This window comes from Ictidomys tridecemlineatus, chromosome 1, assembly GCF_052094955.1.
Source record: "Ictidomys tridecemlineatus isolate mIctTri1 chromosome 1, mIctTri1.hap1, whole genome shotgun sequence".
Classification (NCBI taxonomy): domain Eukaryota; kingdom Metazoa; phylum Chordata; class Mammalia; order Rodentia; family Sciuridae; genus Ictidomys; species Ictidomys tridecemlineatus.
The window spans coordinates 57,248,855-57,825,570 of record NC_135477.1 but is presented as its reverse complement, the minus strand read 5'-3'; the positions used below and the strand labels follow the sequence as shown (position 1 = coordinate 57,825,570).

Below are 576,716 nucleotides of genomic sequence, written 5' to 3'. Positions count from 1 at the left end.
ATCTGTTGATGAGCTGATGATTTAACTTTAACCTTCTAAAACCCTGTTCTATGTATCTACAAAGTGAAATACAATGGAAATTTTCTTAACCAAACTTCACTTAACCAACTCAAGGCTTACCCAGTTCTCTCCAGTCCCTCTACAGCACACCCTGGTTGATGACTAGAACGTGCTAGATGCTTCCAACTTGACAACTCTGCAGTATGCACTTCCAGTTAAGCTGTCTGCTCTCCAAGTGTCAATTCATTTCCAGCTCTATTTATGCTGGTTCTGTGTGTTCCTTTACTTATGCTATTCAATCAGGTGTTACATAAGCCAATGTAAGTTCAATATGAGTATAAGAAGAAAATTATTTCTATAAAAACTTAGAGGAATGTTTGAATTACCTTTGAATCTGGTGTGGGTAGGAGAAGTATAAAATGAAGTTTTTCATAAAATTATAGAGTCTAGAAGAATTCGTTTTTGATTCGTCAGCTTTGAAAATGTTTTTAAATCCCTTAAAGAATCTACTTTAAGGATAAAGAAACTTGAAAAAGCAGATTAAGAATTTTAAGTGTGGTTTGTGAAAGGAACATGATAGGAAACTCTGGTGGCAAAGACAAACAGGCAAAGGAAAAGGCCTGCAAAAAGATGCTCTGAGTGTGTGGTTATGCACATCAAGCTTAGAATAATCAAAGTCTACAGGCATAGTGTTATTATTCCTCACTCTTGATTTTTGCAGCTTTATTGAAGGATAATTGATTTTAAAATCACATATATTCAAGGTATACAATTGAACTGATCACTGTAATCAAGCAAATTAATCTCACAGTTACCTTTTTTGTTACTCTTGTTTTTCAATTTAACCCATAAACTATCAGCCTTAAGGATGTAGAGTAGTGATACTTCTACTTAATTGATGCTCCCATATCCAATTCTAGATCAAATTGTGATTCAGGAGAATTTTTCCATTTCTCCTCTTACGATCCTATTTACCTGCCCTGTTTCTCTCCCAACCCCTCCCTATGGATCCAGGTAATCAGTATCTTCTTGGTCTGACCTAATAGTGCTGAAACTTGGTACACCATCAGAATTATCTGGGGAGCTTTTATAAATACAGATATCCTCAGGAACCAACCTCATAAGAATAGACAGCAGGAAGGAAACTGCCAAACTTTGTAGGTGGTTCTCATCATCAGCTCAAGTGCACTACTGCCTGATCACATTGAAGAATCAATGAGAAAGAGTCATTTTAAAAGTCATCCAGTGGAACAAAAGGACAAAATAGTAGAGGTATGTAATTCACACTTCATCATAAAATGTTAGTTATCTTTATAAAAATGCACTGGGATGAGAGGAAAGCATCCAGAAGAGAGGACAAAGTCTATTAGTCTCATATTTCACCATGATATTCAACAAAAGTTAGAGTGGATATTCTTTAACATGCAAATTGCAAATCCTCAAAAGAAAATACTTTTAAAATTTTTAATTGCAGTGGAACTGTACCTTCCGGTGAAATTTTATTGGAGAAAATATAAACAAAGAGCAGTTCTCCTGGGAGTCAGGGAGTGTCCTGTACATTAGGTGTCCCTGCCCCCACCTTCCCTTATGGATGCTCAGCTGAACAGCTTCCTGGAAGCCCTTAGAGAATCACAGACAACATTTTAAATAACCACCAGCACAACCAAGCCCCACATAGAAAGGGAGTTCTCTAAAGAGGCCAGAGTAGGTCTCATCATCATTGTCACCAATCATTCTACTAACCCAATGGCAGCTCTGGGAGTAGTACCATCAGAAAGTGACACAGATCTCATGGCTTAATGTGAAGATTGGCTTCTGCTACTTGCTATGGTCTGCCTATCCCATATCCACTTCTTGCCTTTGGTTTACTGGGGACTTTTGCTACCCAGTGGATTCTGTCCACAGCTTTTCCTCTGTATCTTTCTAGTGTCTCCTATTTCACATTCAGGTGCCCAAAGAACCTGATTGGGTCACCCAGTCACCAAGCAGAGAGTGTGCCTGTGGAGGCAGCTCTCCAGAGTTGCAAGTCCAGACTTATTTGAGCTTATATTAATAAAATTACCAAAGTCAAGTGAAATGATGAAGAAGGTGGGGGAGAGCTTTAAAGAATAATTTTGAGTTTTGAAATGGACAGGATTTCTCCCATTTTAAGTCATCAGTACCATGTGAATAGCTTGGTTAAATGTGCATTCATTTAAAAAGGAATCCCTCTCCATTTATTTTGATTCTTTCTTACATTAGGAAAATCCACCTATTTTTGAAATGAAGGAAAAAAAGTTGCAATGGCACATTATGAAATATGAAGAATCCTGGGACTCACTGACCACTTCAGTGATTATGAAAACTATGAACTATTTTAAAAAGCAGATTTTTCACTGTTCTTCATTAAGGTCTGATTACCTCGCCCATTAGCATTTGGCTCTTTTATTATGATTGTGGAATACGTTAGATGTTACCACTAATGGATAAAGAAAGTTGACATGGTTATCTTGATTAACTCATCAATAATCATTTGGAATAATTTTTCTTCATTCAGTGAATGGATTATCCACATGCCCTATAATAATTGTGTACATTGAGGTGCAGAAGATTAGCATAAAATTATCTACCCTGGAGAGCTAGTTTCCACTTCTAACACCACTAAAAGTTAGTTCAAACTAATATTTGACGGCATTATCAAGTGAGTGAGAAAAAGAAAATGACTCCTTGGTCATTTTCTCCATAATGCCATTTATACACATCTTTTCATATTTAGGATCCCACACTTACAAATAAAAAAGCAAGTAGAAATGTAAAAGCCTTTCTAAATCTTCCTTCTTGCTACTTTATTTTTGATCAGGGAAAAATATCAAGCACTCTTTTGAGAGAGACAGAGTGGGAATGTGTGTGAATGTGGTATTGGGGATTGAACCCAGGACAACTTGACTGAGTTGTACTCCAGTCCTTCTAATTTTATTTTAAGACATTGTCTAGCTAAGTTTCTGAGGCTGGCCTCAACTTACAATGCTCCTGCCCCAGCCTCCCCAATCACTGGGATTACAGCGATGAGCCACTGCACCTGGTTCAAGCAGCTATTATAAAATAATATAATAGTAACTCCCTATAAGTAGAAAATTGAACAATTATATCATTCCACAGTTTTTGCTCTGATAAAGAAGGAAGAAAACAATGGCTTTCAAATCCCATTCTTAGAACAGAGTTGACATTTTAAGTGAGTTTTTCATAGTTTGAGATTTGACTCTCAGTTACTGCCACAACAACTTAGAAACACAAAACCTTGGTTCTAGAAGGCTTCTTAGGGATTGATTGATCTAATTCACATTAGAAAACTGAAAGACCATTTAATGTACCCAAAGGCATATATTTAAACAACAATACAGGACTTCTCACCTGAACCTCTGACTTAAGTCCAGTAATTGCTCTCTGCAAGACATCAATACCACAAATATCCTGAGTCTGGTATGAATCCAGACACCAAAAAGAGCATGAGACAGGTGGCTAAGAGAATTAGAAACTTCTAGATTGTTTTTTTCACCAAATTGTAGTCAGTGACAATCTCTCCTTAACCAGGTTCAGGAATGTATTGATCTAGTAGGTTTCTGTTCTCTTTCAGAAACAATGAGCCCAGCTGTTGTCTTATCTCCTCTGGGATGTGGCACTATGGATCCATTTGTTCTCAAGCACAGGTGAGAATATCCATACTGACTAACATAATCCTACAAGGTCTGATTTCTGATTATTCTCTCAGTCAGAGTTTACTTCAGTTGAATGAAGTGAATGATAACTTCCTCAAAATCACTAGTCCAGTTCCTCCACAGACAGACTAAACAATTCAGTTCTGTGGTGAGACAAAAATTCAGTTTTGTGAGATGTCAGACCAGACATCTCACAAAGAGATGCCCTAGCTTACAACAGGGAGAGGATGTGAGTTGGTCAGTGACCAACAGGTACCTTGGCATTACCCAGCAAGATAATCCAGAAGATTTTATATATAACCAGAAATCGATAATATTGGGACTGTGCAAAAAAATATATAATCTGAGCTACATATAGAATTTTAAATTTGCTAGTTATCCCATCAAAAAAGGAAAAAGATAGGTGAAATAAACTTTAATATATTTTATTTAACCCAATGTCTAAAATATTATAATTTCAACATGCAAATCAACATAAAAAAATACTGAGATGCCTTACAATCTTTTATTTGAACTAAGTCTGCAAAATCCAGTGTGGATTTTAATATACAAAATATCTCAATTTATATACTCAGAAAATTGTAATCTGATTTAGATTTCATAAAATTCACAGTTAAAAGATAAACCTAAGGGCTGGGGTTGTGACTCAGAAGTAGAGTGCTTGCCTCGCACATGTGAGGCACTGGGTTTGATCCTCAGCACTACATAAAAATAAATAAATAAACTAAATAAACATATTGTATCCATCTACAACTAAAAAAAATTTTTAAAGATAAACCTATGTTGTTCCAGCCACACTTAAAAGCTTCCAGTTATTGAATCCGCAATCCAAAAATCATTTACCTTTAATATTTCCATCCACTTCAACAAACCCAGTTCTTTTTGAAAGACTATTTTTTGACTTTGGTGTAAAAGTATATCAGTTTCAAAATTATATCTATTCAAATAAGTAAACTCACTCTCTTCTGGGTTCACTCAATTATTAGCATCAAAACTTAAAAGCACTTAATAAGTTGAAATATAATACTAAATTTTGATATCAACAGTGTTCAAATTTCGTCATATTTTCTGGCAACCACTTTTCATGAAAATTTGAGTGACTATTAAAAATGCATAAAATCATTATTATTACTGTATTATAAAAGTTTCCATTTCAATATAAATTGTTCTATTTTTCCAGCTAGATCACAAATAAATTTTTCCCTTTCCTGAAGCTTCAAATTTAGCTCATTTGTATGCTGTATGATATCGGTGACAAAATGTAAATCCCACTTCCATTTTTATCATCGATAATCTAATGTTTGGCAAGCATTCTTTTTTGTTTCAAGAAAATCAGAGTTAATAGTACAGTAAATCTACAAAGATCTCCCACAACTCAACCAATGATCATTGGCAAAGGACACAAGATCATTAAATTTGTTGTTTTTTATTTCTTTCAACAGTTCCATAAACTACTGATGATTCATAGCATTTGCACATACATATCAAAAGATTTTAACAACTCTATCATAACACTTTCATAGAGTCTGCATCAGCAAACTGAACACAAAACCTTTTCAATATATAGCACATAAGAAAAACAGACACTTACTTTTAAATTCCAATAACTTCAGATTTCAACCTGACCCAGTTGGAGCATCATCCATCAAGATTAAAAAATATTTTTTAAAATATAACTTAAACTCTTTTTTGACAGATATAAAAGACTCAAAAACATACATATACCATAATCTTAAGCCACAAATATACAACATTTCTCTGTAAATGTGGAAGTCCTTTGAGAAAAATATACCCAAATATTGAAATATAAATATTAAAATATACCCAAAATATCCTTTACGTTGCATGGCATCTACAGCTAAACAAAAGTTCTTGCAAGTTTTCAAATGTCACTTGATCTTTTCTCTTTTTGAAAGTTCATCTTTGGACAATTGTATGGTGAATTAATTCCTTTAAATTCTTTCATTTTAATTAATAAAATATTTCATTCATAATTTCTACAGTAATTTCTTTTTTCAGCTCTTCATCTAAATGTTGGGTATGTCTATATGTGCTCATGCAAAAAACCAAGCAACTTTATAACCAAACTTATAGCTAAAGTCCTCTCTTTTTAATTTTTTGGTCGTGCTGGGTGTTGAACCCAGGACCTTGTGCATGAGAGGCAGGCACTCTACCAACTGAGCTACATCCCCAGCCTCCTCAAGTCTTCTTAATAATCATATTAAAATATCTTATTGGATATTTAATTCTAACTTCAGGTGACTCCTCCAACCCATTTTTTTTTTACTCTTAAGAGGAAAGTTCTTATCAAATTCAATATGTAACTTGCTGAAAATATCTCCTAATAGTGTCTGTTTTATTATCTTAAGAAAGAAGCTTTTATACAAAATAGCGAATTCAGTGAAAAATATGTAATTCATACCTCTTCTACTCTTTTTTTCTTTACTGTTATACTACTTCCCTACCTCCATCCCATTCTCTATCCATAGTTTTCCTTTGTTTTAAATTTCTAGTTCATTTTTAAAAAAAATTTTAGTAATAATTTTTAGTAGCTTTATTTACTTGTTTTTATGTGGTGCTGAGGATCAAACCCAGTACCTCACATGTGCTAGGCAAGCGCTCTGCCACTGAGCCACAACCTCAGCTCTCATTTGAACCTATTTTTAAATAGCAAAGAAGTTCAATTAAAATACTAAGTATTTCAATGTGTATGGCTATCACCATAGATCAAGTTGTCTCCATAGGATATTCAAATAAACATATTATTGTGTTTCAGGGGACAATGCAGACACAGAGCTCTCTGGACTGAACCTAGTTGGAGAACAATCAACTCATGTTTGTTGTTGTTTCTCTTTTTAAAATAAATGTACATGTTGCTTTAAGTTTTAGAGAGTTTCAAGTTTTTCCCACGCCCCTTGCTTGCTTGCCTGGAAGCTGCCACTTGTGGAGGATCAGAAGATAACTGAAATAATAGATGCAGCATTCAGGCTGTCACCCCAGACATGGAAAGGAACAAGAAAACACACCCTCGCCTGCGCTTTCTACTTTTAGAATATTCAGAATTGGTTCTGTCGCCTCTAAAGTCTATGAAATAAGCGGTAGAAGGGTTGGGTTTCCAAATCTCAGTGTTCATTTATTAAATTAGTAAAACTATTTTTCTTAAACATTTAATTGTTTATTCTTCTATTGACAGGATACAATAGAAGAATAAACAATTTTATCCTTTCTGCAGCTTTAGTTCACCTCTTCCAGCTTGAACCTAGCTGCTCTCTTAGTTCTTTTGGCCTATGCCTTTCTTGCCAACGAGGGCTAAACGTTTCTTGATGACTCTGAATAGCAATAAAAAATAATGAGCATAATATTTAGCATGATCGTAAAAAAACTTGAAATTTTAATATATACAGTGTTATATTGCTTTTATAATAATGAAAAAATAGACACAACCTTTCAATTCGAGAGTCAATTGAATGTAGGCATATCTGTCTACACAACAGAATGTTCTTCAAACTTGAAATGATAATATCTATTGGTGTGGAAAGGTAGCTAGAATATAATAAGTAGAAAACCAATTCACAAAAATATGAACTGTATGAGCCCCATTAGGTTTTAAAATGTGTACATACATTATTTTGTATATTACACAGATACCTTTAAATATAGAAGTCTGACAATAGTAAACATGTTTCCTCTAATCTTTCACACTTTACCCTTTGGGGCTGGGCTGTAACTCAGCAGCAAGCATTTGCCTCGAATTCACAAGCCCTGGGTTCAAGCTCCAGTTCCAAAAGAAGAAAAGGCCAAAAAAAAAAAAAATCAAATATTACCCTTTAACATGAGCATTTTTATTTTCTTCATTTTGTTATTCTGTACTTTACATAATAAAAAAAAATGTTTCATGTTTCTATATTTTAAAATATAATAAGGCTTATTTTTAGTGTTTAAAAAACAAACTCCATAGCTGTTTCCATAGTTCATTCCTAACTATTTCTAATTTGCTCAAGTACGTCATCTAACTATTCTTATTCCTGGGTCCATCTGAAGAGCCCTTTATCCTCTTTGGCATTTTGAAGCCAACAAGCAAAACAAAACACAAAGTCAGAAAGTATTTAAATAAATTTGTTCACAGTGTCATAACAACTCTGCTCTGTGTCAGCCAGGAGATTTTGAGAATTACAGGTATAACAAGTCATTTCCCAATACTTTGCACCTCTGCTGAGCCCAGCCTGGGGAGTCAAAGCAAAGAAGGCTGTTTTAAAATGACTGAGTCCCCCAAATTCCATGTAAGTGCCTGACCTCCCGGAAAACCAATGTGGTCTCCACATTGGAGAAACCCACTGTCGCTGGGCATCTGTGCTCTGACCTCCTTGGACTGCCTCCTCCCTCTCTCTCTAGCTCTCTGCTGCATTGGCAGAAACTGAAATCTTCCTTTCCTATCAGCACTTCATCTCATGACTGGAACAAGTTTCCTAGCCAAAGGGCCCTACTCCCATTTTAGTCAAGACTGAGAAACCAGTTAATGAGGGCGTGTGTGGATGATAAAGGATGCCATCACACCACTGGACAACAGGATGTCAGTCTCAGGGAGGTCACGACCCAATCCAGAAGGACAAAGGGCATGCATGTAACCTGTCTTTGGAAAATTTTACCTAGGAACAAGCTCAAAGCTGTGAGGAATAGGCGGAATTCTCCAAATGCTGAGGGAGAGAAGGTATAAGTGGGGCAAGAGCCATACCAGAAAGTGAAGGAGCGGCACATTGGAGAGTTACAGAGGGAGCGTTCAAATCCTGCATTGCAGACGCTGCTCCCCACCAAATAAAGCAAAATAACAAGGCTTTAACTGGGGGCATTGAAGCTGGCTTATGCAGTGATGATTTTGACAGGGAAGTCAAGGGAAGTCCCACCTGCAGTCCCTACCTTCTGGATGCTGGCTTCCCAGATAAACAGTTCCTTTCTGTTGAAGCTCTGAAGGCCACTCATAAATTGAAAATGCTAATAGGGAGGGTTAACGTATGTGGCTGTCAGCATTTAGTTACCATCGTTTTTTTTATTGTGGGATTACTAATTAGTTGGCCAGTCGCCTCCGTGGTTCTGAAGATGTGGGACTCAGATAGGAACATCTTGAGGAAGAACAAGGAACACTGTTCCACAGGATGCTCAGGATGGAACAGCAAGGGGCAAAACGATGGCCCAGGACCCCAGAGCAGGGGGAGAAGGCAAAAGACCCACAATGCCTGTTGAGAGCCCTGGAGAACAGGCCATGGATTGGTGGCCAGGCTGGAGAAAAGGAAAAGCATGCCCCGGCCTGCTCTGGAGGCATTTGGAGTTCACGGGGCCACTTGTTCTCCACTCCAATTAAAGGCTTTCTGCTCCCTGCCTGGCTGGCTGTGGTTTTCCCAGACAGAGGTGGCTTTGTTACTGGGGGAGCACGGGGCCCGGAAGCAGCTGTGAGTGTGTGGACTTCCTGGTTGCAGCCTTTCTCCTCTGAAAGCCTCCCTGGGACCTCTTGGTCCCGAGCCTTTTATCTCCCGTGTTTCATCTGATTCTCACTGAGTATATTCTGTAATTGGCTTTGTCAACTGCCGCTTCCAAGGAATCACTCCCTCTTGATCTTTTGCTCTTCAATCCCTTTTTTTGTTCTGTTCAAAACATAATTTTGAATTAATGTTTTAGCTTACAAATTGATCAAAGTTCAAAAGTCAAATAGTCAAATAGTCTAAAGTGTGCCTTTCCCATCCCACCCAGATGCCTCCGCATTCATCTCTGAGTGATTTTTTTTTTCTCCCTAATTTACTCCAGACCTTTACATAACATAATAGTTAACCATTTCCTCTTGATCCATCGATTTTAGACATTATCTATCGACTTCTTTTTCCAATTTTTAAATTAATACATGATCATTGAATATATTTCTGGGTGATATTTCATTACACTCATACAATATGTTAAGGAACAAATCAGGGTGATTAACATATCCATAACCTTACATATATATCAATTATTTGTGTGAAGAACATTCAAAATCCTTTTTCTAGCTATTCTGAAGCATACAATAAATTGCAGCCACCCCTCTCTGCTATAGAATGCTAGAAATTGTTCCTCTTATCTTTCGTACCCAATAATCAACCTTTTTCTTTTCTCTCTTCCTCCTCCCCTTGCAAGTTTCTGGTAACCAGTATTCTATTCTCTAGAGCCGGGATTAATTCACTTAGCTTCTGCATTTGAGTGAGAATATATGGTGTTTGTGTCTCTGTGCCTGGCTCAGCTCACCTACTGTAATGTCTCCTGTTCATCCATGGTGCTGCTGACTTCTTGTGGCAGAGGAGAATACTGATGTTCTCGAACATCCTTTACCTCCCTCATTCTACCAATTAGTTACATCATAACTTTCAGGTGAGTCCATTTCAAATACTTTAGTAATTATGATCAAGTAAATGCTGCACTAGTTTTGTAATAGTATACCATAATTACTTATGATATATATATGGCCAAACTAAAATCATCCAAGTTGCATTGACTCTTTTTTTTTTTTTTACTTGTAGATGGACACAAAACCTTAATTTAATTTATTTATTTTTCTGTAGTGCTGAGGATCAAACCCAGTGCCTCACACATGCCAGGTGCTGTACTGCTGAGCCACAACCCCAGACCCACATTGAATCTTGGTAGCTATTTCCCTTTCATTCAGAACCCCCCACCCCACCCCACCCCCCAAAAAAAACTACAAGTCAGTCCTAGTTATGACAAAAATACCTCCAGTCACAACCAACACTGAGCCTTTTGCATAACTGTAGGGCTTCATAAATATTCCCAATTTGATCTTGTGCAGTGTATGGCTTTGGTTGACACCTTTGCATACTTTATTGTAAACCAAGGTTTGCTCACTGAAATTCAGCACCATGAGCCAACAATGTACACACATCACACAAAGTACAACTAACCTTTAAGCTGACTCTCAAACATATTCTGACATGAGATCATTGTAACCCTCTCACCTGGCAATATGACTTCTAGAAGCTCTATCCTTCTGGAAGATAATCTTAAGTTTAGAAATAAGGAAGGAGTGTCTTAGAACTTTCAAAGGAAAATAGCTTGTCACAAAGCCAGATCCCTCACTCACAGCCTGACAGATCTTATTTTACAAGCAATTCTAAAAAATATGGTTGTTTCAAAGTCTTAAGCTAAAAGTAGCAGCAAACTATAAAGAAACATTAATAGTCACAGTCAGTAGCAGTTAGAGAAAGAAAGTTGAGCTCGACCTTAAGGCAAGAAGCACTCAAAGTCAGAATTATATTATTATCAGATATCAATTATGGTTTTTGTATCACTCAGAAAGACATCGTAGGCATGTCTTCTCTTTCCATTACTAAACAAATGTGAAATCCTGGCACTTGATGAAGTCAACTTGGTTTATCTGGAAAATATGTATAATACTTCACTCTTGATGATACCAGATAAATGATATAGATTAAATTCCACTCGGTGGCATCTCAGACTTAATGGCCAACCTCTCTGGCCTAGGAAAGCCCTTCTTTCTTTCAGAATGTATTTTTCAGAAACTTGACCAAAAAGGATTATAAAAATAAATAAATAAATTTGACTCTGAACAAAGGGATTTGTTTTACTCTGTGTCAACAAAACCTGCACTACAACCAATCTACAAATGTTGTACAGTTGTTTTTATGAAATGTCCTGACATTTCACATAATATATAGAAATGGCTGAAAGTTTAACAGTTAAAGAAATAATTAGAACAGACTTCCAGATAGGGAAAAGCTGATAGTCTCATTTTATCAAAAAAAAAAAAAAAAAAAAAAACAAAAAACAAAAAACGAGAACCTAGTAGTAGAGAAGGAAGTGGCTGCACCGGAACAGAACCAGAGAGTGACAGCCTCACGGCCACATCTGGCCACCAGGCTTGGGGTGTAAGTATCCCATGTAAGACATCGTGTCCAGAGTGACGTGACAAGGAAAGCTTTGTTTCCCCTGAAGAACATGTATTTTATTTTCTTCTTGCCCACATTAAAAACTAAGTGCATGCAATTACTCAGTTTGTATCTTTTCTCCCTCCCTCATTTGCAGGGCACATAACCTGCTTTTCTGAAGATTATGCCCTCAGTGCAAGGCCTGGCATATAACATATTGAATAAGCTACCTTACTATTGTTGAATGATACTGCTTTTTCACTGTGGTTACCAGAATCTCTGAGTTAAATTTATAATTTACCCACACTGTTTTTGGGGGGCTGTGGATGCTCATACTGTGACTCTATTTTTTTCTCCCTCTTTACTTCCTATTTTAATTTCTCCTAAAACATATTTTTATTTATTCTATTTTATTTTGTTGTTTTTTTTTTTTTTAAGAAATGATGGACATTGTGTGTTGCTCAGGGTGGCCCCAAACTTCTCTATTCAAGTAAGTCTCCTGCTTTAGCCTCCCGTGTAGATGGGACTACAGGCAGCACCATGCCCAGCTCTCTCCACCCATATATGTATTCTTTTATTGTTTTACTGCATATATTTCCAATTTAAGCCTTTTTTTTTTTTTTAAGAAATTAGTGTTTATTTCCCGCCAACCCACTCAGCCTAATTTCCATTTTGCTCACATATCTGGGGTGGAGCAACTTGAGACCAGGAAGTGGATGTTCCACCCATTCAGTGGCTGAGCCCCAGGAGCTGTAGCCAGCCCAGAAGTCAGAAACTTGACTTTGGTGTCCTGCCGGGTGCTCCAGTCTTTGGTAGAAACTGTTCAACAGACACAATTGCACCAGCTGGCTTTCAAACCAATCTGTGACCTTGGGTTGAAGAACAGTGAACTCAGGAATTGGGGCGATTCATTCACCCAGAAATTCTTCCTCCATCACAGCTTTTGCATCAGCACCCTGTTCTTCCTTTTTAATTTCCTCTGGTCTCTGCAGAAGTGGAGATCAGCTATGACCTCCTACAGGTTATCACAAGAGTCGGTGCCATGCCTATGCAGAACCTCCCAGGCCAGCGTCTGCCACATTAGGACCATGGACTGAGGTCTCTTCTTGTCACACAGGATGGCTCTGTGCACACAGCACAGAGGAGAACCTGTCACACAGAGCCAGGGCGAGATAAGACCCCTGTGTGAAAGGGTGGTGCGGAGCCCGGGGATCAGTTACCACCAGGAGACCCGGCTCCTGGAAGGCCGCCTGGTTTGGTTAGGGAAGGTGCCAGGAGTGAGGTGGCCAGCAATAGGGGGGCTTCCAGTGCAAAAGCAAACTCCAGCACAGCCCGCAGCTAGGACTCCAGAGGTGGGACACTGACCACAGCAGGGTTTTCAGTGGCCGCAATGGTGCAAGCAGCCAGCAGTCTTCAAAAGGTGCACTTCAGACTCATCATGTGGATTCCTTCACTTTTCCTTTTGTAGATACGCTGTTCCATCGGGAATTGAAGGTTGGTACCACCTAAGAGGGTCCTGCTTCAAGGAATTTAAGTACATCCTTCTCCTTCATTTGCAGAATTCATGTCTCCCTCCAGCTATTATGTCAGTTTCCTTTATGTTATTATGGGAATCGAGAACAGATGTGGTGACGGATGCCCATGATCCCAGCAGCTCAGGAGGCAGAGGCAGGAGGATCACAAGTTCAAAGCCAGCCTCTGAAATTTAGCAAGGCCCTAAGCAACTCAGCAAGATCCTGTTTCAAAATTTTAAAAAAAGGAAGGGGCTGGGGATATGGTTCAATGGCTTCTTTTCCATGGGTTTAATCCCTAGTACAAAAAATAATAATAATAATGAAGAAAAAGAAGAAGAATGTTATATGGACCTCTATCTGATAGTACAGAAAGCTACTGTAAGCCATTTTAAAGCAGTTGTTGAACAAAGTGAAATATAAATAATTAAATTATAATTTAAAATAGCTTGTCTATTACCACCACTAGGAACCTTCTGACAAGTCCAATATTCACTTCACCTAATTTCTCTTGGATTAAAATACCAAGAAGAGAGTGAGGTTTTCCTTGGAATATGGACTCATTTACTATAATGATCATCAATATGCTGAATATCAGTCACTATTCCAAAACCTCACTCATAGCAACTCATGTTCTTTCATAACTGCCCTCAGAGGCTGAGGATGTTTTTTAAAGAAAAAAAAACACTTTTTCTTTCTTGGGGATAAAAGGTTACTAACATTGGGTCATTCCCTAATTTATCCACTGAGGAATTTGTAATTTTGAATAGATTTATCTGCCCATAACATAATATTTAAGAAATAGTGGCTTAAACAAGTAAAAGCTTATCTTTGCCATGCAACAAAAACGACACTGGAAGGCATTCCAGGGCTGGCACAGAAACTCACAGTGCGATTAGACTCCTACCCTTCCAATTAGTTGTACTTTATGTCTTCATGTTTGTTGCTTTATGGCCCAAGATGGCAGCACCATCTTTGTCATCACATCTGCCATCCTTTTCTCATTTAACAAGAAAACAATAGCATTTTCTAGGTGCCTAAGCAGGGGCTTTTACTTACATCTCTTTGAGTTCATATGGCCACTTCTTTCATTTATAAGAAAATATGGGAACTGTAGAATTTTTTCTTTTAGGACACATATTACCATCCCAAATATAACTGTGGTCCTATGTGTAGGCTATTACCGTGTCTATTAGCAATATTCTTACATGCGAGAAAAAAATACCAATACATCATGGAACTTAGGAGAAAATCAAATTTTATAGATATGATAGAAATGGGCCTCTCTTTACTCCAATGTTACCTTTGCATAAAGATTTTTAGGACTTCATTGTACTTCAAATCTAGATCCATTTTCCCACATAAAATCATATTTGTTAAAACAATTCTTTTGTGTACTCAGATATCACCAGATACCGTCACTAGCAGGATTTGACAATGATCTTGCAAATCCTCATTATCCAAAAGTATTTAAAATCCATGAGTGTACTAAACACACACACACACACACACACACACACACACACACACACACACACGAAGAAGAAGAAGAAAAAGAGAGAGAAAGAAAATAAACCAAAGTAGGGCCAAGCAGTCAGGAATCAGGTAAATAAAGAATACTTGGTGATAATCAGGATTAATTTTGAGGAAATGATACTATTGGGATTTGAGGAAGAATCAATAACTGACATAATGAAATATTTGCTGCATTTTTTTCACCTTATGCAAAGGGAATTGTTTTCCCAACAAGATGTGAATATCTGTTACATACATATTAAATGTAATTCTTGTAATTACAATAGAGAGGAAACCTCCAAACACCCTATGTTTTAAATTAAGTTTCTCTCCTCTATCCAAACTCCTTTAGCTAGTAGGGGATCTCTAATTCCTATAACTTCTAAAAGCCTGGACTCTTAAGAATGAGTTGGAGGAATCCTTTTTGCTGCTCTGGCTTTGCAATACGACTGCCCGATAGTATTCTCTACAGAAAACAACTTAATAAAAATATGTGAAAGTGAACACCTTTAAATTGGCCAGAACTGGACAGCTAAGAATAAGGCAATGGGTCTCATAGAGGGGGGCTGCATTCTACGTCCCATTTTAGCTTCTTCAAGTTCAACTGGTTTTTATAGAAGCACTGTTTGAGGGAGAACTCTAGGTCTCTGGTTTCTGTGAGATAAATCATTTCTGTGTGTTTACACCCCCAACCAGGAATGCCTACCCTACTTTCTCTGCTTTATTGGACCCTTCCTTCTCGAGTCCATACCCATGAAGACCTCTCCCATGGTTCCTGTTCATCCTCCTCTTCCCCAATAATCTGAATTCATTCTAGTATCCATGTATGTAGTGGTGTTATTAAAATATAGACTGTTTTGAGAGTGAAAGGATATACTATTAAATATTTTGCTAGGTCAACAGGAGTCAATCAGGAATTTCCAGGATGCATGATCCAGGGGCCTCTGGCATTCCCATCACTTCCGGAAGGTCAAAATGATGAAACACGTTCCAGACTCTTTCCTAGATTCTTCTGTATTTTAACACACATCTGAACACCACCTATACTCTACAAGAAAACTGCCTTTTCATGTTTTCTCTCTCATTTCAGAGTTCATTTTTTTTCTTTCATTAAAAACAATTCCTTTAAGGACCGCGAGTTCAAAGCCAGCCTCAGCAATTTAGCAAGACCTTAAGCAACTCAGCGAGACTCTGCGTCTAAACAAAATATCAAAAAACTGGGCTGGGGATGTGACTCAGTGGTTAAACTCCGCTGGGTTCATTCCCTGTTACAAAAAAAGAAAAAAAAAAAGAAAGAAAAGAAAGAAAGAAAGAAAAGGAAAGGAAACAATACCTTTAAAGATTTCACATGACATGGGGATGGGAGTAGATGCTGACAGGCTCATGGACCAGCCAGGGGATAGATGCCCTCTTATCAGCATCAGCAGCCATATAGTCAAAATGCTGCTCAGCAAAGTGCCAAGTTGCTGTGTCATGAATCTTCCTTGTCATTTTTCACTAGTTAAAACATGACTGTCATAGTTTCAGTGAAGTTCTTGTTCAAGTGTTTGAACTGAATGAAGATGCATCTTGAGAAATAAATGGTACTCTAACCACTAAAGGTGAGAATGAACCACCTTTCCAGAAAAGAAGTTAGCAATACAGATGAAAGCATAAAAAATGTCTGATTTTTGACACTGCAATTTCTAAGGATTTTAACCTAAGAAAATAATAAATGTGCAAAAAAAAATGTAAGGGCTTTCATCACAGTATAACTTACAATAGTAACAATTGGAGATAACCAAAGTAACAAACCTCATTGTTTGAAGCAAAAAAAAATTGAAATAAAAGTTGCAATTTGCCAACATTTGCACACATCTTCTATCTAGCAATCTTTTTTTCCAGGAATCTGCCCAAGAAAATATGTGAAATGGCACATATAGAAAGTTATTTATTTTAAGATTATTTAAAATATCTAACTCTAGGAAACTGGAGAAGGAAGTCTTGGAACCTTCATTGGGATAGAATACTGGGCAGCTATTAATTTCTTGAAGAAGAAAATTTACTAACACAGGAAAAGTAACGCAATAAATTGTGTAGATACAAATACAGTCCCCAACACAGCACTTACTGGATGTAATCGTTTTTGTAAATACAACCTATGTCAACATGAAGTACAGCGTTGTCCTTTTCTGTACTTTTCAAGTTGTCTGCAACAAACAAGAACTACTTTTTATGATCAGAAAACATGACTTTAAAGTATGGAACACTGGCAATAAAATGTTAGGACCTTCTGAAGCGAGTCGTTCTCTCAGTGTGGGTCAGGTGCCTTAGGCACTGTGGAGACGATCCCTAGGGTTTTACCAGGAGCACTTCTCAAGCCTCTGAACCTTTGGGGAAGCAGGGTCACCAAGGCAGGAGCCTTGTGTCACCTCTGTAGCCACCCAGACCAAAGCCAACTCTCCACGTCTTTGGGTTTTCTGACCACCCTGAGGTCCGACACCCCAATCAACCCCTGCTTTCCCTATAAGCCAGCAAAATTTCCCTCCAGAAAAGAGCCCAACCTCAAAGACCATGGCAGGTGGTACTAGGGGAAAAGGTCCCTCACATTTTTCTGTTTGGCTTCTGCACCCCATTGAATGGGCCACTGTCTCAACCACAAACAAAATCAGTAAAACATAATGTTTTGCTTTCTGGTATATTTTACAAATTATTGTTTAGATGCACTAAGTGGTAATGAAAGATCTGAAAAGAGTTAATGTGAATGGCAAAGTCCAAAAGTGAATTCCTCATTCTATTTAATTCAATTGGGAAAGTGTTGCAGAACTCCGTACCACTGCAAGGAATCCCAATAAATTATGCCAAGTTTAGAAAATCATGTGAGCTGACGTCCAGTAAGCATCTGCCTGTGCCAAGCTCAGACCTCATCTTCCTGATCTCTTCACCCTCCCAGTTGCCCTGGGAGTTAGTTCACATGACCCCCACTTAGCAGGTGACCATAGGTGCAGAGCAGAAAGACAGCTGCCTAAGCCTAGCTTCTAGGTAGTGGAGCCAGACTTAGAACTCAGATCAGCCTCATGCCAAAGCCACATTGGCATTATTTATCAATCTCCACTGGAGTTTACAAGTTACACATCCAATATCTTGAAAAGAATTTTAAACCAGGCGTGGTGGCACATACTTATAATCCCAGCGTCTCAGGAGGCTGAGGCAGGAGGATGGCAAGTTCAAAGCCAGCCTCAGCAAAAGCGAGGCACTAGTCAACGCAGTGAGATCTTGTCTCTCAATAAATACAAAATAGGGCTGGGGATGTGGCTTAGTGGTCGAGTGCCCCTGAGTTCAATCCCTGATACAATTTAAAAAAGAAGAAGAAGGAGGAGGAGGAGGAGGAGAAGAAGGAGGAGGAGGAGGAGGAGGAGGAGGAGAAGAAGAAGAAGAAAGAATTTTTAAAAGAAAATGTCTTAAAAGAACAATTCAAAAATTCCAAAGGAAGGCTAATGAGAGCATCTGATCTGGGGATCCTGGAAGAAAACTATCACACAAGGCAACAGTGACCCAGAATGCAGGCCATGGAGTTTTGACAGGATTTATGCAGGATGGAAGCAAAGGCCTTCATGTTGCTCTCAACAGCAAGAAAAAGACACAGAACTAAGTGGGATCAGGGATTATGATGAGAAGTGGTGAGCATCTGTGGGTGTCTAAAGCAACAGGTGGAGACACAGCCAATCCACTGGGAGACTCTGGATTAATCAATGGGCAGTGGGGTTTTTTTGTTGTTGTTTTGTTTTGTTTTGTTTTTAAGATTTTCAGTATATTTCTTTTTTTCAGTGGGTTTTTTTTTAATTTTTTTTTAAGTTGTAGGTGGACACAATACCTTTATTTTATTTATGTGGTGCTGGGGATCGAACCCAGGGCCTCACACACAAAAAACAATCACTCTACCGCTGAGCCGCTGAGCCCCAGCCCCAGCCCCAAATGGGCAGTTTTTGGGCAGAACTACACAACCAAAACTGTGCTTCAGAGTGTGTTTTCTCACAGTATTTGGTCCCGTTAGTGTTTTTTTCCCTGTTTCATTCATAAGGGAATTTTGATCTTTGAAGAGCAAGTAATAGCCATCTTGAAAGGTCAAGAGGTTTTTGTTTGCTTTGTTTTTATTTTTGTCCTTTTCAACTTTTTAGTGCATGGATTTTCTTAGCCACAACATAAATCTGACCACTTAAGAGCTCAAAGTCTGAGCCTTCCATATTAGTCTAGACCAATGCTTTTTTTCCCATTCACCGAATTACGGCGACACAGAAAATGTGGATGGGTTGCTAAGGTATTTCAATCAGCTCAGTCTGGTTAATGAAGAATATAGCTGAATGGGTGAGTCAGTACCTTCCCGCCATTTAGGGGCTGTGTCATGGTGACCTCCGCCCACTGGAATCAACCTCAGTGACCCAGTGTTTTAGGATAGGAAGCTGAGCTGACCACACCAAACAGAAGACATTTAATTTGGAAGCAGAAAGGGAAAAACGTACCTGAACACAAAGCGCTAGAGAGAAGAATGTGGCCTGCTTTCTCTTTTGTCATAACTCTTCAATGCAGTCTGACAATCAATTCAATTTAATATAACCCCTTGGGAAGCACACTTTCTTCCTGAGCAAGAAACTGCAGAATGTCAGAAATACATAAAAGGCGGCTTACATCTGGAAGAGGAAAGACAGGTGTGCTTCTAGAAGGAATACCCTCCAGTTAGACCCTGAGGATGCAGCAGCCACGCTGCCCCTCTCGTGGTGCTGCTAGACTCCCGTCCTGAGGACAGCAGCCAAGGAATGTGCTGGAAACACCACACTCAACTTTCCAAAGTAGGTGCATGACAGAGGTGGAAATCAAAACCAAGGGGCAGTAGAAGGCTTAATGACCAGCTTTGAGGAGGACACTGGAGTCTCCTCATCTCCCACTCCCACTGTCCCACCCCACTCCCACCCCACTCTCAGCTCTCAGCACCTCACATCTGAATTCCCACACAGTCACAGTCACTCATGCCAGTTCACCCTGCAATGGGTTTTGGATCACCCACTCTCCCACTCCGTGCGTGACACCTCTGTACTTCTCAAGCAGAACCACTGGAGCACCCAGCTAGAGGGGGCCAGTCTCAGGGTGAGAGGCATGGAATTGGAAATGTGGGCCCTCGACTCACTCAAGCCTTTCATCCAGAACTAATGAGATTCATTTATTTTATTCACTGAGCTTCACGTTACCATTTATTTTTAAAAAAGGAAATTTCATGTAGGGATGACATGTCAAAATACACTTTACTGTCATGTATATCTAAAAAGAAGGACAAAAAAAAAAAAGATCAGGGGCTGGGATTGTGGCTCAGTGGTAGAGCGCTCGCCTAACACATTCGAGGCCCTGGGTTCGATCCTCAGCACCACATAAAAATAGATAAATAAAATAAAGGCATTGTGTCCAACTACAACTAAAAAATAAATATTAAAAAAAAAAAGAAAAAGGCCAGATGCCATGGCACACACCTGAAATCCCAGTGGATCTGGAGCCTGAGGCAGGAGAATCACAAGATCAAAGCCAGCCCCAGCAACTTGGCAAGGCCCTGAGCAACTTAGTGAGACCCTCTCTCAAAATAAAATATTAAAAAGGGCTCAAGATGTGTCTCAGTGGTTAAGCACCCCTGGGTTCAATCCTTGGTACCAAAAAGAGAGAGAGAGAGAGAGAGAGAGAGAGAGAGAGAAAGAATCTATCTCTGCAAGAAGTTTTGAATACCTCTGTTGTCCCTCACTGTGAGCCTAGGTTCACATTTACCATCTGGCTCACCAGCTAGACCAGCCTTTTCTCCAAACCACTCCATGGCCACTGTTTTCTCAGTGTATTTGTTCTGTTCCTGGGGGTCCAACCAACTGTCCCTTCCCTGAAGGTGTCAGGACATTCCTGTGGTCTGGCTCATGCCTTGCCTGGTAGCCTATTTCTGATGCACTTCCCTCTCTGTGCATCCTGCACCCAGGTAGACTAGAGGTTCAGTGGAGGTGGGGCCCCTCCTAGGAGACCTCAGCACTCACACCAGGTCCTAGCTCACAGGTGCGAGGTCCTCCCTACCTCTCTGTGCTCCCTACCTCCTCTGCCCCCACCTTCCTCTCTAGCAGCTGACCATCGTTTCTGGCAGCTCTGGTCGGCTCTGATCTCCCTCCTCTGGTCTACTGTGCCTCTAGTCAGTCCCAGGTGATGTAATATTATATCTTATTGCTGTCCTGAATTATTCTCTGGTTGTTTCAGGTGTTTCTTTTGCTCGCCCTACTAAGCTGCAGGCTCACCGAGACAACAGGTTTTAACACTTCTAGATAAAGGCAAGACAGCAGGCCTGATTTCTTTTTAGCAAACTATATTCAAAGGTCATTAGATAAGTCTCTTCCAACAGAGAACTATCACTATTTTGCCAACCCCACCTTCATAGGCAACTGCTGCAGATAGCTGTTATTAATGTCATGATATGTATCAAACAGTATGTTTCAAAAGAAGCCGCAGCACTCTTGACCCCTCTTCCGTCTTCCTCAGGCTTTTGTACTTACAAATAACAGAACATCATTGTCTCTGGAAAACACATAGCAGAGTGCACAAAATCCAGGGGCAGCCAATGAAGCGATAGTGTGGCCTTTAGTCCCAGAAGTATGAGTCAGAGACCAAACCTCTCCAGCATCCCCCCCGAGATTGGAGACTGGAAGTCAGTTTTCTAGCCAGGGCAGCTGCATTCCCTGGGACCACTCTGTGTCCATCTTTGCCAGTTTCCTCAGAGCTTCTCATCTCCCACATAACACTGGAATATTGTGTAGACGCTCGCATCTTCCTGCAGCCTCCCCATTTTGAAACCTCTTAGTCACCACTAGGAACTCTCTATCCCAACTCTTTCCATTCAAACCTTAAGAGAGGAGACTTGGGGTATAGTTCAGTGCACAAAGGCCTGGGTTCAATGGCTGGCACTGATGGCTCAGATTGTTTTAAGGGAAACAATCTGAACAGCTCAGTCAGTGGCTGAGTTCCCCTTACGTCAGGTGTCCAAGAGGAGAAGAAGGAGCTCTGAAGTATAAACAGAACCAAGTGAAGGATCTGGAGAAAGAATCGTATTAAGGGGGTATAACTGAGAAGTCAAGGACTGGTCCCTCTAGTAACATTTATTATTACTTTCAACACATTTAAAATACACCATTGGCTCCAGCTGATTTAACTTCTTCTGTTTTCCCTGTATGCTGTTCTCTCAAATAGTGCCCCTTAATTTGCAAACCACCAAGTTATATTGTGTCTCTTCAGTCAAAAGTGACCCCAACCAGAGTGTGTTGGTGCACGTCTGCTACCTGAGACGCTGAGGCAGGAAGACTGCAAGGTTGAAGCCAACTTGGGCAAATTTACAAGACTGTTTCAAAATTAAAAATAAATAGGGCTGGGGATGTAGCTCCATAGTGAAGGGCCCCTGGGCTCAATCCCCAGCATCCCACTCCTCTAAAAATGTGACTTCAACAGGGTTTGTCTCTAAGAAACTTCTTGCATCTATTCTTTGAAAAATTTCTCTAAATTTAAACAGACTCAAATTTTTTGTCCAAATTGGAATATTCTCTTCTTAAACTAACGAGTCTATGTTCTATTTGTATTTTGAGTCCATTAAAAATGCAATTTTCCTCTGGTTCTCTCAAAAGAATTTCATACTTCTATGTTCCATGAGCCTTCCCCAGTGAATATCTGTATATCATGGGATTTTTTTTTTTTTTTACTATTGGACAACATAGCATTTGTTGTACCACAAAGAATATGTTGAAATATAAGATTAGTGTCTGGAAATCAGCACCATTATTTTTTCAGATGAAAACTTCCAGGAAACAGATTTTTTCATATAATTCTGTGAGGTTGGAATGTTGCCAATCTTATTTTCATTAAGACAGATAAGTTAGAAAAACTCATTGCCATGTCATAGCATTGTCAGCCCATGAGTCTCCACTCTATAATTTTTAAACATATAATTGTTCCTGTAAAGATAAAAAATCAATAAGAATTCCCACCAGACCCCAAACAAAAACATAGTCAAGTTGTAAACTGCAGAAGCAAGAAACTTAATTAATTCTCCAGCAAAGAATTATGGAGACACAACTAGCATTTTATGGACTAAAAGTGTATAACACCAAAACCAAACTAAACATTTTTGAGACTATTTTTACCTTCACTGATAATAAATTATTGAATTTTCTGCCAAAGGAAAGACTTATAGAACCCATGAGACTCAGATTTAACAGAAAACAAATCAGTATTATCGGACATTAATGATTTTTGAGTCTTTGAGATGGATTTTATAGTCAACGACAATGATTCCGTCTTACTCACATTGAATCATGTAGAAAGGAGGAATTTTGAAATTGGCATTTCCCACACAATTTATTGCCTGCAACTAAAGGCAAACACTGGTTTCCCCTGGTATCTCTCAACTTCACCTTCACTACTTCTTCGTGAGAGCTGCCGTCTCTTAACAAGACTTTGTGTGTGAAATCAGAACTCTGCTGTAGGGAATATGCTCTTCAGATCCTTTATACTACCACTTTGTTCCTGGTCCTGTAGGAAGACTTTGATACATACAGTACTGCCTTTGTTTATATTCTCCCTAATAGCTTACCTGATGCAATATGCACATGAATGTATTGTTATTTTTAGCAAATAGGCAGATCCTTTTCTCTGATTCTGAATATAGAGATTATGCATTGTCCAGGAATTAACTGCTCCCTCTTGTCTGCTCCCATGGCCAAGGGTCCATCTGTTTAATGTAAGTAATATAAATTGCTTAATATACTGGACAGTCAGTCAAACCTCGAGTCTCTCTCCCTGAACCGCACTCCTTGGGGAAAGACAGTATTCCCATCATTTTTATATTTCCCAAGATGCTGGTATAGCACCTTGTGTGGTGCCAAAGGATGGCTTGTGGGCTTCGCCATGCACCATCCTCAGCCATACCAAATACACACATAATCCAAGGAAAAACTGTACTTGGCAAATTCAGCCTTAAGAGAGTGTCCCCAACTCATTCCTCTTCACCTTTCAAACTGATTGTATAGCAAGAGCCTCCTTCCTAAATAGAATTACAGAGCTGCCTGTCAATTAGGAGAAAGAGTCAGAGAGTGAGGAGGAGAGAGAGCCAAGAAAAAGGAGATGAAGGAAAGCCGTAAAAAAAAAAAAAGATGGTGCATGTTTTTTTAAGCCCCATATTCCAGGAAATGTGTTAAATACTTTACATGCTTCATCTAATATAATTTTACCAATAGCCCTAAAAGGGCAGTACTATTGGGTGTTTTTCAGTTAAGAAAACAGAAAATGTTAAGTAATTTCCTTGGATTACCAATCAAAAGCCAAATACACATAAATTATTAGAAGATTGAATAAGTGATGCTTACACTAACCATCTTCCACCTGGCACTTCAATGGAGGGGGGTGATCAAAAACTAGAGTAAGATTAAAGGAACCCCACATTTCACTTGTAGCATTTCAGGCACACACACTTCTACACTAGTCTATCAGATTGGGCTAAGAGCTTTACATACTTAGCCTAAGCAACAGAAAATTATTGAAAGTGTGGCAGCCACCCAGGCAAGGGCAGGTACAGCATACCTCAGTATAAGCTTCTCATAGCTAAAGGGGAGAATTGTGGTTTGGATATGAAATGGCCCCAAAGGCTTGTGTGTTGAGGTTTGGTCCCCAATACCGAGGTGGAGCTTTGGGGAAGTGATTAGATCATGAGGACTCTAATCTCATCAATGGTTTGATCCATTGATGAATTTATACTTGAATGGGTTTATAATTTAATTGTAGGAGGTGGGGCCTGGGGGAGAGTCCTGGAAAGATCTAGCTTGTCCCCAGCCCCTTCCTCCTGCTCTATCTCTGATTCCTGGCTGCCATGAGGTGGGCAGCTCTTCTCTACCATGCCCTCTTCTGCCATGATGTTCTGCCTCACCACAGGCCCACAGCAAAGGAACCAACTGGGCATGAACTGAAACTGTGGCCCAAGAGAATCCTTCCTCCTTTAAGTTGATTTTCTCAGGACGACATAGCCAGGTATTGGAGACACCATCCAAGAACAAAGTTCTAATGAAACTAGAAAGCTTAATTTTTTTTCCTTTAATTTTTATTGTTGGTTGTTCAAAACATTACATAGTTCTTGACATATCATATTTCACACTTTGATTCAAGTGGGTTATGAACTCCCATTTTTACCCTGTATACAGATTGCAGCATCACATTAGTTACACATCCACTGTTTTACATATTGCTATACTAGTGTCTGTTGTATTCTGCTGCCTTTCCTATCCTCTACTATCCCCCATCCCCTCCCCTCCCATCTTCTCTCTCTACCCCATCTACTGTAATTCATTTCTCCCCCTTGTTTTTTTTTTCAAAACCTTTCCCCTCACTTCCTCTTGTATGTAATTTTGTATAACCATGAGGGTCTCCTTCCATTTCCATGCAATTTCCCTTCTCAGAAAGCTTAAATTTTGCTATACCAGGATTTCGGGCAAACCATCCATTCCAGACAAACTTACACCAAATATGGGTGTGTGTGTGTGTGTGTGTGTGTGTGTGTGTGTGTGTGTGTGGTGTATACTTATATTAAGGGAATATGTACAAATTTTAGATTACCCTGGTTCATGAACCTAATTCAGCCTTAATAAACCCACATGCTCATCAGGGAGAGAAAACAGTTAGCACTCAGGCGTCCCTGAACAATCCTGGGACCCCCAGCCTCCTCAACTGAGAAAGCCAGTTTCTGGAACACTAAATAAATATCAAAACATTTTAGTTTTGCATTTTTTGAAAAAGTGAAACTCCTGTGTTTGAATTTCCTAGTACGTTTGTTGGAAGAGTTCATGTAGGTCACAAACACTAAAACTACTGGATCAAAAAGTCTAGGACTAGAAGCCAAAACTTGGCTTTTTTTTTTTTTAAGTATTTTCAGTTGTAAATGGATACAATACTGTTATTTTATTTATTGTTATATGGTGTTAAGGATCGAACCCAGTGCCTCAGATGTGTTAGGCAAGCACTCTACCACTGAGCTACACTGCCAGCCCTCAGCATTGTTAACATGCCCCCCAGTACTGCCCATTCAGTGACATCTCAGGAATGACATTGGTGGGATACACCCAGCTTGCAAGGAGACTCTCATTTATGTAAAAATAACCTTCCATTTGAAACCCATTATTGTAGCAAACTTTCATTCCAGTACCTGGCTTCATAAAAGAAGCCAGGGACCTGAAGTTTCAAGCTTTCTTAAAATCGTGCTCATTAAACAGCATGTTAATCATGGATCAGGGATTGCACATTATACAGCCCATTAAGCTTTTGTATGTTCCTGGAAGACTGCAGATTGTATAAAAATACAAATGATCCAATGGTTAAAATAATTGGCTATAATGAACAGCAAAATTAATTATGAATGACCACATTGCTTACCCAGTTGACCTAAGTCATTAGCAGATATAATGTGTCGGGTAAAAATAAGATGTATTCGTTTTCTACAAAGTGCTCCACAAATATCCACAGCAGTCCCAAGATCTCAATGCAGCACAGAGGATGTACTTAAGACAACGTACGTGAGGGCACTGATGGTTGTCTAGAGAAAGATTCACTACAAAGCCATCATAAGAACATAATCCATTAGGAGGTCTTGAGCTTATTACAAAGCAGGAAGAAAACAATTCACCTTTTTGAATTAAATGAACTCTTCTGAACCAGCAAAATATTTTATGATTTAAGTAAACATTGCTGAACTAAATTAGCATTTCCCCCAGAATGTTCCATGGAAGACTAAGAGATGCTGGGGGAAGAGAGTGTGAAGACAGGGGTTCTGATTAAATGCCTTTAGAAAATGCCATTGAGCCCCTTTTGGAGAATAATGACACAGATCAGTACATTAAAAGTTCTATGAGGCCTGGGGATAGAGCTCCATTGGTAGAGTGTTTGCCTCACATGCACAAGGCCCTGGGTTCAAGCCCCAGCACCACCAAAAAAAAAAAAAGTTAAAAAAAAAAGTTCTATGAGTCCAGAAGTAAAGATTCCACCTCAGTTCTGTGTCAGTCAAGGTGCACAGCAGAGACTGCAGGATAGACACTGCCCAACCTAAAGAGAAAGAGAGCCATTGAGAGGATAAGACATTACTCCCAGAATACGGGAAGCATGGAAACGGAATGACTTCAGTGGGGGAAAAAAATCACCCCCCAAAATCCAGCTAGGACACGTTCATGACCACTGAGGGCCATCTACAAGCCCAGGTAGGAGAGCTGTTTTCCAACTAACGGAGGCAAAGAAACATCACATACCCTATGAAGTTCCTTATGGGAGTAATGAAGACCCTCACTTGAAGAACTCAAAGAATAAACAAAGGGGAATGCAGGGGAAGGATCGGGTATGGGAATAGGAAAGACAGTAGAATAAATCAGACATGACTTTCCTATGTTCATAGGTGAATACACAACAATGTAATTCTACATCATGTTCAAACACAAAAATGAGAAGTTACACTCCATGTATGTATGTCAAAATACACTCTACTGTCATGTATATTTAAAAATAAAAAATAAATAAATAAAACTTAGAATAAAAAAAAAACTCAAATTGACAACTCCCTTCCCCTGGATTTACACACTGTAACAATTTTCCAGTTCAATTTTGTTTAACCCAGCATTTCCCAAAATTATTTTATCTATGCTTCTTCACACAATGCATTATTAACAGAATAGACTATCAGAGATGGGGTGAATAATGATAAATAGGATATGTGATTAACATGAACAGGGGTGCATGATTAATATGTATCATACACAGATGGTATATCTCATCACAAACATGATTGATTTTGAAGGTACATCAAGCTGTCATTTGTGTTTGCAATAGTATTCTGAACAGGTAGGTCATCCCTGGGAGGTAGATGCTTTGATACAAATCAGTCTAAATGTCCTGATCCGCCATTTTTTAAAAAAATCTACATGAACTTTGGTTTAAAATGAATCCCAAAAGCAGCCTCAATGGTAAGAAACAAACAAGTGGCAATCTCACACTCCTGAGCATGTTGAAGAGGGTTCACATCTCATGGTCTCAGTAACCATGGGGAAGAGGATGCTTGTGCTGTTATTCTTTCCTTTAATAAAGTCACAGTAATTGTTGGGCATGGTGGCACACGCCTGAGGTTGAGGCAGGAGGATTGCAAGTTCAAAGCCAGATTCAGCAACTTAGTGAGATGCTGTCTCAAAATTTTAAATAAAATAAAATTTTTAAAAAAGGGTGGAAATGTGGTTCAGTAGTTAAGTGCCCCTGGGTTTCATCTCTGGTATTTAAAAACATATAAAATAAATAACAGCAATCTATGTAGTAATTTATATTTCAATAGTAATTTATATTTCAAAGCATACTTCTTCCTGCCTTGCCTATTTCATTATAGAAACGCTAATCTGATAGTTTTCATATGACCCTAGATTCTCCCAAATCCAGCGGATAGACCTCCCTAGTCCTTGCTCAGCAGCAGGCTGCCTTTCTGAGTCACTGCCTAGAAGTGTCTCTGTCTACGAAATGTCACCAGCTAAACAACTGCCTGCCAGGTCCTACGTGATGCTCACTGAGGGGACCACACTCCTCTCTGCCTCTGCGGCACTGAGGCTTCTGTTGTTTGTGTCCCCGGTTTTCCCACACTTTGGAGTCTAGAGTATTCAGAGTCAAATTAATCCCAAGAGAGTAAATGAGCTCAAGGCCAGGGAAACAGGGCTGGTGGGGATGCAGCTGGACTGCATGTGACAGAGAAAGGAGCAGAGCTGAGTCTCACCAGCCTGGATGTCAAAGGGATCCATCTGCTTACAGAGGCCTCCCAGGAGGAGAAAGAGGCTCAGTGGAATGATTCTGCCTGGACCACATCTATAACAGGCATGTTAGAGATTAGCCCCTGCCTGCCTCTCTTCCTCTGCCTCTGCCCAGCCCAGCCCTGCCTGGCTCAACAGCCCCAAACCTTGCAGGGTTGGCTGTGCCCAATACAAAGAGTGTCTGGTCTGGCAACACACTAGCTGCTCCTTCCTTACCAGGGATTGGGCCCTGATGGCCCACACCATGCATTAGACTGGAGCTCCAACATGGAACCTAACTGATCCGCGGGCTCCTCATTAGAGTTCTCTGGAGCAGATTCATGTTATCTGTACCATATTGACTCAGTTAACCTATCAGTTAAGATTAGATTTCATTGCCCTAAGAGAAAACCCAGAATAAAAGGGCAAATACCAAAAGGTTTGTTTCTTTGTGTAAAAGAGGTCCAAAAGCAAGTAGTCCAATACTGGTAAGTTAGCTTTGCAAAGTCGTTGAGGAATTTACATCTTTCCTCTTTCTTTTAAGAATTCTCATGCTCCAAAATAGCTGCTAAAGACCTACCTACCACATCCATATTTCAGACAGCAGGGCAAAAAGAAGGAATGAAGATATAAGGATTTTAAAGAATCTTCCCAGAAGTCCTTTACAATATCCATTTTATTTCAATGGCCCAAATTTAAATACATTACATATAGAGCATCAAGGAGGACTGCAAAATATGATTTTATTCTTAGATGCATTGCCACTCTCCATGATATAAGGATCGAGTTAGCATTTCAGTTCGGATTAAAATTCACATTTATGGACCTGTCCCAGGATGGCTTGGCAGATCCATAATTATCAGGGTCTCAGGCTCCTTCTGCAATAAGGTTCTTCCATTCTCCCATGGGCCTTCCAATTCAGTTGTTCTTGTTCCACTCCTCACTAGCCAGAAGAAAGAAAGATAGTTTAAAATACTTTTTTAAAATCCTGAAAGTGCCATCCCATTAACTATCTAATATTTGAGAATTCTAATTCTGAAAGGAGAAATGCAGATTGAAAACAAATATCAATTTCTGTCACCATTTGTGAGGAAGAGAGACAGAATGGATGTTAGATGAGCCATTAATAATAGCTCCCATAACCTCCTTCATCCACTGGGGACACCCACCAAATGTTGAGAAGTTCTGTCACCAGCCCTGACCTCTGAATTAGATACTATGGGACTAGACTTTGACAGCTTTCTTAGATTTGAAACTTAGTGTTCACCGAAAGCTAGCCAATTATTCCATCCTAAGTAACCTTCTCTAACCTTGTCTATAAGCTCCCACTGTGTCTGGTATTCCAGGTTTAGCCAGTTTTAACAAGAAACAAAGGATTGCTGTTTACTTGGGTGAAAAAAAAATCCACTCCTATTTCTAATCAGAAAGTAGGTTAGGTCCATAAAAACTCTTTAAATTAACCTTTTGACAGAACCAGAGGGATTTGCATTTGTCAACAGAAGCACATGGATGGTAAAAATTATCATTGAATAAAGTGAAGTTTGGGTTTCAACCCAGTCACTGAGCACTTTGTATTTGTCCTCTACATGACAAATTAGGAAATAACAGCAAAAATTTCATGTTTGGCTACCAACTTGAAATAAATTAGTAGCCAGTAAACATTTTAAAATAAGCATCCTATAAGTAATTGTCCTTTTTCCAAGTTCAGGGAAACTTTATAGAAGTTTAGAGGTTCTAGACATGTTCGATGGTTCCGCATAAGGTCAGGAGTTCTCAGCACATTAGCTCTGGGGAAAGATGTCCTACAAGTATCAGGGCACCTGACTTCACATTGTCCTGAAGAAATGTGCTGGTGAGAATAATGACAAGAAAATCTGTGTTTGTATTCTGTCTTTGGAACTTTTTAAACTTGTAACTTAGACAACTTACTCTACCTCAAGGAGCCTTTGATTCTTCTAACAGAAATGACATCACTGGGTATCTGAAGATTAAATGACCAAGGAAAGATGCTAATGCCACATTTGGCCCATAGAAGACAGTCCATAAATGTCCTCTAAATCTGAACTTATACAGAGAAAAATGTCAGTGCTATACAAATTTAAATACAACATCAGTCTGTTTTATTTACTTAAAGAAACCTCATTTTTAATTTCCCACTTTAAAAAACTAAACTAAATATTTTCAAAGCTATGTAGCCAGTATATATAGCACTTGGTACATTCAGCTAGTCAGTTATTTTTCATTAAAATATATAAAGCTTATATTGAAAATTATATCCATAAAATCCATTTAGTTTTACAACTTAATTATATGTAGTAAAATTTTACTACCACATTTAACAGGTATTAACCTAATTCTTTTTAAACAAAAACAATATTTGACTGGAAGTGAACCCTAAGTTGAGAAAACAAAAAGGAACTTCGTTAAAATATTTCCTTAGTATTTATTTTTCAAGAAAGGTCAACTCAGCTAGTACATGAGTTTGCTTAATGTCTTATTTGTGTTATCTCAATATTTTTAGTAAAACAAATTTGTTACTATGGTGTTCGGTTTTAGCAATTACCATGAAATACACTATTATCAGGAAGGCAAAACCAACTGTGAGTTTTGCAATAACAAATTTTAGTTGATTGAGCTTGTACATTGGCTAAAATAATTTTTTAAACTCAGGCAATAGCTGGGGAAGATGGTATATTTTAGATAGATTAATCTCTTACTATAGTCTAGAGGGTTTTTCACTTTCTTATGTAATAAAACCAAAATAGAAAATGAATCGACCCAAGTACTGAAATATATTACTTTTAATCTTAATATGCTTCAAAGTAAAATCTTACTAGATTCCCTACCTTATTCAATGTGTTCCTGTATAAAATAAAATATCCTTAAAGTTCTCAATAAAAATTCATAATATTCCATTAGACCCTTAAAATATGTTTCATATAGAATATTTACAACTCGTAGCTTCAGAAGGTGCCAGCATGCATATGCATGAGCAATAATGCAGACTTCCTTGGTGATTATCTGGAATTCAATTTGACTTTACGGCTATTTATTGACTAGTGTGTAACTAGAGATAACAAGTTTACAATGAATGAGACCCACACTTCACAAGACACCACATCAGCATTGCCACGGTCTTTTGTGGAGCCCACTCCAAGATATGCAGATATGTGGCAGGTTCTAGAGATGCAAAGACATAAAATATGGCCTCTGTCTCAAGAAGTTTGCTATTATTATTCTTAACACTGTTAAGAATAATAATATTGTTATATTTGTATATAATGTTATATTTGTATGGTGCTTTTAAATTTATAAAATGCACTTATATTCCTTATTTAATTTAACATCTCAATAGCTGTATAACAGGTAAATCCATTTCCCATTTACAGATGAAGTAAACCTGAGTAATTAGACAACCTGCCTGGGTCCTATGGCTAGACTAATGACAGACGAAAGATGAAACTACATTTTTATCAAAGGATTTTTTTCCACTCTAATAAGCTTATTCAAAATACTTATTTAGGAAGTCTAGACATATTTATAAGATTTATAAACACCAAGACAGTGAGGTAGGTGCTAAGGTCAAATGACCAACTTAAGAGGCATTAAGGAAGCTAATGGAGGAAAGAACTCTAGATCTGGACTGTTTCTTTGATTGAACTGGTTGTGATGAAGAAAAGAAAGGGAAGACCAGAAGTCTATTAAAGGATAAACTTGATCCAAAATGTGCTACTCAAACTACTACCCTCTCCAGTGCACGATAAACTTGGGGCAATGATATATATATATATATATATTTTTTTTTTTTATCTAAACATCAGCCCACAATTCCCAGCAGAGGCCCCTGAGTCTTGTAGGTCAAGCAGTACCCTAATCACTTCCCATAACAGGCCTTCAAAAAAATGTATATATTTGGCAAATGGAGAGGTGAATAAATGAATGAATCAGAATAAATAAATGAAGAAACATCCTATTTATTTGTTTATTTATTTATCTATTTTGTGGTACTTGGGATTACTTGCACATACTAGGCAAATACACTACCCCTAAGCTACATCCCCAGCCCTTTTATTTTTATTATTTTTATTTTGAAACAGAGTTTTTGCTAAACTGCTCAGGCTTGCTTCAAACTTGCAATACTTCTGCCTCAGCCTTCTGGGTAGCTGGAATTACAGGTGTACACCACCACACCCAGCAATGGACAACAGAATTCTGTGGAATTCAAGAATTTGGAAATCCTATGGCATGCCTGAATGAGTCTGTTATTAATTCTTTCATTCATGTAGTTCTCCAATAGGGATTATTTTGCCCTTAGGGAATATCTGTAGACAGTTTTTGGTCGCCACGACCAGGGAGTCTTACTAATACCTAGAAGAGGCCGATGATGCCGATAAGTATCCTGCAACACAGGTGGGTGCATTGTTAATGGTTCTTTGTTAGCCCCCATAACAAGGAATTACCAAGTCCAAAATTTCAATAGAGCTGAGGTTGAGAAACTTTGCTTTATAGTAAGTTCTAGTAAATATTTTGGTTTAGCGATGAGGATAGATACTTCAACTAAGTAAACAAATAGTTTCATTATTATAGATAACAGTAAATAGTAATTATCAACTTTGGCAAGTACTACGAAGATGAAAACAGAGTGACACTAGGAAATGCTGGATACTTGATTGCTTCTGAACAGAAAAGGATAACCGGTCTTGTCCAGAGGACAGCATTTTGGAAAACTAATTAGAAACCCAAACACACCAGATGCTCAAGACAAATGGATTGCCTTGTTGGGGGGAAAACAGTTCAACATGGCATGAGGCCCACACCAGAAGCTGATGTTGGCGCATGCTCTTGAACCAACACAATGAGCATAAAGAAATAATAAGTAGCAAGATGATATTTGAGGCTTCATAGACTCATATTTTCTTTAAATTGCAAAGCAAATTTTCCTAAAATACAGAGTTATTTGTGCTTAAAATGAGGTCCAGGACCTGACCAGTATTTCTTTAGTGGGAAAGTTAGCCTCTCTACTCCTTGTGTTTCTAAGAAGCTGCCAATCACTGGAACTCGTATCTCCTCCAGTGGACTGACCACATGACAAACTGGGCCAATCAAGCTTTCTCTTCTGAGCCCTGTAAAGGAGTCAGTGAAGCAGATTCATTTGATGCAGCTATGAGTTTCTGTTGCCACAATCCCCTGTTGCACTTTCTCTCCATAGACCTCATTATTCATCTATTCTTGTCTTCTGTGAGGAACCCCAGCATTCTCCTGACAACTCATTTTTTCTTTCTTGAGTTGGCCAGAGTTACCGTCTTTGCAAAGAACTCCACCTGATATACTTTGGTGCTTTGCTTTAGGAATGAGAGTGGCTCATAGAGAGAAGTCAAAAGAACCAACAATTCCTCCCTAACTCTACCCCACCAATTGCTTTCAATCTTAGCCTGGCTTTGAAGCGTTCACTGACCATTTCAATGTAGGGTCACTTCTCAATAGACACTGTTGCCTCAAATGACTATTATTCATTGAACATGCTGCTATGGTTTTAATGTAGCTTATTCTCACCAGCCCATGTTGAAGCTTACCTTCACGATATGACAGCATTAAGTTGGCAGGGTTTTAAGAGAGTTGTTTGGGTCTTTGAGATGGATCAGTGCTATCTCACTTGGGCTCTAGATTTCACATGAGTGGGTTTTCATAAGTGAGTCTGGCACTTCCCCTGAATCTCCCTTTCACATGCATGGCTTGCTACTTCTACACAGAATCCTACCATGTGATGTCACCTACCATTTTATGATGTAGCATGAGACCCTCACCAGAAGCTGATGTCAGAGCATGATCTTGAACTTCCAGGACCGGAAGCTGAATAAACCTCTTTTCTTTATAAAATACCCATCTTCTTGTATTTTTATAGCAACACAAAAAGACTAAACCACATGCATTGTCTGTTACCACTAGTATCTCTCTCTAGACCCTACAGAGTATGAAGGCAGACCCACACTTGGTATTTCATTTCTTTCACGTTGACAAGTGAATACTCAATTAGGAATTGTTAAATTCAAAACAATGTTCCAGCCTGTGAAATGGGCCCCGGTGATTTTTACCACTTAGTATTCATGCCCTGTATATCCCTCTCCCATACGGAATAGGCCGATCCTATTTATGTAATAAAACATTATAGAAATCAAGGTTCATGACTTTTATGACTAGATCCGTAAAAGATACTATGTCTCCTACCTTACTGTCTATGTGGGAAAAGCCAGTCATGGTGTTATGAAGACACTATAGTAGCCTTAAGAAGAGTACCCCTGGGTGAGGAATCAACTCTCTTCCAAGAACCAGTACTAACTTGACAGATTCCACTATCTTGGAATTGGATGCTCCAACCCCAGTAGAACCTTCAGAGCACAGGCAGTCTGGCCAATGTTTTGACTCTAACTTCATTAGGAACTCGGAGACACAGCCATCCAGCTAAGCCAATTCCAAATTCCTGAACCACAGAAACTGTGTGAGATAATAGATGTTTGTTATTGACTGCAGTCATTAAGTTTTAGGGTAGTTTGTTATACACAATAGAAAACTAATACAGTCATTGATTCGATCCTGGACAAACACAAACCCCATTTTTATTTGAACTATAGAAATGAAAAAAAGGGGTGAAATTTATTTATTTCCCTGAAGAAACAGTTTCCAAAAAAAAATAAACTACTCTAATATGTATGATGACTCAATTTCTTTTAGAGGCTGAAGGAAAAAAAACTTACATATTATAAGAAATATAACTCTTTTAATTCTCAGGTTTGTTGAAGTATAATTGATGATTTAAAACTGTGTGTTCAGCCTGATAACCTGATATTGTGAAATATTCACCACAATCAAGCTAATTTATCACATCCATCTCTTCACAGAATTAACATCTCCTGTGTGTGTGCACGCATGTGTACATGGGTGTGTGGTGGAAAAACCTAAGATCTGCCCTCTCAGCAAATTTCAAGTACACAATGCAGTACCATTAAAAGACATCTCCAGAACCTATCATCTCTTAAAACTGAAACTTAGTCTCCCCCTTGGACACTTTCCCTACTCCTAGTCCCAGAAGAAATTCAGGAAGAATTATTAGAGAAATGGAAAGACAGCCAAGAGAGAAGGAAAAGAGGACAATGTTTGAGTCCACAGGAGTCCAAAGTCTTTAGAACCAGAAGTAGTCTCTGCTTTTCCTGAATATTCAGTTTGTTTCTTTCTTACCTTGGCTGCTAGGAGGCTCAGAGACTTGTGACATACATATAGCAACTGCACAGAACTTTAAAGACAGTATGTTCATTAAACTCATCCTTATTTTCTCTGACATTATTTCTCTCTATCTTATTTTCTATTTATTTTTGTTGCATTTCTTTATGTCCCTTTAAATCCTGAGATGAAGAGAAAATAATTAAACAAGCACAATGGATTGTATCTAGAATCAGATTCCAAGCTCCAAGCATGGCACAGTGCCACCACTCCCAACTGCCTTGTGCACAGCCTGCCTCTCTCATTTGCCTTACCTGCCTCTACCCTGTAGGCACTTGAGTTTGAGACTCTTAAACTAAGATCCTTATCTCTTCTGATCCATACTCCTTCAAAGCTAAATCTCATGAGCTAAGCTACCCAATAGAATATCAACGAGTCAGGGAGGCAGTTGTTTCTTCTATTAAGTCTCACTTTAAAAAATTGAAACAATGAACATCTGTGATGTGCACTGCACTGGAGAAGCGGTGGGTTGGGCTTAAACAGCAACATGATGGCATTTACCCTGGATCTTTATAGTGCATCCCCAGGAGGTCCAAAACTTGCACACAAGTTCAATAGGATTGAAAGCAAAACGACCGAGTGGCCCATCATTAGACCACAAGGTTCAAGGCTAATTCCATGAGCCTCTGCTTTAATGGGGTTATATTCTGTTTGGCTTTATTCTATTAATATTTGTAGAGTACTCATTACCATAGCAACTAAGTGCTTTCCACAGAGAGCTGATCAAATGATTAGGAAGAGGTGAACAGGAGAGAGGAGGACATGGCAGGAGTGGAAAGAATGCTCCTCATCTCCCCTGCCTCTTTCCTTCCCCTACCTGACAGCACCATCACATCAAGCGTTCCTGACAGGATTTCCCTCCCAGAGCACTGCTACCACCTCTGTGGGGTTCACCCTGGCCACAGAAGGGTGAGCTAGAAGTCCAGTCTGCAGCTCTGGCTTTGCCCATCTGCGCCCCTTTTCCCCCTGAGAGCAGCGGTTCTGCTCCAGGCTGTGAATCGCACTGCCTTGGGTTTGAACTCTAGCTCTTCCCCTTACTAGCAAAGTTTCCTTCGGCAGTCCCTTAACCTTTCTGCACTTTGTTTTTTTCTCCTGTGACATGAAGAGACTAAGAGTGCTTGCCTCATGGGATTACTGTAAGAATCAACAGAATTGATAAACAGTGACTTAAAGAGCTCTTTGTAGGGGCTGGAATTGTGGCTTAGCGGTAGAGCACTCGCCTAGTACATGCGAGGGGCTGAATTCGATCCTTAGCACCACATAAAAGTTTATAAATAAAATAAAGATTTAAAAAAAGCTCCTGATAAATGCCCAGTAAATACCAGCAACTACTTCAATACGTTTTCGTTTTATATTTCCAGTCACTAGAATACTGATGCTTTCCTGGACTTCTTGGTTCAATGCATGGGGGAAAACAATGTTCCTCTAGAGAGGAACAGAGCAGGGAGGGAGGAAGGTGACTCTTCGTCTGACCAGTTCTACCAGCCAGATCAACAACTGAAACTCCATCTCTGGAAACTCGTTTTTTGGGTGAGGGGTGATAATGCAATTTTTTTTTACAAGTATTTTCTCCCACTAGATTCAACTTTCATGAATGCAAGGAGCATACCTCATTCATTTGTCCCCAAGTGTAGTGCCAAATTCACTCTCACATCTCATTCATTCTCAGGAGTAAATAAAAAACTTACTTGCCCTCTCTGAGAATTTGTACATGTAAATTTTCAAAGGGTCTAGCAAGCCTGTTATTTCAGGCTCGGTGAAGGTGGTAGGGGTTAACGAAGTAATGGAAGCATGCTCTTTGCCTTCTTGAAAACTAAGCCTAGTGGAAGAAAATACTAGAAAAAAATGAGATGCTTGATCCCAAGAAATAAGTTTCTAATGATGGAAGTCTAGTCATGCATTCAGGAGGAATGTGGTGGGTCTGCGTGAGTTCCTCAAATCATGCCGTGGAGATGATCACCAGCTCTAGCCAAGGGAAGCCAGCCTTGGCATAGACTCAAGGAATTCCCGACCTGGAGAGTTTCCTCCCGGGTGTGGGGTGGCAGTGCTGATCTAGGCTACTGACTCATCTTTACACAATCACTAAGAGACTATCTCAAAGTCGGAAGCATCTACACCCAAACCTAGGAGTTAAGATTTCAGATAAGCACCCTTGAAACTTGGAAGAGGTCATTTTAGGATAAATAAAGGCACACATTCTTCTCCATTGTAGATAGTTAATGAATTGCCTCATCTGGAACTTGTTGCTGCAAGAGGCTGTATAAACCAAAAATAAAATTAGGTTCAAGAAGGTTGAGAAGAGTAGATGAATGATAGAGCTATAAACAGGCTCTTGAGATAAAACTAAGGTTTTCAATTCACTAGAAATCTGCCCAGGATCTGCTGCCGGGAACTGACCATGACTTTGGACGCACTCCTAACTTTCTGAAGGCCTCCTTCTCTTCCATCAAATGTTCCTGAAGCAGGGGCTAGGTTGGAGAGAGGATTTGCCAATTACTGAAAATATCCTTTATCCTTATGATCTTTATTAGCAAGATTTATATGCTGGATCTTAAAATAATGAAGATTCCCTTTCTTTCTCACCCAGGGCAATGCATCCACTCCAGAAGAATAATCAGAAAGCCTAACCTGATCTCTAGAAAAAGGGAATGCCACCCTTGCTCAGGTATTCAGTAGTTTATGTGTCCAGACTTGAAATTTTCCAATTAATTAAATTCTAAAGGCTATTTTTACTCTTGTTTCAGCAGCTTGGGATCCATATCGTTGGGACAATTTTACTTACAAGTTGAGCAGTGGTCCTCTGGGTGTTAAGAGGGACTTGGGAGGCCCTGTTCTCCTTAGCTCTCTTTTTCCTCAATCCACGAATAAATGACTCAAAATACCACTGGGTGAACTTAGGTCTATAATTCTCAAACTTTAGTTTCCATAAGACTGTCCTGGATGGCTTGTTAAAATAGATTTCTGGTCCCCCACCTCCCAGAGTTTCGGCTTCAGTTAGGTCTGTACAGAAGGCCTGAGAATTTGCATTTTTAACAAGCTTCTAGGTGATGTTGACACTGTTGGTCCAAGGACCACACTTTGAGAACCACACTCCATGTCCAGACACCCATTCAAAAGCAAGTCTTCACCTGGGATGGATTACACTCAAGCTGCCTTCAGATACCCCTTATATCTATCCAAGGGTGGAGAAAACATCCCAGAGTGAGGTTAGATTGGGAGGGGTAGGCTGGAAGCAGCCTGAAGGTCAGGAAGGGAGATGGAGGCTTGTGTTCAATACTGCTGTTTTGTCCAAGAAGGCTCTGGTTGCCCCCCAACAGCTATCCCTACCCCTCACTCATCCACCTGGTTCTCTTTCCCCTAACCTATCTTTTGCAAGAGTCCTTCCTCCACCACATGCCTACCAGCCACGTCCCTGGCTGGCAATTCTGCTGTCACTCTTACCCATCACTTGTCAGGAAACAGCTGTTCCTGATCCTTGGGCAAATGGCCTGTCAAGGAGTGAGTAGTCCAGCCTATGAATTGCAAATCACTCCAGTAAGGATAGAGCTCACTGCCCAAGTGGCAGCTGTCCTGGGGGAGGGGCTTTTCCTACACACACACACACACACACACACACACACACTAGCCATGCACACCAGCGGGATGCACCAAGTGGCCACTGTTTTCTTCCACCCACATGAGGAGCCTTTAAAGATCACATTTGGGCTCCAAATACCACACTCAGCCTCAGACCAAGAGAGTAAAGGCACAAGAGAAAACCTACATCAACAGCAAAGTGTGGCAAAGAGGAGGGGGTCTGGGAAGAAGGACATCATTTGCATTTCAATCTAAATACTAGTTACTTTGACAAGTTTAGTCTTATTCATCCACACACATTAGTTGAGAGAAACTTCACATTAAGGGAAGATTAAAAAAAAAATAACGAATAAGTAGACAAACCAGGTTTGGGGTTCCCAGGAACTCTGATTTCATTCACAGGAATAAGACTGAGGTCAGGAATGAATTCTATCTGGGCCCATTCACCCTTGTCCCCTTGATAAAGTAAGAAGTTAAAAAAAAAAAAACAGTCATATTCAGATTCTGTCTCACTTTCCACAGAGACTTACATGCCTTATTCTGGAAACCCTATCTGCTTACTTGGAAATCACATGCATGATAATCATGTCAAGCTGGTTGGGCTGGAAGTGGGCTGAATGGCATCCCTGGCTCCTCCCCACCCTCCTCGGTTCTCACTTCTCTCCACCACCTAGAGACACTCATTTCCTCCTGTGGTTGCACTAAGGTACCCTCACTCTCTTTTTTTTTTTTTTTTAAGAATTTCACGATGGCACCCTAGTTTCTACAGACATGAGCCCCTCAGGAAAAATCTGCCGGCTACCCCTCCATCTGCATGCTTTTTACTCGTGGAACTGAAACCTTCTCTTGCAGAGACTTTTTTTTTCCTAAACAAATAACATAAAAGAATAATACGGCACCAAGTTAAATACCAATGTTACCCATCGTTGTGGCTATTGAAGGTAAAAATAAAGAATATATTAACTTGGTAAAAAGCAATTGCTGATAAAACAACTAAAATCTCATCTTCCACGGAGATATTTTTAGGCAGTTAAGTTGGCATGAATGTGTGTGTTAATGGCCTAAAAAGAAATTAATTTTAAGGCAATAGTATAAGCAAATTGTGACTTTAAATGTGATGGAACAGAAAATGGTGTCTCTAGAAACACTTTTAAAAGATCTGTTTGGATGCTCTTTGTACAATTAAGTTTATTTCCCAGGTTTATAAAATTCAATTGCATCCCTGCAAAAGGAAAAGAATTCACCATCCTCCCCTCCTATGACAAAGCCCCAGCAGCAAGTCATTATCACTCTTGACTAATCCGAGGGAAACCACCTGCAGGAATAGGCTCCTTTCTGTGGGCTCCCAGCAGAACCTTCCAAATGATGATTAATCACTGAATAAACGGCAGAATTGACAACAGCATAATGACAAAGAGAAAGCAGAGACGAGCCTGAACCGTGGGTGCCTGTGGTCCAGCCCCAGTGGGTGGAAGGGCCAAAGAAGATGGATGGCCCTGTGAGCGCCTGACAGTTGAGTATCTTGTCTTTTACAAGGGCGGGGAGTTGGGGGGGTCACTTCTGCCAACTTCAACAAATAAGGCAGCAGGCATCAAGTGGACGTGCTTCCTAGGGCTGTCAGAAGCAAGGAGAAATGTCTTAAAAATTAAACTAATGAGTTTAAATTGGCATCTTAAGCTCAGATGATAACAGATACCACAAATGACAGCCTAATCCATTATTGTAGAAGGCATTCGGAAGGTTTTCACTGATTATGGCTTCAGATTACCCTAACTGTGTCCCTACTAATTTGAAAAATGATGAATCACTAAGTTCAAACAGGGCTCAGAAGAGTCAATTATACTAAGCAGTGATATCAAAAGCTCATATTTTCTACACAAAGGAATAAAACATGTTATGCCTAATAACAAACCGAAATGAGGCCTAATACCCATTCTCAGTTGACCAAGTCATTAGCAATAAGAATGTTTCTCTAATTTTTCAATATTTCTTTTCAGGATATAGACTCCCTGCCCCCAAGGAATCCTACTAGCCAAAGTTTATTAACATGAAAAAGATTTATAGCAAATGAAATATTGGTTTGCAGTCAGCTGAATGCCCTTCTGATAACATTGGTTTTCAGACCTTTCATGTGTAGATGGAAAGAGCCAGTTACTGGGGACATCATCAATAACCATCGTCCTTTTCCTCATCAGATTCACCTTTGGCCTCTCACCTTTATCATTTTTTCTCTTGTAAAATGTAGAGCACTTGAAATTCGCAAAGGGGCTTCCTACGCGTTTTTCTGTTGTCCTAACTTAAGCAGACACCGCCATCAGTGCCCCTTCTGTGAGCACTCCAGACCTTTATCTGTCCATCCTGCCTTGTCACGTGGGCCCTTTTCATGGTGATTTTTATCAATGGAAAGTATTTCCCTGAATGACCAGGACACCACGTATCAAGAGGTCCCAACCCATGTTTATGGCAGCACAATTTACAGGAGCCAAATGTGGGAAAAGCCTAGATGCCCATCAATAAATGAATGGATAAAGAAAATGTGGTATATATCCACAATGAAATTTTACTCAGCCATAAAGAAGAATGAAATTATGGCATTGGCAGGAAAACAGATAGAACTAAAAATCATCATGTTAAGTGAAATAAGTAAAACTCAGAAGGTCAAGGGTCAGATATTTTTTCTCACTTGGGGGAAGCTAGAGAGGAAAAAGGAAAAGAGAGTGGGGGTGGGACTCCTAAAAACCAAAGGGAAATCAGTAGAGGAAAGGGGCCAAAGGGTGGGAGGTGCGGAGGGAGGGGGAAAGCACTAGAGAGTGATATTGGCCAAATTATATTGTTATATAGTATACATGTACAAATACACAGCAACATATCCCATCATTATTTATGAACTATAATACACCAATAAAAAATGTAAAAAAAAAAATGAGTTTCCAGTATCGATAGGGACCTGCTTTTCTGTATTATGTCTGGTTCTCAATGTACCTAGAACAATATTTTGTGCACTGTAGGTTCATCAATTAACTGTTCAATGACTTTACTTTCTGTTTCTTTTTCTAGACTCAACCAACGTAAGGTCTTATACTTTCAAATCCTTCCCAAGAGGAATTCTCAGGTGTGTGTAAGTAGCATGGAGAGCTAGGGAAGCAGCCACCTGGAAACAGTAGAGGAATCAGGAGCTGATGATTGTAAATCCACCTTGAAACAGTCGAGGCTGAACCTCTTTCTAGCACTTATGGTAGAGCTGTCTCAGAAATTAACCATTTCCCACTAAAACTCAATCTCTACCATCCTCCAATTACTAGAAAGTTTTATCTCATATTCAGAACACGCCTTAAAATCAATGGTTTAGCCTCATGGTGAGCCCATGGCCTGCTGAACCAACACCACCCCTCAAACACACTCTGACCGTGGTCAGTCCTGTCTTTGCCCTTCCCTTCCACAGCTTGCTTTCCTGCTCCACTTCTGTTCATCCTTTCACACCCTCCTTGCACCCAACTAACCCTCTCTGCAGCTCTCTCCTAAAATCTTAAAATCCTGCACCAAATAATACAGGAGGCTGTGACCAGCCACAGCCAATGTCAAAGAGCATAGACTTTGGGATCATCAAGCCGTTCCAAGTTCACCACTTGATCATTACATAGCCTTAGCTAAATTAATTAAACTCTCAAAGTTTTCTATATCTTTGGGATGGGGATGAGGAAATATACCATGGGCATTACTGAAAAAGTTAAGAGAAATATGTGTGAGAAATGCCTGGCCTAGATACTGTGCAAATAATGGTTATCAAAATCACTGGTCTTGTTAGAAATTTTTTCTGATTGCAAATGCAATATCTGAAACAGGAAGCACCAGATTTCTTTGACAGACATTTCTTGCCCAACCATTAGAACCACGGGGAGTACATACTGGGCAATGTTTATGAAATAAATAGAAGTCATAGGGTTCTGCTTCCTTCCCTAACCCAGTCCCCAAATTTTATCTTCTCCTTTTTCAGGATTCCAATATTCTAAGGACCCCACTTTGGGCAGTTACCCAGAGGCCAGCAGCTGCTCATCCCATGGACCACAAGCGTTGGCTGATGCCTTGCTAATGTATGTACATTCAATTGTGTACAGCTCTGTAAAGAGAGTGAGGAGTGAGGATCCTTGTGACTACTCTGTGTTGGTTTCCAGGTCAGAACAGCAAATAGACAGCAAGATATTTTTTCCCAATAAGGCAAGAGAATGGTGGATCGTTCCTTTCTTCCTATAAACCATTTGATTCGTTTCTTTTTTAATCTCAGTGCATAACATTTTGACCCTAATAGTGAAAATCGATGTCTTAAGGATTTGCATGTGCATTTGTTGAAAATCACCTTAATCCCACCAGAGCAGCCCATTCTATTTTCATTGGTTCAGATGTTCCCAGTCCCTTTGCAGACATACTGTTTTACACTGTCCAATCCCAGCACCACGCAGTTTTATGTTCTGCCTTTTTTCTTTCTTCTTATTATAGCACAAGCATTTCCATGCTTCATCATTTTAAAGGCTAGCCACTGCTTTCTCATAAGAAAACAACCTGGAAATGCCCAAATGTTGGCCTTAACAATGGAGTCATCCTCCCTTGACCCCTCCAGCTTATTTGGGTGTCTTCACTGGGCCCATGTCTCCTTCACTCTCTATCAATTGCCTGGAACAGATGAGATGAGTGAAATTCAAAACCACCCACATGTGAATCCAGAACACCCCAGGCAGTATGCTTCAGCCATGGGATAGGTTGAAATCGCCTGGGAAGTGTGTTCAAAGCAGATTCCCTGGGGCCCCTTCTCCAGAGTATCTGGTCTCATGAATTCGGGATGGTGCTCAGGAATCCACATTTTTACCAAACGCCAGATGTGGTTCTGGCATAGGTAACTGGAGGAACTCGTGGGTGAAGTAAAGACTCTTGGCTTCCAGCAGGTCTGGATCTGAATTCTGATTCTACCACTTTTTACCTTGAACAATCAGACACAGAGATAAAATAGATGCATGCCTGATTCAAAGCTTTTTAATTCAGTAAAATGATATCTTTGGCCTTTTATATTTTAATTACTTTATCTTTCTTCTTTTTTTTAATCCTTAATTTCCCATGTCTACCTAGCAGACAAGTCAAATATTAGACATTATTCAATGAGCCGCAGAAGCTGAATGTTTGAACACTTTTTCTATTGTGGAATTACTGTTTCTCTTCTCTCCTCCTTCCACATACTTCCACAGGCCCAAAAGGAAACCAGAGAAGGCTCTAGTTCAGGACAGGTGTGAATTCACCCAGGAAATAAACCTAAGCTTTTCCTCAAAGACTTTTCTGATGTGGAGATGGGAGGCTTACAATCAACAAAAGAGGAGCTGGAAATGTAGCCCAGTAGCAGAGCATTTGCCCAGCATGTGCAAGGCCCTGGGTTCAGTTCCCGAGATGGGACCAGCAAAGGGCACAGACATCTCCCTGAAGGCAGCTGAAGGCTACAGGTTCTTGGGGCCAAATAGAAAGTAATTTATATTAAGGGTGGTATTGAAGGGAGAACACCAAAGAAATGGTCAAATCATTAGACAAATAATAATTAAGTGGAAGAAAAAAAATGAATGGAGGAAAATGAAAGAAGAATGAGGTGATTTTAATTGGGTGGATTCTGTGCAGAAGATTTTTACATCCAAACCTCTTAGTTTATTGGTTTAATTTTGGGGGTGGGTGCATTTTGGATTTTGTCTTCATCTTTGCTAACAACCAAATTTTACTCACAAAAATCTTCTTACAACCTTATTAGTCACTTTAAAAAAAACAAGATAAAATATATTATAAATTAAGTTATTGAATAAAATAGCAAAATTAGAAAAACATACTTATTTTTGAAGACTTTTCTTGGGGGGGAATTCTTTGTCCCCTATCTTTTTGGATTTTATCACTTTAAGATTTTTATATCTAGGAACACACAAAATATGATCATTTTATAAGCAAACCAAATTGCACAAAACAAACCTTTTGTTCCTAAACCAAGTGAGTTGAAATGTAAAAAATGGTGCCTTTAACAAGTGTAATGTGAATCACTATTTTCTATAATTCTTTTGATCTCTTCCCCATCTTCAAGAAACAGATTTCTGATCTCACTATGATTTAAATTTTTTAAATGAGTTTCATGTCTTGAGAGAAGGAGAAGGTTTGGCACATAAACTTTTGCACCACTTGTTAGATATTTGGATTTGGTCCTGCATGCAATATGTGCTCAATAAAATTTGTTCCATTATATTTGAGTGTCCACTGAGAGAGAAAAAGTCCCCAAGTCCCCCACTGTTGTGTCTGAAGTCTAAAACTCTCCTGGCAAAGCAAAGTTCTGACTCCAGGCTGCTTGTGTGAAATTCAGGAGCAGACTGAGCCTTCTCCCGGAGGGCCCACGCCTCCAGAATGTTCTTCCCCTCCTGATCGGACACAGACTGACATCTGCGATGCTGTCTGCTCAGTCAGGCATTTTCCTGAGGCCTGTGGGTGGACTGGGATCAGAGATTAAAGTGGTGGTGAGTCTTTATTTGTTACAACCGCGAAGCTGTCTACTCAAGCCATCCCTTTATAGGGACGGGAGATGCTCTTATAACAGCCGAGAATGTCATTAGCATTTCATTTCCCCTCCTGACCACCTGTCTACGGTGGTTGTGCTCATTTTGACCCATTCAGAGTACAGGAATGGTTTCCTGGCCAAGGGGATGAAATGGGAGTCAGTTACCTGGCAGGCCAGGCCAGGTGCCCTGAGACGGCATGGTCCAGTGACCTAAGCAATGGACTGGAAATTCCAGACCAATTATTTTCTTTCCAGCAGCAATCTTGCTGTGTGATGCAAGGTGAAGCACCTACCTTCTCTGGACCGTGGCCTGACTTGCCTGGTAGAAGTGGCTGCTACAAGATAACAGGCAAGTCACAACCTCTGGAGCCTCAGCTTCCTCATCTATGAACCAGAAATGACTTTAATAAGTGCCTTCATTGCCTCACAGGTTCATTGTAAAACTGAGTTGCATATAAAAATTCCAGTAATTTGTAGAGTGTTGAACAAATAGGTTCTTCCTAGTGTCATTATTAGTCATTAGGGTAACACTGAGACTCAAATCCCAGTTTTCTGACTCCTATTCCAGGATCCATGAACTGTCAAGCCAGATAAATCCCTTTTTTGTTTGCCTGAACAGCCAGTGAATCTTGAACCTGATGAACTCTGGTTCCATGACGCAAATATCCCTGCAAGGGTTCAAGCACGTTGTGGTACTGGCTAAGTCCAGAAAAATCCCTAAACCAGCTCCTCTGAGGGGCATTCTGTCAGCTCTTAGAAAGCAAGAAAACATGGTGCAACATTTTTACTTAGAGCAAATGTCAAAGATTTAAGTTCTTTTAGGTTCTCCAATGTATAGAAAGTTTCTGTTTGAGGATTAGACACAGAACAGCAAGACTGCTTCCCTCCACTCTGAATCACACTTGGCCCTCTCTCATTATATCCCTAGTTAATTCTTCGGTAATTGGGGAGCTATGGTCTTTGCAAGTGTCACAGTTTTACCACAGTGTATTTACTTCTGGGTGGATTAGCATGAATGTGTCGATTGTATTGGATTGCCAATTTTGTGGGAGTGATTTGAAAGCTTGCAGAATAAACTGTTATTTAACTTGGGGAAATGGGAAGGGAAAAATGGCAGCATTTTATGTTTTGCTCCCTTTGGTTCATATTTGCATGAAATCCTCATAACCAAAGGCAGCTGGAATCCAGAGTATAATGATAACATTGGTAGTGAGAGATTCAGACCTGGCTGGAAGGTGAAGCTTGTGTAGGAGGCAATTTTTCCATGTAGATGTAAAGCAGAAGAAATATTTATTAGTAGAAATTACATATGGAGATTAGGGAAAAAAAAGGAGGCTTATTTTTTAGGAACCTGTTCACACTGTAAGCCAAAAGTACTCAGCTAACTTGGTTTCTATGTAAAAGATGGTCCCTACTATATCCACTTGCAAATATTTATCATTCTATAGACTTGCTTGTCATTCATTTTCCAAAACAACCTCTTGCTTGGGGCACTGATATAATCAGATTGTTCAGACAAATCGACTAACTCCAAACTGACAAAATAAGCCCTTTTTTTTTTTTTTTTTTTTCCTGAAATCACCAGAATCTGGGGTGGGGAAATTAATGAGGCCAATAGTAAGACAGTGTTGCACTTCCATGGGCAACCACTGCTAACCAGCAATTAGCATCAGTGAGCTGATATTGTTGGTGTACAAGCCTAGGGAGTTGCTCTGATCACCACCTTGACTCTCATATTCCTTTTCCACCAGTTCCTCTCTTTTGTAGATGTGTGGGGGTGGGTGCAGGGGGCGTTGAACTAGGACCTTGTGCATGCAAGGCAAGCACTCTACCAACTGAGCTACATCCCCAGCCTCTCTGTCTTCATATTGTTCATGATCTCTAGGATCCTACAAGGCAACTGCTGACCAGAGACACACAAACACCAAAATGGCAGCCACCCTTAACCAGACTACACAGCAGATAAATTTTGGCCACAATCTATTCATGAATCCTGGATTCCAATCAAGGTCTTGATGAACTCAGAATCCAAATAACACGAGTGTCCTATTGCTATTGCTGCCTTTCTCCCCCACTTTTTTTTTTTTTAAGAATTGTGGGGTTGGGGTATAACTGAGCGGTAGAGCACTTGCCTAGCATGTGTGAGGCTCATGGTTCAATCCCCAACACTGATGGAGGAAGAGGAGGAGGAGAAGGAGGGGGAACAAAGAATAATGTAGTGTGCTAGAATAGAGTAAAAGGAGCACAAGGCTAAGAACTATAAACTTGGTTTACAGTCCCAAGACTGCTTCTAAAAAGCTCAGAGAGTTTGAGCAAGTTATTTATCTCTCTGATTTTGTATTCTAGTCTGAAAATGAGTGGATTGGGCCAGATCTATGAACTTCTTCTGCTTTTAATCCCTATGATTCTTTGTTCACAACTCTCATTTATTATTAACTCTTTTATTATACTATATCTTCACTATGTAGCTATAACAAATTAAAATCAAAATTAAAGTCACTGTTTTTATACTCTGTGAAAATGGAGTTTGCAAATAGATTGTTTTATCTTTATTGACAAGCATATATCAAAAGAAGCCTATTCCAATGAATTCAAATGATTGAAATAAATTAAACATTGAAATACTTTAAAACAAACTTATACCATTTTTTTCCCAAAAGGTAAAGTTTGTTTGTTTGTTTGTTTTCTCTTGTTGCCAGAGCATATTGGCCCTTTTCTTTCACTCTCCCCACCTACTGCTATAAGCCTAAATGCAAATTAATGTTGGGTTGATGATGATGATGTCTCTGGCCACTAGAAAGGAGCCAAGAAAATAATTTGAAACTACCCTCTCATTTTAAAGGTGAGAAAGTTAAGCCTGAAAGAGTCAGAGTGCTTTTTCAAACCTTATAAAGTCACTAGATAGCAAAGGCAGGGCTGGAACAAAATTCTCTCACCTCCTATTTGAAAACTATTTACATTCTTATGGTTCCTAGAGTTGTTGTTGTTGTTGTTGTTGTTGTTGTTGTTAAACAAGCAAGCTTGAAACTTTCCTTTTTTCCTGATTGAACTTTAGTTAATAAGAAAATTTTATTTAATCAAGGATCTTTGTTAATGGAGTATCACCTCCACATACTGCAACCCCACAGCCTGTCACTAATAGACTATCTGAAGAGATGTCATGAAGGGTATGAATGAGTCATGAGCAATAAATTGTGCTCAGCAGAAAAAGTATCAGAACACATGTCACTACTACCACTCACTGTGATATTGGACAAGCAAGAAAAATTTAGTTTTCCCATAAGTTTCCCTTATAGTTTCCTTCCATATTGCACCAAATGAAGGGACATTGCTACATATATATTTAAAAATTTAGGAAGTCAGGAAATAATGTCAGCTACTTACTAAATATTTGTTGACTGATTGAGCTTGCTCCAATCAAAGACACTGGTTTTCCTGGTGTTCTTGTTTACGAGGAGATGGGGCAACAGCATCCACCCACGCCTATCTCACGGAAAGGCCAAGAGAATGAAAGAGACAATGAAGATCAGTACCTTGGAAGAAAGGTACTATGTGCATCTTATTAATATGAACCATTAAGCCAAAGCACCTGACCTTTAAAAGGCTACTTCTTTGTCAATGAGAATTACCAAGCTTATATTTTAGTCTCAAAATGGCCTCATTCCCCAGATTACTCCATCTAAGTTTTAAAACTCTTCAGCACAATTTTACTCCTAGTTTACTTTCCTGAGGTCATACCTGGCCCTGGTCAAGGTCATTTTAAGAGCATTGGTCTAGTTGTCTTGTTGTTTGTTTGTTTGTTTGTTTGTTTTTTCCTTGCCTCAACTCATCCAAAGGATATGGTGCATTCTCAAAGACAAGGTCACAAAGAAGCTTTGTTGTTTTGAATAAAACCTTCTGGATGGTTCTGATTTGTTCACCTAACTCCTGGATGAGAATTTTTGGTTCTGGCTCAGCAGAAGAAACTGTGATTCAGACACTGGATATGGTGTGCCCAGGGTTACAACATTAGTTGGAGGAGGAGGAGGAGGAAGAGGAGCAGGAGAAGGAGGAAGAGAAATCTTTTTGGATTTTCCCTTTCTGTGATCCTTTATTTTTTCCCCACCAAGCTCCCGTATTGTCCATCCTGAGACTGTTTCATTATTTCAGGATATATCTTGCTATATCTCTACAGAATCAAAGTGGTTTGTACTTAATAAATACATGAATGAATGAATTAATCCCAGCTAGCTTTTTCTCTTGCCATTTTTTACTCAATTTTTACCACTGATTTGGATGAGAGGCTACGCCAGTGGTTCTCAAACTTGAGTATGCATCAGAAACATTTGGAATATTTGTTAACAGATTGCAAGGCCCCACCCTTGGAGTTTCTTTAGTATGTCTGGGGTGCGGCCCAATGTTTTGCATTTCTAACAAGTTCTCAGTTGATACTGAAGCTTCTGGTCCAGGAACTGCATTTGAGAACCATTGGCCAGTCTTATCCAAGGATTGCAATGAATTCACCATCTTTAAAAAGGTTCATTTCTTTTTCAGCCAGTTAAGGGCTCTGCACACTCACCACATTTATCATTTCTCAGGCTTTTTTCTTTTTTTTTTTTTTAAGAGAAAAGATTTATTTGGCTTTAGAAGTTTGGTTTTAGAAGTTTCAGCTCATGATGAGCTGGCTCCCGTTGCTCTGGGCCTGAGGTGAAGCAGAACATCATGGCAGAAGCATAGGGTAAGGCAAAGTTATTCACTTCATGGCAGCTGGGAAGGAAGTGGGGAGGGGAGGATAGAGAGAGAGGGAGAGAAGGAGAGCTCTCAGGCATATTCTGAATCTGTTGTCTGATTTGCTTATCAATTTTCTTAAGCAACACTCACTATCCATGGTGATCTGCAACACTTACATATAAATACTTTGTCTATTAAGGATTCAGTCTAGACTAGAATTTGTTTTCTTATTCATACTATAATTTCCATCCTCTACATGCAGATAATGCTTCTTAGCATCACCTCATGTCTAAGTCTCTTCCTAAAATAATTGGCACTAGTGCTGTATTTTGTTTGTCATTACTATTCAATAATATTTGTTATAGAAAGTCATAAAATTGGGAATTGGAGTAGGCCACAAATATAAGTAGACCCACCAACCTATTTCGTAGAAAAAGAAATTGAAGCTCCCTTTTATTACTTTCTGATTTGTTGAGGTATAATTAATGTACAAAAATTTCACACAATGAATGTATACATAGTAGAAAATGTGAACATATGCAAATACCCAATAAAACTACCTCCACAAATAAAATACTGAAAAAAAAAGAAAAGAAAAAAAGAAATTGAAGCTCATAAAGTTGTGACTTTTCTAAGGCAGGTTTGAGCATAACCAAGATTAGAACCTAGCTCCTCTTTTTTCTATTGCTTTTTTGGGAACCCTTCCATATTACCTCTTAGACATGGTGTGTGACTATAATTGTGTGTGAGACAATTGACATGTCTAATTCATCATTTTTTTTTTTTGCAAATATATCTCAATCTATAGAAGTCTTCCTAGAATTAGAAAAAAATTCCTTCGATAATTAATTATCTATAGAGAGCTTTAAAAAATGCTTTTGCAAGATTTACTTTCTATTGCCATAAAGATCTCCATGTTCTCTGGCACAGTACTAAGTACTTTATATAAATCTACTCATTTTGTTCTTGAATGAACCGTGAAGGGTATGGTCCCCAATTTTCAAATCTAAACGTTGAGACATGGGAGGTTATTTGCCTATACCACTGGATTAGAATTTATAACTAATGTTTCTTTTCTAAATCCCCATATACAATGAGCTTCATTAGAGCAAAGATTGTATGAACTTGTGGGGGGGGGCGGGGGGGTGTATGTGTGTGTGATGCTGGGTATTGAACCCAGGGCCTTACACATGCAAGGCAAGTGCTCAATCACTGACCTACACCCCTATCCCTGTGTGCATCTTTATTGCTATCTCCAACCCTGTGTAATAAATATATGTTAAAGTGAATAAAATAAATTAAAATATCTTTCATTTTCTCGGTCTTAACCAACTGCTTCTGCTCGCCTTATTCTTCTATGGCATTTCCTTTAATAAGAAAGACTTAAAATTGTCCTGGCATCATGAACGTGTTTCCTTATGAAGTAAAATCTATAGTTTATTGTTACTGGCTTGAAATTTGCATACTACAAAAATTTTCCAACTATTTTAGCATAATTGGGTCCCTGTAGAAGCTTCTGCTTGCAAAATGCTTTTCAGTTATTCACAATGAATTGTCCCAATGGTAAATGTGACTCATCACCTCATCATTCCCATTTAACAGAGGGGAAACACACAACCAAGTCATGTTCAAGGTCAAAGTCAAATGAATGAAGGAGTCAGGCATGAAACTAGTGACCCTGGCCCTGAATCTAGCTAGTTATGCCTGCGGCTCCTGGTCTCTTCCAAGATTTCTACATAGTTCCAAACACGCCTCACTTTGCCAGATGTTTGCCACATCTTTCAAGTGGAAGCAAGTCCTTTCAATTAGGCTCATCAGGGGAAACCCACTTCACTCTCTGAAGGAGGAATGGGAGGAACCAGTTCGCCTAAAATAAGAACTGACGTGATTCTTTGTCTGAATTCTAAAGCTGTTCTGACAACATTTTCTAGTTGGCTAAGGTCCCACCAGTAATGAACTGGAATATAAAAACAAAGGCTGTTCTCATGTTGTTTCCCAAGCAAAGAGGGCTGTCTAAGCCCTGGGTAAGTACTGCAATGTCAGGATGTTTATCTGGGTCTTAAGCTTGACTTTACCTCTCCTAAATACTCCATTGATTCCTCCCAGTATACACACCAAAATGCTATGTATCCTTGTTTCTGCAAGAGCCCCCCAAAATTGTCCAATTGTCCCCTGATATCTCTGGATTTTGTTTGCACTTGGTGGAAAAAATGAGATACTAAAAGCAAAATAGATTTTTTAAAAATGCACTCAATTTAAGGGCTCTGATTGTCTTGAGTCTCAATTTCATAATCCAATTTCAAGTCTACACTAGCATTTTAATGGTGCCACATCAGTGTAGCTCCTTTGAAATTTTCATAATGTCATTAATTAAAGAATTGAGGAACATAACAGGTGAGAGTAAAAAGTCATGCAAGAACAAAAGAATAGTTCAGGAATTGGATATTTAATTAGATTTTCCATCAAGATATTCCTTATTGACTGAAAAAAAAATCACTTCAGACTGGCTACTGTAGATCTGATCTAAAAGTTGCTGCTACAGGCTTTCCAGGTTTTCTAGAATATGAGACAGCAAATCTCCAACCCCAAAGTATGTTTCTAGAAATATTTCCAGGTCTAACTGGGAACCACAAACAATTAGAGCAAGATGACTTGTAGACAGTAGCTGCTCTGGCAAATTCACCACAAGGGCATTCCTTGGCATAGCTGGAGAGTTGGCTTCCAGGCAAGAGAGGCCAGAGGAAGACTCTCCACTCCCACATCAGAGTCTTGTCTGTCTCCTCCCTGCCCTTTCTCCACCATCACCTGCTTACAAAACAGAAGGAACCTCAGAATTCTAGCCTTGATCACTTCAAACCAGCTAAAGAATTATAATCAATTGAACATACAATGGAGTACAGAGAGGATTTGGGTTAATGTTTTATACTGTGTTTTTTTCTAGATTGGTTGGATTTTTTCCCCCTCACTACTGAGTCAATAACAGAGTTTAAGTTAGGATAGAGCTTGAAAACTCAGATGCTTTCAGGAGGAAAGCATATAACATCAATGCATGTAGCCTGCTGGGTGTGAAAACCACACATCCCACTCAGTCTAGTTTTATTTTTCCACTGTTAATGAAATCATGGATGTACGCCATCGCTTGTTTTCACCTTAACTCTACTAGATGAAAATACCAAGTGCAAAGGTAAATGGGAAAATGACACTAGGCCTCAATGTTGGCAGGAGGGAGCAGCGGGGACTGTGGAAAATAGGAGCACAATAAATCCTTCCAAAGGTGCTTGCCACTGCAAGCTCCAGCCAAGTGTTGCCATGCTGGTATTGAGGACCCAGCCAAACTGTGATGTTTTAAGAAAAGTCTGAAACTCATCCTGGTTTTTGTTGTTCTGTGTTCCTTTAGAAAAACGCTGTTCCCATTAACATTGTATAGACTAAGAAACAAACTAACAAAAAATAAATAATACAAAAAAATACCACGTACAACCCCCAGGTTTTGAGATTATGGTTAGCTTTGTTCTTCCCTTTTACTCTCCACTTCTTTCCACCTCACCCCACTCAGCCTTCAGTCTTCATCAGTAGCCTTCCATTCCTAGCCCATGTTTTTGGCTGAATCTAAATTCAAAGCACACAACTTTGAGTACATCAAAGATGGAATTTGTTTGCATCCATGCTTCCAGTTTGAGGTTAATTCTTGATGAAACGTACATTTTGTGACTCAATTGTGGCCGTTGACCTCCCTTATTTATAAACATCTCTCTCCCTCTCTTTCTCTCCCTCTGGAAGAAAAGATTAGTTGGGGCTCAAGATTTCAGAGATTCAGTCTATGGTCGGCCAACTCCATTGCTCTGGGCCTAAGTGCGTCAGAACATCATGGCAGCAGGATGTGATGGAGGGAGGCTGCTCAGGTCACGGCAGTCAGGAAGCAAAGAGAGATAAAGAAAAAGAGTGGTGGAGGGAGAGAGAGAGTTGAGTGGCCTATTTTTATTTTAAAAATATATCCTGGAGGGCTGGGGCTATGGTTCAATGGCAGAGCAATTGCCTAGCATGTGTGAGGCACTGGGTTCGATCCTTAGCACCACATACAAATAAACAAATAAAATAAAGGCTTTCTGTCCATCTACAACTACAAAAAAATAAAATAAATCTCTCCTGGAGAGGAGCCACATGTGAACATGGAGAATCATTCAACATTCGACATGGAAATCTCCCTGCACTTCCTTCAATGCATTTATTTTACATCTGAAGGATTCAAGGACCAAATAGATTTAATGTTTGGGGATGTTCAGAATCCTAGTTACTGGATCAGGAAACTGGGTCTAAGAGCCAAATTCCAGTTTCCATATTCAATGTTATTCTCGTTATTAGCTATTCTAACAATACTACTTGTATGATTGGAGAATTTATTCACCAAGCTAAAATGAGCAATAATTATGCCAGTCATACTCATGCATTTTGGAATCTACTCTTGGATGGCACATTATGATACCTTCCTAGCTCCAGAGACAACAACCACCATATTGCTATTTTCATTTGTGTTCACTTAGCAATGAGTCAGGGCTTCCTATTCAATCAACCACACTGCTCCTTGCTCTTTGATTGGCAGAGTCTACTGTGCTACATGGAAAAGAGTATACAAATTAGCATAAATACATCATGACTTGCCATCAAATATATATATTCTTTAACTGAAATTATTTAATCAAAAGATGAAAGTATCTCACTACCAGAAATACACATTTAAATCATTTTTATAGACAGACTGTAAGTGGAAGGTTTGGGGGTCCCTAATAGTCACTATTTCTATCTCTCAAGATTATGAGCTAGGTTTGGTCCCACTTGTCTCAGCCTTTGGAAAGGAGTTCTGCCCCCAAATCCTACATCATTATGTCATGTGTTGTAGAAAAAGCAGTGATCCAAGTCAGGAAAGAGCCCCCATGGCAATGAATATGTCCATTCCAGGGTTTGATACTCTCATCTGTGAAGTGATTGGATTGCATACATGTCTCCGAGAGTATTCTTAAACTTTCAACATCTACTTCTTCCATAATGAGTAGAAAATGATTTTGATTTGAGATGTTCTGATCAACACACACACAAAAAAAATTGATATATCATATAGAGTTAATTGCTTGAGCTATCAAGACTATATCCTGTCCTCTTCTCAAAAGCAAAAATACAAATAACCAACAAATAGACTGAAGAAAGGTTCAACATTGTTGGCAATTAGGGAAATGCAACTCAAAACTACACTAAAATTTCATCTCACTCCATTTACAATAACAGTCATCAAGAATACAGAGAGGGCTGGGGATATAGTATGGAGTTTCCTTGAAAGATTAGGCATGGAATCATCATATGACCCAGCTATGCCATTTCTCAGTATTTATCCTAAAAAATTAAAGTCAACACACTATAGCAATACATGCATACTCATGTTTATAGCAGCACAGCTCATAATAGTCAAACTATGGATCCAGCTTAGATGTCCATTAATGAATGAATTTTAAAAAACATGATATATATACACAATGGATTTTTACTTAACTATAAAGAAAAATGAAATTATGTCATCTGCAGGAAAATGGATGGAACTTGAGAACATTGTGAAGCAAGATAAGTCAAACTCAGAAAGTCAAGGGTCATATATTTCCTCTCATATGTAGAAGTCAGAGAGAAAAAAAAAGGAAACAGTGGTGGGAAAGGATCTCATGAAAATACAAAGAAGAGCAGTACAGGAAAGGGTCATGGGGAGGTAGGAGGAGAGGGAAAGGCAAGATACTGGACTACTGTTAATTTCTTACTTCATCCCAATCACACTCACTAACTCTTGCCTTTGGACAAGTCACTTATCCTCTCTGATTCTCTATCACCTCATTTGTAAACCCCAGTATAAGGTTATTGTGAGGCACTTATCAACTACTTGATTTTGACCAAATTATATTGTTATATCATGTGAATGCACCAATCTGTAACAAAGAATCTCACTATTATGTGTAATTATAATGCACCAATAATAATGTGGGGAAAAAAGAATATATCCTACCCTGATATAAAATAATTGTTTTGTTGCTATTGGGGCTGCTATTGTATACTTAGGTAATTTTTGATATTTGTCTTTATGTTTCCAGATATTTGTTTGCAAAGATTTTAGAGTGCCTGCCTTTATATTTTGACAATTTGTTAAAAATACATACATGAATCTAAGAGTGTTTTTAACCTTAATCTTTTAAGTGACAGAAGCAAGAGGGAAGGAAACATTTGCAATTTTTATTGGCGTTTGTCTCACCAGGGAAACCTTTTAGATTTTTTAAAGTCTTTGACTTTTTTTTTCCCCAAAAAAAACAACCATCATAGGAAAGGGGGAAATCATAGCAGAGACACTGAAAAGTCCATACACTGCATTTCCACCCATCCACTCCTCATTTCCGCATCTTGTGATGCTTCTTTAACAATGAGTTGAAGATTGATGCTTTGGGGGATAATGAAGCATGGAACTATCTTTAAGACATACAGTTCCTTTTCAGCTCCTTCTCTGCATGGGCCAGGATATTGGAGAAAATCAGCAGATACCTGAGTGTTAATGTTCAACTAGTACAGTAATGGGTATAAAGCACAGAAGCCAAGACAGATTCACTTGACAGGTCCACCATTCCAGCCTATTGAAGTAGGCATGTACTAGCCTTGTATGTTGCCTTGTCTAATTAGCTGCTGAGCCATTCTCTGGCTCCTTTCTCCTGATGGAGACTTAACGGGAACACTCCTGTCACCAGGCATGATGAAGTGGTGCTTGATTGTGCTACAAGATGTCCTGTGGATGCAGTCCAGACTGTTTCGACTAATCATCAACTTTGCAGATTCCAATACCAGGGCCTGTCTGCCAGGGCAGGAGCTTTGCAAAAGTCAGCATGAATGATCTGTAGCTGGCTGCAGAAAGAATATAAGGAAGTGCTTTGTTTATACACTCTTTTTAAAAGGACTGACTACCATAGGCAGCATCATGAGCCTGCCTGAGAAAAGGGGACCAATTTTAAGTCAAGATTCCTTAGAGCACCATGCTAAGAAGGGAGAAGCGTCAGCTTTTGCCATCTGAAGATGACCAGACCTGTGACCATATGAAGTATTGGTTACATTTCTAGCCATTTTATAACTGTGTGACTATTCCATTACGGTTAACTTCTCACTTCATCCCAGAGGCATCGCTCACTAACTGTGCCGTGGACAAGTCCCTTATTCTCTCTGAGTCTCCGTTTCCTCATGCGTAAACCATTGTGTAGGGTTGTTGTGAGTGACTTATAAAGCACTTAGGACATAATAAGTGCTCATTAGTGGTAGTTCCAGATGCTTTTATCATGAGGTTTGAATCTGTCCTTCTTCAAGTAAATGTGATAAAGGAACACCTGTTGATAAGCATCCTTCATACAGTACAGATTCAAAAGTTAACCACAAGTTTTGAATGTTGGTTGAAGGTATATTTGGAATCATATTACTTGTAATAGCAAGTAAGCCTCCCCATCGATCCTTGCAAGGTGGATACAATTAGAGCTGGCTGAAGCCTGGCAAGGGGATGCACACCTGTAATCCCAACCACTACGGAGGCTGAGGCAGGAAATCACAAATTCAAGGCTGGCCTTGGAAAATTAATGAGGCTCAGTCTTTAAAAAAAAAAAAAAAAGGAGAAAGAGTGAGAGAGAGAGAGAGAGAGAGAGAGAGAGAGAGAGAGAGAGAGCGCCAACTGTCTGTTTCTCTCCCTGTCAGTTAGCACTATCATACTTCAGTGGTGACAAAGGCCATTCCAAGTAGTACTTTCAAAAACAGAGGCATATGCCCACTACTGGTAAAAATAGACCTGAAGTGTTCATACTTAAATTTTTGGCTGTCTGTCACTAACATACAATTATAATTAACCCCAGAAGAATTATCATCTGTCAAAATTCAGCTTTTAGCTCAGAAAACACAAATAGAGTATGTTAAGATTTAGATGGTGATGGGATCAAATAAGGCCCAGGCCACCTCAGCTCCCATTCAGGTGGGGAACCTGAAGTCCAGAGAGGGGACCTACTCATTTGTGTCAGAGGTGAATTTCTAATCTGCAGTTCCCCTAAACAGGGGTTCACATCATCTCTAACAGGGAATCAGTTTCATCTTTGGATATAGTCAGAAGTAATCAACCTAAGCCAACATTGAACTGAGGCTCAAATTGAGTTTCTTTCTAGTTATCTGTGCCTAAAGGGGTTTTTCTTGCCTTTTTTTTTTTTTCCTCTTTATCTGTGCTGGGATTAAACCCAGGACCTCACATATGCTAGTCAAGAGCTCTACCACTGGACCACATCCCCAATCCTAAGCATAATATGAAAAACACATCTTATTTCATAGAACTTTTTTTTTTTGAAATATCAAATGCTTTACTCAGTCAAAGAACAAGATAGAACATTTCAGAAGATGTGGCATCTGAGGTCATTTTAATCTCCCCTCCCCAGTCTAAATGAAAAGGTTAGTTTTACTGGAGTGAGGGAGTGAGAGGGGCCATCACTGCATAGAACTTTTTAATAGTTTAAAATACACAGGCCCAGTTTTTTTACAACAGAATCATATATATATATATATATATATATATATATATATATATATATATATATACACATTGGTGAAAAATATCCAAAATGTATTTTAAGTGAAGAAAATAAGGCACAGAACTATAGGCTATTTACAAAAGAATAATGGCTTGTTAATCCATGAGGGGAGGGGGGTACATGCTTGTGCTCATGCATGCACACACACACTTATTTGTACACAATTCATGGTGGAGAAGAAGCCTGGGGAGATACATGCACCAAACTGTAATCAATTTTCCTGAGAAGGAAATGGGAATGAGAAAGCTGGAATAGGTAAAAGAACACTTTGATTTTTCATTATACTTATTTCTGTGTTGTTTGATTTTTTTTAATAATAAGAATTACTTTACAGTGATGTTACTTAGTAATCATAAATTTGTTTCAGATATTTCAATATACTAGCCATGCCCTATCATCTCCAAAAATATCCCCAAAGCTTAAAGCTTTTGCAAAACATATTATAACAAAAGGAATTATTAGGCATGTGAAGGCACCTAATTTGCTTCTGATCTCAAACTAAGGCACAGCAAAGGTGGCTCTCTGCTATAGTTCAATAACAATATATAAATATTAACTTGACGATTAGGTCAGTAACATAAGTACCATCTTAGAACACCAATTTTTCTAAAGGATGTTAAGAACAGTATATAAAAATAGAAATATATCAGTATATTAGGAATTTCTTGAAATTTGCATATAAATATCTATAAAATAAAACATTTTCCTATCTCTTCAGATAAGTCCTATTAAAATTAATCAAGGGATAATGCTTTTTTTCATTTTAAAACTTCCATCAGAAGTGAATTTTAATTCATTTTACTCTCCAAATCCCATGATTAATACAATTACCAGCAGCAAAATAAAAATCAGCTATGTTAACACATCCTAGTAAAGTTCTTGTAATTTTACTTTTACTTTTCTCTAGAGAATGGTGAATTTTTATCAAATAGTCCTTACATTCAAATGCCAACTGAAATTTTGACATTCTTTAATTTCGATTCAGTTTTTCTTGAGAAGCAGCAATAACAAATCTAAACTGTTGTGTTGCTTTTGTAAGGAAATCATCAGAGAACACAACTGAAACTCTGCTTGCACTAATAATGACTAGGTCGCCGTCATTTTTAAAAACAATGTCACAAAAGCTATTTCGAGGCTGTCATGCTTAAGAATAATTAGTTTCCATCAAAGCAACAGATTATCTGTTCATGTTGTCCACTGGGTCATTACAATGAACAACCAATACAGATAAATGATATCTAATCTTTTCTGTTCTTCTATTGGGCTGATTGATGGTTATAACATCTCCAATATTATAAGGCAGAAAAATTATGCTGACATTCAGAAGCAAAAGCACAGAAAGATAAAACTAAGTACAAAGCATGCTCAACACTGTTGGGAAAGAAAAAAAAAATTAGCTAAAGACAAATAGAACTGAAAACAGAATGGCAATTAGGCCAAAGGAGAATTATGGGTGGTAACGACTATACCTTGTGGGTGGCAGGCAGTTCAATTAATTATATAACAAGAAGGGGGAACCCAGGCATTTCCGTAAGACATATTATTAAAGGAATATTGACTTAAGCATCTTTTAAATTTTATGCCCCAAAAGAAGACAAAAGGGTTTCCCTCGTATTGATCTGCTCCTGAATCAGGTTGACTTTAAGGGATCACCTAATGAGAAATAGCTGAGCAGCAAATGAGACTAAGAAGAAACAGCAATTACTTACAACTCACATTTACCAGGTTCGATAGATTATAGCTTTTCCATGTCACTTTGTGTTCATATTGCATTTGTCAGGCAGAATTGGGAAAGGACTCAGCTTGCCCTAAATATGAAATAGTAATTAGGGACCATACTTTTGGTTCCATCCATTAGCATTATCACTTATAGAAAACCATGAAATGAGGCTGATTTGGACTAAGAGTCAGGAAACAGCCACCTGTAGGTTACTTTTTCAGAGACTTGGAAAATATGTACTGTCATAGCTGTCTTTGCCTCAGAGGGAATCAATTCCAGATGAAATTTTCCTCTTTAAGCAAAACCAGAGAAACTTCATCTTAATGAGTGACAACAAGAATTTTTTTAAAATTGCTATATATTCTACCTACTTTTAGTGTTTGAATTTTTTTGCAGCAGGAATTTTTTTTAGATATTTTCTAAGATTGGTAGCTTTCCAGAAATACCTGCTGTATTCTTACCCTTAAAAGAACAAAAACCAGATAAACACAAAATACCTTTTTATTAAAGGGGGCATGGTTCCCTGTAAACATATTCCCTCTAAATGCAACAAAACACCCTGAATTAGATCCTGGAACAGAGAGGACATTTGTGGGGGAAACTGAGGAAGTCCCGATACAGACTGTAGTTTAGTGAGTAATATTGGATCGCTCCACACTGAGATCTTAGCTTTGATAAATGCACAGTTACGTAAGAGGTGAACATTGGAGGAAGCTGGGAGAAAGGTGTGCAGGAACATTCTGTGCCATCTTTGGAACTCTTCTATAAATCTAAAATCATGTCAAAGTAAAAAGCTAACCAAAAAAAAAAAAATGCTTCCAAGCACTTAAGAATTAGTGGTAAACTGGAGAATGAGCAGATGCTAGTTAGACTTGCACAATGGCTGCATTGTGGTCCACGGGTGAGACTTCAGTAGCAAGATAGAAGAGTTATAAAAAAAGAAAATTCTAGAGTTTGTGATTATTCTTCCATAACACACACACACACACAGTGCAAAAAACAAAGAAAAAAAATGTCAGTTATGCTAATTTCTTTAAACAAGTAGTTCTCAACTGGGGGCGGTTTTATCCCACCCACCCGGCGGCAAAGTCTGGAGACACAGCTGAGAGGGACCACGGATATCCAGTGAGCAAAGGCCAGGGATGATGTGAGGCATCCGCACTGCACAGCAAATTCTGCTTAAAGCAATTAAAATTCAAAAGCAAAAACAAATAAGAAAAGAAATCAGACTAATGAAAGACTGTACCGACCCCTCCCTTTAAAGGAATGTGGTGGGGTGGGAAGGTTCTAATGAGGGATGATTAGCCAGAGCACCACACAGGCAACTGCCTCCTAGCAGCACTTCTCCAGGCAGGAATTACTCTGGCAGCAACTCTCTTCCAGGCATCCCTACTCTTTCTCTTTCAGTTTATCCAGATCAGCTCCACTTATTTAACAATTCAGCTCAGCACTGACCTTGGGAGCCCTACCTTATAACTTCCCTGCCTTAAAGTTCATTGATAATTTCTCCTGTGGTTTTTCATTTCCCACATTCATAAATGTTTTGTTTTTGTTTTGTTTTGTTTTGTTTTGGTACTGGGGATTGAACCCAGGGGCACTTGACCTCTGAGCCACATGCCCTCCCTTTCTGTATTTTATTTAGAGACAGAGTCTCAGTGAGTTTCTGAAGCTGGCTTTGAACTCGTGATCCTCCTGCCTCAGCCTCCAGAGCTGCTGGGATTACAGGAACTTCATGGAACTTCTTAAGGATTATATCTGATAATGCTTATCATTTATTTTACCCTTTACGTGGACCAAATATTCTAAAATGTTACATTACTAACCACTTCATTTGACTGAATCTGTGACATCATCAATTCAAGGTGCACCATTATTTCATATACCACTGAAAACCAAAAGATGCTGCCAAGTAAGCTGCCAGAGAGTGGGTCATTATCGATTATGAGATGCATACCACTGACACAGACATAAAATGCTGTCTCAGGAGCAAAAGTGAATAATTGTACCACTTCTTTAGCCTTTGCCTACTATGATTTCTACCTCTATTGTATTGAAACATACCTCGTTAGGCAGTTGGAAATCCCCTGAAACACCTAAAAACTTTTGTATTTCTTTGTTTATCCCAAGCACTGAGATCAACACTATGACCCCAGAATCAATACTGGGAAAATAGTAACAGTAATAGAATTTACATGCTATCATTGTGCCATGTTGCACAATCTTATGCAAATTTCAGCCTCAAAGAATACCACAAGGTAGTACTATTATGATTCCATCTAGCAGACAAGGAAAGTAAGCTAATGAAACGTGTCTAGGATCACCAAGCTAGTGCATGAAAGAACTTCAGGTCTATGCCACTCTGCCTCATAAACAGGGGCAAAGAAAGCTACAAAGATCCAGTTAAAGCTGGAAGGGACGGACCATTTGATACTTTTCAGACACATTCCATATGCCCTTTACTTTTTTAAGAAGTATTATGTCCCTTTAAAAAGGGACATAAGTAGAAGCAATCAAAAATTAAACCAAAACTGTTTACAAATTTAAGCCACTAGGGGGCAAGTATTAATAACCCTCAACCACAAACCAAGTCATTTTTTTTCCCCTGCAAGATCTCAGTGCAATTTTAGAGTTCATATCAATAAATAATTTATATTAAAGGTTGTCCTAACTTAAATGTTGAGGATATGCTTTGGATGAAAGTCCTGCAAAGACTTTAATTTAATAATCATTGACAAGCTATCACATCAATATTAAGAGGCATTTCAACAAATGAATAACACAGTAAATTTCATCTCCTTAATCTCCTCCCCAAGTTCTAACGTCACTTTTTTTTTTCCTCTAGGCTTATTCATTTTACATGAATATGCATATGGGTCAGTTCACATTCTGCTTTTGATCACAGCCTGTCCTTAGCATCTTTCCAACTTTGTATGCTATTCTTTGCAATTGCCATATTAAATACTAGCATAATATTTCCTCAGACATTTGATTATTAAGCATCTCTGTAATGCTAAGTATTTACTTTCTAGTTTGTTTGCTAACAAGTTGAACTGAGTTTTCCCCCTACCATAGTGAACAAGCAGCAAAAGGCAGAAGAACTTTTTGCTTCTGTAAAATTATTTAACTCAGGATACATCCTTCCAGATGAGATTGTTGAGCCAAAGGACATGTCTTTATAACATAAATTCAAAACAGCTCAATAGTATAAAGAAAAGATCCTCACATTGAGCTGTTTCACCGTCCTGAGACGGGTGGGAATGAGTCAAAACAAAATAACAATAGCTGACATTCACATAGCACCTTATGTTTTTTGAAGTACTTTTGAAAACTGCAATAAAATGCCAGTTCAAGGTGTGAACACTTGACTTTCTCGGAGACACAGATACTGGTGGAGCTCATCAATAACTCGAGTGTGTTCAAGAGGAATATTATAGGATGGGCCAATGTATGTTACCCTAAGAGATGTAATAAAGTCTGTCAGGAAAAAAATACGGTGCCTTTAGATTCTTTAAGTGAAATATTGATCTGATTGATCACAGACATGCTAAACGGATAATTACATCTGTCATGTAAACCCCACTTAGTTCATAAAGTATCGAACAGGAACAGTAATTGTTTTCCTGTTAATGAGCCTGTAGACTATGTTCTCAGAGTGACTCATTTATTATTAAGTTTATTTCTAATTGGAGAGTGGCTCGCCAGCACTCAGCTAAATTGGATAGCTTACCACCAACACCACCAGCATTACCACCAACCTCCAATGTTGGGCTTCCTTCCAAAATATGCAATGGAGCCTTTACCCAAAAACCAAAACCACACAATTCTTTGAGTCATAAGAAAGCCAAACTCTATTCAAACTTATAAATTACTATTTCTCTTGACTTGATTTTCATAACATCAAAATCATCCTTGTAAGGTTTTTTTTTTGTTTTAAATAAAGTTGCAAAATTAACCAAGAAAACTTGTGAATATTATATAAGATTTTCCTTTATCTGTTTCTAGACAAGCTCTGCGAGGTGGTACATTATAATGGTGGAAGTGCCACCAGGGTAACCAGATCCAAATTGTGGTTTTGGAATGATCTCCCAAAAGGTAAGATGAGCCTGTTACATTCCTTCACACACTGCATTAAGTGAACATTGGGCCTTCTACCCATTCCTTTGTCCCTTTCAAGTTCTGCTCTATCTGCTTAAAATAGCCAGATCTGCCAAAAACTTAGAAGAAACCAAGATATCCTTCAGTAGGTGACTGGATAATAAACTGTGGTACATCAGTCAATGGAATATTATTCAGCACTTAAAAGAATAAGCATAGGGCATAGTGGTGCATGCTGTTAACCCACCAACTTAGGAGGCTGAGGCAGGAGGATCCTAAGTTCAAGGCCAGCCTTGGCAAATTTGTAAGACCCTGTCTTAAAATTTAAAAACCAAAGAGTCTAGGGATGTAGCTCATTGGTAGAGCAATTCTGTGTTCAACACCCAATACAAGAGTGAAAGAAGGAAGGAAAGAAGGGAAGGAGGGAGGGAGGGAGGGAGGGAAGGAGCAGGGAAAGAAAGGAAGGGGAGGGGAAAGGAGAGGAAATGAAATGAAAAGATCTATCAAGCTATGAAAAGACATGAGAGACACCTAAATGCATTATTACTAAATGAAATGAGCCAACCTGAAAAGACCGCAGAGTGTTTGATTCCAGCTATGTGATTTTATGGAAAAGGAAAACTATGGGGACAGTAGAAAGATCATGGTTGTCAGAGATTAGCGGGAAGGAAGGGATGAATCAGTGAGGCCCAGAGGATTTTTAGGACAGTTAAAGCACTCTGTATGGTGCTATAATAATGGATGCATGTAATTAAATGTGTATCAGCAAGAGTAAACCCTAAGCTAAACTATAGACACTGGGTGATAAGAAGGTGTCTATGTAGACTCACTGGTTCTAACACATGTTATCTTTCTGGTATAAGATGTTCTCTATTAATTGGGGCGGCTTTGCTGGGAAGATATAAGGGAAACCTCTATAACATGCCCAATTTTGCTGTGACCCTAAAACTTCCCTGAAAGTAAACCCTGTTTCTCCTGTCCCTACCTTCTGCACCTGGCTAACTCTACCTGTCTTCAGGATGCAGCTTGGAGTCACCTTGTAATAGTATTGTACTTGGGCCCTTTCTCATGACTCCCCATCCTGACTTCAAGCCCCTTCAGGGCAGGGAACTTGCTAAGGTTTGGATCTAGCATTCCTCAAAGGCTCGTGTGTTGAAGACTTGGGCCCGAATGCAGTAATATTCAGAGATGAGGCTTTGGGAAATGATTAGATCCTGAAGGCTGTAACTCACCAATGGATTAGTTCCTTGAAGGAGTCATAATTTGATGATTATTGGGAAGTGGTAGAAACTGTAGGAGGTAGGGCCTCGCTGGAGGAAGTAAATCACTGGGGGTGCTTCTTGTTTCGAAAACCTTCCTCCCAACCCCTTCTTGCACACCCCACCCCCTCTCGATCCTAGCTGCCACAAGGTATACCTTTGCTCTTCCACACCCTTCCATCATAATGGTTCTGCCCTGCCACAGACCCACAGCCATGGAGCCAACAGACCATGGAATGGAGCCAGAAAGGCTCTGAAACCAGAAGTCAGAAATATATCTCTCCTCCTTTAAGTTTTTCCTCAGGTATTTTGTCCCAGTGATAAAAAGCGAACACAGATTTTGTGTCAATTTGTCTTTGGATCCCCAGCTCCAAGCACAAACACACAGCAGAGGCTCAGTAAATGTTGGTTAAAGGAATACATAAGAAGGCAGTCTTTTCCAGTCAACTCTGATTTGGTGAAGAAAATATCTAGTTGGCTTTTCTAATTAGCCAACCTACAGAGGTGCCTTAGAAAAGAGCAGTAAAACTGCCTAAAGAACCACCCAGCATTCTGCCATATTCCACAAGTCTGCGGGATGGTCTCACGGATGATCTAAATATTAAAATGCAAGCATTCTATAATCCAAAACAGAGTTTTTTTTAAAAGCCACTCTAGGCATACAGCTTTCATTTAAAACTCCAAAATGATTAAGAGGAAAAGGAGAGGGGGGAATCAAAGCTCTTGTTTAAACCAGGTGAAAAGTGCATTCAAGAGCTCCTTCCTCCTTGTTTTCTGCCCACACAGCACAGAAGTGTTTAAAAGTGCTGGATTGTGGAGAAAGTCTCACTGTGGTTCCAGTCATAGAGAAAAAAGAAACTCCCCTGTCACCAATTTACATAGTCACAAAACCAAATCCGACTTTACAGACATAAAGGGCATATACATGGAGGAGAATAAGAAACCTGGAGCCCCGTTGGCAAAGCGGCAGCCGCCTAATGCCAGCTTTGAAATGAGTAATTTGTAGCTAGGAGGTGGTGCTCTCGTGGAAGGCACTGCGATAGCTTACCTCCCACCCCTCCAGATAATAGTTTTGAAAATGCCTCCAATTTGGGGCAGTCTAGCAAACACAGAAGCAAACAATCATTTCCTGAGAAAGGGCTTTGTGGGTGATTCTTGATGCTCAAAGGTGAGAGGGGAAGGGGGCTAGCTGTATGCTACAGGCATCAGGGGATTCGATTCTCTGCACCCTTTCATTCATTATTAATTGTCCTTTTTTTACTTAAAATTTCTGATCATGCCAATTCCTGAAAGGACATCATTTGCTGAGAGGAGTTTGAGGTGAAATGAGTGGCTATCTTTTCACCCTTTAACAATGGAATCTTTCCTACAGATTGCAGTAAGTCTTCAAATTATAAAGTGTACAGCAGAGAGCCTGGCACATAGAAGGTCCAAGTAGCAGATGCACAAGGAAGATCAAAGACAGGAGGATATGGCTGTTGGAACGCAGGCCTCTCATTTGAAAGGCCCTCAAATTTAGACTTCTGAAGTCACCTTACATACATTTACAGATATAAACCAAGAGAAGGAAAAAAGTTCTTATACCAAGTCTCAAATTCTGCTCCACAACAGGATCATGCCATTTGTATTGTTCTTTTTGTTATAAATCCCGAAGCAGTCTTTTGACCAGAATAATATGCTAAATGCAATGTATTTTTAAATTTGATTGCATATAAATTTTGCAATATAAAAATATAAAGTAAAGTATTGTGTATAACTCTGCTTTGAGCCTTTCCCATTTTCAAAATTTACTAGGTGATCAATAAACATGGAAGTGACCTGGATCTCTTATGATCTCTGAGATCCAGGTTAGAGTAGTGCTGAATTGGGGTTCTTCCTGGGAAAGACCAGCAAATGCACAATCAGCAATCTATCCATATCAACTCTGTCCCGCAGAAATATAATACATGCCACAAATATGAACTACATGTGGGATTTTTAAGTTTCTGGTAGTTGCATTTTAAAATGTAAAGTGGTTATGGAGGAAATTAACTTTGATTCTACATTTTTCTAACAATATATTTAAGATATTATCATTTCAAAATGCAATCAACATAAAAATTATCCATGTAACTGAGCACACTGGAACATGCCTGTTATTCCAGCCACTCAGGAGGGACTGCAAAATAATGGGGTTTTTTTCTCTTTTTTTGTACTAAGTCTACAATCATGTGTGTACTACATACCTAAAGCATACCTCAGTTTGTGCTCACCACATTTCAAATGCTCCATAGCTACATGTGACTAAATAACAGATCAAGAAGCCATAATCTACCAAAATCTTCCCTCTAAATTTATTTCAAAAGAGCGATATTGGAGCACTTGCCATATTAATCATTAACAATGGCATTTAAAAGAAGTCAATAAAAAAAATATATAAGAAATGGCAATGGACACCTAGTGGATCTGAACTGGATGTTTTTAGGAAGAAAACCAACTAAGAATCCATAATTTAACAAAATGCAAGAATAAGAAGACTTTTAGCATTTCTGATGATATCTCCAGATCCTGCCTTCCTGCCTCAAAGAGCTCTAATAACATTTTGTCAAAAAGAAACCAACATGGAAAAAGTACAGATTCTGAACAACTGTGATTCTGAAATACATGGAATAAGTCAAATTCCATGTGCAAACTACAGTGTGATTCCTCAGAGAGAAACTTGGACTTGGGCCCACTCCAGTTTCATGAGAGCAATCCATTTCTGTCTGTCTCAAGATATTAGGCTTCTGCATAAAATTTTGTTTGGAAAATATGCTCTTAGTGGAGGGGAAAAGAAACCAAAAAGCATTGGACAAGATTATCTTTTGGCTAAGTGAAAGAAGTCAGATGTATTCTCATCTATATGACATTCTGGAAAAGGCAAACTTAGAGGGACAGAAATCAAATAAATGGTTTTCAGGGGCTGGCTGGGACTAGACCTAGAGGAAGGAGTTGATTACAAAGGGACATAAGGGAACTTTTGGAGTGATAGGAATGTTCCATATCTTGACTGCAGTGCTCTATACCTAAAAAGAGAGTTTACTATATGTAAAGTGCACTGCAATATACCTAACCTCATAAAATGACCAAGTCCCCTTGTTTCCAATTGCTAGAAATCCTGGGAATGTGGGCATTCAAGTAGAAAGTAGAAAACATAATTTGGATAGTCAAACTATCATTCCAGAAGCTTTTTAAACCCTGCAGTGGGCATTTGCAGTTTTTTTCCCACAAATCCAGGTCTATGTTTTAGCAACTAGACCCCATTTACCTTTGAGAAATCAATGCTGCATCCCATACTATTTTGGTGAGACTCTCAGTCCAATCCTCTCTACCCAAGAAATGGGTACATGACCCTAGTTTTGCCACTTAAACACTCTCCTTTCCAAGACTTTGAATCTTCACCAGAAAATATGAATATGTCCTTAGGAAAAGAAAGTGAGTTGTTTTCTCTCACCTAGAACTGCAAAGCAATGCTGGCTCCTTTCTCTTTCAGATTCTGTTTCCTAGCCAACCTTCCAATTTCTGAATCCATATAATGACTCACCCGATACCTCCTCTAATCCTTCTGTCATTCCTTCTTGTACCATAGAGGTTGGAAGTTGAAACTACATTTCCAAAGTTCCTTTGCAGTTAGAGTTCACACATGACTTAGGTTCCACCAAGCAGACATACCAGCAAGAGACTTGGAAGACAGCTGTGGGCTATCTGAGGTGGTAGCTTCACATAGGAGATAAGGCCATCTGGGGCAGCTTGAGTAGAAGTTCTGCTGTTTGCAACCAATGAATCCCATCATTATGTCTAGTCATCTAGTCATTCAGTAAATTTTTTTGTGGAATCTGCTATGTACCAAATAGTATAGTGAGCTTGGGGATATAAAAAATGTAGAAAAACTATTGTCTGCAAAAATTTAAAGTCTGTTGCAACCACTTTGGAAAATGATTTTTATTTACTAAGCTACCAATGCAGGCCTATGCTATGACTCAATAATTCTACTTTTGAGAAATGAAAGTATATATCTCCCCCAAAGAAGTATACAAAAATGTTTTGGCACTTTATTCATAATAACCCCAAAGTGTAAAGTGCCAAAATACCCACTAAGAGTAGAACAGAGAAATAAATTGTGTTTTCTTTGGTAAAAATCATACAAAGGAATACTATACAACAATAACAAGACTAAAATTATTATGCTCAACTACATCAATGAGTCTTAAAGATATCATATTGAGAGAAAGAAGTCAGATACAAAAGAACTTATTCAATATAACTATTTATATGAAGTTCAAACATGAGCCAGACAAGCCTATGGCAACAAAAATCGGAAATATAGTTGCCTCTGGAATTGGGGTGTTGACTAAGGAGGATCCCAAGGAGCTTTCCAGGATGACAGAAATGCAGATACCTTGATCTGGGTGGAAATGTAAAAAGTATTCAGGCCGTACACTAAATGTTAGCACATTTTAGTTATGTTATACATCAATGAAAAGGGAAGAGATGAATTTTAATAAGCTCAAAGCTCAGGTAGACAGCGAAGAGGCATTAAAATCTCTAATGTAGATGGCAAGGGACGAGAGAGGGTGAACAGGTCCTGGGCAGCTACAGGGAGACTATGAGTTTCCCCCAGAGCAGAGATGATAGCAGCCGCAGAGGAAAGCCACTTGGAACTGGACTGTGAAGGGCCTCAAATACCATATCAACAAAAATATCTTTACCATTATCATCTATCTTTCTTTTGGAACAGAAAACTGGTTTTTTTAGAGGAAGAAAAGCTAACTTTATTCTGCTTTTAGTTATTTCCCAGGCTCTTACAGAACATAATGACCTTCTATGAATTATTTAAAGTAACTTACATTCAAACTGCTAGTCAAAAAATAAAATTTTTTTCTCAGCTTGATTTTTTAAAATTTATTCTAATTTGTTATATCTGACAGCAGAATGCTTTTCAATTCATAGTACATATATAGAGCACAATTTTTCATATCTGATTGTACACAACATAGTCACACCATTCTTGTCTTCATATATGTACTTAAAGTAATGATGAGCATCTCATTCTACTGTCTTTCCTACCCATACCCTCCCTTCTCGGCTCCCCTTCATCCTATCTAAAGTTCATCTATTCCTCCCATGCTCTCCCATCCCCATTATGAATCAGCATCCTTATATCAGAGAAAACTTTTGGCATTTGGTATTTTGGGATTGGCTAACTTCGCTCAGCATTATATTCTCCAACTCCATCCATTTACCTGCAAGTGCCATGATTTTATTCTCTTTTAATGCAAAATAAAAATTTTAATTGAAAAAATACAAAGAAAACTATAGAACCTTTGGGATCTCCTAGGAATATACTTCATTTCTATCATTCATTTCTATATGGTGATTAAAACCAGTTTTGCTTTTGATTTTCCAATTTAAGGTTTTCTTCCAGAAATCCTAAAGATTGAGAACCAAAAGGAAATAAAGATTTTATTTACTATTACTGGAACTCTCCCATCCATCCCACTCAATTCTGAAATGGGTACTATGTAATCCCTAAGATCAGCTGAATGTCACCTGGATGTGGACTTTGACTTTAAAAGGGAAGATCAGCTGAATGTCACCTGGATGTGGACTTTGACTTTAAAAGGGAGTACTGTGTCGTAGTAAAAACACAATTGACAGGCCACTTGATGTATAAGAAGGAACTGTTAGACTTTTTTTAATGCTTATCCTATATTTTGAAGAAATGACTCCTAATTCAGGGGGAGGGTCCTTTTAATGCAAAAAGAGTATGTACTGCTTTTAAAGACCAGGAACAGTTTAAATCTGTCTTAAAACAAGACAATATCTATAGCAGAAATACCAACAGCACTTAGATTGCAGATGTTTATCTGAAGTTACCCCACATCTTGGGAGTAATGGACAGGATGCTTAACAACCTGATTTTGCAGTAATAAAAGGATTGTTGCAAAACACAATACAGAAGGTATATCTACAACATACACAAACAAATATGTATTTGGTATTTACCGAATGGGTGAGGCTAGAAGGAGAAAGAAAATACAATTTTACAATAAGACTTTTTAAAATATTGTTAACATTTCAGGAGCTTGTATTTGCACTGTGACTACAAGTTTTCTGAATTGTAGTTTTATTTTGGCATTTCTTTCTACCATGCAATTGTGAAACATGGAATCAAATGCAGCATCAAGAAATCCAACTATAGTATCTAGCAAATTCCAGTCAATGGTTTACAGAGACAACAATGAGACACCCAGCAATCATGTTGGAGCTGATTTGGTCATTCAACACTTCACGCAATGAATATGGGTTATGTAATTATATGTGCCAGGCATGACTTTAGGACATGAAAAAAAAACAATGAATAGGAGAAAATGTTTGAGTTTAAAGAAAAAAGGTAAAAATAAAGATATAGAAAAGTTTGAAGTAGGAAGGGAGGTACAAGGAATGAGTTGGAGAGGTAGACTGGAAACAGATCGCAAAGGGCTTCATAGAACTTGCTGAAGCTCATTGACTGAATTCTGTAGGCAATAGGGAGCCCATGAGGACTAATCAGGGAGGGAGTTACATCATATTGGCATATCCCTAAGAGTCACTCTTGCAGTGGGACAGGCGATGGGCGGTTAGGGGTGAAAAATTAGTTGGGAAGCCAATTAGGAGGTAGTAGTGATTGTCCTAGCAAAAATCATAAGAACAGCAATAGGAGCAAAGCAGTGGGCCCAGTGTTGAGAACTGTTGAAAAGTCACAAAAGTAAGACATTGTAGCATACTGAATATTTTAGAGAGAGAAAAATCTCTAAAATATCTTGTAAATTCTCAGCTTGACCAGAGCGTGATCTCAACAATCAAAATAAAAACATGGGGAAGGCGCCATTTTGGAGAAAAGAATGTAAGCTCACCTTCGTAAACAAATAATGAGCATGAACTAACAGGGGAGCACCCAAGGTCAGGTACATCACAGAAATACAGAATAGGAGGCAGGTTAGCTTCTTTATTTTGGCTCTCCTTCCTCCAAAGAAAGCAAGAGCCCCTAGAAAAATAAGTCTTAGTATCTTCTAGAAGAACTTCTTGATAAACTAATGCTCCCCTCTTCTTAGGACTTTGTTATCAAACTATATAATTTGTGTAAAAGGGTGGAGATATTCACTGTTTCTCAGAGCTGTCAGCTTAAAGCCGAGTTTTCATAATTCCATAGAAAATTGTTCATATTTTTTTTCAAAAGGAAAGGCAATGAGAAATGAGATAATATATTAAAGGAAATCAAATAAATTTACAATAAAAGATCATTAGGAAACGAAATCTTGTCAGCCTAGATAAATGGGCCTGATTATTACATTTAAGTCAAACTAAATTACTGTCCATGTATCTATTAAAGCATTTATAAGTGTCGAAAATCGAGATGTTAGGATCCCAACTGTAGGTGTAAAATCAAAATGATTTTTGATAAGTTTAAACAATCTTTTATTGTGAAGGAAAGGGGATTTTAAAAATCAAAAAGTAATACAAATATCACAGGAAGCCTTATGGAATTCCTTTTCTTAAACACTGCCAATAATTTGGGAGGTTAAAATAAAGTTAGAGACATTATTTGTATAATTAAACCTGACAATCAGATGACCATAGCTCCAAATAGCCAATTATGAAAATTTTTAAAGTTGGCAAAATCTTATGTTCCTTTCTTAAATAACTAAGAGGAAGCTGTTGAGATAAACTCAATTTGTATAGATAAAAGCAATCTGTTCTCTCTCCCCGTCTCTCACTCACTCTCTCCAGCAGAAAACAAGTCATTATTCCTGTGACTAAAATGAAAGTTTCCTTAACTAGATTTGTCTAACCAGTCCCCTTAATTGAGCAATTAAGCAGATATTGTTTGCTCTCTCAATTTGAAAGAAAAAGGGACAAAAGATTAAAAAAAAAAAAAAACTCTGTGTGTGTGTGTGTGTGTGTGTGTGTGTGTGTGTGTGTGTGTTTCTTGGATTGCATTGAATCTGTTATTGAGATTTTTTAAGGCAATTCTCAGACACCAAAGAAAGCTTTAGTTTCAGAAGCCGGACCATCTGCTCACCTGTACCTGCTTTTCAAACCTGGGAAAGGCGGGAAGAGTATCTTGTGAGTCTATTTATTGTGACTAGACTGGATGATTTCCAGAGGAGTCATTGTTAAATCTTGAAAAGTGTTTGTGTGTATTTAAATGTTGTATTTAATGCTGAAAGACTCACTCTAAGGGACAGAGGATATAAAAAGAAAGAAAAAGGCACATAATCAAGTCATCCTTGGAATTGAAGAGGTTTTTTTGTTTTTGTTTTTGTTTTCTTTAAAGAACTTCACTTTAAAGTAACTTCAAGCCCAAATATTCTGGGAGGTAAACGGGCTCTTGTACCTAAGGAGGCAGAGAGGCAGGATGAGCCCAGGGAGAATGGGGTCTGTGGTCATCCAGGGATCTAAAGTGTAATACACACTCAGGCTGTGTGATGTATGGTAGATAACAGATATAGATCTTATAGATGGAGAGAGAGAGAGAGTGAGAGAGAGAGAGAGAGAGAGAGAGAGAGAGAGAGAGAGAGAGAGAGAGAGGGAGAGAGAGAGAGAGAGAGAATATCTTTGCCTGTTGCTCCTAGGCCCATAACAAACAAAACAACACAAGAGGAAATCATGCAAACAAGAGACTTGGTAACCAGGCTTAGTGGCACACAGCTATAATCCCAGCTGTGGGAGGCTGAGGCAGGAGAATCACAGTTCAAAGCCAATCTCAGCAACTTAGCAAGACCCTATCTCAAAAAAAAATAATAATAATAAAATAACAAGAGCTGAGGATATAGCTCAGTGGTAAAGCACCCCTGGGTTAAATCCCAGGACAGAAAAAAAAATTTTTAAAGGTGGGAAAAGAGAGAGAGACACTTGATAAACACAGACGGCTAAGGCTGCTACCAGCATCACATGGCTTCCTATCTTACAGTAAACTATCATAAATATAAGTAGAAGTATGCTCTAAAGTAATGATAAAAAGCACATTATAGCAAATATAATAAATCATTAACAAGTAACACTTGACATTATCAACTGTGGGTCATACATAACTATATGTGCTCTACATATAATTTTCAACAGGCAGCACAGTAAGTTTGTTTACACCAGCATTACCAAACACATGAGTGACAAATTGTGCTACAGTGGTCTGATTGCTGTGATATCACTAGGCAAGAGGAGTTTTGGGCTACATTATGCTCCTAGGGGAGCATTTCCTATATGTGACCCACTGTTGACCACATGTCATTATGCAGTATGTGACTATATATACATAAGAATATTTATAAGAAATGGGTCACACACATATGGAGGCTGGTGAGTCCAAAATCTACACTGTGGGCTAGCAGGCAGAAACCCAGGAGGGCTGATTATATAGATAAAGTTCAAAAGCAATCTGCTGGAGAACTTTCTCTTGCTCCAGAGACTGGTCTTTCTGTTGCATTTAGGCCTTCAACTAGCTGATCAGATGACTCACCTACGTTTTGGAGGGTAATCTGCTTTACCAAGTTCACTGATTTAAATATTTATCTCATGAAAACGCCTTCCATGTTAACATATAATATTAACCATCTCACTAGCCAACTTGAACACCAACTGCCCCTAGTTCAGGCAGACAGGGGACCTGTGAAGAAGGATCCCTCCATCCATTCTACCTTCTCACAGAAAAGATATGTATCACTTAGGATTATTTTGGCTGAAAATATCAACAAATTCCAACTTAACTTGGTTTAGACAATTTGCTGGAAACATCATTTTCAGCAAGAAGTCTAATTTTATTGCAGGCCTCAGGTTAAACGGATCTAGGTGCTCAGCAATGTCATCAAGAACCCAGTCACAGGGTTTCTTTGTCTGCAATTCACCCTCAGTGTGCTCTTTTCTCTCAACTCTAGATCAGGGAAACCAAGTACCAGTGTTTACCAAAACAAGCGCCTGGGTTAGATGGGCAGCACCCAAAATGAAAATGGAGGAAAGACCTGAAGAATATTCCTAAATATCCCCCAGGACACGGAGTTTGACTAGATATAAATATAAAATAGGAAGTTGAGACAAAAGTGTGGGGGAAAGTTCTGAATTTATGAGGAGATGTTCTTAAATGAAAGAAGCAAAATTCAATCACCGAATAATTGCTCTTTTTAAATATACTATTATATTCATTAAACAGTAATCGTCTTTTTTAGAACCTCTTTTAAAAGACAAAGGGCCTATTATTCCCCCGTGAAACAGAATTTTGATAATGAATACAGAGAAACCCAGTATTTCTCTTAAGGAATTTGTATTTGACAAATATTTCAACCTCCAAAATGGAATGGTTTCCAACGTTGTGTCCCAAATGGGATAGAGTTGACTCATTATTGTAAAGGTGCTCATTTTCTTCAGACTTTTTTTTTTTAAGCTAAATTTACCAGATGGGTGGCAGGAGTAAAAGAAATTGGATCTACATATTGTTGATTCCTGTGGGGTTAAAAAGTTATTGAATCTGTGGTGCTGGAGAAACCAAACTCATAATATAGGAGTTGAGGGTCCAAGGTGGAATGATTTAAATTGAAACCACACAGGCACTGGCAGTGATAAGATCTTGGGTGTTCTTTGTTCAAAATTCCACAAAAGTTGACCCTCAAAAAATTAGTCAGGTGCAAGTATGGAAGGTGATATAATTAAATGTGATAATAGGGAAGTGAGAGAGGAAAAAAAAAAGTAGTAAAGAAGGTGAAGTCAACTGTAGCTGAAGGCCATCGGCAATCTGGGAAGCTGTGTAGAACACTTTCCTGCCATTCCACTCAAGCTAATGGAGAGGGGACATTTTTACACCAACTCCGGCCATCTTGGTTGAGGGCAGCTCTGCAGTTGAGCAGTTAATCCCCTGGCATTTCCTGCCTGCTGTGTGAATGGGCAGAGTGAATTCTGTTGGCCAGAGAAAGTTCTGAGCAAAGAGAACAAAAAGTAGAAAGTCTGGTGGGACGGTGCAAGTAAGAGAGGAAGGATGTGTAGGGCACCAACAAAGCTTCCATACATGAGAAGAGACAGTCAAAAGAAGGTTGAAGACAGATCTTTGGAAGAAGAGAGACTAAACCTCAAATGCTTTTCTTGGATGTGCATAGGGACAGTGCACTGGGATGTTAGTGGGCTCAGCTGTTGTGTTGGTGGGAACACCTGTCCGCATCATTACTGGCTGCTGTGATTCCCTATACTAACTGCTCCCAGCAAGCATTCAGCAATGTCAACTGCACAAGGCTTTACTTGTCTCTCAGATATTTGTGCCTTTCCAAACAGTGCAAGGTGCTAAATTACTCTGTGAGTTACCTCAATGAATTTGCATTTCTAATTTGAAAAGTTATTCAAAATGTTTTAGCTTTTTTAAGAAGCTCATCTTGTCCACATTTAAAATATTTAGTTCCAGCCCAGCACAGTGGCACAGGCCTGTAATCTAAATTACCCAGGAGGCTGAGCCAGGAGGATCACAAATTTGAGGCTAGTCTCAGTAACTTAACGAGACCCTATCTCAAAATAAAAAATGACAAGTCCTGGGGAGGTAGTTCAGTGGTAAAGAGCCTCTGTTCAATCCCTAGTACCAAGAAGTTTTTTAAAAATTTAAATAAAATAAAAATAAAAAGGACTGGGGATGTAGATCAGTGGTAGAGTAACCCTGAGTTCAATTCCAAGTACTACTGCAAAATAAAAAATAAAATTATAATAAAACATTCAATTTATTTTTCTTTATGAAAAAATTGATCTTAAAATGATGCCACAACTTAACAAGCAACATAATATTATTCAAATTATTCTATTGTATAAAACATGAAAAAGTCAATTATTGTCATTGATGGAAACAGAAGATAGTGTATAGACTTTCACCCAATTTTCTGGAATAAATTCCATCCTGACATGAGTCAGGAAACTCTCTAACATGTTGTTTCATTTTGTTCAGTATTTCCAGCTATAGAAGGAGCATCTGTAGGGTGGGAAATGATGCTTCTAATCTTTAACAATCCATGACTAAAAATAAGAAAAATATTAATAAAGTTTTTCTTCTTTTAGAATATAATATTTAATAATTCTAAAATAATAGCAGTTTCAAATAAAGTTATTTAGAAAAAGTTGGAGAGAGTTTGAAGATTATTAAGCACATAGTTATAGCTTCTTGTGTCTGTGAAGCTCAAGGAGAACTTTGGGATTTCAAAATAAAGATTTATTGGACTAGCCAAGCATGGTGGTGCATTCCTATGATATCAGCTACTTGGGAATCTGAAGCAAGAGAATCAAAAGTTCAAGACAGCCTAGGCAACTTAGTGAAACTCTGTCTCAAAATTTTAAAAACAGTACTGAGGATATAGCTCAGTGGTAAAGCACTTGCCTAGCATGTGCAAGGTCCTTGGTTCAATCCCCAGTACCATGAAAAGGAAAATCATTGGGCTATTGTGCTGTAGATTTTTGTAGGCATAACTGAAAATAGAAGTGTTAAGAACGAATTGAGATTTTTAGTCTTAAACATAATCATTTTCCCTTTTTGGTTTTAAACATGATCATTTCACACTTGCCCCATCTTACTTTTTATTCTTTGTCTATGTACATATTTAACTTTAGAAAATTCTAGAAAGCATGAGACTCCATAAGCATAAATATTATGAGCCACTAGAACAAAGATATTATTACATGTCACGGATGCTTTGGAAAACTCTACTGTATATTTGTGAGAGGATAAGAATGAAAAAAATGAATAATATCTGCACTATGAAAATAGTTTTGTTTTTATGGAATTATGAAAAATATTTTAGGAATCCATGTGTTCCTAAACCATACTTCTAAAACTCTGATTTAAATTTTCTACTATTTGTTTCCATTTTTGACTATAAAAGTATATCAAATTTTAGTCTTAAACATGTTCATTCATACTTGCCCCATGTTACTTTTTATTTTGAATAATGGTAGCTGTTTGCATAGCCCTTAGCTGACTACAAATCAAGTATGAGTCAACACATTTTGGGTACTTAGTTATAAGAGAAGTTTAACTTAAATTATTTTAAACAAATACTGCTAAATATTAAGAATAGTACCTTGAATTTGTGCACTTGAGTTTTCAAAGTGTTTCCACACACAGAATTTATTTCGATCCTGAATAAATAGGACAAGTATTTATTATATGCATATATCAGAGTGCTTAGTTTATAAGCAATAGAAATGAACTCTAGAAAACTTAAGTCATGCTGGGGATGTGGCTCAGTGGTAAAGCACCTGCCTAATATGCAAGAGACCCTGGGTTCAATCCTCAGTACTGCCAAAAAAAAAAAATACACACACAATAAAATCACACACAATAAAATACACACACAATAAAATCACACACAAAATCACACACAATAAAAGAGTTGAATGAACAAACTACAGAAAGGCCAAAGCCAGGGATTCTTCAAACACGTGGAGATTGGGAGTAGGTAGAAAGCCAAGTAGATCACTGCAGTCTAGAATTGAAAAGTCCAACTTCTGGGTCAAGATTCAGATTTCTTTTTTTTTTTTTTTTTTTTTTTTTTTTTTTTAAAGAGAGAGTGAGAGAGGAGGGAGAGAGGAGAGAGAGAGAGAATTTTTAATATTTATTTTTTAGTTCTCAGCGGACACAACATCTTTGTTGGTATGTGGTGCTGGGGATCGAACCCGGGCCGCACGCTTGCCAGGCGAGCGCGCTACCGCTTGAGCCACATCCCCAGCCCAAGATTCAGATTTCTAAGAAAAAGAATCTTTTCAGTCTACCTAGACATTAAGTGCCTAGTCATTCAGTCTAGGATCCTGTATCTACCTGCCTTTTAGCTAGGTTATGGAATGAAGCAGTCCCACCAATCTTGCAAGCAATGAAAGAAAATTGAAGATTCATTGGAGATTTCATTGGAATAAAGGGAAATCACTTCAGGCAAGCAAAAACAAAGAGAGAGAGAGAGAAGGAAAAAAAAAACTCTGCTTCACAGATACTTAGATATCAAGAACACCAGAACTTTTAAAGATAAGGTTACTTGTATAGATGTCAGGATGGAAGAGGGCAGAGTCAGGAATAGCTCTGATTTCCAGTCCTAGGCTCTTTCTTTCACATCTCAGCATTTTCTGGTACATTACTTGGGCACTTGCGTAGTTCGTAGTAGCCATACAGGTACCATGTTGGTTTGGCTTTGCATACCACCGGTGTCCAACACATTACAGAATCACATTAGCATGCAACAGAAATAAATGCCTTTATTTTATCATGGGTACTTCTTATGATTCCAGTGATTACATACTAATAGTCATTCCCAGCCTACACCTTCAATAGGTAGAGAATACTTCCAAAGACCTGATTGTCTCCTGATCTTTGCAGTTAGGGCCTGAAAATGTGAGTCAGTGTTGGCCTGTTGGCTCTGGTAGTAAATATGCTGGAGAAGTCTATAAACAGTGTCTTCTCCAATAAGACAAGAGAGGAAAATTTCTGTCCCTCTCCTCCTATGGTGCAATATGATGCCTGGATCTGCAGCAGCCACCTTGTGAACATGAGAATGACACTAAAGATGAGCAAAGACACTGACCATAGAACAGTGGAGAGACAGAAAGAACCCAGATCTTTAGCATTAACATGGAACCACTGAATTGACCCTGGACATGCCCTGCCTCTGGACTTCTTGATATGCAAGGTAACAAATGTACATTTTGTTTAAATCGGTTTTAGGATAGATACTGAAAGCATCCTAATTGATACAATGACTTTCCAGAGACCTAGGCCTCCAAAAAAATTGAGTAACTTTCTTAGACTACTGTATACTCTATGCAATGCTTCACTAAATACACACATACTCTTATAACTCAAATATATCTCACCAAAACACTTATTTCTCAAGCAAGTTGCTAATACTGAGGAAAAATAAGAGGACACTGAAATTATTTCTTCATGGAAAAAGTTATATGGTTATGTCTTTTAGGGATAACAGGTGTTCTATTACAAAAGTTACTAAAAGGTTGGGTGTGGTGACTCACTCCTAAAATCCCAGCTGCTCAGGAGGCTGAGGCAGGAGGATCACCAGTTCAAAGGCAGCCTCAGCAATTCAGAAAGGCTCTAAGCAACTGACGGAGACCCTGTCTCTAAATAAAATATTCTAAAAAGGGGCTAGGGAATGTGGTCCAATGGTTAAGCACCTCTGAGTTCAATTCCTGGTACCAAATAAAATAAAATTCCTGGATCAGTCTCAGCAACTTAGCAAGACCCTGTCTCCAAATAAAAAATAGAAAGAAAAAAAAAACTGGGGATGTAGCTCAGTTGTAAAGCACCCCTGGATTCAATTGCTAACACCAAAACAAGAAAAGAAAAATTGCTGTTTGTGAATGAACTGCCTCTACCATCATTCTCAGATGCTCCCAGCCACTCCATTGTGCAACTGTAATCCAGACAAGCCTTCCCTATGTTTTTTTTTACCCCCAATCCTGTCCTTCTCTGCTTGATTTTTCCTTAAAAATTAAAAAAGAAAAAATTGTCTGCATGAAGCTGAGGAGTTACCAAGATCTCATGCACCCTTCCCATTATTTTTAACCGTTTTTCAAATTTTCCCTATGAAGGAAAAAAAAAAAAGACGTTAAGTGCCTAGTCATTCAGTCCCATGCTATGGGAAGATCAGTGCTTCCCAAGACCCTGGCTGTGACTTCCTGCTCCTGCTGACTATTGGTCTCTAGTGACTCTTACCTCCTGGGTTTAATTTCGTCTCAAACATTGCACAAGGCCCCTTCTTTTTATTTTTTTTCTCCCTTAATGTTCCAAAGCTACCACTAACACAAGGTTACTGTTTATGACCCACTTTTAATAAGGGGTTGGAGTTAAACACTTCAATAGTTAATGTTAGGCATGCCTGTTTTTAAATTCCCTTGTCCATCCCTGTCATTAATCATCCTTTTTCCTTGGGCCCTGACCTCCCAGTAGGCTTCTGGGCTCTCTCTTCACCAAACTAGGCACAACTCCCCACCGAGTTCCCTTTCCAGGCCCCTTAGGCCCTGATCTCCTGGGAAACTCAAGAATCCCCCTCACCTATTAAACACAACCAATCGGCCCTCTCTTTGTTTCACCCTCTCCTTGCAGAACTGCTGAAATCACTTTTTCAAATTGGAGATATCCATCAGGTAATTTTCCTAAGTAAAACTCTTATCTTTTCTGAACTGAACTGACAGTCCCTTTGTAAGTTGCCAGAAACAATCAATGCAGATGATTTTTGGTTTTCAATAGCAATGTCTTTCTTCCTACCATGCCAAGATGCAAAGACCCTATAGTCCGTGCAACAGCATGTGGAATGAGTCGATTTTTGTGTCGGTTTTAGATAAGGCCTAATGGTCAACAAGTACCAAGGCTCATGACATTCTTAATGAAGTCCATGCAGGTAGGACTCCCAAAGGAGTAGCTAAAGGTACTTGCAGAGTCTTAACTCAAAACCCTACTTAAGGATTTGGAAGGATATAGTAAAGGAACATACGAGATTTATTTGGAAGCTGGACATAATGGTACATGCTTGTAATCCCAGGTACTCTGGAAGTTGAGGCAGGAGGATGGCAAGTTCAAGGTCAGCCTGAGAAATTGAGTGAGACCCCATGTCAAAATAAGCAATAAATGGGGCTAGGGTATAGCTCAATGGTAAAGCACTCATGGCTTCAATCCCCAGTACTAAGAGAAAGAGAGAGAGAGAGGAAGACAGAGAGAGAGGAAGAGAAGAAGAAAGGAAAGAAATTACATTATAGTTAAAAAAATTATGAATCATATATGAAGAATTATATTCTATGCCCTACATAATTTTTTAAAAATCAGAAAATAATGTGAAAAACTCACTTCTGATACATTTGGAAAATTCAAAATAAAATGGACAAATCTCTAGAGAATTACAACTCTCCAGAAGTTATATGAGAAATACAAATATGAATAGAACTTTAACAATATAAAAAAAAATTATACTGGGGTGTAGTTCAGTTGTGTAGTACTTACCTAGCATGTGTACAGCTGTGGGTTCCATCTCCAATACCATTAAAAAAAGGAACAAAAAAAGTAAAGAAAAGGAAAAATAAGTAAACATAATAATATTGTCATTTAAAATCTTTTAAAATGAAACTTCAGGTCTATATGAATTTATCAGCTAATATTATCAAATGTTTAATAAAAAATACCAATCTTATATAAAAAATCATAAGATAATAATATGAAATTTCAAAACATCAAGAACAAGGAGAAGATCTTAAAAGCCAAAGGATCAGGAATCAGAATAGTATCAACAGAAACACTGAAAACCAGAAGATAATAGAGCAATGTTTATAAAACTCTGAAAAAAAGATAATTTCCAACCTAGAAGCTCTCCTGAATTAAAACAACAAACAAAATCTTAGGGCCTACTAAAGATATTGTCAAAATTACATTCTTAATTCAGCCACTAAACGGCTTTTTGAAGAAAATAAAACAACAATTTCATAATATTCAATAGTACATTTTTTATAGACACAAAAAATGCTAATCCTTTAAAACTTAAAAAATTGGACTGCACCAAAATTTAAAAATGAATTTTTACAAATAGCTTTTAAAACTAACTGGAAAGCCATAATTTGAAAGAGAATATTTGCACACACATCTCTGGCAATGGAATTTGCCTCCAAAATATATTAATAACTTTTACAGCTCAATAATAACCTAATAAAAAGTGAGCAGAAAGCTTGGGTAAACACATGAAATCATGCTTGTCATCAGTACTTATCAAGGAAATGCAAACTAAAAAAAAACAAAGCACCACTACATATTTACTGAAATAGCTAAAATAAAAGAAATTGATAACAACAAATGTTGGAAAAGATTTGGAGCAACTGGAAGTATTGCATATTGCTGGTTGGAATGTAACATAGTATAGCTGACTTGGGAAAATAATGTGGTTCTTTCTTTAACCTTTTTATAAAGGTTAAATGTACATTTATTTTATGACCTAGCATGAATTTTCATTTCCAGGTATCCAAAAGAAATAAGCATACATGCCTACAAGAATGTTCACAAGAACTGAAAATGATAATACTCAAAATAAAGAGTTTAATGGATGGGCTAACCAATAGCATGGGGGGCGGGCAGAGAAAATAATCAGCAAACTTAAGGAAAGGACAATAGAAAACACGCTCTGTAAAAAGCAGAGGGAAAGAGACTGGAAAAAAAAATTAAAAGAGCCTTAGGGAGCCATGAGACTGTAAAAAAAGATCCACCATTCATGTCATCTAAGTCCTAGAGGGAAGGGAGGATAAGGGTAGATTTAAAAAATTACTCCAAGAAAATAATGGCTGAACTTTTCTCAAATTTGACAAAAGGCATAAACCTTCATATTTAATAAGCCTGAGCAAACCTCAAGCAGAATAAACACAAATAAATTTACTTCAATATACATAATAATTAAACTTCTGACACTAACAAAATCTTGAAAACAACCAGAAGAAAACAATACTTTATCCACAAAGCAAAAACAAATTAAATAACAATGGATTTATCAGGATCCGTGTGGAATAAAAAGAAGTGGCATAATATTTTTTTTTAGCTGATAAAATTTAAAAACTGTCAACTCAGAGTCCTGTATCCAGGAAAATACCCTTCAGGCATGAAGGGAATATCAACATATTTTCAGATGAAGGAAAACCAAGATGACTTGATATCAGGCAACCTACTCTTTTAAAAAATAACTAAAAGAAGTTCTTTAATCAGAAAGGAAATGATGAAAGAAGGAACCTTGGAAGACCAGGAAGCCAGAAAGAACATAAAAAGCAAAAATATGACTAAATAAAAGAAGCTTCCTGGTTGTGGTGGTGAACACTTATGATCCCAGATCCGAAGGCTGAAACAAGAGGATCACAAGTTCAAGGTCAGCATGGGCAACTTAGCAAGGCCCTGTCTTAAAATAAATATTAAAAGGACTGGGAAGTAGCTCAGTGGTGAAGCACTCTTGGGTTCAATCCCTAGTACCCCCTCAAAAAAAAAAAAAAAAAGCTTTCTCCTCTTAAGTTTCCTAAACTATGCTCAATGCCTGAAGTACAAATTATAACATCTTCTAAAATGATTTTTTTCCCATAGCTTTATTGAGGTATATTTTAAGTACAATAAAATTAAAGTAGAATAAAATTGAAGTATGCAATTTGATCAGTTTTAATATGTATGTAACTAATAAAATTAATATAAAAACATTTCCATTACTTTTTTAAAAATTGAAATCATGCAGACTATGTTTTCTGCATGATTTACATTAGAAATCAATTACCTTAAGACGTATAGAACCCTACCCCCACATGTCAACTCTTTCAAAATTAAATAGTACAGTTATAAATATCTTAGAAGTCAAGGAAGAAAGCATAAGAAAAGTAAATAAAAAGTGCTTTGAACTAAGTGATAATAAAAGCTTAAAATATCAAGATCTCTGGGATGATGCTGTACTCAGATGAACATTTATAACTTAAAGTACTTCTATCAGAAAGAAGCTAGAATAACAATTCAATTTACTTTCAAATTTTATAGTAGGAAGGAAAAAATAAGCATAAGAGCAGAAATATATGAAATAGAGAAGAAATAATATAGTTAAAATTTGATAAAAATCAAACAAGTCTAATCAAGTAAAAAGCAAGAACACAAAAATTAATACCAATGGAAAGGAAGCTATCAAATTAACCCTACAGTTGTTAAAAATATATTAAGATAATATTATAACTATATGCCAACATATATGATAGCTTACATAACATGATCTATATTACAGAAGGATCGTATGCTGCTGAGAAGAAAGTGTATTTAGTCATTGATGGATTAAATATTCTATATATATCTGGTAAGTCTAAATTATCAATTTTATTTTTTACATCTATAGCTTATTTATTTAGGGTTTTTGTTTTTTTGTTTTTTTGGAGGATCTATTCAGTGGTGACAGAGGCATGTTAAAGTTACCCAGTAACATTGTGTTGTGATCTATTTGATTCTTGAAATTGACAAGGATTTCTTTGATGTACATAGATCAAATGATTTCTTATGATGTACATACATAGATGCTCCGCTGCTTGGTGCATAAATGTTTATGATTGTTATGTCTTGTTGATCTATAATTCCCTTAAGCAGTATGAAATGGCCTTCTTTGTCCTTCTGATTAACTTTGGCTAAAGTCCACTTTATATGAGGATAGAAATCCCTCCTTGTTTATTCATATCAGTGATACATTTTTTTCCCATCCTTTCACCTTCAGCCTGTGGATGTCTTTGCCTATGAGGTGAGTCTCTTGGAGACAGCATATTATTAGGTCTTGGTTTTTAACCCAATCTGCTAGTCTGTGTGTTTTGATTGATGAGTTTAGGCCATTAATGTTCAAGGTTATTATTGAAATATGATTTGTGTTCCTGGTCATTTGGGTTTATTTCTAGTTTTTAATTTGAATTAGTTTCTCCTTTGATTGACTGTTCCTTTAGTGTATTTCCTCCCTTTGCTGGCTTTCTATTTTTTTTTTCTCATTTCATCTTTATGGAATATTTTGTTGAGAATGTTCTGTAGTGTAAGCTTTCTAGTTACAATTTTTTTAACTTTTGTTTATCATGGAAGGCTTTTATTTCATTCTCAAATCTGAAGCTTAATTTTGCTGGATGTAGGATTCTTGGTTGGCATCCACTTAGTTTCAGAGTTTGGTATATGTTATTCCAGAACCTCCTAGCTTTGAGGGTCTGGGTTAAGAAACCAGCTGAGATCTGAATTGGTTTCCCCCTGTATGTAACCTGATACGTTTCTCTGGTAGCATTTAAAATTCTATCCTTATTCTGTATGTTAGGCATTTTCATTATAATGTGCCTTGGTGTGGGTATGTTGTAATTTTGTGTACTTGGGGGTCCTGTAAGCCTTTTGCATTTGATTTTCCATTTCATTATATACTTTTGGGAAATTTTCCGATATTGTTTCATTGAAAAGATTGTACATTTCTCTGGTTTATATCTGCATATCTTCATCTATTTTACTAAATATTAAATTTGGTCTTTGCATGTTATTCCATAGTTCTTGGAAGTTCTGTTCAGGTTTCTTTACATCTTCTGTCCATGGTCAACTTTATTTTCAAGATTTTATATTTTGGGCTGGGGATGTGGCACAAGCGGTATTGCGCTCGCCTGTCATGCGTGCGGCCGGGGTTCGATCCTCAGCACCACATACAAACAAAGATGTTGTGTCTGCCGAAAAGTAAAAAATAAATATTAAAAATTCTCTCTCTCTCTAAAAAAAAAAAAAGATTATATATTTTGTCTTCATTGTCTGAGGTTCTGTCTTGCAAGTTGTATAGTCTGTTGGTGATACTTTCTATTGAATTTTTAATTTGGTTTATTGTTTCCTTCACTTCAAGGATTTCTGCTTGGTTTTTTGTTGTTTATTTTCAGAATCTCTGCCTCTTTATTAAAGTGATCTTTCACTTCCTGTATTTTCTCTCTGATTTCATTTCTTATTACCATCCTTTAGTTTGCAAATCAGTTTAATTATATACATGCTAAACTCCTTCTCTGACATTTCTCTGACATTTCTTCCATTGTAGTGTCAATGGATTCTGTGCCTTTGTTTTTTGGGGTGATTTGTTTCCTTGCTTTTTCACGTCATTTGTGTGTCTACTTATCTAACATTATGGATTTGAGGCAATAGAGTTTCTATCCTGTGGACTTACAGTGTCCCTGAAGGTTTCTAGTACCTCACTGTTGAGGGGGACAAATAATAACAACAACCAATGCAAATAGTTTATAGCATTAAACAAAATAGTTTCTAATATGACATCTACAATGTCAATTATCACAATAAACAGAAATGAAATGATCAGTTATGCCTATAATAAAAACAGCAAGTTTGCAAAAGGGTTTACAATTTCAAATGGTAAACAGGGAGAGAACAGATGTGTTAAAGGATGCAATGATTTTGAAGGAGAAGGAGAGAAGACAAAAGTAAAAGATTAAAGGGAGAGTGAAAGAAAAAAATAGAGATTGGCTGTTAGCAGAAGAAAGGAGAATCAAGGGAAACAGGTAGGAGAAAAATATATATTTTATACATATATATATAATATATAAATTAAAAATTTATATATATAAAGTAAAAATTTTAAAAATAAAAATAAAAGAATAAAAAGCAAAATTAAACTTATTAGTCAAATATCCTAGTTCACAGAAAACTAATCATAGTTAAATATCCTAGTTTACAAAAAAAAACTAATTTACGAAAAATAACTAGATTCAAAAATGCTAGAAATGAGAAAAAAGCCAAATATTACTATGTATAAATGTTCATGTACCTTTAAAGTCATAAATTAAACAGAGAAAAAGAATTTTTTAAAAATCTGGATGAAGTTCAAGAATTCTTTCCATTGGAGTTCAAAAGATTCTCAGCTTCTCTTCCCAGCAGTTTTAGGTTGGGTCACCTGGAGTATGATGCTCCCCTCTCTGGATTGCTGGAGTGAGAGAGGTGATCCCATAGGTGGAATTCCTGGAGGCAGGGTTTAGGCTGAGATGGGTTCCAGGCTCTTTACTGAATGCCAGTTAGTCTGGAGATTTTAAATCAGTGCACCTCCAGTACCCAGTATTTGCTGGTCCATGCAGGAAGACTGTACCCCAGGGATCCCCTCTGAGTTCCACTTGTGTGGTGGGGGACCTAATTCTTAGACCACTACACCACTACGTCACCTTGGACCCCATGTTTCCTGGTCTCTGCTTCAGTCTCCTGCCCTGACTCTTCCACGTTCCTGGCCAGATGTGTCTCTCCCTGCCAGTCCTGCAAGCAGTCAGATTGGAGGAAAAGCCAGGTGGGTTTCCATGACCAGTTGTCCCCTGTGTAAATCTATCTCCACATTTGATTTTTCTCCTGGTCACTTAAGCACACTATGTCGTGCAGTGTGTGTTTACTGAAGCTGTATTTTGAGCCAAACTCAGGTTTGCCAGGAATCGGCCCCCTTAGCTGCTGGTCCCCAGGCAGCAGCTGCAAGATAGTTTCCTCCTTTGTCTTCTGCACACTGCCTGGGGAGATGGCAGCTTCTTTCCCTGCACATGGATGTTGTGCAGCATCTTTCAGGTTTGCCAGGCAATGTCCTTGATTTCTAAATAAAATATTGTCTCTAAATAAAATACAATAGAGACTATCTCTAAATAAAATACAAAAAAGAAAAAGAAAAGAAAGTGCTGGGGATATGACACAGTGGTTAAGTGCCCTGGATTTAATCCCTAGTTTTATATATATCTTTTAGCCACGCACGGTAGTGCTGGAGGCTGAAGCAAGAGGATGGCAAGTGCAAGCCCGACCTCAGCAACTTACTAATGTCTCAAGAATAAAAACAAAAAGGGCTGGGGTTGTAACTCAGTGGTAGAGTGTCCCTGGGTTCAATCCCACTACTGGGCAGGGGTGGTAGAGTACTTGATTTCTTTCCCTTCCTTTCTTTTTTTGTTTGTTTGTTTATTTAAGACAGGGTATCATTAAATTACTCAGGTTAGCCTGGAACTTGCAATCCTCCTACCTCAGCCTACATAGTACCTAGAGTTACAGAAAAGCACCACCTGATTTGTACCCCATAGGTTAATTTTACCTAGTCTAAATCTTCTTAAGAGCAGGATCATGCATTATGTACATTTTTAATATAGATGTATTTTTGTAACTCCTTTTTTATTTTTATTTTCTTGTATTTTAATTTTATTGGTCCTTATAGTTGTACATAATGGTGAGGTTTGTTGTTCTATATTCAAGCATGTACACAATATGACAATATAATTTGGTCCATAGCATTCCCAAGCACTTCCCCCTGCCCTTTCCCTCCTTTCACCTCCCTTTTTCCTCTCTGCTTCCACATATGGGAGAAAACATAAGAATCCTGACCTTCTGAGTTTGGCTTATTTTGTTTGACATAATGTTCTCAAGGTCCACTCATTTTCCTGCAAATGACATAATTTTACTTTACATTTCTTTTTATTTTTTATTTTTATTTTTTTAAAAAAATCTTATTTAGAAGAAAATGAAATCATTTTCAAACTTATTTTGACAAGCGGCTACAGGATATTCAGTACCTGACAGTGAACATCAGGCCTCACAACATAATTTCATTTTTCTTTACGGATGAGTAAAACTTCATTGTGTGCGTATTACCACATTTTCTTTATCTATTCATCTTCTGATGGACGCCTAGTCTGGTTCCATAGTTTGGCTATTACTATTATGAACTGTGCTGCTATAAACATAAGTAGGACTGTATCACTATAGTATGCTGACTATAATTCTTCAGGATAAATGCCAAGGAGGATTATAGCTGGGTCTTATGACGGTACCCCTTCCTCATCTTTTGAGGTGCCTCCATACTTATTTCCATAGAGGTTGTTCAAGTTTACAGTCCCACCAACAGTGTTAAGTGTTCCTTTTTCTCCACATCTTCTTCAGCACTTATTGTTTGTTTGTTTGTTTTTAATGCCAGTATCTGGTTTTGTTACTATAGCCTCTGTAGTATAATTGGAATTCAGGTATTATGATGCCTCCACATTGCTTTTTGACTTAGAATTGTCTTGGCTATTCTAGGTCTTTTAGTCTTCCAAATGAATTTTAGGACTGTTCTTCTCTGAAGAAAGTAATTGGTATTTTGATGGAGATTGCATTGAATTTGTATATTGCTTTTAGTAGTATAGACATTTTAACAATATTAATTCATGCCTATTCATCTTCTTGTGTCTTCTTCAATTTTTTCCTCCAATGTTCTATAGTTTTTAATCACAGAGATCTTTGACCTCCTTGTTTAGATTTATTCCTAGGTGTGTAGGGGAGGAGGTATTTTGTTTTGGTTTTGGTTTTTGGTTTTGAGGCTTTTGTGATTGGAATTGTTTTCCTGATTTCTTTCTCAGCAGATTCATTGTTGGTATATAGGAAGGTTATTGATTTTTGTATGTTGATTTTATAACCTGATACTCTGCCAAATTTACTAGCTCTAGCCATCTTTCAATGGAGTATTTTGGATCTTCTAAGTATAGGATGATATAATCTGCAAATAGTGACAATTTGACTTCTTCCTTTCCTATTTTTATCCCTTTTATTTTCTTCTCTTGCCTAATTGCTCTGGCTAGAATTTATAACACTATATTAAAAAGAAGTGCTGAGAGTGGACAACCTTATCTCATTCCAAATTTTGAAAGAAATGCTTTCAGTTTTTCCCCATTTACTATGAGGTTGGCTTTGGGTTTTTTATATATAACCTTTATGATACTGAAGTAGGTGTTAAGTCCTTTTTTCTGAATTTTTAAAATAACTGCATAATGCAATAATTATAAATCTATGCTGATGGACATACAATGTACACAGAAGAAATTAGTTACAAGAATAGCATAAAGGTACACTGGGTGGGGTGGTGGTGCTCCCCTGTAATTTCAGAGACTTGGGATGCTGAGGCAGGAAGATTGCAAGTTCAAGGTCAGTACCAGCAATTTAGTGAGATACTCAGCAACTTAGCAGGACAGAGTCTCAAAATAAAAAATAAAAAGAACTGGGGATATAGTTCAGTGGTAAAGTATCCCTGGATTCAGTCCCCAATACAAAAAAAAAAAAAAATACTAGCATAAAAAGGCAAAGAAATGGAGATATACAGGAAAACAGGTTTTTGGGGAGTAAACTTTTGAAGCTAAATTGGTATTATTACAAACTAGATTGCTATAAATTAGGATGTTAATTATAATCTCCAAGGCAACCAGTAAGAAACAACCAGATAGAAAAAGAAACAACAGGGAAATTAAAATAGTACACTAGAAAATAGCTATTTAACATGAAAGAAATAGTGACGAAAAATTCAGAAGGAATAAAAGATGCAGGACATATAAAAAACAAATAGCAAAATGCTAGCATGGACTCCTGTATTATCAGTAATTACATTAAATGAGAACAAATTAAAGACTCGTATAAACATAGCAAAACTTATGAGAAGCTGCAAAATCAATGCTTAGAAGGAAAATTATGGCTGTAAATCCTTACATTCACATTTTAAAAGAAGAAAGGTCGCAGATCAACAACTTTTACGCATTTTTTTTTTCATTCCTAAGGATCAAACCCAGGGTTACTTTACCGCTGAGTTACATCTCCAGGCCTTTCTATTTTGATCCAGTGTCTCACTAAATTGCCCATGTTAGCCTGGAATTTGGAATCCTCCCTTCAGCCTCTCCAGTCGCTGGAGGTGTGCACCACCACGCCTCACTTAACCTTTAATCTTATGAAACCAGGAAAAGAGAAAACTCAATCCAAAACAACAAGAAATACTTGAGAAAAAGATACAGGAAATATAAAAAAAATAGAGAACAAATAGCAAAGAAAATTAACAAAGCCCAAATTTGGTTCCTTGAAAATATCAACAAAATTGACAAATCTTTAACTAGATTGACCAAATAAAAAAGAAAAAATTCTCAGATGACTAAATGCCAAGAATTAAAGAGAAAACTTAACTGCTACCAGGCAAACATTAAAAGGGTCATAAAGGAATACCATGAACAAGTGCATGCCAATTAATGAGATAACCTCGCTGAAATGCACCAATTCTTAGAAACTCACACACCACCAAAATTGGCTCTAGAAGAAATAGAAAATCTAAATAGAATTATATTAGCAGAATAAGCCAGCAATTATAAAGCTTCCAACAAAGAAAAGCTCAATGCCAGAGTGTTTCACTAGTGAATTCAACCAAGCTTTTTTTTTTTTTTTTTTTGGAGCGGGGGATGGGGAATCTGGGTTCCACTATGCTGTCCAAACTGGTCTTGGACTCTGATTCAAAATATCCTTTTGCCTCAGCCTCCTGAGTAGCTGGGACTACAAGCATGTGCCACCATGCCCAGCTTTTTCTTTTAATCTTCATCCTAGGGATCAAACCCACAGCCTTAGGCATACTAGACAAACACTCTACCACTGAGCTACATCCTCAGCTCCTACCAAACTTTTAAAGAATTAACAGCAATTCTTCTCAAACACTTAACAAAAAATAAATAAATAAAAGAGAAGAAACAATATTATGCTGATGCTAAAGCCAGACAAAGAAAACAGAAGTAAAAATTGGTGCAACCACTCTGCAAAGCAGTATGGAGACTCCTCAGACAACTTGGAATGAACCCACTATTTGACCCAGTTATCCCACTCCTCAGTATATATTGAAAAGACTTAAAATCAGCATACCACAGTGACACAGCCACATCAATGTTTATAGCAGCTCAATTCACAACAGCTAAACTATTGTGCAAAGCTAGATGCCCTTCAACAGATGAATGGATAAAGAAAAATGTGGTATATATACAGATGGAATATTCCTCAGTCACAGAAAAGAATGACTTTATGACTTTTGCTAGTAAATGGATGAATCTGGAGATTAGCATGCTAAGTGAAATAAGTCAGTCCCGAAAAAACAAAAACTAAATGTCCTCTCTGAGATGTAGATGCTAACACACAATAAGGGTGGAGGGGAATAGAAGTTCACTGGGTTAGACAAAGGGGAGTGAAAGGAGGGGAGATAAAATAAGAATAGGAAAGACGGTGCAATGACTCAGACATAACTTTCCTATGTTTATATATGAATACATGACCAGTGAAACTCCACATCATGTACAACCACAAGCATGGGATCCTAATTAGAATAAGCTATACTCCATATCAGAATCTAATCTACTATCTTGAATATCTAAAAAGAATGAATTTTAAAAAGACAGCAGAAGTAAAGAAAATTACAGATTAATATTCCCTATGAATATAGATGCAATAATCCCTAACAAAATAATGCAACAGTATATTGAAATATACGCTGTAGTCACATGAGATTTATGCCAGAAATGCAAGGATGGTGTCACACATGAAAATCAATCAATGGAATATATCTCACCAATAAAGAAAAGGAAAAACAAAACCTGATGTTCTCAATAGACCCAGCAGAAACCTTCACCAAAATCTAGCATGCTTTTATCCAAGTGTGGTGGTGCATACCTGCAATCCCTACTACTCAGCAGGCTGAGCCAAGAGGACCAAAAGTTTAAAGCCAGCCTCAGCAACTTAGTGAGACTCTGTCTCAAAATAAAAAGTAAAAAGAGCTGGGGATGTAGCTCAGCAGTAGAGCACCACTGGATTAAATCCCAGTACTGAAAGAAAAAAAAAATCTAGCACTATGTCATGTTAAAATACACTCCACTATTTCAAGATAGAACTTCTTCAACTGATAAAGGGCTTCTCTGAAAATCTCACAGCTAACTTTGTATTTAATGGCAAAAAACTGAAATCTTCCCCCTAAGATCAGAATTAAGACAGATATTCACTCTTACTGTTTATTTTCAACATTGTATTGGAAGTTTTAGCCAGGGAAATTAGGCAACAAAAATAAATAAATGGCATCCATATGGAAAGGTAAGAACTAAAAGTATGTCTCTTTGCAGATGAACGTAATTTCATTGTAGAAAAATCTCAAAGAACCCACAAAACACTATTAAAGCCAATATAAAAGCTCAGCAAAATTGAAGGTATAAGATACAAAATTTTGCTGTATTTTTATATACTAGCATTGAATGATCTGAGATTCATAGAACAATTTTACTTATAATAGAATCAAAAAGGAATGAAACAGGAATAAATTTGATTCACACATTAGAAAAAAAGAGCAAAATTTGTATATTGAAAACTGTAAATTGTTATTAAGAGAAATTTAAAAGGCCTAAATAAATAGAGGGACATCCCATGTTCATGGATCTGTATGATTTAATATTATTGAGATGTTGTTATCATTTGAATCGTAAGTGTCCTCCAAAAGCTCGTGTGTTGAATGAAGGCTTGGTCCCCAGTGCAGCAGTATGCAGAGGCAGGGCCTGTGGGAGGTAAATAGATCATGAGGGCTCTGACTTCATGAGTGAATTAATCTATGTATGGATCCATAGCTTAATGGGTTTGGGAGGAGGAGCTTTGTATAAACGCAGCTCTTTCTTTTCTTCCCAGTCACCTTGAGCTGAGAAGCTTTCCTCTGCCATGTGCTTCTCCCATAATACACTGCCCCACCATAGGCCCAAAGCAACAGAGCTGAGCAACCTCGACTGAAATCTTGGAAACCAAAATAAACCTTCCCTCCTGTAAGTTTATGTATCTTGTATTTTTTTTTTCACAGCAATGGAAAACTGACTAACATAGATGCAAAGTCTCCTTTAACTTAGCTACAGAATCAAGGCATTCCCTAGAAAAAATTTCAACTGCCTTTTCACAAAAACAGACAAGCTTCTCTTAAAACTTATATGGAAATGCAAGAGACCCCAAATAGCCAAAATAATCTGAGGGGAAAAAATGATAACGTTTCAGGGCCCACACTTGCCAATTTTAAAGCTTACTACAGACGTACAGTTATTAGAACAGTGTGGTATTGGCACAATGATAAACATTCAAATCAATGGAATATAATTTAAAGCCCAGAAATAAACTTATAATCTATACCCAATGGATGCTCAATCAGGGTATAAAGACCATTCAATGGAGAAAGGATACTCTTTTCAACAAATAGTTGAATGGTTAGGACAAATGAACACAACCGAAGGATGGATTTGGACTCTTGACTTATGCCATTTAAAGTGGATTGTAGACCTAAATATAAGAGCCAAAACTATAAAACTCTTCTAAGAAATTACAGGTGTAAATCTTTGCATTAGGAACAGTTTCTTAAATGTGGCACACACACACACAAAAAAAAAATAATATTGAACTTGATCAAAATTTAAAACTTTGTGTGTCAAGGACATAATCCAGAAAGTTAAAAGAGAATCTACAGGAGTGCTGGTAAATTATAAAAGATACACACACACACACACACACACACACACACACACATACACACACAATTCTAAGATCTCAATTTTAAAAAGGTAAACAACTGAATTAAAATTGGTCAAAGAATTTGTCTTAGGCCATTGTCTGTTCATACAACTAAATACCACAATCTCAGTAATGCCATAATCTCAGAGAGTATAGGTTTATTCAGCTCTCGTTCCTGAGAACGGCTGTATCTGGTGAAGGACATTGCTACTGAAGACTCTCTGCTGAGTCCCAAGATAAGACAGGGCATCACATTCAAGAGACAGAGCCAAAACTGACTTTCAGACCAGATCTCCCTTCAAGATAATCCATTAACACACGAATCCATGAATCCATTAGTCTATAACCTAATTAATCTTAAGGTCTAACCTGGTGCCACCTCTAAATGTCCCACAATGATGTTAAATTTCAACCTGAGTTTTGATGGGGATATTCAAACTACAGCCAACTTAAATAGGCATTCTTCCAAAGAAGAGATATACATGGCCAAGAAGCACATGAAAAGATGTTCAACATCATCAGTCATTAGAGAAATGCAAATCAAAACCACAGTGAGATACTACTTCACACCACCAGGATGTCTATCATTTCAAACACGTGTGTGTGTGTGTGTGTGTGCACATGTGCATGTGTATACACACACACACAATAAAAAATGTTGGCTAGCAATTAAAATGTTAGAACTCTTATACAGTACAGTGGGAATGTAATGTGGTTCTGCTACTATTTGATGGTTTCTCAAAAAGTTAAACAGAGAATTGCCAAAAGACAAAGAAATTCCATCTCTAACTATATACCTGGGAGGACTAAAATATATGTTCACTGGAAACTTTAAAATCTTCAGACCACTATTAATAACGGCATGGTTTTTTAAATAAATGAAATATAACTTCTCATTCTTCTGGTTGCACATGATATAGAATCATACTGGTCATGTAATCATATATGCACATAAGGTAATAATGTCTGATTCATTTTTCCTACTACCTTACCCACTCCCCTCCCTTCATCCCCTTTACCTAATCTAAAGTAACTCTATTCTTACCTAACTCCAACCCTTTATTGTGAATTAGCATCTGCATATCACAGAGAACTTTCAGCCTTTGATTTTGGGGGGATTGGCTTATTTCACTTAGCATGATATTCTCTGGCTCCATCCATTTACAGGCAAATGCCAATATTTCATTATTCTTTAAGGCTAAGTAATATTCCATTGTGTATATGTACCGCGTTTTCTTTATCCATTCATCTGCTGAAGGACACCCAGGTTGGTTCCACAGTTTAGCTATTGAGCTGCTATAAACATTGATGTGGCTGCATTATATCCAAAAAGTGAAAATAATCCAAATGTCTATCAGTCAATGAGTGTATAAACAAAATACAGTATATCCATACAATGGAATAAATAATATTCCATAGACTATTATTCAATTATTCATTTTTTAAAAAAATTTTTTAGTTGTCAACAAATCTTTATTTTATTTATTTATATGTGGTGCTGAGAATCGAACCCAGGGCCCCACACATGCCACGCAAGCGCTCTACCACTGAGCCACAACCCCAATCCTATTTATTTATTTTTGATGACTGTATTTGGGGGAATTTTAGACCCAAACCATAACAGGGAGTGACTGTTAAAGGATACAGAATTTCTTTAGGGGATGGTGGAAATCATCTGGAATTAGGGCAGTGGTTGTGCTTGTCTAGCATGAGCAAGGCCATGGGTTCAACCTCCAGAACCACAAATTTTTTTAAAAAAAATTAAAATTTTTAAAAGATGTGCCTCAATAAAAATATTGCTATATATATATATATATATATATATATATATATATATATATATATATATGGATTTGAACTAGATAAACGCTTCTTTTCTCACAATGAAAAACCTTGAGCTCTGAGGAGCTACTAGACCTGCTCCACACTGTCGGGGACCCACCACTCTGGCCTCCCTAGATGTGGATCATTCTTCTGGTCCAAGGTGCCATCCTTGTTCTAGGTACCAGAATGCAGGAAGTTTCAAAAGAGGGACAAAGGACACAAATTTTTCTTAAGTAAAATTCCCAGAATTGTCTCATAGCATGTGCACTCACTTCCCATTAGCTAGAATGTAGCCACAGGGCCATGCTCAGAAGAAGGGAAGCTGGAAATCCAGGCTTATTTATAATTTCAGCACCCATGTGGCCAGCTAGAAATGCTACTAATTCTACTACTGTGGAAGAGGGGATAAATGGAAAATTAAAGGTTGTCTTCACTGCCCCAGGGAACCTGCTACAAAAGGGACCCAGGAGCCCTGAAGACAGGTCCTAGCATGACAGTTATGGAGGAGGCCTAGATAGCCATTCCACATTAGAGCAATGACAAAGTCTAGAGGAGACTTTTTGAGGGGTCAGGATACTTAGGATTAAACAGAGAGGTGCTCTATGCTGAGCTACATCCCCAGTCCTTTTTATTTTTTATTTTGAGACAGGGTCTTGCTGAATTTCTGAGGCTGGCCTCAAACTTGAGGTCCTCCTGCCTCAGCCTCCCAAGTACCCAGGATTACAAACATGTGCCACCCATTCCTGACTCAAGAGAGATGTTTTTGGTGGAGAAAAAAAAAAAGTAGAACTAAAAGATTAGGTGGTATGTTTGATCCCATGAGAGGCATGTGGTTCTACAGGAGAGTTTGGGGGAGAATTGGTGATAGGTACTTAGACAACAAAATGTATTTTTAAAGTTAATCTTTGTAAGACAGTGAGCACACGCCTATAACCCCAGCGACCTGGGAGGCTGACGCAGAGGCATCTCAAATTTGCCAGGCATGGTGACACATATCTGTAATTCCAGTGGCTTGAGAGGCTGAGGCAGGAGGATCGCAAGTTCAAAGCCAGCTGCCTCATCAATTCACCAAGGCTCTAAGCAACTTAGTGAGATTGTGTCTCTAAATAAAAAATAAAGGAAGGAAAAGAAGGGCTTGGAGACATGGTTCAGTGGTGGAAAAAAATAAAATAAAAAGAACCAACCCTTGGATTCAATCCCCAGTATCAAAAAAAAAAAAAAAAGACAATCAGTAATCTTAAGAATACTAAAATAAAGCTGTCTTTAAAAGAAAATGTTAAGGCTGTGGCTGTAGCTCAGTGGCAGAGCACTTGCCTGGCACATGTGAGGCACTGAGTTTGATCCTCAGCACCATATAAAAATAAATAAATAAAATAAAAGTATGGGGCTGGGGATGTGGCTCAAACAGTATCGCACTCGCCTGGCATGCATACGGCCCGGGGTCAATCCTCAGCACCACATACCAACAAAGATGTTGTGTCCGCCGAGAACTAAAAAAATAAATATTAAAAAAATTCTCTCTCTCTCTCTCTCTCTCTCTCTCTCTCTCTCTCTCTCTCTCTCTCAAAAAATAAAAATAAAAAATAAAAGTATTATTCCATCTACAGCTAAAAAAAAATATTTTAAAAAGAAAAGGTGAGGCTGGGGTTGTGGCTCAGTGGTAGAGCACTCACCTAGCATGCCTAAGCACTGGGTTGGATTCTCAGCACCACATAAATAAAATAAAGATATTGTGTCCACCTAAAACTAAAAAATAAATACATATATAAAAAAGAAAAGAAATGTTATTTTAATATGCTCCATGTATTAATTGCACAATTACACACCAGACTGGTGAAATGGTGCACGCCTATAATCCCAGTGACTTGGGAGGCTGAGGCAGGAGGATCACAAGCTTCAGGCCAACCTGAGCAATTTAGTCAGGCTCTGTCTTAAAATAAAAAATGAAAAGCTCTAAAGTGGTAGCTGAGTGATAGAGTTCTTGCCTGCATAATGCAAGGCTCTAGGTTCAAGGTTTGATCCCCAGCATCACATAAACACACACACACACACACACACACACACACACACACACACACACCAGATTCCTGTATATATTAGGAGACATGTTGGGGGGAGTGATAAGTGCTAATTCCTCATTTTACAAGATTCAAAGTCAGTAGGCAATTTCTATAGCTGAAGATTGAGAAATAACAGTATAAAATTAATATTAAGAAACATGGAAGAAAGTAGCAAGAAAACCAGCTAAGAAATTGAAAATTATTATCTTGGCTAAAAAGGGATAGGATCATGGATAGAGAGTGGTGCAAACAGGTGTCTTCTACATAAGCCTTTGATTCTTAAAGCAATGAACATAAACACTCTTTGATACTTTTTTTTGGTACCAGGTATTGAACTCAGGATCACTTAACCACTGAGCTACATCCCTATCCCTTTTTTTATGTTTTACCTTGAGGATCTCACTAAGGATCTCACTAAGTTGCTTAGGGCCTTGCTTAATTACTGAAGCTGGTCTCAAATTTGCAATCCTCCTGCCTCAGCCTTCTGAGATACTGGGATTACAGGTATGTGCAATTGCACCCAGGATAAATTTTATTAAAGAATTAATGAAAGTTTTCATTCAAAAATCTGCCTCCCCAGTCAAAACTTTATAAATATCAATATAAGCAATAAGAGTAATAGTACTTATGCCAAAAGGATTATATGCCAGACCTGTATTTTCTTTTGTAAATTTTTCTGTCTCCACCAATTAAATTCTTTTCAAGGTCTCACAAGGTCTCAAGTAATAATATTAGGTACAGAAGAAATATCATTTAATGTTTGTACTTCTTTGAATGTCTTATAGTTGCCAGTCTTTTTTTTTTCTTAAATGTCTTTCCTAACTATTGTCTCAACATCAAATTTTCCACTGAATCAAACTCTATGAATAATTCATGGTGGTGAAATAAATGGGATTAGTGACTCTAGCTTTCAGAGTCTACAAATCTCATCATTAGGAAAAATGTAGTTTTCCAATGCCAATCCCCTGGGAAAAAACGACCTAGCTGGCAGCTAGCTGGTATTCAGACTCTGTGATCCAATAGTTTCAGTGCATGTAGGTCATGTAATCCAGGGGAATGTCACATCTCCCATCATGGTGGCTGGCTTCCTTGGGCTCATTCCAGTGCTTGCCATCATATCGTCTCCTAACCTATCTCTTTATTTTCAGCAGCCACATCCCTGGTCTCAGATGCTTTGTAGAAACAGCCTCATTATCTGTAGTGTTGTAACAGCAGTTAGAAACCGAATGACATTCAATTAAAATGATATTAGCAGCTCAGGAGTGATTTTGTTTAATTTACTCCTACTCAGATGTAAAAACATTAGCGACTTTTTTAATTGGACCTCATAATGTCTAACTCCTACTCAGATGCAATGAAATTAAAGACTTTGGTGCCTAAATACCGCTTAATTTACTCCTACCCATCTATAATGACATTAAAGATGCTTTAGGGTAGATATTGTTTCCAATCAATTTTATTCAAAAGAAATCTGAGCTCACAGGTACTATTATTAAGCACATAATAAAATCACACAAGAAATATATCTTTACAATTGGGGATAGGGTGGTTTCTAGTAATATTAAAAAGTAATCATTTTCATTTTAATGCAAGGATATTAAAAAGTAATATCTTAAATACAGGATTTGGTAAAGTTTCCAATTGTTTAAGCAAATATGTGATTCCCCGTCTGTTAAAGAAATGTGCATTGTTACATCTATATGTATAATTTATTGAAAGTACATTTTATTCAATTATAGCATGTGATTGACTTACACTTCATGAGAAATTTTACCTTAAATATGGCTTACAGAAAAGCAATTTTCTTATGATTCTAATGTTAAGAATTTTTAAGACCTTTTTCTTGTACGAGTTTAAAGAATGATTATTTTTTTGAACCTTTATTTTCCTACAAAGTCTGTTTTTAAACACAACAAAATTTTGAGTCTATATATGCTTGGGATAGAGCAGTTATTTAGCAAATAGTTGTTCAAAGGTGGAATAAAAATTATTATCAATAATAGTAGCTAATATTCACAACACCTCTAATGTGTGCCAAATAAGATTCTAGGCACTTGAAATGTATTGAGTGATTTATTTCTTCAAATTAGGTAATATTAAACAATATTGCTAGTTTATTGGATGTGAAACAATGAAACAAAAAATGATGAAAAAATAAAGTGTTGTAATGTCTAGATGGATGGATAAATGAATGGATGGTGCTATTACAATTCTTTGGGTTGCCTTTAGTTTGGGAAGCCTTTGAAGCACTTATAAACTCACACTCTAAAATGTGCAATTCTCCCCCACAGAATTAAGAAAATTTGATGGTAAAATTAGCAAGTGTGCAATGGGCACAGAAATGCTTGTAAATATTATCTACGTATACAGGGATAGTTTAGACCAAAAATACAGTTTTCTTTACTTGGGTATTTAGGATATGAACAGAGTCTCTCTGCAGCTAAAAAGACCTGGTCAAAGCTTGTGATGTGCTCACAGATTCTCATTGCAATGGAGGAGCAGACACCTAGCCTCTCCAGTACTGCTTTGGCCAAAATGCATGGTTTCTCTCAAGCAGATAGGCAGAGGCTAGGTTAAGATGTTTTAATGACAGATGTCAAGGTAATTGCATAGCAGCCTGAGTTTGAAACCTCGCTCTGCCACTTGGTGGTTTGATCTTTAGCAAGATTTCTTATTCTCATGTCTTAGTTTCCTTATCTCAATGAGAACAATAAACCCCAGTGTCTTTCCAAATATACTGCTCAATTATTTATAATCCCTATGTTTTTGAATGTGATTCAATTTATTTATAAGTGTTTGATCCAGACTCTTAGGAATCATCCTAGATCTCTTTCCCTCTTTCTCTTTCTTTCCACATCCAATGACTCATCACCCAATCTATTTTAGCTCCTATTACTTGGAGCTCTTAACTGCAATAAGACACTATAGAATATGTAAGTGACAAAGGCAGTTGTCCACCACCTTCACTCTCCCAACATTTACAGAGTTCCTGCCTTTTGTCAGAAGATGCTAGGATGCTAGGGCTATGGGTATGATGAATTTGGTTTCAAGGAGCTTCCTATACGATGGGAGAGATAAACAATAAAATACTGGATTACAATGTAACATGAAAGGTACCTTACAGTACTACAACAAGAGGACCATACCTCATTGCAGGTCGTGTGAATTAGGTGTGCCTCTGGCTGCATGTAACAGAGCACCCAACTACAATGATTGCACTGAATATGGCTTTACTTTCCTCAAATAACAAAATGTGCAGAGGTAAGTGACCCAATTCTGCTACATTAACTCATGGAATTTGTCTCTAAGACCACTCTAATTTCCTGTTTGGCTGGGATATGGCCTTTGTCCTCATGATCAAAAAAAAAATGTAGAAATACAAATTTTACTTTCCCAAAGCTGCTTTTATTTAAAGTACTTAAAGATGGGGATAATGTCAGTACTTTATTGAACAGTTTTATAAATGTATTTTCCTGTGTCACACAAATAACTACATTTCAGGATTAGCCTCCACAAATAATTTAATAGGTCTGTTACTCTGTGAGTATTTAAAAAAAAAAATCTTGATCTTGGACTTCTAGCCTCCAGGTCAGTGGACAGTCTGCTGTGTGATCCATCCAGCCTGTGGTATTTTGTGATAGCAGCCCAAGCTGACTCACATCCCTCCTCTCTGGCTCTCTTGGCTGTGGGTGAGAGCTAGGTTTCCAAAGTTCACAAAGGCCCAGTTGACAGCTGCTGTACCTGCTGTGGGAGTGGACACCCTCAGAGGTCAGGGTTTTACAGTCACATGAGTCCTATAGCAAGATCTGATTCTGTTACCTGAATTCTCTAGTCACATGCTCCCAGAGGGACATCTGGTATTTTTCAGCCAATGACAGTTCCCCTTTTTTGTACTGAGGATCAAACCCGGGGCCTTGAGCTAAGCAAGTGCTCTAGCACTGAGCTGCATCTCCAGCCCTGGGATTCCTTTTGAGCTAAAACCCTTCTTCACTAGGAATCAGGCACAAGTCCACACAAGCTGGGTCAGAAGACAGCCATCCCTGCCTTGCCTTTGCTCAGGTAACTTAGTGCTTTTTTTCAAAGTCGTGTCCTGAAACTGTCCAAGCACTTAGCATATGGAGGGCCCCTAATACAATGACGGTTAATGGAATCAGTGAGCATACAAGCCTTAATTTTGAGAAGGCTCTTCTTTCTTACCTAGGAGATTCTTTGGTGCCTAGCAGGGAGTTGTTTGTAAGGTAAGACGATGTGTATTATCAGGCCCATTTCACAGAGAAACTGAGGTGCGGAAAGATTCAGTCAGCTTACTGTGGATTCCCACTGCCTTCCTAAGTTGACCAAATGTCTTACTAGCTTTTCCTGTATATGTGTAAAGCATCTCATGCCATTTGATTTGCCTTGAACAGATTTTGAGCTCAGTATTTATTCAGGGAAATGTGGTGGGGGTGGAGGGAGTGGCATCAGTGACAGTCTAAAAAGATTAAAAAATAAGTTTATGGTTAAAAAAAAAAAAGTTCAATTTTTGAAAATCCATGACTATACTCCCCCCTCCCAAAAATGCCCAAGGGCACTCAAGCTATTTACTTATCCTTAGAATAGGAAGAGAGGGAGAGCCTTGTACAATTTCCCACACTGCCTGACCCGGCAAGCTTTTCCAAGGAGAAAGAGACTCTCTATGAGCCTCTGGGCTGCTTTCTATGCATGTCCTCTGAATGCTCAATTGTCGGGCAGGATTCCAGGGTATATAAATATATAATTATACTGCATTACAGAAGCCAAATAGGTTGGGTTTTTGGTGAGAATCTATTTTCTTATGATCCTCAATTTCAAGTCACATGGTTAAAACTGGATTTCTAATGCTTTGTGGAAATACAGATTTTACTTTCTGAAAGCTGCTTTCATTTAAAGTGCTTAAAGATGGGGATAATGTAAGCACTTTATTGCACAGTTTTATAAATGTATTTTCCTGTGTCACACAAATAACTACATTTCAGGATTAGCCTCCACAAATAATTTAATGGGTCTATTACTCTGTGAGTATTAAAAAAAAAAAATTCATGGCACTTCCATAGATACCAGCCTTTTAAGAATTCCTTAATAAACTGGAAACAGCTTCACAGAGGTGGAGGTCTCCCTGTGCTTCTTTTCAATATTATGTCCATTCCCAGGTTTTCATGATTCATTTGTCAGTGATGGTCCTATAGGACTTGGTTTCAGGAGAGTGCTTTGACCAGAGAATTTTAAAATCTTGATATATTATCCTCAGGCACCCTCACTGGCATGGAAAAGACATGAACAGAGGAGTGAAAGTCACCCAGGCCACAGCTGATATCAAGCCGGAAGTAAGGTTTCCTGACTCCTTGACCCATGTCATGGTGACCAGATTCACTTACTATTCCAGTAAGCAAAGTCATTGTATTCATCTATATGATAAATGTATATCACAGGTCTTCAGCCACTATGAAAGACCATGAAAGTCCTATTTTCATAGTTGCCCTATTGAAGCTGTCGCAGTTCGATGGCCTTTGGCCTCCTGCTGTGGGTCTGCAGGGTCCTCCCACGCCTGGCCTGGCTTCCTTTCTTTTCATCTCCATCCTTCTTGAAACTCCCATCTTTGAAGGCCACGCTGGCACTTTACTACGGGAACCTCTGTCTTCTAAACGCAAGAGACACCAGGAGAGAGCAGCCCCGAAGCAGAAGGCTGTGTCTCCAGGGAGTCCACCCCAAGCTGGGCAGTCGGCAGATCAGATGTTACAAGGCTTTGGCATCAGGAGATAAAGCAACCAAGAAACAGTTTTGTTTTGTTTAACTTTTTCATCACTCATCTTAGAAATGGGGATGGCACAAAGCAGGGGACAAAAAAAAAAAAAGAGAAAAGGAACAGTAACCATCTAGACAGGGTTAAATTTTTTTCTCATAACTGAGATTTTGGGGGGTCAAAGTTTATACTTAGAGGCCTTTTCCCCAACCAGATGTTTTCTCTCCTTTCTCCAAGTTCTGCTGGTGTCCTGCTTATGCTTTTATTGCCATGTTTACATTGTTTTTATGACACAGTCATTTCAGTGCCTTTTGTAGGTCTCTTACTAGACTGGAAGCTTCCTGAGAAAAGGAACCAGAGTTGGGGCTGGGGATGTGGCTCAAGCGGTAGCGCACTCGCCTGGCATGCGTGCGGCCCGGGTTCGATCCTCAGCACCACATACCAACAAAGATGTGTGTCAGCCGAGAATTAAAAAATAAAAAAATATTAAAAATTCTCTCTCTCTCTCTCTCTCTCTCTCTCTCTCTCTCTCTCTTTAAAAAAAAAAAAAAAAAAAGGAACCAGAACTTGAGACCTCTGTGCTCCCATGTCACCAAGCTTGAGACCACATCCATAATGTGCAGTGAAGACTTGTCCAACTGAGATTTGCTAGTTCACTTACAAAATATTTTGGCTATATATGTCCCCCTAGAAGCCACAAGTGATTCACTTAGAGTCTGTAGTAAATGCTGAAGGAAAAAAAAAAGTAGATAGATACATTGATGATTTGAGCTTTTGAAACTAATTGGAGATGAATAGACTGATTGTTTCAAGATAAAAGGTTTTTTTATTAATTGCTTTCTAACTCAGGGAAACTATTAATTTTCTAAAGTAAATTGTTATTTTAAATACTCCTTATGACTACTTCTGGGAAAACTGTAATTTAAAATTAGGAAAAAGGAGCCCAGCATTGTGGTGCATTCCTGAAATCCCTCCCTCAGGAGTCCAACACAGGAGGATCCCAAGTTTAAGGCCATCCTAGACAACACAGGGACATCCTGTCTCAGAATAAAATTAAAAGGGCTGGCAATGCAGCTAAGTGGTAGAAAGCTTGCCCTGTATGCACGAGGCCCTGGGTTTAATCCTTAGAAACACACATACACACACACACACACACACACACACACACACACAGAAAGTAGAAAAAAAAAAAGGAAAGGTTGCATATATGAAGTCCTGGTTTTGAGTTCCAGTTCCACAAAAAGAAAAAGGAGAAGAGGAAGAGGAGGAGAAGGAGGAGGAAGAGGAGAAGGAGGAAGAAGAAATTTTATATAATCAGCTCTCTATATTCACAGACTCCCATATCCACAGATTCAACCAACAATAGATCAAAATGTTCAGTAAAAAGAAAATTTTGCTTGTTATCATTCTCTAAACAATTCAGTATGACCACTGTTTATGTGGCACTTACATTGTATATGATATTTAAGTAATCTTGAGATGATTTAAAGTATAGAGAGGCAAGGCATAGTGGCACACACCTGTAATTCCAGTGACTCGGGATGCTGAGGCAGGAGGATCATATGTTTGAGGATAGTCTCAACAACTTAGCAAGGCCCTAAGCAAGTTAGCAAGACCCTGTCTCAAAATTAAAAAAAAAAAAAAAAGTAGAAAGGGCTGGTGATGTGACTCAGTGACACAGTAGTTAAACGCCTCTGTGTTCAATCTCTGGTACCAAATAAATAAATAAAGGAAAGGAAGACCAGTAGAGGAGGGAGAAAAGGGGGAGGGAGGAGGGGAGGAAAAGGAGAGAAGAATAGGAGTTGAAATCAAATTCCTTGCATGAATGATTTTGTCGAAATGAACCTAACTACTAAGTATAATTATAATTCTCTAATTAAAAGAAAGAAAGACCTGGGAGTGGTGGTGCATGCCTATAATCCCAGCAACTCTGGAAACTAAGGCATTAAGGCAGGAGAATCACAAATTCAAGGCCAATCTGGGCAACTTAGTGAGGCCTTGTCTCAAATTTTTTTTAAAAAAAGGGCTGGGGACATATCTCCGTGGTAGAGTGCCCCTGTGTTTTCTGCTGAAAATAGGAATCTAAAAAGAAGAGAAGACTTACTTACTTTCTTTCTTTCTTTCTTTCTTTCTTTCTTTCTTTATTTATTTATTTATTTATTTTTGGTGCTAGGGATTGAACTCAGGGGCACTCAACTACTGAGCCACATCCCCAGCCCTGTTTTGTATTTTATTTAGAGACAGGGTCTCACTGAGTTGCTTAGTGCCTCACTTTTGCTGAGATTGGCTTTAAACTTTCGATCCTCCTCCCTCAGTCTCCTGAGCCACTGGGATTACAGGTGTGCGCCATGCATCCGGCAGAAGAGAAGACTTTTATTGAGAGCCTCATTTGCCCAATGATTTCAAGGCCAAAAAGGATGCAACAATTTTTTTTTAATCAAAATAAATTACTATAGAAGCTTATTTTACTTTAAGTAACAGATTTTGAATCTCTATGTCCTTCTTGACGGAAATTAGCTTCAACAGCAAGCAGTCTACAATCATGCTAGGTATGGTGGGAACACTGATCTTGAGAAGGACTTGATGGACTCTAGAAGCCATGCACTCTCCTGAGACTTTACCAAAATGTAGATCCTGGTTCAGAAGCCAGATGTGGGGCCTGAGATTCTACATGTCTCAAAGATGCCCAGGGGAAATTAATGCTGGTCCAGGAATCCCATTTTGAGCAGTGAAGCTTTAAGACACTGACCTTCAATGACGGTGCATCCTGATGGGTGGTCTTTAAGAACTAGCCACAGGGCAAGCAGCTCCCAGTGAGGGTCACTTCCTAGTTCAGTACTTTGGGATTAAAAGCCTATGATTCTTCCAAAGGCTACGTCATTTATAAAGCTGTCATTCAGACAGACACAATGCCAGGGGGAGCCAGAATCCAGAAATAAACAGTTCATAAGTTTAAAAACAAAACAAAAACTGTGAATTAGAACACAGGCAATAGGGAAACCAGAAGACGACTGAGGAGAATAAGCTGAGGCAAGTAGGTAAAATAGGGTAATTCTGAAGCTAATGCTGTGCACTTTTAGATCTGCACGGGGGCATTAATTATATATGCAGCCTGGTTATTTCTCTTTGTTATAGGAAAGCTTTCAAAACAGCTCGGATGACCACCAACGTAACTCCACATCATGTACAGTCACAAGAACGGGATCCTAATTAGAATAAGTTATGCTCCATGTATGTATAATATGTCCAAATACACTCTACTGTCATGTATATCTAAAAAGAACAATTTTTTAATAAAAAGGGCTCAGATGGGTCAGACAAAAATAATTGAGAAATAATCTGAGCAATACAAAGCCTCTATAGAGATTCAACAAAATTGTCGGGGCCAAGTGTTTTTCTGAATTCAAACTTCTTTGAATTTTGCACTGTGTGCTCTATAACATCCCCAAGAGGGTCTAGGGGAAAACACCCTATAATCCAAGCTATTAATATTCTACAGCAAAGCCTAGGACTATTCAGTCCTACTAAGTGGGAAAATAAGAAATCTAAAAGCCTCATGTCCAATCAGGGCAAGTTTTGTTGCCAAATGAGTTCAGGTCAAGTCAGGTTTTGTCACCAACTGAGTTACCAAAAAAAAAATGTGACTTTCAAAAAAAAAAAATGTGACTTTCAATGCTACTTCAGGATTATAGTTTAAGGGAACACAGACATCTTTTACACTCCTGAGTTTCCTAGTAGGGACCTTCAATCTTCTTCAGACAGGCAGTGTTAATTCTGAAGTGAAATTCAGGTTTGTTTTTTTATTGTTGTTGTTTTGGTTTTTGGTTCTCATACTGGGGATTGAACCCAGGGATGCTTTACAACTGAGCTACATCCCCAACCCTTCTTTTTTTTCTTTTTTTTTTTTTTTAGACATGGTCTCACTAAGTTGCTGAGGATGTTGCTAAGTTGCTGAGACTGGCCTTCAACTTGCTACCCTCCTGCCTCAGCTTCCTGAGTTGCTGGGATTACAGGTGTGTGCCACTATGCCCAGCTGGAATTTAGGCATTAACCAATCATTCATTTGATCTAAAATTTTAGCATCCAGCTAAATACAAATAATGAAGTGGAAAAAGATGAAATGGTTCAATTCAATCATATAAATTGTACCTAGCCGTAAGTCATGTCTTTTCTTTGAAATAACTTAGATTTAAAAGTATTTTTGCAGTCATTATTCATTCTGTGTATATTAACTTCAATTTTTTAAGTTTAATTTAATTTAACTTTTTTTGTTGAGAAAACAGAGGTTCAAAGTTCTCGTCGAAGGTCATAAAGTTGAAAAGAGGAAGAACTGGGAATCAGAACCACAACTTTGTCTCTAAGAAGTTTTTGATTTCCTCCTTTATGTCTTCTTTAACCCACTGATCATTCAGTAACATATTGTTCATTTTCCATGAGATGTATGATTTTTCCTTCCTTCTTTTATCGTTGATTTCCAGTTTCATTCCATTATGATCAGATAAAATGCATGGTATTATCTCCACCCCTTTATATTTACTGAGGGTTGCCCTATGGCATAATATATGGTCTATTTTTGAGAAGGATCCGTGTGCTACTGAGAAAAACGTGTATCCACTTGATGATGGTTGATATATTCTATATATGTCAGTTAAGTCTAGGTTATTGATTGTGTTAGAACCACAACTTTGTTCAAATTATATTATCTTTCTATAAAACATTGATTAGAAAATAACTGACAACAATTGTTTTCACCCAGTTGGTGAAATGCAAAGATCAAAGCAGACCATGGTGATTCATGTGAAAACCATAAGATGAATCAGAGAGAAAAATGTATGTTTTTTTAAATATTTTTATTAGTTGTTGATGTATCTTTATTTTATTTATTTGTTTGTTTGTTTATATGTGGTGCTGAGAATCAAACCCAGTGCCTCACACATGCTAGGCAAGTGCTCTTCCACTGAGCCACAACCCCAGCCCTATATGTGTTTTTTAATTAGAATGATCTCATTTTGTCTGATGTTAATAGAACAACTCTGAAGTACATGTGCAGCCTGATAAAAATACTATAATCCTGAGGTTTTGTCACTGCCTTTATAATTCCTAATAGTCACAGTAAATCCTAAACTCTGAATCCCCACACTGAAGTTGCTTAGGTAATACTCATTTTAAACAACTGAGATAGGAAGTTTAAAGTGTAATAGAAGTAGCAAGAGGTCAATTTCACAAACATTTATTGCATACACTGTCTAGCTAACAGTAGGTGCTCAGAACATGTTAAGTGACTGAATATATCCCCTATAATTATGAGATTTCCTCCTTTCATTTGGACTAAATCCGTGACTCCTCTCCCTCTGTTGCTTGAGTAGCAACATTTCCTAAAACAAACGTCTGAATCCAAGCGTAGGAGTAAGGTTAATTTGCTTTAAAGAATGAATCAGGGAGTTGTTTTAAAAAATAATGCCACAGCTTCAAGAGAAATATAGAGTGTGTGCACAAGCAAAATGGAAGCTAAAACATATTGTCTATTTATCTTCGCTAGGAAATTTCTCATCGCTCACGCTTTACTTTGAGAGAAAACCCCCTTGATCATACCAGTTGTGCGCCCCGACTTTGCCCAGCGTGGCAAACTGTAGCAATGTTCTTCTGGGATGCATACCTCACTCCTGGCAACCATACTCCTTTTTATGTTATACTTAACAAAAGGTGTTCATGAATCAGCTCGAAATCTCAGTTCATATTTAGATGACGCATTTTCTTCAACTGAACAACAGTCCACAGTTACAAATGCCAAACAGGAAGGGCACATCTGTGAAAAACAAGGCTCTTAAGCTGGAAGAATGAATAATGACGATGTGTGGGTTGTGCTTTCTATACAGCAAACTCTGGGAAGACCTTTCTGTGAACAGCTATCTGATAACAATTGAAGAGGCTTTGTGTTCCCACTCACCTCCCACATGCTTTTGTATAGGTAGCTCCGCAGGGGAAAGGGAGATTGGTAGTAAAGATTCCTGGGTCATTAGAAACTCAGGTATCGATTCAGAAGCTCAAAATCTTGGAATAGAGATTTTTTTTTTCATCACTTGTAGTTTTTAGCATAGGGTAAATCCTAGAGATGCGTGTTTTCTTCAGGGATAAGAAAGTGCTTTTCCAATCTGAGTTTGAAATCCCCACTAGAAGCTTCTAGATAATGAACCAGATACTTAAATAAAATACTGGTTCAATTTCAGTTCAATTAAATTTTTAATGATTATGAAACAATTCCATTTTCATGCTAGAAATCTTATATGTGCATTTTCTCCTTTTTATTTGACATTTCAATCATTTTAGAAATGGGCAAGTTTGTTTCTAGTTTTAATCGTCTGTGTGTGTGTGTGTGTGTGTGTGTGTGTGTGTGTGTGTGTGCGTGCCTGTGCTTACTGTTCAGTAAAATAATAAAATTTGAGTGGTTAATAAGTCAACAAATTAGCATACTTTGTTATAATTTTTGATTCATGGTAACATTTATCACTAACTTTCTTTAGTTTATAGATCCTTCTCTGTTACTGTCATAAAATTGCCATAATAATAAAACCCTCCTTCCCATATAGAATTCCATTAACAGTTTGGCTACTGCGATTACTGCTACTGTTTCATCCATCATAAGAAGAGTTTGCTACTGAGGAAGAAGCTAACAGTATTAACCCTGGAACCTCCCACCTCCTCCCCCCATCCCCAAACTCAATTAAACCAGCATCACACCAAGACACACACAAAAAAGCTGCCGCCTATTTACATAACACAATGATCAAGTAATAAATCAACATTAATCATGAATGTTGCAACAAGTCACTGAAAATGATGTTTGACCTCACCATGGGCTGGACTCATCCATCCATGAACAGCGTTTATTTCCAACTGGGAGCAACTTCCCACTCCCAAGGACAGGGTCAAGCATTTCAGATACATATGACAGGTAGGTTTGATCTTTCCTTCCAGATATCACTTTCCTTTTTTCCTAATCCCATTAACTCCTAATCCTGAAACAATCTCATCATAGAAATTATTCAATTTCCAACATCCCCAAGAGTCTACTTGTCCATTTTCTTCAAAGCTGTTCTTATGGCATCTTATTTCATTCCCCCGCCACACACAATTTAGCTACAAAATGTACCACAGTCCCAGACTCCCTGGTTTCATCTCTGATTACTCTGTTCAAGAACCTAAGGGAAAGCTGGGCCCGGTGACTCACACCTGTAACCCCAGCAAACTGGAGGCTGAGGCAGAAGGATGGCAAGTTTGAGGACAGCCTGGGCTTTAGTGAGACCCTGTCTTCAAATAAAAAGTGTTGAGGATATAACTGAGTGGTAGAGCACCTCCAGGGTCTAACCCCCGTCCCGCCAAAAAACAAAAGCAAACTAATAAACATTTAAGGGAAGATTTAAAGTTGGTTTGGGGAGCATTACTTTCTGGGGAGTGCTTTATGACTTACCATTCTCCAGGGCAATGTCCTTTGTCACTCCTGCTTGCCTTCCCCATCTCCGTCTTCTCCCAAGGTCCTCAGTTACAAAACCCTCTCCTGTCCAAGTGGATGGACAGCCCCGGCTTCATCGCTGGGTTTGAAATGAAGCCACAGTTCATCTGTATCACAACACACTTTCTTGGACATGGTCGTTAGATGGAGACGAGAATGAATCTCTCTTATTCCAGAGCAGGCTATATTGGGCCTCTGCACCTTTGCACACTCTGTTTGCTCTCTGAAGGATGCCCCACTCTCCTCCTCACCCACAGTACTATCCCTGTGTGTCCATCCGGGAAACGCTCACTGATGCCTCAAGCCTCCCCTGAGGGCTCCTCCTGAACATCCCGGGTGGACTTCAACATTCTTCTCTGTGTTCCTCTTCCCTTTGTCCAGACTCTGCATTGGAACACATCCTTGCTTTTGCTTGTGGAAGCCTGTCATCACTAGACTGTGAGCTATTAGGAAACAGGGGATAATGTCACTCCATTTGTGTACAGAACCTAAAGAATACCTGTCATGAGAAGTGGTCAATAAAACTAGGCAACGAATGAATGAGCGCATCACGTGCAATGCAACAGAATCCAAAAGAGAGAGCAACGAGGAAGATAAGCATATTTAAATGATCAGTGTTCTTCTATCAAGTCAAAATTAAGCTGCCTTGCATTTGACTTAACAGTATGCTACTCAATTATTCCTCCAAAAGTACACCCCTCCTTGACTTGTTTTGATAAACAGGGCATATAGATGTTTAAATACCAGTTGGCCCCTTGTTAGCCAGCTAATTAAAATGAAATTATTTTTGAAAAGTTATGACTAGCCAGGCATGGTGGCTCACAGCTGTAATGCCCACAGCTCTGGAGGCTGAGGCAGGAAGATCGCAGGTTAAGCCAGCCTCGGCAATTTAATGAGGCTTGTAAGCAACCCAGTGGGACACTATCTCAAAATAAAAAATTAAAAAGCTGGAAATGTGGCCCCATGGTTAAACACCCCTGGGTTCAATCCTTGGTACAAAAAAAAAAAGAAAAACAGTTATGACTAATTCATTGTTTTAATTTTTTAAAAAAAGATATTTGTACACAAAAATCATCCTATGTCAATAAGGCGTAGTGGTACGCACCTGTAATCCCAGCTACTCAGGAGGCTGAGGCAGGAGGATCCCAAGTTCAAGGCCAGTCTGGGCAATTTAGGGAGGCCCTGGCTCAAAAATAAAATAGAATGAACTAGGGCTGTGGCTTAGTGGTAGAGTCCCCCTGGGTTCAATCCCCAGTACCAAAAACAACAGCAGCCACAAAATCAGCCCGTGTCAGACATAAATTACACATTGTCACACCAATTGCCTGCTATGTTCAATGACATGGAAGTTGAAAATGATATAATTATGATGTGATATTGAAATTAGTATCTTACACAGCCATATGTTAACTCTATGCCATTTCTCCCATGACAAATTGATCGAATACCCTAGATAATGTTTTAACACACATCAAAAATTAGAATAAACTATGAATCATTCTGTCAACTTATGATTCAATAGAATAATGTATATCTTTCATAGTTATTAATATTTAGTGTCTTTCAGTAAATTAAAAAATCAAGCTTAACAAAAGTTAAAAATATCTAATGATACATAGATGATGATAGAAGTAATATGTATTAATGAATCTTTGTATGACTGACTTTCTTTGGGTTAATCATTCACAGAGTGATGTCAAACATATATCAAGACTTTGGCTCCTTTTTCATCCGACCTTCCGGCATTTCATTACTATAGTTACCTGATTAATGGATGCAATAATATATATGGCACGATATGATATGTTCACATTAAATTTTAATCAAATATTGCTAAATTCAGAAAACATTAAGTAAATCATGACTGATGAGGCAATATCGCTGCACTGTCATATTGATGACTCGGAAACTTCACTGCTGAGAGTTACAGATTAAGCACAAGAAGTGAATTTTATGAGGAAATATAAGTATCTCAACTTCCACAGTTGCATTTTTTAATTGCTTTGCAGCCACCAGAGGAGACTCAAGATCCATCAAGTCTATTGGTGTCACAGATCTTGCAATTCCCTTCCTTGATTTCAAAAATTGTATTTGCTGGGAAAGAAGAGTCCATTCGTTATCTGTGGAGGTTTGTTGTTTCTTATCATGGATTTTTATTGTTTGTTTTGTGGTGTGGTTTTAATGCAGGGGCACTTTACCACTCAGCTACATCCCAGCCTCTCTTTTTTTTTTTTTCTTTTTTAAGACAGACTCTCACTAAGTTGCTTACCGCCTTGCTAAATTGTTGAGGATGGCCTTGAACTTGCAATCCTCCTGCCTTAGCCTCCCAAGTCACTGGGATTCCAGGTGTTTGCACCACTGTGTCTGGCTCTAATCATGGTTTTTAACTAAAAGTTATTGTCATTATTCTATTTAGATGAGGCACTTAAAATAGTCAGATTCATAGGAACAGAAAGTAAATGGGAGTTGACAGGGGCTGGCACAGAGGGGGAAATGGGAAATTGCTGTTTAATGAATACAGAGATTCAGTTTTATCAGACTTTGGTATGATAAAAAAGTTCTGGAAATCAGTTGCACAACAACATGAACATACTTAACACTGATGAACTCTACACTTAAAAACGGTTACAATAGTACATTTTATGGGAAGTGTTTTTTATCATAATTTTTTAGAGTTGTATTTTAAATAGGACTTTGAATCTAATGCTGGCTCCTTCATTCTTGTCAAGGAGGGAAGGAAATGAGACCTATCATTTGATGAGGGACAGCTATGCCTCAACAGATACTCTACTTCTGTAGAAGCAGGTCTACTGGCAGGCAGCCTCATCCTAGGGCTTGGTGTGAAGTCCTCGTTGTGTGTCACCCGGAAGCAATCTTGACATGTCTGTCACACAGCACAGCACATTTTTTGTCTAGATAAATTTGATGGGTGCGGTTTGAGATACTTTACACCTTGAAGCACTGGTGTGATCTCTCTAACCTCACAGCAAAGCCACAAAGGGGTCAACCTTATGCTGGCTGGATGGATGGATGGAAGTAGTATGTATTACCATAGAACTGGTGAGTGGTAAACTGGACCATCAGGTTCCAAAAAAAAAAAAATGTATTCTTCTTACTGATGGTGGAAACATCCAGTGCTCCTCAGAGTCCTGGACTCCCAGAGGAAAACACTTCTCAGTCCCTCTTGCTGCCAAGCAGGGCTGTAGGACCCCACAGGTCCCTCTGGGTGTCAGGCAGTGAGCAGCCAGGTGTTCTCTCTTGCTGGGGAACCCTGGCAACCATGTGCTGGGGTGGTGAAACCATGAGATTGGATCTCTGAGTCACCCTTGGAAAGAAGAGGCCTAGAACCCACTCAACCTACCTCAGGCTTTGGGTGAACGAGAAATAAACCACTGGATGTCAAGCCACTGGGATTTTGAGCATTATTACCTAAGGACTGCCTATCCTGGCCTGCCTGATATGCTACTGTTGATTGAAAGATAGTTGATTAAAGTTAGTGCTGTGAGATAAAGTCCTGGTCTGGAAGATAAGAATTTTTTTTCTTGAGCTTTATCCACTCCAATCCTAGCATCCTATTTACCCAACTTGTCCCCTACCTCCTTTTGTCTTTGGAGGCAGGGGATTACCAGGGATCGAACTCAGGGCCCTCGAACATTAAGCCACATCCCCAGCCCATTTTTATATTTTTATTTAGAGACAGGGTCTCACTGAGTTGCTTAGCACCTAACTGTTGCTGAGGCTGCCTTTGAAACTTGCGAGCCTCCTGCCTCAGCCTCCTGATTCGCTAGGAGGATAGGAGTACTTCACCGGCATCCTCTACTTCCTTTGAGTCCTCCTTTTCCTTCTTTTTCACAAGACAAATGGAATCTCATGTTAGAATTATCTAGAATCAATTCATTTTCACCTTCCTCACATTGACACAGGATGGTGTTCTTGACCAGATGCATCCCATCCTCCATGAATATCTTACTGCATTTTTCCTAAAACATGGTACTAAAAGAAATTCAGATACTTCATGAGTGATTTCTTTTTAGTCGTTACATATTTATTAAAAAGTGTATTAGAAAAACACATCTTGTAATTTCATGGATATTGTTTCTTAGAACAAGGCTAATATTTATGTTTTAAAAGTAGATATATATGTTTAGAAATTAATAAATACACTACAGGGAGCCTATGCACTGGTGTGGAAAAAATCAGGAAACTAAGGAAAAGCTGCCAGATCAGGTCTTAAGCCACGGTGAGCCACTCTACCAGAGTGAGTGCTACTCATGCTAGGTGGCCAGTTCTTCCTCTCATCCTGCAGCCTTTGGACAATGTGATTCAAGGAATATTCCCTGGCCTGTGTTTCCCCACATCACAGGGCTGGGTAGGCATGTTACCCCTGCCTGAGCACTAAAGAAAGTAACAGAGGTCACCAGACAGAGCTATGAATTTATCTCTATCTCTTTCTTTTCTAACTAGAGTCCAAGATCTCATCATTATGGAGCTGACCAGTTTGTTTGGTTGATCCCATAAAGGACCCTGCAGCTCTCAGCTGGCAGAGGGAGGAGGTAGAGGGCCAGAACCCTGGGCTAGGGCTGAGTCTCTCTTGCTCAAACATTGCTGTAATGTTTAGCCTGGGCTCCTGCCAAGTTTTTGGGAGGGGGCAAGTCGCCCAACTGGGTGCAGTCTGAGCACCTGGGTTCTCTAGTGAAAGGTGGTAAAATGCAGAGATGGGTAGATCAGTACAGCTTCCCACATGTTTAGGTGTTCAGCACAAACTGAAAAACATGAATAATTTGCCCTGGTCAGAACTCCAAAGACTGCTTTGACCTTGGTATCACTGCCTCTGTGCTGTAGATAAAGCCACCATATTGCTTTCCTCAGAATTCTGCCCATCCTCTCTGCCTTTAGTTTGACCCAGGGGAATTCACAGTACATTCTGGTTCTTATCTTTCTGTAGAAGGAGTTGCAGTTTCCTCACCACCACAGGCATGTAGCCTCCTCCCTCAGCTGGTGGTTTGTCACGTAACACTGGCTAAATCTTGGCTCCATCTCACTTCCTCTGGTCTACCATTAGCAATTTCACAAATGTCTCAATCTGTGGACCTAGATCAGCAACCAGAACCAAGATAGAAAAGGAGGAAACGAATCCTGGGAACAAGACATTGATTTCTTCTCACCTGACACCAGCCTGCTCCAGATCATGGAAGACAGGCCCAATCACTTGAACTCCAGGATGGAATAAAGGAAAGGAAATGAAAGTACCACTTGGGTTGCAGGGCCCATGGGATAGGCTCCATGGTTCACAGAGAGCACCTATGGACCATCAAAGTCCGTCTGGAAGAAAAAAAAGAAGGAAAACAGTGGGAACTAGAGAAGTTCTTCCAAAGGGATTTTCTAAGAATGGAAAAAGGTACACCACTGATTTGTTGGTCCACTCGGGAGCCCAGGGATATTGTGAAGGGAGTTATATAAGTAAGGCAATTTTGAGTGTGTAGGTAAGTTGGATATCAAGGGGAAGAATAATATAGCCCAGTGCTTACTTCAGCAGCACATATGCTGAAATTGGAACAATACAGAGAAGATTAGCATGACCTCTAGGCAAGGATGACAGGCAAATTTGTGAAGTGTTCCATGTTTAAAAAAAAAAAAAAAAGAAAAGAAAAGAATATGTGGCCCAAAGAAAGAAGGGAAAGCATAAAGTATGATTAAAAAGTTGAGAGTGTGCTGGGAGTGGCGGTGCATGCCTATAATCCCAGAAGCTTAGAAGGCTGTCAGGATAATTGTGAGTTAGAGGTCAGCCTCAACACCTTAGTGAGATTCTGTCTCCAAATTAAAACATGAAAAATAAAAAGGGATGGGGATATGGATCGGTGGTAAAGCACCTCTGGCTTCAATCCCAGTACCAAAAAAAAAAAAAAGTGGAGAGTGGAACCAGTTGAGACAACTGAGGGAAAGCCCCCTGGAATTGGTATGACTTCTCCTGACCCAGTGTTTGGGCCTGCCAGGGCAGTGTCAATTTCCAGTCAGGCCCCCAGGGACTCTCACCAGCACCTTTAGAGGTTAGTGGGAGCTGCCGTGGGCATGTGGGTTAGAGCCAGCAGGCCATGGGCTGGCCTGCCAGGAACACATTGAGAGTTACAGCTGTCCCTTTTGCATGTCACCTCCCAGGACAAGCGATCTCATTCCCACCTGAACTTGGGGTTACAGGCAGACTGGTGGATTGTTGTAGGACTAGAGTAGCCTCCTAAAGATAAGAGGCTCTAAAGGGGTAGGGCTTTCCCATGCCAAGATGCCCTCAGAAAACGTGTTTATTTTGATACTGATTTCTTAATTAGGTGATTCTTTTTTGGGGTGGAGAGGGGTGGTACTGGGGATTAAACTCAGGGACACTTGCCACATCCCCAGCTCTATTTTGTATTTTATTTAGAGACAGGGTCTCACTGAGTTGCTTAGTGCCTCACTTTTGCTGAGGCTGGCTTTGAACTCAAGATCCTCCTATCTCGACCTCCAGAGCCGCTGGGATTACAGGTGTGTGCCTGGCTATCCATTCTTTTTTTTTTTTTTAAGTTATTTTTGAGTTGTAGTTGGACACAGTATCTTTATTTTACTTATTTATTTTTATGTGGTGCTGAGAATCGAACCCAGGGCCCCGCGCATGCTAGGCAAGCACTCCACCGCTGAGCCACAACCACAGCTCCTGGCTATCCATTCTTAATTGGGAGAAAACAGTGGTACCATTCCACAGAACTATAGATCTGCCAATTGCTACAGTGTGTGTATAGCAGGCACCTGGCCTATTTTCTGCTCTGACCGTGTATGCAGTTCTATGATTATGTTTCAGAGAACAGACTTTGAGTTATGGTATGTCTGAATGAACTAATAAATATATTAGGTGTGGATATATTTTCTTTCTTAATCACTTTTTGTCTGTTTATAAATCATCAATTGCATCTCTGCAACCTGAACTTTGAAATGAGTTGAAACCAGAGCCAAAATTTTTTTCACTTATTTATTTGGCAATATATCACCTGAGTAGTACAAACGGACATCTGTCTGCAAGTTCTATATGAAGTGGTGGGAAAGAAAGAATCGATGGGCACACCAGCACATGGGGGAATCCCTTTTGTTTCAAAAATGCTTCTTCAAAGGAATCAGCATCCTTGACTGCCTTTGAGGACATCGATGTGTGGGAGGCTCTGTGGGTCTCTCTACAATGACAAAACTGAGGAGCCTGTCTTGGATTGGTGCTTCCTTCAAAATGCACAGTCTGAGCAAAAAAATGCAGATACAAAGCACGCACAGAGAAGAAGTCAGCGCTGAGCAGAGTGTGGGCTGAAGAATCCTGCCTCCTAAGGAGGTGACAGTCAAATGACGCTGGCTCATCATGTATGTCAAAGGCTGTGTTCGGCAGGTAAATAGCAATTAAGCATTTCCCACCCACTCACAAATTCCATGCTGGAAAAGCTGGTACTGCGGGAGCCCCTTCCAGGGCTGGATCCATGCATATCCCAGCCTTTTTAAGAAAGAAACAAACCAGTTTCTTAATACACATATCAGGCACGATTTTAGAATGTTTTTAATAATAACAACAGAAAAACTGTGACTTTTCCATCTTAACCCCTGGTATTTAATCACCCCTGCTGTATTTTGTTTTCTGCAATATGAAATAAAAAGTCAATAGTCTAACAGCAACTACTGGATCAAAGTACAGTGACTAAATATTTACTATAAGAAAAACCTAATTGAGCAAAATCTCACTTGAGTAGGACATACATTCCCCTAAACTTTGCATTACTATCTAATACAGACCTAAGGTATATTCATTTGAAGAAAATATGAAGCTATATAAAGTCCCACAAGTAAATAGATTGTGTGAGGCAATATCAAATAAATGAAGACAATGAATATCAAACCTCATATAATGTATATCAAACAAAACAAGACAATATATAGTTAAAGCTAGGGCATAGCCAGGCACATTGGCACATGCCCATAATCCCAGGTACTCAGGAGGCTAAGGCAGGAGGATGGTAAGTTTGAGGCCAGTCTCAGCAACTTAGCGAGTCCCTTTCTCAAAACAAAAAATAAAAAGGGCTAGAAATGTAGTTCAGAGGTACAGCACCCTTGGGTTCAATTCCAAGTACCACAAGAAAAAAAAGTGTGTGATAAACTTTCAAGTGTTATAGAATTACGGAAGAAAGAAGGAATCGGAGCAATTATGAAAGGCTTTGTCAGTGAATGAGTGAACAATAAAGAAAAGCAGTTACAATTTCCAAATAGATATTGCTTTCTGATTTATTTTTAAAATATAATGCAAATAATTCTTCTACTGAGTAAAAAATGTGCCCAGATTTGATAAGTAGTTCACCAACGCATGCCAAATACTACCAAATATTATCTTGCAATATTATATGTCAAATAGTTGATGTCTGCATCAGTCAATGATATCTATATTACCCAAATGTTATGATCTATTGGAAAAACTCAGATATGCCAAGGCAGACTTCTACTTTAGCTAATGTTATTGCTTGTTGCAGTAAAGCAAAATAATAAACAACCTTCTCTTTTTCTCTCCCACTTCCCAGAGAGGAATAGCTGCATTTTTTACGTACGACAATTATGCAGCAGAGATCTGGGTTATCTGTAATGGAGGGAGCAAAGGAGGAAAGAAGCAACAGTACAGACTAGTGATATAATGCAATAAAACACACTGTGGTTTTGGGGTTTTGGTCTATGACCAGCCAGAGAGTGAGTGAAGAAGAAATCATTGGCAGGTGCTGCATTTTGGATGAAGCTTTTTGCAGGCTGAATAAATCAACACAATGCCAGACTTATGTGTAGGAAGACAGGCAGCCACCTACGTGCCATAATGTGAAGTGTACAACAAGGCCCTGCTGGCCATGAGATAGCTCTTCTGTGAACCTACAGGCGACCAGTGTTCTCAGCCAGTGTGTTAACCGAACACTTACTCCATGTCCAAAGGTGGCTGCACCCCAAAGCAAATATGATATTGTCCCTGCCTTCAAAAGCAAGTCTTGAAGGCAAAAACAAAGTTGGTAAGGTAATAAGTGAAGATAATATATGCCTTAAATCTGTGTGATAAACTACTGTATGTTACAGAATTGAGAGAAGAAGGAAGGAGAAATAAGAACCATCTGGAAGATTTTGTCAATGAATGAGTGCACAGAGAAGCAATATCTTCAACAATAGCATGGATTAGAAGAGAGAAAGGGAGATCAAAAGGCACAGCAGCACAAGGACACAGGTTAAGGAGGACTGTGTTTTAGAAAATGAGACAAATCTGATTAAAAGAGTGCATTTGAGGCAGTGCGGGGGCACTGAATAGACAGAGCATAGTCAGGTAATGGGAGGTCCTCTTTTTCACAGAGGACCACTTTTACAGTGTTTCCTTTCATAAAGACCAAAACAGGAACCCCTATGCCATTTACCCCTTAGATTATCGCCCCTTTTTTTTCTTTCTTAAGATTTATCATTGTACCAGAAGAATGGGATCCTAATCAGAATAAGTCATATGTCATGTATGTATAATATGTCCACATACACTCAACAGTCATGTTTATTTAAAAAGAACAAAGAAAAATTTTAAAAATAAGATTTATCATTGTACTTCATATTATTTTCATTTATTTCTGGACTTGTTTATTTACCACCTATTATATATCTCCTGCCTGGCATGTAGTATTGTGTTTAGTGCAATAAGAACTACCTAGTAAATGTATAGATGAATGAATAAATTGATGAAAACATTTCTACAAGACACACACTTGATGGAGCAGGTGAGGCAGGATGCTCTTTGACTCTCTTGCATTATATCAAATTCACTGAGTACATTATATTTCTCTTGAAAATAGAAGGAGCCCAGTCCTGAAGAATTCAAAAGACAATATTTTTCTTCTGAGGAGGAGTGGAATCTTCAGGTCAAAAGTAAGTCTTGTGTCAGTTGTGTTGCTCACCTATAATCCCAGTGACTCAAGAGGATGGGCTGGAGGATTGCAAGTTCAAGGCCAGCCTCAGCAATTTAGCAATATCTCAGCAACTTCGCCAAATCCTGTCTCAAAATAAAAAATAAAAAGTCTGGGCGTGGTGGCACATGCCTGTAATCCCAGTGGTTCAGGAGGCTGAGGCAGAAGGATCGCGAGTTCCAAGCCAGCCTCAGCAAAAGCAAGGTGCTAAGAAACTCAGTGAGACCCTGTCTCTAATGAAAATACAAAATAGGGCTGGGGATGTGGCTCAGTGGTTGAGTGCCTCTGAGTTCAATCCCTGGTATCAAAAATAAATAAATAAATGAAAATAAAAAATAAAAAGTTCAGCCTGTAAAGGTAAAATTTCTAAGCTGATTCTAAGCTGCAAGAGTCTGAGTTAAAGTGTAAAAGACTGGGCATTGTAGGGTTTCTAAATTGAAAGGCTTGGGTTAAAAAAATAATAAAAGGCCAGGTATTGTTAAAATTCCTCTGCTACTCCCGGAACCTGTAATCTCTGTAGCTGTTAGGACAATACCTGAACTGCCCAGTAAATATTTCCATTGATTCCCTGGTTGTTTATTAGCTAAGGGCTCTAGGTAGCATGGCACGTAAGCATCCAGGCCACAAAACCAATCAGTTTAAATGTGTACCCCGCTTAGTAGTGACCAATCACCCCTGCCCAGACTGTTCCCACCAATGAATGTATTAATCATGGCTCAGAGTTGTTGTTCAATTTTCCCGCGCCTCAAGATGATTTGTTCTGATGTATGCAAAGCCCCCCACCCTCTCCAAAAAGTGTACTTAAGCTCCGCTTGACCTCTGCTCTGGGCTCTGGGCTGCTCTCCTTTCTTGAGTGGGCACAGAGCCCCAGCATGCTGGTTCAATAAACTTCCCCCTGCTTATTGCATGAGGCTGGTCTCTTGTGGTCTCTTTCTCCGGCGCTCCGCCGGACCCTTACAAGCCTATCTCCACTATGGAGAGATGGCCTTTATTTGTCAACTCTGACAAATAAACTCTTTTGTGTGTTAAAAAAAAAGTTCAGGGCTGGGGATGTGGCTCAAGCGGTAGCGCGCTGGCCTGGCATGCCTGCGACCCGGGGTTGATCCTCAGCACCACATACCAACAAAGATGTTGTGTCCGCCGAAAACTAAAAAATAAATATTAAAAAATTCTCTCTCTCTCTCTCTTTCTCTCTCTCTCTTTAAAAAAAAAAAAAAGTTCAGTGGTAAAGTGTCCATATGTTCCATCCCAACTAAACCCCTCCCCCCCCAAAAAAAAGGAATTTAAGAATGAAAAAGTGCTACCCAAGAGAATGCTGTACATCAGTAAAGGTGCAGAATAGAGTCTAGGGACCTGGAAAGTAAAAGGAAGAAAAAGCATCAGGAAAACAGGGAAGTGCAAAAAGGAAGTGAGTGTGTACACAGAATGAAAGTAAACATCACATCCAAAGATGAAAGATGGGAATGTTTCCAGATCTACCTCTTATTGAGTCTAGAACCGGATCCAATCCAAACAGCAGTAGCCCCTTCCTGGTGTCTGGCTGCCATGTAAAGAGTAGCTAAGGAATTGGAAGTTATGTAACAGAGAGGTCAAAAGGCTTGAGTAGTTACAGATAGAAATCTGGGTCAAAGGAGACTTCTCTGTGAAGGGAACATGGCTCCACAACGGTCTGCACCTTAGATAAAACTGTAAAATTAATTATCTCTTGGCTCACAGCATGACAGAATCATAGGGGCTGAGAGGGCATGGGGAATGCTCTCAATCAGCGATCAGTCTTCAGAGAGGCTTTTCCCAATGAATTCTGAACTACAAGCAACTGATTTTCATTTTAAAGTGCAGGGAGGTAGATTGGTATGTGGCCACACCTGTAACTCCCAGTGGCTTTGGGAGGCTGAGGCAGGAGGAGCACCAGTTCAAAGCCAGCCTCAGCAAAAGAGCATCACTAAGCAAATCAGTGAGATGCTGTCTCTAATTAAAATACAAAATAGGGCTGGGGAGGTGGCTCAGAGTGTCCCTGAGTTCAATCCTTGGTATACAAAGAAAGGAAGGAAGGGAGGAAGATCTGGGAGCTAAAATTCTATCCTAATTCATTTTTAACAATGGAATAAATCTTTCTTTTCAGGAAATTCTTCCATAACTCAATAACAAGAAGTATAGCTTGGACTGAGGTGCATGCCTGTCTAGGTGGAGTTCTAAAACTGATTTGCAGAAACCAGAACCAATGGATCCATTCTTGTGACAAGCTTCAAGGGCTAGTCCTTCCGCACCACTAGTTCCTAATTTTCTTCTGACCTCAGTCTCCTCTCCCTTCTGTCCTGAGTCATACAGAACAAGCTAAAATCTTACCCTGTTCTAAATACCGCCCGGTACCTGGCTACTTGTCATTATATCACACTCAAAGTGCAGTCCTTGTGCTCGCTTCGGCAGCACATATACTAAAATTGGAACGATACAGAGAAGATTAGCATGGCCCCTGCACAAGGATGACACGCAAATTCGTGAAGCGTTCCATATTTAAAAAAAAAAAAAAAGTGCAGTCCTACTCATCTCGCTTCCTTTTTTTTTTTAATCGTGAGAACTAAAGATAGGTAAAGTGCTTACTGTTGAAAGAAAATTTTCCTCAGAATTTTTGACTTTTTTTTTTTGCAGTTTTGTTAAATGAGTGAAAGATTTCTTCACCCATTCTCTATAGGATATATGACGATCTCTTCAAAAATAACTATCTTCTCTCTAAGGAGCCAGATATTAAAAGGCAAAAAAGAAAGTCCTTTAAAAATGAGTGACAGTAGCCAGGTGCAATGGTGCAACCCTGTAATTCCAGCAGCTTGGGAGGCTAGGCAGGATAATTCCAAGTTTGAAGCCAGCCTGGACAACCTAGTGAGAACTTTGTTGTTGTTGTTGTTGTTTTGTTTTTAAAAAAGAAAGAAAAAGAAAAAAGAATTGGGAATATAGCTCAGTGGTAGAGCATCCCTGGGTTTAATCCCCAGTACAGGAAAAATAAAGAACTAAAGAAAATGAATAACTGTGTTGATATCTTGGACAGCCAGGTTCTCCTTGTGGAAGAAAGGGGGAAAGTACTGCATTTAGAAATATTGGTGTAAACTATGATTTCTAAAATATGTATATTATGTATATGTGCATATCTGTGTGCACACATGCATTATAAATGTGTACATGTATGTATTTCCTAACTCTATACACCAAAAAGGGGTAAGAGGTAAAGAACATCCCCACCCCATTAGCACCCAGATCTTCAATTCTCAGAGAAATGTCTGATGTCTGAGACAAGACAGGAGAAGTGCAGAACCTGGAATATCTGATTATGCCTGAAAATAAGAAAGTTATCAAAACAATAAGTAGAACATGTTACAGGAACACAGGGCCAGCTTGAATCAGTAGCTCTTGCCAAATCTGGGACAAATTGAGTATCAAATGTCCTACACCAGTCATGAAGTATGAATCACTTAAAAAATAGAAAATTTTAAGCAAAAATAGATAAATGATGATGATGATGATGATGATGATGATCAGAGATTTTGCTTACAGTTGAATACAGAGAGCTGAGTAATAGATATGGAGGTAGTGCTAGAGTGACTAAATCATTATTTCAGAACTACTATGGTTAAAATTGAACCAAAAAAAATCATCAATGAATATTAAATCTTGAGAGAAATTTGATAAAATGTTCAATATTTGCATAATCCTCATAGTTGTGAGAGAGAGAAAGAAGTCATCATACAGTCAGAGGTAATCCCCTGACCTGACTGTCAAAATGAATATTTCTAAAGAAAGATAAATGGACTTCATGGTCCTCCAGTTGTGGTGCCCTGAAATAGGAACACATCACCTATGCAATGATCTAGTCAAGAATCCAACCAGAAGCTATGGCACATACCTGTAATCTCAGTGACTCAAGAGGATCACAAGTTCCAAGCCAGCCTCAGCAATTTGATGAGGTCCTAAGCAACTTAGTGAGACCTGTTTCAAATTTTTTTAAAAAAATTATTTAAAGGGCTGGGGATGTGGTTCAGTGGGTAAGCACCCTTGGGTTCAATCTCTGGTATTAAAAAAAAAAAAAAAAAGGCCAGAACCTCAATCTATCACCAGGAAACATCAGACAAGCACAAAACGAAATATGTTGTATCTGCAAAAGGAATAACAAACTATAGTCCTTTAAAAATGTTAGTATCATAAACCAGGCACAGTAACACACACCTGTAATCCCAGCCATTTGGAAAACTGAGGCAGGAAGATCAAGAGCACCTGGGCAATTTAGTGATAACCTCAGCAATCTAATTTAGTGATAACCTCAGCAAGATCACCTGGGCAATTTAGTGATAACCTCAGCAATTCAGCAAGACCCTGTCTCAAAATAAAACCAAAAAAATGCTCAAGATGTAGCTCAGTTCAATCCCCATTACTGAAAAATAATCAGTATCATAAAAAAATTAAGTTTATAAGATTTGGTTCAGATTAAAAAATGTCCAAGAGTCCTGACAACTAAATCAATTAAATACAATACCTAATTGTAGACTGTATCCACTGGAGAGTAAAAAATACTAAAAAGGACCTTACTAGATTACCTATAATATTGGAATATGAATGCTAAGTGAGATAAAAAGCATTTCATCAATGTACATTTAAGAAGTAAATAGTTGTATTGTAGTCATTCTTAGGAAATACATATTAAAGAGTTTAGAAGTAAAAGGCCATTGTGTTTGTAACTTTCCTTTTCAGGAAGAATGAGGTATAGGGGGGGCGGGCATGTGGACCAAAGAATACAATGGCAAAGTACATAGAGTGAACTGTTAATAAGCAAATTTAGATAAAAGGCATAGAGCCTTTTACTTTTCCACCTTTCTGGAGGTTTTGAACCTATTTCTAAATGAAAATTTCAAAAAGAAAGGCTTTGACATTTTCTAGCTCTGAGAACAAAAGAATAGCCAGGGCCCAATGGTCTAAAATTCTAGTGACTGAGGAAGCTAAGGCAGCCTGAGGCAGGGGGATTACAAATTCCAGGCCAGGCTCAATAACTTAGTGAGGCCTTGTCTCAAAATAAAAAAATAAAAGGTAATGCACCAACTTAAAAAATGTGGGAGCCAGGCACACACCTATAATCCCAGTGGCTTGGGAGGCTGAGGCAGAAAGTTGAGAGTTCAAAGCCAGCCTCAGCAAAAGCAAGGTGCTAAGAAATGCAGTGAGACCCTGTCTCTAAATAAAATAAAATTAAAAAATAGGGATGGGGATGTGTTTCAGTGGTCGAATGTTCCTGAGTTCAATCCTCAGTATGGCACCCTAAAAAAAAAAAAAAAAAAAAAAAAAAAAAAAATATATATATATATATATATATATATATATATATAAAATAAAAGGGCAGGGATGCAGCTCAGTGGTAAAGGGCCCCGGGTTCAATATCAATATCAAAAATAATAATTTTAATAATAATAATAAATTTATGGGCTGGGGCTGTAGCTCAGTGGTAGAGCACCTGCCTTGTACGTGGGAAGCACTAGGTTCCATCCTCAGCACCACATAAAAATAAAGATATTGTGTCCAACTACAACTAAAAAAAAAATTTTTTAATCTCATGTCTTAAAATAATAATAATAATAATAATAAATGTATATATGAATATATATATACACACACACATATATGTATAATTACAATTGCTTTGCTTAGTTATTTGAAAGTAAATCTTAAAATATTGAAAGTGAGCTAAGCCCAACAGTTCACACCTGTAATTACAGCAACTTGGGAAGCTGAGACAGGAGACTTGCAAGTTCCAGGCCAGTCTCAGCAAATTAGCAAGACTCTATTTCAAAATAAAAAATAAAAAAGCAGGGGTTGTGATGTAGCTCAGCGGTAGAACACTCTGGGTTCAAGCCCCAGTAACACACACACACACACACACAAAAAAAAAAAAATATATTGACAGTGAAATCAGTGTGTGTGTGTGTGTGTGTGTGTGTGTGTGTGTGTGTGTGTGTTGCTGGGGACTGAACCCAGGGACTTGTGCATGTGAACCACCTGAGCTCTATCTTCAGCCCTGAAATTACTTTTTTGACGATGCACACTTCTTTTGGGTCATCAGGAGCTTATATCAGGGTCAGGAGCCTTATAGGTAGACTCAATAGATCTTCTGGCTAGAAACAAAAATTCTCTAGCCTAATATACATTGACTCCACCCAGGTTCATCAGTGTGAATTCTCAAAGCCCCCCTTTCCAGAACACAATCCGCCCACTGCATCTTTTTAGAATTCTTCCCAATCCCAAATCTGTAATAATGAGATAGAGATTATAGCTCAGACTATTAGACTGACAGTTTCCTTGGACTCCGTCTTTTGTACCGACTGTCATTTCCATAATAACATTAGATTCACGTTTTTTTCTCCCCAAATCCATCCCTAAAATTGTGCTTTCTCCTGAGGAATTTCTCTTTTTTTTTTTTTTTAACAATTGAACTCCAACCATGTACATTAGGTTTCCTGAGTAGTCACTGTAAAATTACTTGATCAGGACTTTACGTAAGATGAAGGTGAAAAGTTTTTTAAATGTTTACAAGTATATATTGTCCCACTTCATTCTAGATCACCACAATGCTCAAAAAAGAGCTATTGCGGAACTCATTCTTAACCAACTCCAGTCCTCTGCCGCCAGCTGGCCGCAGGACTGGAAATCTCCGCGAACGCTGGCCGCTGTAGACACCTAGAGGACGTATTGGGGAATTGCAAGGGAACCGCACAGCACACGCTCAATGGTCCCCACTGCGTCTCCCGCGTAAGGAGCGCTTGTGTGGGATGCCTGGTGGGAAGAGAGAGGTTTCGTTGGGAATAGGGCTTTTGGTGCCAAAAACTGGGGAATTAGATCCTCAGCACATGCCAGAGTAATTTTTCATGATGCTAAATGAGGTCCATAAGAGAATGTTCTGTGATGGTCCTCTTAGACAAAGTGTAACCGGCCAAAAAAGAACATTGAAAAACTGTATTGTGGTTCATAGTGGACAAAGAAGCCAGAAAAAAAAACAACAAACAAACAAACAAACAAACAAAACTTTACTGGTTTTCTCTGATGTCTTTACTGGCTTTCTGATTGCTTAGTACTATTTGCATCTATGAATTAAGTGAAATTTTAAAAGTTATCGTATGGACAGTGAAAAAAATCCCTTTTGTCTTACCAAAAGCCTCAGCCATGTCTAGCCTTTGGTAGAAAGGAGAGATGGCCTATCTTGTCCCTTTTCCCCCGACTGACTGTCTGTTTTTCTTTCCAATTAACAGCAAGTTGTGGAGACAGTGATCTGCTGCTGCTTTAGGAACCTCAACTTTTGCAGTCTGGGTAGGCAGCAACGAGCAATTACCGCAAATGTGCCAATCTGTTGAAACACATATACAACCATAACAAGAAGAGCTATTTTTAATTCAAAATTACACGGCCCAGAAAGAAGCTTAAATATTTCAAGCAATATTTATTACAAGAATGCAAGCTGTGTCTAGCAATACTTTGTGTTGGAATTTAACCAGGAACCTCCCATGAAAGTATCACACTACCTTATGAGAAAATTTTCTTTTCCTTTGTTATAAGGGTCTCAGATTATATTTTGACAAAGGATATTACTTGAGGAACATTTGCTTTATTGACCCAATTATTGATTTAAGGTTACTTGAACTTTATAAGAATCATTGAAAATTGTTGCCTATTTTTTCCCCTCTCTTTTTTTGTTGGGGTGGGGATAAGGGGACAGGAAGGAGTTGCTTACCAGTGTCTGGAAGTACTTACCAATAACAAACTCAAATCTGAGGTTGCATTTTTATGTCCAGACAGGGTGTGGTTGGACATTGACTTGGAACTACGGAAAATGTGCATTTGGCAATTTTTAATTTCTTTTTCAGGGATAAAAACAATGAATAGACTTAAGTTTCACCATCAAAATGAATATTTACTGGGCTGGGGTTGTGGCTCAGTGGTAGAGCACTTGCCTCGCATGAGTGAGGTACTGGGTTTGATCCCTGGCACCAAATAAAAATAAAACAAATAAAATAAAGGTATTGTGTTCATCTACAACTAAAAAAATATTTTAAAAAATGAATATTTACTAATACACATGGGGATGGCATTAATGCTCAATCAAGTATCCACATAGAATGGCAATATTAAATGATGTGAATAATCATAATTTCCATACATAATATGTTTCAGAACAAGGCTTGAATGGTACAATTCATTTTAATCCATATAAAATAAGCATAATCAAGTGTTTGGGGATGGTTAATTAAGTGCAGATAATGTTAAAAAATTAAATTTAAGTGGAACCAAGTGACCATTGCTGTGATGTTTAATATGAAAACATAGCAAACATCACAGGAATCTGGAAGATGAATAAAGGTGGGAAAAATAGGGCTGGTAATGTAGCTTAATGGCAGAGCACTTGCCTAATGTGCACAAGGCCCTGGGTTCAATTCTCAGGACTGCAAAAAAAGAAGCAGCATCAGCAAAGCCTAATTCAAAAGAAATGAACTGATATATATCTTATATATATATATCTTATATCTTTAAAAAATCCTGCATTTTAAAGTACTGAGCACCACAGATGCTATTTTTTTTTCTCTTAAGTGCTCTGAAGGATTATCTTTATTTTAACATTTTTGTTTATTTTTAATTTGTAAATCTGAATGGATCCATATGAGTTCCAATGTTTGGAAGAAGGAAAAAAGAAGATAGGTCATGAAAAGTTTTCCTCCTACTCCTTTCCCTTAGCAAGCAATTTTCTGACCAATGTTATCAGCTTTTATATACAATTTTTAAATATTTAAACAAATACACACCTTCTTTTTCTTGCTTTTTGCATTGCATGAGCCTTCTAAACATTATATTCTGTACCTTCCTTTTAACACTTCTATTTTCAAAACTATGAAGTACATAGAGCTCTCTCATTCTTTTAATATCACCATACTCCACTATATGGATGTACATAATTTATTTAATAGGCCTGTTATTAGTGAATCTCAAAAGTCATTTCCAAATCTTGTTTCTAACCTTTGCTCTTATTTAAAAAAAAAAATGACACAGGGAATCATCTTGTACATACCTAGATCTATAAAATAAATTCCTTAAAATAGAATTTGGGTTTAAGAAAATGTGTATTTCTAATTTTGGTAAATACTCCCAAATTTCCCATAAAGAGGTTATAGTATTTACACTGCACCAGCCCTAAACAGGAGTATCTATTTCTTCACCCTCTCCGACATAGACTTCTTAAAAATGTCCCTGAGCCTGAGTGTGGTAGTTTGCTAGGCTTTCTCTCTGCTGGGTCTGGTCTGGGTAAATCTCACTACATTTCAGCATTGACTCTACCAGACCTTGTGTTCACCTCCTCCTCTCTGCCTTGGTTCTTGTCATTTCCTCTGCTGGAATTTTTTCCATCAATACCATTCCTCCAACACATGTACTTTTCAAAGTCAGAGTTCCACCTTTACCTTCATGACACTTTTCTCAGTTATCTGGCCCATGCTGATCTCTTTTCTTCTAAGAGCTTCCCAACAGGTGTGCCATTAAAAGGTTGTGGGTGAATTCGGGGAGAGAAACCCCTCAGACCTTAGGCCAGGCAGCAGGTCTGGGCAAGAGCCCTTGCACTGATCCTTCGGACCAGGTCTGCTTTGCTAGTTCACACCAGAGTCCCTTCAATATGATCTTTTTCTCTACCTGCCATGACATGAAAAAGGAAGGGAGCCTTACCAAGAGCACCAAGCTAGCACACAGTTGACCACAGAAACACTGTCAAGTTGACTGACATGATTTGCTTTAGGTGTTTCATTGTCTTCCACAGTCATTTCTGTTTTTAGCACAATTAGCCCTTAGTAAACACCATCATTGCTTCCACTATTGACATAAATAAAATTGTTTTGGGGAAAAAATCTGTTTCCAAAAAACCACGTCCTGGTGTATTAAAACCGATCAACAAAGGCAAAAGGGGCCAAGAGACCAAAGTAAGAAGCAGAAGCATCCAAGATTGTGGAGTGAAATTTACTAGGGACTTAACAGAAGTGTGTCTTGAATAGAAGCGAGATAGAAGGGTCATCTGGGCATGGTGGCACACATCTGTAATCCCAGCTACTTGGGAAGCTGAGGAAAGGAGATTTCAGGTTAGAGGGTCACCCTAGACAACTTAAGAAGACCCTGTCTCAAAATACAAAGGACCAGTTCAGAGGTACATCTCTCCTGGGTTCAATCCAGGAGGATCCACACACTCCATGGCAGGCGGAAAGGGTTTATAAACTAAACTAGGTACAGGTGGCCCATGGCCAACCAAAATGTACCTGGTCTTTCTCAAAAACCACTGATGTCTAATGTCAGTGAAGACACTGTCCAGGTGTTGGTGGCTGGCACAACATGTGCGGACTGACTGTTTTTACAGCTTTGTTCTCTAGGGCCTGAGTCACATGCCAGGGTCACTGGGAAGGCAAAATAGAGGTTATGACTAAGATGGTTGCAGCCACACCAAGCTGGATCCCTACAAATCCTATGCTTTGCTCCAACCGTATCATTTTCTCAACATTCCTGAAGCTTTGTAACCACAACTGCTCCTTAGGCAATGTTCTTGTTTAATCACAAAGATTTTTCAGAACTTGCACAGATCATTGAGGGAAGGTGCAAGGCTCTCATAGCTTTCACAGAGATGGAAAGACCCCACTGAGAGCTGCTTAGGCCAACTAGAGACCAGGCGTTTTCACAGCTTCCAGTGTGTCTCACCTTTGGTTGGGCTGATGTCAGCGGGGTTAGCTGTTCATGCAAGGTCACCGTGTTTCAGAGCCCCCGATTTCACAGCTCAGCTTTTGTGATGCTAATCATATGGGGAAGCTCCACTTGTTACAAATATCTCAACTGTGAGGCAGTAAAAAAAAAGGGTCGTCTCAGAATTGTGTATTTGTACAATATTTGTATCATGCTTATCTGTAATACCAGCTACTCAGGAGGCCGAGACAGGAGGATCACCAGTTCAAGGCCAGGCTGGGCAATTCAGTGAGATCTCAAGACTCAAAATAAAAAGGGCTGGGGACAAAGTTCAGTGGTAGAGTGCCTCTGGGTTCAATCCTCACTACTAGTAAAGAAGGGGGAGGGGAAAAGGAGGAACAGGGGAAGAGGAGAGGAGAGAGGAGTAGGGAAGGAAGAGGAGGAGAAGGAAGAGGAAGGAAGAGAAGAAAGAAAAGCCAAGATCTTAATAATTAACCTTTACATAGGGTTCACTCTAGGTCAGATACCACCATTTACATATATTAATTCATTTTAAGTCTCACATTTGTAATAAGGGAGTATTATTCTTATTATCCCTATTTTCATGTAGGGAAATTAAGGCATAGAAAGATTAAATTAGTTGCCCAAGGTCACATAGTGGATAAATAGCAGAGCTGGTATTTGGACCTAGTGGTCTGTCTGCCTCTGAAATCCATGTGGGTAACACTATTCTATACTGGCTGTCTTCACAAGTGCTGGTGGCTCGGTTGTTATTTTGGCATTGAACATGTCTAAAGACATCATCACAAAGGCCCCAAGGCATAAGCAGGAAAAACTCTCAGAAGATCTAAGGCAGAGACTCCATTAACTCATGTACATATTCTGTGCCAATAAAAATTGCCCCTTAGAGGTAAACCACAGTCCCAAGCCTTGATGAGCAGACAGTATTTACATATCAATTAAGAATAAGAACTTCCCCTGGTGGAAGTCCACACTAGGGCATGAGGTTTGGCAAGCAAAGCAAGGGCTGGATTTTAACTCCCACTGGATCCTCGGCAGAGTCCTTGACATTCACAACTATATATAGTGATTCCAAATTAAAGGCAAGTGAAATAGCACAACTATCATGTAGCCTGATACTGTTTCTTATATGCTTACAGATTATATCAAAGGCCCAGATAACTTAATATGAGGTCATGTGCATGTAATCTGTACCTTGATTACTCTATCAGTTTATAAAGTCAAAAAGATATCAAGCTAATTTTGATGTCCAAATGACCATGACTCAGGTCACATCCTTCAGTCTCTACCTGCTCATGCAGAACTATCTGCCCCCAACAGCGGTTTCTAGAAAGCCCCAAAGAGGAGCCTCACATGTGCTTACAACCCAGCTGATAGTTCTAGGCACCACATGGTGCTCCATCAGCTCACCCTCCTGCTCTCACTTGCAACATCATTGGCCTCTCATGAAACCACAAGGAAGCCCTAACAAGCCTTTCTGGAAGCCCTCAAAGTCAACAGTCCTCAGAGTACCAGAGAAATACTAGGATAAATACAGTAGAAATGGGGATGTTATCACCAATTTTGTGCCTCATCTTTTCTGAGTCCCCAAACAGCTCTGCCTCCAACCAGAATCTCCCAGTATCTCTGGTAAAATCCTTCAAGCCCGCGTTCAGAATCTCCCTGAGCTCTTCTGTCAGTTTACAAACCTCACCTTTTTTTCATGCAGAAGGTCTCCAATTCAATCTGAGGGACTGAAGAGGAAACAGATATTCCTCTCTTTTTGGCCCATTTATTCATCCATCCTCACATCTCTCCAGTTGATTAACAGCCAAATTCTGTGCCGGACACTATTCAAGGCATTGAGGGTAAGATGTTAAGTAAAATAGACAGGGTCCCTCACAGAGTTTGCTTTGTAGTGCAGAGAAGCAGAGAATGACCAAACCAGTTAATTAATTAACAAGAAGCTTATTCATGATAGCTGCTCTGGTGAAAATAAAACGAGGTGATATGATAAGGAAACACAAAGCAGTTACTTTCAACAAATCCAGTAGTCTTCAGCACTATCAGATCCAATAGCCACTATTCATGGCAAAAATTTTTAAGTTAACATATTTTAATTGATAAAAATAATCACATATTTATCTTGTAAAACATGATGCTTTAAAATTGTATTCATTGATCTAATTAACATAAGCTTTACTCACATACTTATTTATTTGTGGTGGGAACACTTAAAATCTACTCCTAGCAATTTCCAAGAAAACCATGCAGCCAGGCATGTTAGCAAATACTTGGGAGGCTGAGGCAGCAGAATCACAAGTTCAGTTCAAGGCTAGCCTCAGCAATTTAGTTAGACCCTAAGCAACTTAGAGAGCCCTTGTCTCAAAATAAAAAGGGCTGAGAATGTGACTCAGTGGGTAAGCACTCCAAATTTAATCCCTGTTATCCCCCCACAAAAAGAATACAATGCATTGTTTTTAACTATAATCACCAGATTGTGTAAATATCTTGATCTTATTTCTTCTGTCTAAATAAAATTTTGTATCCTTTGACCAACATCTTTGCAATCCTTCCCCACCCCCCACCAGCTCCTGGTAACCACCATGCTACTCTTTACTAGTTTTCAACACTATCAGAGCCAACAGCCTGTAAGCACAACGAATATTTTGTAACAGCATTTAGGATACTAAAATTAAGTTCTTAACAGCGTATATACCTACACAGTTTAAATATGTGCTTGTATATACACATAAATATATGCATCTGCACACATACCATATATACATATATATATATATATATATATATATATATATATATATATATATATTCCTAGCTATAACAAAAGGGAGAAATAGGAGAACATATTCATAATGAAAGATGCATTTCAATATGTACATGATTTAATATAATGAGAAGATATAATAAGCCATTTAGATGTTTGTTTCTAAACATTGAGTCACCATAAACACAACAGCCTCAGTTGTCCACTCGTTATAGGTGTGTAACAAACAACACAAATACCAGCAGCAGCTTTGCTCCTGATGATATGGTTTACATAAATAGGGAACAACTCTGAGTGATGCTTTAAACAAAACAATTTACACAATAAGTTATCTCCAGAAATTTTAGTGGCTATTAAACTAGGCAAAAAATACTTAGCCATTAGATTTCCATGGCTCCATGCAATGGGTTCTTGGTATAGGTATCCAGCTATCCAGTGGGATTTTCAAAGCTGTACAGTATGTAGAACAATCTTTCACTGGGATTCCCCAAGAATCCTCTATTCTCTATTGCCTGACATCCAGCCACTCCTGGTCTCTTCTCCCACTCTGTTGCTAAATGCCAATAGTAACCCCAATCACTGTGATGAGCAAAAGTGTTCCTGCATATTTTCTAAACACCTCCTGGAATTGGTGGCACCCCATGGAGGACCACTCAAATAACTAATTAGGAAGGACTCTCTAGGGAGTTGCACTTTAAGAACCAAATGACCAAAAGGAGACAGAGCCATGGGGGGGAGCTTTACAAGCAAAAGAAACATCTGGTCTGGTCACTACAGGGACATAACAGGTGCAAAGTTTCAAGGAGCAGAAAGACTGGCAGGACTAGAATGTATTTAATGAGGAGTATAGTCAAAGATGGCTTTGGAAGAGCAAGCAGAGGCCAAACCACCTAGTACCTTATAAGCCAAAGTAAAGATCTGCATGATATTATTAGCATCACAGGGCCTTGTTAAGGAGGGTTGTTAAGCAAAGTAAGGTTTTGTTTTGCAATATGGGGAGATTGAACCCAGGATCTTGTGCATGCTAGTAAGTGCTCTGCCAATGAGCTCCATCCCCAGCCATTTCCATTTTTTAATTATTTTGAGATAGTGTCTCACTAAGTTGCCCCCAAAGTGACTTCAAACTTGAGATTTTCCTGCCTTAGCATCTCAAGTAGATGGGATTGCAGGCTAGCACCTCTGCACCCAGTTTAAAGAAAGGTCATTAATTAACCTCAGTAGTCTATGGCTATGGAGAATTGATGGTGAACAGCAGGGAGGGCAGTGGGGTAACCGCAGGCATATAACAAAAATATAATGATGGCTCAGCCTAGAATATTAGCAGCAGAGATGGAAAGAAATGGGTGGCTTCAAAAATATATTTGAAAGAAGAGTCATCCAGCACTGCCCAGTGGCGCATGCCTGTAATCCGAGCAGCTCCCGAGTCTGAGGCAGTAGGATCTCAAGTTCAAAACCAGCCTCAGCAACATAGCAAGGCCCTAAACAACTTAGCTAGACCCTGTCTCAAAATAAAACATTAAAAAAAAATAAGATCCAGTATTGGAATTGAAGAGTGTGGGAGAAGAAATAATCAAGGATGACCACTGGTGGCGGCTTTATGAGCAATGGGTGGTTACTGATACCATTTCCTACAGTGATGAATGAAGAAATAGCTTTTGCTTGTTATTTCCTTTGGTGAATGTCAAAAGTTCTGTTTCAAACATGTTCCATTTGAGATGCCAGGTACTCAAATATGCAAACAAACCAGGGAAAAGAAAGGCCTGGGTTACAAGTCTGAGTATCCCTGGTATAGATATTTTTCTTTTTTCTTTTTTTTTTAGCAGTACTGGGGATTAAACCCAGGCCACACTCCCACTGAGCTATATCCCCAATCCTTTTAATTTTGAGGCAGAGTCTTTCTATATTGCTTAGGGCCTTGCTAAATTGCTCAGCCTATTATGTTGCTGGGTTATAGGCATGTGCCACCATGCCTGGGCACATAGATTTTTTTAAAAATATTTTTTTAGTTGTAGATGGACACAATATCTTTCTTTCTTTCTTTCTTTCTTTCTTTCTTTCTTTCTTCCTTTCTTCCTTCCTTCCTTCCTTCCTTCCTTCCTTCCTTCCTTCCTTCCTTCCTTCCTTCCTTTCTTTCTTTCTTTCTTTCTTTCTTTCTTTTTATGTGGTGTTGAGGATTAAACCCAGTGCCTCATGCATTTGAGGCAAATGCTCTACCACTGAGTTACAAACCCAGCCCTACATAGATGGTTTTTAAATCAGTCTGAGAGTGCCAAAGGAGGAAGTGTAACTGGAGCAGAACATCAGCACCAGAGGATGTGGGGGCACCATGCACACCTCTTAGAAAAAAAGGAGGAAAGAGGGACAAAAGCCCGGGTAGTCACCATCATGGGAACTAATGGGGGCAGATCCACATGTATGGAGCCTGGTGATTTTACCATTGGAGAGAAGTCCACTTTTAACTTAAAATGTGCAAAGTTATGGAAACAAAATTAGGTGCAGGGCAAAAACTTATTTAGAATGAGAAAAAAAAAAGTTGCCTTAATTTTTTCTACTGACTGTACGACTATAGCTTTGTCTTCTAGTATTATAGTGTAAATAGAAAGAGAAGTCAATCTTTCATCTATCATTGTTGATGAGATGTGGGTGATTTTTTTGTTTTGCTTTGCTTTTGTGGTGCTGGGTATGGTAGCCAGGGTTTCTTACATGCTAGGCAAGTAAGTGCTCTCTACCTCTGAGAAAATTCCCTAGGCCTGAGTTTTTTAATATTAATAATAATTTTAAAAGTTTTATCTTTATAAGTCATGCTTTGTAATATCATGCACATTTTTAGGACAGATGTTTAATTTGGAAAACCTTTATCAATTTGCTTTGTAAGTTGGAAGATGTTTGGGCAGTGTAAAAAAGATTTTTCTGCAATGCTACCTTAAATGCTTTTTGAATTAACATTTCTCATTAACCAGTTGTCATCAAGGTCCTCTTTGTAGTATCATTCGATTATATGTTAGTTTCATGAAAATATTTTTCCAATGTATCTGTGTAATTTGCTTCTCCTCATTAGTGAGATTTCCAAAATTACAAGTTTATTAATAACCTCTATTCACAATATATCTCTTCTTCTTAAGATCACAAGTTCAAGGTCGGCCTCAGCAACTTAGTGAGACCTTGTCTCAAAATAAAAATTAAAAGGACTGGGATGTAGCTCAGTGGATAAGTACCCCTGGGGTTCGATCCTTGGTACAAAAAAAAAGTCTATCATCTATCACTTATTTACTGAAACATAAATTAGTATAGCTACTGTGTAAAACAGTACTGAAGTTCTTCAAAAACCCAGTAATAGAACTATTCCATGATCCAGTTATACCAATCCTGGGTATATACCCAAAAGAATCAAAGTCAGCATACTATAGAGATACCTGCATACCCATGTTTATTACAGCCCTATTCACAATAGCCAAGTTATAGAATCAGCCTACATGTCCAACAGTGAATGAATGGGTAAAGAAAATTGGAATATATATGCAATGAATATTATTCAATGGTAAAGAAGAATGAGATCATGTCATTTGCAAGAAAAATGGATGGAGAAAATCATGCATGCTAAGCAAAATAAGTCAGACTCCAAAAGACAAGTATTATATGTTTTCTCTCATGTGGAATCTGGAAGCAAAAAAAAAAAAAAAAAATAGAAAAGGACTATTAGGAAAGAGGAAAGGAGGGGGAGAAAGAGGGAATTAGGGAGAAGAGACACAAAGTATGTTATATACCTATATGACTTTTTGTCGGGTGGTACTTTACCACTGAGCTTAGGGTCTCACTAAGTTTCTCAGGCTAGCCTGAAACTGGCAATCCTCCTGGTTCAGCCTCCTAAATCACTGGGATTACAGGCATGTGCCACCATCATTATTCAGGGTTGAGTGAAATTATTGTTCATCATAATAGAGAACAATTATATTATTGTGCAACCAAATTCCTTTTATGCTGTACACATTTACTTATTGAAGGAAAACTAAAAATTATATGTCTATTTTCTTGAGATCTTTTCACTCTTTTTGGTGCCATTTCATCTAGAACCATCAGACATTGAGTAACAAGAAGTGACAAATATCTTAAAATGCCATCCAATTTACTGGGACCCATAAAACATGAGATTTCACACATGAGGATACTCATGTTTGTGGTATTGTTTAGATTTCTTTCTTTTTTCTTTTTTTTTTAAAGAGAGAGTGAGAGAGGGAGAGAGAGGAGAGAGAGAGAATTTCAATAGTTATTTTTCAGTTATCGGTGGACACAACATCTTTGTTGGTATGTGGTGCTGAGGATCGAACCCGGGCCCCGCACACACACCAGGCGAGTGCACTACCGCTTGAGCCACATCCCCAGCCCCACTGTTTAGATTTCTGCCCTACAAACACAAATACTCAATTTCTATTGTGTGGGTTTTTTTGGGGTTTTGTTTTTTGGGTTTTTTTTTTTTTTTTTTTTGGTACCAGGGATTGAACTCAGGAGCACAGGACCACTGAGCCACATCCTCAACCATATTTTGCATTTTATTTAGAGACAGGCTCTTACTGAATTGCTTAGTGCCTCACTTTTGCTGAGGCTGGTTTGGAACTCACAATCCTCCTGCCTCAGCCTCTGAGCCACTGAGATTACAGGAATGCACAAATGCACCTGGCTTCTTATTTTTTAAGACAGTGCATTTTTTAATGTATATGCTGCATGATCAAGTAGGTTTTGTTTTGTTTTGTTTTGTTTTGTTGTACCATGTATTGAACTCAGGGATACTCAACCACTGAACCACATCCCCAGCCCTATTTTTGTATTTTATTTAGAGACAGATCTCATTTAGTTTCTTAGTGCTTCATCATTGGTGAAGCTGGCTTTGAACTCATGATACTCTTGCCTCAGCAAGAGTATTGGGTATTTTTTTTTTTCAGTAAAGGAGATCGAACTCAGGTCTTATGCGTGCTAGGTAAGTTCTCTACTCAGCCCTTTTAATTTTATTTTGAGACAGGGTCTCCCTAAGTTGCTCAGATTGTCCTCAAACTTGTGATCCTCCTGCCTCAGTTTCCCCGGTAGTGAGGATTATAATCATGTACCACCAGGTCCAACTTGGAGGAAACTTCTCATCTGAAAAGCTATTAATGAAAATTTAATTCCTCTGTTTAGGAGTTTTAAAATTGATTATCTTCCAGTTCTACCTATCCCTATATCCTATGTGCCTCAGGTCCTGACCTTCACTTCGCAATTCTAGGTGAAGTTGTGCAGCAGGCAAAAGCTTTCCTGGAACCCCTTCTGTACTGGTGCAGCCACAGTGGTCTAACTAAACCCAAACTAAATTTCTTTGTAACTCATCTTCCCTGATTTGGGGAGAAATGGAATAAGTGAGAGGCCAGAGTTAAAAGAGAGAGTGGTCTGGCTGATTATAGGGAAAATAATTTGCAAATTGTATAATAGTACATAATTCTGTGAAGGCATGGTTAGAATTCCTTGCAGATCCTTTGGAAGAAGCAGGTGCCAGGGAGGGGCCCTATGGCCTAAGCATCATTTGCTTCATAGCATTTCTTCCCCACAAGGCAATAAAAAGTGCTTTAAGAGGGAGGTAGTGTTTACTATATTTAAAAATGACAAGAGGTATAGATGCACAATCCTTGGGTTTGGCAGGTGGCCATCTTTAGTGACTTTGAGGATAGTCATCCCACTGGAAGCTGAAGAAGCCATATGAGAAAGGATTATATAGAGGACTGGGGATGTAGCTAAGTGGTAGAGCACTTGACTAGGCCCTAGGTTCAATCTCCAGCACCAAAAAAAAAAAAAAAAAAAAAAGGATTAAGTAGAGAATGGGAGGTTAGGAAGTTATTGTCTCAACAATAATTAACTGCAAAACTTCACAAATTCTGGGTATGATCTTTCTGCACTGATACAGAAAGATTTCCAGGATGTAGTATTTAATGAAAGGTTGGAAAGTAGTGTGGAGTGTATGCTACTCCTGCTTTGCTATGTATATCTTTCAATGTGCACTCATGATGCCTCTGATGAAGGGAATTTGCCCTTGGAATTTTAAAGCATGTGAGTGTATTACCTTTTTAAAACTTTTTTTAAAAGAGATATTGCTGTAATGGGAGAGAGTGAGTAGCTGGAAGCTAGAGGAGCGTAAAAGTAAAGAAAAGGGTGTTTAAGGATATGCTCTACAAGGGTAGATTTGCAGTCTGACCAGATGAGAGAAAGAGAAAAATAAAAAAGAAGAGCCAGTTGTAGGAGACAAGTCCCAAAAGTGAGAGAGGAAACAACCCTGTTCTCGTGAGGAAGAGCTGACCACGGATAAGACAAAGCTGAATTTGCCAGACACCGTGGTGCACAACTGTAATCTCAGTAACTCAGGAGGCTGAGGCAGGAGGATCACAAGTTCCTGGTGAGCCTTGGCAATTTACTGAGATCCTGTCTCAAAGTAAAAAGTGAAAAATAACTGGGCACAGTGGCACATGCCTGTAATCCTAGCCACTTGGAAGGCTGAGGCAGAAAGATTACAAGTGTGAGATCAGCCTCAGCAATTAGCAAGGCCCTAAACAACTTATTGAAACCCTGTTGTAAAATAAAAAAAAAATTAAAAGGGCTGGGAATATAGCTCATGGCAAAGTAACCCTGGATTCAATCCCCAGTACAAAAAAAAATTATAAAAAATAAATGGCTAGAGTGTAACTCAGTGGTAAAGCACTCCTGAGTTCAATTCCCATTACAGAAAGAAAAAGAGAGAGAGAGAAAGAGAGAAAGAGAATATTCATGAGGTTTTAGAGTCTGGTTTAAGATAGGTCTTTCAATATGGGTCTGGATTAGGATTAAATGAGAATCATGAAATAATTTAGGAACAGAGGACACAATGAAAGAAGCGAAGAATGAATGTAGAGCCACAGACACACTGGCAGGTTTGACCAAAGAAAAGACGATTCACAAATGATTACATTGGAAACAAGATCACCAGCTAAGAATGAGGAGTCTACATTGTATGCCAGCGACCTGAAGAGAAACTATGACTCTGGAGAGTAGAGAAGAGGACATACAGGGGAAGAATGGTTGGAATATAGGTGGCCAACTCAGTGTCCTCCTACTGTTACTGTCTAGGGGTCTTGGGTTTGATGTCTCCATTCAGCAAAGAATTGAAGAATAGACACAGAGATAGCAAGCAAACTTTATTACAAAAGCGACAGTACCAGATTTCTCCAAAGAGAAGGGGCCCCAGAGCTGATACTCCGGTGGAGAAGTTTTGGCTTGTTCTTTTTATGGCCCTTGGAATTTCCTCCTTTCCATATTTCCTCCCTTGTCCGCCTTCTCCTCACTGTTGTTCATTGATGCCCCCACCCCAGTCCACACGTAGAGTTTGGTTTTTCTATTGGATCCTCCACTTAGAAGGAAGAATGTGGAAGTGTCTGTCCAATTGGGTTCCCCGCTGTGTCAACTAGGAAGTTGAGAAGAAGACCTTCTCCATGTTCCTTTGGTCTGGCCTGTCCTTGACTTCCTCACTTGTCATCTTGGCCCAGTGGCCTATGCCCTTCTACTTCTCTTTCACTCCTCTCTCAGCCAAATTAACTACTCTCTCAGATGAAATTCACACTCCCCCATAGAAAACACTTAAAAACTCAACTGTCATCCTCAGAGCAATTTTTCAGTCACTGAAGAGTAGAGTTTCTCAAAAGGGCTCTATGTCAACAAGGGAACTTTGATTCCCATTTTAGGACTAATAAGCCATTGGAAGGGTGGTTCAGATCAGGGGCCACAAGGGTAAATTTGGGTTTCTGGCTTCCAACATGGAAAACCCCTCAAAACTTGGAAATTATAATGTTTTCTTGCCTCCACCCTTCTCCTCAGGATTTTGGACCCACTAAGACCAAGTTTTAAATATAAATCAACATGTAATAAGACTCCTCTGCCCCAGAGTCTCTCCAAGGATGTGGGAATGCCTTTTGCCATAGTCCAGGTTCCTTCTTTCCCTATGACTTGTGTAGCCTGAGCACATGGCAAGCAGTCAATAAATAATAGCTTCATAGAATCCAGATGATTATTTACCTTCCAATATTTCAGTCCAAACAGAAGAGTGCTAGGTACTCAAAATATACTTCAGACATAGGAGAGTCCTAGGGCCATTTGTAAAGAACTTTAGTTTAAAAAAAAATATTAACAAAAAAACAACAAACAAACAAAGAATTTGAATTTTCTCAGGAGAGTTTAGAGGAAATTCTGTTTTGGAAATATTATTCTGATGCTAGTTCTTGCTCAAGATGAGGCTGAGGAACAGGGAACAGGGATTCAAAGTTTTATAAAGTGTTTAACACAGCATGATCATCAGTAGGGAGCAAAGTGAGACTATCAACGGTTTTAAAGGACTCTTTAAAGAAAGAAGCCTGGGCTGGGGATGTGGCTCAAGCGGTAGCGCGCTCGCCTGGCATGCGTGTGGCCCGGGTTCGATTCTCAGCACCACATTCAAACATGTTGTATCCTCCTATAACTAAAAAAAATATTAAAATTCTCTCTCTCTCTCTCTCTCTCTCTCTCTCTCTCTCTCTCTCTCCCCCCCCCCCTTTAAAAAAAAAAAAAGAAAGAAAGAAAGAAGCCTGGGCATCTTCCATGTTTCTCAGGTCTTGGCATACTAAATGATGAAGATATACCAAAACCCTAGCCAAGCCAGTGCCAGTGGCACATACCTGTAAAACCAGTGACTCAGGAGGCTGAGGCAGGAGGATCGTATGAGTTCAAAGCCAGCCTCAGTAACTTAGTGAGGCCCTAAGCAACTTGGAAATACCCTGTCTCAACATTTAAAAATAAAAAGGGGCTGGCGATGTGGCTCAGTGGTTGAGTATCACTTGGTTCAATCCCTGGTACCAAATAAATAATAAAATAAAAACTAGCTAAATTTTGTGGCATACATCTAACAAGTTGCATTATGCCATTCAAAAGATAATTGTGAGACAACTTGAGGAAGATGACAGAATGGGAGGCGCCTGAAATCTGTCTCTCCACCTAGACAACAATTGCACTGCCAGAATCTGCTTCCTGTTACTCTTTTGGAACTCTGGTGTCCCTTGCAAGCTTGCAACTTCCAGAGGAAGGCAGCTCTCAGCACAGTTCTCCCAGCTCTCCAGCCCCAGTTCCAAGGCAGGCAACTCTGCATGTGTTACTGGAGCAATCTGCACACAGTTTGCAGAAGCAAGGTGGGCAAAAATAATCCAGTCCTCCAAAAATAATCCAGTTCTTGGGCACCTGTGCTCTGATTGCTTCTGGTTCAAGTGACTTCCAAAGGAAATTAAAGCACCAGTACTCAAACCACTCCCCTGAACTCTTTTCTCCTTTGGGAAACCAAATATTAAAGATTGGGACTAGCAACCACATATATAGGGTCACTATAAAAAAAAAAAAAAGTCACTATACATCCCAGGAAAAAGTCCAGCCTCAGAAAACACCCAAGAGGACTTTAAATTTACACATTTTGTTGATCCTTAGTAGAGAGACAGTTAACAAACAAAAACCACAACAAAGCCTAGAAAATCTGATTTCAATAGTTATTCCATTATTCGATTCAACCTAGTTTTCAGTGGAGCATGGTAGCACATGCTTGTAATCCCAGAAATTTGGGAGGCTGAGGCAAGAGGATTGCATGGTTGAAGTCAGCCTCAGCACTTTAATGAAGCCCTAAGCAACTTAGTAAGACCCTGCCTAAATAAATAAATAAATAAGGGCTAGGAACATGGCTCAGCTGTTAAGCAACCCTGGGTTCAATCCTAGTACCAAAGAATCTAAATTGCAAGGACTACAAAGAAATAGGAAAGTCTGGCCTAGGGAAAAAAATAAGTCAACAGAAACTGTCCCTGAAAAAGACCTGAGGGTAGACCTCAAGATGAGACTGAGGAACAAGGAACAGAGATTTATAAAATCAAAGTTTTATAAAGTGGTAGAGGACCCCTGGGTTCAATCCCTAATCCCCAAACAAACAAATATTACCTGTCTTGTAAATGCTCGAGGCTGAAGCAGGAGGATCACAAGCTCAAAGCCAGCCTCAGCAAAAGTAAAGTGCTAAGCAATTCAGTGGGACCCTGTTTTTGCCAAAAGCTCAGTCCTTATCCCTGATGCCATTCTAATAAAGGGAACATGGTTTTGAGAAAAAGAAAAAAAGAAGGTTTATTTCTTTGCCAGCAAAGGAGAAACACAGGGAACTCCTGTCCCAAAGGCTGTGATTCTTCCCATCCACAGGAACAGAGGGCTTTTATAGAGGTGATTCAGAAAAAATGAGATTAGGGAGGAGAGATCAGCAAGGAGAAGTTTAGGGGAAAAAAGATCAGAGAGAAGAGGTTTAGGGAAAAGAAGATGGGGGGAAAGAAAAAACTTGTACGTTTCAAAGCCACAGGGATAAGTCAAAGCATCAAGTGAACCCCTGTTACACTGTCTCTAAATAAAATACAAAATAGGGCTGGGAATGTGGCTCAGTGGTCGAGTGCCCATGAATTCAATCCCCAGTACAAAAAAAAAAAAAAAAAAAAAAAGTTCAAAGAATTAAAGGGAAATGTTGAAATTAAGAAAATTATGTTATACAAAATAGAAATATCAATGAAGAGATGGAAAATAATTGTAACAACACCCTATTTGTTTGGGGATTAGGGATTCAACCCAGGTCCTCTACCACTGAGCCACATCTCTAGCTTTTTATTTATTTGTTTGTTTGTTTGTTTTGAGATAAGGTCTCACTATGTTACCCAGGCTGGTCTCAAACTTGGAATCCTCCTGCCTCAGCTTCCTGAGTCAATGGGATTACAGGCATGCACCGTGGCACCCATCACATTTTTTTTTTAATTTATGACCAGGCCAGTAAATGAAATTGTCACTTGTGTTCTTCTGTGACTGCCAAATTTTTACTCAAACTTAGTTGAAGATTTTCTCGTGGTATGTATGGCTATTGCTGTACAGTGCCCACTGCCTGCCTATTCTAGTATTTATCAATTTTTCTTTCATTCTGCCATGAGTCCAACCACAATTAAAGCAAAGTTGGTTTTATTGAAGCTGAGCACACAGAGTTAATTGTAGCCAAAGCCAAATTCTCATCTATGTCATATTTACAATGAAAAAAACGAGGGAATAAACTGAGTGTGGTGGTGCACATCTATAATTCCAGCTTCTTAGGAGACTGAGGCAGGATGATCAAATCTTCAAGCCATTCTAGCAATTTAACACAATGCTGTCTTAGCATAAATGTCTTTTTTAAAAGGCTGGGTGTGGTGGCACACACCTGTAATCCCAGCAGCTCGGGAGGCTAAGGCAGGAGAGTCACAAGTTCAAAGCCAGCTTCAGCAACTTAATGATGCCCTGCTCAACTTAGTGAGACCCTGTCTCAAAATAAAATAAAAAAGGGCTGGGGATGTAGTTCAGTAGTAGAGTGCCTGCCTAGCATGATTCAGGCCCTGGGTTCAATATTCAGCACAAACACCAAAAAAATGACAATTTGTTGAGAGGGTAAAGGAATAATTTCAGTTAACAACTATGAAAAGATGACTATCAAGCTTTGATGCTCTTCACAGACTAGAGGGAATGGAGAGGAGAAAGCTCAGAACCCAGTCTTGGGAAATAGCCAAGTAACACACCACAGAGCCCTTTCCCAGCAGAAGAGGGCCTCTCTTTAGAGCCTCCCTCAGTGTTTCTGGGAGTTCTGAGAATGGCCATTTCTCTTTAATGCTTTTTGCTGGGCACTATTGCCACTTCTACCTCACTTGAGCAGTCCTGCCACGTCTCCTGGCCAATGTGCTGCTTATTGGGTTGTATCACTGGTGTGATACAAAAGCTGCAGCCTTGGATGGGGAGATGAGAGTGTCTGCCAGCTTCTGTGATGTGCTGAATTCTGCCCACCCTCTCCATGAGCATGTTGAAGTCCTAACCCCCGGCACCTCAAAATGTGGACGTAAGACCATTAAATAAGGTAATGAAGGCAAAATGAGAGAATACAGTTGGGATCTAATCCCATAGAATTAAGAGATTTGGAACACTGATATGTCAGAGAAAGGCCATTTAAAGTCAGGGAGAGGAAGGCCAACTACAAGCCATGTAGAGAGGTCACAGAAGAAAAAAAAAAAAACCTGCCAACACCTTAAACAAAGACTTCTAGCACTCAGAATTGAGAGAAAATAAATTTCTGTTGTTTTAGTAACTCCATCTATGTTACTGTAACAAGGATTTAGACTCTTCCCTTTTGCCTGTAAATATCCAATGGGTGGCTAAAAGCAGGATTAAAAACTTGACATCTCTGGTGACAGTGATTTGGGAAGCTAAGGTATGAAGATCACAAGTCCAAGGCTAGTCTGGGCCATCTAGCAAGACTCTGTCTCAAAATAAAATAAAAATGGCTGGAGGTTCAATCCCCAGTACCACAAAAACAAACAAAAAATTTGGCATCTCTGCCTCCATTTAGCATTCCTCTTCTTGGCTCTGAGTCACCTTGGATTCCAGGAATGAGGTCTTTTGGGGTGAGTCGAAAGCTACCTCTACCTGCTTCCCCAGGGAACAGCAGCCTTCTTATCACCAAAAAACCCCCTGCCTGACCAGCCCTGAGACAATGCTGACCAGACCACACCTCATCAAGGTCACCTTATTTGACAGCTGTAAAAAGCCTTCAGTTCTGCAAACCCCCCACTCTTGCTCTCATTTCCTTGTCTATACAACCTCAAAGTCATTATCAGTCCCTCAAAGACAGGCCTGAGAACATGGATCCCCTATTATTTCTCAGTGTAGCTGCGCTGATTAAAGTTCCTCTCATGCTTTTCACCACTATCTTTTCTATTTGTTTTTTGGGGTGAGTGGCTGGGTCTGATTTGTGGACTCTCAGAGACAACGTTGGCCTGAGACTCCAGCTCCAATACTGTTATAGCAACCCTAGCAAGCAAATATAGTCCATGTTGAAGTTGGCCTATATTAGAAAGAATTCAGGCTGGTGGACTTTCCTAGTAATGGATACCAAGCCACATGTCATTGCTTGCCATGGACCACCAAGGCTTGCTACTCCTGTAGCAGTGTGTCAGATCTGGATTCTTCAGACGTTGCTTGGCCCCTTACTCAAAGACATGGCTGTGGGGTCTGGTTTGTATATATCAGATGCTAAACAGTAGACCCAAGCTGCAGTTTTATTTACTACACAAGAAAAGGAGCCCATGATAGGAAAAATAATCAGAAATAGAAGAGGTGATGGGGAGTAGCTCAGTAGTAGACAGTCACCTTTTATGCATGAGGCCCCGAGTTCAATCTCCAGCACCACAAAAGAGAGAGAGAACAAGAGAAAGGAAAAGATATCCCTCATATATTGAATGTTTAATATGAATTGAGAATTATTCAAGGACATGAACTAATATATGCTATTTTATTAATTTATTTGTGCATTTAAAATATTTGGCTGGGCACAGTGCTGCATGCCTATAATCCAAGAAGTGGTTTGGGAAGCTGAGGGAAGTTCAAAGCCAGCCTCAGCAAAAGCGAAGTGCTAAGCAACTCAGTGAGACCCTGTCTCTAAAAAAGATACAAAATAGGGCTCAGGGTGGCTCAGTGGTTGAGTGCCCCTGAGTTCAATCCCTGGTACTTCCCCTGCAAAAAAAAAAAATATATATATACATATATATATTTTTTTTTTTTTGAGGGCTGCAAGAATACAGTTGGGATCTAATCCCATAGAATTAAGGGATTTGGAACACTGATATGTCAGAGAAAGGCCATTTAAAGTCAGGGAATATATATATATATATATATATATATATATATATATATATATATATATATATTTTCTTTTTTTTTTTTTTTGAGGGCTGCATACAGGCTGGGTGGCCTGTAATCCCAGCTACTTGGAAGGCTGAAGCAGGAGAATCCCAAGTCTGAAGCCAGCCTGGCAACTTGGGCAGACCCTGTCTCAAAATAAAAAATTTTTACAATGGGGTGGGGCTGAGCTGTAGCTCAAAAGTAGATGGCTTCTGAGCTCATGCTCAGTATTACAAAAATAATAATAGTAATTGAGAAATATTCAGAACCTAGAACAAATAGAACTTGCTAATAGACTGGGAAATAAGGAATAAACTAAGGATGATGCTTAGGTTTCTGAGTTGAGCAAATGGGTGGTAAGTTGGGGCCATGTCCTGACACAGAACCAAACAAAACAGATGGTTGGGGGGAGGAGAGAATGGTAAACTCAGTTTCCATTATACTGAGTTTTAGATGTGTGAGTCATACAAGTAAAGATGTTCACAACGTTGTCTGGTAGCTATTTTGATTCCTTTTTTAGAGATAAACAGCAACAACTGAAGTTTCAAGCAGCTAAGTAAAGTGTAAACTACACCCAGGTTCATCTGAATCCAAGGGCTAGGTTTCTGCTATTTCTCCCTCTCCTTCTTTTTCTGAGTCCTGTGTATATCAGAAATCAAAATTTCCTGGACTTTGTCTCAAGTATGTATCTTTTGCAGTGCTGATAATCAAACCCAGGGCCTCATGCATGCTAGGTAATAAGCACTCTACCACTGAGCTACACCCCACCCCTTTCTGGGTTTTAAAAAGCTAATATGGTGTCTACACATGATAGACCAGGGGCTGAAGAAATATCTCAAATCAAACATATTCATAAGACTCCAATGAATCTTATGAATATTCACACTAAACAGGATAAAGAAGGACTATGAATAGTCCCATGACGGTTTAGGATCGGTTTTGTCTCTGAGTGAATAATATAAACAATTTTGGTCTTCAGGATGCATTGGATTTTGGAATTTGGGGAAAGGCATGCCTTCCAGGATAAGGCAGTATTATGGGACCTGTCAAAGAACAAAATTACAACAACTCAAAGATCTTAGTCAACTTTATTTATTTATTTATCCTGTACTGGGGATTGAATACATGAACTTTACCACTGAGTTACACCCCTAACTCTTCTTCTTTCTTTATTTATTTTCTTTAATTTTGAGAGCAGGTCTTGATACTTTGCACGGGCTGGACTTGAATTTAGGATCCTCCGGCCTTAGCCTCCCAAATCACTGGCATTACAGGTATGAGCCACCACTCCTGGATGTTAATTGGCTTTATTTTCTATTCCAGAAACTGGCAACACTTCATTCCATAAAATAGAATAAATGGTTCGAGCCACTTATTCTTGGTGCAGTGAGACACAACTGTAATTCCAGGGGCTCAGGAGGCTGAGGCAGGAGGATCACAAATTCAAAGCCAAACTCAGCAATTCAGTGAGGCCCTAAATAACTTAGGGAGACCTTGTCTCAAAATAAAATACAAAAAGAGCTGGGTCCACAGTCTAGCTATTGTGAATTGTGCTGCTATAAACATTGATGTGGCTGTGTCTCTGTAGTATGCTGTTTTTAGGTCCTTTGGGTATAGTCCGAGAAGAGGAATAGCTGTGTCAAATGGTGGTTCCATTCCCAGCTTTCCAAGGAATCTCCATACTGCTTTCCAAATTGGCTGCACCAATTTGCAGTCCCACCAGCAGTGTATGAGTATGCCTTTTTCCCCCACATCCTCGCCAGAATTTGTTGTTGTTTTTTTTCATCATGGCTGCCATTCTTACTGGAGTAAGTCAATCAATGAATGGATAAAAAAAAAAAAAAGTGACATATATACACAATGGAATATTACTCAGGACTAAAAAGTAATAAGATCATAGCATTTGCAGGGAAATGAATGGCATTAGAGCATATTATGCTAAATGAAATTAGCCAATCCCAAAAAACAAATGCCAAATGTCTTCTCTGATATAAGGGGAAGAGAGGAAGAGCATGGAAAGAAGATTACCTCTACATAGGGAAGAGGGGTGGGAGGGAGAAAGGGAATTGCATGGATGGTGGAAGGAGACCCTCATTGTTTGTTATACAAAATACATGTATGAAGATATGAGAAGAAAAAAAAAGAATAGCATTACCCAGATTAGGTAGAGAGAAGTGATGGGAGGGAAGAGGAGGGGTTAGGGAAATAGGAAGGATAGTAAAATGAAACAGACATTATTATTACTGTGTGTATATATGTGACTGAATGACCAATATGATTCTGCAAACTGTACACTCAGAAAAATGAGAAATTATGTCCCATCTGATTCAAATGTATGAAATGTCAAGATCATTGTATTGTCATGTGTAACCAAGGAAAACAAAAAATAAATAAATAAATAAATAATAAAATAAAAAGAGCTGGGAATGTGGCTCAGTGGTTAAGCACCCTATTCCAAAAAAAAAAAAAAAAAGTTAAATAAGTGTTCTGGCAGCTAGGTTCAGTGGTACAGGCCTTAGTTTGACCTATTGGGGAGGCTGAAGCAGGAGAATCATTTGAGCCCAAGAGTTTGAGACCAGCCTAGGCAACAGAAAGAGACCCATCTCCAATTAAAAAACAAACAAATAAACATTCTGATGAGCCAAAGAGAGAATGTTGATTTCATAAAGAAAGGCTAAAGAAAACAGAAGCAAGAACAAAGAATGGATTGGTTTCTTCAAAGGTACTTTCCTTGTAGGGCAGGAACATAGAGCTACAGAAAAATAAATGATTGATTAACATCAGGTTACTTTGAAGTTATCTAGGGTGTGGAGGGGTGTATTAAAGCAGAAGTAACTTCATTATCATTCCAGATGAAACTGGCCTGTTTGGGAAATGTGAGTGTTTTGACTGTTCTTTCTCCAGATTTCTAGGTAACTCAGATAAAAACTGCCAAGAGCCATAGCCAGTAGGAATGACGCATGGCATTTTTGGTTGAAAGATGACGCCAGCAAGCCATTGAGATGATAATGATTATGTTAAGATGTGCATTCAATTGGATATTAGACCCCTGCTGCCGCCTCAGCCTGCTACTTTGGAGCTCTCGAGGGGACTCCTGGAGAGTTCCCATTGGTTGGGGAAGTGCAGTAGGAGGGATTTCCGGAGGAGGGATTTCCGGTTGGTGTGGTGTGTCCCCGGAGAAGGCTGCATGCATGGCGTTCCTGGGAGTTTTGGAAATAATGTTTGTTCCTGCTTGAGTGGCTCGTGATTTTGTGCCCAGCCAGACTGTGGCAAGAAACAATTTTGGTTTGGCGACATGGATCTTTAACATGAGTAATCCAGTACTTTTTCTTTTTTTTGGTGCTGGGGATTAAACTCAGGGGTGCTTGATCACTGAGTTACATCCTCAGCCCCTTTATTTTTGAGACAAGGTCTTGCTAAAATTGCTGAAGTTGTCCTCAAACTTGAAATTCTCCTGCCTCAGCCTCCCAAGTCCCTGGGATTACAAGTGTGCATCATCACACCCAGGCAGTCTAGTTTTATTTTTAGTCTAGTCTACTGGGACCCAATGCAGGAGCCTAGTACAAAAAAAAAAAAAAAAATGGCCTCCTCTCATCTTTATGTAACAAAAAAAAAGATTAAAAGAAAAACAAAAGTGCTATTGCAGGGCATGCTGGCACATATCTGGTAATTCCATCTGCTCAGGAAGTGAGGCAGGTGAATCACAAGTTCAAGGCCAGTTTGGGCAACCTATTAGGACCCTGTCTCAATATTTTAAAAAAGGGTAGTGGCTTCTGGGAATATAGATCAGGGGTAGAGTGCTCCAGTTTTAATACCCAATACTGCCAGAAAATAATTGATATAGAATAAAATGTTTAAAAAGTGGTGGCAAGGAGCTGGGGTTGTGGTTCAGAGGTAGTGCGCTTACCTAGCACATGTGAGGCTCTGGGTTTGATCCTCAGCATCACATATAAATAAAACAAAATAAAGGTATTGTGTCCACCTGCAACTAAAAAATTTTTTTAAAAAAGTGGTGGCAAATATTAATGAACGATCCAATGACAAGAAATTGGCCGTGGTGGCTCATGCCTGTAATCCCAGCAGCTTGGGAGTCTGAGGCAGGAGGATCGTGAGTTCAAAGCCAGCCTCAGCAATGGAAGTGCTTAGCAATTCAGTGAGACCCTGTCTCTAAATAAAATACAAAATAGGGTTCAATCTCGTATCAAAAAAAAAAAAAGAGGCATGTACATGTCTTCAGAAAAACATGTAGAAGAATGTTCATATTAGCTTTGTTTTGAAGCAGTGGAGGGTTTGTGAATATTCATTATATTGCAAATTAAATTAATTACAAATCTATAAAAGATGCCAGACATGGACTACTAATGACAGTCATGAACCAAGGTTTATGATTTATTCAAATTCATGCAGTGTAATTCATAAGTCATTGATGAGAATGGTAAGAATTATTTTTTAAATTCTCCTATCAAAAACTTTATTTATACAATTGCAAAATGACTTTTTGTAAAAATTCAGCCAATAATTATGATTTACTCAAGTAGGATATTTGTTCTGTGATCATTGAAGAACACAAGAGAATTCTTTTTTTTTTTTTTTTGGTACTAGGGATTGAACCCAGGGAAACTTCACCACTAAGCACATGTCCCCAGCCTTTTTTTTTTTTTTTTTTTTTTTAATTTTGAAACGAAGTCTCACTAAATTGTTTAGGGCTGGGCTGGGGATATAAAACAGTTGGTAGAGTGCTTTCCTTACATGCACAAGGCCCTGTGTTCAATCACTAGTACTCCAAAATAATAATAAAATAATAATAATAATAATAATAATTGTTTAGGGCTTCAATAAGTTGCTGAGGCTGGCCTTAAACTTGTGATCTGATCCTGTGAGTTGCTGAGATTACAGGTGTGCACCATCATATCCAGCTGAACTCAAGAGAATTCTACAAATTATTTCAGTATTGTGATAAAAAAAAAAAAAAAAAAAAAAAAAAAGATGTCCAGTTGAACTGGGCACACTGGTAATCCCAGCTACTTGGGAGGCTGAGGGAGGAAGATGACAAGTTTGAGACCAGCCTGAACAAATTAGCAAGACTGTCTCAAAAAGAAAGAGGGGGAGGAGGACTGGGGCCTTAGCTCCGTAGTGCAGGACTTCTCTGGTATGTGATAGGCCCTTGGTTTTATGCCCAGCATGGAAAAATAATTTCCAATTGGTTCATTTCTCTGATTACTTTACTTCCTTTCCCAAGCTGAACAAGAAAAGAAGTATAAGCATTGTAAAAGCTTAGAGTCCTGCAGATTTTGGAGCTGGGGAGAGAAAATACAGCACAGAATAACCTAAATGTCTAGCCAAAGCTTAAGTCTGGCCAGGCTCTAAGTATGCTGTGAAAACTTTTTGGCCCCTGGGAGCAGTGGTGCATGCCTGTAATCCCAGGAGGATGAGAGTTCAAGGCCAGCCTCAATAAAAGCAAGGCACTAAGCAACTCAGTGAAATCCTGTCTCTAAATAAAATACAAAACAGAGCTAGGAATTTGACTCAGTGGCCTCTGAATTCAATCCCTTGTATCCCTCCCCCCATTTTTTTTTTTTTTTTTTTTGGCCACAGTCCTGATGTCCTAGCAACAGTGGTTGCATCATCCGTCCCACAGTTGCTTCTGGACCAAATGTTAAGAGCATGTGATGGAAGCATGTCAGGGTAAAGATGTAAGATATTGTTTCAGAATTACAGGTCAAGATCTTCTAAGGACCAGGCATGGTGGCATATGCCTGTAATCTTAGCAACTTGAGGGGGAGAGGGGGAAGCTGCACTCAGATAATAGAATCACAAATTCAAGGCCAAATCCAACAACTTAGTAAAACTCAGTCTCAAAATAAAAAATAAAAAGGGCTGGGGATATGCCTCAGTACTAAAGCACCCAAGGATTTTCAGTTCCCTGAAGGGTGGAGAAAATATTTTAAAAGACCTCCTCAAAAGTAAAGAGTATAGTGAAGGGCTGGGGATATAGCTCAGTTGGTAGAGTGCTTGTCTCACATGCACAAGGCCCTGGGTTCAATCTCCGAGTACTACTAAAAAAAAAGTAAAAGTGAGATAAAAAATTCAAATAGTGAAAAGAATCTTTTGTGTGTGTGTGCTGCTTTGCTATGATCCTTTCCTTTCCTTCCCTTCCCTGAATCCTGAGTCTGGCTTCCCAGGACTGTCAAACACAAGTCTCCTGTGCTAGTGTTGTTTAGGAAGGGACATTGGAAGGGGAGTGGAACACAGAAGGGACTCAAGAGCTAAAAATAATAATAGTCATTATATATTATTATTATTATTATTATTATTATTATTATTATTATTATTATTATTACTATTATTATTTTGGTATGGGGATTGAACCCAGGGGTGCTTTACCACTGACCTACATCTCCAGTCCTTTTTTTTTAGTTTGAGAAAGGGTATCACTGCATTTCTTTCTCTCTTTTTTTTTGCCAGAAAAAAAATTATTTTTTAATTTACATGTATGGGCTGGGGATGTGGCTCAAGGGTAGCGCGCTCGCCTGGCATGCGTGCGGCCCAGGTTCGATCCTCAGCACCACATACAAACAAAGATGTTGTGTCTGCCGAGAACTAAAAAATAAATATTAAAAATTTCTCTCTCTCTCTCTCTCTCTCTCTCTCTCTCACACACACACACACACACACACACACACTCTCTCTCTCTCTCTCTCTCTCTAAAAAAAAATAATAATAATAATTTACATGTAAATCTTTCCCTATCCTCCCCACTCCATCATTCCCCATTCCCTACTCCACACCGTGCTTAGATCAGGCCATGCCCGGATCAGGCCATGCCCAGCAGTGAGGGAGGCAGGCAGAAGCTCAGACTCAGGCCGAGACAATCTCAAGCACTTTTATGCATACAGTCAACAAGTGATCCTGGTTTCCAGGATCAGAAAGAACCTGGCCACATTAGATTGTAGCTCTAAACAAGAGGCTGCAACCAGGAGCAGGCACTTGCTGATGGAAACAGTAAGCTGGTAGTGTCAGCTCTATGTGACAGAACAGGGCAAGGTGGACAAAGGAAGTGCACAATCTCTGTCACTCTACTATTCATCTGCTTTTCTGCCTTTGCTCTCAGGGATTGTCCTAGAAGAGAGGCCATCCCTCCAAACACTACTGGCCAATCTTCTAGTTGGAGGCATGTCTGGCCACTGCTTAGATTCACTGTTCTCATTGCCACAGGAAGGTATCCAACATGGCCTGGGAGGAAGGGTTTATAGTCCTCACCCTCACTCTCTGCTTAGCCTTCGTCTTGGGCTTAACAGGTAGTGGGTGAATCATGGCTGTGTTAGTAGGCTGTATGAATTTTGTCCGGCCTCCAAGGCCATCAAAACCTGTTCTTACCACATCTGTGCTGCGACAGGACTTTGCTATGGCCCTCTTTGGCTGTTTCTGTCCCAGAACAGCATTCCGGATAAAGACAGGGAAGGCACCAGCCAGGTCCTCATCTGGTTCTCTTGAACAGTGCTGGCCAGCCAAAGAGAGCTGGAACTTCTGCTTGGGACCTCTGGGCATCTTCTTGAGAATGTCCTGAACAGGAGAGTGTGCCTTCTCAAGGCATAGCCTTTTGGAGTGGCCATGCTGGGAGTTGGAGGGCTGGGTTTGGGGAGTATCCACATTGAAGGAAGCATGGAGGTCAACATCATCACCGAATGATGGCCTGCGGAACTTCAGGTCCAGCATCTCCACAGGAGCTGGGCTCTCTAAAACCAGGCGGTTGACAGTCTCACTGGCCATTGGTGGCAGGTTCAAGGTTTCCTGCAACATCATTAGCTTCTTTTTCAGGCTCGTGATTTCCTTTTCAGTATTCTGTAAGTCCTTTTGGGCCACTCTCAGCTCCAACTTAGCCTGATCCAATTCAGAGTAGACTGTCTGCAACTTGCTTTTGGAGGAGACCAAGTCCTTCCTCAGCTTGTTAGCCAACTCCTCTGTGGCCTTCCGGGCCTCTTTTAGATTCTCATACTCTTTCTTGAGAGACACACAATACACAGCCAGTTGCTTCACCGCTGATTGTCCCACACCCATGTCTCGAATCACTTCCTCCACCTCAGGCCGCTGACTCTGGAGTAGGATCTCAATCTGCTCCATGGTCTTCATCTTGCTCCTGAGTCGGCGGGCTTCCTCCTGTGCTTGTTTAGTCTCATCTCGTTGCTGCTCCAAGAACTTCATCTGCTTTTTGAGTGTAGAGCATAGTATCTCAGCCTTGCCTAAGGCCTTTTGCAGAGATTCCACAGTGGTGTTGCGCTCTTCCAGAGTGTCGATAATAATCTGGCTGTCCGTTTCTCTCTTTCTTTCTGGGAAAGCTGGGCTCTGATGTTATCCAGTTCATTCTTTAAGAATTCTGCATCCAAGACACTCTCCTCCTCCTGGGCAAGGTCAAAGAAGAGCTTATTGATAATGGTTCTTTTGCCAACCTGGATTCGGCATTGTGGGCAAGTCCGACTTGGTGCTGTCTCAAACCACTGAATTAGGCACTGAAGGTGGAAGGTATGTCCACAGTGGATGGGCTCCACGTCGCGGGAGTGGTTAAAGAAGTCCGAGCAGATAGTGCACAGGGCACGGAGAGGCATGATGGCTGGACTCAAGCGGCCCAGGTAGCCAAGGAAACTGCAACAGGCCCAACTTCGTGGTGGCGCCCCAGGGTCTCGGCTTGCTTCAAATTTGGCTCCACGGCAGGACTTCCGGGAATAAACTGGAAATGACGACACCAAATCGGGAAAGGAGCTTGAATGTTTTGCTCTGATTGGATTAACTCTCGGTGGGGCAGGACCGTTGATGAGGCTTAGCGGCCCTCTGCCATAGAGAATCCTGGGACTGAGCACGATGAAGCCTCCACCAACTCCTGAGACAAAGGGCACTGCTTTTGATTGGGGGGGAATGTAATGACGCTGCGAGATAACCCTTCTTCCAAGCAAAACTGGGTGTTGTGGTACCAAGTTGGTGTGAAATGACCAGGCCTGGGCTGTCTCTTCTTTTCACCCAGGGAGAGTCAAGACTGCAGCCATGAGGGAATGGAACCGGACCCCCCCTCCCCCTTCTGGGCAGTGCTGGACCTCTTATAGTTCCACTTATAGAACTCGCACTGGCAGCTTATAGTTCCCAGACCAAAAGAATGCCCCACCCTCTCAGCCTAAGATTATGGGTGATCTTGGAAAGATGGATATGTATGGCCCAACCAATCACTTTTTTAAATATTTTAAATATTTATTTTTTATGGGGCTGGGGATGTGGCTCAAGCGGTAGCGCGCTTGCCTGGCATGCCTGCGGCCCAGGTTCGATCCTCAGCACCACATACAAACAGAGATGTTGTGTCCACGGAAAACTAAAAAAATAAATATTTAAAAAAAAAATTTTTAATATTTATTTTTTAGAAGTAGTTGGACACAATACTGCTAAGAGCCATAGCCAAGTAGTAATGATGCATGGCATTTTTGGTTGAAAGGTGATGCCAGCAAGCCATTGAGATGATATGATTATGTTAAGATCTGCATTCAAATGGATATTAGACCCTTGCTGTCCACCTCGGCCTGCTATAGGACTCCTGGAGAGTTCCCATTGGTTGGGGAAGTGCGGTAGGAGGGAATTCCAGAGGAGGGATTTTCTGTTGGTGTGTGTCCGGGAGAACGCTGCGGTGTGTGGGTCAGCCGGGAGCATACAGGGCATTGGTGGGAGTTTCAAAAATAAAATTTGTTCCTGTTTGAGTGGCTGGTGATTTTTGTGCCCAGCCAGACTGCGGCAATTGGTGGCCCAAACGGGGAAACACCTGAAGCTCAGAGGTAAGTAAAATTGCTCGCCCCTGAGGGAAGGTGAGAGATTGGGTGACCATTTCAAGAAACAATGTGTTCTTGCTTTGATTTATTTTATTTTTGTTTCAAGCTGCCTATCCCTAGAACTTTCTCAGGCAAACTGAGAAAAATGGTTGGCTCAAGGTTTGAAGTTGTTCGGCCCTGAGAAAGAGAAAATTGATACAACGATTTTTTGTTCCGTTTTTGTTTCATTCTGTTTCGGTTTTGTTTTATGTTATCTTATTGGGTTGCATTACCTTTATAGTAGATTAGAAATTAGTAAAAAAACAAACCGAAAGACTGTTAAGCAAATTGTTAGAGGTCCAGACTATGGTAGAAAACATGTTAGGTCAAGCAAAAGAGAAGGTCTCTCGAACTAGTCAGAGGAAAATTTAAAGGAAGAAAGCTTAGAGGGAAACAACCATGGCGGGGAGCTACAACAGGAGGCTGCTACTAACTCCGTTCTATCACCAAAGGGCATAATTCAACCAACAGCTCCATCTATAGAGACAGCTGAATGGCCCTCAACTCCCGTAGTTGATAGACGGAATCCTGAGGCAGGACCTCAAAGATTAGCATGCCCTATACTTGAGCAGGCAAGAGGGCAACGAATTCACCGTGCTTTAGATTTCAAAACAGTGAAGCAATTAAAGGAGTCTGTAACAACCTATGGTCCGCAAGCACCCTTCACTGTAAGCATGGTCGAATCTGTTACCAACTTGGACATGATGCCAGCAGATTGGGCTAACATGTGTCGATCGGTGCTAAATGGAGGACAATATTTGTTATGGAAGGTTGCCAATGAGGAATTTTTCATGGAGACAGCTAGGCGAAATGCAGCAGCCGGTTACCCTCAAAGAAATCTAGATATGTTGTTAGGAAAGGGACCTTATGAGGTTCAACAGCGTATACTCACAAATTGGCGTATACTCACAAATTGCTGTAGATGCAGTTAGGACATGGAAAACTTTACAGGGGCATGGAGATTTACAAGGACAATTATCTAAGGTAATACAAGGAACTAATGAACCTTACACTGAATTTGTAGATAGGCTTATTCAAACATCTGCCAGAATTTTGGGGGATGCAGAACAAGCAATGCCATTAATAAAACAACTGGCTTATGACCAAGCAAATCGTTACTGCAGAGAGGTCATTAGACCATGGAGACATGAAGATTTAAACACATATATTAAATTATGTAGAGACATTAATGAACAAGGGCAAGTCTTGGAAGCTGCAGTACAACAGGCTTTAGATGCCAGGCCAAAAACATGCTACAATTGTGAACAAACAGGACATTTTAAAAGGAGTTGCCCCATAGGAGGAGGGTTTAACAAAGCTATGTATCAAAGGAATAGAATACCGGGTATTTGCCCACAATGCCATAGAGGGAGACATTGGGCTAATGAATGCCATTCTCAAACCACCATAGAGGGTGTTCCGTTATCAAAAAACGGACAAGGACCAAGTGTTTACCCACGATATTGTGGAGAAAGGCATCAGGCTCCATTGCCAAAAAATAGACTGGGGGGCCCAATGCTCCAGGGCCCAAAACTACAAATATACTGGGCAATGGAGGAACCCAGCAACACCATCAGGGTAGTGCCCAGGACACATTATCCATTAAATCCCTCATCAGACAAACTAGAGGGAGTGCAGGGTTGGACATCTGCGCCTCTGCCAGAGCAGTACTAACTCCAGAGATGGGAGTTCAAATCATTCCCACAGGAGTAAAAGGACCTCTTCCCCCAAGGAACAGTAGGCTTATTATTGGGACGCAGTTCTTCTACACTAAAAGGACTTATGATAAGTCCTGGGGTAATTGATCCCGATTATGAAGGTGAAATAAAAATTATAGCTAGTTCTCCAAGAGGTTTATCAGTAATTTCACTAGGAGATAGAATAGCACAGTTATTAATAATACCCAGCCTGCATGATAAATTTTCCAGTCACACTGTAGAAAGAGGTTCCAGGGGATTAGGCTCCACAGGTGTGGATTGGGCTATGCTGTCTTTAAATTTAGATTCTTGCCCAATGTTAAAACTAAATATTCAAGGACATGAATTGAATGGGCTACTGGACACAGGAGCTTACCTTAGCATCATATCTCATCAAGAATGGCCAAAACATTGACCATTACAACAAGTCACTCAAACGCTTCGAGGCCTAGGAGTGGCAACTAATCCCCATAGAAGTATAATGGTATTAGATTGGAAGGATCCTGAAGGATGTGAAGGAACTATACAGCCATATGTATTGGATCATCTTCCTATAAATTTATGGGGACAAGATGTCCTAGATCAATTAGGTTTGACATTAACAAATAACATCAATCCTAACGTGCCTAGGACTATTAGGGCTAGACAAGGCATTAGGAAAGAAAAAAGATTAAGAGAACAAGAACAAGGTATAACAGCACCAATTCAAATAGATCAAGGAATAAATAGACATGGATTGGGTTTTCAGAAAGGGCCACTGAGACAATCAAAATTACTTGGAAATCAGAAAGACCAGTATGGGTTCTTCAGTGTCCCCTGACTAAAGAAAAGATACAAGTAGCCCATGACCTGGTCAAACAACAATTAGTGGAGGGACATATACAACCTTCCGCATCTCCCCATAATACTCCCATTTTTGTCATTAAAAAGAAATATGGTAAATGGAGATTATTGCAAGATTTAAGAGCCATTAATAATGAGATGGTTATTATGGGACCTGCTCAATCAGGGATTCCCCAATTGTCTGCTTTGCCAAAAACCTGGCATGTTTTAGCTATAGATATTAAAGATTGTTTTTTTTTTTTTAATTCCAATTCATCCTGAGGATAGTCCACATTTTGCATTTACTATCCCTGTGTGTCCAGGAGAACGCCGCGTGTGTGGGTCGATATATTTCCTAGGAGCATACAGGGCATTGGCGGGAGTTTCAAAAATAAAATTTGTTCCTGTTTGAGTGGCTCGTGATTTTTGTGCCCAGCCAGACTGCGGCACAATACCTTTATTTTGTTTATTTATTGTTATGTGGTGCTGAAGATTGAACACAGTGCCTGGCTCCCACATGCTAGACAAGAGCTCTAGCTCTACCAATGAGCCACAATCCCAGCCCCAGGGTACCCCTGCACTTCTGAGACTGGTCTCAAATTTGCATTTCACCTGCTTTAGTCTCCTGTGTCATTGGGGCTACAGGTATGCACATTGCACCCAGCTTAAGGGACTTAAATATATTAACAGTATATTTAAGAATCTTGGCAATTGTGAGAAAGTACTTTTTTAAAGGAGACTGGAGACAAATATTTTTAGAGAACTAAAACATCTATGCCTTATGGCCACAACTATTTCTCTCCATCATTTCATGTTTAAGCATCCTATCATCGACGTTTAAGGCTACCATATTCTATCATCTTCTAATATCTTAGAATTCCCTTGATGCCTTCCCAAAATGTTACCACTGTCTTTGAAATGAAGTGCAGGTTGACTAACATTTTGCATCCCAGTGTTACCATTGTTTACCAGTGACTAGTCCTTGCTTCCCCAAACGCTGAAATCTAACACTAGAGAAGCACACCAAGGCAAGTGTAGAGTGGAAAGTGGAAGGCTTTATTAAAGGACAGCAGAAAAGACTTCTCCCCGGAGGAAGAAGGGGACCAGAAAGTAGAATCCATGGAAAGAGGAGGTCTTCCCTTTTTTATATCTAAGGTCTTCCTTTAGTCCTCTCACATTCCTACCCTTTGTTTCCCTCTATCCTGCAGTCAGGTGGACTGATAGAGGGGTGGGAGTAATCTTGGCAGGAAGGGCCTGGGGTGGTTTGATTAGCACCTCCCCATTTGCTGGGAGCTACTTCATTAACAGTTCTTTAGAGCTGGTTCCTGCCTTGGGGACATTAACATTTCAATTTCCCCAGGTGGTGTTCTGGTTTCCTGGACTCCATTCTCGGTAAAGGTCTCTGTTTTCTTTATCATACTTGATATTAGACCTGATTTATCTAACTACACTACCTACCTATCTTTAAATCTGGCTTCACCAGGATCAGAGCAAGAAGTAGAGCTGAAGGTTTGGGATCTATAATTGGGGGTGGTAAATGTAATGACTAAAGAGGATTTGATTAGGATACTTTAGTGCTCTGAAGTGCTTGGAAAGAAAATGTGGACAAATCTAGGATTTCCCTTTTGTCCAACCCAGAGTAGATCAACAGTAAAATTTTTTTTTATGGGGGTTGGAAATTTGGCTCAGTGGCAGAGTGCTTGCCTGGCACACACAAAGCCCTGGGAGAAAAAAATATATATATATAGACACACACACACACACACACACACACACACACACACATTTTGTGGATGGAAATAAGGCAGTTCTGCTGGTGCACCACCACCTCTGTGGTCCAAGGGCATTCAAAATTCTGGAGAGCTCCCTTTTTTTTTTTTTTTTTTGGTACCAGGGATTGAACCCAAGAGCCCTTAACTACTGAGCCACATCCCCAGTTCTTTTTAAAACTTTTTAGAGACAGGATTTTGCTGAGTTGGTTATGGCTCCATTAAATTGCTGAGGCAGCTTTGAAGTCAGGATCCTCCAGCCTGAGCCTCCAGAGCCAGTGAGATTACAGGCATGCACCACCATGCCAGGGAGGACTCTCTCCTGCTTCCTTGTTTGTAAAGCACTAACCTAGTACAAGGTGATTGAATCATTATTGCCTCTTTACTGTAAGGGTCCGGCAAAGCGTCAGAGAAAGACACCACCAAGAGACCACTCATGCAATTGGCAGAAGGGGATTTATTGAACCAGCATGCTGGGGCTCCATGCCCACTCAAGAAAGGAGAGCAGCCCAGAGCCCAGGGCAGGGGTTGAGCAGTGCTTAAGTACACTTTTTGGGGAGGGCGGGGGCTTTGCATACATCACAGTCTCTTTTAACAAATCACCATACACCGGGGAAAAATCAAACAACAATTCTTAGACTTGATTAGTACATTCATTGGTGGGAACAGGCTGGGCAGGGGTGATTGGTCACTTCTAAGCGGGGTACACATTCAAACTGATTGGTTTTGGGCCTTGAATGCCTACGTGCTGGGCTACACAGAGTCCTAAGTTATTAAACAACCAAATGACCAGTAGGGCATTGTCTTAACTGCCTCAGGAATTTAACCCGGGCTTTGCAGTTTAGAAGCAGGTTTACAATGCCTGGTCCTTTACATTTTAACTCAGGCTTTGCAGCTTAGAAACTTTACCCTTTCATTTACCTTTATTTGACTTTCCCCAGGTGTGAGCTTACAATAAAAGACCTGCCTTGAAATTCTACTTTCCTTGGATTCCCCTCTGTTGAACTTTGTTGAATGGAATGCCTGCCTAGCTTGGATTTATTCTTCCCAGCTCGTGCCAAGCAACTGGAGGACTTGACTCAGAGTCCAAGGACTGGAGCCTGCTGACCTCACGGCTACCCTTTCCCCTCTCTTACTGGGCCTGTTCCAGCCCAGTCTGGTTTGTAAATAGTTCTTGGCAAATACCCTGGAGGAAAATCGTGCCACTAACAATAGCAACTCTCTTTTTAGCTTGAATCGCTTAGTACTCAGGACTGTGAACTTGTAAAACCCAAAAATAACCTACATAATTGCAAAGGATTACCCTAACAGCCTAGTTCTACTATTACCAACATCAGATGTCATTCCAGTAGATATTTAGCTACTTGTAGTGGAAAAAGAACTGGGCTCATAGCCAGACAGACCTAGATTGAAGACCTAGCTAGGCTATGTACTAATTTTATGACTTGGGGCCAATCACTAATTTAAGCCTGTTGGAACTGAATGAATGAATGTACAATTAAGTATTTGGAAAACTACAAAGTGTGATCCTGTGACAAGGACTTAGACTCTTCACTTTTGCCTGCAGATGTCCAACAGGTGGCTAAACCCAGTATTAAAGACTTAGCATCTCTGCCTCCATCTTGCCTCCATCTTCTTTGCCTTGAATTCCAGGAACAAAATCTGATCCTAAAAAATCTTATAATGAGTTGAAGCCACTGTCATCACTCCCACCCACCTCCAACAGCAACTTTCTTATTTCCAATAAGTCTTCCCCCACCAATCATGAGGTAATGATGGACAGAGGAGCCTGAGCAAGGTCTCCTGCTTTGACAGTGATAGACCCAACCTGATCTTTTATTAAAATTGGAAACCATCTTGCCACAAAGCCATGAAAGGATAATTTCGGCTTTACTATAAATTATTGAAAATTCTGAACCTGCTTGGAATGCCTGCCCGTGCCTTGAACTCACCCATGCCTGGCTCTCTGACCAGATAGCAGCCCTCTCTGAAACTTTAGTGACACCTCACAAATCTTGGCCTTCCCTGGACAGACAATGACCCTCTCTGAGGCTCTAATAGTCCTCATAAATTCTGATGTTGGGGCCAGCAAAAAAAAAATGTAAACTACCATTAGTGTGATGCTTGTCAGAGTTCTGTTATCTGTAACCCCCTTTGTGTAACTTTCTGGCTATAAAGCTGGGCAGCAAGAAAGCTGCAGTGCTGTCTTGTTCCTGCCGTTTTGGGAGGGAGAGGCAGCCCGGCCAGTCGAAATAATAAGCTTGCTTTAATTTGATTTTAATTGGAGTCAGTGGTCTTTTCTTGAGTCCTGGTGTAACAACAACTGTGAAAAGCCTCCAGTTAGGCAAATCCCCAACCCTTTTCCTCATTCCCCTGTCTATAAAAGTTCAAAGTCATTGTCAGCTCCTCAAAGACAAGGCTAAGGATTTGGGTCTTGTTCTCTTTGTGGCGTTGTTGCTGGACGAAATTAGATTGGATCTGTGTTCCATGGAGTTGAAGAATGAACATTTTCAACTCAGATTCAAGCAAGCAAGATAATTTATTAAGAAAGAGAAAGTACAGAACTCTGGTGACAGTGCATGGGAGGGGCAAGATTGCCATTTAAGTCTTAGCACATTTTCTTTAATGGGTTTTTTTAGAGAAGGTGTTGATCCCTATTCTGATTGGTTTCTAGCTGTTACTGGGTCTTAAGGCTAGTTGATGGTTGTTTCTTTCTTTTTCTTTCTTTCTTTTTTTTTTTTGTTTGATTAATTTGTGTTTTATTGAGAACATAATTATAAACTGATTAGGAAAACTTAAAATGTCACTTACTTGGTCCTTCAAGATTGGTTGTTTCTTATGTGGCCATTTCAGGGTCTTATTTTGAACCCCCTGTTTGCTTTTGTATGTTCTGCTCTCACAATTAGGTGGTGATATGGTGGTTTAGCTAGTTCCTGTTTTGTACTGAATCTTGTTCTGAAATGACTTTTCCCACGACCTTTTCCTGACCCTATTTTGACCACCTATTAGACCCCTGTCTCATTGTTGAGGCAGGAGAAAGGGTTAAAATGGATAAGCAGGAAACATGATCTCCTTTGAGGCCAGGTCTCTGTGTAGCAGGACTGAGAAACTACAGACACAAGCCAAGTGTCATCAAGACCAGGCCAACTCCTGTGTAAGTAGAGAAAAAGAAGAGAACTAACTGATAATGAGACATGTACTACCTGGTACCCAGACCCCAATCAAAGGAGACATGGTAATCTGATTGGACCAAAGAGCGCATGAAGAGTTCCTGAGCACTGAGTGCCTTACCCAGAATTGGGTCAGGGGCTAACTCCTTAACCCTATAGATCTATATAAACTCCTAGACAATAGCTGCTCTCCTTATCCCTCTCCTTGGACTTCTCCCTTTAGGAACACTGAGAGTTAGTTTCTTTCTTTCTCTCTCTCTCTCTCTCTCTCTCTCTCTCTCTCTCTCATAAATTCTGTTACTTTGCTCTCACCCTTGTGTCTGGATTTTGGGAGACAAAGAGCTCAATCCCATGCTCCATGCTACAGTATAGCTGCACTAATTATAGTTCCTTTCATACTTTTCACTATTTTCTGTTTGTTTTGGGGGGCAAGAGACCAGATTTTTTTTTTTTTAAGAGAGAGTGAGAGAGGAGAGAGAGAGGGAGAGAGAGAGAATTTTTTTTTAATATTTATTTTTCAGTTCTCGGCGGACACAACATCTTTGTTGGTATGTGGTGCTGAGGATCGAACCCGGGCCGCACGCATGCCAGGCGAGCGCGCTACCACTTGAGCCACATCCCCAGCCCCAAGAGACCAGATTTGTTGGATTTCCAGAGTCAGGCCTCTGGCCTAGGACTCTGATAACAATACAAAAGCTAAATGAATATATATATATACATACAGAAAAGAGTGGGGGGAACATAAGGCTAAGGGGATAAATCTATAGTCTTGGCCTACTGTGGTGATACCCCACATGCTTTCTTTTATTTTTTTTTTATTTTTTTTTTTTATTTTTTGGTACTAGTGATTGAACCCAGGTATGTGAAACAGCTGAGCTACCTCCCCAGTCCTTTTTATTTTCTCTCTTGAAACAGGTTCCCAATAATTTGCTGAGGTTGGCTTTGAACTTGTGATCCTCCTGCCTGAGCTTCCCAAATTGCATGTACCACTGCACCTGGCAAGGTTTATTTACTTATCGCAGTGCTGGAGGTTGAACCCAGGGCCTCACACATGCCAGGCAGGTGCTCTAACATTGATCCATGTACCCAGCTCCCACTTTTTTTTATCTTGAGACAGGGTCTCACTAAGTTGCAGAGGGCCTCACCAAGTTGCCAAGGCTGGCCTCAAATTTGCGTTCCTGCTGTCTCGGCCTCCAGAGTTGCTGGGATTATCAGCATGCTCCACCATGCTGGGTTTCACACCACTGACTTTTAAGAAAATGTCTAAGCTGGACATGGTCCAAGTGGCTCAGGAGGCTGAGGCAGGAGAATTACAAGTTTAAGGCCAGCCTCAGCAACTTAGCAAGGCCCTAAGCAACTCAGAGAGACCCTGTCTCAAAATAAAATATTAAAACGGCTGGGGAGTGGCTCAGTGACTGAGCACCCCTGAGTTCAATTCCTGGTACCAAAAATGGTGGGGATGAGCCAGGTGTGGTGGTGCATGCCTGTAATCCCAGTGGCTTAGGAGGCTAAGGCAGGAGGATTGTGAGTTTAAAGCCAGCCTTCGAAAAATCGAGGTGCTAAGCAACTCAGTGAGAACTTGACTCTAAATAAAATACAAAATAGGGCTAAGGATGAGACTCTATGATTGAGTGCACTGAGTTCTATCCAAAAAAAAAAAAGGTGGGAGATGGGATATAACCCCAGTGGTAAATGGCCCCGGGGTTCCATTCCCAGTACCAAAAAACAACAACAACAATAACAACAACAACAAAAACGAGTTAGCCAATCCTAATGAATCTTACTTGCAGAATCTGAAGTTGCTGTAGAACAACTTCTTGATCCTGATCTCAATTGTGACCTGTCCTAAAATTTCTCATAGTAAGAACGTGCCTGAAGCTTTTGTGAGTGGAGGACTGAGTTAGCTGCCTCCTCAACTGTTGATCTTTTTTTTTTTTTTTTTTTTTTTAATTTCTACTGATCTCATGGCTGGCTAAATACTGGCAGGAAGATGATTTTCACATTGACTGTCCTTCTTTGTCTTACTATTACCTTATTCTATGCTGTGGTAGAGGATCCTTCCAAGAAGAGTTCTGTATTCTGTGCTTTTCCCTTCCTGCCTAGTTTTCTATCTGTCTTCAGTATTGGCCTGCGAAACTCTCTGGCTTCCATCCCATTCACTTATGTAGCCTTTGCTCTGCAAGGTTGAAAGATCACCCTACTGATCCTTTGGAAGTTTTCTCAACTGGCTCATTGTTAATTTCTGCTTCTGTAGTCACCACACTCATTCTGCCTTTTGGGAAAACTTGGAAGCCCCTACCAACCCTCCAAGGATATTTGCAGGATGCCATAAAACACCTATCACCACTACTTTTTATTTTATTTAATTTTTATTTAGTTGTAGATGGATACAATGACTTTATATTTTATTTACTTATTTTTATGTGGTGCTGAGGATTGAACCTAGTGCCTCACACGTGGAGGCAAGTACTCTACCACTGAGCCACAACCCCAGCCCCTACCACCACTACTTTGACATACACTGTTAAAGTGAATAAGCCGGTGGTTCTTCCATGACCAAGCTGGCTCCTCTTCCTCCAGGGCCTTTGCCGACTCTTCCTGACATTGCCTTGTTGAACTGTCCTGGGCCTGCAGACTTGGTTGCTCCAGTGCTCTTAGCTACCCCTGCTACTGCCCCTTTGGCAGGCCCTGTATATTCTGTGACTATATTAGAGAGTGTGCTTGGGGTGGATTCAGTGGGCCATGTACAAACAGTATGTGTGACAGGTACTTTGGACTTTCTCTCCTACAGCATATTAGAGGAGGTGGCTCAGCCAGCTCAGGGAATGCTGAGTTGTCAACTCAGCTGAATGCTGACCATTTCCTGATGTTCTCCAGAGAGTTCCTATTCTGAGAGAGAAAGAGAGAGAAAAAAGAAAAAATAAAGAGAGAGAGAAAGTGAGAACAGAAGGGGCTGTGCCTTTCTCTTTCTATAAATGAGCAAACCAGGGGCTTATCAATAGACAACATTGTTAAGGTCATCAAGCTTCCATTTGATGGCAGGAATTCCTTGTCTAGAGGTCCTGTCAGATGATCTGATTAATTTTATTTAAACCATTACAGAGTTAGGGAGAGCTCTATTGCAATGGCCCAGTGAACATCTTCCCATATCTTTATTTTCTACTCTTGCACTAGTATTTCTATAGAGAAGATACCTAGAATGGGGATTGCTGAGTCAAGGGTATGCACATTGTACATTTCCACAAAAAGAATCAGTTATACATGGGTGCTCACACAGAGTGATTTATACAAAATAGCATTCATGGAAAGAAAGATTATAGTTCAAACAAAGGAATGACTTTCTAATAGCTAACAGTATCCCATTTCAGACCAGTCTGCTTTGATTTGGGTAGTTCAAGAAGAGACTGGAGTATCACTATGCTAAAGAGAAGATTATGTTATTTGGTATGAAATTAGAGTGATAATATCTAAGGAATTTCTGAAATTGAGCCTTGGCTTACACTCTGGAAAGCATCAGGAGCCTCTCCATGTGGTAAATCCCTCATGTTGGCCCATAGGCACACACTCTTTCACAAGAACTGCATTTTCCAGAGCAGCTTCAGAGAACATCAAAGTCTTAGCAGGACAAGCTGTTAGATGGGTTTCCAAAGCACTCTGGCCCCATGCTATTGAGTTGCAGAAGAGACTTACTGTGTGGCTTTTCTTGTATCATTCAATAATAGGTATGTCCACTGTGTTCCCAGGAGGTGTGGTCTAGGGATTGCTGTAACCTTCCACTGGTGGTTTCAGGAGATAAATAGATTTTCTCTAATAGGCAGAGATACAAACCTGCAAGTATATATAATAGTCAAGTGGCAAATTTCAGGGATAGATGTTGTTTCCCAAACTTCAAGAGAAGCAGCATGAATAGTTCTAAAATCTTTGTAGGCATACAACCTCTTCCCTTAGTGTTTTGGCTCTTTATATTCTGTGGCTCATGAGCCAATGGCATGACATCAAGTGTCAGAGGACAGGACTGGAAGATGTTATGCTTATGGTCTTCATTTGGATATGAATGTGTACATTTATCATTTCTTCTTTTCTGCTATCTGGATGAAGTTGCTCTGAAACATCAGTGCATATGGTGTGTACTTGAATATGTCATAATTTCCTTCCTTGTGAAATTCCTCTTCGAGTCATTAAACATGCCCACTGCCCACTGTGGACTGAGTAGTGTTGTGATGTGGATTCAGTACTCATGGTTATTATTTTGGTACTGGGAATTGAACCCAGAGGCACTTAACCACTGAGCCACAAACCCAGCCCTTTTTATACTTTGAGACAGGGTCTCACTGAGTTGCTTAGGGCCTTGCTATTTCTGAGGCTTGGCTTTGAATTCCTGATCCTTCTGCTTCAGCCTCCCGAGCTGCTGGGATTATAGGAGAGCACCACTGTACTCAACCTCATGACAATTATTTATCAACAAATTTCTGCCTATGAATTTTATTACCTAGGAGTTAACAATAGTTTTCTACACCCTATAACAAATTACCACAAACTCAGCAATATAAAACACACTTGTGCTATCTCACAATTGCCACAGGTCAAGAGTTTGGGCAGATTTGGATGGGTACTCTGCTCTGGGTTTCACAGGACTGGGACTAGGATTTCATCTGTGGGCTTTGGGGCCCACTTTAGAGTGAAAATGGCTTTTGAAGGAATTCATTTCTTTCTGGTGCTGAGGATTTAACCCAGAGGCACTCTACCACTGAGTTCCATCCCCAGCTCTTTTTATTTTATTTTGAGACAGACTTGCCAAATTGTTGAGGCTGGCCTCAAACTTATGATCCTCCTGCATCAGCCTCCCAAGTCACTGGATTACAAGCATACACCACTGCACTAACAAAGAAATTCACTTTTTTGAAACTGTACTATTTTTGGTGGATTTGTAACTGAATGCAATGGTTCTCTTCTAGGTATGACATGACCAAAAGATAAAAGAAGAAAATCAGCAGAGTTATCTGCAAAGCAATGCTCCAAAAAAGGAAGCAAGGAAATTTTATTTGGGAGCCTATACATATTCATATAGAGAGGCAGTTAAATTATTTTAAAATTAAAAACAACTTTATTTGCCAAAAGACAAAAAGAAAATTATATTACTTTTTTTTCTCAAATAATTAAATGGAATACTGGTTATCCTTCAGGTTCACATTATAACCAAACCCAAGCAGAGGCTGCCTCACCCCCAGTTACCCATTTTACACAAGGGAGTAATGCCAGACAGAACTCAGCAGGATGGCTTTCTCGCCTCTCACTTCTCCACTCAATGCACTGTAGGAAGGGAAAATTCCACCCCAGTCCAACACTCTGAGTCACCTACTGCAGGCATCCTGCAACAGTTACATTGGACCTGGACTCACAGACACTGCTGGGTGAAGAAGTGGAAGCACAGCAGCTTAAACCTTGAAGCTGCCAACATTGAACTTTCCTCAGCTGGGCCTGATCAGGGTGAAGATGCTGGATTTCCTACTTTCAGAAGAGGCCAGAGGGAGGCAGAACAGAGAGAGCGGGGAGTCATGCCCAGGAAACATGCTCATCCATAGAGGGCATAATTCTCTTTCTGTACATATCCTATCCCCACTTCAACAGTTGCCAAAAGCTCAGTCCTTGTCCCTGATGCTGATCCAATAACAAGGACACAGTTTTGAGAAAAAAGAAAAAAGGAGATTTATTACTTTGCTAGCAATGGAGAAACACAGGGAACTCCTGTCTCAAAGACTGTGATTCTGCCCATTTTCAGAAATAGGAGGCTTTTATAGAGATAATTCAGAGAAAATGAGATTATGAAAGAGACATCGGGAAAGAGAAGATCAGGGAGAATAAGATCAGGGAGGAAAAGGTTAGGGAAAAGAAGATCAAGGAGGAAAAGATCAGAGAGAAGATCAGGAGGAGAATAAGGAAAAGCTTAGAGAAGATCAGGGAAAAGATTAGGAAAAAGAAAAAAACAACTTGTAAGTTTCAAAGCCACAAGGAATATAGTCAAAGCATCAAGGGAACCTCTGTTACACAGCTGCAAGGAATGGGCCAAGCCATTCTGTAGAGATAGAAGAGCCTCCCTGAGGGGGATCAGGGGTCTTCCTGGAAAGGACAGAGCATATATATTGGCCATGCCCACCCAAGTCAGCCAACACCAGGAACCCTTCCCCTCAGGACCAACCTGGCAATGACAGGACACTAGGGCTAGAGTTCCTAGCCTATCTTTTGGCCAATAACAATGTTATTCAGAGCAAAAATATTTTGGATCATAAAAATCTAGGTTTAGTGTTTTGCTGTTGAACACTATCAGCAATGTTACAACAAAATAAAAAAGGAAGCAGAGGGAGAAGATGAAGACCCAAATGTGATTTGTTTTACTGAGAAACTCAGGCAAAGCCCTTGCAATTCCAATATAAAGAAAAGTGAAGCAAAGGCACTCACATCTACCAGGCTTTCAACCCATTTCCAGCTCTGGCCAACTCTGAAGCAGTTGCTCAGGTAGCTTTCAGGCACTATTCCCTGGTTCTGTCAAGAAAAGATTTCTTCCACCTTTGTGGGAAAAGCTGCCGGTTGGAATAGCTAGAAGGGTTTCCTGACCAGCAGATGGCTCACTCCTCACCAAGAGGAGATGCTCAGTGTTTCTAACATTGCAATTTCAAGTTCCCTCAGGCTGCAGGGCAAATCCTTCAAGAACAAAGGCAAAACATCAGCATGAGATGAACAAAAACAAAAATAAAACCCCCTCTATCACTTCAGTTGAGCCAACCTGCATTCCGTGCAATAACAGCAAAAATCGCTCTGGTTTTATCACCCTTCTCTGCTCAATGTCTAGGTTGCCAGGTTCTGCTGGACTCTCCCTTAGTTTTGGCTCTTCCCTTCTGTGCCTGAAGCAAAAGAGCCAATGCCAAAAATTTCTCTTTCTTCCCCACCTCCTGTTTGGTAAACCGAATAATCAATAAAACAACCATTTGGAATTTCTCATTACAGCTGAGATTTAACTAGTTCCCCAAAGAAAAATATTTCTTCCTTGTACAACAATCCCCAGTTGCAGTGGAAGATCATACTCCACACATGGGTTAACTATTGCCATTAAATGCAGACCACAGGAAACCAAGAAAGTTTAGCTGGGTGTGGTGGTCACACCTGTAACCTCAGCAATTAGGGAGGCTGAGGTAGGAAGGAGGATTAGGAGCCTCAGCAATTTAGAGAGGAAGGAGGATTAGCCAGCCTCAGCAATTTAGAGAGGTCCTAAGCAATTCAGCCAGACCCTGTCTCTAAATAAAACACAAAAAGAGCTGGGGATGTGGCTCAGTGGTTGAGTGCCTCTGGGTTTCATCTCTGCTACCAACAAGTAAATAATAAATATATAAACAGTTGAGCAAAAATCTAAACATTCAACTGGGTCAGTGCTAGTATATGTGTTGGGTCCTATTTTTCTTTTGCTCATACTTATGGACCTGGAATGTTCATACCTGGTTTCACAGGAAGAGGCTCAGGGCCAGGTTGGATCTACCATGTTGTTGAAAGCTCAGTCCTTGTCCCTGATGTTGACACAACAATGAGGACACGGTTTTGAGAAAAAGGAAAAAGGTTTATTGCTTAATTAGCAAAGGAAAAACACAGGGACTCCTATCCCAAAAACTGATTCTGCCATTAGCAGGAACTGGAGGCTTTTAAAGAGGTGACTCAAAGGCTACATTCCAACTCTGTAGGAGTTGTAATTCACTTGTTAATTTGGGAAATAGTAATTTCGGAGATCTGCTGCCATCCCCAAAATCTGAATTATTTCATTCTTAAAGTGGGTGTGTGCTCAGGGACACATAACTCAGCCTAGGATGGGGAAAAAAGGTAATCCTGTTTCCTTTGGGATTAGGGAGGAGGAGATTAAGGAGGGGCTGGAAGAGAGGAAGAGAAAGAAAAAGGTCTGTTTTAAAAATAAGTTACAGTGGCAGAGCAGTCAGGGTTATATTCAAAGTACAATATGGACCACTGTTACAATACAGCACGTTTTGAAAGGTTAAAGTGGCAGAGAAGAACACTTACAAATAGCTTCCAGGCAAGATCAGTTCAATACTAATAATGCTCCAAGTTGATTCCAGGAACCTAAAAGAAAAAGAGGGGCTCTGTCATTAGAGGAGGTCCCAGAGAGGGGACGTTGACTCAAGACAAGTGGGGTCCTTGGCATACAAGAATGAAAAAAATTTCAGTGCACGCCAGTCAGAGACACAAATTTATTTATGAAAGCAGATAGATATTCAAGGGAGAATGCAAGACATCTTCAGAAGGAGAAACAGCAACCCATTGATCTGGGGTGTTAATATTTATAGAGGGGCAATAGCTAAGGGCTGAACCACAGAAAACAGAGCCATTACACAATTTCACACCAGTTTTTCTAGCACTAGCTTATTGTCCTTGTATCCTGTTACTTTTTGCAGGCAAACACCTGGGCCAAGGGCATGGGTGGGTTGCCCAAGTGTTTCTTGTTTTGCATTTCAAATGTTCATGGGTGTTTCCTGCATTCCAGAAGTTCTTGGGTGCTCTCTTTCTCACCCTCCCACCCCCCCCACCCCCCCACCCCTGCCCCAACCTCCAGTACTGGGGATTGAACCCAGGGGTACTTTACCACCAAGCTGCATCCCCAGTCCTTTTTATTTATTTATTTATTTATTTATTTTTTTGGAGACAGGGTCTCACTAAGTTGTTGAGGGTCTCCTTAAATTATTGAGGCTGACCTCAAATTTGCCATTCTTATCTTACCAAAAATTTGTTCCTTGTCCCTAATGCCAATATAATAATGAGACATGGTTTTTGAGAAGAAAGAAAAAGAAATTTTATTGCTTTGTTAGCAAAGAAAAAACACAGGGGACTTCTGTTTTCAGAGTCTGTCTCCCATCAGTGGGAACAGAGGGTTTTGGGAGGTGATTCAAAGGGTACATTCTAGGTGTGCCCTAATAGGGGTCATAATTCACTTGTTAATTTGGGAGATTTCTTAGATCTTCTGGATTCAACTCCCAAAACCTGAATTATTTCATTCCTGAGATAGATGTGTGCTCAAGGATTGATAACTGGGTTTAGGATGGGGAAGAAGGGTAATCTGGTTTCCTCCAAGATTAGGGAGGAAAAAAAATGTCCATTTTAAAATAAGCATGAAGTGGACCATTACACTCCTTCCTGTCTCAACAGTCACAAGTATGTACCACCTGTCCATTTAGGGGCTTCTCCTTTGAGACTCAGTAGTAGCACTGCAAAAAATAAAACAAGGAGAAGAAAAAACACTTTCACTTATTTTCCAATGCACTTTGGAATAAAATCTAAATGCTTCATTATGCATTAAAATTGTACTTAAAAGCCAGCTGCAGTGGCACACACCTGTAATCCCAGCAGCTTGAGAGGTTGAGGCAGGGGAATTACATATTTGAAGCCAGCTTTAGCAATTTAGCAAGGCTGTATGCAACCTAGTGAGGCCTTGTCTCAAAATAAAAAAGGGCTGGGGATGTAACTCAGTGGTTAAATACCCTTGGGTTCAACCCCTGATTTAAAAAAAAAGAAAAAAAAAAGAGAGAGAGAGAGATGGTATTTAAAGCCATACTTGTTCTTGCATTAACCTACTTTAAAGCACTAAACTACTTCCCAGCCCTTTTTGTTTTGAGACAGGGTCTTGCTAAAATTGCCCAGACTGGCCTTGAACTTGTGTTTCTTTCGCCTCAGCCTCTGAAGTAGCTGAGATTATAAGCATTTATCATCATGCCTGGCTGCATTTGCCCACTACTTTTGACATCTTCTTTTGCCTGTCTCCACCATAATAAAGATGCTGCAGCCTTTGTTTTGTTTTCTTTCTTTTTTTTTTTTTTCAGCTTAGAGTTGCAGTACATTTCCTTTCCTGGAAAGGCTCTTTGCTTAGCTGGCTCTTTAAAGGTTCCATCTGAAAAATCGCACATTCCTGTGAAACTTTCCTTCACCTCTCAACTGCATCTTGGTTATTCTCCATCACAGCTCTGATCCATCTTCGCAGCATAAATCACATTTGTCAGTGGATTTCATGACATAATTTTGTGTCATGGCTTGGAATGTAATTGTTAAATGCATCATTATGCTTGGCTATTTGTAACACATGCTATTTTATTAGTTTGTGTTCAACTTCAAGGCAGAGCCCTGCTGAATAATTCACGTTAACTCCCATCGTGGTTCAGTTCAGTGTATGGTTTAACTTTGCTCAAATTTGCTTTTTTTTTCTTTAGTTGTACATGGACACAATACCTTTATTTTATTTATTTACTTATTTTTATGTGGTGCTGAGGATTGAACCCAGTGCTTCAGACGTGCTACGCAAGCGCTCTACCACTGAGCTACCACCCCAGCCCTCAGATCTGTTTTTTGAAAAACATCAACAGGTACCAGGATAAAGGTGGGTACACAGGAGCAAGAGAGGATGTAGCTTAGCAGAGTGAATTTAGAGAAAAGTCAGGCTAGAAGGAAATGAGAAGATAGCCATCTTAAGGTACTAAAAGTTTGCACCTCCTCACAAAACACCTGACTACCCTTTCAGAAGGTGTTTCGTGGGGAAAAAAACAAAACAAAACTCCTGCAATAAGACATCAGCCGACACCCCGCCTTCCGTGAGCTCCACCTACTCCTCATCCTCGCTCCCACCTTGAACCGGCCGCCGGCGAGTGACGTCATGACGTCGTGCGTGGCCACGGCAGCGGCGCAGGGGGCGGGCCCGAGGCGCTGGAGAAGGAAGTGGTAGGGTGGTTGCTCCCTTTGCGCCCACCACAGTCTCTCTGGGCGCGCTGAGGGGCGGCTGTCTCCAAGGCTGCCTCGCGCTCTTCTTTTACTCCCCTCCATGTGCCCTGGCGCCGCTGCTCCCCTTCCTCAGGCCGCCGCTCGCGCTGGGGTCTATGGAAGTAATGGAAGCACCTCTCAACCTGGTAAGTGGCTCATAGGATTGCGTCCACCGTGGGAGCCTTTGCCTCAGGCGTCGGGTACAGTCCCCGGAGTGCGGGCAGACCCTTGAGGCCGGGGGGGGGGCAGTCTTGGCAGGGACAGTCGCAGAGGCTGAGGGGTGCAGGCAGGCCCTCAGTTCACAGAGGCTCCGGGCAAGCCGCCTCAGAGTTTGCCCACCTCCGAGAAGCTCCCGCTGACTCTGGGCGCCCCCTGTCGCAGGGCCCCGGGCGAGGGGCTGCCGCCTACCGGAGATGCCCCCTCCTCTGCTGTGGCGGGGGAGATGCCTCCAAGCGCCACGTAGCAGCCTCCCTAAAGCCTGGGAGGCACTGGAGTTGGCTAGGGCAGAAATGGTGTGTAATGCTGATTGTAAGTTTCAAAACAGGGGGCCTGAGTCTAAGCTCGCCGACTTTGGAGAGGTGGAGTAAAACCCCTTAACTCTAGTTTTCCTTTCACCTATTTATTGTATTCGTTCGGGTTCATAAATAATCTCTCTTCTCCCCGAATAAATTAGGGATAGCTGGGGAAAAAACACGACCGTTCCTGTTTTTAGCTCAGTTTCATCACTTTAGGCGTCATAAAAGTATAAAAGCTGTTTGTTGTTCTCAGAAAAAGTACTGGTAGTCTAATGTCTTTTAGGCAATAAGAAACAGTTCTTTCCAGACTGGCCACTGCATCTGAGTTTTCTAATCTAGGGTACATATTGGACATAAAACTTAGAATACCTAAGGTTGCAGTCAGGAAGAGCTTTAGTCGTGGGCTTGCAATTCATTTGTGCTGGTGGAATTGGGAAAAAGAACTATGGAGGATTAATTTCTCACATTGGAACTCTCAATCCTACTGATGGAAGAGCCTTGAACTGGTTCAAACTATATAGAGAAGCAATGGAGCCTGGTGGTTTAGGAAAATAGTTTCTGAAGCCAGACTGCTTGGATAAATTCTGACTTTGTTACTTAATTGCTGCCTAACCTGGGGCAAATTACTTGATCTTGCTGTTTCAGGTTTTTTGTTAGGGTTAAAGGAGGAAATAGGTGCAAAGCACTTAGTGCTGCATCTGATTCATAGTAGAGTATGAGTTAGCCATTATTATGAGACCATAAGCCCATAACTTAAAGTCTCACTTATACAGTTTTGAATTTGTTGAGCTTTAAAGCCTAAGAAGCTAACCCACAGCTATGGTTCAAAGTCACTGATATCATCTAAAGTTATTATTCCAACTTGGCCGTGGCAGGTTAGCTGTTCTGAGGAAACTCTTCCAGTTTTATTACTTTGGCCTCTCTCCCGCCCCCTACTCCCTTTGTTGTTTACCCTTAAAAACTTTGGACTACCTTAGGGAGTTTTTTAAAGCCAGAAAACTGTCTTGTATCTTTCTTGTTTTAAGGTGACATATTTTGCAATGAAACTTGGGTGACTCAATACTGAAACTTAATAGGGGTATTATTAGAAATAACCAGCCATTTACAAAGTGCTTCAAAGTTCAAGTGTAAAATGACCATTGGTTCAGTTCCAGTTAGCTTACTTTATTTGGCTGCAGTGTGCCACATAGTCTCAGTCAGCTGCTCTACAGGTGTGTCATGGCTTAGGAGAAGACTGAAACTGGTGATTGTGGTAGATAGAGCACAGGGTCGGAAAAATTAGTGGGGGCACGTAACCACTGAGCCATATCCCCAGCCCTTTTTTGTAATTTTATTTAGAGACAGAGTCATTCTATCTCTAAATAGAATACAAAATAAGGCTCAGTGTCCCTGAGTTCATCCCCAGTACCTCTCCAAAATAAAAAGGATGTGGCTCAGTGGTTAAGTGCCCCTGGGTTCAGTCTCTGGTACCAAACAAAACAAAAAATTGTGTTACTAAGTACAATTGAAAGGCCTCTGTCAAAATTTTGCTAAAGACATTCTAGTATTGTCCAAGTTCATTGTATAAGGACTTATTACAGGATTATCATTACATGGATTTATAATCATGTGTCCTCAGGGATCCTTGAGGTTTAGTAGGGACTTTTTCCCAGTTTTACAGATGAACCTACATTGAGAGAAATTAAGTAATTACTTAGGTATTGACCTAATATATTGTATTATTAGGTACTGACTAAAATATGGATCAAACTCATTTTGATATGACCTTTTTTTAGCAATGTTTCTCTATTAATGTTCTTATTTTCATTTCACCTTGGCCCTTATCTATATTGAACTGTAGATCCTAAGTCAGCATTTATTGCCTCTGCTGTAGTATTGATTCTTTTTTATTTTTAAAGAGAGAGTGAGAGAGGAGGGAGAGAGAGAGAGAGAGAATTTTTTTTTAATATTTATTTTTTAGTTCTTGGCAGACACATCTTTGTTGGTATGTGGTGCTGAGGATCAAACCCGGGCCGCATGCATGCCAGGCGAGCACGCTACCGCTTGAGCCACATCCCAGCCTAGTATTGATTCTTTTCTGTTAGTTTTACAGTAAGGGCTCTAAGGCTTATTTCTCACAATGAAATTTTTTAAGATATGGAAAAATTTGAAATAGTCATTCCATGTTTAACTAGAACAAGCTGGGAATGGTGGTGCATACCTGTAATCCAGAAGCTTGGTCCGCTGAGGCAGGAGGATCACACGTTTGTCACCAGCCTTTGCAATTTAGTTATACTCTGTCTCAATGTTAAAAAGAAAAATATCTGGGAGTAGTTCAGTGATAGACTACCCCTGGTTCTATCAATACCCCAGTATTGCCAAAACAAGGAAAAAAAGGTAATTGGTACAGATAATGCATCTTTACCCCCAAAGTTGTTAAAAAGAAAAATAAAAGAAATTTTACTTCCATTGAAGAAAAAATTTGAATATGTTTGTTTCATCTGGTTATTATTATTTTTTCCCCAGAGGGTTTCCCTCTCTGTTTTATCAATATGGAAAGATTGTAACATAAAATTTCTTAGTGTCTATTTAGGCATTTCATTTCATACATTAAATTTGGTAGTGTGAGCTGGTAACAGATGTTAAAACTTAATGTGAGATAAATGGTGCAAAGCACATTACTGTAATCCAAGCAATTTGAGAGGTTGAGGTTTCTTAAGCTAGGCTTGATAATTTAGGAAGACCTTATCTTAAAATTTTATAAAATTGGGGGAAAGGACTGGTAGAGAGTTTTTAGTTTTCCAGTACTGGAAAAAATTTATATGAGATCATTTCTAGTTCTTGGGTTTGTTTACTGCCAGTTTGGGAGATGATGTCAGGTTTTAATTTACATATGACCATTGGTCATGATTTACTCACCTGTGCTACAAAGGCAGGTCAAAATGTTTTCTATGTGTTTGTCTCTAAGCGTTGGGGGAATGTTTCTTGAGTAACTGAGCTTCCCTCCAGAGTAGTCAGTTCTCTTTATTTGATGTAAATGAATCCACTTGCTTTTGAGGTTCTAATCCAAGAAAAATAATTATGATGGTCCAAGGAGGAATAGCCTTGTATTTACCTGGAGTCTTTGTGACTGTCATATTATATGCAGTGAAATTTTTAAGGTAAAGGGGGCTGTTTGAATCCTTTCCTTGTTGCCCTGAAAATTCTAGGGAAAATTAATCTCCTGTCACAAGTGAGGCTGGGCTTAATGGAAGCACTCTAGGAAAAGACAGTGGAGCACTAAAATATATCCAGCAATTACTAAGTGATGAGACTGGCATTATGTATATTATTTATCTTGTCTTCCTAATAGCTATATGAGGTATTTCACATTTTACAGATGAAAACATTGAAATTCAGAGTGGATAGTGATTGTAATATTGAAACCACCACTCCTGACTTGAGTATCTTAAATGTAATTTTTTATTATGCTGAGTAGTCCATTCAGTGCTTATTGGTTGTAGATAATGCTTGCTAGTTGTCTATAGGTGACTCTATTGATTAAGAAAGGAAGGGGAAGTGAATGACTCCCAATAGACGACCCTACTATAAAGTCAGGAGTATGGTATATTTTCCTCTGTGGACTTTTTGGCATTTTGTTTCTTTTCATTTGTGTATACAACTTTCCCCTAAATGAACTTATAAATTGAAGGTTATAGAAGATAATACTGTTTTTCTTTGGGTAAGAGTGCAGTGTGTAATGTGTATTTTGAAAGTAGCCTATAGTCAGGTGCACATTCTTGTAAATCCTAGTAACTTGGATGTAGAAAAATTAGAGGTAGGAAAATTCTAGGTTCTAGACCAGCCTCAGCAATTTAGTGAGACCCTATCTCAAAATTAAAAAAGATAGCAAAAAGAGTTGGTGTTGTAGCTCAGTGGTTAAGTGCTCCCGGGTCCAATCCCCAGTTCCAAAAACAAAGCCTGTAGAGGTAGAAAATATTTGTTAGTGAGATCAGCCACTTAGTAACAGGTTATATTTGCTACGTTTTTGTTGGTTGCAAATGATGAAAACCCATTTGAAATCAGCTTAAGCCAAAAGGGATGATTTATTGGACTCTAAACAAAGGATCAGGAAAAGCAGGGGTATAGTATACATCCGTCTAAGAACATAGGGAGCCTCAGATTCAGACAGGATTCTCTGACTCTTTAAGCTGACTGCTTCACTTCTTTTTACAGACCTGTTTCCACCTGTGTTGCCAAGTTTCTTAATGTCACATTAGTTACAACCTCTTGAGACATATTTAACATAGTATCTGATTCTAAGATTGAAATCTGGGGGCTGGGGATGTAGCTCAGTTGTAGAGTGCTTGCCTCTCATGCACAAGACCCTGGGTTCAATCTCTAGCACCACATAAAACAAACAACAACAAAAAACTGGATGGGATTCTTTAGGTGTCTAGAGGACAAGGCAACATGAGTATTGTAACACAGGAGTCATGGGTTATAAAAAATTTTATAATTTTTACTTTGAAATAATAAAAATTTATAGATGTACTACTTTCCCTCCCCCCCCTTTTTTTTTTTTTGAGATGGGGTCTTTCTACATTGCTGAGATTGGGATTACAGTCCTGCCTCAGCGGGGATTACAGGTTTGCATCATCACACCTGGCTAGACTTAACTACTTTTAATGGCTTGATTCTATTAAGAACAGTATTTAAGGAGATCCGTTTTAAAATGGGAAATCTTTAATGATTCTTTTAAAAATAAGAAAATTACTACCAAAATAGGTTTCCTGCAGTATCTTTAGTTTTTAAAAAAATGTACTTTGATGTAGTCTGCCCAACTGTGTTGTCACTTTTTTGGGGAGGGGTACAGGGGATTGAACCCAGTGATGTTTTCCATGGAGCCACATCCTCTGGTCTATTAAAAATATTTTATTTAGAGACAGGATTTCCCTGAGTTGCTTTTGGCCTCACTAAATTGCTGAGGCTGGCTTTTTACTCGGACTCCTCCTGCCTCATTCTCCTGCACTCTTGGGATTACACGTGTGCACCACATCACCCAGGTGTTTTTATTTATTTATTTATTTCATTTTGATTACTGGGGATTAACTCCAGTGACTCAACCACCAAGCCACATCCCTAGCCCTGTTTTGTAATTTATTTAGAGACAGGGTCTCTTTGGTTTACTGAGTGCCTCATCATTGCTGAGGCTGGCTCTGAATTTGTGATCCTCCTGCTTCAGCCTCCCCAACTTCTGGGATTATAGGAGTGTACAACCATGTCTGGCTTATTTTTTAACTAACCCCCCCCCCCAAGTTTATAGGATTCTCTTAAATTGCTTAGGCCTCTCTAAATTTTGGAGGCTGATCCTGCCTGCCAAGTTGCTGCGATTATAGGTGTGTTCCACTTTCATTGTTTATCATGGTACTTATTATAACAAACCATTTAGGGGATGCTGATTAGTTTAATTTTCACAATAACTCATAGATAAGAAAATTGAGGCAGATAGTTAAAGCCAAGTTCATGTGTCTATAAAAGTGTTCAAGCTGAGAGTTGGAACCTGGGCTCTGCCCTGTCTGCACTTGGTAGATGTTTAATAAAAATTTAATAGCAACTATACTTAAAAAAAAAAAAGAATTTGCTGAGGTGTGAAATAACCTAAATAGGTGAGTGTTTATTAGAATGTTATATCTGAGAGTATAGTGAGAGGTAAATCCTGAATGGGCAGAGTTGGAGATTAGATTTTTGCATGGGGAAGTTTTAGGGAAGATGGGAGAGCTATGAAGTCCTGACTTCACCTATTGGGAACTGTTTGTTCTTGCTCAGAAGTTCAAGTAACCATTTATTTTGTCATCAGAGCTTAAAGTTTAATTAGGGAGCTGCACAAATATCCATAGCACAAGGTAGAAAGTGATTGGAGTCCACAAAGGCACAAAGATCATAGAGACAGTACTAGAGTGCAGTAATCTCAAATAGCATCTTGTTTTTGCCTCTCAAAATGTATCTGTGAGCCAGCAGCTATAAAGCTAGCTATGCCTTTGTAAGATCTCAAGCCTTATTCCAAACCTAATGACCCAGAATTTGCATCTTCACCTAGTGCTCACGATTTGAAATCCCTTTAAAACTTCAGGACCATGGATCTGGTCCAAATCAATCATTTTACAGGTCAGCAAATGGGCCCTGAAGGTTGGAATAAATTAACTGATTCAGTGGGAGAGCAAGAATTTGATACCAGAGCCCCTGATTCTTGGTAGGGATAGGTCTACACTGTGCCACTCCTTGTTATGAGGGTCTGTGGGATTTCAAGGAAAAGCCTTACAATACTATCAGAATATATTCATTAGGGAAATAATGTTAATCATAACTGCTTGTGTCTACTAGTTTTCTTCATTATGTATATTCTCTTTTCCCCAGAGCCTTCCATTTTTAGGTAGCTGAAAACATTTATGTGTTCTGATATATTTTTTGCTTAGTCTGACTCCGTGGTTAAAATTCATACAATAGCCAGACATGATGGCACATGCCTGTAATCTCAGCAACTCAGGAGGCATAGGCAGGAGGATCACAAGTTTGAGGCCAGCCTTAGCAACTTAGTGAGGCCCTAAACAAATTAGCAAGGCCCTGTCTCAGAATTTTAAAAGGACTGGGGAATGTGGGTCAGTAAAGTGCTTCTGGGTTTAATCCCTAGTACCATGAAAATATATAAATAAAAGGCCAGTATTGCTTATTTAATCTGTTTACCTTTACATTTGGGGATACTTAAGTCATTTGCTTATAGAATTTTGTAGTTTGTTCTTTTGGTGAGTTGTATCTGATTTAAAAAAAAATCACTTTAATACTAGGTTTTGGTATCATAGTGCCTCAAGTGTAGACATTTTTTCTTTACCTTTTTAAATGGTACCAGGGATTGAACCCAGGGATGCTTTAGCACTGAACTACATCCCCAGTTCCTTTTATTTTTTTATTTTGAGATAGCATCTCATTAAGTTGCTGAGGCTGACCTTGAGCTTGTTATTCTCCTGCCTCAGCCTCCTGAGGAGCTAGGATTATAGGCGAATACCACCATGCCCAGCACAGATTTCTCATTTTTGAGACAAATAGCAGCTTTATGTTGACAGGGAAGAATGAATTGATAATAATAAAAGTTAAATTTTACTATATGATAAGTGGTTTTCTGATAATAGCTTTTTTTAAATTAATTTTTTAAAATTCATATATGACAACGGAATGCATTATAGTTTTTGTTACACTTATAGAGCAGTGTTTCATATCTCTGGTTGTATACAAAGTATATTCACACCAATTTGTGTCTTCATACATGTACTTTGGATAATAATGACCATCACATTCCACCATCATTTATAACCCCATGCCCCCTCCCTTCCCCTCTCCAACCCCTCTGCTCTATCTAGAGTTCGTCTATTCCTCCCTGCTCCCTCTTCCTACTCTAAGACTAGTGAAATTGTCTATGAAATAACTCTTATTTTGAAAGAAGTTTTAAAAATTTTAAAAATACATTTTGAGTAACAGACTGTAATTGTGACTCTTTCTAGTTAACCTCTGGAGTGGAAGAATGTGGGTCATTGAAGTACCAGGTATTAACTGGAAGAGGGTTTATTTAGATGCAGTAGTTTTAGGTTCTGTCTACTCTTTTCATAGATCCTGGTATAGATACAGCTTTAATGATGATTTGAGATGTGACAACAAATAATATCATTTATCTTGTTAAAAGGTTGGTTTGTTTTGGGGGAGATTGCTTGTGATGGAACCCAGCACCTTACAGTAAGTAGGTGTTCTACCTCTACCTCTGTTGTTGTTTTCTAAAATCATTTTTTGTACTTAATAGTAATTTATAGATGTTTGTCTTCTAGGCTCATCAGCAGAGCAGACGAGCAGACCGTTTATTAGCTGCAGGGAAATACGAAGAGGCTATTTCTTGTCACAAGAAGGCTGCGGGTAAGTTGTCTTTTTAAGAAATACTGATTGTAAAAATGACAAGCAATTTATTTTTCCCAGTATCTCTGACCACTTTATTTAGAATGAAAATCACAACAGTAGTGTTTTTTGTCCTGCATATGCATGTTAGAAACTGCTGATCACCAAGAAAATTAGCTTAAGAGTATTTTTCAAATATGATGGATTTCCCAGCTTCTCGTAAACCACTCTTCTGTCTGAAACATGAAGATGGCATAAATGGCACCCTGGTATATAGTTCTTTAGGAACACAGCTGTGTTCCTAAAGACTTAGGAGCCAATTGCAAGAAGTCTGCCAATTCATAGTAGATATTGTTGAAAGGAGTCTAGGTTTCAAACACTTGACATTTGTGCTGCAGGATGAGCATATGGCAGGTACCACATAAATCTGTATATTTTTATGATGAGTTTTATGGGGGTTTTGTACAACATTAACTCTTGTGAATTCAGTATTGTTAAATCTTTCCTAAACCATATTTTGTTATCCATTGGATTATTAAATTTTAGTCACTACAAAAGCAACATATTGTTTAACTGTTTAAGTCATGTTACATATGAGTTCCATAAGCACACATCCGTAATCCCAGCAATTTGATAGACTTGGGGAGGAGGGTTGCAAGTTCCGGGCCAGCCTCAGCAACATAGCAAGGCCCTAAGCAACTTCAACCCTGTCTCAAAATAAAAACTGAGAAAGCACTGGGGATGTAGCTCAGTGGTTGAGATGCTTCTGGGTTCACTTCCCAGTACCTAAACAACAACAACAAAACCAAAAAATCCAGCTAACTGAATAAATAAAGGGAAAAAAAACTTGCATTCATCCTAACCTGATTTTTGAATAATTGAAACTGCTGTAGGGCTTCAAATATCACCCTGACCTAGTCTAATTCTGTGACATTCTTAGGTTAAAAAAGATGATAGCCTGTTCAATCATATTAGCTTTAATCATGGAGATAGAACTTAATGTGATTAGTAAATCCAACTGGGCTGATTTGGAGTTTCGACTTGGTTTTATGGCCCAATGGTAGCACACTCCTCTGGCATGTGTGAGGCACTGGGTTCGATCCTCAGCACCACATAAAAATAAATAAATAAAATAAAGGTATTGTGTCCACCTACAATTAAAAAATATCAAAGAAAATAGCCATGTGTTATGTTTTAGAGTTGCAAAATTGATGTGTTGGAATGAGCTCATTGTTTTGTTTTTTTTTTTTTTTAGAAAGAGAATTTTGATATTTATTTTTTAGTATTTGGCATACACAACATCTTTGTATGTGGTGCTGAGGATCGAACCCGGGCTGTACGCGTGCCAGGCAAGCGCGCTACCGCTTGAGCCACATCCCCAGCCCCAGAGCTCATTATTTTCTTTCTTTCTTTCTTTTTTTTTTTAAAGAGTGAGAGAGGAGAGAGAGAGAATTTTTAATATTTATTTTTTAGTTCTCGGTGGACACAACATCTTTGTGTTTTTTTTTTTTTAAGAGAGAGAGAGAGTGAATTTTTAATATTTATTTTTTAGTTCTTGGCGGACACAACATCTTTGTTGGTATGTGATGCTGAGGATCGAACCCGGGCTGCACGCATGCCAGGCGAGCGCGCTACCGCTTGAGCCACATCCCCAGCCCCTCATTATTTTCTAAATTGACTTATTCACAACAGATTTTTTTTGTTTGTTTTGGTACCTGGGATTGAAGTTGCCTATGAACTACTGAGCCACATCCTCATCCCTTTTTATATTTTGAGACAGGGTCTCCTTGAGTTGCTTAGGGCTTCACTAAGTTGCTGGGGCTGGCTCTGAACTTGTGAGTCTCCTGCCTCAGCCTCCCCAGTCTCTGGGATTATAGGGGTTCAATTTGCCTTTGTTTCATATTTGGAGGAAGCAGTTTAATTAGAATTGTTAGTTTTTTTTTCCCTGAGATACCTATTCTTTTCCCAAATTTCTCTTGGTGAGCATTTGTTCCAGTTTTTAATTTGTGGAGGAAATCTATCACTATGCAATCAGATTGAAAGGTTTTTTTTTTTCCCCCTTCTAAAATAACCTTTAAAAATGCCAAGTAGAAAACAGGCATGTGGCACATGCTTATAATTCCAGTGACTTGGGAGGCTGAGTTGAGGATTGCAAATTCAAAGCCAGCCTCAGCAATGAGGGAGGCCCTAATAAATTAACAAGGCCCTGTCTCAAAATTAAAAATAAAAGGCTGGGATGTGGCTCAATGGTTAAGTGCCCCAGGTTTCAATATCTTATACCCCATGTGGCCCTCGCCTCCAGTGCCCAGTTGAGATTTATTTTTATTTTTTTATTACTTATTTACTTGGGACTTAACCCAGGGGCACTTCATCACTTGGCTATATCCTTAGCCATTGTTTGATTTGAGACAGGATCTCAGAGTTGCTTAGGGCCTTATACTGAATTGCTGAGGCTAACTTTGAACTCCTAATTCTCCTGCCTCAGCCTCCCTAACTGGTGGGATTATAGGTATGCACCGCTGCATTATACTGTTTTAAGACTCTACAAAGGGAGGCATTTCCTTAGTTTTGCAAAAGCTATTTTATTTGGTAAGAAAGTAGATAAAACAGCTGGTGCTGTGGCACGCAGCTGTAATTCCAGCAGCTCAGGAGGCTGAGACTGGAGGATTGCCAGTTCAAAGCCAGCCTCAGCAAAAGTGAGGCCCTAAGCAACTCAGCAAGGCCTTGTCTCTAAATAAAATAAAAATAAGAGCTGGGGATGTGGTTCAGTAGTTGTAAGTGCCCTTTGGTTTGATACCTGGTACCAAAAAAGGAAGTGGATAAAGCGAAGTGTAGTTCAGACAAGGAGATAAAATGTATGCAGGTAGATGGGAATAACTAAGAAAATTCATCCACAGTGAATCCGAACAGTAGCAGAGCAGATAGAACATCTCAACAGATTTAAATGTTAACAAAGAAAAATACACAAGCTATGCAAAATTAATATAGGAACAAAGGACGAGAACAAAGTGAAGAAAAAAATGTAAATTTGGCAAGTATGGCTGGATCAAAACTATAATCACCTGTTTTTCCTTGGACAAGGAATGTCTAATTAATTTGCATCTCAGGAATGGTAGAATGTAGCAGACATTTCTAAGCGTGAAATCGGAAAATCATTAAAATATACAAATAAAGATCAGGCAGAAAGCAGTGCCTTGTATCTGCAGAAGGGGGAAAAGGGACTTAATGTAGGGATGAGGCATACCAAAAAGTTTATAGTGAACAAAATATAGGAAATAGATCCATTATTAATGTTATTTATACCCCACCTTGTTCCAAAAAATACTTAAAATGTCTCACAGAGAAACAACGAAATACAGAATGTAAGTGAAAATAAGTAAATTAAGAAATCCATAGAAGCACAAAATGGAAAACGGACTGGGATTATAAACCTCAAAATGTACCATGAGTTTGAATATTTATAGAACTTACGATTAGTTCTTTATGTTGTTTTTGACATTGAAAAAAATCCTGAGAAAATCAATTTAGAAAGAGGAAAGGTTAATTTTTGCTTAAAAATTTCAGAAGTTTCAGTCCATGGTCATTCAGACCCATCGTTTTTGGCCTTCAGTGAGGCAGAACTTAATGGTAGGGTGTGTAGTGAAGCAAATTGCTCATCTCATGGCCTTGAAAAGCAGAGGGAGAAGAAGGAGCTGGGTCCAGTATCCCCCTCAAGGGCATGCCCTCCATGGCCTAACTTCCTTCCGTGACACACCCCCTTCCACAGAGTTTTTTACCTCCCTCCCCATAGTGCCATCAGTTGGGGATCAAACCGTCAAAACAGGAGCCTTCAAGGGGACATTCAATTCTAAACCATAATATTCTGCTGCTGGCCCCCAGAAGCTTATGTCCATCTCGTGATACAAAATGCATTTATTCTATCATAAAGAGTCCCCAAAGTCTTAACAGTTCCATTATTACTCAGTTGTCCAAATCCAAAGTCTACTAGAGAGACTCAAGACAAACTTGGTTGTGAGCCACTGGAATATTTAACAAGTTACATACTTGTAACTTGCAATGGCATAGGATAGACATTCCCATTCCAAATGGGAGGAATAGGACCACAGAAAGAAGGAAGGGATTGGACCAAATCAAGACAGAAACCCAGCAGGGCAAATACTAAGTTCTGTAGCTTCATGTGCTGCATATGGGACACAGTGATATGATGTGAACTCCAAAGGGTTTAGGCGGTCCTGTTCCTGGCTTTGCTAACTGTAGTGCATGTGGCCACTCACTGCTGGCTCTGCTCTCTGCCTGTGACTTCCCTTGGCAGGCATTCTACATTCCTGTCATCTCTGACTTCTGGGGTCTCCATTGCAGCTTTAGCTTCACTCTCACAGATTCACACATTGCCTTCTCAGGGGCTACTTGGCGGGGGCTGTGACTGCCACATGCTGATTGAAGTCTTGATGGGAGCGTCACTGATCCCATGTCATAACTCCTGTATTCTTCATGCTTGCAAAAGTACCATTGTATGGATGACAAGGTCTGCTACCAACTGGAGCAGTAGCTGGCCTGCTTCGACCACAGCTATGGCAGACTTTGAAAGATGAACGCAAGGAAAACAATTCCCTGGCTCTGTGGGAGTAGGGCTCCCCCACTGCCTTGAAATTTCTTCCACCAGGTTAATTAGTTCATCTCTTTCAAATTCAGCCTCACATTATCTTGCCATACATAAAATGTAGACTAGTTCTTTTCCAGAATGTAACATGAATGGCCTCTAGTACAGTTCTTAGTAGGGTCCTTATTTCTGTTTGAAACCTCATGAGCTTGGCCTTTAGTTTACACATTCTTATCAGCATTCTGGTCTTCTGAGTTCCCACCAGAATTGCACATTAAGCTCTGTTTACAACATTCTAAGCTTTCTGTAGTCAACATCTCTAAGCCATGACACCTCCTCCATCCCAATTTCAAAGATTTCTCAGCCACGATCAGGTATAGTCATAGCAAAGACTTTGCTATTTTTTTGTTACCAATTTTCTGTGGTAGGTTTTCATAACTGAGAGATTTAACTTGAAAAGAGGAAAGGTTTGTTGGGTTCATGGTTTCAGTTAATGTTTTATTGGCCCTGTTGTTTTGGGCCTATGGCAAGGTAGAACGTCATGGTGAAATATGTGGTGTAGAGCAAAGCTGCTCACTTCATGGTAATGGAAAGCAGAGAGGGGAGGGGGCTGGGGGCACATATGCCTTTCATGTCAAATCCTGAGTCACTCAATTTCCTTTAAGCCCTACCCCTTAAGGATTCCAACACCTTCCCATGGTGCCAATAGCTGGGGAACAAGCCTTCAACACTTGAGCTTTCTGGGGCATTTAAGACTCAAAACATAATAGACTCCTAGCAGTCAACTAAAAAAGGAAAAGTAAGGATTTACTTCAAATTAAGTCACCCAGAGTTTGAGTCTGAGATCAGAGAGTTGTGGTTATTGTTATTTTTGGTACCTGGGATTCAACACGAGGTACTTAACCACTGAGCAACATCCCTAGCCCTTTTTATTATTAGACATGGCCTCGCTAAGTTGATGAGGCTGGCTGTGGACTTGAGATCTTCCTGCCTCAGACTCCAGAGCTGCTGGGATTATAGGTGCTTGTCACTGCGCCTGGTCTGAAAGGTTTTGTTAGCTGGAGCAAATATCCATGAGACATACATCTGAGTTCAAGCAAAGGTTTATTGACAGAGAATGTCTACTAGGCTGCCCTTCTGCAAGGTGCAGCAGCCTGCTGGAAAAGAGTGTCTTTTAAATATATAGTCAGGTACAATGGAGTAGCTAAAAAACCCTGTGATTGTTATTTGGTGCCTTTGCTATGGTTTTAGTAGTTAGGGAGTCTTTGGGGATGGGCCTAACAGGAAGGTCATGCCTGGGTGGGCAGGTGCTAATTTTCAAAATGGGAGTTATTTTGGCCTAAGTACCTAACAGCTTCTTGTTAATTTTTTTTTTTTTAAGTACTGGGAATTGAACCCAGCCAGGGATGCTTTACTACTGAACTATATCCCCAGCTATTTTTATATTTTTTTGAGACAAACTAAGTTGTCCAGGCTTGCCTCAGCTTCCTTACCTGCCTGGTTCTTATTACTTTTTAATCCTCTCTAAACATGATTTTTCAAATGAAATCATCTTCAGTTCTTTAATTGTAAAATCTGTAGGGTTTCTGTTTTTGTTTGATGGTGGGCATCAAATGTAGGACTCCACATGCTAGGCAAGAACTCTACCTCTCTGCCACATCCCCAGCCCTTCTATAGGGATTTTAAAGCATAGAAACCTACCAGTTATGGTATCGAATACCTGTAATCCCAGAGACTTGGGAAGCTGAGGCAGGGGATCACAAGTTCCAGGCCAATCACAGCAATTTAGCAAGACTCTATCTCAAAATATAAAGGGCTATGGATGTAGCTCAGTGGAGGAGCTCTCACCCCTGTTTAGTCATTGGGATCATTCACCAGTATTGTAGCAAAAAAAACCCTTCCAAAACCTAATCATAGCATTACTGCTTGTAAGATCATTTTTTTTCTGTATGAGAAATATCAAAACATCTTTTAACTGGCAATTATAGGATGATATTAATGTTCCCTTTTTTTTTTTTTTTGGCAAGCATATCTTTCTGATGCTATGAAGCTGACCAAGTCTGAGCAGGTAAGACATGTTCTTAATATTTACAGCAGAATTTTAAAAAGATGTTTTTTTAATGGAGACTCGAATTGTGTGTAAAATAAAGCATTTTACCCCTCTTTAAGTGTTATATCAAAAATGTGTAAAATGTGCAAACTAAGTGAACTGTTGATGTCATGGTATGCAGAAAACAACCTTCTCCCCCCCCTCCCCACAACCTCATTCCTGTTCTTTTAGGCATGCAGAAACTTGCATCCTGTTAGTAGCTCATATTTGACCATCGTTGGGCTGTTTGTTTTAGTGCCTGGGATTGAACCCAGGGGCACTTAACCACTAAGCCATATCCCCAGCTCTTTTTATTTTTTATTTAGAGACAGGGTCTTGCTAAGTTGTTTAGGCCTCCCTAATTGCTGTGGCTGGTTTTGAACTTGTGGTCCTCCTGCCTCAGGCTCCTGAGCTGCTGTGATTGCAGGTGTACGCCACCATGCCTGGATCCAATTGGATAAAACTGCTTGTTGAAGATTTTTTAAATATAAAGTCTCCCATTTGTCTGTTCTTGAATTCTTAGACAATTCTTTTTTTCTTTATTTTTTACTTCGTTTTTCCCTGTACTGGTGATTGAACCTAGGGGATGCTCTACTTATGGACCACATCCTTCCAGCCCTTTTTATTTTGTGACCAGGGTCTGGTTAAGTTTCCCAAGTTGGCTTTAAACTTTTGATCTTCCTAAGCCTCCCAAATGGTTGGATTACAGGCTTCTTGTACCACTGTGTCCCCTGCCTTATGTTAAACAGTTCTTAACTTCAAAATTTGTTTCACCAGTGACTTTTATTTTCTATGCTAGAGGAAGGCTTGTTGAGGTTTAAAAAATACCTTTATCCAAAGATTCTTTTTTGTTTTTTTTTTAACAGTGATCTGAGTTGAATTCAGGGCCTTAAAAACACTAGACAGGTGCTCTACCATTGAGCTACATCACCAGCCCTATTTTAAATTTTGAGACAAGGTCTTGGTAAGTTCCCCAAGCTCGCCTTGAATTTGTGATTCTCCTGCCTTAGCCTCCTAAGTAGCAGGGTTTATAGACATGTGCCACCAAACCTGGCTTCTGATTTCTTGATTGTAAAATGTCAGGTACCTAGGAAGTACTTAGTACATGTATGTCTAACTGAAATAAGGAGATAATTTCTGAGAGGGATATCAGTAGCAGGGAAAACCCACTTGATTCTTAACACTGAATCATAGGATATTTAACATTGTGTCTTTGATATTATAGAACCTGCTATTGGTATCTGCCTGCATTGAGCTTTCTAAATCTCTGTTAACAGGAAGACTTTTCTTTTTGGTTACTATAGAACTGAGGTCTAACGAGAAAAGATTTCTAATTTTAAGCTGATTACAAATGGCATGGCATTGCAGATGGGGGAAGTATAAGGAACAGTCAGAAAAAGTCTGAAGTATTTATTGATATTAGGATTTTGACTTAATGGTACTTTCAATCAAGTAAAAAAATACACCTTTCTCTAATTTATATTATTTTGATATTGAATCTTTACTAGACTGCAAACATATAAAAAAGTGTTAAGTCAGAAAAGCTCTTGGAATAGCATATATTAACAGTAAAAAAGCTTCCAATATTAAATTCTGCCAATTATACTTTTCCTTTTGTGAAATAGGCTCATTTATCACTGGAATTACAAAGGGATAGCCACATGAAACAGCTCCTCCTCATACAGGAGAGGTGGAAAAGGGCAAAGCGAGAAGAACGATCAAAAGCTCAGAACACAGACAAGGACGTAGCTACCCATCTTCAAGCATCTCACAAACCCTCTGCTGAGGAAGCAGAGGGCCAGAGTCCCCTTCTTTCTCAGAAGTACAGCCCTTCTACAGAGAAACACCTCCCTGAAATTCAAGGAGTTTTTGACAGGGATCCAGACACACTACTATTTTTACTTCAGCAAAAGAGTGAGCCAACAGAGCCATGTATTGGAAGCAAAGCCCCGAAGGATGATAAAACAATTATTGAGGAGCAGGCAACCAAAATTGCAGATTTGAAGAGGCATGTGGAGTTCCTTGTGGCTGAGAATGAAAGATTAAGGAAAGAAAATAAACAACTAAAGGCTGAAAAAGCCAGACTTCTAAAAGGTCCAGTAGATAAGGAGCTGGATGTGGATGCTGATTTTGTAGAAAAGTCGGAGTTATGGAGCTTGCCACCACATTCAGACACTGCTACAGCTTCTTCAACCTGGCAGAAATTTGCAGCAAATACTGGGAAAGCCAAGGATATTCCAATACCCAATCTTCCTCCCTTGGATTTTCCATCTCCAGAACTTCCACTTATGGAGCTGTCTGAGGATTTTCTGAAAGGACTTATGAATAATTAAAATGGAAGGCTTTTGGAGAGATCAGAAGAAATTCAGCAACACAGTTTATCCAGAAAAGAAGAAAAAATTAAAAAGGGAAAACCACATACAAGGGTAATTCCAGATGTGCTTTACCATCTGGTTGACTGGCAGGAGCAGCATTGCCAGGATGTGGGAAACAGTCACTGTGAAATACATTGCATATCTGATCTACCCACTCGAGCTAATGGTTCCCACCTGGCAGACAGTAAACTCTTGGAGGTTCACTTTCTCCTGATACAAACCAAATGGCTACCTGGAATAATTTTCTCAAGCACCAGTTATTTTTCTTCAGGGTTAAAATGTATAAAAAAAAGTGTGTTATGTATAATTAATCTATAATGCCATAAATGATAATGTAAAAGCTAAATAATATGGTGGCCTGAGGGGCTGCCTTGTATTTGAAACATGCTTTCTATCATGCATTGACTGTATGCATTTTGTTATGCACATTTTGTTTAAGTAAGGTGTATAGGATACACACCTTTCTAGATGAAACTATATGTGCCACATTTTGCACTAATAACATAATGATAACCTCAAGACTATCAGGAGAAATATTTAAATTTCCATTTTATGAAGAAAGGAACCAAATTATTAGTTATGCTTTTTTAAAAAATTACCAGTTTACATAATTAATCAGGGTGCATTTTAAGTTCTAACTTTGTTATATAATGCATCACTTAAAAATACTAAGGAATGATCCTTTGTTTTTAATGATGCATAAGTGGAAGTAATGCTAGTTGGCAGTATTTGATTTTAAGAAATCAATAAAATAATTGTGTTTTATACCTTTGTTGACTGGTTGGTGGTTGAAAAGCAAGGAACTGTGTGGCTTCTGGCTATTGTAAACTTTGAATAGGAATTTAAGCAGATGCTATCAAATTATTATTTTGGTGTGTTGAGGATTTTCCCCTGTTGTTTTGTAATCCCTCTCCCCTGTAAAGGTGGTGAAGGGGAGTGTAGAATTTCCTGAGGAAATTTTTGGTAAAATCAAGTGGAAATCCCCAAGAGTTAAATGTTCCTAAGCCTTTCTTTGGTGGACCTTGCCTGGAAAGTGCTCAGGGCTGCTCTAGGCAGCTTGCAGCTATTCTTGTAGCACCTGCACCCAGTGGAGCACAGTGAGTGGGTGCTTTTTCCAGGAGAAGGGGTTGGAGAAGAGGAGGATGTAAATAAAACATTTGTTTGCAGATCACTAGGTATGTTAAAGCATGGACTTCCTGTGTGGAATTGTGGGACTGGGGCACATATTGCCTCCCGAGAGAGTGAGGACTTTATTGGGCTCAGTGGTAGGGTTAGGCTCCCATGTTCAGTGAGGAAACTAGCCTAAATAGGAAGGGTGAAGAGACCATGCAGAAGTCATATTTTTTCCTGTCTTATTATGTTGCAGATGAAACCATCTTAAAATTATGTCAGATAAGTAACTGGGTGTTAAAATGCCTGATCCCGAGTTCTCATTTTCATCTTTTCAGAAAACATTTCTTTGAAAAACTCAATAGTATGTAGTAACACTTTTATCTAGATCATATTGCCATGGTAATCACAGGTAATCCATGCAACCTGGAAATCTTGTTTAAGAAAAAAATGTAATAGGAGGAAGTTATTTTCAAAATAATTAGTTTCTTGCTGGGCGCAGTGGCACATGCCTGTAATCACAGCGGCTTTGGAGGCTGAGAAAGGAGAATATCTAGTTCAAAGCCAGCCTCAGCAATGGCTAGGTGAATTCAAGATATTAAAATACAGGAACTTATTGCTTTTTACACTGGGTACTTTTGTGTCTCACATACAAATATATTATTTACATACGTGTATATTCTATGTGTATATGCGTGAATATACATACATACATCTTTTTTTGAAATTGGGAGCACTCCACCACTGAGCCACATCCCCAGCCCTATTGTATTTTTTTTTTTTTTTTAATTTAGATACAGGGTCTCACTGAGTTGTTTTCCTTATTCACAGGTCAACTGGATAACCTTGAATGTGTGTTTAACTTAAATGCCTTTTTTTTTTTTTTTTGGTACTGGGGATTGAACCCAGGGGCACTTAATCATTTAGTAACATCCCCAGCATCTTTGTATATTTTATTAGAAAGAGGGTGTCCCAAAGTTTCTTTGGCCTCACTAAGTTGCTGAGGCTGACTTTGAACTCAGGATCCTACTGTCTCAGCCTATGGAGCCGCCCGGAGCCGCTGGAAGTACAGGAGTGCACCACTGCTGTCTTTGTTTGTTGTTTGGTAGTAGGTATTGAACACAGGGCCTCATGCATGGTAGGCAAGCATATTACCACCAAGGGGCATCCACAGCCCTTCTGAGACAGGGTTTCCTAAATGACCCAGCTTGGCTTTGAACTTGGAATCTTAGTGCTTCAGACTCAGGGGCACTCAACCACTGAACCGCAGCCTTAGCCCTATTTTGTGTTTTATTTAGAGACAGGATTTCTCTGGGTTGCTGAGCTGGCTTTGAACTTGAGACTATCTTGTCTCAGTTTTCCAAGCCATTGCACCTGGCTTTTTTTTTTTTAAAGGGTATTTTCACATTAAAGTGGGAAGTGTGCCTCCTTTTATACAAGCCATTGCTGACCAACAGTGCCATCTGGTGGACAGTGAGAAACTGGTTACTTTGTGGTCATCACCAGATTGACTGTGGAAGACAAGGATCTGGTTTATATCTTAATTAACTTGCCTTGTCTAGAACAGATACAGAAATCTGATTTAAAAGATAAAATGTCTTTAAGAACGAGGCCAAATTAGCACAGGGATGAGAGGCTTGCCCACTTATTTCCTGTCTGCTCATGCTTATTTCATGTTTTGCTGCTAGGGTTTAATCTTAAGGCTGACCCGTGCCAGGTTCAGTGGCACAGGCCTGAATCCCAGTGAATTCAGAGGCTGAGGTACAGGGTTCCATTCAAGACCAGCATCAACAATTTAGTGATATCCTATCAAAAAATAAAATGGGGACCTTGGGCATGGTGGCACATGCCTGTAATCCCAGCAACTACTGGAGGCCATGGCAGGAGGATTACAAATTCAAAGCCAACCTCAGCAAATCAGGAATAAAATTAAAAAGGTGGGGCATTAGAGGTATGACAGGATTAAGGGTGAAGGAACCAAGGATACAAATAAAAATGAGAATCTTTCTTGGTACTAGTGATGGAATCTAGGGCATCACACATTAGGCAAGCACTCTACATTGAGTCACACCCCTGTAGCCCTCTACCTTTCAAACAAACCCCTCCCCAAAGTTTAGTTGACAATACTGGCTCCTGGGCCACTGAGCACTGTGGAATATATGTTCAAACACTGGAACACACTAGATTGAAAAATTTAACTAAGTTTGAGATATGTGATGAAATACTTCTAACAAAGTCATCCCTAACTCTGAATGTGTGAAAGTAACAAATATTCTGTAGCTTGTATAGTGCTTAGAAGATATGTGACGATGGCACTGGACTTAATCTAAATGGGTTGAACTGCTGCTACTATCTCATGGGAGGTAACATGAAAATGATATATCAAGTTATATGATGACCACTAAACAGATGTGCAAAATTCCTAACGTTTGAGATCCTATGGCTTCATCGGCTTAGAAAGCTTTGATTCAAAGAATCTTCTGTTGTATAGTCAGGTCAGTTCTAATGGTTTGGTTTGAACATGCAAAATTTGTTCCAATACGATTAATATATAAGGGGACAACTTTAGCAGAATGTGAACTGTTTATTTGGCAATTTCTCCTGCAAGAAAAACTGAAACGAATGCACACAACTATTTCCTAGTTATGGTGGTAGTACTGATCTGTACCCAATTATATCTGCTATTACTTTTCCCTTTGATCTAAAATAACCGTCCTCCTACCAGTTACTTTATGACTCAAATCAACCCTTGTGATGATTACTACTTCCATAAGCGAACTTTAGGTCTTCAAGGTAGAAAGCCTGTATTTGTAGTATTTATAATTTTTAAACATTCAATGTGCGTTGTGACTTAGATGGGAGTTGTTCCCTGAAAAGCTCATGTGAGAGGTGAAATGACTGGGTTTTATGAGCGCTTAAACCTAACTAGTGCATTAATCCACTGATACGGTTAACTGTGGGCAGATAGGGTGTGGCTGGAGAGCTGCTTTCCTGTCACATGTTCTTTCTCAACTGGGGTCCAGAGTAATGGAGGTGGCCATCTATGGGCTGAGACATCTGAAACTCTTGAGCCCCAAATAAATTTTTCCTCTAAAATTGTTCTTGTCAGGTCTTCCTCTTACAGTAGTGAAAATAACTAAAAAAATATAGGACTAGGAGTGTAGCTCAACAGAAGAGTGCTTCCTTAGTATGCTTCAGGCCCTGGATTCACCAAAAAAAGTGTAATCCCAGTTTTTTTTTTTTATATAATATGTCACTGTTGAAGTTTTATGAGTGTTATGCCCTAAAGCTTTATTCCTTATAAGTTTTGTAGTGCAGTGACTTTTAGGAACTGAAGTGCAGTGACTTTCAGGAACTGATTATATAATCTCCTTTCCTAAAACATTATATAGGCCTTTCTCCTTCATCTGTGGAATATTTGCTTTCCAAAAGTTTCTTGTTGAACATGTTTCTGCAAAACAAGAGTCATTTCTAGTTTCTGAAATTATTTTTGTTAAGTTCCTATGCATGTCACACATGGATTACCCACTTTCAAAGAATTAGGGGACAGTATATTTGGTTGCATATATTCTACTTATTGAATAAACACTTCAGAATGTCAGTCTCTAAATCTGATGATTTGTCTACTTGATATTACCTTCTTACAAAGGAAGTTTCAAGAAGCTTCCTTCTCCTCCAGTCCTCTAAAAGAATAAGATCTGTGATTCTGTAAATCACTTTTGAAAGTATGGTAGAAATCTCAAACAGCAGAGGGGTTTATGGAAAAGAGCTTTCTAAAAAGGCAGTCTATGCCCAAAATATCTGCTCCCCTGTCCCCCTATTCTTTGAGGGATTGTGCAAATGCCACCTCCTCTCTGAAGCCTTGCCTAACATTAGGCAAAACTACACCCTTTCCAAATATTTGTTAAATACTGGTCACCTAGTACTTAGCACAAATAGGACACTCTAGAAGTATCTTTTTTGACCATCATATTGCCAGCGTCAAACACGTAACAGCTAAATACTCAATAAGTTGTAAGATACACTATCCTGTTCACCCTCATATTACAATTCCTATATCTCCTTTACCATGAACTACTACCTACTATGACTGTTTTCTCCCCTCTTCTGGAACTCTGTGACAGACCAGTGAGGGAGTCACCATCCTCTGTGATGGCAGAGAAGATCACACTGCTCTTGGGAAAGGAATCAGTTCTATCTGGCTTTGTACTTCTCTTTGTATTGTTGACCCCCCCACTGTTCACATCTTTCATACCTGTCAAATTTAGGGTCAAAGACTTAGAGGGCTGGGAGACAGCATTGAATTCCTCACTTGTTCTTAGAATGCATCTCCTCTCAAGGTATTCCAGCTCTGATCCCTATATAACAACCCACATCCTTCACATCCCCCTTCATTGGCCACAGGGCTGAGGTATTTTCAAAGACAAAAACCAGAAAAGGGCAATCCTCCAATCCTGGCTGCATCTGGATGGTTCATTTACATTGAGCTGACTTTTGATTTAGGTGGTGCTGGGGATTGAACCCAGGGTCTTATGCATAGTAAGCACTGTACCACTGATGTACATCCCAGCCTACTGAGCTTATGGGAAAGCTGAGTCCGCTGTAAAAACTACCCTATTAACAAAAGGAAACTCCACTTCCTATACAGCTAGTGACCTGGATGTAGCCTGCCAATGTATAATAAAATACAAAATAGGGCTGGAGATGTGGCTCAGTGGAGTGCCCCCGAGTTCAATCCCTGGTACTAAAACAACAACAAAACCCCCAGGTACCTGGGTGTGGAAGTGCATGCCTGTAATCCCAGCAGCTCTGGAGGGTAAGGCAGGAGGCTCCCAAGTTCAAGCCCCGCCTTAGCAATTTAGAGAGGCCCTGGGTTTGATTCTCAGCACTGCATATAAACACATGAATAAAATAAAGGTCCGACAACATGTAAAAAAACTATTAAAATAGTTGGAGGTGTAGCTCAGTGGTAAAGTACTCCTGGGTTCAACCCTTAGTACCAATACAAAATAGGTTACTGTGGGAATCTAAGTACTTTATTACTCAGCTTTCACACTTCCCATGTGGCTTCAAGGTATAATTACCTAAGTAAACCTATTAAGGAACCAAAGTTGTAATAACTTCGAAATTAGGAAGCTTCCAAGTCTGACTCTTGGTAACATGAGAATGGTATAAGCTTTGTATCTTGGTCAACGTGCTACACCTTAATTCATAATGCACAATGTATTGAATGTTAACTAAACCACTTTCTCTTTTTTTCCTCCCCAAGGCTGAAAGTGCTTATCTAATATTGTCTGCAGAAAATTTTTGATAGGTTGGAATCTAGAACAGAACCTACTGAATTTATCTCTATATATATTCAATATGTTCATACAGAGTAAAATAAAGTTATGAGAGCACTTTTCTTAAGTTCACCAATCTTTCTTATAACACAATTAAACCCACACCCCCAAAATGGAAGTAACAGACTGATTTCTATGTGTTTAAATTCCCACAATAGAAAAGAAACGGATTCAAGCACTCGTATATTCATTATTCAGAAAAAGAAATCCATAAAACATTATATACTAAAATGGGAAGGTCCTAACTACTCAGCACAAGTTTTACTCTGAACATTTCCTTGATCTAGATATTTCTGTTTTACACATTTAGCCAGGCAAGGTAGCACATGCCTGCAAATCTAGTGACTTTGGAAGGCTGAGGCAGGAGGATGACAAATTTGAGGCCAGCCTCAAAATAAAAAATAAAAGGGGCAGGGATACACCTCCAATTCCCCAGCCTTCCAAAGTTTACAAGTATCTTTAATGATATAAGCACAACAATGTTCTCTCTCCACCCTAGACTTAGCACAAATTAGTTTACTAGCATGAAATTCAGAGCATGGCAACACTCTTCAGACTACAGATAGAATAATATCATCAATCAAGTTTTCAGCCACTGCCTGGTCAGAAATTCCTTGGCTTCAGATATATGAAAGGGGTTGTAGTATGGTTAAAAAGTGGCACAAGCAATATTGAAAGATGAATTATCTTGCCTTTAATTTCATATCAAAACTTAAATCAGATATAACATACAAAAGCATCAGGGCAAAACTACAATCAGTTGAGGCATATTTGAAAAAATGGTTATTAAAAAGTCAAAAGCTCATGGGGCTTGGGATGTAGCTCAGGGGTAAAGGCCCTGGGTTCAATCCCCAGCAGCACAAAAATAAATATGTAAAAATAAGTGAATCAATTGGGAAGTCTTGTTTTTGTGGTGCTAGGGATTGAACTTACCTAGGGCCTCACACATGCTAGGTAAATGCTCTTCCACTGGGCTACATCCCTAGGGAAATCTTAAAAAAGTCATAGCTCACAAAATCATATTAAGTATTTCTCAGCCCAATTTCCTTTCTTTAGAGAAATTTCTTTCCTGGCCAGTTAGCCATCCCATTAATCCTTGTGCCAGGTGTTGGGAGTTCACATGAAAGGTACTTGCTCATAATCCTGGCTCAACTTTGGGTGGACAGTGACAAAACAGTCTATGTGGAGCTAAAAAATGGTAGACAAAAAAAAAAAAAACAAAAAAAAAAACACCCCCAAACAAAAAACCAAACCACCCAAATAATCCACACAATCAGGAAAATACCAGGAAAAGAAAATACTTGGGCTATCAGAGTCCCTCCCCACCCCACCCCATTTCTTTTTCCATATTGCAGATTAAACCCAGGGGCACTTACCCACCCATCCATATCCCCAACCCTTTTTATTTTGAGACAGGGTCTTGCTAAGTTGGTGAGACTGGCCTTGAACTAGTGATCCTACCAAGTTCGATATGGTTACAAATGTGCACCACTGCGCCTGTCATTTTTTTTTATAATATTTTGCAGATGTCAGTCGTGAAATACATATTTCCAGTAATTCAAGAGTTAGGCCTATATACACCTCAAGTAGCCAGCTGAGCTATTAAAATCAAGACTCTAAATTAATGCAGCTCACTGGAGTTACACAGCTTAGTATTATGCATGTCCAAACTCTGAACTGCAAGATCTTGTCTGTCCCAGTAATATATGTCAAAAGAGGAAGAACTAAGTAATCCAATTTCTGATAAAGTCTTTTTAATGGAAAATGTAAAACCCCTTTTAACTTTAATGTACAAAGCCATATGTAACACTTGCACTTTAACAAAAGCAAGCCAATGTTTTAAAAAAATACATCATTAAATGTATATATGTATATATTTACATAGCATATTAAGTTTAATATTTAGCTTTTAAAACCTCACATAAATTTTACCAAAATGAGACAATTTTAAATAAATTACACCTTTTGAAAATGTTTAATTATACAGTCAATAGCTTCAACAAAATATTGAAGAGTCTGTATTTAGTATCTACTTTATATACTTTATATCTTACAAATTTTACAATTATTTGGCAGTAATTTTCTGATTATGACATGACTGCTGTGCGATTCAGCAATTTCCCAAACGCAGGCAATAGCTGGTGTTTGTGTCCTATTCTCACAGTAACTGTCTCAATGTAGTGAAAAATATCTGTTATCTTATTAAACTGTACAAGGGCACATTTACACTTGATCAACAATATAGCATAGATTTTTTTTTTTACCAAAAATAAATACATCATTTTAAATCTGACATTTTCACAAACATCATATACACTATGATACATAAACAGCTCTGAAGTGCTGTTTTTAAATTTAGCTTGTTTTAGGACATTGAATCACAGGAGCTGTGACATATGCTATACTGCTGTGGTGTCAGTAACAAGTAATCACTACAAAGAGAATTTCTTGGCACTGATGGTTTTGTGAAGCTTAAGTCAGTGTGCACACATGTCATTATTCAAGGGGAGGTAATCCCGGTTCTACGGTCTAAAATCATCAAACAGGACCACACTTAATTTTCTTCCATATCCTCTACTTCATCTTCATGTATCTTCAAAGCTCTCACCATTTCTTTGACTGCATGATACAAGATATTTTTAACCTGAAAGAGATATTGACATTTCTCATCACTTGAGCTGGAGACTGACAAATGACAACCAGCATGCTAAAAAATATTAACAATTTTAATGGGGACCTAGGAAAGCCAAATTCAATAACAAAAATGTCAAAATTTAAAAGTGTTGCTAAGCCAAAAGTTATAATAAGAGACACTGAAATTCATACAATTAAATACACATTAATATTAATCTTTGGTTAGTTTGTTGTGACGAACCAGGCAATGACTGCCTAAACTATTATGCATATAATTTATTTTCTGAATATAAAAGGACTGAACATTCATTTCTTACCTGGAGCTTATCATCATAATTGATTTCTTCCTTCAAAAGTCTCAGTTCCTGTGTTAAGTGAAATGACTGTACAAGATGTTCTGGGGACACAAAGTCTTCGGTTACCTGAATACAGCTGTGAAAATTCTGTACCTATTTCCAAAAGAAAACTTGTGTAATATAAATCTAATGAGGTAGGAGCAAAGAAAAGCCACAGTCTAAAACCAATAGAGATTTAATTTTAACCAGAAATTTCATTTTTAACCAGATTTAGTTTTTCCCAAGTAGCAAATGGATTTCAAGGCAGAACACCACACTTTCCACTGAAAAGCTTCATTGAAAGTGACTTGGTGGAAGAAATGATTTACAGTAGAAGGGGTAGAGAGAGAAGAGGGGAGGGGAGGGGAGGGGGGATAGTAGAGAATAGGATAGACAGCAGAATACATGAGACACTAGAGTGGCAATATGTAAATCAATGGAAGTGTAACTAATGTGATACAGCAATCTGTATACGGGGTAAAAAATGGGAGTTCATAACCCATTGAATCAAACTGTAAAGTATGATATATTAAGAACTGTGTAATGTTTTGAACTACCAACAATAAAAAAAAAAAAGAAAGTGACTTGGTAAAGGAAATATTTTTAATTGATAAAAAAACAAACAACAATAACAAAAAACAACTTCAGAAACCCTTTGGAAAGGCTGATAATTGGATCCTAAATTTTGTTAAGATGGACTTTTTAGACTGGTAACTAGAAAGAATCAACAAAGCAATCAAAATCTGAGTATGTTTGATGCTGTTTCTTTGACTTTTACTGTTAACTCATACCAGAGCATAAAGAAAAAGAAATGTGGTTCAGTTTGTTAGGAATGAGGAAGAAAACTGACCACAAATGAGTTTCAAAATTGTACTATGATTTTGGTTATCTGTGTCTTTCTTTCAAATTAGCCAATTAAATAGACTCCAATTTCCTGTGACTTTTTAGTACAACAGTTTTTCAAAACAGCTTTCTCCTCCCTGATTAAACAGTTTTAATAAGAAACCAGCCAATATAATGCATTGTAGATGCCTGACAGTTTTACAGGCTCTTCATTTGTTCATAGAACAAATAATCTGTTTCACAGAACAGCCCACTATGGGTGAGATGTTCAGTGCTTGTCCCAAGACAAATTAGCCAATGAAAAGCAAGTCAACAGAAGCCCAACTTCCCTGACATCTTGTCTAATAGATGTTTTATATTAGATATTATTAACATCAACTTACATTAAGTGTCTAATTCCATCACAGAGCTTCTAAATGCTCTCTTTTTACTTACTTAAACATGCTGCGATGAGGGTGAAGAGTTAAGTCCTTCAAAAGTTTTAGCATATACCTTTGGTTTTTGGTACTGGGGATTGAATCCAGTATCCTGTGCATGCTAAGCAAGTGCTCTACCAGTGAGCTACTTCCATGGCCCTTTTTAAAATCTTAATTTTGAGACAGGGTCTAAGTTGCCCAGGTTGGCCTCACACTTGTGATCTTCTTGCCTTGTGAGTACCTGAATAGCTAGGATTACAGGTGTGTATTACCCATGCCTGGTTCAGTAGACCTACTAGACCTTTTGGTAGGTCTAGTTCTAGCATGTCTTAAAATCACTTGTAGTCCCCAAATTTCTAGGTTTTACAAGTTCTTTATTTGTATTCTCATTTTGGTCATCCATCATTTTCCTGGTTTCCTTTAGATTTTTATTTATTCAGACTTTCCTTAAGCTTTTTGAGTTTATTTGACTGTTGTCTAACTTCAATATCTGGACTCCTCAGGGAATATTTCTGTCAATATATCTTCTCCTTTGAATGAGACACTTTCCTTTTTTGTGTGCATGCCTTGTAATTTTTTTTTTTTTTGAAAATTGGGTATCTGAACTTTGTAAATGTGTTAACTGTAATAATCAGATTCTCTCCTGCCTCAGAGTTGTTTGTTGTTGATCACTGAGATCACAGTCATTGTTTAGTAAGTTTTACCAATTTCTTCTCAGAGGCTGAAGTCTGTATGCCATTATTTCAGTGGTCATCAGTGCCTGAAGAGATTTCCCTCAATATCAAAAATTAGCTACCCTTTTCTTCATTAGTCTCTGGGTTACTAAAGTTTGGGATTAGATTCCAGATTCTAAAAAAAGTTGATTCTGTCCATGTTTGACAGTTTATGGTTATTTTAAAATGACTTTCAGAATGTCGAGTTTTAGCTGGGTATGGTGGCATACACCTATAATCCCAGGGTCTCAGGAAGCTGAGGTAGCAGGATTTGAGGTTCAAGGCCAGTGTCAGCAACTCCGAGGTCCTAAGCAACTTAGAGAGACACTATCTCAAGATTTAAAAGAATGAAAAGAGCTGTGGATGTGGCTCAGTGGTTAAGTGCCCATAGGTTCCAATTCCTGGTACCCCCCCCATAACAAACAAAACCCAAAGCCCAGAATGTTGAGTTCTATTAGCACTTATAGGATGCTACTGTGTTTTCAAATAACCCCCACATGATATATTTCCTTAAAGGACTGAGGGTTAGTTTTAAGAGGTAAGGGTTCAGTTTTAAAGACATCAAACCTTCCCATTCCATTTATTCCCCACCTCTTTGTTGTACTGGGGATTTATAGCTTCCTTTACTACTGAGCTACATCCTCAGCTCTTAATTTTTGAGATGGGGTCTCACTAAGTTTCTCAGTCCTCACCAAGTTGTTGGGACTGGCCTTAACTTGTGATCCTCCTGCCTTACCCTCCTAGGATTATAGGCATACTCCTCTACAGCTGGCTACTCATCCCTTTTCTCTGCCATGTCCTGAGTCATTTATACTTCACTTCCTAGACACATACTTTCTTATACTTCTCTTAAAAAATCAGTTGTAATTATATATAACTGGTCATATAAATGGAAAAAAATATACAATTTAAAAATATTATAAATTCATTATGAATAGCTTTTAAAACTTCACATACATTTTACCAAATTTTAAATAAATTATAAATGTTTAATTATACAGTCAATAGCTTCCAGAAAGTATTGAAGTGTCTACTTTATATCTTACAAATTTTACAATTATTTGGCAGTAATTTTTTGATTATGACATGACTGCTGTGCAATTCAGCAATTTAAGGAAAATTTATCATTAAAGATGTAAAATCCACATGGTTTGTGATCACAAATTCATTACTCACCTTTTTTGTAACATAATTTCATCCTCTATAAAATGGAAAAAAAATCTACTTTTTACCTTGTAGGTTCTTCAAAAAATAAAAGAGAAATGCATGGGAAAAAAAAGATGCAATTATCTATCCATTTAGTTTGCTGGGGACTATGTTAGAGCACTGGCTCTACCACTTGAGTTTTAGTTGTTGCAGTTTAAATAAAGGTCACTTGGAAGCTATGGCTGTGACAAAGTAAACATTGGAGGTCAAGGTCTAGCTGTTTTGTCTAGGAATGTAAAGGAAGAGTTTCACATACTGAGTTGTTTACCAACAAAAGATTTGGGCTGGGTGTGGGTACTAGGAATTGAACCCAAGGGCATTTTATCCCAGGCTATCCCTTTAATTTTGAGATAGGGTCTCATTAAGTTGCTTAGGGCCTTGCTAATTTGCTGAGACTGAAGACTTGAAATTGCCTCAGCTTTCTGAGTCCCTGGGATTACAGGCATGTGCCATCATGCCCAGCCCTACAAAATTGCCATTTTAGAATGGTTCATAGAATAACAGTGCTGTGGCTACAAGACACACACCAGAACTCCTCTCTTAGTTTAGTCTCTGGAAATACTCACTGTTGACAGGCAAAAGAACAGTGTTTCTTCCCTAGCATTACTGGCTCTTGTTTGAATATCACTTGGTTGAAAGTTTTTTGATGGGTACCTTGGGCTCACAAGGGCTTCTAATTTGTATGGTTTTGCAAAGTGTAGTACCTGACAGTAACATTAAGCATTCCTTTGGAAAAATTTCTTTCTTCCCTAGATCTAATTAATTAGAAACTCTGGGAGGTGGGGTATAGCAATCTGTGTCTAATAAAGCTGCTCAGGAAATTCTAATGTATGCTAAAGAATGAGAAATACTGATTTATAGTCTGTACTATTTTGAGGGCCACCTTTAGTCTATAAGTGTTGAACAATAAATGAACATCTGCAGTACTGCTAAGACCCTAATAGGCTGGAAATAATGTGTACCAAATCAAAATTAATATTGTAAACAGAGTTCTTATCACTTTCCTTGAATTCTCTCTCAAACTAACATTACTATTGCCTGGCATGGTGGCATATGCCTGTATTATCAGCAATTTAGGAGTCTAAAGCAGGAGGATTCGTGTTTGAGACCAGCCTGGGCAATTTAGTGAGACCCTGATTCAAAATAAAAAAGGGCTGGAGACAGGTTCAGTGGCTTATATAAGCCTGTAATCTCAGTGACTCTGGAGGCTGAGGCAGGAAGATTGGAAGTCCAAGGTCAACCTGAAAGACTTAAACTTAGTGAGGCCCTATCTGTAAATAAAAAAATAATACAAAGTTGGCGATGTGGCTCAGTGGTTAAGCAGCCTTGGATTCAATCATGTGTACCAAAAAAAAAAAAAAAAAAAAAAAAAAGTGCCTCTGGGTTCAATCCTCACTTCTGCCAAAACAAAACTACAATAACAAAACAAAACAAAATAAAAACAAAGCAAAACTCGTTACTACTATATTTTAGTAGAGGGCAACAACCTCTCAACTACATAGGAAAGGGAAAGTAGAACTTCCCGCTTTTATAGCTGGCAATTTCTTGCCAAAATATGGAGCAAAGAAGTTAATGATTTGATCATTCATCACTTTACTGGCAGACATCAGAATAATATGAAATTTGCTTTCTATAAACTATCGACTTTTCTATACATTTCCAAAAAACTATGTCTTTTGAAGTTTATTTGTACCTAGTGAAAATTTAAATTAACTTCCAACTCAGGTGAATTTTCCACAGTACCCAGAGAAAATATAGGAAGAAGTAAAACTCTGCATGTTTATACAAAGAACACCACACACACACACACACACACACACAAGAATGTGTATGTTTATGCATATAAATTTTATAAAAAAGTACAATTTTGTGCAAAAATATGTTGTAAATGAGAACATATTTTTCAGGTCTTTACAAACAGATTTACTAATATTTATTTTAAATGTATTATTTTAAGTATGGCAAGGTGACATTGAAAAACACAAATGTTATGGCTGGAATTGTTGCTCAGTGTAGAAAGTTTGCCTAGCATGTGTGAGGTCCTGGGTTTGATCCCTATCCCTTGTATTGCAAAAAATAAAAGGTCAAAACCAAAAATCTCTTTATGAAACTTACATTCTATTTAGACATTAAGAAAGTACAAATTGCTGGGTGTGGTGGCATCCACCTATAATCCTAGTTGACTAGGGAGCCTGAGGCAGGAGAATTTGAAGTTTAAGGATAGCCTCAGTTACTTTGTAAGACCCTGTCTCAAAATAAAAAATAAAAAGGCTGAGTATGTAATTTAGTGGCCAAGTAATCCTGGGTTCAATCCCCAGACCAAGGGGGGAAATACAAATTTAAACCACAATGAGATAGCACTACAAAGTTATAAGATCGGTTTTAAAACAAAACTGATAGTAACAAGCATTGAGAGAAGACATAGAGGAACTAAAATGCATATAAGTACTACTTTGGAGAAAGGAAATGGTATAACCACTTTAGAGAGCAACCTGGCAGTTTCTAATTCACATGTCCAGGCAATCCCACTAAGCACTATTTACCTAACAGAAATGAAAAGCTGTGGTCACCCACAAGCTATATGCAAATGTTTATAGTAGCTTTATTTTCTATAGGCACAAACTGAAAATAATACAAATATACTTCAGTTAGTAAAGACATTAAAAAAAAAAACAGCCTTTAAAAAATGGAAAACTAAATAAAAAGAAACAAATACCCAGCCATGAAAAGGAACCAAATAATACATACATAACATGGCTGAATCTCAAATGCATTTGTTAAGTAAGAAAAGCCAGATTGAAAGAATACACATTATATGTTCCAATAAATGAAAGTTTTCATAAAGGTAGAATTGTAAGGGACAAAAATTAGACAACTGGTTGAAGGAACTTTGGGTAAAAAAAGGAGATGTTTTGGGCTGGAGATGTGGCTCAAGCGGTAGCGCGCTTGCCTGGCACGCATGCGGCCGGGGTTCGACCCTCAGCACCACATACAAAGATGTTGTGTCTGCCGAAAACTGAAAAATAAATATTAAAAAAATTCAAAAAAAAAAGGGGGGAGATGTTTTACTCCAATCAGAATGGCAAATATCAAGAATGAGAGCAATAACAAGTGTTTGTGGGGATGTGGGGAAAAAGGTACACTCATGTATTGCTGGTGGGATTGCAAATTGGTGCCTACCACTCTGGAAAGCGGTATGGAGATTCCTTAGAAAACCTGAAATGGAACCACTATTTGACCCAGCTACCCACTCCTCGGTTTATACCCAAAGGATTTAAAAATCAGCTTACCACAGTGACACAACCACAGCAATGTTTATAGCAGCTCAATTCACAATTATTGAACTATGGAACCAACCTAGATGCCCTTCAACAGATGAAAATGTGGTACACATACACTATCGAATATTACTCAGCCTTAAAGAAAAATGAAATTATGGTATTTGCAGGTAAGATGGAACTAAGAACATCATGCTAAGTGAAATAAGCCAATCCAATTCCCAAACCAAAGGCTTAATGTTTTCTCTGATAATCGGATGCTGATCCATAGTGGGGGTGGGAGTGGGTAAGGAAGAATGAAGGAATTTTGGATTGTGCAAAGGAATGAGGGGAAGGAAAGAAGGGAGGGGTGGGTTTGTGGGGATGGGAAGGACGGTAGAATAAAATACACACTATTACCCTATATACATGTATGAGTATACTACTGGTGTGACTTGCACCATTTGCAGCCTGAAGAATGAGAAGCTGTGCTCCATTTGTGTACAATGTGTCAAAGTGCATTCCACTGTCATGTATAACTGATTAAAATTAAAAAAACCAAAAACAAAAACAATAGAAGGGAGACCAGTAGAATAGAATAAGGGGACCTGGGCAGGAAGAGGAAGGAAAGGGGAGGTACTTATAAAATGTGAGAAACAATCTTTGGTAAATGAATACATATTCATTATTCATTTAAATAAACATATCTCAATTACTGGATGGTAAATGGAAGAGGTAGCAAACAACCTATGAGACAAATTAGACTAGGGGGAGTGTTCCTTAGGTTTCCCTTGTACATTTTATTACTAACAGAGTTAAACTGGACTATTTGCACCATTCTTCATACAGGAATCCATTGTGTGCTTTAGATTTCATTTTTCATACCCTCCCCAACAGCTATTCTATGCCATTTCCACTATAGCATCAAGAACTATATACATCAAGCTGCATAATTCTGTGGATTGATAACCATAAAATATACATACCATCTTTTCTTAGATAGGCTATTGTTAGCCTATCTCAAGCCTATTGTTAGCATGCTCAAGAGAGACAGGAGAAAAACTTATAGCCTGTTAAAAGAAAGCTTTGATATTCTCCCCCTCACCCCTTTCTGGCCCAACTAATGAGATATTAGTATACAATATCTCTATACTTCTCCTGGGAGGCCTTAAAAATTAAATTTCAAGTCTCTAAAATCAGAGACAACATATAAATGCAAACTTGGCTTATGTTAAAACAATTTAAGCTCTCAAAGTATTCAATTATTTCAAATTTCTTTAAACACTAGAATGCCATTTTAGCAATTAATGAAAACAGACTGTTTCAGATTATTCTGTTACTTTTGTTTTTCATTTACATCTACACCCAGAACAATTTTTCAAAGTTTATTCTTTGAACAGCAGGTGTGTCAAAAAGTTTGTATGTACCTGATGAAGTGCTCCTGCCGGCAAAACAATGGCATCACCAAGAAACTGAATAACAGTACAGGTTCTGACTCCATATTCTTCTAGCAGTCTTTGGCGGAGTTTTTTGTTTACATACCAGCTTTGGTCACGTATTGGGTCGTGTTCGGGTAGAACTTCAAGGCCTTGTTCTTTTGAAATCTGAAATATGGATTAAAATAAAAACATATACCCCATTTATATAAGGCAAAAGAAGAAAAATCCTCTTTAGCTAAATATCTATTTAGTTTATAATAGCACATTCTTTGGTCTCAGAATCTTACAGAACCATCATTGTGCTTAAGTTAAAGAAAAAACAGTTTGCAATAATTTAAAAAGCAAAGGATATTAAATAAAGCACATGGAAATGCTATTTATAGAGTGAGTCATACTCCTTTCTCACCATCTCTTTTTTCTATGAAGTTTTCATCTGTCAGGTTTCCTTCCTTACCAATTGTTTAAAGGGTACAACACCTAGATTGAGGCAAAGTTTAGTATGGTTTGTCCCCCAACCACCAAAAGCTAAGCCTTCACATGTATGGATTTCATAAACATTTCTTGGTAGTGCCCCCCCACCCCTGCACTCCCTTAATGCATGTACAAAGATAAAAACCATTTTAGGGTTTACATTCTAATCGTTGAAATATCTACTTGTGACCTTTTCAGAAATTACTCATTAAAATAATCTTTTGATTCACAAGACACACATTATAGATTAAAATATTGGTAATTATTACTGGGATAAGATAATTACAATGCTAAAGCCCTTTCACTTTCTTTACATTGTTTCACAGAAAGAACTTGAAATCCTTAAAAAGAAGATGGAGTATAGTAAAATAAGCAACTTATGTTCCCTTATAAAAAATCCCCCAAATTACAAATTATGAAAATATTTTAGCAAAGGGTATGAACCAATTATTTCAGGTTGATGGGTTAATTTCTTTAAGAATGTCTAACAATTAAAGGTATGATTACTCAAAATTTCAGTCTAACCAAAAAGTATAACTGAGAAATCAGATGTCATAAAGTAGAATCACTACCTAGGTCAAGAGCCAAACATATCAATCAGATTCTAAGGAAATTTAAAGATCCGATCCTTTTTTAGATGTTTCTATACCACCTAACTAATACCTAGCTCATCAACACATTGGTCCTTTACTATAAGGTGGTAAGGAAGATAGGGGAGCACTAGGAAATGAGAAATCACCATACAAACCTCAAAATAAACAGGCCTTTAAAAGAAGCAAGACAAAGGAGCTTTTCATTTTCAACAAAAATTCCATCCCTTCAAACTAAAAATTACTGAGTCCTTACTCAAAGTGAAGAGATAAATTGTCTGCAACATAAATTATACCTTTTGAAGAAATTCTCTTATCTTGTCCACATCTTTTCCAGCGTAAATATGCCACAGAGCACCAGGAATTTCACTTGAGTCCTTCAATCTTTTCCTTAAAATGTCATCTAAATCTTCTTCCTCAAATTTCTTGAGTATTCCTAAAATATAGGAGAGTATTTTCAAATTGGTCAGTGAAGACTACCAAAAAGCCAAATCTTCTAAAATTGATTTATGAGAACAGCAGAATGCCTGAGTAGATCAGTATTCTTAAAGGAGTCAAACCCAGTTTTACATTCAAAACTATTGAGAGCAGAAAACTGGAACTGTTTCCTGTGTGCTACAGGAAAGATCAATAGTGATTTTCCTGGTTTGTTTTCTGTAAAACAAGGGGCAGGAAAAAGAAAATTCAAGAGGTTTTACTCAACTCAGCATTCTCCCTGTCCTCAAAGGGGTGGTCCTAACAATGGCTTGGACTCATAGCATTTCATAATTTATAAAGAACTTTTATGACCATTATCATTCAGTTGGTTCCTAAAACTATAGAGTATGGTTGTCAAGAATCATAACCTCTATTTTACACTTGAGTAAAGAGATTCAGTGAGGTGAAGGGATTTGCTTATTACTGTGACTAATGAAAAACATTCCGATTAATTCCTATGGGACCTCATATTCTATTATGGTCAATATGTAATCAAATAAATTCTTTATCAACAAAGCTGTAGTTTTGAAGAAACAAGGCCATTCTTCAAAAACGCTGACAAACTAAACATATTTATGTGTAAGCACAAAAAATTTTGGAAGCATGCAAACTTTTGAATTCAATATGGTAAATTTTTTTTCCTTTTTTTTTGTGGTACTGAGAATTGAATCCAGGGGTGCACTATCACTGAAAATGCTCAGCCTGTAATATTTTTTATTTTGAGGCATGGTCTCATGATGTTGCCCAGAATGGCCTTGAATTTGTGATCCTCCTGCCTCAGCTTCTGAAACAGAACAGCTGGGATTATAGGCATGCATCACTGTGCCTGACTCACTACAGTGAGTATTTTAAATAAATCTTCTTCCCGTTTTTTGGTACTGGGGATTGAACCCAGGGGCACTTTACTGCTGAGCTACATCCTAGCCTTTAAAAAAAAAAAAAAAATTTATGAGACAAGATCTTGTTAAGTTGCTTAGGGATTCACTAAGTTGCCAAGGCTGGCCTTGAACTTTTAATCCTCCTGCCTCAGTCTCCCAAGTTGTTCTGATTACAGGTGCGCACCTAATCATCTTTTAAGACAAAAGAAAGCAACTCTCTATTACAAAGAATACAACAAATGTCTACTAACAACTGTGATGGTGAAACATTTACAATATTTAAACCTGACTACAAAGATTTTTTTATTTGTTCGTTTATTTTTTATTAATTTTTATTAGGGCATGAAAATTATACATAGTATTTGGGATTTTTTAAAAATATATATATTTTAGTTGTCAATGGAACTTTATTTTATTTATTTATTTATATGCGGTGCTGAGAATTGAACCTAGTGCCTCACACATGCTAGGCAAGCGCTCTACCACTGAGTCACAACCCCAGCCCTATATTTGGGGGTTTTACAGCAAAAATCATACATACTAGAAATCTGATTTCAATTTCCATTTCCCCCACTTTCCTTCCCCTTTCTTCCCTCCTCTACTTATCTTACTTTTACTCTTTTGGTTAGTACTTTCTATGTATATAGAAATTCTCTCAGTACATTTATCTATATATATGATTCCTTTAAGATTCATTCCACATTTCTTTCCCTTCCCCTCCCTTTGTCTCTCCCTCTGATTCTCCCACTTCTACTCTACTGATCTTGCCTATATCTTTATCATATCTGATCCCCTCCCCCACTTCCTTTTCCCCTCATTTTGCTTTAGCTTCCACATGTGAGGCAGAAGATTTGACTCTTGCTTTTATGAGTCTGGTTTATTTCCCTTAGAATGATTTCTACCCATTTATCAGCAAATGCCATGATTTCACTCTTCTGGGTATTTGGGTTAATTCCATAATCTGGCTATTGTAAATTATGCTGCTATAAACACTGAAGTGACTGTATCACTATAATATGCTGATTTTAGTTCTTTTGGGACAGATGGGTCATATGATCATTCCATTCCTAGTTTGCTAAGGAATCTCCACATTGCTTTTCAAAGTGGTTGTACAAATTTCAGTAGGATTTCTTAATTCAAACATGTATTAAATTTTTAACTGCATACTATGGGCCAAACACAGTTAAGATGAGAATTAAAAAAGATCTAGCATGGAGTTAAGAAGGGTCTTAATAGCTAGACTGTGGAACCAACCCAGATGCCCTTCAATAGATGAATGGATAAAAAAATGTGGCATTTATACACAATGGAGTATTACTCTGCAATAAAAAATGACAAAATCATGGAATTTGCAGGGAAATGGATGGCACCAGAGCAAATTATGTTAAGTAAAGCTAGCCAATCCCTAAAAAACAAATGCCAAATGTCTTCTTTGATATAATGAGAGCAACTAAGAACAGAGCAGGGAGGAAGAGCAAGAGGAAAAGATTAACATTAAACAGAGACATGAGGTGGGAGGGAAAGGGAGAGAAAAGGGAAATTGCATGGAAATTAAAGGAGACCCTCATTGTTAAACAAAATTACATATAAGAGGTTGTGAGGGGAATGGGAAAAAAAACAAGGAGAGAAATGAATTACAGTAGATGGGGTAGAGAGAGAAGATGGGAGGGGGGATAGTAGAGGATAGGAAAGGTAGCAGAATACAACAGTCACTAATATGGCATCATGTAAAAATGTGGATGTGTAACCGATGTGATTCTGTAATCCGTATTTGGGGTAAAAATGGGAGTTCATAACCCACTTGAATCTAATATATGAAATATGATATGTCAAGAGCTTTGTAATGTTTTGAACAACCAATAAAAAAAAAAGAAAAAAAAAAGAAGGGTCTTAATAAATTCACATGAATACCATACTTGGTAATAAGAATGTTCACAGACTAGTTCAGTCCTCAAGTGTTATTTTTGACAAAGTTTTTCTCATTTCATGATAAAAACAAGAAAATAAACAATGTTAAAAGTTTATCATAAGCCAGATGTGGCAGCACACAACTATAATCCCAGGAACTCAAGAGGCTAAGTCAGGAGGATCCTAATTTAAGGCCAGCCTCAGCAACTTAGTGAGACATTATCTCAAAATAAAAAACGAAATAAAAAGAGCTAAAAATGAAGCTCAGAGGTTAAGCATTCCTGGGTTTAAATCCCCAGTACTGGGATGGGGAGAGTGTATCATAAAAATTACTCTTTAATTAAAAAAAATAGCCGATGGTTTAAATGTGTTTTCTTAACAAATTAAAAGTTGCAAATCTTGTATTATTTTCCACTTTTTCTTCCTTTAAAGTTTATTGCTTTATAAACTCAAGAAAGGGGAGAGATTTATCATAAAAAAGAGAATGACAGATTAAATTTACTTTTTAAGTTTAGACCTCTTGGGTGAACTAATAATCTAAATTATACTCTGAAGGATGAATATAGTATTTGCTAGGAAGACAAGGAGGAGGCAGAAAGACTTTGCAGGTAGAGGAAAAAGCATGTGCTTCAAGTAGGCTAGTATTTCTTGATATTTAAGTATTATTTTTTTTCTGTACTGGGGAATGAATCCAAGGATGTTTTACCACTAAGCTACATTCCCATTCTTTCTTTATTTTTGAGACAGGGTCTCGATAAGTTGCTGAGCCTGGCCCTCAAGCTTGTGATCTTCCTGATTCAGCCTCCTCAAAGTTGCTGGGATTACAGGCGTGCACCACCACACCGGCTGTTAAGTATCACTATAACTTTATTTTATTTATTTTAACTGTAGAGGAAATATAATATTTATTCAAGGATTTTTTTGTATCAGTTTTCATTACTGTGGTTTTTATTTTTATTTTTTTATTAGTTGTTCAAAACATTACAAAGCTCTTTACATATCATACTTCATACATTTGATTCAAACGGATTATGAACTCCCATTTTTACCCTGTATACATATTGCAGATTCACATCGGTTACACATCCACTTTTTACATACTGCCATACTAGTGTATGTTGTATTCTGCTGCCCTTCCTATCTTCTACTATCCCCCCTCCCCTCCCTTCCTCTCCACTCCCATCTTCTCTCTCTACCCCATCTACTGTAATTCATTTCTCTCTCATTTTTTCCCCTTTCCCCTCACTTCCTCTTATATGTAATTTTTGTATAACAATGGGGGTCTCCTTCCTTTACCGTGCAATTTCCCTTCTCTCTCTTTCCCTCCCCACTCTCATCCCTGTTTAATGGTGATCTTCTTCTCATGCTTTTCCTCCCTATTCTGTTCTTAGCTGCTCTCCTTATATCAAAGATGACATTTGGCATTTGTTTTCTAGGGATTGGCTAGATTCACTTAGCATAATCTGCTCTAGTGCCATCCATTTCCCTGCAAATTCCATGATTTTGTCATTTTTTATTGCAGAGTAATACTCCATTGTGAATAAATGCCACATTTTAAAAAAAATCCATTCGTCTATTGAAGGGCATCTGGGATAGTTCCACAGTCTAGCTATTGTGAATTGTGCTGCTATGAACATCAATGTAGCAGTATCCTTATAATACACTCTTTTAAGGTCTTTAGGGAATAGTCCAAGAAGGGGAGTAGCTGGGTCAAATGGTGGTTCCATTCCCAGCTTTCCAAGGAATCTCCATACTGCTTTCCAAATTGGCCGCACCAATTTGCAGCCCCACCAGCAATGTACAAGTATACACCTTTCCCCACATCCTCGCCAGCACTTGTTGTTGTTTGACTTCATAATGTCTGCCAATCTTACTGGAGTGAGATGGTATCTTAGGGTGGTTTTGATTTGCATTTCTCTGACTGCTAGAGATGGTGAGCATTTTTTCATGTATTTGTTAAAAGTTGGCTCCGATCTACATATTGTGGGGTCGGGCTCCAAATTCCTTAATAGGACATCCATAGCACAAGAGTTAACAACAAGAATCAACAAATGGGACTTACTTAAACTAAAAAATTTTTTCTCAGCAAGAGAAACAATAAGAGAGGTAAATAGGGAGCCTACATCCTGGGAACAAATTTTTACTCCTCACACTTCAGATAGAGCCCTAATATCCAGAGTATACAAAGAACTCAAAAAATTAAACAATAAGATAACAAATAACCCAATCAACAAATGGGCCAAGGACTTGAACAGACACTTCTCAGAGGAGGACATACAATCAATTACTATAACTTTAAAGTAGGAAAAGCAGGTATAATTTCTAACTTGTAGAATACATATAGGGGATGATTTGAGTATAATAAATAGGTAATTATCTATCTACAGCATCATAGGCTCAGAAAGGACAGAAAGGACAAATAATGTCTCTGGTAGAGCTGGGACAACTCATGTGTGCCTAATGACTCTCAAATCCTTAGAGTAGAGGTCAGTATCAGTTAAGAAAGCAGAGTAACCAATGAATTTCTATAGTTCTGAGGAAATTTAGGCTGTGTTTTGAACAAATTGTCAAATGTACACAAAAACAGAGTGAATATTATAATGAATCCCTATGTCCCCAGCACCTAGCCACTAAGTCATAAATTCACTCTAAGTTCTGGATACAGAATGTTGTGATTTAAGGGCTGGCTACAAGTCATATATAATTATGTGCATGAAAAGCAGAAAAGAGAACATTTGTAACTCTAGACAAGTCTGTCCATGGGATTGGGGTTGTAGCTCAGTGGTTGATCGCTTGTCTTGCATGCCTGAGGCACTGGGTTGAGATCATAGCACCCTATAAAAATAAATAGATATTGTGTCCATCTTCAACTAAATACACACACACACACACAAATAAATAAAAGTCTGTCCATAAGGTGTCAAAAGCAAAAAGTATTTGAAAAGATAGCAATTAATGGTGTGACTTATTACAGAGGGCAGAGAGTAATGAACAAATCAGAGAAATCCCTGAATTACTACCCAAAAGTATGTCAGTCACAGCAACTGCAACAATAATTTCACCCAGGTATAAAAGGTTGAAATGTGACATCGACAGCAAAAAAACTATTTAAGAGTGCTAGAGTAATAGATTCAAAGGGGGCATACTTTTGAGGGAAAAAAAAGAACAGTTAGTAAGAGAATGGTCCTATATTCCTTTGTGTTTGTTTTTTGCACAGTTGGGGATTGAACCCAAGGCCTCACTCATGCTAAGCAAGCGCTCTACCACTGGGTGATACCCTCAGCCCCTAGATTATGCTCCTATTAAAGAAACCAGTAGAGAGGAAAAGGTTAAAGACCTATAATTATATATGTATAAAGGAGGAAATAAGTGATGATGGACCAATGTTTTAGAGAAAAATCCTGGAAAGGAAGAAGACAGATGCTGGGGGTGTAGCCCAGTGATAGAATGCTTGCCTAGTATGCAAGAGGCCATGGGTTCAATCCCTAGCACCAATAAACAAAAAACATACAAAAACCTAAGAACATTAAAACATTAAAAATCCCAAAACCTAGTTTCTATTCTTAAACTCAAATGTAAACATGTATTGAACAATATATTTTCATAAACACATTATTTAATAAGAGGAAAGGAGCAAAACAAAAGAACCTTTTAAAATTAAAATTTCTTTTATATAATAGGAAAATTAATTTCAAGTAATAAAGATCAAAATATCCTTATATACATTGGAATTCTTTCTGGAACCTTTGTTAACTGGGAGGCTGACATTCTGCATGAGACTAGTGTATATGGCGCATTCAACTGCAATCCCACCACTCTTAGTTTCTTTACCTGCTTTTGAGAGAATGCCATTTCCTTTTGCTATGCCAACATAGACTAGGATATTTACAACGTCAGAAACTTCAATATGGAGATTTGTTGTTCCTATATCATGATCTTTAGCAGCAGCTACACCTGTGTAAAATAAAATTTGACAAAATATTTTGTTTTTTAATAATGTATCATACTGTCTCCCCAATCAACACTATTAGAATTAAATTTGACCTTAGTCTCCAGTTGTACAAAACTACTGTTAAGTCACAATCTGTAAAAATGCCCTATTAAAATGCAAATTAATAAAAATGTAAATATTTTAAAGAAATTAACAGGTGCTTCAATAGATACTCGCTCTTGATTTATAACCTACTATTAATATGAAAAAGGATTTCAGGAGATTTAATATTAAAAGAACAGATAAGAGTAGAAACTAAAAACCGTTAGAAAATTATCTAATTAATCTTTGGACATAAATTTGTTAAAATCCCACATACAATTCCACCTTGGAAGAAATATGAATATATACTTACCATAGGCACTACATAACCTGGGTCCTAGATCAGGACGTACAAAAAATCCTGGCAAATGAGATGCCAAATTGAATTTTCCTTCTGGATTACAATATTCTGGCAAAGGCAGACTTTTTAAAAGATCTTCATATCTGAAAAATAACAACACTATCTTCTTTAAGATTTGTTATTTTTATGCATTCAAATATATAATTTTTAAGTTGTTAAAAATACCAAAAAAACCCTTTCTTAAGATAGATAACACTTCTCTTGATCTTCTTCAAAGTTTAAATGAATGCATTAACATGGACAAGCATAAAACAGTAGTGATACTGACTAAAATTTAAATTCTACTTTCCAAATACTACAAATTAAAAGTTCCAAAAGAAGCAAACAAGGCCTTATGGTTCGTTAATGTGAACTTTTTTTCCCTTACTGCCATAACACAAACCTCTTCTTATTGGAGCTATAGGGATTCAGTTTCTCTAATAGTTTTTTTTTTTTTTTAATGAGGAAGGAAAAAAACCCTAAAGGTTACATTTGTAGTTACTTATTTCACCTCTGGGGACAATTTCAGCTCAACTTCCCAAAGCCAACAATCAAAAATGAAAGTTTCAAGATATACCTTGCTGGCATCATAGTCTTGAAGTCTTCACCTGAAGGACAATCTTTCAATTTTAAAACAACCGTTTCTCCACTTTTAGATTTCTGCCGTTCTATAAAGAATGCAGTTAGTTACTAGTAAGTTAATTTCTGCTTTTAGATTTTCATTAATATTTGGAGATAAAGAAATGTAAAATGATTCAATTCAATAGTTAACTGTACCGTATGTGCTTAATAAATGCTTATTTTTATTACATATGTACTTCTGTGGTATTAACATTTTTGTTCCTAGATACAGTATACAATATTATTCATTTGTAACGTCTCAAAAATTATTTTTTAAAAATCTCTTTATGATGGTTACAGTGGCACATGCCTATAATCCCAGCAGTTTGGGAGGCTAAGGCCCTAAGCAACTTAGCAAGTCCCTATCTAAAAAAAAAAAAAAAAAAGCCAGGGGAATGTGGCTCAGTGGTTGAAGCAGCTGGGTTCAATCCCCAGTAGGAAAACAAAATATCTCTTTATAATTGTCAACATTACAGTCTTTCATTTATACCTTTAAGTGTTTTACATTATGTAATTAATTATGTAATTCAATTTCCACTTTTTTTATCATTAGTTGTTCAAAACATTACAAAATATCTCTTTATAATTGTCAACATTACAGTCTTTCATTTATACCTTTAAGTGTTTTACATTATGTAATTAATTATGTAATTCAATTTCCACTTTTTTTTATTATTAGTTGTTCAAAACATTACAAAGCTCTTGACGTATCACAATTTCCACATTTTTATGGGGTTTCCAAAATGTCCTCATTTATTATTAGGACTTCCTTAAGGTTGAAGAGACTATTAGAATAAGGATTAAGACCCAGTGTTTTGTTTCCACATACTTATTTTTGTTTGACAACAATGTAATAATAAAAGTTTTTAAAACTAAAAATGTTAAGTTATACTTGCAGTTTATTATTTTGTGGGGATATGATTAAGAAAACAGTATACCAAAACAAAACAAAATAAAACAAACATACTTGATATTTCTTCAAAACCATCCCAGAATTCCTTAACATTGGCATTTGAAATAACGCTGTCTTTGCAGTTCAAGAGATCTGCTTGGTGGTCTCCAAAATCAAGACTAATCGATTCCGCCTTCCATAAGCTAATGTTCATTTTCTTGTGCACACCAGAGACCACTGCAGGCTTATGAATAGAAAAATAATAGTTAAAAAAAAAAGTTATGGGCCTTTTAAAGTTTGACAGAAATCACATGTAACAAATGAATAACATGTTAGGATTCAGGCCTACCGGCAGATTGGTGACATTACTGAAAGCAATTTTTGACTAGAAAACATATTTACAATACACTGGGAAAGAGATGACCAGAGAATGCCATGTAGAGTAGAGTGGCATTTCTGAAACAGAAATTTAAATGTGCAGTAATTTTTCAGAAAGAAGTCTGAAGACAATGTTAAAAATTTCACTTCTTGGCTGTAGGTTTGGGGGCTGCTTCGTCTATGCACTAATATTCAAAGACAGAATATAAACTACTTGCTTACAAGCAATATATACGTATACATGATTTTTAAATACAGTCCTTGATATTAAGTCATTTTTATCACTTAAAACCCATTTCTTTTACCTCTACAAGGACAATGATAAATTAAAACATTAAACACCTAAGCATAACATCAACTTTAAGCTGAAGAGATTCCTTAAAGAGGGCTGGGGTTGTATAGCTCAGTGGTAGAGCATTTGCCTGGCATATATGAGGTACTGGGTTCGATCTTCAGCATCACATAAAAACAAATACATGAAATAAGTTATAAAAAAAAAATTCCTGAAAGGGAAATCTCTTCTTTGAAATCTCACAAATTAAAAATTCTCTCAAGGCTCTTTAACAGGGAAACTAACAATTAAAGATTTATAGTTTCTAAAAACTCCAATAAATGTGTTCACCTAATGCTTAATTTGCAGGTTTTAAAAACAACTCTTTTGTTCTAAATGAAATAAAATTACAGAATATAGAGACACTAGAAAGTTTTGACTTAAGAGTCTTTAAAAAGTATTTACTAAATTTCCTAAGATAATTAAAACTTGATGGGGCACAGTGGTGATACACCTATAATCCTAGTGACTTTGGAGTTTGAGGCAGAAGGATCAGCCTGCACAACTTAGTGAGATTCTATCTCAAAATATAAATAAGGGCAGGCGATGTAGCTCACATATGACTAGAAGCTGGGAATGGTGGGGCACACCTGTAATCCTAGCAGTTTAGGAGACTGAGGCAGGATCATGAGTTCAAGGTCAGCCTCAGCAATTTCATGAGGCCCTGAGTTTATATAAAAAAGGGCTGGGGATGTGGCTTGGAGGTTAAGCACCCCTGGGTCAATCCCTGGTGCGAAAAAAAAAAAATGAGCTAGAATTTTTAGGCACAAATGATATACAAAGCAAAACAAAGAAACCCAGAAAAATACCCTAAAGTCTGGTTAACCAGATCACTTAGTTGAATGCTCCATTATACATTATTAGTTGGCTAATAACACATATAACTCTTAAAATAGCTTTTAGAAAATTACTAACAATTCACATTCATTTCTAGTGTCTATCCAATAATAATCCAGACTTATTTGTTATGGTAATCAGCAGCTTGGGAAAAATTGATCACAAAAAATGGTATACACACACACACACACACACACACACAAAGAGAGATAAGCTAATTGGTATATTAAAACAATTCAAAGCCAAAAAATAATTAATAATGTCATGCAAATACTTAAATTTGTTCATAATTTCTTATTGATGTAGTAAACTGCTGAAATACATATTAAACATATTAAAGCTTAGGTCATTAGAACGTATTATTTGGACAGACTGAAATAATGGAACTTATCATTCAGGACTGGAAAAACCCTGTACCTCAGTATTAACAGAGTGTTATGCTTATGCATAAGAAGGAAGAGGTGCACTCCTATAATACCAGTGGCTGCAGGCTGAGGCAGGAGAATCGAAAGTTCAAAGGAAGACTTGGCAAAAGGGAGGTGCTAAGCAACTCAGTGAAACCCTATTTCTAAATAAAATATAAAACAGGGCTGGGAATGTGGCTCAGTGGGGTGAATAAAACAAACAATACAGTGTATGTTTAGCATGCGCAACGCCTTATGTTGGGGAAAAAAATTTTGATGAAATAATTTATAAACAAATATTCCATTGGTAATTTTTCATTTGTTCAAGAAAAATGTTTCTAAAAGTAACATTGTAATAATATACATGAATGTGCTAACTGGATAAAAATGCAAATCTAAAAAAGGACCGAGCTTTGTAAATACAAGGCTTTATTAAATGTATGTTCACTCATAGATCCACACACACATACATACACATAAACGATGCTGTATGCACTGGAATAAAACTTAATCCTAGTAACTCTGCAAAGACAGGAGGATGGCAAATTTGAGGACAGCCTCAGCAACTCATTAAGGCCCTAAACAACTTAGTGAGAACTGTGTCCAAAAAAAAAAAAAAAAAAAAAAAATTTAAAAAGGGCTGGGAATGTTGCTAAGTGGTTAAGTGCCCCTGGGTTAAAGTCCCAGTTAACAACAATAACAACAAAATATATATCATATAACCAGAGGTTTTCTGTTAATTCAAGTAAATCTGGCCAAAAAAAATAGGAGTTAATAATTGTTCTTGTAATCCTGTTGGTGTTTTTAATATCTTATTACCTTCCAAATACATTCAGTATTATTTTTTCCCCCTCCTCTATTTCTGTCCCTAAGGAGGGAAACATTTTGTCTGCTTAATCAACTTCAGGTCCATGAATGAAAAGTATACTCCATCATCCAAAAATACTCACCTGTCCCCGTTTCCAACACTCTTTGAAAAGTTTCCAATTATTACTATTCTTGTAATCCTTAAGCCACAAAATATGCTTTTCACAGATCCAAGAATGTGGTATATCACTGTATAACTTATTATTTTCATTCACGACAGACTTTCCTCTTTCTTTAGGCTCTTCCTTAAGGTCTGGTTTTATATTTATCTTGGAGGTTTTATTTGGTGGAATTTTGTTTTCAACAACGGAAGCAATTATGTCATCCAGAATGTTAGGCATAGTCCGTCCAGTTTTGCCACTCTATTTAGGAAAAAAATAAACTACTGAAAAAAATTTTCATTGAGAGAAAATATGTAATTTTCCTCCCACATACTGTATTTTAAACTGACTTTACTGATACTGGGGTAGGAATCAACACAAACAGCATTCCTGCATTCAAGAATATACAGTTGTATCAGTGGGATATGTATTCTTAGTCCATGTACTTTTCCTGACAGATGGGGGCCAGAAGTTTGATTGATTGAGAAACTATCCAGGCCTTCAAAACTTAAAAGCACAGCCTTCCTTTTACATCACTTTAAGCCAGAGACAGAGTAAGGGGGGTAGAATGCTCCATATACTTTTAAAAGCCATTACAACATTTATCTATTTAAGTAATTACTATATTTTCCTTCTGTCCCTGATGAATATTTAGATCAAAATTTGATTTCTAAGTATTTTAAGTAACATAAACCATTCACTCCTAAATCCCCTTTTCCCCATGTAGTTTTCATATTCTGAAGGGATTATCTAATGGTTTTCCTGTTCTCAAATAACCCTCTCCTTCAACCTTTCACTTAGGAAAAGATGGAAAATACAGCTTTGAAGTTAGGATGCAAATGAACATGCCTCGCCATTTTGAATAAGATTTCATTTGCATTTTATTGGGTAGTTCATAGCCAGACACCAAGATTCCAAAATCATCTAAAGCACTTCCCTAACTTTAGGCTAAACCCTAATATCATACATTCCATCCCCCTATAAAATCTGTCATCACACTCACTGGAGCTCCTGTTGAATACACTGGTGCAAAGGCAATGCCGGCATCTGTGGAGCCCACTCGTAGTTTGCCAGCTGTTGTAGTCAGTAAATCCCGTAAGGTTGAGCCCTGTTCATTATTCTGGGACATAGGAGGGGATGTTCTGCCATTTGGAGAATCAGAATCATCTTGCTCTCTCTCTTCTTTAATTTGCTTTTCAAGGGAAAAATCTTTGTTTTCTGAAATGAAACATTTCATAAAATTTTAACAAAAGCTTGATACTAAAGTACAGATAAATCTGTCAACCTGCATTTTGTAGCAGGAGGCAGAACTTGTAGTAGTAGAGTTTTATTCCCTTGAATACAAACTAGAGGATGAGTTAGATCTTTTAGGCGTAGTTAAACCATTTGAATATGAAAAGGCTCACCTCAGTATCTTAAACACACAGCTGAGTTTGTACCTGTTACAAATGAAAAATCTTACAGCTAAAACAAGTGAAAAATATATATTACTAGAAATATAGTACTAGAAATCTAGTACTCTAGTGGTTTTATTGATAAGCTAATCCATATGTGATTCTATAACTAATTTTGATGCAATCTTAGGAAGGCAAGACTCTGAATAAGAAGAATGTTTTACTGAACTTGTCAAAATTTCAGCAAAAGACCAAAGTAAATTCTTTTAACAGTATAATCCTCTAATGTGTACTTAAGATAATTGGTTATGTTTACCTTTTTTTTCCTCTCTGGCTTTTTGCTCTGCAAGATCTGCTAACCAGTGCAGTGGTGACTGGGATTCTGGAGGAGTTAACTTGCTATCTGTGCTTACATCACTCCCTGGACTGCGGTTGCCATTACTCTCAGACTTCTCAGGAGTATTCTGCTGCTGGGACTCAGGCATGCACAGAGAAATTTTATTACTGTGATTAAGAACATTCTGTAAAACCTACAAGGGTAGAACAATTAAATTTTTAAACACCATTTCTTCATTTATTGAGAGTTAAAAAGTAGCAGTCAGAAGAAATTTACATAGTAACATAGAAAACATAATCCACAAAGTAAGTCCTACACTGAATTTCAAATAAAGTTATTTTATTTAACCATGCATTTTATATGAATAGCGATTTTTACTCACTTGAGATACACCATTCATGGTAGGAAAACTTCCAACTTGTAAATTCTGTTTGTTAATACAGTGACAATGGGATTTAATACCATATTTTTCCCTAAGAATGTGCATGGCATCTAGAAGATCTGTCAACACTACAAAATAAAATGATAGTTAATAAAAAAATTACTACTAGTTGTTAAGACTATACATTTCTTTTCTTACTATATTTTATAATTTAGAAACAATGGAGGTTTTCTTATGATCTTTTAATTCTCTTCCATTTCTTTTCTCCTTGCCATCCCTTCCAAGTATCATAGAATTAATCATTTACCCAAGTTTATATTCTCTATTATTTTCTCACTTACCTGTATTTTAAAAAAATGCAGTATGTTCAAAAATCTTAGAAAGCTTTCACTACGAATCCAAAGGCTTTTTCATTATATTCTATTTTCCTCTTCTAAAATGGTTATGCTATGGCTTTCATCACTGGAGCTGGGCTTATCTTCCTAAGGAAAGATAATCCTAAAGGATTTCCTAACTTTGGGTAAGATAATTCAAGATTAGTTAAATCTTACCTCTTCATTCTATTATACTCCTAGATATTTCTTTTAGTGTTCTTTTAATGTAGAACAATCAATAGCTATTATACCAGGTAAATAATATACATTTACACTTACCAGAACCAGGTATAATTTGAGTTGGCATTAAATGTTTGTGATCATGAGGTTGTCCTTTCACACATTTCATCCAAGCATATAATTCTTTATCTGTAAGATGACATACTTTGGTTATATATTACTCATGATTTTACAAATATAAATTTGATAGTTGTACATGAAACTTCAATGACAAGCTTCAAAATCCTTGGTACTTGAAAAAACAGATAAAGTCCTTTTCTGAATATTCATGCTAATAAGTATTCAACTGTCCCTATGTGAATGATTTTAATTAACAGATTCTAGGATTTCTGACTTCTATTTATTGGAATCTGAAAGCAACAAGATTTAATCTAAGTTTGGTCTACGATTAGGAACTATCGGATCAGGCTAAAAGATGTAGAGGAAGCTTAATGCTAGAAAACTTAGCCATTAATAAACTGTGGTTATTCCTCCTATTAAAAAACATACTTCACAAAAATTTCTTTTTTGTGAATATGTTGCACATTAGTATAATATATGCATAATAAAGACAGGAAAAACACACATCTAATTTTCCAGATAAAGGGATCCCAAAAGAAAATAATACAGAAAATTTAAATTTATATTTTTATGAACCAACCTCTAGAACTTTTTCTCTCCTTTGCCTTGTAACAATCCAAACAGACTACAAACCCACATTTTTGGCAGACCCAATGAATGTTAAACAGAGTCGCTTCACATGCATCACACATCTCACGGACTCCTCGTACTGCTCTTTTCCAGGCAATTTTGGCTGAAATAAAGAAATTTTAAGGTATATATGCTCTTTTCAATGCATCTTTGGCTTAAATACAGCAAAAATAGAAACATAAAGCAAAACTGAGAATTTTTAGGGCTATATTAATTAAAGACTAATTGTAGATCTCCTTAGATTATTAATTAGCATTTCTCCTCAGAAAACTGAAAAAAAAAAAGTAATAAATGCAACTAAAAATGGCTTATCTACAATGAAGGGTTGACCTTTTAGCCCGAATAATTCTTCTTGTGGGGGGTTATCCTGTGCAAGGTTGTTTAATGGAATTTGTGGCCTTCCCTATTAGCTACCAGCAGCATTTCCTTACTTCCTCCTTTAGTTATGCAACTAATAATGTCCCCAGTTATTGACATATGTCCCCAGGAGACAAACCACCAATTTTATGGAAAAGAAAAGAAGCTAACATTTAAAGCACTTAAACTTTATGTCTAAGTAAACATAATTAGGGTACTACTTTGTAAATAAATCCATGAGGTAATTATCTTTTCCATTTTACAGACTGATATTTAGAGGTATTTGCCATAGGTCACAAGTTAAACAAGAATAAAGTTGAGATTCAAATATAAATCCCTGGGATGAATTACATTCTTATATAACAAAATACAAAATTTCATAAATTTTGTATCCAAAGTAATTTTATAACATTAATTTATGATATAATGGCAGAAATAAGAAAATGTTATTATGATTTCATAACTGGTCAATTGATTCAATTTCAAAAGAAAATATCTGTAATCTCTGAGTGTGGTGGAACATGCCTTTAATCCCAGCAGCTCAGGAGGCTAAGGCAGGAGGATTGCAAGCTCAGAGCCAGCCTCATCAGCTTATTGAGACCCTGTTTCAAATTAAAAAATAAAAAGGGCTGGAGATGTTGCTCAGTGGTTAAGTGCCCCTGGGTTCAATTCCTGGTACAAAACAACAATAACAACAAAAGAAAACTGTAACCTTAAGTACATGAACGATGCCATTATAATTAAAAATCAGTAAGATGAGATAAGATGAAGGACTTCTTACACAGATTAAACAGAATTCAAAAATATATTATTAAAATGAAATTTGTATAGTGTAGGTTATATTTAACTTCCTTACCATCCTTTTTCACCCAAGACAAAGCTGTTTTTTCAGATGTTACTAATTGACAGAACTTATCACCTATTATTTCCAAGATATATTTAGAAGTTTCTATGTCTAATTCATCATCTTCATAATTTTCATGTGTCCATAAACTCATAGCTTCATCATCATATTGGTCAGGAGAAGAGAAACCATCTATTCTAACCACTCCATTTTTACTAAATGACAATCTGAAACAATGAAACACAAAAGCATTAGATACCAAATACAAGGTTAGGATTATAATTAATTTTTAGGTTCATATTATATTATAAACACATAAATTATATTTCTAATTTAAAAACAGAAAAATAGGGTATTTCTTCATAAGGCTTTAATTATTACTCAATTTAAATAAATCTCACAGGTATTACACAAACGGCAATGGTAAACAACACCAATTTTTGGTTATTTCAAGAAATAAGATTATTCCCACCGTTTATACTTAACTCCAATCAAATGAAAACTATGAGAAACTACACTGAAGTGTTTGATGAGTAACAGGAGTAAAAATGTAGGACCAGTGTTACTTGGAGCAATGCTGTTATTTTACATCTAACCTCAATCAGGAATTGCTAATGTTAAAAATGGCCTACATTACCTTAGGATTTTTATTGGGAGGATAATAAAAAATTCCAAATTTACATATACTTCCATTAAAATGACAATTAATTAACCCAATTAATGGATCTAATTGCTCTTAGCTTCTGACATAAGTAACTATTTGAAGAGAACTTGAGAGTAAATGAAAGACAAAATTGCCATTCTTTTATTGGCTGGCAGTTTTTCCCAACTTTTGAGTATTTAGTCTATTTATTCTCTAAGAGAATATTTGAAATTCATTGTAAGTCATCCCGTATTTTTCAAAATGACAACATTTGGTCTTTTTTTTCAAAATGGTCTTTTTTTATTCTTACTTCTCTTACACTTTGCCTTTTAAACCAAAATTTTCCCTTCATCATACTCATCTTATTTCATCTTAAGTAATTATCTTCACTTAAACAATTCTTCAAACTGTTCCTGAATATTCTTTTACCTGAAACTTATTTTCCTTCTAATTCCATCTGTGCTTTTTTTTTTTTTTTTGTACTTCCATGGTACTACATTCTGCAACAAATCCCTCTTGAGGATTGTTAGTTACAAAGAGTATGAAATAAAGAAGAAATAGAAGATGGTTTGTTCCTACCAATGCATAGTTTTAGGTTCTCTCCTGGGCCACCAGCATAGTACATTTATCACAGTAGATTATCTCTAACTTCTTACAAGAAAGCAGAATAACAACCATGGTTTGCAATAGAACATTTCATGTGTGCATGGTCCATATCAAGAACTCTGCACAGTACTCTATCTCATTTAACCTTCACTGAGCCACTGAAAAGTAGGTACTGCTTTCAGTCACATTTTCAAATAAGATGGGCTTAGTTTTAGTCCTACTGAAGCCACACAGGAACTAAGGGACAGAGATGTTATTAAAACTGGAATGACTTGATTCTAAGAATGTAAGACATTAACGAGTCTCTATTAGGTGGGTAACCTAGCTACTTATAGTATTCAACTCTTACAAGTATATTCATAAGGTTTCAATTTTAAAGTATTTAGTAATATTAAATTAGTATATGTTAGTAAAATTTTATGTAGTTATTACAAAATCTGTGAAATGACATGGTATTAACAAATTCTCATTATTTTTATAAACTAATTTTTACAACTACAAATGTTTACTCTATGTTTAATATTAAGTATGCTATTCTGATATAACACAGTGAGTTGAGTTTAACTGCCTAGATTTTTTACCTAGATTAATCAATTGTTTAGGTTTATTGGTTAAAGTATGGATATAAATACTACATTGTTTTGGCCAAAGTATTCTCATTAAGAATAAATCTCTCAGAAAACAGAAGTCACAGAACACAAGTAACACTATGAATATATATTTAAGTTAGTAAACTATTATCAAAATTTTGCACAAAAAAGATATAATAGAATAATTTCCAATACCCACTAAATATTTTCCCAAGTTCATATTTTTACTTACCGTCTAAAGTAGTAAAATCTACAAAATACTGGTGAGTGAGTTGGTTCTTCTCCTTTTTTACTGCGAATAAGTCTACATTCTCGGCACTTTTGTAAATTAGGCCCTATCTCACAGCAGGAGTCATCCTGTAAAAAGGATTCCCCAGTTTGCTTCAGCTTCTTGACTTTTCGCCAATCTTTTAATACTGAACGAGGGATGCCAGCTGTAAAATCAGTAGGAAATGATTAACAAGATTGTTTTATAGAAAGGTGCATTCCTCGAGATGAAGTTGAAGACAAATATACAACAATGATATATTAACACTAGAGACAAAAAGCCAGGACTTAGATTTCCAGGTATAATTAATGACTGAAAAGCCCACAGCAGCATTTGTTTACTTGTTAATAGATTCTACTAACCTAATGAACCCTTTGTTATGCTGGAAATGCAGAGCTGAGTGAATTGACTGAACATTTTATGCATTATTAACAATTCATATGCAACATTCACAGCAAACAAGAGAATTATTCATATTCTATGTACCTCTATCTAAAATAAAATTCTTCTATACAGAAAGTATTTTTCCTTTATTGCAATGCACTCCATTTGATATTAATATATTAATGGCAGCAGTACTTTTATAAAAATAAAAGGGTGTTAAAGAAAGTAAAAGAAAAAATTACACATATTAATTGATGGAGGTAAAAGAAAAAATGCATCATGTCAGCTTCTTGATACCGTGGGTTGAGCCTACAGTGCTAACTATGTGTTGGAGGTTAAGGAAGGAGGGTTACTTGGGCCAAAGAGGTCAGGGTAGCCTGGACAACACAGTGAGACCCTATCTCTTGAAAGAGAAAAGAAAAGGCACCAAAGAAATATAAAGGAGGGCTGGGGATGTGGCTCAAGCGGTAGCACGCTCGCCTGACATGCATGCGGCCCGGGTTCGATCCTCAGCACCACATACAAAACAAAGATGTTGTGTCTGCCGATAACTAAAAAATAAATATTAATATTCTGTCTCTCTCTCTCTCTCTCTTTAAAAAAAAGAAAAGAAACATAAAGGAAAAGACCTAAATGTATTATACAGTCTATTACTTGTAGGAAAAAAATTAATTTATTTACCATAGTCAACATCATTGCTTGTCACTTTTGTTAACTTACGCTTAACAAGTAGAACATGACTGAAGTAATTCTAGAGAGTAGGTAGAATTTTCACATCATGAGAAACCCAAACAATTAAGTTACAATTGCCTATTAAATTTTTTAAATAACTTTATTTTACTTATAATTTTTTATGTGGTGCTGAAGCTCGAACCCAGTGCCTCACATGTGCTAGGCAAGTACTCTACACTGACCCACAACCACAGCCATGTCTATTAAAATCTTAAAAACATATTCATTTAAGAGCAAATTATATTGGGAAAAGCAATATCTGGTAACTCAAACATTTAAGTATACTTATCCTGTGATATTATGTACCTATGACATTAGATTTACATAGTTTGTTATTTCTTTCGTATTAACAAAATATATCCTATTTCCTAATCTTGTGTTTTGTATTCACACCTATTAGAGACACAATGAGTTTCTTGAAACTAGATACTTCTTGCAGAAACTTGTAGAACTCTTGTCCAGAGATCCTACTATTTCCAGTAGAACTACAGAAAACTCACCCATCTTGTACAGAAGCACTGTATTTAAATGATAGGATGGCTCATTTAAAACTGGGTCCAATTGTATTCAGTACTTCCAGGATTGCTGCTTGGTTGTTTGCAATTACCTTTTCCCCTCTTCTGTCTCTACTTTAAGGCAAGGAGCCATTTGGCTTAATCCACTAGAGACACACACACACCCATACATACCATTTATGGCATAAATATGTTTCCAAATGGCTTGTGTAAACAGTTTACTATTTCCTCCACTATGTATACAACAGACTTTCACCCCCCTATGGACTATATAAAAAAGAGCTTTTAGAAGTCAGAATGAACAATAGAAATGTCACACTGCTAATAAATTTTTATTTGGTACACTTTCTTCCAATAGTTTATTTACTTTTTAATTACACTAATTTAAATGCAATTTGTTTCTATTTTTGATTAGGAAATAATTTTAACCAATATACTTTTAATTTCAGGTAACAGAACAGTTCAGAGTATGGATCCCTATACCACTGTGAACAGTTTAAGCAGTAAAGAACCAGATGTTTCAAAGCAAATCTCAATTATGACACAGAATAGGCACTTTTGAGTTTTTTCTTTTTAAAGAATGAATTAATTACAAAGACATTCATATGAGGAGCTTTTGATATAACTTTTGCTCTTAGACCAGGCCATTGGTAACTGTTGCTAATAATTTTTATGAATTTAACTATAATAATATTTATATAATAAGTTTTTCCTTTAATTCTACATATCTAACTTACTGACAAAATCTAAAACCTAATAGTTTAAGATTAACATACTTAGTCAACAACAACAAAAACCTAACTCAGTGCTTACTTTGTGTAGTAAGAACCTTTTGAACTTCAGTTCCTCATAAACACACAAATAGATATACTGGATAAACTAAAATTATGTAAGAATTAGTTATGAAAAGGCAACTAATTTCTAATTTTAAATACAAAATTCAATCTTACTGAAATTAAATGCTAGTTACCATATATGAGAGATTTGACTAAGCATTACATCTAGAGGAAAAAAAGGTACGAATGCCAGTCATTGTCTTAGGACTCTTAACTTGAAAACATGTACATTCAGTCTCAAGATGAATAGAGAATATGCACTTCATTTAGAGTTAATTTTATAAATTTAACCCCATAAGGGTTTTCTAAGTGTTAAAAGCTGGAGGGTTCCTAACTTTTCTCTGTAAATTTAACTTAAGTATACGAATAAGCAATACCAAAGGAAATGTTGTATGAAATAGAAGAGAGACAGATATTGACCACACTAAGCCTACTGTGAATTCAACAGGGGCAGTAAGAACAACATAGGGGAAAGAAAAAGTGACACTGAATATAACCCAAATTCAAATAAATGGCAGGTATCCTTCGTTGTCAATCTCCCTCTCTGTCTTCTGACTATACTTGCATTTCAGTCTGCCAGTCTCTCTGTCTCTAGTTGAGCTTGTCCTTCGTTCTTTCACTTTCTGACTGTCCTTTTCTATGATTCCATCCTCCTGTTTTTCTCTCCTTCACTTTGCCTCTGATTTCCACACAGCCATGTGGGAAAACCTCATTCTGTGAAAAGGCACAAATAAGAGCCTTCAAGCATCCAAGTGCTTGTGAAAGTATTTCTTGAGCGTCCACAATGTCACAGATATTTCATATATTGTATGTGGATGAACACATGAATATAATCAAACTATTAAGTGCTTTCTGCAAAGTGCAACACACCTACAAAGAAATAAGTAAACTGAGAAATACTTCTAGAGTAAAGACACATAGAAACATTTTATACTGAATATTACTGGAATCATTTATTTTTGTCCAGCTATAGCCATAAAGGAAATATTCTAATTTTGCAGCTTTCTACTTATTATGGAAGTTCTTGAATATGTAAATGAAACCACAAGATTCTCCCTCTATCTTGTACCTCTATCTTGAACAACTATTTGAACAGCATCATTAAATGGATGGTAATTCCAATAAGCTTACAATTTTGACACTTGAAGATATTCACTCTACTTTTTAAATTTTTCTCTGGTAAATGTGCATTACAGTAACTAGAATTTTCCAACTAAATATTATAATAGTTAAATATCTTCATGACCATTAGAATCAATTTTTATTAAGATTACCATAACTGCATTTTAACAGTTCTTAGAAATAGTTAAGATTATGACTTTCTCCTAAATTACAAAGTGGGTTACAAATATTATCTACTATGAGTGCTAGGGAAAATAAGTGTATTTCTTCAAGTCTCCCTAAAATGAGGAATAAATCTCTTATTTCCTCTTATAGGGTACTTGTAAAATGTAGAAATGATATCAGTGAATACATATACATGGTGTGTATCTACACCTGCAAAAAAAGACAAAAAAATGCCTTTCAACTCACTAATCTTCATAGAATCACACCAATACTGCTAGAACATTCAGTCCATTTTACCTGAGCTAGATAAAACAAATTCTTTACTTACCACTATTACTGCTACTCTGCAACTTCAATTTACTTTTTTCTTTGGCACTCCTGCTGAGAACTCCATTGGGTTTCAAATCTTCCTCTATTTCACCTTTTCTTTTTTGCAAATCATTTTGCTTCTTTTTATAAGTTGGCTTAGGTTGCCTTTTAGTCCTTTGTTCTGACTTGCTTTCACTTTCATCTGAATCTCCACTTTCAGAGCCAGATTCATAAGTTCTTTTGGCTTTTCTCCTATTGACTTTATCATCTCTTATGTATTTATCCACTATGATTTTACTATCTACACTATTTTGTATATCATTAGATGTAGAGGCTGTTAAGTTGACAGAACATGGCTTTATAATTTCTGATACAGAATTCCCTGAATTTTCCATTTTATTAGTATTTTTATCTTCTTCTGAATGTCTGGTAAGCCAGGCCTTTTTCAGTTTAGTGTGGTAGTTCGGTTGACTTGTCTGGGATGCTTGCCCATTTCCTACAGAGTTTGCTTTGTTAATTGTACTACAGATTACAGTGCTATCCAGAGGAAGGGAGGCTGAAACTGTCTGATTTTTCACAGCATTAAGTTCAGTCTCACTAACATTACTACTTTTATACTGAGCTGCAGCCAATGCTGCCTTGTGCTTTTTTAAATGAATAAAATCAGTTGTGCCTGAGAAGCCAGAGCTGGGCTGAACAGTACTTCCTGTTTTATTACTGGCCAGAGTAACTGGAACTGTGGTGCTGACCTTGCATTCTTGTGTTTGAGCCACTGACTGAGTAACATTTTTTGAAGAGGTACATTCTAAGGATGTAGAGGCCAAAATGGTATTTGACAAAGAGTAAGTTATTTCTGAACTACCCCAGCTGGAAACACTGGTGGTAGTAGGAGCAGATGTGAATACATCTGTTTTGGTATTACACACTGTATTTATAGTAGACATAACTGAAGTGGGAACAAAGCCCTGTGAGGCAGTCTCGAAGGTTTTTTCAGATTTCATGTGAGCACTGTCTGAACTCACATTTGGTAGAATGATTCTTCCAGTCTCTCCAGCTTCTACTGATTTGAGGCAATCTGTTTTATTTGCCCCAGTTGAAGATCTTTCACTAACTCGATCTTTGGAAGCTAACTGCATTGCTGGCATGTTATCAATTTTTGTACTAGAAGGTGGACGCACAATGACAGATGCCACAGCAGCCTGTGATTTTCCACCACTTTTCTCCACATGCCACTCTGCTTTCTCTTTGCTGAGGTTATTATTAGCCCTCCACATTTCTGTCAAACTCTGGTCAGAAGAACTCTTAAAATTTGCCTGAGAGTCTTTTGGCTCAGGAATTAAAGTCGGAGGCTTCTGTGATTCCTGAACTTTGCTGCCAGCATTTACTGGCATCACTGGAGTTAAAGTTGGAGGGGAAAGGCTACTGTAGCTGCTTTCCTTTCGTTCTAAACTGTGATGAATTGGTGGGTGAAATACTGGTGCTCTATGTAAAGCAGGCATACTGCGGAGTGTATTTGTAGAAGAAACTGTCAAATGGGTAGGACTTCTACAGTCATTTCTGAAAGTTGTTACTGAGTGAGATGTAATCTGATGGGGAAGATGTTCTGGTATCTTGCCTACTAAACTTTCACTTTCTGGTTGGTGTTTAATCAAAGGTGGAGGCTTTGAAAGAGATGATATAAATGAAGTCAGAGTTTGAGGATTAGCTGCTGTTGCAAGGGAATTACTCTGTTTTTCAGTGTAAATATTTGAAACCTCTTTGGATGGGTATGATCTTGGAGGTTCATTGACCACACTATTGGACAATGTAGTAAAATAGTTACTTTGGGGCAAACTTTGAGGCACCGGGTGCTTCATTTTATAAAGCTCTGATACTGAGCGTTCTACATCTTTATCTTGTTTGATGACATGGCTTTTAGGGCTAGATGATGATGCTGTTACTCTGGAATAATTCTCTCTCTCACCCTCAAGTCCCTTAATTTTGGTTGTAAAGGGAGCAACATCAATACTTTCTTGAAGAATTCGACGATGTTCTTCCTTATATTTGTTTAATCTCTCTCCAGTCTCCTGGGGTGGCCTCTGTGATTGATTTAATACTGGATCCACAAAATGCCTATGCAAGTGACATTCTTTCCCAGTCTGTGACCTATTTAGATCCAGGTCATTTTTTACTGATGTGGATGCAACAGATCGTAATGGTTCCATAAAAGCTTTCCTCTCCAATTCTCTATAAAGAAAACACAAAGATTTCTGTAATCAATTTTTCTTGGTGAGTGGGGAGAGATGGTTTCTATGTAATATATTCTATTATGAAAGTAAAACACACCTTTGCAAGTACTCTAATATCAATTACAAAATGTATCAATACAGAATACTTCTTCAAAGTCTAGTTGTAAACATTTATTAACTTTAAATTAACTGAGAAGCGAATTAAGAAAAACAAGTTTTAAATTTAAGCATTAGTTAACTTACTCTTTATGGTGATCTACTACAGGTTTTGTCAATGGTGGACTGGAATGTGTGGTAATTTTAAGAGGTCGATGAGGTTCTGCACTGGAAGGTCTGACAGGAATGTGACTGAGTAATCCAATACCATCTGCTGAGGTCACAGGGGTGTGTTGATGTAACCAAGGACTGGGAGAATTCTATTTTAAAAAAAAAACCCAAAACAAAAAATTGGACTTCAGTTACTAGAAAAAGTTAAAATTAGTGTCACAGAAGTTTAACAGGATTACATTTATAAAAACTGTGATTTTTATTCTAAATGAATTGGATGAGAAAATATTCAAGTATATAACCAGCATAATTAGATTAATTTCCCATAGTATGCAGTCAACTCATCAGTATTAAATTATCAATTTCCATAAATTTACTTTAATTTTACTAAAAGTAGCTCTGGGAATCAGTGCTTTCAACTTAATTTACTTGATTTCCTAAGACTTTCAAAAGAATATATACTATAGCTAAGCACAACGGCCCATGCCTATGATCACAGAGATTCAGAAGGATAAGACAGGAGGATCACAAGTTGGAGGTCAGTTTTAGCAATTTAGCAAGATCCTGTTGCAAAAAAAAAAAAAAAAAAAAGGAGGAGGAGGAGGAAAGAAAGAAAAAAGATTGGAAAAGTAGGGGGAGGTGTGTAGGAATGTAATTTAGTGGCAAAATGCCTTTGAGCTGGTTTAATCCCCAGTACCGCACAAAACAAAATACAAGCAAAGATTATGTTGGTATTAACAAAAACAGAATGTTATTCTTATATTTCACCAGAAACAGAAATTATAACCAAATTCATTTGCCATCTTTTGTCATCAAAAAAAGCTAACTTTTTCAATACAACAATTTACTTACAATTGGCAGACAATTGTATTTTCAAGGCTTAAATGTATACTCAGTTGCACCATAAACTATAAACATTGTGGGGCTGGGGCTGTAATTCAATGGCAGAGCATTTGCCTAGGATGTGTGAGGCATTGGATTTGATCCTTAGTATCACATAAAAATAAACAAAATAAAGGCATTCTGTTCATTTATAACTACAAAAAAAAAAAAACAACTTGGAGTGTGGAAATATAACAATGTTAACTTTTTCTATGTTAATTTGCTGCCTTTCTTATAATTAAAAATGTGGTACAAAGACCTCTATGTTGAGACATATATCAAATTACATGTTTAAGGATTTTTTTCTATACTATGAGTGATACTGAAATACCAGAAAAACAAAAGCTGCTTTAGTTTTAACAAAGGGGCTAAATTTAACAACTCAAATGATAATGAAAAAGCAGTTTATGCCAAATAGATACTGCTGTAGAATTACTGAAACTAAAAGCATACACCATGGCTGCAAATGTCACCTAAGAGAAAAATACATAATTATACACATAAGGATCATCCCAATATATAATGACACAAAAGGTCTCAGTTCTAACAGATTCAAGATTCTTGCTGGGTACAGTGATGCACACCTGAAATCATAGTGACTCAGAAAGTTGAGGCAAGAGGATTGCAAGTTTGAGGCTAGCCTCAGCAACTTAGCAAGATTCTGTCTTCAAATAAAAAATAAAAAGGTTGGGAATGTAGCTCAGTGGTAGAACATCTCTAAGTTCAATCCCCAGCACCTCAAAAATGAAGATCTTAAAGTGCAATAAAGGCAAGGCAAGATAAAGGTTTTTACCCTACAAAATAAGACTCAAGCTGAGTGTGGTTGTGCATGCCTGTAATTCCAGCAGCTTGGGAGGCTGAGACAGGAGGATGGTGAGTTCAAAGCCAGCCTTAGCAAAAATGAGGTGCTAAGCAACTCAGTGAGACTTTCTCTAAATAAAATAACAAAACAGGGCTGGAGATTTGGCTTAGTGGTTGAGTGCTCCTGAGTTGAATCTATAATACCCCACAAAAAAACAAACAAAAACCCTACTCAAAATAGATTCCTAATCTAGTGCCCGTGCTTGTATTGTTTTTCACTTTTAAACCAGGATAACAGATCTTGATTTTTGCTCAAAATGTCATTTAAATTCATTCCTTCATATTATACGTTTACACAAATTAATGGAAGTCAGATACACCTGTTTTTAGTAGAACCTTTTTTTTTCCTCCTGGTGGCGCTCGAGGGGGTATGGGGGGACGAGACTGGGGAGCAGTACTAGGGCTTGAAGCCAGGGGCATTTTACCACTGAACTACATTTCTAGCCCTTTTCCATTTTATTTAGAGACAGGGACTCTCCCTAAGTTGCCCAAGCTTGCTTGGATCTTGGGATCCTCTTGCCTCGGCCTCCTGAATAGCTGGCATGCACCACCACACCCAGCTAGTTTATTGTTTTTATGATCAGTTAATAAAACATTTTATATTCTTATAAACATGGACGCTTGACAGTCACAAAGTCTACCAAGTAACAATTCCTCCAAGCCATTTCTAACAATAACTTAAATCTATTTTCCAGAGCTTGGAACTTATAGAAGGTTCAAAGTTATTTGCATCTCTTGGCTTCTTATGTTCATCTAGGCTATACTTGTGCACCTGCAACTACATTCATGATACACTGAGAGTGAAGGTCTGAATGAATGCATTAGGCACTTAAGTTACCACACCTACTTTCAATTTTGACAATTAAAATTAGGATAATGTAATGATTATTGTGATTCTTCTTTTACTTAAAAACTACATCATGTACACATTGTAGTAATTTTCACCTATTACTAGATTAATAGCACCATCAAGAATGGGGCTGGAGGGCTGGGGATGTGGCTCAAGCGGTAGCACGCTTGCCTGGCATGCGCGTGGCTCTGGGTTTGATCCTCAGCACCACATACAAATAAAAATGTTGTGTCAGCCGAAAACTAAACAATAAATATTAAAAAATTCTCTCTCTCAAAAAAAAGAAAAAAAAAAAGAATGGGGATGGGGGCTGGTATGGAGGCACAAACCTATAATCCCAGCTGAGGTGAGACTGAGGCAGGAGGATCTCAAGTTAAACCTTGCCAGTTTAGTGTGATGATCAAAATTAAAGATGAGGTAAAAAAGTTCTAGTGCTGTGATGTATAACAGTACTTGAGTCTAATCATTAAGATAGTTAATTAATTTATTTTTTAAAAATATTTCTTAGTTGTAGGTGGATACAATATCTTTATTTCATTTTTATGTGGTTGGTGCTGAGGATTGAACCCCCAGTGCCTCACGTGTGCTAGGTGAGCACTCTACCACTGAGCCACAACCCCAGCCCCAGTAATTTATTTTTTAAGGTGCTGGGGATCAAGCCCATGGCCTTGACTTGCTAGGCAAGTTAGCACTATTTCTACCCCCCCCCAAAAAAAGGGCATAAAAACAGATTTGGGCAGAATATCTGAAGGCTCTCTTGGGTCACATAAAGGACAAGGTTAGCTCCTGGAAGTACAGTGGCACCCATTCCTCCATTTGAAAAACAACACTGAGCTTGGTATTATTCTTATTAGCTATTTCTTAGTGTAAAATGAATTTGCTAGAGAAACCACATAGCTCACAAAGGAATAGAAGTCCTACACCAACTGCAGCAATAGCCTGTTAGGTAGGGAGAATCTCATCAACTTTCCCACATACTGGAAATCTCCAGACTTGAATAACCTTAAGAGAAAAGGGAGTCATAGCTCATATTATACAATTAACATAATGCATTGAACTGGGGTACATAACAATTTTAAAAAGAACAATTTGATAATACATATAAAGAAAGCCTTACAATTTTGCATAATTATTAACCCAGAATTTTCAATTTTAAGTATATGAATTTAAATCTATAATAAAGACCACAATCTAAAAAAATTTTTACTTTCTTCAACTAACTCTTTTTATAAAGTGGCTTTTCTGAGATTTCTGCTGCTACTGCTGAGGATATTAAGCATCCAAACAAGTATCTGAAAAATTCTAACATTCTGTAATTAGACATGACCTAAAAGAATGGGATACTGAAAATGCACCTGTACCTTTTAATAAATAAGTTTATACTGACATAAAGGCAAACCAGTGTCACTTACCCTCCTTAATGAAGCTTCAGCACTAACTGCATTTTCTGGGTGAACCCACTTAGGAGAAGGCAGACCAAGTCCTGAGTATGCATGTGTTCCGTTTGGATACTGCCAAATAATTGGATAAAGTCCAAGCTGATTATATGAAGCAGAAGGATGAGCTTGTCCAAGAAGATGAGGTGACTGGTGCTGTAACAACTGTTGCTGTTGCTGGTGTGCTAGTGCTAAGTGGCTCAAGCTGCTAGCATGAGCACTCTCTAGGCGTGGGTGGCCACCAAGTAAGGAGGCAGTAGGCACTCCAGGTAACACAGTGGGAAGTAAATGAGGATGATGAACAGAATGGTGTGGACCACTAGTCAGAGGATGAGTGTTGATTGTAGGTAATGGAGTTTGACTGGATGATCCAGCTAGTAAATGGGATGCAGGGTTTAAGGCAGGGTGATGGGTACCTGGATTTAAACAGGTTCTATGGGATGTGGAATGAAGAGGGAAAGGATGTTGACTTAAAAAAGGTGAAATGTGATTAGCTCCTGCTTCTGATCCAATAAGAGCAGGATCTCGATAAACGGTGAAATGCTCATTTTTATCAATGATAAGAGGGCTCTTTGTAGTTTCCAATGCACTGCCTCGAGTAGGAACCGGATGAAAACTGCATCTTGATAACTCATTTGTCAGTCTTCTTTCACCAGTAGCTTGACTGTTCACATAAGTAGCCTTAGACTTTACAGAATCAGGAGAATGGGTAATTTTGGGTTTAACAACTTCAGGTGAAGAATTGGGTTTTGTCTTGTGAGTATCTACTGAAGCAGTTAGTTTAGATTTTATAGTCTCTGGGGGTGGACTTGGCTTATTTGCCTTATCTTCTGTGACAGAAGGTGCACTTAAAGAAGATGTGTAAGAGATGTACTGATTTTTTTCTTTTTCCATATCCAGTTGATCATTTCCTGAAGAAGCATTTATAACACTTGGCTGGGTTAAATCCACTTTAATTACATCACTGACCCAGTTCTGGTCAGAATCTTGTTTTGCTGTTTCCAAGTATTTTGAATTTACAATTGAATGTTTTGAATCATTAACTTTAGGATCTATTTTCTCAAGTGTCTGCAGGCCAAAGGTACTTGAGTTTTCCTGAACCACTTTTTCTAAATTAGCATCTTTTGTAATATCAATAACACATTTTGGTGTGGATGGTCTGGATATAAACTTTTCCTTTGGTAATAATTCCACCGTATGTGTGTTTTCCATATTGCATTCTTGAAGAAGTAAATCCTTAGGATTATGTTCAGCAAGAGTGGCCTGTTCTGATGAATGGATAGTAACTTTTTCTTGAAACTGAATATCAACAGATTTCTGCTTCTCTGCTTCTTCATGGTTTTTATCTTCATGTATTTGATCCCAGGGAGTCTGGATATCTACTAGTGTCTCTTCTCCCACCTTCTCACTATTCTGGGATTTCCCTTCTTCTCCATTTATCTTGGAAGTATTTTTATTTTTCAACTCATTCTCTGACTTCTGCTCTGAGGAATTATCAATTATTCTCTTATTGGAATTTTCTGAGTCACTGCTCTCAGAAAAGTCTGAAACATTGTCAGTCCGCAATCTTTTCATATTTAGTTTCTTTTCATCCTCCTCAGGTTTCCTTCTTTTATTCATCAAGTGTTTGTTTTTACCCTTAGGATTATCTGTAAGGTTAAAAAAAAAGTCTTACTTTTTGATTATGAAAAATCATAATCAAAACTAAGTAGCATATTTTAAATATTTTTATTTGTTCCCAGTCCCTAAAGGAGAAAAAAAAAAAAGTAGATCCTACCTCCTCGTGATATATAATCGTATTTTTCCTCCTTCATCTTCTCTTCGTCTGGTATACTGCTATCTGAACCCTTCCTCTTATTTGGACGGATATTTCTTTGTTGCTGTTGCTGGTGTGTATTCTGTTTTGGTACAGCAGTTTGAGAGTTCATTGCTGGTCTGGGACTATTTGCTTGGGCACGTGTATAATGGCCCTAAAAATAACCGACATTGATTATAACTAGCTAATTCTAAATAGAGAAAGAAATTATAAAAATTAATTACTAGTAACATACATACGTGAACAGTGTTGATATTTTGATTGGCACGAGACCTACGTCGTGATGTAATGCCAATATTTTCACCTTTTAATAAGGAGTGAACAACATCATCTAGAAAGGTCATTTGAACCATAGAAGGATCGACATTCTGTGGTTCTAGTACCTAATCCATAACACAAAACAAAAACAAAAAATGAATACAATGAGCTAAACAATACGTGGTAGCATTTCTTTACTAAGTAGAAATGTTTAGAAATCAGTTTGGGATCCCTACTTCCTATTTTTAAAATAAATAGGACAAACTGGATATTTATACTTGTTCTTTTTGGTGATGTCACTTGCATATGGGGCTCTATATTTTTCTTTTATCATATGGGGGATTGGACCCATGTGTGCTTAACCACCAAGCCACATCCTCAGTGCTTTTTATTTTTTATTTTGAGACAGGATGCTGTCAAGTTGCATAGGGCCTTGCTAAGTTGCTGAGGCTGGTCTTGAACTTTCCTGCCTCAGCCTCCAGAGTTGCTGGAATTACAGGCCTGTGTCACTGTGTCCAGCTGGACTCTATATTCTTGATTAATTCTTAACTTTGTTTATCAAAATATACTTGCAATAGATAATATTTGCTTTTTAATTCTTGGCTAATAGTTGAAACAATGTTACAGAAGATTAAAAGTAATTCTGTCCTTGATGACTAAAACTGGTTACTTAAGTCTGATAGTATCTTTTAAATTAAATTTTTGAAAAGCAGCTACAAAATAAAACTAGGAGAACAAGTCAAAAACCGTACAAATTAATAATGTAAAAATTCAAGGTGATTTTGTACTTCATCAAGGTGAAAGCTTGTCATCTTTTTAAGGAAAAATGCAGTTAAATAATATAATTTATTTATTAGCATTGACAAAATTTTAATCAAAGCATTTAAATTGTTTACAAAGGAGCTCTATCATATAAATCTCCAAAATTCACTTGGGTAGGAATTTCTAAATATCTGGGGTTTTTTGCACATAAACAAATGACAGCTTTAAAAATAAATGTTTTTCTCAAAAAGGAAAAAAAAAAACAAACCTGTGTTTTTAACATTTGTCACAAAACTTAAGTGAGCATACTAATAATGAAATTTGATGTGAGAGAGCTACATATGCACTGAAAGTTTTCATTAGTGAAAAGAAAACAAGGCCTGGGGATATGACTCAGGGATAAACCATTCAGAATGCATTTTTAATACCAGAGAGACAGAAAAACAGAGAAAGTTTTAAATAACGAAAAATTAAAGAAAAAAAGACTAAGTAGCTTGATGTGTCTATTTCAGGTTCTGATTTTATTAGTATTGAAATAAATATGACACTACCATTATCCTCTGACCTAAAGTGACCTCTATGTAACATTGGAGATGCTGGTCACAGCAGGAACATGCCTATAATTGCCAGGCCTGTCTGGGCAATTTAACACAACCTCAATATAAAAGAAAAGGGGCTTGGGGTATATAGCTCAGTGGTAGAGCATTTGCCTAGTATGCTCTAGGTGAAGCCCTAGGTTCAATCCTCAGTAGCAAAGAAAGAAAGAAAACAAAGCAAAACTCTGTAGGTGAAAATTATTATCAAACTGTTGGCACAGACTATTTTTTTAAACATATTTTTTTTTAATATTTATTTTTTAGTTATCGGCAGACACAACATCTTTGTTTTGTATGTGGTGCTGAGGATCGAACCCGGTCCGCAAGCATGCCAGACGAGCGTGCTACCGCTTGAGCCACATCCCCAGCCCCTTTTTAAATATTTTTAGGGGCTGGGGATGTGGCTCAAGCGGTAATGCGCTTGCCTGGCATGCATGGGGCGCTGGGTTCGATCCTCAGCATCACGATAAAATAAAAGTTGTTGTGTCCACTGAAAACTGAAAAATAAATATTAAAAAAATTCTCTCTCTCCTCTCTCTTAAAAAAAATGTATCTGTAGATTGACACAATACCTTTATTTAATTTATTTATATGGTGCTGAGGATTGAACCCAGTACCTCACACATGCTAGGCAAGTGCTTTATCACTGAGCTACAACCCCAACATGGCATAGACTATTTGTACTACAAAAATTAGTTTTTTTCAAAAACATTAGTTGAGGTTGAAAGGATAATAACTCAGCTTAACATGTGAAAGGCTCTGAGTTAAATCCCCAGCACCAAAAATAAATAAAGTATTTACCTGATCATTCATAACGATCATGGTGCGGGTGAAGAGATCATGATGAGTAATTATGCCGGTAAACCACTGGGTGGCAGAGTCTTGTCTATATACTCTCACTCTGTATCCATTTAAAGAATAAGGACCTTTAAAAAAACACAAGCATAAGCAACTTAAATGCGGACAAAATTTACGTAGTAATTACCTCTTAGGAGAAAACAAATCTATCTGATGAGTAATATAACCAAAGATAAATTTTAAAAAAATGTTGTAGAAGACAAATAAAATCCTTTGGTGGCTCATGACTACAATCTCCAATGCTTTGAGGCTATTCAAGACCAGCCTGGGCAACTCACCTCAAAAATAAAAAATAAGCAGATCATTCTGAGGTTATTATATATATACTACTACATATACATACTTCCTGACTCAATGGAATAAAATACTTAAAAAGTTAGATGGAGTGTTTCTAGGACCATGAGTTAGTAAAAGAACAGAACGTTAAGTTGCAGCAATCTGGGCTGTAGTAAGGTTACAAAACTGCTAACAAGGTTTGGGCACATGACTACCTGGATGAAATGAAAAGGTAACTCAGAACTTGAAGTCTGAGTCATCTAGCTGCCAGTACTTTACCATAAACTACAAATTTTGATTCCTCTGTGACAGGAAAAGCTGCTGAAAGTCTTAAAACTCAAAGATTGATGAGTGCACTTAAAAACAGAGCACTGAACATGTGTTAAAAAAGAAATGAGATGTACTTTTGTGTTAAAACATACTTTTTCAAAGGAAATTTTACACACACACACACACACACACACGTGTGTATGTATACTTTTAGAAAATAAGAAAGGACTAAATATTAAGGATCTATCTGTATATTTTCAGGTAAGCTTATTAAAACAAAAATCATTACACGTAAGTGGATAATAAAGATGAAAATTCCTTCAGTTCACAGGCACTAAAATTTCACTGAATACTTTATCAAATTTAATGGGAACTGTGGAGGGTGGGGAGTCTGGCACATTGTTAATAGTATTCTATATTAACAATTACAAAATGATTTCAAAGTTTCAAGTGCTTATTTAATCCTTTCCAACTCTTTAAGTTGGGATGAAACTTATTTTTTCTGATTCCTAGACTGAAGCTCTTTGTTCTAGGTTTAACACACTCAAAATACCAACAAATGGTTAAATACTTATTTACAGTTTTTTTAAAAAAAGAAGCAAAAAGAAAAAGAAGAGCAATGTCAGTAATAGCCTAAAACATCTAATGCACAGCTCGGTGCAGTGGTGCACTTCTGTAACTGTAGCTGCGCCTTAAGAGGTCAAGGCAGGAGGATCACAAATTCAAGGTCAGACTAGACAACTTACTAAGACCCTACCTCAAAAATAAAATATAAAGGGACTAGGGACATAGCTCAGTGGCAGAGCACTTGACAAGTATGTAAAAAGCCCGTGTTTTATCCCCTGTACCACCACCATAACAAAAACAATAATAATCCATGTGACTTGTAAATGGTATGTATATTGATCTAGGAAAAAAATGTAGATATTCACTGGCTATAATTTAAAGAAGGTGATGCATAAATGCTATTCACTATCCATAATGTATTATACAAACTCTAGTCTTTTCTAACTATGGGAACAGTAAGACTCCAGATTAGTTTTTTCTGTGTAATACGGAAAATGGTTACAGAAAAACACCAAAATGATCAGTTTTTAATTACCATAAGCATACTATCTACACTGGTTTATTCCCAACACTAAGCACAGTTTGTAATTTGCCTTACAAAATTATGCTTAAAATGAAAAGGGGTTATTAACGTTTTAATCTTTTTTCCTCACAGAATATGATAAAACAAGTTAATTTTTTAAGTATTAGTTTGGTTTCTTCAACAAATAAACTGCAAAAAGAGAAAAAAAGGGGATAGGGATTGTCATACCAACAAATCACAACATGTGGACCTAATAAATTTTATTAAAATCATTTGACATTTATAACATAAATGGAAATCTGAAACTGACACTAATTTCTGTGTGTGCGGCATTATCACCAGTTTTATTTATCACAAAAATGGATAGAAAAAGCCAGGTGTGGTGGCGCAAGCCTGTAATACTAACGGCTCAGGAGGCTGAGACAGAGGGATCATGAGTTCAAAGCCGGCCTCAGCAAAAATGAGGGGCTAAGCAACTCAGTGAGACCCTGCCTCCAAATACAATACAAAATAGCGGGCTGAGGTTGTAGCTTAGTGGTTGAGTGCCCCTGAGTTCAATCTCCTGTACCTCTTCCTCCAAAAAGGATAAATAAAGGTGATGTTGAAATTTGATAGAAACAAAAGGGGATGTAGATTGGGCAGGATCATTCAAGGTTTAGTTGTTGTTTGGACCGGGAGACTTGACACATGGATGATAACCAAAATAGCTGATTTTTGTTATGAATATTTATACTAAGAAAAATTTTATATACATACAATCTGCCGCTATATGTAACCATATAAAGCAAAACAATCATAACTGAGATTACTTCATTTAATGCTTAATGGCATGGGTACTGAGGGTTGAGAGAAATATGGAAATTTAACAACAAAACTCTATTTTTAACATTCTACAGTATAATATGTTCATGTCATAATCAGTTTCAATTCAATTTTACAAGAAGTTTATATCTATGTTATTTTATTGACATAAAGGAAAATTACTAGGAATTACAAAACATTAGTATGAAGGTCACATGTTGTTGTAGATAAACCCGTAACTTAGTAAACAAAGGCAACAAAACTGACTAGTAATGAGGTAATTGTTGAAAAAGGTGCAGTAAAACAGGCTACTTTTATCAGATTATCAACAGCATTCTTCAAAGGAAATCAATTTTGGTTCTGGGTAACCCTTTACTGCAAACAATGCTTCCTTCACACACTTAAAGCATTTTATACTATGAACATTTTCCATTCAACAAAACACCTATGCAATTTTAAGTTCAGGCCAGGAATTTAGCTCAAATAAGTTATTTGAAAAACTGGTAGAATAATAAACTATCAAAATTATTAGGATACCGCAATTATTTTCCCTTGGACTATATATAGAATTCAAATTATTAGACTGGGCCTTCCACTTACATTGCATATAATTGAACAACCAAACACAAATATGTAAAGTTGCCTAGTCCCACCCACCAATAATGCATAATTTCAAAATAGTTACCTTGCATAAAAATCTCCTGAACCTTTTGTTCCTTTACCCAGACTTTCACTTCCTCGTGAAGTTGCGGGTTGTCCCTGAGAACTGGGTTTAGGCTGTCTATGTCGTCCTAGAATTATAGATTAAAAGAAAAGGTCCACATTATGCTCTCCTAACATTCATGTTACCAACTTTCTCTTTTATATGTCCTAAAGACTTGAGAAATTTTCTTGATCTAAATATATGTAAAACCACAAATTCAAAATTGTAGTTTATGAGAAATTATGTAACAACTGAGCATAGGAAATTAATCTGTGGTATGATCTGATCCTTGACAACAATGTTCTATAGTCAAACACTAGAAATTTAGTAATGAATTTTCTAACTTTTTAAATATAGTCTTATTCTGATCAGCTTTTCAAGAATTTTACTATCCTGCTATTGTTTGCAGTATGGGGGACTGAACCCAGGACCTTACCTCCAGCATACTAGGCAAACACTCCACCACTCAGCCATGCCCCCAGCCTAGGATTTTACTATTTGAAGCAATATAAAAAGCAGATGTATCAGGTCTGTGGCAAAATAATGCAGTATTTTAGTGACAGTTAATATATACATATAAATTACCACATCAAATTATGCTCAAAACATTAGGGTTTGAAACTAACAGTCACTGCCCTGATTTTAATGTCATAAAATTCAGTTCTATTGAAACTCATTTGACCTAATAACTTCACTGCTAAAACTTCTATTTTAAGTTAGGGCCAAAGCATTCAGGTAATTAAAATTAAAATCAGAACAAGGTGGATCTAGACCATAGAAACAATCATGTAGTCACATAGTTTCCCACGATCAGCTGGTCCCAGACCATCACATTCTGTTCTCTTTCTCTCAAAGCACCTCTGCTGCACCTGCATTTGAGATTGGCTGCAAGAGCTCTAAAGTTAACTGGTGAGAAAACAGCACTGTCACTTTGGGACTATTTTAAAAGTAGACTGGCAGATTATGGAAATAGTGATCAGAAAGGAGCTAAATCAGAAAATTATACCTGGTAAATAAAAAGAATCTAGCAATTTGGGGGGGGGGGGCAAGAAAAAAAAAGATGGATGAAGCAAGTCATACTGTACTCCTTTGTTCCAAAGTCTATCCAAGTAAATTAGATTTGCCTTCTCATCCATCAGTGCTTTACGATACTACTCTACACTTTTGGAATAATATTGTGGTAAATATTCTATCTGATATGTCTCTTATATCTAGGAAAAGCCAAAGGCAGAAATAATTCCTTTTCTTTACCCTCTTTACCGTGCATTTAATAATATACAATAGGGGTCTGGGGATGTAGCTCAGTGGTGAAGCATATGCTTAGTATCCATGAGGCTCTGGATTCAATTCTCAGCACCAGAAAAAAAAAATAGTAAAAATATACTCACTTTTAGATAATCTCATTACTTTTAGAATAGAAAATATCACAAGTTCTATAGGACTCTACTCCTCCTGATACATACTGACAGTTCAGTATAGTCATATCCTGAATATATATAAATTTGAATATAGGAAACTTTCTATGGAAAAATCACCATTTTCAGATTGCTCTGACAGCTACAAATTCTATCAAAATTATCTCCACTTAAGCTTCCATACACATCCATATATCTATAACTACATAGGGAGTTATAACTACTTATAAAGCAGCATTATCAACACCTTACAATTGCCTATGTTGAAATTTTATAATTTATAACCACTAGAATATAAAATTAATTTGTTCAAATATATTTATATTAATTCAACAAGTTAAAGTAATGAGCTATTTCCAAGATCATTACACAGCATACATATCTTTTAAACAAATAAATGACTAATTTTCTAGTGGAAAAAATTAACCAAAAATAAATGAGTCCCTTTACTGATATGTCCTTACTCAAATTTCCGTTATCAGTTTTCTCATCTACAAAGTAGAGTTACTAATATCTGCCTCCATCCTGTTTGTTGTAAGATGTTTAAAGCACTGAAACTGAGCACAGTGGCACATGCCTATAATCCCAGTACACAGAATGATCTCAAGTTAGAGGCTAGCCTTGACAACTGAATGAGACCCTGTCTCAGAAGATTTTTTTGAAGTACTGCAATTAATTTTTATTGTTTTTTTTTAATTTAGTTTTTGTGATACTACTGAAGTTATTTATACCCACCAGCTCTTTATTTTGTTGTTGTTGTTTTGGTACCAGGGATTGAACTCAGGGGTACACGACCACTGAGCCACATCCCCAGCCCTATTTTTAGTTACTTAGAGACAGGGTTTCATTGAGTTGCTTAGTGTCTCCCAGTTGCTGAGGCTGGCTTTGAACTCACAATTCTCCTGTCTCAGCCTCCCAAGCCGCTGGGATTACAAGCGTGCGCCACTGTGCCTAACCCCACCAACTCTTTTTGAGACAGGGTTCTCTCCCAATTTACTGAACCCGGCCTGGAACTTGTGATATCACTGTCTCAGCCCCGAAAGTTGCTAGGATTACAGGTATGCATCACCATGTTTAGTTAAAAGTTAATTTTATAAAATTTCAATTCTGAATTATCTATGGCAGTAAGTAACAATTAATTAATTAAAAACTCATTAAAATTGTCCTAAGACACTGCCTGGTTTATGACAAGCATGTTGTTGCCGAACTACTCCTGTTCCATGTATACTGTTACATCATCATATCCATTTTAAAGAGTCTCACAGAAGGCTAAATGAGCAACTCCTGAAACAGAGAAAAATGAAGACTTTTTTTCTATGTATTGACCTAAACAATTTTGTGAAGGCGATAAAAATAAAATATTAAGCCCATAAAGCTGATTTAGAAACTGGGAATCTGTAATTAAAAACTCGCTGAGAGAGCCAGGTGCATTGGCACACACCTGCAATCCCAGCAGCTTGAGAGGCTGAGGCAGGAGGATCATTCAAAACCAGCCTCAGCATCTTAGCAATGTCCTTAAGTAACTCAGCAAGACGCTGTCTCTAAATTAGAAAGGGCTGGAAATGTGGCTTAGTGGTTAAATGCTGCTGCATTCAATCCCTGGTACCAAACAAACACACAAAACCCCCACCAAAACTTAAGAATTTTTGCTATTTTACAAACTACATAAGAATTTCAGCTGTGTCTTGAGCTTATATGCTATTATAAAACAATTTAGCTGGGTGCCAGGGCATATTCCTGTAATCCCAGTGATTCCTGGAGGTCAAGGCAGGAAGACCACAAGTTCCAGGCCAACCTCAGCAACTTAGTGGGCCCCTAAGCAATTTAGCAAGACCTTGTTTCAAAATAAAATATAAAAAAGGCTGGGGGTGGTGTAGCTCAATGGTAAAGTAGTTTTTAGCTTAAGTAACAATATGTATTTTCTGAAATTTTCCCCGAACAAGTCACCAAGTAGTGAAAGAATAGAACCTTCTATGAACCTTCCCTTCTCCATAACTGAATCGTATGGAAACTCCTAATTATAACTTCCAGCAAGTGACAAATAGGAAAAATTAGTTCAGAAGATCTGCCTTATTAGAAACTTATAAAGAAAACATGATGTTCAAAACAATGCCTTAAATGAAGTTCTAGAGTATATTTACTGTTCAGTTCATTGTTTTTCTTTTTTCGAAGACATAAGTTATCTCTAAATGAACAATAGTTGGGTACTGTAATGTAATAACAACAACAAACAAACAAACAAAAAACCAGATAACAAGATTGTGCATTTCCCATGACTAACATCATATTGGGTGTTCTCATACATTATTAATTTTTATAACAACTTTGTAGACTGAAATTACTATAACCTTTTCACAGAGTATGGTCCTTGATTAAAATCAGTAAATGATAAAGAATACTTAGGTGTCTGTCTTTTATTTTCTCTCTCTCTCTCCTCATTATGTTTATCAGGTGAAAGGTAACATTTTTAAAGACAGAATGGGTAAAATGAACTGAAAGACATTAATGGAAACTATCTTTCTTGTAAAAGTCTAACAGTGGTTACATGAAAACATATATAGCAATACTTGAACACTTGTCAAAGAGGAGCAGCTTACAGTGGTAAACTCACACAACCTTATAATCAGAAAGCATAAAAGAGAAAAAAAAAGCCTCCGGTGATGTGCTTTAATCATAAACTACAAATTTCCAAATTATTTATTTCTAGGCAAACACTGTTATGAATTATTATTTGGGATAGTCAAAGTACAAAAAGTTTTTCTTCACATGTACAGAATACCATCATGGAGTTAAAATCATGCTGGAATCTGTACTCAGACATTGGACTTTTGAACTAATCTCATTTTAAATGGTTCTCTATTTCCTACTTAGTTCAAAAGAATATATACCCAATTAGGTGGTATAAAAACTAAAATTAGAATAATACAATATTCAGATATCCCCAAATAACTTAAATAAAAGTAATATCCTGTATGAAGATGTGAAAAGAAAAAAAAAGCCATATCCTGAGTGCTAAAAATATATGCAAAACATTTATAAGATAATAAGGTGGTGATTTTCCTTCTTGTATCAGAAAAGTACTCCTTACCAGTTCTGGAAATAGATTCTTTTTTGGGATGGTGGGGTGGTGAGGGGTACGAGGAATTGAACTCAGGGCACTCAAACAAAGAGCCACATCCCCAGCCCTATTTTGTATATTATTTAGAGACAGGGTCTCACTAAGTGGCTTGGCACCTCACTTTTGCTGAGGCTGGCTTTTAACTTGAGATCCTCTTGCCCCAGCCTCCTGAGCTGCTGGGATTACATGCATGTGCCACTGTGCCAGGCCCTGGAAATACATTCTTTATGTCACATATATTCTGAGTTTATTTACCAACAGAAGAGCCAGCAAAGCCCGTACTGGAGAAAAATATACCAGTGGTTAGTTTCTATCTAGGTGCCTGAGCTGATTGACTTAGTAATTTGAAGAAACTGGCTCTAAAGTCCCAACTGATGGGCTGGGGATGTGGCTCAAGCGGTAGCGAGCTCGCCTGGCATGCGTGCGACCCGGATTCGATACTCAGCACCACAAAGATGTTGTGTCCACCAAAAACTAAAAAATAAATATTAAAATTCTCTCTCTCTCTCCCTCCCCCTCCCCCCTCCCCCTCTCCCCCTTTCCTCCCCTCCCCCTCTCCTCCCCTCCCCCTCCCCTCTCTCTCCCCCCCTCCCCTCCCTCTCCCCCTCCCCCTCTCTCTCTCTCTCTCCTGAGGTTATGGCTCAGTGGCAAAGCGCTTGCCTCGCATGTGTGAGGCCCTGGGTTCAATCCTCAGTACCACATTAAAAATAAACAAATAAAAGTATTGTGTTCAACTACAACTAAGAATATTTTAAAAATAAATAAAAATAAAATTCTCTCTCTCTCTGACTCTCTTTAGTCCCAACTGATGTCTAGAATAGCATTTTGATTAAAATTTTTAAAAAGTCACTTCTTTGTATAATTTCTGACAGAGAATAACCTAATACTGATACTGATATGTGGTTTATTAATGGAATAATATTTTCCCCCTTCAATAAAACCCTTAACCTCTGTGTGACATCCAGTGAGCTTCTTAAATCATACTGTATTAAATTTCCCCCACAAACCACCTTTGATTCTATTTTATAGGAGTTACCATAAAACAAACCATTTGTATCTTAAACATCAGGTCAAGGGATTGAAAATGTTTGCCACACCAGCTTTGTAATAGTCATAAACTTAAATTCATGGTTACCAAAACTATAAATGATTGCTTTTCCTTAGATCCTTGGGATTACTGGCTAATAGTCATAAAAATGAATGTAAAGTCCCTATAAGTCAAGACTGACATCAATTACTAACATACCAAATCCTGCAGTATGAAGTCAGAGAATGTTAGGGCCAGACATGTTTGTGGATCACACGATTTCTGTGATCTACTCAATTCTGCTATTGACTGCTAGGCAGTCAAATGATACAAAAAATAATATATAAATAAGTAAGCATGCTGTGTTCTAAAAGATTTTTGTATACTGGCATTCTATAAAATTTATATTTCACAGGGTAGTCAAATGCCATATTATTCTTCTTTTGATTTTTTTCAACGATTTAAAAATGCAGGGTTGGGAATGTGGCTCAGCAGTAGGAGGGCTTGCTTAAAATGCATGATCCCATAAATTCAATTATGAGCACTCTGGGGTCAGTGGAGGGTAAAAAGACCTTACAAAATGTGAGGCAGGCTGGATTCAGTTTACCTCTGAGCTGAAACAAGAACAAACTTTAGGTGGGCACAGTAATGCATTCTTGCAATCCCAGCAACTCTCAAAGCTGAGGCAGTAAGAGGCTAGCCTCAACCATATCAATACCCTGTCTCAAAATAAAAAGGAATGGGAATGTAGCTCAGTAGTAGAACACCCCTGAATTCAATCCCTAGTACAAAATAAATAAATAAATAAATACAAAATGTAAGATTAAAAACTCCTATTATTGGGCAGAGCATTGCCTCACACATGTGAGGCACTGGGTTTGATCCTCAGCACCATATAAAAATAACAAACAAAATAAAGATACTGTGTCCATCTATAAGTAAAAAAATTCTAAAAACCTCATATAATTAAGGCAATGTAATATTATAGAATTAACTATATTTCACAAATGTCTGAATTATGTACATTTATGAGCCTAGGAAAATCATATAAATCCTATTTCAAATAATTTTTTAAAAACTCTACAAGTGGGGCTGGGGATGTGGCTCAAGTGGTAGTGTGCTCGCCTGGCATGCGTGTGGCCCGGGTTCGATCCTCAGCACCACAAACAAAGATGTTGTGTCCGCCAAAAACTAAAAAATAAATATTAAAATTCTTAAAAAAAAAAAAAAACTCTACAAGTAAATGAATTTCCCTGTTAGATTCCTTGTTTAGCATACACTTCCTTGATGTACTTAATTTCAGTGTAGATAATTAAGAAAAAATTACTTTGAAAGATAAGGTTTACTCCTGTAGGCCAACAACAATTATTATATACAAAGGTTGGTACCATCAACTTCTCTATACTCTACAGTAAGGTAAAAATGAATACATGCATTGAGAAATTAGGTATATTGTAAAGATATTCTTTAAATAGTAACCTATTTCACATATCTGAATATACTAAGAACCCTAGAGGTTAATTCAATCTGTCTATACAGAAACACACATATTTTTAAAAGATGAATATTCTTTTTAATTTTTAGTTGTAGATGGACACAATACCTTTATTTATTTATTTTATGTGGTGCTGAGTATGGAATGCAGTACATTTCACAAGCTAGGCAAGTGCTCTACCACTGAGCTACAACCCCAGCCCCAAACAAAGGTACTTAAGAGTGGGAGATACAACTATGTGTGGAAGCCCTGGGTTACATCCCTAGAGACACACACACACACACAAAATCAATATAATTAAAATCAAGAGAAAATTAAAATTATGTTCTTTTTATAGAAAATTCCATCATTCCTGGTTTATTTTGGTTAATTTAGAAGCCTAAAATCTAGATTCAATGGAATTTTTCTTTGAAAAAACAATTAAAAGATGGGAATGATGGCAAGCATTTGTAATCCCAGCTACTTGGCAGGATCACCTAAGACCAGGAGTTCCAGATCACCCTGGGCAACAATAGTGAGACCCCTTCTCAAACAACAATAAAATAATTATACATAAGGATTCAGATGGCAGGAGGGACTAGGCTAATATTTTATATTACCCATGCAATTTTTTTCCCACTCAAAATCAAAGAGATGACACGAAACATGCTCATTCCTAAAGTATTTACATCCTGAAGCCACAAGGAAAAATTTAATGTCTTAAGAGAGGTGATGTAACTAGTAGTAATAAAATGAAGCTCCAAGGTCATCTGATGTTATTAACGGAAACAGTATCATAATGATATTTAGGTAAATTTTTAAACCATTAAAAAGGATTACTTTTGAAAGCCCATTCCTTATTAAGATAACATTTTTAAAAGATTTGTCATAGCTAATGGCTCCTAGTTTCATAAAATGTTATAAAAGCATGTGAATGTTAAATTTTAAAATTGCATTTAGCCCTTTAGAATAACATAGTCTATCTTTACATGTAAAAGGAAATAAAAATGGAAAAATGATACTGGTTAATAATTCATTCCAGAGAATCAGTACAGCTCAGCTAACTGTAGATGGATCCTAGAAGTATTAATAATTAAATCAAAAAAAAAATCTATAATCCTAAAAAAATTTACCTTGAAGCATATCGCCAATGTAGGCCACTTGCTATTATATATCCAGGTATTTCAGGAACATCTCATTAGAATTTTCATTTACTTGCCATTATTTATACCATCAATTACTGAAGAGGAAATGTTTCAATTTTAGAAAATTACATACCAGAAATAAGTATAAAAAATATTCTAGGGCTGGAGATGTGGCTCAAGTGATAGTGTGCTTGCCTGGCATGCGTGCGGCCCGGGTTCGATCCTCAGCACCACATACAAACAAAGATGTTGTGTCCGCCGAGAACTAAAAAATAAATATTAAAATTCTCTCTCTCTCTCTCTCTCAAAAAAAAAAAATTGTGCTCTATGTGTGTACTATGAATTGAAATGCTTCCTGCTGTCATATATAACAAATTAAAATTAAAAAAAAAATATTCTAAATTTTAGTCTCAATATTTTAGTGCTGTTTCTTTGGGCTTATAATTTTCCAAATGAGACAATGTTCCCTTATCATTTTTATTACTTCACATAACACTATTTTGTATTTGTATTCTGTCTAGTCCATTTTGTATTTATTTTTAAAATTTTTCTATTGTTGCAATACTTTGCAAATTTTAATTCTTAGAAACTCATATATTATTGTAAACCACATTTAAAATGAAAAAGTGTCAATTTAGTGTTCTCTATTTACAATGAGTTTTTTAATCATTCTGTATTAGTTAATTTTGACATTTGTCATTTGCAAAATTTTGATCTGAAGACTTCCACCAAATTTATCAATACAAAAAATACACACAATGTTTAATGGAATCCTAACTCAGAAACTAAGTTGCCATTTTTAATTGAATCTAACTTTATAGTTAAAACAGTCTTCAGTTAACCTATTATAGACTAAAATATGCTCATCTGAACAGTTTTCAAACTCTCCACAGCATATTAACTTGTAATAACTATGGAGCAAATAATTTTAATTCTTACAGAAGCATCACCTAATGTTAGTACTGAAAAAAATGAAATAAAACCAAAATTTAAATTTCATGTCTATCAGAAGGAAAACACACTTTTAATATAAAAATAAAATTAAAATCTATCAGGTAAACAAACTAAACTTAATGATAGGGCTGGAATTGTGATTCAGTAGTACTTGCCTAGTATGTGTGAGGCACTGGGTTTGATCCTCAGCACCACATAAAAACTAAATAGTCATTACGTCCATCTACAATTAAAAATTTAAAAATAACGGGGCTGGGAATGTGGCTCAAGAGGTAGCGCGCTTGCCTGGCATGCGTGCGGCCCTGGTTCGATCCTCAGCACCACATACAAACAGATGTTGTGACCGCCGATAACTAAAAAATAAATATTAAAAAAAATAATAAAATAAAAATAAAAATAAGGATATTTTAATATAATTTTCTACTATTATAGGCCATAACTTATATTCAGAAATTAAACATTTCTCCAAAGGAAGTCTACTTAGAAAATTGGATATAGCTTTTAGAAACTATCTTAAGCAGGGTGTAGTGGCACATGCTTGTAATCCCAGGGACTTGAGAATTGAGGCAAAATGATCACAAGGCCAGGGGCAGACTTAGCAGTTCAGCTAAATTCTGTCTTAAAAATAAAAAATAAAAAAGGATTGGGGATGTAGCTCAGTAGTAAAAAACCCTAGGGTACAATCCCTAGTTATAAATATAAACACACACCCCAAAAGAATCCTATTCTATCCTGACACAAAAGATCACAAAAAACATTCCTTTTCTTCATTATTTTTCCAAATGAACATTAACACAACATTTTTAAGAGGAATTCCTTTACTATATTCAGAGCCTTGTCTGCAGAATTCATTTATGAGTATAGCATTTACTATGTAACAGATACTATGCTAAATATTTTATCTTCATTATGCCAATTCATTCTCAAAATAACCAATGAGGCAGGTATTGTTATCTCCATTTTATAGATGAGGAAACTGAGGTGTGGAGAGTTTAGGTTACATAGATTTTATTTTTTTAGGAGTGGAAAATGATCCCAGGAGTACTTTACTTATGAGCTACATCCCCAGTCCATGCGTCCGTCCTTCCTTCATTTATTTAGAGACATCATCTTGCTAAAATACTGAGGCAGACCTCTAACTTCCAATCCTGTTGTCTCAGCTTCCTGAGTTGCCAGGATTGCAGGCATGTGGAACCATGCCTGGCTATTACATAGATTTTAAATAGAATTTGAACAAAGGCAGTCTGACTTCCTTTTTTGTGTGTGATGCTGAGCTACAGCCCTCATACTTTAAATCTTCTTGGTTTTGCATATCCCTGTTCTGTCTAATCTGTAATGACTATATCTATTTCTGTATCTACAGAGACACATCCTTATAATCTTTATATATAATAAAAATATATACAAAATATATCACAATACTAATAGTTCCTTTAGCTAACTAAATTATGGATCATCTTTTTTCACTTAACTAGCCTTTGTGTTTTTCCTAAACAGGTATTATTTTGCAATGAGAAAAAGAAAATAGTTTTAAAATGCAAAACACTGATTCATGCCAATAATTTGTTCATATATTATTATATCAATTTCCTTTGCTGCAAAATTCCATCTATAGGAAACTTAAAACATTTCACTAAAAAATTCAATACAACCTGTTAGTTAAATACAATAACCTTATTCCATAGAAGACTTAGATAGTTTAGAAATTTTGTTGATACACTTGAAAACACCTTAATATCTTCATTATGATACAAACTGATTGTTAAAAACAAAGTTAAAGTACTTGTCTAACATGAACAAGGCCCTGAGTTCTATTCCCAGCTGCTCCCTCTCAAAACAAACAAAATCCACAGTAAACAAAAGCAAAGTTAGAGCCCATAAAAAGTAAGATTTATTTAATGTAATTTTATTAATATGGCATCAATTATACAAGGTATTATTCAAATTAAGTCTCATAAAATCTCTGCTAGCCTACTATTAATGATAACACACTGAAGAGTTTTTTTTTTTTAACTTCTGTTAGGTTTCAAAGTCAAAATAATCATAAATATTAAGTCATAAAATTCAATATTAACTGAGCTAGAGGAAACAAATTTCCTTCACTAATTAACAGATTTTGATACAAATAAACAGTTTCGTATATTTGATAATAACTTTTGTGTTTTGTTTTTTGGTGCTAGGGGTTGCTTGTTCATGTTAAGCAGCTATATACCCCTAGTCCTTTTTTTTTAATGGTTTTTCTAAAGAACAAAATACATGTTTAAGTAAGTGATTTAAGTTAGCCCTATGCAAAATAAATATTTTATATTAATTTTAAAAATCTGATGTTGTATTTCAGATATTATTCTAGAGGATTAAATGCCTTATTTTTAAAAATGCTTTGTCGATATTATAATTTATGAAATGTGACATCAGCACACACACATAAATTCAGTCAATTTCCAATAATTCACAGAAAGATTAGTTATTTGAAGTATCCTGGGCCAAACACCCTTCTCTCTTACAAAGCCCATCTTTATATTGCTACCCTTGAGAAAAAACTTCCAATACTTCATTGGAGTTTTGCCAATTTAACTCAAATTTAGCCCAAAACAAGCATGATGGAAGTCTCATTTGCCACTTCTCAAAAACACCGCAAAACCAAATATTGAAAGTTTCTGGATTGTTGGCATTACCACTCTTCAATTATCCAAGATCAATAGTACCCTTAGGTTTCATTCAATATAACTTAAAAACTAATCTCCTAAACTACCTATGATTCATTTCAGCTTTTAAAAAATAACTATTTAAGGTAAGCATACTGGTGCTGTGGTTGTAGCATGGTGGTAGAGCACTTGCATAGCCATGTGAGGCATTGGGTTTGATCCTCAGCACCACATAAAAATAAACAAAATGCAGATATTGTGTCCAGCTACAACTAAAAAGAAATTTAAGAGCGAGCATATCTCAGTATAAAGTTTTTTTTTTTGAGAGAGACAGAATTTTTTTTTAATATTTATTTTTTAGTTTTCGGTAGACACAACATCTTTGTTTGGATGTGATGCTGAGGATCGAACCCGGGCCACACGCATGCCAGGCGAGCACACTACCGCTTGAGCCATATCCCCAGCCCAGTCAGTATAAATTTTAAAAACTTATTTTTCCATCATTGAGCAATACCTCAGTTAATCTCATTTAATCCTAACAAAACCTCTTTTAGTTTGGTGTTATTCTCTCAATTTTATAGATGAGGAAACAAAGATTAGGTAATTTCCCTAAAACCATCTGGTTAGAAGGCAAATCAGCAAGGGACTTTCTAATGGCAAGGCTCTTTCCACTTAACTTACAACTAGCCACACACTTGGGAGAGTCAAAATTTTGAAAACTCTCTGCTGGGTTTTCAACAATTTACTTATGATATTAGCAACATGGTCATATAAAGTGGATAAAATCCCAGTTTAGAAAATTACTTTATTAAAGCCAAACCAAACCAAACCAGACAAGGTAGTTCTGGTTTAGTAATTCCCTCTACTCAGGAGGTTGAGGTAGGATGATTGCAAATTAAAGGCCAGGCTAGGGAAAAAAAGGCTAAGTAAAGGAAATGACTGGGCTAGCAGTAGTGTGCTGGCCTAGCATGTGCAAGACCCTGGATTTGATTGACAAAACCAAAACTAAACAACCCAGAAAATGATGTTGGCTAAATTAAAATCAGTTCATATATTCAAATCATATATTCCAAGGTTTGAAATATTTGAAATAAGCACCATAAACAGTAAGCTATAATTTATCACAATACTCAAGGAATTTGAAATGGATTTACAATACTGCTTTGTATACAAAAGTCCTATTACATCAAACCACAATAAAATAACTATATGTCTTGCTTTACTTCATCAGTTACATATAGTTTAAAAATTTTTTTTTTAAATGTTTATTTTTGGGGGCTGGGGATGTGGCTCAAGTGGTAGCGCGCTTGCCTGGCATGCGTGCGGCCTGGGTTCGATCCTCAGCACCACATACAAACAAATATGTTGTGTCTGCCGAAAACTAAAAAATAAATATTAAAAATTCTCTCTCTCTCTTTAAAAAAAAAAGTTTATTTTAATTATATTATTAAAAAGAACTACCAATAGGGTTTCTAGACTAACCTTCCAACTGAAACTGACTTTTGATAAAACTTTTTCTCTTGAATAAACTTCATCTATAGACCTATAGTATTTCTGCAATTTAACTATAACTTGCTAAGTGCTGTTACTATTAAGGTCCTCTCAGAGTTACAAAAATAAAAATCAGAACAATTAACAAGAAAATTTAAAACTGCTTACAGAAAAATGTGTTTCTTTTAAAGCCACATGTATGTATATATATTTTAATGATAACCTGAATAATAGTTAACTTTTTACGCAGTTCAAAATTCTGGAAGACATTTTTTCTTTCAAGCTATTTATCACCATGGCTTTTACACAGTTGAGTCATGAGTTTAACCTATTGAGTCACCTGCTTACAGCATCTGCAAACCACAATTTACCAACTGCAGCTTCCTCAAACTTACAACTGAACAAACTCAGGAAGGCCTAGGAAACTGTTTAATGTTTTCTGAAGCAGTAACTGAAAACTTTCTTTCAGAACCCAAGATTTAAAAAAAAAAAAAAAAAAAAAATCTGCAATAGGGAAGAGGAAGTTCAACCTAACAAAGAAATAAAACTTAGGCTTGCATTACTATTTTGGGGGAGGTATTCTGTTAAAATTTTTTAGTAGAAACTAATACTAAGCTAGTGTATGCATACTGTTATGTCAATGACTTTCTGATTCATATAGAAAGAATATGAATCAGAATACTTACATACTGTTCATACAAAATGAACGTATTTTAAAATTTTAAAAATACAAAATGCAATTGGACACAACACAGATTTCTTGGGCTGGTTTTCATTTTCTCATAAACTGCTATGGAAATGACAAATCTACACTTGAGAAATACTTTTCTCAAAAATAACTAACACAATCTAGTGCAAACTGACATGATCAGCAAGTCCTTTCACTTGACATTCTTGCCAAGTCACTTAGTCTTTTATGACATCTATTAGTCTATTAGTTTCACTGGTGTCTGTATAGAACAAATGCAAATATTATGAAAAATATTGTTACACACATACACATTCAAAGTGGGGAGAAGGAAACTAAAATTATAAGTGTAAGGTACCATAACAAAACATCTTAATTACAAGGTATTGTTAAAAATGGTAATGTGGTAATCATACTTCCATAATGATTCCTGTATTTTTTTGCTCTTCCTAAAAAGAAAATACATCTAGATACTCTAATCATAAAAGAAAACCTGAAGAGAAAGTAAACTAAAGCCATGTTAACATGCTTATTTTTCTAGTAAAATAAGTTTTTGTCTGGGGATTTAGCTCCACAGTATAGAGTACATCCCCAGCATTTGGAAAGCTTGGGTTCAGTTCCCAGCAGCAAGGAAAAAAGATTTTAATTCTATGAATTGAACATAACTTTCCTATGTTCATATTTGAATACACTACCAGTGAAACTCTCTCTACATTATGTACAACCACAAGAATGAGATCCTAATTAGAATAAGTTATATATTCCATGTATATCAAAATACACTTCACTGTCATATCTAAAAAAAAAAAAAACCCACCAAATTTTAAAGATTTTATTTCTATATATCTGATTTGCATTCTTTCATTAAATAATATACTAAACACAATCCTTTCATTAATACTCATGGGTATCATCATTATTGATTATTATGTTATATGCAGTCATAATTGCTGACTGGTATAAAGTATTGAGTCCAAGGAGGTGATGCATGCCTATAATCCCAGGGGCTCGGAAGGTGGAAGCAGAAGGATCAGAAGTTCCAGCCTCAGCAACTCAGGGAAGCCTTAAGCAACTTAGGGTGACTGTCTCAAAATAAAAAAGGCTGGGGATGTGGCCCAGTGGTTAAGTGCCCCATCCCCCACCCCTGCACCAAAAAAAGTGTTGATTCTATGTTGAAGTGTCCCAGACAGAAAAATTCAACTGCTTTTTCATCTCTTTTATAATCTCTTTTGCTATCAATCTGCAAATCTACTACTTCTTTTGGCTTCTTACATGCTATAAAAGAAAGTAGATTAGAAATTTGTTGAAATTATCTGAACAGAGACATACAAAAATAGTACAGATTAAAAAGATATTCATATAGGATACAGCATTGAGACAAAAATGGTAGTAGTGGTGGGAAGATGATCTGGTTAAGTTTATCTGGAAAAGCATCACATAAGAGGAATATCTGAGTTGTGACTTATGAAAAAACACAGACACCTAGCCTTTTTTAGAACTTCATAAATGCAAGGGCAGCCACGAGACTATAGGAGATCAGAAAAAGGCTTTCAGAATAGAAGAAAAGCGCGCACACACACATATATGATCAAACAGTATGGCACATGTGGAGAACTTTAAATATATTAGTATGAATTATATAAGGACAAGGAGACCAAAGATCCTATTTGTACAGCTTTGTGACAGTCTAGCCAAGCAAGGATGGAAATCACATAGAGATGGAAAGGACGCGACAGTTACAAGCAATATTAAGAAAGCAGAATTAGCAATTATAGGAGATCAATAAATAAAGGCAAGAGAGGAACCTAAAACATTCCCATGTTAATGTGGGTGATAAAATGAGACAGTTATGGTTATGCCACTTGTTGGAATATGGAATGATCAGGAAGGTCTGAGTGTTCAATATTAATAAAGTAGTTAACAGAATATATGGGTTTTGTTTTCTCAAAGATACCTACTTACTTTGACCATCCTATTAAATACTCTAACTTGTCTCACTTCTCCTCATTTTTAATTGTTCTTATACTGCTCCATTCAATTTTGTCACAGCATTTATTAAATTGTATATCTTGCTATATAATTTACTTAATACAGTCATGTAATAATGCCTCCTCTAGAATTTAGGCTGTATGGAGGAAGCTAGTTTTGTCTAAACACTGTCCAGCACATAAGATGCTGAATAAATAGTTGTTAAGGAGGTGACAAATAGTACAGAAGGGAGGTCTAGGGTAGGGATTTAGATTCAGAAGATAGAATTTTTAAAAACAGATGAAATATGACACTGCTGAGGGTGACTAGTAAAATGGGATGATACCAAAAAGGAAACCTGGAAAATCACCTGATATTAAAACTACTCAGAAAAAAATGACAAGTACTGGTAAAGAGAAGGGAAACCTGAAAAAAAGGTGTCACAGAAACAATAAAACAGAGACACATTCAAGGTAGCAATCTTAGCAGGATCAGTTTTTTTTCAGAATAGAGAGAAAAGCCAGGCTGCAATAATTAAAGATGTTATTGAGAAGAAAATACAGATATAGAAGGTCACACTATATTTTTAAGAAGTCTCACTATGATGGCTTGGCATGTTGGTGGACACCTTAATCCCAGGGGCTTAAAAGGCTGAGACAGGAGGACTGCAAATTCAAAGCCAGCCTCAGGAACTTAGGCAAGGCCTGTCTCCAAGTAAAATACAAAAAAAGGGCTGGGGATGTAGCTCAGTGGTTAAGTGCCCTTGGGTTCAAATCCCTGGTACAGAAAAAAAAAGAAGCAGCAGCAGCAGCCCCACTATAAAGAAAAGGAATAAGACAACCATTAGTTTTTATATTAGAGAACAGAGATTTAAATTATTTTATTTAATCAACAAGAAAAATGAAAGAGAAAATCTTTTTTTTTTTTTTAAGAGAGAGTGAGAGAGGAGAGGGAGAGAGGGAGAGAGAGAGAGAGATTTTTAATGTTTTATTGTTTAGTTCTCGGCGGACACAACATCTTTGTTGGTATGTGGTGCTGAGGATCGAACCCGGGCCGCACGCATGCCAGGCGAGCGTGCTACCGCTTGAGCCACATCCCCAGCCCCAAGAGAAAATCTTAAGAATTGATAAATAGAGCAAAACTATCTGTGAAGATATGTACTAAAAACACAGAGGGATTTCCTCCAGTGGGATATACCCTAAAGAGAACTATAACAAAAAATTTAGACTGTTTTCAGCACTTAAACTGTTGGTGGTAATATTAGTGTTATTATTCTTAACACTCGTTGCATAATTAAGGACAAAGCAAATGAGTAAACATGATATTCTACTCCACCATTCCTGCTAAGAAGTACAATCTTATAGAACAGGGATGAAACACGGCATGTGAAATTTGCTCTAGAATAACACAACAAGAGCTGGGCATGGTGCCACATATCTGTAATCCCTGCTGCTCTGAAGCCCGAGGCAGGAGAATGGTAAGTTTGAGACCAGCTTCAGCAATTTAGGAGGCTGTAAACAACTTATTGAGAGACTGGTCCCTCCCACCCCCCCAAAAAAAAAATTAAAAAGAACTGGGGATGTGGCTCAGTGGTAAAGCATTCCTGAGTTTAATCCCTAAAAAAAACAAGAGAAGATGAAAACAATATCGGCCATGAATTGATACTTGTCAAAGTTGACTGATGGGCATACAGGAGTTCATTTTACTATTTTATGTCTGTAGATGTTTAAAATTATATGAGAGAAAAGTTTCATCACATCACTTTTCTGGTCAAATCCTCCGAAGGCTTTCGAAAAATAAAATTTTTAAACTATTTGCCCACAAAGCCCTCCTTAAATACACTTATAACCTCTGACATCAATTTCTACTGATTTCCAAAATAATATGCTATTCTATGAATGCTCTTACTTTAGGGCCTTTCTATTTTCTATTCCAGATGATATTTCTTATCTACCTCCAGGCTTTATTTGCATATGACTTATTGTCTTTTAACGTACTAAATAGTTTTTTATTTATTCTCTCTTTTTTCACTAAAGGTAAACTATATAAGGAAAGAGAAAACTGTTTTGTTCATGGTTGTATCATAAACCCTAGATTAGTACCTGGGCAATGCAGATATCCAAGAAACACTTGTACAATAGTAGTAGACTAGGAAAAAGGAACACAACTTTGTAACAAGAGTAAAGGAGGAAAGAAAAGACACAAAAATAGGTATAAGAACAGGAAGTTAAAGGGGGTTCCTGCTTGTAACCTCAATTTCCTCTGTGCACCAAGAGAAAGGTCATTTACTAAAAGGAGAAAATTTAGTATAGTAGTGATAATTTGGAATAACTGCTTTACAAAACAGAAGTTCAAAAGGGAAATCAAAAAAGATGCCTAATGATACTAAGGGTCCAGTTGAGATGGCACCAAAATACATGAGTGTAATTTTCTCTTGCAGCCTTCAACATTCAGATCATGGTTGTTCAAGAGAATCTTCTGCAATGGAAATGTTATACATCTGTCCTACATATAACTATTTAGACACCTGAAATGGATAGAATGATTGAGTATTGATTTTTAAAATTTAGATTTATCTAATTTAAATTTAGATAGCACATATGAACAGCAGTTACCAATAAAGGAAAGCCGAAATCATGAAGCAGGCATTACCTATTTGGTAGATAATAAGTAAAACCTTTAGCTGGTTAAGTGGCTACACACCTTTCCCAGAATTATAGATAGCTGGGATCTCAGTTGGACAACTGCTAATTTTACTGCTAGTTTCTGATACTTATAAACCACTGCCACCACCCAAAGAGCCAAAATTCTCCGAGAAGAGAAATTTCATGTGTATTTGACTAAATATGTATCTTTAAATAAAAAAAAAAGCAATAAAATTCGGCAACTTATTCTATAATCACATAAATGTGGTGTGCTGATTTTGGTTCTTCTTTTTATATATCTGTTTAATAATATTAATATAAGCCAGACACTCTGAAGTCCTTGGAGTTTTGGGGGGGGGGGCAGCAGAAGAATGAACTACATAAGTTGTGCCACAATCCACATTAAATTCGTAATAAATTCAAGAATATATATTTATACCTACTTATGAAACCAGACAAAATGAGAGCTACCTTGGAAGTGATCAAGACCAAAAAACAAAACAAAACCAATCAGTGGTACAAAATTCTCCTATGTGGTGCTGGAAGTATATACCACTAATTAACCACTTTCTTTCTCTTGTTTGTCCAGAGCAGAGCTTTACAATTCAACACAAACAATATGCCATATAGATACTATCCATGATACAAGTTTTACTGATGTAAAGCAAATAAACATTATGACAAATTTCCCAAACTGAACTTTTTCCCCACCAAAAAAGTAGATGTGAGAGATACAAGACACAAACCCATTTTTCTATGGAGCTTTAGATGTTGTGTTTTGCAACTCCATATAGTAGATAATGTCTTCAAGTCCTTTAATTCCTGAAGAGTTTATATGTGATGAAACTGTATATATCTAGATTTTTATTCATTCCCATTATATAAAGTTTTATATTTCTCAAAATGGCTATTCCATAAATGGCAAGAAGGAAAAGCATTGTTAATTAGGAATTGATGTATTTAGAGTACTGGATTTCTAGGCAAATAACATCTTGAAGAGCACTGGATTTTTTTTTTTTAATTTCTTATTATTTCACACAATCTATGGATACACTAAGAGCAAATGTGATGTAGACATATTACTCATTTATAATTAATAACCTTTACCAAATAACCAATTTAGGTATCATAGAGAATGACTGAGTGATATTAGAATTTTATCTGGAAATAGACAGGATTGGTAAGAGGACTGTGAACAGCAAGGTAAAAACATCACAATATCAAGACCTAAAAGAGGAAGCAGAGCTATTGTTATCATTCAGAAAACAAACATAAAAGCTCTGACATCTGTTGACAATTTTAAGTTGGCAAGATTGCTTTGAAGCCTTTCCACTTTTCCAGTTATCTTAATCATAGCCTAGTGGCTCTATATAAACACTGGGAGGGCACAAATGGCAATGAGGGCTGAGTGTTCATCCACCAATGAAGAGGAGAAGATACTAAAGGTATTTACTCTGACAGAGACACAAACTACCAACAATGTAGTTGTTGTCAAATATCAATACTACCTGTGGTAGTTTTTTTTTAAGAGAGAGTGAGAGAGGAGAGAGAGCGAGAGCGAGAGCGAGAGAGAGAGAGAGAGAGAGAGAGAGAGAGAAGAATTTTTAATATTTATTTTTTAGTTCTCGGCGGACACAACATCTTTGTTGGTATGTGGTACTGAGGATCGAACCCAGGCCGCACGCATGCCAGGCCAGCGCGCTACCGCTTGAGCCACATCCCCAGCCCATCTTAAAATTTTTAAAAAATATTTTCTCTAAAATGCAGATCCTTAGACCAATTACTTATAAAACACTAGTTATGCTCTAAAGATTGATCTGGTGATTCAAAATAAAAAAGTATACTTTAGTATGATTTATCTTAGGGTTAACAATTGTTTGAACCAATTATGCAGCTGTAGGAAAACAAACAGCCAGACATGGTGGCTCATGCCTGTAATCCCAGCAACTCAGAAGGCTTAGGCAGGAGGATCTCAAGTTTGAGGATAGCCTCAACAATTTAGTGAGGCCATAACCAACTTAGTGAGACCTTGACTCAAAATAAAAAGGGGTGGGGATATGGCTCAGCAGTTAAGCGTCCCTGCATTCAATCCACAGTACTCCTCCCCCAAAGATAGTGATACCCCAAGTAATCAAAACAGTGTACTAGTTGGTATAAGGACAGATACACAGATCAAGGGAACAAAAAAGTATGGAGATACATTATAGCATAAATGGTTTTGATTTTCACCAAGAGTATCAAAGAACACTCAATGTGGAAGAGACAATATTTTCAACAAATCAATAATGGTGCTGAGAAAAGAGGATACTCACATTGACTTAAACCATATATTAGAAGATAACCCAAGGGTTAGAACTAAAAACTACAAAAAACAATCTTAGGAAAAAAAAAGGAAAATTTTCATGACATTAAATTTGTAATAATTTTTTGGACATGACACTAAAAAATAAATTAGACATCAAGATCAGAAACATATGTACTCAAAGACAACCCACAGAATGGAAGCAAATACTTACAAAGCATGTAGCTAATAAAGGACTGATACCTACTACACATAAAACACTCCTACAATTGTTTGACAAAAAATAAAAACACCCAAAAATTTAAAAATGGGGAAAGGAGCTGAATGAACATCTCTCATTCAGATGTTATACAGATGATCAATAAACTATGAAAATAGGTTTATCATTAATTATCATAGAAAACTCAAAATACAATAAGATATGGCTCTCACTATATAATAATCTATTAGTATAATAATCACTTAAAAAAAAAACAAAAAAAGGAAAAAAAACAAGTGTTAGTGCAGATGTGGAAGAAATTGGAACCCTGTATACTGTTGATGGGAACAAAAAATGACATACAGAGACCATGGAAAACACTTTTACTCCTATATACCCAAAACAACTGGAAGGAAGGACTAATTATATACCAATGTTCATAGTAGTATCATTCACAATAGTCAAAAGGTAGAAGCCCAAGTTATCCATTAGCAGATGAAGAAAATGTGGTGTATATATATAATGGAACATTATTCAACTATAAAAGCAAATGAAATTCTAACACAAGCTTTAACATGTCTAAAACTTGGAAGACATTAGGCTACGTTAAGCTGGTTACAAAAAAGACAAATATTGTATCTCTCCTATGTGAGATACCTAGCATAGGCAAATTCACAAAGCAAGTAGGTTACTAGGGACTGGTGAAGGTGGAATTTGAAAGTCGGGAATTGGGGCTGGGGATGTGGCTCAGGTGGTAGCGCGCCCGGGTTCGATCCTCAGCACCAAGTACAAACAATGATGTTGTGTCCGCCAAAAACTAAAAAATAAATATTAAAAAATTCTCTCTCTCTCCCCCCCCCTCTTTAAAAAAAAAAAAAAAAGTCGGAAATTACTGTTTAATGATAGTGTTTTAGTCAGCTTTTTTGCTGCTGTGGCTAAAAGGACCCAACCAGAAAAACTGTAGAGGAGGAAAAGTTTATTTAAGGGCTCAGGGGTTCGGAGGTTTTAGTCTACAGAAGTCCGGCTCCATTCAAAATAAGGCTGAACACAATGGCAGAGTGTGGCAGAGGGAAGCAGCTCACATCATGATCCGAAAGTAGAGGGAGAGAGACGGCAGGTGGGATGGTGGGGTGGGGATATAGAGAGAAAGACATCTGGTCTCCATTTGCTAGATACAAATATATACCCCAAAGCCATGCCCAAATTCCCACCTCCTCCAGTCACACCCTGCCACTTCAGTTACCACTCAGTTAATCCCTATCATGGGATTAATTCAGTGATTGGATTAAGACTCTCACCACTCAATCATTTCTCCTCTGATCCTTCTCGAACTGTCTCACCCATGAACTTTTGAGGGACACCTCACATCCAAACTATAACAGATAGTTTCTATTTTGGATGATGAATAAAATCTGGAAATGGATAGTGGTAATGGTTATACAACATACAACCACTGTACCAAAGTGAATGTACTTTAATGCCACTGAATTTAAAAGGTTAAGTTTACTGTTTGCCTCTTTGTAACAATTACTTGGTATTCCTCTGTACTAAATGAGGACAGGTGGCCTATCCAACTAAAAATGGCCTATCCAACTAAAAACATTTGTTAAAAGCTGCCCTTATCATTGCTACACCTTCAAAGGAAGAAGGTATGTAAAGTTTGTGTTTATTTAAATGGACATACAATATGCATTCTGCTTCCTGACTTCAGGTATCTGCTACTCAGTTGTATTTTGCCTAGTAATGTTTTCCTCACTAGATTACAGGCTGTAGGGATGACAACAAAATATTTGTATCCCTCCAATTAATACACCAGGTCCTCAAATACATAAATAAACAGCCTCTAACCCATATTAGTTATTGACTAAAGACTAGGACTGTTTTGTCTTTAGTTTGAAGCCTGAAAAGATATGGATTTTAGGGACAATCCTTTGGCTAGATGCTAAAAGGGCTTTATTTTAAACTATTTTATTTTTCAATTTTAACTTTGAGTAAATTGAGTAAATTTAGGTCTTCAGAATACCTATATGCATAAAAAAGAAAAACAGGTAAAAAAAATTTTAAAAACCCAGGAAGACTGAATAACATCTTAAATCTAATAATATTCTCTGCCAGGTGAACAAATCCATCAGAAAATAATGCATGGATTTGGAGTATAGCTTGATGCCAATGTGTGGAAAGTCAGGGAAAATGTGTTGACAATAAAATTAAGAAAAAAACTTTTAACTTTTATATTTAGGAAAAAAGTCAACTATAAGAAAAATAAAGAGACTGAAGAAAAAAAAAGAATAATGTGCAAACAGGAGAGACTTAACATTTGATAACTCACAAAGGCAAGGTGGCACTCTGAAGTCTAATTTTCAGTTTAGGTTATTTCTTGCTTTTACTAGCTGTGTGAACCCAGGCACTAATGCACAACATTTCCCTAAACTTCATTCTCTCTGCCTATAAAACTTCTACCACTTATATTTCTTCTTTTCTCTCCTTTCATTCCCCTACTATCTCTGGCAAAAATTATAAATATTAGCTCTTAAAGGACTGGAAAAGGGTGGGAAACTGACACTGAATCATCAAGACACACAAAAACTAGTATTATGGGAAAGAAAACCTATGAATAATAAGAAAAAAACCTGTTTAAAAGAAAGGAGACGGGAGGAAAGGAGAAAAAGATATGTGACTTGAGTTCCTGACTTTTTAGTTCCCAATTACAGTCTAATTAAGGTTAGCTTTATTTTCTTGCTATGAATGTACTGATATTGCCTGCAGTAGTTACAATATCTATCCTTTTTAAAATTTAACTAACTATAAGGGGTTTCTGTTTCTATCTTCTCATTTGTAAATTAGATTTCTCAGAGAGTTGTATAGATTAAATAAATTAATATATGAAACTGAAAACATTATACAACCATAAAACAACAATAAATGTTTTTCCCATAGGCTAGTATAATGATAGTGAACATGAAAATATTTGGGGAATTAATAAATTTTTTTAATGTAAAATATCAACATTACACATTAATTTTGAAATTTTTAATAATATGGTCATGCTTGAGTTGGAATTGAGAAAAGAAATAAATATTATCATCCTATTTGATTGGCAAAAAGAAACTAGAAAATCTTAACAGTAACCAGTAATGGCTCAGAATTTCTGGAATCCGATTTCTACAAGCATGATTTCACAAACTTTAAATTCTTTAACAGCAGCCACCAAAAAGTAAAATGAGACTGGCAGATTTTTCAGCATACGATCATAGCAGATTTGGGATTGAGAGGGAAGGAACTATGGTGGTGACTTCTAAATGTTTTTAATCCAGTATTGCAGAATAGCTCATACTCAAGCCAATTTTCAGTCAAAATAAGATGTTTCTGCACTGCATGGATTCATTTTCAACACATCAAGTTTCGAAACAAATTTTTACAAATGAAGAACTCTTTTTTTAATGGCAGTAGACATGCACTGGAGGAAATAAAATATCCAACTTATGGGATTTTAGTAAGCATGCTTTATAATTATTTTTGAAAATATAGCTATATAAAATCAGGTAGAAATTAATATTAGATGAAATATTTTAAAAGAATGCAGAGCAATGTTACTGATATTAAAACATGAGGTAACAACTTTTAAGTTAAAAACAAACAAAAAAAAACTTAAATGAGGAAGTCTAATGATTCTATTTTTAGATGCTGGTTCTCTTTTTTTCTTGTTGTCCATGCTACTATCCAGGCTTCAGCCTGGCTTTATTATTGCAAGCTGTCATTTCTGACTAGAAATGGGATAGTACCAAGCACTACACAAGAGCTGCTTCCTGCACTATCCTCATCTGGACCATCCCCCAGCAATGGCTACCCAGGGATAACTAATTCTACCAAGCCAATAATCTATCAGTAGTCAGATCACAGTCATGGTCATGATCCTGTGTTTTTTACATTCTTGTCCCAGCATATATGCAACAAAACCACCGTTCTCATTTTACTTATTTTATTTCAACAAGGCACCTCTAAATTCATTCAAACGCTAATATGAAAAGAGAAACAAAAAAGGAAGATGTACATGAAAACCCAGGTAATAATTGGGAATGTGATTAACTTCTGTCAAAATATAACTCAGAAACAGACACAGAAAAACAGAATAGAAAGCTCTTAAGTACTGTTAATCCAAACAATCCTGGTTTTCCAATTTTATAGAACTTTTTTTTGACTGGGCATTGAATCCAGGGGGCGTTTAACAACAGCCATATCTCCAGCCTTTTTTTATATTTTATTTGGAGACAAATTCTTGCTGAGTGGCTTATGACCTCAATAAATTGCTGAGGCTGGGGCTGAACTCACAATCCTCCTTCCTTGGCCTCCCAAGCCATGCACTAGCCTGGCTACAACTTTTGATTTTTATCTGGCTCAGCCTACTTCAGAAGTTCTCACATTTCAAATAAACCTAGTTTTAGGGTGAAATGTTTCTTTCTCAGAGACTAAAATAATTGGGACTTAACTTGATAGGTTAATATTGGTCGAAAATGGATGTTTTTCCACCTTAAACAAGTTCACGGAATTGAGTGTAATGGTAGAAATGTTAAAGGTCATTTAATCAAAACTAATTCATTCTGTGCCTAGAGGACCTCCATCCCATCATAATACCTCTATAAAGCCTCTCTCAAAAGCCAAACAATGACAAACCTTTCTGTACCTTATCACTAATACTCTTTTTAAAATTTGTTCTAATTAGTTAACAATAGACTGCATTTTGACACAACTAATACTTTTTTTTTGAGATAAAAAATAAATAGCAGCAAAAGAAGCTTGATTTTCCTTGTGGAAGAAAGATATTCCATAGTCATCTTTTCTAATACCATTTATTTAAAATAATAGTTTAAGAAGTCGTCATTGGCTGGGGCAGGGTGGAATATGCCTTGTAATCCCCATGAGTTGGAAGACCAAGGCAGGAGGATCTCAAGTTGAAGACCAGCCTCAGTAACTTAGGGAGTCTCTACACAATTTAGTGAGACCCTGTCTCAAAATAAAAAATAAAAAGGGATAGGACTGGGGTTGTAGCTCAGTGGTAGATCATCCTTGTGTGAGGTACTGGGTTCAAATCTCGGCACAACATAAAAATAATTAAATAAAGATATTGTGTCCATCTACAACTAAAAAATTAATTTAAAAAATAAATAAATAAAAGGGATGGAGATGTGGCTCAAGCAGTAGCGCGCTTGCCTGGTATGCGTGTGGCCCGGGTTCGATCCTCAGCACCACATACAAAGATGTTGTGTCCGCCGAAAACTAAAAAATAAATACTAAAATTCTCTCTATCTTTAAAATAAATAAATAAATAAACATCCCTGGTGCGGGATAAAAAAGCATTATGGGAGGGGAAGAAAAATACTACAAAAAGTAAGTTCTATTATACATTGACAATAGATTGTACTGTCAGCTGAAAAGGTTTATCTAGCACCAGTTGCAGAGAAGACAAATAAGATTGACGAAAGATTGACAGGCAGACAGGGGCCAACATATATGTCCAATGAGTATATGAATGTGAAGAAGAGAAATGAATTACAAATAGTCAATAAAAAGGTTTAATACATCATCAATTAAAAAAGGGAAAATAACCTACTAAGCATTATCTAGATCATAACTCTTTGATATATCATTTCATTTAATTTTGCTAACAACACTGAAGTAGATGGTACTGTTTCAGCTGAGAAAAACATTTACAAAATAATTTAGCCTCTCTCAATGTCACATAGCTAACAAATGGCAAAACTAGGCTTTGAAACCATGTTTGCCAGAAATTACATCAAAATGCATATTCTTGTCAGGCATGTGGCATATTCCTGCAATCCCAGCAACTCGGGAGTCGGAGGCAAAAGAGAGCAAATTTGAGACCAGCCTTAGCAACTCAGTGAACACCTGAAGAGGGAAAAGGGAAGTTAACACAAACAAACAAACAAACAAGCAAAAAACCTCTCAAAATACAAAAACCTGGGGACTCAGAGATATGTAGATCAGTGACAAAGTGCCCCTTGGTTTGATCCCATACCTTTTCCTTATGATCTGTATCTAGTAAGATATCTACTACTCTAAAAGTCTACGATTCTCTAAATATACTTCCTTATCATTGATTATGCTGCCCCTCCTGCCAATTTCTGCATTATTCCTCTTCACTTCCATCATTCAAGTTTTACCTCCTTCATGAGACTTTGATCACTACTGACATTTTGCCTTTGAAGTCATCACTATGCATTTTGGGCTCCTTACATCCACTTCAAGGAAAATTTAAAGATAAATAAATAAATAAATGTATAAATTCTTGCCACAGATTATGAACTCCTTGAAAAGAAATCAAGACTATTAGCCATAATGGTTAGCGTGTGTTTGTAATCCCAGCTACGGAGAAGGCTTAGGCAGAAAGATACACTTATGTCCAAGAGGTTGAGGCTGGCCTAGGCAATGTAGTGGAGATCCTATCTCAAACACACACAAAAATTACTTTGCTTTAAAAATGGTAAAGCAACTAGCAGGGTGTAATGAATAGGGAAATGTCAACAGTGAAATAATTGTTAAATGAATGAAGTTTATCTTGAAGGTTCTAAAACCAGACATTTCAAACTTTTAAGGGCAAGTAAATACAGTCTAAGCATAAAATTTCAATTCAAAGACTCAGGGGGGTAAGGCAATAATCTATTCAACCTCAGCACTGACCTTTATGCTGTACCCACCTTCCTCAACTATACCACAGGTAACCTTTTTGATGGAGGAGTAGATAAGTTTCTACATGCTAATATGAAATGAACTTCCAGAGATTCTTATAAATTCCTACAGAATACACCTTTCACTACCAAGTTTAGTTATCACAGCTTAAAAAAAATCTTTGAAAAAAAATAGTACTGGTAAAATTAATGGTGGAATAGTATTAACATGACACCATGAAGTGCACAAATTTAAGACTAATTTTAGGATAGAAATATATATTAACAAATTGTGAGTGTCTCAGGTCAAATCCCCATTTACACACAGGAATGTATTACAGTGTAAAAACACCTATTTGTACCATAAATTGGAATGAAGGTAAAGCTTGAAAAAGCAAGTGGATTTTTTCCCCAACCCTCTAAAGCAATAACATGAGGTTCTACTTACTTCCTCCTGTAAATTATTTATAATATCATCATAATACCCTATAGAACAGAAAAGCTTATAAGCAAAATATCAGTGGACCATTTATGTCAAATATTTAAGCATAGCTGCTATTTAAATATTTAAATTGTGGCTAGTTAAAAACAAATAACCAGTTTACTTTTCACCTTGGCTAACTGGGGGCTAAATTTCACCTCGCTTGCATTATCTTATCTCAGTTTTAAAACAATTTGAAACTCCATAGGGTGTTAATATAAATTAAGAGAAAAAATACACATACCTCTGTTATACTCCTCTCCCCAACCTATTGATAAACTGAACTTTCACAAATGTTTGAGCTATTTTTAGTAAAGCAAATGTACTTAGTAAGAATTACTTTAAGGATATTCTGAAATTACAGGCAATAAATAAATATGATCAACAACGAAATTATGTATTAAAACTGACCCAAAACTAGGCTGATGGCATAGCTCAGTGGCAGATGTTTGTTTAGCATGTGGCAGGGCCCTGGAAAAACAAAAAGACTACAGAAATTATAGCTATAAAGATTAAGCATAATTAGGACTCTTCTCAGTTCAAGTTTAAGCCACCTTTAATTCAGGAGCTAAGGAAATACTCAGAGGTTTGTTCTACCCATTTCCTCTTCCTTCAACCAGCAACATATGGTATGGTATCTGGTATTCATTATTCCAGGGAAAATCCCTCAGTACAACAATAACTTTTAAAACTATATAGTGATAAAAATGGGGTATAATTTTGGACATCTTCCATCAGTCTCTTATGGCTTTAACTAGTGTCTTTTATATTATTGCTTTATTACATTTAAAAGGAAAGAGGAATGTGATCCCTAGAAAATACGAGACTAACAAACCAGACCAAACTAGATTAATTGATATGAGTCATATACAACTTCAGGTGAGAATCTCTTCTATATCCTCTATGAAGCAACCAACCTGAAAAATGCAGGCGTGTGCATGGCCAGTAGCCAAATTCAGGACAAGCCGATTTCAAAATCATGTTAAAAGTTGAATGTTCTATTTCTTTATCAATCTTTTAAATTTATTTTATCAAAAGTACAATCCAATTTAATAAGGCTTTTTGGACCTCTGTAATCATATTCCAAAGTAAAGCAACAACACAACTATAACAAAAAAAGTTATAAAAAAAAGCATCTTTAAGAAGCAAAAATTTGTTTTCCTTCTTCCCAGCCAGCTGGGTGGTGGGGGAGGGGGAACAACACCAGTAGAATCCTTAGAGTTCCCTCCTACTTCCTCTGTTTTTCCTTTCCCCCTCTGCTTCAAAGAAAGTTAACTGCAACTAGGCATGATCAGGAAAATTAAAAGGAGGAAGTAGAAACTATTTGTGTGCACAGGGAAGGGAAACACACAATACCACACTGTGGGCTGAGAATGTAGTTAAGTGGTAAAGCACTCACCTAGCAAGCATTAAAACCCTGGGCTAGATCCCAAGTACCACCAAAGAGCAGCAGCAAAAAAACTCAACAAAACAAAACAAACACCATGGTTGTTGCTTCAGTGACCCAATTAATATGCATTCATCATACTGTTTGTAAGATGTTGGTTCAACTTTTTTAGTAAATTTTCTTTCCATAATACTGAAAATTATGATCTCTAATGACTGCACCCCATGTCAACTAAAAATCTGACCAGATCAAATAATTTAATACATGCAACCTAATATTCATTGCACTAAAGTCATTCAGACAGAAAGGGGTAGGATTCAAACCAATTATTTAAGAGTGAAAGGACTTGTCTTATTAATCCTGAGTCACCTATTTTCTGACCATTTCCTTACACAAATACACTAAATGTACAGATCATCATTTTAAATTTAAAGAGGGGATATAAAGGAAACATATTGAAACAGAATAAAATGCTGAGTTCTCAAGTAAAAAGGTGGTAGATGGGAATTATCACTGTAAAAATGTTTAATTAGATTCACAGCAAAGTATTTTTCCTGGGAAATTTTTAAACAAAACATAAGTACTTATCACTCTTGATCCAGAATGCTAACCATTACACTATGGAACATATTACATACTTATCACTTTTAAAAGTCATACACAAAAGCCATTTCTAAAGAAAAGATTTCTCCCTTCCTACTTAAGAAGTTTATAAAAGATAATCAGAACCCAGACCAGAAAGAAACTGCATCATGAAATTTAAAAAGTAGAAAAACTGGGGTAATAGTTAGAAAGCTTCTAGTGTTCCCAAACTCCCTTTGATTTATACAGGGTAACCCTTTCAGGTTGAGATAGGTCAAGGAAATATTTACAAAATCTATGCCAATATAAGCTGCCATATTTAAGACACCAAGGTTTAATGTATTGCTTGGACAACTGGTTAGAGGAAAGGAATTCTGGAACAAAGCCTATTCAACTACATGAACTCTTAAAACTTGTTCCTTCTAGAATAAATGAATGAGTAAATAAATAAATCTGAAAAATTATACTGAGCCATTTTTGGCCTCCATTGCAAATATTCATTCATAATGCTAAAACAGGTATCTGTATCTTTTATAAATGGAGGAAATGCTTTGGTACTTTAACATGATTAAAAACAAAACAAACAAACAAAAAACAACACCCAGATACAAAGATGAAAATGTTTTTAGCAAAACTCTCTTGTAAACCATTAGTTACTACCAACTTTTATAAAAAATTCTAAAACCCAAGTGCTACTAAGGTTATTTCTTTCTGAATTCACCTTTTTTGGGAAGCACAAATGATTAAAATGTCAAGTAAGGGTACAGATCACTAGTAAAGCACTTGCAGAGCATAAAGAACCCCTGAGTTCTATCCCCAGCATCAAAGAGGTAAAAGAAGTCAACTGAAGCACTTCACTCTGGGAAGATACATATCCTTCCATGTCAGAGGCTGATTTGCAGATTCTATTAGAACTGAAGTCTAAATAACTTCTGAAGAAAGACAATCATACACTCCTATAATTCACCTAACTACTCTTACAATTCACCAAACTACTTAAGACTTTACCTCTTTGGCCTTTATTATTTAAAAAAAAAAAAAAAATTATCACCATCTTCAAGTTTTGAAATGTTAGGGGGAAAAATGCTGGGTTAGCACATTCTTTTAATCATTATAATTTTAATAAACATGTTGTACAGTTTTAGGCCACCTGGCAAGAGTTTATTTTTAAAAGTAATTTCTACATAACTATTTCACTTCTCTAAATCAAATCCAAGCTGAAACTTCCTTCCACAGTGATAATAATGCAAGCACAGAATTAAAAAATTGAGTTGGAAGGTTCCTTTGATTTCACTTTGACATTCAGAAATAAAACAAATGATAGTAATGCCTATAATACACTAAATGGCATTCATAAAAACAAAATAAAACCCAAGGGAAAAGCTCCCATAACTCCACTGTAAAATTGGGAGTTGGCTATGATTTTTTAGCGATAACAGTTATAAGTTAAAAAAAAGCTAAGTTCAAAAAACAAGGCCATTCAAAGAAAAATATCATGAAAATACAAAAGCATAGCTATGTAGCCTTCAAATTAAGAAAATAACACCACAAAGAACCATCATCTCACGTTGGTAAACCTAATAACCTAGTTTAATTCCCTAAGTATAACTCCAGCACAACAAATCACTGCTCATTAACTCAAGGCCTTGTTCTTTCCATGGAAACAATGGCTCTATATTTTATTTTTTGAAAAATGGTTAACTAGTATGAAATGAAACTGGAGAATTAACTTTCCACTCCTTAGAGGGAAAAAAAAGTTAAAACTACTTCCCTGACCAATGCAATTGCTGAGCTGCTTTAAGCATAAGTAAAAGGAAACCTACAAAATAAATATTTAAAGTCCAAATGTACAAAGAAAATTCTGTTTTTTTAACGGTAACTTAAAACATTAACAAAAACTGTTCTAGAAATTTTAAAAAACATTTAGGTTAAATTTAGGGCTGCAGCTGTAGCTCAGTGGTAGAGCATTAGCTTAGTATGAAAGGACTCTGGGTTTGATCTGTAGTGCTGCTACATAAACAAATAAATAAATTAACAGTTTACTAGAAAATATTTTCCAACTAAATGTATTATAATTAAGCTATTAAATTACTCAATTAATGACAATCTAAAGGAAAACTTCCCCTTAAAAAACGAACTGCTCTTATGTTAAACTGATATGTATGCATACAGTAAACACTAACGCCACTAAATTACAATAAACTTCATTCTTAACCTTTAAAGTTGGAGACAAACATAATTTATAATAATATCAGACCAGTTACTTTCTATCATTATTTAGAAAGTAAAAGTTTTTCTTGTTCATTTCTTCATTCCTAGCTACAGACAGAAGGCTGTATGGTTCATAGTAGGATCTCAGTATATATTTCTTGCCAGAATAAATCATTTATGCTAAAATAAAAATTTATTGAATGCCTTGAGCTCCATGTACATCTAAGATGTTAGTTGAAACTTAGTATATATCTAAACACGAATCAAGTTAAATCAGCAGTTAACTTTTAAAATAAATCTAAAATTTCTTACCTGGTACGGCTGAAAGGCACTATCTTCTGTTAAAAAATCCAGTTGTTTATCTATAAGGAATTCTACTGCGGTTATTGAACTGGGTATACTTTTTTCAACCAGGGGTTTGAAAGTCTGAAAAGAGAAAAATCAAAACAAAAAGTTTCTAATGGCTATTTTCTAAGTTGTATTCTCAAAATGTGGTATGATAACCACACAATATATTAATGTCATCAGCACACGGTGTAACCTAAAGTAATGCTTTTATCCATACATTAAGAAATTGTGTTTTTTAAAAAAGGAATGAAGCATAACTTTATGGAACATAAAAAAAAATTACATATTAAGCTCATTTTTTACTTTTAAAAGAATCCAGTATGGGTGTGTGAAAAATTTTAATATTAAAAAAGAAATTGCTTTTTCAAAGAGTAGGAGTTAATTTACCCTTCTTTTTAAAACTATACATAACTATTATTCTTTATAAGACAGTAATAATTTTGATTTTGTATTTTTCTAGCTCATTCACATTGAAATTTTAAAGGACCAGGAAGCATCTGTTCTTTTAATCCCACCCCTTGTACTCTCCACCCCTGCCCTTGCCCCAGGCACAAATAAAAATCCAGTTATTTCATTGAAAATAGCAGTATTTCTTCCTATTTTCAATACTTTTTTTAAAAAAAGTGATTCCAAAGGTCATGTGATTCTTTCAAAGGCTTGTCTTTTATATAAGGGAATGCATTCATATCTTGGTATGAGGATGGGAGAGATGCAGAGGAGGAAATATTAATATTATGTATTTTTAATTATGATCACATTCACTTTCATAACAGTAAAGGTTGAATAAAACCAAATTGACATCAAGATACTATTCCAAAAACTCAAAAATAAAAATTCCATCATTTAAAAACACAGCAGCTTCACTGTAAAAGAATCAAAGTTGGAAAACAGAATCAACCAACTCGGCTTCTAAATTACCTCTAATATTACCCAAGAAATGCTTCTTACTATAAGGAAATTTCTATGACCATTTAAACAAAAAGCTTCTAACATGGACAGTAAAAATCCCCAGGAGTTCTGAAGCCATTGTGTTTGCCTATTATCTCCTGTCTTAAAGAAATACAACATCTTGTTAATCACAAGTAGTACACATACTCTAGGAAAAAACTTCAAGACTTTTAGTTTGGAATGGCTCTAAAGGAGTAAATTTCTATTTAAGAAATTCCTAAAATGATTTTCAGAGTGATTGCAATTGTTTTGCTGCTAAAAACACATGAAAATAAACAAGTATTTTAAACATGCCTTCTTTTCACACTACCTACACAATAAACATAATATCTTCTCTTAATTGAAATAACATGGAAATAATGTTCAGAACTGCGGTAGAGCCCAATGATAGAACATGTGCTTATTACCATGACCAAGGCCCAAAGTTCCATCCACAGACAGCTCCCCACCACCACCAAGGGGGAGGGGGTATGAGGGGGGAACCCAAACCTCTTACATACCCACTTACTTTCAGTATTTATGATTATAAAATGTATTCACAGCAACATCCTCTCTTCCCAAGTCCTAGGGTAACCTTTTAAGTTCTACACATTTAGGAGAAATATTTTATTTGGGGGAGAAATTATATTTTCAAAATGAAAATGCCCACATTATTTAGCTATCACTGGCTACTGTTGTCATCTAATATTTTCCATTTGCCAGGACTAAATTCCAGATATTATCATTTTTATAAACCCATTCACTTTTTTTCACTTATTGATAAAGTTTTAAAGAAATCGAGTACTTACTTTCATTAGACTTAAAATGTGATCGACTGATAATGAAATAATGAAGAGATACTATAATCTCTACTATGAAAAATGGTTTTTCATCTTATACTAGTCAGTTTAGCTTTTAATAAACTAGAAAACACTGGCACTTTCTCAATAGGACTTTTAATCTTTAAACACTATCAAATGTTCTTTTTCTTTTCGAACAGTATCATGTCAGGTCAACCCATAAAGGTTAACAAAAAATGGTCCACAAACAGTATTAACTAAGTGGCTAAGGACTCCATTAAGAAGGATTTGTCAAAGAAGTAAACTTCTCAGTCTTGAGTGCCTCTAACCCAAATATTACAGGTGGTTTGCATTTCCTATCAGAGTCATATAATATGAAAAACATTGTGAAGAGAACCTGTAGGAGCTTTCCTTTTGAAGGTAGGTTAGAATTTTAGTGGTAAATTTCAAGAAGCCAAATGTAAATTGCTCTCAGTTAAGGTTCTAGGTTAAAATAATTTCCCAAGTTTTAAGTTTATTTAATTGAAAGCCACTGTTAAAATTTTGTTACCAGAAGGGTAAAAATACTAATTTACAATGACCGAATGTACTCTAAACTCAATGACCTATTTCTGATACATGAAAACTTATAATCTACAAACGGCAGTCCAAAGTATAAAATAGGAAATAAAAAGACCATGAGCTGTAAACGTTAAAATGGAATTATATTTAAACTACAAGTTATGTTCTTATCAAGTATCAATAAATTTATAGTAATTGTTGAAGAAATACTTCAATATGTATTAAGTGAATGAGTTTGTGTGACTGATTCTATTTTATGGAAAACCAAACACAAATAACATATGAAGCCATGTAGTTTTTAAAAACTGCTTTCTTAAATTGACAAACAATGTATGTAACCATTGTTAACTTTTGTACCCAAATTTAACATATTTCAGATACATTATTGGCATGAAAATAAAAACGCACACACTTAAATAAAAGCAAATGGGTCCTACAGTTTTTGATGATTAATCTGTAGTAAATATTTCAAGGTCTAGATGCACTGGAATGTAAAGAAAATAGAACTCATGCATAACTAATTCAAGACTCTAAAGATACCATTCTAAGAGGAACTTCCACAGCCTAAGGGGAAGCAATGAGCTACCACCATCAGAAGAAACTCCGGAGTAGAATGTGGCCCTAATCACAAAAGACTTATTCAAATGCTAAAAGTCTTTGAAAACTCAAGTGAAAATTACTAAAACATGAATATTTAGTTCAAACAAAACATTTTTTTTTCAATTTCATTAGAGGATTGAGTTCTTTAAAGGTCAGTTGTCAGTGTTGACCATACTTTTAAAAATAGTCTGACGGCAAAAGAAAGAGATAAGAGCCTACATTTCCAGTAGGGCCTACCACACTATAGGAAGAATGCTTAGAACAACTGTATCCTGTTTGGGGCTCCATGCTGCACCACATTCCATTCACATGAGGAAGAAGTGAACAGATGAGCACTCCCCGAAAAAACATTTTTAAAATAAATCAGCTACAGCTCTCAGATACAACTCAGCTGCTCAAACCGTGTTAAGGCTCACCATTTAACATTTAACAGGAAATTCATGGGAGCTTGGAGCTTATGTCTGAGTCTGCATTTCTAACTATCTCCGATTAACATTTAACAATTCCTTTTCCAAGTTAAAAAAAAAAATCAGGCTTATTAGCTACAAAAATACTGATATGAATCTCAACAAAGATAAATACTGAAGCAGAAAACAACATCTAGGCAACATTTATAAGTCAAGGTTTAGCTTACCAAAAAAAAAAAAAAAAAAAGGCTGGAGTGACTTGAAAGAACAAAGTCCAAATTCCCACCCAAGCAGGTCTATTGAAAAACACCAATGTTAGAAAACAAGTTTGGGGGTGGGGAAGGGAACACATCACGCCCCCCCAGAAAGCCCAAAAGACAAACAACACCCCCCCCCAAAACCTACTTCTCTTAGAATTTTAGTCTAATTTAAAAACACTCCTGCTAGAGCATTTTAAACAATTAAACTCCTCAGTTTCAATCTTTTTCATTGTTACTAAATTACTAGGAACACAGTAACCTATCTCTAGACAAACAGTTAAAAAAAATCTTAAAAACTAAGAACACTAAGGCTAGAACTATAAAAAGCAGTGACCTTAATCCTAAGGCCGAGAAGCAAAACCAAATGTAAATTAAGACAAAAGAAAGAGGAAGCAGAAAAAATACAAACCGTACTTTGTTCTTGAGAATTTTAAAGTATTTTTAAATCCCAGAAATCCAACCCAAGGCTGTAAAGGTCAATAAGTATAGCTGCCATTTCATTTTGTTCTTGAGTGGTATTTTTTTTTAAAAAATCTATCGTAAATACTTCTTCAGTCTTCAAAAAAATCACAGGCAAATGGCTCTCAACCCAAGCATTTCTTAGTTCACTTGCAGCGGCGTCATTGTATAGGAAGAAAAGCCAAGAGCAAGAACGAAGCAGGAGCTGTAACCTAACAAGTCTCCGACGAGCAAATGACGATTTTCTGTCTGCTTCGGGCTCAGCTCTGCCAGTGATGAGGATTACAACTCGCTCTTTGTCATCAGCACTGTGGTGTTAACGACTAAGAAATCCTGCAGCTGAAGCACTACTGCATCCGCCGATCTGGGTCAGGATAATTTCTCCCGAGGTCGCTTACATAACCAGTAAGATTCTCCAAATAAAGAGAACAGCCATCCATTAGCTACAGAAAACCTTTCCCACTGTACTCTGCCTGCGTGGAAACACTGCAGTAGCTTCCAACAGTGCAGACACTCAAATGAGAACGAGTACTTGGCTTAGGGTGCACTGAGAGAAGGGAAGAGGCGGTGCTCTGTAAACTGTAACTAATCCCCCGTCACAGGTGCTGATGGAGTCACTTCCAGCACGAGTCACATTACTGGTGATTACTCATTTGGCTGCGGCCATAGAGACTGGCTCATAATTTTAACAACAGACAAAGACAGACTAGTGGCGAGACTGAGAGCTCAAGTTTACTGTCTCCTTAATAAAGCAAATTCAAATACAAAGTTTTTGCTTTCCAGATTTACCAAGGTGAAAAAAGTGCAGAAAAAAAAAATAACTAAATATAAAATATAAATCTCTCAGGTTGGCAAAAAAAGCATGACTTTAAATCCGAAAAATTGTTTTTGGTGAGTTCTGAAGCAATAAATTTTTAAAAAATTATTTTAAAAAAATAATTTTTAAAAATTATTTTGCCTTATAGCTATAAGAAAACAAAAAAACTCAACTGAAAACATTTTTGATGTAACAATTTAAATGTAATCAAGTGACAAACAATCTAGGAGACAATTTAATTAAAAGGAAAACAAACCAGCAGATTTAAAAACATACTGATAAAATATTTTCATTATTTATATAAACAATTTAATCTAGATAGTTCACAGATAAAGACCTATAGTTTGAAAATCAAGATATATTTTCCGAAAGTATTTAATATATTCTCTTAACATCCAATGAATGTGGTAATAACTAACCATGAGGCTACCAAGCACCTAAAATGATTAGTCTGAATTCAGATGTGTGCTGTATGTATAAAATACATACTTATTTGAAAAAAGCATTAATGTATTTCATGAATAATTTCATATTGATCATATTTTGAAATATTTAGGCTAAATAAAAACCTGTACTTTTCAATTTTCAAAGTAAATTATAAAAAATATTAAATTAGGGCTGGGGATGTGGCTCAAGCGGTAGCGCGCTCGCCTGGCATGCGTGCGGCCCGGGTTCGATCCTCAGCACCACATACCAACAAAGATGTTGTGTCTGCCAAGAACTAAAAAATAAATATTAAAAAAATTCTCTCTCTCTCTCTCCTCTCTAACTCTCCTCTCTCACTCTCTCTTAAAAAAAAAAATTAAATTATACATGGGATTCACCTTTTCTTTCTACTGGACAGGGATACTGTAATATTTGTTTCTCACTTTGTGTCAAAGGTTTACATGATGATATGAGGCTAACTCTAGCTATTCAACAAATCAAGTACCAGAGGTAGAAACTTAAGAATTTACATCTGTATGCTAAACATCAGATGATAGATACTAATTTGTTAGTGTAATTAAATTTTAAGGCATTACAGCATTCAGTGAAATTCGCCAGTTCTGAGTTAGCAAAAGAAAGTTGGCCATTCAGTCAGTTATGTTTCAGTGTTAAGATTTAACTGAGGGCTGGGGGTTGTAGCTCAGTGGTAGTGCTTGCCTAGCACATGCAAGGCCCTGGGTTCCATCCTCAGCACCATATAAAAATAAATAAAGGTATTGTGTCCAACTTCAACAAAATAATAATAATAAAAAAGATTAACTGAAATGTTTTCAGTTTTATTGTAAGATTATATGGAGAAACAAAGGAAATGCATGCATATATATCTATGTCACTGAAACTCTGAAAATACAATTCCAGTGTAAAAATAGTTCACCTATTTTTACATATATATGTAGTCTTTATTAATTTAAAAATGTGCCAACTTTTGTATAGTACATATAGAACCTATTTTTATATATTCCATATGTATTACTATCTTGTCACAGAAAATATCAGGTTAAGCATCGAAAACAAGGTATTTTCAGTTTAGTATATATAGACCTGCACTTGTGTTGCTAAAATGTAAAATTTTGTTTTATTTTATAGAACATAAATGGTGCTAAAATGTAACCAGAGCAAAGTTTTGTTTTGGTACCAGGGATTGAACTCAGGGTGCTTAACCACTGAACCACATCCCCAATCCCTTTATATATTTTATTTAGAGACAGGGACTCATGGAGTTGCTTAGGGCTCTCCTTAAGTTGCTGTAGTTGGTTTTGAATTCACCATCTCCCTGCCTCTCAGACATTAGGGGATTAAAGGAGTGTACCACCATGCCCAGTAGAACAAAGCATTGTTAATATTGCTATCAAGTAATGATTAGATCACTCAAACCATCCTAAAAACTCATTCAGAATCATTTAATACACAAAATAAAAACATATAAAAATGAGAACTCAATATGTCACATAAAAGTTGCCAAGATCTGGGTATGGTGGCACACACCTGTAATCCCAATGACTCAGGAGGCTGAAAAAGGAGGATTACAAATTTGAGGTCAGCCTCAGCAATTTAGCAAGGCCCTGAGCAATTTAAGGAAACTCTGCCTCAAAATAAAAAATTAAAAGGGCTTGGATATGTAGCTCTGTGGTAAAGTGCTCCTGGATTCAATCCCCAGTAAACTGCCCCCCGACCGCCCCCCCCCAAAAAAACCCAAGCCAAACCAACCAAACAAACAAACAAAAACCAAACCAAAACAACAACAACAAAAAACCAGCAAGAAAACTTGACAGCCTTTTTTGGAGTCCAAAACAACAACAAAAAAATCAAATTATAAACTATCAAATTTTAAGTACATATTATAATACATTTCTACAATTTATTGTAAATAGGAGAATAAAGTAAAAAGGCTTCTCCGCTGCTATAAAGATGTACTACAGGGCTGGGGATGTGGCTCAAGCGGTAGCGCGCTGGCCTGGCATGCGTGCGGCCTGGGTTCGATCCTCAGCACCACATACCAACAAAGATGTTGTGTCCGCCGAGAACTAAAAAATAAATATTAAAAAAAAAAAAAGATGTACTACAGAGTAAATTCTTGATGTACAAAGATGCAGAGATACTAGCTGATACCAACAAATGCCTTTTTAATATTTAAACTGGACTTAATATTTTTACAAATACATTAATGTATGTTTGGTCTGATACTCTGATAATAAATTTCTAACACAAACATAGTGAAGCAATGATATGGAGAAACTGATATCCCCTCTTAACTCTGGAGTCAACCTTTCACACAGTAAAAGCACTAATTTGAAAAGAACAGCATTTTCATCCTTTAATCATTCTTATGGCTTATGCCTTCCCTGTTGGATTAAGGAAGGTAAGTGAACAGTTCTGTAATTTTTTTCTTTTCCTTTTATATTTTTGGTTGGGAGGTGGGGGTGGGATAAAAGGCTTTTTCTGGCTGCAAATCAGGCTAGGGGAAGAGGAAACTACTCCAGTTACTGCCCAGAAATACACATCTCTGACTTCCTTCCTCCTTAGCTGGTTTCTAGGTTACAAGCTGAATAAATCAACAGAGGTGAGAAAGTAAACAGAGGCTCAAAGGAAGGCAACACTGTCTGGCTATCTGAAGAAAAATCTGTTCCTTTCAATAATGTGAGAACCTTATATGTACAATTAACAGTTAAACAGGCAGTTTGGATCCCATTTATCCTTAACCAGAAAAAGAATAAATCTCTTATCTTTATGGAAGCCTAAAAAACCAGTTGATTTCTCCAAGTGCACAGACTTAAGGAAAAACCCCTGCAAATACAACAAACAACCTTTTTTTAAGGATGGGGGCGCTGGGGATTGAGCCAAGGGCTTCCATACACAAAAATCTCTGTTTAATGACCTAGCATGATAAACATTTTTTTAAAGACATATGAGTAGGAAAAAAAAAAAAAAGACGAACAACAGTAATTAGAATTTCAATCTGATACAGACTTGGATGAAGGCTGCCATTATTTTTCTGTAAATCTATGAAAATAGATAATCAAACACAAAATTCTGTATCATGGTAACCCCAAAAGGACTAAGTTTTTCACATTAATGAATCCACGTAGATCTTTCATGCAACACCAAGGCTGTATAGCAGTTTCGTACCTTTAGCAGACTATGAATTCTATAAATATTTCTTTAAGATATGGACCTCATCTTCCTTTTTAAAAACATCTCTGCCTCAACCATGTAGAATACCCATTTAACCAATATGTATGGGGTATCTTTTATGTGCAGGGCCCTAAGGATATAGTGGTGAAAAAAAAGACAACCAAATTCCTACCCCTAGCATTGTTTATGGTGTGTATGTGTGTGGTGTGTGTGTTGGGGGGTGGGTATTGATTGAATGAACCCAGGGACACTTGACCTCTGAGCTACATCTCTAGCCCTTTTGAGATAGTCTCCTTAAGTTGCTTAGGGTGACTTGAACTTGGAATCCTACTGCCTCAGCCTTTACAGTTGTATGCCAGGATGCCTGGCAAGTTTATGGTGTTTTAGAAGGAAAAATACATTAGTAGAGAAATTATGCAAATAAAGACAAAATTACAGATCTGCTAGGAACTAAATAACTGGAGAATTATTTAATGTTTCTTTCCTTACATTTTACATTATATCATAGATAACTGTGCTCTAGTCAAGAAAGAACTGCCAAAAGAATGCCATTTTTATTTATCACGACAAATATTTTAATGGCATATAGTTGCACTAAGAAAATCCTCTATTGATAATTCCAAACCAATGTTTAAGAAGTACAAAAACCACTCTCCACACTTTATATTATCAAAAGCATTATGGCTGGATTTTCTGTCTTTTCTTTTACTTTTTCCTCCTAGACTTTGGAATACTAACAAGGCAGTATTTATTTATTTTTATTGGTTGTTCAACAAGGCAGTATTTAAATTATGAGAACTTTGTCATCTCTCTGACTTCTCTTTCAGAAATACCCTGATTAGTCGTCCTTCCTCATAATACTGAGGTTTTAGTTATTTTTCTTTCTTTACACCTTTGTATGCTACACCATTGAGAAAACCTATTTTTTTTTCACAAAAGATTAACAGTCACAAACTGTATTTTACACCTAAAATTTCACTTTCTTTTACCCTGTATTTCACACTGTTACCAGGACATACTGAAACTTATATTGGGATGGCCACATAAAGTCAAAATAGAACTAAATGCTTAAATTTCTCTGTCAAGTTTATTCATGCTTCCTTTCAGAACCAATAGAAGAAGTAATACCACTTCAGAAGAAGATATTTCAAAACGCATTAATATAGTAATTATGTTTAATGCTGTTTTCTTTGTTCATATATTTAATACTTGATATTTTTCCTTTATGCCTCTTTCAGTTATTTTCCCTTATTTCATTTCCTATATGGCTGATAAAAATCAAGTAAAATTTGGAATTAAACAAATCTATTTTAATGTTTATATGGAAAAACAAGCAAAAAAGTTCTCAAGCTAAAACAACAGAAAAGAGGAAAAAAAAAGTGTAGAGAATTGGTTATAACAGATACAATATATTTCAATGCTCCTGGGACTTCAACAATGTTATACTATAACATGAACACACAGTCATCAATGAACGGTTTTAAAAGTCCCAAAATTGACCCAGATAAAAATGAGAGTTTAGTATAAGATACAGGGTGGATTTTCCAGTCAAAGAGTAAATAAATGTGAAAATTAAATGAAAGAAAAACAGATCGTTAAAAAAATAGAACTTCAACTGGTCTTGGTGCACACTTGTAATCCCAGTGGCTCGGAGGTGGAGGCAGGAGGATCACCAGTTCAAATCCAGCCTCAGCAATTTAGCTAGGTGCTAAGCAACTCAAGTGAGACACTGTCTCTGAAAAAAAAAAAAAAAAAAAAAAAAAACAGGGCTAGGGATGTGGCTCAATGGTTGAGTGCCCCTGAGTTCAATCCCTGGTACCCCCTCCCAAAAAAATAGAACTTCAGAGATTAATCTCATTTTTACAGATAAAAGAAATGAACACTTGGAGAGTGTGACTTTTCCTGTCAAAAAATCTTATTTATGGAAACCTGGGGATTATGAAGCAATTCATTGCTGAGTTACTTTTATATTGTATAGTATGAAAGAACTGTTTTTTTCTTTTTTTCCCCGTTTGTTGGCATGGCAGAGAACAAAGTGTTTTGCCAACTGCTACTGTATAAAACTATATACTTTGAACTTTTAATGGAGGGAAATGAAAACTGTCTATAAGAAACTGCTAAGTCAAAAAGTACAAAGGAAAAAAGTATGACATGACAAATTTACATACGTTGTCACCTTCTAGAAAGGAAATAAATAGAGTTAGGTAAAGAAAGAAATTCAACATAAAGGAGTTGTTTTACATGCAAGGAGTTGAATTATGCTTAGAAAAAGAACCCGGGAAGTATAAAACACAATAAGTATGATGAAAGAAAAGGAAACCTTAAATCAATGACTATGATCCCATAGTTTTATCTTGAATCTAGCCAGTTAACAGTCTTTTTTCCCTCACCAGAGTATCTATTACTGGGGCTGAGGTTGTGGCTCAGTAGCAGAGTGCTTTCCTCCCACATGTGAGGCACTGGGTTCCATCCTCAGCACCACATAAAAATAAACAAACAAAATAAAGATACCTAAAAAAGAGAGAGTAACTCTTACTGAGATTCAGAGTACACACAAACTTTAAGTTACTTAATTCTCTTTCCAAATTTTTACATTGCCGTTATTCTAAATAGCTACCTAATAAGTAAGTAAAGGAACATGAGTTTTATTATTAATTTTCTTATAATTCTTGACTCACTTTTATAAATGATTAAAAATTGAACCAAACAGCTAGAGCGCATTGGTGGACAGGAGGGATGAGGCAGGAAGATCACAAGTTTGAGGTCAGCCTTAGTGACTTAGTGAGACCCTATCTCAAAATAAAAAAAAGGCTGAAGATGTAGTTCATTAGAAAGTGCTCCTGGGTTCAATCTCAGTATTGAATACTGGAAAAAAAAAAAAAACAATGAAAATACATTACATAATAGAATATTAAATTAGGAAGGGGGTAAAGCTTAGTGGTAGTGTACGTGCCTACCACATGTGAGGTTCTAGTTTAAATTCCCAGCAAGCCACACAAACAACAACAAATAACAAGAACGAGAAATACCAAATGGCTAGATATTAGCTCAAAGCCAATATTCATAATCTTTGATAAAAGACCATGGCATTATCAAGATATTAAAGACGGGTACCTATTAATATTTATAAAGGAGGAAAAGGACAATTTAAAAACTACACTAGGACACTTGGAACTCCACCAAAATTCTAAAGTAGATAATTTGCATAATGAAAAAAACTTTTTTTTTTTAAAGAGAGAGGAGAGGGGGAGAGAGAATTTATTTATTTATTTATTTTAGTTTTTTCGGCGGACACAACATCTCTGTTTGTATATGGTGCTGAGGATCGAACCCGGGCCACAAGCATGCCAGGCGAGCGTGCTACCGCTTGAGCCATATCCCCAGCCCTGAAAAAAACTTTTAATACAGTGATAATTAAGAGCAAAACATACTCCTCAAAGAGTAATCTGCTCTAAAAAAAAAAAAAAAAAAAAAAGCTATGTAGTTAGTGTGGTCTTAAAGTAAGAGAGACACTTGGAACCAGATTTTAACAAAATTTTTATCAAGATGATCTGCAATAGTTAAGTCAATAAAATATGAGCTTGATGACAGTTTTAGACATACTTGCAGCTGGTTGAAGAGTAATGATTAATAGTATTGTTATTAATTGTTCACCTGCTGTCCCCTCATCATTGATCTTAAACATTTGAGAGCAATTTTTATTTTAAAGTTAAGAAATGATAGAATAATTAAAATATAATCAAGACCTAGATTTTAAAATGATCAAGAAAAACTGGAAAAGGATTACCCCCAAAACTTAATAATGTCCTACATTTTAGTTAAAAAAAAAATCAATTACATAAGTAGAATGTAAAAGGAAGCCTATCTTCCCAGAAATTCATGTGGGAAGAATAAAAATCCTGGAGGGCTTGAATGCACTAGGCCAACACATGTTATATATTTTTAAAATGGGGGAGCAAATCAAATTTCAAACTTATTTATAAACACACAAAGTACCCAGAAGAAGGGAGGTAATAATTTCTTTAGATTTTAAAGTGGAAAGCTAGGTTTAGTGGTAGATCACTTGCCCAACATGTATGAGGCCCTGGGTTAGATCTTCAGCACCACAAAAAAGTATTTTGTATTGGTTATATACTCTCTAAACATCTTGTTCATTGTAGACATAATAGTATAAAATGAACAATTACAAACTGAAATGTATCAAAGAGGTCTACAAATTATGAAATATTAATGCCATTTGAAGAAATGCAGAATGTTTCTTCCCAAAGAAGAGGTGAGAGCAACACCTCTTAAGGGGTTAAGTAATAATGGAAAAGAAATATACAAATAAAATTTCTGGGAAGGCCAATTCCAGCTCAGGAAAAAGAATTAACACAATTCCAATAATTAAACTTTACTAAACCAGTGACTACTCACAAAGTAGTAAGCCTCCTGTAACTAGAAGCAATCAAGAAGAATCTGGGCTGGGTATGGTTATGCATACCTGTAATCTCAGCTGTTCAGGAGGCTGAGGAAGAAGGATCACAAGTTCCATATTAGCATAGGAAACTTAGTGAAACCTATCTCAAAAAGGGCTGGGATATAGCTCAGTGCAGAGTACTTTTCTAGGACGCATGAGGCTCTGGGTATCATACATACCCCACCCCTCATACAAAAAAAAATTGGATGAAAACTTCAAGTCTGTCACAGAAGGATCCCATTTCTAGCTTGGGCAGGGAATGGCTTATAAAATATTAGATTTTTTCAAATTCTTAGATTCTAATATTGTCTTCTTCAAACTAGTTAATGTTTAAGTTAACAGTCTTTTTTCCCCTCACAAGAGTATCTGAAAAACCAAGCTTTTCATAAACAAATGCTATGACTTTTGCATATACAAATGAGCAAAAAAGAAGCATAACTAAATGTTCATGTATTATTTATAAAAGGTGACAGAATTAAAAGTAAAAAGTAACATCTTCAATTTCAAAACAAATTAAGTCACCAAGTAGGTTGTTTCACAACATGGAAGGCTTGGTGGCATGGGATCTCTGTAATCCACACAGATCTTTCTCTCTTTTTTTTTTTTTAATATTTATTTATTTTTTAAGAAAGAGTGAGAGAGGAGAGAGGAGAGAGGAGAGAGGAGAGAGGAGAGAGGAGAGAGGAGAGAGAGAGAGAGAGAGAGAGAGAGAGAGAGAGAGAGAGAGAGAGAGAGAGAGAGAGAATTTTTAATATTTATTTTTTAGTTCTCGGCGGACACAACATCTTTGTTGGTATGTGGTGCTGAGGATCGAACCCGGGCCGCACGCATGCCAGGTGAGCGCGCTACTGCTTGAGCCACATCCCCAGCCTCAGATCCTTTCTCTTAATGATGAAAAAGCAAACATAGTTTTGTGGGTATAGAAAATATTACTCCATTAAATCAACCCAACCATAAATGAAAAATGCTAATAATCTAAAATTGAAGTTAAGCTAAAAAATTTAAGTTAAACTAAAATAAACTGTCTAGAGTCAGAAAGTAGGACATGTCATTATATTTGCATATGGCTGATTCCCTGGCCCTTCTCAGTATAAAACTAATATTAAAATAAATTTCCAAATTTTCCTAATCATTTTATTGTTTATAGTTTTAGAAACCTAGCTAAGACATCCATTTATTACTGGTGTTGTTAATTTCCATTTGACAAATATCTGTTTCTTGTGCAGTATGTCAATAAGGTTCTACATTTATTTCCTCATTGCTTTCTTGTTTTCAACAACTGATGGTATCAGTAATAATCTGGAAATTTTCAGTAAAGGGATTCACAATTTCCATTATATAGTGACATAGCAGCAATTTTGGTTGATTTAAAAAATATATATAGGGGCTGGGGATGTGGCTCAAGCGGTAGCTTGCTGGCCTGGCATCCGTGCGGGGCCCGGGTTCTATCCTCAGCACCACATACAAACAAAGATGTTGTGTCTGCTGAAAACTAAAAAAAAATAAATAAATATTAAAATTCTCTCTCTCCCTCTCTCTCTTTAAAAAAAAAAATATATATATATATATATTTAGGTGATATCGATAACTTGCTCAATATTTTAAAATTTTAATTAGGTATATGACAGTAGAATGCATTTTAATTCATTGTATACAACTTTACATTTCTATGGTTGTATACAATGTAGTACACCGTATGTGCATGTACCTAGGGTAATGATGTCCATCTCATTCCACCATCTTTCCTACCCCCATTTCCCCTCTCTGCTCCTCCCTCCCCTTTGCCCCCATCAAAGTTCTTCCATTTTTCCCATATCCGCCAATTATGGATCAGCATCCGCTTATCATTAGAGAGAACATTCGGCCTTTGGTCTTTTGGCTCAGTAGTTTTAAATTCAAAATATGGTAATAACAAGCTATCAAATTATAACCCTATTTCTTTAAGTACTGATTTATGCCAATATTTTAATAGTCACAAAATATCAAAATATTAACATACAAAGTAAAGGCTATAATGGCAGGCAAGTGCTCTAGTACTGAGCTACATTCCCCAGCTAAGACTATAATGGAAAACAGAACTTCATATAATTAAAAGACTTTGGCACAAAGTGTTTTCTTTATGTTCCAAACAAATTATGATTCATTTAAAATTATCTTTCCTTCCCTTCTAACATGTTGTAAGAATATAAAAAGTTATAATTTTACATAAATGCACAAAAAAATATACAAATTGAATCTCAAGTCGATAAACACTAACAAAATTTTGGTGCACTTTCTTCAAACACAAACCCTAAAGCACTAGATCCTCTAATCTCAGGTCAGTTTGTTTCACTACAGACATTTCCCTGTACAGGGATAAAACAATTAGACTCCTAGGGCTAACCGAGAAAGGAAAACACAAAGGCCAATCAATGATATACAGAAGTCATAAGTTTATCTCTGTATATAGTGAAAAATTTCAACATAAGATTCTTCATGGATAATAAAGACTTCTTCCAGGGTTCTAGTTTTCTTCAACGTTCAGATATTCTGAAAGAAGTCTGGGCAAGTAAACTGTAGATTTAACAGTGTTTTATAGCTTTAGTAATGGTTGCTTTTACCATAAGGATCTGAAAGCTTCCTTGCACCAACCACTTTTATCATCCGTTTTGAGCTTTTTAATACAACCAGTTTTCCTCATTTGAGAAATTCATAGGATCATCTTTCCTGATTCCTGTCATATTTACGTCAAACTATATTTTAACTGTGCTATGTAGGAAATGAGCATGCTTTAAAAGTTACAAAATTTAGTGTGAAAAAACAACAACAAAATCAAACCATTTAATAGTTTGGAAATAAGCATTTTTCTACTATGACCAGAAATAAAGCAAAATGATATACAGAGAAGCAATTATTCATGAACTAGGTTTGTTAATAGAGTCAACTTAAATAATGCCTCTAGACTTTGCTTTACCACTTCTTTATCAGGAAGGAGCAAGTTGTTGTTTTTTTTTTTTTAACCTTCTCTTAACAATAGGGAACTTGACTGAGCTTTATTATGCTTCATTATGTTTACTATTAATTGGTGAAGAATCCTGAGAGGTATACTTTGCTTCTAGAGCTTGATGCTTAAAGTAATGCTTAAAGTATACCATGGTGTTAGCTAAGAGCAGTTTTCAAAGAGAATAGCTCCCTGTCAAGTAGCATCAGCTTTGCTAAGGAATTAGTTAAAAATGCAAATTCCTGGGCCCACAACAGACTTAGGGAATCAGAAATTCTAGAAGTGGGCTCCAGAAATCTGAGTTACCAAATTTTTGAGTATCTTCTAATAATACATATTTCTAGGTCTTACCCTAATTATAGTGAGGGTGGGGCCCAGTAATCTTCAGTTTTAAACATTCGTGAGTTATTTCTGAGGTTTAGTCAGCTTTGAGAACTACTGATTAAGAGGACCCTGAATCCTGATTAAGAACACCAAGCCACTAGTACAGGAACTTAGACATTCTCTAGACAGATCAAAGTCTTTTGTCATTCTGTTCACTCAACAAGAGAGTAAATCTTAAGTGCTCTTAACCACACACATGTGCATACACAAATACAAGTAAATAAGGTGAGGTGGTAGATGTGTTAAAGAACTTGATTGTGGTGATCATTTCACAATAAACAAGGGCACGTTATACACCTTAAATTTATTCAGTTAGGTCTATTATATCTCAAGGCTGGAAAAAAATTTGAAACTGTAAAGTGTTTGCTGAGGTTGACAATATGTGGTGGAAAAGCCTACATGTCAGGGCTTTACATCCTTAGACCACAACCTTTTTTTTTTTTTTAATATTTTTTTTTTATTTGTAGTTGGACACAATACCTTTATTTATTTATTTTTATGTGGGGTGCTGAGAATTGAACCCAGGGCTTCACACATGCTAGGTGAGCACTGTACCGCTGAGCTACAACCCCAGCCCACAGACCACAATCTTGAGCCAATTCTTTCTGGGTTCATAGTTCAGGTGACCAGGGAAGTTTTTTTGTTGCTTTGCAGGCAATTTTAAATCACACTTGAAATCTTTTGTTGAATGATTAACTATACTTCTGACTCTTCAGGTCTTTTCTTGAGGAACTTCCTCTTTGTTCCTCTTAGTATTCATAGAAAGTAGAGATCAACAATGATTAAATCCCATCCTATCCCCCTTTTTTAAGGGTATAATGTTTATATTTGGTATTATATTCTCTCTTGCCCTGTAATTTGGGGAAGCAGAATTGCTGCTATCTTAGCCTACTGCTTTAGCTTTTCCTATATTTTCAGGAAGCAGGGAAATCTTTAAATAGATATTTCTCTGCACAATTAGTTTATTACCTACTGTCCTTACATTTTTCACATTTAAAAACTTGGTATATGAAAGGGGGGAGATTTTAAAGGGCATCAACATGGGTCAAATAGCCCTATACTGAAAACAGGTAGCTTTCTAGTGCAAGCTATTTATGGATGTGCTGTTTAAAGATTCTCCTGTTTGGTGAGAAAAAAAGGCTGAGGATGAAACCCTGTGCCTCATACAGGTTAGGCAAGTTAAGTACTCTACCACCAGCCCCACATTTTTTTTTTTTTTTTAAAGAGAGAGAGAGGAGAGAGAGAGAGAGAGAGGAGAGAGAGAGAGAGGAGAGAGAGAGAGAGAGAGAGAGAGAGAGAGAGAGAGAGAGAGAATTTTTAATATTTATTTTTTAGTTCTCGGTGGACACAACATCTTTGTTGGTATGAGGTGCTGAGGATCGAACCTGGGCCGCATGCATGCCAGCGCGCTACCGCTTGAGCCACATCCCCAGCCCCACATTTTTGATTTAATATGAAACTCCTTAATGTCAGATTTTATGCAGCAGCTTTTCATATGCTTATTTGTAACCTGTATAGTTTTAGTGAGGTGTCTATAAGGTCTTCTTCTATCCATTTTTAAAACAAGGTTATACCAGATTATTCACATATTCTTATTGTGGAGTTCTAAGAATTCTTTGTATATTTTGGATAACAGTCTTTTATCAGATGTGTCTTCTGCAAAGATTTTCTCTAAGCCTATGACTTGCTTTTCCATCTCATTTCTTGCTACACATTTTAAATGAATTTAATCACTCTAGAATCCTGGTATTTTAATATGAGCTGTGGATCTTTTTATTGTATAGGCAACTTTTCCAGTTGGTACACATGGAAGTTAACTTGCATTAGGGTAATATCCCCTACAACACTAGTTAACAGTAGCTCAACTATAAAAAATTCAGAATTAGTCAAATTTTTCTCTCACGTAAGAGTAGTAAAATACTCTTTAAATTATTCATTTGATAGACACATGATAAATTGTGATTTGAAATGAAAGAAACAAAAACCATGAATGTAAATTCATGGCTGGAAATGTTAACTAAAACAGCAAAAATTATTGTTTGATGGTAAAAACCTCTGTTTTTTTTTTTCCTTTTCCCCTTAACAATGGTAGAAATAATCGCTTTTCATGAAAGGAGATCAATGCTACTTGACATATAAGTGTTCATACATCTATGTATTTATGTCAAATCCTGTTGTAATAAAGCTTGAAAAGATTATACAAATTACTTAATCCTAAATTAAATAGCACTGAATTCCATATTACTTAAAAATTGGTGGGCTACTGGTCTGATCTTTAAAAAAACATTTTAAGAATAATTTTCAATACATTAGTATTTACTGTAACAAGATATTACATGACTATAAAAATCATAGGTGCTACTGAAGCCAGATTTAAAATTAGGCAGTCAGTGTAGTTAGGTAAATCGAGTCTAATATCCAGTGAAATCTAAAATGGAGGCCATGTTGAGAATGAATTTCCGGAAAAGTTGAGCAACTCTTGAAAGGTTAACGAAGTCCCAAGAAAAGCCCTAGGCCCAAAGTCCATCCCAAAGAAATGTTAATGAACAGCCCCAGCAGATTTAAAGATAGCCCATCCCAAAGAAGTGTTAATGAAGTCCTTCCGGCCCAGATTTCTTCTTTGGCCCACCTGTGTCCCAACCCTTCGAGCCTTTCCACCTACATTCCATCACCAAAATCTATAAAATGGAGAGACAACCGCACTTCCACAGATTCCACCTCTTGGGTCCCCTTCTTCCTCCGGAAGAAGTCTTTTCTGCTGTCCTTTAAAAAGCTTCTAATTTCTACTCTGACCTTGCCTCGGCGTGCTTCTCTGGTGTTATTCTTCAACATTGGGGAAGCAAGGACTCGTCACCGGTCAACAGCGGTAACACTACAATATTTAACAATGACATTTTAGAAAGGTTGGTATTAAAAACCTGATTACAGAGCAAAAATTCTATGATTATCCTTATGCTACTTAAAAATTAAAAAATACGTGTTCTACATATAATAAACAGGCAAGTATGAAAATCACATAAGTAAAGAAAAACCTAAAAATAAAGATTAATGAGGGCTGGAGATGTGGCTCAAGTGGTAGCATGCTCGCTTGGCATGCATGTGGCCAGGGGTTCAATCCTCAGCACCACCACATACAAACAAATCTGTTGTGTTGGCCGAAAAAACTAAAATATAAATATTAAGGTTCTCTCTTTTTTTTTTAAAAAAAAAGATTAATAATGAAAGATACATGAAATTCAGCATTATGGAGACTCGGTGTTACAACACTTGTCTAGTACTGATAAGGCTCCAGGTTTAATCTCCAGCACAATCAATCAATTCAAATATTACAATGTCTGGTTCAAATAAAGAGATGATAAACAGGTAAGTTCTCTCAAAATATGTAGATGAACATTTTAGAAAGAAGAAAAAGTTAGTTTAGGCTAACATCAGGAAAATATCTTTAAAGAAGGGTCTAAGATGCATGTATTAGATTTCTAGGGCCTCTGAAAAATTTCTGAAACTTCTGACAGCATTTAAAACTAGACTGTAAAAAAAACTTCTGAGGTTGTAATAAGTAGAGACACCCCCCACAAAACAAAACAAAACCCAAAACCTTTTTTTATCTCTAATGTCAATAATTACCCTAAGGTGCTTTTTATGGAAAGACATCAACATACACAGTGTAACAAAATGGCTAAAATTTTGCTGTTATCATAAAATAGTTCAAATTCAAGGCTGAAATTCATTTCACAATATGAAAACAAAAGTGAATGATGACTAAAAATTTAAGTTAGTAACTTTCATGGAAAGAGAAAAGACAAGATAAAAAGTATAAATTCTTCTGTTAGATAACTAATTTTGAGAGGGGGCATTAAATGTATCATTTGTTTCAAAACATTTCTAAATGCTAGCCGTTGTTTTAAAAATACGACTGGAATTAAGACTTTTGCAATACAATAGTCCCTCCTTACCTAAGGAAGATAGGTTCCAAGACCCCTACCTGATATCAAAAAGTGTATACAGTACCAAACCCATACATAGTTTTGTTCCTATACATACATGTACAAATTTAACATATTTCTTTTTTTAAAAAATATTTTTTAAAGAGAGAGAGAGAGAAAGAGAATTTTTTAATATTTATTTTTTAGTTTTCAGCGGACACAACATCTTTGTTTGTATGTGGTGCTGAGGATCGAACCCGGGCAGCAGCATGCCAGGTGAGTGCTCTACCGCTTGAGCCACATCCCCAGCCCAAATTTAACATATTTCCATCTCATTTTTCTTTCCATTGTACCGAAGCACTTACAATGCACTCAACTGTGGCCATAACTTGTGCAGTTTGAGGGGCTACAACAAAACCACTATAAATTTCTTTTTCCTTCTTTACAATTTCATAGATAAAAGATTTATTCTTATTATAGCTATCATCAACCTGAGCATACATATTTTTTCCTTCAATGAGAACTTCCACATTGTTTCACCTGAAGAAAGCACTTTGCAGTTTATCTTTGGTGTATTTTAATTGCCAACATTACTACTCTCATGCTTTGGGGCCATTACTAAGTAAAAGAAGAATTACCTGAACAAGAAGCAGTCCAGTAATAAGAAACCTAACTGATAAACAAGATGGCTACTGAGTAACTAACAGACTGGCAGTGTATAAAGAGTGGATACACTGAACAAAAGGATGATTCATGCCTAGGGAGGGACACTCAAAGGCACGGACTTCATCATGTTGCTTAGAATGACATGTTATTTAAAACTTTTAAATTAATTATTTCTGCAATTTTCCATTTAATAATTTTGGACTGTGGCTAACTGTGGGAAATCAAAACCATGGATAAAAGGGACTGCCATACTTTTGAGACCCTATCTGCTAACAATGCCTCATTTATAATTAACCTTTTAACAGTTCTTTGGTGGGTGGGTAGGGGAAATGAGTGGAATGCAGGGAAAACTGTGTAGAAATATATTTCCATCTCTATTTTAATATTATCCCCATATACTTGTTTTAAAGAAATTTACTAAATGGCCACTAGGATCTATTTAAGACTGTTGGAGTAATTTAAGACAGGACAAACATCATCACACATACTAACATTTACAAACAGCTGAAGGCCAAAGCCACTTCATCTACAGTCCTTTATTAAAATAATAATATAAAACCATCTAAATAAAATTCTGTCTCTACCTTAAAGAAACTGCCTTCCTTTAACCTAGCCAAGTAATTATCACCAGAATGATCACATATTCCTATCCCTTACCAGGAATAATAATTTCCATTATTATCTTACAAATAACATTGAAGAATAAATCACTTTTCTGACCTTTTCTTGACTACTTTTAAAAGCCACCAACCTTAACTAAAACAAAATCTGGCTACTCTATTCTATCCACACATCTAGGCAGCAAATTCACTTATGAAAATCTCAGATAAGTAGTATGTATAACTAAACTCCTCCTGTTCCCATTGACTTTTTATTCCAGGTCAGATTGATAAACAGATCACTATTTTCCTACCTATATTCTGATGGACGACCTCTGCTATTTCTTTTGGTTACAACTTACATCCACAACCACCACTCTCAGTTGCATCGAGTAAGATGACAATACCTGCTTTTCCTTCTTTGTGGAAAACACTTTATGTAATCAGCACACTCATCATTAACACAGGGCTTCAAAATAAAATCTTTGGCCAGGTATGTTGGTGCATGCCTGTAATCCCAGCAGCTCAGGAGGCTGAGACAGGAGGATCACAAGTTCAAAGCCAGCCTCAACAAAAGCAAGGTATTAAGCCACTCAGTGAGACCCTGACTCTAAATAAAATACAAAATATTTTATTTTGGGATGTAGCTCAGTGGATGAAGTGCCCCTGAGTTCAACCCTCTGTACTCACCCCCCAAATTATAAATAAATAAATAAAATAAAATCTATAGGTCATTCTAATTTTATAATCCAATAATCTATTTTTCTACCTCTGCATTTTCTTGAAACTTATTTCTCAAAGTAATAGTCCACTTACTGCTAAATTCTAATCTCTTATTAGTCCCAAACTCTCCTTAATAATTCAAAAGTACTCCATACTACTGATATCCCACAGTTATTTGGGGGAGAGGGATGTGGTAAGGGAATGTTGGGGATTGAGCCAGGGCCCTGTACACACTAGACAATTGATATACCACTTCTACTACCAAGTTACATTCCCAGCTCTGACATGCCATATTTTTTGAAACTTATTCTTCCCTTGACTTTGAAAATATCACATTCCAATACCTTTCCTTTTTATTTCTCTGATACCATTTCAATCTTCACAGGTGTTTCCCTTTCTTCTCAACCTTTATTTATGGATATGGCACAAGATTAATTCTAACATTCTAAAATCTAACTGATCATTTCATCCTTTAAAATATTATCTTCATGCAGAAAGCTGCTACATTTGGTTGAGGTTTTTTGTTTGTTTTTAATCTTTTTCATTGTACTATGTCCCTTTCTGACTTAATAGGGTTTCTGGCCTTTAATTTGAACTTTCCAACTGATCTACAGCACATATATGACTAAATCATTCATTTCATCAAAGTACTTCTGGTATTGCAATTAGAAAGATATTCAGATCTTCTTCATCTTAAAAATGAACAACTCAACAATTCAATTCCATCCCTTTCCAGCTTCATATTCCACTACTTCATTTGTCTAATTATACACACTGTACATCTTTAAACATACTCTGTTCTTTCACCTTTATTCTCTAATGTAGTTCAAGATGTTTTCTTATATCTGTGAAAATTCAATCAATCCTTTTCATTTAAGGTCTAGATCAAGGGGCTGGGGATGTGGCTCAAGTGGTAACGCGCTCGCCTGACATGCTTGCGGCCTGGGTTCGATCCTCAGCACCACATACCAACAAAGATGGTGTGTCCGCCGAGAACTAAACAATAAAACATTAAAAATTCTCTCTCTCTCCCTCTCCTCTCTCTCTTAAAAAAAAAAAAAAAAAAAAAAAAAGGTCTAGATCAAACATAAATTTCCTATGAATTGGCAGATTTCACTACTCAAAATTATTTTTTTTTCTGCCTCATATAGTTACTACTGCTTGTTTGGACTTCTACTGTAACCCAGTAAGATAGCTTTATTGTTTATGTTTCTATGCTATATCTATCTGCACAAAAACTTGGTCTCTAAAGGGACAAAGATCTCTACATACTCATTTCAATAATTTTCATAGTACAGGGGCTGGGGATGTGGCTCAAGCGGTAGCGCGCTCGCCTGGCATGCGTGCGGCCCGGGTTCGATCCCCAGCACCACATACCAACAAAGATGTTGTGTCCGCCGAGAACTAAGAAATAAAAAATGTTGGAAATTCTCTCTCTCTCCCCCTCCTCTCCTCTCACTCTCTCTTTAAAAAAAAAAAAAAAATTTTCATAGTACAAAGGATTCATACAACAGAGACTATGATCAAATATTTGTGTAAAAAAAAAAGTTAAAAAAATGCTAAGTGCAGTGGCACAGGCCTGTAAGCTACTCAAGAGGCTGAGGCAGAAGGACCCCAAGTTTTAGGTCAGCCTCACAACTTAACAAAACCCTATCTCAAAATAAAATAAGTTGTTCTGCAATTCAAGAGTCCTTAGGGAAAACACCTTCACTAGCTCCTGCATAACAAGGCACTCTTAAAAATGTAGAAATAAAGAGGTTAATATCTAGAATACATAAGAAACTCAAAGGCAAAAATAGCCCTCCCTACCCACCCCTCCAAAAAAAAAAAAACTTGATTCAAAAATGGGAAAGAGATCTTCAAAAAAGACATGCAAAAACAGGTATATGGAAAAAAAAAATGTCCAACATCACCAATCAGGAAAACAAATCAAAACCACAATGACATCCTCACCTCACTCTAATAGAAAGAGTATTATAAAATATAAATTATAACTTGATTCCCAAGTGTCAGAGGACAAATTTTTAAATATTTTTGCCAAAAAATACTTGGTAAGTATTTGATTCTCATTATTCACAGTAGCTATATTCTGTAAAGTCACCTCCCACAGGGAATTATCAAATACTGAACAATTATCTCAAGGAGAAAAAGAGGGTAGGTTCCTTTCAGTCTCTGGTTAAAAGACCAATAAATAAACATAATGTTTATTGTTAGCCAATAAATAAACATAATGTTTTATGTATTTGTTTTATGTTACCTTATTTAAATATATATACATTGATACTTACATTTCCTCCAAAAGCTGCTCCATCATCACCTTTCTGCACTACACTTGGGGATATTCATTTATTTATTTGTGGTGATGGGGACTGAACCCAAGGCCTTACAAGTTAGGCAAACGCTTTAACATTAAGCTAAATCCCCAACCTTTGAGGACAATTTTAAACAGCAAAATCATTAACAAAAATAAATTTTAAAAAAGACAATAAATGACCACTAAAAGTATACTTGTTTATAGTATGAGATCTAAAACAAGGGAAACATCACCCTGGTCAATCTCAGGATTGTGTGCACAGCGGACTCAATTCTTTTGCAACTCTGCACATGTCTATGATGACCAACAAAATTGCCATGAGTATTCATTTGGGGGTTACAAATAAATCTTAGTGAGGGGGATGTGGCTCAAGTGGTAGTGCACTCGCCTGGCATGCGTGAGGCCTGGGTTCGATCCTCAGCACCACATACCAACAAAGATGTTGTGTCCGCCGAGAACTAAAAAATAAATATTAAAAAAAAAAATCTTAGTGAGTAGACAAATTTGTAAATACACACTTGTGAAGTAATAAGAATTGACAATGTTTTGCATATGCTAGGCAGCTTGGTTATATATAATTATAAAAAATAAAAGTCTCCCCTGGTTAAGAAAAGCAAGGTTTTCAAAGAAAAAAATGTGAGAGAATAGATAATTTTTCAAGTTTAAACTAAAAACCAGTGTTTCACAGGTACTTACTCTTTTAAAAGTTTAATAAAATTAAACCTTTCTTGAAAAATGTTTTTTTTAAAGAGAGAGTGAGAGTGAGAGAGAGAGAGACAGAGAGAGAGAGAGAGAATTTTAATATTTATTTTTTAGTTTTTGGCGGACACAACATCTTTGTTTGTATATGGTGCTGAGGATCGAACCCAGATCCCACGCACACCAGACAAGCGCGCTACCGCTTGAGCCACATCCCTAGCCTGAAAAAAATGTTTTTGTTTTATTTCACTATCTAGATTAAAAGTTTCTCAAAATTGGAAACCCATCATTTCCCTTGGAATCTTGTCTCCTCTTCATTAGTCCCTAGAATCCTAAAAACTGTATGTAGTTACTTGCTTTGATAGCAAACGGTACTAAACTAAGAATATTACTTAAGGCTCATTAACTTGAAAAACTATAGGAGAAAAAAAGTTATGGTGCTAGGAAACTAAGTGAAGATGAAGGATATACACTTTTCTCATTATCCTTTTCCACTAAAAAATAGTATTTTTACCTTGTGAAAGGTTGGAACCTAAAACTGAATTGGACTACCTTGGTGAGGAATTTACCAGTAATCCTCCAGTATTCTGAATAAAATGGTGCTGATCCCTAAAAGGAGGCAATGTTGAATTATAATGTAACGCAGAAAAAAAAGTAAAAATAGACAAAGGTGGCAAAAATACCAAATCTGTTTATTTTGTTTATGTGGTAATGAGGATTGAACCCAGGGATGCTCTACCACTGAGCTACCTTCCCAAGCCCTTTTTATTTTGAAACACAGGGTCTTGTTTCAGCCTTCCAAGTAGCTGCGATTACAGGTATGTACCATCACTCTTCGCTTTCACCTGGCTAATTTAAACTGGAGAACTTACTCTGTATTAATCCTTTTAAATAAATGAAAATAAGCACACTTGTAACATCAGTTACTTGGGAGGCTGAGGTGAGAGACTACAAGTTTAAGGCCAATCTGGGTAACTTAGTGAGACCTGTCTCAAAAGTTTTCAAAAAGAGCTAAGACTACAGCTTGGTGGTAGAGTATAACTGTGTACAATCCCCAGCACTGCCAATAAACAAAACCAAACCATTATCATTAAACTAAAAATTATGTGTTACTTTTCAAAATAAAACAAATCAAAGGACTCCTTAAAACAGAAAATTCAGGTAGAAGACATCCAAAATAGTTAAAATGTGTATTTCGCATGGTATTGTCACCAAAATAAACATGTAGACCAATGAATGGTACAGAATAGAGGACATAGAGACAAACCCACATATATACTGAATAAATGGGCTAAGGAACTGAACAGACACTTCTCAGAAGATATACAATCAATCAATAAATATTTGAAAGACATGTCTAGTAATTAGAGACATGCAAATCAAAACTACCTTAAGATTTCATCTCACTTCAGTCATAAAGGCAGTTACCAAGAATACAAGCAACAATAAGTGTTGGTGAGGATGTGGGAGAAAGGTACACTCACTCATATTGGTGGGACCGCAAATTGGTGCAACCACTCTGGAAAGCAATATGGAGATTCCTTAGAAAACTTGGAATGGAACAACCATTTGACCCAGCTATCCCACTCATTAGTCTATACCCAAAGGACTTAAAATCAGCATACTACAGTGACACAGCTACATCAGTGTACATAGCATCTCAATTCACAATAGCTAAACTACTGTACCAACCTAGGTGCCCTTCAACAGATGAATGGGTAAAGAAAATGTGGTACATATACAGAATGGAATATTACTCGGCATTAAAAAAAATAAAACTATGGCATTTGCAGGTAAATAGATGAAGTTGGAGAATATCATGCTATGTGAAGTAAGCCAATCCCCCAAAACCAAAGGCTTAATGTTTTCTCTGATAAGTGGATGCTGATTCACTTAAAAGTTTAATAAATCAAGTTAAACTTTTATGAAAAACATTTTTGTTTTATTTCACTACCTAGATTAAAAATTTCTCAAAATTGGAAACCCATCATTTCCCTTTGCATCTTGTCTCCTCTTCATTAAGGCATGGGATGAATGGAGGAACTGTGGATTGGGCAAAGGGGAGGAGAGGATGGTAGGGGGGAAGTGGGTAGAAAAGACGGTGGAATGAGATGGACGTCATATACCGTAGGTACATGTATGATTAAATGAATGGTGTGACTCTACATCTTGTACATCTAGAGAAGTGAAAACCTGTGCTCCATTTGTGTATAATGAATCGATGTGCATTCTACTGTCACATATAACTAATTAGCACAAATTTAAGAAAATAAAAAGTGTATACATACATCTGGTTTATAAGTTTGAATATAAATTGAATAAAAATAATTAGGTGCAATCATGTATATGACATATAGCAAGCTTCACTTATTTATTTTAAAAAATTACATTTTATCTTTTTGGGCTAGAATGGTGGCTCAATGGTAGAGTGTTGCCTAGCATGTGTGAGGCACTGGGTTTGATTCTCAGCACTGCATATAAGAAAATAAAAGCCCATTGACAATTAAAAAATATTTTAAAAATTACACTTTATTTTAATGTTTAACCTTTTCATCTATGAAGTTATCTACTTTTGACAGAAATTATTTAACTATTACCGGCTTAAGTCGTATCTACTTTAGTAGGGGGGGGGAAGGTGTGGTTGAAGTGAATATTTCAGCTAAGAATATGGCACTGTTATCTTCTCATATGTTAAAATATTAATAATTCAGAAAAATCTACATGTATTACATGTGAAATAAAGTCTACTTTCAAACATCCTAATAAACAATGTCATCATTAAAATGCATCACTTTTATTGATATATGTTTCCTTGTTCATATTTTCCTTTTTAGTCCAGTGGAACTATTAGATCAACATGAGAACTTGGCCAGATTTATTTCAGGGAATGAGAGCATTCTAAAAGGAATAGATGACACAACCTCACAAAATTAAAAGTTTATCCTATCTGCAAAATGAAAAGGTTGGACAAGATATGTAAGTATTTTAAGTCCATATATTGTTTTACAACTACAGAGTTAAAAAAAAAAAAAGTTTCTCCCAAGGACAGTTAGGAGGCCATGAATGCAAGCTCTGCTGTATCTTTATAGAACAGTTAAGTGTTTCATCATACCCTTTACTGGAAACTCTACAGTCTGAAGAATAATGTGTTCAGTGTATATTTCCAATTCAAGAAAGAGCTTCAACTGTAGCTTCAGCTAGAAGGGAGAATGAGACTGTAGAGAAAGAAGGGCTGGAGAGGGGGCAGGAAAGAGAAGTTGAAAAGGATAAATTAGAATATCTGATGTAAGTCATAAAGATGTAAAATGGTTTAAGTTTGTGTTGTATTTGTAGTTGTAATAAAGCACTATAAATAACATTGGTGGATGGCTTAAATGGCAGGTGTTTATTGTCTTAAAGTTCTGAAAGCTACAAGTCCAAAACCAAGGTGTTAGGAAGATATCCTCCTTCTCAAACTCAGTTAGGCTTCAATATATCTTTGGAAAACACATTTCAAATCATAATATATCCTTTCTAAATATTTAAAAATAGGATGCCACATTTATTCTAATCCTCAAAAATTAATTTCCATATTTAACAATAAATAGAAACCATATTGTCAAGTACCATGCTAGAAACTATGCAATACAGAAAAAGATTGGAAAAAAATAGTTGAATTTCTATATCCTTAAGATATTCTATTATAGTATATTGACAAATCTATTTCCAAACAAATAAATCAGAGTTCACCTAATGATATGTTTTTTTTTTTTAATTTTCATGTTTTAGATCAACTGAAAGTTACAGTGACACCAACAAGAAATTTTTTTTTTAATATTTAGTTTTTAATTCTCGGCGGACACAACATCTTTGTTGGTATGTTGTGGTGAGGATCGAACCCGGGCAGCACGCATGCCAGGCGAGCGCGCTACCACTTGAGCCACATCCCCAGCCCCATGATATGGTTTAAATGTAAGGTATACCCCAAAAGTTCTGTATGAGACAATGCAAGAAGGTTTAGAGGAGAAATGATTGGGTTATGACAGCCTTACCCCAATCAGTGAATTGATCTCTTGATGGGACAAACTGAATGGAAATGAAGGTGGATAGGACACAGCTGGAGGAAGTGGGTCACTTTAGGGGCATGCCTTTGGGGTATATATTTTGTATCTGGTAAGTGGAGTCTCTCTCTGCTTCCTGATCATTATATGGGTCACTTCCCTCTACCACACTCTTTCACCCTTAATGTCTGCCTCACCTGTAAGCCCCCAAATAAATTTTTCCTCCCTAAAATCCTTCTTGTCAGGTCTTCTCATCAGAGCAACAAAAAGCCAACTAAAATATCTGGAGTATAAACAATAGTACTGATAATATATTAAAATAAAGATTTCAAAAATCCTACAAATAAATGTCTACTCTATTATAGCTGTCCATGGTTTTGTATAAAATATTAATAAGTTGTCATTTTCTCTTTAGCAAACACATTCAAGTAAAAATGAATCGTAAATAGTCAAGTTTTAAGAAGTTCTTTTTTCCCCCCTCTTTGTTTTCTTTTTCTTTTTGGTACCAGGGATTGAACTCAGGGGCACTTGACCATTGAGCCACATCCCGAGCCCTTTTTTGAATTTTATTTAGAGACAGGTCTCACTGAATTGCTTATCATCTTGCTTTTTGCTAAGGCTGGCTTTGAACTCATGATCCTCCTGCCTCAACCTCCTGAGCCTCTGGGATACAGGTGCTAAGAAGTTCTTGATGCCTTTATTCTGGTGTTCAAATGCCAAGACTGCCAGGAAAATCACCTCTTCATAAACAGAGAAAGTCTCATAAAACTCAGACTTCTTGAATTTTCAGTTTCCTACTGATGATTAAAATTATGTCTTCAAATTATGTTTTCTGTAATGATGATGACCTATACTTGAGCTATTTCCAATAAATAACACAGTAGAATAAATTTCTAGAAGTAGAATGTCTGGATTAATAACTATGTACAATTATGACTGTTGACAATCTGTATTTGATAGAAAAACAAAAATATAGAACATCAAACAACTTTTATTATTTAAGTCCTGACACAATTAGGCAATTATATTAAATTAATAAAACATCCAAATATTTAAGGTAACACACTAATATGTCTGGTCAGAAAACATGGTTAATTATAGCACCAATAAAGCTATGGTCAGGGGCTCTATCTCACATAAAGCCCGTATCACACAAACTACCATACAATAGTAAGTGAGGATGATCATAAAAAGCACCAATAAAATTAGTGATGAAATATTTGAATAAAAAGAAAAGGGAGATTATTCTTGTTTGCCCATATATAAAAATGATTTACATATCTTCCAAATTTGTTACTTTAGAAAATTATATTATAACCTGGAAAACCTGAATAAAAATAAAATAAAATATTGTTACAGGAATAGTGTATTTTCAGAACCATCTTTCAGATGATTTATTTATTTTTGCAGCACTGAGGATTTCACCCAGGATTCATGTAAGCCAGGCAAGCACTCTACCATTGAGTGCCATTAGAGGCTTCCTTCTTAATCTTAAGTGCCAGACAATGTAAACAACATATTATTATTATGGAGGTTAAAGCTGAGGTCTAACAGAAGATTACTCAGAAAGTTCAATTGTCAGGTCAGGTCTTATTTAAATTAGCCAAACTAATAGACTATTAAAAAATAAATTTAAGATATGCATACTTCTATGAAATCAAGAATGGTAAAGATCCATCTTCATCTGAGAGCTTATGAATATATAGAGAAATGTTCTTAACTAAAAAAGAAAAACAAACAAACTGGGCACAGTGGCACACGACTATAATCCCAGCAACTCAGGAGGCTGAAACAGGAGGACTAGAAGTTAAAGGCCAGCATTAGCACTTTATCAAGGCCTTCAGCAACTTAGTGAGACTCTGTCTCAAAAAGGGCTGGGGATGTAGCTCAGTTGCAAAGTGTGCCAGGGTTCAATTTCCAGTATAAAAAAGGGGGAAAAAAAAAAACTGTAGGAGGGAAAATTTATGGTAACACTCACTACCCACATTTTAATACATTTTCAATTACTGACTCACTAGCTCTTGGAGTAGTAATTCTTTTAAAAGCTTGGGTTTGTAAGATCCCTTATCTATTAACCTGACTTCAAAATACTTACATGTTGAATCACCTAGGAGAGGAGAGAGGTACTGTTTTGGCTAGTTTTGTTGCTAACAAGAATAATTTTGAGGAGGAAAAGTTTATTTTGGCTCATGATTTCAGATGTCCAATCCATGCTCAACCAACTCCATAGCTCTGGGCCCAAGGCGAGGCAGAATGTCTAGGTAGAAGGGCATGGTGGAAGAAAACAACTCAGAACAAGGCAAACAGGAGGCAGAGAGAGCTCTGCTCATCAGGGACAAAAACAACCACAAAGGCATGTCCCCCCCAGTGACCTACTTCTTCAGCCAAACCCTACCAGCCTGCAGTTACTGTCCAGTTAATCCATATCAATAGATTAATACACTAATTAGGTTAAGGCTATCATAATCAAATTGTTTCACCTCTGACCTTTCTCGAATTGTCTCACACATTTGGGGGACACTTATTATCTAAACTGAAATAAGTATTCTCCTAACTTACTGAATAAGGAGACTGTGCTTTTAATCATTTCCAATGCTAAATCACAACCACATGAGGTCTTGCAAATTGATTCATAACAGGTTATTTGCAGGACTGCTATGTTGCTTTGTAAGCACACAGATGTTCTATGTATCCAAGATGAATAACATCAACTACATGAAAGCAAGTTCTTTTATAAAATATATATTTATGTCTTGTTACAGTAGAAAAAGTTGTTTGCTCAAAATAGTAGTCAATAAGAGACTATCTGCCAAGTAAAAAAATTACCAAAATCTGTTTACTGTATTAAATTCAAGGTATTCTGATTTCTTACTGTGTGTTTTTCTAGTAACGATAGGATTGTTTCAGAACAGCAAAGATATTCCCGAGAAGCCAGTGTCTCATATATCCTGATGTTAGAAAAGAAATAATGTTCTTATGGCACTAATCTTATTCCCCTTGAATTATAGGAATTAATAAGTTTTCTGAACAAGGACCTCATTGTATTTATCTCTGTATTGCTGGCAGCATGCTTCTATCACAGTATCCTCATATAGTTGGTACTAAATAAATTTTCTTAATTACTGTGGTTCCAAAATGAGCAAAAAAGACCAAATTCACACTAATTTTGAACTTCTGAAAACTACTTTAAATGTGAATAACAGGTAGCTGCTGTCCTTGCCATTATGAGGAATGCAATTAAAATAACTCATTGGATATCAGAAGGCGTTGGTAACAGAAGTTTGGACATATGGCTGTCTCCACTTTTCAGACACAGGCATGCCCAGATTGCTGGCTTCATCTGAGGGAATGAGGATTCAGAATTCACAGCCAGGAATTAAAAAAAAAAAAAAAAGAAAAAAAGAAAAAAAAGTCAGCTGCTTGTTAAACTTCAAAATGGAAAAGTTCGCAAGAAGAAACAAAAGTACCATGTTTTAATTAAACATTCATATTAGTAGAATTTTATTTTTTAAGTTGGCAAGAATGATTCTAAATGTGAGATGCTTTTGTCTATAATGCAAAAATCAACTTTCATTGTTTGAAGCATTGCTACGTGGATACCAAGTAAAATAATAGTCTATATATTACTTATTAATACTGAGAAATGAGTGAGGTGGAAAAAAATCAAGGCCTAAGAGATCACAGAGAGCAATTACTTTTATTCACTTGTAATATATATAGAAGTACAGGATTTAAAACTACATTCCTTTGACAAACTTTAATATATATACATGTGTATGAATTTTTTTCTTTGGCTAAGATTCTTGTAACAAATAGATGATTATCACGCTACCTCTACAAGGAAACATTTAATAGGAAGTTACTCTTCCCAACACTGGTCCTGAGATGTTATTACTATTTTCCTTTTAAAGTCATGTTTTTGACAATGGGGAAACAGTTCTTATTGGTTTTAACAATGTTCAAGAGCATTTTAACATTATTTTATTTCTCAGGCAGATACATACTATATTTAAAGACACTTTTTTTTTTGTTTTTGTGGTGGTGGGCATTATGGATGCATTTTTAAAAATATATTTTATTTTGAGACAGGGTCTCACTAAGTTGCTGAGGCTGGCTGTGAATTTGCGCTTCTCTTGCCTCAGCCTCTCAAGCCACTGGGATTACAGGCATGTGCCATCATGCATAACTTTATCAATACATTTTTGTACTAATGTGTGTTATGAGCCAAATTTTATCTACCCACTACACTCCAAAATTTATAAGTTAAATTTCTAACTCTCAGTGTCTTGGGATGTGGCTGTATTTAGAGACAGGGTCTTTACAGAGGCAATTAAAATAAGATCACTTAATGTCCTTATAAGAAGTACAGAGGAGACGTGTGAAGACAGAGAAGACCATCTGCAAGTCAAGGTGAAAGGTCCATCAGAAGAAACTAACCCTGCTGACAATGTGACCATTGAATTCAAGCTTCCAGAACCATGAGAAAGTAAATTTCTGTTTAAGCCACACAACCATTGGTAGTTTATTATAGCAGCTGCATTAAACTGATATTGCACATGCTTTACCATTTAATGCACTTCACAAAAAAAGGTTCTAGGAAAACTGAGAAGAGCCCATATACATAACAAAGTAAACAATGTATATGCAACTCCACAGAATTTTTCTTCTGGTCATAATCTCAGAATGAGTCACTATCCCCTGAATAGAAATTACACTAGACAATTCTAGCATATACTGAAACAGGACTTTTGGGTAGAATATTATGTTACAGAAAGAGGAAGACTTGGGTAGATATTAGTATGCTCCTTTTTGCCTTCTATTTTTCTTTTTTTCCCCCTTTCCTTTTCTTTTCTTTTTCTTTTTTTTTTTTTTTTGGTACCAGGGATTGAACTTTGGGGTACTTAACCACTGAGCCACATCCACAGCCCTTTTTTTATATTTTCCTTAGAGACAAGAGTCTTGCTGAGTTGCTTAGAGCTTTACTAAAATGCTGAAGCTGACTGAATTGGGATTACAGGCATGCACCACTGCACTCTGCCTATTTTTCTTCAAGTAGACTAAGTCTATCAATAGTACTAAAGCTTTGAAATATACAGTGTCACAATTTCAGGTAATCGATATTGCACATGCCTGAGATTAATTCAAGAGATAACAATAAACAGAATGGTGATGTAGCTTGGGGAAGGGCCTGGCTAGTATAAGCCCCCAATACTGAGTGCTACAGAAAGATAGAGTATAAGCACTGTATCAATATGGTGGTATATAAAAGCTATAACGGGTCTCAACAGTAAATAAATATTAAAATAATAATTAAAAAGTACACGCGATATACTAATGACAGAGCCCTGAACTGACTTTTATTCTAATTTTTGGATTGTTATGTTTACATAGTACAGAGCCCCCAAATTTTGTAGGAATTGGTGATATATGAGGTAAGACTGTATAGTGTTCTTTAAAAAATTTTGTGAAAATATGTATGCATGTGTAATGACTATTTTTAAATGCTCCTATTATTAAGCTTGTACAGGAAGAATATTAAATATTGATACTTGTTAACATCAGATACACCATTGAGACAATGGAAAAAATACCTTTCAAATATTTCCATATATTTAAGTAAATATAAAACATAAATTTATATAGGCAATTCATTACCATAAAACAGAAGTATTTTCTAACATGTTCATTATGATCAGTATTCAGTCTGTTCATATTCCTATTTTCCTTTAAAAAAATTTTTTTAGATGTTGATGAACCTTTATTTTATTTATTTATTTATTTATTTATATGCAGTGCCTTACACATGCTAAGTATTGTACAACTGAGCCACAACCCCAACCCATATTCCTATTTTTCTAAGCTTAGACACATGGGAGTTAACTGCAATTACTCTATTAAAAAATTTCTCAAAGGTATACTGCTATGTTTGTAATCAAATTTATGGCTTAATAAGTAATTTTATTAAAATACATTTTCCTAATATTACTTCTTACCATCTATCTGAAAAGAAGTTATTAAAATATAAAATTTCCTTATTTTGGTATTTTATAGTAGTTGGACTTCAGAGTAGGTAACTTTGCAGATTCATCTGAAATTTCCAAATGTCTTTAAAAAAAATCTGTTTCTGTTCCAAAGAGAAACATGAATGCTGAGGTTTACAAAAACAAGAGAATCAAAAATAATTTCTTTTTTTTTATAAAGAGAGAGTGAGAGAGGAGAGAGATAGAGAGAATTTTTAATATTTATTTTTTAGTTCTCGGCGGACACAACATCTTTGTTGGTATGTGTGCTGAGGATTGAACCCAGGCCGCACGCATGCCAGGCCAGCGCGCTACCGCTTGAGCCACATCCCCAGCCCCATTCAAAAATAATTTCAAACATATACAGAACACCTAGAAATTACTCTTTTCAGAATATTTCAATGCTTCATCATAAATATCATACATATTAAAATAAGTAGGACAAATTAAAAAGTAGGTTTAGGTTTCCGGGTTAAGATGGTGAGTTGTCATGTATTTAATTTCAATTCCTTCAGAAACACTACTAAAAATAAAAGCATATCAGGCAAATTCTTCAGAAAGAAAAATGTCCCACAACGATAGTGGGAAAGGGGGATAGAGAAAAAGCAATGACATTTCTAAAATTAGAAGGGAAATGTACCAGTGATAACTGATAGTATACCAGAGAAACCTAAATTTTAGGCTGACAGAGAAGCTGAGAATCAACCTTATACCACAGAAGTTTCAAAAGGCATAAGCACTATGAGTGCCAGGTAACACTGAAACTGGGAATAAAGGGAATGAAGGGCCAAAGCAAAAAGGACTTCACTGACATCTATTTAAGAAAAAAACATCAGATCCTTCAAATCTCTCCAGGACTTCATGTACCCAGGAGATGGGCTGTCTTGAAAATTTATTCTCTGCAAAGTTTAAAACAAAGGGTCTTCAAATAGACAACCCATTTCTGTGCTGCTTCATCATATTCAAACGTAGGACATTATAGCTTACTAATACTTTAAGACAGAGCATGTCTGCCTCCTTTCTTCACTCTGTACCCAGAATCTTTGTCGACAAATACCATCAAGAGATTGATTCTTTTCTAGAAAGTGTAATCAATCTAAGGAATAATACCTAAGAACTCCAGTACTGGGTTGTTCCACCAATTATCTTCCCTGGTTACCATCCAACAAAGTTCAAAATAGACAAACCCTATCCATGCTAATCAGTGATTATTTGGTATCTCTAACTTAAAGGCAGAATTTATGAATGGGAAAAAAAAAAGAACAGAGCAACATATAGAAAATAGACTATGTAGTATTTAACAGTTAAATTCATGTAAAAATTCTTTATACTTAATAACTAGGATTAGTTTACAAAAAACACAAAGACTATTTCACAAAAGTAACACTCTATTAATGTTAAAGGCAAAAATAATATAATCAACTCATTAGACCCAAAAAAAGCATTTGATATAATTCAACAAAATTTTATATATTATATATTATAAATTATAAATTATATATTACGACAACAAAACTCCCAAATTTTCAGCAAAGTAAGAAATTCCGAAACAATAAGTTGTATCTTATCTAAAATCTAGAACTGTATTACTCTTTTTTGGGGGGGTGGGAGGGGGGTACTAGGGATTGATCTCAGGGGCTCTCGACTACTAAGCCACATTCCCAGCCCTATTTTGTATTTTATTTAGAGCTCAGGACCTCGCCATTATTGAGGCTGGCTTTGAACTACCAATCCTCCTGCCTCAGCCTCCCAAGATGCTGGGGTAATTATAGGCATGCGCCACCACGCCAGGCTCTATCACTTCTAAAACATTAGATTGCCAAAAATATAACATTAAATTGCCAACTGTCGGGCTGGGGATGTGGCCCAAGCAGTAGCGCGCTCGCCTGGCATGCGTGCAGCCCGGGTTCGATTCTCAGCACCATATACAAAGAAAGATGTTGTGTCTGCCGATAACTAAAAAATAAATATTAAAAAAAAATTCTCTCTCTGTCTCTCTCTTTAAAAAAAAAAAATTGCCAACTGTCATGACAACAATAGGTGACAAGTTAGTGTCCCAGATTTTGATCTATTTTAGCTATTTAGCAGCTGGGAGGGGCCTAAGCCACAAGAAGCCAATGGCTTTAGTTTAATTCAGTGGGCTACATGAATGCTACATTATCTATATATACCCTATTTATGTTTGCTTTGTTTTATATATGTGATGGAGAATGAATTCAAGGCCTCATGCATGCTAAATATGTACTCTACCACATAAGTACAACTCTCAACCCCCACAGTATATTTCTAATTTTGAAAGTTGCATAGCAGTTAGTATTCCTTTTACCATAAAACAGTGGTAACAGTGTTGCTTTATAATAAAATGTAGTAAAGATTTTATTTACATTAACAATAACTACTAGCATATACCAGGGATTAATCAAGAAATTTGCAGAATTCATGGAAAAAACTGAAATTCTATCTAAAGGCATAATACAAGACCCTAAATAAATGGAGATATATATCATATTCATAGAAAAAATTATTCATATAGTAAAATAGATATTTTTCCTGAATATAAAATTCAAGGCTATTCCATCAATGAAATCTCAATAAAAAGTGTTTTTTCCTATGTATTAAGCTAATATTGCAAAATGCCATAAACACTGAGTATAATTGATAAGATGGGGACATCTGCTTATCAGATAAAAAGGAATTAGGGGGAAAAAGCTATTAATACTTAAGGTAGTGTTCTATTAGTGAGAGAAAGGTAATTGGAACAAGTGGTACAGATTAGAGAGATCAGAAACAGTTCTATTTGTTAAGAAACCTTGCTATTTGAAGAGGTAGCATTGTTTATTTGTGGAGGATGAGTCAATTATTTAATAAATGTTGCTTAGAAATTTAATATATCACATGGAACAAAATCAATTTTTACTTCACTAGATATATAAAATTAATCTGTTAAATTGACTACCCTAAATTTACCAGCAGGTGCAAACATGAGTTATGGGAAGATCATACAAGCAAAACAAAATCAATGAAGAATTACTATCCATAATGTGGTTTTTTAAAAAAAAGCTAGAAATGATTTTTTTTTTTTTAAAGATACAGGACACCTAATGCTGACTAGGCCATCTTTGAACTCCTGGGTTCAAGCAAACCTCCTGCCTAAGTCTATGGAGTAGCTGGGACTATAGGACAGCACCATCATATGTGGCTTGCTCAATTTAAAAAAAAAAAAAAAAAAGCAATAGGCAAAAACAATGAAATTACTAAAAACAGAGGAAGTCTAAATGGTCAAAAAATGTATGAAAAGATGAATATCTTCACTAGTCACTAAAGGAGCACAAATGAAAATAGTATTAATAATTTTATTTTTAGGAAATTAACAGCAATTATAAAGACTGACAATACTAAATGTTGATGAAGATGTGAAAAAATTTATTCTATTTATTCTTCCAAATATTTTCTTCTCCACTTTTATTCCCACACCCTCCTCTCACTCTCTCCCTTCTGGGACTTCTATCATCTGGATGTTAGCACTGTTATTTTTATCCTTACTGTCTCTCAACTTTTAAAAAATATGTTCTATTATCTCAACCTTTCATCCTTTTTTCCCCCGAGATATGCTTGCTCTACTCTTCTAATTAATAGTTTTGTTCAGAGAGATCTATTCTTTTATCTGTTATCTATCCTAGATTGAACTTAGTGCCTTGTACCCACTAAGCAAGTGTTTTACCACCGAGTATACATGCCCACTGCCTTTTTCATTTCTTTTTTGAGCCTGGAAGTCTTGCTATGTAATTCAGGCTGGCCTCCAGCCTGTGATCATCCTCCATCCCACCCCCAACCCAGTAGCTAGGATTATAGATGTGTCACTAAGCCAAGTTTTTAAATATTTTCTTATTTCATACTAGTTTCTCCCCCTAACATTTTTTTGTATAGGTATTAGGGTAATTTTATATTTATCATACTTATTCTATTATTTCTACTACTAATGGAATTTATAACCCAGGATAGTATAGTTCTTTTCAGTGTTCTATTATTTTGTCCTTTATGTTCATTTTCTTCCAGGAAAAACTCATTCAAGAAATATATATATATATATATACATACACACATATAATAAAAATAAAAAGAATGCTAGACCACAATCACTGCCAACTCCAGTGAGCTCAGGATATGAAGATGTAGCAGAACTACAGTAAATTTCTTATCTTTCTCTAAACAATTCTTTGGGAAAGAAGCTTCATTCTTCGTTCATATGCTAGAGCATTGTGACAAGGAAACTCTCCTTAGACTACTGTGAGAAAAGTATGAAATACATATTTGGTCTTTGTTCTTGTTTTCTGACAAAGAGTCCCTAAAACCTTTGTTTGGAGCAGCACTAGGAGAATCATTTGCTTTAATCCTGATTCGAAAACCCTAAAACCTTTGTAGTTTCCTGAGTGACAGTTGTGTCTGGCACAGAGCTCCTAAATCCCTTAAACTTTCCTGAGTGACAGAATGTTTTTTTCTAATGAGATGACTCTTGGTGGCCTCCTGTAGTCTTCAGTTTGTTCAAAGGGAAACAAAATATGAACAAAGGGTTTGAACTTTAGCCTGAATTCTCTGATCTCTGGGAGATGGGGGAGGAACTAAAGGTTGAAATGATCGATATCAATAGTCAAATGATATAACCAATCATGCCTATGTAATGAAGTCTCCTTAAAAACCCAAGGGACATCGTTTAGATGAACTTTCATGCTGGTGAATACAATATATGAATGTGTCAAAGGAAGGCACAACTCAAACACATGAAGATGGAAGCTCTAGATCTCATTCTATGTAATTTTTCATCTGGTTATTAATTTTTATCCTTTATTCTTTATAATAGAAAATTAAACACAATTGTTTTCCTGAGTTCTGTGAACTCTTCCAGCAGATTAAAACTGAATAAGGGGTTGTGGGAACTTTTAACTCATTGCTGGTCAGTCACAAGTATAGATGACAATCTTCTTATTTGGATTAGCATCCAAGGTAGGAGGCACTCTTATGGGATTTAGCTCTCTGCTACTAAGATTTGACCCTATCTCCAGGTGGATACCATAATTAAACTAATTATAGAACACCCAGCTAGTATCAGCTGGAAAACTGCTTGGTATATGGGAAAATACCCTCACACATCCAGGTCAGAAGTGTTGGATAGAAGCCAGAATGGTGGCACATGCCTATAATCCCAGAGACTGAGGGTGAGGCAGGAAGATCACAAGTTGGGAGGATAGCCTTCGCAATTTAGCAAAACACTAGGAATGCTGCTTGGTGATAGATTATCCCTAAAACCAATCTCCAATACCTTAAAACATAACAAAACAAAACCCACAAAATAGTGTTGAGTAGAGAGTAGGGAAAACAATTTGATGTGGTGTTTCCCAAAGCTCCTACCAACTATGATTCATCAGCACTGAGAACCTGGCAGGTGAGAAATAGAGAAACAATATTTTTCTTAACCACAGAAGTAAATGGTTTGTACTATCCTGATTTGACTCCTTGGGGATGAAAGGTTTAAAACATAGCTGGTATATGAAGTTTAGTTAACTTTGGTTCAGAAGAGAGAACAAGGAACCAAAATTCAATAGATTTCTTCCTATTTTTCTTCCCATAGCCAAAGCACAATACTACCAGGCCCAGTCTAAAGTTCCAATCCTTTCTTTCATCAATCTAGGTATTTCTTACTGTTGTTCAAAACATTTAGTTTTCCTTTATAATTGTACTAAAGTGGCTTTGGATGCTCTTATTTGAGCATCTTTTTAGGAATCTGAGCTAGTTTATTCACTTTAGTAATGAATTATTTCCTCAATTGAGCATATTAAGAGAATTTTTCATTTAAGCTTTCAAAACTGTTCCTTGCAATTATCTTTTCCCCCCTATATGCTCATTCTAATGTTGGGAAGCTAAGTGTCAAGCACTATTGGCTATCAACTTATATAAATAATAATAATAAACATCGACTAGAAATGTTATCAGTTTTACTGAAGGATGATTTGGTAAAGTGCTGTTTCAGGGAAGGACTCTCAAATGTCAGATTTTTTTCTCCAAAAAATTCATATTTCTATCAAGAAGAAACTTTCCTCCAATATTTTATTGGAAGAAAAAGTATATACACCAACCAGCAACACTCTGGAATCAAGAAAGAGAAAGTGGCTAAGCTAGAGGAGACTTCTATTACTCAGTATGAAAAATTTTAAAACTGCTCAAGTATAAACCATAAAATGCAATGATTTAAAACAAAGACAGATTAGGACTTTCACATTTAATAGAACTGTTAAAAATTTCTAAGTTTGTTACAGCATACTTGAGAGAACAGAATATATTAAATATTACTATTACTGATATTAATAAACTTTTTATATACATACATTTGGGGAGTGACTAGGGATTGAACCCAGGCACCTAACCACCGAGCCCTATGCCCAGCCCTTTTTTGAGACAGGGTCTCATTAAATTGCTTAGCATCTCACTAATTTGCTGATGCTGGCTTTGAACTAATGATCCTCCTGCCTCAGCCTCTGAGCTGGGCTACAGGTACATGCCATCATGCAGTCTTAAATTTTATTTAGAGTTTACTGCATACCAGGGACCATTTTATACAATGTCAATCTTCAAACAATATATCTTGTTTTTCTTGTATCCATTTGGATTCTCCAGAGAAACAGGAAAGGGGTGGGGGGACAAGAGGAGAGATGTGTGGTAATTGTTTCATGTGATTATGGAGGTCAAGAAGTCCCACGAACTGCACTGTGCAAACTGGAGAACCAAGAAAGCTAGTGTTGTTAAAATCTAAGTCTGAAGACCCAAGTACCAGAAGCATCAATGTCCGAGAGTACAAGAAGAAGAAAGTTTCAGCTACAACACATAGTCAATTCACCCTTTCCACCCATTCCCTACCCACGTGTTTTACTTGGCCCTTCAAAGGACTGGATGATGCCCACCTACACTGGTGAGTATAATCTTCTATACTCAGGCTATTGATTCAAATGTGTGTTTCCAGAAACACAGTTATAGACACAACCAGAAATAATGTTATCAGCTATTTGGACATCCCTTGGCCTAGTCAAATTCACACATAAAATTAACTATGACATTCCTCAAAAACACTCATATATACTCAAAAAGAAAAAACGAAAAAAAATGAGTGTGAAGAAGAAATATCAATAAACAAACAAGAAAACAGATCCGTCAGATGATGGGATGAGTCAGAAAAATAAAGCATTTTACTGAGAAAAGAGATTTCTAAGCTGGCATTTTATTGAGTAGCCATTGCATATAAGTCTAATCAGATAATGTTTAATAAAAGAAAAGATTTGAAGTGGGCTTTTAGCTAGACTTTGAGTTAAATTGTTGGAGTCATGAAATTCTTAGTTTATTTCAGTACAAACCAAACACACTTTTATCATCCACTGTAACTTATTTGTCGAAGGCCATCATGGGTGGCCTTTGTCCTTGAGCAAAATGACAAAGAATGCAAATTTATTATTTTCCCCCATCCACTTTTTTTGGGGAGGGGGTGAGGATTGAAACAAGGGGCTTAACTTTAACCACTGAGCTACATTCCTACCCCTTGTTATTTATTTATTTAAATTTTTAATACAGGGTCTCCTTAAGTTGCTACGGCTAGCCTTAAACTGTGATCTTCCATCCTTAGGCTTCTGAGTAGACGAGATTACAGGCATATACCACTGTTGGGATCCTAAATTTATTCATTTTAAATGGTAAATATGTCAATTAGTGTGAAATACATGGGATTAACAAACATTACCATCTTTCCTTAGAAATGCTAATTAAGAATCAAAATATTACTTGGTAAATATTAATGATGTTTTTTTAAAAAAAGGAATAATTAGCCCAATGATAGAACAACATGGACACTTCTCAGACACTGATGAGCAATGTCAACTTCTGACTTTTTGGACTTCCCTTTTCCATGCCTATAGCCTAAATTGAACATTTCTTTTCTGCCCTTCTACTCTCTAAAAAGGAGTAAATAAAATGATTAAATAAGTACTTACTAAATTTACTAAATACCAATTACATTTTAGTTTTATCTCCCAAATCCTTAAAGTACTTTATTTTAATTTACCTTATAACTAAATCAGTTAATTTACACAAAAATATTTAAAGTATTTCAGCGACAGCTAAACACAGTCCTTGTTAGAATGAATTTATTAGTCTAGATCACAGAGAACCATCTTATTTCAAGTTTTTAATGATCACATATCACAGTTGTCTCCATATCCCTCCCACTATGTCAAATGATTCACTATATCTCCAAATGACCAGAGGCTGTACTAATTAATGTAAGACTATTGTAAAATACTCAGATACTGACCCAAGAAAAGGTGATAAACACATTTCATTATCCTTTCACGTGTGTCACTTTTAAAAGTATTATTAAATGATTTATTGGAATCAAAAGTTTTGATCAAGAGATAAACATGGATTTTGCTGTTATGAATGTGAATTTGTGTTCAAATAAGATTAAAAGACTGATAAATTACTTAACTGATTTGAGAAGACATCAAATTTGGCTTTCACTTTAATAAATAGAATTGTACTGTCTTTAAGTTCAGTTAAGCCACTAATGAAAACAGGTAAGCATAATATTTAATTATTTGTAAGAATGTACTCCAGGAGGTTTTATTTTTTTGAACTGCTATTGTCTTTTCTTTTGGTTTTCAAAATCTTGTTCCATACCTCAGGAGTTCCAGCTCATCAAACAAACAAACAAAAAAAAAAAAATTTGACCTGAAAAATGGAGACTCTACCTCACAAGGGGATAAGGTCAAAAACAGCAGTCTGACAAAGTGCTTTTAAATGTTGCTATCAAGTCTTGTTCCAGGTTAGCTTCAACCTTGACAATAAAATCTATGAGACAACTAATACAGATATCCTAGCTAAAAATGGTGATGATGTAGTAGTGGTAGCAATGAGAAAAAAGATCTTTGCACTACAGTATGCCAAGAGTAAAAAAAAAAAAAGCTTACAATTAACAAGCTAATAATTCTACTTGATATTCAGTTAAAAGAAAGTTTTATTACAAATCAATTTGTTTTAAAAGCTGGCAATTTCACTGCAATATGCAATTTGAACCATTATACTTGTTCAGAAAAATAATTCCTATCAGAAATACCTAAAAACCATCAAATATTTTTATTAAGCATAAGAATAAAAAAAGATCTAGTATCTGGCTTTCTGTGATTATGCACTTAAGTCACATGTTGCTATATTATTTTTTACATTCCAATTTTAAAAACCTGATATTATAGTATTGCCCATACCTCTAAAGTTTTCATGTATCAGTAATGTTTATTTCAAATTTCAAACCTTAAATAAAAAGTAGAGTTCCTAGTCACTCAGGAAAGAGTTGTTCTCTCATCTGGACAAAAGATTGCTGGGGAAAGGGCAACTTTTAAATTACTGATTTTGGGGCTGGGGATGTGGCTCAAGCGGTAGCGCACTTGCCTGGCATGCGTGCAGCGTGGGTTCTATCCTCAGCACCACATACAACAAAGATGTTGTGTCCGCCAAAAACTAAAAAATAAATATTAAAAAAATTCTCTCTCTCTCTCTCTTTAAAAAAAAACAAATTGTTGATTTTATGAAAACTGGGATAACAAAGCATGTTAAGAAAAAATATGAATGTAAACAAACTTTGGAAGCATATGCACTGGAGTCTTACAAAATAAGGAAATTAAGAGTCAAGGACTAAAGCCTATAATGTGCTATAAAAGAAAATAAAGCAATGTTATTTTTAAAACTAGGTATCCGGGTTTCAATTCTAACTGTGTATTTATTAATTTTTCATTGGCCAGCACATCTCAATCCCTATAGCCATTTCCTGGGAGACTTTTAAAAAGTCTAATACACAAATTAAAAAAAAAAAAAAAGAAGAAGACTGAAAATTAACCAGAGTAATAATAATTAAGCTACAAAAGATAAATGCATAAAGGTTCTCAGCTATCACCATTTGTTTCAATGCTGTCTTCAAGATGTATTATGCTCCTTGGAGCTTCACAAAATTCTTACATTTGGACACCTTCAGAACCACACAACACATTTTCCCTTTCCCTTATAGAAGACTACAAATAAAGAGGCTCTCAGAGAAGAAAGCTAGTTCTTAATTAGTATCCACTGTACTAGAACTCTGGTCCTCTTAACATCTAAGTACTTCATAGCAAGATGCTGTGGAAAGTCACAAAAAATCCATAATGGTTCTTCACAATAATTCACTAAAATAGGCAATCCTGTTCCCTAAGGAGTCCTCATATATATACATTCTCATTTTTCCTAGTCATATGAAGAACAGCAACTGATGCACCAGAGGCATGGTATTTTCCTTCATGCCTTTTTGTCTCAGAAGGAAGGTATCCTTAAGCAATATTCTAAGTTTTCCTACCACAATATGGAAACATATTTCCAAAATATGATAGTCTAAACCAAAAATGAACAAAAGAACACTCATATTCATTATCTTAATCATAATAACAACCTCAACATGAAGATGGGCAAAGTGAAATTATAAGAGGTTAAATGACATAAAAACTCAAAAAACCTATAAAGAATCTTTGATTAAAATATAGGTCTGCTGACAACTAACCCAAGTGTTTTTTTTTTTTCCACAAAGGCAAAAATTTGAGACCAAAAAAGGGGAAGAAATAATGTTTCTAAAGTTTTTTTGGTGCTCTCTGGAGTAGATTTGAATGATCTGAATCTTGAGGTTTTTGTTGGTTGTTGTTAGGACTTGGACTTCTCAGATAAAATTTAAGTATGTATACAACCAAGACAAACCAAGATATAGTGGTATCATTTTTAGAGAAGATTCAGGATTGACTACATATGCTACATAGACTACTATAAACTTAATAAAGTCTTTTTTTGTTGTTTTTTTTTTTTTGACAACTGAGGAATTGAACCCAGGAGTTCAGAATTACATAAATCCCCAGCCCTTCAGCCCTTTTTATTTATTTATTTATTTATTTTAAATTCTGAGACAGGGTATAAGTTGTCCAGGCTGCATGTCTTTGAGAATTCCATTTTGTCCCAGCAGGCAGAGCATTAGCACATTCTCTCATTTTGTCTTGTATATATTATCTGATTTTTTTTTCAGAAATTTGTCCAGTTTACCTAATTTTTAAATATAGTGGCATACTGTTGTACATAATTACTTGGAACTGCCTTTTTAATATCTGCAATACGTGTAGTAAAAACCATTATTTTTATTCCTTTCTTCCTTTCTTTGTGGTACTGGGAATTGAACCCAGGTTCTTGTGTATGCTGGGCAAGTACTCTACCACAGAGCTACGAAGCCCCAGCTTTTGACTTCTTGATTTTAAATTTTTATAGATTTGTTTCCTAATTTACTTATAATTTTATTCTGTCACTTTACATTAACTGGATTCAATTTGCTGTTATCTAACACCTTAAAATGAATAATTTCCAGCTTTCCCTTTCTTTATATACCCAGGTAATGCTATTAAATTACCTGTGAACATTTCATTAAATGCCTACCACAAGTGTGAGTGGATTAATTTTCACTCACTTCAGGATACTCATGCATTGCTTAACAGTGGCAATGAATTCTGGGTAAAGCATCATTGGGTGATTTCAATCATTGTGTACTCACATCCTTGAAGCCAGTTCCTCATGAAATGATATAGTTTTATGGGACTACTACCTTATATATGGTATGTCAGTGACTGAAATTTGAAGCATATAACTAGTAATAAACTTATTTCTTGAACCAGCAATTATTTTTAAAATGTGTTGCTTAATTTTTTAAAAAATTTGGTTATTTTCTGATATTATATTGATAACTAGATTAATTCCATTATGGCCATTCAAATTATGATTCTAATCATTTGAAATTTGTGAGATATGCTTTATGGCACAGCATACGAACTACTTTTCCCAAGAGTTCTTTTTTTGCCCCAAAGTAATGTATATGTTCTACAGTCTGAGGGGGAACAGAGTTATCTATATGTTACTTAGGTTAAGTTGATTAAAAATGATTTTCAAAGTGAAAATATTCTTACTTTTATAGTTTATTTAATCAGTTTATAAGAGTGTTGTTAAATATGGATTTTGCCTTTGTTCTGTTGAAAAATTCTGAATTATCTGCTAGTTCAAAGCTGTCTTAAATGATGCCCATAGAGTGGTTATATATTCTTATTTATTTATCTTATCATTATGAAATTTTCTTCTAAACTTAGAATTGAGTAATTTCTGCCTTGAGTATTTGTAAAATATTCATTTAGCTACACCAACTTTCTTTTAGTGAAGTCTTTGTATAGTGAACCTTTTTCCATCTTATTATTTTCTATTTCTCTTATATTTAAAAGTATGCATCTTACATTCATCACCTAGGTAGGTTTTGTATTTCATTTCGTCTGACTATCATCGATTAGGTGGGTGGAGTGCCAGGAACTGAACACTAGGTTGTGCATGCTAGACACACTCTACCACTGAACAACATCCAAGCCCCTGAATTTTAACTGGAGTGCTTCTGTTCTTTTTGATGTATGTAATGACTGGTATACTTGGGTTTAGGTCTAATATATTATTTTTTATCAATTTCTCCCATTTACTCTTTGTTTCTTTACTTCTTAATGCAATGTAGATTTAACAAAATGTCCTATTCAAATTATTCTACTTTTCACTTTTTGTATATTTTTGAATGATTATATTAGTGGTTATCATATAATTAAATCCCTGAACTATTACAACTTACCTGAACTGGCAATTCTAATAATTTAAAGAAATAATACAACATGGCAAATTAATTCTATTTACCTATCCTGTCACCTATTGTGCTACTGTCATGTATCTTCCTATTTTGTTTTAAACTCTATAGATGACAATTTATATTACATTTTAAGGTTGATAATTTTTATATTTACTTCTGGTATTATCCCTTTCTTTCTGCACTTACCTGCTTTTTATCTATAAACATTTTCCTTCAGCCTAATGTTCTTCCTTCAGTATTTCTTGTAGTGGGAGAGTGCCTTTAGTTCATCTGAAAATTTCTTTACCTTGCTTTATGTCTGAAGTATACTTTTACTGGATATTTAATTTTTAATTGACAACATTTTTTCCTTTAGTACATTAAATCAAGAGTTCCACTGTCATTAAGCTGCTTGTACTGTTGAAAGTAAGCTATACATATAAAATTATAATGTTTCTTATCTAGGTTCAGTTTCTTATGAATCACAATTATGTTCATGAAGACTTCTGGAACAGACTTATGTGACTTATGTGGTCCAAACACATTTTGGGGATAGGGGTGCTGGGGACTGAAGCCAGGGGTACTCTACAACTGAGCTTCATCCCCAGCCCTTTTTATTTTTTCTTGTAAGACAGGGTCTAAGTTGCCTAGGCTGTCCTGGAACTTCCAATTCTCCTACCTCAGTCTTGCATGCACTTTAAAAGAAGATTTTATATTAAAGAGCCAAATGGGAAGAGTAAGTGCAAATTTAATTCAGTAGCCTCAAAGAATTCCTTAAAATTCCCCAATTTTAAAATTCACAGAAACAAAATGAAATAAAATAGTATCAATGAATGTGAACACACACATCCACACACATGACACTAGAACTTATAGCTAGGTGATTTTTGACATGGAATATATAATAGTGCTGTTCTAATATGATTGAAGACAAGTTGGAAAATAAAGCCAAGAAAATGAAACTTTAAAAGAGTGAACAAACAACCTGAAAAAGAACACGATGTTGATAACATTTTAAAGTTGTTGGATAGATTTAATAACAGATAATATAAACCAGAAGAGAATAATTAATAATGGGTAAATACAACCAAATAAATTATCCAAAATGTAGCCAAAAATGACAAAGTAACAGAGAACAGAAAGAAGAAAAAGAGGACAGAATTAGGAAGTATGATATCAAGAGTTCCAAAAGCACAGATTGGAGAGAAAACTAATTGAACAAGAAAGATCATGGCTGAGAACTTAATGAAAGTGTTGAAATACATCAAATCCTACATATATTAAGTCCAAAAAACCCCGAAACATAACAAGTACATTAAATTCCAAACTGAAACTACACAGAAAGTTCAGAAAAATTTAAGAGTAATTTAAGAGTAATAAAAATATCCAGAAATAAAAGAAAGAATGCTAAAAAAAAATTACCTAGCTTAAGGCTTTAATGAAATTTGGTGGCAAAACATCTTCAACATGTTAATAAAAAAATCTTTCAGAATGAAATAAAATAAAGAAACCACTGAACAAGTAAACTGATGATTTTCTTTTGAGGAAATTGTTTCTAGTTAACAGAAGTAAAAATTTCCAAAAGGAATAATAGGAGAAACAAATCTGAACAGACTACATAAGACAGAATGCCAACTTTAGAAATGAAAAAATGATATAGTTAAAATAGTGCAGTAAGAACAAATAGTACAGTAAGAACAATATTCTTAAGGGTGCAGTGAGCAAAGATGCAGAAGCAAAGGAAAAAGAGAAACTTCAGATTCTAAGTACATGTATTAAAATAGAAAGGTTTGAATTTAAAAGCAGACATAAAAATAAGAAAGTTAAAAGTAGACAAAGTACAATATGGTGAAATATTCAGGAAAATGGTGGAATGAGAACATATGGAAGGAAACTCTAAAGGCAAATGTAGAGCCAGGTGCGGTGGCAAACGCCTGTAATCCCAACGGCTGGGGAGGCTGAGACAGGAGGATCTTGAGTTCAAAGCCAGCCTCAGCAATGGCAAGGCACTAAGCAACTCAGTAAAACCCTGTCTCTAAATAAAATACAAAACAAAGCTGAGGATGTGGCTCAGTGATTGAGTGGCCCTGAGTTCAATCGCTGGTATTAAAAAAAAAAAAAAAAAGGCAAATGTAGAAAATAAAACCTGGAAATGAAGAACAAACAGAATTTAAAAGGTTAGAAATAATTTCAAATATTTACTTTAATAAATATAATGGTGGTATAAGTTTTCAACTTAAAATAAGAAATTTGAAAAGAAAGTCTTCATAAAATCTATTTACATATACTTCATGTCATAGAGATTTTTGGCATTTTCAATGCCAAAATCAGCAAAATGATATATCAGGAAATGGTATCCAAAGGAATTTATTGTATTAATATTAATGTTAGACAAACAGACTTCAAATATAAAAGGTGCTCTAGAAAGAAAGAGAAATATTTATATAATAAATCAACTAAATTTACTGGGAAAATACAACAATTCCAACTTGGTTAACTTCAAGTATTATTTTAAAAAACTGACAGAACAGGATGCAAAAATCCACATGAAAAGTCAATACCTTTCTTATAACCATCTACTAGAAATGATGAAAACAATCCCATTCACAATAGCCTCAAAAAAAAAAAAGTAACTCTTAACATATGAAGTGAAAGAGCTCTATAATGGAAATACAGAACACTGAAGAAAGAAACTGAAGAAGACACAAGAAGAAAGACTTCTTCCCATGTTCATGCATAGTAGAATTAATACTGTTAAAATTACCATACTACCAAAAGCAATATGCAGATTCAAGGCAACCCCCATCAAAACACCAATGACATTCTTCACAGAATTAGGAAAAACAGTCCCAAAATTCATTTGAAAGAATAAAAGACCCAGAATAGCCAAAGCAATTCTGAGCAATAAATCAATGCTGGAAGCATCAAAACAATACCTGACTTTCAAAGTATATTATATAAAGCTACAGTTACAAAAACTGTATGCCACCGTCATAAAAACAGATACGCAGACCAATGGTACAGAAATGAAGACACAAAGACAAACCCACACAGATGGTCACCTGATTCTTGACAAAGGTTCCAAAAGCTTACGTGGAGAAAAGACAACCTTCTTTAACACAGGGTACTGAGAAAATTAGTTATCCATGTGAAGAAGAATGAAACTAGATCCCTTTCTCTCATGCTGCACAAAAGTCAATTCAAAATGTAGCAAATACCTAAGCATTGGACCACAAACTTTGCAACTCCTAGAAGAAAACAGAAAGCCCCAACATACAGGTAGGTGCAGGCAATGACATTCTCAATATGATCCCTAAAGCTCTGGAAATAATGCTGAGAGTTAATAAATGGGATAACATCAAATTAAAAAGCTTTTGCACAGCAAAGAAAACAACCAAGCATTTGAAGAGAGAACTTATGCGCTGGGTGCTGTGGTACACACCCGCAATCCCAGTGGCTTGGGAGGCTGAGATAGGAAGATCATGAGTTCAAAGTCAGCCTCAGCAACACTGAGGTGCTAAGCAATTCACTGAGATTCTGTCTCTAAATAAAACATAAAACAGGGCTGGTGATGTGGCTCAGTGGCTAAGTGCCCTGAATTCAATTCCTGGTACACTCCCTGCCAAAAAAAAAAAAAAAAATTAAAAAAATGGGAGAAAATCTTTGCTAGCTACTCTTCTAACAGAGAATTAACATCTAGAATATTTAAAGAACTCAAAAACCTTAACACCAAAACCCACAAATAACTCAATTAGGGCAAATGAACTAAACAGATACTTCTCCAAAGAAGAAATATAAATGGCCAACAAATTTTTGAATAAATGTTCAATGTCCGTCTGTAGCCATTAGAAAAATGCAATGAAAACCACACTGAAATTTCATCTCATTCCAGTTAGAATGGCAGTCAGCAGGACAGGCAAGATGGTGCAGGCCTATAATCCCAGAGGCTAAAGAGGCTGAGGCAAAAGAATTGAGTTCAAAGGCAGTCTCAGCAACTTATTGAGGCCCTAAGCAACACATAGAGATCCTGTCTTTAAATAATATAAAAACGGGCTGGATGTGGCTCAGTGGTTAAACTCCTTTGGGTTCAATCCCCAGTACCCTGGCTCCCAACACACACAAAATACAAACAATAATAAATGCTTAAGAGGATGTGAAGAAAAAGGAACACTTTCACACTGTTGTGGGATTGTAAATTAGTACAACTACGAGGAAATCAGTATGAAGGTTTCTCAAAAGATTAGGTATAGATCCAACATATAATCCAGCTATACCACCCCTCAGTATTTAACCCAGAGAATTAATGTCAGTATACTATAGTGAGACATGCAAATCCATGTAAGCAGCACAATTCACAACAGCCAAACTATGGAACTAGCCCAGGTATCCATCAACAGATGAATGGATAAAGAAAATGTGGTATGTATACACAATGAAATTTTATTCAAACATAAAGAATGAAATTATGTAATTTGCAGGAAAATGAATGAAAACAGAGTGAAAGGAGCCAAACCCAGAAAGTCAAGGGTTGTATGGTTTTCTCTCATACGTGGAAGCTAAAGAGGAAGAAGAAAAAAAAAAGTTGGGGGGTGGGCACCTCATAAAAATCCAAGACCAGTAGAGTAGAGGAAAGTGACCAGGACCAGGGAAGACAGGAGGGAACAGATGAATACTGGGGAACAATAATGACCAAATTATACTGTTATATTGTGGGCACCCATGAATATGTAACAATGAATATGTGCATTTATAATGCATCAAAAAACAATTTAGAAAAAAAAGTGAACAAAATGAGAACTTGATAAATTCACAATCATAGAAGGAGATCTCCATAGATAATTTTAAAAAATTAATGGATCAAACAGAACAAAATCTGCCCATTAAAATAAACAACAGAACAGGATAATTAAGTTGATTTAATAAGTGTATGTAAGATTGTACCCAATGAAAAACAATACACATTTTATCCCCGAAAACAATGAAACATTTATGAAAACTGATCACATACCAAGCCTCAACAAATCATAATGCACTGGTATTATAAAATCATATGCTCAGACCATAGTACTAATTCAAAAGTTAATACACAAAAATATAACTAAAACATAAATAAGTAAAGAAATTTTCAAGAATGCACCTGTTTACATTATGAATCAAAGAAAAATGCTTAAAATTTTTTCAGGAAATATTTTACTCTGAAGGACAATTAAAACAAGCACTAAATTTGGGGCTATCTGTTCATCTATTACTTAAAGGGAAATTCAGAATCTAAATGGTTATACTAGAAAGGAAACATTCAAAGTTAATGAGCTAACTATTCAACTTAATATCTAAGAAGAAAAGGATAAACTCAAATAAGAAAAAGAAAGGATTTATAGGGAAGCATAAAACTAAAAACCTGGTTCTTTGGAAAAGACTAAGAATACTGTCCAACCTCTGATAAGGTAAATCAAGGGATAAAAAAAGAGAGGTTACAGTGAGCAATATTTGATAATAAAATATCTACCACTACAGACATAAGTCTTTTCCAAACCAGCAAAGGTTATTAGTAACAATCTTATGAAAATGTATTTTAAAATAAACTCTAAATGATCTCATCATCATAGAAGTACCATATGATAAAGACAAAATGAAAATCTCAACATTAGTAGACTTACCTAACTTTTAGACTAAAAGCAAACTAGTAATGTATGAGAAATAAACGGCAAGCCAATCTCACTCAGATACACAGATGCAAAAATCCTGAAGTTATCAGCCCCTTAAGATGAGCAATATATAAGATAATTCATTAGAACTGATTTGGCCTAAACAAGAAATCTGGGAGGGGGGGATTACCATTAATAAACTTTGCGTCATTCAATATAGAAGAAAATATGATTATCACCTGATGCAGTACTCCATACATTTTGAAGATTCAGGCAAAACAAGAACTCCCTAACCTGATAAAGAACATTTACAGCAAAGTAATTTTAATAGTGATAAAGATTCCCACAATTTCATCTTTGTACCACATAAACAGAAGCAGCCAATGAAGACAGAAAATATGTTTGTTTTTTTCTTTTTTGTAGTTATAGATGGACAGAATGCCTTTGTCTGTTTTTATGCGGTGCTGAGGATCAACCCAGTGCCTTACGTGTTAGGCAGGTGCTCTGCCACTGAATTCAGCCCCCAGAAATTAAGTTTTTAAAAATATTTTTTTAAATGTTAAAATAAGCCAGGTGCAGTGGTGCACACCTGTGATCCCAACATCTCAGGAGGCTGAGGCAGGAGGATTAAGAATTCAAGACAGCCTCAGCAAAAGTGAGGCACTAAGCAACTCAGCAAGACCTTGTCTCTAAATAAAATACAAAATAGGACTGGGATGTGGCTTAGTGGTTGAGTGCCTCTGAATTTAATCCCTGGTATCCCTCCCACCCCCCCCAAAAAGTTAAACTATTAAGGAAGAAATAAAACTTATGATTTGCAAATGTTACTATAAAACATTAAATAACATGTAAATTCAGAAATATAGCACCTTCTTGAATAGGAATTTCAATATAGTAAAAATGTTCCTTCATTGTAAACCGATAGGTTAGATTTAATGCAACTAAAATAGAAATGTTAACAGTAATTTTTTTTGTAAAATTTGACAAGGTAGATGTGCTGTTAAATTATTGTATTTCTGAGTTATAGCATGTCCCCTCGTCCTCTTTTTTTTTTAAAGGTTCTTGACAAAATATTCAATCTCATCTTTCATTTTCTTGAGTATATTTTATTTTAAATGTGATGTCTAGTTATTACATTATGCAGATATCCTGCTTATGTTTCAACTGTATATGACTTCTCTTGCTTTTTATCAGGTGTCATTTCATGTCCTTTTAAGTTTGATATATTATCTTCTGATCAGTTTTGACTATTAAGTACTATAATGAAAGAAACTCAAGATAATTTCAGACTTTTGATAATATATATTTTTAGGGGTAGACTTAATTTAGTTTTGACAGGCACTTTGAAAGGCAAATGACATTAATAAATCCTGTATCATCTTAATCTAATCTGTGGCCTAAGCTGTTTCACAACTGGGCTTCAAAGTCTATCAAGCCTAGCCTATTCCACTATGCTGTTTAGGACAGTGTTTCTTTTAAGTGGGTGTGGGAAGCGATGATTTTTTACTACCCAGGTGACATATGGCAATACAGGGAGACATTTTTAGTTGTCACATTGGGAGCGGGTAGGGTTTGCTATTGGCATATATGAACATAAGCCCAGGAGGGATGTTGGGAGCGGGTGTTAACTGCTCACAACAAAAAGTCTCCCTCTTTGAGAGGCTTGAATTTCAATTTCTGTCTCCCTAGTGTTGTCAACATAGCAAAATAACTTCTTAGTTTCCCAACCTGTCAGTGGCCTTTTCTGGAATTTGTACACTTTTAAAGGTTAAAAGGCCTCAAATGACAGGCTCAATACACTGGCTGTTCTTTTACCTCAGAGGTTTAGTTCTGTAATTCTTCACATCTTTGGAGATTGACATCTTCAAAGATAATGTTTTACTGTTTATTCTGGTTCACCTTTCTAGTTTTTCTCAATAGTGCTGATATAAATTATTGTCTCTATCTGACCAAAGCTATAGTTACAAAGGGAGAAAGGGGGAGGGAGGCAGGGGGTAGAAAAAAATTAAACCCAAAGGAGGAAGAAGAAGTTAAATGAGAAGGAGGAAAAATAAATCCCCAAACCAGAAAATTAAAAAACAAACAAACAAAAAAAGTGATAGTTATTAAGTCTATATAGCATTAGAATATAAATATGGCTATGCAGGGGGAAAATCCCTCAAATAAGCTAAACATACACAGAAACTGAAATGATAAAAACAGACATTAAACACTGGCAGAAAAAGAACACAGTCTTCCTGAGACACACGGAAAAAATAAAATTTTTATATACTCTTACAACACAATCACTTCCAGGTACAAAAAGACAAAGTATATAGCAGTTACAAAAAAGAAAAGAAAAAAAGAAAAAATAATTCAGTTGTAAAATGGGCAAAAATAAATGGACAACTCACTTAAGAGGATATATAGACAAACAAGCATATAAAAAGATGTTCAATGTAATTACCCACAAGGGAAATACAAACTAAATCTATAAAAAGAGATAATTTCACACACATCAGAATGACTTTAGATATAAAAGGTGATATAAAAAGTAATAATGACATTACTGATATAAAAAATATAATGATATTACTATTAAAATGCTGCCAAGGATAAAAAAATGGATTAAATACTGCTTATTCAATTGTAAAATGGTACACCCACTCTGGAAAAGAGTATGGCAGTTTCCCATAAAACTAAATTTTTGTGTTTACCATATAACCCAGCAATTGTACTGTTAGGCATTTATCCCAGAAAAAACGATAATTTATGTTCACACACACAAAAAAAACTACAAATACATTTTTGTAACAACTTTGTAATAGTCCAAAACTGAAAACAATCCAAATTTCTTTCAACAGGTGAGACTGGTTAATCAAACTGTGGGGTACTCTGATACAGTGGAAATACTTCTCAGTAATACATAGGAACAAACCATAAATACACACAACAATGTGACAGGGGATTATGCTAAGTAAAAAGCCCATTTCAAAGGTTAGACATGCAATATTATCATTTATACAACATTCTTAGAATGAAAAAATTATGGAAATAAAGAATAGATTTATAGCGGGTTAAGGAAGAGAGATGGTTATGGCTATGAAAAGGTAATATGAGGCATCCTTGTGATGGAATTGTATCTTGACTCTGGTAGTGGGTGGTTACAAAATTTTACACAAGTGATGAAATTAAACACATGTAACAAGTAAGTTCAAGTAGAACTGATGAAAATGGAATAAAGCTGGAAAATGGGATAAAGCTGACAACAATGGCAACTTCCCAGTTGTGATACTGTACTCCATGTTGAACAGATGTTACCACTGGGAGAAACAGGGTGAGTTGACAGGCTCTCTATATTATTTCTTTTTCTTTTAAATTTCTTTTACCAATACATTATAATTATATGTAACAATGGTATTACATACGAATGATATATTCATATATGCACATAATTTAAACAGTCTCATTTCCCAGCATCTTCCCTCCTCCCCATTCTGTTTTGTTTGCGCAACTCTACTACCTCCTTTCTATTATTAGTTTTGTTTTCAATTCATGCATTATAATTATATATACAAACAGAATTCATTGTAGTATATAGACATAAATAATTTGGTAGATTTCATTCCCCAGTACTTTCCTGCTCCTCCTCTAGCTTTGTTATACTTCTTACAAAATTCTAAGTAACAAAGCTATAAAACTTTTAGAAGAAAGTGTAGGATACTATCTTTCCAATCTTGAGATAATAATACATGGTAAACACAAAAGTTTCCTTTTATGGGAAACTGCCATACTCTTTTCCAGAGTGGGTGTACCGTTTTATAGTTGTATAAGCAGTGTGTAACTAATCATTTTTGTTTTTATTGCATCCTTGGCAGCATTTTAATAATAACCAAGAGTCCGAAAGGAAAAGCTGGTCCAGTTAATTACATTTACAATGAAACTCATCATAAAGAAGATAACAGGACATCAACAATAAATATTACTATCTAGAATATAAGAAAATTTTTAGTTGTAAAAATAAAATCCGAAATAAAAGTGATCAAAACACATTAACAAAAATTTCAATAATAGGACAAATTGGCCAATCTTTTTAGTAAAAAATTAAATTAAATTTAGATACTATTTCCCACCATTAAACTACCACAAGTTTTTAAATGTTGTCATTTTTACATGTTGGTTATGATGTGGAGTGAAAAAAAAAGTCTTTTAATACTAGGAGACTAAATTCCTATCATGAATTTTAGAAACAACTGGTATGTCCACAAAAGTAAAACAGCACAAATTAACAATTTCACTTAGTAAATTATTTTATTTTGAGGTATTCTTGTACATGTATAAAAGGAAACATGCATAAAAATGTTCACTATATTGTTTCTAAAATTTATATATCCACTCACAAATGATATAATAATCATATCATGAGTTATTAAATAGCAATCAAATAGAATGAACATTCACGAGCATAAATGAAAAAAAAAACAATGCTGGAAAATAAGTACATATGATAATGTTGGCATAAGGTTCAAAAACTTATACAATTAAGCATATGTCAGAGATGGCAAAATTTGTTAGGGAAAAATTGCAATTGAACTTCTTATGGTAGATGATGGGTACTCAAGGTCCTTATTTCAAAATCAAACAGATAATCCTTAACTGTCATTTATGCAAGCTGTAATTAATATTGGGGGGAGGCTCAAAAGAGAATATTACAAAAGATACAAAGTAAGCCAATAAGGTTATTAAGTAGTGTAAAAGTTCATTATATTAGTTGAAATTTAAAAAAAAAACACTTGCTATTTATGAAACAGCATTTAGAATCCAAAACCTGAGGCTTAACCAGAGGTGTTGGCAATTTGTTATAATGTTCAATATATGTTTATACAACAACAATGCTACCATTAGGTAACTAGCCAAGAGAAGTGAAATTACAGCCATTCCAAAGGCTTATTCAGGAATGTTCATAGCAATTTTATTTATAATGGCTAAAAATGGAAGCAATCAAAATATGTCTGGTCAGACACTTCTCAGAGGTGGACACACAATCAATCAATAAGTACATGAAAAAAATGCTCACCATCGCTAGGAGTCAGAGAAATGCAAATCAAAATCACCCTAAGATACCATCTCACTCCACTAAGATTGGCAGCCATCATGAAGTCCAACAACAACAAGTGCTGGAGAGGATGCGGGGAAAAGGGTACACTTGTTCATTGTTGGTGGGACTGCAAATTGGTGCAGCCAATTTGGAAAGCAGTATGGAGATTTCTTGGAAAGCTGGGAATGGAACCACCATTTGACCCAGCTATTCCCCTTCTCCGTCTATTCCCTAAAGACCTAATAAGAGCATGCTACAGGGACACTGCTACATCGATGTTCATAGCAGCACAATTCACAATAGCAAGATTGTGGAACCAACCTAGATGCCCTTCAATAGATGAATGGATAAAAAAAATGCAGCATTTATACACAATGGAGTATTACTCTGCATTAAAAAATGACAAAATCATAGAATTTGGAGGGAAATGGATGGCATTAGAGCAGATTATGCTAAGTGAAGCTAGCCAATCTTAAAACAAATGCCAAATGACTCCTTTGATATAAGGGGAGTAACCAAGGACAGGGTAGGGATGAAGAGCTTGAGAAGAAGATTAACATTAAACAGGGATGAGAGGTGGGAGGGAAAGGGAGTGAGAAGGGAAATCGCATGGAAATGGAAGGTGATCCTCAGGGTTATACAAAATCACATATAAGAGGAAAGGAGGGATAAAACAAGATAATACAAGTGGAAGAAATGATTTACAGTAGAGGGGGCAGAGAGAGAAAAGGGGAGGGGAGGGGAGGGGAGGGGGGATAGTAGAGAATAGGATAGACAGCAGAATACATCAGTCACTAGAACGGCAATATGTAAATCAATGGAAGGGTAACTGATGTGATACAGCAATCTGTATACGGGGTAAAATTGGGAGTTCATAACCCACTTGAATCAAACTGTGAAATATGATATATTAAGAACTATGTAATGTTTTGAATGACCAACAATAAAAAAAATTAAAAAAAATTAAAAAAAAGAAAAAAATATGTCTGGTGAAATGGATAAGCAAATAATGGTATATTCAAACTCTGAAATAGTTTTTAACCATAAAAAATGAAATATTGAAACACACAATAAAATGGATAAAACTAAAAAGCATTCTGCTAAGCAAAAAAAGTCAGACATAAAAGGCTACATATACATGCCACTTGGTTATTTTCATTTAAACTGTTGGAAAAACCAAAACTATAGGAATAGAAATAAACTGAACAGTTGCTAGGATCTACAGATTTTGTAAGAGAACTATTTCAGAAATCAAAGGATCTCACACAAGCTTAAACCTACACCTAGAGAACTATGAACCATAGTAATTCCATTCATTTCTCATTGCTCCTTCTCTTTGTCTGAAACTTCATTCTATTCATTCTATCCCTAGAGACAAACTAAAACTTTTTAGTATGTGTATATACTCAAAGAAGGTCAGTTACCTATGGGCATGAGGATATCCCCCAGTAATAAAACATTTGCCTAGCATGTTCAAGGACCCAGATATGATCCCCAGCACTGGAGATGGAAGTTGGGTTAGGGGTTGGGGCAGGCCATTCATATTACCCCATATATTTTTGTTCTTCAGTTTGGACAATATAGACTAAATGTTTATCTTTGACATGAAAACTAGGGAAAGAAAAATGCAAGATCCTATGGTATAAAAATATGCATCAGGATTCTCCAGAAGTGAAGGTGGAAGGGGGCAAGTTTCAGAGAATGTGTGTTCATTTTCAGCAAATGAGTTATTTTTCAGCACATGTAAAAATTACTACAAACATGTTTGGTATTTTGGAATGTGGCATATACTTTACAAGCAGACTGTCAAATGTAATTAGTATATTTATATATTAAAGTAAATATATATTAAAAAATTGAGAAGAAAAAATACTGCGACTTTGTATTACATGAAATACCAATTAAGAACCCAAGGGACATGGTATTTTCTGACCTCCCCAGATTTTGAATCATGATGACATGTCTAATATCAATCTTTTTGTTTTTGTCTGATAGAACAGAGATGATCTGGTGCAGCAATGGAAACACCCAGTATCAGCTGGGTGTGATAAAAACTTCCTGTGATTTTAGGTTTCCCTAAATAGAAAGAAAAGAGTTAAGGTAATATTGAAAGAAACAGATTTCAATTCCAACTTGCCAGTTTGACTAAAAGAAAAACACTTCTGTTATTAGAATCACCTGGGGAGTTTTCATAATCTGATGTTTGCTTGGTCTCATTTCAAATATTTTAAATTAGAATATTAAGGGAATGGACCCAGGCCTCATTTTTTTTTTTAAATACCTCAGGTGATAATTTGTAACCAAATTTGGAAACCAGGTATTTAAATTTTAAAAAGATTCAATTCTTATAATACCTGCATGTACAACTGATTTAAAAAGGTCAAATTTGCACCCTTACCTAACCAAGCTAAAGAATTTTTGTAAATATTTACTGTAACTCAGTCATGATCATTCCTTTACATGTTACCTATAGTATCAACAGTTATAGCCAGCAAATTCTAAAATATTAGGTAGCCTTATACTAAAAAAAAGTTTTATCTACCCAAGTTCAGTGGTACATGTCCATAATCCCAATGACTTGGGAGGTTAAGGTAGGAGGATTGAAAGTTGGAGACTAGCCTGGGCAACTTTGTGGTACAAATTGCTACAGAGCAATTTCAAACATTTTAGGTGGGAATTCAAACCAAAACAGGTGGGTGTAGTTACTCATTTTACCCTAATAATACCTGGACCAAGTAATGCCCTGCCTGAAATAAAATTTATGTTAATATAAAAACCCATATTAAGAATGTTTTAAGGAGCATTATTTAAAAGCAAGCAAAACTAGAAACAACCCAAATATATTTCAGTAGGTGAATTAGATTAACTATGGTACTTTTCATCAGTAAAAGAAGCAAACTATTGATATATGGAATAGCATGAATGAATCCACAAAACAATGCCGTAGCTTGAAGAAGTCAGACTCAAAACATTATACTTTATGATTACATGCATATGACCTAAAAACTACAAAATTTACAACTGATGAACAGTTCAGTGGTTGCCAGAAGTCAGGTGGGAACAGAATTTAAGTACAAGAGCATAATAAGATTTTGATGGTGAGGGTACTTTACTATAACGTGACAGTGGTTATGCAAGTATAAAAAATTGCCAAAATTGTACATGAAAAAAATGAACTTTACTATATCAAGATTTTTAAAAATCCAATTGTTTATTTCTGAAATTGTATGTAAGTACTTATAAAAGTAAAGCACCTTAAATCCACTACTAATTAAAGTAAACATAAGTAGCATAGACTAAAAGGCAACCAACCAAACTGTTTTTTGTTTGTTTGTTTTTGAAATGTGGTACCAGGGATTAAACCCATGGGCATTCTAGCATTGAGTTAAATGCAAGCCCCTTTTATTCTGAAACAAGGTCTGGCTAAATTGCCCAAGCTGTCCTTGAACTTGAGATCCACTTGCCTCAGCCTCCCAAATCACTGGGATAACAGGCACTTGCCACCATGCCTGGCAGGCCAAATTCTTAACAGTAGCTATCCCTTTTTTGGGGGGGGAGGGGGTGGGCAGGGGTAGATGGGGGGTGGGGCAGGTACGTGGAACTGAACTCAGGGGCACTCAACCACTGAACCACATCCCCAGCCCTATTTTGTATTTTATTTAGAGACACTGAGTTGCTCAGCACCTCACAGTTGCTAAGGCTGGCTTTGAACTCTCGATCCTCCTGCCTCAGTCTCCTGAGCAGCTGGGATTACAGGCATGTACCACTACACCTGGCAACATTTACAAGTTTATGTGATTTTTGCAAATTCCACAATGAATATTTTTACCTTTATAGTCACCAAACATTTTTAAAAGGATGAAATATCTCAAGTTAGATAATGTATAAAATGTAGTTGTAAAGAAATAAGAATATGGAAAAGGAAACTTAAGAGAAATCAAATGAAAAGGAGGCACTAAAGCCTCTAATAGACAATAACTGGCTCTTGATTTTTATTTCTACTTTGCTACTAGTTTTAGTAGCTTTATAGTATTAGTCAGTTTCATACAATATTTAAGCTCAATTAAGATGCCATTTTAAAAACTAATTTTAAAATTCATCTGCCAGTAAATAGTGTAATTGAGGGGAAAAAAGAGAAGTCCCAAAATTTCACAATTTAAATGTTCCTGCATAATATGGCATAGATTTTGTATACCACCAGAAGTAAAGTTGGCCCCTGAGGATGACACTTTTAAATAACCATTCCTATTTCATAGTATACATTAAAAGAAACAAATGAAAATAAAACAGTTATTTTATATTTAATCTCTTATACATTTTTTCATACATTAATATTCAAACAGAAACAAAGGAAATGACTTTCTTAATTGCAGCCAACTAAAGTCATAAAAGTCAATGAGTAAACAGATGCTTGAAATTTTTTTTTAAATAGACAGCTTGCTTAAATGGTTTCCAGAATACATGAAATTGTAAAAGAGAAGTCTATCCTTTCCCTGTCCCTCTCTCTTCAGTCAAAAAACCCTCATCTGAACACACACACAAAGGTAATTATGATTACTGGATCCTTGTCAAGTGCTATTTTGTGTATAAAAGTAAATACAGGGTTGGGGTTGTGGCTCAGCAGTAGAGCACTCACCTTGCACATATGAGACCCTGGGTTCGATCCTCAGCACTACATAAAAATAAATGAACAAAATAAAGATATTGTGCCCATGTATCATTCTCTAAACATAAGACATATTAAATCATATATTAATACCTTAAAAAGTACCAAGAACAAAGGCAAAATGCTAAACGTAGAGCTACACAGATATCCTACAAGAAAATGTAAACATACACGTAGACTCTTCCATACAGATTTAGGTTTCAAAGTTGATAGCAATGAAGATGTACAACTACACTAAGAAAATGTTAATGATTTATACAAGTGTAAATGAGAAACAAGACATAAATGGGAGTTAACTGAGATTGCTCACCTATTTCTAGTGTACATTAACCTCTGTGAGGTCCCTAAATGCCTCTTTACAATGTAACAACTTTACTGCTTAAACTCCTTATGATAGATATGAAAATTAACAATGTATCTGATTTAAATCAAAACTTCATTAACAACATAGCATCTATTCAGGTGGCCGGTAAAAAAAAAAAAAAAAGCACACAACTAAATACAAAAAATACATTTCAGAAAAGAGTAACATCAACTCAATTCTCATCTCTCCTGGTATAAAGAAGGAAAAGAAAATACTAGGAACATTTAAAACCTGATAACTGTACCATGTACTTTTTCTTTTTCTTACAAATTCAATCATAAGATGTAAACAAAAAACATTCTATCTTCTTTAAATTTTTTTTTTTTAATTATAGATGGACAAAATACCTTTATTTTATTTGGGGATGATGATGATGATGATGATGATGATGATTATTTAATGTGGTGTCAAGGATCGAACCCAGTGCCTCACGCATGCTAGGCAAGCGTTCTATCACTAAGCCACATCCCCAACCTGAAAACATTCTATCTTTTAAGCTATTCAAAATAGCTGTATTCTTGTCATCTTCAACTTTATGCCTCCTTGTAAAAAAAACAAAATGTCAAGGATATCTACAGTTATGAGCCCAAGGTTCATATCTTAAAATCAGCATATTAAAACGCACATTTAAAAATTATCAAAAGAAAATCAAAGTCTAAAAATGTACTAAGCACTGTTATACATCAGTTAATGAAGGTGACACATTCTGAGAAATGTGTCATTAAGCAATTGCATCATTCTATGATCATAGCATATAATCACACAAACTTAGATCAAACAAACTTAGCCTATTACCCACCTAAGCTATATAGTATAAGCCATTGTTCCTAGGCTACAAAGCAGTATGACATGTTATTGTACCGAATACTATAGATAATTTTAATAAAGTGGTAAGTATCTGCATACGTAAACACAGAAAAGACAGTAAAACTTGCTGGCAATAGTGATTTTTCAACTTAATTAAAATCCTATGGGACCATTATACTAATGCAATAGAGTTGAATAGTGCATGACTGTATTATCCATTTTATTTTTTAAAAAACAAAGGTACCAAACATTGCTTACCAATGAAAGAGCATTTAAGTATTATCAAGAAACCACAACACACATCTGTTAACCCAGCGAATTGGGAGACTGAAGCAGGAGGACTGCAGGTTTGAGGTCAGTCTCACAATCTAAATGAGGCCTAAGTAACTCAGATGCTGTCTCAAAACAACATCATCAAAAAGGGGCCTTAGAGGGTGTAGCTTAGTGGTAAATACTGGCATCCCAGTATCTCCCATCTCCTCTTCCTTTCCCCCAAAAGGAAACCACAAAGTCAGCATTTGTTGGATATTTGTGATTGGGTCAGCAATAAAAATTGATAAATGCCATCTCCTCAGACCATGAGACTATGGCAACTTACTATTTGAACTAACACTGGCCTATACCATGACTATTATGGCTAACAAGAGACTTTAAACAATTCACAGTTTTGACTCCAATAAATAACTGATTGACTTAAAACATAAGGATCTTGGGTCAGGATAGTCTAATCTCAGGTATGCAAATATAGTTGTAGATCCATGGGAAATTTGTGGATCTCCTGAGGCAAGTTACATTACCTGCAAAATGTAGGTAGTAAGGATGTTATGAAGATACAAATAGATATAATCATTTAAAGTTGATTTAGCCAGTGCCTGGTATGCAGCAAAAGTCTATTAGCAGAAGTTTCTAATAATGTTTTCATATATTATATGTCAATGATGTTTTCAAGACAATGTGGTTGAATACTCAGAGAAAGGGAAGTAAAAATATAAACAAAATGTCATCAATCCATATCCTCAAAGTGCTTACACAAGAGCAGGATAGGTATATATTTTTGGTAATGAATCTCTGAATACATACATTATTTAAAAGCTTAGGATTTTAAAACCTCAACACTGTATGTACTAACCAAAGCAAGTTAGCTTATGACTAAAAAGGGAAGTAGTTATTTCTTTCATACAACAGACATCCAAACTATTATAAATGTAAACCTATAAGATTATAGAAAAACATAAGATTTTAAAAATTTATTATTCATTTCAGATTTCTCCATTTGTATACAGTGAGATATCACAAATAAATACGTAATGCTTTCCATAACTTTGAAAACTACATACCAAATGGTTCCTTAAATAATACACTTTTGAATGATGAACAGAGAATTGAAGTAAACAAGGGAGAAATTTTAAAAACTTAGACTCAAATTGTGATACTACCAGAACCTCTGAGACACTATAACGAAAGTTCTAAGAGGGAAGTTTATAGGTAAGTGCCCACGTAATAAATTTAGAAAGATTCCAAATAAATAACCTAATGATGCATCCCAAAGCCCTTGAAAAAGAACAACATACCAATTTCAAAACCAGTAGAAGGAAGAAATTAAGATGAAAGATGAAATCAATAAACTTGAAAATAAAAAAATACAAAGAAACAATAAAACAAAGAATTGGTTCTTTGAAAAGATAAACAAAATTGATGAGTTCTTAGCAAAACTAAAAAAAGAGAGAGAGAGAGAGAGAAAAGACCCCAGATTAATAAAATCAGAGTTGAAAAAGGAGTTCACAGAATCCCAGCAGATCATAAGGGACAACTTTTGGGTGGAGTAGGTACTGATTGAACACAGGGGCACTCAACCACTGAGCCACATCCCCAGCCCTATTTTATATTTTATTTAGAGACATGGTCTCATTGAGTTGCTTAGTGCCTCACTTTTACTGAGGCTGGCTTTGAACTCGCAATATTCCTGTCTCAGCCTCCCAAGCCACTGAGATTACAGGTGTGAGCCACTGTGCCCAGCAATAGCGAAGATTTTGAAAATTTATTCTCCAATATATCAGAAAATCTAAAAGAAATGGATGTTAACATTTCTAGACACATACAACCTGCCAAAATTAAATCGAGAGGATAAGGCTGGGGATGTGGCTCAAGCGGTAGCGCGCTCGACTGGCATGCGTGCGGCCCGGGTTCGATCCTCAGCACCACATACAAACAAAGATGTTGTGTCCTCCGAGAACTAAAAAATAAATACTAAAATTCTCTCTCTCTCTTTAAAAAAAATAAATCGATAGGATATAGAAAAATCTAAACAGATCAATAACTAGTAATCAGATAGAAGCAGTAATAAAAAAGCCTTCCAACAAAGAAAAACCCAGGACTAAATGGATTCTCAGCTGAATTCAGCCAGACCTTTGAAGAACTAATAACAATGTTCCTCAAATTATTCCACAAAAATAGAAAGGGATAGAATACTTCTAGATTCACTCTATGAAGCAAGTATTACACTCATATCAAAACAAGATATCAAAACGTATCATACATATTAAAACAATATCCCTGATAACCTAAAATGCAAAAAAGTCTAATAAAATACTGTGGAACCATATTCAACAACATATTAAGACTGTACATCATGACCATGTTGGTTTTACCTCAGAAATAAATGCAAGGATGGTTTGATATACATAAATCAATAAATGTAATTCATCATATACACAGATTAATGACAAAAATCACAAAAGTCATCTCATAGATGCAGAGAAAGTCTTTGACAAATCCAGCATCCATCCATGATGAAAACATCGAAGAAACTAGAAACAAAAAACCCTACACCTCAATATCATAACAGTTATATATGAAAACCCAAAGTCAACCTCATATTAAACGAGGAAAAACTAAAAGCTTTTCCTTTAAAAAGCTCTCCTTCTACTTAATATAGTGCTATAAATTCTAGCCAGAGGAATTAGAAGGCAAAGGAAATACAGGGATAAATTTGGGAAATGAATAAATCCAGTTATCACTGATTGCAGTATGATCCTATGCTTGTAAGATCCAAAAAACACCACCAAATGACTATTAGAGCTAATAGAAAAATGCAACAAAGGAGCAAGACACAAAAATCAATAGCTTTTTAAACTTCCAACAATGAATCTGCAGAGGAGGAAATCAGAAAAACAATCCCTTTCACAATAGCCTCATTTAAACAAAACAATCTTAGGAATAAATCTAATCGAGGTGGTGAATAACCTCTGCAATGAAAACTATACTAAACTGAAGAATATACAAGAAGATGGAAAGACCTCCATGTCCATACATTGCATGGGCAAAATTAATACTGTTAAAATTACCATACTACCAAAAGCAATATGCAGATTCAAGGCAAGCCCCATCAAAACACCAATGACATTCTTCACAGAACCAGGAAAAACGGTCCCAAATTCATTTGAAAGAATAAAAGATCCAGAATAGCCAAAGCAATTCTAAGAAATAAAGCAATGATGGAAGCATCACAATACCTCACACACACATATTCTCTCTCTCTCTCTCTCTCTCTCTCTCTCTCTCTCGTAAAAACAAACACAAAGACCAATGGTACAGAAACGAAGATACAGAGACAAACTCACACAGATAGTCATCTGATTCTTGACAAAGGCACAAAAGCATACACTGGAGAAAATACATCCTCTTTAACAAATGGTACTGGGAAAACTGGACCCTTCTCTCTCACCCCGCACAAAAGTCAACTCAAATGGATCAAAGACTTAGGAATTCGACCAGAAACTATGCAATTCTTAGAAGAAAACATTGAGTTCAACACTCCAACATACAGGAGGAGCAGGCAACAACTTTCTCAATAGGACCCTAAAACTCAGGAAATATGCCAAGAGTTAATAAATGAATGACATAGAATTAAAAAGCTTCTGTATAGCCAAGGAAATTAAGCATGTGAAAAGAAAACCTATAGATTGGCAGAAAATCTCTGTTAGCTACTCTTCTAGCAGGATTAATATTTAGAACATATAAAGAACACAAATAAATTAAATGACACTTCCCTAAAGAATAAATACATATTCATCATTAGCAATCATTATGAAAATCAGTATGGAGATTCCTGTAAAGACCAGGCATGGATCTACCATTTGACCCAGTTAGCTATTCCACTTGTTGGTATTTAAAAAATTAAAGTCATCATATTACAGTGATACATGCATACCCATATATAGAGCAGCACAATCCACAATAGCCAAACTATGTAATTAGCCTAAGTGTCCATCAACAAATGAATGAATAAAGAAAATGTAGTACACATACACAATGGAATTTTATTCAGCAATAAGGAAAAATGAAATTATGTCATTTGTGGGAAAATGAATGGAACTTGAGACCATTAAGTTAAGTGAAATGAGCCAATATCAGAAGGTCAAGGGTCATATATTGTTTCTCATATGTGAACATGAGAGAGGAAAAAAAGGCAAATAAAGGTGTGTAGGGGGTGATCACATGAAAAGCAAAGGGAAATCTAGTAAAGAGAGAAAAGAGACCTGAGGGTAAAAGGGTAGGTAAGTGCTAGGTAGGGATCATATTGTGTGCATGTATGGCCAAATCATATTGTGTGCATGAACTAATACATAACAACAAATCCCATCATTGCTGGGCACAGTAGCGCATGCCTATAATCCTAGCGGCTTGGAATGCTGAGACAAGAGGATTACAAGTTCAAAGCCAACCTCAGCAATGGTGAGGCGCTGAGCAACTCAGTAAGACCCTGTCTCTAAATATATTTTAAATAGGGTTGGGGATGTTGCTCAGTGGTTAAGTGCCCCTGAGTTCAATCCCAAGTATTTTTTTTTTAAATCCCACCATTATTCATAACTACAATGCACTAATTAAAAAATGTAAAAGAAAAATCTTGTGTTACAATACCTTCTATATGGGACATGATTATTACTGAGCACCAGAAATGAGATTCATTCTGAGGTTATGTTGATTAAGATCAAAATTATGGTATAATCACTAATACCACAAACTAATTATAATCCACATGTTGAATAATTACAATAAATGTCTGAAAACTGTATAAAACTGATTTGTAGTCTGCAACCCCTAGACAACATTTAATTTACTTCTAAATGTGTATAGAGACCAATGCTTCACTACTAATCTAGAATCATGAAAGGCTAACTATACCTTAAGATATACAAAAAGTAAACCTTTTTACATAGGTCTGCCAAGAAAACTAGGCTATATAAGATGGAAATATGGTTTTTAAAAAAATCCTTGTAAATTTTAACTATAAACATGTCCTCACATGGATCCTATCACTTTAGTATTAAAAATTTTTAAATTTCAAAGTAGTTCAAAAGTCAGCAGTGCCATCTCAGATGTATAGATAATACAACAGCAAACCTTTTCTAGAGATATCTACATTCTAGGACCCCAAAAATTCTGACTAAACTCACCCAACTACCTCAGCCTGGTAAGGTTGGAAGACTAAAATATGAACTAAACATAAGGAAACAAGATAATGTGATTGATTACCAGCAGACACAAAATAAGCAAGAAGAATTAGAAAAAACTAAAATTTCTTTTTTTTTTTTTTTTTTTTTTTTAATTTTTTAATATTTATTTTTTAGTTCTCGGCGGACACAACATCTTTGTTGGTATGTGGTGCTGAGGATCGAACCTGGGCCGCACACCTGGGCCGCACGCATGCCAGGCCAGCGCGCTACCGCTTGAGCCACATCCCCAGCCCCAGAAAAAACTAAAATTTCTAGAAATAAAAAACATATTAATTGAAACAAAAAAATTTTTTTTTAAGTGATGAGGCTGGGGGCATTGCTCAGCAGTAGAGTGATTAATTGCTTAGCATGCCCAAGCTGGGTATCAGTTTGATAGCCAGCACTACATGGGTGCAACAATAACAACAAAAGAAATCCATAGATGGATAAAAGTTTCCTAGATACCATGAAAAAGGATAAGTAAACTGGAAGTTGGAGCAGAGGGAAAAATCGCAGAAAGTAGTAAAAAGGAAGGAAGAAAGGAAGTTAGGAGGGAGGGGGGGGGAAGGAAGGAGAGAAGGAGGAAAGGAGGGAGAGAGGGAAGAAAGAAAGGAAGGGAGGGAAGGAGGGAAGGAAGGAGGGAGGGAAGGAGGGAGAGAGGGAAGGAGGGAAGGAAGGAGGGAGGGAAGGAGGGAGGGAAGGAGGGAAGGAAGGAAGGAGGGAGGGAAGGAGGGAAGGAGGAAAAGAGAAAGGGAGGGAGGGAAGGAGGAAAAGAGAAAGGGAAGGAGGGAAGGAAGGAAGGAGGGAGGGAAGGAAAGAGGGAGGGAAGGAAGGAGGGAGGAAAGGAAGGAAGGAGGGAAGGAAGGAGGGAGGGAAGGAAGGAAGGAGGGAGGAAAAGAAGGAAGGAGGGAAGGAGGGAGGGAAGGAGGAAGGAAGAAAGGAGGAAGGAAGGAAGGAAGGACCGATCAATATGGAAGGAACTTATAAAAGCTTAACAAGTTATTTAGAGTTACACTAAAAGAGCAGAAGGCTAAACAATGAAAACAAGCATAACCCTGTCTTCATAGAACATCCAGTCTAGAATGAAAGACTGACACTACTCAGATAATATGAACATGGTTCAGTGACTCACATCTGTAATCCTAGCTATTCAGGAGGCTGAAGGTAGGAGGATCTCAAGATCAAGGCCAGCCTAGGCAACTTAGTGAAAGCCTATATCAAAGTAAAATTAAAAGAGCTGGGGATGTAACCCAGTGGTAAAGTGCTTGCCTAAAATGTGTGAGGTCCTGGGTTTAAACCCCAGTACGTACGTACACACACACACACACAGACACACACCACCAACAATAAATTAAATTAGGAAAATTTACTGAGTGCTACTCTCATTTTAGATGATGGGTAAAAAAGAACTTCCATGAAGAAATATTTGAGATATGAATCAAGTTAACTAACAAAGTGTTCTTGACAGAAAGACAGTATATGCAAAGGCATAAAAGCAGAAGGAAATATGGTACTTCTTAAAAAACTTGAAGAAAATCAAAGTGATGGATTGTGAAGATGGGGTGGTAGGGGTGTGCACAGCTTTCCAGTTGTAGTTGGCAATGGTTTAGAAAGCTAGGTCAAGACTTTACAAAGTCTTATACATGATTACATATGATTTTTTAAATCAAGACTAATATTAAGATTACTGAAAGATTTTAAGCAAAGGAGGTAAAAAATATAACAGAAAATATATTTGTACTAATTGACTGCCTCTTTGGGGATCCTTTTAAAAAATCCATTATTGTAGCTGGGCACGGTGGCATATGCCTATAATTCTAGCAGCCCAGGAGGCCAAGATAGGAGGATCTTGAGTTCAAAGCCAACCTCAGCAAAAGAGAGGTGCTAAGCAACTCAGTGAGACTCTGTCTCTAAATAAAATATAAAATAGGAAAGGGGATGTGATCAAATGCCCCCGAGTTCAATCCCCAGTACCAAAAAAAAAAAAAAAAAAAAAAAAAATCCATTATTGAGTAGTTGTGTTCACGGTAATCATGCACCTATAAATGCAAACATAAATATATTTAAATAACTATTAAACCACACAAGACAAATGTCTTAAAAGTTATCATGCATCAATTGTCCCAGTGGTGGAAAATTATTACCAAGAGATAAGGAAAAGGTAACTCTTAAAAACATTTTTTTTTTTTTTGTACTGGGGATTGAACCCAGGAGCATTTTATTGCTGAGGCACTTCCCTCACCCCTTTTTATATTTTGAGATAGGGTTGGTCTCTCTAAGTTGCTGAGGTTGGCCTCAAACTTGCAATCCTCCTGCCTCAGCCTCCAAAGTTGCTGGGATTTCAGGCGTGCTCCATTGCTCTTGGATTAACTTTTTTAAAAAATATTTTTATTTTTAGTTGTTGATGAGCCTTTATTTTATTTATTTATGGTGATGAGAATTGAACCAAGAGCCTCACCCATTCTAGGCAGGCACTCTACCACTGAGCTACAAAAACCCAGCCCTTGGCTTAATTTTTTTAAAAAATTTATTTTTTAGGTGTAGTTGGACACAAAATCTTTACTTATTTATTTTCTTTTTTTTTTTTTTTGAGGAGAGAGAGAGAATTTTTAATATTTATTTTTTTATTTTTAATTTTTTTAGTTCTTGGCGGACACAACATCTTTGTTGGTATGTGGTGCTGAGGATCGAACCCGGGCCGCACGCATGCCAGGCGAGCGCACTACCACTTGAGCCACACCCCCAGCCCCTACTTATTTATTTTCTTGATCTAAAATTGTTTTGACTTTCATACTTTTTTGTCTATTTAATTTTTAAGCTTCTAAATTTATTTATTTTTTTGAATTTTAATATTTATTTATTTATTTTTTTAGTTTTTGGCGGACACAACATCTTTATTTTTGTATGTGGTGCTGAGGATTGAACCTGGGCCGCACGCATGCCAGGCGAGCGCACTACCGCTTGAGCTACATCCCCAGCCCCTAAGCTTCTAAATTTATTATCTGTGCCTAACTGGCTGAATCTTCCATTTTATTCTTAATTTTAACCATTTTTTTGTATTTTAATTTCTATAGTCTCTCTATATTAAATATTACGTTAATCCTTTATAACTAAAACTCAGATGAGCATATTAACTCAGTTTTATACACACTTCTATATTTCACTTTTTATAGTTTTAAAAACACTTCAATATAACTGTAATATTATCTTTAATACATTGTTTCTTTTACCATTATTATTCAGAGTATTTTTAAAAAATTCCCACTGCTTTAGTATTCAATTTATACTTATTTAAAAACTTTTAGGTCTCTGCATTTACTGGTTGAAATGAGCTGAGAAGATGTCCTCTGCCATGCTTTTCTGTCATGATTGTTCTACCTCATCTGAGCCCAAAGCAATGGAGTTGGCTGACCAGGGACAGAGTCTCTGAAGCCATAAGTCCAAAACAGACTTTTCCTTCTCTAAGTAGTTCTTATCAGGTCAGAGAGAGGAAAATACTTTAGATAATATGATAATTTAAATAAGATTTTAGATAAATGCAAGAATGAGATGAGTACCAGGTTTGGAGGCAGGCAAGTGCAGCTGATTTTGGACTCCACAATTAAAACTGTAATCTAGCTGAAATCTAAGCTACATGTATCACTACTTTTCTAAAATAAAATTCATCCTGTGCTCTAAAAATTATTTATATTCTTCCAATGAGCTACATTTAAATGACGACTTTTATTTCAATGAGAAGGAAATAAGCTTAAATATTATTTATTTTACATGAAGAATTATTAAAACAGTAGTATAATTACATAATCCACACAGAAGTATACATTCTTATAGACTTTCCCTTCTTTCCTCTGTTGTTTTCCCTCCTCCGTTCTAGGTAAATATATAAATATTTATAGAAACTGTGTGTGTGTGTCCAAACCATTGTGTGTGCAGTAACAAAAGTGACTGCAAAAAATTTACTGCATATCCATATATACCACCACTACATGCATACTACTACACTTCATTTATTGTAAAGTACAAGACAAATTTTGCTGCAAAGATAACACCTGTCAGAATAGTAGATATTTTCTGGCATCCTTACTCATTGAAAAATGGGAGACAGAGATACTTATATGATTAAAATCTTTCTGAATCTGTAACGATTTCTTCATTGCAAAAGTTAGACCTCTTTTTTCATTCAAAGTGAATTACTTTGATATAGTTTATCACCAGAGCCTTGATGAAGAATGGGAAAATAGACCCAGGAAAGCATTTGTATATTCCTTGAAATCCCTAAGGAAACCTCAAAGTTATGGCACACTCATCTTTGGGAGTACCCAGTTTAAAACATAATCATAATGGTTTGGACAGATATTTTTCATGTTGATACATATGCATTTCATTTCTATTATCTAAGGTGTCTAAACCACATTTAATTCACAAAGCAATAGATGCATATAAACTCTCGAGATTAAAAGATTTCTAGGCTGAGGATGTAACTCAGTGTTTGTATACACACACACACACAGTTTCTGTAAATATTTATATATTTTCCAAGAATGGAGGAGGAAAAACAGAACAGAAAAAGGAAGGGAAAGTCTATAAGGATATATAACAAAACTATTAATTAAGGGATATACATACATAGTAGAGAGTGAAAAGATTTTCACTTTTAACCTCATACTACTTACAATTATTTAAACTTTGATTCTGACTTATGCCTCAGTTTACTCATCTGAAAAATAGGGATATAGTTATCTACTTCAAAGGGATGATATAAATCACTAAGAAAAATACCTGGAATTTGGTAAGCCTTCAAAAATTAACTATTAATACATTATTGATATTATTTAATGTAATATCTTTAAAAATTAACATAAATCATTTTTTTGAAATGTTAAATACCAATGAAAAGTGTGCTTTGAAACAGTACCAACTTTTTGTTTTGTCAATTTTTTCTTGTTTCTTTTGTTTCAATTTCAGCTCTAATTTTAATTATTTCTTGCCTTCTACTGCTTTTGCTGTTGATTTGTTCTTCTTTCTCTAGGGCTCTGAGATGTAATGGGAGGTCATTTATTTGTTGACTTTTTTCTTCTTTTAAGGAATGAACTCCATGCAATGAATTTTCCCCTTAACACTGCTTTCATAGTGTCCTAGAGATTTTGATATGTTGTATCTATGTTCTCATTTACCTCTAAGAATTTTTTAATCTCCTTTTTGATGTCTTCTGTAACTCACTATTCATTCAGTAGCATACACAATAAAATAATACATATAAATAAAATACAATAAAATCCTAATAAAAGCAAGATAAAAAAATGAAAAAGAAATAGAGACTTGAGTATGAAGTTTTATTTGCCCAGCATGTTCAAGGACTTAGGCATTAACCTACACCAGCACGCACATCCACATCCACTATAGTTTCTATTAATTTTTGTTGTTGTTGTTGTTTTAGTACCAGGGATTGAACCCAGGGCATTCATTCATTCACTCATTCCATTCATTCATTCACTCATTCCATTCATTCATTCATTCACTCAAGAGACAAGACAGGGTCTCTAAATTGCTGAGGCTGGCTTTAAACTTATAATCTTCTTGCCTCAGCCTCCCTCATTACTGGGATTACAGGTATGTACCTGTGTGCTCAGTAGCCACCCTCCAAGCTCTATTAAATATTTTTAATTGCTTTTGATGAGCTTAATCATCAAAATGAATTGTTTTAAAATAAAATATTTTTATGTACTTAGCTTTAAGTAACTGAATTTTCTGATTTTATTATTAAACAAGTTCTTTTACTGTCTTCAGAAATAAATCCCCTGATACTTATATACCTAAAACTGAGCACACATCAAATAATTAAAATGAAAACCAATAAAGTAGGAATGTCTCAGGTTTCATAAATAATTTACTTGGGCTGGGGATGTGGCTCAAGCGGTAGCGCGCTCGCCTGGCATGCGTGCGGCCCGGGTTCGATCCTCAGCACCACATACCAACAAAGATGTTGTGTCCGCCAAGAACTGAAAAATAAATGTTAAAAATTCTCTCTCTCTCTCTCTCTCTCTCTCTCTCTCTCTCCTCTCTCACTTTCTCTAAAAAAAAATAAAATAAAAAAAATAAATAAAAAAATAAATAAATAATTTACTTGTTGGCTTATTTCCAGTTTTATTTATGACATCATAAGTTTACGACACTTCAGTAAGCATATCCTAATCCTCAATTTGATTCACACAACAAAAAATAACATAGAAATCAAAATTCAAAATTACGGAGTAAAAGAAATTTAAATCTACTTATCTATTTATTGGGATATAGGTCCTCATGCTAGGCAAATATTTTATCACTGACCTAAACCCTTCTCCCTCTCAATATACTTTTTTTTTCTGGTACCAGAGATTGAACTCAGGGGTACTCAACCATTGTGACACATCCCCAGCTGAGGCTGGCTTTAAACTCAGGATCCTCCTGCCTCTACCTTCTGAGTCCATCTTTTGTTGTTGTTGTTGTTGTTGTTGTTTTTAAATACCAAGACCTGAGAATCTGTATTTTTTAAATATTTATTTATTTATTTAGTTTTCAGCGGACACAACATCTTTGTTTGTATGTGGTGCTAAGGATCAAACCCAGGCTGCATGCATGCCAGGTGAGTGCGCTACCACTTGAGCCACATCCCCAGCCCCCATCTATTTTTTTAAAAGGTACTTCAGAATAGAATTTAAAAGATGTTTGGAATACTGTTTTTTTCTTTTTTCATAAGACTTTAGAAAATACTGGCATATTAAAACTATTCACTTGAAAAAGGAGGTTAAAATTAAAAAGGAGAAATTTCTTTCAACTCATAATTAAAATGTCTTGTATTCATTCATTCATTCATTCTTCACCTAATAGCTAATAGTTTCAGACATTATACCTCTAATAAATAGATTTTAAACCCAAAACTCTCATCTTCATTCAGGCAAAAAGTTAATTGAAATCTTAATAGTTTAGTATACAATATTTATTATATACCTTCTAAAATATAATCAGAACTGAAATGTCTGTACAGATCACTGACTTGGCATTCATATTTAAGCGAAAGGAACTAAAAGGCTATAGAAAATGTTTTTTGAGTGGGACTGACTTGATATCATTGCAGAATGAATCAATAGAGATTATGACAATTTTGTTGGAGGATCCTTAAACTAGCATTTATCATTCTTATTCTCTGGGACCTTCAGTTTTCCTGAGAAGACTATCCACTAAGTACCTGTCTTAGGGCATACACTGGCTAACAACATTCTAATGGAAGAATGAAAGAAATGGAACTCAAGAGGAAGTCAAACCACTTAGTAAAAGGGTTTTCATTTAATCCTGCTGTGTCCTGCCACAAATTCTGATGTGTCAAATTTTCTTAAAGACTCTTGAGAAAACAGGGGAAAACCAAAAAGGAGAAAGTCAAGAGATTTGTTCCACCTGGGTGTGTGAAAATCTTTAAACAATTATTTAAAAATAGGATGAATAAAGTGGACATTGATGGAGTCAAAACAAAGGTCATACTGATATACTCCTCAGAGGGTGAGAAGGCCTATAGAAGGTTCTGATGGTTGCCCTATATTATAGGACCCTAAACAAATCTGCTTATTCACCCTATCTCAAGAAAATTTTTAAAACTAAAAGGTAAAAGCGACTCAAAGATACTTTAGCTCAACCTGCCTAAGTAGATGTTCCTAAAGGCCTCAAGGAGGCCTAGGTCCTTGCCAGGCCCCAGTTGGGAATCCAATGTCAAATGCATGCAAGTGAACAAAATATAGAGGTAGAGATGTCTCTGGGACTCCTTGTCAAGGAAACCCAAGCACAAAAGTTACAAACATATTGGCAAAGTCCTAACAGTGGCTATAGTTAAAATTAGAAGGACACAAGAATATAAGAGTTTCCACAACTTACGTAAAAGTTTGGATAAAAGAATGCCTGGAAAAAGTACTTGCATCTCCTTTACCTAAAAAAATTATGGAGATGTTTATTATGTCTGACTGGGAAATGTTTCCCCTGTGTAATAAAACAAAAGGCATATTAATCTTTCTTTCAGACACTACTGACTGGACACGCTAAAAGGGAAGTGATGAAAAAATGGCAAAGTCTATAGAAGTTACTTTCAAACAATTCAGAATAGAAGCTAGACAAATTCCTTATGTGACAGCCCTGTATAGAACTCATAATCACCATTTAGCAATGACCACTAAGATTCTGTACTAGAAAATTTTCCTTTGAAACATAATTTGTTTACCATCAGACACTACCTGATACTGCCTCTATGATCAAAAGACATAAAATACTGAAAAAATCTGAAATATGCATACTATCCCGGGCAATGATGGGAGAAACATTTTAATGGGAAGGTAGTATGCAAGAATGTGGTAACAAGAGAATACATCATATTTACAATCAAGTAGACCTTTTAAAGTAGTATTTCTGGTACTGGCGACTGAACCCAGAGGCAGTCTACCACTAAGCTACATCCCCAGTTGTTCTTTTGCCCTCTATCCCTCTTTCCCTCCCTTTCTTTCTTTTTTTTTGGGGGGTGGGGTCAGGATTTGCAAAGTTGCTTAGTGTCTTATTAAGTAGACACTTATTAACACTAAGTTATGGCTGACCTTAAACTTGGGATCCTCCTGCCTTCTGAGTAACTGGGATTACAAGTGTTTGCCACTGTTCCTGGCTAGAATCTGCTTTATGACAGCACATAATGGAAAACAGTCTTAGTATAAGCCTGTAAATGGAGACAAGGTAATTGGCTTTGTTCTCAAGAATTAACCTGGAATCTAGGAAGTTACTGAATAAGGGGCAAGTGTAACTATACTTGTCCATAATAATAACTAACATATGAACAAGGGTCAATTCTGTTAAGATGACACAGCAAATTCCTCTGCAATTTTTACTGATTTCTTCTGTAATAAAATTGAATTACACCATGACCATACGACAATATGGCACAGCACTAAAATTGTTGGTAAGACCCAATTAACTTATGTAAGTAAGCCTTATGAGAATACTGACATTGATAATCAAATACATTAGGAGATGTAGTGAGAATCTCTTCAGGAGATAAAACTGATAGACAATGAATGGCTTAAGGAAGATTTAGCTAATCATCAACTAATTTCTATCTGAACAGTTCTAAACAAGTGTATCACGAAATACAAACAGTGGTAAACCAAGAGGTAAAATCAGCAAATTAGTACAAGAAACTCAAAATGTATGGAATGGCTATATAAATCAGATTAGCTGCCACCTTAAATTTATCCCTACTATACACTGATTCCTCCAAAAGTTAAGCCTAGAGTCAGCCCTCAGTATCGATGAGTTTTGTTTTTTGTTTTAGTACTGGGGATTGAACCCAAGGGCACTTTTACTACTAAGCCACATCTCCAGCCCTTCTAATTTTGAGACAGGGTCCCACTACGTAGCTGAGGATCTAACTAAGTTGCTGAGGCTGCCCTGAACTTAAGATCCTGTCTTGGCCTGCAAAGTCACTGGGATTACAGGGTATGCACCACCACACACCCATGAGTTCTGCATTGTGGAATCAATCAAATACAAATTGAAAAAAAAAAAAGTAAGGAAAAATACTTTCTTTGTACTGAATACCTATGAACTCTTTTGTTCTTGTCATTATTCCCTAAATAATAGTAAAGCAAATATTCATGCAGCATTTATATTATATTAAATATTATAAGTAATCTAGAGATTATTTAAAGTACACTGGAGAATGGTGTAGATTACATGTAAATATAATGCCATTTTATACAAAGAAGCTGAGCATCCACAGATTTTGGTACTGTCTGGAGTCCTGAAACCAATTCCCCAAGAATATTGTGAGATGACTGTATCCAAAGTTACTATTGCTGTGACTATCTCACAAATTCTGTAGTAAATGTAAATATCCAGACAAATATAAACAGGAAACTGATCTCCAGGCTTATGGAATGTACAGTCTGGGGGTTTTGTCCACTGAACAACTTAACAATGTGGTTTTGGGCCTCTCAGTATCAGTTCTAACCTCCAGTGGAAGTGAAAACTAAAGTTTTAATCTGACTTCTGGAAAACTAAAGCTAACCCATGCAGATGGAGCCACAATAAAAACTGTGGACAGCATGGGCTGATTTTCTCTAATTGGCAATATTCACAAAATTATGGCTAGGAGGAGGTATAGGGACTCTAAAGGGAGAGTATGATCATGTTATCTGGATGTCTCCTAGGCTTTGTAGCTTATGCAACTCTTCCCCAGGCTGATTTTAATTTCTATAGTCTCTCTGTAATAAATGGCACAGCTTTCAGTAAATTCTGAGAGTCCTAGTAAATTATTAAACCTGGGAGTGGTTTTAGGAACCCCTTAAACTTAAAACTGTTGTCAAAAGTGAGGGTATTCTTGAGAAAATTTCCCTCAAAGTATAAATTTGGCAAAATTCATTGAGTACAAAAATTTTTATTCATACATTCTTTTTTTGCTTAATGTTCATAGTTCTTGTGTGATAGATATTATTTTGAACACAATGAGACATATAGACAATAAACAACTTAATATTACCCAGATAGTAACAGTAAATGGCAGAGTCAGGATTTGAAACAAGAAGTCTGACATGAAGTTTTATGCTCTTAATATTACACTGCCTTCCTTAGATGCCTGCTAAGATTCTCTTTCTCAACTTTGACTATTCTGAATTTATAAACTAGATCTCTAAAGTCACATGAAGCCATGTGAATTGATGAGCAACCAAATAACTGTAATACATAAAAGCAAACTTTAATCTTCACTATTGATATTTTACTGTTAAATTGTCAATTTTATTATGAAATTTTTAAATCTGTGTATTATATTAAAGACACATATAAAAATACTGTATTAACAAAACACAAAAAGAAACTATCAAAATATATTACCAGAACCTTAACAAGTCTATCTACTAAATTAACTCATTTGAAGAAAACTACTTCCAAAAGAAACAATACTCATATAATTTTTACATTAAAATTACCAATTTGCTGGGAAATATTTATTTATTTATTTATTTATTTATTTTTAAAGATAAATTTTGGTCAGGTAAAATTTCACCATTATTAAAACAATTATTTTTCTTACTTTATACATATTTCTTATTTACTATCCAAATATATAAAATTCAGACACTAACATAATCAAGATTTATGTTGCTTATATTTATCTAATATAACCATAAATGCATTTTTAAAGCTGCATAATATCCTTCCAAATTAATTTAACAACATTCAGGAAATACTGGACATTCAAGTTGTCTCCTTTTTATCTGCTTTAGTAATGTTACAATGAACATCTTTCTGCATGTTAACTTAATGCCTTTCGTTTTTGTATCTGTAGCTCTTACACAGTCTGTTTCATATAAAGTGTCTGACAAACATTAGTTGAACTGAATATACTTTCTACTTTTTAAAAATTGTTTTTAAGGATAATTTCCTAAGAGTAGAATTAATAAATCAAAGAGTATGAACTTCTTTGCGATTCTTACAACATACTTTCCAAAAAATTGTCATTTTGTAATCCACAATAAATGAATACATATACTCATCCATTACAATATTTGCCAGCCCTAGATTTTAGCATTAGAAAAGTTAATACTTTATTATACATAATCTGATATCTTAAAGTGTTTTACCTTTAAAAGAAGTAATAATCCTGAATGTGTCATACTGCCATTTCAATTTCATTTTTTACCCAAGTATTTAGAAAATACCTATATATTAATAATTCTAATTCTGGAAACTCAGATATTGATATATAAAAGCTGTTAAAATGAACTTACTTCAAAGTTCATTTGTAATTTGGAATGTGGCATGTCTTCACATCTTAGTAAAATGTGGTTAAGGCCATGAACTAAATCCATTTTGTCAACATAATAGTCAATATTAGGGCAATTTGGTTCTTAAGGGTAATGAATTCTTTTCAAACGTTTGAGAGAGTTTCTTTCAGAACAGATAGTAACCAAAAGGCATTGTTAGTAGAAAAAACACCTAAAAGAAATAAATTAATGAAGGTTTACATAATTATAATCAAAATTCCTGATCAAAATTCCTGTTCAGGGGCTGGGGATGTGGCTCAAGCGGTAGCGCGCTCGCCCGGCATGTGTGTGGCCCGGGTTCGATCCTCAGCACCACATACCAACAAAGATTTTGTGTCTGCCGAACTGAAAAATAGATACTAAAAAAATTCTCTCTCTCTTTAAAAAAAAAAAAAATTCCTGTTCAAACCAGAATTACAGAAGGAAAATCTGTACCAGGAAGAAACTGAGTTTCCTAAAACTTACCTCAGAAATTCAGGCAAATTATCAGAAATTAGGAAATTTAGTTGACTTATTTGGTCAGCTTCTTCCTTTCATATCTTTAAAGTAACTAAGTTGGGTAATTCTACACTTCCCTACTTGTACAATTTAAAAACCAAATTCGTACTTTATTAGAATGAGGGCATTATAAGCTTTTTAGTATTTATTTTTGTCTATATTGCCATGTTTAAAAATGGTAATTCACTGTTTTACCAAAACTGGCTGATTCTATTTTCCTGTCCTTTGATTTTAGCTTAAATTAATAGCCAGGAAACCTACTATAACTCTCAGTGGAGTTGTTTTTCACTAGCTAGGTTGCAGACAATCATTTTTAATTAAGTATGTATTCAATAAGATAGTGAGGCACTGGTGCTACATTGCTAGAAACCATACAAAGATGAGTAAGACATGATTCCTGTCCTCAAAGAACTTACAATCTAGTAGAGGAAGACAGACATGCAAACAATTAGATAAAATACAAAGCAGAATGTGCTGGTTGTTAAAACAGGTACAAACAAGTTCTACAGGAGTACAGATTGGTGAGATTAATTCTGGTTGGGGTGATCTGGAAGGCTGGGCCAGCAGAAAAGTAGGAGAAAACTTTGCCCCTTAGAAAATGCAGTAGTATTACAGCCCAGCTGGGTTAGGGTCAAAGCCCCACTCCCCACAGAAGGTTTTCCTAAAGGAGATGGAGCCAGGGCCCTAACCCAGTTAGGTAGGTAATTCGTTGATTTCAATTATGATTGCCAACACTTTCTCTTTCTCTGGTGCAGATAAGTGTGCTTTCACAAATATTTTACTTTAACAACAATATATTAAGTAACTTACACAGAAATGTAAGTTACCTCAGCCTACATTGTTAGAATGACCTCAGGTGGTACCCTGACCATACAGGACCAAGCAAAAAAAGTGAGCACTTCAGTTTATTTTATGTGGTGCTCCAATAAATGTCTGGCTACTAATATCTTAGACAAAGAGACAATTCCAGAGAAGTAATCTGTACTTTGTTGAAGATGTAATTACTTTTAAATTTTAAAAATAAACTAATGAGACAACAGCATTTTTTTCCTGTCGTAATTTTTTTTTAAAAACTAGCAGGTACACTGCCAGTTTCCACTCATTTCCAGGAATAAGAGGTAGACAAGATAACATAACCAATATGTAATATTTAACAGGTACCACACGAGGAGTGAAACTAGAAAGAGGATAATAAATACAAACATATGTTGAAGTACAAAAAAACATAAAGCAAGTAGTATCATGTGTACAAAATTAGAAACATTAAATCTGTAGAAAATTAAAGACAAAGTATTAGTTTCTACTCTTTCATCCTGTTGCCACTTCATGGATAGTTCCCTCAAATTTTTTAAATTTGTAGATATGGCATTTCACTGTGCTACAAAAATTTTAAAAATCTGAATTTCATAACTACTATTTATAGACATCCTAAAGAAACCTTATTTTAGTGAACAGAAAGGGAAACAATAGAGTCTCAGTCATATGTACTATAAAAAGATAAATCTGCAAAATTCTTATGAAATTCAACTGATTATTCTCTTAAGTGTTACAAACATTCCCATTTCACTTGTTCACTGTTAAGTTTTACAATGTTTTGAAAGGAAGAAGGGGAGGAAGGGAGGGAGGAAAAAAGAAAGGGAAGGAGGGGAAGACAGGCAGGCAGGCAACAGAAAGGCAGGAAGGAAGGCAGTCACATCCTATCTGAATTAATGAAGATATTCCATTACAGACTTATTTTACAAATAAACTTACAATTTAAAAGGACTTGCTATCCAACAATTAGCTGAGCAAACTACAAAACATGATGAAAGGGTTATAAAATTGGTAATAATTTAAAGAAAACTTATAACAAATATAAGAAACACAAAACCCTAATAAGTACTAAAAATAATCACAAAAATACAAGTTTCTAATAAACATGACAAAATTCATCTTATAAAAGGAATGCAAATTAAAACAATAAAATAGTATTTTAAAATATCCAATTAGCAGAAAAAGAAAAGATAACATTCAATGTTAAATCCTTGAGATGCATAATTGCTCCTACTCTTACGTTTGTTTGGGTTTTAAAACAAGATGACCTGAAAATTATTAATGCTTGCAAGGGTATGGTGTAATGCCTCCACTGACTCGGGGCAATGGCGGTCAGTATAAATCGTCAACAATCAGTGGTAAGATTCTTAAGATTTTTGTGGTTTTCGAGTTCATACTCTTTAACCATTAATTCTACTACTATGAATCTAGATTTTATGAATAATGAGATATAGACAAAGATTTACATACAGTGGCATTTATCACAGTTAAATATAATCCCTTGCAAACTGGAAACAACTACAATTCCAAACATTAGGAAAATGGGTCATTACAAGATTAAATATTATGCAGCCATTAAAAATTGCCTTGAGTTATGTACTCATGAGGAGAATCATACAAAATGAAACACTGGGGTAAAGCAAAGTAGATTCTACTATTTTAATATGGTCTCAACTTAAAACTATGCTTAAAAGAAAGCAGATATTTTGTGTCCTATTACTTTGCCAAATTCATTTATTAGTTCTAACAAGACTTCTTGTGGAATCTACATAGAAGATCACAGAATCTACAAACATAATTTCACTTCTTTTCCAATGTTAATGTCTTTATGTCTTTTTCCTTCCTGTCTCATTTTCTGAGTAGGACTTCCAACATTATATGATGGCAAAAGAAAGCATCTCTCTCTTTTTCCTGATCTTAGAGAATCTCATTCTTTTACCAGTGACTCTGATGGTAACTAAGAAACAAGATATGAATGCCACACACAAAAATCAGTTTCATTTCCATATGCTAATCTTGAACCATTCAAAAAATGAAATGAACAAAAATTTTACTTAAAATAGCATTGAAAAGGATAAATGTGGAATTAATGGAATTAATTATGTGGAATTAATCAGAGGTGAAAGACTTATACATTGAAAACTACAAAACACTGAAGAATTAAATAGAAGAAAACACAAATAAAAGACATCCCATTTTCAAGTATTATAAGACTTAATGTTGATAAGATGTCTACTACTCCAAATCATTTATAGATTTAATGTAATTCCTATCAAAATTTAAAGACATTTTCTGGAGAAATAGAAAAATCACTCTAAAAATTCTTATGGAATCTCAAGGAACACTAGAGAGGGAAAACAAACCCGAAATAAACAAATTTTGGAGGAAAAACACACCATACTACAAAACAACAGTAGTAAAAACAATGTGGTACTGTCACAAGAACAATCACACAAATCAATGCAACAGACCCCAGAGCCCAGAAATAAACCATATAATATAAACAAATGATTTTTTACTAGAGTGCTAAGACTATTCAATAGAGGCAAGGGCAGTCTTTTCAACAAATGGAACTGGTAAAAATGAATATCCACATGTTAAAAAAAAAAACTTGGATCTTTATATCACATATGAAAACTATCTCAAATATAACACCCAAACATGTAGCTGACAACTATGATACTTTGGGAAGAAAATATAAGGAAAATCTTCATGAAATTGGAGTTAGAAATTGTCTGATCTGTTGTTGTCTTTACAATGACAAGGATATGGGCAACAAGAACAACAAAAAGAACATGGACCTCATCACTTATGGTAAGAAATTAGGAATATACAAAGAACCCTTTAAACTCAACAACAACAACAACAACAAAAAACCATTCGAATTTTGCCAATTCAAAAATGGGCATATGACTGAAATATAAACATTATTCCAAAGAAGATATACAATGGCCAATAGGCACAGGAAAAGATGCTCAGTATCACATTCATTAGAGAAATGTAAATCAAAACTACAACGAAGATACCATTTCCCAGCCACTAAGATGGCTAATGCCAACAGAGCAGGGAGGGACCAGAAAATAAGTATTAAAAAACCTTGTACATTGCTGATAGGAATGTAAAATGGTATAGCCACTACGGTATGAGTGCTTCAAATAATTAGAGAATTACCATATGACTCAGCAATTCCGTTTCTAGGTATATTCACAAGCATTCATGTTCACAAAATTAAAAACTTTTGTCCATCAAAAGACACTATCAACAGAATTAAAAGGCAAATAGCAAAATGAGAAAAAATATTTGCAAATCACACATATGATAAGGAATAAATATTAAGACTATATTATTTACAATAGCCAAGAAGTGGAAGTACCCCAAGTATCTGTCTACAGATTTTAAAAATGTGGTATAAACATATAATGGAATAGTATTCTGCCTTAGAAAAGAAGTCAATGCTACAAAATGGATGAACCTTGAAGATACTACTATTCTAAGTGAAATATGTCAGTAAAGGACAATACTATATAATTCTGCTTATAAGATACTTAGCATAGCTAAATTCATAGAGACAAAGAGTAGAATGGCAGTATACACGACCAAAGGTTGGTGGAAAACTGCTTATTAATGAGTAGAATTTCAGTTTTACATGATGGAAAAAGTTCTGTGAATAATGGCTGTGATGACTGGACAACAAAAATGTACTTAGTGCCACTGAACTATACACTTAAAAATGGTTAATATGGCAAATTTTATGTTTAATATACTTTACCACACTTGTTTTAATTCTAAGATAGAAGTAAAAAAAGAAGTAAAAGGAATATATTATCAAAGAATTAAAATGCATGTCTCTTGGTGATGGAATTACAATGAGATTTTCTACTTCAAACCAACTCAGTAATTTTCAAGCATACACTTCTTGCATAAGAGTAAGCTGAGTTTTTTAAAAATTGGGTAATTGTTTAAGTTGTCTTAGTGTTGAGGTTAAAAAATTTAAATAAAAAAATGTCCTAAAGTTATGAAAAATTATTTAAAAATATTTTCTAGTAGAAACCTATAAAATCAGTAATTTATTAATATAAGACAAAATTTTACCTCACTCTATTGGGTGGTGATGGTGTATGGTGGGGTTGAACTCGAGGCACTCGACTAGTGAATCACATTCTCAGCCATAATTTTTTTGTATTTTATTTAGAGGCAGGGTCTCACTGAGTTGCTTTTTTTTTTTTTGCTGAAGCTGGCTTTGAACTTGTGATCCTCCTGCCTCAGCTTCCCAAGCCACTGGGATTCAGCATGTACACCACACCCAGCTTTACCTCACTCCTAATTCCCTCTAAGAATGGGTGAAATTTTTTTTTAAGTTTTTTTTATTCATTAACCATAATATTGAGCTATACATTTTTGTATTATATATATATTATTACTTCCTACTTGAGACTTTATATATAAAATTTACACATATAATTAGAAATTTTAAACAATTTTGAATTAAACTCTGGAAAATCAAAAACCATGCTAGTAAGGGTTAAATTTTTTTACTATTAACAACGTTTATTAAACAAATATTTTGTAAAAACTTACTATGAATTAATTATCTTCTTTCTTTTTTTTCAAAGTTTTCTATGAACTACAGCTTCTGGATATCATTTTTAAATCTTTTAATACTAAATTTTCTTTTAAAAACTGCCATTGATTCAATTCATTAATTCCATTCCTCCTTCTGTTATCTTTTATTTATTATCTTCTATTACCTTTTACCTTTTATTTGTTTTCAGCAGTTCTGGAAATCAAACTGAGATTCACACAGGCTACACAAGCACTCTATCACGGAGCTATATCCCTAGTCCTTAAATCAGGTATCTCTTCAGACTTTTTTTAAAAAAATTAGTCGAAAAATTATGTATATTAAATTACTATTCTATACATAGAAAAGAATTAAATGGTGAACTAAGATAGAAAATTCACACATATTTGATTATTAGCAAATAGAAACTGTCCTATGTGAGCAAACTACATTTTTAAAAATTCAGAATAGGCGTATAGCTTGGTGGTAGGATATTTGCCTAGCATGCAGGAGGCCCTATGTAGAATTCCCAGCACTGTAAAGTAGAAAGTACCTACCCTGTCACATTAGTTACACCAAATATTTAAAATGTTTCAGTGGCATTTAAAATATTTCTTTCATATTGATAAAAAAGATTATTTTATTAAGAAAATACTGCAATTCATTCATTACCTGCTATATATTTTGCCAAATTCGGAGGACAAAGGTTAAAGAGATTCAGCTCTTAATATATATATAGAATAATCGGTTTCATATATTTCTTTCATAAAATCCTTCAAAACTACTGAAGAATTCATTAAAAATCTACTATGTGTTCTTAAATGGACCATTTCCTAATATGAAGTAATTTTACCTATTACCTGAACACATAATTACACATTCAACATCTACTGCCTATAATGATTCACTGATAACAAACCAAGAAAAATCATGTGCTATGGAAGGTGTTAGCATCCTCCATCTTTCACTTATAAACTTTCACTCAGCTAATTTGTTCCATTGCATACAAAACAGTTAACTTTCTCTCAGCATCCTCTAATCTGATTTATGTTTCCACCAAATTGGATAGAATAAATTTGTTATGTTTTGGATCTGGAACATTACCCAAAGGCTCATCTTTTGAAGGCTTGGTCCCCAAAGGAACAATGTTCAGAGGTGGAGGCTCTCTTGCATTCACAGTTGATGGCATTATGAGGAGGCAATAGAAATTATAGGAGGTAGAGCCTAATTAGACAAAGTAAGTCACTACAGGCATTCCTGGAAGGGTATTTCTTGTTCCCAACCTCTTCCTATCTCCCTCCTGTTATTTACTGGATATGTCATGAAGTGAGCAGCTTTCCTTCACCATACCCTGCTGTCGTGATGTTTCTTCTCCTTAGAGCGAGCTGACTATGGACTTCAATCTTTGAAACCATGAGCTAAAATAAAACTTTCCTCCTTTAAGTTGATTTTCATCAGGTATTTTGTCACAGCAATGGAAAGGTAACACAAAACTATTTGTGGATAAAAATGCAGAAAGAGCCCTAACGAGGAGAAACAGTTATTTTAACAAATCAAATCATTTTGAAATTTCTACCAGATATTGCAGAGTATTCAGTAATATTAATCTGTAATCAGACAGATAAACCTTAACTGATATTCAAATCTTGTTCATTCAAAACAAATAATTGAAAATGCTCACTGAAATAGGAATAGATCTTACCAATGCAGGCCACTGAATCTGTTTGCTCTTTGATCCCTGAGTCTGGCTAGGGTCGTTCCTTTTGGCCCAAATTAAGTGGTATTCCACCAAGAAAGTTGAAAAATCTTCATAAACTTTAACCCACTCTCGTTTATCCCATTCAAGATCATCAAATTCCACATATACCTATGGAAAAAAAAATTCATAAGCAACAGAAAGCATAATATTTCAAAACACAAGCCATATCTTTTCCATAAGTTGATGGAAAAGATATTAACAAATTCATTATTTAGATTAACATTTCTCTTAAAAAATTTTTTTAACCCAAACCCCCTATGTATTTCTAACAAGAAGATAAACCAATAAACTATTGTTTATTAAGTAGAGCAATTTACAAACTATTGATCAGCACAGATTGGTCCATGTCCCCTAAATATACAATAAAGAATTCTATATACTGATGGCTTTAGAAGTAGAGGTTGGAAAACATTTTAAAAAGTAAATAGGGGCTGGAGGTATAGATCAGCAATAGAACATGTGCTTACCACGTGCAACACCCTGGGCTCAATCCCCAACACCAAAAATAAATAAATAAATAAATAAATAAATAAATAAATAAATAAATACTAAATATCTTAGATTATGTAAACCATATAGTCTCTATCTATTTACTATTTACTTCTACCTCTAAAGTGCTAATGTAGCCACACAAAACACATAAGCAGAACTTGGTTTTGTACTAATAAAACATACAAAAGGCAGGTAGTAGTACAAGGATAGTAGTACATATGAAAATTAATCAACATAATAAATCACATTAAAAAATAAAGGAAAGAAAAAACATGATCTTTAATAATGCAGAAAAAGCATTTGGAAAAATTAACATTCATGACAAAATACACAATTAACTAGGAATAGAAGAAAAGATATTACCCCAATGTTTAAAAAGTCACATTTGAAAAACCCACAGTTAACACCATTCTCAATGGTCAAAGACTGAAAGATATTCCTCTAAGAAAAAAGTCAAAGTTGTTATAAATTTGGAAAATCAAAACTGACTCTTACACTATTAACTCAATTATTATTCAGTCATTTAGCCCCTCTTTCTACTTTCATCTTTTATCAGTCATTCCCTCAAATTGTCTCTTCATGGAGATGTCTTCCATATTTGATTATGAGTTATGGTGGCAGTAGTTCTGATCTTCCTTATCTTTTTATCCTAATTCTTCCACCTATCTTCTCTTTACATCCTAAGTATTTGTATTTTCCCTTATATCCTCGCCGTTCTTCTGGCCCACCTCAAGATGTTCCAATGTTTTTTAGACCCCCTACTACAACTGAAATGTGTCTTCAAATTCTTACAAGAGGTATTTTTCTTGTTACTTATATTATTTTTGTCAGACCACATATACAATTACATTTCACAAAATCATAATGAAATCGAATAATTGCTATTACCTGTGTAGCCTTGATAAGGTCATAACACAATACATTATTTACATATTTGTACTGATGGAAGAGTAAACAAACCTATTGCATTCCCAGTTATATAAAAACATAACATACAATTATGTAAAGTATGTAATACTTAATATATCAAGATAATAAAAGATTATATTACTGGCATATGAAATTAGTATGCTATATATTTTTATTAAAGTGTAGTCTACTTATGAAAAAAATAATATTTACAGTACGTCATGTTACACCACTAGTTGCCTTGTCTACTCCACGTTTACTCCATCTTTTGATTTCATCAAGAGGCCAAAATCTGCCAGGTGCAGTGGTGCAAGCTTGTAATCTCAGCGGCATAGGAGACTGAGACAGGAATAACTAGAGTTCAAAGGCAGCCTAGCAAAAGTGAGGTGCAAAGCAACTCGGTGAGACTCTGTCTCTAACACACAAAAATAGGGCTGGGGATGTAGCTCAGAAGTCAAGTGCCCTTGAGTTCAATCTCTGGTACCCCACCCCCAAAAAAGAGGCCAAAAATGAGTAATCAATTAATGCCATCTAGATTTTGTAAGTACTCCATGAGTTCCAACAACAATAAAATCACCAACAATGCACTGTATTTCCATCATCAAGCAATACATTAATACACAATCTTTATATATACAACTCAATGAAAAGTAGTTATTCTTCTATGTATTTATAGAGCCTGGTAGTACAGTTTTGCAAACATAAAGTTTTATTTTATATTAATTAATTAATTTAGTGCTGTGGATTGAACTCAGGGTGCTTTGCCACTGAGCTACTTCCCCAGTCCTTTTTATTTTGAGACAGGGTCTTGCTAATTTGCTTAGGGCTCCCTAAGTTGCTGAGGCTGGCCTTGAACTTGTAATCCTGCTCTAACCTCCCAAGTAGTGTGTACCATCATGCCTAACTACATGGCAGGAAACTCTTAAAAGCTACATTTGTGTACTGGAGATGTAGCTCAGCAGTAGAGTACTTGCCAAAAATGGACAGGCCCTGGGTTTTGTACCCAGCATTGCGGGGGTGGGGGATGGGCGGGGAAGAAGTTTGACTTGATGATGTTTGTGCTACTGCCCAATAGGAAGCTAGTTAGATATAAGATATACTTATCTGTTAGAAAAGAGGAATACACTATCAAGGAGTTAACATCTGTCCAAATTATCCATACCAAATCAGAAAAGGAATCCAAGTCAAGGAAGAATTTAACAAACCATTGCCTTCTTCTAATAAACCCATTCTTAGGGACTTTGCTGAGGTCAATCCGATGTTACACAAGATTTCAAGATTCTTAATATATAATTCCTAATTGTGGTATAAGGGCTCTTGGAAACCCCAGAAAACTAGAACAGAGATAACTCTTGGGAAAACCCTAATACTAACTTTGTTCTCCCCACATGGATAATGATATAGTCTTGTTGACAGAATATTCCAGTCAAGAACCTAGAGAGCCAAAAATTAGTAATATTTCCTTATTTTGAAAGATATATCAATGTAAATTCTTCCAAATATAAAGTCCTAGACACAAACTTAGTATTCACAATGAAGTAAGCTTCCAAATACATGGCAATTTAAATAACCTGCTAGGGACCTTATAGACAAAAGGAAACAAATATTGTTTCTTCTCCCTTGCTGACTAACCAACTCACCTTTAGATTGCAGATTATCAAGAACACACTAGCAGGCTGGGGTTGTGGCTCAGTGGTAGAGCACGTGCGAGACCCTAGGTTCGATCCTCAGCACCATATTAAAAAAATAAATAAATGAAATAAAAGTACTGTGTCCAACTACAACTAAAAAAATAAATATTACAACACACACACACACACACACACACACACACACACACACACACACACCCCAGGACTGGGGCTGTAGTACAGAGGCAGAGCTGAATTCATGAGTGAGGCACTGGGTTCAATCCTTTGCACCACATGAAAATAAACAAATAAAGGCATGTTGTCCATCTACAACTACAAATAAACAAACAAACACTAGCCTGTTACTGTTTCGTGGATTCTGACATCAGATCTATGAGACTCCTGGGATCTTATTACTTACAGCAAAAACAACATACAGGGTATATCATCATGATGCATGTGCTAGCTACTCTTGACTTTGAACCAATCTATCTCCTACACTCAAGTCCTATGTCCCATATACAAGGATGAAAAGGACCAAGGATGGACACATGAGCAAAAAGTAAATTGTATTACAGAACAGTAACATTGACTTGGGGGACAGGGTGGTATTCATCACTTAGATAGTAAGTGCAATGAAGTCTGTTCTTGTCTGGGAAAAGTTACTACTTCATCTCTCACAGCTGACTGCTCACTGTACATACAATTCTGAAAGATGGCTCAGATAAAGAGCAGTCAGTATCTTGCATTCTTGGCATATACATTAAGAATGTGAAGGGATACTCAGTGGCCATGGTAGACTACCTATACCAACACATATAAGATTTTATATCTGATCTAACTGAATGAATATCTAATCTAGACTTACAGTGTATGGGTATGTATGTTGAACGGGAGTTGGAGGGTACAGTTTCTTTCCATCAATCTCCAAACCTACATAAAAGCCATTTCAAACTGCATATATTAGACCAAACATTATGGACATTAAGGAACTCAGAAAACAAGGGTGTGTGTGTGTGTGTGTGTGTGTGTATGCGCGCACGCACACGTGCATGGATATGGAATTTACAGCCATGAGTATTGATGTGATTACCATATGAATGAAAATATTGTGAGAAAAAGACAAGAAAAAAATAATTTATTTCATCGAATATGGTGGTGCACAGCTGTCATCAATCCCAGCTACTTGGGAGGCATAGAAGAACGATCTCAAGTTCTGGCCAACCTGGGCAATTTAAAAAGCAAGATACTTTCTCAAAAATAAATAAAAATTAAAACATAAAACAAAAAAGGCTGGGATGTAGTTCAATGGTAGAATGTTCCTGAGTTCAATTCTCAATATTGTGCAAGAAAAAAACAATTAGTGAATATGTTTAAATATGATTTAACCCAAGATATTACAACAATGAATTCTAAGAACTGTTTTCTAGATAAATAAAAGATTGTCATATCAACAAAAGGTGAAAGATAGAGAAAGGAGCCAATATGGCAGCCATTGGTTACATGAGGCTATTGAGTATTTGAAATGTGTCTAGTCTGAATTGAGGTGTGTTATGTGTTAAATAGACATGAGATTCCAAAGAATTACGAGGATAAAGAAAATGAACATGAAATATCTTCCTAATGATTATTTTCTTTGCAAATTATGTTGGTAATCCATAGGGTTAAATGAAAATACATTAAAATTAATGTCTATTTGTTTAAACAAAAGAAGTAAAGGAGAATAAGGTAACATTCTGTATCTTGACTGTAGTACTTATATATCCATATATATATATGGATATATAGTACTACAGTACTACACTGTGTGTGTGTGTGTGTGTGTACACACACACACATGTTGTCTTTTTTTGTGTGTTGTCAAAATTCATATAACTATAAGACAAAATAGGGCAAACTGTACCATATATAAATTATATCTCAACAAACATGACTCTAAAAAGAAATCTAGTTCATGAAGTATTTTAACGGTATTGGGCACATACTAACCACCTGACAAATAATGGCTACTATTATGATTCACTAAAACAACCAGCATCAGACTGTTTCATAGTGGGGTAGGGAGGGGGGACATGGGAGGAAGAGACAAACTCTAGATAGAGCAAAGGAGTGAGAGAAGAAGGGAGGGGGGCATAGGGTTAGAAATGATGGTGGAATGAGATGGACATCATTATCCAAAGTACATGTATGAAGACACGAATTGTGTGAATATACTCTGTATACAACTGAGATGAAAAATTGTGCTCTATATGTGTGATATGAATTGTAATGCATTCCGGTGTCATATATACTAAATCAGAATTTAAAAAAAAAAAAAAGATTGTCACATTCCTCTCTTTTTAAATACATGTATCCTACAACCAACGTCAATATGTATAAAATCTCAAGTTTTGTAGATGTGTTAAAGCAGGTACTGAAAAAAGAGCTGTCATACAACAATGTGCAAGTAGAAGAAATATAAGAAACATGTTGTCATACAATAGTTTCTGCTATTTTGTCCATCCAAATTAACCTGTCCCTTGGACCCTTCAAACCTGAGTACTGCTTATATGGTGAATGTTTCCTTTTCTTGCCCATGTCTGGATTGTTTCTAAGTGGTTACCTGGTTAAGAGACTTTTATTCAATGTATGTGTATCAATATAAGATTATCATACCTAAAGAATTACTTTAGTTTAAGTTACAATTCCAAATCTGCCAATATTTTGAGAACTATAAATCACAATCTAATATAGGAAAGAATGTGACTATTTCATGTTTACTTAAAAATACTAGTTGTAAAAAATCTAAAATACTCATTGAAAAAATATTTCATGTTATTACCACGCAACATATTTTAAGTTAAAATTAATCAATAATTATCACATAAATTTGGTATTAAACCTATTAGATGCACTTGTTTTTCTTTCCTTTAAAATTTATTTTTTAATTGTTGTTGGACCTTTGTTTTATTTAGTTAAGTGCTCTACCACTAGGCCACAACCCAAGTCCTCGATTCCTTTATTTTTCTAGAACTGATTTTTTTTTTTTTTAAAGACCTGTGTGGAAGCCAAGATAAATGATTTTGTAGAAATGAAAGTAGAATGGTAGTTTCTAGAGGATGGGAACATGATAGTGAGGAAATGGATATCAGGGTAACTGATATATAGGAGAAATGGGTGTTGGTAATTCTATAGCACAATCTGGTGACTGTAGTCCACATCCATTTATGGTACATTTAATAAAGTAGAAGAAAGAAGTTCAAGTTTTCCCAACACAAATAAATGATCAATGTTTGAGAAGATGGAAATGCCAATAGTATTGACTTCATCATTATACACTAGATATATGTATCAAATTATCACACTGTACCCCCAATTTATGTACAATTATGTCAATTAAAAACTACAACCAAAGAGAATGGGGGAGGGGGAAATCACAGAATTACCATAGTTTTCAAGTTAAAAAATAAGTTACATTTTCTTAGTGAATACTGATTTGAGCATTCTGAATAGTTAACCATGCCTTCTTTAGTAGTTTAAGGGAAAAAAATTATATATGTGTTATGTGTGTGTGTGTGTATATATATATATAAATAAATGAATAATTTAAATGATGGCAATATTTTTCTTCTCTAAAAACAGTTTTAGGCAGAAAATTTTATTAACCTTTAGTAAACGTGAGAGAATTACATCAATCTTTACAAGTACCTAGAAAGTATAAAGAGAAGGGGCAGGCTTACACAGTGTGAATGCTATACTTGACATTATGTTCTGACTTTTACAAACAATTACACAGTAGTCTTCATCTATCAGGTCTCCTGGAATTCTTAACTGTTAGGTGAAAGCTAAGACTTCAGAATAAAACAAGAGGTTGTTGAATCATACTATAACTGTCACACAATCAAACACTAAGACTAAAAACCCTCAACCCCACCAACATGTGACAAGGGGCCTAAAAAACCACAGCAGCAGACACTATAAATCAACACACAGGGCATGTGATAAATGAATGAATACACTGAAGAAAGATGCATTTGGACTCCTGTGACTTAAAGGTAGAAGACCACACACTTAAAATAGCCTTAATATTTTCACTGAGACGCAGAATATAAGACACAAAGACAAACCACATAAATAGTTATCTCATACTAGACACAAAAGACGCCAAAAACATATGCTGTTTTTTGAACAGATAGCCACTTCAACAAATGGTGCTGGGAAAACTGAAATCCATGTGTAGCAAAATGAAATTAAACCCCTCTCTCTCACCCTGCACAAAAATCAACTGGAAGTGGATAAAGGACTGAGGCACTTGAGCAGAGACCTTTGCCTAATAGAAGAAAAATGAACCCAAACCTCCACCATGTCAGCTTAGGAACTGACCTCCTTAATAAGACTCCTAAAGCACAAGAAGTAAAATCAAAAATCAATAAATAGGAAGAATTCAAACTAAAAAGCTTCTTCACAGCAAAGGAAACAATCAGGAATGTGAAGAGAGCCTACAGAATGGGAGAAAACCTTTACCACACACTTCAGATACAGCATTAATCTCCAGGATATAAAGAACTCAAAAATAACACCAAAAAAACAAATAACCCAACAGATAAATGTGATAAGAAACCAAAAACACACTTCACAGAATGCATCCGACCAATAAATATATGAAAAAATGTTCAACATCTCTTGCAATTAGAAAAATGAAATTAAAAACTACACTGAGATTCCATCTCACTAAAGTCAGAATGGAAATTATCAAGAATAAAAGCAAAAATAAATGTTGGGAAGGATAGGGAGAAAAAGGTACAGTCATACACTGCTGGTGGGACTACAAATTGGTGCAATCACTCTGGAAAGCAGTATGGAGATTTCTCAGAAAACTTGGAATGGGACACCATTTGACCCATTTATCTCACTCCTCTGTTTATACCAAAAGGACTTCAAATCAACATATTACAGTAAATGTCTACAGCAGTTCAATTTACAATAGCTAAACTATAGAACCAACCTAGGTGCCCTTCAACAGATGAATGGATAAAGATGTGATATATATATATGTATATATATATATGTGTATATATATATGTATATATATATATATATATATATATACACACACACACACACACACAATGGAATATAACTTGGGCTTAAAGAAGAATGAAATTATGGCATTTTTAGGCAAATGGATGTAACTGGAGAATACCGTGCTAAGCCACAAAAGATAACCCAATCCCAAAATCCAAAGGCCAAATGTTTTATCTGAAATGTGCATGCTAATTCACAATGGGGGGTGGGGGTGGGGTGACTAGGGAAGAACAGAACAGAAGGGAGGGGGTATAGGGGTAGGAAGAATGATAGAATGAATCACACATTATTCTCCTATGTGCATGTATGATTACATGACTGGTGAAATTCTAACTCATGTAATGAAGAATAAGAAGTTATATTCCATTTATGAATGATGTGTCAAAATGCAGTATTTGTTCCAATTAGTCATGTATAACTAATAAGAATAAATTGAAAAGATTTTCCACATTGACTCTACAAGTTAGATAAGGCTGTAAAATAAGAAAAGGGTCACATAATGACTATAAAAAGGCAAAAAAAGAAAAAAAAGAAAGAAAAAGACCAAGTTTGCTTTCTATATCAGTATTGCTTACTTCTATGAATTATTTACACAATTAATCTTTTAATAGAACTACATGGTGAATAAAATGTATCAAGGACTGCAAAACATTTGACACTGACTTTTCAATTATTTTCTTCACATTTAATGAAAAATAATTATGTTTCTGCTGAGTTACCTAAGTTTCTTATATTATAAACTCATATATCTTACTATGACTTTTAGATAAATTATATATCATATTTAATGTAATATCATTGATGATAATGATGATAGTTTGCTCAGGCTGTAATAACATACCATAGATTGGGTGGTTTAGTCAACAAACTTATTTTCACATAATTCTGGAGGCTGAGTGCAAGATCAGAGTGCAAGCATGGTTGGTTTCTGGTGTGGGGCAAGGAGGGGGTGAGAATTTTTCTTCTTAGGGCACTGATAACATTAGGGTCCCATCCTTACCCTTGTGACTTCATCTAATCTTCATGTCTTTCCCAAAGGTTGCATCTTCAGAAACCAATGCATTGGGGGTTAAGGCTTCAACACATGAATTTTGGTGGGTGTGAGAAAGACACAAATATTCAATTCTAATAATGACAATGACAGCAGCAGTTAAATTTGAGTGTTTTGTCAGGCACGGTGGTCCAGACCTGCGGTCCCATCTACTTGGGAGACTAAAGAAGGTGAACTGCTTGCTACTTGGGAGACTAAAGAAGGTGAACTGCTTGAGCCCAGTGTAGGTAATTTAGAAATGAAGCCCAGTGAGACAACAACAAGAACAAGAAGAAGAATGAGGGGGAGGGGGAGCGGGAGGGAGAGGAAGAATTTATTTACAAAGTGTTGGGAAATGTTCTATAGAAGAGAAAACTAAGGCATTGTTGGTAGGATCACTGAACAAACTAAAAAATGGCTAAAGAGAAAGAAAACCATCAATCAGTTTAGACTTCTTCCTCTCCCTCCCCTACAGAATGAACCCAGTGCCTCAGGCATGTTTGGAAAGTTCATAAATTCTCTTCAATGTTTCACTGAATACCAATACTTGAAAAGATATTTAAATACTTGCATAGGGATCTTTAGGATTCTAATTACACACACACACACACACACACACACACACACAATATCTGTCATCTGACTTTAACCAATTGTTTTCATAATTGTGGCAAACATACTATAGTAACTTTTTCAAATAAACTATATGTTGTGGTTATAGAAATAACAATATACAGTTTTTCCTCCGAAATATTCTTATAACTTCCTTTCATGCAATCATGCACAATGCTTGCAATGTTTGAAAAACAGAATGCCTATCCAGGGTCAACCATAATGCTAGGCACAAAATAACAACACAACCAATCAAGTAACAAATACATATTTTTTTAATATTTATTTTTTAGTTGTATTTAGACACAGTACCTTTATTTTAGTGTGGTGCTGAGGATGGAACCCAGGGCCTCACACATGCTAGGAGAGCGCTATACTGCTGAGCCACAACCCCAGCCCCCCAAATATAATTTTTAATATTCAAAAAATGTTCAAAGTGTTTGTGTGTGAATATAGACATTCAACAATGACAAGCTTATGTAACTCACAATTTAATAAAAATACATGCAAAGTATTATTTATTTTAATAACAAAGGATAAAAATAAAAAATCTAGCCTAGAAAATTAAGAAAATCTACATAAAGAAAATAACATTTGAACAGAATTTGAAGAAATAAACAATTTCACAGATGGAGACAGGAAATTCTTCAAGTGAAAGGGAATAATGTGCTTAAAGGAATGAAAGTTAAGCAGAGACAATATTTCAACTTAACTATATAAGGTTCAAATGATATGAAATAAGGGGAATGAAAAAGGAATTCACAGAAAAGAGCTTGTATTCCACGGAACCTGCCATTCAGTGTTGGAAGGCGCTAGGTACACCTTTAATGTAGCAACCCGCCTGCAGGCCCCTGATCCTCCCAGGCAGGTCCGTGCACAGTCATGGGGTTTTAGGACGTCTGTTGGTGTGTAATCCTTAAATAAAGCATGAGAGTTCTGCAAGCCCAGCTAGGGGCAGTGCCCCTACACAGAGATTCTATGCTAACCTGAAGACTAAAAGCTTAAAAAGTTTTGGAATCTACTCCATTGGACACTGTTGGGATGCTTAGATTCCTGCTGTTGCATCCTCAGGCTGTCATGACAAGTGGAGAGCATTCTCCCTGGTTGCTATGGATTTTGCTGACACAAAGGATGGCCTTTGATGTTGGACAGTTCCTATGAATGTAACATCTTGCCTGTATTAAACTGAGCAGCTACGAAGCACAAAAACCTGACTAGAATTTTGGGGACCCTAACATTAAGTAGACAGTATTTGCTTATGTTTTGTCTTATACAAGCACATGATTTTATTAGAAAAATTTCAATAAAATATTTTAAAGGGAGAGAGGAAATGAGAGAGAGAGAATATAAAAGCATGAGAAACCCTAGAATTTAAAAGCCAGTGTGGTGCTATCCAGCTACTTAGAAGACTAGGGCAGGAAGACTGTGTGAGCCCAAAAGTTCAAGATCAGCCTGGGCCACATAGTGAGATCCCATGTCTCAAACACACACACACACACACACACACACACACACACACACACACACACACACACTACACCCCAGAGGAAAAGAAACAGATGAAAATAAATCAGAAGTATAAGAGAGAAAGCATAATATTAAGAGGATATTATTCCAAAGAAAGTGATGTAAAAAGGCAAGTTAGCATCTTCAAGGGCTGCAGAAAAATTAGTAAATTCACTGGATGGACAACTGAGATGCCATAAATTACTGCAAGGTAAAAATCAGTGCTGAGGATATATTAACAAGAATTAACACATTCACCTATTTCCCCTATACTAGCAGGATTTTGAAATATTATAATACATTAGGGAAAAAATGTGTAAAGAAAATATTTTAATAAAAAACTGGAACTCCCCAGCACCACCAATCCTTCCTGCTCTGTCAAACAATAATGACAACAACAAACTAGGACCTTCTTTTTACAGTATAAAAGCAGAGAATATATTATGTTCTTGTATTTCTATGTAGTCTTTCATTAACTGAGCACCAGAAGACATTGTAACAGTATTAATTCATCAGATAATGGGAACAACTCAAAATCACCAGAGATATTACTATTTACAGATCTGGAGACCCAGAATTAAGTAACTTCAGAGCTTGCCACCGATGAACTTTATTTCTTTGACATTTCAGATGCACAACCAAGTGTTTCTGTCCCTTATTTTCTTATTACTACAAATTAATTCTGGTTTCACTTTTTTTTTTGGCACTTTTAATTTCCTCAATTTATCTTCTGCAATAGAGTCTTTAGACACTGAGCACAGAAATAGTTCTGCTGTATTAATATAAAGTAATAAAAATTCTCAATTAGTGTTCTTTCTTTATAATATTTATAAATACCCAGCATTGAGTATTGACAGTGATAATGAATTAGTGAAAATGAAACATACTTGTTTCTTGATCTAACTTATACATATACATGCTAATGAAACATTTAATTTTTGAGATAGAGAAAAATATTACCTACAATGAAGAAAACTAATTACTAGAATAAAATATCTTTTTAAAAGGCAGAAACAAATATATTTAAGGAATAATTATGTTAATGATATACTATTTATAATATTTACACACATAATAATTTAGTACCCCTATCTATCTGAAATACAATAAATTCTCTAAGACAAATGACAAATTAACTATTTCAAGTCACGTTCTGTCATCTTCAGAGTTTAATAGCTCTAATATACAGGTGATGATAATAAGAAACAACTATACCATCTGGTTTTCAAGCTCAAAAGCAGGTAACAAAAGAAAAACAGGAAGAGTGCCTCTGAGGATGTGCTTCCATAACAGTCTAAGAACTACAAAAAATTTCACAATGATTTTAGAAAGTCTTTTTAGGTATTGTAAGTCAATAAAAATGAATATTCTTTTTAACTGAAAAATACATAAGAGATTTAAAAAACTCTAACATACTTTCATAGCATCATGTAGTTCATCTTTCAGCATTTATCACAAATGAAATCTATTTATGTATATTTAATGTCTGTCTCTCCTACTGGTCTGTAATATTTATTGAACGAAGATGAGGAAAAAGTGTACATTTCTACTCAGAATAATCTAAGATGATGAAGAAATTTATTTTGGAAAACCCTCATTGATATGGCTACTGCATATGACATATTCCATAACAGTAATTACTGCTCAAAATGTTTTACATATATATACTTCATTAGACAAATGTAAGCAACAATCCAATTAGATAAATATTCCTATTCTACAGATTAGGAAACTGAAGCTCAGAGAAGTAAAGTAACTTACTAGGCACCACTGCTCTTAGACTCAAGGAACCAAAGAAGTAAGAGCTCCTATTTTAATCACATTTCCTCCCCATTGAGTGAAGTCTCTTTGGCCTTTGGAACATGCTAAACTCCAGAGACCAAGAATTGAAAAAATATGGCCCAAGGGTCAAATCAGTCCACCACTTTTTTTTTTCTGTAAATAAAATATGGGAATATAGCTACATACGTTCATTTACATGTATTTTGTTTGATTTTCCACTATGCCAGCAAATTTGACTAGAGTAAAAGCGTTGAGAAGTTGTAAACACATGGTTTATGAATCCTAAAATATTTACTATCTGACCCTTTATAAGCATAAATTTACCTACTCATCTACACCATGTTTCAGTACTAACACTTTGAAATCCACAAGTAAATTAACCTAAATTCCATTCTAGGGACTCCATAGATATCTTCTAAGCTATCCTCCCCAAGAGGACCACATCACCAGTATATTCTCTACAAAACCTGAGGTACATGCAAAGGTAGAGAAGGGTAGGAGGCAGAATGCGAATGAACATCCTGGATGTCAACATGCATGAATGTGAGGTTCTTCAAAAGATATAAGGAAGAAAGTTTAGGGTAAACACAAGAGGGTGTCTCTAGAGTCTTCATTTGTATTATTATTGCCCTAGGGGGCTCACAAATGTTAATGTCTTAGAGCCTTGATCTGAATTGGGACTACATGACTTCAGAGTCCATACTCAAAACCACTTTGCTGCATGCACTCTAAAAGCTGAGTTGGCATTTGAAAGGGAAAATTATTATGAGGAAAAACTCAGCCATCTAGAGTAATATTTAAACACATTTAATATTCTACATATCTATTTTGTTAAATTAGATTCCTCAACATAATACATTAACATATTCTTTGTTCTTTTTATCCTTTTTATGGTTGTTTTGGTTGTATGCAGTTTACCCTAAGTAATAAGCAATTTATTGTTGTTCTAAAATCTAAAGGTCATTCTAAATCATTTTTAGACAGGTGACTATGTTATCTATTGGTTCATTATCATATTTCAGGGTGTTAACAAAGTGACTTAGCTATTGTGTATGTATGTACGCTCTATGTCATTGTGGTTTTGACCTGTTCTTTCAAATTCCCCAAAAGAATGGCCAATTAATTCAATGACTTATTTCTACTGAATAATGCTCCTATGTCAGACTATTTAATAAACCACCTGGTAAGCTTTATGGATTAGCTATGTTTGTATTGAATATGCATTTAGTAAACTATGTCATAAGTGGGAAAATCTAACAATTTAATTACACTAATGTTGAAAATCCAATTTCACATCAGAACTAGAAATCCTGGAGAGTAACAGACTCTAAGCCTCAAGTTAATTCTGCCTGAATGGCATATGCTTAAGGAATTCTTATGGGGTAACCATTAATATTTAGAACTCCTTAAGTCAAGGGATGTGATTAACCAAGAGGAATATACAGGAATTTATCTGAATTGGACACCTTCTAGATTTTTGGAAACCATAATATTAAAACACTACACTTCACACTTTGGAAATGAAGGTTAGTCTAAGAACCTAATCATCATTTGTAATAACTGGAGACCTGACACTGACTGACTTCAAGATTTGCAATGGTTTGTTATTTATCTATTTTTGCAATGGTTGTTTAGATGACACCAAAAGGATCATCAATAATTTTTTTAAAAAAAAGACTAGATATCATTTAAGATAAAAAATTCTACGCTTTGAAATACACCAAATGAGACCGAAGACAAGTCACAGACTAAGAAAATCTTTGTAAATCATACATCCAATAAAGAACTTGTATCCAAAATATACAGTAAATTGCCTCCCCCCCAAAAAAACCCCAACAACAATAGCTTTTGACAAAGCTATTCAAAAGTTGACAAAAGATGGGGTTGGGGACATAGGTCAGTGGTAAAGTACTCATCTAGCATGCATGAAGTCCTTGGGTTTGATCCATAGCAATGAAAAGGGAAAAAAATTGGCAAAAGATCTGAGCAGATGTCTCACTAAAGAAAATACATAAATGGGAAATAAGAATACAAAATAATGTTTGATATCAATTGTCATGAGGAAATTTTGAGTTGAAATGACAATAAGGTACCACTACACATCTTTAAAATGACAAATACAGACAAAAATACAAAAACAAACAAAAATCTGACAATACCAAAATACTTACTTGAAGCAGTAAAACTCATTAACTGCAGGAGTAAAGGGAAAGGATGCACTTTAAAAACAATCTGGCAGTTTCTAACTAAATATATTCTTTCCACATAATAAAGCTTTCAAATTCACAACTACCCAAATCTGCACATTAATGTTTATAACAGCTTTACTCATAGTTGCCAAAACAGAAGAAACTAAGTTGTCTTTTAATACATTAAAAAGATAAAGACACTGTAATACAATACATTTATATAATGAAATATTATTTACCAAGAAAAATAAATAGGATTTCAAGCCATGAAAAGAAATAGAAAAACTTAAATGCATTTACTAAATAAAAGAAGTCACAGCCTAACATATTTACATTTTCTGGTCCATTAAGGAACTAATACAACAATCTTTAATGCAGTGGATGCGAAGGACAAAATTTGCTGAGTTTCAAGGAATTAATAATAAAAAATATCTATAGACACACTATCCTTGATGGGATGAGAGGAAAATAAATATAAATTTATTGACATTTGTAAAACCAAAATATTCAGGGGGCCCAAAGAGAGTAACAAATCACTTGAAGGGGGTGCAGTGTTGGGTATCAAACCTAAGCCTCACATGAGCTAGGCAAGTTCTACCATTTAGCTATATAGTAATATATACTGGGGAGTCCTAGCCTTCGCATTTTAAACACATCATCCTGTATACAGGACACTCATAACACTTTAGAAGACATCTATAAAATTGATTAATTTAAGTTTTTATAGGTATCCTACATATAGGATGATGGGACGTAACAGGTCAATACAGTTCCAAATGAATGGATTTTTTAGCTCTATTAGGTAGCAGGCCTAAAGCCAGCAGAACAACGAAAGTAAGCAAAGATGTTGCATATTTTGATCCTTAAAAAAAAAAAAACCCAGGTTATCTTCTTTATATTTACAATAAACACAACTATTTATTTTTTAAAAATGTTAAAGATAATTTGGAAGCTCAGGAAATTTGGTTTGGGCCTCAACTAAAACTAAGAACTGAGGCCCAAGGAAGTCTAAATGATCTCTGGCAACCTATGTACCAAGGATCCATTGTCACACTTTTTCATGAGTGAGATAGCGAATAATAAATTTGCAATGACCCCCCACTTTAGTCATTCACATAATATTTGAATACATACATATCATCAGTGAAGTATATGATAGGGATGAGACATAATGGGTCATCCTCCAATGCCTAAAGTAATTCTTTTACTTAAAATGCTCAACAAAGATGGCACGATCTGATTTTTCATTTAAAAGAAAGACTCAGAATCTCACTTTTCCCCCCTGAATATTTTAAATAAGTATTTTAAAATCAGTGGTCAATCTAATAAGATGTGTTCAAACGGTGAATATCCTGGCACTATAATCAAAAGCTTCAGATAAATTAAATGCTTAAGTGCTACTGATGTCTCAAAAGTTAGGCAGCTGAATTTCTTTCACTAACGTTATCCACAATACTCTACACTGGCACTGCTTTCAGACCTCAGGTTAGTAGGAAAAGGCTAGTATAACTGTCCAAATGAAAATGCTGTTATTGAGTGCTTTGTTAGTTAACTTAAAGTATAAAAGCATTAAAAATGGGCTGATTAACTTGTATTAATACACTGGAAATGAACATAACTTTGAATATAAAAAGAGATGTTTCATTCTACAAGTCTATTTGTTGTTGCTGTTGTCGTTGTTAACTCATCAGTATCTAAAAATCTTGGTAGAAATAATCAGAATACCTTGGGCTAAAGAATGATTATAGTATCATAGCCATTTTGGAGGTTTACTCTAAAAATCCCACCTATAAAATACTTAAAATAGTCACATTTTAATTAGCCTTCTATTTTAGGGAGTTCTATGTGCCAAAATTATTAATACAAATGGATGACTCTTGGAGACTCCAACAGCATAGCCTGGCCCTTACAAGTATTTTTTTTTAAATATTTATAGTTTTTTAATATTTATATTTTAGTTTTCAGCGGACACAACATCTTTGTTGGTATGTGGTGCTGAGGATCGAACCCTGGCCACACGCATGCCAGGTGAGCGCGCTACCGCTTGAGCCACATCCCCAGCCCCCTTACAAGTATTTTTTATTTGTTCTAATTAGTTATACATGACAGTAGAATGCATTTCAGCACATCATACATAAATGAAGTATAACTTCTTATATTCTGTTGTAGATGTAGAGTTACACAGGTTGTGTGATCATACATGCACATACGGTAATAGTGTCTGATTCATTCTACTATCCCTTACAAGTATTTTTAGCAAAAATAGATAACTCTCAGGACCCTAATGGTATATCCTAGCCCTTACAAGTAACATAAGAGAATCATAAAGGGATATTATCAATTATTTCATTTGGGGGCAGATGAAATATTTTATTCTGATAACACAAAATACTGTATATGAAGCACTAACAGTTCCAAGAGTTTTCCACTAGAAACTTAACACTCACACTATACTGCATCACCATCATTCCCAATCAGAAATTATTTAAGAGTCAATAATAGGAGGAATACAAAGGAACAAAGAGAGACAATGCAATCTGTTTCTTCTTTTTTTCTCTCCTTCCTTCCTTCCATTATTATTTTTGCAATTGACACACATATCAAAAACTAAAACAAAACAAAATCTAAGGCCTCACCCATGCTAGGTGAAAGTACTCTCCAGCCCAAGTTACTCATGAATCGTTTTATTTATTTATTTGGTGGGGGAGTACTGGGGAGTGAACTCGGGGCACTCAACCATTGAGTCACATCCCCATCCCTATTTTGTGTTTTGTTTAGAAACAGGCTCTCACTGTTTTGTTTAGCACCTCACTTTTGTTGAGGCTAGCTTTTGAATTTACTATTCTCCTGTCTCAGCCTCCCGAACTGCTGGGATTATAGATGTGCACCAGCACACCTAGTTTTACTTATGTTTTGTGTTGTTTTTTTTTTTAAATACCTGTATTTTATTTATTTATTTTTATGTGGTGCTGAGGATCGAACCCAGGGCCTCCCACCTGTGAGGTAAGTGTTCTACCCCTGAGCCACAACTCCAGGCCCTATTCATGGTTTTAATAAAATAACTGAGCTTGTAAGTTTTCCATGTTAAATCTGTTTGGGGTGCTAACAAAGTTGTCACAAACTGGTAGCATATAAACAAAAATTTGTTTCTCACAGTTCTGGAGACTGAGATAAGGGTACCAGCATGGTTGAGTTCTGGTGAGGACCTGCTTGCTCCCTGATTCAGACATTACCTTTTTAGTCCTGTCATGGCAAAAAAGAGAAGGAAGCTCTATGTGGTCATATTTCTATGGACACTAATCCCAGCTGGAAGGGCTCTGCCCTAATGACCTACCAAAGGCCCTGTCTCCTAATAATATCATGCAAGATTAGAATTTCAACCTAATAAATTTTGGGAAACACAAATATTCAGTCTATACCACCATTTTTTTTTTCCTTTAAGAGACAGAATCTTGCTATGCTGCCAGGCTAGAGTACAACAAATAGTCTTTTTTTTTTTTTTTAAATACAGTATTTTGTTTGTTTATTTATTTATTTATGGAGCTGAGGATTAAACTCAGTGCCTCACTAGTGCTAGGCAAGCACTCTACCATTGAGCTACAACTCTAGCCCTACAATGGCTATTAGGCATGATCTCACTGATAGTACAGACACTAACTAGGAATTTAGGAATGCAACATAGCACCCAGGTAGTACTTTCTTAACCATAGTGACTTTCAACTATACTTCATTCTGTCTGAACCTCCCCTTTTTTCCAGAAATGTGGCATACTAGAAATGTCTTAATTTATTCTAATTCTATCCCTAATCTATTTTTTTTAAAGAGAGAGTGAGGGGGGGGGGAGAGAGAATGAATTTTAATATTTATTTTTTAGTATTTGGCGGACACAACATCTTCGTTTGTATGTGGTGCTGAGGATCGAACCCGGGCCACATGCATGCCAGGCAAGCGAGCTACCGCTTGAGCCACATCCCCAGCCCCCTAATCTATTTATATTGAACATTCCATTTTTAATGTCTATTTACCATTCATTCATTCAACAATACTGAATCAAGGATACTTATGTATAACTGAAGAAGTCACACTTCTCTTTCAACCTGAATCATGTAGTTTCTTCCTAAATCTAAACTCTCTGGCTTCAAGATGTAGTTCAGAAGTCTGCTTTTCCAAAATATCTTCTATCCCTTGCACTGAGTCAAAAGTCCCTTTTACAATCTCTTTTAAGTCTCTATCTATAATACACTTAATAGCTAACAATGAAATTATATATGTGCCCTCAACTAAATTACATCAATTAGTGGTATGATCCAATTTAGAAATGTTTGTGAATTGAAAGATTCAATATTGTTGAGGTGAATTCTTCCTAAACTGAATTATGGAATCATTGCAATTCCAATCAAGATTCCAGTAGGATTTATTTAGGTATGTTAATTTATGTTTTTTTTCTAAAATTTACATGGGCAGGTAAAAGAAGAGAGAATAGCCAAAATAATTATTTAAAAAGATGACTCACACGTCATAGCTAATTCAATATAAAGTTATAATAATTAAGCACATGGTACAGCCAAAGACACACAGATCAATACAAGAATAAAGTCTAAAAATAAATACATACAGAAATGAGAACTGATTTTTAAGAAATTTGTAAAGCAGAAGGAAAATACATAACCTTCAACAAATGGTGCTGGGATAATTACACATTGATTGCCAAAAACTAAAACAAAACAAAATCTAAAAACCAATTTCACTCCATATTTTGTACCATATATAAAAACTAAATTAAACTTGGTCAAACTTAAGCATATAAAGTAAAACTTTGAAAGAGACAAGATCTTTGTGACCTTGGGTTAATAAAAGAATTCAGAGAAATAATCTCTCTAAGAGAAAATATTAGATGTCATCATTTTTTTTTCTTCTTCTGTAGAAGTCAATGTCCACAAAATGAAAAGACAAACCACAGTTGGAAGAAAATATTTACAAATCATGTATCTGATGAAAGACTTGATTCTGGAATGTTTAAAAACTTTCAAAACTCAATAATAAAAAAGAAAATACAAAAATATGGACAAAAGATTTGAACAGGCACTTCACTAAAGAAGGTATGTAGATAGCAAATAAACACATAAAATATTAAAAACCACTAATGATTAGAGAAATACAAATATAATGAGATACCTCTACACATATATTAGAAATGATGAAAATTTTAAAAACCAACTAAACCTAAAAACAGAAGGATGCAAAGCAAGAGTTTCTTACAAAGTAAAACATATAAGTCACCACAGGACCTACCAATCTCACACTTAAGTGTTGACCCATATGAAATGAAAATTTGTACTCAGCAATCAAAAGAAACAAACTATTGATATATGAAACAATACAGAAAAATCTCAAATGCTTTTAGGATAACTGAAAGAAGCCCAATTCTGAAGGCCAACTACTGTATAATTCTGTTCATATTACATCCAGGAAAAGAAAAAACAAGAACTAGGAATGAATAGCTTATTTGCCAGAGTTGGGAAATTAAGGGGAGGGAAGGTTGAATGTATAGTGGCAAAAGAAAATTTTGTGATTAAACTATTCTATATCTACACTGTATTAATAATGGTTACATGACTGTGTTTCTTTTTTTTTTTTTGAGAGAGAGAGAGAGAGAGAGAATTTAAATATTTATTTTTTAGTTATCGGCGGACACAACATCTTTGTTTGTATGTGGTGCTGAGGATTGAACCCGAGCTGCACGCATGCCAGGTGCTTGAGCCACATCCCCAGCCCATGATTGTGTTTCTGTCCTAACTCAGAATCATTTATTGAAATAAGTAAAATTCATTCTAATTAAAAACAAAATATATTAGCAGTGAATTTAACTGAAAGAGGAATAAACATAATAAACCATGTCATTCACTTCTCCCAAAGGCAGTTAATATACATATTATCATTTATAACATAAGTATTAGACATCTATATCTATAAATTTATTTTTGTGTCTCAGATGTCTTTTGGGGTGAGACAGAGAAGACTGAGACAACAATTACAAATGTAGGCTGTATCTCAATATGCCATTGGACCAAAAATTACCATGATTACAACACTATCGTGGTACAAGTTGATTGATCCCAGTATCTCATTCCTTTCACAAGGAAGGGGAAGAAGAGTCCTGTTGGTAATCTGTTATACCCTCCAGTTTTTTGTTTGTCTTGAAAAGAAAAATGTGGGAGCAAATATGAGGGTGAGGGTAAAACAAGTATGAAAACACTGTGCATGCATACATACACATACAGAGATGATATACAACTGTAAATACTGCAAAACTTCAGCAGAAAGAGCATTAACAGATAAGCATGCTCTAAAATGAAATGGTGATAAATCTTTTGTCCCAGGAATTTCTGATGAGGATATAGAAACTTACAAAGTCAAAAATGTTTTGTTTCTAGAGAAATCTTAGCAAAGACAGCCCACCCAATTTTTTAGAAAAGAAACTATTGACACCTTTTCACAATAGGCACAAGGGGGCACTGGAGCACAGGGTTTTATTTATATCTTGTGGAAACACTTAAAAGACTTTCCCTAAATTCAAGAACAAAAACACAAGAAAAGGAAAAAAGAGGTGGGAGGAGAAGGAAGGCAACAATTAGTGACATATCTCAGTTTCACAGAAATTTACATATTCAGTTACAGAAAGATTTTACAGGGCTATATTAAAATGTATTTTTTCAGTAACATTCTATTTTAACACTCGAATGCCGGAACTGAATTTTGATTAAAAAACCCAGTCAAAAAGAACGCCTTTGATCTTTCATTCTTAATCAACTATAATTCTTTAATTGAATAAATAACCAGTCTTCAAACAAAAGTCTCATATTTTAATCCATGGTTCTTCACCAAGAGTGTGAAAACTGTACGTACTTTAGTTTATAAATAAATCTTCAGTTATTCAACATGCCAGAATACTGACAGTCAGTAATATGAAAAGCTATTTTGAAAAAAAAAATTGTTCTTATTAAAAAAAAAAACAATAACAATAGATTCCTGTGTACTCATCATCATTAAGCTGCAACAATTTTCAAGTCATGGTTAATTTTGTTCCAACCATTTAATTTATACATATATGTCTTAAACTGCAATCCACCAGCATTTAAGTTTTCCAGATTGGGTGTTTTGTTTGTTTGGGGGTCTGTTTAATTAGAACCCAAATAAGGTCCACTTATTTCCATTAGTTGATATGCCTCTTAAATTTGTTTGTGTATGTGTTCCTTAGGACTGAACCCAGAATGCAGGAGAGCTCTACCACTGAGCTAAATCACCAGAAACGCCCCACCCCCTTACTTTTTTATTTTGAATAAGGGTCTTACTAAATTACTGAGAACAACCTCAAACTTGTGATCTTCCTGTATCAGTCTCTGGAGTCACTGGGATTATGGGCACCACACCAGGCACAGCTACACATCTGTTTTTATTTATAGGTTTTACCTCCTCTCTTCCCCCTGCAATTTTATTGTTTAGGAAATCAAGTCATTTGTCCCATATAGCCTTCAATTATCTGTATTGTGCTGACTATTCCTCTATGCCATTTTAAAACATGCTCCTTTTATTTCTTGTAATTGTTCAATCCAGAGTCTTAATTAAAGTCAGGGTTGTTAGAGAAAAAAATCACACATAGTACTGTGTTATCAAGAGGCATATTGTCTGATTATATCTTTGTGTGGGTATTGTCTGATTATATCTTTGTGTGATAACAGAAAATGATTGCTGACAAAAATGATTGCTGTCTATCCAATCTTTCACCAAGAGCTATTTTGTAAAATAGTAACATTCTAACTGTATTAGAATATTATCATTAACTTTCTGAAATGTCTATTAAGTAAAAATCCCCTCTTCAAATCTTTGTTATCCATGAGGCTGTACGCCTAATTTTTATGAGTTTTTTAAATAATAAGCTAGTATCCTAATTTTCTAGAATGGTGAGTAATGCGTGTTTGTTTTTTAAGGAAGGGGTCATTACAAACTCTCTGAATTCAAACAAATGAATTTCAAATCTCTGAAGCTGTTAAGCCTATTGCTGCCAATTCTGTTTCACTGGTGCCAGTGGTTCAACTCAGGGCATCATCCACAGAAACACACGTTCTACCACTGAATCACAAGGGAGCCTCTGCTGTCATATTGTCTATCGTGGCCATAGACAGAATCTTCAAGTTAGCTCTTGAGTCTTTGGTAATCTCTTAATAGCTTCCTTGATTCCATATTATGAATATGGATAACCTTTGTCCATTTCCTGCTTCAGACTAGAAATCAACCATATATTCAAGGTAAATGGGAAACAGCATTCAGAAGCAACAACTTGGATGCTAGGGTACTCATTACTCCTGAGTTAGTTGCTTTTTCTAGGCCCTTAGATAGTGGTCAGTTAGCATGACTTTATATCTATGGTTCCAAATAAAATTCTACATGGGTTTTTAGTCTCATTATTTCTATATAGTTTCTCCCTTCTTGATAATTCTGCTATCTAATAACACCAATATAATTAAATCTCATTTGCTTTGTCACACAACACATATACATAGGTCTAGGAAAAATACCAACACTATAATTAGTGAAAATCATCTAAGGTTTTTATCTCAGTTCTTTATCCCCAGGGTATAATCCACTAGGCATATATAATTAAATTACTACGTTTTAAAGTCATTTTTTTTAAGAGAGAGAGAATTTTAATATTTTATTTTGTTTTTTTAGTTTTTGGCAGACACAACATCTTTGTTTGTATGTGGTGCTGAGGATCGAACCCGGGCCACACGCATGCCAGGCGAGCACACTACCGCTTGAGCCACATCCCCAGCCCTGAAAATCACTTATAATAGTTGCTTCCTAAGGTTATACCACTTTAGCTTCTTTGTACACTATGTTTTTTACTTTTAGGGCTTTTCTTGATAAAAACTTTTTAGAATTATGTACAACATTACATGTTCATTTTACATAAGAAAACAAGGTATATTCAGAGAAATTTAGCTATTCCTTCTATCCCTGTAGCCTAAAGTGTTAATTACAATTCCTAATTTTAAAAAACAAAAGTAGAGACAGAACATATATAACATGGACACACACTCAAATTTATTTATGAGATAAACAGCCGTATACTTCTTACTCATTTTGCTGTATTTTTACTTAAACGTGTATTTAGTAATCACGGCAGAGTAAATATTTATTTACATTTATGTCTGTATAACATCTAATTTAATACATGAATCATTTTTCATTCAGTCAGAACCATATTAAGAGATATTTGGAGTGTTTCTGTCTTTTGCTAATATAAATGGTGTGGATATGAATATAGTCTATGCACATGTAATTTTGTATTTTAGCCAAACTATTTTGGAGATATTCTACTCCTAGGAATAGGCTTTCCTACACCAAAGAATAAGTATTTAATTTAGCTAGATATTTCAAACTACTACAGACAGTTGTACCATTTTGGGTTTCAATAAACAACTTGTGAGAGTGCTTCCACAGGCTCACTAATTGAATGTGTTATCTGCCTGGGGGGAAGTATCCGACCCGATAGGTAAAAATTGTCATCTTGGTATAGTTCACTCCATCTTTTCCTTTTATTGGCTTCTATTCATAACTTTATTCCCCTTATTCTTAATTTGGGCTTAAATTGCTCTTTCTCTCTTAAGGTAGAATTTTAGGTCACTGACTTTTAAAAATTCTTTCTAATATAAGCATTTAAATTTATACATTTCTCTCTAATCCTTGTTGAAGATACACCCACATTGTGATTTAGTATATTTTCATAATCATTCAGTTCAAATGACTTCTGACTTTCCTTGTGATTTCTCCTTTGGCCAACAGATTATCTAGAAGTATATTGTTTACTATCTCAATATCTGTGCTCTGAACATTTGTATCCCTCTAAAATTGAAAAGGTTAAAATTTCAATAAATGAAAAATAAGATTACTCACAAATGAGATTGGCCTCAGAGGGTTTCCCGGTCCCTTCAATCACATGATAACATTCCAAAAAGGGACTACAAATAAACTACAAAGTGGGCCTTCACTAGACACCAAATCTGCCAACACCTTGGTCTTGGAGGTCCATGGCTACATAATTGTGAGAAGAAAATTTGTTGTATAGATTCAGTTTTAAGGTATTTTGATAGTAGCCTGAATGGACCAAGACAATATTAATTAAGTCAAGGTGATTGACGGATTTTTCAAATCCTCAATATCTTTTGCTAGGTTGTTTTATATTTGTTTGTTTTGGTACCAGGGATTGAACTCAGGGGCACTCGAACACAGAGCCATATCCCCAGCCCTATTTTGTACTTTTTAATTTAGAGACAGGGTCTCACTAAGTTGCTTAGGATCTCGCTAAACTGCTGAGGCTGGCTATAAACTCACAATCCTCCTGCGTCAGTCTCCCGAGTTGCTGGGATTACAGGTGTATGTGCCATGGTTCCCGGCTTTCTTTGTTAGTTTTAAAAAATATTTATTTTTTATTGTAGATTAACACAACACCTTTATTTTATTGATTTTTATGTGGTGCTGAGGGTCTAATCCAGTGCCTCACACGATAGGCAAGCACTCTACTACCAACAAGCCACAGCTCTTCTTTGCTAGTCTTTTACTGGTTTGTCTTACCAACTGCTGGTGTTAAAAAGTCTTCAACTAAAAAATTTTGCTTCAAGCATTTTGAAGCCATGCTATTAGATATATATATATATATATGTAATTGTTTTGTCAATCTTTAACTGTTCCACTTTTCTGACATTTTCTTGAGTACTTCAGCCACAGTACATATGTGCATATTATTTTATATGGTTATATATATTTCCATTCATTCAGTGTAACTTTTCTCTTTTTTCCTTTAAATTAGTGCATTATATCATTCACTTTAAATCTATCTGGTAAATTTCTGATGAACCACAAACAGTTGGATCTTACTTTTTTTTTTATATCAATTCTGACAATCTTTGCCAGAACTGAGATTCTAGCATGTTCAACTATAGAGTTCAAGACTACTAATAATTACACTATTACCATTTAGTGTAATTATTAGTATGGTTCAATCTATCAAATTACGTGTTCTTTGCCTCTTTTTTCAGCTGTTCCTTTCTCTCTGCCTTTTTTTGTATTAACTGAATATTTTTTAGAATTGTATTTTCATTTATATAATTACGTTCTAATAGCCACATTAAAAAAAGAAAGAAATGATTGAAATGATTTTAAAATATATTTTATGGGGCTGGGGTTGTAGCTCAATGATAGAGCACTTGCTTTACATGCATGAGGCACTGGGTTCGATCCTCAGCACCACATAAAAATAAATCAAGATATTGTATCCAACTACAATTAAAAAAAATTTTTTTAAATGTATTTTATGTAAGTCAACAGTTGTGCTCCCCAAGTGCAGGTTCATTTTCTGTGGTTTCACAGTTACCTACAATCAACTGTGGTACAAAAATATGAAACAGAAAATTCCAGAAAGAAACTAAAAAGTTTTATATTGCATGCCATTTTGAGTATTATGTAAAATTGTGTATCATCCCTTTCTATCATGAACCATCCCTTCATCCAGTGTATCCACATTATATATGCTACACATCCATTAGTAGCCATCTAGGTTAACAGATTGACTTTGTGGCATGATAATACTTGAATACAGGGTTGGGTACCATCTCTGTTTTCAGATATCTACTGAAAGTCTTGAAGGATATATCCTATAGATAATGGGGGACTACTATCCCTTATGTGTTCTGAATCCATCCAATGTACTTTTTATCTCTTACACATTTTAGTTTTCACTTCCAGAATTTCAATTTGTATTTGATTTTTTAAAAATATATTTATAGATCTCAAGTATCCAAAGTTCAATCCTTCTTTTAAGTCATCCTCTGTTTAATATCCATGTCTACTAATTCTATTATCTATGTCCTTTTGGGGTTGTTTTTGTATGAGATCCCCCGCTCTGCCCATTATGGGGTTATTTTCCTGCTTCTGCAGTTGTTTGGTAATTTTTATCTTAATGTTAAGCATTGTAATGTTACTTTTTCATGTACTACTACATTTTTTTTAACGCCTACATTAGGTTTTGTTTCCCAGCACCCACAACTTCCCCTGAGATGCAGTTAAATTGCTTAGAAACAGTTTGATACTTTTGGGTCTCATTTTCAAGATTTTTTTTTTTTTTTTTTTTTTTTTTTTAGGTAAAGCCAGCACAAATTTTAGTCTATGGCTAAATTTTTCTTTCCATTATAAACTCTTCTGAGGACTCTCTCAATGTCCTCTAAATTATGAGGTTAGTCACAATAACTATTGGGAACAAAAACATTCCAAACTCAGGTTGAGTTTTGGCAATATTCCTCTCTTTTCAGTTTTTTTTCCCCTTATACATTTGTGCAACTTCTTAAAGCACATGGGTTTATTAGTTCAGCACTTAGAGAAAAATCCCTATGGAGGTCTTTCTTTTTCTTTCTAACTTATTACTATCTGACATTGGGTCATGCCAACTCTATCACCATGGCCTCCATAGACTCTCAACTTTAACTACTCAACTTATAAGACTAGAGTTTTCCCCTTGCAAAAGCCAGAGTCCTTGCTATTTAACAGTCATAATTGATAAGGATCACTATGATACAGTTCTTGTTCTCAAGAAGAATTACCGAATTTCAAAAAGGCTACAAAATAAATAACAATCCATATATAAGGAAAACAATCCGTACAGAAATATTACCACTGTACACCATTTTAAATGTAAGTTCATACAGTATATGTATTTATATTCTCTCATTTCATTTTTATCATCAACTTTCTCAGTTCAATCCAGTAAGTAAGTTCTTAAGTATTTTTTTACAGAGAGCGCTCTATGACCCAGAAAGATGATGTGATTAACCCAATATTACATACTCAACATACGGTAGATCCAGAACTCAAGCCTGAGTCTACTTTTATACCACACATACCTCCAAAAGAAAACACTTCTTTATAATATGGATAGGAAATAACAAAGCAAAAGTTACAGTTTTAAATTATATAGATGTGATTAATTCTAACAGAAATGGGAGGTGATATTTCCTATATTTCCTATAAAGTATGAACCCTAATAATAAAAGTGAGATATTATCAAAATTGATTTTCCAATGTGATTTATTAGGAACTTATTAAATATTGGTGGACTAAATAAATGAAAGGGATGAGTGAATGAAACAATGTGGATAACAGTTTTCTGATATCAGATTTTAAAAAGAACATATGGAAAGAGGAAAACATAAGAATGTTCACAAATTACTATAAATCTTCTAAGAACATTGCCAGAATAAACTAAATTTCATAAACCAAAAAAGGAAAATCATATAGGTCCACTGGCTGCATAAATGTAAGAGGATGAACTAAGAAGAAACAGGAATATTACATGGGAAAGATGATGTAATATTAACAGATGCAGAGAGAATAAAGAACTACTCACACCTCCTGCTTTGCATCCATCTTCTCCACCAAGGAGAATTGAGTAGAAAACTGGAAAAGGTAAAGAAACATAGTTAAAAAGTAAATGAAGTTGAAATGAGAAAAGAAGACAGCAAGGGAATACCTAGCCAATTTCTAAATTAGATTTTGTCTACAAAGTCTAAATAATCAAAGGCCTGAATTAGGCATGCACTTTCAATATGTTTAAAACAGCACAGAAAATAAAAACAATCTCTAAAATGAATTGTTTTTGGAAACAAAAATGATGTTTCCTTTTTCTTTTCTAGTACTAGGAATGGAACCCAGGGCCTTGCACCAATTAGGCAAGCAATCTACCACTGAGCTATATCCCCAGTCCTATTTTATTTTTCCCAGGCTGGCTTCAAACTGATGATCCTCCTACCTCAGCCAAGTAATTAAAACTGTGTCATGTGCCACCATGACCAACTGAAAAGAATATTTTCTAGAAAATATACATAAAAGAAGTCTTAAAGGCTCCTACTGATCCATTAATACTAACCTACCAAAAGTCCACAATGATTATTTGCAAGAAGACTTGAAAGCATTGAGAAAAAGGTTATCCAAGAGTAAATTTTATTTAACTACAATCAATGCTAAATTTTCACTATCAATACATTTCTTCTTAGTGTTATAAGCTAGTGTGAATAATACACTAGACTTTTTTAAAAGCAAAATTTGTAGGGTAAGATTCTGAATATGTGAGGAGTAAAATGATAAAATGTAAGCTCCCATTAAAAAGAGCACAATTAGATAATCACAGGTGGATAAACAACCATAACTCATAACATTAACTAAAAACTAAAATAAAACAGAATAACTTCAAATATATGCCACTGATCTCTTATGCTTTACTCAAATGATACAAAACTCAAGACTATGAAATGAACATAGGACTCAAAGTTAAGAATAATATTAACATGATGAGGATTCCAAGATGTGACAAATAAGAAAATGAACAGAATAGGCCAATATTAAAATAACAGAAATAATAGTGGTAGCTGGCTTAATGAAATAAATCTAAACTGTGGATGAGGAACGCTGACAAACTCTTCAATTTATAACAGACAGGCCCCCAAAGGCTCAAAAGTTAATTGTGGGTAAATTAGGCCAACAGAAAAATTAACAGTAGTTTGCCTTAGCAGCGGCCAGACTCAATAATCTCTTTCTTACTTTCAGCCTAACAACACTTCCTCTCTCATTTTGGTAGAAATTTATTTCTTAGAGAAGGTTAACAGCAGTTCTCTGAATTCAGAAGCCTATTAAATCAGGTCAAGGACAGAGATTATTACTGAAACAGGAAGACTAGGTGAAAGTTTTCTAATAAAATAAGTCTATGACAAGACCCTCCCCTCCACTCCCAGTCTTCTTTCTTCAATGGTAGAAACTTGGAAAGTCAAGCAAGAAAAAGGTCGATTTCTCTGGGAAATCTGACCAGTTTAAGCTAAAAGAGCTAAATACAAAGACATTAGATTTTCTAAGGAAATCACTTGATTTCAAATACATAAGATTAAATTTACGTTCATCATCACATGCTCCGAGTTCCCAAATTGCTTTTTTACTGTTACCTATTAAATATTAATAATGAGAATTACCAGATATTTCATGTGAAGAAAACATTAAAAATAAAACAATAGAAATTAAAACACACATAGAGAAAAAATGTGACTGGAAGAAAACAAAGGAGAGGGGAAACAAATGAAGAAAACTAATATTAATATTCTCTAAGAAGTAACAAAACCAGAAAAGTCATCATCAAAAAATGACCATTTGGGGCTGGGATTGTGGCTCAGTGGTAGAGCGCCTCACTTAGTGAGGCACTGGGTTCGATCCTCAGCACCACATTAAAATAAATAAAACAAAGGTATTGTGTCCAATTACAACTAAAAACCAAAATATATTTTTAAAAATGATCATTTGGGGTCAGGGTTGTGGCTCGGTGATAGAGCACTTGCCTAGCATGCGTGAGGCACTGGGGTCAATCCCCGGCACTACAGAGAAATAAAAACAAATAAAATAAAGGTATTGGGCTGGGGATATAGCTCAGTTGGTAGAGTGCCTGTCTCAAATGCACTGGTTTCAATCCCCAGCACCACCAAAAAACAAACAAAATAAAGGTATTGTGACTATCTACAACTAAACTCTGTGTGTGTGTGTGTGTGTGTGTATGACCATTTGGAGAACAAAAAAGGGTTTTAGGAAACTAAATGTTGATAGAAAAATGAAAACCACAATAGAAGGTTTAGAAAATGAGGCAGAAAATTTTGCTCAATAAGTAGAACAAAAAGAATAAGAGAAAGTATGATTTACTATCTGGTCACAAACATTTCAGAAAAGAGCAATGAATGAATGAATGAATAATTCAGAAAGTAGTGAAATTTAGAATTTAGAAAAATTTCCAGAAGTCAAACTCATAAATTGCCAAACTAAAAAAAGCAACTCCCAATAGCTAAAAACAATGAATGAAAGACATTGTACATCTAAGGGCATTATTGTGACCTTTCCAAAGCAGACAAGAAAAGATCCCACCAACTTCTTTCATATAAAACAGCAAAAAGGAGAATATCATCTGACTTTTCAAAACTAAGATCCGAATCTAAAAGATGCATATCAATACCTGGAAATTTCTGAAGAAAAATAATTTCCAATCTTTACTCCAGAATTCTATATCCACTATCTAGCCAAGCCTCAGTCGAGTTTGAGGGTAGAATAAGGATACTATTAGATTAACAAGACATAAAAAATTAATAATAATCCTAGGCCACTCCAGCAAGTTAATATAAAAAGCTAGCACACTTCTTTTGTTCCAGTAGCAGCTTATTATCTCCTTTTGATCAGTATTGTCTCCCTTCAATAGGAGTTTCAGATATACTCTTGCCTTGTGTATGCTCCCAATAATTCAGTTTGGCCTCATTTCTAATAATTTCCCTGCCAAAAGATCTCATCTCTAGTAACATCAAGACTTAAACATTTAAAAGGGTGTGGGGGAACTGGGCTCATAGTTCAGTTCCCTGTACCACTCAAGGAGAGGGTATATATATGTACTATGAATACTATATATTCTTTAAAAATTATTAAAAAATAAGAAATTTTTGCTTAACTCTGTGAACAGTTTCTCTTTAACTACAAAAAGTGCATTTAATTCTTAGTGATACTAAAAAAATTCAATTTAGAGATCGCAAGCCAAATAAGATCATAAGACTAGATTTTGTTTCTACATAATTTTCTCATGACTTAAATAATGCAAGTACTCTGCCCAAAATATGAGTGTGATTCTAGTACTTAAAAATACAAGAAGAGGGGCTGGGTTTATGGCTCAGCAGTAGAGCGCTTGCCTAGCATCCTGGGTTCCATCCTCAGCACCACATAAAAATAAATAAAATAAAGGTGTTGAGTCCAACTGCAACTAAAATAATAATAATAAAAAACAAGAACCACCTAAACACAAGAAAGCCGATCAAAATATATATAATTAAATTATTCCAAAACGAGAAGGAAAAAAATCAGTTTTGTTGAATGAGTTAGCAAACACAAGTTGGCCTGACAAGACCTGAAGAATGAATTTAATTAAATGCATTTTTGCATTATGTGCTGCTGCCTACTCTAAATTTAATATCCTCTTAAGATATTGTAAACATGCAACAGCAAGACTGTGCGTAAAAACATGGTTACTTAGAAAACCTCACTTAAGAATGTAATTTTTCTTTATATAAAATGACTTTACTATTAGTACATACCATCACAAGTACAGATTAGATACATACAGTTCAGAGTTATAATTTTTAGTGCCATATCTATTTCTTTGTTTCTTTTCAATGTTGGGAGTCATATCTATCCATTATCTTTAAAAGCCAGCAATCCTCTAAATTACATGTTCCTTCCCATGTCATAAAATCTTGTATGTGACTTTTAAGAGAAAGTACTAATTTAAAAGTGTCATTATGATGTGATAACATTACTAGCATAGTAATTGTCAATCTAAACCTTTTATAAATTAGTATGATCCATGTGAATTTAGCAAACCTGTATCAAAGGGTGTTTGATCTTTAAATTTTAGTTTAGCATATTCTTAAACTCCTGATACTGAAAATGATGTTTATAAACACCTTTTTTGGCCCAGGTGCACATGCCTGTAATCCCTGCAACTTAAAAGGCTAATTTGATGTATCCCAAGTTCAGCTCAGCGTGGGAATTAAGCAAGACTCTCAAAACAATAAAAGGGATGGGGATATAGATGAGTGGTAAAGCACCCTCCAACACACACTCTTTTCAATTTCCAGTACACACAAAAAAATCTTTTTTATTTTTTTAAAGGTGATATGCACAGCAACATTTTACAAATCATAAACCTTAGAAATTAATTTAGTATATAAGCATTAAGACTTACAAAATGGCTACAAAACCATGTAAGATTATAATATTTAAATTTTTCTTTTTTTTTTATTGGTTGTTCACAACATTACAAAGCTCTTGACATATTTCATACATTAGATTGAAGTGGGTTATGAACTCCCAATTTTACCCCAAATGCAGATTGCAGAATCACATCGGTTACACATCCACAATTTTACATAATGCCTTATTAGTAATTGTTAATCTTTCATTCCATATAGAACACAATGAAAAAGAACTGCAATGCTCTATGGAAAATCAGAAAAACATCCAGTCTGAGAACTGCTGGTACTGCTGACTCATCATTTACATCGAAAAAATTAAGGCACTCCTTTCCCCCTTTCCTGTACACTCAATCTATGAAGTTGACTAAAACAGAGCCTACAGTGTTCTTGCTGAATTCCCACAAGTCTGAGGCTGAACCCATTACATGTCTAAAAAATACTGTATTTCAGATTATAGGCTTTAACATGAATTCAAGTTCCATATAGGTTAATTGCCCTGGGGTGCATACAATCACTATTAAGAAATCTATATTTTTAAATACATACTTACAACTAAATTAGATACTTATTAAAAACATTAAAATAAGATTAACCTGAAATAATGTTTAAATTGTACAAGGCAAATATAATGGGTGTTGGGGGAAACACATCAAGCCTAAATAACAATTTCAATAAATAATATTTTACTCTCAAAATAGTATTCATTCAACATTTAAAATTTTCTTCAAATTTTTTAATACTGTATTTTTAAATTACTTGAATTCAATCCATGATTTGGACAAAAAACATAATTTTATCAATATTTTTCAATGAGTTATTAATTTACAAATCTTTTGATATTACAAATAAAAATTTGAGCATTTCTTTGTCATTTTACTAAACCATGAAGGGCCTGTCAAATAACAAAGAGGAAACTGTCTAGTTGGGTGATCATGCTGTGCTGGCAATTTATCAAACATCTGCTAAAGGTCAGATTTCCATTGCATGGAACCAATCAATGGAACTACACAATTTGCCGAAGCACTATAAGAAACTAAACAAAGAACTCTACTTTACATAAGTAATGAAACATAACTTATCTTTGTGATAAATTATAGAAGTCTACCCCTTTCTTATCACAGAATTCACATTTAAAAATGCTTTAAAATATTTATTTGCCTTTTCATCTAAAATTTTGTTAACTATGTTCATCAAGTATGTTTATGAAATTCCACTTTCCATCTAAAAAAAACTAAATAATTTTAAATTTCACACTACAAAAAGTGCTGTATATCCAAATGAAAACTTAAGGATAATTTTAACAAAAAATAATTCCAAGTACGAATTTTTTTACAAGTCCGAAAATATTAGTAGGTCACTTAATTCAGTGAGAGATTCATACTGCAACTAATTCACATTCACAGTGAGTTTACAAGAAGATATACTGTTAAACTAAACTTGTCACAGGAACATTCAGTTTTTTGGTGATCTCAGTGCCTAATGTCACCTACTATTCAAATTTCTCTTTTTACCCCTATCATACTAAAAACATTCCATAGCCTATGATTCAGGGAACTTTACTAATTATTTAAACAAGTGTTGAATACAACAGGTTACCAAAGAATTAAACAATATTACAAGAGGTGTGCTTAAGTGTTTGTATATATGCGTGAGGTATACTAAATTACAGGGTTTTTCGGGGGAGGGAGTATCAGGGATTAAACAAACCCAGGGGCATTTTGCCATTAAGCTATATTCCCAGCCCTTTTTAAATTTGAGACAGGGTCTCACTAAATTGTTAAGGCTTACTTGGAACATGCCATCCTCCTTCCTCAACCTCCTGCTTAGAGCAACTAAGTTACAGGTATGTGCCACCACACTTGGCTCTGCTTTTTTTTTTTTTAAGATAAAAAATATTAAATATAAATTTAACAGTTAATCACTTTTGCCTTCAAGAATGCTATGCAGTTAAATAAAAAAAAATGATGCCAAAGATTTAAAATATGCCCTTTTATATAAGATTGACAATTATGAACAGATGATTTTTAAATCCTGGATTAAAACAATTTGCTAAAGGGATAAAGGTAGAGAATTCAGTGGTAGAGTGGGTGCTTAGCTTATAAGAGGCTCTGGGTTCAACTGCCAGCACTCAATTTTTTAATAAAAGAAAGAACTAAAATTCTTTGTCCTATGGCCCTCAAGGAATTAGGGAAACAAATTTGAATGATCAAGCACTATTTGAAGCTTTAAAAAAAAAAAAAAAAGGTTAAGGGGGATGAGGTTGTAGTTCAGTGGTAGAGTGCTCACATCATATGTGGAAGGCACTGGGTTCAATCCTCAGCACCACATTTAAAATATATATATAAAACTAAAGATATTGTGTCCATTTACAGATTTTATATATATATATATTTATATATATATATATATATATATATATTTTTTTTTTAAAAGGTTGGGGTTGGGGTTGTGGCTCCATGGCAGAGTGTTTGCCTAGCATATGTGAGGCACTGGCTTCAATTCTCAGTATCTCATATCAATAAAGTCCATTGACAACTAAAAAAATTTTTTAAAAAGGTTAATGTTAACACTTTCGTATAACATTAAGAATCTTGTACCTCATTTAAAAACATCAACATTTCCAGGCACAGTGGTGCACACTTGTAATCCCAGTGGCTCAGGAGGCTGAAGCAAGAGGATCCAGAGTTCAAAGCCAGCCCCAACAACTTAGGGAGAAACTTAGCACCTCAGCAACACACTGTCTCTAAATAAAATACAAAAAAGGAGCTGGAGACATGGCTCAGTGGTTGAGCGCCCCCAAGTTCAATCCCCAGTACCAAAAAACAAACAAACAAACAAAAAAAAAAATCAATTATTAACTAGGAGAAACAGACAATAAAACCATTTCTGCAATTACATAAAGAACTTCTATCATATTGGTATGTGTAAATTATTTCCTTTCAAACAATGAAAACCCAAAGAACTTAGTTCTAAGTTGGATCCTAAACAATCCACTCCTCTGGCAATACTGCAAGACAAATGTAAGCTAGTAATAGCATTTAACCAGAATAAGTAAGCAATCACATCATTTTCCTGGGTAACACAAGACAAGTTTTTATTTTTCAATGAACTACTCAAGGTCATAACTCTGTTCCATTATCCTTTACTACAGGTTTTTAAGACTTACAATTCTAAAAAAAAAAAAAAAAGATGGAAGTCTGGCACTACGTTACATATTTTCCAAGAATATTATCACAGAAAGATAAATAATGTTTAGCTAATGTTTAGCTTTTAAGGATCCTACATCAAAATCATATTGTTTTTATTATATCATAGTAGCTCAAATATTTCTACATGCATCAAAATCCCACTGAGAATTTTTAAAACACAGAATATTAAATCACCTTCATAGTTTCTGACTCAAAAGATCTGAGATAGGACCAAAGAATTTGCATTTCTAATAACTTCCCTGGTAATGCTGTGGACCACAATCTGAAAGTTGCCATAGCATAAAATACTGATACCAAGCACCCTGATGAAATAACAATCTATCCTATATATAATTTTAAATTAATCTTATGTACATAACATTTAAGAGATACTAAGTTGTTATTACAAGATTACTCCACAATTTTCCATTACCAATAATAATAACACTGAATTTTATTACTTAAAATATTACAAGAAATAAAACAAGTATCCTTTTAGCCTCATTTTTCTACAGGTTTTTTTTTTTTAATCCATGCCCAAACCACCAATTTCTATATGCTTATTATATATCAGACACTACCATTAGCTGACACTACCATTAACTGAATTACAAACAATAAAAGACCACCCTGTTGAAAAGACATATGTAAACAAATGTTTCCAAGAATATCATGAAGGAGTTTTTTGCTTCCTGTATATTTCAGACCACCACTACCCCCATGACAATGAAAAAAATCTCCATAAAACATATTTTAGGTGGTGGTATTTTTAAGCCCAAAGCTACTAAGACATATAGCAATTATTGAGCCAGGAAATAAAAGTTAAGAAACACAGAAAGATAAATAAGCAAAGCACTATCAGTTACTTTTTGCTGTGAGGTTGAAAGACAAGCAATTGTCACTTCTCCAGAAATCTATTCTGGAGTCCAAATCTAGAGTCCACCAAAGATAAAGACCATGATAAACTCTTTTAATTGGGTTAGATTTCCAAAAGGCTGTACCCTAAGAGCAAGAATGACCCAGAAGTTAATCAGTTTTTATATGGTTGGCAGTCCAGCTTTAAATAATCAATGTGGCTCAGAAAAAATCTCAAATCATAGTGGTGATAAGGCAATCAGAGATAATCAAACTTCTCTTGTCAGCAAGCACTTGCAGAAAACAAATCCTCTCTGGAAAAAGAACATGATTAAGTTTTCAAATACAGGTCACAGCACAAAATCAAAGAAAACTAAGCACATAAGACACTAACATGAAGAAAACTCAAAAGAATCAGTAAATGACAAAAATTACTTATAAATATCCCCATAAAATCAACTGTTAACAAAAGTACTACATATCAAAAATTTGCAGAATATAGCTAAAGAAATATGGGAAATGTAAAGTCTTTAATGCACATATTTAGAAAAGATGGGAAAACAATGAACAAACACTCCACCCTCAAGAAATTAGAAAAAGAACTACAGAAATAAAGTACAAAACAAACATCCAATAAGGAAGACTGATAAAACCAAAATTTTCTTTTTTGAAAAGATGAGTAAAACAGATTAAAAATCTTGACAGGAAACAAAACCAAAACAAAACCCAGGAAGACACAAATAACCAATAACCAGAATGAAAAAAGAGAGAAATAAAGTTGATCTTACAGATACTGCTCAGTACATGTGCAAATTTAAATGGCAAAACTACAGCAAAGCAAAAAATAATTATTGATGTAAAAATTTGGTCAGCAATTATTTCTAAGTAGAAGAAAAGTGATGATGATTGAGAAAGTAGAACTGGGAAATTTTCTGGGGTGCTTGGTAATGTTCTATGCCTTGATCAGAACAATGGTTATAAAGGTGTTTGTTTTACAATAATTGATCTATACATTTTTACTTTGTTGGTAACTGCTATGGACTCAATTACATTCCTTTCCATTCCCAAAATTCATGTTGTTGCCTATGTCAGTCAGCTTCCTATATCTGTGACAAAATCCTTGAACAATTTATAAGGGAAAAGATTTATTTTGATTCAGTTTCTGTGATTTCAGTCTATGGTCACTTGGCTTTGTCACTTTGAGCCTGTGACAAAGGCAAATCAATATCATGGTGAGGAATGCATGATGGAACAGGAACTGCTTAGCTCATGGTGACTGGAAAGCAAAGAAAGAGGCCAGAGTTCCAATATTTACTTCAAGGGCACACTCCCAATGACCTATGTTCCTTCCATTGCCCCTCACCACCAAAGGTTCCACCACCTTCCAACAGCACCACAGGCTGGAAACTAGTATTCAGCCCATGTGCCTTTGGGGTCACTTAAGGTTCAAACCATAACAATGCTATATTTCTCTTAAGGATTCTTAAGGAGGTAATTAAGAACCAAAGAAGTCAAAAGAGTTGGACCCCAATCTGAAAACTGACTAAAACGGGTACAATTAGAAGACAGTAAGAGAGCCAAACTCCCCCAACTCCCAACACAATGACAGAGTAGAACGGATATGCTAGGACAAAAGAAGAAGGCAGTTGTTTGTAAACCAGGAAGAATCTCTACACCAGAAACCAACCTTGAAGCTGTCTTGATCCTGAACTTTTGGCCTGCAAAAACTGTGGGAATTTTTTATTTGTTAATTATACCAGACTACAATAGTTTATTTCAGGCAATCCTAGCAGATAAATAGTTAAGTTTTAAAATAAAAAAAGTTAAAAAGTGGTTAAATGTAAATATAAAATGCAACTAACAATTTTTGAGATCAAAAAAATGTTTTATCACAAAAACATCTTAACTACAATAAAGTAATATAAAAGAAAAAAAAATATTGCCATTTGCCCAAGTTCCTGTATCAACTGATAAATCTACCTTTTCGCACATTACAAAATTCCCTCTACCTGGTACACCTTTTAATCAGAACTTTTCTTCAGGATATGAACACTATTTCTATCTCTTCAAAGCATCGGTCTCTCCTTTTTACCTAGTCAATGGACATTAAATAGTGTTGTACCTGACTCTCAAACTATATGCTGTGGGCTGGGATTGTGGCTCAGTGATAGAGCACTCGCCTCACATGTGCAAGGCCCCGGGTTCGATCCTCAGCACCACATAAAAATGAATAAATAAAATAAAGGTATTGTGTCCAACTACAACTAAAACATAAATAAAAAAAACTATATGCTGCTTTTTGCATAGAAAACAACTGAACAATAAATATGCTCTTTGAATTTGATTCCCAAGACAAAAAAAAGTAGTGGAACTTGAGGAAGGGCTACCTCATAGTCACTTTTTTAAGATTTTGCCATTCCATGTTCCATATGAAAGTGAGGGCAATTTATAATACGAACAGGTATCCAGGTGGATTTCTTTCTTTCTTTCTTCTTCTTCTTTTTTAAATTGTGGTGTAAGAGAGAGAGAGAAGGTGAGAAAGAGAGACAAAAAGTGGTTTATCATTTTTAAATGCATAATTTAGTGGCACTAGCTACTTTCTCACTGTTAAATAATACTACTACTATTTGTTTCCAAAATTTTTCATCACTCCAAATAGAAAAAAAACTTAAGTCCATTAAGCAGTAACTCCTAATTATCCTCTCCCCTTAGTCTAATCTTTTGTGGTTCTATGAATTTGCCTATTCTAGATACTTCACATAATTGAAATCATACAATATTTGTCGTTTGATTCTGGCTTATTTTGCTTAGTGTACTATTTTTAAGGGTTTCACCATTGCCTGACTCAGAACTTTCATTTTTTTTTTTATAGCTGAGTAACATCCCAAAGTGTGTGGATGTGTGTCGGTGTATGTGAAATCTCATTTTATCCATTTGTCTGTTAGACAATTGAGTTATTTTCTGCCTTTTGACTATTATAAAAATGCTACAATAAACATCTGGCATATTAGTATCTTTTTGAATCTGTTTTCAATTCTTTTTGATATATATCTAGGAGTGAAATTTCTGAGTCATATAGTAAATTCCACATTTAACTTTTTGAGGAATAGCTGAAAACGGCTTTCCACAACATTTTACATACCCACAAACAATGTATGAAGGTTCCAATTTCTCCATATCCTTGCCAATGCTGATATTTTCCAGGGATTTTAGGTTTGTTTCTTGGTTAGTCTTTTTTATTTTTAATTTTAGCTATTTTAATAAGTGGAAGTTCATGGTGCTTTTGATTTTCATTTCTTACAATACTAAGAAGCTTTTCATGTGTTTATTGGCCATCTGTTTTTATGTTCTTCTGAGAAAGAACATATTAAGTTGGGTTGTTCTTCTGTTGTTGAGTTTTACTTCTTACACATTTGGACATTATACCATTATCAGATACATCATAATGTCAAAAAGTTGAAATGAAGAAAGCATGTTTTCATATAAAACATATAAAAGATCAGTGTTATTTTAAAGCAATTTGCTCAAGTACTATCTCTAAGTAATATTAAATGCATTAACTTGAATAATCTAGATTTATCGCTTCAGACCTACAAATCATGATACCAGACTTAAAGACTAGGATTTCTTAAAAAAAAAAAAAAAATGCACAAACTGCTCTGATCACTAAAAGCAAACACTTAATACTTGATTTTCTTTGCTAAAAAATAAAAGTAATGATGGATTGGAGGGGTATTATAAGACCACATTCAAATCTGCAACAGAATAACAAATATTTTTCAGATCTGTATGCAATCAGTATGTTAGAAATCCTTTTGCCGCTATTTCCAAGTCTATAGCTATGGTACTTTACTATCTCGGTCCACCATTTTCTGATGCCATCCCTAAGGCTCAGGAATTTCCATAGAATCTTAGTTTATTTGGTTAACAATTCTGGACATTGGGAAGTCTAAGACCATGGCATCAGCTTCTGCTCATTTATCTTCTTGCTGCTTCATAACATAGTAAAAGGAACAGCATGGCAGCTATGATAGAGAAGCATACTAGTAGCCACTAATCATTTCAGAGCCCTATTTTCATGACTTCATCTAAACCTAATTACCTCTGAAAGGCCCCATACTTACCAATACCAATAACATATGATTTGGCTATTGTTTCTAACACAAGAACTTTTAAGCAACACCTTTCAAACAGAGCATAAACACACCAATTTCAAAGTATTTTTCCAAGGTTCCTACTCTGCATAAATCTAAACACCCAGAACTATATGACAGAGGCACTAAATACTTACTGACATTCTATTTATAATAGTGATTTAGGAATTTGTCTGATCAGGCAAGTACATAAATAGAAGATAGAAACCTGTACTAAAATATAGGTATATAGTTAGAATGAACAATTACAAATATTTCCTGTTAACTGACATGGAATTATTATTAGTGTTTTGAAATTATATAAAAAATTTTAAATAAAGAGGAGGCCAGAATTCCAAAATTTTTAGATGAATCTTAAAACAGAATATAAAGTTCAGTGGTAGTTTAGATCTTATGGATGAAAACACTCTATACAATCGATAAGAAATAACAAGTGATAAAATTCTCTAACACAGTATACAAATTGCACATCAGACAACAAATGTGTCAAAGTTGAAGAGAGGTTAAATGTTTTATAATAGTGCACACTGTAAAAATAAATGCATGCCCTTCACTAAAATTCATCCTTTTATAAATATTCTTGAATTTGAAAACTTTCAAACACCAAGAACATAGTCCGACTGAATATATGCTTACTACATAAGTGAGGACACACACACACACACACACATACATATCTGGGCATATAACTCAGCATTTGAGAGGCTCTGGGTTCAATTTTCAGAACCAAAAACAAACAAAATCACACACAGGTTAAAAGCTCTGATAGGCAGTATTTTTCTACATTGTTTTTCTGTATTTCTTTAATTTTCAATAAGATATAAAAGGATATATGACACACAATGCATTTAAGAATTCCTTAAGCTTGGTGGTGCATACTTGTAGCACCAACTACTTGGGAGGGAGTCTAAGACAGAATTGGGAGGATCACTAGAGCCCAAGAGTTTTGAGACTAGTTTGGCCAAAACAGTGAGTCCCCACACTAACCTAAAATAAAACTTAAAAAAGATTAGAAACCAGCCATATAGTTACCTTTGTCCCAATTCCTGATGCCCTTTCAGTAGACAAAAGGATAAAGAAGCTGTTGTACATATACACAATGGAATATTACTCAGCAATAAAAGAGAATGAAATCATGGCATCTGCAGGTAAATGGATGGAGTTGGAGAATAGAATGCTAAGTTAAGTTAGCCAATCCCAAAAAACCAAATGTTGAATGTCTTCTCTGTTATAAGGAGGCTGATTCTTTGTGGGGTAGGGAGGGCGAGTATGGGAGGAATAGACGAACTCTAGATCGGGCAAAAGGGGAAAATAAGGAGGAGAATGGGGAGGTAGAAAAGATGCTGGAATGAGATGGACATCAATACCCTAAAGGACATGTATGAAGACACAAATGTTGTAAATATACTTTGTATAACCAGAGATACAAAAAATGATGCTCTATATGTGTATTATGAATTGTAATGCATTCTACTATCATATAACAAGCTGGAATAAAAAATAAATTAAGAAGAAAAGACTTTCTTAAACATAAAAGACACTGTTAAACACTAGACGTAAAATCATTCCGAAAACATGATATTTTAGAAACAGATTACTATACTTATAAAAATTTCAAAACATGGGGCTGGGGTTGTATGTAGCTCAATAGCACAGTGCTGCCTAGCATGTGTGAGGCACTAGGTTCAATCCTCAGCACCACATAAAAATAAATAAAATAAAGATATTATGTCCATCTACAATTAAAACATATATATTTAAATAATCTCAAATCACAGAGAAAAACTGTCATTAAATTTTAAATTAAAGGTACTTCTTTTCTTTCCCCACTAATTTACTGATTTTAGAAAAGCCTTACTGTAAGAATCCAATTTAGAAAGATATTTTTCCTAAAAGTAAAAGATTTGAGCTGGGGGTGTAGCATAGTGGTAGAGTTTGTACATAGGGTTTGATCCCCAGTAACAAAATAAAATAAAACTTAAAAAAGATGAGAAACCAGCCATATAGTTACCTTGTCCCAATTCCTGATTTGGCACAGTTAAAATATACATCATCAAGTATAAAAGTATTAATTTTATATCTTAGTGGTTCTTTCACTTATATTATTTTCTTCAAAAGTACAGATTTTAAAATAACTTTACAACATCATGGTTAAAAAGTATCATGGCTTATGATGTACTTTATATATTTAACTAATGGCAGCCACCCAGAAATAGCATTTGTTATGTATGAATCTTTAAAATTTAGATGATCAATTAATTTACCAAACAATATAGGTTTTAAGAAGAAATCCATACTGGGGATATGAGGAAGATGATAATAAAAAAAAGGCACCTTAAGTACATAAAAACATTCTTAAAAAAGGAGAGAAAACACATCAACTATTTGGGGGGAGGGATTCCCTTTGGCAATTTTTGTATATATATATTTTTCCTTCATATAATATTCTCTATAATTCTGATATCAATAATGACATAATTCTAATACAATAACACATTTTATTCTAATTTTACTAATATTGATAAAAATCAAATAAATTTAGTAAATTATTTTACACAAGTTGCAAAATTTTACACAAGTTACAACAGTCTCATTTGTTACACAGCATTCCCTACTTCATGAAATCTAAGAACAATGCTCAAAACATCAAAGAAATCAATTGAATGTTATTAAAATTCCGATCCTTAGAATTCCTTTGAAAGAAGGAGGAAATAAACTTTACTATACAGAGAAGCGTTTTGGCATAGACTAGAAACTTTTCAATGAGTAAAGAGAAACATGAAATGAAACCATTCTTTAGTTGAAGTTACAATTGATCATGATTATTTCTCCAGTATGTCACTCTGGAAAAAAAAAAAAAAGGAAATTAAGGACAATGAAGAAAAGTGAAAGGGAAACAAGAGGAACAGGAAATTAAAACTCAAAAATACTAATTGCTAACTACCATGATTTTTAACTTTCTCTTATTCTTGATTTTTCCTAAGAACTTCTAAAATAGTTGTATTATTTAAATCTGAGATTAACAGGAAGAGAAAATATTTATCAGAAAGGATAGTTATGTTACCTGAGTCATAAAATATCTGTGGCTTAAAATTAAAATTTAGTTCATCAGGCTTTATGTCCACTGCTTGTTAACAAGTTTCTTCCTCAGGAACACAAGATGATGGAACACGCATCATCTCCAATTAAGAAAATCTACAATTCTATTATCTCCAGGTGAATAAATAGCCCAATGGTATTTAAATTTACCCATTCTCATTTTCTTCTCAAAAAGACCATCCAGCGGGGCACAGTGATGCATGCCTGTAATCCCAGCAGCTGGGGAGGATGAGGCAGGAGGATTGAGAGTTCAAAGACAGCCTCAGCAACAGAGAGGCACTAATCAACTCAGTGCCCTGTCTCTTAATAAAATACAAAAAAGGGCTGGGGATGTGGATCAGTGGCTGAGTGCCCCTGAGCTAAATCCCTGTTTACCCTCACCCTCCCAAAAAAGACCACCCATATAATTCAATAAACATATTCATAGTTAGTACTTATTAACCTAGTCACTGAAAATAAACAAAGGAAAATAAGCTCTTACCTAAGAACTAAAACAAAAAAAAACTAAATACCAGATTCAATATGAAGAACAAGCATGAAGTTTATTTACATACAACTACTTCCAAAGATTTTTTTTTTAACTGATTTGATAGCAAGGCAACTTGACGAGGAAAGAATAGTCTCTTCAACAAATATTGCTAAGACAACTGAATTTCTATTTAGAAAAAGACAAAACTGGCTCCTTCAGATACAATAACTCACTCAAAATATATCAGAGATCTACATGAAAGACCTAAAACTGTTAAAACATTGGAATAAAACATAAAATACAATATCTGTGGGCTTGGGTTACGCAATGGATAATTAGATGTGATAAAAAAATAAAAACAGAAGAATTGTGCTTCATTAAAACTAAAAACTTTTTGCTTAGACATTTTCAGGAGAATAAAAAGATAAGCCACAAAATGGAAGGCTTTGCATATCATTATCTGATATGGAATTTAAATATGATAACATATAATAATATGAGAACATTTATGCTAAGTGAAAGAAAGCCAGATGCAAAATAACACATATTATTTCACTTATATGAAACATCCAAAATACACATAGCCATAAAATCAAAGTAGATTAAGAGGCTGCCAGAGGCTAGAAATGGCAGAGAAAGGGAGGAAGAATAGGAACTACTGCTAGTGGGTATGTAGTTTCTTTTCCGGGGCAATGAAAGCATCTCAATTTGATAGTCACACTCTGTGACATACTACACATAACTAAAACATACACATCAATAGACTGAATTTTATGGTATGAGATATATCTGAAAAAAGCTATCTTTAAAAGAATTATTGTGTCTCTAATTTTGAAAACATAATAACTGCTTAAAACCTCATTAGTTAGATGACAACAAAACTAATGCAGATGGTGACAAGAAGAAAACAAATTTAGGAATTACAGATTTTATAACCAAGTAAATATATTGGCTTGTGAAAGGAAGGACTGAGAACAATAAAGGTTATCCAAAGTTATCTATTGATTTACAAACATCAATCACTTCCACATACACTTAACAAAGCACCTTTAACAAAGTTCCCATAACAGCATCATTTATATTGTAACTGATTATGATGGAAAGACCAAGAGAACTGCCCTGTTTTCAAGAGTAGTAACCTTAAATGACCATATCCATTCTGAGAAGTCTACTTCCAGAACTGCTATAGGAAGGAAAACTATTTTGTATAAACCACTGTTATTTAGAATTTCGGTGAAACGTAGCCAAACTCAATCTGCAAGTGGAAAAGCCCTCAACACTCTCAATACATCCCCAACGGGTAGATAATAACTGGCATTAAGAAGAAAAAAAATATGATACAGAAAGGTACACAAAAACTTTTAAAAAATCAGATACAAGTTTTAATAACACAATAAAAGATATGAGGCTTGAACTAGCTATAAGCATACAACTTTGCTAACATTTTACAGCTTTACATTATAATCAAAAATAGAAATCCAGATACTGAATGTCTAAGAAAATGCCTTTCAAAGGTCTTGAACATCTATTAAATTAATGTTTATGACAATCATGAGACAAATTAAATTTTTTCTTACACAGGAATCTCTCTAAAGAAAAGGTGATGTTTTCATTAACTGATCTGAGCTCTATTAATCTATCAAAAGATATATAAACAAAATAAATAATTTCTTTTCTACATATATGGATCACAAGCAAGTGTTTAATTTCTTTAAGTATATAGAATTTGAAAAATAGTAATGATGGCTTGACTGCAACGGAAGGATAACTAATAGTTCAATTATATCATTAATGAAATCACAATGGTAATCTTCTTATTAATGACAAAGATAATTAAAACTGACCTCAAACTAAACCTCTACTTAGGCAAGACATAAAATATAAATTTATTGAATTCCAAAAATGATAAAGGGAATGAATTTAGACAAGAATTTAGACACTGCCTAATGAAGTAAACATCTCTAGTTAGTCTAACCAAGAAAAAAGAATACACAAATTATCAGTACCAGGAATGTGAAAAGTAGCATGACTATTGAGTATACTTATTAAGAAAAATAACGGAATATTATAAACAACTTTTGCAAAAATTTGACAATTTAATTGAAATGGGAAAATTCCATGAAAGACTCAAACATCAACAGCTCACAAAAGAAAACTGTGAATAGCATCACGTTCATTAAAGAAAGCACAGGACTTTTTTAAAAAAATCAATACATAAGATTTAATTAAGATGAATAAATTCTGTTGTCTGAATAACATGAAAAGACAAACTACTGAGAGAAAATACCTGTAAAAACCACATTCTTACAAACTAATAAAAATGGGTAAAAATAAAAAGGGACACCAAAAGAAAATAGATGAATGGTAAGTAAACACATGAAAAGATGTGCTCAATATCATCAATCCTTGAGGGGAAGTGGAAATTTAAATTCCAGTGAGATACTTCTAACCACTTAGGAGGATATTAAAATCAAAATGGCCGGCTATGCCAAATATTGGTGAGGATGTGGAATAGAAAAAAGAGCATGTGATTATATATATATATCTATATAAAATTTGGGGAAATTCAAACTAATTGTTAGTGTCAGAAAGCACATCAGTGGTTGCCAAAGGATGTCAAGGGAAACAAAAACAAAAACCCATTTCACGGCATGCAGATATGTTCACTGTTTTAGTATGGTGATGGTTTCATGTGTTTACATGCAGCTTATTATATGTCAATTATACATCAATGAAGCTGCTGAACATTTAACCCAAAAAAGTATAAACTGAAAAAATGTTAATACTGATCAATGATAATAAAAATCAATCCATCTTTATATGAGGTTTTAATTGCATGGTACAAAGAATCATTTTTGATCACTTGATAACAAAAGAGGAATAGGAAAATGGATGTAACAGAAAACAATAAACCTAGAGAGGTGGCAAAAGAATGCTTACCCAATTAAAATGTAACATAAGAGAACACAAAACATGTTTCATATATATTTATTCTGATGAAAAACACAGGGAACATATAACATGTTAAGCAGTTGAATTTCTAATAGTTGAACAATATATGAAAGAAATATTATACCATGAATACAGATGCCCAACTCAAGTCCATGTAAACCATGCCCAGAAAATCCACACTGAATGCTATCAAAACATCATTCTGATTAAACTTGGATTATTACAATTATTTCATAATTGCTCTTCTATGTTTTTGACCTCACCTCACACTTCAACAGTCTACAGGTTGAGATTTCTTATCCAAAATGCTTGGAAACAAAAAAGTAATTCAATTTTCAAGTTTCTTCAGATTTTGGAGTACTCGGACAGACTTTACTAGTTAAGTATCCCTAATCCAAAAATTGAAAATGCTTCAAAATACTTCAGGTTTTGAGCATCTTGTTAGTGATGGTAAGATCTTACAGCATTTTGGTTTGAGATCAGGGATGCTTAGGCTGTATATCAACAAAGCAAGTGGAGTGATACTTTGAAAACCATGAAACTCATGCCTTCAGAGTACAAGTTTAATAAGAACCCAAAAGATCCCTTGCAAACTACTAACTGTCATCCAGTGATACTTCTGCTCCAGTCTGGATAAGATCTGTCCCACTAAAATGCATGTACTGGAAGCTTAGTTCCCATTATAATGGTATTGAGAAGTGGTAGAACCTTCAGGAGGTGGGACTTAGGAGGGAGTCACAGGGGCACCACTCCTGGAAGGGATTAAAGTCTATTTTGCAGGAGTGAGTTAGGATTATTCCCTGTTTTACAGATCAGAACACAGGGTTATTCTCTTTCACAGATCAGGAAGGAAAAATAAAAAGTCTTGGAGAGGTTTTATAAGACTGAACTGACTACCCCACAATGGAGCTGTTATAAAGCAAATTTGGCTTTCTCAGCTCACTCTCATTTCCTCTCCCACAATGTCACCTCTCTATGGTAAGAATTTGCTTCCATTGTTATGCCATCAGCCATATTATGATAGCATAAGACCTCCAAGACAAGCCAATGCCAGCATCATATTGCTGAACCCTCAGAAGTACAAGCTAAGTAAGAATTTCTAGTCCACAGCACATCCCTGAATTTTTCTATCTCCACAAAACAAATTTCAGAACAGAATACTTATAATCATTAGTTCATATATCATAAGTTTTGAAAAATATTTATATTTGCCTACCTCAGTTCATAGGGACTTTTAAAATACCATTTCCATTTTATCAACCTTACCCCAAATCATTTTATTGAGGTAAATAATTTAGGAATATACTGTTTAATTCTCTACCATATATAAAAAACAATGTATAAATTATATAAAAATCACTTGTCATGGAATTATTTCACTGACATGTTTCATAATCCTTCTAGTCCAGAGCCTATTTTGAAAATTAATTTGACAAAACAAAGCTACAAGAAACTTATCTCTGTATCAACCACAGGGATGCTAATACTTCTACCAGTTAGAATAAGTACATAAGCAGCAAGAAGATCAAAGGCAATGATTTCACCTTAAGTAACATCAAGAAATAAAAGCAACCTAGTCTGCAGTGTTAAAATAATGAGAAACATCGGGACCTTACAGACAATGGATTAGAAGTACTGATGGAGATCAAATATTATCTATTGCCAATTAAAAGCCACTAAGAAAGTATAGCAGGGTTAGGTGTGTAGCTCTGTGGTACAGTGCTTGCCTAGTATGTTTGAGACCCTGGATTTGATTGCCAGCACTACCAAAAAGGGGAGGGGGCACAAAACAACAATAAATACATAAATAAATAAACAAGCACAGTGATACATACCTGTAACCTTAACTACTTGGGAAGCTAAGGAAGAAAGATCACAAATTTGAGGTCAAACAGCCACAACAACTTAGAAAGGCCCTAAGCAACTCAGTGAGACCCTGTCTCAAAATAAAAAGTAAGGACTGCTGATGTGGCTCAGTGGTAAAGAGCCTCTGGGTTCAATCCCCACTAGCAGCTGGATACACTAGCATGTGGGTCTATAATCCAGAGACCTGGGAAGCTTAAGCAGGAGAATTGCAAGTTTAGGTCATTCTCTGCAACTGAGACCCCATCTCAATGGAAAAAGAACTGGGGATGTAGCTCAGTGGTAAAGGGCCCCGGGGTTCAATCCCCAATACCAAAAAAGAAGAAAAAGAAAGCACTGTAGACAATTCCAAATAATCTTCCAAGTATTCACATCTACTCTTACAATACCTCACATGATTCTACATTCTTTTTCTGCAAACATTTATACTTATTAGAGTTAAAATGAATTCTGTGAGGATCATCAAATAACACTGAATCCAGCCTTTACAAAGTTTCTACAGTCAGTCAATCTCTCAGAATTCCAATGTTTCAAGTAACACTATCACCAGACTACTTCCAGACCTTTTAATTCACAATACTTTCCTTGAAGACTAGGCCTTAAGGCCATTATTACTGTACTATCTACTGAAGCCCTCCAAAAAGTATATACAACAAGGTATAGTAAAGGATTATGAAAAGACATTACAGTAACCGATTTACATAATTTCACTGAAATCTTAGAATACCCTTTTAGATAAAACATTCCCGCCTTCCTCAGGTTTCCTAATTTCCTGTAACAACTCAGGAAAGCATTTAAGTTACTATTATGAGCCTATTAAAATACACAGGGCAAAGTAGAGGGTAGGGAAGTTCTATGTCCTCCAATGAGCATGCTACCTCCTCAGCACATTGAGATTTTGCCAACTAAAAGCTCTCCACAAACTCCATCATGTAGAAGTTTTTATGGAGACTCTGTTATGTATGAATGATGTGGCCACTGGTGATTATCTCCAGATCCTTCTTTACTCTTTAGATGTTAATGGTAGGGATGAAAGTCCCAAGCTTTTAATCAAGGTTTGGTCATCCTCATCCCAAAGCTACTTAGAAGGCCATTAAGTCCTCTCAGAAAAAAAGACTATCCTACAATCCTTGTCTCTGAGAAAATTTCAATTGGGAGCCCTATGTAAGGAACCAGAAACATATATCAGAGATGTTTCTTATTATAATTTTGTATGGTAGTATAAATCATCAGTTGGATACATTAATTCTCTCTCCACTAGAAGAATGAGGTTACTTCTTACAAATTTTGGACTCATCTACAATGTTGAGCACTTAATCAATACCTGATATTTATGCTTTCAAACATTTACTGACTCAACACATAACAATAATTGACTAGAGTTTTCAGATTTCATACATGCATATTACAAAGTTCTCTTATTGACTTTATTATTTTTTCGTTATAAAAGTAATGTAACTCAAAGAATTAAAGATAAATTTCAGAAAATTCTAGGACTTTTTTATATTTTAATTAAGCAAATAATTATTGAGCCAATGTAGGAGCTAAGTTGTGAACAGATTAAGTTTGAAATGCCTATCAGATATCCAAATGAAGACAACGCATAGGTTGTTTCAACAAGTGTGTAATTCAAGTGGGAGAACCAAACTAGGATATAATATGGAAGTCCCTAGCAAACAGATAGTATTCAAGGTTACAGGCCTAGACAAGTTGACCAAGGATGAGAGAAGACAAAAAAGAGGTACAAGAATGAGCCCTTAAAAGTTTGTAGAAATGTAGACCAGGTTTGTAGAGTGCTTGCTTATTCTCTGCAAGGTCCTGAGTTGTATCCCCAACACTGCAAGACAAAACTATAGAAATAAAGAAAACCAGCAAAGATTTCAAAGGACGGGCAAAAGAGGGTGAGCATAATGTCTCAGATACAAAGTGTTCAAAATATTTAAAGGAAGAAAAGGTTATTAGTCATACTAAATGGCTAATAAATTAAAATGCTACCAGTGAGTCCAGCAAGATAAGGACTGAGAAATTACATTTGATTTAGGGAGCAGGTTATTTTCAACCTGATCACAGCATTTTCTTGGAGTAATGAGGGCAAAGGCTTGGCTAGAGTAGTTTAAAAACATAATAAAGAGTCAATAACTGGAGACAGTCTGTATAACATCAAACACTTTTATGGATAAAGGAGGTCAAAGATATGAGGCATTTTTCCTTATAAAGAAGGAATTACAACTTTCCTGGAATCACCTGGAAATTTTTGCAACACAGTTTTCCTGTTATTACTTTATTTGTTTCAGGTTATCTGTAAGTATAACTTCATGGAAAAAAAATTTATAAGCATTTTATAAAGAGAGAAAAACATAATAAATAAAAGTCATTTTAAATAAAAGTCTTTTCCAAAGATTCTTAAAAAGAAGATATTCTCAATTTTTCTCCATGATCCCACATTATTTCTAGAAAATTTTGCAGAAACTGCCTCTTTTTCACTATAAGTAAAAAGCAACCTACAGGTCTGGAAAACTGTGCAACAGTGGAAGAAAAGACTGATGTTAAAAGGTTTACTCGACCCTCCTCCCCAAAGCTGTAAAAGAATAATGCATTTAGATCCCTGTTTATTTTTTTCCAGGAATCCAGTTCAACATATTCTAGACCTCATTACTCCTTGAACAATTAAAAAAAAACAAATTCCACTGAACCTATACATTTTCCTTTAACCTGAAGGGTACTCTACATTTAATGTGAATTATAATATTTCACATTATTTAAAAGGACAAAAAAATCCCAGAAGTAACAGTTTATAACTTGAAGGTATCTAATCTTATTTTCCATGGTTCTGTGACATCAACATTTTTAATTTACTGGGAGGGGAGTGCCAAGGATTGAACTCAGGGGCACTCGGCCACTCAGCCATATCACCAGCCCTGTTTTGTGTTTTATTTAGAGATAGAGTCTCATTGAGCCGTTAAGCACCTGCCATTGCTGAAGCTGGCTTTAAACTCACAATCATCTTGCCTCAGCCTCCTGAGCTGCTGGGATTACAGGCATGTGCCACCATGCCCGAATGATCAATATTTTTTTTTATTTTTTTTTGTAAATAAAAACAAATAAAATAAAGGTGTTGTGTCGATTTTTTTATGTGGTGCCTGGGATTGAACCCAGTGCCTCACATCAAGCCACAACCCTGGCCCCTGATCAATATTTCTAATTTTTAAAAATTAATGTGTGTAGACTACCCATCTAATTCCAATAAGACAATAAACAAGGAAGATGGATGAGGAAAAAAATATTTTATCGTTTTATTACAATAGAACCAAAAACAAAGCAAAATCTTGAGACTAGAGAGACAGACTATCTTGTTTAAAGTTAGGCCTCAAAGATGTAAAGATGTTCATACTTCCTAAATTAATCTACAAAATCATATACAATACCAAGCAAAATGACACTAAAATATCTGTTGGGAGAAGACGGGGTAAATGAGATTTTTTTTTCGTTAAATGCAATTAAAAATATTATAAACCACTGGGTGTGGTGGGGGGCACACCTATAATCCCACAGGCTCCAGAGGCTGAGGTAGAAGGATTGTGATTCAAAGCCAGCCTCAGCAATTTTACAAGGCCCTGAGCAACTTAGCAAGACCCTGTCTCAAGATAAAATGTAATTTTTAAAAAAAATAAACCAAGTAGGACTTTTCCTATAATGCAAGGATGGTTCAACATGCAAAAATCAATCAATGTAATAATAATAACCACATTAACACAAAATAAAGAGGGGAAAAATAATCCTGGAAAAACCAACTGGCAAAATATAACACTATTTTATGACAGAAACACTCTATTAACCAGAAACAGAAGGGAAATACAACATAATAAAGGTCATAAAAATCCTTAGGTAATATCATACTCCAAGGTGAAACGATAAAAAGCTTCATCTCTAAGATAAAAAGCAAAGCAAGGATGCCTGCTTTGCCATTCTACTGAACACAGCACTGTAAATTCTAATAGGAAAGTTAGACAAGACATTTAAATCCCTAAAAATTACATTCACACACACACAAACACAAAAATAAGTTGTTCAATATATTCAGCAAAACTGAAAGTGCACAAAAATCAGCTCTTTCTATACAGCAATAGTAAACAACCTGAAAAAAATTAAGCAATTGCATTTGCAATAACAAAAAGAATACTACAAAATAAACTTAAACGAAGGTGACAAGACTTGTAAACTACAAAACTTGTTGAAATAAAGACAACACAAATTAATCTGATGAGACAATATAGCACATGACCATATCTTACATTTAATTTCGTACTTACAAAACAGTAGCCTAGAACAATACCTGACTCACAACAGGTATTCAAATATTTTTATATGTATTTTAAGTTATTCATATTTAAATTCAATACTTGTTGAATTACTGTACTGTCAACAGATATACAAAAAGTATTTCCACATTATGAATATTGTGACAAATGCTGTTAAACTGGACTTTATCTTTCACGAAAATAGGTGGAATAGCTAATAATTGATACATTATTTGATTATCTTTCTTCCCATTCTGAATTCCTTCAACACAAATATCATTTTTAACCAAAGAGTATGTTTAACATTAGAAAGTTCATCAGTAAAAGAAATTTCAAAGGAAATATGAAATCTGTTTTGTGATTTTTATAAGTCACAAGATTTAATAAATTGCAAGGAAAGATTTTCACCAAATAGGGTCCAACAGTTTTTACATTTTGAAAGGAGGATTGGAACAAGATCGAGAAGTCTAAAACACAGAACAACATTTGGACTTCATCAAATAAACAAAGGAAAAACTATTAAAGAATAGGGGAACAACTTTGCTAAAGACAAATTCAGGATGAAATCTGTTCACACTAAACAGAAAAGACTGGAGAAGGCAGAGAACTCAAATAACCAATAAATACATGCTGGAGAACCTAGTAGTAGCATAAATTGTTGAAACTTAGTAGTACTTTAAATTGGGAGTTTCCAACTTAGAGGAAAAAAATTCCAACTTGGGGAAATAAATTTGCAGCACTGAGTAAATGCCTACATTTAAGGTAAAAAAAAACATGTGGATATGCACAAGGATACAAATTTTCAAGCCCAAGTGACATTTCAAATAAATTCCCAAAGGACAGCAAGTTTCACATGAAGGTAATAAATTACATTTTCTACAGATTGTATCAGATCCAGATGCAGGACATTCATGTAAGAAAAAAAGTTAATGGTTCAACTGAAGAAAGGCTAATGCTTAAAACTGCAGATTACTCTCCTTGGAGAACTTACTTCTAACTTTACTTAATTAGAAATCTGCAGTTTTATGCATCACTCTTTCTTCAGTTTCAACCATTATCTTTACCTTTTTCAAAAATGCTGAAAAAAGCAGTCATGAGACTGAACCTCTAATGCAAAATTAAGATGGAAGGAACTACAATCAGGAAAGGAAGGAAAAATAAAAGCAAGAGAAGTTGAACCACTGTGTTATAGAAATCAAGAAGGTGGAAAGGTTAGGAAAGAATATGTATCATAGTAATTAAAGGAACTTTTTTGTTTTTACTCTAAAAATTTGTGAATTGTCATTTAAGGAAGTAATATGACAAGAGTATCACACAACAATAGATATGGAATTAGAAATGTGTATTCAAATTTCTGCCATGACATTTATTTATGGTTTTCTTATTTTTCAGAAGTTAAGGAAATATATAACCATACAGCTAATGAATCTACTAATTAACACAGAAAACATCTCTCACATACATACAGAGAAATTAAGAAAACAAATTGAAGAATTAGTGTATCTACTATTAGTTCCTTTACTATATAACTCATGTTATCTAAGAGTTCCATTTTACAGATAAGGAAACTAACAGAGAAATTAAAGATTGCATATTATCAATTTTACCCAAAGTACATGCTTTCATCCTAGACAACATGTATTACTAATTAAAATTAAAGTTTATTTGATTTTACCCAACTGCACTGTCAATTTAGGAATCACAAATTGTAAAAGCTTCAATAATATACTAATGAAATAAAAAATCAAAGAAAGATTCTCCTTGAAACTGTCATTAGTGCATTTTCTTTTCTTTCCAAATATGTATGCTAAAACAGAAATAGAACTCTACTGCATTTTAAACATTTACATAGTATTTTCACCAAAAATATTAATATAGCTGACCAAAAGTTCCCAGTGCCTGAAGAAATATATATATTGAATCATTTCAAGGCCTAATATTGTAGCCCTCGGATATTTATTTATTCTACCTCAAATTCTCTAATTAAAAAAAAAAAATTGAAGCTGGCACAATGGCACTAGCCTATAGTCCCAGCTACTTGGGAAGCTGAGGCAAGGGGATCACCTGAACCCACAAGTTCAAGACCAGACTGAGCCACACAGTGAGAAACCCCATTCTCCCCCACCCCCCAAAATCCAAATTCTGGTCTTCCAAAGTAAACACACTAAACAGAAATCACAGAAGAGAACTGTGGTCCTTGGAATAGTACACAAGAGGCATACCATATTGGAAGCCTATTAACTATCTGAGAATTAAGAGCTTTGGGGACAGATCTGAAACTGATTTGCTTAACACTTTTTTCTATGATATTCTAAGTAAAAACTATTAACAAAAATTCCAAATTAAATAGCAAAACCAGTGAATCTAGACTAATTCCTTCACTGATTAGACAATGAGAAAAACTTAGGCTCAATCTATAAAACTAAAATACTGCAAGGACTTAAGAAATGTTTCTATGAAAGCTAAGGTTTTAAGTGCTTAGTTACATGTTTCTATATACTTGTACATAACTCAAAGTAATTTCAAAATTACTTTGAATTAATTGAATTAATTATTCAAAGTAATTTCAAAAGAAGCTCTATCCAGATCTATTTTGTTGAGCTGTTTTGAACTAATAGGTATTGTACTGTACCTGAAATTTGCAATCTATTTGAAAATATGTAATCCAAAAGGAATCTACTTGCCCATAAATGGAATATTTCATTGTATTAAATATTGTTCAAATTCAATAAATTGTCGTGTGATTTAGTTCCAACTGGTTAAGTCTAGGAAACTGACATAGACTGACCATGTTGTAAAACCTTAGAATTTTAGCACTATGTCCAGCAAAACACTAAATGGATTAAAAACTTTTTTATCTACTAATTAACTATGTATTCTCTAATTAATAAGTTCTATACTATAAAACAAAAATAACACTTTCATCAATGGGTTTATTAGAATAATTTCATAAATATAATGTAACATGAAAATGTTCCAACATTCAAAATTTAGTAAGCACCAACACCCCCCCACCCCCGTTGATACTGAGAATTGAACCAAGGGGCGCTTCCCCACAGAGCAATATCATCAGTCCTTTTTATTTGAGACAGAGTCTCACTAAATTACTGAAGATCTTCCTAAGTTGCTGAGACTGGCCTTGCATTGGTGATCCTCATGCCTCTATTTCCCAAGTCTCTAGGATTACATGAAGACACCATCACTCCCAGATAATTAAAATAAAGAATGAATTATATAATCTTTAAAAACTTGTCAGAGAATTTTATGTCAAACAAGTTTGCCAAAATCCACATATGAAAAGAAACCTGTTTATCTGAACACTAAATAGACATTTGTCACTGTCAAAGCTCAAAACAAAATAAGAATATTTATTGCCATTAAAACTCAACCATTAAAATCATAAATGTTAATACTCAAACAATTCATCTGAAATACTTCCAACCAGACATTCTAGTTAGAAATATATTAAATTTTATAAAGTTAAATATAGCAAATATTATGGCAATGTAATTTGTCTTTAATATATAACACCCCTTCCAGTTTACAGAGAAACTCTAAACTTAAGCACATAAACATTTCTCCTATAAACAAAATTATTTAATTCATTTTATCTCTATTTTATTTTGTTTTCATGTGTTCTTTTTAGATATATGTAATAGTGGAGTATATTCTAATACATTATACATACATGGAGTATAACTTATTTTAATTAGGATCCCATTCTTTCAGTTGTACATAATGTGGTTAATTCATTTTAGGATCTACTAAAAAATTAGTTCAGTCAAATTAAGTTTTGTTCTCAGGTGAATCATTAAAAAATAAATAACCTGAATTACTACAGTTATTTGGATTTCAGAATTGCAGATAATGAAAATTGAATCACAGTTATTTATCTGGCTAACAATGATACAATATAAATGCATGTTTACGGTACATGACATAAAAAGTAAAGATGGAAGGGGCACGGCCTGGGGTTATAGCTCAGCAGTAGAGCTCTTACCTAGCATGTGCAAGGCCCTGGGTTCGATCCTCAGCACCACATAAAAATCAATGAATAAAATAAAGGTATTGTGTCCAACTACAACTAAAAAATAATTTTAAAAAAGTAAAGTTTGTATTTGTAGGTAATCTGTGGAGTATTAATAATGCCTCTTTCCTAAAATTTCTGCTTTCCTATGAGGAGTTAAGGGCAATTTCTCACTTACTAAACATAAATCCTCAGGACCCAACAATGACCACAAATTCAAGAGAAGGTGAAAAACTGATCTATGTATTCAAATGAGACACAAAGGTCTTTGCTGAACCAATTTCCATTATAGTCATATTGATCAATGAAATAAAAATCATCCATTCATATATTAAACATTTTGTGAATACACCAGAAATTAGCATTATCTGTTTTGTATGCCCACGATCTAAGTAACAGATAATTCTAATTAGAAAGAATTATCCAAACAAAGCATAAGAAAACCAAATGATACAAACTCAGTAAGAAAGCTGGGCAGAAATACATAGAATTTAAAATGGAAAAGGGCTTACTCATAAGCCATTTTGAATTTCCTAAACATGGAAGTTTCACTTATATTTAAGACACATAAATTTTGCAAAATAATCTTTACCTGCAGTTACACAGTTCAGAACAATTTAAAATCTGCATTCCCAGGTTAGTTATTTCTCTTCAAGTGAGTACAAGAAAATTCTCCAAAATAAAAGGAAATTTATGAGTTCCATCTTTGCAAAACAGTATGATTTTTGGATGTTGAAAAACCCTGACATATTTCTTAAATACTCTTTAGACAGGGATAGTTTTAAAAGAGGGATCTCTAACCACCTTTAACATCAAGGAAATATAGACATATGGGTGGTAAACTGATATATAACAAATTAGTAAACAAATATGTGACTGATATCAGGATATGGAAATGGAGAGTAGCTATAGCATGATATTGTTATTCAAGGATTAATATTAACTGGCACATGCCAGTAATCCCAGTCACTCAGGAGACTGAGGAAAGAGGATCACAAATTTGAGACCAGCCTGAACAAGACCCTGTCTCAAAATAAAAAGTGGTAAATTTCCTTGGGAGGGGGGAGATAGGAGGCGGGGAAGGAGGGAGGGAGGGGAGGGGAGGGGGAAGAAAAGGGGAAGGGGGAGACAGGGGAGGGAAGTAGAAGAGGGGGAGAGAGGGAGGGGTGGAGAGAGGAGGAGGGAGGAGGGAAGAAAGAAGGAAAGAAAGAATTAATATTACACAACAGGGCTTCTCAACTGTCAGTTTCCTTCTGTGATACTGTAACTGTTCTAGAAAAGTTCCTTAAAGGGTAGGGCAAGGCTAATGTGCAACAATGTATGCCAAGACAAGACCTTCCTGAGTAATGATGCTAAAAAAAGAAATCAAAGGCTCCTGATACATTATATCTATTTCAACATCTATGATTGGCTCTCTGCAGTAAAGGAGGATACATATGAGATCTTTTCTTGGTTGATATAGTTCCACAAAAGACAACACAGAAGTTGTCAAGCCATTTTACAAAGTCACCAACAAAGTATTTGAAATTGTCCAAACATAATCTAGTAAAAACTATCCCAAAGGGTTCAGACCAAATTAGAGGAGAATTAAGTTTCAGATAGTATCTAAGTAGGCCCAAAGGCACTTGAGGAAACAGGAGACAGATCACTAAGGAAATATGGTCAGAGAGATATAACCTGACTGGTTTAAGATGCAAGAAGGGGATGATAAGGCAAGGAATGTGGGTAGCTTCTAAAAAACTAGAAAAGGAGGCTGGTTGTGGTGAGTTAGGCCTGTAATCCCAGTGGGTTGGGAGGCTGAGGCAGGAGAATTACACTTTCAAAACCAGTCTCAGCAACTTAGCAAAACTGTAAGCAACTTAGCAAGACCCTATCTCAAAATAAAAAGGGTTAGGGATGTGGTTCAGTGGATTAGCACCCCTGTTTCAATCCCTGGTACCAAAAATATTAAAAATTTAAAAATACAAAACAAAAACTGGAAAAGAAAAAGAAATGAATACCTGCCAAAGTCTCCAATGAACATAGTCTTGTCACACCTTCATTTTATTTCAGTGAGAGAACTATGTTAGATTTGTGAGCCCAGAACTGTAAAATAATAAATTTGTATATTTTACAGCACCAAGATTGTGTGAAATGACAGGAAAATAATATATACGGCAATTTCTCACACATAAAACCAAAAGTAGAATTAACTTTGAAACACTGAAAATTGAAGTTTTGATAAGTTATTCTCTCAAATCATGTGCTTTTCATGTGCCACACATATGTACAGCTACAATTATTTACAGAGCTTTGAATACATATATTTATAACTTTACAAAACCACAAAAACAGCCTACTTGTCAGCATTTTTATTTAATTGATCAAGCTTTTTAAAATTTACTATGCTGAAACAAGTCTAAAAGGGAGATTATATTATGTTGGTGCTAGACTGTTCCAAGTAAGAAATATGCAAGTAAAAAAGATTGCAAGTAAATCTAAAATTATAGGTTCTAGAAATTTAAAAAATGATTTTATAGTTACTAATATTCATTTTTCAAGTAAAGATTGTTGAAGGAAATCCTGTCTAACATGCATTTTTTAAAATTTACATACTGAAATTAAATTCAGAAATATTAAGTGTACAATTCTGTGAATTTTGACAAATACATACACGTGGGTGTAACCAAATCAGGATACAAAACAATTCTATCACCTCATGAAACTCCTTCCTGTTCTTTCCAGTCAGGCCCTATCATTCCTAGATAACTTTAATTTTAAATACTCAAAACCTTGTTATTTACAAAAATGATATATGTAACCACCTCTATCTAATATAAATTTCCAACTAAGTCTTTTAATATATTCAAGTTTCATAACTTGACTGTCACCAAAACTATGTATTATTTTAAAACTTTCCTGATTTTCACATTACACACAATACAGCAGAAAACAAATCTCACTCCATGTTTGTTTTATGATAATTAAAAATGTTATTCAAACAGATTCCACACAAAAGCCAAGTCAATTTTCATATCAAAGTTGAAAGAGAAATGAATTCAGTACATTCCTTTTACACAAATAATTACTGAATTAAACTATCACAACTTATGGAATCATTAAAATAAAAAAAAACGAGGAAGATATTTTTTCTCCAGTTAAACAAGAAAAATCTCAAAAATTACCTCTATTCTTATTTCATTTTCGAAATACCTATTAGCCAAACAAACCTATTTTACAGTATGTCAACCTTAATACATGTCATATGAAACCATATCATTGACTACAGTGATTAAAAGAAAAAAACAACAGGATTTTACAAAAACACTCAGAAATTACAACAAAAATATTAAAACAGGTTGAGTGTACAAATATTACAATGGACTGGGAACTAAAAGCCTAGATACACACATTGAGGGGGAAAAATACCTACATTTGAAATTTTCAGTGAAAAAGTAAATGCCCCAAGGCACTAGAAATAAATTTCACAGATTACGTATTCCTAAAACAACCTTGGGAAATCAGTTATTGTACTGTCTATACTCAGCCCCTTACTTTCCCCTAGTGAGAATGCAGTTACCACAACAGAGCACATTCCGTCTCAAATTATGCATATAAATCTATACTACTCAAAAAAAAGTATCCAGTGTAAGGAGGAGTGAAATAAATAAATACTCTAAGGTTTTGTAGAACCTTTAACAATTTACAATATTTCTCATTTAAAGTCACATAAAACGCAGAAAACATCTTGATTCTAAATCACTATCGGCTTCCAACCAAAAAAAAAAAAAAGTTCAAAAGGAAGGAAAGATTAATTCCTACTACCCTCCATAGCAAAATATCCTCATCTTCTTCGTTTCCTGTTGGAAAGCCAAGCATCTAAGTAAGGGACAAATCAGAACACCGCCACTGCCATGGGCTTTACCTCTAACAGGCACACACGCGCGCGCGAATCCCAGGACTGGAAAAACAGAGATATCTTTCCCCTTTTCCCGCCCCTTCTGCAACCTTACTGAATAAGTTTCCAGCCCGGCACCATAGGATTTCTGCATCCAGACAGAGGGCAGCGACGCTCGCCGCCTCCCGCCTCTCACCGCAAGTGGCCCGCCCCCACCCCCACCTGCCCGCAGCGCGCGACGTCCAGCTCGCAGCCCCGCCTTTCCTTGAGGTCCGCGCGGCCGTCCCGGTGCCGCAGGGGGAAGCTATGGACCACCTATCCCTGATAGGAAGCAGGACGGGCTCGCAGCTGACCCGGGACGCCAGGGAGTCCCGCTCTGATATCGCCTCTGCAGAGAAAACCACTCGCTGGAGGTGGAGACTGGGCTGGGGATGTGGGTAAACCCGCCGAGGGCTGGAAAGAGGGGCGTGACCGCCAGTTGGCCAGGCTGAGCAAGGTGCCGGAGGTACCAACAAGGTGAAGCTGCGAGGGGCCCGCGCGCACGCCGGGGAATGGGGGTGCTAGCTCTCTTACCGCCAGGTCCGGATTGCGGCTGTCCCTGTGGGACACGGCTCGAATGACCCCCGCTCTCCAGCTCCGCCGGCAGCGTCCGCTCTCCCCGCGCTCCGGACGCACCTCCTCGCCGATCGCCACACACAAGAACCGCTTTCCTACCAGCTCTGGCCGCGACTCCACCGCCATAGCCGGAGCTGCCGGAGCGGCTGCTGCCTCCTCCACAGAGAGGGAACCAGCGAAACTCGCTCCTACCGGCCGCCCATGCTGAGGAAAGCGGACCGAGAGACGGCGACGGTCCCACGAACGAGAAAGCTAGGACTCAGGGATGACCCAGACGTTCTGCCCAGAAGGACACGGCGACCTCGGTCCCTCTCAGTTCCCAACACTCCTCTAGATTCCCAGGCTCGCGACCTCGGGCGACAGCTCCACAAAAAAACTGACAAATCTCCACACCACCGTCGGAGGCCCGGAGGCAGCCCCGGCCGCCGCTGCCACAGCGCCGCGGCCAGTACTACTCCGCCTCCCCTCCACAGGCGAGGCGGTGAGTGCGCCGCGCGTCTCCTTCCGCCTGTGCGGGCGGGGGGAGGAAGCCGCGGAAAGGGTCGGCGGAACCACCGCAGACAGAAAGTAGTGCCCGCAGCTGCGGCGGCTGCTCTCGGACACAGGAAGCAAGAGGGGCGCGGGAGCAGAGAGTACTCTCCCTCAGCAACACTATTAAGAGCGTTTGTGGTCCTCTTTTCTATTCGTTATCCCCTCAGAGGTGAGTCTGAGGAGAAACTGAAATGTGCTGGTTCCATTCTGGATCATAAAATAAACTCAAGGGTGTATGCCTCATCTCCAGAGCGATGTTTTTCAGAACACTGGCGCCTGTCCTTGGGGTTAGCCTAAATTGACAGTCCTGCAGTCCCAGCAGCAAAGCACCATTTCCTACTGTAAAAAACTAAGCCCAAAGAACTCAGACACTGCAGAAAAAGGGCCTACGACTTTAAATTAAAATGAAGAAAAGCCTGTCATCCTTTCAATCTTCCCCAATTACGGTGATACTAATTACATGTTGAAGCTGTTCAGACCAGACACCTCGTCACTGCTTTGTTACCAGAACGCCAAACTCTCCACTGCGGGCTTTGGTCAGACACTCTGCGCCAATCTGAGTACTTTTAGTACTAGTACATAGTTTAAACACAGAGGTCAGGTGATAAAAACAAGGAGAGGCTCTAGATTCAGTTACTAGAAAATATCATGGAAAGAAAAGGACTTTAGCCAATCACAGTTCAAGAAAATAAATTATGTTTATTTCCCGTCCAATCACAACAGGACTTTATCTCTCTCTCTCTCTCTCTCTCTCTCTCTCTCTCTCTCTCACACACACACACACACACACACACACACACACACACACACACACCCCTACAACTTGAACTACTTGAGTTCTCACAGATCAAACCTCCCTAACAGATGGCCAGTGAGGAGTTAAGATTTCAGGAATACTTCAGTGTTTCAAGGTATGTTTTAAAATTCTAGTTGTGGTTTTCCAGGGGCATTAGTGATTAAAATCAACTTCAAAAAAAATAGTCAATAAAAATGTAATTCTAAAATTTAGTTTCTTAAAGAGATTTTCTGAAACCTCTATTCCAAAAATTTTTTCAAGTTACTTTTAAAGGAGTTAATAATCTGAAATGTTTTAAACAAACAGAATAAGGCTTTTATTGGCTTTCTCTGGAACACCCAAGCTGAACTGTTTGAAGCAGAAAAACATGGCCACCGCTAATAGGTTAAAAACAAAAAGAACAGGGAAGATAGATTTTAAACATCACTGTCTAATTTTGCTAATCTCAAATTCAAACGCAGAACTGCAATACATAAACAAAGGAAACAGTCCAAAAATGCAAACTGACAAGTTAAGAGAAATATTTATGTTTACCTGGGCAATTTTACTTCGAAGTCCACTTTCAGTATACACTGCAAAACTGAGGAAATTATCTTAACAATTATAGACTAAGATCTCTAAAATTTTAACTTAGATTAATTTCAGCTCAAATTAATGAGACAGTTAAATAACCCAGTGAAAGTAACCCAGCATATGGAAAAATAAAATAAGGAGACCCACATGCAGATACCAAAAAATCAATTATTTGCTTTGTAACCCTGGGCTTGTAGCAGTTATTAGAAAGAAAATTGCCTGATTCCTAATTCCCAGTGATATCCTAGAAGTAAATGGGGGGGAAAAATTGAAGTCATTTGAAAAAAGACAAATTTAATGCTGTTATTATGAAAGGCCCATTCACTAAATTATATTTTTACAGTACAGGTTGTTGGGGTACTTTACATAAAACTTCTTTAATTTTACAAGCAAACTCCTCTAAATGGGCCCCTAGAAACCCCCAATATATGTGGAATTCCTTCCTTTTTAAGTCCTATAAGAAGCATGTAAACCCTACAAATCGATCAAAATATTTCTTGGGCAGAGTTTTTCAGAAGCCATATATTCCTATAATATTTTAAATCAAACATCTTACATACTGGAGTTGGGGGTATATAGCTCAGCAGCAGAATACTTGCCTACCATGCACAAGTCTGGGTTCAATGCTAAGTACTGCAAAATAATAATGGCAAAAATTAAAAATCTTATATTCTTAAAAATTTATTCCAAATTCTGTTCTGTGAAACCCCTGACTACAGCCAATTCTTAGGGTTTATACTACTTTGTAGATATTTTGCTTTTGGAGAAAGTCTAAATACATAGGTTTCAAAGGTAGAGTAGAAGATCTTAAAGGTTTTTTGTTTGCTAGCATTTTTTTGGCTGTTTTGTTTCAGGGGCTATTTACATTACTTTATTTTTGCCAGCAAACCATAACTTTGTATTTGGAATTAAAAGAAAATTTAAAGTTAAATTTGAAACCTTTGGATAAGTGTTTCTTTAATTAATGGGTTTTCTTATATTTTTTACTTTAATAATGATACTCAGAAAATGCCAATATTAAGAGTAAAAGAAGAGTGACAGTATTTATTTAGTATAAGTTTATTATAGGAGCTAAAAAAAAATTAGAAATAGTCTTTCCATCTTCACCTGGAAATGTCCATTAAATATGTCTATACATATACATGCATTCAAGTAAAGCAAATCTCATACATCAAATATCTTAATCCATATAAAAGATACATTGGGAGATTACTCCTTATCTTTAAATCTATAAAAATGTATTCATAAAAACTATTTGATTTTAAAAAACCAACTTCTAAAATAAGTAAACTTATTTCAATGGTATTTCAATGATAAGAGCCATGATTATCTACTTAATTATCAATGACTGTTCATGAAATTCAGTTTCATTAAACAAACAGCCTACTAGTTATAAGGTTCCTACTTTCTGGGTTGGCATAATCATGGAATGGGTCAAGTCTCTTATCAAGTTTCACATATTCTAGTATTTTTTGCCACTAAATGAGTGTGCTTTAAACTTGAGAGAAAACCATAGATAAAAAGTTAAAACGCATGTTTCTTGTAATTGTACTAGCCACCATTTATGGAACACTTACTAAATGTCAGAAACCATGCAAAGTACTTTATCCACATGTCATCTCATTTTACTTTAAGGATGAGGAAAATTAGCTTTAGAGAAGTTTTAGTAACTTGCCTAAGAGTACACACATTAAGGAACTGGTTTTCAATACTAAGCCTTGTGATAGTAAATGTTCCCCACTGCCCTTAACTATCTAAAAAAGATGCTTAAAAGAACACGAAGGTCAGTCACCAAGTTGCTTCCTCCTTATAAGCACAGATTATTCATAATTGATTTGCTCAATATTTATTTAGCACTCACTTACTATGTGTCTCACATCTGCAAGGTTCTGGAGATAGGACCTTTATCCTTGAGAAACTCACAGTCTATCTGGAAAGACAGATATTAGAAATGCTTTGGTTTGCTTACTTAAGGAAGTGTCAATGACAAAATGGCATACAAGACAAATTTGATGCATTTCACAAATACTTTTCAAATGTCTTATACTTGGAGGCTTTTATTAGCTATCAAATGTAAAAACTAGATTGAGTTTATAAAGTATGAGACTACATAGTAAGGTTCATCTAGGAACTATGAAAGTCAATATTAATATATAAAGAAAATCAAAAGTTTACCCAAACTATACAAATGGAATATCAAGAATAAAGTGGAACATAAATATTACCATGCTTATTATTAAACATTAAATAATTTGTACATAGGTATTTCTATAAGCATTTATATAAAATGAATTGCTCAATCACATTTATTATAATGATAAGGTAATTCAAATGTGACTTCTTCAAGGAAACATTCCTAAATCCCAGACTAAGTCAAAATGTCCAACTACAAATTTTTAAAACAGACCCTAATTGTCTTAGTAATATTTACTACAACTGTATTTACATCTATTGTATAACTGTTGTTTTATATTTGATAGAATATAAGCTCCATAAGGACAAGGACAGTGCAACTTTATCATGTTTATAACTACACTCCTAGCATCTACTAAACTAAGAGAAAATAATAAATGTTATTGAAAAAACTTAATGAATGAATATAGCAAAATATAGATTTTTCTTAAAGAGGAACTTAGAATCTCTAAATCAAGAAACATAAATAAGAGGTTCCTATTCTTCCTACAGGGTTATTCACTGTCTTCATAATAATGTCATACATTATCTCATTTCATTATGGAGGTACAATGTTAAGCTTTCAAATGCTTGTGCTTTGGCAGAAAAGCAAAGTTGTTCCCACAGAAATTTCTAAAGAACAGATATAGAGAGTTACAATTCACAAGAAAAACATTCATTTTGTTACCAAACTACCAATTTAATACAAACCCAAAAATGATCCTATGAGCATATCCAAAACACCAGTCTATTTTTAGGTTTCTAAAGAGAACAGTCTCAAATGATGTCCTTGATAGAGCCAACACACAAAAGTAACTTTCTATGTTCTTGATACCATGTGAAAGAAGGGAAGGAGAGACAGAAGAAAGGAAGAAAAAATAAGCAATCTATCAGACTATTAGTACATTGTCTATATCTGCTACCCCGTTTCCACTTTAAATTCTGGATGCAAAGGAATCTACCACTTCTACTATTAAAGGGAAGACTTAAATTTGACTCTTAATGATAAAACATTAGAAATTTAGCAAGAATGCATGCAGCATTTGAAAATTCCTAATCTGATGAGTGAGAAACTACAAGAAACAAAGAAATAAAAATTTTCATTTAGCACACACAGAGGGTCTTTCCAGGGTGTCCTACAGCACTTTTTCTCTGTTCAATGCCCCTCTCAGAAATGCTCCAACTTTGCATTCTACCACCATATATAACAAATTATAATAAATATTTTTTTAAAAAAAGAAATGCTCCAACTAAAAATTACCATCAAAATATTCTAGATTCAAGTTTGCACTTTGCAAACAAGTTAGTTTTCTCAAGGGTCATGTTTCTATTGGTCCCACCACCTTTTACTATAGCCATGTTAGTAGCAGCAGAGCTAAAATGCCTGAGAGTAGTCCTGTTTGTAATCATGAAATTTCATTAAGTAAAATTTCATTTAATATAGTTTCTGAACTGTATTAAAGCTATAAATGAGAGAAACCAAAGTAAAATATAACCTAAAAAGTAATAGTGACTCCAAAATCTCAGCATGCTAACTATACTCCATTGATGTTCTTCACAGATTAACTTTGATTTTACATTATGAAGGAACTTTATGATCAAGAACACACAGCTCTGAGGTATGTTTCTCAAATTAATGGCATCTGGTTTCAAAGAAACAAGACAGGGCAGTAAAATATAGAGAATCTTTGGTCATTCCTTTCTTTGTCACATTCTAAAAAAATCCACATGATTACATATAATGAGATTTATAACCTGCCACAAAACATAAATATATAATAAAAACAAATTACTCCATATAAAGGAAAGCAAAGTCTTTGGCTCCACATGTGCTTCACCATTACAGATAATTTATTTATTCAATTAGAGAGTATTATAAAATAGTGCTCCAATTCCAAACCCCTACATTCACAGAATTTCAGTGTCTGGAAACCAGAGGTTTCTCTTGAAAAATCACATGTGACACATAATGAAGATCAGACCAAAAAAAAAAAAAAAATTAACTACAAACTTAAAATTCATGTCTTATCACCCCAAACAGCCTATTACTCCAGAGCACATTCTGATATTACCTAAAAATAAACAGGAGAAACAGAAGGCTAACCATCATAATTTTTAATAAAATATGCAACCATTTGGGTAGATATCCCACATACAGCACAATAGAAATTAACAGTCACATAACATGATCTAATGAAAGAGTAGGAGTCAAGGAAACCTAAATAACTTGTAAACTACTGAATAATTTCAGCAAACTACTTTGGTTCTCTAGGAGTCTTTTATAATATGTATGAGCTGACATAATATTTTAAATTCTTATAAGTTTGCTTCTACGACTTCCAGGTAATTCAACAAGAAGCAACGTACACTCTCATGTCATATGGCAATAACTCAAAACCTGAAAAATAAGCCAGGTTCAATGTCATGTGCCTGTAATCCCATAAACTTGTGAGGCTGAGGAAAGAAGATCAAAAGTTGTAGGCCAGCCTGAGCAATTTAGTGAGACCCTGTCTCCACACAAAAAATAAAAAGGGCTAGGGATGTAGAGCAGTGGTAGAGTGTCCTTGTGTTCAATCCCCAGTACCACACAAAAAAGAAGATCTCACAGAAGATAGACATATCATTAATATGTATGAGTAATAATATAGATAGAAGGACTTTCTGATTAAAACAATTGTTTTTAAACATCATTGTAGAACTGCTACTTTCCTCTGCTTTCCAAGTTTGGTCATAAAACATTTACATATAATACATCAGATATCAGAACTAACTTGAAATGGAAAAACTTTTCTGATACTCTGAATTACACATAAATCTTTATATTTGAAACCTTTAAGTTTGTATACTTTTACATTCTTATTTGTCTTTAATAGCTTCTCCAAATGCCTTTTCTTCCAACCAACCTAACTACAAAAATTATCTTAACCATTTCATTTGCTTATATCTAAATGTACATTAATGCTTTGCTTCTTTCCATCACTTTCAATTATTTTCTTTTATGATCACAACTTTTTAAAATTTCATACTGTCAAATACCTCTTTGTTGATATTTTAAATCATGCCTAGAAAATACTCAATGTATATTCCTTGGTATTTTCTTCAAGTAGTTTTATAATTCCAATTTTTATAATTAAAAATCTGAATCTGTTAATGTATCCCTTCTTAATTATAAAAGAATTACAAAACAGATATAATGCCTTCTATGCATTAACAAAGATGAAAAAAGAAAAACAAGAATTAGCAAAGATGTAGTGAAACAAGTATACATTCTGTTGTGATATTAATATGACTTTGTTAATACACTTCTAGGAAGCAATCTGACCATCTTTACTGATGACAGCCTTAAACAAATCATTTCATAATTCCACTCAGTGGAAATCATCCTCAATGAAAAGGCTAAAAAACATAGAAATAAGAAAAAGTATGGTGCTTTGGACAGTCAACTGCCCAGAGCCTCTCTTCAACAGCACTGGAGAACAGGAGTGAAAGAGTGCTTGAGTTTACTCAAGCAGAGAGTTTTAGGATGGAAAAGATGTAAACATTTGAATCCTGAGGGAAATGTTTCAGAAAACAGGGATAGAATAAAAATGAAAACAAAATTTTTAATGGAGCAAACCACAAAAAGAAGACAGATAGGATCAGAAATAAGAAATAATGTAGTCATACTATTCCCAAATGGTTAAATGAAAAAAATATAAGAAAAATGTAATGAGTGATTAAATGAAAGAAGTACAGCAAATCTAACATATTGACAAAGACTATGAAGTGGTATGAGTGTGCCAGAAACATCCTGGATCTTGATATGGATGACAGTTATACCAGTGTAAAATATGTAAAAATAAATTGCAAAAATTTGCAAAGCATTTGTAGTTCTAACAAACATTGCTATTTACCCTTCCCTTATTATATTATTATATATTATTATATCATTATTACTTGTAACATGAATACTCATTATTTCGACCTCAAAGGTTCAGTTCCATTCAGGAATACATTATGAAACCTGACTACCTTATGCAAATGCAAATACTCTCTATTGTACACATTAGTTTTATGCAGGTTTTTTTTTTAAACCTAAAGACATACTTCCTAGAGGTACTGAAATGGCCTCATTTTTTTTTTCATTTTCCCCATTACAAATGATGTCACTACTTGGTAAGAAATACCCAACTTGATAAAAATAAAGTTAAAATAAACTTTTCTATCTGGAAAAGTTCATATACTTGTCAAAGATGGATATAAAATCATTAGTTTTGATATTGGATGTGAGAACACTTAATAAATTCTTCAAAATTAAATATAGTATCTGTTCCCAAAGAAAAGATCAGAAAGCATTCTGGATACAAAACAATACAAGTTTCCTACTTCTGGAGGAGAAGCAGTTTTACTGAGAGAGACTGGAGTTAAACAGCCTGCACACATTAGTCTAGGACAAAAGAGAATGGCCCATCCCACCACAACAAATCTAACCATCTTCCAATAATAAAAACCACACTCTACCATTAGAAAACTAACAAAAGAATAGAGAAAGACCCTCTCTGAAATATAAGTATGCAAATAAGGCTCAAAAAATAGGTGTACTAAAAACACTGTCAAAACTTTCCAACAAATCATTGACTTAAGTACTGGGTGATGAGAGAAATATCTGAAATTGATAATGCACTAAAAGTAATCAGAGCCATAAAAGAAAAAACAAAAATACATAAACTCTAGGCAAAACTGATCCACCTTCTTCCCCATGTTAACTTAGGTGGAACAAGAGTCACAATCATGCCTGATTTCTGTACATAAATACTAAGTACCTCAATCTCTACTAGCCTACTAACAATGGCTGGCATTCAACCTAAAAGCAATAATCACATAAAATAACCACAAAAACATCATGTTAGGAGATAAAGCAATCAACCGATGCAGATTTGGAGACTGAAACTATCAGCCAAGGAATACAAAATAATTATAAATGATAAAACAGGATCAAATGAAACAGGTAAACAACATGCATGATCAAATGGCAAATAACAGGGAAAACACACTACAAGAATCAAACAGTAATGTTAAAAATAAAAGTCAAACTTGCTAAAATTAAGAAATGCAATAATGGAAATTGTAAAAAGTTTTTGACAGCTGAGAAAAAAAAATCAATAATCCTGAAGATAGGTCAAAATAAATTGCCAAAGCTGAAACTAAACAGGGGGGAAAAAAATCAAGTATACAGAACATTGTAAATGATCTGGGATCTTATAAAAAGAGAATGAACATAAATACAAAATACTTGAAGAGGTCATTCTGAGTATATTTTTCAAAAATAATTTTAAAACAAATCAAATCACAAATGCAAAAATATTCAAAGTAGCCAAAATAAAATAAATATTCACAAAGACCTAGATATATTATCTTCAAGTTTCTAATATCAAAAATGTACTTCAAACTTATTTTTTCCCTGTTCCAGGGATCGAACCCAAGAGTGCTTAACCATGGTGCCACATTCCCAGCCCCCCTTTTTTTTTTTCATTTTGAGACACTAGCTCACCAAGTTGTTTAGAGCCTCACTAAATTGCTGAGGCAGGCCTTGAACTTGTCATCCTCTTGTCTTAGCTTTCAGAGTCACTGGGATTACAGGTATGTGCCATTTTGCCTGGCAAACTTTTTGATGACACAAGGTTTGGTAAAAAGACAACACCAAAACCATATTTGCAAAATTAAAAATTAAGCCTAATTAAAATTAAACATGTCTGCTCTCCAAAGGTCAAAGAGTGGTGTAAAATATTTATAAAGCATGTATCTGGTAAAGGTTGGGATCTAGAATATTTAAAGACTTTCAAAATTTAATAATAGACAACAGATTTTTTTAATTGGGCAAAAGAGTTGAGCAGATATTTAAAAAGATAAACTAATGGCAAATAAGCATAAGAAAAGGCAACTCAACATCATTAGTTATGAGGGAATTGAAAATTAAAATAAATGAGAAACTATTGCGTAACTATCCAAATGGCTAAAATTAAAACACACAAACACACACACACACACACACACACACACACACACACATAATGCCAGAAGAATAAAGAGCAATCAGAACTCACATACAGGACTGTCTGATAGTGACAGCCACTTTGCAAAAGAGTTTGTCAGTCTCTAATAAAGTTAAACACATAGACTTTTTATATGATTCAGCAATCCCAACTTTAGATGTTTTAACCCATGTTCATACAAATAATCTGTACCCAAAGCATATAGCAGCTTTATCTGTAATTGCCAAAAAGCCAGAAACACCCCAAGATGTCACTCACCTAGAGAATAAACACATATGAAAAAAGTTACTCACCGGTAAAAAAAGAACCGACAAACGAACATGCAACCATATGGATGAACCTCTGCAATTCAGAGACCAGCCTCCTCATCCAGCCACCTTCAGGTTTAATGACTCAATAAACGGATTCATAATACTCAAAGGAACCATTATGTTCATGGTCATAGTTTACTATAGCACAACTGGTACAGATTAAAATCAGCAAAGAGAAGAGGTGTATAGGGCAGGGCCCAGGAAACACCGGATACAAACTTCCAATAGTCCTCTACCACTGAAGTCATGCAGACCACACTTGTTTCTCCCAGCAAAAATGTGTTGTATGTAATAGCATACAGGGAATATTGACAACTAGGGAAGCCCAACTGAACCTTAGTATCAGGGGCACTATTGGGGTTCTGATCATAGATAGGGTCATCTGAAAGGCTGACCTGATAGCCTCACTAGAGATCAAAGGATGACTACATAACCCAAGGTCCCCAACATATATAATACTGTCAGTACAGATAATCTGCAGTGGCCCAAAGTCCGCAAGTAAACAGACACACATCGGGTAGTATCTTGCAGGGGCTTAGAGGTTATCTCCCTGATCCTAGGCAAGAGCCAGATCATTCTTCAGCAACTCTATACCTTTACTGCACAATCACAAATTCATTTTAAATGAAAATAGTTAAATCCATAAAACTATAAGGGTATGATTCCATTTATATGACATTTCTATAAAAAAGAAAAATTATGACAGAGAAGATCAGTTGTCACCAGGGTCCAGAGTGTGGAGGGAAAGCACAAGATTATTATATCCTGATTGTAGTGGTGGTTATACAAATACATGTAGTTGCCCCAAACCACAAAACTATATGAAAAAGAACAATGATTCTTACTGCTTATCAATTACATAATTAACCTGATTAAGACAATAAGTAGAGCTAGGTGCTATGGTGCCTAATAGTAACCCCAGCTACTCATGAGGCGAGATTCACAAGTTCTAGGCCACACTAGAGAGAACCTGTCTCAAAATAAAAATGGCTGGGGGATGCAGCTCAGAGGCAGAGTCCAAGGCCTTGGGTTCAATCCCTAATAGTGAGGGAGAAAAAAGAAAGCAAGGAAGGAAGACAGAAGTATTGTAAGATACTTTTTGTCATCTGAAGCAATTTCATCCCTTAAAAATGGCAATTTTAAATATCAAATGCATTTTGTCAAAATGCATTTGCTTTATTTGCTAAGCAAAAAGAGAGTGCGGTGGAAAATTGTATCTCTACAGGTATCTTGTAAAAATTATGGATACACACATATAGCCCTTTCCCTCCACACTCAAAAAAAATATATTGTAATTCCTGCCTGGCAGGATTATGGGTAACAATTTTTTTTCCTCTTCTACTTCTCTTGTCTGTGTCATAAAAAACAATTTAAGTTTTTTTTTTAAACTCACTGATACTATAATATTGGTACACATATTCTAAAATAACCTCCAACTACCCATGCTCTTTTATAATCCTCTCCTTTCATTGTGGGTGGGACTCGTAATTTATCACCTCCATGATTGCTACTTCATAGTACTGAAGATTGAGTCCACTGAGCTACAAACCCAGTCTTGTCTTTTTTTTAATTTTGAGTCAGGGTCTTGCTAAGTTGCCCAGGCTGGTCTCAAACTTGACAATCCTCCTACTTTCAAAGTAGCTAGGACTGAAGGTGTGCGCCCAGTCCCATGATTGCTATTTTATATGGCAAAGGTGAAAATACTTTGCAGGTACAATTAAGATCCCTAATTGGTTGACCCTAAATTAACCCAAAAGGAAATCATCTTGAATGGGCCTTGCTAATCAGATGAACACCTTAAGAGAAGTCAGAGACTCTTCTAATGACCATAGAAAAGCAAGCTGCCATAAATTCCACAACTAAAAGGAAATAAATTCAGCTCACAAACCACATAGGTTTGCAAGAGGACTTCAAACATGATTCCAGTCCAGACCAATACTAACATTTGGAGCCTTATGAAACCCTGACCACAGGACTCACCTGAACTGTGCCCAGATTCTCCACCCATGGAAGCTGTGAGAATACAAATCTGGGTTGTTTCAAACTGCTATATTTGTGGCAATTTCTTACACATCAATAGAAAATACAGTAATTAAAAAAAGAGACTCTTGGCCTCACCAATGAGTACTCGGTGGGTTCATCTCAAATTAGATGAACTGCACTATTTTGTGAGGCATTTCATTTTTTTGAAAACAATGTAAACCTTGACATAGATTCATGGTATAATGGTACAAATATAATCAACAACAAAGATTATCTGTATTTCAGATAATTGTCTGGAAATATCTCAAATTCACTGCTGTTCAATAACTAAAAAATGTTCCTGATAAACTATGCATATGGAAAACTGTCTAGAGGATACTTGATACAGTCTATGTAGTTACTCTAAAACTTATGATTCTTTGGTGAGCAAGGAGTTGGCAAATAGGAATAGATATAATAAAACATAGAAAACAGGAATAGATATGATGAAATTTCTCTCCATTATGTATTATATTAATCTGCAACACGAGGTCAGGGGGAAGAAAGCATAGCAGAATTGAAGAGGAAGAAGAGTGAATGGATGGGAAATATTTGCCTAATAATGTGTAAGTCTGTATAAAAAGAAGTGGTATGTTAGTCACCTTTCTGCCACTGGGACAAAATACCTGAGAAAATCAATTTAAAGGGAGAGATTTATTTTGGCTCACAATTTCAGAGGTTTCAGCCCATCATTACTTGGCCTTATCAGGCCTGTGGTGGCACAGTAGATCACAATGGAGAATATGTAGCAGAGGAGGTCTGTTGACCTTGCAGAATCCAGAAACAGCAAGGAAGGGTCCAGAGTTACAATTTCCCTTCAAGGGTATGCCCCTAATGACCCAACTTCTATACATTAGGCCCCACTTTGTAAAGGATTTGCCACTATACAATAACACCACAGGCTAATAACCAAGCCTTTAGCACAGAAGCCTTTGGGGATACAAACCATAAGTCTGAGAATATAGTTCATTGATAGAGCTCTTGCCTAACATGTATGAAGCCCAAGTTCAATTCCTAGCACTAAAAAAAAAAAAAAAAAGAAAGAAAGAAAAGAAAAAAAAAGAAAGGAAAACAAAAAAGAAAAAACCATAATCATCATCATCATCATCCAAAATAATAACAAAAGGAGACTTCTGATGAACTCTACTGAGGCACTAGGCACAACAAGGTGTGAAGTTCCCAGGATGTAGGGGATTGGCTCACCATAAGGCTGCTCTCACTGGAATTAATAATGATGTGATTCCACAGCCATTTTAAAAAACCTTATATAAAAAAAATTCTAACCAGGTGTGGTGGCACACGCCTATAACCGCAACAGGGTAGGAGGCTGAGGCAAGAGAATCAAGAGTTCAAAGCCAGCCTCAGCAAAAGTGAGTTGTTAAGCAACTCAGTGAGATCCTGTCTCTAAATAAAATACAAAATAGGCCTGGGGATGTGGCTCAGTGGTCGGGTGCCCCTGAGTTCAATCCCAAGAACAACAACAAAAAAAATTCTATTTGTTGGAAGACATGGCTTAAAATACTTTACATACTATACTCAAGAACAAAATCAAGGAAAAAATCTTTTTGTTCTTACTATCAGCAAGAGTCATGTTTTTCCTTAGCAGATGTGTTGTTTTCATCATATGGAAAATATAAATTATAATACAAGTTTTCTTTCTAATGTTGGACACTAGAAAGCTTTATACTATATTCTTTTTTAGTTTTGAATTCTTTTTCAGCTTTTTGTTTCAAATTTTTTCAAACATTCACATAAGTGAGTAAAATGAACGCTCATGTATACAACACGCAATGCAACATTTTGCCAATCTCATTCTTCTACACCAAAACACATACTCTTTCTCTTTCAAGTATTTGACAGCAAATCCAAGATATCATTTCACTTCATCCATTAATGATAAAAAGTACTAGTATCAGTCTTTTCATTAAATTGACATTATAATGCCATTATTACATCTCACATAATTAGCAATAATTCCTTAATATCATCTAATAACTAGTCCATGTTCAAATTTCCTCAATTATCTCAAAATAAAAATTTCATTATGTTTGTTGAAAGCAGGAACAAAAACAAGAAGCATATATGCATTTGGTTAATATGTCTCTTAAATCTCCCTTATCAGTAATAAGTCACTTGTCCTGCAGAATTTCTCACATACTAAACTGAGCTGGTTCCTCAAGAGTACTAACTTATTGCTCTCTTCTTCATATTTCTTATAAACTAATAGTAAGACTTAGAGACATTTTTCAGTTTCAATTTTTTGGCAAGAATATTTACTTAGGCTGGGTGCACTGGCACACTCTTGTAATCCCAGCCATCCAGGAGGCTGAGGCAAGAGAATATAAGTTTCAGGCCAGCATGGGCAACTTAGCAAGACCTTGACTCAAAACGAAAAGAGAGAGGCTGGGAACATAGCTTAGTGGTAGAGCCCAATTGGGTCCCATACCCAGTACCAAAAAAAAAGATTGAATACTCCATATACTTTCCTAATCCATTCCATTAAGATACACATAATCTTAATATAGGTTATCCTACACACAGTGATTATTATCTGCAAGTATTGCCTAACTCACCCAGTAGTCATTTTTCCAATTATTTCCTTAGGAGTTGCCCACATGTGATTTGCAAATTCTATCATTGTATTTTCATTAATTACCTAAATTCATTTTTAAAAAAGGTTTTCCCTAATTAACTATTTGGTTAGCCTGAATACTGTTTATAACCACCCTCACCAAAAAATAAGATTTTATACTTTTTCTATATTTACAAATTCTCTGAACAATGAACTAACTAGTGGGTCTAACACCTTCCAAAACAATGCTATTTCTTAACCTCATACTTTTTGTCTTTCTCACTACTATTGTGTTATCTTGCTAAATTCTACAGAAATAAACATAGTGATAATGTATTCAAAATTCTTTGGACAGATACCTGAATGCTATTGTAAAGTATTAAGAACTAAACTAAAAAATAAACTAAGTAATTTTAACAAAAAAGAGTATTTTTCCGCACTTGCCTAGAATGTAAGAGCCAATGGGTTCCATTCTCAGCACCACATATAAATAAATAAAATAAAGGTCAATTGTCAACTAAAAAAAAAAATTTAAAAAGAGTATTTTTTGGAAATTGACCATTTTGAAGAGAGAGTGCAATGGAGAAACCCAAAGCAAGCTTTGGTAGTCCTGGACTCCACCCCCCCCCACCTCGCCCCCCCACAAAAAAGAAAAACACAAACCCACACATCTACAATCATGTGATCCTTGACAAAGGTGCCGGAAAACATACACTGAAGAAAAAATAGCCTGTTTAACAAATGGTGCTAGGAAAGCTGGTTATCCATATGTAGAAAAATGAGACTATCCTTATCTTTAACCAAGCACAAAAATCAACTCAAAATGGAACAAAAACCTAAAATTAGACCAGAAACTGTGTGACTTTTAGAAGGAAACAGAGAGTCAACATTCCACCATACAGGCAAAGGCAGCAACTTCTTTGTGAGGACCCTAAAGCTCAGGAACTAATCCTTTAATAATAAATGGGGTGACATCAAATTAAAAAGCTACATAGCAAAAGAAATAACTAAGAATGAGACAAAGAGAACCTACAGAATGTGAGAAAACTTTGCTAGCAACTCAACTCACTGACAAAGGATTAATAACAATATTTGAAGAACTCAAAAAACACCAAAACCACCCTTAAATAACCCAGTTAATAAATGGGTTAATCTCTGGGTTTGTCTTTGCACCTTCTATTCTGTCCCATGGGTCTGTGTCTGTGTTTATGCTAGTATCGTGCAGTTTGTGTTACCATGGCTCTGTAGTATAATTTGAAGTCACATATTATGATGCCTCTAGCATTGTTTTTTTGTTTTTTTGTTTTTTGGTTTTGGGTTTTGGAGGGTTTTGGGCTTTTTGTTTTTGTCTGAGTTAGAATTGCTCTGGCTATTCTGGGTCTTTTGTTCTGCCAGATGAATTTTAGGACTGACTTTTCTAGTTTTGTGAAGAATGTCACTGGTATTTTGATGGGGATTGCACTAAAATTGAATATTGCTTTTGGTAATATGGCCATTTTAACAATATTAATTCTGCCCATCCATGAATATCTTCATGTGTCTCCTTCAATTTCTGTCTTAGTGTTCTAGAGTTTCATTGTGGAAGTCTTTCACATCTTTCACCTCCTTGGTTAGATTTATTCCTATTGTGTGTGTGTGTGTGTGTGTGTGTGTATGTCTGTCTACTGTGAATGATTCTTTTCTGGATTCCTTTCTTCAGAGGTTCATTATTGGTGTAGAGGAAAGTTAGTGATGTTTGTTACACTGATGTTGTAACCCGCAACTTTGCTGAATTTGTTTACTAGTTTTACCATCCTCTGGTGGGATTTTTTGAATCTGATAGAAGATATTTTTATTATACTTAATAAAAATAAATACTATTTAATAAAAATATTTAATAATAAAAATAGCATCCATGTTTATTAAATAGTATTAGCAGCTTCTTTGGGTAGTAGGACTACAGGAGTTTTGTTTCTTTGTTTAATCCTCCTTTTCTGGATTTTTCAAATACAATACTATGGAATTCTACTACAAAATAATGACCATCCATTATTTTGTCAATTAAAAAAAATAATCTTAAAAGTAGTATTTTTAAAGTTATATTAGTTTTACTATAGCAGTTGTACAATCAGACATCATTACTCTAGGGAGAACATGCAAGGTTCCAATCCAATTGGTAAGGTCTCCCATTTAATCAAACAGCAGATGATATGCAATCTTTTACATCAATTTCAGATCTTAAGTTGATCTCCTAGATAACTTTGGTGGGGGTGGTAATTAATTCTTCAGCAGGAGCCTAAAATGTAGTTAAACAAGCAAGACCCCTCCAAAGCCTGGCACCTACACTGTTATTGCTGATTATCTGGGAACACAATTGTTATGGGATGGATGAACTTGAAGCTCACCTCAGTGTATGTATTATTAACAATTTTAAAATACATTTCTATAAAAATTATCATCCCAACTAATTTGAATGCCTACAGAGAAAAACACCATTTTAGATAGAAAAGAACTATTATGGATTCAAATTTTTTTTATTACATTCCTGATATCATTCAGTGACAAACTTGGTAAAAAATAGATGGGAGATTAATATAAAATTCGTGACCTTGGCTACTAATATATAGGAACAAATTTCCTTTTTGTGATTCAACGACAGTCCTTTTCTTACTTTTGTTCCATATCAGAGGATATAAAATATGACAAGCATTTTCATCACCTAGCACATAGCTCATATATATTTTTATGTGTGTGTATGTGGTGTTGAGGATTGAACCTAGACACCTGTTCTTAAGCAAGTGCTCTACTACAGACTTTTATCTCCAGCCATAATTCATATTTATGTGCCAGAGAAATTATGTTTAACATAACCACATTGTGGATTCATCAGAACTGATTCATATTTACAAATTTTACTAATGTTATTCCTATGTTGACCATTTTAAATATCATTACATACTGAGTCCTCAAATATTTTACTAAATGTAATTTATATTATTGAGAAATGAACTATAAGTGTTTTTCTTCAGAAATTAAATAGGATTTCCTTAATTAATTGTATAATAATAAATAATATAAAGCCTCTTTCTAGATAGCTGTAGAAAGAATTTTAAAACTTACTTATATTTTACTTATATTACTTATATTTTGCTCATATTTTAGCATTTGAAAAAAAGTAAAGATACCTATAGGAAGATTTGTGAAATCTGCACTTGGAAACTTTAATAGAAGACTGTTCAAAAACTCAGTTACTACAACTACCATATCTAGTAGACAAACTACTATGCTTTAAGATAGGCTCTCTTCTTAATTCTGTGGTTTGGAAAGTTAACTCATAAGCTTCTTCAACAGAATAATAAAATAGAGTCAATTAGAGATTATAGAAATGTGGCTTATTAAAACTACATTTTAGACATCTTCCTCTGCCATCCAACAAATTGTGAGCTCTCTTCTATAACCTCACTTGGTGCTAGACACATTTCTTTTAGACAAATTACTCTCCAGTTTATTTAGTCCATCTTGAAGAGGAGGAAGAGGCAAACAGGAGCTAGAAAGAAAAATGTGGGAGAATAAAAGAAACCTAAGTCAGAGTAATAATTGCAGGTTTCCCTGATATTAAAAATAGACTATAAACACCAGAAGCTACATGGAGAGAGTAGAAAATTCCCAATTTCCATTCTTTCACATCTGTGTTAGATATCCATTGCTATGACAAAAACACCTGAGACAATCAACTTAATAAAAGGAAAACATATACTTTGGTTCATGGTTTCAGAGGTTTCAGCCTATGGTTACTTGGCAGTCATTTGGGGTGTATGGCACAGTACATCATGATGAAAACACACAGTAGGAACACACTCTAGAGGAGGCCTGTTTACCTGATGGCAGAAAGGAAACAAAAAGAGAGAAAGAGGAAATGTACAGGGTCCCAGTATCCCCTTTCAAGGACATATCCCTAATGACCTAACTTCCTTCAACTAGGACCCACTTTTCAAAGATAGTGCCATGGTCTGGGAACCAAGTCCTTAATACATGGATCTTTGGGGGACATTTTATATCCGAACTACATTAACTGAACTCATTGGATAGTATATTCCAAAGGTACAAGTGTATTTTGAAATTACATGCCTTCCAGTTTATTTGTGGCTAGAGACATGAAGTTAATCTAAATAGATGAAACTAATCAGAAACATTTAGATGTTTTGGGTTAATAGCATAATGTAATACGTGATTAAGAGGCTGACTTGTGCTAGGCTGTCTGAATTCTAGTCCCAACTCCACCATTTACAAGCTGTGTGACTCTGGACAAATAACTCTCTCTCTCTGGGCCTCAGTTCCCTCATCTGTAAACTCATAATGGTAACAGTTCCTATATAAAAGAGTTGCTGTGAGGATCAAATGAGAGAAGACATGTTACACGCACAGAACAGAGTTGCGCTTACAAGAAAGGTCGGTAGCCATTTACTGTTTACTCTTTAAAACCAATGAAATGCTTTTTTTAAAAAAAAAAATCCAATTCCTAATTGTCACATATGGTTGATCAAATCAAGTATGATTTTATAATGTCTCACACTTCTAGTCAAAACAATTATCTTCATAAAGAAAATCATTTCAGACTATAATAACTATAAATATAATGTAAAATACTTAATATTCTATCACATGAGCTTGAGATACAGCTCAGTGGTAGAGCACTTGGACAACATGCATGAGGCTCTGAGACTGATCCACAGCACTGAAAAAACTATACATTATCAATTAATATAATCTTTAAAATGGAATAATATTAATGGGTCTACTAGATTGTTTCTTTTTATTCATAATAAAGACAATAAAACAATTATGGAAGAAATTTAACTTCCTCCATGAAAACTACTATAATTTAAAATTAATTAAAGTTAATTAATTTTAAATTATAGTAGTTTTCAGTTACAGTTAAAGGATAAAAGATTAAGACAATTCACTAATTTCTATCAAGTATTCACCATAACATACCATAACATTAACAGTTATGCATGTTATTACACAAGTCTAGATCGGGGGTCTCACCTTTAGTACTATGACATTTTGGAACAGACATTTCTTTGTTGGCAGGGAGGATGGAGTTGTTCTCTTTGAATTTCAGGAAATTTAGCAGCATTCCTACCACTACCCACTAGATTCCAGCAGCACCACCTCCCACTCCCCATCCTGCCCGCAGAGTTCCATGTGACAACCAAAAATGTCTCCAGACATTGCTAAATGACAGTTCCTCTAAATTATGAGAAAATTTCTTTTAGTTCTGACAAAAAGGGATTATAATAACAACCAGACACATGTACACATTTTATTTTTTGCAATTTTTGTTGAAAATTTCAACAAAAAAGATGGATTACCTTCCCACAATACATCTTAGCATTTTGATTATACTTGCAAATCAGATTGCAGATGGAATCTATTTTATTTTATACTTATCTGATTCTCCACAAAACTAAAAGGATGTAATTTTTCATTAATGTATTTTTTAAACCATGATTCATTTTAAATGTCCCTTCTGTATGAGAATCAAAAAAGTTTAATCATCTTTTTTTAAAACTGAATATATTATGCTGCCAATCATAAGCATAGTACTTCAACAAATGAAGTGCTAATACTTAGCATATGAGATCTTTTAAGCCTAAGATAAGCATTTAATATGAATGATCTCATTTAGTCCTAACAATAATCCTAATAATCTTACCTCGGCCTTCTCAGGTGAGAAAACGGAGGCTAAGAAATGATGACATGTTAAGTTATTATGATTATTATGTCTAAGTTATAAACATGACTTCATAATTCTAGTAACTGGCAGTGCCAGGATTGGACTGCAAGCCTCCAAAGCCAGAATTTATACTCTGGAACTAGATTTGTTTCCCTATGAATATACCTAAGAACTACCATTACAAAAACTTAATCAATGGGCCTCTTATCTTTCCTCATTAAATACTGATTGATTTGATTTTTGTGTATTGTCGATCAAATCAAAGGTATATGCAGACTAGGCAAGCACTCTATCACTGAGCTACACACCCTACTGTGAGCAGTTTTGAATTTAAAACTTTAATTGCACATAACCTTTACAAATAAACAACAGCCCTTATTCCCAATATTTAGTTCTTCCCTCCTAAGAAAAAGCAAAACATTAATTTAAATTTCAATACTAGCTTTTGTGGTAGGAAAATTCATAGCTAAAAAATAGCTAAGATTTTGTGAAAATATGAGTGTGATGAAATCACCAAAAACAATGATGAACTTATTTTCATATTTTCTTAAATTTAAAAAAGTCAAAATAGAGAATACCCATGCCAATTTACAAAATTGATTATAATGGGCATCACGTTTAATATCTATTGACCTTTCGTTCTGGGATAATAATGACATATTTCTGACAAAGGTCAAGCTCACAGAAAAAAAATGAGAAAATAAGAAGGAAGGAAGCACTGGCCTTTCCTCAGTTTTCCTAATCTTAGTACTGTAAGGCCCAGGGGATTCTCAGGACCGAAGGGCAAGCTAGAGATCCTGCTGCACTCCTCTTCCCTTCACTCCCTGGAGAGATAAGTTAGAATTTGATATAATGGGTTTTAAAAAAAAGGAAACCAGGAATATATCTACTAAGGGATGATAATAATACTAGCCTCATGATGATTAAGTAATTCACGTAAAACAACTAGCTCAGCGCCTAGGACATAGTAAGTGTTGAAAAAATGTTAGTTGTTTGTTGTTGGTGAAAGAAAATGTTAGTAAAAAACTTTTTAAACAGAGGAATATATCTATGGTTCTTCCTGAAAAACTTTCTATACTTTCTCTCCCTCTGCCCCCCACTGTGTGTGTGTGTGTGTGTGTGTGTGTGTGTGTGTGTGTGTGTGTGTGTTCTTTCAAAATCTCCTTGCTGTCAGGTTGTCCTCAAGAAAACATAAGTCTTTCTTACAACCTCCATTTCTTCCTCACAAGAGAAAGTCATATGAAGAAATAACTTCTCCCCTTCAAACCTTATTTCTTTTTCTGAGCACAGGACTTTTCAGTGTAGAATAATGAACATAGGATACCTCATCCTAGAAATCAAATTATCACAACAGACGAAAAGGTACTAAGAATATATTCACATTTACTCAGATTTCAAGTCAAGAGAACTCTTACTTGGAAAAACATCATTGGACCTGGACCTGGATCATTTTGAAAGCAGGAATGGGAAACCTTTGGCACAATACCTGACACAAAGCAACTTTAAATAAAAGTGCTATTTCAGTGAATTAATGTTTTTTCTAACCAGCAATTATATCTACTAACTTATTCAAGAAATACTTGTTAAGGTTCTACTATATGACAGGTACTACTGCCTGGTACTAGGATCACAAGCAAAGAACAAAGAGATGGTCTAAGCAATGAAAACCTAAAATAGAATATTAATGACGGCAGCACATGGAAAGACGAAGTAATTCAGGTTTTGGATCAGGGGTTTGATCAGAAAGAATCACAGGTTTGATGAAGTCTGAAGAATGAATCAAAGTTAGCCATAGAAGCAAGTAGAAAGGGGAAGGTAAAGGATTCTGGACAAATGTAAAACCAGAACATTTCAGAACATGCGGTATTTGAGGAAGTGAGAAAAATTCAGTATAGTATGGCTGAAACTTGGGACAATTAATGGGAGGGGAGGGAACAGTGCTGAAATTTCAAAGTAGTCATGTTAGCATGGAACAACTGAAGATTATGAATTTGAATTTTAGACTAATGGCAAGTAAAACCACTTAAGAACTTTAAGCAGAAAAGTAAAAGAATTAGATTTGCATTTGAAATGATTAACTGGCCTGTAGCATGGAAAGTGAACAGAGGAATAATTAAGAGGCTGTTAAAATAAATCAGACCTTCTATCTCTAATTGCACTTTACAATGGGTATTTTTATTTTTTTAAAGTTTTTTTAGTTGTAGATGGACACAGTATCTTTATTTATTTTTATGTGGTACTGATGATTGAACCCAGTGCCTCACATGTGCAAGGCAGGTGCTCTACCAATGAGCTACAGCCCCAGCCCTACAATGGGTATTTTTAAATGATAACATTTCTTCCCTCTAAAAAAACGACAAACCCACCCACTCCCTTTAACTGCACAAATTGCCCTATAGTTACCGTTCTATCTCTTAAATTACAGTCACATATCTTTGTGTTCGAGATGCCCAAATGGCTCTGACATGTCTGTCACAAATAAGAGGACATTCCCATTGGGTGAGTACACAAGCTGGAAAATATAAAGTGCATCAAGGAGTCAACTGGTGAAGCAAGGTAATGAGGTCAGAACTCTGGAGTCAACCTAAGAAGTCCTTTTATGTCAGGATTTATCCTGCATGCTAATAAAATCTATTGCTATTTTAAAGAAGGGAGTAGCAAATGTGGAATAGTTCAGAAAGGTAAATCCAAGAGAATAAGCAGTTGAGATTAATTAAAGCAGGAGCAAAAAGATCACTTCAGAGATTACTACTGTTATCCATAATGTGATGAAGGATCTGTCAGTTTCCAACCTTGCATGAGAAAAGACAGAAAATTATTATTTACTGTGACATTGTATAAACCAAGCAGGATGCTTGGTTAATTTTATATAACCCACCTTATGTGAAGAGGTGGAAATTAATAATATTCATTATTCCATTTATTCCTCACTTAAAATTTGTGAGAAAGATACATGATTCCAATTTTGCCTACAGAGAGGTAAAAGGAAATGTACATAGCCATACAACATGGACAGGAGAGCTGGGATTCACTCCAGAATGATCTGATCCCAGATTCATACTTTTTATAAACTGACATGTTAGGAGTCATGACTTCAAATTTTTAAAAAAGGCAGGGGGTGAGGAGGAGGAGATTGATCCATATTAGGACACATCTGTTTCATGACCTCAGTCCTTCCTTCATAATTACAACATAGAACATGGATGTGAACACCTTGCTTTGATTGACAGCCTTCCTAACATGCCCTGATTTCAAACAAAAGAGTGGTAGGTAGTCCACGAGACCAACAGATCATCTAAGGAGAAAATGTATTTCTCCCCAGAACCAGGGAAATACATTTTAAAATGTTTTCAAAACAGCAATATCCTAAAGGTACTTATTTTAGATTAAGCCCAATTTGGGGAAATATGGTGCTTTTTCCTTAGATAAAGAAAAAATACAAAATGCACATTAGAGAAAAAAGAATTTCAAAAAGACTATCCTAACAGTTGTATGAAAAACCATTAAAGCCAAACACAGTGGTGCATGACTATAATCCCAGCTACCAGGAGGCTGAGGCAAGAAGATCAGTTCAAGGCCAGCCTGAGAAATTTAGCAAGACCCTGTATTTAAAAAAAAAAAAATTATATATATATATATATATATATATATATATATATTAATTTTTTTTTAAAGCCTGGATATGTTGTTCAGTGGTAGAACATTCCTGGGTTCAATACCCAGTATTGCAAAAAAAAAAAAAAATTACACAAAGCAAATAAGTCCAGGTTTTTTTTCAAAATGAGCTAAAAATGAATCTAAAAACAAAACAAAAAATGCTGTCCTTTATTTAACAATACAACTATTGACTCTACAGCAAGTACATGTTCTCAGAATTGTTCACAACCCTTTAATTAATACAAAAGCAACAAAGAAAAACAGGAATAAAGTTTTATATAACCTACCTTATGTGAAGAGGTAGAAATTAACTTGATCTTTCCTGAAATTTGGTAATAAATAAGATATAGTTATGATATGAAATAGTCTAACTCATCTATGCTATGAGAAGTAGAGAAGGTGCAGAGAGTGTTTGAGGGGAGCCTCAAGGTGCTGGTAATATGTTGTTTCTTGTTCCAGGTACTGCTTATGTTACTTTGGTTTGTGCAAATTCTTTGATACACACACACACAAACACACACACACACACACACACACACAATATGTACTTTCTCCTGTGTGTATAGTGTATATCAATTTTAAAAATTTAGGGACCCTGTATTGTAGAAAGAAGACAGATTACTATGTTGGACTCCTTGAAAACAAAACAAAACAAACAACAACAACAAAAAAAAACCCACAAAAAGTAACAGAAATGAGTGTGAAAACTACAAAAGGACAGGAAGCTGTGATAGTATTTCACTGATGAGCACTCAAGTTGATTAATCCATTAAGTCCTGAGTTTTCAATCCCAAGAATATTTCAATGAAATTCACACAGGTGCATTAAAATAGACTGGAAATCATAATCTAGAGATTATATCATTTATTTCATTAACAACGTTAATGAAAATTAGCACTAATCATTCACCTATTACTTTCCTCAGGAGACTAGAACTCCAAAAATATAAATATTTATCTTCAAAGTTGCCATAAATGGTATATTTGTTGCTTAGTTTAAGTTTTTATAGATGTCCCATATATAGGACAATTGGGATATGAGTTAAAGGACTACCATTGGTCCTTGGAAATAAACAGAAGAAATAAAATGGAGATGAAAATGACTAGAAAGGGGCTGGGGATGTGGCTCAAGTGGTAGCGCGCTCGCCTGGCATGCGTGTGGCCCGGGTTCAATCCTCAGCACCACATACAAAACAAAGATGTTGTGTTTGCCAAAAACTAGAAAATAAATATTAAAAAATTATCTCTCTCTCTCTCTTTAAAAAAAAGAAAAAGAAAATTACTAGAAAGGAGGTCAAGAAACTGAGAAATTGTGTGGTTGGATGGTACTTAGAGGGATGGCAAGAAATGAGGTTAGTCATAGAGTGCTTTCCTAGCACGTGTGAGGCCCTGATTTCATTCTCCAGTACTGCAAAAAATAAAATAAAATAAATGAGAATTAAATACAACAAAAAGGTATATACCTTCTTTTTTTTTTTTTTAAAGATAGAGTGAGAGAGAGGAGAGAGAGAGAGAGAATTTTTAATATTTATTTTTTTTAGTTCTCGGTGGACACAACATCTTTGTTGGTATGTGGTGCTGAGGATCGAACCCGGGCCACACGCATGCCAGGCGAGCGCGCTACCGCTTGAGCCACATCCCCAGCCCCAGGTATATACCTTCTTAATACAAGAATATACCAATTGTAAAACACATAAAAGACCCTAATTTTAAGTGGCCTAGCTTATCGTATAAAGAAAGATATCCTATTCAATTGAAAAGTTAACAAGAGATAAATATGATCAGTCTCATTTTAGTTTTACCTGAACCTAATACTAAGGTGAAATACAAAACTAATTAAATCCAATTCATCAAGGTATTCAATGTCCTGATTTCAAAAGAAATTTTTAAAGTTTTAAAAATAAAAGTTAAAAATACAGTTTCACAAAACTGCCTAGAAATATATTCATTTTTTAAACTAGATGAAAATTCTACCTACTGCTCTTTTAACTACTTCCCTAGTTAAAAAAAATTCTAAGAAGTAAATACTTGTAACTCTAACAGGTAAGTGACTCAGACTAGGCAAAACAAAGAGAAACAAATTTTGTCTGATGCATATATATATATATATATATATATATATATAGTTTTATATTCTTTTATTTCTCTGTCTTATTGATTTTCTCCTCTTATTGTTTCTTATTTTTTCTACCCTTCTATTCCACTTTATTTTCAACTTTAACTTCTTTTCACAAAACAAAATTTTAAATGAAAGTTTGAAAGAAGTATTCTTAAACTCATAATTATGAGACACCATGAACAACACCAGCAAAGAGAATAAGCACTAAACTGAAAAAACTAAAGCTAAATAATATCTTCTTGAAATATAAACAACAATACCTGGTTGAATTTAAGAAACTTTAGAAATAAAAACTAAGTATTTTATAAACAATTAATTGAAAAGGATAGCTAAGGAATTTCTCTAACCCTAGTTTCAGCATGTCCACATGGGCACATAAGCTTCCCTCCAGGATTTCATTCAATTCATTTGTAGCACCAGAGAGTATATAAGGCAAACCAGGAACAATGGAAGCCAGCTAAGGAATGTAGAGGGATGGTGGGGGGGGCGAATCCTTCTAAGACCATATTCCATTCTTTTCTTTGCTTCTTATTATCCAGACATACTTTTCCACATTCTTTTCCTCAAATGTACCAGGTGTCTCCAGCCTCAAAGCCTTGTTCATACTGCTGTTCCTGTTGGAATGTATTTCTCAGGCTCTTGAGTTCATTCTCAATCTTCAGGCATCAACTAAATAACCACCTCTTCAAAAAAAAGCCTTCTTGGTACTTTCACCTAAAGTGATCTCCCTAGTTATTTTTTCTTTCTCTTCCCTCTATTTATTTCCTTCATAGCACTTAGCATAATCTATATTTACTTATTTACTTTCCTATCTGTCTTGTTCATAAGAATGGAAGCTTCTTAAGGACAAGGACTTTACCTTGTTTAACCATCAATGCAAGTGGTTCAATAAACACTTGTTTGAGTACATAAAGAAAGTATTAATAACAACAATAATGATGGTAAAACTAATAGCTAGCATTTATGGAGCACTTACGAGGCACTACTGAGTAATTTGTAAATAACTCATTTAATCTGCAAAACCCTATGTACTAGTTTATCAACCTTAGAAGTTGGAAAACTTGGACACTCAGTCAACTGTGTGGGGGTCTCTCTTCAGTGTGACCCAAACATTGGCAGACAGGGAGAAAACACTTAACCACTTAACCTTAACCTTAACCACTCTGCTCCATCTTTTCTCTCACCTCATTTTACTCTTACAGCTTTACTTTTCATTGTTGCTTTTCCTCTATCCCTCCTCATCATTATTTCTGACGACAAACTCTTCTCTCCAATTACTAATTCAAAACAACATAATTATACATATACTTTATTATAGGTGATACTTTCATTACAAGAAGGGGAAAAGTTTCTCCTTCTCTTTCATCACCTTTGAAGGTAGACAGGAGTAAAAGCACCGCCTAAATCTACCTTTATCCCTTTCTTTATTGTGGCTAAAAATCTGCTTTGAAATAAGAAAATTTAAATTTATATGTTGGAATTCCTCTACTGGCCACTGTCACAACAGAATCTTCCATACTTGTTCCCCTGTCAGCTCAGGACTACAATCATCCTCAGGAAAAAAAGCAAGTTTGGGCTCCTGACTCTCTCTGGACAATTAAGTCAACTTTCAGGGATCTTTCCAAGGGGTTGAATCAGATAGCTGCCACAACCTTTCTTTAAGAGTTCAAAGAGAAAGTTTTCTTGCCAACTTCAGAAAGTTATTTGTTATGTCAAAAGAGTATTCCTTTTAAACTGGAAAAAGAAAAGGGAAAGAAAAGAAATCGTACCTAGCAGAAATTCCTTGTCCTTATAGTTCATCTTTTAAAGCACATACAAAATGATTATCACTTTTTCTTAAAAGGCAAGGAGAGGCTCCAAATAACTCTAGAGTTCCTTCTGACATGAACAAAGCTTAAGAAAATAATCAAGGGAAGGTAAGTATAAATCTACAGTGAAGATTTAAAATATCACAAAGAAAAAAAAAGTGAAATAATAAATGTTTAAATCACTAAAAATGTAAGAAAAGGAAAACAAATTACATTTTCATATACCAATCTCAAAGTGGCAAGTTTACAACAAGGAGAATAGATCATAAAAATTGAAAATAATTCAGAAAACCCACGAAAGTTGTGCTGAATAAACTCAATATTTACTTATTTTTTATCCTACTTTATCTGTAAGGAATTAATATTTGAGTCTACATAGTATTCACACCTTTGAGGAAAGCATGCATTTAAAATGTCATCATGTTAATTCTGTAATTTAAGAAGCAAGAATATTTAAATTAACTTCCAGAACATGGTTGATCCCAAGTCTAGTTCAGGATATTTACAAGATAGTCCTGGGATATTTTATAATACTAAAAAACAAGGAAGTCCCCAAGACCACTGGAACTAAGATCATGTGAAAAGGATTTAGGCACCATATAAAAAGACTTTCATTGGCCAATGTAAGAATCAATAATGACTGAAAAATTAAACATTTTTATTTTATAAATTCATTAAAAATCCTAAAAATAATTCATTGATCATCTCTTCAGAATCCTTAAGAACCAACTTATAAGTTTGAAAATTACTAAAGAGAAACAATCAAGCACTTATCTTTCCTTTCTTATTTAAAGTACACCTCAAAGAGTTGACAAAAGGAAATTTCTCTACCTAAAAATATCTTAGCAATTAAGTATGAGGAAGAATTTAGTTTTTTAAATCACCACTTTGTAATTCCTGGTTAATTAATGGACCTAAGCAATGACCATTGATAGTTACTAACAGACATTATGTATAGAAATATGTAACAGAAATACATAACACCACTTATGAGTAGATTGTACTAAGAATCTCAAACCTCAATTTGATCAAGTCTCTAAATCTATCAATTTGTAGGAAATACAGGAATGGAGGAACGTATTAAATAGTGTTACCACAAGTTGGCAATCAGCAAAATCTAGGCAGAGAAACTATAGGATAATACTCTCTTTCAAACAAATATACAAGGAAACAGGGAGTGACAGAGGGAGAAGAAAGGGTAACAAGAAGAGGAACCTTCTTTATGGTGGGCTATCAAATATTATTATGAAGGGAGTGGAACTGTACAAAGGACTGCACCCAAGAATAGTTCTCTTCTAAGTCATCCTCCACACAACATACATAATATGATCTCTATCTTATCTCTACTCTCATCTTCTTCCATGGGTCTCTAACTCACTTCTACATACTCGTAGATACTGTTGGTTGAGGTTGGCTGCCCTGTGCTCAGCACTAGAAATTACTTGTAAAACTGTAGGACAGTCCCTTGAATTCAAAGACATAGAGCTTCACCAGACTTACCTCCCTGCCACAGGAGTCTTCAAATTTCCTCCCTAAGTTTCATTATTTCTTTTGAGATATAATAGCTTGAATTCCTGTTCTTAATCACTTATGCCTCCTTCCATAAAAGACTATATATATCCCCATCTTATGCCATGTGATTTGTAGCACCTATCTATAGTCAGATTATATTTTCCTGCTCTTTTGTTAGGTTTGGCCATGACTTGGCTAAGCCAATGAAATGTGAGCAGAATTATGACAAAAGCCAGTTCTAAGCAGAAATTTTAAATGCAAGTTTAACAGTTCTGCTGCTTTTTCCCTGGGTTATGAAAACAATATGTCCCCAATAGGGGTTGTTTCTTCAGCATGAATGGACAATGAGAGAAGTGGAAGAGAGCTCTAGCCAACTCCAACTAACATACAATATAAACAAGGAACAAACTTCTGTTGTTATAAGCTACCAAGATTTTGAAATTGCCTGATAGTGTAGCACAACCCAGCAAAAGTTAACTAATACCTGAGAACGAAAAATAACTAAAATGTTAAATTATCCACAGACTTTTCTAAAAGTAATTCAACCTCTTTTCTTTAGAGTTTAGCTAAATCTATTTTTTTAAATGATCTCCCAAGAGAAATAAAAGCATCTCCATATAAAAATGTGCTCATATGTGAACATGTGTTCACAGATGCATTATTCATAATGCACAATCCAAATACATATCTACTGATATAAAATGATGAATATGTCCTCAATGTAATATTATTCAGCAACAAAACTGATGAACTGACAAATACTACATGCTTTAATCTTGAGAACATTTTGCTAAGTGAAAAAAGCCAGTCACAAAAGACCACATCTTATATAATTCCATTTATATGAACTTTCCAGAAAGGGCATTAATACAAAAAAAAGTAGATTAGTGGATTCCTTGGGCTAGAGGGGTTGGTAAATGACTGCTAAATGGTATGGAGTTTTAGGTTGATGAAAAAGTCTTAAAACTAATTGTGGTGACGGCTACACAGGTTGGTGATCTATGCTAACACCAAAAATTAGTGCACTTTATTGAATTGGATGATGGCACATGAATTGTGTCAATAAAGCTATTACTTAAAAAGTCTATGAATGGATGATTTTTAAAAGTTAAAAAAATATAAATGAAAGCAACTTTCTACTCTAAAGTTGTGCAAACTTACTTTGCCAACTATGAGAACACCGTTGCAAATTAACAACCTGCCTAAAAAGCCTTAAGTGCCTCAAACAAATTTCTGGGGGAAAAAAATGCTTAGCATAAAAGTTCAAAAAAATGTTTTTTTAAAAAAGATTCTAAACATAACATTCAGATGATATCAAATCAAAAAGCTAAATCCTCAGAAAACAAAAGTAAGGCAAAAATCCTTTGTTAAACGCCAAAACAACCAATCATTATCTGTTATAATGTACAAACAAAGGCACAGTAAAGCTATTCTTCACCTTGGAGAGACATCAGTCAAATATTTACTAAGTTCAGTGGGCTTCAAAGTTCATTAATACTACCTCTCAAGGCTTTGACAAATGTACAAATTCAGAAATAAAATTACAGTGCCTAGTTTCCCTTAAAAAGCAGCATTTGAGAGAAAAAGACCACTGAGTTACCACATACTCTTCTAGATAAATATCCCCATATTGTAATGCTATTTTTCATTTTTTTTTGAGAAACCTCTGTAGTTTATCCCATAGCAGTTGTGCCATTTTACATTCCTACCTTCAGTATACGCGGGTTCCAATTTCTCCACAACCTCACCAATCTTTGCTGTATTTTTTATTGTTAATGATAGCTACTGGTCTGGCCTTGTCTTTGGTGTTTGCGCTAAAAAAAAAGGACAACTTTTAAACTTGTGTAGAATTTATAAACTCAACTTATTAAAGACAAATGTACTAATGTAAACCACAGCCTTTATGCCAAAAAAAAGCTGGGGGAGGAAGCTTACATTCTAAATAGTTTTGATAGCAAAGACAAAATAGGAAAATAACAGTTCAAGCTGGACTCAGTGGTATATGCTTGTAATCCCAGCTACTCTGGAGGCCAAGGCAGGAGGATTACAAATTCAAGGCCAGTCTGGGCAACTTATCAAAATCCTATCTGAAAATAAAAAATTAAATTAAAAGGGCTGAAGGTATAGCTAAGTGGTAGAGCACCCCCGGTTCAATCAATGTCACAAAAATAAAAAAATAAAAAAATAAAACCCTAGTTAATACATTTTTCAAATAATGTTTCTACTCTGTATAACATATTAGAAATAAAACACACATGAACTATTATGTCCATATAAGTTAGGTTTCATAATCCTCATTTTACAGATAAGGATACAAAGACACAGAAATTGAGTAACTTGCCTAAGATTCCCAGTCAATAAGATTTAGGGTCAGAGCTTGAACCCCTGTATCTGGCTGGTAGAACTTACTCAAAACACATGAATGCTCTATATCATTAGCTTGTTTCAGTGCCATTTCATTAGATGCTATGCTACATTTTATAATATTTTGTTATAAAAATCTTGGTTTTATACTTGCTATAAAGGTACTACTAAAGACAAAAGAATGGATTCAATGAAAAAGACTGAGCCAAAAACATTCATGTTAACTGTGTTTTTAAAGTTAAAAACTGTTAATAACTATATCACATTTTTCAGCCCTTTCTCCTTATACTTACTTCTAAATGGCACTAAATCTAAGGTCCTGTACAAATTTTTTAAATTGCTTTATTGAGAATAGTACCATTGCCTTTGTCAGATGATTGCTTTTTATTAATTCTTCAGCAAAATCATAACTTGAGAACAACTGGTGGTAGTATTAAGAGGGAAAGAAAATAAGCGAGAGATGAAATGAGGCAGGGAGAGGAGAAAGGTCTCGTTTTGTTATTTAAAATGCAGTCAAATCTTTTTCTCCTAAAATTAGTAAATTAAGACTGAATTATAACTTCTAAGGGAAACATTTTTCTTCCTGGGTTGAAATAACATGCCAGTGGCTGCCAAGGAAATATATTTTATTCATTTATGTACATTCATTTTGATTTTGATTCTAATTGTGAAACAAGTAGCAAAAAAATGCAACGTGTGAAAGACACTTAAGGTTAGAATCACTTTTATTAAAATTAAAATTGTTAATATACAAATTTCAATCCTTCTATTTCCTTATTTCCATATAAGATGACCCCTGAAACATCAATATTATATCAGTAACCCACTTACTACTGAAGTTGAAGCCTATTTCCTCTTACCCTGTGCTTTGTGAAAGCAGAACAGCTATTTTTTTTTTTTTTTTTACAGAGGATATAAGCGTTAAAAACCTACTAACTTGGGCTAGGAATGTATTTCAGTGGTAGAGGGCTTGCCTGGCAAACATGAGGCCCTGGGTTCCATCCTCAGCACTGAGGGGTAGGAGCAGTGGTCACAGACAGGGTAGGGAGCAGGGAACACTGCTAGATCTTCAATTCTTCTTCCATCTGCCAATATAATATATTCTTTGCTAAACTCTTTTTTGGAGTTAAGAAAGAGGGAATGGGATCTGGGATATAAAAAGATCAAACTTTGTGTCCAAAATCTAAAAGATACTTCTGAGAACATGAGCTGCACAACTCTAAATAATAACAATAAAAATAGAATAGTGGGTAATAATTATTGCACATATACTATGTATCAGGCAATATGCCAAGTGTTTAAAGACATTATCATCTCAGGTGATCCTCAACTCCCTAAAATAGAATTAAACCCATTTTGCAGATATGACCAGTCTTAATGCTAAGTGACCTATGCAAACAACACAGCTCCTATGTGAAAGAGGAATATTTGAATCCAAAAAGCCTGAGAAACGAATTTAGGCCTTTAATATTTATCCAAAGGCTCTCAGCTTTAAGCCCATAGGCCATTTTTAATCTTTCAAAAATGTAAGTGAAACAACTATTTAACTGCAAAAATGCCATAACTAAAATAGAAGGGCTTTGTTTTGTCTTTTGGCTTTTAGTTCAACTTGGGTCAATTTAGTATGGATAGCATATGCAGCTTTAATTGCAATCTTTGGTTTAAAATTGGGAGATAAATTATTTCTAATAATTTGTTTTAAGGGAAAACATTTTGTAACATAGGACTCATAGTGGAAAAAACAATTTAAGAGATCTTTCTGTGAAAAGTTTGGAAGACAATGAATTATATGACCTTAGTGATCTGTGATGGATCTAATAACATCGGCTCCTCTGCCAAACACACAATGCTTCTACATCAGAAATTAGTGCGCTCCACCCAGACTCCTATTCCTCCCTCTCTCCCTCCCTCCCTCTTTCCCTTCAAATCTCACACACAATCCACCAGCTGCTTTTCATTATCATCAGCAGACTTAGGAAACTCTGAAATTGGCTCACATCAAGATGAGCTGAATAAAAGCAGCTGAAATTGCCTCAACATTTATTCTCTGCTATAAATCCTGAGGAATTCTTCCTCCCATTTACTTGGTTTCTTCCAAAATTTTTTTTTTCTGACTCGCCCATCTACTTGTTGACTAAGTTGCCCTCAGACAACTTGTTTAGTCTGGCTACTTCAACTCCTGGATACTTCCTGGCACTTAGTGTATAGTCCAAGAGTCTCCATCCTATCCTTCTCTAGCATCTGGATATTCTGATAAATTAAGTATCTAATTCTACCACTGTCCACATGCATATGTCTAATAGGCACTCTGTTTTCCCTATCCTACTCTCTTGCTAATTCCACTTAAAATGCTACAACCCATACTCTGTCATGACATCCTTAGACCATTATTCTATTATGGCTTATTTGGGGGTAAAATAAAATGCTATGGGTTGTATGTAGACAAAAACGAGTACTACAGTTAGGTTATAAAGTCATTGTTTTCTTCTGTGCTTTTCAGAACATCAATAACCATCAAAAATCCTAAAAAACGTTCTACAGGCGAATATAGGTATTGGGACTATAACAGTGACACAGGGAAGACAACATTCTTGCTCTAATACAACTTATATTCTAATTGGAGGAAGACAGAGAAAACAAATAAGAACAGCAGCCAATGGTGAGCACTATGCAGAGAACTGGAATAAGATGACCCAAGAGAAATTAGGTAAGTGTATGAGACTGAACAATAAATGAAGGTGGCATCTTGGAATCTAGGGGAAATAGCTGCTAATTCTGAAGCAGGCAAGAGCAAATGCAAAGACCCTAGGAAAGAAGTAGGATGACTTGTTTACAAGAATAGAAAAAAAAGGATAATGTGGCTGAAGCTTAACCTGCCAGGAAGATAGTGATATAAGATGAATTTTGGAAGGGCAAGCAGGGAGCACATGTGGCTTTGTAGGTGAAGGCAGAATTCAATCCAAAGTATAAGGAAAGCCATTAGAGGGGTTTTGAGCAGCAAAGTCTTTTCATTGTGTACCCAAAAGGCCACTCTGCTTGCTAGGCAGACAATAGACTGTAATAGGTCAAGAACAGAAATAGGAAGATCCATTAAGACTGGTAGCAGTGCAGAGAGATAACTATTGACCCCAACTAGGGAAGTGGTAGAGATGAAAAGGTACATAGATTTAGAAGGTTAGAACTTAATGATACAGAAGACAAGACACTCTCATGTCATAAATACATACAATCTGTTTTCTTCCATGGTTCTTGGCTTCTATCTTCTATCTGAAGACAAGACATAGAAACTAGAATTTCTCTTCCCCAAGGTAGGTCACAGAAAATCCAGTCTTCCTCTACTTTTTCTACTTTTAGCTGGTCATAAAGAAATCCTCCAGCCTACCCTTGTCTGATAGTAAGTCATAAGACTCTCCCCATTCCAGAGGGGCTCTGCCTAATAACCCTGGAGGGAGAAATGCTACACAGACTGGCCAAGAATGTTACAGCAGACAGGTCATATTGGGCTTCCCCGCCCAGTCTATAAGCATTAGATCATATCCTTTTTGCCACTCACATTTTGACATGGCTTTACATGCTTCAATCATGCCTAGGCAATGAAGTCTCCAAAAAAAAAAAGCCCAAAAGGACAGGGTTTGGAGAGATTACAGATAGTTGAACACATATTACACCCTGATAGGGTATGGAAGCTTGGTGTTGCTTCTCCCACACCTCACCCTGTATGTCTCATCTTCTGTATTATTTATAATATTTTATAAAAAATAAACTAATAAACCTAAGTATATGTTTCTCTGAGTTCTGTGAGCTGCTCCAGCAAATTAATTGGACCCAAAAAAGGGACTGTGGGAACCCCAATTTATAGCCACTTGGTGAAAAGCAGAGATAAAACAACCTGCTTATCACACAATAAGCCCAATCAAAACAAAACAACTTGACCTTTGCAATTAGAACCTAAAGTGGGGGTAGAGGGACAGTCTTGGAGACTGAGTCCCCTAACTGTGGAATCTGATGCTATCTCCAGATAGATTGTGACAGAATGAATTGGATTAGAGATGTCCAACTGTTGTCTGCTGCAGAACTGACTGCCTACTTGATGGTGGAAGAAGTCCCACACATCAGGTATCAGAAGTCGCCTTTGCTGACTATGGTTAAGAGCAGAGAAAGAACACACAGGTTACTTTTCCTTTTGGGGGTGGGGTGCATTACAATTAAATTAACGGTGGAATTCACTGTTAGACATTCATACACACACACAATATAATAACATTAGGTTAGTTTTCTTAAGACACATAGATGTCAAGGATAATTCAAAAGTTTCCGACTTGAGCAATTGGGGGAAAATGATATAATCTATATTTTAATTAAATGGGGAACACTACAGAAGATAATGGTCTGGAGGAAAGAAAACTCAAAAGTACAAATTTTAAATTAGAACACATCTAATGAATCATTGGCTTCATGGCTCAAATTTGTTAGTGTAACTTGCCAAAAATGACAAAATACCAGCATACTCTGAAAGAGCCACTGTCTCAATTTACCAAGGATTATTACCTTTTTTGTCATAAACACCACCCCCTTATTAGTCTGATTAAACATGGATTCAAAATAACATTTTAGTTTTAAACATGGGTATATAAAAGGAAACTAATTTTATTCAAATAGTTATCAGAACAGTAAAAACAATAAGATATAACACTATATGAGCAGATTTTATTACTACCATAATTCAAAGTAAGAATGAATGATGTAAGCAATGCTTTAAGATATGTAAAACAACTTTAATGTGGTATAAAATATCTGATTTCTACTGCCAAAAAAGCCAAAACTACTGCTGTTACTAGGGCTTGGAGAATTTTTTCGCCTTCATTCAATAATGGAAGATAAAGGATAGTGAAAATATATATATAATTTTTCACTAAGTTCAGAAGATCTTCCAAATACTAGCCAGCAATGCCTGATTTGTGGACTCAAGGATAAGAATTCTGAGTTAAAACCCTGATTGCTGGCCAGGTGTGGTGAGCACACCTGTAATCCCAGTGGCTTGGGAGGCTGGAGCAAGAGGATCGCAAGTTCAAAGCCAGCCTCAGCAACTTAGCCAGGCCTTGAGAAACTCAGTGAGACCCTGTCTCTAAATAAAATACAAAAAAGGGCTGGGATGTGGTTCAGTGGTTAAGCACCCCTTGGATTCACTCCTCAGTACCAAAAACAACAACAACAATAACAAAACCCTCTTTGTTTTCCCCATATTAGTACCATCAATACGAAGCCATGGACTTGACCTCTAACTCCAAGAGAGGTACTTCTTCAAACTACCCTCTACTCTGATGAAAGAGCACAAGACCAGTTCAAAGACCACAACTCTCCACTGCTTAAGTCCTTGTAAGGGTTCTTCCAGCATAGGGGATGAAAGATAAGGTCCAAATGTCTTAGTGTGGCACTGATGGCCACAATTATGCCATCCCACTACAGCTCTAGGACTGCACTTGACACCTTCAAGTCTTCCTGATTGTGTTCTCCCTCCCTCCTTTGTTTTGTAATTCTTTATTATTTATCTTACAAAACTCTAGTTATATAACATCCTAGCAAAGAATCTTCTTTCTGAAGCATCTGATTCCTTCCCTCCAAACAAAGTAATCTTTCCCTTTCCTTTGAACTTCAAAATAAATCAGTAAAGGTTTTTGCAAGGCACATATCCTAGAGGAGGATATTAGCTGCACATATATTCTTTTCCCTATGTGACAATATGCTTCTCCCAAGTATAGTAGATTCCCATTGCAAAAGGCTGTCTTCAATATTTACACTGGATTTTTATTAATCTAAAAATAATATCTCAAATTCCCATTTCAGTATACAGCTTATAAAGGGATTTCATATATTTTTGTGTTTAATTCACTTATGAATAAACCTATAAAGACAAGCAGTTTAAGGTATTACCTTTAATTTGCAGATAAGGATATAGAAAACCAGTGGGAGAGAACGATTTGCCCAGGTTTCATCAATTATTGAGCCAGAGCTGGAATCTATAAAGCCAGCTTTCTTAATGCAGTGCTCAGTGGGAATGAAAGCCAATAAGCCAGGCCTAAGACAGGTGAATACAAACTTGAGTTTCCTTCATGAAGTATTTCAACATACTATCAATATGACCCTAGCATCAACCAGTTTTTTTTATTATATCACAAGTTCTATAATAAAATTGTATTACTAAATTTTTAAAATATGATTCTGTTCTTGAGAATTTCTAATTACATTATTCCTAGTATCAAGACCTCTGAAATGAGTTTCTTATGAATACCTGTTAAATATCACACAACTTTCTAGAGGTTATTACTTCCATCTGCAGAAACTAAAGTGGCAATATTTTAAGCAACTTCTTAAGTTAGAGCGTTTGCCTAGAACATATGAGACACTGGGTCTGATCCTCAGCACCGCATAAAAATAAATAAAGTAAAGGTATTATGTCCATCTACAACAAAAAAATATTTTAAAAAAATTTTTTTGCTGTAAGTTATCCTATTAATTCATAGTTATTTTAATCAAGTTATTAATTTTTTTAAACAAAATTTTCATGTGTTAAACCTGTTATGTTTTTAGCTTATCAGCAATTCTCTTGTCGAGATAAGAGGTTTATGTAAAAAAGAGGTTTATGTAAAACTAAGTTTTCAAAAGGGTGGTAAATAAACAGTTTAGGATAAATTTCAATTCAGTGAAAAAAATATTTGTTATTTACCATAAATAAGGTTAGGCAATGCAAGATGGGACATGTGCTGTGACATCCTGCTGTCAGTAAGCTTAAAACCTACTAGAATGGACAACAACCATTTTTTTAAAAAAAAAAAGTCTACAATTTATTTTTATGTTTTACATTTTTGGTGCTGGAGACTGAACCCAGGATCTCTTGCATACTAACATGCACTCTACCTCTGAGCTTCATTCCCAGTGCTTCTGGTCTTTTAAATATGATACATTATATAATACATACCACAGATAAACCTTCATATATGCAGCTGAGAAAACAAATTTCTAGTATCCAAAATATCCTTAAATAGAGTTGGGGATGTAGTTCAGTTGATTGAGTGCTTGCCTTGCATGTACAACGTCCTATGTTCAATCCCCAATAACACACACACACACACACACACAAATATAAATACATACACACACCTATATATATAAAATATATATATGTACACATACATATATCCTTAAAAAGAATGAAAAGTAAATGGACATAAATACATGTAACAGGATATTACAAAGCAGTGGAAATCAAGGAATCAGAAGTAAAAACAGGATAAATCTCAAAAACCTAGTCTTAAGTAAGGTAAGAAAGGAGGAAATAGAATGTCTAGAAAGAGGTACTGACAGAAGGAATAATCAAGAGCTTTCTTGAGTGATTTTTAGCAAGAGAAAAACAGGATGGTGACGGAATTTCAAGGTAAGGAGAATGAAAATTCAAGTAATTAAGAGTTGGACAAGTAATCTTTCTGGTCAAGTCTTCAAGGTTTGAAATAGGTGGGGGATTTGGAGCAGAAGTTCACAAGCTTAAAAGTGGAATACCAGCTATGATTATTTAATTATATAGTTAATTATACATCTAATTATAGTGAGATGGTTTTTAAAAAATTTCCTGGGCCCCAAATATAGATTCTGATTTATCTGATCTAATCCAAATGTACGCGTGATTTTTCTATCAGAACTGGTTCTTGTTCAAGAAGAATAGAATTCAACCCTGCAAGTTACTAAAAAGGGATTCGGTTGGTCCTCAAAGAACGTTAAAGAGAATTTAATTCATAACCATGTTTATATTTCCTGCAAGTCTCTTTTGTCCTCTCTGTTTCTCTTGCTGCCTTGTAATTTTTCACAAATCAACCTTTAAAGCTTTATTCCTAAATCCCAACCAACAAATTTACTTCTATCTTTATTTCTTATTTATTATATTGACCATTTTAATCTCAAAGTCTTTAAAAAAAGAGTTAAATGAGTGACCAGAGGAAGATTGCATGTCTATTCACATATTAGTAAAATTTTTCCATGCCACACTAAAAAAAAAAAAAAAAAAAAAAAAAATTCAGGGTCTCTATTCAGGAAATCTGGATAAATTTACTTCCAACCTTCCACAGGCCAGCCTCTTTTCACATCAACATCCCACACACAAGAATGGTACATTTGTTACTGTCAATGAACCTCCAGTAACACATTATTTTCACTACAGTTCATAGTTAACATCAGGGTTCACTCTTGGTTTTGCACATTCTACAGATTCTGAGGTATGTATGATGACATGTCTTTATCATTGAGTATTGCACAGGATAAACATAGTTTCACTGACCTGAAAATTCCCACTTCTCTGCCTATTATGCCCCCTTCTGCCACACTGTGACAACCACTAATCTTTTTATTGTCCATAGTATTGCCTTCTCCATATGTCATATAATTGAAATCATACAATATGAAGCCTTTTCAGATTGGGTTCTTTCAGTTAAGTAATACAATTTCACGGTTCTTCTGTGTTTTTTCAAGGCTGGATAGCTCACTTTTTTTTTTTTTTTAGCACTAATATCCCATTGCCTAAATATACCATAATTTATGTATCCATTCACCTACTGAGAGATACCCAAGTCTTGGAAATTATGAATAAAGCTGCTATAAACATTTGTGCAGATTTTCAAGTGGACATAAGCTTTCAATTCATTTGAGTCAATATTGGGGAGTGTGACTGATGGACTGATTGGTTAAGAGTATGTTTAGATTGTTAGAAACTGTCAAACTGTCTTTCAAAGTATCAATGTTATTTGGCATTCTCACCAGCAATGAATGACTTCCTATTGCTCTACATCCTGACCAGCATTTGGTACTGTCAGTGTTCTGGGTTTTGGCCATCCTAATAGGTGTGGAGTGGTATTTCACAGTTGTTTTAATTTGAATTTCCCTGATGACATATGATGTGGAATATCTATTCACATGCTTATTTACAATCTGTATTTCTCTGGTGAGGTGTCTGTTAAGTTCTTCAGCCATTTTTTAAAATCAGGCTGCTGAGTTTTAAGAGTTTTTTTTGACTATTTTGAACAATCGTCTATTATCATATATTTTGGCAAATATTTTCCTCCCAGATTGTGACTGTCTTTTTATTATCTTCACAGTATGTTTTATAGAGAAGAAAATTTTAACTTTAATGAAATTCAGTTTATCAATTCTTTCTTTGATGGTTGTCCCTTTGGTGCAGTATCTTTTAAATAGTCATCACCAATCCCCAAAGAATCTATGTTTTTTTCCTAATGTATTTTCTAGGAGTTATAGAGTTCTGTATTTTACATTTAGGTCTGTGACCTATTTTGAGTTAACTAGTGAAGTGTGTAAGGTATCTAAGTTTATTTTTTGCATGTGAATGTCAGATCATTCCAGGTTCATTTTTTGAAAAGACTATATTTCTCTTCATTATATTGCTATTGCTCCTTTGTCAAGAATTAGTTATATTTGTGGATCTCTATCTGGGCTACATTCTATTGATATCTTGTCTACTCTTTCACTAGTATCACACTATCTTGATTACTGTAGTAATCAAGTCTTGAAATTGGGGTGTATCAGTTCACCAACTTTGTTCTTCTTTAATAATGTATTGGCTGTTCTGGGTCTTTTGCCTCTCCATAAAAACTGCAATCAGTTTGTTGATATCTACAAAAAAAAAACAGTTAATATTTTGATTAGGATTGCACTGTGTCTATAGATCAAGTTGGGAAGACTGAATATCTTGATGATATTGAGCTTCCTATGCATTAACATGGGATATTTACTTATTTAGTCTCCTGATTTCTCTAGTTTTATAGGTTTTCTTACACAGGTCTTATACATGTTTTGTGAGATTAATAGCTAAGAATTTTATTGGGGGGAGGGTTGGTTGCTAATGTATATGGTACTGTATTTTTAATTTCAAATTCCATTTGTTCACTGGCATATTAAGAAAGGAAATAACCTTTTCATATAAACTCTGTATCTTGCATACTTGATATAATAGCTTACTAGTTGTAGGAATTTTTTTTTATTTTTTGCATTTTCTACACAGTCATATCATTTGTGGATATTTCCTTTCTTCCTACTCAATCTACATACCTTTTATTTAATTTTCTTATTGCATTTTCAGTATCTAAAATGTTGAAAAGCAATTTTAGAGGGGATATCCTTGACTTGTTACTCATCAAGAAAGCTTTCAGTTTCTTACCATTAACTGTGATATTAGCTATAGATTTGTAAAGATATTCTTTACCAATTTAAGGAAATTCCTCTCTGTGCCTAGTTTGCTGAAAGTTTTTACAATGTTGGGTTTTGTCAAAAAGCTTTTCCTGCACCTATTAATTGATATGATTGTGTGATTTTCTTCCCTTAAACTACTGATACAATAGATTATTTTAATTGAATTTCCAATGTTCAAACAGCCTTGCACACCTGTGTAAAATTCCAGTTGGTTGTGGTGTGTAATTTTCATATACTGTTGGATTTAATTTGCTAATATTTTGTTAAAAGATTTTTGCATCTATAGTCATGAGAGATACTACTCTCGTTTGCCTTCCTTGTAATGTTTTTTCTGGTTGATGCCTGACCATTATTCTACTTCATTACCTAAACATGTCTTGAAGTTATCAGAAAGAGGGAGGTGGGGTATTCCGGAACACAGATGAAATCTGTGTTTTAAAAGGCACACATAAGGGCTGGAAATATAGTTCAGTTGGTAGAGTGCTTGCCTCGCACAGGGCACAGGGCCTTGGGTTCAATCCCCAGCACCATAAAACTAAATAAATTAAAGGACAGACGTGATGCTGGCCTTACAGATTGAACTAGGAAATATTTCCTCTATATTTATCCTCTAACAGAGATTATAGAGAACCTATGTCTTTTCTTCCCTAAACACTTGGTAAACTCATCAAGGAACCAATCTGGGAATGATGTCTTCTGTTTTGAAAGATTATAAATTCAACGTTTTCACTAAATATAGACCTATTCAGATTGTTTATTTCTTCTTGTATGATATTTGGTAGATTTCATCTAAGCTATCAAATTTGTAGGCACAGAGTTGGCCATGATATTCCTTTATTAATGTTTTAATGTCTACAGGATCTATAATCATGCCTCTCTTTTATTTCAGTTATTAGTAATTTACTTTCTCTGTTTCTCTTAAGTTATCCTAGCTATAGCATTATTGATATTATTGACTTTTTTTTTTTTTAAGCTAGGTTTGGTTAGCTGGGCATGGTGGCATAGGCTTGTAATCCTGTATTCATGAATTCAAAGCTAGCGTCAGCAACTTATCAAGGACCTAAGCAACTCAGTGAGACCCTGTCTCTAAATAAAATATTTAAAAGAACTAGGGATGTGGCTCAGTGGTTAAGCACCCTTGGGTTCAATCCCTACTACAAAAAAAAAAAAAAAAAAAAAAACCTAGGATTTGGTTTTGTTAATTTTTCTATTGATTTCCTGATTACTATTTCACTGATTTCTTTTCTTCAGACTACTTTGGATTTAATTTGCTCTTCTTTTTCCAGTTTCCTAAGTAAAACCTTGCAGATTATTGATTCATCTTTCATTTTTCTAATAAATGCATTCAATCTATAAATTTTCCTCTTAGTATCTTAAACTAAATAATAATTGGGTCTTCTTCTGGACTTTGGAGGGGAAAAGTGAAAACAGTTTTTGCTTCTGAAAGTAAGTGGAACAAAAAGACTAGCTTTTTATTGTTTCTCTTTTAAATTTTATTCTGTGTGCTTTGAATTACCACTCAAAAACATCAATAATGCTTCTAAGTTCTGCTTTCTAGACATGTGATAGAATTATCAAGTATTTCAGCTATTTGACAATTACATCATAACCCCTATTATGTACCTGAATTGCTAAAAATCATTTAAATCTAGTTTAAAATGAGGAATTATGATTTACTCTATTTAAAATGAACTATGTATTTAAAATAGACAGTGAAAGTGCTTCAATTATGTCTTGAACTAGATTTTTCTCTGCAACTTAACAGAGTCAAACACAGAATAATTTTTTTATCATGAAAGGTAAAAAGTTCTTCTAAATCCTTAATTGTTTTAGATGGGGCTACTATCTCAATTTAAAAGAAACTTAGACAATGTCAATTCCTTACTATGTGTGTTTCCTAGTTCCAGTCATCAAAGACATATTTGCTTTCCTCAGTGATAGTTAGCCAATAACCATCCTTTCTCAATATCAATAATAAATACTTAACTCAAAATCTAATATTTCTGTTCTACTTCATTCTTGCTGAATTTTCAGTGTCATTTTGTTATATTTAAGTTTCACTGTCAGATGCCAAACTTGACCTCTGTTAACACCACAACCAGACAGCCTGAGAGAGAAGAGGCAGCCCATGGGGAAAAACAACACCTCCAAAAACCAAAATATGTTTCTTCTTTTAAGTCAGTCTTATTAAGATTCTTTTCCTACCATTTTTCTAAATTACTATCAAAGGTAGGCTTATTTAGAAGTTTCAGTCTTTATCCAAATAAAAATATTTTCAAGCCATTGAATATACTTTCCCATTAGAAATGGGAAGGTGACCTAGTATTCAGTCTCACTTGCAGACTCATTAATAATTACATGATTAGATGCTATCTCTGTACTCTGTAACTCTGCCCTCCATACCTGGCTCTCCAAGGTATCTTCCCACTGTGTTGATTTGCAAATAAATGAACTCTTTAACATGCAGAAGATGTACATTCCACATATCTCCTAGGACAACTACAGTGAAGATATAGAAGAAAAAGCATTTTTTTTTTCAATTTAATCTAATTACCATTAACTTTTAAAGTCCTTTGCATTTGATCATCATACTACTATCATACCCATGCAATAGGAAACATATAGTGACTTGCCAAACATCTCATTGCTGGTGGTAGAAATAGGTCACCTAAGAGAATGTCCTCCGCCCTGAATATGCTGCCTCCTAGCATGATTAAAATCAATACCCAAGGTCTAATTGTCCTTGCAGAACATAGGAAGGAAACACTCCACAGCACGAATACTAGTGATATAATGTATAAAAAACGAAACCATCATATTCAGTAGTTAAAAAAATAACTATCTTCTATCCAGAACAATCTCAAGTATACCAAGAGACTAGATTATAAAAGTTTCTGGGCAGAGAGGTACTTGTTCCTTTTCTCTCATTGCCCTTGGAGCCTTACTTAAACAGTGAAGCACTAATCAAACAGCCACTTGCTAGAAGCTCAACTATGTGAGGCACAGTCCAGTAACAGAAAGGCACCACTTAAAAGCTGGACACTTCTGATCCTCAGATGAAGTTACTCTTTCTATTTAAACCCACAGTTCTCGACTTTATCAGTCTCAGTGTATCCCCCTTTCCATAAAATATTTTCCAACTTCTGCTTTACCAGCATGAAATTAAATGAATAACAATCTTCCTATAGACAATTTCAAACAAATTCATATTCCTTAAATAAAACAAAAAAGGAAAGGAAAATAACATATAAGATAGCATTTATTTCAATATGTGAATGCGGGGCAAAATTAGTCATCAGTAGGTGAATATGATAGCTCTGCATGCAAAGCTGTTTGTGTTGCGATTTTCCAAAACATTTACAACTCTTGGCCAAGTTCTCAACAAACAAATCTTTAATTTACACAACAATTAGCTGTGGAAATAGAAAAATTCAGTCTGTTAAAACCACGACCTTATATGTAAAATGGAAGTTCAACGCTCAGATAATTACAAATATTCCATGAATTCCAGGCAAGATATGCCTAACTCATAAGGATATGAGGCACTGCAATGTTCCACACGTTGCAAAACATAGCATCCCTGGTCTTCATCCACCAAACGCTAGTGGTTAGTTTCAATCATTACAATCACCAAACAAATTTTTCCTTATTTCCCCCTAGAGAGGGAACCCACCTGTCTTAGACACAATTCAGCTATCTATCGGAGTATGATGTAGATTCTTAAGAAATCTGGGGCGGGCGGGGTGTCGAGGCTCAGTGGTAGGGCACTCGCCTAGCACATGTGAGTCCCTGGGTTTGATCCTCAGAACCACATAAAAATAAATATAAAGATATTGTGTCCATTTGCAACTAAAAAATATTAAAAAAAGAAAAGAAAAAAGAAACACAAATTAGAGTTCCAGGACTGTCATCTTTGAATTACATGATCACAGACCGTGAGTTAATTTCTCTAACCCTCCATATCCATATTATCGAAGAAGAATAAATACTACCTGCCTTTAAATTATCAGTATGACTCAACAATATGTGTGTAGCACATGATAGGTGGTTTTCAACCCACAGCCTGAAACACGAAAAAGAGAACTATTTCAGGTAAATAGAGTAAAAGCAGCAAAAAGTAATATGAATTTTCAAAAGACAAAAGTTACAAATAAGCATACAAAATGAAATTTAACAAAGAGCCTTCCAGGGACATCTCAGAAAGCAGCTAGCAGTATACCTATCTCAACAATCCCTGAAAGGGGTTGAAATAATTAATCTTCAGAATGATGATTCCCCCCAAATAAGAAAGATAGACATACATTTTTAATAAATTTCCACTAAACATGGCCAAAATCTTACAAGTTTGATACTTAACAGAGTGACTACATCTTTATTGGGCCTCTACCCCATTCTAGGCTAGGTACTAGGAAAACACAAAAATATCTAATACATCATCTCTGTCCTCAAACTTTTCATCATTCAATAGGTTAGACATGAGTGTAAACAGAATGATGTAGCTACAGAAATTCAAGTAATAAATCATGGAGCCAGAGAAAACTACAAATATAATTATAACTGACAAAAAACAGAACATCCTCATGGCATTCTGACAGGTAGAGAATGGGCATAACGTATTAGAAGAAAAATGAATTCAGGCAAAGGCACTGAGCAGGAAAATACAGTTCTGAGAAGTAAGGTGAGGAATTTAGGGTACATTTGGGGTTAGGGATGACAGCAGTAAAAATTAAAGCTGTAAAGATACTCAGGATTTGCTCATGAAGGGATCTGAATGACATTCAAAGGCATTTGAGTTTTCAGTGTGCAAGAGAGTTCTCCAGAAAGCTAGTGCTTACATGGCACACCTGAATCCCCCCAAAATGCTGAGTAATGGCCAAAACTAAAAGATTCAGAACAAATACAGATTATGAGATTCCTAAAATAAATATATATTCTTAATACCAATAAGCAAAAAGAACCAAAGCCTAAAGCAGAAAGCAGTTTGTGAGCTCATTTCTTATGTAATCAAAGTATTAATTTACTGACCCTGGGAACTGAAAAGACTCACATGTGTCCTGTGATTTTATTCCAAGCAAGTTGAAGCACTTCCTACACATGTTAGTTAGCAGTGCCTCATTTCAACCCGGAAAGGCAAGAACAAGTAGGCTACAGTATTATTAGCCTCTTTTTATTATGGGGAAACTGAGGAACGAAAATAAATTACAGTATGTCACAAAGTAAGCCATCTTACTTTCTAGTACTTTAATTAAAGGCTACAAGGCCACATTTAATCCTTTTTTCTTCCCATCATTTTAATTCTAAACCCACCTTTTACTGTTGTCTTAAAAGGAGTAGAGGGGAGGGAACGTCTAAACTTTAAGATCATTCTCCCAACTTTGTATTGTCACCAAAAAAAAAAAATTATAAGTTTTTAAGTGCTAGTTTTGAAATTATGATATACACAAGAACTGGAAAGCGTAAACAGTAATCCAACCTCCTAAAACCTAGACACTTGTAAACAGCAGGACAGGTCAGGAATCCTAAGTCCAGCTTTTACTTTGGATATCTGACAGGCTCAGTGGAATACTGGAGAGTTGTGTCTATAAAACAAGACTTTACGGGTCTCTGAAGGAAAGGTGCTCTAAGAGGCCCAGAACAATTACTTCCACAATTGCAAACATGAAATCCAACGCTCTCCACGGTCTCTCCCCGCATTGCACCATGCGACTGCTGGTATACCAATGAGGACTGTGCAAGGTCGCCCAACAGTTTCCTTTCGCTTAAAATGCGGTACCACGAGGATGCCCTTGAAGGAGGCCTCCGTAAACACTGAGGGGACCGGATGTGCCCGAGCATTTTCCAAATTTTGGGCTCTCCAGAATCTAGGGCCTGAACCAAAGAATTCTATCGGACACAGAGTTCCTTCTGGTATTTTATTCTTCACGCACACATTGTCGACCCCCTACTCTCAAGTCCTGGGCCTCCCTCCCACTCTCACCGCCGGGTGGGCGTCCCTAGGATCCAGGGAGGCGGGTAAGAGAGATTAGAGTGTTGGGGTAAGGCTGCAGTCGCGAGGCTGTCCGGCAACGGCCAGGGTCCCGCAGGTCCAGCCCCTGGGCCCGGTCGCCTGGCCCTGACCCGGCCGACGCGCTGCCGCCGCCGCCGCCGCCTATCAGCGGAGCTCAGGGGCGGGGCCGGCGGGCTCCGCGGCGGCTCGGCCGGCGGGCGGGGACGGGCGGGGGACCGACCACAGCACAGCTCCAGCGGCCGCGCGCAGACACCCGGCCTGGCTGCCGAGGGCGCCAGCGCGGCCCCGGGGAGCGCGAGGAGCCAGCGAGCGCGCGGCCTGCCGTTGGCGGCCTGGTTCGCTGAGCTCGGCGCCCATCCGCCCCGGAGTCGGGGCCTCAGCCCGCGGGAAGATGGTGTCCTGGATAATATCCCGAGCCGTGGTGTAAGTGCCGCTCACGGCGCCCAGTTGCGCACGCGAGGCCCAGAGGAGGTGTGGGGAGGGGCAGGGGCCAGGAAGAAGGGGAAGGCCCGGGCCTGGGCGGGAGTTGGGTAGTCCGACCTCGGGCCTACCCAGGGATTGGGGGCCCTCGACCTCCTCACCCTGGTTCACGTCGCTGCGGGGCTCCCTGCGGCGGGCGAGGGCCGGGCGGCGGTGGCGGCAGCGGTGGCGGCCCGGCGCGGCTGCGTGCGGATCGGCGCCCCTGCTCTGGCGGCGCTGGGTGGGCAGGCGCGCTGGGCAGGCGGCGCGCGCTCCCTGCTCCCGCTCCCTGCGCTGCGCGGCACCGCCCTGCGGGCCCGGGAGCGGCGCGCCTCGCGGCAGCGCCCTGCGCAAACTCTGCAGACGCCGAGCGCGGGAGGCTCCGCGATCCTCCAGAGGATGCGGTGGCGCCGAGCCTTTGTATCCCGGCTGATGCGTTGCGGTGTCTCTCTTGGCGGCTCTCTGCCGTTCTGTCACGTGTGGTAGGAGGAGAGATTTGTCTAAAAAACAAGACCGCTCCCAGCTCTGGATCCCTGGGTAGGGTCCCAGTTGTCCCACTATTTAGGACTTACTGGGAAAAGAGCCTGCTATTGAAAGGTGATCGCACAGATCCTCTAATTTGGCCCTTTCTTGGCGGAAATATTTCCTAAGTGATTCACAGGCTGCAGGTGCCTGTTGCCTTTGTTCATATTATCTGTGCCTTTCATTGTGGTCTTACCAAAAAGAGCTACAAATCCATAGAAAAACAATTCGTGTATTTGCTCTGTAAAGGTATTTGTTTGAATATAGCTTAAACCGATTTTCTTCCATCTTGCCCATATTATTCCTGTCCCCACTTTTAAAAAGTCACCAAGTAAACAACAATGACGTAGTTACATTCAGGGATCCTTGGATTCATTATTCATCTCTGTAGGTAATGTTATCTCAGTACCTTTATTAAATGTATAATGAGCCAGCAAGCTTTTCTGATTAGCCTTTTAATTTCGAAAAAAAAGAATTGCCACATTTTTTAGTTTGTTTTTCACTAGGCAGAAGCTAAATTTTCCAAGTTTTAATTTTGTTGTAAGTAAATTGCTTAGACCTGTTTAACCTGATTTGCAGTGTATCATTCAAAATTTGTCATTTAATCAAACGTCAAAATTATACCACAGATGCCTTCAGATTGTTTCTTTAGCCTCTTCCAATCTTTTACATAATGTAGGCATACCTTCCTTGACCTAGTAGATGTCTATCAAACACTGTCTGCACCTAGAAAATTAAATGCTCCATTAAGACTATATACCTTACTTTTTTAACTCTCTAGGTTCCTTTTAACTCTTTAGGTTCCATTGTGGAGCACTTTGACATCAGTTTGCACCACTCAAATCAGATTTTTTGTTTTTGACCATTGAGTAGGAATATGAATATCTTGAGTGCTATGTGTAATACAAAGGTCAGTAATACCTGGTTGGTCTTAGTGGAACTCAAGTTTAAATACCCAGATATCTGCAGTACAGGTCAAAATGTCAAGACTTCTAATAGTTACTCCCAGTTTAACACTCAGTGTTAAACAAGGAAGGGATTATATCTGCTTGGAGAATCATCAAAGAAGGCAAGAGAGATTATATCTGAATTGGGCCTTAAAGAATGAACCTAATCTATATAGCCAAACAAGAAAACGGAAAGGATTTTTGGTAGATCAGATGAGATATCAATGTGAGCCAAAGCCTAGAGCAGGGAAAACCCAGATTAGTTAGTGCATGTAAGGGACTGGGGAGAAAGCTAGAAAGGAAAGCTGGGTATTTAGCTTAAAAGCTTGTTTTCAAAGAAGAAGTAATGAATTAAGGCAGTAACAGCTTTACTTTGCAAGATTCTCTGCTGCTGTTGTGTGAATCAGTTGGCAATGCAGAGACCACTTAGGAGGCACCCTCACTGGAGAGGGGATTTAAACCTGTAGTACTAAAGCCTACAGAATTTAAGGTCTGAGGCAAAGGAAAAGGCACAAAAATGTGAGGAAGAAAAAAAAAGACAGTAGAAAAATGGATTTACAAGTTTCAGGAAATAAATTTCATGAGCCATTGAATCATTAGCACATTAAAAGTATAAACATTAAAAACAATCAGGATCTTACAAACTTGGACATGCTTTTCACACTAGGAGACAGAATTTGCTTACCTTTCTTTAAACCCACTGAAACATCTGGCTCATCCTGAGCAAGATAAGACAATGCTCTCAATATGAACTTTTGGGAGTATGAACAAGGAACACATGGAGCTTCTATAACCAGAGCTTCCAGTTTGCATGAGTATGTTCTCTGCAGTGTAACTAACACCAGAGCCAAGAGCACTCACGAAATATAAATTATCAAATTGTTTTCCAAAAAGTTGTTTGTTTGTTTGTTTTTTGGTACCAGGGGTGGAACCCAGGAGCACTTAACCTTGAGTCATACCCCTAGTCCTTTTTGTTTTTTATGTTGAGCCAGGATCTTACTAAGTTACTTAAGGCCTTGCTCAGTTGCTAAGGCTGGCTTTGAACTTGCAATCTTTCTGCCTCAGTATCTCCGTACCACTACTCCCAGCTCCAAAAGGATATTAATATCATACATTGCCATCATATCATCCTTCCTCTCCTTCTCTCATTGCCAACATTGAATCCTACAGTAAATTGTGTTGACTCTACTTTCAAAATAAATTAGTTCCCACTATCTTTACATGTATCACACTAGGCAAAGCCAGCATCATATCTTAAATGTGTTCTTATTATAGCATACCATCCTACCTTTACTTTTGTCCCCTTACAGTTTATCCTTAACAGAGTAACCAACATGATCCCATTGAAACACAAGTCAAAATCTTGTTGCTTCTCTGATCAGAACCCTCAGTTGACTTCCTGCCTCACCCAGTAAAGCCAAGTCATTACCATGGACTACAAACAAGGTATAACCTGGACTCCTTCATATTTCAAACCTCATCTTCACATGCCCTCTGCCCTGCTGCCATGGTGTCTGATCTCCACTCTGCCTCTTGCCTGAGAGCCTGGGCATTGCCAGCCCCTCCACCTCACTACACATCCCCAGATGCTCTCCTGGCTCATTCCCTAACTTTTTTCTGATACAGCTTTATCAGTGAGGTCTTCCTGATCCAAGCACTCCTGCTTTCCCTCCCAGTTGTGTTGTTCTACATAGTATCTGGTACTTTCAAGCATACCATAAACTTTACTTCTTTTGTCAATTATTGTCTGCTTCAAGTAGAAAATAATCTCCAAAAGAATAGGTCTTATCTCAAATTTGTTCATTGCACACAGGAAAAGCTCATTGGGTATTTGTTTTTGGAAATTAGAGAATGGAGATAATGAATATGAACTGTGAATTACAGAAATATTGATGATAAATATTAGAGTCCATGAATTCAAGAGCTTTTTTTTTTTTTTTAACTTCCTCTTCCAATGTTTGTTTGACAACTTGTCTTAAGAAAGCTTTGGTAGGGGCTGGGGCAGTGGCTCAGTGGTAGCACACTTGCCTGGCATGTATGAGGCACTGGGTTCCATTCTCAGCACCATGTATAAATAAATAAAATACAGATCTATCAACAACTTAAAAAATATTTTAAAAAGAAAGTTATGGTGAATGAATGAATTATTTGGAAAGATAGCTCACAAGGATCTCAGTATTAAATAAAATAAAAGTTTTTTTTTTTCACTAATGAGCCTCTTTCTAGACATACTTATTCTAGACAGCAAAAAGGAAAAGGCTCTGCATTTGTGCCATTACTGGAAACACAACCTCTTCAAACCTTGGTAACCTAACTAAAATCATCTGGGGAAGGGGAGTAGATAGGGAAGTAGGATTTGTATACCTTAGCAAATAAAGGAAAGACAATAAAACAGTATGCATGGAAATGAATGTCCTAGAGCAAGAAAATATGGTGTTTATTTGTGTGTGTGTTTAAGATTTTGATAGTATTAATGAAACAATAATGTATTACTAATTATAATTGTTCAGTAATTTCTATCATTTCTTTATATTTTGTGAGGGTGCTAAAGATTGAACCTAGGGCCTCACACATGCTAAGAATGCACACAATCACTGAGCTATGTTCCCAGATCCCCTAATAATTTTTAAATTTTTTTTTTAACATTTATTTTTTAGTTGTAGTTGGACACAACACCTTTATTTTATTTATTTTTATGTGGTGGTGAGGATCGAACCCAGGGCCTCGCATGTACCTCGGCCCATAATTTTTAAATCTTTATGGAAGTTTGAGGGCAGTCATAATTCATGAGCAATAATTTTCTATCCTCATATGTGCTTTAAATATTGTAATTGGCTGTATAACCTCTGACAGCTAAAATATCTTCTTTCCATTAGGTTAAGATAGGTTTTTATCTTTGCCATTTTTAATGAGATATATATGTTAATAAATTAAATGTTTATGAGTTTTACCTAAGAATAAGAAGTTACCCTAAATTGTTGTAGACAATGAGAACAATAGTAGAAGCAATAATATTTTCAAGAAAACGAAAAGGTTGACATCTTCAAGATTGATGTTGGGAACGCCCAACAGGAAATCATCTTTTCTGTCTTCCTTCACTGGGAAAGAAAACACATCCTATACTATTGGGAATTGTTTTCACTGCATAGGTCAGAACTTGCAACAAAATTAGACTTTATTTCAGAAACAATTTGCTTTGTCTACTTTTTTTTTTTTAATTGCTGCTGTATTAGTTGTGTCTTTTCTCACTGAATTTTTAATCCTTTTAGGATGGAGATTTTTATATTCTCTACTTTCAGTATAAACTAAATCGTTTAAATAAATGTTATATTACAATAATAGTGGCATAATTTAAATGTCTTAAATGTACATAATATTATTGTTTTGAAATCACATGGAAAAAATTACTGATTCTCTGCTTATTTTTATGTCATTAATTATGTGCTTGCACTGGACTATCCCTTTCAAATATTTCTGAAGTAAAAAAAAGCAAAAACAATAAAAATTGTTCTGTTATAAAAGTCTTCATGTTTACAAAGCTAACTTCCATTAAGGGTTTATGTATAATTATCCCTATTACTGAAAGTTAAGTCAGTTCCACTTATGTTTTTATATTTACAACAACAACTGTGACTGAAACTCAGGGAAGATACATAGTCACTAAGGTAATGTGGACAGAGAAAATGGTAGTGGTCAGGATAAGATGGTGGATAGTGATTATTTTAAGTAATGAGCAGACCAGCTAATATTAGCATACAAAGCAGCAATTCATAACGATTTTCAAAGTATTTTAAATTTCATTTAAAGATCCTTTTAGTATTTGTCAGTGTTTCTTAACTTCAGCACTATTGATATTTTGGACTGGATAATTCTTTGTTATGGGGAGATGTCCTATAAATTGTAGGATATTTAGCAGCATTCCTTGGTCTCTACTCACTGAGCCACAACCTTGAACCCCCCAAAACACATCTACTCACTGGATGCTAGTGGTTAAACCCTATTCCCCAATTATAAGTACCCCAAAATGTCTCTAGATATTGCCATATGCCTAGTAGGCAAAATTGCCAGCTAAAGCATGGGGGGATTGTGAAGAAAGTTCTAAAATGTGATTGAAAGATAAAGACCATACAAATAAATGTACAGTCAGTGTTAATGTATCAATATTGATGATTATGAGCTCTTCCAAAATAAATTTATGAGTTCAATGGATTTTACTTTTGTTTTTGTACAACCTGTGTTGCGTTAGTCAACTTTCTGTCATAGTGACAAAATACCTGAGAGGAATCCTCTTACGAGGAGGGATGGTTTATTTTGACTCACAGTTTTGGAGGCTTCAGTCCATAGTCACTTGTCCCTGTTTGGCCAGGAGAAACACAAGAATACTTCATGGTGGGAGCACATAGTAGAAAACATCTGTTCACCTCTTGGTGGCTGGGACTAAATACAAAAGAGAGAGAGGAGGGGCTGGAGTCTCATCCCCCTTCAGGAGCCCTCCAATGAACTGAAGTCCATTAAACCCCACCTCCAAAAGGTTTCCACCACCCCTCAATAGCACCACAGGTTGGGGATCAAGCCTTCAACACACGGGCCTTTGGAGAACTTTCAAGATTCAAACTAGCAAAATCTGGTAGGCTAATTATTTGAAGTTCATAGGAAAAAGCAAAAGCCCAGGAATCAAAAAAGACAAACTAGGAAACACAGGAAGTGAAGACTTGACCTATTATATATCAAGGTTTATTGTAATGTTGAAGTAATTAAAAAGGTCGTATTTTTGCAGTGATTGACACTAGACTTAATGGTACACAATAAGGAATCCAAAAACTAACCCAGGCATATGTGGAAATCTGATATGACAAAAGAGGAATTTAAAATCAATGGGAATCTGGGCACAGTGGTGCACGCCTGTTATCCCAGACACTTAGGAGGCTGAGACAGAAGGATTGCAAGTTCAAGGTCAACCTCAGCAAATTAATGAGACTCAAATAAAAATAAAAAGTGCTGGAGATAGAATTCAATAGTAGAGTATCCTTGGTTCAATCCCTGGTACACAAAATCAATCAGTTTAGCTGAGTGTGGTTGCTTGCACCTATAGTCCCAGCTACTTGGGAAGCTGGGAATGAGGCAGTTTACTTAAGGCCAGGAGTTCAAGACCAGCCTGGACAGCATAGCAAGACTTTTTCTCAAACAAAACAAAAGCAATAGACAAGTACAGATAATTTTTAAATAATATTGTGACAACTTGGTTATTTCTCAAAGAAAAGAATTAGCAGCAAGCTGACATTTTAAAATTATATTATCTGCCTAATCACGAAAACTAAAACATTTCAAGCTCTTAGAAGAAACAGTAGGAAAATATCAATGATATGGTAGGGAAGAATTTTTCAGACCCTACAAAAGAGCATAGAGGAAACAATAAATTTGTCTATTTTTTTATAGCCTAACATGTATTTGATGCTCATTCTACATTAGGCATTATTCTAAGCAGTTAAAACTAATTCATTTTTATTTCACAATAGAGGTGCTGCTCTTATCTCCATTTTACTAGTGAGAAAGCTCCACCTTAGAGATGTGTAATAACTTGCCCAAAATGATCACACAACTACTACTAAGTAGCAGGGATAAGGGGCAGCTCCAGATCCAGACCTCACATAAAATGTTATACCACTTTACTATGTTAAAATTATTCCTAGTGTTTTTTAATGTTTGAAGTCAGCTTTATTGAGAGGATTTTTATGTAATAATTTACATGAATTTGGTCAAATGTACATACATTTATATGTATCATCACCCTAGTAAGATTCACTTTCACTCCATTTCTACTATACTCACCAGTCCTGAAAATAACTTTACCTGTGGCAGTCTATATGAAAAATACGTAATTATTTTAAATATCATTTTGAGGATATAGAAAATCTTTTAACTAATTAGAAACTCGTTACTATTTTCTCAGTCTAACTTGGGCAGGGTAGGATGCTGTGATAGGAGAAACTAGCACAAGAATTATGGCCCAATGGTTTACAATGCAGACAGATTTGTAACATATAGTTCACAACTTACATAATAATTAGAAGATATTAAAGAATTCTCTAAAAGCAGGAAGGAAAAATGTTAATGTAAAAGAGAAATGGACAAACAAATTAACATGTCATAGAAAAGGACACCAATGGCAACTAGATACATAAAAAGCTAGACAAAATTCATTAGTTTTCAGGAAAATGTAAATCAAGACCATATTGAAATTCCATTTCACACCTACTGGATTGCAAAAATTAAGAAGTCTGAAAATACCAAGTGCTGGCAAGGATGTGTAGAACAACCGGATCCTCTTTATAATGCCAGTAGGAGAGTAAAATGCTGGAACTGCTTTGGAAAACAATTTGGCCCTAACTTACAGTGTTAATCATTCACATACCCTATAACCCAGCAATTTCATAACTAGCAATGTACCATGAAAGAAATCTGATACATGCGCCAAGACACATTTGCAAGGATATTTATAGGAATGTTCATAATGCAAAAGTCTACCAAAAATACTATTTTACGTGGACAGGAGAATAAGTAAATGTTGGCATATTTATATAATGAAATGTTAAACAACAACAAAACTGAGTGAATTACCACTTATAAGCATCAAAATGGACAGGTAATAGGGAAATTTAAGTGTCTTAAAAGCAAGTCAGATATGATTGCATATTATATGATACCATTGTAAAGGACCCAGCATAGACAAAACTAAACAATGTATAGTAAAATTGTGTGTGTGTGTGTATATATAAAATCTGTTTTTCAGAAAAGAGAGTGATAATCATAAATTCTAGATTAGAGATTAGTTGTGAAGAGTTGGAAAGGAGTTTGAACAATGATATTAGTAATATTCTTAAATTTTTGAGTGACAGATTCACAGTGTTCATTTTATTATGCTTAATGACCTAGAAGTATTGTGTCATATACTTTTCTTTATATCAACTATTACATTAAAAACATGTTTAACATTTGAAGTAAGGACCAAGATATTCACAGTATCTAAAGGGACAAGCTATGACAAGCAAGGAGCTGATATCAACAGAAAGGAGATGCTGATGCTGAGCCTGTCCCAGCCCATATGCCTCTTACTGGTGTAGAGGCCAGTTTTAGTGCTGAGCCAGGCCACAGATGGAGGCAGGGAAGGGGCTGCACCTGTCATGATGAATATATGAACAGAAGGCCAGAACCTCTGTGAAATCGCCAAGCAGGATGCCTCTTGTTCTTTCTCAGAGCTGATATGAGTCCAATGAGCAATGTCCAACTTAGTTATCCAAGGGATTTTTGAGGTTCTAGAAGTAGATGCATAAATAGCTATTTAACTACTTTCTTTTTCCCCCATTTATGTTTGGATGACAGTTGTTTTCTTGTATATCCATTTGATACATGGACTATTGATATAAAAAGTAATTCAGTATCTTTAAAAATGTGTAAATTAATGTGCCTTTGCTATTGCTTCTTCCATTTTAAGATAGTGATAGTGTGGATTTTGAAATACAGAATAATATTTTTCACTCAGCAGCTTTTGTTTTGTATTCTTAATGATATCATTAAGTCTATTGGTCTATTTTGATAGTTTAATAGTAAAAAAAAATGTTACATTGCTTGAAACTCTCTAATACCTACATAAGTAATTTAACTTGGGCTGAAGATGCAGCTCAATGATGGAGTGCTTGCCTACTATGTACGAAGGCCTGGGTTTGTACCCCAGCACTGGGAAAAAAAAGAAAAAAAAGTAACATCTGTTTTATCTGTTTTAGACAATTCTCCAAGATTAGTAGTTAGCATTAGCCCTAAAATCTGGGGTGGCTCTGAACCTATCAGTGAGAGGTAACCTTTAATACTAACACTTACTACTGATATGTAGTTCTAATTTCTTATGCATACTGAGCATCATTTATACAAAAGAAAGAAATAGTGAGTGGTGTGTGTTCCGTGTGATCAGCCTTGTTGTAAGGGGTGATCTGGCTAAGACATCTGTCACTCATTGATAGCCAGGATTTATTTGGCCTGTTTATGCTGTCCCCTTGCCCCCTTATCATTCCACATGCTGTGCTTACTTGGTCAGTAAATGAAATAAAAAGCATCTCAGAACCTCAGGAACAAGATTATGAGGCATCAGCTAGTAGATTTGCAGATCTGTCAGTAAAGATTTCTAGTTCAAGAATGCAAAGTAAAAAACTTACTAGATTTAATTTTTTAAAGTTTTCTATACCCCTGTACTCTAATAGTCAACCAGAAATACCAACAGATTGCCAACTTTTTTTTTTTTTGGCATGAAGAATGTTAGCTCACAAATGCACACTCAAAACAATGATCACTTTACTTCCTTTACTTCTAGCCAGATTGTTTTTTCTTGCTTTCTTGAGGAATCGAACTCATGGCCCCCAACATGCTAGGGAAGCACCAAATTCTTGTTTTGCTCTGAGTTTATCAGAGTCTTATGTTTTGCTATCATTTCATCTCTCAAACCAATTCTAAAACTTCCTAATAAACAGATTTTCCAACCTTATTTAAAATTAAATTCTTTTAAGATGAAGTGACTTAAAATTACAGCTTTGGGCCAGAAAAGGTGATTTACAAATGTTGAAAGTTAATGCTTTTGTTTAATTTGAGACATATGGTTGGTAGTATTAACTTTAACCTCTTAAAAATCTTAAAATTATTTTCAGTATTACTGAATACTTGATGTGGTTATCCATTTTCATAGAGCATTTCTGATTCTTTATTTAAAAATAGAGCTCTTGATGGGCACTATGGCCGGCATCTGTAGTCCCAGCTACTCAGAAGGCTGTATGTAGTAGGCACCCACAAGTACAAACCAACCTGGGAACATGGGGAGACTCCTGTCTCAAAAAGAAAAAAAGTAAAATAGAAAAGAATAGAATTAGAGCTCACAAAGTACTACACCATATTTAAAGCTCTTAAAAACACTTTAAGCCAGGTGCGGTGGCACATATCTGTAAGCCCAGCAACCCTGGAAGCTGCACAAGAGAATCACAAGCTCCAGGCCAGTCTGGGCAATTTAGGGAGACCTGTCTCAAATTAAAAAATAGAAAGCCTGGGGATGTAGCTCAGTGGAAAAGTACCCCTGAGTTCAATCCCCAGTACTATAAACACACATTCACAACATTTCCAAGACCTCATTCCCAAAGATTGATGGAATTACCTGGGATGGGGCCTGGACATCCTTATTTTTAAAACCCCCCTGGTGATTGGAATGTACAGTCAGGTTTGAAAACTGTTAAATTAGGAAATATGAAAAACCTAGTGACAATTACTTTGTAAATTAGTAATATTGGAAAGATCGCAGAATTGAACTGCCAAATATTGTTACCATTTTAATTTATTTATGTATTTTTTTTACCTTTATCTGTGCTTTATTAGATTTAAGGTAAAAGAAAGCAATGTTTGTGGGTGGCAATACATGCAGTATAGAATCACTTTAACAGGTCCAAATAAAGAAAAAAACAGTAAAATTCTTATTCTGTGAAACTCCTAAGAATGTTCTCTGGAGTCATAGAACAAATAATGTTCTTTTTTTTTTTTTTTTTAAAGTTAGGTTGAATGTCTTTTTTTTTTTTTTTTTAAGAGAGAGTAAGAGAGGAGAGAGAGAGAGAGAGAATTTTTTTAATATTCATTTTCTAGTTCTCGGCGGACACAACATCTTTGTTTGTATGTGGTGCTGAGGCTCGACCCGGGCCACACAGCATGTCAGGCGAGCGCGCTACCGCTTGAGCCACATGCCCAGCCCCAAATAATGTTCTTACTTTAGGTCTTAATCCAAATTTATTGCTAGTGAATAAAAAATACAAAACAGAAGAACCTTTAATTGTGCTTTCAAAATTTTAAGTGAAACAATGACTTCACAGGAAATCCACTGAGAAATGCTTTTTGAGGCCAAGCATTGTTTCCCCTTAGCTTCCTACAACAATGTATTCACATTAACAATTTCAGTTTACAATCACCGAAGTCCCATCTATACATGAGATTATACCCAGACCACCTAAATTGAAGTTCAGATATTTTTAGTGATATCCCAGCTTCACTAGCTAGCTGCTAAAAGTGGTGATGGTGATCTTAGTCACTCAAATTCCTTGGCTATTTTTGAGGATGAAATCCAAAGAATTCTTATGATTCTATTTGGGTGGGATTAACTCATAGGCATTAGCAAAAGCAGGACTGTGCAGATCCCGTCTGGCAACACCGGGAGATAACCTTCTGGCAAAGCAGTTTACAGTTAGTTACCTCGCTGAGCAGACACATGAGAGATTCCACTTAGGGTTCAGGTCCATGATGCCTGCCACAATGTGGCTGCTAGAGGGTCCTTTTCCAGCTTCAGAAACTGAAGCAGAGACTGCTCCATTTACAGAAATTTCATCACAAAAATTCTTAAGCTCAGTATTTTAAGATGATGGGTTTCACAAGTCCACAGCCAATACCATCGATTGTCACCCAAAACCTGGAGGCCTACTCAGCGGTGCTGCACCCACCGGAGGCGCCATGCTTTCCAGACCTTCGGCCGATTGTTACCATTTTAAAACAAGGAAACAAAAATTGGTTTTTTTGTTTTGTTTTTTTTTTTTTAAAGAGAGGGGGGAGATGAGAGAGAGAGAATTTTTAATATTTATTTTTTAGTTCTTGGCGGACACAACATCTTTGTTGGTATGTGGTGCTGAGGATCGAACCCGGGCAGCACGCATGCCAGGCTAGCGCGCTACCGCTTGAGCCACATCCCCAGCCCCGGAAACAAAAATTGTATGGTATCTTTAGTTTGGTTCTCAATAATTTGGTAATATTAAAACAAGGAAATTTAAGTTCCTAAAAAATATCTTTTGCTTAGCAAGAAGCTGGTGGTCTATAAAGAAGTACTCTTTCCAGCCGGGTGACATTTTGCACACCTGGAATCCTAGTGATTTGGGAAGCTGAGGCAGAAGGATTTTGCAAGACCAGCCCCAGCACCTTAGCAGAAACTTAAGCAGCGCAGTGAGACCCTGTCTCAAAAAATAAAAAGCTGGGGATGTAGCTCAGTGGCAAAGTGTCCCTGGATTCAATCCCCAATACCAAAAGAAAAAATGAAGTAATCTTTCCAGACAAATTTGATTGGTCTTTTCAGATGGAATGTGCAAGTATTAGAAGCAAGGAATATAGTAGATGGAATGTCTGGATTTTATTACAACATTCTTTTCAGTACCTCATGAAATTCAACTTGGAAATGGATTTCATATTCCTAAGGAGAACAAAGTCTACCAAACAGCAAAATACCATATTTTTGAGGTGACTTCATAGCACATTTACAGCAGTACATATTTATGCTACCTTAAAGATCATTTGTAACATTTTTTCAATGTGGAGGCTTATGTTTATTTTAAGGTAAATTCACCAAAATCATCTCATGCTTTTGAAATATCCACAGTGTTAAGACTATAAACTAGTATGTTATATAAAAAAAATAGCAGGAATTAAAACCTAGAAAAGCCCAGGCACCATGGCCCAGGCCTATAACAGCTACTAGAGAGGCCAAGGCAGGAGGATCCCAAGTTCAAGGCCAGCCCAAGCAACTTAACAAGACCTTGTTTCAAAAATAAAAATAAAATGATAAAAAGGCCTGCGGATGTAATTCAGATGCAGAATGCTTCTAGGTAATCCCCAGTATTGCAAAAAAGAGAGAGAGAAAGAAAGAAAGAAAGAAAGAAAGAAAGAAAATCTGGAAGGGAGGAAGTGGGTGGGAGGAATGAAACATCAAGAAAATTTTATCTTCCATAGCAGATGCTATTTAGAGTTGAAATACCAGTCTTTCATAGTTCTTTTCTTAAAAGCAAAGTATCACATTAGACCCTGACATTTCTACTGTTTAAGTACAGTTTTATTTACTCTTTTAGTTTTACTTATCTGTTAAATTTGAGCAAAACAGTTTTTAAGTGACTTATGTTTTCAGATCCCACTTTTATATTCTCTATTATAATCTTTCTCTGCTAATAAGAGAATTGCATAATCAAATGTTATCATTGATTATTTCTGGGCAGAAGAACTGGAAATGAGTCTTAAATGTCTTCTTTATTCTTTCTGATAATGTTTCCATAATAAATAGGAACCTTTTCTACTAAAAATATTTATTTTTTATACAATCAAATGTTTTTTATAAATAACTAAAATATAATTTAAATCAAAAGCAAGTTTTAATTTACTTTCCCTCAAAATAACAAATGCCTATATTTTATAATCTGACTGTTCATACCAACCATCTTTAAGAATTGGTCATAGGATGGCTACTGTGTCTACAGTAGACTGAAGTATTAGCACATGTGGATAACTATATAACTTTAAATTCATTAAGTTTTTTTGTGGGGAGAAGGGTATGATTGCTACTTTTCCAGTGATTAGATGACTCTGGATTTGCCATAGAGCCCTAGAGTTTGCTTATAAGTATAATAAATTTTTCTCAAATAGATGAAAATGAGACTATATGAAGAATAAATTGTCTGTCTACTCTGTATAAGAACAAATATGGAATAAGCAGTGTTTATTAGCTAGAGAAGTACAACTACCTACCAGTATATTACTCACTTAGCAGAAATCAGTGGTCTTTATTCTAAAATATTTATTATATCTATAGAAATATATTTAAAAGTTTAAACAAGGGAAACAATTGGGTTCTTGGTTTATTGTTTTAAGTTCAGCCAGTAGTATTTTACATGAGCTTTGTTTTTAAGACCTTATTATAAAGATCTCAATAAAATATAGGTGTTATTTTTTACCGGAAATGGCAATGCCTGTAGCAGAAGGGTAAAAACAGTATTCAATTTCTTCTTCAAGCCAACTTTGAAACTATTTTTATGAAATCATAGTAACTTTTAGGATTTACATTATTTCAATTTTCTGCATGAGTGGAAATATCAACGTTTTGTCATATTATTTCTAGTTTACAGAATTCAGAGTTTCATAAAATGCAATCATATATCATTGTCCTAGTTAGAGTCAGTACAAGAAGCATTACTGCTTAGTAGTTTGGCTTTATTCCACTCTAAATTCCATCTCTGAAGAACAGTTCTGTCCTCCCTCCCCCCCCCCCTCTCTCTCTCTCTCTCTCTTTTTGATGGTGGTTCTGGAAATTGAATCCAAGGTCTTTTGCATGCTAGGCAAGCACTCTACCAACTGAGTTATATCCCCCAGCACTCAATTCTGTTCTTAATGAACTCACAGGTTACTGAAAAGCACAAATGCAATACTCCACATGAATATCCTTTACACCCATATGGCCTATATGGAAATATGTTTCTATCCTTCCTATTTTTTAAAAACTATCCATTTGCCTGATGGCAGACACTAATCAGTATTACAGACATGGCAACCACTTTGTAAGAATGTTCTTTATACTTCTGTATAAAGAAATGAAAGATGAGGAAAAAGAGACTTGAAAACTGAAAGTTTTAGTGTTTCTTAATAGCCTTTAGGTGCCAACTTATGGATCTTAAGGTGACTTTAACTCATCCTGAATCTAATAGATTAAGAAACCTAACCTGCCTATCTTAGGTAGGATCTCACTTCATTCTATCTCTCTGGGCACAGTCAAGATGCAGGATGCCATGAATATCCTCATGGTCATGACCTGCAGCCCTGCAGTCCTCTCCTGTCGCTGTTGGTTGTGCCATACTGTCATCACTTTCATCCATGCCATATTATACCTACCCGTGCTCCTTACCAGTCATTCACCAAATAACATTGATTCATCTTTGATAACCTCAGGAGTTTTGTTTTTGTTTTTGGTTTTTTTTTTTTTTTACTTTTTGCTGTGCTAGGACTTTGTGCATGCTGGGAAAAAGCACTCTACTACTGGGGGTGAGAACAACACTCTGTTATTATTTGTTTGTTGAGGAATTAACCTACTTTTATTTTTCTTTTTTCCACACTTTTTATTGGTGCATTTTAGTTGTACGTAATGGTTGAATTTCTTGTTACATATTCATATATGCACATAATAAAACAATATAATTTGGCCAATATAACTCCCCAGCACTTCTGCCCTTCTTCTACTGTCTAATCCTTGTCCTCTGTTGATCTCCCTTTGATTTTCATGAGATCTCCACTTTCCCACCTTTCTTTTACTTTCTCCTCTCTAGGTTCCAAATCTGAGAGAAAACATATGACCCTTGCCCTTATGTTTGGCGTGTTTCTCTTAATATAATGGTCTCGAGTTTCATTCATTTTCCTGCAAATAACATAATTTAATTTTTCTTTATGGCTGAATAAAACACCATACTGTATATATACCATGTTTTCTTTATCCAATCATTCATTCATGGACATCTAGATTGATTCTATAGCTATTGTGAATTGTGGTGCTATAAACTTGGGTATGCATGTATCTCTATAGTATGGTGATTTTAATTCTTTAGAATAAATACTGAGTAGTGGTATAGCTGGTTCATATGGTGGTTCCATGCCTAGTCTCTTTTTTTTTTTTTGGTACTTGGATTAAACTCTGGGACACTTGACCACTAAGCCACATCCCCAGCCCAGTTTTCTATTTTATTAGAGACAGGGTCTCACTGAGTTGCTTAGTACCTCACTTATGCTGAGGCTGGCTTTGAACTTGCCATCCTCCTGTCTCAGCCTCCCAAGCCCCTGGGATTACAAGTGTGTGCCACCCGGTCCGATCCCCATGCCTAGTCTTTTGAGGAACCTCCATACTGAGTGGAGTGTTTGTACTATCTTACAATCCCACCAACAGTATAGAAGTGTTCCTTTATTTCCACATCCTCTCCACAATTTATTATTGTTTATATTGTTGATGACTGCCATTCTAACTGGAATGACATGAAATTTCAGTAGTTTTCATTTTCATTTCCCTAATTACTGTATAACTGAACTTTCTGCATATGTTTGTTGACCATTTACATTTCTTCTTTAAAGAAGTGTCTGTTTAATTCATTTTTCCATTTGTTAATTGGGTTATTTATTTTTTGATATTAATTTTTTGAGTTCTTTATATGTTCTAGATATTAATCCTCTGTCAGAAGAGTAGCTAGCAGGGGCTAGGGATATGGTAGAGCATTTGCCTAGCATGCGTAAGGCCCTGGGTTTAATCCGCGCGCGCGCACGTAGCTAGCAAAGATTTTCTCCTACTCTGTAGCATTTCTTTTCATATTCCGATTGTTTCCTTTGCTATACAGAAGCTTTTTAATTTAATAAGTTATTGCCATTTCATTTATTAACTCTTGGTATTTTGTCCTGAACTTTATTGAGAAACTTGTTGCCTTTTCCAATATGCTAGAGTGTTAACTCTATGTTTTCCTCTGGAATTGCATAGTTTCTGGTCTGATTCCTAGTTAATTTTTGTGCAGAGTGAGAGATAGGGTCTTATTTCATTCTTGTTCGAATGTATAGACAGTTTTCCCAGCACCATTTGTTAAAGGCTGCCTTCTCCAATGAATGTTTTTGGAAACATTTTTTCATTTTCTGACCCCAGCTTAGGCTATATTTGTATATTAGATTATGTGTACAAAAGGCTCAGTTATGCTTTTCTATCTTTACTTATTTCTTCTTCAAATATTTATTGATGGGAAAGTCCATGAACACAACATTGATGATAATAATACTAGTAACACTTACAGAATGTGTACCATGTGCCTGGCCTTGTTACATGGTTTAACTTATCTAATGCTCATCAAAGTAGTCACCAATATCATTGTATTTTACAGAAAAACAAACAGACACAGAAAGGTCAATGACTTTGTACAAAGTCACACTGCTGCTTCAAGTATGAACAACATGTTATGACAACCAGGAGGAGAAGCTCCCCACTGAGAGGAAGCAAGGATATCTTCCCAGATATAATGACTTTTTAATTCCATTGTTAAACTTATCTTCCCTGAGAAGAGGTTATAGTCAGAGGGAACAAAATATGCTAAGGCATAGAAAAATAATAGGACTCTTGAGAAACATCAAATAGTTCAATGTCATAAGATGAGATTAGAGAAATCAGAGGAGTTCAATCAATTAGGCCTAGTTTTGCAAAACCTGATAAGGAGGTTTTTCTTTATTGAAAAGGTGAGTCTAGGGAAAGTGAATGAAGGCATATAGTTCCTATGAAAAATAAGAAGGCTGAGAATCAAGGCTGAAGTGTTTAGGACATGGGCAAAAATATGAAAGAATTTGACAGAACTTGGTGATTGTGTGTGAAGAGAAGGAGGAAGGAATTTCAGATTTCTGGCTTGGTGATTCAACTGAGTGGGAGGTGTCACCATTTTGAGAGATGGGAAACATGAGAAGAACAGGTTTACAGATGGAATGGTAAGCTTTAAGCAATGAAAACTGCCAAGGTCTAATGGGGAAGAGTGGTGATGGAAACATGTTAGCCAGAGAAGGAGCACAGAGATTGATGGGATGTTATGGTGATAGTCCTAATCTCAATTTGTATGGTACGTTCATATGTTTGTTTGTTTTCTTGTTGGCCCTTATAACTTGCATACATTTATTACATATATTTTCTTTTCTTTTTGATACTAGAGATTGAACCCAGGGATACTATTACCACTGAGTTACATTCTTGGCCCTTTTTTATTTTGTATTTAGAGACAGGGGTTTTCTAAGTTGGTTAAAGCCTTACTAAATTGCTGGCCCTAGCCTTGAACTTGCAATCTTCCTGCGTCACTGGGATTACAGGTGTGTGCCACCACACCCTGTATACATATATTTTCTAGTATAGAGCATATATAATGTAGTAAACTTTATAAGTAACATTTGATAAATCTGCTATTGAATCCAGTCAAAACTGCTATTGAAAAAATTTGCTCTAATACTTGAAGATTTTGAGAAAATGTCCCAATTCTCCCTATCCTGTGTATGTATTAGGGATTAAATGTCACTTAAGCAAATACCATTTGACTTACACAGTTCTACTCCACAACTGAAAATGAAAAGCAAACAAACAAAATAACTGAGATTTATCATCAGCAGAAAGGGCTCTCATCTCCCAGTTTGTGGTATTTATTTATCATGTGTTCAATTAATTTCTATAGCTGTGTTATTTTTGGCAAATACAAGGAAGACACAATGGATTATGTGAAACAATGAAACTTTGTTTTTCAAATTGCTTATAATTATTATGGGTACTTCTGTATACTATTATTTGTCTGTCAAAAGATTAAACATTCTGTTTAGATTGGAGTTTTCCTTTAGTCTGACAGAGCCTTTGAATAAGGTAATTTTAAATAGGATAGTTAAGAAAGGCCTTTGTGAAAAATTGACATTTGAACAAAGATTTACCTGAGGTTAAGGCCTTAACTGTGCAGATATAATGGGGAGGGCATTCCAAAAAAGAAGCCAATGAAGGATAAGCCCTAACACAGGGCTGTGGTCGGCCCAGAGAGGTCATTGTGGCTAGAGGTGAGTAGGAATGCCACCAGAGATGTAGGCCATTGTTAAAGACATTGGAATTAACTCTTGAGTGAGGTGGGGAGCCAGTATAGTGTTTTGGCCAAAAAAATGACAGTATCAGACATTATATTTTAAAATATCTCTCTGCTGTGGAGAACAGACCATATGGGGGAAAAGAAGGAAGCTTGGAGATCAGTTAAAAGGCTATTTTAATAAACTGGTGAGGATGGGTCGTAACTTGAATGAGGGTAGTATCAGTGATCAGGTTCTGGATTTATTTTTAAAAGTAGAACCCAGAGAATTATTTGACAGATTGGCTACAGATATTTAAAGTGAAGAAACTGGATGAGTTCATGAAGTACGGAGTTCGTATACTTAGAGAAGAATACTATCAAGTTATTTCTTAAATGTATATGGAAATGTGGAATGCAGGAACTAACCAAGACAATCTTGAAGTAGAAGAGCAAACAGTAAAAATAGAAGGATAAGTTACTCAATCAGATATCCAGATTTATTACAAAGCTACAGCAATTAAGAAAATGTGGTATTGGAACAAGGACAAACAGATCAGTAAAAGAGTACAGAGTACAGAAAGATCTATACATATATTGTCATGTGTTTTATGGCAAAGGTAGCATTGTAGTGCATTGAGGAAAGATTGGTATTTATAATAATAGTGTCAATTAGTATTTATAATAATAGGAATTTGTAATAATAAATAATCAGTATTTATAATAATTGGATATCCCTATATCTCTATAATCATAGCCACTTTCTTCAGACAATACACAAAAAAATCAATTCCAGTCTCATTGCAAATAAAAAATTAAGCAGTAAAGTTTCTGTAATATAAAAGATATCTTTATGACTTTAAAATAAAGAAAAATGACCTTAAACAGGACATAAAAAGCATTAATCATAAAAGAAAAGATTGATAATAAATTGAAAGAGACTAAAATTAAGCAATTCTTTTTGTCAAAAGACACACTTAAGAGTAAAAGTGAAACCCAAATGGGAGAAAATATTCAAAGCATATAAAGACAGCAAATGGCTCATCCTCAGAATGTATAAGGAAACATAGACATGGTACTTCACATCAAAAATGGTGTGCGTTCAAATAGAGCCAGGAAACACAGGAAAAGGTGTTCTCAGTTTTATTTCTGGGGTGGTGGCAACATTGTGTATTGCAGAACCACATTTCTGTCCTCTATATATTTTGGAAAAGGAACTAAAGATTCCAAGGTCTTCATTTGTATTACTACACCTTTAGAATTGAATAGGGATTAAGATTGTTTAAACTTAGCCTAAAATGTGAATGACTGTACACTTAAAGAAAGTAAAAATCTATTCTTGAACATGAATTACTATTTTAAGAAAACCTCTTCTACTGTAAGCACCAAATAATATCTATACACACTCATGTATAACCTCTTTAATAGTTGGATATTTCCCCTTGAAGCTAAAACCTGATTTGTGGAGGATAAGGTCAGAAAAATACCATCAAGAAAACTGACATTTCATATCTTTAAAGAAATGTCACTAGGGAAGAATAAAGACTATTCTGTACATAGAATGCATATTTTCTTCTAAAATTTTACAATTTATTTTGATGCCCACCCGCATGTGTCACTCAAGAGTAGATAGAGGCTGCCCTGAGTGTTAGTTATCAATTGTCAGAGGACAATTTTCGTGAGATGGCACTGGGATCCAAGGTAACCAGCATGTGTTTAGTGGGGACTGGAAGTGATAAGGATAGAAAAGCATCTGTGTTTAGAATGCTCCAATGAGCAATCAGTACTCTCCTGAGATGACCCTTACAGTTGCTAGGCACTCATTCCTGTTTCTGCAGTGGGTGGCAAGATTATGTAATGCTGAACCACATTTCCATCCTCTTTATATATCTTTGGGGAAAGAATTAGAGCTTCCTGGATTTTTTTTTTTTTTGTACTATCAAATCTTGAGGATTGAATAGAAATTGAGATTATCCAAATTTGTCCTAAAAATTAAAGGGTCATACATTTAAGGATAATAAAAACATATTCTTGAGCATACAATTATGTTTTTTGAAAAGCTCTTTTGTCATAAGCACAAAAGAACATTAGCACTGTCACACATAAGCAATTTACATGATTTGCATCACACTTAGGGAACTCTCATATCTCTACTTTTTTTTCCTCCAGTCCTAGAAATGCCTAATGAGAGACTGATTTCCTTTCTTAGATTTTTATTTACAGTTTCATTTTCAGTATCCTGGTGGACAAAAACATAATTGTGATGGACCCCTTGAAATCAAGAAAAAGTACTAGATGAAATATGTAACAACCTTTTTTTAAAATGCACTAGTGATGAAAGCCATTCAAACCGTGAACATTCTTATAACGAATGAAAATCATTACTAAGTAGCAACATGATCAACCAAAAACTTTAGAACCAATGAATATTATGTGAAGAATTTACTGTTATTATCTATAAGAGCTGAGAACTGGAAATGTTCAATAATTTTTTCTACCAGCAAAGTAAATACTTCTTGTTATTTAAAAAAGAATGAGTACGTGAGCTGATGGTAAAAATAAAGGGCTCAGAAACCTGAACCCACCAAGGTAAAAAAAACACTAAAGCTAGCTTTTACTAAAAGAATTTCTTAAAACCTGTTGAACTTAACTTTTAGCTTTCCTATTCTCTGTTTTCGTGGGGCATGTCAGAAAACCACACCAGGAACTGATGTAAAGAACTAAAGAACTGTGTTTTATTAATTCCATACTATATGATGAGAGAAAGGGAGAGTGGAGAAAAAGGTCAGACAAATAGAAAGCACAGAGCAATATATTAAGAGTACATCTATGGGCTGGGGATGTGGCTCAAGTGGTAGCTCGCCCATCTAGAATGCACGCGGCCAGGGTTCGATCCTCAGCACCACATACAAACAAAGATGTTGTGTCTGCTGAAAACTAAGAAATAAAAAAAAAAAGTTAAAATCTCTCTCTCTCTCTCTCTCTCTCTCTCTCTCTCTCTCTCTCTCTCTCTCTCTCTCTCTCTCTCTCTCTCACTCTTAAAAAAAAAGAGTACATCTACATATATCATAATTACAATAAATGTAAATGTACTAACAATTAAAAGACAAAGATTTTAGGCAGCATTCAAAAACCAGAACAAGTTACATATTTATAATGTGGGTTTATATTTCATTTTAAAAATAAGGATACCAAAAGACCTTAAAAGTGAAGGGTTAGAGAAAAGATAAAAGGCAAATGCTAAGCAAAAGAAAGCTATAGTACTCAATATATTTATCAGAGAAAACAGACTTTATGAGAAAGTAATAGTAGAAGAACAGATGGTCAAACCATAATGAGAAAAGGATTAATATACCAAAAAGATACATTAAAAATGTGTCTGCACCTAACAATATAAGGCAGAAAAATATTTATTTAGAGTTAAAAATTAACTGCATTGTGTGAAGAAATAGATGAATACACAGACATGAAAGTAATTTTTTAATGCAAAATATTTTTGACATTTTTATGTTTTTAATTGCTACTATTTCCTTCTACATTTTTCTCCAGGAATATGATAGTCTGTTAGGCAATCTAGTTTTCTACATAATTATAATCTTTTAGATAACTGAAATTTAACCCTTTGAGAAATAAAAAATTTAATGAAAATATTTTAAAACTGTATTTCATTTTTCTCTACTTTTTTGTAAAAGTGTTTTACTGTTTTTTGTTGAAACATTTAAAAGTACAAAAAAGTTTAAAGGGTATAATGAATAGCCTATGTTCGCTTTACCTAGAATCACCTATTAACAATGGGTCACACATGTATGTGCGCACACATGTGCATGCTCTATGATAGCAACAGCTTTTGTTATTCTTGGTTTTACTGAACCATTTAAAAGTAAGTTCCTTCAACAGATTGTGCTGCAGTAATTAGATGCCCATTTACTAAAAGCTACAGAGAGACCTTACGATTCCCACTAAAATTAACATAAAATGGATCATTGACCTAAATACAAAACACAAAGCTATACTTCTAGAATAAAACACAAGAGAAAATCCAAGTGACCTTGTATTTGGCCCTGACTTTTTAGATACAACACTTAAAGTACAATCCATGACAAGGGAAAAAAATCGTGAATTGCACTAAAACCTATTTTGTGAAAGACATTTAAGAAAATAAAAAGACAAGCCATAAACAAAAAACTGCTGGCACTGGAGAGATTACAGATAAGAAAAGAGAGGAGGCAAGAATGATCCATGAGTGAGAAAGGGAAGCATTCCAGGCAAAAAGCATACACTCAGGACTGAAGTAGAAATGCAGCAGGCATAATGAAGGAACCGTGTTCGAGCAGATGGTGTATATACAGCAGTGCTCTTCAAATTATGTTTTGATGAGCCCCCACATGGGCTGGTCAGCAAGCAAGTGAGGCAGCCAGCCACTGAAGTCTTCAGGCAAGGCTTGGCTGCAGGTGTATTAAAAAGACTGATCTGACAGTGGACACAGGACTGGGCTGGAAAGTATCCAGTGAGTCAGATGAGATGGCATGAGCCCAAGTGAAAATAAGTATTGCCCACAGAAAGAAGCATCTCATGTTGCATTTAAATCTGGTGGCACTAGATTATATGAGAATATGGAAGATAATACCTTGAGTTGTGCCCATGTTCTCAAGAGAAACACAAACTGGATTGAAACTATGAACTTGAAAATGTAAAATAGAACTCTGATGGCTTACTTATTATACCTAGGGATTATATCCACCGTGAGGATGAACACAGAGTTGCCCTGGGAACCGAGTTCTTGTTTAGACCTTGGGTAGTTATTTTCTTATAAAGCCTAAACTGAAACATTTCTGGGCTGTGTGTGGGGGGGGGGAGGGACCAGGCATAAAGTTTAACTGAAAAGTTCTGAGCTCTGTGGCACAGCTAAAATTCCTATTGACAGAGAGTGGGAGTTGGTGCATCTGGCAAAGTGGCATTTCCAGGGTAGTCTGGTTAGGTAAGGCAGAATTGTTAGTGATGGGCTTCTAGTTGCTAAGGATAAAATCTGCAACCCAGGACTTAGTATTCCTCCTCTGACCTAGTGACACAAACCACAAACTCAATCAGGGTTAAGGAAGGATAAGAATGTGAGGAATAAGAAAGTCATCAGTGTCTACCTATAGCACAAGAGTTAAAACCAAGAATCAACAAATGGGATTAATTCAAACTAAAAAGTTTTTTCTCAGTAAGAGAAATAATATGTGAGGTGAATAGGGAGCCTACATCCTGGGAACAATTTTTTCCCCTCAAACATCAGATAGAGCTCTAATCTCTAGAGTATACAAAGAACTCAAAAAGTTAAACAACAAAAAAGCAAATAACCCAATCAACAAATGGGCCAAGGACTTGAACAGAAACTTCTCAGAAGAGGATATACAATCAATCAACAAATACATGAAAAAATGCTCACCATCTCTAGCAATCAGAGAAATGCAAATTAAAACTACTCTAAGATACCATCTCACTCCAATAAGAATGGCAGCCATTATGAAGTCAAACAACATCCTGGTGAGGATGGGGCGCTGGGGAGGTACACTCATACATTGCTGGTGGGACTGCAAATTGGTGCAGCCAGTTTGGAAAGCTGGGAATGGAACCACCATTTGACCCAGCTATTCCCCTTCTCGGACTATACCCAAAAGACCTAAAAAGAGCATACTACAGGGACCCAGCCACATCAATGTTTATAGCAGCACAATTCACAATAGCTAGAATGTGGAACCAACCTAGATGCCCTTCAATAGATGAAGGGATTTAAAAAATGTGGCATTTATACACAGTGGAATATTATTCAGCACTAAAAAAAAACAAGATCATGGCATTTGCAGGCAAATGGATGGCACTAGAGCAGATTATGCTAAGTGAAGTTAGCCAGTCCCTAAAAAACAAATGCTGAATGTCTTCTCCGATATAAGGGGAGTGACTCAAAATGGGATAGAGAAGAAGAACATGAGAGGAAGACTACCACTAAATAGGGAGGAGAGGTGAGAGGGAAAAAGAGGGAAAAGGGGAGTTTCACGGAAGATGGAAGGAGAACTTCATTGTTATACAGAATACATATATGATGTTGTGATGAGAAAAAGAAAAAAAAAGTGTGTCACATTAGATTGGATAGAGAGAAAGGATGGGAGAGGAGGGGAGGAGTAGGGAGGATAGGAAGCGCAGCAGAATAGAATAGACAATATGATTGGTGTATGTACATTTCATGTATGTATTATATATCAAAATGCATTCTACTGTCGTATGACTAAAATAAAAATAATTCATAAAGTAAAAAAATAAATTGAAAAAATTTTTAAAAAAAGAGAGTCATCAGTGTCAAACTGCCCACCCCAGCATAAAATAAACAAAATACAAGTGAACTAAAAGTATAGAAAGAAATAGATCCTTGCTCTTGGCATAAGAGAGGCTTATTTAATAGAAATTCAAATAATTATTTAATAAAAAGGTTAAAAAATATAGAGTGATATGTGCATTTTAGCAAAAATTAATAAATCAAAAGATGACAATATTCTACAAAAATGTTGGTGAATACTTAGAATAAACAGAAGTAACCTTGAATCCTTAACAATCCAGTAGCAACAAGATCAGGCAGTATCCTAGGCCTTGGTTTCAGATATCATTCTCCATTAACAGGAACTAGGGCACCTTAGAGAAACGGCTAATTCTAGGAATGGGCCAGAAATATACAAGATGAGCCTGGAACATCTTGTGATGCCAGAAAGTGAAGAAGTGATCAAAACAAAATGAAAGAGGAATATCTCAGGGACACAGGAGCCAACTAAAAGAGATCCCAATATCCAAATCTGGAACAATTTTGAGCAACAACATAAAGCAGTATTATATTGGCCAAAGTATAAAATAAATATGTCCTGAATCCATGCTAATATAAATAGAATAGATGAGAATGGGAAAATTTCCAGATAATTTATATAGATACTCCACTCTCAAGGAAGAATAGCCTGATTCCCCACTTTTTAAGTATAGGCGGGACATAGTGACTGCTATGGGACACTGGTAACTACCTGACATATGCTACTTCAGACAGGTGATCAGAGTTAACATTATTGAAAACAAGTTAAGTTGATAGTGTAGTACCATTGATATGTGATGAAAATGGCATATCATCTTTGTTGTGTGCCTCCCAGAAACCCATGTTCAGAGGGAAACCAGGAGAAGAGCATCAGACAAATCTTAAATGATTAGAATTCTAAAGAACGCTTAACTAGTCATGTTAAATTGGCAAAGTAAGCTAATCCCAAAAAACCAAAGGCTGAATGTTCTCTGATAAGTGGATGCTGATCCATATGGGGAAGAGGGAGGCATGGGAAAAATGGAGGAGCTTTGATTAGGCAAAGGGAAGGGAGGGGAGGGAGGGTACATGGGGGCAGGAAAGATGGAAGAATGAGATGGACATCATCACCCTAGGTACATGTATGGTGAAACACTATATCATGTACAACCAAAGAAATGAAAAGTTGTGCTGAAATTGTGTACAATGAATCAAAATGCATTCTACTATCATATATACCTAATTTAAATAAATTAATTTTTTAAATGAATAACCTAAGCTTCTACCTGACATTACATCTTATATATCAACATTTAAATTCTGCATCCAGAGGTCAAACTCAGATCCCCTGTGATGAGTTTATTACTGTTATTATAGTGAAAATGACTTAAGTCATAAGACCTTTAACATTATATTAAAGTTTTAATAAGTTCACAAAGGAAAAAAGGAATGCTCAACTAGCACACCTCACAGCTGTCAAAGTTATCAAAAATAAGAGAGTTAGAGAAACTTGCTGAAGAGCCTGGGAGACATGTTGATTAAATAAATATAATGTGGTAAATGGATGGATTCCCAGATGGGATCCTAGAACGGAAACAAACTATATAAAAAAATAAGAAAATCAATGGTAGAGCGCTTGCCTAGCATGTGTGAGGCACTGGGTTCAATTCTCAGCACCACATACAAATAAATAAAAATAAAGACCCATTGACAACAATAACAAAATTTTTTTTAAAAACCACCAAAATGTAATGTACGGACTTTAGTTAATAGTAATGTATTATTTTTTGGTTCATTAATTGTGATAAGTGTAACAATTCAAAAACACAGTGGGGTTTTTTTGTGTGGCAGGGGAAGTATTGGGGGTGGCACCTAAGTTCTCCTCACACATCCTAGGTAAGCACTTTACCACTGAGCAACATCCCCAGCCCTTTTCAGATTTTTGAAACAGGATCTTGCTGTGTTGCCCAGACTGGCCTTGAACTTGTAGTCCTCCTGCCTCAGCCTTCCAAATAGCTGGGTTTACAAGTCTGCACCACCAAACCCAGCTACCAATGTAAAATTTTAGTAATAGGGAAAACCAGGTATGGGGTATAAGGGAGTTCCCTGTGTGTACTATCTATACAATTTTTCTGTAAATCTCAAATTATGCCAAAGATAAAATGTTATTTTAAAGAAGTAACAGACAGTGTGATATTTTAATTATTATATTTCCTAAACAAGGCATTCTCTTACTAAGGTAGAACATTGATATCACCTAAGAACACTGATAAATATTAACACTGAGGGACAGTTAGTATTCAGAATACTCACATTGTCCCAATATTGCATTATGTATTTTCATTGTTTTTAATACAGAATCTAATCAAGAAACACTGAATTTAATTGCCAATTCTCTTTAGTCTCCCTACCATCCTACCATAGAGCAAGACCTCATGAGGAAGAATTTTGGCACTTCTTTTTAATTAATAGATCTACTGCCCTCTCTGTAATTATTTTTCTGTGTTTCTTTAGGCAGGGGGAGGAAGGTAGCCAAGTAGTGACTGATGGAGACTACTATTCTCAAGAGTGATGGTGGAGTCATCCAGAAGCACCTTTCATGAAATAATGAACGGTGTTCCCTCAGAGACAAAGGCCTTGGTAGTGCCAACCAGCCAGCATGCTGGCTTTATGCTGTAATCACTGATGTCAGAATTAAATTAGCTGGTGGTGTAGTTCTTATGGCATGTTTGTTTCTTTTTCTATTCAGTTGTCCATGATAGAAATAAATTTCCACTTCTGATTTTCATGTAGTAAGAAAGCACTTAGACATTCCTTCTGTTGAGGGACCATCTCAAGAAAATGTGGAGAATATTTTTAAAAGCTTTTACAACGTTTGTTAGATTCTGCTTATTGTTTTGGTAATATAATTTTCGTTGTTGTTTTTTGTCCTGCAAAATAAGGCTACCAAACCTTTCAAGCCCATTCATGAAAGACATGCAGTGTGCCTATGAGAGGAGGCAGAGCTCTCAATATGAAGAAGGAGATTGTTCAGCTGTAGGGAGTGGCATGGGAAAAATTACTGAGTTGGAGATACTCGAGGTGTTAGTATCCTTTGAATAAAAGAAATGAAGGAAGTGGTTTAAGAAATATGAAAAGTTGGGCTGGGGATGTGGCTCAAGCGGTTACACACTCGCCTGGCATGCGTGTGGCCCGGGTTCCATCCTCAGCACCACATACAAACAAAGATGTTGTGTCCGCCGAGAACTAAAAAATAAATAATAATAATAAATATTAAAATTCTCTCTCTCTCTCTCTCTCTCTCTCTCTCAAAAAAAAAAACAGAAAAAGAAAAGAAAAAAAAGAACTTTTTGGTTTCCAAATCATCACAAATTTCATTTTAATTAAAAAGAAGGGCTGGGGATGTAGCTCATAGGGTGGGCACTTGCCCAGCAAGTTTGAAGCCCTAGGTTTGATTTCCCCATATCACAAAGAGAAGAGGGGGAAAAAAATAAATCAATAGCAAGTTCGTGTATATGTGTGATAGAAGAAATAGTTCCTTGCATGTAGTAAGCCATCTGTGATTTCTGCTTTTGTCTACTGGAAAATTAAAAGTTCTTTGGAAGCAAAATATTAAATTCACTTCAGATTGGATAGTGCCTTGTAAAGAGTTCTATTGTTCTTTATTGGGGGGGGGGTCAGTGCTGGGGATTGAACCCAGGGCCTTCTACCAACTGAGCTACATTCCCAGCCCATCTATTGCTCATTTTTGAAGTGACTAGATAATAGTAGCTTAGATAGCATTTTGGGTATAAATGTTTTATGTGAAGAGTTGGCATAAATTTTAGACCTGAGTTCAATTTAGGAAAGTTCACTTCCCGGTCATGAAGTACTGAATGAACTCCACAAAACAGGATAGAATCCCTGTTTTCCTGACTCATCTTTTTATTTGCATAGAGGAATGTATTTTAGGAGAGGAAATTTTCTCAACTTTTTCAGGATTTTCTTGTGTGTGATTTTCCTTTACCAGAAGCTACTTTTTAAAACCTTAGATTACAACTGAACTCTCAAGTTATCTTTAAGTCGAAGGAGCTAACAGTAAGTTTAGGTTTTACAAATCCTATGGTTAAGGAGCTAAATAAAGCAAACAGTTCCTCTGAGTTAAGAGTTGCTCAGGAGTCAGGAGTTGCTCAGATGCTATGAGTAATCCTTAACCCCTTCAAGTACAGCTACCTAACCAGTTTGATAGGAATTGGAGAATGTGATGAATGTTGATTGAAGATATGGACATTCCTACATGTAGACTTAGTACACGGTTAAAAAAAATGGGTCTCAGATCTCTTTATATATGATACTAGCATCTTAGTGGATCACGATTAAAATTACTTAGATAACTTCTGATTATTAACTTCATTCAACTACTAATGTTGAGGATCTAGTGTGAGTATGAAGCACAGTTTTCTTATTTGGGTTTTATTTTTTGGTAGAGAAGAAAGAACAAAGGTCTTGAAATTAGAAGCTCTATGTTTATTATGTTTTGGCTTCAATACTTGTTGGGCACATAGTTCCTAAAATCCTTAATATCTCCAAGACTTATTTCTATCATTTGTAGAAATAGAGTAGTAACTTCCATTCCATGTATGAATTTTTTATTCATAATGACTGTCAGAAGGGGAAAATGGCAGCAAAGTGGGATGCTGTTGATCAGGGACCAGCATCTTCTTTAAGCTATGTGTGTCCTGCTGTGGAACTCTGCCCACAGGAGACTAAGTTAGTTGAATGCTTCAAGGGTTTGTAACCCCTGGTTCTACAGTGTATTATTCTGTACCGAGTTCACTCTTTAAAAAAAAAAAAAAAAAAATTTTTATTTGGTTGAGGTTTACCACGCAGTAGGCCTTTGTGGTAGAAATGGGGGTGTGGCTAGGGAAGAGAGAACCAGGGGATGAGGAAGTCAGAGTCTGATTTAATGTGGTTTTGCTTTTTTCCCCTCTAGTTTTATCTTTAGCTTTCTTTTGGAGTAGAAATTAAAAGCTCTGGAATAAAATTAGAAGTTTAGCTGTAACAACATGAAAATTCCAAGCTTCATAGCTCTTGATGACTATTATTAAAATCATGTATAAGGTCTTTCAAAGGAATGCTTACTGTTTTCTTTTCTCCTTTGCAGTTTTAAACTTCTACATTTGGTTCCAGAGTTCAGGATTTGCAAGTTTTTTTTTTTTCCAAGGGGTTTGACCTTTGCTTCCTGTATATCATTTTCATATTTTTCTTTAAGGTTATATCCACTTAACCATTGTTTTACTAAATACTAATTCTCAACTGGTAGAAATTTTTAGCAACAAAGTGTTTTTCATAAAATGTGCATAAGGCAAAAGTTACACATTATTTTGGCAGTGATTATGTATGAACTTTTGCTACCCAATTGGCTGTTTAAACAATGGTAGAATGATCTTTGGGAAATTTATAAGAGGAGGAATATGCATAGGTTTGTTATCACTAGACTGTACCACTGGTAATTGTTTGGTGTTAAGTAAGCACAAATTGACTATGTTCAGGATTCACTAAGTTGTTTTAGTTCACGTAACTCTACTTTCTTTTATAGTGATCTCTTATATTCATTTTAATATCTAAGTAAAGGATAGAATTTGGCAAAAGTTGGGATAACCTAAAGTCACTTTCACATTACTTTTAAAAGTTCAGGGCTGGGGATATTGCTCAGTTGGTAGAATGCTTCCCTCAAATGCCCAAGGCCCTGGGTGTTCAATCTCCAGCACCACTAAATTAATTAATTAATTAATTAATAATTAATTCCAGTTAGACTGATGCCAGCTTATCATACAGAAAGCATATTGCTTAATCACAATCAGTTTTCATCCAAAACCAAAGTAAACATAATATTGTCACACCATAGTTTTGTTGATAATGCAGAATTTAGAAATTCAAATTGTTGGAGCTTACTTATAAAGATTCTCATTCCCCGTTGATTCTTATGCAGACAGCTTTGGAAACTATTAAAACACAGGGGATGCTTTTTTCAAACATTTATTGGGTATGCTTTCTCAATAATCAATGAAATTAAGTTGCCTGAGGCACCTGTTAATTTTATTCATCTCTTATTTGTGAGATTCCTAAGAAAATTTTTTTCTTGGGGGAGGGGGAATTACTTTGAAAAAACTTAGAAAACTACTGTTACAAAATAAACTATTTCTAGAATTTCTTATGACGATTAAGATTGTGATTGTTTTTAAAATTCACTATAATCTGTGTTAATGCTAGAAAAGTGATATTCAAACAGAATTGGAGTGAATTTTGGTAAAGGACGGAGATTTTTGCCTTTTTCTGTTTCTTAATTTTGGTATGCAGCCATTTTTAAACTTAGTTGTCATAATGGGCCGCCTTTTTTATTTCACTGGATTCTTTGAGTACCCAGTGTAGTATTCCACTGTCCTGAAAGAAAGATGTTCCAGTTTTCCTTGGCTAAAACACATGTAGGCAGTGGCATGCTGGTAATGCTTACCAGCTGGGGGAGAGAGGACTGATTTATATCATTAGCTAATTCCCATGATGTAAAATGCCCCCTACAATGGCCCATTTCAAATACCAGTGTGATCTCACTAAATGGCCTAATTTAAGCTGCCAGTGTGACCTCACTGAAAAGAGATGTACACTTAGTGTTTTTCCCCATACAGATTGACAAAATGCTCATACTTTCCAGAGCATAGTAGAATGTACTCAAATAATTACAAGTAAAATAATCAGAAAATGATGTTTTTTAGTATTTACTGTCTTTATTGTTAGTATATTTTATATGTATAAATTATTTTACTGTAAGGATATCCAAGAAATTTTCTCTGCTTACCTTTAGGTAAATAGATTGTTTCAAATTGAGAAAGAACTTTTACTTTGCATTTTTTACTTTATTCTGTCTTAAAGAAGCTCTCCAGTTAATTTTTTTTTTTTTTTTTTTTTTTTTTTTGGTACCAGGGATTGAACCCAGGGCCACTTAACCACTAAGCCACATCCCCAGCTCTCTTTTGTATTTTATTTAGAGACAAGGTTTCACTAAGTTGCTGAGGCTGGCTTTGAATTCAAGATCCTCTTGCCTCAGCCTCCCGAGCCACAAGCTTGTGCCACTACGCCCAGCTTCCAGCTGATTTTTGGTTGGGGAACCACTGGTAGTTCCCAAATATAGCTATACAAACTGAATTATTTTTTCATGATTGCCTGACACCTTGTAGCTGAATTTGATGCTTAATTGCACTGAGTCCTACCTATTTTTGTTCTCTCAGGTTCTTTCAAGTGACTTGAAAAATCTTTTTACCAAATGTATATGTGAAAATAAAAATAAGAGAATTGAGACCAGAAGAAAATAGCAAGCAAAGAAAAGCAAAATCTGATAAGTATAAATATAAATCTACCAATTATAGGCTACAGTTGAACTAGAGATTTGACTGTGTTTGCTGGCAATCGATGAAAAATAGCAGCAACAGAAAAAAAAAGGAATAATATAATTCTTATCCAATGTAAAGAGGAGCATCATTTTCTCAAAAAAAGATAGAAAAGGAGAAAGGAAGGAAGGAAGGAAACAAACTAAGCATTGTACTGTAGTACTGAATTCCAAAGTAAATTTCATACATGAAATTTCATATAGAAAGACAATAACTAATAAATAGATGCTACCCTTACTTAGCACTTAGTATTTATAGGTTTTATATAGTAGTTTCTTAAAATATACTTCAAAAAAAGTTAGAATGTAATATCACTTTTCCCCCAAAGAAGATCAAGCTCCAAAAGTTAGGATGACACCACCTAGAGGAATAAAATTTAGAGTAAAGACAGCAAAAGATTATGGCAGATCTACTGAGTTTCTGTTCTTTGTTGGTGAGGATATGTTGCTGTGTTTATTGACAAGGGCTCTGAGATCAGGGTCAACAGAACTGAATGCAGATAATGACTTGTAGCTACCATCTTTATCACAGGAAGGAATATAGCAGAGGAACTTCTGCCCATTGTCCATCCCCACTCCAGGATACCTTATGAAATTATACTTATCTAGTATAACCTGGATTACAAATGGAGTTTATACTATGTGATAAAAGCCTGGAATGTTGTATATTGTGTGAATTTTTGAGACTGTGTTAATTCTGACTAACTCATCCTAACCTAAGACATCCTTCTTCCACCATTATGATTTTTTAGAATGTTTTTAATTGTTGCAGGCTTTGTTTTATTTATTTTTATGTGATGCAGAGGATCCAACCCAGTGCCTCACACATGCTAGGTGAGCACTCTACCTCTGAGCTACAACCCCAGCTCTCCATCATTATGTTTTTTGATCCTATAATTTATATTTGTTTATTTTCTCTCCCATTTTAGTTATTCTCTAATTGAGTTAGTTTTAGTCCTTTAATCTAATGCAGCACCATAATTGATCTTTTTTGGGCGAGGCATGATTCTGAAAGCAGAGAAATAAGGAGAATTTACCCATTAATTCCTACATGAACATAATATCTAGATTGTTATCAGCAATAAACTGTTCCATTTACTTAATTTTTATTTTTTATTTCTTCTTTTTAGACATACATTACATTAGAGTGTCTTTTGACATTTTATACATACATAGAGTATAACTTCCCATTCTTTTGATTGTACATGATATGGAATTACACTGGTCAAATATTTGTTGCATTTAATTTTAACAAGCTATGATTTGCATTCTTTTATACACTAGAGAGAGAATTCACAATGTCAAAATTTTAGGTGTAAGTAGTTCCAAAATTAAATGTTCACATCATTTACTAATATTTATTGAGCTTTTTTTTTTTTGTTTTAGGAGTGATTGACACATGGCATTATTGTTCTAAACCATATTTTACTACTTTAGAAACACAATCCTCTGTTTTTTTTAAAAAAAAAAAAGAAGAAGAAGAAGAAGAATGCCTGATGGCTGCTATCTCTTCTGCTTTACATCTATAAACAGTTTTTTTTAATCCACTTTTGAAAATGGTCCTTTAAAATGGGTATTTTCATGTATTCCTGATAAGAATATACATTGTTATTTCTTTCTAATTAGCAATTTGGACACATACACATATGTATATATAATATATTATATATAAACATTCATCTTTTTTTTCTATCTTACGATATATATCAAAATTTCAGTCCATTTAACCCAGTGATTTCACTTTAGAAAAACGTCATTAAGAAATAAATAGAGGGCTGGGGATGTGGCTCAAGCAGTAGCGTGCTCGCCTGGCATGCGTGCGGCCCGGGTTCGATCCTCAGCACCACATACAAACAAAGATGTTATGTCCGCCAAAAACTAAAAAATAAATTTTAAAATTCTCTCTCTCTCTCTCTCTCTCTCTCTCTCTCTTTAAAAAAAATTTTTTTTACTTTAATAATTTGGGTTTTATTATTTTACAAAGCTTTCTCAGATAGGGATCAAGCATATACACATATTTACATGTATTTTTTTCTGACTCCCTGTTCAGAAGTTTATTAAAATACAACATCTTTCAATTTAGGGGACTGTGACACTATTCAAGATTCTGTTTCTTGGAGCCCTGTGACAATCTCTAGGAATGAAGTGATTCTTTTTTTTTTTTATTTATTGGTTGTTGGAAACATTACAAAGCTCATGATATATCATATTTCATACATTTGACTCAGTTGGGTTCTGAACTCCCATTTTTACCCCAAATACAAATTGCAGAATCACATCGGTTACACACTCACATTTTTACATAATGGCATTTAGTGACTGTAGTATTCTGCTACCTTTCCTATCCTCTACTATCCCCCCTTCCCTCCCCTCCCATCTTCCCTCTTTACCTCCTCTGCTGTTATTCAATTCTCTCCCTTGTTTCCCTCCCCTTTTCCCCTCACAACCTCTTATATGTAATTTTGTGTAACATTGAGGGTCTCCTACCATTTCCATATGCTTTCCCTTCTCTCTCCCTTTCTCTCCCCCGACTCGTCTTTGTTTAATGTTAATCTTTTCCTCATGCTCTTCCTCCCTGTTCTGTTCTTAGTTACTCTCTTTATATCAAAGAAGACATTTGGCATTTGATTTGTTTTTTAAGGATTGGCTAGCTTCGCTTAGCATAATCTGCTCTAATGCCATCCATTTCCCTGCAAATTCTGATTTTGTCATTTTTTAGTGCTGCGTAATACTCCACTGTGTATAGATGCCACTTTTTTTTTTATCCATTCATCTATTGAAGGGCATCTAGGTTGGTTCCACAGTCTAGCTATTGTGAATTGTGCTGCTATGATCATTGATATGGCAGTATCCCTATAGCACGCTCTTTTAAGATCCTCAGGGAATAGTCCGAGAAGGGCGATAGCTAGGTCAAATCGTGGATCCATTCCCAGCTTTCCCAGGAATCTCCATACTGCTTTCCAAATTGGCCTCACCAATTTGCAGTCCCACCAGCAGTGTACAAGTGTACCCTTTTCCCCACATCCTCACCAACACTTATTGTTGTTTGACTTCATAATGGCTGCCAATCTTACTGGAGTGAGATGGTATCTTAGGGTGGTTTTGATTTGCATTTCTCTGACTAATAGAGATGGTGAGCATTTTTTCATGTACTTGTTGATTGATTGTATGTACTCCTCTGTGAAATGTCTGTTCAGGTCCTTGGCCCATTTGTTGATTGGGTTATTTGTTATCTTATTGTTTAATTTTTTGAGTTCTTTGTATATTCTGGATATTAGGGCTCTATCTGAAGTGTGAGGGGTAAAAATTTGTTCCCAGGATGTAGGCTCTCTATTTACCTCTCTTATTGTTTCTCTTGCTGAGAAAAAACTTTTTAGTTTGAGTAAGTCCCATTTGTTCATCTTGTTATTAACTCTTGGGCTATGGGCGTCCTATTAAGGAATTTGGAGCCCAATCCCACAGTATGTAGATCGTAGCCAACTTTTTCTTCTATCAGACACAGTGTCTCTGATTTGATATCTAGCTCCTTGATCCATTTTGAGTTACCTTATGTGCATGGCGAGAGAAAGGGATTCAGTTTCATTTTGTTGCATATGGATTTCCAATTTTCCCAGCACTATTTGTTGAAGATGCTATCCTTCCTCCGTTGCATGTTTTTAGCCCCTTTATCAAATATAAGAAAGTTGTAATTTTGTGGATTGGTTTCTGTGTCCTCTATTCTGTACCATTGGTCCACCTACCTGTTTTGGTACCAGTACCACGCTGTTTTTGTTACTATTGCTTTGTAGTACAGTTTGAACTCTGGTATCGCTATACCTCCAGATTCACACTTCCTGCTTAGAATTGCTTTTGCTATTCTGGGTCTTTTGTTTTTCCATATGAATTTCATGATTGCTTTATCTATTTCTACAAGAAATGCCATTGGGATTTTGATTGACATCGCATTAAACCTGTAGAGAACTTTGGGTAATATTGCCATTTTGATGATGTTAGTTCTGCCTATCCATGAACAGGGTATATTTTTCCATCTTCTGAGATCTTCTTCTATCTCTCTCTTTAGGGTTCTGTAGTTTTCATTGTATAAATCTTTCACTTCTTTTGTTAGGTTGATTCCCAAGTATCTTATTTTCTTTGAGGATATTGTGAATGGAGTGGTTTTCCTCATTTCCATTTCAGAAGTTTTGTTGCTGATATACAGGAATGCCTTTGATTTATGCATGTTGATTTTATATCCTGCCACTTTGCTGAATTCATTTATTAACTCTAGCAGTTTCTTTGTAGACCCTTTTGGGTCTGTTAAATATATTATCATGTCATCCGCAAGTAGCGATAATTTAAGTTCTTCTTTTCCTATTTTTATGCCTTTAATTTCTTTTGTCTATCTAATTGCTCTGGCTAGTATTTCAAGAACTAAATTGAATAGAAGTGGTGATAGAGGGCATCCCTATCTTGTTCCAGATTTTAGAGGGAATGCCTTCAGTTTTTCTCCATTTAGGATGATGCTAGCCTGAGGTTTAGCATATATAGCTTTTACAATGTTGAGGTAAGTTCCTGTTATCCCTAGTTTTTCTAGTGTTTTGAACATAAAGGGATGCTGTAGTTTGTCAAATGCTTTTTCTGCATCTATCGAGATGACCATATGGTTCTTGTCTTTAAGTCTATTGGTGTGGTGAATAGCATTTTTTTTTTGAAGGAGAGAGAGAGAAAATTTTAATATTTATTTTTTAGTTATGGGCGGACACAACATCTTTGTTTGTATGTGGTGCTGAGGATCGAACCCGGGCCGCACACATGCCAGGCGAGCACGCTACTGCTTGAGCCTCATCCCCAGCCCTGTGAATAGCATTTATTGATTTCCGTATATTGAACCAGCCTTGCATCCCAGGGATGAATCCTACTTGATCATGGTGCACAATTTTTTTGATATGCTTTTGTATTCGATTCGCCAGGATTTTATTGAGAATTTTTGCATCCAAGTTCATTAGAGATATTGGTCTGTAGTTTTCTTTCTTTGAAGTGTCTTTGTCTGGTTTCGGGATCAGGGTGATGTTGGCCTCATAGAATGAATTTGGAAGAACTCCTTCTTTTTCTATTTCTTGAAATAGCTTGAAAAATATTGGTATTAATTCTTCTTTGAAAGTTTTGTAGAACTCCGCTGTATATCCATCCGGTCCAGGGCTTTTTTTGGTTGGTAGTTTTTTGATGGCTTCTTCTATTTCTTCCTTTGTTATTGGTCTGTTTAAATTGTGTGTGTCTTCCTGACTCAATCTGGGCAGATCTTATGACTGAAGAAATTTATCAATATCTTCACTATCTTCTATTTTATTAGAATATAGGGTTTCAAAATACTTTCTAATTATCTTCTGTATTTCTGTAGTGTCTGTTGTGATATTGCCTTTTTCATCCTGTATGTTAGTAATTTGAGTTCTCTCTCCTCTTCGTTAGCATAGTTAAGGGCCTGTCAATCTTATTTATTTTTTCAAAGAACCAACTTTTAGTTTTATCAATTTTTTCAATGTTTTTTTTGTTTCAATTTCATTGATTTCTGCTCTAATTTTAATTATTTCTTGTCTTCTACTACATTTGCTGTTGTTTTGCTCTTCGTTTTCTAGGTTTTTGAGGTGTAGTGTGAGTTCATTTATTTATTGGTTTTTCCTTTTTTTTGAGGAAAGAACTCCAAGAAATGAATTTCCCTCTTAAAACTGCTTTCATTGTGTCCCATAGATTCCGGTATGTTGTGTCTGTATTGTCATTTGTCTCTAAAAATTTTTTTGTCTCCTCCTTTATGTCTTCTGTAACCCATTGATCATTCAGTAACATATTGTTCATTTTCCATTTTCTCTCTCTCTTTAAAAAAAAATTATTTAAAAAAAAAAGAAAAAAGAAAGAAAGAAACAGAGATTGTAAGTCAAGTAAACATGCCTGGCTTTGAATCCACCCACCAAACGTGCAAATTGTATGATCCTAGGTTAGTTTCCTAGCTTCTTTAAGATCCAGTTTTTATATCTGTAAAATAGCAAAATAACACCCATTTCCAGGTGTTATTGTGTGAATTAATGAAGTAATGCATGTAAAGTGCCTAACATTGTACCTCTTATAAAGTTTTAATAAGTAATTGCTGCTATGATTAATCAAGGAATGTTCATCATAGCACTGGTTAAAATATGACATGTAGGAAGTGATTTGAATGATTTTTATTCATATAAGGGAATTCTATCCCATGTATTAAATTATGTTACTAAAGAATGTTTAAAGGTGTAAGAAAATGCTTATAATTTAGCATTGAGTGAAAGGCCAGGATAAAAGTCTCTCTGTGGCCTAAGGTGTTAATTATGTTTTAAATTATGTTCAAATTATGCTTCTAAAACATTAATAATGTTTTCTAAAGATACAGAAAAAATGAAAAAGAGTAGCTAACTGTTAATAATTCTTAAAACTAGATGATAGGTATATGGTGATTCATTATACTAACACTATTTCTATGTTTTATTTTTTCATTGTAAGTTTTTAAAAGGAATGATAATAAAAATAATAGATTTATTTTTAAAAAGTTAGAATTTTAGTATTAGTGCTTTGTAAACTGTTTTCATTAGTTTCATTATTAAACTATTAATGATTTTTATGGTTTTTTAAAGCAATTGGGAGTCTAATGTATTAGACTTGTGAAAACATTGGGAAAGCCCTTTAACAAAAGGAAAAGATGATTCACTTAGTGTCAGAAAAACTGGTGATTTTTATATTGTTATGTACTTTCCTGAATCTTCTAATCATTCATAGCAAGATGTTTTTAGGGTCTAAATTAGAGAAAGAAGTTTTAATCAGTGTTTCATGAAATGATTGATAGCTTTTTTTTTTCTTTGCAGTGCTGGGGATCAAAGGGATTCTGATACCTTTTATGATTTGATGACATAATTTCATGTAGTATTCAGAACCCTCCTATTAGTTATTTTTAAGACTTGACTTTTAACATACTATAATTCTCCAAAATAATTTTGGTTAAAAGATAGATTGTGATAGAACATCTGTCTAGAAAAAGCTATTTTAAATATTTTCCATATATGAAAAATGTAAGGACCATTTCCCACTATTTCATTTCCTTTACATTTTTTTCCATTTAAAAATAATATAGATTTTCTTTAACATAGCCAGTGTTCATACATTTCAAAAAGCAGTTTCACCTTAGTGGGAGTGAAGGGTATCTTAAGTATTTTGGCAAAGTTCTCTCTCTAAATTGGAAAAAAGATGAACAGGAAATGAGTAACTATTTCTTCCTTCCTCTGTAACTGAAAAAATATTCAAATTTATAGGTGATTTTTATTTGTAGCAAACATTCCCTTTATAAACCCTGAGTTTATTTTGTAGGTGGCCTGCTAAAATTCACTTTATTTTATTTTATCCATGTGCTCATGCTTTGGCTTTATGCCCGACCTCCCAGGCTGCAAACATCTCCAATAGACCCCACTGTTAAAGAAAATAAACCAAAAAGAAAAACTCTAGAAAATAATACTAATAGGAATGGTCCTGAAAAATTGTCCTACTTTTCATTAAGACATTTAATCTTTGCCATGTTCCAAATGCTATAACTATTGTTTTCTATTATTACAGGAAAGAAGTGTTAGAAATATTCTGTTTGTTCAGATTATTTTATTCAATACAGAGGTTAAGAAATAAGGGCAAACACCAATTGCATATTATCAACTAGCACCAAATCCTTAGAATATTTAAGAAAATTATCTATAGTGGAAGTTAGTTATATACTTTAAAAAGTCAAACAATCTAAAATAGAATATACTAAATGCAAAATAACTAATCCTGAGAAATTCCTCTAACATTATAAATAAAAGTAATATAGATGGTTTTTGCAGGAAAATTGGATCTTAAGGGAAAATATCTGATTTAATTAAGCAAGAATTTAAAAGAAGAAAAGAAAGAAAGGAGAGGGGAAAAGATAGGGAGGGAGCCATTCCAGGCAAAAAGCATATACTACAGGACTGAAGTAGAAATGCAGCAGGCGCAATGAAGGAACCGTGTTGGAGCAGATGGTGTATATACAGCAGTGCTCTTCAAATTATGTTTTGATGAGCCCCCACATGGGCTGGTCAGCAAGCAAGTGAGGCAGCCAGCCACTGAAGTCTTCAGGCAAGGCTTGGCTGCAGGTGTATTAAAAAGACTGATCTGACAGTGGACACAGGACTGGGCTGGAAAGTATCCAGTGAGTCAGATGAGATGGCATGAGCCCAAGTGAAAATAAGTATTGGCCACAAGATTGAAAATAAAGCAGGAAGGATGGATGCATGTACTCTGACCAAGGAAGAACCAACAAGACTAAGTTGCAGATTAGATGGATTTATCTGCCATGGGAAGCCGGAGACAAAGACCTTTACAAAAGAATGATAGAAAGAAGCAGCTCATGTTGCATTTAAATCTGGTGGCACTAGATTATTTGAGAATATGGAAGATAATACCTTGAGTTGTTCCCATGTTCTCAAGAGAAACACAAACTGGATTGAAACTATGAACTTGAAAATGTAAAATAGAACTCTGATGGCTTACTTATTATACCTAGGGATTATACCTAACATTAACCGTGAGGATGAACACAGAGTTGCCCTGGGAACCGAGTTCTTGTGTAGACCTTAGGTAGTTATTTTCTTATAAAGCCTAAACTGAAACATTTCTGGGCTGTGTGTGGGAGGGGGGGACCAGGCATAAAGTTTAACTGAAAAGTCCTGAGCTCTGTGGCACAGCTAAAATTCCTATTGACAGAGAATGGGAGTTGGTGCTTCTGGCAAAGTGGCATTTCCAGGGTAGTCTTGTTAGGTAAGGCAGAATTGTTAGTGATGGGCTTCTAGTTGCTAAGGATAAAATCTACAACTGAGGACTTAGTATTCCTCCTCCGACCTAGTGACACAAGCCATAAACCAAATGATAAGGAAGTCACCAGAAATTTACTGCCCTCACTTTCCTCAAGTAAATCCTATAAATGAATTAAAAATAGAGATTTAAGTATTTATTCAGTGTAAGAAAGACTTTATCATATGAATAAATACAAATATTTATTCAATATGAAGGGTTACAAATATACTATATATGTTATATGCTGATGTGTGTCCTCCTGAAATTCATGTGTTGGTGTCATAACCCCTGTTCCTCATTCATGTGTGGAAGTTTTAACTCCCTGTACCTCAGAAAGTGTCTGATTTGGGTCTTCAAAGATGTGGTTAAGTTAAAATGGCATATTTGAAATAGGTCTTAATCCAATATGATTGTATCCTTATAAGAAATTAAAACACACAGATTTAAGAGGCAACTGTGTGAGGACAGAGCTAGAAGACTGCGAGCCAAAGAAAGAGTCCTTAGAAGACACAAAACCTACCAGCACCTTGATCTTGGGCTTCTAGCCTACAGAACTGTGAAAAAACAAATTTCCATTGTTTAAGTCCCCTGGAGTGTAATATTTTGTAATGGTAGCCCTAGCATTTTGGCAAATTCACAACCAAAATGGAAAGATAATAACATCTACAAAATTAACATGTAAATAGACAAAACAAGGACCTAGAATCAACAACCCTCCAGTAGCAGTGAGCATACCTAGCATCCAGATATTGGTTTCAAATACCATCCTTAATAAAAAGTACTGGGGCTCTTTGGGGACATGATTGATTGTAGGAATAGGACAAGAAATATATAAAATGAACCTAGAGCATCATGTTGTGCCAGAAAATAATGAAGTATTCAAGAAAATCTCACAAAAATAGACAATGTCAAATGGACACAGGAGCTAACTGAAAGCTTTCCCAATAGCCAATGCTTTGAGCAACAAAATGAAGTGGTACTCGGCTAGGGATGTGGCTCACTGGTAGATTGTTTGCCTCACGTGCAGGAAGCCCTGGGTTCAATCCCCAGCACCACAATGAATAAATAAATAAAGTGGTATTGGATTATAATTCAGCATGTAAGATAAATATTAATGAGTTCATACTGATAAATAAATATTGAATAAACAAATAACTGAAAGAGTATAGACAAGTGTCTAGTACAGAAAAATTCCAAATAACTTATGTAGACACTCTGCCATCAGTGAGGTAGAGTATAATTCCCACTAACACATGGGTTGTACATGGTGACTTCTTTCAAAAGGGTACAATATGGAAAGTAGGAGAAAAAGAGTATCTCTACAGTGGCAAAATCTGACAAAACACTGCCTCAGCAAAGTGGTCAGGGTTAACAATAACAGTCATGAGTTATGTTATAACTGTACCCTTGACATAAAGTGATAGAAATGACACTTGATTTTTGTGGCCTTCCCAGAAACCCATACCTCCATCTGATCATGAGACAAACAAAAACCAAATTCAAATAGAGAAGAATTCTATATATACTTGATCAGTATTCCTCAAAACTGTCAAAGTGATCAGAAATAAGGAAAATTTGTGAAAATTACAGCTAAGGCATCTAAATGTAAGGTGCTATACTTCCTGCCATACAATTCAGAAAAAGGCTACTCTGTAAAAACTAAGAAAATCTAATGTAAGTGTGGATTGTAGTTCCTGTGTCACTATGACAAATATACCATACCAATGTATGATGTTAGTAGTAAGGAAAACTGAGTATGGGGTATACGGGAATTATCTGTACTATCTTCCCAACTTTTCTGTAAAACTTGTTCTAAAACAGAATAAACCAAAAATAGACAAAAAGATATCACTCTGCAACAACAGTCTAGTATACACTTGAAAGAAATTCAAACTTAATAGTATCCAGAAATGCTTATTAAAACAGTTCTAAGGGCCAGGTATGGTGGTGATGGTGGCACATGCCTATAATCCCACCTACTTAGGAGGCTAAGGTAGGAGGATCACAAGATTAAGGCCAGTCTAGGTCTTAATCTCAAAGAAAAAGGGCTGGCAATGTAGCTCAGTGATAGAGCACTTGCCTACTATGTGTTAAGGCCCTGGGTTCAATCCTCAGTACAGGGGGAGAGGGTACAGTTTTAATTTGTTTTTCTTATGTAGCTGGCAAATCTTTGGTTGTTTTTGTTTTGTTTTGTTTTTTCTTTTTAAAAAATATTTGTTTGTTTGTTTATTTATTTATTCTTGGTGCTGGGGATTGAACCCAGGGCCTTGTGCATGTAAGGCAAGCACTCTACCAGCTGAGCTATATCCCCAGCCCCTTCTTTTTTAAAAAATAAAATGTTTGATTTATAACATAGGAATGTAAAACAGAACAGCTTCCCTGGGAGATATTTCAGTAGTAGGTAAAATATATGTATACTTTTTAAAGCAGTAATATCACAACCAGGAATGAAATGTCAATGATCAGAAAAATGCTTTTCACAGTATTATGTTCAATAGCAAAATCTTAGGGATTAACCAGAATCCTATAAACTCAGGATTGTGAGAATCTCAAAGTACAAGGCAATGCAGATATTAAGAATAATACTGATGAACTGGGCACCCGTGGTGCATACTTGTAATCTTAGTGGCTGGAGAGGATGAGGCAGGAGGATCGCAAATTCAAAGCCAGCCTCAGCAAAATCGAGGTGCTAAGCAATTGAGTGAGACCCCATCTATAAATAAAATACAAAATAGGGCTGGGATGTGGCTCAGTGTTCAAGTGCCCCTGAGTTTAATCCCCAGTTACACCCCCGCCCAAAAAAAAATAATACAAAAAAATGCTATATTACAGGAAAATGCCAGTTGTAAGCTATGTCATAACATTTTTCTATCCATCTATCCATTTATTCTGTTTGTGTATATCTCTTAGACCAAGGAATTAATGATCTGAATAAGTGACACTAAATTCAGTCCTATTAGTGATTTGAGGTCTTTTACAAATACTTACAGAGGTATTTTAATGTATATGGTAATTAATATTATCAAGTGTTGTTTCACAGCTCTTTCATAATCAGAAGCCAGTATCATGATCAAGTTTTCATCTCCACAAACTGTGTGTGTGTATGTATGTTTATGTTTTAGGTGTACTATATACAGATAGAGTGGGATTTGCATATGATAAAATATAGTATGTGGTTATTTATAACTGGTAGGATTGAACAATTTTTAATTTACTTTCATGGATTTCTTACATTTTTCAAATGTAATTCAAAGGACCATAGAATATGTTTTTGTGTTGCAAAACAAGATTTAAAAGTCAGTTTTTTAAAAAAAATAAATCTTTCATTTCACAAAACTGGTATCCAAAATATTGAAATATCTTTTTGTTTAAAAAAACATATTTTGACTTTGCTTTTCTAAGTGGATTTAGTTTATACACATATTTGCCTTCATGCAAATTTACAGTTATAAGTTTCCTAAAATACTTTTTTTTTCTATTAGGTTAGTTTTCTTGATTAGTTTTTTGTTAAAAGAGTTGTTGCAACCAGACAGGCTTGTTGGCACATGTCTACAGTTCCTGCCATTCAGGAAGTTGAAACAGGAGGTTGTCAAGTTGGAGACCAGCCTCTGAAACTTAGTGACTCTGTCTCAAAATAAAATATAAAAAGGATAGGGGTTTTAGCTCAGTGGTAAAGTGCCCCTGAGTTTGACTCCCAGTAGAGGGGGTGGAGAAGGTGTAGCCCCTGGTAGAGCACTTGCCTAGCATGGATGAGGCCCTGGATTAGACTCTCATAACCATAAAATAAAATACAAGCATTGTGTTTAATTAAGTCTTCTCCTTTTTTATTTTTAGACTGGTGTTTGGAATGCTTTATCCTGCATATTATTCATACAAAACTGTGAAAACAAAAAACGTGAAGGAGTATGTAAGTATAGTTTTATGAGTGATTATTTCTCAATTTATCAGTAATGCAAAGCATTGGAAAAATTACTGTCCTTTTAGAAACAGCTGGGATAATATGTTGGGTGAAACTGATGTAAATGATTAAAAACTAGCTTTGACAACAACTCCAAAGTGGATCTTAAAAAATAGTTCACTGTTAGTTGGCATCTAAAGAAATACACGGTTCCCATGATGAGTAATTGGATAGTTCTTAATATAGTCTGTAAATTCCAGTATAATAAGGGTTTGGGGATTTTTTGTTTGTTTGTTTGACTTTTGGGAGGAGGGTTGTGACTTTTCTATCCTTGTAAATTTATAAGTGCACTGAGAATATCTTTCTTTTCCATGCAAAATTCTTTTCCTCTTTCATAGGCCTTTTAACACTTTCTAATTGATTTAAGCAGATATTCTATCACTACTAACAACTTCAATCTTTTTTCTTCTTGAATTGTGCTGAATTTATAATGATTTTGTTTTTAATCCTCAATATTTTTTATTTCAGTTTACTCTTTCCTATTCCTGATTTTTGTTGTTGTTTATTCATTGTTTTATCATTTTCTGTAAGTTCTGCTCTTTCCCAGCCTTAACCATACTGTTTAATAGAAAATGGCCTTTCTCCCATATGAATCCCTGGCATGGTTTACCGTGTTTGATGGAGTGAAATTTCAGAGAAAATTTTCTTATTCTGAATGTTGCCTACAAATAGAATTGAATAATCTGTGACCTTTTGTGACTAGCTTCTTTCACTTAGCATATGTTTTCAAGGTTCATCCATGTCTTAGTGTGTATCAGTGTTTCATTCTTCTTTGTAGCTAAACAATATTCCATTGTATTGATAAATGAAAAACACATTTTGTTTATTCATCTATTGACAGACATTGGAATTGTTCTGTTTTGTCTATTATGAATAGAGCTGCTTATGTATAAGAATTTGAGTACCTGTTTTTTAATTCTTTCACATATATAGCCGTAGTTCTTTGTAAAGAATCTTAAACAGAAGTCTTGTCATCCAACTCATCAAATGATCAGAATTCAGATCATAATTATTCTATATTTTGGGTTTTAGGGAAGAAGCAATAGACCTTTATAGCTAACTTATTCTACTGAACTGTTACTGACATTTTTTTCTCTTGATGTGAAACTAATTTTTGTAATGAACTATATTTTTACTAATCAATTCAAATAGTGGAATAAATTTAGCAGAGGTAAAGAACTTAGTTGAGCAGTGAGGTTTTTCTATCCTTATATAGATTTCTTGGATTTAGAATTGGTGAAATCATCTTAAAAGATGGAACCACATTAAGTTCTAGTCATTTAAATTCATCTTATAGGGCTGAGGTTGTAACTCAGTGGTAGAATACTTGCCCAGCACTTGTGAGGCACTGGGTTCGATCCTCAGCACCACTTTAAAAATAAACAAAATGGACTGGGGATGTGGCTCAAGCGGTAGCGCGCTCGCCTGGCATGCGTGCGGCCCAGGTTCGATCCTCAGCACCACATACCAACAAAGATGTTGTGTCCGCCGAGAACTAAAAATAAATATTAAAAATTCTCTCTCTCTCTCTCTCTCTCTCTCTCTCTCTCTCTCTCTCTCTCTCACTCTCTCTTTAAAAAAAAAATAAAAAATAAACAAAATATTATGTCCATGTACAACTAAAAAAAATTAATAGATAAATTTCTCTTAAAAAGTACTTGAAGAATGTATTTTAACATACAATAAATATTTCTTTTTTTTTTAAAGAGTGAGAGAGGAGGGAGAGAGAGAGAGAGAGAGAGAGAGAGAGAGAGAGAGAATTTTTAATATTTATTTTTTAGTTCTCAGGGGACACAACATCTTTGTTGGTATGTGGTGCTGAGGATCGAACCCGGGCCGCACGCATGCCAGGCGAGCGCGCTACCACTTGAGCCACATCCCCAGCCCCGTATAATAAATATTTCAAGAATTATTTTACAGCACAGACCTATATTAGTTTTTTAGAAGCCAGCACTTAGTTTCATTAACAATGCTTCTCAAGCTGCCTATTGGGAAAGACCAGTTTTGTTTTGTTTTTTCCAAGAAGTCATTGACCAGTGTTTTTGAAAAATAAAATAACTAGTAATTAGAAAAAATGAAATAAAAAAACGTGAAATACAACCCAGATTTTTTTATTACTCATTTCAATAGACATGAAATTACTATCAATTTTTATACTTTAGCAATATAGTAATACTTCACATCCTTGCACAATTCCCTAGACAATGCTCTGCCCTTCTGTGAAATAATTTAATTGGAATTCTGTTTTGAATGGTTAAAAACAAGAATTTCCCACCATTTCTAAACACAATGAAAATATGAATAGTAGAGTATACAATTGACTAATGCTTACTGAAAGTGAATTGTTCCCTATTTGGTTTACTTTTTGTTTGATTTGGTTTGGTTGGTTGGTGGGTTTAAATTTTTTATTTTGTTCATTTGCTTTTTATTTTTCAGTACTGGGGATTGAATCTAGGCCTTGTGCATGCTAGGCAAGCACATTGCCTCTGAGCTACATCCCCACCCTACCTCTCCCTATTTGGAATATTTTTTATGCTATTATTAAATGAGATCTTTATCTGATTAGTTGTACAGTTGAAGTACAGAGTAATATGCCTCTCAACAGTGTCACCTATAAAGCATTCCAGAGACCCAAGATATGCAACAATTGGTGTGACTTTGTGTACATACTTGTATTTAAGATACTCTCTTGTGTCCTCTTCCAAATTTGCTTGATTTTTATTGGGGAAAATGTTGAAGTATAAGTTGAAAGTGACGTTTGGATCAGAGGCTCTAATCAGCAGATAAGAAATATTACCCCCTAAAGTAAAAATAAAAGGGAAAGGGAAAGGAGGAAGCAATAAGAAATATGAAAGTATTAAATAAATTGTAATAAAAACAAGTCAAGGGGCTAGGGATGTGGCTCAAGTGGTAGCATGCTCGCCTGGCATGCGTGCGACCCGGGTTCAATCCTCAGCACCACATACAAAGATGTTGTGTCCACCAAAAACTAAAAATAAATATTAAAAAATTCTCTCTCTCTCTCTCTCTCTCTCTCTCTCTCTCTCTCTCTCTCTCTCTCTCAAAAAAAAAAGAAAAGAAAAAAGTCGACCTGTGTGTGCAAATGATGCCAAAAGAGAAGAAAAAAATGTTTTATGGACTGACCTAAGAACCATTATAAAAAGACTAGTCCATTTATCACTATGCATTAATTTTACTTCATTAATTTTAATTTTCAAAGACTTGAGAAGATGCTTAAGAAAACACCCAGAAATTTATTTATTTATTTATTTATTTATTTATTTATTTGGTACTGAGGATTGAACCCAGGGGTGTTCAACCATTGATTCAATCCCCAGCCCTTTTTTATATTTTAGTTAGAGACAGGGTCTTGCTGAGTTGCCAAGTGCCTCACTAAGTTGCTGAGGCTGGCTTTGAACTCAAAGTCCTCCTGTCTCAGCCTCCAGCTACAGGCATGCACCACATACCCATTCCAGATTTTTATTACTAATTCTGCTTTGTAAATTTAATTTGGCCTGTGAAGAAAATTCATGAACATTCTTAATTAAAATCAATAAAGTTTGATATATTTTTATATATATCCATGTATGTATGTGTGTGTTTATTTAGCATGTTGTTTTGCATTGCTGTTTTTATGTTGTTGTAATGCTTTTTAGCAGATCATTGCCTTTCTTCAGCATTGAGTATTGAACTCAGGGATTTGCTCATTACTAAGCAAGTGCTGTACCACTGATCTATACTCCCAGCTGAATGTAGAATTGTTTCTAAAGAATAATCATTAACAAAGTAAGAAATATCTTAAGCAATTTTGCTATAATTCTGTTACCCCCCAAAAAAGTTTTCTTAACCATTCCTGTGGGAAAACTAGAGTAACTGGTAAAATAAACTAGGGAACTAGAAAGGCAAGTGGCTAGAGCTGGTTTGATAATTACATGGTAATTAGTACTGTTTCATAAGTAAAATAAGTTGAAAACCAAAAATAGTCAGGCACTGCAACAGGAAGGGCAGGATGTCAGCTTTTGAGAAGGAAAAATAATATATAAACGCTAAATATAAAACACTAAAATATAAAAAAGGGCTGGAGATTGGCTTGGTTATCTCCTGGTAACCTAGTTGTCTAACATCAAGGCTGTTAAACTAAGTTGAGATGTCATCTTGTAATAATAATATCTTTTATATATATGATTTTCTACCAATATCAAAAAAATTTGCTTATTATTATTTCCAATTGCTACTCTAACAAATACCACACTCTTAGAGGCTTAAAACGACATAAATTTATACTGATGTAGTCCGAGAGGTCAGAAATCTAGAATGGGTCCTCAGGGCTACATTCCTTCTGGAGGCTCTAAGGAAAACTATCTGCTTCCTTTTCCAGCTTCCATGGAGTAGTTCTTAGTTCTTAGTTCCACATGCTTAGCTATTTACTTTCCAGCTTCCTTGGCTTAGTTCTCTGTTCCTCAGTCTTCAAAGCAGTCAACTTTGGACCTTTTAATGCTTCCAAGTCTCTTGTTCTTTCCTTCTGCCTCCCTCTTCCTCTTCTAAGGACCTTTGTGACTGTACTGGGCCCATTTGAGTAATCTAGAATAATCTCCCCCTTTCAAGGTTGTCTGATTAACAGCCTGAATTGCATCTGCCCCACCCCATACCTCTTCCCCCCCCCCTTTACCATGTTTCCTAACATATTCATAGTTCCTAGGGGTTGGAACATGGATATTTTGGAAAAATAAGGCATCATTCTGCCTACCCCCATAATATCCCACTCATCCTTGCTGTAGCCCTATTAAGTAGGCAAGAAAGATATTTCTGAATAATGAATGAAGGGGTAAATAAATAAGAAAAGGAAAAAAGTTGACTTTAAATGTATATCAAATATTAAATGATGTTTATAAGAGCATTCACATTTCTTAAGTGGATTGATCTACCTTCTCAGCTTTGATTCTTCTGGGTTAGGGCATATATATAATCTAGTCTGAACACTTATCCCAAAGCCTAGTTTCTCTGTGGCATTTGGTTATGACCTAAATTCTGCTGATATCTACTTCAAAACTATTTTCTAAAAGCAAACATTTTGGTTAATTTACTTCATCCCACCCTAACTACTACCATTCCCCTTACGCCTGCAAGTGGTAGATTGCACCTGATAAAACAGATGCTGTGTTCAAATCAAAACAAATGGAAAGTTGCTGTGTATTTTGGCAACTTTCCTTTCTTCCTTTGCCTATTTTTAAAACAGAGCTTTCCTAGGATATAATTTCCTGTATAGTGTGGCTGATATGGCCTACTTAAAGACTTTCAGTCTTGCAGTAATTGAAATGTAAACTTACTGAAGAATTAGTATGGTTTTGCAAATTTTTTCAGGCTCATACTATATTATGACTTGAAAATAGAGTGTTTACTTCCAAGTCATGTGTAATTGCTGTAGCTTTTCTAGGAAACAGTGTTCTTATTCTAAGAATGTTAGAGAAAGCAGCAATGAAAAAGTTGGCTAACAGCACTTAAAAATTAAAATCAGACATTTGATCCTGAAATTTACTGTGAGCAAGAACAAAGAACCGGAAAAACTCTGGGAGATTACACTTTTAAAGGTGCAGAAAAGACCCTCAAAACCATTGACTTGGTTTTGAAAGTGACCCAATTTTTGACTGAATATTTAGGTGATATGAAAAAGAACAAATATACCACATGCCACTTTTACACTTCTTTTGTTTAGTAAAATGTAAAGTTCTATGCTAGTTTTAGGGTGGAGATAGAAGGGGGAAAATTAACTAAAGAGCAATTCTTTATCATCAAGAAATGTTCCCTAAGTATATTTTAATATTTTTTATTAAAAATATTCATTCAAGAGCTAGGGATGTAACTCTGGTAGAGCGATTGCCTACCATGTGCAGGGGCCCCCTGGATTTAATCCCTGACCCTGCCTCCCATTTTTTTTTTTAATTTGATTCAAAGGTTTTAACAATTGAGAAAGTTTATAAAGATTAGCCTACTGATTAACATGGGATTTCTTACACTGAAAACTATAGGACCACATGCTTAGCTGTTTACTTTCCATTTTGATCTACTTCTAATTTAGTTTTTATTTGTATTAAATCAATACTTGCTTTAAAGTCCATTAGTTTTCCAAAGCATAAGCATATGAAAAACAAAAAATTTTTCATACTGTCATACCTATTTCTAAATATCTAGAGGCACTATTTTCAATTGTTGTATTTGAATCTAATATTTATTTCCAAATTCTAGATAACATGCCTACTTTGCTATTTCTTAGTTTTTCAGATGGGCATCGTGACTTGACTTCCTTCTGTGAAAGATGATTTTATAGTTACCAGTGCCACACATGCATATTTCCCTGTCCCAACAGCTTCCCAGTGTCATTACGGTGAAACTTGAATTGGATCGATATTCAATATTTATGTTAAATAGGCTCAGTTAGAGAGAAGCAGATTATAAAGATAAACACTAAGTCCAGTGAGTGGCAAACGCCTATATTCTCAGCTATGGTGGAGGCTGAAGCAAGAGGATTGAAAGTTTGAGACCTATCTGGGCAATTTAGTGAGACTCCATCAAAATTAAATTGAATTTTAAAAGGATGTGGATGTAGCAGGGGTAGAGTGCATAGTTTGTGCAGGGTCTATTCTCTATTCCCAGTAACCTAAAAAAAAAAAATAGTGCAGATAAAGAAAAGAGCATCAGGAACCAAGCTGCCTTGGTTATCACCTTTATCCTACCCCTTACTGGCTGTATCTTTAAGTGAGTCATTTGACCTTTCTGTGCCTCAGTTTCCTTATATATAAAATGAAAGCAGGAAGGAGCACTTAGCTCCTCAGGTGGTTGTGAGGGAAATGTGAGTTAATGAATATAAAGCATTTAAATCAGTACCTGAGATATGACAGTGCCTGTTAATAATCATTTTCATTATGTAAACACTATTTGCAGTTGATCTCTGTAGGGCCCTACCATTATTGTCCCTTTCCCTGGTATTATTTATTGCCTTGCCATTTGGGGAGTTTTTTGGTTTTGTTTTGTTATGTTTTTTCAGTGCTGGGGATCAACCTAGAGCCTTGTGTGTGACAGGCAGGCACTCTATCCCTACACCCCCAACCTGAAAATCAAGTTTTAATAAATAATTTATTTAAATTATGTTATTATTCTTTGTAAATCTTACTTTTGATGTATCGGGTTTACTTATTTTATATTAGTATACGAATTTACTTTCAAAATAGTGAATAACTGTAAGGGTCTGGTGAACGTTGGAGGAAGAGACCGGCTTATGCAACAGCAAAAGGGGATTTATTGAGGATCCAATCCAACGCACTGGGGCTCCAGGCTCACTCAAGAAGGGAGAGCGGCCAAGAGCCCCGAGCAGGGGTTGAGCAGTGCTTAAATAGACTTTTTTAGGGAGCAGGGGCTTTACATACATCACAGTCTCCTTTAACAAATCACCATACACCGCAGGAAAATCAAACAACAATTCTCAAACATGATTAGCACATTCATTGGCAGGAACAGGTCAGGTCACTCCTAAGGAGGGGATACATTCAAACTGATTGGTTTGGGCCCTGAATGCCTACGTGCCAAACTGCACAGGGTCCTAGGTTATTAAACAACTAAATGGTCAGGGGGAATATCTACTGGGCAGTCCCGGGAATTGTCCTAATAGCTACAGGAATTTCAGGTTTAGAGTGTAGCATAGGAGCTTAACAATACCTGGTCCTTTACATTTTAACTCAGGCTTTGCAGCTTAGAAACTTTACAATACCAGGTCTTTTACACTTTAACTTCAATTTCTTTTACTCTTTCATAACTATTTGTTAAAAATAAGTGACTTGTACTCTTCCTTATGTTTTCTAAAAACAATTTCTTCATGATCATATCTTGGATTCATTAGAATGGATCCAACTTTAAGAGGTAAATGTTAAATATGAATAAGATTATTATTGAAAATAAATGCCTAATATAGTCCCTTTGAAGTTTCAGAATGTGATTTAATGTAACCCTTGACCTTTATGAAGTAAATTAGAAGCATTCTCACAGTTTCCACACAAAGATACATCTAGCCAGCTGTCCTTTTCTAGTATCCAATGAAAATGTTTTTTAACATACACAGAAAAAAATGTTTCACAGTTACATTAAACCTAAGAGGCTAAGTGAGTCTTTTGCTAATATCTAGGAAGAATTTTACCAACTGCAATGCCAGTGGAAATGGATTTTTAAAACAGAGACAGAAACAGTTTTTTCCATTAAAGGAAATGTTGCTAAGAAGTAAATTGGAGAGAGGCCTAGCCACCTCCACCCTAATCCCTAGTGATGGAATAGTTTGAAATCATAAAAGCTACAATAACCAAAAAACTCCACCCTCACTGCAGGCGACATGAATTCAGAGGCAGCCACTGTGCTGCCTTCTCTTTATCTGTTCAGAAACCATAACCTTATCACTTTGAAGAAAACCCCATGAGTTCTAAAGAGAAATAATCAGTAGACTAATTGAAAAATCAAAATGAAAGTAATACATATCACAATTTCCATTTCTACATATAATAACTTTAAAAGGATTTTGAAAAAGGAAGAAGAAAAATGAAATTGAACATCAACACACAAAGCAAGAAAAATATCAAATTAAAAGATTCTGTAAGGCAGCAAGTTAAATAAAGCAATATAAAAATAAAAAATAAAAATAAACACACATACACACTAAGCCAGGTAGCATATGCCTGTAATTCCAGCAACTGGGGAGGCTGAGGCAGGAGGATCACAAGTTTGAGGCCAGTTTCAGCAATGTGGTGATATCCTAAGCAACTTAACAAGACCCCGTCTCAAAATTTTTAAAAATTAATAAAAAGGGCTGGGGATGTAGCTCAGTGGTAGACCACCTCTGAGCTCAAACCCACATAAAATCAGAGGAATTAATATATCTTAAGAGTTGTTCTTTTGAAGAAGCTTAATAAAATAAACATTTGAAGTAGCTAAGGAAGGGTAGGGTAGAAAAAGAATTAACAAATTGAGAAACAAGAAAAGGTTTAAGCAAGTAGTGCTAAATTGTAAAACATTAAACTGTCTATAATTTTTATTCCAAAACATTAGATACTTAATAGACATATCTGACTTTTTTTCTTTTCACCTAACGGTTATACTATTAATATAGTGAATTTCCTTTTTTACACAATAGCAGGATCTTCCCTTGAAATGCTCAGACACGTACATCATCTTTCCATTATGTAATTTTAGAAATATAGTGCTTTACCAACTACAGCTGTAATAATCAGATTGTCAACCAGATTGCCATCACACTGTGAAAGGTCCTCCTAAAAATATAAAAGATAGAGCTGTTCCTGAAGTAAGTAAGAGAAATAAAATCTTTCCCCAAAATCTCTTGTAATTTTAAAAGCACATGAAAAAGATATTACTTTAGAAATGTAAAAAGATGAAGTCCTTTTGAACAACCATAATAAATTTAAGATATATTAAAATGTATTTTTACTTTAAATTTTGTCTGACTCTTGGCTCTCAGAATATTTTTTAAAAAGAAGTAAATCACTGTTTAAAAACAAACAGATCCAAACTTCAGGTAAAATGGAAGAGGTCTTGAAAAGCCACAGAAATAGATTGAGTGATTCATATTTACAAAATTACAGTAATTTCCAAAGGTTTCCAACAGCCTCTTTCAAATGAACATCTAACATTTCAGTTTTATTATGTTATATTCTTATTAACAAGAATGTCCAAATAAATTACTGGAAACATCTGGGGAAGTTTCTGCCATTGATGTATGTTAGAACATAATTTTAGCCTGTCAATCAAGGTTTTTACCTTTTCTCTATATAAAAGGCAGATTTACTCCTAAGGAGGACACTCTTAAAGTGTACTTTCTCCTTGTGAAGGCAGGAAACCTTCATCAAATTGTCCATGGCCAGATAGTAAGAACATTCTTCATGACTTTGGAGAAAGAGCTATGAACAGTGTCACTGAGAGGGTGAAAGTCTCAGCTCCTTCTACTTTATTGAGCTTTTTGGGTGGGTTATTTATTTATTTTTAACAAGTTATCTCACAAAATCCAAGCATTCTTTCTTTTTCTCCAATCTAAGGCTCTTTTTTCTATTAATTTATTTATTTATTGTTACTGGGGATTAAATTCTGGGCCACTGAGATACATCTCCAGTTCTTTTGTTGTTGTTGTTGCTGTTGTTGTTTGTTGGGGGAGGGAGTTTTGTTTGTTTTTGTTTGTTTGTCTTTTGGTTTGGTTTTGCTTTGGGTTTTGTTTTGAGTGAGGTTTCACTAAATTACCCAGATTGGTCTCAAACTTAAGATCCTCCTGCCTCCTCCTCCTGAGTAGCTGAGATTACAGGCTATTACATCACACCTATCTCTTGGCTCTGAAGGTAGTGAAGGTCAACACCTTCCATTAGCCAATGTGAGAACAGGCAGGAGCAGTCTCCCACCATTCTGCTCTCAAGTGAGTGTACAAAATGCAGATTCTGTTTTGGTGGGTTTCATTTGGTCTTGAGATTCTGCATTTCCAGAAGGCTCTCAGGTAATGTTGGTGCTATTGTTTTATCGATTACATGCCAAGAATTCTGTACATGGTCTAAATTCTGATCACACATCCAAAAGACAGGGAGTTGCCTTTTGAAAGCTTCATGGCCCTCTGTCTGTGAACATGTGATGAAGGAGTCTAGCTATTTGTATAACTGTAATTCCCAGGATTTCTATCCATAGTCAAATTGGAGAACCCTGATTAATTTAAGAGTTATCTTATAGGGACTGGAGTTGTGGCTCGGTGGTGGAGCACTTGCCTAGCATGTGTGAGCCACTGGGTTAGATTCTCAGCACTGCATTTAAATAAATGAATAAAATAAAGGTCCATCAACATCTGAAAAAAAAAGTTATGTTATTGAGGCACTCAGCAGCCTTTCATCACAGCCCTTTACCGCACTACACTTTTAAAATAATCAGAATAATAAAATTTGTATATGCAAATAGATACTAAATAGCAACAAGTTTATTTTTTTATATGTAAATGGCTTAAACTTGAATTAAACTTTATTTAATTAAACATATATATAATTTAATTTTGATTAAAGCAAAATAATGTTAGGGGAATATATTAAGTTGAAATTCCTGATTTCCATGTTTTAGGGCTGGCCTAAGGTCTATATATCAGCAAAAGTTCCTTCTTTACTCAGCTTTCACTATCCTCCATGTTCTATGTTTACCCAGAACCTACACCTTGGCCATTGGGCAGCCATTTCTTCCTCCAAGTAACCTTGCTGTTCTTTCCCTCTTCCCGCCACTGCCCCGCTCACTCAGACATGAACCTCAGTTCTCAGTTCTTTCTGTGAGGTTGATTACACATGCACATGCTTTTGAAGAGAAGTAATTTGATAACACAGGTCTGTTTTGTCAAGATAGAGATTTATTCTTCTTGCACCTTTCTACTTTTGTTTCTTCTGTCGGTCTTGGCTTTCTAAGCAAGACTGTGAGTCTAGCATTACAAGGGCTGGTGCTCACTATTTGAATACTTACTGTATGTTTAAGGTATGCTGGGGAACCTTTCATATACAGCTGCACATGTGCACAGTGTGTGGTATCATACCTGAAGAATGCAATTTTTCACTTACTGTTTTACTCATACCTTTGTCAATCACTTGAAGAAAGAGACATATCTTCAAAGGCTAGGTTAGAACACTGGTGGAAGGAGCAAGATGGAATCCATTTTGTGAAGACAAATGAGGGGCCTAAACTAGAGGCCTCAGTTCCTGTGGAAATGCCTCAAATAGGAAGCATAATGGACCAAGACTTTAGGAACAGCAGGGGAAAGAAAGAAATAAGTTGATTTGGGGGAATGGAAACTAGCATAACCAATAGAATGGCCATTAGCCCAGTATACCTCTCTCTGATAGGTTCTTTCCCATGCTAAAATCCTGACAAATTCTATATGGTGCATTTAAAAGAGAAATGTATCTTTTACAAATGTGTATTATTCCAAATAAATCAAGAGGACTTTAAACAACAACAAAAAAAAGAGTCAAGTGTGAATTCTCAGCCACTGTGGATGGAAAGAGTTATTTTGGGACTGAGAAGTCATTCCTTCCTAAATTCTGCTCCTGGGAACAGTTTCCTTAAACAGTTCCTGCTTTTTGCATCTTCTTTCAACACTCTTTTTAAATTAATTACCATCTAGTTTTTAAACATCTCTGTACTCTCCCTTCTCTCAAGTGTTTTCAAATTCAACAGAGAGATGAGATATATATGGGGCTCAGGTGATACAACAGTACTGGAGACACCAATGCAACATCCCTTTCTGGTTATAGTCTGCCCCATTTTAATTCACTTTAACACCAGATACAACTCTGTAAAGTAAGACTTTCTCTTTTAGTTTAGTATTCTGGAGATCTGTAACAGCAGTAACCAGAAACCCCGGATAGTAATGTTGCTGTGTGTGGGTTCAGCATCTCAAAATACAGCTCCCAATCATCTGAGTCCTGGGGAACTACACAGAGTTAAAGACATGCTCAAATGTAGCAGTGGGGGGAAAAAAATCCCAAAGTTCTGGAAGCTCAAAATCAATTCTAACAACTTTATTGGTACTTGATATGCTCCATCTTTTTAAGGAATGATGTTCAGTCATGGTCTCTGTTCATTTTGGATTTAACTGCAACTAGCTTATTTTCAGCCATGCCTCCAACTTGGCACAGCACTGAAAAAAAATCCCATAACCAAGCCATCTGGGTTGTATAAAAGAGGGAGTTTTTCTATTTGATTTCTCACATTTTGTTCCTCTTTGTTTTAAAGAGGGGGGTGGGAATCATTATGAAGTAATCAAATTGTTACATAATGTTAATGAAACAGAAGAAATCATTTCAACTCTATACTGTTTCTAAAGAATTTTATATCAGAGGATTTTTTTCTGTTGTCTCTGAAATGCAGTATGGAATGAATGTTTTGGGTGAATTGACTGAGTAGCTAATAATGGTCAGAAATGAAGTTCTCTTTGGGTGGTCTGAAATTCAGCAATGTTTATTTCTTTTTAGACTCAGCAAAGATTTTTTTTCTTTCCAGTGAAGCATATTTTACCATTTTATGCTCTGGATTTATTTAGTTTGGTTATAATTGAAATCATTACACATATGTAGTTTTTAAAATTTTTTTTAAAGACCAGCATTAATAACTTTATGATTCAGAGAATCTGTAATTAAGAGAAGTTGGAAAGATTTTTACTGTCTGATAACTTTGAAAACAGCTATAACACAACAGACTATTTGTATGTAATTTATAAGCTGCTACTTGCAGATCATAGAACTTATATGACTCTTGTATCAGTTCAGTCCTTAAATTTTAAGGAATAGCTAGGCACGGTAGCACATGCTTATTGTCCCAGCAACTCAGGAGTCTGAGGCAGGAGAATAAAAAGTTCAAAGCCAGTCCCAGCAACTTAGTGAGACCCTGTGTCAAAATAAAAACTAAAAAAGGCTGGGGATGTGGCTCAATGGTAAAGCACATCTGGGTTCAATCCCAGTATCAAAAAAATAATAATTTTTTTTTTAAGGAATAGTTTAGTTAGAAGCCTTTCACTGCCCTTATTTTACCAGATGCTGGGTTATATGGTGGTGAACAATACCGTTTCAGGCCTCATTGCTTGTGACTGCCAAGTATCAGAGGAAGGTGATATATAAACCAAATGCAGGCATATGTTACAAAGTACAGTACACAAAGACTGTACATGACCTGCAGAGGGCTAGAGGCAATTAGAAAAGGCTGCCCTTTGGAAGTGAAGATATTTCATTCATATAAAGTGGTGGATAATATATAATATGTAGTAATATATAGTAAAATATTAATAGTTACATATTGGATCAAACATGCCATAACTGCCTATCATCTAGCTGTATGTCTTATTTGCCTCCCCCATAAAATTTTCTTGAAGATAAGAACACCTTGACATGGTTTACAACTATTTCATGTCAAAGGCTTTGTTTATAATAGGCCTTAAATAATATTTATCAAATTCGTATATCACTTGAATTTTTCTTTTTATCATATAACTATAAATTGGTATAGCGTATCACATATTGATTATTGCTATTATACTATCACATTGGTTATAGCAAAATAAGTTACATAAGGATACAATTTAAGAAAAATATTTTTTTAATTAGAATGCCATTACTACTATTTTCCATGACTCTCATAACCTGATACTCCTCTGCATACTTAGGACCTGTATATTGTTCTCAATTTCTATAATGGAAATCAAGAAGGTCATCTTATAGTTTAAAATGGGATCTTCATAAAGGTATTGTCTAAGAATGTAAAACATAAAAACTTGTGGAAAAATGTTAAAGGAGGCCAGCTTTTCTTTTGCCATCAGTGTATGTAAATGCATTCCTATTAAGTGGAGCATGGTCTTCTGATAGTAAATTTAGCCTATGGGTATGTTCATTTTGCAGTATTCACTCAGGCTTTAAATATCTTCTAATTCCTGGGGGAGAGTGAATAAGAACACCATCACATGACTGTCTGGATTTCTGAAATGCTAAGGCTTTAGAAAAGCCTTATGGATTTTGATTAATAATAGAGCAAGGACTGACTTGTTAAGTAGGATAATCTGATCTATGCACTATATAAACCGGAATGTAGTTTTAGATACTATGGTCTTATGTCACAGATGACTCTATAATCTTCAAAAGAACTGGCCTAATTATGATATTTTTTCCCTTGGAAAATAAATTTCTTTTGATATTTGAATGATTTTTTTAAGATTCCATTTGAGGACTCTTATTTATAAATATTTTCTTTTAAGTAATTATATTTATCACATTCTCTAGTCATGAAAAATATAATGGGGGCTGGGGATGTGGCTCAAGCGGTAGCGCGCTCGCCTGGCATGCGTGCAGCCCGGGTTCGATCCTCAGCACCACATACAAAGATGTTGTGTCCGCCGAGAACTAAAAAATAAATATTAAAAAATTCTCTCTCTCTCTCTCTCTCTCTCTCTCTCTCTCTCTCTCTCTCTCTCTCTCTCTCTTAAAAAAAAAAAAGAAAAATATAATGGGTAAAGTGCTCCAAAAATGAAACATGACTGATATTCATTGTGACCACATTCCAGAGACATTTATTACTGAATAATTTGGAAGAATGGAAATTATGTTCTTTCTTGTTAAGTTAACCACGTTTATTAATTTTTTAATAAATATTTTTGAGCCATGTACTGTACTGGGCATTAGGTATACTCTTGAGAAAGAAAACAAAGTAAAGTAAGCAAAGTAGAACATTGGACATTTTTATGTAGTTTTTCTGCTGACTTATTAGCATTTTTTTCCTTTAGGTATCGTGTTGGCCTCCCACTCAGAATATATTTACTTCAAATTTCATGCATGTTCCTAACAAGCTCATTTATCTGATTTCTTGACCTATTAAAAATGGGGGGAGGGGAATTATTGTTGAAGTAACACATACCAGTACAGAATGATAGCTAACAGATTCATGGTTTGCCAAAGGATCACATAATCTAAAATTCTATTCCTCTGGCTCTACTCCAGTCTGCCACATGAGAACACCAACCCTTGTTACCTTTTGGTTCTTAGAGTCCCCTGAGTATATTTCATCCAGAGTTTCTGCTAATGGTAGTCCTCTTCTTTACTTCCTCATCATTGTGGTTCCCATACCCATCACCACCAAGCAGGGCATAAGTGGTGCCCTACGTGGCCCCTAAGAACACTCTGACCAATGCCTACCTAATGCTAAAACCTTTGCTGTGGTGGTCTTGCCCTCTCAATTCTCACAGAGATTAGAGTGTGACCTCTCATATTGGGGGAGGCTAAGATACTGTGATCATATTATGCAACAATAATCCACTGAGAGACAAAATATAGAAATTTGTTTCTCTGTCACATAACAGTTCAGAATGAGTCAAGGAATTCATTTCAGCAAGGAATTTTCCTCCTGCAGTTGAGAGAACTCAGGCTCTGCCCACCTTCAGCACACAGTTTCCAAGGCTGCTGTGCTCTCTGCCGGCCCAGAAGAAGAATATGTGCAAGAGACACACCCCTCTACTCAAAAGCTTATGCTCATATTCTTTTGCTGAGAACTAGTCACCTAGCCCCACCTACTTGCAAAGGGGGACTCAGAAGCACAGACTCTAACTGGGCCACTTCCCAGCCATACTCTGTCACTGAACCTTTTTATGGTCAGCAAGATATTACCTCCATGCCTCTGTGTGTCATTTGTTGTTCTAGACTTCTCATTTAAGCCCTTGCTCTAACACTCCAAGCAGATGGGGCTGTCATTGGTCCCAGAGTCTGTTCCATCTCCCCCCGCCCCCTACTCCCTTTCCCACCCATGCCCAACCTTAACACTGCAAAGTGAAGGTCTTGGTCCTCAACCATGAGCCACATCAACCCTCCTCTCAACGTACCCCTTCTCTCTTACTTTCCTTGTATCCCAGGGAAGATATTTCCCTGCTTCTTCCTCATAAAGATGATGCTAGTAACCTTTTTTCCCAGTAACTTTAAAAATAGATTGTGATTTGTTAAAGTCACCTTTTAATTTACTGGCTTTTATTTGCTTATCATTTTAATTATTTCTGTTATATTTGGTTAGCCCTTTATACCCACAGGTTCCCCATCATTGAATTCAACCAGCCACAGATTAAAAAAAAAATTTTTAATTGTGTCTGTTCTGAACATGTACAGACTTACAGACTTTTTTCTTGTCAATCTTCCCTTATACTAAATAATATAGTATAACAGCTATTTACATGATAGTCACATTGTGTTAAATAGTATAAGTAATCTACAGTATTTAAGGTATATAAGAGGATTTGCATTGATAATATGCAAACACTGTACCATTGAATGTAACAGAATTCAGCACCTGCAGATTTTGAACATGAACCACCCCTACCTTGCATATTCAGAGGAATAGCTATACATCCATAAGATTTAATTGTTTTCCTACCAATTTTTACATTAATATTGTATTTTGTTATTGGTGCTTTCATTTGATCTAATGAATATTTTGTCTTCACAAGTCTAATTATCATTTTGTGTGACTTGCTTTTTTTAAGTCTCTTTCTGTTATTTTCTTTGGGTAAAATCTTTTCTTTGGGTAAAATCTTAAAACAGGGGACTGAGTGGCCTTGAGGTATAGTTTAATATGATCCTTACCAAATCTATTAATGAAAGAGTGAAGCAATATATTTTCAAGGTTAATAACTTCCTTTGTCGTTGCTCCCATGAAAAACACGTTCATTGAATTACATTTAATTATTGCGAATGTTCAACAATATTTAAGTTTTGTATTTGTATTTCTGATGATAATGAAAAAACCCCTAAGTTCAAGAGAGCAGGTTGTCAGAAAATGTGTTCATTAAAGACAAATTAAAACTTTTTGTTTATATGAAATCATAGTCTATACCCTAGGAAAATGTCCAAATGCCCTATCAATTGAATGAATAGTTTGTTGGTTTGTGGTTGTTTTGTTTAACTAAAAAGGCAATGCCTTCTCTCTTTTTTTTTTTTTCCTTTTTTAAAAATGTTTACGTTACTAGGCTATGAGTGGTGGCAACTACCTGTATGTAATCCAAGTAACTCAAGGAGGCTGGGGTAGGAGGATCTCAAGTTCAAGGCCAGCTTCAGCAACTTCTGGAGACCCTGCCTCAAAAAATAAGAAGGAGTAAAGGTGCTAGCTTAATGGCAGAGCACCTCTAGGTTCCAGCCCCAATATGACACACACCCACCAAACTGACTTTATTCAACAGTCTCACTAGGTTTTTCTGAACCCTCAAATTTATAAATAATTTTATTAGTAAGTTTTCCTCATAATATTAGGATCTTGACTCATACTGGGAGCTAGGACGTCTAAGAACAGCAAAACATTGATTTTTTTTTTTATCACAGATACATGTTCTGTTTTTTAGAGGTAAATATTGTATATGATAAAGAACTTGTGAGTTTTGAATTAACTGATGACTACATTTGAAAACTGAAGCATGATACTTTTGAAAGCTTTGTGACATGTGAACAGTTAATTGTTCATTCAAGAATATCATCTATTGACCACTATCTGTTTAGTTCTTTTTACCTCTATTCAATTCCATTAACAAGTAAATTGCGACTGGAATTACAAAAATGGAGTATTACTTATAGTTGTTATTCCTTTGGAGGATCGCAACCATAATGATAGCTGTGAAATAATGAAAAAGAGCAACCTTGACTTAAATAATTTTATTTTTCTGAGGTTTGCAAACCTCATAGAAGAGCCAAATTTAATTTAAATTTTTTGGAGAGGTAATAATGTTGATACTAAAATCCCTGTGCTGAGTATAGGAGAGAAAGAAGACCCGGAATTCCTAGATAATTCAGAAGATTGATCTCATGGCAGCCACTTGTTTAGAAAGATGCATTGCTGGGTATAGTGGTGCATCCCTATGATCAGTCTCAGCTACTAGGGAGGCTGAGGTAGGAGAATTTGCAAGTTCAAGGCCAGCCTGGGCAGTTTATTGAGACCCTGTCTCAAGATATAAGTAAAAAGGGCTGGGGGTGGGGATGTCAAGCTTCAAGGTGGACTCCGCCTTCTTCAGCCATTTCCTAAGTCCCTAACCAAAAGCAACTTATTTATTTTGGACCTCGGTAAAAAGAAGGGAGTTTACCATGTTATTTGTTTTCAGACTCTACCCCCAGGGAGCACTAGGGTTTCTTGGAAACTTCTCAAGAGTCTTAGTGTAGGTTGAGTTGGAGACCCAACCGGAAAAGTTTGATTACTTCCAAGGTCCCCATCCAGCTCTATAAAAGCACATTGTTCTGTTTGTATCCATTTTTTCTTTATTTATTTTTTAAGAAAAGGCTTATGGCAAATCAGGGTAAAGATAACTTTGTGAGTTAAAAGTACTTAGTATTTGGATTTGGAAGGCTAAGTGAATGAACTCAGAGGAGCACCACTTCCCTTTTTAAAAAGGGTGAGGGTGGGGTGGGAGGGAAGAAAAGGCAATGTCCACAGAGGCACTCAAAGGATTTCAGCTCTGGAAGAAAATCCTCATCTTGGACAAAAGCTTGGAACTGGTAGCTGTGAGAGATTTAAAAGAAGTCATGATAAGTAAAAAGAACATTTTGTCTTTCTCTTTTTTATTTTCAATAATCTCATAAATCAATTTCCTTGTACTTCAGATATAAATAATGTACCCTATTATTTGCTTTGGCCAACTTTTTAAGCTTTCAGAATTCTCTGTACATTAAAGCAAATTGGTATTGTTTATATTTCACAATCCAGTTGTTTCAGCAAGTATTCATGACTATTATTAATTGATTTGTCTACCTAAATAGAAAACTATAAAAACTACTTGAGTTATAGTCTGATACTGTCCATGAAATATGCAAACAAACACCTCTATAAGCTAAATATTTAGACCAATATTCTAACTGCTTATAAAGGTCTAATTTTATTTAGTTAGTTAGTTAGTTATTACTTTCTCGTTGTTATTACTGATTAGCATGAGAACAAGAGGAAGTAATGGTTATTCTTGGACCCCACATTCTGCAATTCCTCTGTTTTCTCTCCATAAATGGTTTAATTGGTTAACCACTTCCAGAATCAGATAGCCATTGGATCCAAACCTTAAGCAAGTCATTTTGACTCTTTGCCATCATTGTCTTCTCTAAAATGGAAATAATTACATTTCCTGCTCCATAATGTTTCTGCAGGGTTAAATAAATTATTATGTGATATACTTAACAGACTCAGCTCATGATTGACATGGATATTGCATATCTACTATTATTAAGCAGAAAAGCTGAAATTAGTGAAACTTGAACCTTCATGGGAGATAAGAAAGTCTGCTAAGGTAGAGGAAAAGGTATCAATCTGGGGGAACATATTCTGGAACAATTAATCTGACAACAGTCTATGAAAAAATTAGTACGAAGTGACAGCAGAGTGTCAGGGAGTTAAGATGCTCTAGGCCAGGCAAGAGATGAAAATGTCCTGAACTATCCTGTGGAATTGGATTGGGAGATAGATGCAAAGTCAGGCTTTTATTAGGGCAAGAGGAAGAAGACAATACCTTTAAACTCTCAAACCGAATGACTGGCATTATGGGTATTTCATTAATACAAGTACAATCCCAGGATTATTCTTTGATTTCTGAACATTTTCTGTATTTTGAGAAATAAGGAATGCAAAGTTTTAGAGACTAATGAATATTAAAGTTGGTCATATCACATTATACTGTAATATATGTAATAAGTAGCCAGTCATCTTCATCAAGAAATGTGTAGATAACATCTTTTAAAGAACTTTTCTTCAGTTAAGATGAACATTTCCTTTTTATCCAGTTATTTGATTTAGATTTCTATATTGTTTTGTTATTCTTTGATTGTTATATCCCAAGATTGTTGATATAATGATCCAAGGAACTCAAATATAAAATCTGTTTTTTGGGGGGAGGGGATATCAGGAATTGAACTCAGGAGCACATCCCCAACCCTATTTTGTATTTTTTTAGAAACAGGATCTCACTAAGTTGCTTAGAGCCTCACCATTGCGGAGGCTGACTTTGAACTTGCAATCCTCCTGTCTCGGCTTCCTGACTGCTGGGATTACAGGCATGCGCCACTGCACTCGGCAACAAATCTGTTGAAAACTGGGCCATCTCCTTCTGCATTTGAACCCAACATACTATATCTCTAGAAATACACATATATTTATGTAGTATTTCTCAGTTGTTAATAATTTTAGTCCATTGTTTGATTAGTATATTTATTATTTCCAGGTTCGATGGATGATGTACTGGATTGTTTTTGCCCTCTACACTGTGATTGAAACAATAGCAGATCAAACGGTTGCTTGGTGAGTTCTACTGTTAGGGACTACAAACTTATTTCAGTGTCCTGAGTTTTTGTCCTGCTCCTGCTGTTAACTAAGTGAATTTGATCAAGTTACTTCGTATCCAACATCTCATTTTCTTCATCTGCTTTCTCCATGAAAACATTACTTTCCACTCCTCAAATAACAGATCATTCTGTTCCCAAGAATTTCAGTGAAATCAAGAAGGTTGGTCTGGTGGCAGCTGCTTGTTTAAAAAGATGCAGCTCAATAGTAGAGTGCTTGCCTAGTATGCACAAAGCCCCGGGTTTAACCCCCAGTACTGCCACACACAAAAAAAAAAAAAAAAAATGTGTAGAAAAAGCTTAATGTGAATATTGAAAGTCTACACATTCCTCGGTTGCACTGTGGCAGACATGCTTTGTTGACTACACAGTAGTCACTCCTCACTGACACATACTTGTCTGCCTGTAAATCAGAAGAACCCAGACTTGTTCAGTTTATCCTAGGTATTGGCTCCTTATGGACCATAAGACAGATTAGTTAACTCTAAGAGTGCTTAAAAAAAAAAATTCACCCTAAAGTGCGTTAGAACAACAGACAAGTATTTCTTCCACATGCTGCCTGAGGGCAAATGGTTGGCTGGAGCTTTGCTGGCTCAGCTGAGTTTTAAGTGTCTTCTCATTTCAGGATCAAGGCTGAAGAAGCAGCTGTTCTCATGGTAGAAGGCAAAAGCTTAAAGCAAGAGGTTGAGGACCTTGGGGTGAGAAAGTCAAAGGGTATTGGAAGGTTCTGCTTGCATTTGACATATGTCACGTTCCCATTCTGTTGGCCAAAGCATGTCATCTGGCTAAACCCACAATCATTGGGTGGGGAAGTGTACTTAGTCTATAGGAAAGGTACTAGGAAATCATGGGAAAAAGGGCACAGATGTTAACTGGAATTCCCAGTCTACTATATGGGGGTAATTCCATTTCCCCTTCAATTGCAAGTGAAATATTGCAGTTCTGACAAGGTAGACTGGAGAGGAAGTTTTCTTGGAGTTCTGAGAAAGATTAAAAGGTGTGCATATGAGGTCTACATTGTGCACTTGGAGCATATAAAGTGTCCTGATGTTTGGAGGTATGTCCTATACTTCTATGGCAACTTAGCTCCACAGTCAGAGTGGGTATATGTTACTGCCAGGGCTAGATGGCAGAAGGGGCTGTTAATGCCCTCTCTTGACAGCTATGGTCAGTTTGACAGCTTGCACATGCTTGCTTCAAAGGAAGAATATTGTACTAGAAGTTGTGACCTTCTGAGGGCATTAGTGCACTCTGGTTAACTCATTTGTCAATTCATCAATTTGTCAATTCATTTGTCATTCAGTGTGGTGATCACACTACTTTCTACATGTAAAAACTTAACATAGAGACTAAACTTTTAAAAAGTATTTTTGTGTTTTCCACATTATAGTTACCCCCCATCCCCACTGGAAATATTTTCGGTTTTTTTTTCTTGCTAGGTTTCCTTTGTACTATGAACTGAAGATTGCTTTTGTCATATGGCTGCTCTCTCCCTATACCAAAGGAGCAAGTTTGATATATAGAAAATTCCTTCATCCACTTCTTTCTTCAAAGGAAAGGGTAAGATATATAAATTATTTCCACAAGTCATTTTTTAGAAATGTATATCAACACATGACTTATGATATAAACTTAGTGAAACTGGTACATGGTAAAGAGAAAGTCCTAGTTTGGGGCTTCTTAACAATATTTATAGATAAAACTAACATATATGGTTATTTTGTTTTTGTTTTCCCAGGAGATTGATGATTATATTGTACAAGCAAAGGAACGAGGCTATGAGACCATGGTAAATTTTGGACGGCAAGGTCTAAACCTAGCAGCTACTGCAGCTGTCACTGCAGCGGTGAAGGTAATTTTTCATTTACCTTTTTAATCCAGTGCCCCACATTAAGTCAACAGATAAAGAAAGACAATTTTTTATTTCATATGATTATAAAATTGTGGCAGAATTTTGCTTTGTGTTTGTTCTACTACTGGAAAGAACACATAGATAATTTTAAAGATAATTTAACATTGTGTTTCTGTTTGCTATTTTGAAATTCTTAGTTGATTCCTAAATGAGAGACAGTTAATTTTTAAAAAATTGAAAATGTTATTTTGTCATAATTTTCCCACTTTATAACCTTGAGACAGTTTGAATAAATCACCTTAAGTAAACATGACCATTCTTCTTTCTCTGTCTTTGGTGTTCTCTTTCTCTCCCTCTCTCTCTCTCTCTCTCTCTCTCTCTCTCTCTCTCTCTCTCTCTCTCTCTCTCTCGATGGCAATATCTGGGTAGGATTTCTGGCTTACTTCTGCACCTCTACTTCAATCAATTTGAGGTAACTGATTATTCTAAATAAGGCATGAAAAAATTCTGTTCTTAAAACTTGAAATTTTACTTAGCCAATTACTAATGTCATTTGCTGTGTTTGCAAGCCAAGTTATCAAATGAATGCCTTCTGTGAAAGTTTGCATTATGGCTTTTGGATTTTTTTGCATGTAGTAATTGGTGTGGTTTATTTTAAATACTGTAGAGTAATTGATTTTAATATGTGGTATATGGAAAGAAAACAGGCTTTATATCCAGAAAGTGCTGCGTGTGACTTCCTAAGTAACCATAGATAATTTATCTAATTTCTATCTTCATAAGTTGGTTGTTGTATAGAATGGGGTAATGTACCTATCTGTGAGAGCATACATAAAGAGTACTTTCTTGCACAGTGGGATTCCAGTAAACATTGATATCATATGTCTATCTCATTTCAAGTTAAAATTTGAGTTTACTGCTAGTAAGTTAAATTGAGAGTAAATAGTGTTCTGCTTTCAAGTCAGGCTCCATTAGTTATCTTAAATGCAAACAACAATGCTGTGGAAAGAAATATTCCAGTTATGTGGTGATTTTTATATCATTGCAATGTGGAAGGGATGTAACAAGAGGGTGCTTTCACTTTTCAAAGGGATCTTTGACTCAAAAATCAAAATTAATATAATCAACAGGATAAAAATTTCAAATTATATATATATATAAAACAATAATCATTAATAAATTATTATTAATTATAGTATAGTGTATACTATAATGCAGTATTATTTTCAGGTTATTAGCATTTAAGAGCTTTTTCTTTTATTAAGATAGATTAATAAATAATCATTAGAATAGCAAAAGTTTCAGCTTAAAGGACTATTTCCATTTTTAGAAGTTTAGTTGCTTTATATTTCTTATTTTATGAAAATGCAATCCTGATTTCCTTATCTACTCAAAAAAAAATCCAGGAAATCCCATATTCAACAACTAGGAATTTTAAAATGAGAAAACAGATACCTGTTTTAGTAATACCTGCTACTCAGAAGGCTGAAGCAGGAGGATCTCAAGTTTTGAGACCAGCATGGACAACTTGGTGAGGCCTGTCTAAAGATACAAAGTAAAAAAAGACAGGGGATGGGATGGGTTTGTGCCTCAGTGGTAGAGCACTTGCCTAGCATGGGTGAGGCACTGGGTTCAATCCCCAGTACCATATAAAAATAAACAAATAAATAAAGGTATTGTATCCATCTACAACTAAAAAAATATTAAAAACAAAGAAGACAGGGGATATAGCTCAGTGATAGAGCACCCTGGAGTTCCATCCCAGTACCACCAAAACAAAAACAATTTATATCTCATTCAAATGATCTAGAAGAATATTGACATTAAATTTCTAAATGGTGACATTGGAAACTTGAAAACAGAATGGTACCATCCATGATGCCATCATGATATTCACCCTCAAGTTCTGTAATGGTCAAGTTCAAGGGGGCTGGGGATATAGCTCAGTTGGCAGAGTGCTTGTTCACATGCACAAGGCCCTGGCTTCAATCCCCAGCACCACATGCACACATACAAAATTGGCAAAATCTTACTGTATGTTAATTGTACATCAATAAAATTGACACAAAAATTGTTATAAATGAATATACATTTAAAAAAAAAGATCAGTCATATATGAGCTTCTAGTGATTTTTTTTTTTTAATTCTACACATCTAGAGACATAGAATTTACCTATAATCCTTTGTCAGGGCAGATATGATCTGTTAAAGACAGAATAAACCACAAAAAGCAAACCATGAAGTATGAAAAACAAATTAGCAGGTTAGCCAACACAGAAGGGAGATGACAAAACTCCCAGGAAGGAACTTTGAAGCAAGTCCAAAGAGCAAACAGCCAACATTGGATGTAATGGATGAAAGGTGCTGCTGGCAAGAGTGTGGAGCTCAAAGAATCTTTTGGAAGAGTGTGGAGCTGAGAGAATCTAATGGGTTTAATACTGTTCAGGGATGTTACTCAAACATGTCAGAGTGTATGCTGCAACCACAGCACTTATTATATACAGACAGCTGGTATCTGTGCAACTGCACATCAGTCCTGAGCACCAGGAAAAGCATATTGAGGCAATGTAAAGAGGGAGAATGGAACAACTGAGCACCAACAAAGGGGGGCATAATCATCAACTCAGAGGCAAAAACAAAAGTTACATAAGAAAGGAAATAATAATAATGGAGCCTTACTTAGCCCACAGTGAATAGCATTTGCATTAATAAGAATAATGAGAATACAGACTAAGGATTTAACAAAAGTGATTTTGTTATATTGGGAGGATGAAGGAAGGAGAAAGGGAAGTGGAAAAGAACTAATCCTCATCTATCATAATGGGAAAACAAAGGGTTTGAAATGGCCAGGTTGAAAGGAAGAAGGGAACTAAGAACTTGTTGCTGTTCATTTGTAATAAAACTTAACATTATTTGACCTTTCAAACTAAGTATGTATATTTATTTACATCCAAATGAAGATGCTTTCTGAAGTTTTCATATTTAAAAGTATCATTTAACATGCTTCTATGGAGAAAAACTGAAAAATTTCAACCTGAAAATTTGTTTAGAAAACAGACATTTTCAGATATCATTTTAGTAAAGATAGAAGCGAATCCCATTTTTCCTACCCACTGTAACATGTAAGTTTAGTCTATAATCTGCTGTTCTGTGAGTCACCTTTGTACACACTGAGAACATTTTGTGGGGTACTTATTTTATTTTGATTTACATTTACTGCTACTGAACCCTCTAAGTGGGGAATTAGCGACCTCTGTTGTATTATTTCATTCTTATTTCGCCCTCATTTGTTTTTGTGGATTGTTGTTTTTTAAATATTTTTAGTTGTAGTTGGACACAATACCTTTGTTTTATTTATTAATTTTTATGTGGTGCTGAGGATCAAACCCAGTGTCTCACACATGCTAGGCAAATACTCCACCACTGAGCCACAATCTTAGCCCATTCTCATTTGTTTTTTGTTTTAGTTTGGTTTGGGGATTATTTTATTATTATCATTATTATTATTATTTCATATTTTTTATATATTGATAGACCTTTATTTTATTCATTTATATATATGAATTTATTTACATGCAGTGCTGAGAATCAAACCCAGTATCTTACACATGCTAGGCAAGCATTCTACCACTGAGCCATAACCCCAGCCCCTCATTTGTTTTTATTTCATACTTTGCCTCCATAAATATTTAGCTTTCTATTTATCATTTATTTAATATCTGTTTACTTAACACTTACACCTACCACAAGCTAAATGCCAAGGATGTAGCAGTGAATAAGATAGATTTAGTCCTTTCCCTCACAATTTACTATCTACCTGTAGCTAATGTCTGTATTCACTAACTGAAAATTTTACTCCATCTTTGGTTACTAAGAGCCCCCTTACTCCTACCCTCCATTATTAAACAGTATCTCACAGAAAGACTTTTCTACAAAAATACTATGAAAGTAATCCTGTATCTATTTTCTCAAGCTTTGTTTCTTCATTGATTTTATTTATATATTTAACACCTTAAAGTCACCTCTCCACCCCCAAAGCCAGAAAGCAGAGAGCATGAAAATCACCCAAGTTACTACTGCAAAACAAATAGAACCACGTATCCCATAACTGAAATTTATTTTGACACTGTCCCCACTTGTTCATGATGTCCTGATTCTTTTCTCAACAAGATCCCTGTCAGCGTGGGGGGAGTGGGTAACCTTCACCATTCCCATGATGAATATTAGAGACTCCAAGAATATTAGAGACTCCAACCTGGAGTCATTAAGATGGGCTAGGTGGTTCATACCTGAATCCCAGCCACTAAGGAGCTGAGGCAGGAGGATCACGAGTTTCAGGGAAAATGGACAGCTTAGTAAGATCCTACCTCAAAATAAAAGTAAAAAAGGATTGGGGATATAACTTGGTGGTAGAGCTTCCCTTGGTTCAATGTTTTTTATTTTAAGACAAAGTTTCACTAAATTGCCCAGACTAGCCTTGCGGTCCTCCTGCCTCATACTCCTGAATTACTGGGTTTATAGGCATGCACTACCACACCTGGATACTATGCTTATTTTAAAGTAGCCAAATTAGTTTCATCTTCGGAGCTGTCATAAAAAAAAGTATTGTCATAGAAGAATCACTGAACTAGATACTTCGTACTCATAAGTAAATTGAAACTGAAATTAATCGGTCAACTTTATGGAGAAACTATAAGAAAGTCTACAGTAATGACTTGAGAATTATTTTAAAAATTTACAATGTAAGTTTTTAAAAAATACCTTTCAGGGGGCTGGGGTTCTGGCTCAGTGGTAGAGCACTTGCCTGGCATATGTGAGGCACTGGGTTCAATTCTCAGCACCCCATATAAATAAATGAATAAAATAAAGGTCCATCAACAACTAAAAAATACATAGATTAAAAAAAAATACCTTTCAGGGGCGGAGGTTGTGACTCAATGGTAGAGCGCTTGCCTGGCATGTGTGAGGCACTGCATTTGATCCTCCGTACCACATGTAAAAACAAAGTTAAGATGGGCTGGGGCTCAGTGGTAGAGTGCTCACCTAGCATGCATGGGGCACTGGGTTCGATCCTCAGCACCACATAAAAAAAAATAAAATAAAGGTATTGAGTCCACCTACAACTTAGAATACATATTTTAAAAATAAAATTAAAATAAAGGTATTATGTTCACATACAACTAAAAAAAAAAAAATACCTTTCAGGCTGAAGATTTTTAGACTCTTGATGTGACTTTTGAAGAACAGTAATACCCCTCACTACATTTTCCAGTTTGAGCCACCTGAGCATGTTAAATATGAAAATATGAATCTAATCAGAACATTTATTACACCATAAAGCAATTTTCTGAAAATGTTACTCAGTTCTATGACCTCATTACCAGGCATCTGTTTGCAAGGTTAGCATACAAGTTTATTTTGGCTGAGCAAAGCATAAATATATGAAGGACCTTTCAAGGATTTTGCTGAGGATGTTCAACATTCCATAGCTTTTCACATGAGAAATACAGGTGGCTTTTGTACAGATGAGCAACATTACTGACAGATGAAGGACAGATGAAGAAAAGTACTCTTGGTTATATTAACTATCTCTAGATTTCCTCTGACAGCCTCTTGGTGAATTCTTTAGTGGGCATAAAAAGTCAATTATCATAGAAATTAAAGCTTTATTGGTAAAATTGCTGAAATCTAATTGACTTAAATGTTCATGATTAGGTCAGAAATTCTGACATGTTGCTCTCTGTTTCAATGGCTGTTTGTGAAAGGATTTGAGAATATTCAACTACTTAGGATCATCCTCTTAAAAGAGAATATTTGTCCAGACAATGGAAAAGAAAGGTCATACCATTTTCCCTACCTTCTAATAGGTAAAACTCATGTGATGAACTCATTTTTTAAATTTTTTAGGTGTAGATGGACACAACACAATGTCTTTTATTTTTATGTGGTGCTGAGGATCGAACCCGGGTCCAGCCTGTGTTAGGCAAATGCTCTACCACTGAGCCACAATCCCAGCCCCATTACCAGCCCTTTTTTGTTTGTTTGTTTGTTTTGTTATTTATTTTGAGCCAGGGTTTCTCTAAGTTGCTTAGGGCCTCACTAAATTGAAACTTGTGATCCTCTAGATTACAGGCATGTGCCACCATGCCTAGCTATGTTTTTGAAGATCATGAAACTACACTATTTCTCTGTTTTCATATTAGTTCTATTCTGGGAACATTAAAAAAAAAATGTGTGTGTGTTTGTGTGTGTGTAGTGGCAAATCCAGTTTTAAAAAGTGATAATAGCTGATGAAGTATTGGGGTTTCTCAAAGAAGAGTTACATCCCCTTTTTGCTTTTTCCTAGGACCTGGCATTCCTTGAAGAGCATTGATAACAATAGGGTTAGTTACTCAAGAACTAAAGTAGAATCCAGGCAATAAATAGACACCACACACACACATACACACACACACACACACACACACACACACTCTCTCTCTCTCTCTCTCTCTCTCTCTCTCTCTCTCTCTCTCTCTCTCTCTCTCTCTCTCTCTTTACACACACTCACACATACTCCATCAGATGCCTCAGGCTTTTTTACTCTAACTTAAACCTTAAGCAAAGCCCCTGTGGGTTGTGTCATCAATCCATGGAGATGCCCATGACCTTACCTGTAGTTTGCTGCTGAACTTCTGCTTATAAGTTTCAGTGTTCACATTAAAATATGCTGCTGTCTAGGGGCTGGGATTGTGGCTCAGTGGTAAAGTGCATGCCTAGCATGCATGAGACACTGAGTTCAATCCCCGATACCACATAAAAATAAACAAAATAAAGGTATTATGTCCATTTACAACTAAAAAATGTTTTTAAAAAATACTGCTCTCTAGGGAGAACTGTTTAGCAGTCAAGAGTAATGAAGGAAAAGGAGGGGAGGCATAAAAAGAATGTTTAGTTCTCTTACTATTTGCTCAATATCAGAACGATATCAGATGCACTAGGAGAAGAAAAGCACCTTAAATTGTCCTTCTCTATTTTCCTAAAATTTTGTTCTAGAGGCAACTATTCATACTGCAACAATAGAAATAACAATAGTGTATGAGTTTATCATTTGTGATCTAGGTTCTAAGATATTTGTTGATTATACTTACAGGTACCAAAGTTTTTGGATGATATAATTATTAAGCTGACTGACTCAATGACACTTTCACTCATTTGTATTCCAAAATGTACTTTCTTGAGTGGGAGGGTTTAGTATGTATAGCCAGCCTTGGAAATTGCACCTCAGTCAGGTTGAAGATATTTAGTTAGCTTTCTGTTTCTGTAACAAAATATCTGAAATAATGAACTTAAAAATAAGGAGAAGTTTTGTTTCAGCTCAGAGCTTTAGAGGCTTTAGTCCACTATTGATTGACCCTGTTGCTTGGGCCTATGGCAGAGCAGCATATCATGGAAGAGCAAAGCTCTTACCTCATGATGCTGGGAAGCAAAAACTGTAAACAAAAGGGACATGGATCTCCATATCCCCTTCAAGGGCACACCTCTCTTGAACTATCCTTTTTCCCACCAAGCCCATCTCTTAAATACTCAGCCATCTCCTATCAGTACCATGACTAAGGACCAAGTGAATAACATGTGGGCCTTTAAGATTTACACTATAACACATTAATTACTGAGAAAGGGCACACAAATACAAAGGTAGGATAAAGAAGATGACAGTTCTGAAAAAACAAGGCATCTATTTCAGATAAACACTGGTCACTTCCTTGCAGTGTATCTCAGCAGTATACTATTGACCATCTGTTTAATAATTATGATATCTGACAAAGAGGAAGCAAGTATAGAATATTTTTAAATGTATAAAATCCAATTGTTTTGTGGAGAAATAAATCCTTTGGTAATTATTTATCATGATTTTTAAAATATGGTAGAAAGTGTAGCTCAGTGGTAGAGCAACTTGCCTAGCACATGTGAGGCAATGGGTTTAATCCTCAGCAAGCACCATAAATAAATAAATAAATAAATAAATAGAAAGGTATTATGTCCATCTATAACTTTTTTTTAAAAGGGTAGAAATTCAAAGCTCAAGTGGGGTATGTAAATGGGATTTCATTTTGATATAATATGGTATCAATAACCCAAAGTTATGAATCAAGACCTTTTCTTCAGGGTAAAATACAAGTTAGCAGTAACACCCAAATGTATGTAGTACCTTTGACTTTGAAATTTAGAGCTTAACCATGAGTTTCTATGGTAACTTTCTAACTAGAGGCAATCATAGATTCTCATGTGTGAAAAGAAGAAATAATAAGTGTAAAAAGCCTTCAGAAGAATATTTTAATCTAACTATAAATAAGAAATGAGTCATCTGTATGCTATACAAATTTAAAGTAGGTAAATTTAGAAATTATTTTCTCTTTTCACAAAGCTTTATAATTGGGGGGTATACTTATATATGAAAAGTTCAGAAAATGTAACTTTCAAACTGTACAATGAGGAAAATCATTGAATTTTGATGGAAACACTATAGAAAACATCCCTGGAGAACATCTCTATCTGCACAGCCCAATACTGTAACTACTAGCCACATGCAGCTATAGCATTTGGAATGTGACTAATGCAGTTAAGGAATAATTTTTATTTTATTTCATTTTTACTCATTTATGTTTAAATATTCCCACCTGTGTGTAGTATCTTTCATATTATTAAGCAAAATAACTTAAAGTCAGATCATATAGTAATCACTATACAATATTCACCAAATAGTGTATTTATTAATTGAATTTCATTATATATCCAAATTTCTTTGGCTCTTAAATTTTTCTGCCTTGTTCTAGGAAGAGCTAGTACCACTCTTGGCTTAGCTTTAAAACAATGTCTTCACTTTGAAAAGATCTCCTAAATCATAAACTTTGCCCCAAAATAGTAATTTTGGTATCACTAATCCAGAATACTGAGTCAAGACTCAAAATTATGGATGCTTTTTCTCTGAGGATGATCTCATCACACATTTTTTTGTACTATAAAATTAAATACAATCCTGAAATGTCTGGGTGACATATATTAATGCTGTAGCTTGCTTTGAAAGGCATAAAAATGAAAGGGATTGACAGATAGTTGATATGTGATATAGCAAATAGCAAAATATAAAGAATATGTGGTGGTCATTATACAAATCTTTCAACTTTCATTCTTAAAGTTTGATAATAAAATGGTTGAGGATGTTATTAATATAGCAAAATGTTATTATGTTTCATAATAAAATGTCTTAATATTTAAATGTTAAATGCAAGCATACTAGATAGTTTATAAAGTATTTTTTTCTGGATCTATCACTTCTCTATTAATAGAGCCAAGGAGCCATAACTGAACGTTTAAGAAGTTTCAGTATGCATGATTTAACAGCTATACAAGGTGATGAGCCTGTGGGACAAAGACCATATCAGCCTTTACCAGAAGCAAAAAAGAAAAGCAAACCAACCCCCAGTGAATCAGCAGGTGTGTTATTTGTTTTAATATATGGTCCTTTCATAATTGGGCTTGAGGGTCAAGTTGGGTACTATAGTTGTACCCAACTATTGACTGTCAGAAATTGGGTAAATAAAATTTACTTTTAAGCTTATATTTTTTTAGTTTTATGTTTAATTATAGCTCTTTTTCTCCAAACTTTTCTAAATAATGTTATCCTTTGCCTTTCATTGACTGTGGAAATCATGCAGCTAAGAAAATAGCAGTAGTGAGGCTGGGGTTGTAGCTTAGCAGTAACACACTTATGCATGGCCCTGGGTTCGATCCTCAGCATCACATATAAATAAATAGAATAAAGGTGTTATATCTAACTACAACTAAAAAATTAAAAATATATATTTTAAAAAGAAAATAGCAGTAGTCTCTTCTGCTGCCATGAATTTTTAGAAGCCATGGGTGTGGTTGCCTCCTCACCAGCCAGCACTAGTTCTGACCTGTGATCAATATTCTAACTATGTACTGACATCTAAGGAGTTTTAGAGTTAAGCACACTTTCCTGTAAGTGCTGTGGACTTACAGCACTTATGTTGTAAGGATGTTGATTCACAAGATAAAAAGTTTTAGCTGATGAAAAGATGATTCAATTTGAAAATAGGATTACTCCAGTAGAAAATGTATTGAGATTCCATCTTTTAGTTCAGGAGCTAACTTGTTTGCATATTCTCTGTGAATTGTGAGCATTGTTACAGTTGCTGTGTCATGTAGCTATAAAAAAACTATCGTGCTGTTAGAAGCTTATACATAAATAAAACAAAATTTCTTCAATATTTTGTCATTGATAAGAAAAGTTTGAGGGGCTGGGGGCTCAGTTGTTAGAGTGCTTGTCCCTCAAGCACAAGGCCCTAAGTTCAATCCCCAGCACCAAAAAAAAGAAGAAAGAAAATTTTGATTCAAGGCAAACCTGAGAACTGAGGTCTTCTACACTTTCCTATTAAAGTGTTAAGTCCGTGAGATACAAGATTATTTAAGTTTTCTTTTAAAAAGTAAAAGTTGTTTTTGAAGGACATTAAGTTATTCTTCATAATTAATCTTTGAAAAAATAAAACAATAGTCTCTCCTTACAAAGGAAAAATAATGAAATTTTTTCCAAGTTCTCACAAGAATGAATAACTTTACAAAGTTGGTGGCTATTATCTAAAAGCTAGTAATCAAGCATTAGCCATTGATTAAGATAGTGATACCTTTTAGCAAGAGAAACCATTGAACTTTGAGCCATCAACGTAAGTATTAATACATTAATACTGAAAACATAGCTCTGAACAGGCTTATCTTAATATGCATTTTAAATTAGTTATATTGATTTTGATTATGGGTTCTGCTTTGTCTTAGACTGTTATCAGCAATTTTTTCATATTTTAGAATGGGTTAAGAATTGTATTCCAATTATCTAAATGAAAATGGGATTATAAATATGAAAATTCTAACATTTTTATGATATTAATTTATTAAATTTAAATTGGTGTGACTAAATTTTTTTTCTTTGCAGTACTGGGGCACTCTACCACTGAGCTACATCTCTAGCCATTTTTGTTTTTTATTTTGAAACAGGATCTCATTAAGTTGCCCAGGCTGGCCTCAAACTTGCATTATCCTCCTGCCTCAGCCTTCAGAGTTACTAGGATTACAGGAGTGCACTACCATGCACACCCTGTGTGACTAAAATATTTTAAGATACATAGGTTTTATTTAGTTCTTTTTGTTACATTTCAAACCATGAACTTAAAATAACATAAGATATATGAAAATAACTGATGATGTTAAGATAATTGCTAGACTTAGAAACTGAGGTATAAATTGAAATTATACCTTGCCTCAAACCTAAGATTAAGATTTGAATATAAGAAACCATGTAGTAGGAAATTCCTGTGTATAATTTTATTCTCTTAGATGGGTAAACTTTCTTAAGCCTGACACCAAAATCAGAATTCATAACAGAAAAGTTTGAGGGACTTTTCTACCTTAAAAAAAAAAAATAGTCTCACTAAGTTGCTTAGAGCCTCACTAAATTGCTGAGTGAGGCTGGTCTCTTCCCGCCTCCGTCTCCTGAGTCATTGGGATTACAGGTGTGTACCACCGTATCCAGAGGCTTCAGATTTATGACAACATATAGAGGAGAAACACACCAAAATAGAAAAAGACAAATCACAAACTGTCAGAAATATTTTCATTGTATTTTACAGGCAAAGTATATATACCTATATGAGAGAGAGAGAGAGTGTGTATGTGTGTGTGTGTGTGTTTGTGTGTGTGTGTGTGTGTTTGTGTGTGTGTGTTGTGGGGGCATTACCACTGAGCTAGAATCCCAGTTTTGGCCAGGGGAGTTGAGGGGTTTTGTTGTTTGTTTTTTGAGACAGTGTCACTAAGTTGCTTAGGGCCTCACTAAATTGCTGAGGCTGGTCTCAACTTGGGATCTTCCTGCCTCAGTCTCCTGAGTCATTGGGATTACAGGTGTGCACCACCGTACCCAGGGGCTTCAGATTTTTGACAATCCAGGAACCCTTACAAACCAGTTATTAGTCCTACAAAGAGTACAACTGACCAACAAATACATGAAAAAATATTTTCAGTTTCAGATCGTCAATATTACTTATTTTAATCACAGCTGTTTGATTTAAATAACACTTTTAATTTCAATTAAAAAAGCAATAGTAGTAATTTTTGCTCATTGGATTTGGGGGGAATGCTTTTAATTAACATTGCTTCATGTTGGTAACTGTTCCAGTTATCTGTTGCTACATAACAGACCACTCCAAAACAGTGGCCCAGACAATCACAGTCACTTATTTTGCTCATGCATGTGGGGGATGAATGGACTCAGCAAAGCAGTTTTTGTTCAGGGTCTCATGCAGCTGTGATCAGAGAGCAGCTGAGGCTGGAGTCATCATCTCACACATGTCTAAGCCAGGAAGAGGCAAACAGCTGTCTCTATGTTCTCTCTTGTGATCTCTGAGCTTAGTTTAACTCACCTGGCAGTAGAAGTTTCCAGAGTCAGAGTCCCAAGAGAAAGTGGCAGAGGTCCTTCAGTGTGAATTCCACCACATTTTTGGAAGCCATTTGTCAAAGTAGGTACAAAGGATTTAAGAAAAGGGAAAAAGAGTGTCAGGGAATTCATGGGTATTTTTAAAACCACCACAGAAAATGTGTTGAGATGCAAACACTCTTGTGCATGCTGTATGAATTTAAAATGCAATAATCCTTTTGGATGACAATCTGGCAGTAATCATCAAAATACATTCCATTTAACTCAGCAAGAAACTTCGAGGAATACGTCATAAGGAAATAATCAGACAAATGTTCAAAGATATATATGTGAGAATGTTCATCTCAGACTGGGGATGTGGCCCACTGGTAGAGAGCTTGCCTCCCATACCTGGCCCTAGCCAGTACTGACAAAATAAAAAAATAAAGTTCATCTCATTTAAAATAACAAATATTAGAGGACTGTGAATGTAGCTTAGTGGTAGAGTTGCTTGCCTAAGCGTGTGTAGGACCCTGGGTTCAATCCTCAGTACTGCCAAAAATAAATTAAATAACAAATATTAGAACAAATCAAATTTTTGACAAATACCTTAGAAAAATTATTAAACAAAAAGGTAATTTATTAGCCATGAAGAATAATAATGTCAATATATACTTACTGATATGAAAATATATTCAGATTGTAAGGAAAATATTAACAGTAAAACAGTATGTGTGTTTTGATCCTATACTATAGAGACAGTTAGATATTGAAATGGACTAATATGTATAAAGTTATTTTGAATTGTATATTTGTTTTTTAGGGTTTTTTTTATATTTTTTTCATTGTCAATGGACTTTATTTATTTATATGTGATGCTGAGAATCGAACCCAGTGCCTCACACATGCTAGGCAAGTGCTCTACACTAAGCCACAACCCCAGCCCTATATATATGTTTTAATGAAGTATTTGGCTTGACTCAGTATCTTCCTTCTCTTCATTTGGGATTTTTATTAGGTTACTAAATTAAATTTGTCAATTTCATCTCCTAATAGACCCCGAATTACTCTACTTTTTGTATCCTCACTCTTGGGACTATGTCAATTCAGACCTACTTGCTTAGGCACCCTGTTTTCAGTCTTATCCATTTTAGGGGTGGTGGGAGTAATCGGGAATTGAACTCAGGGGCACTCAACCACTGAGCCATATCCCCAGCCCTATTTTGTATTTTATTAGAGACAGGGTCTCATTGAGTTGCTTAGCACCTCACTAAATTGCTGAGGCTGGCTTTGAACTTTAGCTCTTCCTGCCTCTGCCTCTCCAGCCACTGGGATTACAGGCATGAGCCCCCATGCCCAGCCTAACCATTTTTGATTCATTCTCCAAAGTGCAGTTTTTTACGCAACCCAGATGTCATGCTAGTCTTCTGCATAAAATATTTCCAAGCCCCCCCCACCCCATTTCTTTTTGTGAAGTGCAAATTTGATAGCATGGTATATATCTCCCAATCTTATTCTCCCACTCCATCATGCCCTAACTGTGTGGAATCACAAGCTCTTCAGGATTTAGCTTAGCCACTATCTCCTAAAGGTCTTCTCTTGAACCTGAGTGAACCTAGGCTGAGTGAATTCTCCTTACTATGTGCTCCCCTGGCACCTTGTCCTTATAGTATCATAATGCCCATTTGACCCTGTTTCCCCTGTTGGACTGTAAGTTTCTTGAAGGGAGAAAAAGGCAGCTGTGTCTTTTCATCATTGTATCCCCATACTTTAGTACATGACTCATACATAATAGAATTTAAACAATATTGTGGAATAACAAGTCAAACCATCTCTTTTCCTGAGACTATAATTAGAAAGTAAGATTTTTTTAGCTGAAATTAGAAAAGAAGGAAAGAATATGTTGTATAATCACCTTTTGAATGACATTCCAAATATTAATCATATGAGAAGCAACTAAAATGGCAAAGACTGTTTATTGAACTGTAGTTATATGCCACATCTGTGACCTTAGAGAACTTTCTGACTCTCCTTGACTCCTTATTGTGTTTTACCGTACTGGAATTAGGAATATTATGTAAGCACAGCAGTAGAAAAATAATCCAGATTGGGAATATAGCTCAGTGACCAGAGTATTTGTCTAACCTGTGGGAGGCCCAGAGTTCTATCCTCAGCCCCTTAGTAATAAATAATCTAGAGATGACAGCCTACAAACAATTTTTTTCGGGTTTGTTTTCCTCAGTTACAGAAGTATAATTTTAAAATAAATATTTTGCAAATTAAAGAAAAGGGAAAATGAAGTTTAGAATTATCTACAAGTCAACTTCCATGAGATATGATGATATTATTTTTATTTTTTTTTCCTTTGTTTATATGTGTGCAATTTTTCCCACTTACTACTGCATGAAGAACATTCTCACAGGCCTATGACCCCAGGCGCTGACCTGGGCACACTGGCCTCCTCCTTCCAAGCAGTTTTACTCCTCTGCTGCCCTAGCCCTGGGCTTATACAGTCTCTTCTTCCCAGAATACACTTCTTTTGAACACTGCAGGAAAAGAAAGATCTTGGCCTAAATGACAACCAATTCTGCTTTCAACTCCTCTTTAATTTTTAGCCTAGACATCTAACAGCATAAAATCAGACTTGTCTAACATACAGTTAAAGTAGTTTACATATCAGAGTAAGAAGCATATTAGCAACTCTTGTGTGGTTTTCTTAGTGAGTTCACATTATTTCTTCAGTATATATTTTTTCACGTGCAATGAGTCTATCTCTTGCCTCCTCCTAAGCCCGGAAACCTTTCTACTTTTTCCTCACCTGATGATTTAAGTATGTATGCTTCTTATCTTTATTAAAGAAGAATTTGAAACTTCATGGGGCCTTTTAACGCCAGCTCTATCTATATAACCTACCCACCCAGTGGTCTGACTGCCTTAGATTGGCCCTTACCTGGTTCTCTGTCTAGGACCCTCAGAAAACAGGGTCATTAGCATAAACATCATCTGGATACTTGTTAGAACAAGATCCAAGTGCCACCCCAAGCCTGTTGAATTTCAAGCAGTCTGTGTATTGATAAGTTTTCCTGGTATCTCTTAATGTGAACTTGTGCTTCAGGGGTGATAAAGTTCTTGTACCTCAGGATACTCTCAGACTTCCTCACAATACTGACCTAATTATCTGGATGTTTGCATGTGGCTAATAGTTAAGTCTTTATAGTTACACATAACAGCCTATTAGCACACCCACCATGTGCTCTCTCACTGACCTTCCTGATACTCGTTGTTTTCTCTTGACTAACATCTGTCATCTTAGCCTGTGGTGTTTCTAATTACTGTTGCCTGTCTGGCTGGGTTTTATCTCAGTGCAACAGGGTTGGTCTAACCTCCCCATTACCTGTACCCAGTGAACTTACCTTGCCAAAAGTTGAAGCCCCTTTGGGTCTTCTTAGTTCACCTTACCATTCCCAGTCTTCACAAAAGAGATTATATGGGGTGAGGGAACCTTAATTGCTAAAAGTCAAAGGTACACATGACAAACTGAAACACACCAATGCTTGGGTTTTTTTGAATTTATGAAAAAGAGAAAAGATGAGAAGATACTTCGCAATATGTCTCATTATATTCTCTGATTGTTTAACAGGATGCACGAGTCACTGCTCAAAAATAATTTTAAAAATGTATAGTAAAAATAAGAATGATCAGGGAATCCTAGAGGAAATGAGTTATGATCTTCTAGAATAGTGCAGAAGGCAAAGATTAATGGCAAGAGGTGGGAGCACATTCCAAATGAGAGAGAAGGGGAACTGAGCAAATGCAGAATATGCAGAGAACGTCCACAGGTGAAGAGCCAGTGCTGACTGGTATCCTTTTACCAAAACATGCTGTTTTTGACAACTTGTTTAGCTTATGGAATTCCACTAAAAGATGGAGGTGAAAAAACAGATGAAGAAGCGGATGGGCCATATTCAGATGATGAGATGTTAACACACAAAGGGCTTCGGAGATCACAAAGCATGAAATCTGTGAAAACCATCAAAGGCCGCAAGGAGGTTAGTCAAGTGTAGAGTTGTTTTTCTAATGATTGGGGTTTGGGGGTTTCCCTGCTGCATTATCATTTAGGGTATTAATGATCCATAAATGAAGAGTTGGAATGATAGAGCAGCAGTTGTATATTAAATTCTCTGGAAATTTTTTTTCTGGGAATTTTGAAAGTGGTAAATTTCTAGTCTTCCAGTATAAGTAGAAAATGGTATTCCCACACAGTACATCACATGGTTATCATGAATACCCAGTGCCAGCCTTGTGCTACTGAAAAAAATTAACTACATATTTTTGCTTTCAACCAACCTTACATGGTGAATAAATAATAAAAGTTTTTCCATAATGATGTTTTCTCTATGCCCGAAAAGGATGTCAGATCAATATTCACCAACATTATACAAAGCAAAACATAAATAATAACAGTGTATGTTTTATGAGTATATAAGAAGTGCTGTTCTATACATGCTTACAAGATAATTTATTCTTTGTATCAGAAAGTTAAAAATTCCTATGATTGTGAACTGTTAAATCTTGTCTTATTTTTAAAAATAATCAGTCAAATTCTTAATAACACATTTCTCTCTTCAGGTGCGGTATGGTTCACTAAAATATAAAGTGAAGAAGAGACCACAGGTGTATTTTTAGCCTTCTATACTTCAGATATCTTAAATAATGCTAATACATCAACTTCATTTTCTAATATGATATATTCAGGATTTACATATTAAAATAGTTCTTGAAATTGTGGTAGTGATAGGAATTACTTTCATGAATTTACATAGCTTTATTTCTTTAACAGTTACTTTCAAATATTGACTACAAAAGGTAGTTATATGCAAGGCCTACTAATATACGTACATCAAAAACTACAGAAAAGCATGTTATGCATTTTCATATTCATCAACAATACTGATTGCCTGGGATATTAGATGAAACACAGACCCACACTATACTTGAAAAGATTCTTTATGGTTCAGGATACATTAACTTTTGTGGTATTAAACATTGTGTTTACCTTTATATATGTTATCTCTATCACATGAGGATAGTAAATAAATAGGCCTCTGATCAGGCAATGATATAACAAGGACATAATGTAAGATAATAAGGTATATTTTGTATATTCCTTTAATTTTTACTTTTATAATATTTTCTCATTTTTCCACCATTAATTGAAATTTTTTGAAACAAATATTTGAAAACCAGGTATCCACGTAGCACTTTCCTGACTAGTTTTGCACACTTGAAAAATGTTTACTTATTTTACAACTGTACATTACTTTAAATTTTGTTGACACTGTATGCTTGTTTGTCTTATTCTGACATGGCAAATTTATACCTTGAAATTCATCATCTCCTTTCTGTGAGTTTCATTTGTTAAATTCATTGGATTTATAATATGAAAATATAACTAACTGTTCAATTATTGCTATTTTAATTATTTCCTTTACAAATGAAAAGTTATTTTAAATATTAACCAGTTTTCCATAATTAGCTGTACAATGTAGTTGAACTTAGTATATTTTTGTCAACACCAATTACATTTTCAGCTTTTAAAAATGGTAGCTTTTGTGAAATAGAGTTAGAGATTAGTATAGTACTTAGATCTCTTCTGATTCATAAAATAATCCACCAGCCAATCCATTCACAAGCTTGGCATTAATATGTGCTGCTGGTTTATAAATCTGGCATTGACTCAAATCATTTGAATATTTTTCTGGCTGAGATAATTCTCTGAAGATGAGTGCCGATACAAATTCAGACACCATTAATCCTGTATATCAGAAGTTATTTTAAAAAATGTTTTAATCCAAAAGATTTTGGAGGCTTTTTTAGGTCACATTGATAAGTATGTATTGTGATCCCTAAGTCAGTATATTTTTGGCGATGGTTTTAGTGATCAGTAATCCAATTGTACAGGCTAATTTACTTGACTGTTTTGCTTATTTGCCCAAGAGAACACAGAGGGAGAGATTTGTGAGATCATTGACCTTTCTACCTTTTAAGAAAGGGAGCCAGTTGGTGATATACATTCAGGATCTCCTCAGAGTATTAGCCAAGAATTCAATGTTTACTCAGGAGTACCTTGGTGTGATTCATATGTTGCATCCATATTAGTCTTTAATATTTTCTGGACTATCTCACATTCACACTAAATAAAACTTCTATTTTTTTCCTCCCAAAATTTAACTTTCTGAACACCTCCATCTTTATCTTGAGTAATTTTTAGCCTCTTAGCTTCTGGAAGGACTCTTAATTCCTTTTCAAAATTCCTATGAATTCTAATTATACTAGACTTCTTAATATAAATGCTACACTGTGCTTGCTCTTCCTAGGCAGAGGCAATGTCATCTCAAATTGCCTGATAAGGTCATGTAAGTGACGTTGTATCAAGAATATTATCTATGGGGGCTGGTTGGTGCCATTTTACCTTTTTTAAATCTAATCTCAGTATTACACTTTTCCTGGTGGTAGAGCACATGTACAAGGCTCTTGGGTTCAATCCCCAGCACCATAAAATAAAAATTAAAAAAGAATAAGTACTACCACAACAACAAAAAAGCACCATCCTTTAGTAAACTCAAACTATTTTAAATTGAAAGAATTATTTATCTTGTAGGGTCAAAATGCTTCATCAAAGATACCTGTCTCACGAATGCAAAGTTCTTCTGTTTAATTATACTCCTTCAAGTTCACAGTCCTTCCTCTGATATATTTCTACTGTTGTATCTTACACATAGTTGCTACCTTTTTTATTTCCTATCATTTTCGTTTCATTTTACATTTCTTAAATTAGAGTTTCTGTCACCTTAATGTGTTTTAGCATTCCTTTTTTGATCTTTGTGAAATAAACCTACACATTTTTATTTCTTTTAAGGTAGAATAGGGCTCTCTCTCTCTCTCTCTCTCTCTCTCTCTCCTTTTAAGTTCACTGATTTTTTTTTAAATGTAAATTTATCCTTAGACCACAGTGCCTTGCTTTTCTCCACTGCTCCTTGAGGCCTAGATATTAAGTGTTTTGGTAGCTGTTGGAATTTATTCAGAAATTATAGCCAGTATCTTATTTTACTATTTGTTCATTCAGTTTGCTCACTACTACTTAACTGTTTCAAAAGTTTCTTTAGAAGTAAGAACTGATCTGTTCTTTAGAGTATTGTTTCTGGTGTTGCCTATCAGGCTAAGTAATAATATAAGCCCACCCAAGTCTGACATAAGATCCCCACCACACACCTCACTGTGTATGCATATTTGGCTAAAAAAATAATACTGCCACCATTATTTATTATAAATACTTGACTACACTGTTTGATGGAACAAAATTATCAGTGTGTTTTCAGGGATCTTATTTCATATGTCACCACCAAAGATTTCTACAGTATTATAAAGTATGTAAATATTCTAATTACTATAAAATGATGGTTAGATAAATATGTTTTCATTCTTTCTTTTTTTGTAATAACACAGTTTGTATTTTTGGAAAATGCTTGAACTTTTATATTATTAAAATATATTATTCTAATATTAAATACAAGTAAATTTTACTTTTTAATTGGAATGGGCTAATTTTTCTTTAATATCACGAAAATTGGGGAGCTAATATATATATATATATATATATATATATATATATATATATATATTAAAAGCAGTTTCCTGTGTTTTCTCCTGTATAGGTTGATTCATCTGTAAAGCAATTAGGTAAAATTTGAGAAGATCATTCATTGTTATTGTGGTATTCAGTATATAATATGTCTTAGTAAACATCATTTGCAATTAAAGCTTTCTGAAAGGAAGGCACAGCTTTTTCCCCTAATTATCTTTAAAATTTAATATTTTAATATTCTGAAGATTTAATGTGTATTAGTGCCTTTCAAGCATTGACCATGACTTAACATTTTCTCTTTTATAACACCTTCTACTCTGTGTACTTTAACAGCTAAAAGAGAATAATTTACAAAATTTTAATATCTTTGTAAAGGTTATCTTTATCCAAGTATGTGGGTAAATTTACAAGTGTATTTTTGGAAAACTTTAAGATAAAATAAACTAATTTTATTAGTGGCAATTTGTGTTTTGTTTTTTATGTCAGAATGCATATGTTGGATTCCATGAATTGGTATCATTTATTATTGAATATGTCTTGATAAAACAATGGGCATTATATACACACACAAAAGATTACAATCACAGCAAGTTATAAAAATCATACCCATTCTGTAATGTTCATCCGTAGGACTACAAAAAATACACTGAATTGTTCAGTTTAAATTTTAGAAAGGGGAAAATTGGGAAAAAATGAGTACAGAAATCTTAACCATCAGTTGATTGGTTAGCTGCCTCAGACATAAAGCAGAAAACAAAATTCAGATTTATGTATCCTGAAAATATTCTGGGATTCCATCTGCTTGAAAGTCAGACGTCTGTCTGCCTCACATTTCAGCTTTAGAGAGGAATCCTATGTTTAAAAAAGTTTCCTTGTGTTACTTCATTCTGATATGTAATATATGTTAAAGTGTTTCCAGATAGCATTTAAAATGGAGGTTTATTTCCATTTTTATTGATATATATTATATACATATGTATATATTTGGTGTGGTAATTCAAAGAGTTTAGAAAGTTAAGTGAAAATTCAAAAGAACACAATGAATATATGAACTGCAGCATTTTTTTTTATTTTCATGTATTTATTTATTTATTTTAGTGTTTTATTCTTCCCTGAAGAGGTTCATTGTTCTTAAAAAAGAGGTTTGTGAAACAAAAATCATGTCAGAGGCTGATTCATTGTTCCTTGGAATACATTCTGCCTTTTTACCTATCCATCAAGATTGTACCCTTGAAACACTCTCCATAGGGTTTGGTGTTGGTTGTGTGTTTAAATTGTTTTTTTACAAGATAATTATTTTATTTGAAATTTAAAAAAAAAAATTTTTAAGTTTTAGGTGAACACAATATCTTTATTTTATTTTTATGTGGTGCTGAGAATCGAACCCAGTGCCTTATGCATGCTGGGCGAGCGCACTACCACTTGAGCCACATCCCCAGCCCCTGATTTGAAATTTTAAAGCACAGGATTGATAATTGTCTATAAATGACCACACTTAATTAAAACAAGAAAGTTACTATGCTTTCTCTTTGTTTACTTAACTATCCCATATTAAGAGAAAAAAACAGAGAAAGAAAAAGGATAGTATTTTGGCATCATGTGCAAATCGAATTAGCATCAATTTTTACATTAAAAAAATCCATTGAGTGCCTACAATAGCACACTTATGTTTCTGCACAATGCCTTTATCCAAGCAGGGTAACATAACAATTTAAGGGAAATAAATTTCTCCTTTTAAAAGACTGAATTCACTGGGAGAACATGGGAGGATCAGACGAACTCTAGATAGGGAAAGGGGTGAGAGGGGGGGAGGGAGGGAGAATGGAAGTTTAAAAAAGATGGTGAAATGAGATGGACATCATTACCCTGAGTACATGTATGAAGATACGAATGGTGTGAATATAGTTTGAATAACCAGAGATATGAAAAATTGTGCTCTATAAGTGTAATATGAATTGTAATGCATTCTGCTGTCATATACAGCAAATTAGAATAAAAAATAAATTTAAAAAAAACTGAATTCACTGTTACCAAATCAATGTTTGGATCATTTGAGGATAATTTAACTTGAGATTCCTTCTAAGTCATTGCATAATTAATTTGGTTCTCTCAAAGCAGATTTTTTTCTTTATTTCTTTTGTGGTTCTGGGGATTAAACCCAAGGGCACTCTTCATACAATTGAGCTATATTCCCAGCCCTTTTTACTTTATTTATTTTGAGACAGAGTCTTGCTAAATAGCCCAGACTGGTGTTCTCAAACTTGGGATCCTCCTGCCTCAGCCTTCTGAGTCTCTAGAATTACAGGTGTGAGCCACTGTATCTAGCTTCCCTTACCTCTTAACATCCAATGTGTCAATAAGTCCTCTTGGCTTTCTCCAAAATATATCCTGAATCTGACAGTTTCACTGACATATCCTGCAGCTTCCTTTAGTTGAAGTCATCATCTCAGAACTGTCCCAGTTTCTTATGTTTTCAACTAGTACCCTTTGGGAAATATTTGTAAAAAGATAGTTGTTAAAAAGAGAAGGGAGGGCTGGGGATGTGGCTCAAGCGTTCGTCTGGCATGCGTGCGGCCCGGGTTCGATCCTCAGCACCACATACCAACAAAGATGTTGTGTCTGCCGAGAACTAAAAAATAAATATTAAAAATTCTCTCTCTCTCTCTCTCTCTCTCTCTCTCTCTCTCTCTCTCTCTCTCTCTCCTCTCTCACTCTCTCTTTTTTTTAAAAAAAAAGAGAGAGAGAAGGGGGGTGGAGAACAGAAGCAAATGCTATGGAACAGAAGTTTTTCTTACAATTGCTGAGATTCAGAAAGAAAAAAGAATGAGTAAGGAGAGGGGCTGATAAAACTCTGTTAGAGTATCTGGCTGAATGCTCTCTCAAAGTATTGGGAAAACAGTTGGGTTATAAGTGGGGACTTCTCCCTCATTTATGCCAGGCCTATTTAAATTGCTCTACCTTTGAGAACTGGAACCAGGCATAGTAGCATAGGCCTGTAGTCCCAGCTACTCTATGAGGCTGAGGCAGGAGGATTACAAGTTTGAGGCCAGCCTGGAAAACTTAGTAAGACCCTGTCTCAAAATGAAAAGGACTGGGAATGTAGGTCTGTGTTAGAGTACCACCAGTTCAATCTCCAGTATCTGAGAAAAAATACTAATTAATTAATTTGAGAGCTAGAGTAGATCATGATTATGCCAAGAGACAACAGTAGATATCTTGGTTGTCAAGGCTTCTCCATTGAATCAGAACAATAACCTGCAGAGAGAGAGATTTAAGAAATCTGCTTATGTGAATATGGAAGCGAAAAAGCCCAAAACCAGCAGGGTAGGTCAGTAGGCTAGAGAAGAGTTGATGTTATAAGCCCAAAGGCATTCTACTGACAGAATTCCTTCTTTGCCTGATTGGACAAGACCCGATTCACATTGTGAAGAGTAATCTCATTCACTCAGAGTCTACTGATCTTAATGTTA

General features: G+C 36.0%; 3 protein-coding genes, 2 non-coding genes and 1 pseudogene across 16 annotated transcripts; 4 read left to right on the top strand and 2 right to left on the bottom strand.

Annotated features, from left to right (window-relative positions):
* Positions 1-118,834: 118,834 nt before the first annotated feature.
* LOC120885909 (U6 spliceosomal RNA) lies at positions 118,835-118,941 on the top strand. The gene has a single exon (XR_005728711.2). It is a non-coding gene; the product is annotated as a U6 spliceosomal RNA (small nuclear RNA).
* Positions 118,942-125,696: 6,755 nt separating this feature from the next.
* LOC144367886 (U6 spliceosomal RNA) lies at positions 125,697-125,803 on the top strand. The gene has a single exon (XR_013427456.1). It is a non-coding gene; the product is annotated as a U6 spliceosomal RNA (small nuclear RNA).
* A 31,832-nt stretch (positions 125,804-157,635) lies between these two features.
* LOC101962452 (E3 ubiquitin-protein ligase TRAIP pseudogene) lies at positions 157,636-159,237 on the bottom strand (annotated as a pseudogene).
* A 19,344-nt stretch (positions 159,238-178,581) lies between these two features.
* Positions 178,582-196,913, top strand: Nrbf2 (nuclear receptor binding factor 2). Of its 2 annotated transcripts, XM_078041443.1 has the most exons (5): positions 178,582-178,817; positions 186,880-186,929; positions 187,019-187,103; positions 193,710-193,750; positions 195,397-196,913. In XM_078041443.1, the coding sequence occupies exons 1-5, from the start codon at positions 178,733-178,735 to the stop codon at positions 196,102-196,104; spliced, it is 969 nt and encodes a 322-aa protein (XP_077897569.1). In that variant the 5' UTR covers positions 178,582-178,732; the 3' UTR covers positions 196,105-196,913. The 2 variants fall into 2 exon arrangements, with proteins under 2 accessions (XP_077897569.1, XP_005339874.1); XM_005339817.4 differs by lacking the exon at positions 186,880-186,929 and having other exon boundaries at positions 178,585-178,817.
* A 7,422-nt stretch (positions 196,914-204,335) lies between these two features.
* Jmjd1c (jumonji domain containing 1C) lies at positions 204,336-485,214 on the bottom strand. Of its 11 annotated transcripts, none has more exons than XM_040273600.2 (27): positions 436,029-436,196; positions 402,262-402,309; positions 373,529-373,693; positions 284,039-284,152; positions 251,294-251,399; positions 248,115-248,239; positions 245,937-246,080; positions 245,659-245,851; positions 243,858-245,530; positions 239,829-240,001; positions 237,377-239,583; positions 233,259-233,460; positions 231,200-231,414; positions 229,937-230,089; positions 229,336-229,425; positions 228,683-228,810; positions 228,280-228,493; positions 227,573-227,787; positions 226,552-226,830; positions 223,727-223,895; positions 222,716-222,806; positions 222,112-222,242; positions 221,597-221,719; positions 214,799-214,938; positions 213,430-213,606; positions 205,550-205,681; positions 204,336-205,242 (listed from the first exon to the last, which is right to left on the bottom strand). In XM_040273600.2, the coding sequence occupies exons 1-27, from the start codon at positions 436,194-436,196 to the stop codon at positions 205,153-205,155; spliced, it is 7,665 nt and encodes a 2,554-aa protein (XP_040129534.2). In that variant the 3' UTR covers positions 204,336-205,152. The 11 variants fall into 11 exon arrangements, with proteins under 11 accessions (XP_040129534.2, XP_040129535.2, XP_040129536.2 ...); XM_040273601.2 differs by having other exon boundaries at positions 228,280-228,439; XM_040273602.2 differs by having other exon boundaries at positions 228,280-228,433.
* Reep3 (receptor accessory protein 3) lies at positions 484,712-573,708 on the top strand. Its single transcript, XM_005339810.3, has 8 exons — positions 484,712-484,935; positions 530,278-530,350; positions 551,166-551,242; positions 552,723-552,843; positions 553,022-553,135; positions 562,465-562,612; positions 569,505-569,650; positions 570,231-573,708. Exons 1-8 carry the CDS (start codon positions 484,904-484,906, stop codon positions 570,285-570,287), a joined length of 768 nt encoding a protein of 255 aa, XP_005339867.1. The 5' UTR covers positions 484,712-484,903; the 3' UTR covers positions 570,288-573,708.
* The last annotated feature ends 3,008 nt before the right edge of the window (positions 573,709-576,716 follow it).

Excerpts from the sequence above, each read along its gene's own strand:
- Reep3 (XM_005339810.3), top strand. The coding sequence starts at position 484,904 with ATGGTGTCCTGGATAATATCCCGAGCCGTGGT. Across the intron at positions 484,936-530,277 it reads ATAATATCCCGAGCCGTGGT|ACTGGTGTTTGGAATGCTTT; the intron begins GTAAGTGCCGCT and ends TTTTATTTTTAG. Across the intron at positions 562,613-569,504 it reads AACCCCCAGTGAATCAGCAG|CTTATGGAATTCCACTAAAA; the intron begins GTGTGTTATTTG and ends CAACTTGTTTAG.
- Nrbf2 (XM_078041443.1), top strand. The coding sequence starts at position 178,733 with ATGTGCCCTGGCGCCGCTGCTCCCCTTCCTCAGGCCGCCGCTCGCGCT. Across the intron at positions 186,930-187,018 it reads ATGGAACCCAGCACCTTACA|GCTCATCAGCAGAGCAGACG; the intron begins GTAAGTAGGTGT and ends TTTGTCTTCTAG. Across the intron at positions 193,751-195,396 it reads AGCTGACCAAGTCTGAGCAG|GCTCATTTATCACTGGAATT; the intron begins GTAAGACATGTT and ends TTTGTGAAATAG.
- Jmjd1c (XM_040273600.2), bottom strand. The coding sequence starts at position 436,196 with ATGGCGGTGGAGTCGCGGCCAGAGCTGGTAGGAAAGCGGTTCTTGTGT. Across the intron at positions 251,400-284,038 it reads GTGCCTTTCAGCCGTACCAG|GACGACATAGACAGCCTAAA; the intron begins GTAAGAAATTTT and ends CTATAATTCTAG. Across the intron at positions 221,720-222,111 it reads CAGGTTATGTAGTGCCTATG|GTGTAGCTGCTGCTAAAGAT; the intron begins GTAAGTATATAT and ends TATTTTACACAG.